Below are 576,716 nucleotides of genomic sequence, written 5' to 3' on the forward strand. Positions count from 1 at the left end.
AAACCACATGGCAAATCTGCACCTAGCAGAGCCCACTTCAGTCATACTATAATGTTCAAAAATGCAACAAATCTGTGCCAGATCACAACCTACATGAGAAAATGTTATTCTAGCTAATATTTCAGCTATGATTGGCTTTTATTAGTGTACTTTTTTCTGATGAGTGGAATTTTGCCAGCGGTGAATACAATGTCGTGTTTATCAGCTGCCGATGTAAGAAGTGTATTTTATCCTAATTTTAATTCCTGTTGTGATCTGCTGTTGCCACGCAACGGAAACTCTGGCTGGGAGGATGACTAAGATGACTAAGCACATCTCCACAGCCTCGGTATAACCAGCAAGTAGGGGTGTTGGAGTGTGACTCTGAGATCCACCAATTTCCCCTTCTTCATGTCAATTCAGCACCTCACCTTCATCTGATGTTAAACCTGATGAGCCAGCTGATATGAGCAACTTGATAGACACATTTACCTGTCAGTGAGCCAGGATAACTGCCTTAGTTTGTGATAGGCCAGCAGGGCCAAATTTTGACATCTGCAACAAGGACTCTTGCAGCAAACAAATATCAGCAACAAGATGCCGAGAGGCTGTTTCTCCCGGCAGCAAAGTCTAGAACTAGGGGTCGTAGTCTCAGGATAAGAGGTCGGACATTTAGGACCGAGATGAGGAAAAATTTCTTCACTCAGAGGATGGTGAATCTTTGGAATTCTCTACCCCAGAGGACTGTGGATGCTCAGTCGTTGAGTATATTCAAGGCTGAGATGGATAGATTTTTGGACTCTAAGGGAAGCAAGGGATATGGGGATAGGGCGGGAAAGTGGAGTTGAGGTCGAAGATCAGCCATGATCTTATTGAATGGCGGAGCAGGCTCGAGGGGCCGTATGGCCTACTCCAATTTCTTATATTCTTATGTTCCTAAACCTTCAACATAGGGACAGCGCTACCAGTGGTTGGAGAGGGTACCGCTACCCGCAATCATTATGCCTTCTGCTCATTCCTGACTAACACTACAATATCAGACCTGTAAAGATCAAAAAGGTGACTGATGCATCAGTGAGTATGGCCAACACTTTTAGTTTATTTCTTATTGACTACCATGACAGTTGTACTGAACACCATGAAAGTGCAGGCGGTCATTGATGGCTGCCATGTGTCCAACCTGAAGCCCTTGGAAGATATGAGTATGGCAAGGTTTTCAATTGTATGTTGCGTTTTGACTGTATGCCCTGCTGAGGTATGTGTACGCAATGCAACGTAAGAGCCGAATGGTTGGTGTGAAGACTCAGCATTGATGAACAGTAAATTATGGAACAGGTTGACAGGTTACTTTGCATCTAGTACACGGTGCTGTTGGTTAATCTTACCTTTCCGCAGTCCTTTAAAGTGTGCCATCTTTTCACACATCTGTTTCCAGGTCCTACAGGTACTATAGATAGCATTAAGTCTGGCCACATTAGCCACTGCCTCCTGCCAGGTATAGTGCACTGTTGCTGTGCAGAATGGGGCCTGCAGATCTCCTTGTCATGCTTTCTTTCATTTTATACCACATTAACTATGAGTTGCTTTAAAAACAAACTTACCTTAAGGAGTGTAAAAATGGCCAGCAATCTAAAAATTATTAATGAAAATGTCAGTAAAATTGCAGATGTGTGTAAAAATGTATAATACAAACACTGCACTATAAGGGTTCCCTGGAGTACCAAACAAGGCAAACCTCCTCGCACCTACTTCATACATCAAACAGGGGGGCGGGGCAATACTGCTCTACCATTTGTCCAGAAACTCTGGGCTAGATTTTAACTCCAGGCATGGAATGGGCGGGCAGCGGTGGAACGCCCGCCCGATCCTGCCGGCGGGAGGCCGGGTTCTTTTCGAGGTCTGACCCTCGTTACCATGCTGCCAGGGAGCTGCACGCCCCAAAAGGGCGTTTCGCTGCTGCTCGACAGCTCTGGGCTGGTGTAACATCGGTCGATCCGGAGACCCTGCCGGTCGGTAGGAAGGTGAGCCTAGGGAGGGGATACCCTAGGGGGTAGCCCGGGGCGGCAGCGGTCCACGGTATCCTGGCAGAGCCCGGAGGAACACTCTTCCCATCTCACCCCCATACAGCCTTTGCAAAGGCTGAAAACCGCTGTAACATTTTTGTGCCTTGAAAAAGGCTCCAACGTTGTTATACCCCTATATGCAAACACTTAAGTTTATGTTGGTGCAAAATGGTTTTGCTTAGCACCGATCCTGCAGTTAAAGTTAAAATTTCGCCTCAATCTGGTGCCAGGACATAACCTGATGCCAGAACATAACAGAGTGAAACTTCCTAGAGGAGGCTTCAGAGTGAGCTTGGGCCTTTACACTTGATTTACACGCCACTGTTTTAGAATTTTACAAAGCTGAAACCATTGATGATAAGCTTGTAATATGAATGTATCACATGCGCCCGCATTCTTTAATTTTGAGCAGTAGCCCTTTAAGGCCTGCATGCATCAGATTCAGAGGGACCCCCTTTCATGGTGCTCTCTGCGCAAAGCTCAAACTGCACATGTACATTATTAAAACTGACTTACCTCATTAAATCCAGTGAGGTCTGTTCTCCACTCCAAATACAAGTGTGTGGTGACAGATGCAGCAATCCCAAAGGCCGTTTTTCCAGAATCGTAGAATTGGCCCTTATGTCTTTACTTATCATTGTAACCTTTCAGTCTGTTCTTAACCAGATATTTATCCAAATATTTTTTTAATTAGTTAATTGATGCATCATCTGCTATTGCTGGGAGTTTAATACTGAACCCTCAAAATCAAAGTTAGTATTTGTTTTAATTGTATTTTTGTCTTATCTATTCATATCTATTCCCATTTTGTAAGTTTTTTTTCTCCCTTCTTTCTGAAGGCAAACAAGTTTTCACCAATGCTGGTCCCAAACCAGCCACTGGAAGTGTGTTACAGGGAGCAAGATTGACTCACTCCTCAGCTTTCCCGCTTTTTGAAGAGAAGCTCCCTGTCTCAACTCAAGACATTCAAGAAATTATCAAGCAGTGATAAATGTACTGTTGGCTAGTCTGCCAGCTAGCTTAAATGTTTCGTGTGACTGATACTTTGAACTGTCCAACATGATGACAGAGAGTGATATAATCGCTATTTAGTCTAGATCTGGGAACATACTGATGTTTGTTGACAAATTCTGGAAAAAGTGCACTCTAAACTGGCCTTTAAAAACTTGTCAACACAAACTGACAGCTTCTGGTTATATAGCGTTGACCAATTATGGAAACTGGTTACTAAATTGTCAGAATTCATACATGGCAGCTGCTAGTCATAATGCTCTCTGGCTTCGTGTAGACAGATGTCAGGAAATTCCAGATCTGGTTGATATTCCAAGATTTGTCAACAAATCTTTTGACGCCATGAGTCGACAAAACATGAAGTGCGTGTATATGGACCAGAACATCCATCATTCTGATTTATGACTAGGTTCATCTGGTTGACAAAGTGACCAGTTTTATCCCCATAGTGTAAATAGGGCCGTTGGAACTTATTGCCTGCTGTTGTCAGTTAGCTGGTAGCGGGAAGGACTGTTTTCTGACATGTGGTGGCTAATTCAGGCAAATCACATTAGTTCTTTGGTGCATGACAAAATAAACAAAAATATCAACTATTAAATTAAACCATTGGGGACTCAGTATTGAACGGGTTACACTGTGAGTTAAGAGCTGCTTCCTTTGACACAGCAATGAACAAGTTCATTGTTCCCAGCGTTGAAGCACGTCCTATGAACCAGATGTGTTTCATTCCAAAACATTTGCCAAGCTCTAGGTCAAAGCATGCAGTGAATTTAAGCACATGACTGCCAAAGTACTTAAAACGTTGTCTAATTTCTTATTCTCTGTTTAAAATCTCACTAATAAAAGGTAACACAGTGGCGGATCCCACTGGGGCACCCACATGCTGCGTCAAAGGTTGGTGGGGTTAGTTTTGTCCTCCTGTAGCTGCTTTTATACTGGCGCTGCCTGAGTGTACACTCTGAGAGACTGGCATCTGTAAGCTACATTAAGCAAATTACACTACTAAATCAGGATCCCTGCAACAAAATGGTAGTCAAAGCTTTTTTTGGACCTATGATTCTATCGCTGGGATAAAGGAATTTGTTTGACAAATTTATTAGAGTTTTTTGAGGATGTAACCAGCAGGGTAGATAAAGGAGAACCAGTGGATGTAGTATATTTGGATTTTCAAAAGGCATTCGATAAGGTGCTACACAAGGGCTCCGATATTACCAGGGAGGCAGGATGGCAGCGGGGGGGGGGGCGACTGGGCGCGTGGGTAACCCCCCGCAGTAAAATCCATCCGTTCCCCACGCGATCGCGGGTAAATTGAAGCCACTTAACGTGGCGTCTGGATTTCCCGTCGTCAACCTGCGCAGCGGGCGGACTGCGCACCCACATCACAGGCTGTCAGCTGGAGGAGCCCTATTTAAAGGGGCAGTCCTCCAATGCTGCTCCTGGAGCAAACACCCAAAATAGCACAATGGAGCAGACCAGAGGAAAGGCTGCTCCCAGATTTACTGGTGCCTCACTCCAGGCGCTACTGGATGGGGTGAGGAGGAGGAGGGATATATTCTACTCGGCGGATGGGAGGTAGTGGCCTGACTCTGCCACCAAAAATACCTGGCTCGAGGTGGCGGAGGAGGTTACCAGCAGCAGCAATGTTTCCCGCACCTGGATACAGTGCAGGAAGCGCTTCAATGACCTAACTAGGTCAGCAAAAGTGAGTACACTTACTCATTCTCCTATACTCCGTCATCAATATGACATTACAATATGGGTGGCAGATGTAGATGGGGCCTCCTCCAGCGGCACACCTCTCTGTTGTGCCATGTTGTGCAGGGCACAACACACGACTATAATGCATCCCACTCTGTCTGGAGCATATTGAAGCACTCCCCCAGAATGATCAAGGCATCTGAAGTGCATCTTAAGCAGCCCTACAGCATGCTCAATTGTAGACCTGGTAGCGATGTTGCTGTCGTTATATTGACGCTGTTGCTCAGTGATGGAGTTCATTCGAGGTGTCATGAGCCACGTGTACAGGGGGTATCCCTTGACCCTGAGGAGCCAGCCCTTACGGGTGTTCGGTGCGTGGAAGAGGGGCGGGATGTTGGACTCCCGGAAGATGAAGGAATCATGGCAGCTGCCAGGGTATCTGGCGCACACGTGAAGGAATCTCTTGTGGTGGTCACAGATGAGCTGAGTGTTGATGGAGTGATAGCCCTTCCTGTTGATGAACAGTCCTGGCTCGTGTGGAGGTGCTCGTATCACTATATGGATGCAATCGATTACATCCTGCACCCGTGGGAAGTCAGCCACAGCGTGGAATCCCATTGCCCTCTCCGTCTGGCTGAGGTTATCCATGGGGAAGTTGATATAGTGCGAGGCCCTGTGAAACAAGCCGTCGGTGACCTGCCTTATGCACGTGTGTGCAGACGACGAGAGACCCCGGTGAAGAAGTTGAGGGCAGTGGTGACTTTGACAGCGACAGGTAAGAAGATAGTGCTCGGGACAGCCGGGAGCAGCTTGGCATGAAGGAGGCTGCAGATGTCTGCGACTACCTGGTGACTGACTCTGAGCCTCCGTATGCACTGCTCCTCAGAGAGGTCAAGGAAAGCTGAGCCTCGGTCTGTAGACCCTGTGGCGAGGGTAGTGCCTCCTGCGACGTCACTCTCTCTGTTGTTGCCCTCCCTGTTGTTGTGCAGGTCCCTGTGGTGCAGCACTGTGTGGTGGAGCTCCACGTGGCGGAGGTGGACGGCGTGCCCGGCGAGGCTGGTGATGTTGCTCGTCCTCGGATGAAGTGATGAATGCAGCCATGGCGCCCCCCATCCTGACGGTGTGAGTTTGAGGGGGTCCGCAAAGTAGGTAAATATGTTTGCACAGCAGAGTTTTGGGTATAAATTAAGAATTTTGAGTGGAAAGACAAAGGTCTTGCAGCCAAAACTTTGTCTGAAGTGACAGAGTGCCCTGCTGCAATAAATGAGGTTTTCCCCCCACCTGTCAAATAATCCTTTGCATCTCCCACTGGCTGCTGGCTGAAACACGTCTGCTCCAACAGGGAGTGTTTCCCACAGCACGGGAAACACACTGAGGATCCTTCAAAATCACACCCCTGCCAAAATCTCCACTCAATCAGGTCTCTCAAGTACCTCAACTATCTGACGAACAATGTAAATCAGCATCCTGCCGGCTTTAATTGGTGAGAGTCCCGCATTCAGGAGGCGCGCACGCACCCGAACGCGTCAATGGGGAACACGGAAGTCAGCGGGTTGGAGTCGGGCTCCGCCATCTGAAAATCAGCCCCAAGGTAAGGGCTCATGGGGTTGGGGTCATATATTAACATGGATAGAGGATTGGTTAAAGGACAGAAAACAGAGAGTAGGGATAAATGGGTCATCCCCAGGTTGGCAGGCTGTAACTAGTGGGGTGCCGCAAGGATCAGTGCTTGGGCCTCAGCTATTTACAATCTATATTAATGACTTAGATGAAGGGACTGAGTGTAATGTATCCAAGTTTGCTGATGATACAAAGCTAGGTGGGAAAGTAAGCTGTGAGGAGGACACAATGGGCTCAATTTTAGGGGGCAATTGTGGGTGCGTTGGCGGGGGGGCTCCAAAAATCACCCAAATCCCGTTCAGGTTCGGAAGCCCGCTCCAATCTGCCGACTTCCTAGTTTCCCAGGGACCCACGTGTGTGTGCGTGGGCATCCCGAAAACGGAAGTCCCGCCGGCTTTAACAGTTAAAGGCCCAAATGTACCTCATCGAGGTACTTAAGGCACTTTACCTGTGACAGATGAAGTAACTTTAACGATTTTTAACTTACCTGGGCAGCTTGCCCACCGCTTCCGATTCACGCCAGGCGTAAAGGGCCGGATCAGGGAAAAAGAAACTAAATAAATTACATAAAACACCATAGAAGGAAGTTAAAACACAAAATGAACCTACCTTTGCACCCTGCTCCAATGTCCGATGTCTCCCTCTCCCTCTTCACCCCCCGGATGTCCTCCCGATGTCCCCCTCTTCACCCCTCTCCGATGTCCACCTCTTCACCCCCCACCAATGTACTTCCGACGTTCCCCCTCTTCACCTCCCCCCCCCCACCGATGTCCCCCTCTTCACCCCCCTCCGATGTCCTACATAGGAACATGCAAACATACGAATTAAGAGCAGGAGTAGGCCATTCAGCCCCTCGAGCCTGCTCTGCCATTTGTTAAGATCATGGCTGATCTGATTGTGACCTCAACCCTACTTTCCCATCTACCTACTATAACCTTTGACTCCCTTATTAATCAGGAATCTATCTAACTCAGCCTTAAAAATATTCAGTGACCCTGCCTCCACCACTCTCTGGGGAAGGGAGTTCCACAGACTCACGACCCTCAGAGAGAAAAAAATTCTCCTCATCTCCCTCTTAAATGGGAGACCCCTTATTTTTAAACTGTGGACCCTAGTTCTAGTCTTTCCCACAAGGAGAAACATCCTCTCAGCATCTACCCCTTCTAGTCCCCCCAGGATCTTATATGTTTCAATAAGATCATCTCTCATTCTTCTAAACTCCAGTGTATACAGGCCCAACTTGTCCAACCTTTCCTCATAAGATAACCCCCTCATCCCAGGAATCAGTCGAGTGAACCTTCTCTGAAAACTTTAAAGCAATTATGTTGTTTCTTAAATAAGGAGACCAAAACTGCACACAGTATTGGTCAGAACATTGAATACAGGAGTTGGGATGTCTTGTAGAAGTTGTACAAGACATTAATAAGGCCACACTTGGAATACTGTGTACAGTTCTGGTCACCCTATTATATAAAAGATATTATTAAAGTAGAAAGAGTGCAGAAAAGATTTACTAGGATGCTACCGGGACTTGATGGTTTGACTTATAGGGAGAGGTTGGATCGACTGAGACTTTTTTCCCTGGAGAGTAGGAGGTTTAGGGGTGATCTCATAGAAGTCTATAAAATAATGAGGGGCATAGATAAGGTAGATGGTCAAAATCTTTTCCCAAATGTAGAGGAGTCTATAACGAGGGGGCATAGATTTAAGGTGAGAGGGGAGAGATACAAAAGGGTCCAGAGGGGCAATTTTTTCACTCAAAGGGTGGTGAGTGTCTGGAACGAGCTGCCAGAGGCAGTAGTAGAGGCGGGTACAATTTTGTCTTTTAAAAAGCATTTGGACAGTTACATGGACAGTTACATGGATAAGATGGGTATGGAGGGATATGGGCCAAGTGCAGGCAATTGGGACTAGCTTAGTGGTATAAACTGGGCGACATGGACATGTTGGGCCGAAGGGCCTGTTTCCATGTTGTAAACTTCTATGATTCTATGATTCTAGTATTCTAGATGTGGTCTCACCAATGCCCTGTACAACTGTAGCAAAACATCTCTACTTTTATATTCCATTCCCCTTGCAATAAATGACAACATTCCATTTGCTTTTCTAATCACTTGCTGTAACTGCATACTCACTTTTTGTGATTCATGTACTAGGACACCCAGATCCCTCTGTACCTCAGAGTTCTGCAGTCTCTCCCCATTTAAATAATATACTGCTTTTCTATTCCTCTTGCCAAAGTGGACAAGTTCACATTTTACCACATTATACTCCATCTGCCAAATTTTTGCCCACTCACTTAACTTATCTATATCCCTTTACAGACTCTTTATGTCCTCTTCACAACTTACTTTCCTACCTACCTTTGTGTCATCAGCAAATTTAGCAACAATACATTCGGTCCCTTCATCCAAGTCATTGATATAGATTGTAAATAGTTGAGGTCCAAGCACTGATCCCTGTGGCACTCCACTCGTTACATCTTGCCAACCTGAAAATTACCCATTTGTGCCTATTCTCTGTTTCCTGTTAGCTAACCAATCCTTTATCCATGCTAATATGTTACCCCCTTACACCATGAGCTCTTATTTTGTGTAGTAGCCTTTGATGTGGCACCTTGTCAAATGCCTTCTGGAAATCCAAGTACACCACATCCACTGGATCCCCTTTATCCACGTTGCTTGTTACTTCCTCAAAGAACTCTAATAAATTAGTCAAACACGATTTCCCTCTCACAAAGCTGTGTTGCATTGAGATTTTGTAAGTGCCCTGCTATAACCTCCTTAATAATAGATTCTAGCATTTTCTCTATCACAGATGTTAAGCTAACTGGCCTGTAGTTTCCTGCTTTCTGTCTCCCTCCTTTCTTGAATAGAGGAGTTACATTCGCTATTTTCCAATCTGATGGAACCTTCCAGGATCTAGGGAATTTTGGAAAATTAATACCAATGCATCTACTATCTCTGCAGCCACTTCTTTTCAGACCCTAGGATGAAGTCCATCAGGACCTGGGGACTTGTCAGCTTTTAGTTCTAATATTTTTTTCAGAACCCTTTCCCTGGTGATTGTAAATGTTTTAAGTTCCTCCCTCCCTTTCACCTCTTGATTCACAATTATTTCTGGCATGTTATTTGTATCCTCTACAGTGAAGATGGATGCAAAATATCTGTTCAATTCATCTGCCATTTCCTTATTCTCCATTATTAATTCCCCAGACTCACTCTCTAGAGGACCAATGCTCACTTTACTTACTCTTTTCCTTTTTAAATACCTGTAGAAACTCTTACTATCTGTTTTTATATTTCTAGTTAGCTTTCTCTCGTACTCTAATTTCTCCATCCTTATTATTCTTCTAGTCATTCTTTGCTGTTTTTTATATTCTGCCCAATCTTCTGACCTGCCACTAATCTTCGCAGAATTGTATGCATTTTCTTTCAATTTGATACTATCTTTAACTTCCTTAGTTCGCCACGGATGGTACGTCCTTCCCCTAGAGTCTTTCTTTCTCACTGGAATGGATCTTTGCTGAGTGTTATGAAATATCTCATTAAATGTCTGCCACTGCATCTCTACTGACCTATCCCTTAACCAAATTTCCCAGTTCACTTTCGCGAGCTCTGTCTTCATGCCCTCATAATTGCCCTTATTTAAGTTTAAAACATTAGTCTTAGACTCACTCTTCTCTCCCTCAAACTGAATGTGAAATTCAATCATATTGTGATCACTGCTACCTAGAGGCTCCTTTACAATGAGGTCATTAATTAATCCTGTCTCGTTACACATTACCAGATCTGGTTGGCTCTAGAAAGTGCTGCTCTAAGAAACTGTCCCGAAAGCACTCTATGAACTCATCTTCCAGGCTACCTTTACCAATCAGATTCCTCCAATCTATATGTAGATTAAATTCACCCATGATTATCGCTGTTCCTTTCTCACAAGCCCCCATTATTTCTTCCTGTATACCCTGTCCTACAGTGTGGTTACTGTTAGGGGGCCTATAAACTACTCCCACAAGTGACTTCTTGCCTTTACTATTTCTTACCTCTACCCAAACTGATTCTACATCTTGGTCTTTAGAACTAAGGTCATTTCTCTCTATTATACTCATGTCATCCTTAATTAACAGAGCTACCCCTCCACCTTTTCCTAGCTTCCTGTCCTTCCAAAATGTCAAGTGCCCTGGAATATTCAGGTTCCAGCCTTTGTCATCTTGTAGCCATGTCTCTGCAATGACAATCTGATAGTCATTATCAGATTGTACATATTTATTTCTATTTGAGCTGTCAATTCATCCATTTTGTTATGAATGCTACGCACATTCAGATAAAAAGCCTTTAGTACTGTCTTTTTACTATTTTTGCAACCTCTAGCCTTATCTTCTGGCGTACTCTTAAGTTTGCATGTGCAGTCCCTTCCTGCCACTCTCTGATTATCATTTCCCTTATTGCTACCTTGCTGTCTTGCCTTGTTTTCTTTCTTTAATTTATCACATCTTCCCTTACTTGATCCTTCGCCCATAAGGCGATGTCCCCCTCTTCACACCCCCCACCAATGCCCCCCCGATCTTCCCCTCACCACTTTTTAAATGGTGAGAAACTATTAAATATTGGTGTTCAGATACACTATGGTGTCCTCGTGCAAGAAACACAAAAAGTTAGTATGCAGGTACAGCAGGCAATTAGGAAAACAAATGGAATGTTGGCCTTTATTGCAAGGGGGTTGGAGTACAAGGGTAAGGACGTCTTACTACAGTTGTACAGGACTTTAGTGAGGTCCCACCTGGAGTACTGTGTACAGTTTTGGTCTCCTTATCTAAGGAAGGATATACCTGCTTTAGAGGCAGTGCAACGAAAGTTCACTAGATTGATTCCTGGGATGAGAGGGTTGTCCCATGAAGAGAGGTTGAGTAGAATGGGCCTATACTGTTTGGAGTTTAGAAGAATGAGAGGTGATCTCACTGAAACATATAAGATTCTGAGGGAGCTTGACAGGGTAGACACTGAGAGATTGTTTCCCCTGGCTAGAGAGTCTAGAACTAGGGGGCATAGTCGCAGGATAACGGATCGGCCATTCAACACTGAGATGAGGGGAATTTCTTCATGCAGAAGGTTGTGAATCTTTGGAATTCTCTACCCCAGAGGGCTGTGGATGCCGAGTCATTGAATATATTCAAGACTGAGATGGATCGATTTTTAGGCTCATGGGGAATCAAGGGATATGGGGATCGGGCAGAAAAACGGAGTTGAGGTCGAAGATCAGCCATGATCTGATTGAATGATGGAGCAGGCTGAAGGGGCCGCATGGTCTACTCCTGCTTCTATTTCTTATGTTCCTATGCTCTCAAGGAACAATGTAAATAATGGGAAGTGGCTCATGGATGCTGATCCCCTTTAATCTAAACAAATGCAGCACTAAATAAAAGTGGTTTGTGATTCCCCATATACTAAACCCCTTATCTTAACTAAACTTCATGGGGAAGTACCAAAGGGGACGGGAGGAAGATGGCAAGAGAAGCCAAAGATGGGGAGTGAAATTACAATGTTGTTTTAAACTACTCTACCTCACTCTCTTCCTAGCAGTCAGTTTAAGTATTGGAAGAGCAGTACATTCTTGGCCGCAAATGCATAAACCTGAAAAAACTGTCTCTTCAGCACAGTTATTTTTGTGAATTTAGGTGATACACCACAATATACGTTACTAATAACTCCAGCTGACTTTGTAAGCCATGAGAATGAGACCACAGTGCTTTATGAACCTCATCTTAACGCCTGAGTTTATTCTCACTGTTATCTCTCCATCATCATCACCACCTTAGTGTATTGTCCAGGTATACGTAACTCACTATTACGTAGTTTTAAAAATATTTTCTAGCCAATAGTTTAGTGCACTTTTAATCCAAATTTAAATTTGTGGTCATTCCACAACGAGACAGGAAATGACCTCTTTAATCTTCCTGCACCATAAGAAGCTATTTCCTCATGGGAACTGAAATGTAATTCTGCCATGTTGATGGATAAAATGGCACTTTTTCTGCCAGAATGCACACTGTGTTGGCACACTGATGCACAAAAAAAAGTAATTGAGCCCCCTTAGTGTTTACCTTTCTTTTCAGGAACTTGGCGCATTTTGTTGAATCAGGTACAATGAAATCATGTTATAATGAAATTCCTTTTACCGTGAAAACTTTTAAAAGTCCCAACGTAATTTCAAACAGTCAGATGGTGCATGATACAGTGAATCACTTCTTATGAATCTCTTGTCAAGCTTCTTGAGTGTTATTCATCTCCAACAACACTCAAGAAGCTCGACACCATCCAGGACAAAGCAGCCCGCTTGATTGGCATCCCATCCACCACCCTGAACATTCACTCCCTCCACCACCAGCACACTGTGGCTGCAGTGTGTACCATCCACAGGATGCACTGCAGCAACTCGCCAAGGCTTCTTCGACAGCACTTCCCAAACCCGCGACCTCTACCACCTAGAAGGACAAGAGCAGCAGGCACATGGGAACAACACCACCTGCACGTTCCCCTCCAAGTCACACACCAACCCGACTTGGAAATATATCGTCGTTCCTTCATCGTCGCTGGGTCAAAATCCTGGAACTCCCTACCTAACAGCACTGTGGGAGAACCTTCACCACACGGACTGCAGCGGTTCAAGAAGGCGGCTCACCACCACCTTCTCAAGGGTAATTAGGGATGGGCAATAAATGTTGGCCTAGCCAGTGACATCCACATCCCATGAACAAATAAAAAAATATAGCACTTTGGCCTGCAAAGAACATGTATTATAAAAAGGCTCCACGATGGTGAAAGAGAGCACAAGTGTAATGTTTTTCATTTCTATGCGTTGGTAAATCATCCAAAAACTGTGTCATTGAATCCAGGTAAAAGACAAATAAATTAACATGAATATTTGTTGACAAACCATGTCAGACAGTCACCCTTTAATATTCAAAACTTTCAAGTCTAAATTGCAAATATTAAACATCAGATTGAAAATATCTGCAAAACCTAATCAGCTAATGAGTGCATCTGTATAAATAATTAGACTAGGAATAATCCATAACAGTGAACGTAAGGTGCTTTATCAACCTTACCTTCATCCCTGATATTGGAGTCTTACACTCACTCTCTCATCGCAATATATCCTACCTGCAATAAAATGGGAACTGTGCTGCTGTAGATAAGACAATTAAGGACCCAGTGGATAGTCCAGATATATATTTAATAAGCACAGTTGCTAATATAAAAACCGCACCTATTGAAATTAGATCCCTCCATTCTCAAATGTTATGTTTGCCTGGAGTAGAAAAATAACTAGCAGTACAAGTCTGAAGCTTTCACAGAGCACAGTCCTTATTATCTGATATAAGGTCATGTCATTGCTCATGAATGTCGAATTCATTGCCAGACAATGCACCAATCAGAACTGAAATGCAAATTGTGGCACAACCAGATTGATGCAGTGCAAGTGATTGGTTGGATACAACTCAGTGTTGTTGTTTGCGGAAGGTCACAAAGCAAACTGAAAGCAGACAAAAGAATGACTGTTGCAGAATGATCGACTGCCAATAAAAATTTTTGGAGCAAGTCGTCAGAACCTTTGATTTTTCAAAGAGAAGTCAACATGTTTGTATCTGAGCTGAATCAGTGGCATATGAACTGTGGACAAATGAAAAACATTGGCCTGGATTTTGCGCTGAGCAGCGAACGAACAACGCCCACTGCTCAGCACAAAAACTTACCCACAAACTATCCATGGCCTTCTGGTCGCCAACGTGCTGCAATGGGGAGCTGAGAAAAGTGCAGCGTCCCCTCCTGGGCATCTGTGAGCTGTGTGAGCGGGGAAAGGAACTGCCTGTCCCCTCAACCATTCAGATTGAAGCATCGTTAACAAGCCGCGCAGCTGAGAACCGGGAATTGCAAACTACAACAGTAAATTCAATGTAAAATTAGTTAGAGAAAGCAAAATAAAGAGAGGGTGAGAAGTACTGAATTAAAAGACAAAGATAAAAGAGACAGAAAAGAAAAGTTTTTTTTTTAAATGTCCAACAACAGTTAAAATTGGAAGGAATGAGACTCCATATTTTTAAAGTTAATTTTCAGTCCTGAGAGGTTTGGCCATCATTAAGACTTACCACGCCGTTAAAAGTTAGCTTCAACCTAAAAAAAACTGAGCGCACCTTTTTCTGTGTAAATTAGTTTGTTTCCAGCTGGACAGGAGAGAAACTTTGCACTGCTCCGTTCATTCCAACGGTGAGTCAGCCCGCGACTGTCCTTCCCGCGCAGCTTTCAGAGGGGCAGGACATCTGGTACAGCAACTTCTGGATTTCCGCATTGGACTGCACACGTGCGCTCGCCGGAAGTTGCTCTTCCATTCGCTCTGAAATAACGTTGGGCCCTGTTAGCACCGCCGTTATTTTAAGAGCAAATTCTGGGCCAATAAGTATACCCATATCATGTTGAAACCGTTCAGTCCCCTGATCAGACTGTAGCTGGGATACTGTGACAATGCAGAGAACATTGCAGGCAATTGGGACTAGCTTAGTGGTATAAACTGGGCGACATGGACATGTTGGGCCGAAGGGCCTGTTTCCATGTTGTAACTTCTATGATTCTATAACAGCACTGGGCTGATTCCCAGTGTCAAAGAGAAAGAGCTTGAGGAACGATTTGATATGCTAGGGCCTTTCAACCTTGAATGGAGATGTCTCAGAGGGGGCCTTATAGAGGTATCAAGGATACTTCATGGGATAGAGAAAGTAAACCTGAAGCCAGGGCAGCGGGATGAGAAGGCACATATTTAGGGTTGTGAAGGGAAAATTTAAGGCAGACCTCAGGAATATTTATTTATGTAGAGGCTGATCAACAGCTGGAAGAGTACATGAGGATAGGACACCAACTTATTCAAGAAACAGCTGGAGGGAAGTATACAGCGGTGTCCCCCAGGGGTCAGTATTAGGACCATTGCTTTTTTTGATATATATTAATAACCTGGACTTGGGTATACAGGGCATATTGTCAAAGTTTGCAGATGACATGAAACTTGTAAAAATAGTAAAGAGTGAGGAGGATAGCAACAGACTTCAGGAGGACCTAGACAGACTGGTGAAATGGGCAGACACATGGCAGATGAAATTTAATGCAGAGAAGTGTGAAGTGATTCATTTTGGAAGGAAGAATGAGGAGAGGCAATATAAACTAAACAGTACAATTTTAAAGAGGGTGCAGGAACAGAGAGACCTGGGGGTTTACGTACAGAAATTTTTAAAGGTGCCAGGACAAGTTGAGAAGGCTGTTAAAAAAGCATATGGGATCCTTGGCTTGATAAATAGTGGCAGAGAGTACAAAAGCAAGGAAGTTATGCTAAGCCTTTATAAAACATTGGTTAGGCCTCAGCTGGAGTATTGTGTCCAATTCTGGGCACCACACTTTAGGAAGGATGTGAAGGCCTTAGAGAGGGTGCAGAAGAGATTTATTAGAATGGTACCAGGGATGAGGGACTTCAGTTATGTGGAGAGACTGGAGAAGCTGGGGTTGTTCTCCTTAGAGCAGAGAAGGTTAAGGGGAGATTTGATAGAGGTGTTCAAAATCATGAAGAGTTTTGATAGAGTTAATAAGGAGAAACTGTTTCCAGTGGCAGAATGGTCGGTAATCAGAGGACACAGATTTAAGGTAATTAACAAACGAGCCAGAGGGGAGATGAGGAGAATTTTTTTTACACAGCGACTTATTATGATCTGGAATGCACTGCCTGAAAGGGCGGTGGAAGCAGATTCAATAATAACTTTCAAAAGAGAAATTAGATAAATACTTTCAGGGAAAAAAAATTACCGGGCTATGGGGAAAGAGCAAGGGAATGGGACTAATTGGATAGCTCTTTCAAAGAGCCAGCACAGGCATGATGGGCCGAGTGACCTCCTTCTGTGCTGTATGATTCTATGCTATAATAAGAAGACAGTAGGTATTCTGGAATAATAAGATCAAATGAGCTGGAGGTGCTTATTCATCTGAACCTTTTATGTGACCTAAAATTCCTGGCTCAAGTGAGCACGTCCTTACAAAATCTTTGACCGCCACGTGTAAAGTGAAGTGAATCTGGAAGCAATATTGCTACAGATACATAAGTAACAAAACAGTGCCAAAGATAAGTTGACTATATAAAACGCTCATTCAAAACCACAAGAAAAGCTTCCACAATGGTTCAGTGAATTTATTCAGTTAAGCCATTCAGACCAGGAAGGCACAAGTTTTAACCCGCACCCTGTGCTAAGTCTGCTGATCTCAGCCAGCATGACAAAAGCAGGGCTACCGTTGGCATCAGCGTCCCTGGGCCAGATTGGAAATAAGACCGGCTTTAGTGTTTCCACTCCCTGATCACTGTTTAGCAACCCTTGTTGGTAGTCTGCATGAGTGAGGACAAGATCAGGCTCAGTTATGAAGCTTTCTGGCATTCACTTTGGGAGAAAAGAAGTTGCAGGAGGTGATGTGAGGATTGAAGATCACGTGATACCCTGGAGGGGATCAATGTCCAGCTGTTCACACTATGGATCATCATTAGGGCTAGATAGTACAAGCGAGCAACTGAAGGACACGACTTTCAAACACAATGAAAGTAAGTCAACATCCAGCAAATCTATAATTTCCATGAATTACCTTAGATTTATAATACTTTTGTGTGCATTTAAATGTGGTATGAATTTTCTTGTGAACAAATCAGGATAAAACATTATATACATAGTCTACACAATGCATACGTAAATGACAAAACTGAATTAAACAATCTCATTTATTTCCTTTTTGATATAAATGTGCATGGGATTTAATGAGATGCTTAATGTGACACTGAAAGCCTATGACTGATACAAACCAATGTATTAAATGATTTCAAACATTTGGTGCTTCAAGAGCAAGCCGTAGTGAAAAATGTTTTAGGTCAAACTTTCATGCTTAATTATTATGCAAATATGCCATATATACATTGAATACAGCAAATGTACAAAGCGTCTAAATAATAGTCTAAATTCAGATAAAATGGGCCCGATATCTGCGGGGAGGCGGGGCGGGGAGCACGGGACAAACCCGGCAAGGCCGGTGACGTGGAATTTAACGGCAAGACCTCATTAAAATTCTTTTCTTCCGTTTCCTGCCCGGTGGCTGCCTTCCGGGTGGGAAAACCAGCAGCATGAGGACGCAGCCAGGGACCCCTGGGGACACTCCCTGGCAATCGGGAGGGAGGGAGCAAGAGATTGGGGCTTGTGGGGGGAATGGTCGCCGATCGCGGCCGGGAGGAGAGAGAGGCCGCGATCGGCAGAAGGTAGGCCGAAGGTTTCCTTGGGGGGGGCGTGGGGGGAGCACTCCTGCTCCTCCTGGCCCACAAGGAGTGCTGGAAAAGGCACTTACCTTCTTGAGGCAGCACTCCCGCCTCCGTTTAGCTTCCGGGTTTCCCGAGCCCTGGAAAACCCGCATGGCAACTGTTAAATTTAAATCAGGCTTCCAATTGCACTGTGGAAGCCTGATTTAAATATGTTAATGAAGTGCCCGCCTCTCGGGGGCGTGGCACTCGGACGATACGAAATCTGCCGCTTTTAAAACAGCAACGGGCGTGTACGCGGCGGGTTGGGGACGCGGTCCCTGTTTCTACATTTTTAACCCACCCCCCACCCCTCTCCTGCCCGTCGTTGTGATGGGGGGTTAATATCGAGGCCAATGTTGTTTTATTATCAGAGACCCCAAAGCGTCTGCCCATTTATTAATATTTAATGATACTTGGTGAAGGGTCACTTTAAGAAAATGCAAATATTGCATCTATTTTCATTTCTGCAATTATGTGATCGGTCCAAGAGCACAATCTATGACACAATAGATCAGGATACCACATGCTGCAACTTATTTGTCAGATTGCTTGTAGTATAATTTCAATATGAACTACTCAACCAGCAGAAACACCAGTCAAGGCATATCACTGTTTTAATGAACTATTCCTATTCAACTATACTTCATACTTCAGAGCAAAAGAGATCGATCTGAATGACAAAATAAACGTTACATATTTGAAGTTTCAAACACAAGGAAGGTCTCGCTCAGCATCAGTTTGTCATGAAAGCTCTGTCTTTGTTGTATAAAAAACTTACATTTTCTTTGCGAGGCTTACAGAATTGAACAAGTCACAAAAGAGTGACAAAATTGCAACCTGAGCTATCAAGACCCTAAACCCCATCTTGTGAATGCAAGTGTATTACATGATACTTCTCACACAGCAGAGCACCTCATTAATGTCTCTGCTATGTAGAAGTATCCAATGTAACATGTTCAATAATGGAAATGAAAAATCAATTTGTAAATGACCTTGCCAGGATGACAGAGACACATTCTCCTTGCCTTTCTGCTGTCAACTGTCCTGAAGCACCTACAAAAGCAGATAATTATTGATATGTAAAATCAGTTTGTATATACAGTTCGTTCACTATTCTAACATTTACTATATTTAAAAATGATTGTTTTATCTATGAACCACTTTTGTGCAAAGTTAGATTCCACAGTAGTATCGCCATACCTAGACCACACGGCAACTAGAGCGATAAATAGGTCTTTCAAAATGCAATCTTACAACTCAGTTTACTTTGCAAGGCATTGATGCATTTTTAGAGAGAGGACCGTGTTGTGCAGTACTAAAATGTACAATTTTAAAAATAAAGTTGAGTTCACCTTTAAGAATGTTGTTGGTACAAAGCCAATTGGATCCACTCTAAAGCTTTGCATTAGGAAGGAAATGTGTCAATCAGGGTTCACGCGGCCACTTTGGAATTTCTAAAGGGTGAACAGGATCTGAGCGTATTATTTATAAGAATGACATCCTCATGTTGACTCCAAGTTCATGAGAAAGAAATCTAACAACCTGCCAACAAGGAAAAGAGAACCTGGAACAGCAATGGTTTGAAATCCTGCTGAGCAATATTTGTAATGGACGCATTCTTATGAAATTCCTTTACCTCCTGTTTTCAAAGGAATGAGAGTTACTACAGAAGAATAGGAATGTGCAAATGTATTTGTCACTAATCTTGCCCAGTGATAATGCAAATACAATCCGCCTCATCTCCTATGAAACAGATCTGAATCCTAAAATGCATTGTTAGATAATAATACATTATGAAGCTTCATGTCTCTCCAGGCAAAAGTGATTTAGATCCTTTCTAGTTTGGCAATATAAATTAAATGATGCAATTTCAAAGGGGTGCAGGAACAGAGAGGCCTGGGGGGTTACATACACAAATCTTCGAAGGTGGCAGGACAAGTTGTTAAGGCTGTTAAAAATGCATACAGGATCCTTGGCTTTATAAATAGCGGCATAGAGTACAAAAGCAAGGAAGTTATGCTAAAGCTTTATAAATCACTGGTTAGGCCTCAGCTAGAATATTGTGTCCAATTCTGGGCACCACACTTTAGGAAGGTTGTCAAGGCCTTAGAGAGGGTGCAGAGGAGATTTATCAGAATGGTCACCAGGGATGAGGGACTTCAGTTACGCAGAGAGACTAGAGAAGCTTGGATTGTTCTCCTTAGCATAGAGAAGTTTATGGGGAGATTTAATAGAGGTGTTCAAAATTATGAAGAATTTTGATAGAGTAGACAGGGAGAAATTTTGAGGAGGTAACAAGGAGGGTCGATGAGGGTAGTGCGTTTGATGGATTTTAGCAAGGCTTTTGACAAGGTCCCACATGGCAGACTGCTCAAAAAAGTACAAGCCCATGAGATCCAAGGGAGAGTGGCAAGTTGGATCCAAAATTGGCTCAGTGGCAGGAAGCAAAGGGTAATGGTTGACGGGTGTTTTTGAAACTGGAAGGCTGGTTCCAATGGGGTTCCGCAGGGCTCACTACTGGGTCCCTTGCTTTTTGTGATACACATTAATGATTTGGACTTAAATGTAGGGGGCATGATTAAGAAGTTTTCAGATGATACAAAAATTGGCCGTGTGGTTGATAGTGAGGAGGAAAACTGTGGACTGTAGGAAGATATCAATGGACTGGTCAGGTGGGCAGAAAAATGGCAAATGGAATTCAATCCAGAGAAGTGTGAGGTAATGCATTTGAGGAGGGCAAACAAGGCAAAGGAGTACACAATAAATGGGAGGATACTGAAAGATGTAGAGGAAGTGAGGGACCTTGAAGGTAGCAGGACAGGTAGATAAGTGGTTAAGAAGGCATATGGAATACTTTCCTTTATTAGCTGAGGCATAGAATATAAGAGCAGGGAAGTTATGCTAGAACTGTATAAAACATTGGTTAGGCCACAGCTTGAGTACTGCGTACAGTTCTGGTCACCACATTGCAGGAAGGATGTAATTGCACTAGAGAGGGCACAGAGGAGATTTACGAGGATGCTACCAGGACTGGAGAATTTTAGCTATGAGGAAAGATTGGACAGGCTGAGGTTGCTCTCTTTGGAACAAAGGAGGCTGAGGGGTGATTTAATTGAAGTGTATAAAATTATGAGGGGCCGAGATAGAGTGGATAGGAAGGTCCTAGTTCCTTAGCAGAGGCGTCAGTAACCAGGGGGCATACATTTAAAGTAATTGGTGGAAGGATTCGAGGGGAGCTGAGGAGAATTTTTTCACTGAGAGGATGGTGGGGTCTGGAACTCACTGCCTGAAAGGGTGGTAGAGGCAGAAACCCTCAACTCATTTAAAAAGTACCTGGATGTGCACCTGAAGTGCCGTAACCTACAAGGCTACAGACCAAGTGCTGGAAAGTGGGATTAGGCTGGGTGGATCATTTTCGGCTTTCTCAGACGCGATGGGCTGAATGGCCTCCTTCTGAGCCGTAAATTTTCTACTATTCTATTATTCTATGAAGGTCGTTAACCAGCAGACACAGATTTAAAATAATTGGCAAAAAGTCCAGGGGGAAAATTAGGACCTTTTTTTACGCAGCGAGTTGTTATGATCTGGAATGCACTGCCTGAAAGGGTGGTGGGAACAGATTCAATAATAACTTTCAAAAGGGATTTGGATAAATACTTGAACAGGAGAAATTTGCAGGGCAACAGGGAAAGAGCAGGGGAGCGGGACTAATTGGATAGCTCTTTCAAAGAGCAGGCACAGGCACAATGGGCCGAATGGCCTCCACCTGAATTGTATTGTACATAGAATCATTCTATGACTCCATGTACAATACAATGAGTATCATTACCTCAAAATGTCACCTCATGTTATTGCTATTGATGTCATTCAAGTGATCAATAATTTTCATTCAGTGATTTTGAAATGACTGTTCGAACAAAGTGATCATTTTCAAAGTAAGCAAGTAATTTTTCATGCTATGTGAAACATAGCAAGTCACAGGATGTCAAATCAGGGTCAGAGGTTTCGTGAATTTCAGAATGACATTTTTTGGAGGTTGCACTGCAGACCAGTATAAACCTCGTTTCACTTCTGATTCCTACGCAAGTTGGTCACATGTTGGATTTCCATGGGCTGAATTTTTAAAAATCCGCTTCAGGTGAGTTGGGTTGAGACTTCCGTCCACTATCCTGACCCCGTTGTGACCCCAGCCTAGCTTGCTCTTGGGCCTGCTGCAGAGGAGGAGTGCAGTGCAACTTTTTGGCACCAAAAGTGGAGACAGCCCTAAAGAAGACAAAAGAACTCCAAAGACTGCAGTACCAATTTGATTGAAATCCTTAGAGTGGACTGAGGCCTTTGGCAGGTAAGCGGTTGGGTCATTACGGAGGAAGAGTAGGCCACTATTAGGCCCTCTCCCTCAATCCTGGAGTCGGCGAAGGCAGCAGCGATAAGTAGGGAAATCAGGCAGCTCACTGGGCCCCAATATCTTCCCATAATTTACACGTGGCAGGTAGCAAAGGGATGACCAGTGGCCTTTCTGGCTCAGGTCAGAGTGGGGATATGGCAGTCGGCCTCACCACTTGATTTCCCCCTGTTTTCCACCAGTATCCCCCCCTTCCCCCCCCCCCCCCACTCCCCGATTTGGGGGCAGGATCACTGAGAAAAATACAGCCTCATGTGGCTGTACACCTCGCCCATATCCCTGCATGAAAATCAATGCGTGCCAAATGCTGTAGTAGTGCAAAGTGGAAACCGTTTCAGTGCTCAGCCCTGTTATTGTTTACCTCGATTAACACCAATAAATCAAAAACAAAGTTCATATATATATATTCTAGGATAATATTGACCACATATAAATGTAACTACAGGATTTAAATTTGTCTTGTGTATTTGTCTAAATGGATATAAGTAGGGACTGAATGGTGTATTGGGTTAGCACCTGGGTTCAGATTGATGTTTCATGTCTCTGTTGGTTTTTAGGATTTAAGTGAAATGTGTCTCAACCCATTTACGAGTGGATACAGAGCAACAACACAAAACCTCTCCCTGGTTCAGTAGATTGGTATTAAATCGCAACTTAACTCAGAAAGGTCCAAGCACATGTAATGTGGGAGATGGAAACTGTACATCACAGCATGGAGGGGAGCTCCTGTGAGGTTGGGTTTAAGCTATACTGTTGGGATAGTGGTACGGGAGCCAAACTCTAACCTGATACTTGCCTAACTGTTTGATACTGGGCAATAAATTTAAATAATGCCTTATTTCCCATCACTGGCCTCGAAGACTGCCATAATTCACTCCTTTCTGATTAAAAAGTAAGGATGAATGAATTACAAGCCACCTACACTGATCAAGGAATTTAAGTAGTGTAATAAACTGTGGCAAATCGGAATGACACTTTATACTGATCACTGAGATTTGCTAAGTATCTTGAACTCACTTGTTCACATTGGTTACATATGAAGGTCAATTTTGTGGTTGTGGTAAAGTGAGACTGGGAACGGCTAACTGCTAGTGTAGATAGCCACTGAGCTGACTGCAAATTTCAGGGTCAGCTCACTTTAATAATTAGTAAGAGCTCCCAGTGCTGTTTTGGCACTGCAATAACAGCTAGCTTAACGGTGGACGTGAAAAAGCCAGATAGAAGCTTGAGTTTAAGGGGATGTAGCTACTTAAAGGTAAGTGGCCACACATGGGGCAAATATTGTTTAATCCTTATAAAGGATCAAAATGGATTTTAAATGTTCATCAGGCTTTACTAAGGCTGAGGACGGGGAGTTCAAAGCAAAATTGATGTGAAAGGAGACACAAAATGGAGTCTATGGGTAAATAATGTAGTACTGGATGTCTGTTTAATGGCTGGAAAGGTGGATGTGCTGCTGCATGAGATGGGTTTAAGGAATGTTGTGTTGTTTGGCACTCCTGGGCACCCTCTCCTGAGGACAGCATTGCACCATGCCTGTCAGGAGGTGGCAGCCGGGATAAATGGTCTGTACAGGACCTAGAGACAGAAGTGGGAGAAATTAGCACTCTTTAAGGAATGTGGCACGGCATAACTGTTGAATAATTCCACTTGTTGCGTCAAAGGCCCAAGATTGCACCACAAAGTATTGCGTGTCCACATGTTCCACATGTACTGCTCATCCATGGAAGCTCTTTCATTACATCTCAAGCATATTCAACAGGGCACACATTCAGGCTGCAACATACAATTGATGCACACTCACATCTTGCAAGGGCTTCAAACATGAAATCATTGCAATATAAAGTACCTGCAGGGTGCACGCTCACTTACTAGCACACAGGTTGGCCATAGGTTGGGCACATGTCAACCACTGTACATAACTACTTCAGTTTACATTTCAAGACTACTTGCATATCAAGATGGCACAAAATTAAAGTAAACAGATCCCAAATGGAGAAAAACTCATAAATCACACGTCCTTGATTTCCCTGGAAGAGGCCATCTAACACATCCTGGCATGTCATAACACGGAGGGAATAAGAAAAGGTGAAGCAGCAACTCCAGCACCCCCCTCCCCCATTAAACTATTTTAAACTTGTAGGGGACTAAATTGGGCCGTCTCGTGCCCGTTGTGTGGGCGCTACACGGAATCCAAAGACCAAAAATGGCGTCCAAGATGCGCATGCACGCTTCCGACGTGATGTGCGCAGGACGCCATCCTGGTAAAGGCGTTTGCGCACACGTACTTAATGAATTCCGGCAGCGTGTGAAGTAGGGAGATTATGCGGTGATTAGTGTGCAACGCTGATTTAAAGGGACAGATGCGATTTTGGAAGTCAACCTGTCTTAACCTTGCACAGCGGAACAGGTCTTAAACGGCATGGTGGACCCCCACTCCCCGCCCCCCCCCCCCCCCCCCACTATCGCTATTTAAAGGGACCATGCAGGCGTTACAGGTTGGTTGCTGGATTATTGCTTCTGGCTGCTGAGGTATTTGTACCTGTTTTTGGAGGTCTCCTATACTTGAATATTAAGACTAGGGGACATAGCCTAAAAATTAGAACCAGGACTTTCAGGAGTAAAGTAAGGAAATGCTTCTACACGCAAAGGGTGGTAGAAGTTTGGAACCCTCTTCCACTAGCTCAATTATTAATTTTAAATCTGAGATTGATAGATTTTTGTTAACCAAAGGTATTAAGGGATATGGAGTTAGGTAAAAGATCCGCCATGATCTCATTGAATGAAGGAACAGGCTCGAGGGGCTAAATGACCTACTCCTGTTCCTATGTTCCTATAATAAAGTTTCAATACTCTACAGGGAGTGGGCTGTCTAGCTGACAGGCAACAGCAAGGGCACTGACGGGGCAGCAGAGGTGGGACAGGAATGCTGTCATCCTGAGAGAGGACAGCAGGTTCATGTTCCATGGAGCCACTGCCACTTGCTGCCTCCTGTTATGCGCCACCTTCTCCTGCAAGTACACGGGATGTGTGTCAGTGAATGTCCTGCAAGATGTTTGGGTGATGTGGCTGTCGTGGTTGAATAGCTGCCAGTGCGTATGACCTGTGAGTTTTGGGTGTGCGGCTTGCAACAGTGATAATGTGCGAGGGTGAGATGTAGCATCTAATTTGAAGAGTTGAGTACTAATTGAAAGAGTTTGTTGGTATGTGGGTGATGAGGGGTGTAGTGTGTGGAGCAGTAGATACAGCTAGTAGTGCAGTTGGTACAATACGTCACTTGATAGTTGAACTCACTCACTTTGACCACTCGTGTCAAATCATTGCACTTCTTCCTGCACTGCATCCATGTTCGTGGTGCTATGCTGCTGGCATTGACCTCGTCCCCTACTGCCTCCCATTGCCTCGGGACCATATGTCTGGAGGGCCTCTTGCCCTTCTGCGGATATAGGATGTCCCTCCTTCTGTCCACCTCTTTCACCAAGGCCTCTGGTGCATCATCAGATGCTCTTTCTGGTGATCTGGAGATCTGCCAGAAATTACATCCAGAAAGTAGGCGGGCTGCCCGTTCCCAATCCCACCAGGTGGGAAACCCACCAATCAAACGTTAATGGACCCAAGTCTGAAATTTATGACGCCGGATGTGAATTGTACTGGCCCCATTGCACTCACCCCATTGCACACGCCCCATTGCACACTCCCCATTGCACACGCCCCATTGCACTCGCCCCATTGCACACGCCCCATTGCACACTCCCCATTGCACACGCCCCATTGCACACTCCCCATTGCACACGCTCCATTGCACTCGCCCCATTGCACACGCCCCATTGCACACGCCCCATTGCACTCGCCCCATTGCACACGCCCCATTGCACACGCCCCATTGCACTCGCCCCATTGCACACTCCCCATTGCACACGCTCCATTGCACTCGCCCCATTGCACACGCCCCATTGCACTCGCCCCATTGCACACGCCCCATTGCACACGCCCCATTGCACTCGCCCCATTGCACACGCCCCATTGCACACGCCCCATTGCACTCGCCCCATTGCACTCGCCCCATTGCACACGCCCCATTGCACACTCCCCATTGCACACGCTCCATTGCACTCGCCCCATTGCACACGCCCCATTGCACACGCCCCATTGCACTCGCCCCATTGCACTCGCCCCATTGCACTCGCTCCATTGCACTCGCCCCATTGCACTCGCCCCATTGCACACGCCACATTGCACTCGCCCCATTGCACACGCCACATTGCACTCGCCCCATTGCACTCGCCCCATTGCACACGCCACATTGCACTCGCCCCATTGCACTCGCCCCATTGCACATGCCCCATTGCACACGCCCCATTGCACTCGCCCCATTGCACTCGCCCCATTGCACACTCCCCATTGCACACGCCCCATTGCACACGCCCCATTGCACACGCTCCATTGCACTCGCCCCATTGCACTCGCCCCATTGCACACGCCCCATTGCACACGCCACATTGCACTCGCCCCATTGCACTCGCCACATTGCACTCGCCCCATTGCACACGCCACATTGCACTCGCCCCATTGCACACGCCCCATTGCACTCGCCCCATTGCACACGCCCCATTGCACTCGCTCCATTGCACTCGCCCCATTGCACACTCCCCATTGCACACGCCCCATTGCACTCGCCCCTATCCTTCCTGCACCAGTCCTGCAGCAATGTTTTCAACTTCCTAATCTTCCTCTCTAACCTGTCCAGTGTGTGGCACAATCTGAATATTACCACAATCTGAATATTACCACAATCTGAATATTACCACTCCTGAGCCCCTGTTTATCACTCTAATGCTTACACCCTTAAACTACCTCTGGAATCCTCAAACATATATCTATCTATGTCATTTGTTCCAAAATAGACCGTGACTTTTGGCTGTTGCCCCCCCGCCCCCTCCAGATATTATCACCCTGGCACCAGGGAGGTAATATTCAATTTGGTATCATGACTGCATAAGAAAGCTGCCTATATACCTGACTATGGAATCTCTCACTACTGCTATGCTGCTTTTGCTGTAGTCCAGCCCCAGGGTTGGTTGTTGCTCCATGCTGCCGCAATGTCGTTCAGGGCCACCCTTCTCTGAGTCCCTGTCACTATCCACCTCAAATATGTCCAAAACGATGTGTCTACTGGACAGTTCCTGTAACTGAGGAATTCCGTGCAAATGTGAGCCCTGTCTCCCTCTACTGCCCCTGTGGATGATGACATTTTGGTATTTCAGTTTATGCTGTCACGGGGACACCCTGGTGTAATATATGTTAGAATGCTAGTATTGAGCTAAGTTTAGCTCACTGGGTTAAATTCACAGGACAGCATGGCTGGCGGGTGTAAATTAGTTTTCAGATGGGGCGTCTGAAGCAGCATGCTGAAACAATAAAAGATAATTTGACATTCCATTGACCATTCACACTCCTTGCTGCTGCGTCAACTTCATTCAGTTGAATTTAGTCGGGGTCACTGACAAAGTGGGCTGGTGGCTTCTGCTGGGTGGGGGAGGAGAGGCCAGTTCGGTCCCACACCCCAGCTTTTTCCCCATAACCCAGCAAGTTAGTCCTCTTCAAGTACATTTGAAAGTTCCTGTGGAATCTGATTCTGCCGTCCTTTCAGGTAGTGCGTTCCAGACCTTAACAACCCTCTGCGTGAAAAAATTTCTCCTCATTTCCAACTAGTTCTTTTGCCAATTATTTTAAATCTATGACCTCTGGTTACCGACCCACTTGCCAGAGGAAACTGTTCCTCCCTACTTGCTCTGTCAAAACATCTCATAATTTTGAATAGCTCTATTAGGTCTCCCCTTAGCCTTCTCTGCTCTAAGGAGAACAATCCCAGCTTCTCCAGTCTCTCCACATAACTGAAGTCCCTCATCCCTGGTATCATCCTGGTAAATCTCCTCTGCACCCTCTCCATGACCTTGACATCCTTCCTAAAGTGTGGTTCCCAGAATTGTACACAATATTCCAGCTGAGGTCTAACCAGTGATTTGTAAAGGTTTAGAATAACTTCCTTGTTTTTGTATTCAATGCCCCTATTTACAAAGCCAATTATCCCATACGATTTCTTAACCGCCTTATCAACTTGCCCTGCCACCATCAAAAATTTGTGAATATGTACCCCAGGTCCCTCTGCTCTTGCACCCCTCAAAACAGTACCATTTACATTATATTGCCTCTTCATTGTGATCCTCCCAAAGTGCATCACATTACTGTCTGCAATATTATCATAAGATCACTTAACATATTCCTTCCAAGTTCCTCCCTTTGCCATTTCGAAGAGGTGCTAAACAAATAACATCTCCATTAATGTAGCGGAGAGAGGAATTTGACAAGAGCATGTTAAGGGTTCATATGATAACAATGATAATCAATAGTAATTTCCAAGTGAGTTTATACCAGGCCATATCCAATGCACAGCCAAATAAGAAGGATGAAGAAAGGCTGGGATGCATTTCTACCATTATGGAACCTACATCCTCGATCTGGTTGTGTGGAGTTAGCTGGATGATTCAACAACAACAAAAATTGCATTTATATAGCGCCCTTAACACAGTAAAACGTCCCAAGGCTATACACAGGAACGATTATCAACCAAATTTTGACACCGAGCCACATGAGGAGATAATAGGACAGGTGACCAAAAGATTGGTCAAAGATGTAGGTTTTAAGGAGCGTCTTAAAAGAGGGTAGAGAGGTGGAGAGGTTTAGGGAGGGAATTCCAGAGCTTAGGGCCTAGGCAGCCAAAGGCACGGCTGCCAACTTTGGAGAGATTAAAATTGGGGATTCGCAAGAGGCCAGAATTGGAGGAGCGCAGAGATCTCGGAGGGTTGTAGTGCTGGAGAAGGCCACAGAAATAGGGAGGGGCAAGGCCATGGAGGGATTTGAAAACAAGGATGAGAATTTTAAAATTAAGGCGTGGCCAGACCAGGAGCCAATGTAGATCAACAAGCACAGGGGTAATGGGTGAACGGGACTTGGTGCGAGTTAGGATATGAGCAGCTTTGGATGAGCTCAAGTTTATGGAGGGCGAAAGGTGGGAGGCCGGCCAAGAGAGCACTGGAATAGTCAGGTCTAGCAGTAACAAAGGCAAGGATGAGGGTGTCAGCAGCAGATAAGCTGAGGCAGGGACGGAGACGTGCAAGTCTCAGGATAAGGGGTCGGACATTTAAGACTGAGATGAGGAGGAATTTCTTTAACTCAGAGGGTTGTGAATCTTTGGAATTCTCTACCCCAGGGGGCTGTGGATGCTGACTCATTGAGTATATTCAAGGCTGAGATCAACAGAATTTTTGACTCTAGGGGAATCAGGAGACATGGGGATCAGGTGGGAAAGTGGAGTTGAGGTCGAAGATCAGCCATGATCTGATTGAATGGTGGAGCAGGCTCGAGGGGCCGTACGGCCTACTCCTGCTCCTGTTTCTTATGTTCTTAGGTTACGGAGGTGGAAGTAGGAACGGTCTTGGTGATGGAGAGGATATGGGTTCAGAAGGTCAGCTTAGGGTCAAATAGAACACCAAGGTTGTGAACGGTGAGGTTGAACCTCAGGCAGTGGCCAGGGAGAGGGATGGAGTCGGTGACTAGGGAACGGAATTTGTGGCGGGGACTGAAGACAATGGCCTTGGCCTTCCCAATATTTAGTTGGAGGGAATTTCTGCTCATCCAATAATGGATGTCGGACAAGCAGCGCGACACATCAGAGGCCGTGGAGGGGTCGAGAGAGCTGGCGGTGAGGTAGAGCTGCGTGTCATCAGCATAAATATAGAACCTGACATCGTATTTTTGGATGATGTTGCCAAGGGGTAGCATGTAGATGAGAAATAGGAGGGGGCCAAGAATCAATCCTTGGGGGACTCCAGAGGTAACGGTGCGGGAGTGGGAAGAGAAGCCTTTGCAGGTTTTTCTCTGGCTACGACTGGATAGATAGGAATGGAACCAGGTGAGGGCAGTCCCACCCAGCTGGACAATAGAAGAGAGGAATTGGAGGAGGATGGTGTGGTCAACCGTGTCAAAGGCTGCAGACAGATTGAGAAGGATGAGGAGGGAGAGTTTACTATGGCCACAGTCACATAGGATGTCATTTGTGACTTTGATAAGGAGCATTTCAGTGCTTTGACTGTGGCGGAAACCTGATAGGAGTGGTTCAAACATGGATTTGAGAGAAAGATGGGCTCGGATTTGGGAGGCGACAACACAAACCAAGGACTTTAGAGAGGAAAGGGAGGTTGGAGATGGGGCTGTAGTTTGCAAGGGCAGAGGGGTCAAGGGTGGGTTTTTGAAGAGGGGCGTGATGCGGCAGCTTTGAAGGGGAGGGGGATTGTACCAGAGGAGAGGGAATTGTTAAAAATATCAGCTAAGGTGGGGACCAGGAAGGTAAATTGGGTGGTCAGCAGTTTGGTTACTATAGGGTCGCAGAACATAGGAACATAGGAACTGGAGTAGGCCATTTAGCCCCTCGAGCCGATTCCACCATTCAATGAGATCACGGCTGATCTGTGACCTAACTCCATATACCCGTCTTAGCCCCATATGCCTTAATACCTTTGGTTAACAAAAATCTATCAACCTCAGATTTAAAATTTACAACTGTCATTTGCAGAAGAAATTTCCAAACTTCTCCCACCCATTGTGTGTAGAAGTGTTTTCTAACTTCACTTCTGAAAGTCCTGGTTCTAATTTTTAGACTATGTCCCCTAGTCCTAGACTCCCTAACCAGTGGAAATAATTTCTCTCTATCGATCCCATCAATTCCCCCGAATAGCTTGAAAACTTTGATCAAATCACGCCTTAATCTTCTGAATTCCTGCGAATACAACCCTAGTTTGTGTAATCTCTCCTCGTAATTTAACCCTTGGAATCCAAGTATCATTCTAGTAAATATACGCTGCACACCCTCCAAGGCCAATATATCGAGCGCTAAATTGGGCCGTGTAGCACCCGTTGTTTTGGTGCTACACAGTCTCTCTGGCATCCATGATGGCATCTTGGCTGTGCACGCATGTTTCCAGCTTGACGTGAGCCGGACGCCATCTTAGTTTTGGAGTTAGCGCAGGCGCAGATAACGAACGCTGAAATCATGTAAAGTAGGGAGAAAACGAATACAATCAGTGTGCAACGCTGATGTAAAGTGATAGACACCATTTTAGGACTTAACGCTCAACTCAACGCACAGTTTTAACCCCGACCATATGGACGTGTCTTAGAGTGCCTGGAGGACCCCCACAAGTGCTATTTAAATAGACCATACAAGATTTACAGGTTAGTGGCTGTATTATTGCTTCTGGCTGCCGGGACATTTGTAACTGTTTTTGGAGGTCTCCTAGACTTGAACACCAAGACGCGGGGACATAGCCTAACATTTGGAGCCAGGACATGCAGGAGTGAAGTTAGGAAATGCTTCTACACGCAAAGGGTGGGAGATGTTTGGAACGCTCTTCTGCAAACGACAGTTGATGCTCGCTCAATTGTGAACTCTAAATGTGAGACTGAAAGATTTCTGTGAACCAAGAGTATTAAGGGATATGGGGCTAAGACGGGTATATGGAGTTAGGCCATGATTTCACTGAATGGCAGAACAGGCTCGAGGGGCTAAATGCCACTGCCACTTGCTGCCTCTTCATATGCGCCACCTTCTCCTGCAAGAAAGCGGGATGTGTGTCTGGGTGATGTGCCTGTCATGGTTGAATAGCTGCCAGTGTGTGTGGTCTGTGAGTTGTGGGTGGGCGGCTACAACAATGTTAATGTGTGAGGGTGAGAGGAAGCATCTGATTGGAAGAGTTGAGTACAGATGGAAAGAGTTTGTTGGTATGTGGGTGATGGGGGGTGTAGTGTGTGGTGCAGTTGGTAAGAGACGCCACTTGACAGTTGACCTCACTCACCTTGACCACTCATGTCAAAGCATTGAACTTCTTCCTGCACTGCACCCATGTTCATGATGCTGTGCGCCTGGCATTGACTTCATCCCCCGCTGCCTCCCACTGCCTTTTGGGTATATGTCTGGAGGGCTTCTTGTCCACCCCCCCACCCCAACCCCCGCGGATATAGGATGTCCCTCCTTCTGTCCACCTCTTGCACCAAGGTCTCTACTGCATCAGCAGAGAACCTTGGTGCATGCACTCTCACAGGCCTGGTACCAACTCAGATCGGCAGATTGGTGAGGTCTGGCGTGCAGATTGGAGGATGTGGCATTTAGTAGTGCACAACCTTTATTCAATGTTTTAATATAACTCATCAGTGTGTAAATATAGGGACAGAACCTGCATCTGTATTTTACGTGTGTGATGTCTGATCTCCGTTCAGACTCCGTGAAGACAGCAGACTGTTATTTTCAGCAAATAACAGGTACCAGCTACCTTTAAGAGATTTCTAACAGAGAGCCTGCCTTTAAGAGATTGGAGTCCCCCTGCTGGTGGAAAGTGCAAATTGCCGGAATCCTCATTCACCGCTGATTTCCAACGCACTCCTCAGGCCTGACCAAAGTCTCGTCCTGCCTGCACAGGGACCACTGGGCACAGGGTAATAGCAGATCACTCTAGCCCCGCCCAAAAACAGACCCTGTCCAATTTTCCCCCATCCTTCCTAAGGTGCGGTGCCCAGAACTGAACACAGTACTCCAGGTGTGGTCTAACCAGGGTTTTCTATAGCTGTAGCATAACTTCTACCCCATTGTATTCTAGTCCTCTAAATATAAAGGCCAGCATTCATTTAGCCTTTTTGATTATTTTCTGCACCTGTCAATGATATTTTAATTATCTATGTACGTGGACCCCTAAGTCTCTTTGGACCTCCACTGTTTCGAGCTTTTCACCATTTAGAAAGTACATTGATCTATCCTTTTTAGGTCCAAAGTGGGGATGTCACATTTGCCTACATCTGCAATTTTATGCTTCCATCTACACTGCTTACAATGCTGCCTATCTTTGTGTCATCAGAAAACTTGGATATGAGCTCTCTATCCCGTCATCTAAGTCATTAATAAATACAATGAATAGTTGAGGCTCCAACACAGATCACTGTGGAACACCACTAGTTACATCCTGCAAATTTGAGTAGCTGCCCATTATCCCACCTCTCTCTCTCCTGCCGCTCAGCCAATTTCGTAACCAGGTCAATAATTCCCCCTGTTCCGTGAGCTTCAACTTTAGCTAACAGTCTCTTATGAGGGACTTTATCGAATGCCTTCTGGAAGTCCATACAAACAACATCCATTGACATTCCCCTGTCCACTACTTTAGTCACCTCTTCAAAAAATTCAATCTGGTTTGTCAGGCACGACCTACCCTTTACAAATCCATGCTGGCTCTCTCTGATTAACTGAAAATTCTCGAGGTGTTCAGTCACCCTATCCTTAATTATAGACTCCAGCATTTTCCCCACAACAGATGTTAGGCTAACTGGTTTATAATTCCCTGGTTTCCCTCTCTCTCCTTTCTTAAAAAGCGGACCGATATGTGCAATTTTCCAATCTAAAGGAACAGTTCCTGAATGGAGAGAACTTTGGAAGATTATAGTTCGGGCATCTGCAATGTTCTCACCCGCCTCCTTTGAATCTCTGGGATGGAAACCACCTGGTTCTGGGGATTTGTCACTCTTTAGTGTCATTATTTTCTTCATTACCGTTAATCTGCTTACGTTAATTATCGTGAGTCCCCGTCCCTGATTCAAGATTAGTTTCCTTGGGGTGTCCGGCATGCTATCCTCTTCCTCAACTGTAAATACTGATACAGTGTAATTATTTAACATGTCCACCATTTCCTAATTTTCATTCACAATCTCACCATTATCAGTTTTTAAGGGGCCCACATTGCTCTTGACCACCCTCTTTTTCCTAATATAATTGTAAAAGTTTTTGTGTTGATTTTGATATCTTTTGCAAGTTTCTTTTCATATTCCCTTTTTGTAGGTCTTACTATCTGTTTTATCACCCTTTGCTGTTCTTTGTATCTCTCCCAGTCACCAGGATCTGTGCTATTTTTTGCATTTTTGTATGCTTTTTCTTTTAATTTTATGTTGTCCCTTACCTCTTTTGTCATCCATGGCTTTTTTTTTGGCAAGTGGAGCTCTTGCCCCTCAGGGGTATGAATTGGTTCTGTATCGCGTTAAATTCTTTTTTGAACTCCGCCCACTGATCTTCTGTTGTTTTACCCATTAACAGATTTACCCAGTTTACTGTGGACAGGCCCTGTCTCATCCCATTAAGGTCGGCCTAAATTTAGAATCTTAGTCGCTGATACGGGTTTCTCCTTTTCAAACACAACATTGAACTCGATCATATTATGATCGCTGTTAGATAAATGTTCACGCACCGTTAGGCTGTTAACTAAGTCATAGAATCATAGAAAATTTACGGCACAGAAGGTGGCCATTCGGCCCTTCGTGTCCATGCCATGCGAAAATGAGCCAGCCAGCCTAATCCCACTTTCCAGCACTTGGTCCGTAGCCCTGCAGGTCACGGCACTTGAGGTGCACGTCGAGGTGCTATTTAAATGAGTTGAGGGTTTCTGCCTCTACCACCCTCTCAAGCAGTGAGTTCCAGACGCCTACCGCCCTCTTGGTGAATAACCTTTTCCTCAGCTCCCCTCTAATCCTTCTACCAATCACTTTAAATCTATGCCCCCTGATTATTGACCTCTCTGCTAAGGGAAATAGATCCTTCCTGTCCACTCTAAATAGGACCCTCATAATTTTGTACACCTCAATTGAATCACCCCTCAGCCTCCTCTGTTCCAAAGAGAACAACCCCAGCCTATCCAGTCTCTCCTCACAGATAAAATAAAAGTTAGGGGTGACTGTGATGATCAGAGGTTTCAGGTTAATCCATATTGCCTCTTGTTGTCTCTTCAGATGCTACGAACATTGAAGCCACAATCATTGAGGAGGGAGAATTTCTCTGCTCAATGGCCGCAAATGGTGAACGTCGGGTAAGAGTGACCAAGGAAAAATGCACAATGTGATTTCCCAAAGGTAGGGGAGTCTATAACGAGGGGGCATAGATTTAAGGTGAGAGGGGAGAGATACAAAAGGGTCCAGAGGGGCAATTTTTTCACTCAAAGGGTGGTGAGTGTCTGGAACGAGCTGCCAGAGGCAGTAGTAGAGGCGGGTACAATTTTGTCTTTTAAAAAGCATTTGGACAGTTACATGGGTAAGATGGGTATAGAGGGATATGGGCCAAGTGCAGGCAATTGGGACTAGCTTAGTGGTATAAACTGGGCGACATGGACATGTTGGGCCGAAGGGCCTGTTTCCATGTTGTAAACTTCTATGATTCTATGATTCTATGAGTGAGAATAACAAGACGATGGGCTCCTGGGTCTGGATTTGAAAATAAGACAAAGGTTAGCGATGAGAAAAGGCTATTTTGCCCTTCAAAGCTCATCCCTCTGGTACCCACCGTGGCATCTAATTGTATTTTGAATAACCCCATCTTTCCTCATAGTTCATTCACTTCACACTTGGTATCCATCTTGTTGTTCTGGCTCATTACTCGTTATTAAATCTAATATGGCCTGCCCCCTTATGGGTTCTAGGACATATTGTTGCAAAAAGCTGTCCTGAACACATTAGAGAAATCCACTACCTTTCTGACATGAGCTCATCTGCTTATCTCAAACTATACGAAAGTTAAAATCTCCCATTTAAATCACCCTGTCTTTGCTACATGCTTGTCTAATCTCTGCTACCAGGGGGCCTATACACAACTCCCAATATTGTCTTAAATCCTTTTGATTTCATAATTCTACCCATAAAGTCTCCACTGCCTGCTTACCTCTCGTTATATCCTCTCTTATCATTGAAGTAATTTCATCCTTAATCACTAAGGCTGCTCCTCTCCCTCAACCAGACGGAGCTGGAGGTTGGTTTCATGGACAGGATGAGATCAGAAAGGGCACGAGGGGTGATAGGAGAGAAACTAGAGAAAGATGTGAATTCAGATCTAGAGCAGGGGGGAGTTTGGCCTGGTGGGCATGGGAAAGGGAAGGAAACGGCAGAGGCAGCTGAATGGATGATCTCAATCTTAGTGACAAAGAAGTCCATGAGCTCCTCGCACTTATTATTGGATGTGAGGGTGGAGGGGGCAGGGGAGAGGGGTTTAAGGAGATGGTTTGTAGTGAAGAAGAGAATCCGGGGGTTTTCTTTGCATTCCAGGAGCAGTTTTGGCAGAGGAGAGCAGGACCTGATAGTGCTTTATGTGGTCCAGCCAGATCTTGCACCAAGGCCTCTAGTGCATCAGCAGAGAACTTTGGTGCACACACTCTTGCAGGCCTGGTATCAACTCAGATCAGCAGATTGGTGAGGTCTGGCGTGCAGATTGGAGGATGTGGGATTTAGTAGTGCGCAACCTTTATTCAGCGTTTTAACATAACTCATAGAAACATAGAAAATAGGAGCAAGAGTAGGCCATTCGGCCCTTCGGGCCTGCTCCGCCATTCAAAATGATCATGGCTGATTGTCTAACTCAGTTCCCTGTTCCCGCTTTTTCCCCATATCCCTTGATCCCTTTAGCATTAAGAAATATATCTATCTCCTTCTTGAATACATCTAATGACTTGGCCTCCACTGCCTTCTGTGGTAGAGAATTCCACAGGTTCACCACCCTCTGAGTGAAGAAATTTTTCCTCATCTCGGTTCCAAAATGGCATACCCCGTATCCTGAGACTGTGACCCCTGGTTCTGGACTCCCCAGCCATCGGGAACATCCTCCCTGCATCCAGTCTGTCTAGTCCTGTTAGAATTTTATATGTTTCGATGAGATCATCTCTCATTCTTCTAAACTCTAGTGAATATAGGCCTAGTCGACCCAATCTCTCCTCATACGTCAGTCCTGCCATCCCAGGAATCAGTCTGGTAAACCTTTGTTGCACTCCCTCCATGGCAAGGACATCCTTCCTCAGATAAGGAGACCAAAACTGCACACAATACTCCAGATGTGGTCTCACCAAGGTCCTGTACAACTGCAGTAAGACATCCCTGTTCCTATACTCAAATCCTCTTGCAATGAAGGCCAACATACCATTCGCCTTCCTAACTGCTTGCCGCACCTGAATGCTCGCTTTCAGCGACTGGTGTACAAGGACACCCAGGTCTCGTTGCACCTCCCCTTTTCCCAATCTATCACCATTCAGATAATAATCTGCCTTTCTGTTTTTACAACCAAAGTGGATAACCTCACATTTATCCACGTTATACTGCATCTGCCATGTTCTTGCCCACTCACCCAACTTGTCTAAATCACATTGGAGCCTCTTTGCATCCTCCTCACAGCTCACATTCCACCCCAGCTTTGTGTCGTCTGCAAACTTGGAAATGTTACATTTAGTTCCCTCATCCAAATCATTGATATATATTGTGAATAGCTGGGGCCCAAGCACTGATCCCTGCGGTACAACACTAGTCACTGCCTGCCACCTGGAAAAAGACCCGTTTATTCCTACTCTCTGTTTCCTGTCTGTCAACTAATTCTCAATCCATGCCAGTATATTCCCCCCAATCCCATGTGCTTTAATTTTGCACATTAACCTCTTGTGTGGGACCTTATAAAAAGCCTTCTGAAAATCAAAGTACATCACATCATTGGTTCTCCCCTATCTATTCTACTAGTTACATCCTCAAAAAACTCCAGTGGATTTGTTAAGCATGATTTCCCTTTCATAAACCCATGCTGACTTTGTCCAATCCCGTTAATGCCCTCCAAGTGTTCCATTATCACATCTTTTATAATAGACTCTAACATTTTCCCCACTACTGATGTTAGGCTAACTGGTCTGTAATTCCCTGTTTTTTCTCTCCCTCCTTTTTTAAATAGTGGAGTTACATTTGCCTCCCCTCCAATCTGTAGGAACTGTTCCAGAGTCTATAGAATTTTGGAAGATGATCACCAATGCATCCACTATTTCCAGGGCCACTTCCTTATCAGTTACACAGGGATGGGACCTGCATCTGTAAACATTAGGGATGGGACCTGCATCTGTGTTGTACGTGTGCGATGTCTGATCTCTGTTCAGACTCCGTGCTGACAGTAGACTGCTATTTTCAGCAAATAACAGGTACCAGCTACCTTTAAGAGATTTCGAAGAAACATCCTCCCTTTAAGAGATTGGAGTCCCCCTGGTGGTGGAAAGTACGAATTGCATTGATTCCACGTGCACGGCCCGGAATGGAACGCTGATTGCAGGTGAGTCCTCCTGCCGGCTGAAACTTGCGTCCTGCCTGCGCAGGGGGTCAGTGGGCATGGGGTAATAGCACATCACGCCACCCGCGCCCAAGAACAGCCCTTATCCAATTTATTTTCCCCTCTTGGTGTGGTACTTGGATGGCAATTCACAAATTATTAGTCTTATACTATCGTTCATTGGTACTTTTCAAAAATTTGGTCCAGAGGATACAAAACAAACAAACAGGAAGGACAAAGAAAGGGATTGACTTTAATATGAATATACATTTAAGGTCATTAGAGCAGATTGAAAATCTGGGTTCAAACTCCATTGGACAGCAATCAGTATTGTGGAGTTAAACCAGTTCAGTCTTTGAAAGATGCCCAAGAAAGAGGACTTTTTGTTGTTCAGTCTTTACATAAACCTTTGTACATCCTGCAGGGCCTCGACAAGTCTCGCGTGATTGTATCTGTTTGGTAGTTAAAGATCTTGACCACTGGCTCACATGCCAGCAAAGCTATAAATGTAAGTATAACCTTGTGGTCCAGCTCATACGAATGTCTCTTTCACACATTTGTTGACCTTGATGAATTTTTATTTTGAAACAAAAAATGCATGTCCCCAATTGCATGTGTTTTGTCAGATTTTCTCCAAAAACTTTGAAAAAACTCAACTTGAACCATGTAGCTTGCTTACCAGCAGCCCAAAATAAAGGTAACTTAAGAGGGTAGGTTTTCCGAGTTCGTGAAAAATTCTGAGGTAACTCGCACATTGTGAGCACGTGTCAGAAAATCATGGGTTCAATCCCCGCAATTTACTGTTGATTGATTTCAAATCAGTAAATGGGAAAACAGCGGATAGTGTGCTCGTAATTTTCAGGCTAGACAGACAGGATGTTTCCCCTGGCTGGGGGTGTCCAGAACGAGGGGTCATAGTCTCAGGATACGGAGTAGGACATTTAGGACTGAGATGAGGAGAAATTTCTTCACTCAGAGGGTGGTGAACCTGTGGAATTCTCTACCACAGAAGGCTGTGGAGGCCAAGTCACTGAATATATTTAAGGGCTTTTGGCAGATACAAAAGGCTAAAGACGGAGGAAGCCCTAGAGGAGTACAAAAAGTGCAGGGGGATACTTAAAAAAGAAATTAGGAGATCAAGGAGGGGCCATGAAATAACACTGGCGAGCAAAATAAAGGAAAATCCTAAGATGTTTTATAAGTATATTAAGGGTAAGAGGATGACTAGGGAAAAAATAGGGCCAATTAGGGACAAAAATGGCAATCTGTGTGTGGAGCCGGCAGATGTAGGAGGGGTTCTAAATGAATTTTTTGCATCTGTTTTCACTATGGAGAAGGACGATGTAGACATAGAAATACGGCAGGGGGACTGTGATATACTCGAACATATTAACATCGAGCGGGAGGAGGTATTGGCGGTTTTAGCAGGCCTAAAAATGGATAAATCCCCAGGCCCGGACGAAATGTATCCCAGGCTACTGTGTGAGGCAAAGGAGGAGATTGCGGGGGCTCTGACACATATATTCAGAACCTCTCTGGCCACAGGGGATGTGCCAGAGGACTGGAGAACCGCTAATGTAATACCATTATTCAAGAAGGGGAGTAGGGAAAAACCGGGGAACTACAGGCCAGTGAGCCTAACATCAGTGGTAGGAAAATTATTGGAAAAAATTCTGAAGGACAAAATTAGTCTCCAATTGGAGAAGCTAGGATTAATCAGGGATAGTCAACATGGCTTTGTCAAGGGAAGATCATGTCTGACTAATTTGATTGAATTTTTTGAGGGGGTGACTAGGCGTGTGGATGAGGGTAACGCAGTGGATGTGGTATACATGGATTTCAGTAAGGCCTTCGATAAAGTCCCCCACAGGAGACTGGTCAAGAAGGTACGAGCCCATGGAATCCAGGGTGCCTTGGCACTTTGGATACAAAACTGGCTTAGTGGCAGAAGGCAGAGGGTGATGGTCGAAGGTTGTTTTTGTGACTGGAAGCCTGTGGCCAGTGGGGTACCACAGGGATCGGTGCTGGGTCCCTTGCTGTTTGTGGTCTACATTAATGACTTGGATATGAATGTAAAAGGTATGATCAGTAAGTTCGCTGATGATACAAAAATTGGTAGGGTGGTAAATAGCGAGGAGGATAGCCTCAGTCTGCAGGACGATATAGATGGGTTGGTCAGATGGGCGGAACAGTGGCAAATGGAATTTAACCCGGAAAAGTGCGAGGTGATGCACTGTGGAGGGACTAACAAAGCAAGGGAATACACAATGAATGGGAGGACCCGAGGCAAGACAAAGGGTCAGAGGGATCTTGGTGTGCAAGTTCACAGATCCCTGAAGGCGGCGGAACAGATAGATAAGGTGGTAAAGAAGGCATATGGGATACTTGCCTTTATTAGCCGAGGCATAGAATATAAGAGCAAGGAGGTTATGATGGAGCTGTATAAAACACTGGTTAGGCCACAGCTGGAGTACTGTGTGCAGTTCTGGTTGCCACACTACAGGAAGGATGTGATCGCTTTGGAGAGGGTGCAGAGGAGATTCACCACGATGTTACCAGGGCTGGAGCGCTTCAGCTATGAAGAGAGACTGGGAAGATTGGGTTTGTTTTCCTTGGAGCAGAGGAGGCTGAGGGGGGACATGATTGAGGTGTACAAAATTATGAGGGGCACAGATAGGATGGATACTAAGGAGCTTTTTCCCTTCGTTGAGGGTTCTATAACAAGGGGACATAGATTCAAGGTAAAAGGCGGGAGGTTTAGAGGGGATTTGAGAAAGAACTTTTTCACCCAGAGGGTGGTTGGAGTCTGGAACTCACTGCCTGAAAGGGTTGTGGAGGCAGGAACCCTCACAACATTCAAGAAGCATTTGGATGAGCACTTGAAATGCCATAGCATACAAGGCTACGGACCAAATGGGATTAGAGTAGACACGGCTGATGGCCGGCGCGGACACGATGGGCCGAAGGGCCTCTATCCGTGCTGTATAACTCTATGACTCTATCTATGACTAAGAAGGAGATAGATAGATTTCTAGACACAAAAGGCATCAAGGGGTATGGGGAGAATGTGGGAATATGGTATTGAGATGGAGGATCAGCCACGAACATACTGAATGGCAGAGCAGGCTCGAAGAGCCGAATGGCCTACTCCTGCTCCTATTTTATATGTTTCCATGTTTCCAACATGCATAGAAGGTATCATAGAAGGTTACAGCACGGAAGGAGGCCATTTAGCCCATCGAGTCCGTGCCGGCTCTATGCAAGAGCAATCCAGCTAGTCCCACTCCCCCGCCCTATCCCCGTAGCCCTGCACATTTTTTCCTTTCGAGTACTTATCCAGTTCCCTTTTGAAGGCCATGATTGAATCTGCCTCCACCACCCCCTCGGGCAGTGCATTCCAGATCCTAACCACTCACTGTGTAAAAAAGTTTTTATGCACTTGCAGTTTAGTTCTAAAGACTCAGAGAATCTGTCCTAAAGTGTAGGCCACTAATGCCAAATTTATGTTTTAAATACTTAAAGGCAAGTATTAATCTATTTTCATACAGAATCCTCATTGTGTCGATATATAATTTCTCCAAATGCCATTAATGAATTAATTTCATTTCAATTCTAATATTAAGTTTGCTCCAATTGTCTTTCCCTTAACGGGTGTGACTGAGGCTGAAGTTACATTCTAATTTTTCATCGTTTTTCAGTAATTTGACTCTGTGGTGCCTTTAAATAGAAGAAATGAAACCCTGGCAGCTGGGGTTTCGAACCCAAAGTAGAGGCTGCGGGCGGCAGTGTAGCTGTGGGTTCTCACAATTCAGTTTGTAAAGATTCAGAAATTGACACTTTTACTGCCTCCTTTACCATCATGTCTTGCATATTTGAACTGGCCTAGTTTAAAACTAAAAACAACTGCCGAAGCATCAAGATCAAAATATGACTGTTGGAACTTACTAGTCAGAAGTTAATCACATCAGGAGGTCATCATCAGATAAGGAAGTACTAGTATCTGTGATTACCTGAAACAATGGGAAAAGCAGAACTGGTAAACAGATGGCCCCTGATCACATTAACCACCTGGGCTGTGAGTGAGACATCTCATGTTCTTCTGAGATGCCGAATAGGAAGCACAGGTTAACTTGATCAAGCAGACAAGTCAGAAAGCTGGCAGTATCCACACTGCCTGATAAAGGAAGATGAAACTGGGAGGGTGCTCAACTAAAAGGGTATAAAGACGTACATGAAGCAGCACCTAGTGCAGAGACACCAGCGCAGGACATCGAGCTGAGGAAAGCAACGTTACGCACTCTGCGCAGGGACCGAACGGGTAATATGGTTCGGATCTCTGTGTATGCTCTTGCTTAGACACTAAGGGCTCGATTTTCGGGTGAAGGAGCGAGTGAAGGCGGGGCAACTCTGAAAATCGCTGAAATCCGGAGCGAGTTCGGAGCCCGGCTCCAACCTGCCGACTTCCGGGTTCCCCAGTGACACATCCGGATGCGTGCGCGCCTCCAGAATGTGGAAGTCCCACCGGCAATTAAAGCCGGCCGGATGATACTTTGCACAGTTTGTCAGCTAGTTGAAATAATTGAAGAACTTGATTGACTCGACATTTTGGCAGGGGTGCGATTTTGAAGCATCCTCAGTGTGTTTCCCGTGCTGTGGGAAACACTCCCTGTTGCAGCCAGTGGGAGACGCAAAGGATTATTTGACAGGTGGGGAGAAAACCTCATTTATTGCAGCAGGGCACTCTGTCACTTCAGACAAAGTTTTGGCTGCAACACCTTTGTGTTTTCACTCAAAATTCTTACTTTCCACCCAAAACTCTGCTGTGCAAACACATTTACCTACTTTGCAGACCCCTCAAACTCAGACCGTCAGGATGGGGGACGCCATGGCTGCATTCACCACTAAATCTGAGGACGAGCAACATCACCAGCCTCGCCAGGCACGCCGTCCACCTCCGCCACGTGAAGCTCCACAACACAGTGCAGCACCACAGGCACCTGCACAAGAGCACGGAGGGCAACAACAGAGAGAGTGACGTCGCAGGAGGCACTACCCTCGCAACATGGTCAACAGACCGAGGCTCAGCTTCCTGGACCTCTCTGAGGAGCAGTGCATACGGAGGCTCAGAGTCAGTCACTAGGTAGTCGCAGACATCTGCAGCCTCCTTCCTGCTGAGCTGCTCCCGGCTGGGCCAAGCAGCATCTCCTTACCTGTCGCTGTCAAAGTCACCACTGCCCTCAACTGCTTCGCCTCCGGATCATTCCAGGGTGCCACCGGGGACATCACCGGGGTCTCTCAGTCGTCTGCACAGAAGTGCATAAGGCAGGTCATCGACGGCTTGTTTCACAGGGCCTCACACTACATCAACTTCCCACGGATGACCTCAGCCAGACGGAGAGGGCAGTGGGATTCCACGCTGTGGATGGCTTCCCATGCGTTCAGGGTGTAATCGATTGCATCCATATAGCAACACGAGCACCTCCACATGAGCCAGGACTGTTCATCAACAGGAAGGGCTATCACTCCATTAACACTCAGCTCGTTTGTGACCACCGCAAGAGATTCCTTCACGTGTGCGCCAGATACCCTGGCAGCTGCCACGATTCCTTCATCCTCCGAGAGTCCAACATCCCGCCCGTCTTCCACGCACCCAACACCCGCAAGGACTGGCTCCTCGGGGACAAGGGATACCCCCTGCACACGTGGCTCGTGACACCTCTGAGTAACCCCATCACCGAGCAACAGCGTTGATATAGCGACAGCCACATCGCCACCAGGTCTACAATTGAGCATGTAATAGGGCTGCTCAAGATGCACTTCAGATGCTTTGTTCGTTCTGGGGGAGCCCTATCCACGTCTGGCACCCACATTGAGGAGGAGGAGGCGGAGGAGGTGCAGGAGCAGGAGGAGGAGGAGCAGGAGCAACCCATGGGCAGAGCAGCGGCTCACCTGGCTGCTGGTGAGGCCAGGGAGTCATTGATATGTGAACGGTTCTCCTACAATCAGACAATATGAAGAGTCCAGTCCTCACACCTCCTGGATAGAGCAGTGTCCACAACAGCCACACCCCTCATCCCTCCCATTTTTTTATTCTTTCATGGGATGTGGGCCTCGCTGGCAAGACCAGCATTTATAGCCCAGCCCTAATTGCCCTTGAGAAGGTGGTGGTGAGACGCCTTCTTGAACCGCTGCAGTCTGTGTGGTGACGGTTCTCCCACAGTGCTGTTCGGAAGGGAGTTCCAGGATTTTGACCCAGCGGCGATGAAGGAACGGCGATATATTTCCAAGTCGGGATGGTGTGTGACTTGGAGGGGAACGTGCAGGTGGTGTTGTTCCCATCTGCCTGCTGCCCTTGCCTTCTAGGTGGTAGAGGTCACGGGTTTGGGAGGTGCTGTCAAAGAAGCCTTGGCGAGTTGCTGCAGTGCATCCTGTGGATGGTACGCGCTGCAGCCACAGTGTGCCAGTGGTGAAGGGAGTGAATGTTTAGGGTGGTGGATGGGGTGCCAATCAAGCGGGCTGCTTTGTCCTGGATGGTGTCGAACTTCTTGAGTGTTGTTGGAGCTGCACTCATCCAGGCAAGTGGAGAGTATTCCATCACACTCCTAACTTGTGCCTTGTAGATGATGGAAAGGATTTGGGGAGTCAGGAGGGAAGTCACTCGCCGCAGAATACCCAGCCTCTGACCTGCTCTTGTAGCCACAGTATTTATGTGGCTGGTCCAGTTAAGTTTCTGGTCAATGGTGACCCCCAGGATGTTGATGGTGGGGGATTCAGCGATGGTAATGCCATTGAATGTCAAGGGGAGGTGGTTAGAATCGCTCTTGTTGGAGTTGTTCATTGCCTGGCAGTTGTCTGGCGCGAATGTTACTTGCCACTAATCAGCCCAAGCCTGGATGTTGTCCAGGTCTTGCTGCATGTGGGCACGGACTACTTCATTATCTGAGGAGTTGTGAATGGAACTGAACACTGTGCAATCATCAACGAACATTTCTGACCTTATGATGGAGGGAAGATCATTGATGAAGCAGCTGAAGAAGGTTGGGCCCAGGACACTGCCCTGAGGAATTCCTGCAGCAATGCCCTGGGGCTGAGATGATTGGCCTCCAACAACCACTACCATCTTCCTTTGTGCTAGATATGTCTCCAGCCACTGGAGGGTTTTCCCCCTGATTCTCATTGACTTCAATTTTACTCGGGCTCCTTGGTGCCACACTTGGTCAAATGCTGCCTTGATGTCAAGAGCAGTCACTCTCACCTCACCTCTGGAATTCAGCTCTTTTGTCCATGTTTGGACCAAGGCTGTAATGAGGTCTGGAGCCGAGTGGTCCTGGCGGAACCCAAACTGAGCATCAGTGAGCAGGTTATTGGTGAGTAAGTGCCGTTTGATAACCCTGTCGACGATACTTTCCATCACTTTGCTGATGATTGAGAGTAGAGAGATGGGACGGTAATTGGCCGGATTGGATTTGTCCTGCTTTTTGTGGACAGGACATACCTGGGCAATTTTCCACATTGTCGGTAGATGCCAGTGTTGTAGCTATACTGGAACAGCTTGGCTAGAGGCGCTGCTAGTTCTGGAGCACAAGTCTTCAGCACTACAGCCCGGATGCTGTCAGGGCCCATAGCCTTTGCTGTATCCATTGCACTCAGCCATTTCTTGATATCACATGGAGTGAATCGAATTGGCTGAAGAATGGCTGTTGTGTCGGTGGGGATATCGGGAGGAGGCTGAAGATGGTTGCAAACGCTTCAGCCTTGTCTTTTGCACTCATGTGCTGGACTCCGCCATCATTGAGGGTGGGGATGTTTACAGAGCCTCCTCCTCCTGTTAGTTGTTTAATTGTCCACCACCATTCACAACTGGATGTGTCAGGCCTGCAGAGCTTTGATTTGATCCGTTGGTTGTGGAATCGCTTAGCTCTGTCTATAGCATGTTGCTTCCGCTGTTTAGCATGCATGTAGTCCTGTGTTGTAGCTTCACCAGGTTGGCATCTCATTTTTAGGTGCAACTGGTGCTGCTCCTGGCATGCTCTTCTACACTCCTCATTGAACCAGGGTTGATCCCCTGGCTTGTTGGTAATGGTAGAGTGAGGAATATGCCAGGCCATGAGGTTACAGATTGTGCTGGAATATAATTCTGCTGCTGCTGATGGCCCACAGTGCCTCATGGATGCCCAGTTTTGATCTGTTCTGAATCTATCCCATTTAGCACGGTGGTAGTGCCACACAACATGTTGGATGGTGTCCTCAGTGCGAAGACGGGACTTCATCTCCACAAGGACTGTGCGGTGGTCACTCCTACCAATACTGTCATGGACAGATGCATCTGTGACGGGTAGATTGGTGAGGACGAGGTCAAGTAAGTTTTTCCCTCGTGTTGGTTCGCTCACCACCTGCCGCAGGCCCAGTCTGGCAGTTACGTCTTTCAGGACTCGGCCCGCTCGGTCAGTAGTGGTGTTACTGAGCCACTCTTGGTGATGGACATTGAAGTCCCCCACCCAGAGTACATTCTGTGCCCTTGCTACCCTCAGTGCTTCCTCCAAGTGGTGTTCAACATGGAGGAGGACTGATTCATCAGCTGAGGAAGGACGGTAGGTGGTAATCAGCAGGAGGTTTCCTTGCCCATGTTTGACCTGATGCCATGAGATTTCATGGAGTCCGGAGTCAATGTTGAGGACTCCCAGGGCCACTCCCTCCTGACTGTATATCACTGTACCGCCACCTCTGGTGGGTCAGGACATACCCAGGGATGGTGATGGAAGAGTCTGGGACGTTGGCTGAAAGATATGATTCTGTGAGTATGGCTATGTCAGGCTGTTGCTTGACTAGTCTGTGGGACAGCTCTCCCAATTTTGGCACAAGTGCCCAGATGTTAGTGAGGAGGACTTTGCAGGGTCGACTGGGCTTGGTTTGCCTTTGTCGTGTCCGGTGCCTAGTGGTCCGTCCGGTTTTATTCTTATTATGACTTTTTTTAAGCAAGATTTTACAACCGAGTGGCTTGCTAGGCCATTTGAGAATCAACCACATTGCTGTGGGTCTGGAGTCACATATAGGCCAGACCGGGTAAGGACAGCAGGTTTCCTTTCCATTAGTGAACCAGATGGGTTTTTATGACAATCCGGTTGTTTCAAGGCCACCATTACTGATACTAGTTTTTTTTTTAAATTCCAGATTTTATTTAATTAATTGAATTATAAATTCCCCAGCTGCCGTGGTGGGATTTGAATTCATGACTCTGGATTACTAGTCCAGTAACATAACCACTATGAGTCCGAACAGTCATTGTCAGGGCCTGAATGGACAAATTTGTGAGCCATACTTGAAGCTCCATGGAGGTTAGCCTTCCCTCCATCGCAGACATTCCCGCACTTACACGCGACAGTATGTCAGAGATGCCCTCACGTCCCTGTGACAGTATCTCAGAGATTCCCTCCCGTACCTGTGCCACCATTGCACTCATGCAGAAGTTGGACTCCTCCATCCTTTGCGTTATTATGGAGAGCGCGCGTGGCACCTGTTCCAGCACCTCGCAAATGTGCTGCTGCCCCTCGATCATTCTCCTTTTAAAGGATGGCCCCCAGGGTTCGGCATTTGTGTCCAGCTGGGAAGAGCCTGGAGAAGAGTGCTCCCACCGACGCGGACTCTCCACAACAGCCCCTGCCACTACTGTCTGCTCGTGCTCACATGTGTGTGTTGACTCACCATGTGCGACCCCAACTAACTCGAGGTCCTCTGAGGAATCGCCCTCTTCCATCACAGCGGTCGCTGAAGGCCCTGTAAGAGAACAGAAGGCAATATTAAACATGATCACAGATGCGATGAGCATGCTGAAGATGGCAAGGCATGTTAACATCAATTCATATTGTGTTTGATGAATGTTAAAGTTCTGTCACCAGATGTTTGTTGGGTGCCAGTCTCGGCGTCCCCGACGGACAGGCACTCGAGGGTGCGGCTCAGCTCCAGCGACTCCTGCTCCACATCTGTGAGGACGACGATCTGTTGCAGCCCCCTCTGGTCCTCGCCCTCTCCCGTGCATTCTGCTCCCTTCTCCTATAAGGGGAGAAAGTACAGATGCGTGAGTGAGTGATGGTGACATGGCCAACCGATGAATGCATTGGTTTGGGTGAGGCTGACCGTGAAAGAGATGCAACAGAGGGTGAGTATGAGACAGAGCCATGACATTGTATGAGGATTGGGTTGAGTGGTAGTGGTGGGGTCAGTACTGGGGAGGTGAGGAAGTGGTGAGTAAGTGCAGGTAAGTTGAGGATGAGCCTTAAGTGGGTGTGAGGAATGATGTGATAGATTGGTGTTGGCAGTGCAGAATGAGTTGTAGGGTGGGGGCGGTGATGTGGAAGACGGAATGTAGGAGAATGGGTAAGTGTACTCACTTTGGCTGATCTAGTTAGGTCATTGAAGCACTTCCTGCACTGGATCCAGGTGCGGGAGATGTTGCTGCTGCTGGTGACCTCCTCTGCCGCCTCGAGCCAGGCCTTCTTGGAGGCAGATGCAGGCCACTTCCTCCCTTCAGCCGGGCAGAAGACATCCCTCCTCCTCCTCACCCCATCCAGTAGCACCTGGAGTGAGGCATCACTAAATCTAGGGCCAGCCTTTCCCCTGTGCTGCTCCATTGTGCTGTGTGGGTGAAGCTCCAGGAGCAGCCATTGGAGGACTGCCCCTTTAAATAGAGCTCCTCCAGCTGACAGCCTGTGATGCGGGTACGCAGTCCATCCGCTGCCCAGCTTTCAGACGGCAAACCCGGAAGCCACGTTAAATGGCTCCAATTGTCCCGCAATCGCGTGGGAAACGGACGGATTTTATTGGGCGGGTTACCCCTGCTGCCATCCCGCCTCCCCGCTAATATCGGGGCCTAATTGTGTTAAATGTTTGGATTAGTAATCAATATAAATCACTGGTAACCATATTGGAGTCAAGACCAAATCGGTCTTACAAGTTGCATGGTGGATTATTCAATGCACTGCATCCAGAAGCTAGGACTGCTAGAAGCACCACCCAGTAAGGTACAGTCTCTTCTCACACATCACACATTAAGTGTGTGCATATCCTGAGGCCTGGAATCAAATCTCATAAAAAGTTGAAGACTGAAGTATGACACTGTTTATGCTGTGCTTGTCTAGTCTATGCCATTCCAGATTGTTGTTTAATTGAAGGCAATCCACTATGCGCAGTATAACTGTCCATTAGATTCCATTGAGATAAGTGCTTTGTGGAAAGCTCATCTAAAAACCATTAATTAGTACTCTCAATGTTTTGGACTTCATTTACAGTAGAAACCTGATCAGGTTGAAATCAGCCATGACTTTGTGCTGGCACTCTTGCCTCTGTATAAGCAGGTTATGGGTTCAAGCTCCACATCAGAGACCTGAGTATATAGTTTAAACTTACACTTCAATGTACTACTCAGGATGTCCCACTCTGTTGCAGGTGCCATCTTTTGGATAAGATGCTAAACCAGGGCTCCTTCTATCCCCAGGTGGACATAAAAGATTTAAGCGCACTATTTGGGGGGAATGGGAAGTTCCTGTCCAACATTTATACCTCATCCAACACAACTAGAACAGATTATGTGGCCATTTAGCTCAGTGTTGTTTGTGGGACCTTGCTGTGCGCAAATTGGCTGTAACTTCTGCCAACGTTATAACAGAGACTACACTTCGAAAGTACTTAATTGGCACTGAAGCTCTTTGAGACAGCTTGAGGGTGTGAAAGGTGCTACATAAATGTACCTTCTTTCTTTAAAAGGTAGGCTTAATTCGACAATTAAAACTGTTAAACTTTCCAGTGATGATGGCACTTCCATTTAGACAACTGACCTCCACTCTTCAGGAACTGGGATTTTATATACACAAACTTGTGCAAAGTCAACTTAAGCCAATTATGCTAGACTTCAATAAGGACTACACATGGACTGCCATCTGTATTTTTCAAGTAGGACAAGAGAACGTGACCTTGCCGATGGGATTTAAAAAGTAACTAGAGATTGTTAGGCAGCCATGTGCTGAGAGATGGTAGTTTTTAAAGCCCTGAACAACTCAGTTATTTTTTTAAGTTGCTAAAACAATATAAAAGTTGAAGTGGTCTATTTGGATTACTTGTCACAGTATACTGTTTTTTTCTGCCATGGTTCCTGGCACATCGATCAGCTCTCACCTCCTACTGGGAACACTGTTGGTTTCAGACACAATTAGCAGCTTGAAACCTGGATACTAAGTGGCCTCTTTGCAAAGTTCACTGACAAGTATTTATGTTTGAAAGAGAATAATACAGGGTTAATAATAGTGAATGATTGAAGCAATGATAGCTTTTAATATTGTATTTTTCTTTAACTGATTTTGCTAAAATGCACAGGAATAGTTAAGTTCTGTTCACTTTAATTGTTACATAATGAAGACCAGTTGAAGTTTATTATTCTAATGTATGCATTTATTATACTACTGTATCAATTCACCATTTGGAAAATTATGCAGACATAGGGTTAATTTTGCTGGATAACTTATCACTAACATGTAACTGATTTAGTTATGACTTTCTGACTGATGAGGTAGAATTGCAAGGAACTATTGCAACATTTTTGAAATTCTGCAAATGGAAAAAGTAATAACTTTCACATTAACACAGTTAAATGAGGACCACCATGCCAAGCAGAGACTGGCACTTTTCATTTGACACGAATGAAAATAACTGATGGGAAAAGTTTGGTAGAGTAAATGTTGTGGAAAATGAGAACAGCTTAAAATTTGCAGAGTGCTGAAATATTTAACTTAAGTTTCACATTTCCCAAGTTAACATGTTGGTGTGTAGCAGTTCAGGAAATGTTCTGCAATTTTTCCCTAACCATACCCAGCCACTGTAATTGTTGAAATCACAAATGTTTGGGTCTGTAATTCATGTATGTGTTGATTGATCCTTAAACCTGATAACTCACAATGAGGTCCTCAAAGGATTGTATAATTACTGTCCTAGCATTTAGGCAATAACAAACTCTCTCTAGAGTAATTAGGATAAGTTATATGTTTACATTCACAAATAGCCCCAATAGTATTCTGATTAACTACAATCATGTGTGGAGCTTGAATGGTGCAATAGTAAGATTGCCAATTGTATTATTAGCTTTTGATCAGACAGTTATCCTATTACCTAGTCATAATTGGGAAATACAGGTCCTCGAGAGGTTACATTATCTATTACAAGGTAAGTGCAGAGATTTGCACAATTAAGTCAGAATATTTCTATGTGTTCATTTGTTATGCTTCTGGGTGGTCTTCACCAACGTCACTGTAATGGCATTGTGCAGTTTCCCAAAACAGTTTCAGATCTTTGAAGCCGTGAAAAGGAAGTCTCTGTGGACAAAAAAAAACTGCAAGCAAAGTAAAAATATTTGTACTGAATAGCATTAAAACCTTTTATTTCACATCAAAAATGTATGAAGCTTCATACTGACGAAAGCCTATTTACTTAACAGCATTACTGCAATTTAAAATGGCTGTTAGGTGCCACAATAAAGTGAAATTTATATTAAATGATCATTCAAATGACTGACTTCACGTTATTTCTTTAAAACAGGTGGATGCTGAATCCAAATTCAGTCATAAAAGTTGCAACTAAGATTTTTTTTGATTTCTTGTACTACATAGTATTTCAGTAAATATTTGTTATTATTTATTGTACAGTTTCTGAACTGATCTGTAGTTTTATTTATTTTACTTGAGAGATGCAAAACTTCAACATTCTGTGTTTTTCAGAATAAAGAAACAAATATCTGAAAGCATCTGAAGTTCTTCTTAACAGTGCCAAACTTTTGCCATAAATTTTATGTCTTCCATTTTCTATAAAATTGGCTATTTTGAGCAGTATACAATACAAACTTCCCATGAGACCCAAATTCTCACTTAGGTACGTAGATGGTGCATTTTGTAGTATGGTCCCACATACAAGAGTAATTTAGACAATTTTCTCAACAGTATTCATTCTTTCATAAAATCCATCATGGAATTGAACAGGAATGAACAACACCCCATTCTACAATAACAACAGAATCATAGAATCATAGAAAGGTTACAGCACAGAAGGAGGCCATTCGGCCCATTGAGTCCACGCCGGCTCTATGCAAGAGCAATCCAGCTAGTACCACTCGCTCGCCCTTTCCCCATAGCCCTGCACATTTTTTCGTTTCAAGTACTTATCCTTTTGAAGGCCACGATTGAATCTGCCTCCACCACCCCCTCGGACAGTGCACTCCAGATCCTAACACTCGCTGTGTAAAAAAGTTTTTCCTCATGTCACCTTTGGTTCTTTTGCCAATCACCTGAAATCTATGTCCTCTGTTCCTTGCCCTTTCTGCCAATGGGAACAGTTTCTCTCTTTCTACTCTGTCTAGACCCTTCATGATTTTGAATACCTCTATCAAATCTCCTCGCAACCGTCTCTGTTCCAAGGAGAACAATCCCAGCTTCTTCAGTCTATCCACATAACTAATGTCTCTCATCCCTGTAATCATTCTAGTAAATCTCTTCTGCACCCTCTCTAAGGCCTTCACATCTTTCCTAAAGTGCAGTGCCCACAACTGGACACAATACTCCAGTTGTGGCCGAACCAGTGTTTTATAAAGATTCATCATGACTTCCATACTTTTGTACTCTATGCCTCTATTTATAAAGGTCAGGATCCCATATGCTTTTTTAACCGCTTTCTCAACCTGCCCTGCCACCTTCAATGATTTGTGCACATATACCCCCAGATCTCTCTGTTCCTGCACCACCTTTTAGAGTTGTGCCCTCTAGTTTATATTGCCTCTCTTCATTCTTCCTACCAAAATGTGTCACTGCGCATTTTTCTGCATTAAATTTCATCTGCCACATGTCTCCCCATGCCACCAGCCTGTCTATATCCTCTTGAAGTCTATCACTAGCCTCGTCACTGTTCACTACACTTCCAAATTTTGTGTCATCTGCAAATTTTGAAATTGTGGCCTATACACCCAAGTCCAAGTCATTAATATATATCAAGAAAAGCAGTGATCCCAGCACCGACCCCTGGGGAACACCACTGTACACCTCTCTCCAGTCCGAAAAACAACCATTCACCACTGCTCTCTGTTTCCTGTCCCTTAGCCATTCTGTATCAATGTTGCTACTACCCCCTTTATTCCATGGGCCACAATCTTGACGATAAGCCTGCCACGCGGTGCTTTATCAAATGTCTTTTGAAAGTCCATATACACCATATCAACTGCATTGCCCTCTCTGTAAACAACGATAAACTCTATCAGGTTAGTTAAACATGAATTGCCTTTAACAAATCTGTGCTGCCTTTCCCTAATCAATCCACACTCATCCAAGTGACCGTTAATTCTGTCCCAGATTATCATTTCAAAAAGTTTCCCCACCACTGAGGTTAAACTGACTGGCCTATAATTGCTGGGTTTATCCTTACACCCCTTTTTGAACAAGAGTGTAACATTTCCAACTCTCCAGTCCTCTGGCACCCCCCCATATCTACCGAAGTTGGGAAAATTATGGCCAGTACCTCCGCAATTTCCACCCTTACTTCCCTCAGCAACCTAGGATGCATCCCATCTGGACCGGGTGAATTATCTACTTTAAGTACAGCTGGCCTTTCTAGTGCCTCTTCTTTATCAATTTTTAGCCCATCCAGTATCTCAACTATATCTTCCTTTACTGAGACTCTGACAGCATCTTCTTCTTTGGTAAAGACAGATGCAAAGTACTCATTTAGTACGTTGGCCATGCCTTCTGCCTCCATGAGTAGATCTCCTTTAAGGTCCCTAATCGGCCCCACCCCTCCTCTTACTACCCGTTTACTGTTAACATGCCTGTACAAGACTTTTAGATTCCCTTTTATGTTGGCCACCAGTCTATTCTCATAATCTCTCTTTACCCCTCTTATTTCCTTTTTCACTTCCCCTCTGAACTTTCTATATTCTGCCTGGTTCTCACTTGTGTTATCAACCTGACATCTGTCATACGCCCCTTTTTTTCTGTTTCATCTTACTCACTATCTCTTTTGTCATCCAGGGAGCTCTAGCTTTAGTTGCCTTACTTTTCTGCCTCGTGGGACTGTACCCGAACCATCTCCTCCTTAAAGGCCGCCCACTGTTCAATTACAGTTTTGCCTGCCAATTTTTGATTCCAATTTACCCGGGCCAGATCTGTTCTCATCCCATTGAAATTGGCACTCCTCCAATTGAGTATTTTTACTTCAGAGTGGTCTGTGTCCTTTTCCATAGCTGTTCTAAACCTTATGATACTATAGACAGAAAATGCTGGAAACACTCAGCAGGTCAGGCAGCATCTGGGGAGAGAGAAACAGAGTTAACGTTTCAGGTCGATGACCTTTCATCAGATGACGTGGTTACTAGAAAGGAAAATGTTTTCTAAGAATTCAAACGTCTCAATCCACACAGCTAAAACAGTAGAATATGTCAGAGGAGGTATTGATCAAACTTTATAGTGTTCTAGTCAGACTGCGCCTTGAATACTGCATTTAGTTCTGGTCACCAAGAAACAAGAGAGACATTCAAGCACTGGAGGCAGTACAGAGAAGAGCCACCAGGCTAATCCCCAGTGTCAAGTGTTTGAACTGTAAGAAAAGACTGCAGAAACTTGGTCTTGGTGACACAAGTGAACATGGATTTGTTGATTGTTGCTTAACATTGGTTGGACATGTTTAGCACTGAGCCGATTAAGACTCCAACAAGAGACAGTCTAACCACCTCCCCTTGACATTCAACGGCATTACCATCGCCGAATCCCCCAACATCAACATCCTGGGGGTTACCATTGACCAGAAACCTAACTGGACCAACCATATAAATACTGTGGCTACAAGTGCAGGTCAGAGGCTGGGTATTCTGCGGCGAGTGACTCACTTCCTGACTCCCCAAAGCCTTTCTACCATCTGCAAGGCACAAGTCAGGAGTGTGATGGAATACTCTCCACTTGCCTGGATGAGTGCAGCTCCAACAACACTCAAGAAGCTCGATACCATCCAGGACAAAGCAGCCCAGTTGATTGGCACCCCATCCACCACCCTAAACTTTCACTCCCTCCACCACCGGCGCACTGTGGCTGCAGTGTGTACCATCCACAGGATGCACTGCAGCAACTCGCCAAGGCTTCTTCGACAGCACCTCCCAAACCCGCGACCTCTACCACCTAGAAAGACAAGGGCAGCAGGCACATGGGAAGAACACCACCTGCACGTTCCCCTCCAAGTCACACACCATCCCGTCTCTGGGTCAAAATCCTGGAATTCCCTTCCTAACAGCACTGTGGGAGAACCTTCACCGCACGGACTGCAGCGGTTCAAGAAGGCGTCTCACCACCACCTTCTCAGGGGCAATTAGGGATGGGCAATAAATGCTGGCCTCGCCAGCGACGCCCACATCCCATGAACGAATAAAAAAAAGATGGACATGTTGATAGGATTAGTTGAAGAGGGGGTGGAGGAGGCTCGTGTGGAGCATAAACACCAGCATAGACCAGTTGGGCCGAATGGCCTGTTTCTGTGCCGTAAATTCTACGTAATTCTATGTATGTCTCTTTCAGCTTCATCTTAACTATTTCAACACCATTCATGGAGTAAGTGTGTCACACAATTTTTCTTCCAATGTATAGAACTTTACAGTTGCCTGCATTAAATTTTATCTGCCACATTTCTGTCCACTTACATAACTTTTCCAACTCATTCTGTAGATTCTGAGCTGCCTCTTATCCCCCTACCCCTCCTAGTTTGGTATCCTCTGCACATTTGACCACTTTGCATTGAGTTGCTGAATATAGGTCATTTATGTAAATTAGAAACATTACTGCTCTCAGTACTGAGCCCTGAGGTACCCCACTCAGTGCTCCCCGCTCCCCCCCCCCACCTCCAACACTCTAACATAAGTCCTCTATGTGCACTCATTGCTTCAACCAGTTTCTTATCAATTCCCAGATTTTAACCTGAATCCACATTACGTTGAGTTAAATTAATAGCCTTTTGTTGGTGACTTTGGAGGGCATCACAGCCCAGGCCAGTCTTGTTCTCAACCATGTCTATAGATGTGAACTTGCCAATCACGAGCAAGATTCCTGGCTATTTTTCCCTCTCTCACCCCCTGACCCACAGGCTCTGAGACAAACATTGAAAAAGTATATGCTTTCAACTTGTAATATGGTTGGTTGAGAAGAACAGACATGAAAGAAAGATGGAACTTGCATTTATATAGCACATCCTCAGGACATCCTAAAGTGCTTCACAGCCAATGAAGTACTTTTGAAATGTAGTGATTGTTGCAACGGAAAAGTGGCAGCCAATTTGTACAGCAAGGTCCCACAATCAGCAATGAGATAAATAAGCAAATAATCCACTTTAATGACATTGGTTGAGGGATAAATATTGGCCAGGAATACTCCTGTGCTCTTCTTTGCATAGTGCCATGGGAACTTTTACAACCATGTGAGAGGGTGGATGAGGCCTCAGTTTAACATCTCATCCAAAAGACTGCACCTTCTAAGCACTCACTACTACATTGAAGTGTGCCCTGCATTATCGGCTCAAATCTCTGGAGTGAGGCTTTAACCCATGACCTTCTGACTCGGGGCAAAGGTGCTAACACTGAGCCAAGGCTGACATAGGAGTTACAATAGCTAGGTGCTTCCTTCATCTTAACTATCTCGGAGGTTCAACAATCAAACTTGTTATGTTGTGATACAATTTACTTAGATCACTTTGATCAATATTCTAAAATGCATGTTATGAATTTTTTAATTAGAAAGAAAAAACAAATTCCTCTCGAATTAAAAAATCCCATCTCCTGTCTTTATGAAACTTGGAAGATGAGAATTGAGGATGAACAGGCAAATGGTGGAAGGAATATTTTGAAGATCTGTACAATGTACAGAGCATGGTGGATGAATCCGTTCTGGAGAAACCGCCCGGTACAAATGGAGGGGGGTAGATGCTGGATTTCTTGGAAAACTTCTATAATAGTTTGAATAGTTTGAAAAAGAACAAGTCTCCTGGTATCGATAATATAATTGCAGGCGGGTGAGGAACATACCGTGAAAGTGACGCAAAGACTGTTCAACAAAATTCCTGAAGAAGAGCAAGTAACTGAAGACTGGGAAAGGCGATAAATCAATCATCAAAAAAGGAGACAAGAGCGAATTACAAAAGAATCAGCTCATTGAGAAAACCTGGAAAAGTATTTACTAAGATACCACAGAGGAGAATGAAAAGATATATAGAAATGGTACTGCATGAAGAATAAGCTGGTTTTAGACCAGGATGAGATACAATAGATCAACTATTTGTGATAAGACAGATTTTGGATAAATTTATAGAACATAACATTCATTGTTATTACAACTTCATAGATTTTAAGCAAGCCTTTGACAGTGTATGGTGAGAAGGGATATGGCACATCTCGAGGATGTATGGTATTCCTGAGAAACTTGTCAAACTGATAGAAATCATCTGTAACAAGTCCCTGAGCACAGTTAGAGTGGACAGGAAGCTGACGGAATGGTTTAGATCAACAGTTGGGGTGAGGTAAGGATGCACACTATCACCTGATTTATTCTAGTACTGGAAGCAGTAAAAGATGATATTTGAGGCAACTCCTTATGCGGCAAGATTTTAAACAATCTCAGATTTGTTGACGACATTGACCTTATAGCAACAACAGATTTGCAGAGACTAACTGATAAGGTATACGTGGAGAGTAGAAAATTTGGATTACAGATTAACACAAAGTAGACAAAGGTCATGTCATTTGGGAAGCATCAGGAAGGTGTACACATTAAGGGATGCAGTTGAACAGTTGGAAAAGTTTGTATACCTCAGTGGGTTGGTGTCAGAGACTGTGAGTTGCGAAGAAGATATCAAAAGGATTAGACTGGTTTCATGCTGCTTTTGGAAGATTAAGCAGGATATGGAAGGCTAAAGATATTTCAGTAAAAGCGAAGGCAAGAGTTTATGAAGCGATGATTATCCCCATATCATTATACGGATCTGAGTGCTGGGACATGAGAAAAGTTGACGAGCAAAAGATCAGCAGGGATGAGTTGGATGAGAGGAATACTGGGAATACCCATGATGCAAAGAATCTGGAATGATATAAGAACATGGCTCGGACAAGAAACAACTCTTATATAGAAGATCCGAGAAAGACCACTGCGATAGTTTGGGCACGTTTCAAGAATGGAAACAGCTAGAATACCTGAGGAAGACCAAGATAGACAATATCAAGAGTGACTTGTCACAGAAAGGGATACAGATGACTGAAGTGGCCAGGCTAGTTCAGAACCAACAACAGTGTAGTGAGTTCATTCAGCCCCATCATCGCTGCTGAGTTGACGGACGGGAATTTAGTAGTAATATAGACTATGATAAAACTGAATGCAGAGTATATTGAATGTTCCCTCCCAAAAGAAAGACAAAAATATGTTGAGTCAGGGAAATAGGAGATAACTTCTGTCTTGGGACTGAAAATTAGAAGGTAATAATTTTATTAATGTCATTACCACCGTAAATAGAAGTATTTTTAAATTTCAAAATATACTTTATTTCATAAAATTTAAAGATACCACAATTCCAAGCCGATACAATTCAAAACATTACAACACGGATTGTACACAATACGATTCCAATATTACAATTTAAAAACAGTACATATCTTATAATAGATGGTGTACAATACAAGGTGGAGTGGTCTTACACGGTGGCCTTTCCCCATGGAGCCTTTGCGTAGGTTGCACCTCACTTCAGTGCGTCCCACACACGTACTCCTCGACCTTGGAGTGTGCCAGTCGGCAACACTCGGTCATGGACACCTCCTTCAGCTGGAAGTCCAGCAGGTTTCGGGTGGACCAAAGGGCCTCCTTCACCGAGCTGATGGTCTTCCAGCCGCAGGTGATATCTGTCTCGGTGTGCGTCCCGGGGAACAGTCCGTAGAGCACAGCGTCCTGTGTCACCGATCTGTTTGGGATGAACCAGGACAGATACCAACGCATCTCTCTCCACATCCTCTGCACGAAGGAGCAGCCCATCAGGAGGTGGACGACGGTCTCATCCCCGCCGCAGCCTCGAGGGCAGCTCACGGTGACGCTGAGATTCTGTGCGTGTTGGAAGGACCGCACTGGGAAGGCCCGTCTCACCTCCACCCAGGCTACATCCTGGTGCCTGTTGGTCAGTTCTGGCGACGAGACATTTTGCCAAATGGCATCGACCGTCTGGTCGGGGATCTGCCCGATCGGATCCACCCTCTCCTTTCCTTGCAGGACTCTCAGGACGTTCCATGTCGACCACTACGACCACTGTCTGACGGCCTTGTGGTCAAAGGGGTTCCTTCTCAGGGACTTCTCATAATTTGATTCAGAGCAATCTGTTTTATTATAAGAAATCATATTCTTTGAGCGCTCAACTGCAGAGGTGGTTTTCAATATTCTACCTGACAGCAAATAATTACCTAAACCTTGTTAACACCCTGCAACAATTGACTCGAGAATAGTATTGGCAGAACTCTGGGAATGGGTCGCTTGCCTGTCCTCTCAGCTGGAAATTGGTGGATGAATTAAGATACCTAAAGAGAAAGGAAAAAAGTTGATAAATATACTAAAGAGGGATTTAAAAAAAAACTGCATTAAAAGGATCTTTCTTCTTTGCCATCATATCTCTCAGTTCTGCCTAGGCCCAAGAAATGGGAAACCGCTGGAAATAAAATAACCGTACTATTTTAAATGTTTATAATGGAATGAGGCTATCGTCTGTAATATCTGGGGTGTTAGTCACACATTTCCTTGACTCTTGACCCATATTCTTGAGTATGGTCAAATTATTCTCACCAACACTTTTTGCTGCAGTTACCACAAATGGTGTTAGCATCAGACCCATTGCTGCTCTTCATGGGAACAAATAAAATTTGTCTAGTATCCCTCCTGTGAGCTTTAATAGCTTTGGTGCCCCTAGCAGAAAGGATTCAGTCTAATGAACTAACCACTGGCATCCCAACAAAAACAACTCATCAAAAAAAAAAGGTTTAGATGCAATGTCAGATGGAATTCTTATGTTATTACTCGACCCACAAAGCATAATCCCACTCGCTTCTACATATATCGATTATATATCAAGGCCTGGAGTTTCCTTTGCGTCTGCACCCAGATACATGCGCAAAGCAATTACGTGGCATAAAAGATTGCGGGATTTTGGGCATGAGTTACGCACGTAACTACAAATCGTCCAAGTCTCCTCGATCTTTTACGTCCGTCCATCAAACCATTTGCTTGGATCTTTGTCCGCCCACATAACTGGCCCCGCCCCCAACTCGCAAATGCAGGTATCCCCCAATTGCGCTTGTACGGGTCTCTTCATATTGCGACCAGATTTTCAGCCGCAGCAGGAAAGAAAGTCATTCTTTAATTGTAATTTTTTGAGCATTTTAAAAAATTATCCTCACTGAGACTTATTCTGTATTTTCTGTTTCTTTTAATGCATTATTATGGCATAGGTATAAGTTGCATTAAAAATTCTCAACTTTCCCTGATTGCATCTTTCTAAACATGCTGGGCTATAATTTGGGCAGTGTAGCACCCATTTCTTTAGGCCCTATGCAGCCTCCTAAGGTCCCAAAATGGGGCCTGGAATGCGTGCGCACGCTTCTAGCGTGACGTGCGCCGGACACCATCTTGGTAAAGGCGTTTGCGCAGGTGCAGATAACGAACGTGTGCAACATATAAAGTAAGGAGAATATGCGTTAGATCAGTGTGCAACGGCTGTACATGTTGTAGACGACCTGGAGGACCCCTCAACCAGCATTATTTAAAGGGACCAAGCAGGATTTACAGGTTAGTTGCTTGATTATTGCTTCTGGCTGCTGATGCATATGTATCTGTTTTTGGAGGTTTCGTATACTTGAATACTAGGACTAGAGGACATAGTCGAAAATTAGAGCCAGGATTTACAGGAGTGAAATTAGGAAACACTTCTACATGCAAAGGGTGCTGGATTTAAGAGGTGCAGACTGCCTTGAAGAGATGCGAGGCACTCACGCGATGAGAAGTCACTGAACAATGCAGCTTGGTCTGGCTGCTCGCGCCGGAATCAGGTAAATGACCAGGAAGGACCAATCTCACTTGCTGACTATACGGGGTCGCCTTTTTAAAAATTTGTTCATGGGATGTGGGCGTCGCTGGCAAGGCCAGCATTTATTGCTCATCCCTAATTGCCCTTGAGAAGGTGGTGGTGAGCCACCTTCTTGAACCACTGCAGTCCGAGTTCTCCCACAGTGCTGTTAGGAAGGGAGTTCCAGGATTTTGACCCAGCGACGATGAAGGAACGGCGATATATTTCCAAGTCGGGATGGTGTGTGACTTGGAGGGGAACGTGCAGGTGGTATTGTTCCCATGTGCCTGCTGCCCTTGTCCTTCTAGGTGGTAGAGGTCGCAGGTTTGGGAGATGCTGTCGAAGAAGCCTTGGCAAGTTGCTGCAGTGCATCCTGTGGATGGTACACACTGCAGCCACTGTGCGCCGGTGGTGAAGGGAGTGAATGTTTAGGGTGGTGGATGGGGTGCCAATCAAGCGGGATGCTTTGTCCTGGATGGTGTCGAGCTTCTTGAGTGTTGTTGGAGCTGCACTCATCCAGGCAAGTGGAGAGTATTCCATCACACTCCTGACTTGTGCCTTGTAGGTGGTGGAAAGGCTTTGGGAAGTCAGGAGGTGAGTCACTCGCCGCAGAATACCCAACCTCTGACCTGCTGTTGTGGCCACAGTATTTATGTGGTTGGTCCAGTTAAGTTTTGGGTCAATGGTGACCCCCAGGATGTTGATGGTGGGGGATTCAGCGATGTTAATGCCGTTGAATGTCAAGGGGAGGTGGTTAGACTCTTTCTTGTTGGAGATGGTCATTGCCTGGCACTTGTCTGGCTCGAATGTTACTTGCCACTTATGAGCCCAGGTCTGGATGTTATCCAGGTCTTGCTGCATGCGGGCACGGACTGCTTCATTATCTGAGGGGTTGCAAATGGAACTGAACACTGTGCAATCATTAGCGAACATCCCCATTTCTGACCTTATGATGGAGGGAAGGTCATTGATGAAGCAGCTGAAGATGGTTGGGCCAAGGACACTGCCCTGAGGAATTCCTGCAGCAATGTCCTGGGGCCGTGATGATTGGCCTCCAACAACCACTACCATTTTCCTTTGTGCTAGTTATGACTCCAGCTACTGGAGAGTTTTCCCCCGATTCCCATTTTACTAGGGCTCCTTGGTGCCACACTTGGTCAAATGCTGCCTTGATGTCAAGGGCAGACACTCTCACCTCACCTCTGGAATTCAGCTCTTTTGTCCATGTTTGGACCAAGGCTGTAATGAGGTCTGGAGCCGAGTGGTCCTGGCAGAACCCAAACTGAGCATCGGTGAGCAGGTTATTGGTACGTGCCACTTGATAGCACTGTCGACGACACCTTCCATCACTTTGCTGATGATTGAGAGTAGACTGGGCGGTAATTGGTCGGATTGGATTTGTCCTGCTTTTTGTGGACAGGACATACCTGGGCAATTTTCCACATTGTCGGGTAGATGCCAGTCTTGTAGCTGTACTGGAGCAGCTTGGCTAGAGGCATGGCTAGTTCTGGAGCACAAGTCTTCAGCACTACAGCCGAGATGTTTTCGGAGCCCTTAGCCTTTGCTGTATCCAGTGCACTCAGCCGTTTCTTGATATCACGTGGAGTGAATCGAATTGGCTGAAGACTGGCTTCTGTGATGGTGGGGATATCGGGAGGAGGCTGAGATGGATCATCCACTCGGCACTTCTGGCTGAAGATGGTTGCAAACGCTTCAGCCTTGTCTTTTGCACTCACGTGCTGGACTCCGCCATCATTGAGGATGGGGATGTTTACAGAGCCTCCCTCCTTCCGTTAGTTGTTTAATTGTCCACCACCATTCACGACTGGATGTGGCAGGACTGCAAAGCTTTGATCTGATCCGTTGGTTGTGGAATCGCTTAGCTCTGTCTATAGCATGTTGCTTCCGCTGTTTAGCATGCATGTAGTCCTGAGTTGTAGCTTCACCAGGTTGGCACCTCATTTTTATGGTACGCCAAGGTGCTGCTCCTGGCATGCTCTTCTACACTCCTCATTGAACCAGGGTTGATCACCTGGCTTGTTGGTAATGGTAGAGTGAGGAATATGCCGGGCCATGACGTTACAGATTGTGCTAGTATACAATTCTGCTGCTGCCCCACAGCACCTCATGGATGCCCAGTTCTGAGCTGCTAGATCTGTTCTGAATCTATCCCATTTAGCACGGTGACAGTGCCACACAACACGTTGGATGGTGTCCTCGGTGCGAAGATGGGACTTCGTCTCCGCGAGGACTGGGCGGTGACCACTCCTACCAATACTGTCATGGACAGCTGCATCTGCGACAGGTAGATTGGTGAGGACGAGATCAAGTAGGTTTTTCCCCTCATGTTGGTTCTCTCACCACCTGCCGCAGGCCCAGTCTGGCGGCTATGTCCTTCAGGACTCAGCCAGCAGTGGTGCTACCGAGCCACTCTTGGTGATGGACATTGAAGTCCCCCACCCAGAGTAAATTCTGTGCCCTTGCTACCCTCAGTGCTTCCTCCAAGTGGTGCTCAACATGGAGGAGGACTGATTCATCAGCTGAGGGAGGACGGTAGGTGGTAATCAGCAGGAGGTTTCCTTGCCCATGTTTGACCTGATGCCATGAGATTTCATGGGGTCCAGAGTCAATGTTGAGGACTCCCAGGGCCACTCCCTCCTGACTGTATATCACTGTACCGCCACCTCTGGTGGGTCTGTCCTGCACAGTGGGACAGGACATACCCAGGGATGGTGATGGAAGAGTCTTGGGCGTTGGCTGAAAGGTATGATTCTGTGAGTACGGCTATGTCAGGCTGTTGCTTGACTAGTCTGTGGGACAGCTCTCCCACTTTTGGCACCACTCCCCAGATGTTAGTGAGGAGGACTTTGCAGGGTCGACTGGGCTTGGTTTGCGTTTGTCGTGTCCGGTGCCTCGTGGTCCGTCCGGTTTTATTCTTATTGTGACTTTTTTTAGTGAAATTTTACAACTGAGTGGCTTGCTGGGCCATTTCAGAGGGCAATTAAGAATCAACCACATTGCTGTGGGTCTGGAGTCACATATAGGCCAGACCGGGTAAGGACGGCAGGTTTCCTTCCCTAAAGGGCATTAGTGAACCAGATGGGTTTTTACAACAATCCGGTAGTTTCATGGCCACCATTACTGATACTATTTTTTTTAAATTCCAGATCTTATTTAATTAATTTAATTTAAATTCCCCAGCTGCCATGGTGGGATTTGAACTCATGACTTCAGATTATTAGTCCAGGCCTCGTGGATTACTAGTCCAGTAACATAACCACTATACTACGATACCCTGTGATTAATTAACCAGCGCCCGGATTCGGGGGTTGTCGAATTTAACTCCCAATGTGCCTGATGTACATGAGTCATGGTTAAATGAGGTGAAACTTACATTTTCATACTTAAAGAAGAAATACATACTGTGGGTTCAGCGCTTGCCTTGCAATGATCTTTGCCTATTTTAAACATTCTAATAACATTGGGAAGATGCATGGGTGTAACTTGACATCAGCAAAACAGGCTCGACATTGGGTGCATTTTCAGGTCTAACTTCCGGGTCGCGCCCACGGAGAAAACTCCAGGCCCAAATTCGATACATGCTTCGTTGAAAAACTCACGATAAACACCTGCAGTATGTCTGTTTAGTGTCCTATAAAATTAGAAAGTGCATTAAGTTCAGATAGATGGAATGTTATTCTCATTGTAATTGAGTTCATTTTTCAAAAAAAGTTAGGTGAATTTTGGAGTAAACAGTCTCTAATTATCTCACCTGCTGATCAACTATTATGTTGACAATTAGAAAATGTGACTATTCTAATCATCAACAAATGTCAGACAGAGAGGCACAGAGACAGAGAAAGAAGCACAGGTACAGTTTTTTCAAATAAATATAAATGAGTGCAATTTTAAAACCTTCAATTACCATCTGTGTTTTGTTGAGCTAGTAATTAGAATGTTTACATTTTCTTATGTCCGAGAGAGAGAGCGGGAGAGAAATACAGATTCAGGAACCTATTACAAAACACCAAATTCAGTATTTACAGAGATCCCTTCGAAAGTCACAAATTAGTGCTGCTAGTCATGAGCTCCTCTTGGCCAATGCTGTCAGGCCCTTGCACCGGCCTTCCCCTCACTGTTGACAGACATCAGGAATCTACCAGTGAGCTAAATCTTACATTAAACCCCCAGTTTTGTCAAACCCCAGGCTACCCTTCCACACTGAAGCCACATCAAAGGATCTCACATGCCGCCAAACTTCAGTAACCTCACTGCCATGCTGTCAAATTCCAGGATCACCGCCCCAGTTCTGCCAAACACAAGGACCATTCTCCCAATACTACCAAAGCCTGGGACCATTCTCCCAATACTACCAAAGCCTGGGACCATTCTCCCAATACTACCAAAGCCTGGGACCATTCTCCTAATACTACCAAAGTCTGGGACCATTCTCCCAATACTACCAAAGCCTGGGACCATTCTCCCAATACTACCAAAGCCTGGGACCATTCTCCCAATACTACCAAAGCCTGGGACCATTCTCCTAATACTACCAAAGCCTGGGACCATTCTCCCAATACTACCAAAGCCTGGGACCATTCTCCCAATACTATCAAAGCCTGGGACCATTCTCCCAATACTACCAAAGCCTGGGACCATTCTCCCAATACTACCAAAGCCTGGGACCATTCTCCTAATACTACCAAAGCCTGGGACCATTCTCCCAATACTACCAAAGCCTGGGACCATTCTCCCAATACTATCAAAGCCTGGGACCATTCTCCCAATACTACCAAAGCCTGGGACCATTCTCCCAATACTACCAAAGCCTGGGACCATTCTCCCAATACTACCAAAGCCTGGGACCATTCTCCTAATACTACCAAAGCCTGGGACCATTCTCCCAATACTACCAAAGCCTGGGACCATTCTCCCAATACTATCAAAGCCTGGGACCATTCTCCCAATACTACCAAAGCCTGGGACCATTCTCCCAATACTACCAAAGCCTGGGACCATTCTCCTAATACTACCAAAGCCTGGGACCATTCTCCCAATACTACCAAAGCCTGGGACCATTCTCCCAATACTACCAAAGCCTGGGACCATTCTCCCAATACTACCAAAGCCTGGGACCATTCTCCCAATACTACCAAAGCCTGGGACCATTCTCCCAATACTACCAAAGCCTGGGACCATTCTCTCAATACTACCAAAGCCTGGGACCATTCTCCCAATACTACCAAAGCCTGGGACCATTCTCCCAATACTATCAAAGCCTGGGACCATTCTCCCAATACTATCAAAGCCTGGGACCATTCTCCCAATACTATCAAAGCCTGGGACCATTCTCCCAATACTATCAAAGCCTGGGACCATTCTCCCAATACTACCAAAGCCTGGGACCATTCTCCCAATACTACCAAAGCCTGGGACCATTCTCCTAATACTACCAAAGCCTGGGACCATTCTCCCAATACTACCAAAGCGTGGGACCATTCTCTCAATACTACCAAAGCGTGGGACCATTCTCTCAATACTACCAAAGCCTGGGACCATTCTCCCAATACTATCAAAGCCTGGGACCATTCTCCCAATACTACCAAAGCCTGGGACCATTCTCCCAATACTACCAAAGCGTGGGACCATTCTCTCAATACTACCAAAGCGTGGGACCATTCTCTCAATACTACCAAAGCGTGGGACCATTCTCCCAATACTACGAAAGCGTGGGACCATTCTCCCAATACTACCAAAGCCTGGGACCATTCTCCCAATACTATCAAAGCCTGGGACCATTCTCTCAATACTACCAAAGCCTGGGACCATTCTCTCAATACTACCAAAGCCTAGGGCTGTCCAAAGTGCAGTTGAACTACATTCTCTTTCCCCATTACTGCAACTGGTGCATTTTGCATACCATCTTAGCTTTAAAAATGGTAAGGGATAAAAATATTTGGACAGAGTTCTGAAAGTCAGTCCCTAAAGCACCAGTAAAAATCCAGAAATATTAAATTTGGTTTGTGGAACGCAGGTGGTTTGTTGTGTTGCATCTGGCCGATGCAGTTATTATTTGACAAAGCAAAAGAAGGAAATGTGAAAAGGCAGCATTTTCCAATCAGATCAGACACCACAAAAATTATTTTAACCGCAAATCACAGAAAACAAAGGAAGATACAGGGCTCTGGGGATAGCGGGATTAGTTTTGGATTGCTCTAGTGAGAGCCGGTACAGACATGATGGACCAAAAGGCCTCCTTCTGTGCTATAGACCTCATGGTATTCCTTTCTCCCTCATGTGCTTATCTAGTTTCCCCTAAAATGCATCTATACTATTTGCCTCAACTGGCAAAAAGCATATAAAATGTAAACACATTAATGTTTGATATTGCTGTAACAGATACCAAAAAAAAGTACAGACGTGATTAGTTGCGCAAAGCTTTCATTGCCACCAGTGCTGCCTGAATTTCTGATTTTTGTAAAATTGCCCCTTTGAGCTCAGCACCAAGGATTAAAGCACTCGCAGGACTTGCTGTATGGGATGTCACCCCATTCTTCTTCCCTTTCCTCCACTCCAATCATACTTGGATATGAGGACAGCAGTGCATGCCTCAAAACATTCCATTTATCTATTTAAATTTTTTAAATATATTATTCTACAGAAGGTGTCACTTAAATCCCCCAAAAGAGCTTGGTGAGTGGCAGGAAAGAGTGAGACCAGAGCGGGGATATAAACAGAGCAAAGAAAGCGGGAGTTCAGTGGGTGAGCGACAGGAAAGAGTGAGACCAGAGCGGGGATATAATCAGCGCGGAGAAAGCGGGAGTTCAGTCGGTGAGCAGTGGGGAAGAGTGAGACCAGAGCGGGGATATAAACGGAGTGAAGAAAGCAGGAGTTCAGTCAGTGAGCGGTGGGAAAGAGTGAGACCAGAGCGGGGATATAAACGGAGCGAAGAAAGCGGGAGTTCAGTGGGTGAGCGACAGGAAAGAGTGAGACCAGAGCGGGGATATAATCAGCGCGGAGAAAGCGGGAGTTCAGTCGGTGAGCAGTGGGGAAGAGTGAGACCAGAGCGGGGATATAAACGGAGCGAAGAAAGCAGGAGTTCAGTCAGTGAGCGGTGGGAAAGAGTGAGACCAGAGCGGGGATATAAACGGAGCGAAGAAAGCGGGAGTTCAGTCGGCGAGTGACGGGAAAGAGTGAGACCAGAGCGGGGATATAAACGGAGCGAAGAAAGCGGGAGTTCAGTCGGCGAGTGACGGGAAAGAGCGAGACCAGAGCGGGGATATAATCAGCGCGGAGAAAGCGGGAGTTCAGTCGGCGAGTGATGGGAAAGAGTGAGACCAGAGCGGGGATATAAACGGAGCGAAGAAAGCGGGAGTTCAGTCGGCGAGTGACGGGAAAGAGCGAGACCAGAGCGGGGATATAATCAGCGCGGAGAAAGCGGGAGTTCAGTCAGTGAGCAGTGGGGAAGAGTGAGACCAGAGCAGGGATATAAACAGAGCGAAGAAAGCAGGAGTTCAGTCAGTGAGCGGTGGGAAAGAGTGAGACCAGAGCGGGGATATAAACAGAGCGAAGAAAGCGGGAGTTCAGTCAGCAAGCGGTGGGAAAGAGTGAGACCAGAGCGGGGATATAAACAGAGCGAAGAAAGCAGGAGTTCAGTCAGCAAGCGGTGGGAAAGAGTGAGACCAGAGCGGGGATATAAACAGAGTGAAGAAAGCAGGAGTTCAGTCGGCGAGTGACGGGAAAGAGTGAGACCAGAGCAGGGATATAAACAGAGCGAAGAAAGCAGGAGTTCAGTCGGCGAGTGACGGGAAAGAGTGAGACCAGAGCAGGGATATAAACAGAGCGGAGAAAGCAGGAGTTCAGTCGGCGAGTGACGGGAAAGAGTGAGACCAGAGCAGGGATATAAACAGAGCGGAGAAAGCGGGAGTTCAGTCGGCGAGTGACGGGAAAGAGTGAGACCAGAGCAGGGATATAAACAGAGCGAAGAAAGCAGGAGTTCAGTCGGCGAGTGACGGGAAAGAGTGAGACCAGAGCAGGGATATAAACAGAGCGAAGAAAGCAGGAGTTCAGTCGGCGAGTGACGGGAAAGAGTGAGACCAGAGCAGGGATATAAACAGAGCGGAGAAAGCAGGAGTTCAGTCGGCGAGTGACGGGAAAGAGTGAGACCAGAGCGGGGATATAAACAGAGCGAAGAAAGCGGGAGTTCAGTCAGCAAGCGGTGGGAAAGAGTGAGACCAGAGCGGGGATATAAACAGAGCGGAGAAAGCAGGAGTTCAGTCGGCGAGTGACGGGAAAGAGTGAGACCAGAGCAGGGATATAAACAGAGCGGAGAAAGCAGGAGTTCAGTCGGCGAGTGACGGGAAAGAGTGAGACCAGAGCAGGGATATAAACAGAGCGGAGAAAGCAGGAGTTCAGTCGGCGAGTGACGGGAAAGAGTGAGACCAGAGCAGGGATATAAACAGAGCGGAGAAAGCAGGAGTTCAGTCGTTGCCAGTCAGAACCCACCCACCACATTCTGAGAAAAACCCAAGTGTGGCGTCACGGGGAAAGACATAAGTGATTGGTTGGTGTGTATTTGACTCGTTTTAACTTTCAAAATAAGTGTCACGTAGTAATTGTAAGGTTTTAGTAGTAGTAGAAGGTTTACTAGCAGTTGTAAAGCTTACTGGGAGTAGTAGGTATATAAATTATAAAATTAATTAAGAAGAATGCTAAATTAATTAACACATAATAAAGATGCAGGGCAGGTGATGTGTAGCGACTGCAGAATGTGGGAACTCCTGGACGCCAGTGTGATCCAGGGCAAACACGTCTGTAGTAAGTGTCTGCGGCTTGAGGAGCTTCAGCTCAGAGTCATTGAACTGGAGATCGAGCTGCAGACACTGCGATACATCAGGGAGGGGGGAAAATACCTGGACATTCGGTTCCAGGAGGTGGTTACACCCCCTAGGATAAGGTCATCTAAATTGGTCAGTGGTCAGGGACAGGAGGGTGTGACTGTGAGCGACACATGTAAGGGGATCGAGAAGGTAGAAGTGGAGGAGCCTCAGCCTTTGCAATTGTCCAACAGGTTTGAGGTGCTTGCAGCCTGTATGGACGAAAGCAGTGGCTGCAGGGTGGATGAGCAAATTGTCCGTGGCACCATGATACAGGAAGCCATTCAAGTGGGGGGAGTTAGTAGGAATGTAGTGTTAGTAGGAGACAGTACGGTCAGGGGGATAGACACAGTTCTCTGCAGTCGAGAACGAGAGTCCAGAAGGCTGTGGTGCCTGCCCGGTGCCAGGGTTCAGGACATCTACTCTGGGCTGGAGAGGAACTTGCAGTGGGAGGGGGAGGAACCAGTTGTCGTGGTCCACGTAGGTACCAATGACTTAGCAGCTAGGGGCTAAATTAAAAAGCAGAACCTCAAAGGTAGTAATCTCTGGATTATTATCTGAGCCACGAGTAAATTGGCACAGGGTAAATAAGATTAGAGAGTTAAATTCGTGGCTCAAAGATTGGTGTGGGAGAAATGGGTTTCGATTCATGGGGCACTGGCACCAGTACTGGGGAAAGAGGGAGCTGTACTGTTGGGACGGGCTTCACCTGAACCGTGTGGGGCCAGTGTTCTGGTGAATCCTATAACTAGGTCGGTAGAGAAGGCTTTAAACTAAATAGCGGGGGCGAGGGATCAAGTAAGGGAAGATGTGATAAATTAAAGAAAGAAGACAAGGCAAGAGAACAAGGTAGCAATAAGGGAAATGATAATCAGAAAGTGGCAGGAAGGGACAGAGCATGCAAACTTAAGAGTGTGCCAGCAGATAAGGCTAGAGGTTGCAAAAATTGTAAAAAGACAGCAGTAAAGGCTTTGTATCTGAATGCGCGTAGCATTCGTAACAAAATTGATGAATTGACAGCTCAAATAGAAATAAATATGTACAATCTGATAGCCATTACAGAGACATGGCTGCAAGATGACAAAGGCTGGAACCTGAATATTACAGGGCACTTGACATTTCGGAAGGACAGGAAGCCAAGAAAAGGTGGAGGGGTAGCTCTGTTAATTAATTGTAAACAATTTTACAACACCAAGTTATAGTCCAACAAATTTATTTTAAATTCCACAAGCTTTCGGAGGCTTCCTCCTTCCTCAGGTGAATAGTGTGGAAACACCGTTCACCTGAGGAAGGAGGAAGCCTCCGAAAGCTTGTGGAATTTAAAATAAATTTGTTGGACTATAACTTGGTGTTGTAAAATTGTTTACAATTGTCAACCCCAGTCCATCACCGGCATCTCCACATCTGTTAATTAAGGATGACATGAGTATAATAGAGAGAAATGACCTTAGTTCTAAAGACCAAGACGTAGAACCAGTTTGGGTAGAGATAAGAAATAGTAAAGGCAAGAAATCACGTGTGGGAGTCGTTTATAAGGCCCCCTAACATTAACCACACTGTAGGACAGGATATACAGGAAGAAATATAGCAAAGGCTATGGGCCCGCATGCAGCAAGACCTAGACAACATCCAGGCTTGGGCTGATAAGTGGCAAGTAACATTCGCACCAGATAAGTGCCAGGCAATGACCATCTCCAACAAGAGAGAATCTAACCACCTCCCCTTGACATTCAATGGCATTACCATCACCAAATCCCCCATCATCAACATCCTGGGGGTCACCATTGACCAGAAACTTAACTGGACCAGTCACACAAATACTGTGGCTACAAGAGCAGGTCAGAGGCTGGGTATTCTGCGGCGAGTGACTCATCTCCTGACTCCCCAAAGCCTTTCCACCATCTGCAAGGCACAAGTCAGGAGTGTAATGGAATATTCTTCACTTGCCTGGATGAGTGCAGCTCCAACAACACTCAAGAAGCTCGACATCATCCAGGACAAAGCAGCCCGCTTGATTGGCACCCCATCGACCACCCTAAACATTCACTCCCTTCACCATCGACACACAGTGGCTGCAGTGTGTACCATCCATGGGATGCACTGCAGCAACTCGCCAAGGCTTCTTCGACAGCACCTCCCAAACCCGCCTAGAAGACAAGGGCAGCAGGCACATGGGAACAACACCACCTGCACGTTCCCCTCCAAGTCACACACCATCCCGACTTGGAAATATATTGGCGTTCCTTCATCGTCGCTGGGTCAAAATCCTGGAACTCCCTATCTAACAGCACTGTGGGAGAACCTTCACTACACGGACTGCAGCGGTTCAAGAAGGCGGCTCACCATCACCTTCTCAAGGGCAATTAGGGATGGGCAATAAATGCTGGCCTCGCCAGCGACGCCCACATCCCATGAATGAATAAAAAAAAATAATGGGGGCTTGTGAGAAAGAAACAGCTATAATCATGGGTGATTTTAATCTACATATAGATTGGAACAATCTGATTGGCAAAGGTAGCCTGGAAGATTAGTTCATAGAGTGCTTTCGGGACAGTTTCTTAGAGCAGCACGTTCTAGAGCCAACCAGAGAGCAGGCTATTCTAGATCTGGTAATGTGTCATGAGACAAGATTAATTAATGATCTCTTGTTAAGGAGCCTCTAGGTAGCAGTGATCACAATATGATTGAATGTCGCATTCAGTTTGAGAGAGAAGAGTGAGTCCAAGACTAGTGTTTTAAACTTAAATAAGGGCAATTATGAGGGCATGAAGTCAGAGCTAGCAAAAGTGAACTGGGAAATTAGGTTAAGGGATAGGTCAGTAGAGATGCAGTGGCAGACATTTAATGAGATATTTTATAACACTCAGCAAAGATACATTCCAGTGAGAAAGAAAGACTCTAGGGGAAGGACGTACCATCCATACTAAGGAAGTTAAAGATAGTATCAAATTGAAAGAAAAAGCATACAATTCCGCAAAGATTAGTGGCAGGTCAGAAGATTGGACAAAATATAAAAAACAGCAAAGAATGGCTAAAAGAATAATAAGGATGGAGAAATTAGAAGTACGAGAGAAAGCTAGCTAGAAATATAAAAACAGATAGTAAGAGTTTCTACAGGTGTTTAAAAAGGAAAAGAGTAAGTAAAGTGAGCATTGGTCCTCCAGAGAGTGAGTCTGGGGAATTTATAATGGAGAATAAGTAAATGGCAGATGAATTGAACAGATATTTTGCATCCGTCTTCACTGTAGAGGATACAAATAACATGCCAAAAATAATTGTGAATCAAGAGGTGAAAGGGAGGGAGGAACTTAAAACATTTACAATCACCAGAGAAAGAGTTCTCAAAAAAATATTAGAACTAAAAGCTGACAAGTCCCCAGGTTCTGATGAACTTCATCCTAGGGTCTTAAAAGAAGTGGCTGCAGAGATAGTAGATACATTGGTATTAATTTTCCAAAATTCCCTAAATTCTGGAAGGGTCCCATCAGATTGGAAAATAGTGAATGTAACTCCTCTATTCAAGAAAGGAGGGACACAGAAAGCAGGAAACTACAGGCCAGTTAGCTTAACATCTGTCATAGGGGAAATGCTAGAATCTATTATTAAGGAGGTTATAGCAGGGCTCTTACAAAATCTCAATGCAATCAGGCAGAGTCAACACAGCTTTGTGAGAGGGAAATCGTGTTTGACTAATTTATTAGAGTTATTTGAGGAAGTAACAAGCAACGTGGATAAAGGGGACCCTGTGGATGTGGTGTACTTGGATTTCCAGGAGGCTTTTGACAAGTGCCACATCAAAGGCTACTACACAAAATAAGAGCTCATGGTGAAAGGGGTAACATATTAGCATAGATAAAGGATTGGTTAGCTAACAGGAAACAGAGAATAGGCATAAATGGGTCATTTTCAGGTTGGCAAGATGTAATGAGTGGAGTGCCACAGGGATCAGTGCTTGGGCCTCAACTATTTACAATCTACATCAATGACTTGGACGAAGGGACCGATTGTATGGTTGCTAAATTTGCTGATGACACAAAGGTATGTAGGAAAGTAAGTTGTGAAGAGGACATAAGGAGTCTGTAAAGGGATATAGATAAGTTAAGTGAGTGGGGGAAAATTTGGCAGATGGATAATTTGTAGGAAAATGTGAACTTGTCCACTTTGGCAAGAGGAATAGAAAAGCAGTATATTATTTAAATGGAGAGAGATTGCAGAACTCTGAGGTACAGAGGGATCTGGGTGTCCCAGTAAAAGAATCACAAGAAGTTAGTGTGCAGGTACAGCAAGTGATTAGGAAGGCAAATGGAATGTTGTCATTTATAGCAAGGGGAATGGAATATAAAAGTAGAGATGTTTTGCTACAGTTGTACAGGGCATTGGTGAGACCACATCTAGAATATTGTGTGCAGTTTTGGTCTCCTTATTTAAGAAACGACATAATTGCTTTAAAGTTTTCAGAGAAGGTTCACTCGACTGATTCCTGGGATGAGGGGGTTATCTTATGAGGAAAGGTTGGACAAGTTGGGCCTGTATACACTGGAGTTTAGAAGAATGAGAGGTGATCTTATTGAAACATATAAGATCCTGAGGGGACTAGAAGGGGTAGATGTTGAGAGGATGTTTCCCCTTGTGGGAGAGACTAGAACTAGGGACCACAAAAATGAAAGACCCTTTGAAAATAAGGGGTCTTCCATTTAAGACGAGATGAGGAGAATTTTTTTCTCTCAGGGGGTCGTGAGTTTGTGGAACTGCCTTCCCCAGAGAGTGGTGGAGGCAGGGTCATTGAATATTTTTAAGGCCGAGTTAGATAGATTCCTGATTAAGAAGGGAGTCAAAGGTTATAGTAGGTAGATGGGAAAGTAGGGTTGAGGTCACAATCAGATCAGCCATGATCTTATCAAATGGAAGAGCAGGCTCGAGGGGCCGAATGGCCTACTCCTGCTCTTAATTCGTATGATTGTCTGTAAAGCAGTTGACATCTCAAACCTTCAGGGTGTGGGTTACTAAGCCTGAAACTGTAAAATAAATTATTGGCAACAAGGCATTTTTTGGGAGCTAAAATCATTTTGACCTTGGTCCATAGAGTAGTTTACAGGCTTTCCTCTCCATTTTACTTGCTCCTACTCTCTTAATATCACAACCGATTAGCCACGCTGCCTGCTGCTTCCCACTCTTCAGAAAGTGCCAGTCCCTTTTTAATATCCTTGACTCAATTCAGTACTGTTTATAATGCAGCAGGAAGCATGGATCCTGATTCCCTGAAAATGCTGCGTCTACAGAGAGTGGTACCTTCTGACCACTGTGGACAGCTGTGGCTGCCCAATCAGTGCCGAACAACTGCCAATGATATTCGAAGGTCATACCGGCACGCTTGACTAACAGAAGAATGGCATGCATCATATGAGTCACTGCATGCTGTTAGTAAAATGCTGCTAGCCGATCAGTAAAATATAGAATTCATGTCTTCATTGGACCTGATCCAAATAAATCTAAATTCCAGATAGCTGGCATCATATTTCATATTCTTGGCCTTTGCTGATAGACCCCACACTTCTCAGTATTATACTTTTTTCTTCTCTTCACAAAACAATCCAATGGCATGTATAAACTAACAGCGCTAAAAGACCTCAAGCCTTTGACACTTGGCTAAGTCTTAACCCTCATAAAATTTTCTTCTGGTCAGAAGATCGGTCTCTGGCAAAACAGGGATAAATAATGGTGAGGAAATTAACTTAAAATACACACATCAACAATTTGAGAACCGTTGTTCTGGATTTTTGTATTTTGTTTTTTTGAAGAGGGTAGGATCCGGTCCACTAGAAATGCCTCCAACTGATTGAAGTGGCAGGAAGTTTGAAAGCAATCCATTAATATGGCACCGGGACTGGAGAACAGAAACTATTCAGAGATCATGCCTCTCAATAGAAACTGCTTTTATATAGAAAAGGCCACTAACAAGTGCCAAGAACGTTTACACATCAGTTGGTTTTGCATAACCCCTTTTACAAGAGTGAGGCACCTGAATATGTTAAGGCTGTTCAATGAACGGTTTTAGCTGTCAGATCTACTTTCCATTAATATTATCAGGTCATAGATCAATTAGGAACACTAGAAAGCCACTTTAAGAGATTTCTTCCTCCTGAGATTTACTCCTAAAAGTAGCCAGTACTGCTTAGGGATCCTGAAGCATGAGCAGAGGTACTGCTGGAGTTTAACCAGCTAAAACTGCGCAGCTGAACTATAATTGACTTAGAAACATGACATGATAGATTTTTACAAATTTTCCTGTTCAGTGCAGAAGCGCATATCAGGAATTTGGATGTGGAGCTGCGAGCCGTGCAGAATTTTCCGTCTATTAAAATTAATTCCCAGTAGGCATTTCTGGCAAAGCTCTGTGATGAGAGTGTAAATTTGTAAAATCTAATCGTAAATGCTCTTCACTGCCAGTCCAGTGAAACTGTCACTTGGCTACAACATGCTACAGGCAGGAGATTCTGATCTTGCTATGAAATAGTGAGAGTCCGAACATGGCTGCCAATCAACCAAGCAGCAGGTAACCCACAAGCGGCTGTTTAAAATACTAAGCCTGTCCATTTTTTTAAAGTCTGTGGTTGACCTTCTCTGGAACAAGGCTGCAGCTGCCCAGAGAGGAACAACTTGCAGATTGAGAACTGCTGCTTTATGCCACCCAACAATGCAACCAAGGCAACAATCTGTGACAGACTCAGTAATCAGATATCTGAACTAAATAGGTCTGTAGTACACCAGGATACTATTACTAATTGGCTGGCCAGTCTGGCTTACCAATGGAAAGATCTGTCACTAGGGTCTGGGATTCTTCCCACTTGACTCCAGTTAACTCTGAAAGCTAATCTTCCAATGGGTAGGGTGGTCCTAGTTGAACAAACAGCAGGGTTCATACCAGAGTTCTGTGCTGGAAAGCCACAAAAATTTTTTTATTCGTTCATGGGATGTGGGCATCGCTGGCGAGGTGATCATTTATTGCCCATCTCTAATTGCCCTTGAGAAGGTGGTGATGAGCCGCCTTCTTGAACCGCTGCAGTCCGTGTGGTGAAGGTTCTCCCACAGTGCTGTTAGGAAGGGAGTTCCAGGATTTTGACCCAGCGACGATGAAGGAACGGCGATATATTTCCAAGTCGGAATGGTGTGTGACTTGGAGGGGAACGTGCAGGTGGTGTTGTTCCCATGTGCCTGCTGCTCTTGTCCTTCTAGGTGGTAGAGGTCGCTGGTTTGGGAGGTGCTGTCGAAGAAGCCTTGGCGAGTTGCTGCAGTGCATCCTGTGGATAAACTTAGCTGGTTAAACTTCCGCAGAACCCCTGCGTACACTTAAGGGGTCCTTAAGCCTTGGATCTGCCAACCTGCACCTCAGCTCTTTGGACTTAGGTGAGTGGAGTGTGGTTCTACGGGAAGAGAATGTGCATTCCATATGAGGCAAAAGGAAATTCTACAGGTGTAGATCTCTAAGTAGGTCAGTTAAAAGACTCTTAAGTAGAGTTCTGGTGAGCATGGCGATGGGCTTCTGTGCATGTCAAAAAAGTACTGTTTCAATGTGAACTTTACATTTCTTACATCAGCTATCCTTGTTGAATTGTGGAGAGTTTTCCAGTGAGAATTTACACTAATTACCAGCCTGGATGAAATCACCTAAATCTATTTCACTTACTGCCAACAAAGGCAGAAGAAACTTTTATTTTATCAGTTTGGCTGAATTTCAACACAGCTCCCAGGGGTGAAAGAACAATGTTCCAACCAACTGCACCACCCAGTCTCCTGCAGAATTGCTCATCCAAATCTCACTTGGATGAGAATCAGGAAGGATTGGATCTTTTGGATGTGCAAATCTGTGCTTTTATGTTTTGCCAAAATGGTATTTGCGCCTCCAGAGAAGCCTCCACCTTGTTTATTTTTTCTAGAGTTACAAGAGGCCAAGTCCTCCGATCCATCTACCTTACAAAATGTATGATTATTGAACAGAAAGAACAGTTTACGCTATTAAGCCAGATTTAGTACCCCTGAACAATTTGGCAGATTCCCAAAGACACAATTCATCCAAATGTGACTGGCTAGAAGATTCTGTGGAAATGAATTGGCTCAGTACCTGCAGAGTACTATTCCTCGTCTATATGCTATCTCTTGACAACATTATCCATAAGCACAGGACCAGCTTCTATACATAAACTGACAATACCATGGTTTACCTCTCCACTCCCACTCTTGATTGGACAATTGTTGTTGTATTGTCCAACTATTTGTCAGACATCAAGTTATGGGTGTACCAGAACTTCCTGCAACTTAATACTGGCCAAATGAAATGTCATTCCATTCGACTCCTGCTGAAACATTTACACTTCCTTTTTGACTGCTTGCTCAGGTTCAACCCTCAAATTCAGTGTCCCGCTTGACCTCGATCTGAGATTCAAATTTAACATTTGGTCATCACCAACATTCAGACATTTCCAAAATAGTACATGAATATAATGCGATGCAAAGAGGCTTCATTGTACCATGGAAGAATGGGGGAGAAACTGGTCAGATGTGTCCTATGTACATTCAAATGTTATATATACATTTTGTATTTTAAATCGACAGACTTAAATAATATTAGCTTAAGTACAATATGGATCAATATAGCCTAATTTGACTGTGACTTATATAGTGGCAATGCTGTATTCTGTTTCAAAATTCAGAATATGCATTGTGACTTATATCAATTGATCTCCCACTTTCCTCAATAAATGGCTCAATTAATTTAGTCTGTATGAAACCTTTGTTGGAATATGCAAACGTTAACACTGTCCAAATTAGCCTTAATGATTGGACTGATATTTACATGATGGCAGTAAGTCAGAGCACAAATTATGGTTGGTACAATAATTTCCTGCCTCCCCATCATTACCTAACTCACCCCTTATAGTTTTATTTTATACTGCTGACACAATTTTTCAGTCCAAGGACTCATTTAATTGAGGAAGTATCAGTAGATTTTGTTGGGTAAGGGTATCAAAGGATATGGAACCAAAGCGGGTAAATGGAGTTGAGGTAGAGGTAATCCATGTTCTAACTGAATGGTGGAACAGACTTGAGGAACAGAATGGCCTACACCTGTTCCTTTCTTGAAAAGAATGTGATTGTAAGCTATTTATTAATGGGGGAATACGGCTTAAGGTGGAGGAGGCTCCTCCATAAATATTACCATGGCTCTATTGGAGGAGGTTTATCACCTTGTTACCAATTTAGATGTATCCATTTCTAGTTTAACCTCTGACTGTTCTTCTTGTAACTGACATTCTATGTCTCATGGTCAAAGATTAAAATTGATAGTGGTCTTCAAGTCATTACCTAGCAAAATATTATTCAGTCCACTAAAATTCAGTGACCCGACCCTAACATTACCAGGTGATAACTTGGCCCTTCAATGACCTGACCCTAACATTACCAGGTGATAACTTGGCCCTTCAATGACCTGACCCTAACATTACCAGACTATAACTTGGCCCTTCAATGACCTGACCCTAACATTACCAGACTATAACTTGGCCCTTCAATGACCTGACCCTAACATTACCAGGTGATAACTTGGCCCTTCAATGACCTGACTCTAACATTACCAAACTATAACTTGGCCCTTCAATGACCTGACTCTAACATTACCAAACTATAACTTGGCCCTTCAATGACCTGACCCTAACATTACCAGACTATAACTTGGCCCTTCAATGACCTGACCCTAACATTACCAGGTGATAACTTGGCCCTTCAATGACCTGACCCTAACATTACCAAACTATAACTTGGCCCTTCAATGACCTGACCCTAACATTACCAGGTGATAACTTGGCCCTTCAATGACCTGACCCTCACATTACCAGGTGATAACTTGGCCCTTCAATGACCTGACCCTAACATTACCAGACTATAACTTGGCCCTTCAATGACCTGACCCTAACATTACCAGGTGATAACTTGGCCCTTCAATAATCAGACCCTAACATTGCCAGACAATAACTTGGCTCTTCAATGACCTGACCCTAACATTACCCGACTATAATTTGGCCCTTCAATGACCTTAGCCAACATTACCAGACTATAACTTGGCTCTTCAGTGACATGACCCTAACATTAACAGGCGATAATTTGGCTCTTCAGTGACCTGACCCTAACATCCCCATATTATAACTTAGCTCTTCAGTCACTTGACTATAAATTGGCTCTGCAATGACCAGATCCTAACATTTCCAGACTATAACTTGAATCTTCAATGACCTCACCCTATCTTTACCAGACCATTACTTGGCTCTTCAATGACCTGGCCTGAACATTACCAAACTATAACTTGGCTCGTCAATGACCTAAGCGTAACATTACCAGACTATAACTTGGCTCTTCTGTGACCTGACCCTATCATTACAAGATTATCATTTGGCTCTTCAGTGACCTGATCCTAACATTACCAGGCTATAACTTGGCTCTGCAATGACTTGATCCTAGCATTACCAGACCATTACATGGCTCTGCAATGACCTGACCCTAGCATTACCAGACTATAACTTGGCTCTGCAATGACCTGACCCTAGCATTACCAGACTATAACATGGCTCTTCAATGACCAGACCCGAACATTACCAGGTTATAACTTGGCTCTCCAATGACCCGATCCTAACATTATGAGACTATAACTTGGCTCTTCAGTGACCTGACCCTAGCATTACCAGACTATAACTTGGCTCTGCAATGACCTGACCTTGACATTCCCTGACAATATCTCGGCTCTTTAATGCCCTGACCCTATTATTACCTGAATTGAACTTGGCTCTTCAATGACATGATCCTAACATTACTAGACTATAACTTGGCCGTTCCATGGCCTCACAATAACATTACCAGACTATAACTTAGCCTTCAATGACGTGACCCTAACGTTGCCAGACTATGCCGTGGCTCTTGAATGACCTGACCCTAATATTACCAGAGAATACCTTGCCTCTACAATGACCTGATCCTAAGGTTGGCAGAAAAATCTTGGCTCTTCAATAACCTCACCCTAACATTACCAGGCTATAACTTGGCTCTTCAATGATCTGACCCTAACATTACCAGACTATAACTTGGCCCTTCAATGACCTGACCTTAACATTACCAGACTATAATTTGCCTCTTCAATGACCTTACCCTAACATTACCAGACTATAACTTAGCTCTTCAATGTCTTCACCCTAACATTACCAGATTATAACTTGCCTCGTCAATAACCTGACCCTAGCATTACCAGACCACAGCTTGGCTCTTCAATGACCTGACCCTAAAATTACCAGGCTATAACTTGGTTCTTCAATGATTTGATCCTAACATTACCAGGCTATAACTTGGCCCTTCAATAACCTGACACTAACATTACCAGGCTTTAACTTGGCTCATCAGTGACCTGATCCTAACATTACCAGATTATAACTTGGCTCTTCAATGACCTGACCCTGACATTACCAGATTATAACTTGGCTCTTCAATGACCTGATCCTAATATTACCAGACTATATCTTGGCTCTTCAGTGACCTGGCCCTAACATTACCTGACAATATCTCGGCTCTTTAATGCCCTGACCCTATTATTACCTGAATTGAACTTGGCTCTTCAATGACATGATCCTAACATTACTAGACTATAACTTGGCCGTTCCATGGCCTCACAATAACATTACCAAACTATAACTTAGCCTTCAATGACCTGATCCTAACGCTGCCAGACTATGCCGTGGCTCTTCAATGACCTGACCCTAATGTTACCAGAGAATATCTTGCCTCTACAATGACCTGATCCTAAGGTTGGCAGAAAAATCTTGGCTCTTCAATAACCTCACCCTAACATTACCAGACTATAACTTGGCTCTTCAGTGAACTGAACCAATTATTACCAGAATATAACTTGGCTGTTCAATGACCTGATCCTAACATTACCAGACTATAATTTGGCTCTTGAATGACCTCACCCTACATTACCACACGATAACTTGGCTCTTCAGTGACCTGAACGTAACATTACCAGAATATAACTTGCTCATCAGTGACCTAATCCTAACATTACCAGATTATAACTCGGCCCTCCAATGACCTAACCCTAACATTACCGGACTATAATGATAGAATCATAGAAAGGTTACAGAACAGAAAGAGGCCATTCGGCCCATCGAGTCCGCGCCGGCTCTATGCATGAGCAATCGAGTTATTCCCTCTCCCATGCCCTATCCCGTAGCACTGCAAATTCTTTGCTTTCACGTAGTTATCCAGTTCCCTTTTGAAAGCCATGACTGAATCTGACTCCCCCTGGCAGTGCGTTCTAGGTCCTAACCAGTCGCTGTTTAAAATTTTTTTCCTCATGTCACCGTTGGCTCTTTTGCCAATCACCTTAAATCTATGCACTCTGGTTCTAGACCCTTCCGCCAATGGGAACAGTTTCTCCCTATCTACTCTGTCTAGACCCTTCATGAATTTGAATACCTCTTCAAATCTCCTCTCAGCCTTCTCAGTTTCAAGGAGAACAACCCCAGCTTCTCCACATAACTAAAGTCCATCATCCCTGGAATCATTCTGGTAAATCTCCTCTGCACCCTCTCTAAGGCCTTCACATCTTTCCTAAAGTGCAATGCCCAGAACTGGACACAATACTCCAGTTGTGGCCGAACCATTGTTTTATAAAGGTTCATCATGATTTCCATACTTTTGTACTCTATGCCTCTATTTATAAAGCCCAGCATCCTGTATGCTTTTTCAACTGCTTTCTCAACCTGCCCTGCCACCTTCAACGATTTGTGTATATATACCCCCTGGTCTCTCTGTTCCTTTACCCTTTCGAAGTGTGCCCTTTAGTTTATATTGCCTCTCCTCGTTTTTCCTACTGAAATGTACCAAATCGCATTTTCCTGTTAAATTTCATCTGCCACGTGTCCACCCAAGCCACCAGCCTGTCTATATCCTCTTGAAGTCTATCACTATCACCCTCACTGTTCACTACCCTGCCAAGTTTTGTGTCATCTGCAAATTTTGAAATTGTGCCCTGTACATACAAGTCCAAGTCATTAATATATATCAAGAAAAGCAGTGGTTCCAGCACCGACCCCCTGGGGGACACGACTGTACACCTCGCTCCAGTCTGCAAAACAATTGTTCACCACTACTCTCTGTTTCCTGTTACTTAGCCAATTCTGTATCCACGTTGCTACTGCCCCCTTTATTCCTTGGGCCGCAATCTTGATGACAAGCTTACCATGCCGGACTTTATCAAATGCCTCTTGAAAGTCCATATACACCACATCAACTGCATTGCCCTCATCTACCCTCTCTGTTACTTCAACAAAAAACTCTATCAGGTTAGTTAAACATGATTTGCCTTTAACAAATCTGTGCTGGCTTTCCCGAATCAATCCACCCTCGTCCAAGTGACTGCTAAAAGTGTCCAGGATTATCATTTCTAAAAGTTTGCCTACCATCGAGGTTAAACTGACTGGCCTGTATTTGCTGGGTTTATCCTTACACCCTTTTTTGAACAAGGGTGTAACATTTGCAATTCTCCAGTCCTCTTGCACCAACCCCATATCAAAGGGCATTTGAAAGATTATGGCCAGTACCTCCGCAATTTCCACCCTTACTTCCCTTAGCAACCTAGGATGCATCCCATCCGGACCAGGTGACTTATCTATTTAAATATACAGCTAGCCTCTCTAGTGCCTCTTCTTCATCAATTGTTAGCCCATCCAATATCTCAACTACATCTTCCTTTACTGAGATGCTGACAGCATCTTCTTTCTTGGTAAAGACAGCTGCAAAGTACTCATTTAGTACCTCGGCCATGCCCTCTGCCTCCATGAGTAGATCTCCTTTATGGTCCCTAATCGGCCTCACCCCTCTTCTTACTACCCGTTTACTGTTTACATGCCTGTAGAAGGTTTTTGGATTCCCTTTTAAGTTGGCCACCAGCCTATTCTCATACTTTATCTTTGCCCCGCTTATTTCCTTTTTCACTTCCCCGCTGAACTTTCTATATTCAGCCTGGTCTCACTTGTATTATCAACCTATCTGTCATACGCCCTTTTTTTCCTGCTTCATCTTACTCTCCATAACTTGGCTCTTCAATGACCTGACCCTAACATTCCCAGACTATAACTTGCTCTTCAGTGTCCCAACACTAACATTACCAGACTATAACTTGCTCTTCAATGTCCCAACACTAACATTACCAGACTATACTTGCTCTTCAATGACCTGATCCTAACATGCTCAGACTATAACTTGGCTCTTCAATGACCTGACCATAACATTTCCAGACTATTACTTGGCTCTTCAGTGACTTGACCGTAAGTTATTGAAATTAATGTTGTGGTGGAAGGTTGTAAAGTGCCTAAAGGAAAGATGAGGTGCTGTTCCTTGAGCTAACATTGAGCTTCATTGGAACAATGTAAGAGGCTGAAGACAGAGAGGTCAGAGTGGGAGTGGGATGGGCAATTAAAATGGCAAGCGACTGGCAGGTCAGGGTCATGCTTGTGGACAGAGTGGAGGTGTTCAGCAAAGCTGCGTTTGGTCTCCCCAATTGTGAGCAGTGAATACATTATACTAAATTGAGGAAAATACAAGTAAACCGCTGTTTCACTTGGACGGAGTGTTTAGGGCCCTGGATGGTGGGAAGAGGTGAAGGGTCGGGTGTTGCATCTCCTGCGTTCGCACGGGAAGGTGCCGGGCTTGATAGAAGAGTGGACCAGGGTGTCGCAGAGGGAGCTGTCCCTTCGGAATGCTGAAAGGGGAGGCGAAGGGAAGATATGTGATCATGCTGGAGGTGGCGGAAATGGCGGAGGATGATACATTGAATGTGGAGGCTGGTGGGGTGGAAGGTGAGGACAAGGGGGACCCTACCATGGTTCTGGGAGGGAAGGGAAGAGGTGAGGGCAGACGTGTGAGAAACAGGAGGGACGCGGTCGAGGGCCCTTACAACGAAAGTGGAGGGGAATCCTCGGCTGAGGAAAAAGGAAGTCATATCGGAAGCACTGGTGTGGAAGATGCCATCGTCAGAACAGATGCGATGGAGACGGAGAAACTGGGAGAAAGGAATAGAGTTCTTACAGGAAGCAGGGTGGGAGGAAGTGCAATCAAGGTAGTTGTGGGAGTCGGTGGGCTTATAACACATATTGGTTGACAGCCTTAACTTGGTTAACTTGGCTCTTCAGTGACCTGACTCTAACATTACCAGACTATAACTTGGCTCTTCAGTGACCTGACCCTAACATTACCAGACCGTAACTTGACTCTTCAATGACCTGACCCTGACATTACCAGATTATAACTTGACCCTTCAGTGACCTGACCCTAACATTACCAGACTATAACTTGGCCCTTTATTGACCTGACCCTAACATTACCAGACTATAACTTGACTCATCAATGACCTGACCCTAACATTACCAGACTATAACTTGACTCTTTATTGACCTGACCCTAACATTACCAGACTATAACTTGACTCTTCAATGACCTGACCCTAACATTACCAGACTATAACTTGACTCATCAATGACCTGACCCTAACATTACCAGACTATAACTTGACTCATCAATGACCTGACCCTAACATTACCAGACTATAACTTGGCCCTTCAATGACCTGACCCTAACATTACCAGACTATAACTTGGCTCTTGAGTGACCTGACCCTAACATTACCAGACTATAACTTGGCTCTTGAGTGACCTGACCCTAACATTACCAGACTATAACTTGACCCTTCAATGACCTGACCCTAACATTACCAGACTATAACTTGACCCTTCAATGACCTGACCCTGACATTACCAGACTATAACTTGACCCTTCAGTGACCTGACCCTAACATTACCAGACTATAACTTGACCCTTCAGTGACCTGACCCTAACATTACATGACTATAACTTGACTCTTCAATGACCTGACCCTAACATTACCAGACTATAACTTGACTCTTTATTGACCTGACCCTAACATTACATGACTATAACTTGACCCTTCAGTGACCTGACCCTAACATTACCAGACTATAACTTGGCCCTTCAATGACCTGACCCTAACATTACATGACTATAACTTGACCCTTCAATGACCTGACCCTAACATTACCAGACTATAACTTGACCCTTCAATGACCTGACCCTAACATTATCAGACTATAACTTGGCCCTTCAATGACCTGACCCTGACATTACCAGACTATAACTTGGCCCTTCAATGACCTGACCCTGACATTACCAGACTATAACTTGGCCCTTCAATGACCTGACCCTGACATTACCAGACTATAACTTGACTCTTTATTGACCTGACCCTGACATTACCAGACTATAACTTGGCCCTTCAATGACCTGACCCTGACATTACCAGACTATAACTTGGCCCTTCAATGACCTGACCCTGACATTACCAGACTATAACTTGACTCTTTATTGACCTGACCCTAACATTACCAGACTATAACTTGACCCTTCAATGACCTGACCCTGACATTACCAGACTATAACTTGACCCTTCAATGACCTGACCCTAACATTACCAGACTATAACTTGACCCTTCAATGACCTGACCCTGACATTACCAGACTATAACTTGGCCCTTCAATGACCTGACCCTGACATTACCAGACTATAACTTGACTCTTTATTGACCTGACCCTGACATTACCAGACTATAACTTGGCCCTTCAATGACCTGACCCTGACATTACCAGACTATAACTTGGCCCTTCAATGACCTGACCCTGACATTACCAGACTATAACTTGACTCTTTATTGACCTGACCCTGACATTACCAGACTATAACTTGACCCTTCAATGACCTGACCCTAACATTACCAGACTATAACTTGACCCTTCAATGACCTGACCCTGACATTACCAGACTATAACTTGACCCTTCAATGACCTGACCCTAACATTACCAGACTATAACTTGACCCTTCAATGACCTGACCCTGACATTACCAGACTATAACTTGACTCTTTATTGACCTGACCCTGACATTACCAGACTATAACTTGGCCCTTCAATGACCTGACCCTGACATTACCAGACTATAACTTGGCCCTTCAATGACCTGACCCTGACATTACCAGACTATAACTTGACTCTTTATTGACCTGACCCTGACATTACCAGACTATAACTTGACCCTTCAATGACCTGACCCTAACATTACCAGACTATAACTTGACCCTTCAATGACCTGACCCTGACATTACCAGACTATAACTTGACCCTTCAATGACCTGACCCTAACATTACCAGACTATAACTTGACTCTTTATTGACCTGACCCTGACATTACCAGACTATAACTTGACTCTTTATTGACCTGACCCTAACATTACCAGACTATAACTTGACTCATCAATGACCTGACCCTGACATTACCAGACTATAACTTGACTCTTTATTGACCTGACCCTAACATTACCAGACTATAACTTGACCCTTCAATGACCTGACCCTGACATTACCAGACTATAACTTGACCCTTCAATGACCTGACCCTGACATTACCAGACTATAACTTGACCCTTCAATGACCTGACCCTGACATTACCAGACTATAACTTGACCCTTCAATGACCTGACCCTAACATTACCAGACTATAACTTGACTCTTTATTGACCTGACCCTGACATTACCAGACTATAACTTGACCCTTCAATGACCTGACCCTGACATTACCAGACTATAACTTGACTCTTCAATGACCTGACCCTGACATTACCAGACTATAACTTGACTCTTTATTGACCTGACCCTGACATTACCAGACTATAACTTGACCCTTCAATGACCTGACCCTGACATTACCAGACTATAACTTGACCCTTCAATGACCTGACCCTGACATTACCAGACTATAACTTGACCTCATTTACTGTCCAAACTGCCGCGTTGGTCTCGAGCTGCCGTTGACGTGATGACGCAGTGACCCGGATGTTGTTTTCTCCTCTCCCCCCCCCCCGGGTGAGGTCAGGCGGCCGGAAGGAGCAGGTAGGGCTGAGAGTGAGGAGCAGCGGGCGGCGGTGGTTTGGCCGCCGTTAAATGTTGTTCTCAGTGAGTGAGCTCGGGCGGGGGGCGGTTGTTCGGAGAGTGTTGGAGCACAGGCTAGCGGCCGGAGGGAGGACACCCGCTGTACGGCCTGTCAATGAGCCCAGTGTGGGCCTCACCCACAGGCGGGCTCGGCGCCCCTTTGAATGGGATGTGGACCGTGGGGAGGGGGGTGGCGAGCTCCACCCTCTCCCTCCCCACCCTCTCCCTCCCCACCCTCTCCCTCCCCACCCTCTCCCTCCCCACCCTCTCCCTCCCCACCCTCTCCCTCCCCACCCTCTCTCCCCTCCCCCTCCCCACCCTCGCTCCCCACCCCCTCCCCCCTCCCCACCCTCGCTCCCCACCCTCGCTCCCCACCCTCGCTCCCCACCCTCGCTCCCCACCCCCTCCCCACCCCCTCCCCACCCTCGCCCCCCTCTCTCCCCTCCCCACCCTCTCCCCTCCCCACCCTCTCCCCTCCCCACCCTCTCCCTCCTCCCCACCCTCTCCCTCCTCCCCACCCTCTCCCTCCTCCGTCTGGTCCGGCTCTCTGCTCCGCCTTATACACTTGCCATTTTAACCGGTTTCGCAGCACTACCCTGCGCTGTTGCGGTTCACAGAGATGCTTTCACTGAAGGTCATTTTTATTATTGGCAGTGAAGTTAGAGGCGGAAATCCGCACGGGGAAAGCCTCAGTTTCCCGAATCTTGTGTAGTGTTGCGGTGAGTGGGTATGGGAACGCACTGACAGCCTCAGTTCAGTATGTACCACTGGTCCTTATTTGGTGTTTTGACATTTTTGATTACAGGGGATGAGTGATTTCACTGCCTAATTTGACTATTACCAGCAATAACGATGAGTCGAGAAGTACCATTGACACTAATAATGTGAACAGCTGGACCCAAGTGGTTATTCCCATCATAAATGTGATTGGAGCCACATAAGACTTGACTATTTAGGACTTGTAACGATTTGTATCAAGTAACAAAAAAATTAAAGACCCCTGCAGTTGCCAGTTAATTAATGTCATGACAAATAGGAATGAACTATGTTAATATGTGGGGAGGAGAATGAGTACTTTGGGCTGTGAATTTTAACTTTCAGACTGGTGGCAGGTTTATGTAATTCCTGTGCTGGCTGATTAAGTTTTTGGCTTGCCACTCTGATACTGGGTGGGATGGGGGTCAGAAAATTAATACAGTAAAAGTAATTATTCCTTGGTACAAAACACAATTTAAAATTATTCTTCATGTTTAGCTTGGGCATCAACCAGAGTCTCTTTTGATCAGTGAGTTGTCCTGATCATTCCACCCTGGAGCAATAACTGTCTAGTTTGGGACGAAAACTGAATGTACAGGGATGTGGAACAGTGTGTCAACACACAAATACATGAAATTATAATATGAAAAACATATTCATGATTCACAATGCACAAAGCTTTTGTTAGTAATGATTTTAATGCCACTATTGACTTCAGTCAGTTTACTGAACTATTATAAGTTTTGGAAAAGTATGATTTATTGAATCTACCCACATGATGTAAAATCAGTTGTGGAATGAGAAATATTGGTGTACAGTCCAGTTTGCAGTGGGAAATAAATCTTTTGATGACCATACAAGTGATGGTTGTCCAAATCTCAAGGAGTGATTCTGGCAGATGCGCTGAGACAATGGCTAAGAAATGAACTTTGCTTAGTACTAGGATGGCAGGGCCATTGGGACTTCCAGAAATTGTATGTTACTTGGAAATTTGGACTTCCTTACATAGTTATCTTAAAAAAAAAAATAAAATTGTATTAAATTATTAAACCTGTTAATCATTGTGCCTGTCAATTTTTGTTTATGAAGTTATAGACCAGTTTTATTTTTTTTTAAAGTCTTTAATGGGTGCATCTTTTGAGGGAAAAATCATGGAACTAATCTAATTAGATTATTTCACTAAATCTTCAAAGAGTTTGTTTTGAGGTGCAATTTTCATGAGTGTTTGACAACTCAATTTTTACTTATGTTGTAAACAATCAAGTAAATTGATCCATTGTTTGTTCACATGGTCGTCATGATAAAAAGCTCCTCTCTCCATATATGAAGCGTTTTGCCACTTTGTCATGAAGATAGTTCTCCTTTAATGGATGTGAATTAAAATTTTAAATACCTGATATTAAATGTGACAGTATTGAAGATTGTGTCTGGTGATTGTGTATAGAATTTTCAGTGTTTTCAAGTTTTGATGCAATGGAGGCATTTAAACACAAAGATGAGAATTTTAAATTTGAGCTACTGGGAGCCTGTGGCAACAAGAGATGAGCGAATGGGACCTGGTGTGGGAAAAAATATGGGTATTAGAGTTTTGAATGAGCTAAAGTTTAGGGAGGATAGAAGGCTGGCCAAGAGAGCATTGGAGGAATTGAGTCTAAAGGCGATAAAGACATGGATGAGGCCGCCTTTGGCAGATGGGCTAAGGTAAGGGTGGAGGTAGGTCATGTTAGAAGTGGAAGTTGGGGGGTCTTTGTGATGAAAGGGATGTGGAGTCAGAAGCTTTGCTTGTGGATGAACGGGTTGTGAAACCAAGTGAGGGCAGTCCTACAATTAGAAAGCAATACGGATTCTGAAGGGGAAGGAAGACTGTGCCTCACCAACCTGCTTGACCTTTTGGGTGAAGAGACATGCCAGGATTGTGAAAGCCTTATGATGTGGTATACCTTGACATCTAGAAAGCCTTTCATGAAGAACTCTGTCAAATGCTATCAGTTCAACTTCAAGCTATAAAGAATTGGTTTGAAACTTGGGGATTGATAGAAAATTAGCTGTTGGGCAGGAAGCAGCAAGGACTTATTTGAAGAATTATGTGGGGCAGAGGAAGTACTGACTGGTGCTTCAGGTATCAGTGTTGGGTCCCCTAATGTTTCTCACATACATTATTGACTTAGATTCAGAAACTTAATGCCAATGGCCAAATTCATGCAATATACCAAGCTAGCAAGCATTATAATCTGAGGAAGCAGCTCGAAATATGTAATTGGATGGAACAATGAAAGATGAAATTTAATGTGTAAATGTAAAGTACACCACATTGGGGAAAATAAATGGGCAACATCAGTACTTCATCAATGGTGTCAGAATAGTGAAGGATAAAAATAAGCTTTAGTGGTTTTAGTTGGCTTGATGCTCAAAATGTCCATCTGTAGGGTACAAGTTAGAGGAAGTCATGCTCAAACTGTATAATGCTCTGGTCAGATCACATCTGGAGACACAACAGAAGAATTTAGCCAAGGAAGAAGAGTAGGCCGTTCAGCCCCTCAAGCCTATTCTTCCATTCAGTTAGATCATGGCTGATCTAACTGCCTTTTTTTCCATGTCCTTTGATACCCTTACCAAACAAAAATCTATCAATCTCAGTTTTGAAAATAAATTAACCAAGCATCCAGAGCTTTTTGTGAGATTGTTCCAGATTTCCACTACCCTTTGTATGAAAAAATGCTTCCTTATTTCACTGCTCAATGTCTTCGATGTAATTTCAAAATTGTGCCCCCTTGTTCTGGATTCCCCCAACAAAGCAAATAGTTTCTCCATCTACTCTCTCAAATCCCTTAATCATTTTAAAGTCTCAATTAGATCACCCCTCAACCTTCTGAATTCAAGGAAATACAAGCCAAGTTTATGCAACTTGTCCTTGTAGTTTAACCATTTAAGCCCCGGTATCATTCTGGTGAATCTGCGCTGTACCCCTTCCAAGGCCAGTATGTCTTTCCTGACGTTCGGTGTCCAAAGCTGAATGGAGTACTCCAGATGGAGCTCTGTACAACTGAAGCATAACTTCCTCAATTTTGAATTCCAACCACCTTGAGATTAAGGCCAACATTCCATTAGCCTTTTTGATTAGTTTTTCTACCTGTGCACTAGCTTTCAGTGATTTGTGTACATGGACCCTAAATTCCATTTTTTATTCATTTGTGGCGTCGCTGGCAAAGCCAGCATTTATTGCCCATCCCTAATTGTCCTTGAGAAGGTGGAGGTGAGCCGCTGCCTTGAGAAGCTGCAGTCCGTGTGGTGAAGGTTCTCCCACAGCGCTGTTAGGTAGGATGTTTCAGGATTTTGACCCAGCGATGATGAAGGAACGGCGATATATTTCAAAGTCGGGATGGTGTTTGACTTGGAGGGGAACGTGCAGTTGTTGATCCCATGAGCCTGCTGCCCTTGTCCTTCTAGGTGGTAGAGGTTGCGGGTTTGGGAGATGCTGTCGAAGAAGCCTTGGTGACTTGCTGCAGTGCATCTTGTAGATGGTACACATTGCAGCCATGGTGCTTCGGTGGTGAAGGGAGTGAATGTTTAAGGTGGTGGATGGGGTGCCAATCAAGCAGGCTGCTTTGTCCTGGATGGTGTCGAGCTCCTTGAGTGTTGTTGGAGCTGCACTCATCCAGGCAAGTGGAGAGTATTCCATCACACTCCTGACTTGTGCCTTGTAGATGATGGAAAAACTTTGGGGAGTTAGGAGGTGAGTCACTCGCCGCAGAATACCCAGCCTCTGACCTGCTCTTGTAGCCACAGTATTTATGTGGCTGGTCCAGTTAAGTTTCTGGTCAATGGTGACCCCCAGGATGTTGATGGTGGGGGATTCGATGATGGTAATGCTGTTAAATGTCAAGTGGAGGTGGTTAGACTCTCTTGTTGGCGATGGTCATTGCCTGGCACTTGTCTGACGCAAATGTTACTTGCCACTTATCAGCCCAAGCCTGGGTGTTGTCCAGGTCTTGCTGCATGCGGGCACAACTGCTTCATTACCTGAGGTGCTGCGAATGGAACTGAACACTGTGCAATCATCAGTGAACATCCCCACGTCTGACCTTATGATGGAGGGAAAGTCATTCATGAAGTAGCTGAAGATGGCTTGGCCAAGGACACTGCCCTGAGGAACTCCTGCAGTGATGTCCTGGGGCTGAGATGATTGGCCTCCAACAACCACTACCATCTTCCTTTGTGCTAGGTATGACTCCAGCCACTGGAGAGGTTTCCTCCTGATTCCCATTGGTTTCAATTTTATAGGTCTCCTTGAAACCACACACGGCCAAAGGCTGCCTTGATGTCAAGGGCAGTCATTCTCGCCTCACCTCTGGAATTCAGCTCTTTTGTCCATTTTTGGACCAAGGCTGTAATGAGGCCTGGAGCCAAGTGGTCCTGGCGGAACCCAAACTGAGCATCGGTGAGCAGGTTATTGGTGAGTAAGTGCTGCTTGATAGCACTGTCGATGACACCTTCCATCACTTTGCTGATGATTGAGAGTAGACTGATGGGATGGTAGTTGGCCGGATTGGATTTGTCCTGCTTTTTGTGGACAGGACATACCTGGGCAATTTTCCACATTGTCAGGTAGATGCCAGTGTTGTAGCTGTACTGGAACAGCTTGGCTAGAGGCGCGACTAGTTCTGGAGCACAAGTCTTCGGCACTACAGCCAGGATGTGGTCGGGGTCCATAGTCTTTGCTGTGGATAGTGCACCAAGGCGTTTCTTGATATCACGTGGAATGAATTGAATTGGCTGAAGACTGGCTTCTGTGATCGTGGGGATCTCGGGAGGAGGCCGTGATGGATCACCCACTTGGCACTTCTGGCTGAAGATGGTTGCAAATGCTTCAGCCTTGTCTTTTGCACTCACGTGCTGGACTCTGCCATTATTGAGGATGGGGTTGTTTATGGAGCCTTCCCCTCCCGTTAGTTGTTTAATTGTCCATCATCATTCATGACTGGATGTGGCAGGATTGCAGAGTTTTGATCTGATCCGTTGGTTGTGGAATCACTTAGCTCTGTCTATAGCATGCTGCTGCTGATGTTTAGTATGCATGTAGTCCTATGTTGTAGCTTCACCAGGTTGGTGTATCATTTTTGAGCTCCTGGTATGCTCTTCTACACTCCTCATTGAACCAGGGTTGATCCCCCTGGCTTGTTGGTAATGGTAGAGAGAGGGATATGCTGGGCCATGACGTTAGTGTGTAGCAGAATACAATTCTGCTGCTGCTGATGGCCCACAGCGCCTCATGGGTGCCCAGTTTTGAGCTGCTCCTGGCCTCTCCATAATTAAGAAAAAATTCTATTTGTCTTTCTCCAATCCAAAGTGGATGACCTTGCACTTCCCCACATTGAACTCCATCAGCCATAGTTTTGCTTACTCACTTACATAGAAAATAGGAGCAAGAGTAGGCCATTCAGCCTTCGGGCCTGCTCCACCATTCAAAATGATCATGGCTGATCGTCTGTTTATGGCCCTTTGTAACTTCCTGCTCTCATCTACACAACTTACTGTACCTCGTAACTTATTGCCATCTGCAAACTTGGATATACAACTCTCTATTCTTTCATCCAAGTTAAGAATAAAAATCATGCAAAGCTGAATCCCAGTCCAGATCCCTGGGGAGCACCACTTGTCACATCCTGCCAATCAGTGAATGAAACCTTTATCCCTGCTCTCTGTCTCCTATGTCCCAACCAATTACCTACCCATGTCACAAGATTACCTCCAATTCTGTGAGCTTTAATTTTTGCTAATAATCTGTTGTGCAGAACCTTATCAAAAGCTTTCTGGAAATCCATATAGACAGCATCCATAGACCACCCTCGTGACTTTGTCAAAAAAAATTCAACTGGATTAATCAGACATGATCTACCCGTCACAAATCCATGCTGATTCTCTTCAAGTATTCAGCAACTCTGTCTCTGAACGATTCCAGTAACATCCCCACAATTGATGTTAAATTGATGGGTCTGTAGTTACCTGGTTTCTCTCTCCCTCCCTTCTTAAGTAATGGAGTGACTATTGTAATTTTCCAATCCAAAGGCATAATTGCTAAACCTAGAGAGCTTTGGAAAATTACAGCCGATGCATCTGCAATTTCCTCACATTCCTTTAAATACCCTAGGTTGGAAGCCATCAGGTCCTGGAGATTTATCTGTCCTATTATTTTCTCATTTTTTTTACTGATATTAAATCCACTAAGTTCCTCTCCTTACTTTTAGGTTCCCTTGTACTGCTGGTATTTTGTCCTAGAATCATAGAAAGATTACAGCATGGAAGGAGGCCATTCGGCCCATCGAGTCCGGGACGGCTCTATGCAAGAGCAATCCAGCTAGATCCACTCCTCCGCCCTATCCCCGTAGCCCTGTACAATTTTTTTTAAAATTTCAAATACTTATCCAGTTCCCTTTTGAAGGCCTCGATTGAATCTGCTTCCACCACCCCTTCTGGCAGTGCATTCCAGATCCTAACCACTTGCTGTGTAAGAAAAGTTTTTCCTCATGTCACCTTTGGTTCTTTTGCCAATCACCTTAAATCTGTGACCTCTGGTTCTTGACCCTTCTGCCAATGGGAACAGTTTCTCTCTATCTACTCTGTCTAGACCTGTCATGATTTTGAATACCTCTATCAAATCTCCTCACAACCTTCTCTGTTCCAAGGAGAACAACCCCAGCTTCTCCCGTCTAGCCACATAACTAAAGTCCCTCATCCTTGGAACCATTCTAGTAAATCTCTTCTGCACCCTCTCTAAGGCCTTCACATCTTCCCTAAAGTGCTGTGCCCAGAACTGGACACACTACTCCAGTCCTCTTCCTCTGTTGTGAAAACGGATACAAAGTACTCATTTAACAAGTCTGCCATTTCCTTATTATCTATTATAGTCATGCCTGCATCTGTCTTTAATGGGCCTACATTCCCCTTTGCCACTCGCTCTCTTAATATATTTCTAAAAACTTTTGCTGTTAGCTTTGATACCCTTTGCAACTTTTTTTAAATCATATTTCTTTTCGCACCTCATTACTTTTTGTATCCCTCTGTTGCTTTTTATAGCTCTCCCAGTCTGCTTGATTTCCACTTTTCCTTGCGTTTGTGTAAGTCTTTTCTTTTAGCTTGATATTGTCCCTTACCTCATTTGGTGATCATCGTTGCTTAACTATACAAGTGGAGGTTTTGTCGTTTCGGGGTATGTACTGGTTTTGTATCATACCAAATATTTCTTTGAATACTTCTCACAGTTTGTCGGTTTACCCGTTAACTGTTCACCCCTGTTTACAGTGGTCAATTTTATCTCATCTCTTTGAAGTTTGCTTTACTTAATCGTTAAATCTTGGTTTGTGACTTCCCTTTCTCCCTCTCAAACCTAATATCAAATGCAATCACATTATGGGCACTATTAGAACATAAGAAATATTGCAAGATGTTCCCTTAATGTCAGGTTGTTAACCAATTCTGGTTCATTACTCATCACTGAATCTAGTATGGCCTGTTCCCTTGTTGGTTCTAAAACGTATTGTTTTAGAAAACTGTCCAGAATACATTCTAGAAACCCATTACCTTTATTACTTGAGCTGCTCTGCTTCTCCCAGCCTACGTGAAAATTAATATCTCCCATTATAACCGCATTGTTTTTGTTACATGCTTCCCTGATCTCATATTTATATCCCTCTCCCCCACTACATCACTACTATCGGGACATTGGTAGATAACTCCTACCAGAGTCTTGCATCCTTTTGCTGTTCCTTAACTCTACCCATATTGTTTCTACTGCCTGCTCACCCTGACTGAAGTCTCTTCTTTCTAATGCTGTAATTGTACCTTTTATCAATATTGCTATTCCTTTCCCAAGTTACTAGTTCCTTCTAAAGAGCCTATAGCCTGGAATATTTAACTCCCAATCATGCCCAGCTTGTAGCCAGGTCTCTGTAATGGCTACTACATCATACCTTTAAGCTGAATTTAAGCTGTGCTTCTATCTCATTTGTATTATTCCTGATGCTACTTGCATTCGTCTACAGAACTGTTATCTGGCGAACTGTTATCTGGCTAACTGTCCCTGCCCTGCTCATATGTCTTATTGGGTTCTTTTTCTCACACTTTTTTTGATTTGGGGGGTGGGAGGGGAAAATCCACATTAACTAATTTAAATCTTTCCCTGCTGGCCTATATACCCTTTTTGCAAGGACACGGTTGACTGGCTGGTTTAGATGAAGGCCATTCCATCTGCATAACCTTCCCTGGCTCGAAAAGTGGTCCCAATGTCCAAGACATCTGAAACCCTCCCTTTTACACCATCCTTCCAGCCACGTGTTAACAATCATAGTACCTCTCTTCTAGTGCTTGGTACTGGGAGTAATCCAGACATTACTACCCTATCAAAAATAGCCACAAGCCGAGCCCTAGCATCAGAGGACTGAGTTGGAGAGAAGAATAGAAAAAACTGGGCTTTTCACTTGAAAGGAGGCAGCTGAAAAGTGATCTTATAGAGCTATATAAGATAAATGGTACAAAAAAGGTAAATTAGAACACCATTTTAAACTAAATCACCACGGTAGGATAGGTTCAAACTAGTAAAAGACAAGTATAGGACTAATATCAGGAAGGCAGATGAGCTGACGGCACAGATAGAAATGTGGCAGTATGATATCTTAGTATTACAGAAATATGGCTTAAACAGGGGCAGGAATGGCAGCTCAACATTCCTCGTTACAGGGTTTTCAGATGAGACAGAGAAGGCGATTTTAAAAAAAGAGGGGGGAGGGTGGCAATTTTGGTTAAAGAAACAATTGCAGTTGTGAAGAGGGATGAAATGTTAGAAGGATCATCAAATGAGGCCATATGGGTTGAGCTAAGGAACAAAAAAGGGGCAGTCACACTACTGGGAGTGTACTATAAACCCCCAAACAGTCAGAGGGAGATGGAAGAGCAAATATGTAGGCAAATTTCTGAGGGGATTTCATCTACCCTAATATTAACTGGGACACAAGCAGTGTGAAGGATATAGAGGGTGCAAAATTCTTAAATTGCATTCAGGGGAACTTTTTTAGCCAGTACGTAGCAAGCCCAACAAGAGAGCGGGCAGTTCTAGATTTAGTTTTAGGAAATGAGGCTGGGCAGGTGGAAGGAGTATCAGTGGGAGAGCATTTTGGTGGTAGTGATCATAATTCAGTTAGTTTTAGCATGGAAAAGGACAAAGAGCAGGAGTTAAAGTTCTCAACTGGGGAAAGGCCAATTTTACCAAGCTAAGAAGTGATTTAACAAAAGTGGACTGGAAACAGCTACTTGAAGATAAATCAATGTCAGAGCAGTGAGAGGCATTCAAGGGGTACAGAGTAAACAAGGAAAGAGGGTGGGGCTGCCAAATCAAAAGCCCCCTGGATGTCAAGGAACACACAGGGTAAGATAAGGCAGAAAAGGAAAGCTTATGTTAGACACTGAGAGCTCAATACTACAGAAAGTCTACAGAAGTATAGAAAGTGCAGGGGTGAAATTAAAAGAAATTAGGAAAGCAAAGAGGGCATGAAAAATACTGGCAAGTAAAATCAAGGAAAACCCAAAGATGTTTTATAAATACATTAAGAGCAAGAGGATAACCAAAGAAAGAGTAGGGCCTATTAGAGACCAAAAAGGTAAACTATGTGTGGAGGCAGATGATGTTGGTATGGTTCTTAATGAATACTTTGCGTCTGTCTTCACAAAAGAGAGGGATGATACAGACATTGTAGTTGAGGAGGAGGAGTGTGAAATATTGGATGGGATAAACCAAGTGAGCGAGGAAGTATTAAGGGGATTAGCACCTTTGGCAGTAGATAAATCACCAGGGCCGGATGAAATGTATCCCAAGCTGTTAAAAGAAGCAAGGGAGGAAATAGCAGAGGCTCTGATCATCATTTTCCAATCCTCACTAGATACAGGCGTGGTGCTGGAGGATTGGAGGACTTGCTAACGTTGTACCATTGTTTAAAAAGGGAGCGAGGGATAGACCGAGTAATTACAGGCCAGTCAGTCTAACCTCGGTGGTGGGCAAATTATTGGAATCAATTCTGAGGGACAGGATGAACCGTCGCTTAGAAAGGCACGGAGTAATCAAGGACAGTCAGCATGGATTTGTTAAGGGAAGGTTGTGTCTGACTAAGTTGATTAAATTTTTTGCGGCGGGAACAATGAGGGTCGTGAGAGTAGTGCATTTGATGTAGCCTGCATGGATGTTAGCAAGGCTTTTGACAAGGTCTCACATGGCAGACTGGTCAAAAAAGTACAAGCCCATGGAATCCAAGGAAGAGTGGTAAGTTGGATCCAAAATTGGCTCAGTGACAGGAAGCAAAGGGTAATGGTTGATGGGTATTTTTGTGACTGGAAGGCTGTTTCCAGGGAGGTTCCGCAGGGGCTCAGTACTAGGTTCCTTGCTTTTTGTGATATATATTAATGATTTGGACTTAAATGTAGGGGGCATGATTAAGAAATTTGCAGATGATACAAAGATAGGCCATGTGATTGATAGTGAGAAGGAAAGCTGTTGACTGCAGGAAGATATCAATGGCCTGGTCAGGTGGGCAGAAAAGTGGCAAATGGAATTCAATCCAGAGAAGTGTGAGGTAATGCATTTGGGGAAGGCAAACAAGGCAAGGGAGTACACAATAAATGGGAGGATACTGAAAGGTGTAGAGGAAGTGAGGGACCTTAGAATGCATGTCCACTGATCCCTGAAGGTAGCAGGACAGGTAGATAAGTGTTTAAGAAGGCATATGGAATACTTTCCTTTGTTAGCCGAGCATAAGAGCAGGGAGGTTATGCTGGAACTGTATAAAACACTAGTTAGGCCACAGCTTGAGTACTGTGCACAGTTCTGGTCACCACATTACAGGAAAGATGTAATTGCACTATAGAGGGTTCAGAGGAGATTTACGAGGATGTTGCCAGGACTGGAGAATTTTAGCTATGAGGAAAGATTGGATAGGCTGGGGTTGTTCTCTTTGGAACAGAGGAGGCTGAGGGGTGATTTAATTGAGGTGTACAAAATTATGAGGGGCCCAGATAGAGTGGATAGGAAGGACCTATTTCCTTAGCAGAGAGGTCAATAACTAGGGGGCCTCGATTTAAAGTGATTGGTAGAAGGATTAGAGGGGAGCTGAGGAAATATTTTTTCACCCAGAGGGTGGGGGGGTCTGGAACTCACTGCCTGAAAGGGTGGTAGAGGCGGAAACCCTCAACTCATTTAAAAAGTACCTGGATGTGCACCTGAAGTACCGTGACCTATAAGGCAACGGACCAAGTGCTGGAAAGTGGGATTAGGCTGGGTGGCTCATTTTTGGCTGGCGTGGACATGATGGGCCAAATGGCCTCTTTCTGTGCCGTAAATTTTCTATGATTCTATTCTTCACGTAAAGAATGATCTACATTTGGGTAGGGTCGTGGAGGCAAAGCTCCTGAAATCATTTAAGAAACAATTGGATATCATAACGGTTGAATTTTAAATGGATGGGCCTGCCTCACCTGTATCCATCTTGTGATTATGGCATTGTATTTGTGCACATTCTCAAGATATCTGCCAGGTTAGCCAATTAATTTTTGTAGGCACTATCTGGAAATAGGATTGTGACTGTGACAGTTTCTGTAACTGGATAACTTACATCCAGAACACTTAGTTTTTCATAACAGCGTATTATCATGAAAAACCAAATGTTCTGGATATGTTATCCAAAAAGAAAGACTTGCATTTATACAGCGCCTTTCATGACCTCAGGATGTCCCAAAGTGCTTTATAGCCAATGGTGCACTTTTGAAGTGTAGTCACCGTTGTAGGAAAGTATTAGTATATAAGTTGTGTCGGTGATTTTTATGTTGTACAACAAATTAATACTTTAGTACATAGCTCTTAAGTCATAAAAGCTGCTCAAGATTTTAGCAATGTATATTTTATCCTCCCTTTTCTCCTTCTTTCTTGCTGTCTCGCTTCTAACCTTTGGGGAAGTGAGCAGTGGGTGGATGAAGTGATCTGGGCAGTATCAGTTCCATTCTGCAATTGACCTCTTGAGTCCATATTTCTTCCATCGCAGCTGGCTTCCTCATAATACTCCATCTTGTCCGAGCAAGAACTTCTAATACCTTGGTCAGTAAGGCTGGGAGGTTGAGGAAGGGATTCTATCAGATGATGTGAAAGGATTACCTTGCCCTACTCGAAAGACCTCCTATAAAGTTAAAGGATGAGCATCACTTCCAACTTCAGGTTAAGAAAATGCCTGCTGTTTTTATGTTGTATAGTCACTGTGAGAATTCTTTGTTAAGCTTTTGGTTTCCAGGTCTGTGACCTCTGCTACAATTTTAAAAACATTCTTAATAATAATCAGGAACATCTGGTGTATTTAGAAACATGATTAGCACAGATGTTAGCTTTTAGCCTGATGCAGAACTGTACTGAACATGTCATATTGGACCCACAATCTATTTATATTTAGAATGATCAGACTATCTTTTGCTGTTTGTTTAACCTTTGGGAAATATTAGATTGTCAAGTGTATGCATACTTCACTTATGGTTGCCAGAGTTTCTCAGAAGGTGAAGGATATGTAAGCTAGTTAGATTCAGTTTTGGGTCTTCATGTTAAATACCTTGTATGTGTTATTTACACTACTTGTGTGGTCTGTTAACACCATAGAGTAAAAGTTATTCTTATGGCTGTAACATTGAAGTTAGGTCTATTTTCACACCTCCCCCTTCTCCACTGCTGTTTTAATTCCATATCAAAATTTGCCATGTAGAGATTTCTTCTTTCATATTTTGTCTTTTTTTCTTTTAAACAGGTTTATTGGAGATTCAAAAATGTGACTTTAGAGTTAGCCACAAAGCTAATCAAAACTTTTTGCTCTCTAGCTTGATTTACACTTCGAAATCTAGATTCAAAAATAAGTTTGCTTAGTGGGAACAAATGCTGGTATTTACTGAGTCTCTAATTTGCTCAGTTATTGAGTGTAAAGTTTGCTTAGTTCATTTTGAATCAATTTTACATTTTTCTTCAAAGATTTATAATTCATAACCAACAAAGTTTCCACAAGCTTCACGACTAGTTATTAAGTTACTTTCTGTTTTGGGATCTAACAGCTGAAAATGTTTAACTTGAATTTTAAGTGTTTTGGGAAATGGGGGAATGCCTCTGTTTAGAAATAATTTTTTTAAAATCAGTGTATTGTGGCATCCTATGGTGGTGATAGATTCTGCTAAAATTAAATGAAAAAAGTTTGAACATATTTTTGAAGACCATGATATAAAATCTGGATCTTGATACCCCCACTCTATTATGCAGGCTAGTTGCAGGTGGAATAAGGGTCATACATTTTGTGTGTGTGTGTAATATATATATGGGAGAGACCATTTTCGGTCATCTTCAATTTAAAAGATTGTGACTTTTAGTTTGGTTTTTCTCAACACTAAAAATCTTCTATTTTATACTTTTCATTTTTGAATGTGGCATTCTTTTGAAAATGCTTTCATTGCCTGAAAATGATACACTCAATGTAGGAATGTTGAATGCTGATAGTTAACCTAAGTGCAAATGTTTTACAATAAGGATTTGCTGCCCTGACAGCAGACAGTGCTTTTCCATAATTTTGAAATGGTCAAAATACTTTCTGATGGGGAAATTAATCTGTCATTATTTGCTGTCGGTGCTTGCCTCTTTGCTGAAGTTGGGTGAAGGGTGGGGGGTGAGTGACTGGATTTGAGCATTCATCTTGGCTCAGTGGTAGCAGTCTCGCCTCAGAGTTGGACGGTTGTGGGCTCAAGCTTCAACATATAATCCAGGCTGACACTTCAGCACAGTACTGCATTTTGGACGTGCTGTCTTTCATGATAAGACATGAAATAATCAAGGGAACATGAGTTCAAATCCCACCATGGCAGTTTGAGAAATTGAATTCCGTCCTTTAGGAAAGGAAACCTGCCATTCTTGCCCGCTCTGGCCTATGTGACTCCAGTCCCACACCAGCATGGTTGACTCTTAACTGCCCTCTGAAATGGTCCTTCAAGCAAAGTTCTCCTCACGAACAGCCAGGGTTTGGTATCAAAGTTGGGAGAGCTGTCCTGCAGACTAGTCAAGCAACAGCCTGACATAGTCATATTCACAGAATCATGTCAGCTAATGTCCTTGACTCATCCATCACCATTCTTGGGTATGTCCCGTTCCACCGGCAGGACAGACCCACCAGAAATGGGGGCCCAGTGCTATACAGTCAAGGAGGGCGAGGGCTGTGGCTTCGGGAATCCTCAATATTGACTTTGGACCCCATGAAGTCTCATGGCTTCAGTTCAAACATGGGCAAGGAAACCTGCTGCTAATTACCATCTACCGTCCTCCTGCAGCTGATGAACCAGTACTGCTCCATGTTGAACACCACTTAGCGGAAGAACTGAGGCTAGCATAGGCATCAAATGTACTCCGGGTGGGGGACTTCAGAGTCCGGCGCTAAGAGTGGCTTGCTAGTACTACCACCACTGGCTGAGTCCTGAAGGACAAAGCTGCAAGCACAGACTGGGCTTGCAGCAGGTGGTGAGAGAATCAACACGTGGAATAACCTACTTGTTCTCATCCTCACTAATCTACGTGTGGTAGATGCGTCTGTCCACAACAGCATTGGTGGACACCAAGTCCTGTCTTCACACTGAGGACGCCCTCCATTGTGTTGTGTGGCACTACCACCGTGCTAAGTGGAATAGATTAAGAGCAGATCTAGAAGCTCAAAACTGGGCATCCATGAGGCACTGTGGGCTATCAGCAACAGTAGAATTGTATTCCAGCACAATCTGTAACCTTAGGAGGACCACTCCTTAATCACCATCAAACCAGATCAATCCTGGTTCAGTGAGGTGTGTGGAACAGCATGCCAGGAGCAGCATCACCCGTATTTGAAAATGCAGTACCATTAAGTTACATCACAGGACTACCTGCATGCTAACCAGCGAAAGCAGCATGCAATAGATAGATCTAAAAGATCCTACATCCAACAGATCAGGCCAAAGCTCTGAGCCCTGCCACATTCCAGTCATGAATGGTAGTTGCTTAATTGTCAACCAACGGGAGGAGGAGATTCCATGGACATCCCCGTCCTCAATGATGGCGGAGCCCAGCACGTGAGTGCAAAGGACAAGGCTGAAGCGTTTGTAACCATCTTCAGCCAGAAGTACCGAGTGAATGATCCTTCTCGGCTTCCTCCTGACGTTCCAAGCATCACAGATTCCTGTCTTCAGCCAATTCTATTGACTCCACGTGATATCAAGAAATAGCTGAGTGTACTGGACAAAGCAAAGGGTATATGCCCTGACAACATCCTGGCTGATGACCTGTGCTTCAGAGCTTGCAGTGTCCCTAAACATGCTGTCCCAGTACAACTACCCAACAATGTGTAAATTGCCCAGGTATATCCTGTACACAAAATGCAGGACAAATCCAATCCAGCCAATTACCGCCCTATCAGCCTATTCCCAATTATCAGCAAAGTGATGGAAGGAGGCGTGAACAGTGCTATCAAGCAGCACTTACTCACCAATAATCTGCTCACCGATGCTCATTTGGGTTCCGCCAGGACTATTCAGCTCCATGAGCTAAATTCCAGAGGTGAGAGTGACTGCCCTTGACAAGAAGGCAGCATTCAATTGAGAGTGGCACCAAGGAGCCCTAGTAAAACTGAAAATAATGGGAATCGGGGAGAAAGCTCTCCAGTGGCTGGACTCTTATCTGGCAAAAAGGAAGATGGTTGTGATTGTTGGAGGCCAGTCATCTCAGCCCCAGGATGATGCTGCAGGAGTTCCTCAAGGCAGTGCCCTCGACCCAACAATCTTCAGCTGCTTCATCAATGATCTTCCCTCCATCATAAGGTCAGAAGAGAGTCTGTTGCTGCTGATTGCGCAATGTTCAGCTACATTTGCAATTCCTGAGATAAAGAAGCAGCCCATGCCTGCATGACCTGACAACATCCAGGCTTGAGCTGATAAGTGGCAAGTAACATTCGCGCCACACATGTGCCAGGCAATTATCATCTCCAACAAGAGAGAGCTTAACTACCTCCCCTTGACATTCAACGGCACTATCATCGTTGAATCCTCCACTATCGACATCTCGGGAGTCACCATTGACCAGAAGCTCACTGGACCGGACACACACATGTCGTGGCGACTAGAGCAGGTTAGAAGCTGGCAATTCTGTGGCAAGTGACTCATCCCCTGACTCCCCATAGCCTCTCGACCCAAGTGTGATTGAATACTCTCCACTTGATTGGATGAGTGCAATTCCCAGAACACACGAAGCTTGACACTGTCCAGGACAAAGCAGCTAGCTTGATCAGCACCTTATCCACTAGCCTAAACATGCAATCCCTCCATCACCAGCGTACCGTAGATACAGTTTGTACTATCTACAGGATGCACTGCAGCAAGATGCCAAGGCTTCTTCGGCATCACCTCGCAAATCTACCTAATAGAATGCTCTGCTAACACTTGAGAGCTAATTTTTTCCCAACAAATTGCTCCTGTCGGGAATTCACTTTTTGTCTGTTGCAAGTAAATTGAAAGTTTGATGTGCAATAGTAACATTTAACTCTGACTTCTGTAGTTATAAACAAATTATAATGCGCAGGGTGCTCCTTTTTATATTTTACAAAGCACACCATTGTACTGTATCACGGACTTGTCAGTGCAGAGCAGGAAAATCTGATTTATTAACCAGTCGGGAACACGTTGCCTTCCAGTGGAAAAAAAACAATGATTTGTTGTCCAGGACATTTAACCCTTAGATTCGCAATCCTTCATTGTTTTTTCCTTATTTAGTTGTTGCATATGATTAGTTTCTACTCTTGTATTAACTCCTTGTCTGTATCCGAATAGGAATAGACATTTTGTTTTCCCCTCATATGTTTTCTCCACCAATGTTTCTCCCCTCTTGCGACATTGACTGTAGCAACTCACCAAGGTTATTCAGTAGCACCTCCGCCACCTAGAAGGATAAGGGCAGCAGGTGCATGGGAAAACAATCACCTCCAAGTTCCCTTCCAAGTCACACACCATCCTGATTTGGACATTTATCGCCATTTCGTGATTGTCGCTGTCAAAATCCTAGAACTCTCTATCTAACAGCATTGTGGAAGCACCTTCACCACACGGACTGCAGTGGTTCAAGAAGGCGACTCATCACCACCACCACCACCACCACCTCGAGCAACTAGGGATGGGCAATAAATGCCAGCGTTGCCTACACCCGAGAATGAATCCCAAGCCCCATCTGCCGTTCAGGTGGACATAGGAGATCCCATGGCTTTTTTTGAAGAAGCGGAGCAGGAGAGTGCTCCCGGTGTCCTGGCCAACATTTATACCTCAACTAAAACTATCAAAATCATGTTAACTGACCATTTATCTTGTTTGTGGGATCTTGCTGTGTGCAAATTGCCTGCTGTGTTTGTCTACATTACAACAGCAACTACACTTCGGAAGTAATGCCTTAGCTGTGAAGTTCTTTGGTACATCCTGAGGACGTGAAAAGCACTATAAGGCTCTACCTCAGTATATGGCATACCGTTTTTGGAAGTTGTACTGTTCCAGAATTGAGTGGGATTCCTGAGACAACATCTGTCTCCTGCATTCAGTTAAATTACTTAAATTTGATCTTGGTGAAATACTGGCTATCAGAGGAAGGCTTACAATTATGATTGTTTTGCACCTTCCTTGGAATAGCTCCATAAATTTGTTTTTCTTTTCGTCATTTTTTTTTTTTTTGCTCCCTGTTTCATATATTGGTTCAGGGGACCTGTTCCTGACATTTTCACTTTCTAACTTGGAGTTGCATGAGAGTGTTAATCCCAACCTCTAATTTTCTTCCTTGTGGGGAAGTGCTTTGTGTACGCTTGGTATTGATTTGTGAAAGGACGGTTGAAATCGGATGCTCATGTGTGGGAAATCAGCACCATTAACCCATTCTACCAACCTGAAGTACAGCACTCTAGCCAAAGGGATGTTTTTAAATCAAATTTTTGTTATGAAAAGTTTACATTCTTTTCTGGCAGTATGATATAGTAAGGCTTACATTAAAGGTTGTAATAGCAGATGTGTGCATTGAGGATTTTATACAGACCTGTATATTTGCACTGTACATTCATGAGATTGGGCTCTTTCCTGCAAGAGAGAAATTAGCCAGGGGGCTCTTTGAGCATGGGGTACAATGGTATATCTGGGTGCTGGGAAAGTATCTTTTCCTCTCTAAAATTGACAAAAATAGCAAGCTGTAAAGAACACAACTTTATAAAGTATTATCGGATTGGAGTCTTTCAGGGTATAGGAATATTCTGGATATGAGAGATAATAGTAGTCAAACCTATTTCTAGCCATCTTTTTTAACAAAATATTTCATGTGGCAAAATTGTTTTTATGAAAGTGTCTGTTGTTTTGTCCCACCTAAAACCTGCATGAGATGAAATTGGTGAAGGTGAGATATTGTTTATTAAAGATGTCATGACATTACCATTTTAAGGTCTGAGTTTTAGTTAAGTACCTCCTGTTCTATATGTTTACAATACTGTGACCTTGAGCTACAAATTGGCATGCAAGCAAAAATGGTGTTGAATGGTGCCTAGAACTTTAGATATGAAGAAGAACATGGAGATTCTACAAGCTTTAGCAAAGGGAAAGAATAAAAATTGCAAGGTTGCAGAATAATTATGCATTAGAATAAGGAGTGTGACAAGTACACACACAAAGTCTGCCTGTTAGTGGTTCATTGCTAGCAGAGAAGGCAGTCATCATGTCACAATAATTTGGCGTGGTAGACTTCAAGATTACAAATGGAGTTGAGAGAAATGCCGCAACATTTAATTACACAATATCTATATTGAAACAGGTGCCATGGACTTAGGAGCTATGGATAGCTGATGAGTGGGGTTACTCCTGCTTTTTTGAGTACGAACCATGGACATTTTTAACCCTAATGAATGGGCCACTTTTGGGATAGAGTTCCTGATAAGACCTTGTTTGTCTGAAGAGATATGGATGGGTGGAAAGATAAGTAAGAAATGAGTGATTGTGCTACTGTGTGCAAAAATAAGTGGCAGTGATAAGATCATGTCTTTCATACCTATCACGTTCTTTAGATTCAGTAAAGCAAGAAATCACTTCCTGTGCATTGCAATATGAAAAAGGTGTGGATGACCTCTGACCTGTTCAAGGTCAGGATGAAGCACCTGGATAAAATGATGCATGCCGAAAGCTGCCAACTACTTTTCTTGCTTCACTGTTGCACTGCTTAAGATGCCCAACATCTACAGCACACATCTGCCACCCAACATTAGATATGATTTCCCAGAATTTTCCCTAAATTGGTCTCGGGTGTTTCACCTCACCCAGAAGATTGCATGGTTAAGGGATGGATACATTTTGTACTTGGTTCACTGTGTCTGGATGAGGTGGGCGTGAGAGATTGGATGGGAATTTCCTGTCCTTTTATATGTAGAAAGCTACTACCTTTTAAGATATGGTAATTATCAGAAATTTTAAGGCAAAGTATTGAACCTGTCTCCATAAGTTGGCTTGCAATGCCAAATCACTTAATCTATCAACGTCCCCTTGCAAACTTAGATATACAGCTCTCTATTCCTTCATCTATGTTATTGATAAATATAGTGACAAGCTGAGGCCCCAGTACAGATCCCTGGGGGACACCACTAGTCACATCCTGCCAATTGGAGTACATACCCCATTATCCCTACTCTCTGCCTCCTACCTCCTAACCAATTCCCTACCCATATCAATAATTTGTCTCCAATTCCATGCGCTTTAATTTTTGCTAACAGTCTCCTATGTGCAACCTTGTTGAATGCCTTCTGGAAGTCCATATAAATTACATCCATAGAAACTCCCTTATCTACCACATTAGTAACCGCCTCAAAAAATTCAACTAGCTTGGACATGAGTAATTTGATTTTTATAATTTTAAAAGAAGTAGGGATTGAAAGATGATTTAGTCTTTATTTCATCAAAGCTGGATAAAATGCATTAGTGTTATTAACTTTCAGAAGTTAAATTCCTGTTTGAAAATTTCAGGCATAGATGCAAGAAATGAACTTCTTTCCTGCACGTACTTTACAAGTGATATTAGCTATCAGCCCATTTCTCATAGCAGCAGCACATAGAACAAGAAGCATGCTACACAAACTACAAATGTCTTATATTGCTGAAGTTATAAATTGTTAAATGCAATTTTTTTTGATACATTAATTTTAACTGTTAAAATCCTAAATTCTGACTTTAATTGATGAGAATTGTGTTCTTCAGTAACAGAACACTGAAATATATAAAATAGTCCAAACTGTATTTTATAATTGTCTTTGGGGCTGAGAGAACTTGTGTTGAGATTAACAATAAAGTCCTTGGCCAACCACCTTCAGCTGCTTTATCAATGACCTTCCTTCTGTCATAAGACCACGGTGTGTTCAGCTTCAATCACAACTCCTCCAATAGTGAATCAGCCCATGCTGAATAGGGTATCCAAAGTTTTGTATATTAGCTATGGAAGATGTTGTCCCATGAGTTCCTTTTGTTATCTTATTCTCATGATGGTTGTGGTGAATTGGAATTCCAGTGTGTTATGCTGCAAAGTGGTGGGACATGGGTTTGTCCACTACTGGAGTTACCATTCTCAGCCATGCTGCTGTAGGGAGGTGGCAGGTGGAGCCCAGTGCTTTTCTTACCAAAAGGGAGGGAAAATTGAGTTATCCTGAGCGGTTCCTGTGTAGGTTTCACCATCCTGTCACAAAGCGACATTGTCAGAGACCCAGGAACCTGCTTGCCCTCTCGAGTCGGGTGATTGGTAACACCAGAAGATCATAAAAGGGGAAGTGAAAAAATATTACATTCCTTACCAAGAAAAAAAACTTTTGCAAGCTAAACACTCAAAATTTCACTCTATATAATATATTAAAAATCTTACTTATGCAGCTTTTCCTGCCAACCATTTTCACTGTAAGTGGGTCCACATTTATAATGGGAACTGACTAGGTAAACTTGACATGCTATAATTGCAACCCCCCCCAGTGGAGATGCTGCAGTAGGAGGATGTAATTATAGCAGAATCAGAGACCATAAATGTAATTATAAATATCATGGCATAATTCAGGGACTTGATGTGGGATCAGTGTTTAAAGAACGAGCTTGCATTTGTATAGTGCCTTTCGCGTCCTCAAGATGTCCCAAAGTGCTTTTACCTCCAATAAATTACTTTTGAAGTGTGGTCATTGTTATACAGGCAAAGGCAACAGTAAGGTCAAACAAACAGCAATGAGATTAATGACCAGTTAATCTGTTTTGGTGGTGTTGGTTGAGACACTGGGAGAACTCCCCTGCTCTTTGAATAGTACCATGGGATTTTTTAAGCGCACCTGAACAGACATCCAAAAAATTCTGCAGCATTCCTTGAGTACTGCACTGAAGTATCAGCCTGGATTATGTATTCATCTCTGGTGTGGGGCATGAACCCACAAGCTTCTGACTTGGGCGAGAGTGCTACCACTGAGCCAAGGCTGACACCAAAGAATACATCAGTAAGACTGTAAGCTTCACTTGATGTTTGCTACTCTTCTGAATCAAGTAATGAAGATTTTTGAGGCTGCCTGTTACTTGGGTGTAACTGTCACAGCTGATTTGTTTGGTCAAGTATCTCAAAACAGCTAAGTTTTTCCCCTCGGGGCGGGGGGGATCATTGATTCTTTTGTCTCACTGGATGATCCCTGCGTGTCAACCAGTCGCAGATTGGTTTCAGCAGTAGTTATGCAGTTTATGCACCACAATCCTAACTAAAGGAGGCTGCTTAATGCTTAATGTTTCTCGGTACAAATAGAAAAGGAGTGGGAGAGAACTCCTCGGTTAATGTTGTCTTGATTTTTGACTTTCTGATTGCTGGTCCTGTTAAAATTGTATTATGCATTTTTACGAAAGCAGAGCTTTAAGCCTGTATGGATACATTTGGAGTTGAAAGGGCTGCTAAGCATTGTTAAGGATTTCCTTCCGAAAATTCACCATTGTAGTGTTATAATGGCCTCACTTTGAACCATGGCATATTCTGACCTACATTTATAGCTAATGCTTTGAAGTCGACTGAATTTGGCTGTTCTTTTGATAACTGGGAGCGTCTTATTAAGTTTCACAATAATTTGTATCAGCAATAATTATTAACCATTTGGAAGGCCAAAGAAGTATTTAAATTTAGAATAATACCAATAAGGAGATGAACCATTTTATGTTGATTGCAGATGTTCTTGCACAATATTTTATATTAAAAGTGCAAAAAAATTAGATTTTTTAGAAGACTACTGTTTTGATTGTTTTCAGTGAATTTTTAATTTTGCTACAAAACAGTCAACTTTGTTTAGCTGTCTAAAAATTGCATAAGCGATAGCGCCCTGCATCTTGTATATATTGGCTTTCGTCTGCAGCCTTTTTATTTACACTGAATACTGCTGTTGTTTTATACTTTTTCAAACCGCACAACACCTAAAACACGAAAGAAAGGATATATGGCAGGTGACTGTGGTGATGAGTTGGCTGCAAAACCCATGAGCAGCAGTCTTGCATAGCTAGTGTCCTGCCAGGATAATTTGTCTGAAATTTTCATATTTGCTTTTCCTCTATGTTCTGGTGCTGTCCCAAATTTTATTAATATGTTTTCCCCACCCTCCCCCCACACCACCATTTTAAAATTGTATTTTCTTCTCCTCTGCACTATTTTTCCACCATTCTTTCTGAAAAGCACTATCCTGGAAATTAAGATGGACAGGTCAGTAACCCTTCACATCAATCCACTATTACCACTCTGAAAACAACTGCCAGGTGGTGTGGAAAACTTGACATGCATGTCCTTTTCTCCATCTTTTGGGGCAATGCTGAGCTCTTTTTTCCTCCCTTCTGTACAGATTAACAGGGACTGGGAATACCAGTGTTTCACTATTTTTGATTTCCTTTTCTTTTCCCCCAGTGTATGTCACATTATTTTTCTCAGCAAAAGAAACAGCTCACCTGGTTCCCTTTTTTTCATTTCTCTTTCCCCCTCTCCCTCCCTCTCTCTAAGCAGCTGTTAAGGAGGTGCCCAACAGTGGTAGGGATTGATGCGCGATGCATGTTTCGCTCGTAATTTGTTGAAAATAAGTTAGAAATCCAGTAATCAGCACAGTTAGCAGTTGAAATATTTAGTCAGCTCACTCACGCCCTATTCATTCCACCTTCCCGCCGCCCCCCACCCCCCCCCAAAAAAAAAAGAATGATGTTGATGTAGTCCTTTTGGTGGTGTTTCGATAAAAGAAAAATGGGAGCTTGGTTGTAATCTTTGTCCGAATTAAATTACACATCAGCGGTGTCAGTGCTGTGTGGTTAAGGAAATATGTATTAACCTATTAGCATCCAGTTTTCATTGGAGACGAGCCATTTTCACGCTGAGCTTGTGTTCCTGCTTGAAGTCTTCCTGTCACTGTTCCGTATCCACGACCCAGCCTAGGGCGTCTTTTGACGGATAGCTAGCCATTTCCTGTGCTATACACTAACACTAATTGAAAATTTGGGTGGCCTTGCTTATTTATTTTGAAGGAATGCAATGGGTTATATTTTCATGGCAGTTTCTCAGCAGTGCAGCATTTCAGGCTCTAGATCACTGGAAGCAAAAAATGAGATTGTGAGGCCTAATTTGATTTAGACATTTTATATCATTTAAAGCCTTTCTGAAAATTCTCTAGCAACATAAACAAGCTCTGTTTTCTTTAAGACTTGTATCGTTGTTTGAATTATACTATATTTCTGTGTCAACAGAGCTGTTGTGTGGGGCTTCAGTGCATCACATGTTTTGATGTGAATTTTTGAAATGTTTTATTTGAAAAAACTTAGGATTTTAGTAAACTATGTAATACATTTATACATAAACACTTTATGTAACCAAATAGATTTAAATTGCAAACTAAAATCAAAACAGTACCTAATAGAATGCTCTGCTAAGCTCTAAGAGCACATTTTTTCCCAGCAAAATTACTCTTGTCGGGAATTCACTTTTTGTCGGTTGCGAGTAAATTGAAAGTTTGATGTGCATTAGTGACATTTAACTCTGACTTCTGTAGTTATAAACAAATTATAATGCGCAGGGTGCTCCTTTTATATTTTACAAAGCACACCATTGTACTGTATCACGGACTTGTCAGAGCAGAGCAGGAAAATCTGATTTATTAACCAGCCAGGAACAAGTTGCCTTGTAGTGAAAAACAAAATAATTTGTCGTCAAGGGCATTTAACCCTTTATTCGCAATCCTTCGTTGTTTTTTCCTCACTTAGTTGTTGCAACTCGCCTGTATCAGAGTAGGAATAGACATTTTGTTTTCCTCTCTTGCTTTCTCCACCAATGGTTCTTCCCTCCTAAGATATTGATTGCAGCAACTCGCCAAGGTTTCTTTGGCAGCACCTACGACCTCCACCACCTAGAAGGACAAGGGCAGCAGGTGCATGGGAACAACATCACCTCCAAGTTCCCCTCCAAGTCACACAAATCCTAACTTGGACATATTTTGCCTTCATTGTCACTGGATCATCATTCTGCAACTCCCTACCTAACAGCACTGTGGGAGCACCCTCACCACACATACGGCAGCGGTTCAAGAAGGCGGCCCACCACTATCACCTTCTCAAGGGCAATGAACAATAAATGCCAGCTTTGCCAGTGATGTCCGCATCCTGCATTGAATTAAAAAAAATGGACTCCTTGCTGAGATATGGTTCCATGGGCACTGGAGATATTGGAACCTCGTGCTTGAGCATCTCAAAAGCGAGTGTCAGCAGGCCTTTCAGCTTTGGGGAAGACCACAGCTGTGCCCATTCCTGCCCTCTCCATGGCCCATTAGGGTTACTTGATGCTGATCAGGTGTGGGAGTTCTACCCGATCGATTGTCTCCCTGCCTAATACAGGGATGCTGAATTCACTGATTAGCGCCTCTGCCCTGGCTGACTCGGTAATGAACCTAAAACCTTCCTGAACTGGATAAACTTGCTGAGTCATCGGGGAGTGTTTGTTTATTGTTTTTGGGAATGATTTCCTCTAGTTAGAAAGCAAATTTAGACACTCTTTTTGGGGGGTAAAAAATCTCTTCTGAGTAAATTTATTTTTGCACTTCCAGGTAGGACATAGTTACTCAAAGCAATTTCCTACACGATGAGCTCCCAGTGTCATTATGGAGTGTGGTATGCAGAAGGAAAGGCTAGGGCAAATCAACCTGCAGTTCTGTCACACACCTCCCAACCATTAACAGTGGTTCTACAGTGTCGGCCTTGGCTCAGTGGTAAGTAACACTCTCGCCTCTGAGTCAGAAGGGTGTGAGTTCAAGTCCTACGCCACAGACTTGAGCACATAATCTAGGCTGACACTTCAGTGCAGTACTGAGGGAGTGCTGTTTTTTTGGATGAGACGTTAAACCGAGGATCCGCTTGATTGTTGTAAAAGATCCCACGGAACAATCTGAAGAAGAACAGGAACGTTTTTCCCGGTGTCCTGGCCGATTATATATATCTCTCAATCAGATTATATGGTCATTATCTCATTGCTGTTTGTAGGACCTTGCTGTGTGCAAGTTGGCTATTGCATTTTCTACGTTACAACAGTGACTACATTTCAAAAGTGCTTAATTGGCTGTAAAATGCTTTGGGATGTCCTGAGGTTGTGAAAGGCGCTATATAAATGCAAGTTCTTTCTTTATCCAGCATCTATCCCTGCTCTGTCTTTGGTGAGAAATGAATGGTGACGGCACAAAACAAGTAAACTTTATCTGATAATGGCTACTTACGTATCTCATTTGGAAAATGCAAGTTTATGCTAGGTAGGAAAGAATGTGAATTTTTATTCTTGCATGAGTAACAAAACCTTCAGATCGGTAATGAGCTTGGATCTTTCTAGGCCACAGAGCAAAAGAGTGGATAATAAGACATTTAGTTGAGCTATCAAATTTATTCTGGCTCTCCTAGCTTATCCAGCCATCGCTGTATTATCTACTGTATTTGGTTTAATTGGCTTGGCTCTTTTCTTCTTTGTTCAGAATTTTCTTTATGATTACTCCCTGCCCTGACTCTCTCTACGCATGCTTTTCTACTCTGCTGAGGCTCAGTGTACAACCTTATAATTTTCTGCAGTGTTACAGCTCCATGCGCATAGATAAACTCACTATTCTCTGGCTCTTTGCTTGCTATATGTATCAGTGGGATTGTGAAACTAGTAGTTAGGGGGAGCGAATAGGAATGATCCAAAAATCAAAATGCTTGAATCACAGAATCTGTGCAGCACAGAAACAGACCATTTTGCTGGTGTTTTTCTCCACATGAGCCATCTAGCCTGACCCCACTCTCCAAGCAACTACCTTGGAGAAAGAATTTATGGTCTCTGCTTCAACAATGATTTGTTGCAGAAAATACCACTATTCTAACCGCCCTCTGTGTAAAGAAATGTTTCTAACCTGCCCTTTAATTTCTTTGGTAATTATGTTAAATTTGTGCCTTCTATTTCCTGTCCTTCCATTCAGTGGCAACAATATATCACTATTTACCTCTATCAGGTTACCCCTTAACTTTCTCAGCTCTGGTGAAAAAGACACTAACTTCTCAAGTCTCTCTCTTTAACTGTAATCCCTCATGCCTGGTAACATTGGAATGAATCAATATTTTATATATTTTCTATAATGGGGTGGGGGATGGGTGTAAACAATACTCCAACTGCAGACTAACTAAGGTCTTGTACAAGTCAAACTTTACCTCCTTGATTTTGTATTCTGTTCCTCGAGGTACAAAATCAAGGATTCTATTTGCCTTTTTATGGCCTAATCAACTTGCACTGCTGCCTTTAATGAACTATGTATCTGCACACCAAGGTTCCTTCACTGCACTAAACCACTTAAAATCTTACTATTTAAAGTGTATTTCTTTTCCCCATTCTTCCAAAATATATTACTTCACACATTTATACATTGGACTGCATCTCCCACTTATTTGCTAACCCTGGTAGGCTATCCATGTCCAATGGTTTTTCATAATCCGAGCCACAATTTGACATTCCCAAATTTAATAATCAAATTCAATATTGCTCAATTGTGAAGTCCAGATCACTTTGCATACATAGTAAGAGTGCCCAAATCCAGAACCATGAGGAATACTATTCAATGCCTCATTCCAGTTCAAAAAACTTCCTTTAATTCTTACACTTTTCCCCCTTCAATTATCTCTCTCCATGTGGCCACAGTCCTCTTAATTCCATCTGCCATTATCTTTGCCATCAGTTCTTGCATGTTACTGTATCAAATGCCTTTTAAAAATCTACATAAACCACATCCACTGCATTTCCTTTATCCATCTAGCTTGTGGGGTTCCAAACAAAACATGTAAAGGAGCAAATGTTTTTAATTTTTCAAGATGTCAAATAGTTACCACAAACAGAATAAAGAGGAAAACTGGTTAAATAATATTGAAGATATGATAAAAAGGAGGAAACTAACTTATCAATAATCTGTAGCCAAAAGTGGAATGCTTTCATAGTTGAAAAAGGAAGTACCTATCGTTTGTTTCAGCATGTTTCATATTAGAAATGGGAACAGAGGAGAATTAGGGCAAAGCAGTCAATGATTTTAGTTAGCTCTGATTCTCCTTACTGCCAGCATCAAACGCTCAAAAGATTCATGATATAACTTTCTGTAGGTAGATGGGACTCAGTTTGTTTGCAGATTCAAATAAGATCTCACAATGTCGTACATAGTGTACAGATTAATAATTTGCGTGCTTCATCTAAGGACATGGAATTGCAATGTGTATTAATGGGCCAGAATTCGTTGTAGCAGAGCATCTAACGCTGTCTGCCATTAGTTAGACTTGCCCCTGCACTCTTCAGCTCAAAACATTTTTGCCCACTAAGTTGCTGAAAGTGCGAGAGGATAATGTTGCAGGCAGGGAAACAGGGCATTTGGGATTTGAGTGGACAGGGCAACCAACAGGGTATCTCCTTAACCAACGAGATTGAAGTTTTGAGAAATAAACAGTGGAAGGATTGAAGGAAGTGTAAATTAGAGTGGGTGAATTCAATGTCAAATCAGGTACAGAAAGAGAAATAGAGAAGGAAAGAAAGATTGGATTAGGAGAGAGGGGAAAAAAAGTCAAAGGAAAAGTTTTTTTAAAAAAATTAAGTTTGACATGATTTGTAAAATCTCCAACAATTAATATCTAAATGAATGACGAGTTTCGTTCGTATCTACCACGCAAATACAGCAACTTCACGCCATTCAATACATTTCAGTGGTGGGGCAGACAGCAAGATACTGTTTCCGTGAAGCTAATGGTGGAGCGGCGCATCTCGGACATTGGCATTTAACCGCGCATCTGCTCCTTGCCTGAAGTTGCTGTACCATTTACACATAAATAACGGCGAGTGCCATTAGCCTCACCGTTATTTTGACAGCAAAATCTGGCCCAATATCTTCAATTGAATTGTTTCTCTTCAATGCCTTCAGTGTATTAGTGATAATTCTAGAATCAACTTAGAATCCATTTTAATAACTTTAATACAGTACTTTACTTTCATTACATTCATTTCCTATTTACGGTTTTTGCCTTCATTTGTTGACAGTAGGGTTCTCTGCATAAGAATAATTGACTACTCTGGGTAATTTAGGAAGAACTCCGAATTTCTCTTGAAACATATTAACATAAAATTATGGTTAATTATTGATCAAATTCTAGTGACTGTGTTGTCATTAACTTACATTTTTTGTGTGTCTATGTATCACAGTATACAGTTATTTTAAATAATTTGTATTCAGTAAGAGAATTAGTTGGAAAACTTGCTGCAGGTAATTTAAACAAAATTATAATATTGTTATTGACAGTTTTGCTATTTTTAATATAGTTAAAATTGTAATGCCTAAAACTTAGTCAGATTTTGTATTAGCAGTGAGATCTGTCACAGTTGCACCAAAGAATGCATAAAAGGGAATAAGGATTTAAAAAAAAGACAAATGAAGAATAATGAAAGAAAGTTCTTTTATAAAAATGTTAGATTTCATTTGAGCGAGCAGGAAAATATACAAATCAGAGCTGACTCTGGACTGGGACTAATCCAACTTATTGGTTAACACCAGCTCTGGGTGCAGACTCTTCTCCCTCCCCGCCCTCCAAAAGCTTCCTTTGTAAGTTAGTTTTAATGAATCTGGGATGGCAGGACTGACTTATGAGGAGAGATTGGGTCAACTAGGCCTATATTCACTAGAGTTTAGAAGAATGAGAGGTGATCCCGTCGAAACATATAAAATTCTAACAGGACTAAGCAGACTAGATGCAGGGAGGATGTTCCCGATGGCTGGGGAGTCCAGAACCAGGGGTCACAGTCTCAGGATACGCGGTACGCCATTTAGAACCGAGATGAGGAGAAATTTCTTCACTCAGCGGGTGGTGAACCTGTGGAATTCTCTACCACAGAAGGCAGTGGAGGCCAAGTCATTAGATGTATTCAAGAAAGAGATAGATATATTTCTTAATGCTAAAGGGATCAAGGGATATGGGGAAAAAGCGATAACAGATTACTGAGTTAGGCGATCAGCCATGATCATTTTGAATGGCGGAGCAAGCCCTAAGGGCCGAATGGCCTACCTCCTGCTCCTATTTTCTATGTTTCTATGTAATCTGAAAATGTGTTTTAAATGAATGTACAGAGGAAAAAAATCAGGATGCATATTGTCTGTGACAGACTTTGGAATTGTTGGGTATTGAACAAGCTGTGGGGTAGTTCTGTCCAGTGACCTTGCTGGGTATTTTGTGCTAAAGACCGAGATGACTAGAAATTGTCACCAACCCATGCCAGTGAGAGAAGAGATCTTTAAGTAGGACTGGCTTCAAACTGGGCTCTCCAGAGATTAGGAGCAATACACTTCTATGGACCATGTTAACGCTTGACCTCATTTTTCAAAGCTGGTTGACTCTTGTATATTTTATTTAAGTAATAGTTAAGGAGTTAAAATTGAAGATTGTGTAGAGGGTAAAATTTTGTAATTGTCCATGAGATGTGCAAGGGTAGCAGGGTGAATGAAAATGCTTCAATCATGTATATTGGAGTTGATAATTACATGGTGTCCACTTTTATATGTGTAAATGGCTAATTTTGATAAAACTGCTGTTGAATTTACTACAAAACACAGTCTATGTTGATGGCACTGGTTTAACAGTTTCTCCAGAAGATTTGTTTTACAATGAATGAATGTGGAATACTCCATAAGCTGATTGAATTAAAAAAGCCTAGAAAACCGGAGTATATTATGAAATGCTACTACTGTGACCCCTGCATATCTTCACATACACAGCAACTTGTAAGATCAACGCACTCCTGTGGTTATGATTCAACAGTCTTAAAGGTCATAACTTTCAAAACGTTCCTTAATGCTGAGCAGATCCCAATGTAAGGTTTTTCCACAGACCGGCCATTTTGTTGAATGCTAGAATGATGACATTATACACATCAGCTGGCTGGGTTTGTGAAATATTGTTGTGTGTAATGTACAGTAAATAAAGTATATTGATTTGATTTCAGATGACCAGTTTGTTTACGGCAGGGAAGCCTGGGAAGCATTTATCAAACCATTGGTAAAGTTGCCTTTCAAAGGTTAAGCTTATTTTTCATTGTGTTGATAATTGATAGTAAGAATTGCATCTGCAGCTGTTGCATATTAAAATGTACCAGGTTAGACATTCCTCTTAAAGGCTGAACTTGACTAGAATGCCATTTCCCCAAAATCAGCTACTCCAAATGTGTAGTTTCCACAGCCACCATAATGACCACTGAGAAAGTTGATGCAGTACCAGACTACTGAATACAATTTCATGGAATGGAGACGGTTTAATTTTGTGTATACAATTTAAGCAATATTATTGCTCAACATTTTAGAAATCAAAATTTATACAGCAATGATTTTAAAAGACTGATGCTATTCATTGGGCTAATGAGTTCTTTTTAAAAAAGAACTCATCATCCAATGTGAGTTCCTTTTTGTCAGCAGTTTTTAGGTAGTTATGTGCTCGAGGTTTATAATTTTGATTTTATTTGACATTTATTGATGTACTGGATGTACAGTGGAATCACTGATTTTGTGAAGACATTCAGTGTGGAAAGTATTGAACAGTGCTAAATGAATTAATCTTTTAAAAAAAAATCAGAAATCTGATGTATTCTACTTCCTGGCATTTGCAGGGTACAGATACATTTAATGTTTTTTTTATTCGTTCGTGGGATGTGGGCATCGCTGGCAAGGCCAGCATTTATTGCCCATCACTAATTGCCCTTGAGAAAGTGGTGGTGAGCTGCCTTCTTGAACAGTTGCAGTCTGTGTGGTGCAGGTTCTCCCATAATGCTGTTAGGTAGGGAATTCCAGGATTTTGACCCAGCGACGATGAAGGAACAGCGATATATTTCCAAGTCGGGATGGTGATTTGGAGGGGAATGTGCAGGTGGTGGTGTTCCCATGTGCCTGCTGCCCTTGTCCTTCTAGGTGGTAGAGGCCATGGGTTTGGGAGGTGCTGTCGAAGAAGCCTTGGCGAGTTGCTGCAGTGCATCCTGTGGATGGTACACACTGCAGCCATGGTGTATATTGTAGGGTCGCCTCCCGACTGGCAGCTGGCCAAATGGTCAGCCTGGCTGGTGGGTGGGCGGAAATACTAGGCCGCAGCCGAGCACCTTTGGGACGGTCCCCGGCACTGGGAAGGGAGTATCAGCTCCAGGCGGCGATTGGGAGGGCTTGGGTGGAGCACTCCTGCCTAATCAAGGTCTAAGTCAATACATGTCTGCAATTTGGCATTTCTTCAGTATTTTTCAGATATTTTGTTTTAGGGCATCACCTCTTATCCCAACAGTATTTAGTTTGCATGACTAATTCCTTACATTACAGAAGGTGGCGTGTGGTTATTCTACCACCTCACAGCACGTACTCTGCATTACTGAAGAATATATTCTACATCACTGCAGATATATCTGTTGCGCAGACAGCTGTGTACATGAAACTGTTCAATATATTTCTTAAAACTGTGGAGATGTTGTGCAAAGTGGCAGGACATGGTTTGTACCTATGATTCCCCATGTAGTAAGTTCCTGATGCTAGCTGTGCTGCCTTCTTGAGAGTGACTGTGTGGATTTTAGTAAAGGAAGAGGAGAAGGGGGAAAATTTAACTTGCAAACCATCTTGAGCTGTTCTTGAGAACATCCTGGCAGTTGCCATAGTTGTAATATCTCAGGCTGTGAATATTTTAGAAGACATTTTTTTATTTGCATGTTGTTTAAATTTTGACACCACTAAATAGTACTAGCCTTCATGAGATGTCCTCCCGCACTGTAGAATGTGTGATCCATTAATTAAATGATCTTGCTGTATGTGTGAGAGGCAGTGTCTTGGGAAGGTATACATCTATGAATGCCATTATTAAATCTTTTTGTGTTAAGGACAGGTACCATAGTAAAAGAATGCTCTCTGCTTAAGCCTCCATGTATCCGGTTCCTCTTCACTTATTGAGAGAACCTTACTGAGGCTGGAAATAGGTGATTTTTGACTGTCTAGAAGTTCTGCAATCAGTCGTTATAGCTGTGAAGAATCCTATCTTCTGCCTTTTAACCATACTTTCAAACTTTACTGAGGCTGTAACTTGCAGTGGATTGCTTTGATCCTAAGGCAAATTTGGCAGCCTTTTTAAACAAGTAAAATATCTATGGCTGTTTACTTTATCAAGCTAATCAAAATGTTTACTATTTTGAAGATGTGAATAAATAGTAAAAACACACATTTGTATTTTACAAGCCAATTAAAGATAGCTCTCTAGTGTCATATTTAAATCGAACAGCCTATACTGAATTGCCAGTTGAAGTATTTGTATGCTATTTATTCATGATTATAAGTAAATGATCATCTTTTTAAAATATGAGGAGCTCCATTACTGTGAGGCGGTAGAATAACCACAAGCCACCTTCTGTAATGTAAGGAATTAGTCATGCAAACTAAATACTATTGGTTTAATCATTGTTTTATGGAGTAGACTTGTACTACAACAGATCTCACTGCATGCTCATTATAGGAGTTAATATGATGATAATCAGCATTATTCTATCATTATGGTGTGTGGTCTTAGCACCAGCAAGCAGGTAATTCCATTTACAGCTTTATGGCAGTAGAGACCTGCAGCTGAGCTCATAAATAATTGTTTGAAATTGGCCAGTTCAGAACTAGCCGTGCCACCAGGTGGAAATTGCATGATTTTGCCAATTGCGCTGGTTCAGGAAGTCTCTTCAAATTGTGCTCATTTTCTTAGGTGCACAGGCACCAGTAGGCATGTAGTAAAAGTTTTTTCATATCAAAAAATATTTAATTTACTAAGAAACTATTAAATGGTTCAGTATAGTTTTTTTAAAGACATTTTCAGTGATTTTAAATCAGGTTACTCACAAATGAAGGACTGGACACCCTTATTAAAAATGCTTATTTTTGTGATAAACCCATTTTCAACTGTATTAATAAAACTGCACCAGATTACCACTCTTAAATACATCAAGGAATACTTTTTAATGGACAGGAGAAAATAAAGAAACGATCGCGTTCTAATACGCTGCCTGGTTGCGCTGGTTCATGAAAGATTTTACATTTGTAATTATGCAAATTAATTTTAGCGGAAGCTTGAAGCCTAACCTAACCAGCGCAATTTTGGGCGCAATTTCCCAATTGCGGTAATTCTACCCCACTGTCTCTAACCAAGTGATTATTGATGCGCATGTACTGCTAGAGCTTTGTCGGTAACAATAAAAGATGTACTTTTAATAAGTACTCCTTTTAATCATTCACCCTGGTACCACGAGGAGTTCCATTGTGGAACTGCTTTCACAATGAAACTCCAAGCATTGCCACTCTACAGTGATTGCCAAAGAGAAGGTAAATATCAACAGACAATGCTGGCAATACACAGCTCAGTCAGAGTAAAAAAAACAGGTTAATGTTTCAGGTGGGATACTTTCATCAAAATTCGTTCCAGTCTGTCATGACTGAAATATTAATTAGTTCTTTTTCTTTCAGTAACGGACTGAACTGTTTTTCCAGCAGTGTTTTTTTTTCTGACTAAATTCCATATTTTCAATATTTTCTTGCTATACAGAGTTTTTTTCAGAAATATACATCCAATAAAAATTCCTGCAAATACACAGCAGGTCAGTCAGAACCTGTAAAGAGAAAAGACCAGTTCATCGATAGGATAAACGCCTGAAAAGTTAATCTGTCTCCTTTGCAGGTGGTGACTGACCTGCTTTGTATTTCCAGCAATTTCTGTTTTTATTTGATTTGCAGCTTTTCTTTTTCTTTGTTTTTTTTTGGGAAAAGCACCATTGCTAATCTGCCAGGATTACAGCTCGTAAGTGGGTGAATTGAAGGACTTTCAGTTGTATGCTATTCACTTGCCCCCACTCCCATCTGACATTTTTTTTTTGACAGTGCACCCTAAAGGGATTGATACAGTAGGCATAATATTGCGTTTTAATTTACCTGATCTGCAGGCTGCACAGGCACCAGCAGAACCAGCTGCGTTGAGATGCATTACACTAACAATTCTTAAAAATGTATTTTTATAAAACACGGAGGGGATGAAGGGAGGTAGTTATATTTTCAAACATGCATCTCTTTTAAATTAAAATTATATGGCAACAAGTGAAGAAAATTGATTTGAGGAGAACCTAATTATTCTTTTAAATATTATTGACCCTCATTATAGCATGGATCTTCTCTCCATTATATGGTAGGATGGGTTTCTGAATATGCTTTGTGACTGTATTTATCAGCCATTTAATAGTAAAGGATGCCTTGAGATTGGGAATGAAGCAGTCTGACCTTTTCTGTTTCAAATCTGAATGAACCAAACCAATTCTTGTACTGAACAGCGGTGTTTTGTTGCTGCAAGACTTATGTTTAGTCTGTTCACTAGCACTGGCACTTCCCATCTGAACAAAATGACTCCCGTAAGTAAGTTGCTCATGGATATGAGGTTTAGTATTTTCATACACAGCATTGTCATTTTGTGTCACTTGATTATGTTAATCAAGTTTAAAGGATTTTAAAAAATCAAATAAAAGTATCTTGAAATCTATATTAAAAATGTGACACAGACTAAAGAACTAAGGGAAAAGTTTTTCTATAAATGTAAAGGCTTAGCAATTAAGGATGTCACAACATCACTATGAGCTTGAAAGAGAAAACCGTGTCAGAACAGACCAATATTTCCAATAACTTCAGATTCTTTTTAGTGTTGATTATTTTCTAATTTCTTTTAGGCTTTCTTGGAATGAAAGCACTGTTTAGATCTGTCCACAGTTTCTTTTGTGAAAAATTGTTGTTAAGCGTGATAGGGCTCTTAAGGGACGATCTATAATTGTCATCTATTTATGGGAATACAAACATATTATTTGAGTTATCTGCTTCAAAACACATACTTGCACAAATATAGCTCAACATTGATTATATGTATTAAAAGAATGAACATCAATTCTCTCTAATCTCCTTGTCCTCAAGTACATTGCATGCTGACAATTACAATTATGGACGGCCCCTAATTGAAATGCTATTTGAGCACTATATTCTAAGAACTGCCCGATAAACATGTTAACAAGATAGCGTGCAGGCGTATTTTGTTTATTATCTCCCACATCGAAGCGTTTCTGTTTCTGTGCAGAATTGCCCACACAGAGATTGCAGATGAACTTCAGAGTGAATCTTCATTTCATTTTTTAAAAAGGAGTAATGAAGTGTGGAAGCTTCAGCACACTGTGCAACAGGTTTGCACCTGTGATTTCCCCACTCCATTGAGGTACTGATTGTCTGGAGGCAGAGAACAGTGCTGTTCCACACAGGTGGGAAACAGAACTCACCCTCCTGGACCACCTAGTAACAGATGTTAACATGGCATTGGCGAAAGCATGGTTGCTTGGCTGTCCCCTCGACTGGGGTGACTTGTGTTCTGGGATACTTAAAGAGAGAGCAATGGCTTTTAAAGTGAAATAAATGGTGACCTTGGGCCCTTCTCTCTTCTCCTCTTCTCTTTCCTCTCCTCCTCTTCTCTCTTTCTATCTGTCTTTTCTTTCTCTCATTACAGCTGAAGTATAAGCAGGATCTAAATAATGAAATAATTTATTTTAAAATGAGGACACCAAGATGTAAATAAGTACTACTAAGCCGTTTAAGTTGTGATTTTTTTTTTTTTGCAGGAGCTATTCAACTTTGTGAGTTTGATGGATTTTCTGAGGTGGGAGGTTAGGATCTATAGGCCTAAAGGTGCTTGATGCTCACACTATTTTCAAATTGTGAAGAAATATTACATTTTCAAGCACTGACATTCTTCACTTTAATAAATGCAGCCAAATTATGTATATTGGTTAAAAAAAATGCAAAAACAAGTTGCATGAAGCAAGATGTGTTTTGTGTATAGTTGGGTGCAAAAAGTCTGATGAAATGTCTATATTGCTAGGTCACTTATTTATTCTTTACATGGAATAGGTTATTTCACACTTCTACTGGATGTGCTGTGTTACTTGTTCATTGTTTTGGGATCTACACTGTCCTAGCCCCCCTCACAGTTTGACCATAAAAAGCTCTCCATTTGCAAAACCGTGCACAGAACTGCAGCAGAATCTAATGCTGTTGCCCCTGCTGCATTGCTGTTTCACAGTCCACATACTGTGTGTACTGAAGTGATTTGTTTAGATTTTGCACACTTTACACAAATGCAATTATAGGTACCACATTCTATTGCCTTTCCTTAGTATTTTGCACAGTTTTACATTTATACAACTGCTCAGTTTTATAGCAGCATAGCGATTTACATCTTTCTTGAATTAAATGGGGATGAAGGGTTGTGTTACAATTAAAATATATATTTTTAGCTGCTTTTCTATATGGAAATAGTTTCTTGTATTTAATTAGTAATTCTGTTCCTAATAACATTAATTATTAGAAATATGACCCCTTTGTTACTGACATTTTTGCTTAGTTTTTGTGTGTTCTTTGTTTAGATGAAACTGACAGTAACATCCTTAAGATTTTTTTTTCATTTTTAAAAATAAATTTAAATCCACCTGATCGAGGGGTAAAAGAAAGAACGTGCATTTATATAGCACCTTTCACGACATCCAAAGTGCTTTACAGCTAATGAAGTACTTTTGAAGTGAAGTCACTGTTGTAATGTAGGAAACAAATAAATGAATGTTACATTTACTGAGCGAGAATGTGGGGAAAATCCAGTGTTACAGAAATGTCATCAAACAATTGATAGATTTATCTTAGTGGTTATGTAGTTTCATTAATATTTTTCTCTTTGATTTGATTAAATTCTTACTTGTATGGCTTGAGTTTTGTTGATGTGCTGGAGGAGAGAAGAGAGAAATCATTACGGACCACACAGCCTGTTCGTTTGCTGCTGCAAGTTTCCAGAAAATTGTGCGAGTTGCCAAGCCCGTTAAAAATCATTCTTAATAAGTGTTTAAAGATTGGAGAAATTCTTTGGGACATTGGTTAAAACTGAAATTAAAAGTCTTTGGTATCCTCTTGATTTGATTTCAAAAACCTATTGTATGCAATGATCTGGTATTTAAACATGTTAGTACTGTAGTTTGAAAAATAAACTGTCAATGAAAAGTCTTAGTAAATTGAATCAATTTTTAAAAATTATTTTGAGCACAAATTAAAATTGGGTTAATTATGATTTCAATCCTTGCTACAGATCCCGTATATTTGTTAGTTACTTGGTGTCCACAGCCCACTGTGGATCTATGGTGACCTGGTCATTTTCTCGATTTTCACATTATATGTGATATGAAAAAAAAATACAAGAGAGCTTTGTCTACCTGTAAGATCATATTAAATGTGATTCGAAGTAGCATTCAATTTATGCTGTAATTTCGGGATTGTTTTATACAATGGGGTTTGTTTTACAGCATACTGGCTTGTAATGCTGTACTTAAAAATAATGGAAATGAATAGAGAAAGCTTCCCAAATATTCAGCTGCTTTTAAATTTGCAGTTTTTTGGTTCTTGCATTTGTTTTACTTTGTTTAGTGAATCATAAGAGCTACAAGAAGTAGAAATCAGCAATGTACATTGTGGCATAAAAACTGTTAATCCACAGTGTAAACTTTTGATATTTTTCCCATGATGAGATGAATACTAGAACCGAACAGTAAAGAAATAGTGTGGTAAATATTGTGGGCTTTTGTTAGCGTTTAGTGCAATTCCAGAGCATAACGGAGGCCAGTTCTACAACTGAAGCTCCATAAACGGACATGTAACCACTTTGATGACGCACAGAAATTCTGTAGATTCTAAAGTAATTACTGTACAGTAGGTACACAGTTTGAATGGCTGGAATGCTATATGGCTGTATATTTGTCAAGGGGTTTCTTATCAATTGCAAAAAGCATAACCCGTGCAGCTTATTGTGTGAGCAGAACCCCTAGTGTTGAATTATAGTTTATAACTCCCAGCATTTTTTATTTTACATAATGCATGCCCCAAATATATTTGTTGCAATTTGGAGGTATAACTTGCTCATTATAGCTGTGAAGTAATGCATTTAAACAGTCTGATTTGTATCATAAAAACAACCTATTGCGACCAAGAAAGTTGAGTTAAATGCCGTGTTTGGTGAAAAGACATATTTATGTATTTGCTCCCAGTAGGTTAGTAGGTAATTAATGCTTCAATATGGATGAATCTTTGTATAAATAGTAATGTATTTTAATAAATATTGATTTAAAAACAAATGATATAAACCACACTCAGCTTTTCAGACAATATAGTACACTCGCAGTGTCGAATTGATTTTATAGTTTCAATTCGTGAGTAGTATGAGATGGTGAAAAGTTATGGAACTACCTTTATTGAATAGCTGTCACATGAGAGATTTGTTTGTTGACCAATATTTCACATCACTGGGCTTCAGTTAAAGCGACATAAATGGCCAACAGAACAGAGACCATTTCTCTCTAATGTCAGAAAACACAAGTGTGTATGTTAGAAGTGTTTCCAATTCTATAATGGAGAAAAAGGGAGTAATAATAAACAGTGACCAGTTTTTGGGATATCATTGGTAAAACTGTTGTCCATCTGATTTTTAGTTTATCACTGTACTTTTGAACAGTAGATAATGTTTTTAATTAAGATATGTTGTAGTTTCAGTACCCTAAAATTAGAGAGGCAACAAAAGTTTTCATCAAAAAGTGCTGCTTAGTTCTGCACGGTAGTGTCAAATTAAAAGGAATGAAACATGTGAAGCCCAATTTTAAAAATATCTTTGAAGATGGTCAGTTGTTTCAAGGCTTTGTTCATTTGTATATTAAAAATGTTTTTTTTTGTCTGATTTGCCTTGCAAAACAATTTATCTGGTTAGTGAATGGAAGAAAAGTATAAACCAATTGAGAAAAGCACTTTATTTGAAGCTAGAATCAGGAAAAAAACCTCCTGGATGTTTGTGCTACAACAGAGAGCTTCAAATATATGAAGTCAAATCCCTATTGTGGAATTTGGATTTCTTGGAATTTTCCTACTTTTCAATATATGACACACCATCACATATAACAAGAGTTCTCCAGCACTCATTTCCTCGTTTGCCAGTCATGATTGAGTATGTTTTGAGAGAATGCGATGTAAGTTAGAGTGTCTAGCTACTGTTTAACGTGGCCCTGATTGTTATCTCCAAATACAACATTTTTCTCGATTTCAAAATATGTACTTTTTTTTTCTATTAGTCATATTTTTACTTTAAAGTCATTCTGTGAATTTAATGAGTCCTGAAGGTTCTAGGAAATAATCTTCAGAAACAGACTGGATGACTGTGTTCACTTTCTTTTTAATAAATTTAAAAATAGCAGCCAGATTTATTTTATTTTTTTCATGCAGAAAAGAACCAGTACGGAAATCAGGAAAACCTGTAGGATTGTGTTTTGGAATATTTTCTATTAAAGGAAGCTTGAAAAGCTTTAAGGCAATAGTTTTTTATTCAGTACGATGGAAGAAAAAAATCAACTTTTTTTTGGAATACATTTGCTTACAAAAATGAATGGCTGAGCCATGAATGGACTCATGCATTCTTTTTGAGCGTAATATTTAATAGTATTAATGTTGGATGGCAAAATATTACATTTTTGTATTTGGATAGGAACTTTTCAATAGTTGCAATAGATGTGCAGTAGAGCAAACAGAATAATATTTTGTGGAAATGCGATAGAGACAATATGTTACTTCATGGAGGCCCATCCATAATTTGTTTATTTCCAGATGAGCGGCAACTCTTCTCACATGTGTAAATGAGAACCATATTGCATCTCTGCAGTATTCTAGTCATATCAGAAGTGTAAAGGATTTCATTTTAATTTTTAAAAATGATTTTCAATGCAATATTCAACTCTGGGAAATGAGAATGAGCCATCTGCTGACATCATTACATGTGGAAACTTGATTTTAATTTCCACAGCTTTAGGACCACATGAGAATTCTAATATTGTGAATAAATCCCTCAGGTTCCAGAACTTTTAAAACACATTAGTTTTGTAAAGTCCTGAAATGTTGGGTGAAAGTCGGTAAATCCTGTAATAATACAGTATTGGTGACTTTTTTTCTGGTTCCCACATGCTGCTTGGAAGAATTCCCAGAACCCACATTCAAGGGATTCTGAAAGTCGTGAGATCTCACAAGAATGTATAAGAGGAGGGATTCCGAGCATTTGTGGGTTCTCTGGGATTTTACTAGGATTTTACAAGTTAGGTGCTTGTTGACACTTCAAGGTCTACATGGTTAGTATATGAATACATTTCTTATATTCTCTGGGATATTCTTACTGAAGCTAATTGGAAATAATGAGGTATCGAGTGTTGTTATCTAGACCAATCAATTATAGTGAAATGTGAAGAATCTATTTATGCCATTTCTCTAGCCAGTACGGTACAATACATCTTGAATTTGGCCATTCATACTCTTCTACTGAAAAAGAGCAACAGAGTTTGTTGTGGTAAAGTGAGTGAAAATATATATATATATATATATATATATATATAATATATAATTTTTAAAAATTCTCACTGTCTCTCGTGTGCATTTTATATGTTAGGAGAGAGTAAAAAAAAAATTATGATTAAGATGATCTAAACCAGAAAAACAGGTCTCTAATGATCCTCAAATGTCTTCAGGTGAAGTGTAGAGAAAATTGGAAAGAAAAACAGTTAAAAGTCTTGGAAATACATAGAAGTTACAACACGGAAACACGCTAGTCAACCCAATCAGTCTGTGTCGGCATTTACCCTCCATGCTAACGTAATTCTAATCATATTTACCCTCCCTGTCACCATATCTCTTCAACCCCTTTTCCTTCATCCACCTATTCAATCTAATCCTGAGTGTTGACATAATTTCTGCCTCAGCCACTAACCCTTGTAGTGAATTCCACAGATTCACAACTCTCTGTGTGAATAAATTTCTCCTCTCTGTTATAAGTCTTTTACATTTAATCTTGTATCAATGGCCCCTTGTACTAGTGGAAACAGTCTGCTTCTATCTACCCTGTCCCATTCTTTCATAATTTTAAACATTCCTATTATATTGCCCCGTAATCTGCAATGTTCTCACGAAAAAGGACCCAGTTTTTCAAGTCTGTCTTCCTATTTGTATTTCCATATACCAGGCAGCCACCTAGTGAATCTGCTTTGTACCCTCTCCAAAGCCTCAATATCCTTTTCTATAGTATGGAACCCAATACTGCACACAAAATTCTTAAGTGAGGCCTTAAGGTTTTATATAGACACATCATTACCTCTTGACTTATAATTCTATACCTCTTGAAATAAAAATTTTAAAATTCTGTTGGCTGAATGCAGACCATGTGATGTCATCTGTACAGAGTGACCACATGATTGACAGGAGGGTCCAATAAGAGAATTGTTCAGCTATTCTAAAGCAGAATTACAGGGAACTTCTAAAGAGGCATACACATAGAATCATAGAATGGTTACAGCACAGAAGGCGGCCATTCGGCCCATCGAGCCAGTGCTGGCTCTTTGTAAGAGCAATCCAGTTAGTCCAATTTCCCTGCTCTTTCCCCCTAGCCCTGCAAATTTTTTCCCTTCAAGTATTTATCCAATTTCTTTCTGAAAACCACGATTGAATCTGGTTCCACCACCTTTTTGGGCAGTGCATTCCAAATCATAACGATTCACTGCATAAAGACGTTTTTCCTCATGTCACCTTTGGTTCTTTTGCCAGTCATCTTAAATCTGCGTCCTCTGGTTCTTGACCCATCCGCCAATGGGAACAGTTTCTCTTTATTTACTTTAAACCCTTCATGATTTTGAACACCTCTATCAAATCTCCTCTTAACCTTCTCTGCTCTAAAGGAGAACAACCCCAGCTTCTCCAGTCTATCCACGTAACTGAAGTCCCCCATCCCTGGAACCATTCTAGTAAATCTTTTCTGCACCCTTTCTAAGGTCTTCACGTCCTTCCGAAAGTGTGGTGCTCAGAATTGGACACAATACTCCAGTTGTGGCCGAACCAGTATTTTATAAAAGGTTCACCATAACTTCCTTGCTTTTGTACTCTATGCCTCTACTTATAAAGTCCAGGATCCCATATGTTTTTTTTAACTGCTTTCTCAACCTGTCCTGCCACCTTCAAATATTTATGCACATATACCCCAGGTCTCTCTCTTCCTGCACCCCCTTTAGAATTGTACCATTTAGTTTATATTGCCTCTCCTCATTCTTCCTGCCAAAATATATCACTCTGCACTTCTCTGCGTTAAATTTCATCTGCCACCTGTCTGCCCATTCCACCAGCCTAGACTTCCTGGGGGACAGGTGCTGGTGGCCCTCTGGCACCTCATCCAACTGTTCTTCACGAGTGAGCCTAAGACAGCAATTGTAAGCAGGCCATTCGACCAGGGACAGCATCACAGCCGAGCCTGATCTTGTCTCATCCGGCATGTACACATGGATACTTTCTAGAAGGGGGGCACTAGATAGTGACCACCAAGCAACTCAACCTCCAGTTTTTCTTTTTGCTCGGCAAAGAGTCTAATGCGCTTTTGTTGAAACCTCAATACACGGTATACAATGGGTGTGATAGCCCCATCCTCTTTCTCCCCCCCCCCCCCCCCCCCACCGTGACCCACACTGAAAGCCTCCATTAATAGTTAATACTCACTGGCTGGACACTTGATTTCGCATTCAGCAGCCCCTCAGTTTTCTGGTGGCTAGGCTGGCAGACATACCCACCAGAAAATGCATCAACACCACACAACAAGAAATACCTGAGCCCCCATAGCGTTGTAATCGCGCGTTTGAGTGAAGGACTGTCCCAGCTTGCTAATCTTTCCTGTCGCCTTACTGATGGTAATCATCTCAATGTTTATAATAATCTCCACGAGTGAGGCTTACTGGAAAATTTGCATCAGCTGATTGTCTCATGATCGATATAGTTGCGTGTGTGTGTAAATGACTGGCCCTTATATTGCCTATGAAGTTGAAAACAGTGATTCTTTAATGGGTGGAGGAAACCCAGAATATTAAATAATCTTCACAAATATTTAATAGTCTGTTTGTGCAACATATTTGTGTAACTTATGTCATTTTTCCAAAGGAAATAGTTATTGTGCAAATTTTTTTTGGGGGGTAATGTCTTTTTTTGTTCCATAGTATGAATTAATATGTGGCAGGGTATATTAATGCTACAAGTTTAGCATTAGTGTGGAAGGATTTCTGCTTTGCACATAAATGTGTGTAGTGTAAATCTGGAGTTAAGGCTCAAATGGACTCCGAAGTGAAGCAGAGTCAGACTGTCTGCTCCATAAAATCTCATTTCACTTTGTTCCAATGTTAGGTTGGGCCCTGACTCTGGATTTAGATTGCATTTACACTATATGATGTTTATCTGATGTCAAGTAGGCTCAATTGGTAGCATTCTCCTCTCTGAATCAGAAGGTTGAGGGATCAAGCCCTGCTTTAGCACTTGATCACACAAAATGAGACTCACGCCACCTAATCTTATCAATGTGCAAAGCAACATTTGGTTCCACATATATTCAGTATCTATATTGCTAGTTTCTTGGCAACAGATTATTGGGATATAAACAATGAAATATATTTTATCCATAAATACAATGTAAAGTTTTTGTATAATACCCAATGATGCCTGGCTACATCCCCATTAAGTTAGATTCCCGTTCCCCTCCTTCCATCTTCTCATTTCAGAAAGTTTGTGAGATTGGCAGTGTAACATTCTTCATAACTAGATGAAATACATATCTGATTATAAATCAGTTGGCATTGCATTCTTCTGCACAATAATCAGTGATGCAGCTTCTGATCCATGGTGAGCAATGGGAGTGTGATCTCTGACTCGTGTGAGTCAGGAAAAGAATGTCAGCAGCATAGTTAAAGCTCCTAGACTTGTTGAGCTTTCGAAGTTGAACTTAAGTGGCCTCTGCTTCCACATGGAGGTTGTAGCTGAGGCCATTGTCAACACTCTGCACTAAAATGATTTATCAACATAAAGTGGCAAAAAAATCTAACTCTTCATTTTGATCAGATTGACTATTCAAGCCTAATACACCTAAAATGCATCTAGTACTTTTAAGGATAGAGGTGTTTTTCCAGCACAGTAAAATATGTTGTAGTACAAAGTGAGTTATTTAGAAGGATGTTTATTACACTAACATCATTTTGATTGATCTGATTTAACATTGTTTTGTGGTTGGATGATTAATGCTGCTCGCCATGATAATTTGTTAATCAAAAATATATGGGCCAGAATTTGCTGCAGCGGGGCATTGTGAGTTGGATTTTTTTTCCTCACCCTTCAGCTTGGAAAATTTTTGCACTGTAAGTTGCTGGAAGTGTGAGCTGATAATGGGTCAACGGGACCTTGGCGAACGGTGGGACCAACAGTCTATCCCCATAACCAATTATATTTAAGGATTGAGAAAGAAATAGAGGAAGGACGGGTAAGGAAATAGTGAATTAGAGTCAAATCAGGTACAGGAAGAGAAATAGAGAGGGGGAAAAAAAGATTGGGTTAAGAGAGAGAGAGAGAAAAAAAAAGACAAAGAAAGAGTAAGAAAAATATTTTTAAAATTTAAAATTTTAGGAACAATTTACTATGTGCAGGAATGAGACTCCACAGTTTCAATATTTTTTTTATTCGTTCATGGGATGTGGGCGTCGCTGGTGAGGCCGGCATTTATTGCCCATCCCTAATTGCCCTTGAGAAGGTGGTGGTGAGCTGCCGCCTTGAACCGCTGCAGTCCATGTGGTGAAGGTTCCCCCACAGTGCTGTTAGGAAGGGAGTTCCAGGATTTTGACCCAGCGACGATGAAGGAACGGCGATATATTTCCAAGTCAGGATGGTGTGTGACTTGGAGGGGGACGTGCAGGTGGTGTTCCCATATGCCTGCTGCTCTTGTCCTTCTAGGTGGTAGAGGTCGCGAGTTTGGGAGGTGCTGTCAAAGAAGCCTTGGCGAACTACTGCATTGCATCCTGTGGATGGTACACACTGCAGCCACAGTGTGCCGGTGATGAAGGGAGTGAATATTTAGGGTGGTGGATGGGGTGCCAATCAAGCGAGCTGCTTTGTCCTGGGTGGTGTCGAGCTTCTTGAGTGTTGTTGGAGCTGCACTCATCCAGACAAGTGGAGAGTTTTCCATCACACTTCAATTGTTCCCTTTTGGGCCGGAGAGGTCGAGTGGCATTGCAGGAACATAAATCTCCTCATTAAAAGGGTCCATACATCATTAAATACCAACCCTAACTTTCTGCGGCAAGTTTAATTTATTTTAACAGTGCAAATACCACAATTTCTTGACACTTACGGGGAGATTGATGACGATATCCGGTTTACGCAAGGCTAACGATGGATGGCAAATCATTCAGAAATTTGTGGTGAATCGCAACTCATGGCGTATCTCTTCCTCGCCACAAATTGCTGGGTTTTTTACACACTAATAACTGCATGCGCATTTAACTTGCTGTTATGTTCCCAACAATTTCAGAGCCAATATTTTCTTTGTTACAAGCAGAGTAGCATTGCCTGACTGTGGGAGCAGGCCTGCCTGGTCATCGCACCTGCTTGCAAGAGACTAGCTTTAGCTGTCCTGCTACTCTGCTAAAATTAATATCTTGCAAGTTAGTGAACTCAGCAGACCACTGCTGTATTCTAATGATTCCCAGCAGTTTTGATGAAAGCACTAGGACCAGTGTTCACCTGTTAATTCTGCTGACCCTAAGACTGAGTAGGAGGTAGCACTGCCCATTAAATGACAAACTTTTGTTTTAACAAAACGCTGTATTAATGTTTTATATTGTTAGCAGAATTGTACTAATACTTTTGATATCTAGATAATTTATGGGGATCAATATGCCTTGGTTAAGTTATCAATATATGAAAGTAGAGAACTGATTTGTTAATTATTTAAACATTTTTTAAACTTCATGGGCTGGAGCTGCATTAATTGTACATAAAAATTCCTTTGATGAGCTGAAGAATTAAATGTACATGGCGAGATGTTAAGCCTCTCAGCATCTACCCTGTCAAGCCCTCTTAGAATCTTGTGTTTCAATGAGGTCACCTCTCATTCTTCTAAACTCCAGAGTGTATAGGCCCATTCTACTCAATCTCTCCTCATAGGACAACCCTCTCATCCCAGGAATCAATCTAGTGAACCTACGTTGCACTGCCTCTAAGGCAAGTATATCCTTCCTTAGATAAGGAGACCAAAACTGTACACAGTACTCCAAATGTGGTCTCACCAAAGCCCTGTACAATTGCAGCAAGACTTCCTTACTCTTGTACTCCAACCCCCTTGCAATAAAGGCCAACCTACCATTTGCCTTTCTAATTGCTTGCTGTACCTGAATGTTAACTTTGTGTTTTGTGTACAAGGACACCCAAATCCCTCTGAACACCAACATTTAATAGTTTCTCATCATTGAAAAAAAATTTAGTTTTTCTATTCTTCCTACCAAAGTGAGAAACCTCACATTTCCCCACATTATACTCCATCTGCCACCTTCTTGCCCACTCATTAACCTGCCTATATCCCTTTGCAGACTCTTTTTGTGTCCTCCTCACAGCTTACTTTCCCACCTAGCTTTGTATCATCAGCAAACTTGGATACATTACACTCAGTCCCTTCATCTAAGTCGTTAATATAGATTATAAATAGCTGAGGACCAAGCACTGATCCTTTCGGCATCCCACTAGTTACAGCCTGCCAACCTCAAAATGACCCGTTTATTCCTACTGTTTTCTGTCCTTTAACCAATCCTCTATCCGTGCTAATATATTACCTCCAACCCCATTAGCCCTTATCTTGTGTAAAAGCCTTCCGTGTGACACCATATCACTATATGTTAACAAAATCATAACCACATTTGTCAAGAGCTGGTTTATGATTTCATTACCAAGGAAATCTTCCTTGTAAGTGCCAAATTAAACCGGCTAATCCATAGGGGAAAAATGGGGACGGAGTTGGGCGTTTAGAACGTTTGCTGCAGAGTATGTAATGAGCAGAAATTGAGAAGATACCAGTAGTTTCTTTGTATATTGTTAGTCTGCAGCGAACACTAGCAGATAAAACAACCTGCTTTTGGGTTAATGTAAGTTATTCAGTCCAGGACGTAGCTATTGGTGCTACCTTTCACTGATGTGCAGGGCTTCCATTGGTGGCAGGCTCTTTGCGGTCTTCTCAGAGGTCCTATTGAATGCAGCAGTATGTGGGTTTACAAAGACACATGTCAGTCATTTTGAAAGTAAGGGCCCTGCACACGTAAAGAGGATGAAAGGGGTATTCCTCCATCAAACCATTTTAATGTGAGGAAGCGGTGCTTCTCCCATGACATTGAAAAAATTCCATGCTAAATTTACAAAGTGTCTGGGATTCCAAAAGACTGCTGAGACACTTAAAATGTGACTTTGCACCAGGCTGATGTTACATTACATTTGGTGCGAAGACTGAGTAGTGTGAGGTTATCTGCTGGAGATGGCCTTGGGAGTCAGATTAGGATCCAAGTTAAATTAAACTGCTGCTGCCACAGTCACTTAGCAGTGAGGCAAAAGTGATAGTATGAAGGCTGCCCTAAGTGGACCAATGGCAGCAAAATCTCTTCACCCATGCCACCTTTTATACTTTAGTCGCACAATAGACTTTGCTAATTTGAAAAAAACTTCCCTGCAGTGCATTTTATAGGAATTTATATTTATAGTGAGTATATTTGGAATCAGCACTTGTGCAGACGGCTAATGTAAGTTCACATCTTTCTGCACTTAAACAGTGGTAATAGAACTTTACAAGTTTGCATCCTGCTTTGAGGGTTTGCTGAGTTTGGCTGCCCCCTGGAGGAGTATTCAGCAAATCTTTGTCCCTTTCAACGAGTTATAAGGTTAATTGATGACTTTCTTGAAAGGTGAATGCGATTAACTGTGCAAGTTGAAGATAAACAGTTATTTATTTTAATTATTATTACTTTAACAACAGTATGAAACATTTGCACCAACCACTATATATATATATATATATATATATATATGTCCTTTTTTTGATGCTTTGGCTGCCACTCATTTGTATGCATAAATCAGTAGTTGTAAAAATATTGTAATTTGTTTTGAAATTTTCAAAATGTTTGAAGAATAATTTCCATTACTCGCTTGCATTTTTTATTTATTAAAACATTATAAAATATGGCAAATGCATTGATGTCACTGTCATTATTATACAGAGAAAACCTTTCTTGTACATGATTAGAGGGGTATTTGATGCAGTCATTTTAATATTTTGAAAATGTAATGCTTACCTATCGTACTGGTTAAAATACTAACACTATGCATAGTTATAAGGAATTTTGGTTAAAGTCTGCAATTGAAAAACTTATTTCCGTGGCAGTCAATTATTTTGATAGTTGAATATTCTGCAACTGAATGAAGAAACTTTCAAAAAAAAAGTTTTCATTTATATAGCGCCTTTCACAACCTCAGGACGTCCCAAAGTGCTTTACAATCAATGAAGTACTTTTGAAGTGTTGTAATGTAGGAAACGCGGCATCTAATTTGCACACAGCAAGGTCCCACAAACAGCAATGTGATAATGACCAGATAATCCGTTTTAGTGACGTTGGTTGAAGGATAAATATTGACCAGGACACCTGGGAGAACTCTCCTGCTCTTCGAATAGTGTCATGGGATATTTTACATCCATGAAATGGGGCAGATGGAACCTTGGTTTAACATCTCAACCAAATGACGGTACCTCAGACAGTGCAGCACTCCCTCAGTACTGCCCTGAAGTGTCAGCCTAGATTATGTGCGCAAGTCTTTGGAGTGGGACTTGAACCCACATCCTTTTGATTCAGAGGCGAGAGTTCTATTTTGTGAGGGTCTATATCACGCACACTAAACCTGTGACTGTTTCTGTCAACATTGTTTTATGTTAAATATTCCCTAACCACCACGTTTTATAAAATAAATGAGTCTTGGTGAATTCCAAGTAGTAATCCAATCTCAGCTGATGAGACTGCTCGGTTTATGGCATCATAATGGATCTGGATTGGTGTATTGTAATTCTCTAACAGCTGTCCAGTGTTTTCCGTATTGCCCCATAAACTGGAGTTTTGTTCAGAATAATTTATTTCTGCAGGCAGGATAATTGTTAATGAGCCAACAAACTTATTCAGATTAAGCAGCATGCTTGCTCATTTGCTAACATGGCATGCCATTGAGTTGCAGGATTCAGGTTCAAAACTGAAATTCCCATATGACTGCTAGTGTCAGCCTTCGTTCAGTGGTGGTACTCCTGCCTCGTCAAAGATGTGGGTTCAAACCGCACTCCTGGGACTTGAGCTCATGATCTCGGCTGACACTTTATTGCAGTACTGAGAGAGTACTGCATTGTCGGGGATGTGGTCTTTCAGATGAGAGATTAAACTACCTGCTCATCTAAAAGATCCCAGGCACTATTTGAAGAAGAATAGGGGAGTTGTCCCGGTGTCTTAGTCAGCATTTATCTCTCAACCAACACCGTCTGGTCATTTATCTCATTAATGTTAGTGGGACCTTGCCGTGCACAAATTGGCTGTTGCGTTTTCCTAGGTACAACAGTGTTTGTACTTCAAAAGTAATTTATTGGCTGTAAAGTACTTTGAGATGACCCAAGGACATGAAAGGCGCTATATAGATGCAAGCTCTTTCTTTAGAATAGTCAAAGAAGGGTGGAGGGGAACTCGAGAAGGGAGAGCTGATTCGTGTTGCTATCCTGCACTCTTTGGTAGTTTTGGAGCAGAATTGGTACAGCCTCATAATCTCTCTGTTAAAAGCAGATACATTGGACTGGGAGTCTAAATTTTAACTTTGTGACTTAATGTATGTTATGCTCTCTGTATAATGTGTTTTGATGTATGATGCTTCTTAGTTTATGGGGTCTTTTCAAAAATAGCAAAACTTCAATCATGGAAAATTGCGCTAAGATATATTGATTGAATTGATATACCGTTCAATAACTGATTTTTGTTGAAATTTGCAATTTGTTCATAAGCATTGCTCATAAAATTGTTTTCTTTTTACTCTGGGTGCCTTAAGGTAAATACCGGTTTGTAGAAATCAAACTTTCTGTTTTTAAAATAGTCTTTTATAGTAAAGTAACTTGTGAATATATGACCTTTATTTCAGTATATTTATGTTTTAATGCCTGTTGAGAGTTTTTCTCTTGTAAATTGAGAAACAATTATTGAACTCCATCCTTTTGGATAAATTATCAATGTTATAAATGAGTTTGTATTATTCAGCATTACAAAATCATAGAGCTTTGTAAATCACTCTTTTTGGTTTACATTGTGCTGCTGACTGAATTGTAAATGTATTGCTGTACGTAGCATGTGTACTTTATTCCAGAGATTTACCCAAAGCCTCTGAGTGCTATGTTAATTTTGCTGTTCAGCAAGCGCTCCTTTACAAACAGCTTGGGTGTCTAATAATTTGTGATGTGAAGGAGATGCAAGTGTTAGAATCACCATTCATCAGTCATTTAGTTAGCAGAGGGGGAGTGAATGGTGAAAGGCCATGACCAGTATGTTTCCCCAGCAAGGGATGGATTAACCTCCCCCCAAGCCTAATGATAGGAGCCCAGTGCCTTTTCTGACTACCCCCACCTTCCCACCACCCTAGTGCTCCGGTAAACTGACAGCTCTTAGGCTTTGCGTGCAAGTGAGTTCAGCTGGCGCTGTGTGGTCTGGGTGTGTGGTCTCCAGGCCGGCTGAGAGGCTGCTAACAGGGTGGATGAGAAAGACCTCGTCTGTTTACTTTAATTTGCTTGGACGCAGGAACTCTGCCCAACATTTCTGGTGTGCTGGTTCCATAAGCAGTGGCCAGTCCATCACAGCTGCTGAACAGTCTGAAATACTGGTCTTGTGCTAATCACCCTCACAGCTCATAGATCAATTTCAACATGTCACAGACAAGCTAATCCAGGTTGTAAATGGAATTGAGGGGTAATGTTCCAAGTTGGAATTTAATATTTTTTCCACTGTGCCCAGTACTGCAGTTTAATCTGTATTTAAAAAGTGCCTTACATTTGGAGAGTAGTTGTAAGTTTTCAATATTGGTTTTGTAAGAATAAATTTATTGGTTTAATTTCTTCTTCTTCACATCATAGAATCTAAGTCAATCCTGTATGCTCCAAAAAATTCTTTTGGTTTATTCACATAACTGTTCTCATCTGCATAAATTAAGAAATGCAGATTCAAGAAGCCAGGGTGAGAAAAGACCATTTGGCCTATTCAAATTCACCCCTTTAATTGTGTTTCAAGAGTAACTAAGAACGTCAGAGTATTCTTTCTCCTACCTATGTGAAAAATATTTTTTTCAGTGATAAGATGTAAAATTGTTTCTGACCACTCCAAACAAATGTTCGAAGTCAAAATCACCAAGCTTAGTTTCAATTGCAACTTACTGTGAGTGGAACAGATTTTTCACAGAAGGAAATTGTGAAGTTTTGTGGGAGTTTGTAATCTTTTGCTTTGACAAGTTTTCCAGTGAAGTAGCGACAACCCCATAGATATTAGGAGGGATGTTTTTTGATTGAGGGGCAAGGGTAAACAATGGAATGCAATTCACTCTTTGGCACTTGAGCATTTTAGACACTGTGGGAGAATATTCAAGTACGGCAGACAGTTTGGAGGGTTAATCTCTGTCCGTCTCAAATTGTGCGTGCGTCTGTGTTGTCTCTCTAACTAAACACACGCACAGTATAATGAAAGTTCAGGGGTTTGTGCAATGCATGTAATTTTCAGCCTACTTTACATTTTCAGGATCTGTATAAAATGGATCAATGTTTTAACAAGGCTGAATAATTGTACAAAACCTTATTTATAAAAGCACTACAATCAGAGTATTTGTACATACTACTATAGCATATTTATGACATCTTTTATAATCAGTAAATTGAAGTTAAGATCCAGTTAGTGGAATTTGTAACTCCATATGCCTTACTTAGCCAAGATTTTTTGAAAATGATTAAACAATATTTAAAGCTACTTCTCCCAAATAAACATAGATGCTCAATTGCTTGTTCTTATGTTGTATTTTACAGGTTGCTGTCTGCTGTACCTTGAGTCATTTTTTAAACAAAACCAGTAATTGAAGACTGATCATGTCTCGAGCACGACAACCACCACTGGTAACTGGGATCTCTCCAAATGAGGGATTTCCATGGACAAAAGTAACAATCAGAGGAGAAAATCTGGGAACAGGCCCCATGGATCTTATAGGTAAGTGTTCAATTTCATTCAGAAAAAAATCACTTCTTAAAAATGCATCTGAGACCACCTTTAAGGTAAAGTTGGTGGCATTGAAATGTTGATTTTAGTGTGCTTTTTGTAATAATTGGTGTATAAATCACACCTATGGGCATATCTTTCTATCCTTTATCGAACAGCTTATAAACTGGTGGATCTTGTAGAAATTTTGCCAAAATGGGAACCATTAAACAGCAAAGATTTGAACTCCAGATTTTCTGGCATAAGAATAGAAATTTCAAATTGGCTTAAAATCTTAATCACCACAGAATGATTCTTTTTAATTGTGAAGCTTGTTTTCTCTGTTCTAGCCTCCTGGGCAGTGTTGTTTATTGTTATGCAATATGTTTTAGCATTATTGTTTGTGTTGAAATTGATTCCACTCTTACCTATCCAGATGATGGCAGGCAGAGCATCTCTAGCAATGGCTTCTCTTCCCGCCCCTGTATTGTTATCGCTGAAATCCCCCAAGGACCTATCCTTGGTCCCCTGCTATTCCTCATCTACATGCTGCCCCATGGCAACATCACCTGCTAACATGGGGTCAGCTTCCAGATCTATGCTAATGACACCCAACTCTACCTCTCCACCATCTCTCTTGACCCCTGCACTGACTTTGTATTGTCAAACTGCTTGCTTGACATCCAATCTTGGAATACCTGCAGTTTACTCCAGTTAAATATTGGAAAGACCGAAGCCATCGCCTTTGAGCCCCGCCACAAACTTGTTTGCTCTTGCCACCAATTCCATCCACTTCCCCGACCACTGTCTCTGCCTCAACGGGACTGTTTGCAGCCTCGATGTACTATCTAACCCCAAGCTGAGCTTTCAACACCGTATCTTCTCCATCAGAAAGACTACCTATTTCCACCTCTGGAATATCACCCACCTCCGTCGCTACTTCAGCCGATTTGTTGCCGAAACCCTCACCTGTGCTTTGTTATCTCCAGACTCCACTGTTTGAACGCTCTTTTGACCATCTTCACTTCGTCCTCTGTAAACTTCAGCTCATCCAAAACTTTGCTGCCCATACCCTATCCTGCAACAGGTCCCGCTCACCCATCATCCCTGTCCTCATTGACCTACACTGGTTCCCAGTCCGACAATACCTCAAATTTAAAATGCGCATTCACGTGTTTAAATTCCTTAATGACCTTGCTCCTCCATGTCCCTGTAACCTCCTCCAGTCCCCTGAACTCTCCGTTCTGCTCACTCTGTGTGGCATCTTATGCATTCCGCACCCCTCCCCCTCCCCCCCCCCCCCCCGCCCCGCCCCCGGTGCAACTCTGCCTTTAGCAGCTTAGGCCCCAAGGTCTGGAATTTCTTTCATAAACTTCTCCACTTCCTTCCCCACCTTTTAAGACCTGCCTTAAAAGCCACCTCTTTGACCAAGCTTGGCTGCTGCTCCTAATATTCCCTTCTTTGGGCTCAGTTTCTTTTTTTTGTTGATGATGCCGTTGTGAGTTAGCTTGAGATGTTTTTCTATGTATAGGTGCTATATAAAAGCAAATTGTTGTTTTCAAAGTGGGAGTCCACATCCTTTCCACTGGCCTGCTATAGTGTGCACTCTCACTCCCTGTAGGGACACCACTCACTTACCTAAGCCTACAGAATTTAAGTAAAGAGCAACTTGGCAAGGGCTAAGGCTTAGGGACCGAAGTGTGCACAACGTTACTGCAGGAGTTAACCCATTAAAATAACACAGTTTAGCAGCTGTGATACTTTCTCCTGTTCGTCCAGCCAGGACCATCCTACCCATTAGGTCATTGACTTGCAGGGTTCTCTGGAGCAAAGAACCTTAATTCCTGGTGACAGATCCCATCAACAGAAACATTTGTTACCGTAATAGATTATTGTGTTCTCCTAGCCTTTGAATGAGCACTTTATCAAATCGTATGAACTAGTCTATGAACTACGAATCAGATTTAGTAAAAAGAAAGGTTAAATAATAGCGCACAGTCAATACAGCGGATTTCACTTGGTTACAGAATTTTGAAATTATACCTCCTCGAATACAAAAAAAAAACAAACGACATGATACTTCACTGACTGTCTTAGTAATACTAAACCAGGGCCAACACCAAGAACACAACACTTATATGTGAGATTTTGCCCAACTACCACAGTCTCTACATGCCACTTTCATTCAGGTTGCAATACAGTTACTAGAAGCCAGGGAAGATTGTCTTTGGAATCAGTAGCTTCTAGCTAACCAGCTAGCCACCAAGAGAACTTCCAAGACATGGAGCTACTTTCCTGGTATTTGTCTCCAGCCAATGAAGGTGACAAGCTGACAATCCACCCGGTAAGGGTTAAGGGGAAATTTAATAGAGGCGTTCAAAATCATGAAGCAGTTTGATAGAATAAATAAGGAGAAACTCCATTGGCAGAAGGATCAGTAACCAGAGGACACAGATTTAAGGTAATTGGCAAAAGAGCCAGAGGCGAGATCAGGAGAAATCTTTTTATGCAGCGAGTTATTACGATCTGGAATGCACTGCCTGAAGGGTGGTGGAAACAGATTCAATAATAACTTTCAAAAGGAAATTGGATAATACTTGAAGGGGAGAAAATTGCAGGGCTATGGGGAAAGAGCAGGGGAATGAGACTAATTGGATAGCTCTTTCAAAGAGGGCCAAATCGCCGCCTCCTGTGCTGTATGATTCTATGATTCAACATGGACATTCTAAGACGTGCTTTTGGTGAGATAAACACTAGCTGACTTTGGAATTACCAAAAAACATGTGATGGCCAATTACTGTCTTTGCAAGCACATATAACTTGTAATGTACTTTTTAGCCACATCAACAGAAAGTAGATTCTACTCAACCCAGAGATACAATGCCATCGTAACACATTTAAAGTGACCAGTCACATCTTACAGATATTAAAATATACAAGCTTTGTTATTGTTTGAATTGTGACCAAATTTCTATTTATCTCACACCTCAATGAGATGAGCCTTTTTAAAGTAACATCAATATATGGTGAAGAAAACACAACTGTAAATACCGTACATGCCTATTGCAAGACAGTTGCTAAGAATCCATTTTTCAATAGCCATTTGTAAATTTGAATGATGAGGATTCTGGTGATTGCCAATTACTGTTTATAAAGCACTGAGGAAAGCATGTCATTCATGTGATTTCAGCTATTTCACCAATGTGCTCCACAGAGATGTTAGCACTTTGGCATCATTACTGTGATAGACCATCCCTGTGTTTACAGACAGTATTTGCCCTCTGCCAAAGAAAAGCAAAATGCTATTTTAATGTAGAATATCTGAAATTTGTCAGATGAAAAAGTAATTTTTTTTAAAAACTGACTAAGGGAACTTTTGTATGAATGTAAAAGAAAATGCCATATATGTACTGAGAATTTCTTGTGTGTTTTTAAAGGAGTATTCTGCCTCAATATTGATTTTTTTTTTACCAATTTACAGCGTTCTGTGATGGATCCTGAATGAACACTTGCATTGATTAACGTAAAATCTTCTATTAAAATACACAGTCATCAAAGATTCTGCATGTTGCAAGTCTTTTCACACTCTGTCGCAAATAGGCTGTGATGTTGTGGCTGAAAGTCAATTCCTGTATGAGTAACCTTAGCATTGTAAGGATGAAGGTGTCACAGGGCTACCAGCTCCACATTACTATACTCAAAACAACAGGCCCAGCAATGTGAGACAAGGATCTGATTGTGACTGTGTTTAAATTTAACTCACTATGTGGACCTGGAAGCAATGTTGAGGCAGATATGTCGCTAAAAACGCTGTGTTAAAGATAAGTTGGTAACCGTAAATCACGCACTCAGAGAAGCCCCTGAGGTGATGCAGTGATGGAATGCATCACACAGCGCTGGAAGGTCACAGGTTGAAATTTTGGCCTGTACTCAGTCAGGGTGATGGTAGGAGTATTACAATTGGCTTCAGCACCCCTCGTATAAAGAGATGAAAATTAACTATGGGTCCTGCCCCTAATGAATATTGAGCAATTCCTTCTTGAAGTGCACCTGTGGATATCAAATGTGGACAGAATTGCAGTCAACCGTGGTGCTCCTGAAGACCAAATAGTCTGCTGACGCGCTCTATCTAGGTGCATGTATAAATGACGGGCACTCTGATTAGATGCCAGAGTTGACTGGGGCCTGAGGAATAGTACGTTAGTGAGATGATAATTCATCAGGAGGGGGGGTGAGAAAAATAAAACTTGTCCCTGTATAGAGCTTTCAGCTCAATAACAACTGACATTGCTGAATTGTGCCTACACTTTGTTTCCAGATAATATTACTTTTTTATTGCTTTGTTTTCTTTTGGACCATAATGCTCATTTGAAATGAAGTTAAATTGCAGTTCTCTGCAAACAATGTAATTTTTCTAAGCTAGTTTGGTGTGTGCTTAGTAAAAGTGTTGATTCTTCTCTAATGCAGTGCTGATATCATCCTGCTGTATTTTGATGATATAACCTCAATCCCAATTTCAGAAGAGCACCTAGTACTGCGTAATAGTGATATTTCCATTTTATAATCCTTCTTCACATGTACTACAACAAAACAGTGGAGCCGAAAGAGGCAACAGGTAAAAATGCAGATGATGACACAATCATTTTCACTGGGAGGAGGGTGCACACGTGCAAACTATCTCCTTGATCTAAGAACAGGAAAAATTAGTTTCTGCCTCAGATGTGTAAGCTTTGCAAAACAAATATACTTTCAAATTCAGATCATTTACCTGTACCAGACATTCAACAGGATGTGCTATAATAACATTAACTGACGGGTAGTCTTGGGCACATTGAGAAAAGGTGTCTTTGTTACTATGATCTTCAGCGTTTCCCAGGACTAAGTCCATCAGTAATCTGTTTCATACTGTCCAATTGCTGCTATTGTACAATGGACTGAATGCCCTGAAAAACCAGATGACACTGTGTATATAGGAGATATATTTATTACCTTAATGAACTTACGTAACAAGTCTCTCTGTCAGAAGTACAGCTTGTTCTGCCTTTTACCTATTAGCTTATCTGTAATGATTGTTGTAAAACTTAGCCATTTTACAGGATACATGTGCTGGAGTAGATAGTGAGACATCTACAAACTGTAGAATACCAGATGCGAGCAAGCTATCAGCGCTTACCTGGTGTGTGTTGCAAATACTAAAGTGTCTTTTTTTTTAAAAACATGGATTTCAGTTTCCTTTTTTAAAAAGTTTGCTTTCTTCTCTCCATTTCTCCTTTCATAGGGCTCGTGGAACCATTCCCTACCAAGTGAGGGATCAACTTGCTTCAAGCCTTCTAATGTGACTCATTAATGTTGAGAAATTGTCTGCCAGAGTAGCCTGGAATGACTGTCAGTTTTTCTCACCCTATTCTATCTCTGTGGAGAAGTACCTGACTCCTGCTCAGTGCTTCCCCTTACTTATATGATCATACTCTGGCTCAACGTGTAGAGGATTGTAGTTGCAAACTCTTATCCTGTCATTCCACAGGCAATGTACTGCGGCTCCAATATTCTGCCCCACCGCATTGCCAATAATAAATTGTTGCGTAAAAATAAAAAGAGGTTGTGTTTATAGGACCGGTCATGTGATAGTACGTATCTGTATACATTTGAGGTCCAGCATCACAATTAGTCGTAGCAAACAATTTCTAGTATCCTGCCACCTCAACCCTGTTAACTCTGCTCATTATGTCTTCTCAATATCTAACTAACTTATCTAACTTTCTAAAAAAAAAACCATTACAAGTATACTTTACATAAAAAAAAATGTGGGATAGCAGTAAAGCTTGTAATTTGATTCTAGGTTCAGGTGATTTGATTGCAAACCACTCCATCTTTATTTTCACCATTCGTGATGCTGTCTGAACCCCTGGACTAAATTACTGCCTCGTACCTCCTCCTATATCGTGCTGTGTGTGTATATATAAAACATCAAATTATAATGTTTTAGCAATATTTCAAAATGAATGGCTCACAATTTATCCCTTTTTTAAGGTTTGACGATCTGTGGACACAACTGTTTGCTGACCGCAGAATGGATGTCTGCAAGTAAAATAGTCTGCCGAGTTGGGCCGGCAAAAAATGATAAGGGAGACATCATTGTAACCACTAAATCAGGAGGCAAAGGAACTTCGACTGTCTCCTTTAGATTGATGAAGCAAGAAAAAATAGGTAAATTATTTGACTATTCTACTTCCATGTTTCAAAAGTAATTCCTCTTTTTCATGGATGATTTCTACTAAGAGTATTATGGTTGGCGTTTTCTTCATTTACAATTTGTATCAGCATTGGTGAGCTTATTTTGAATTTTCACCAATTTTACCCAAAGACCTGACCAATTTGCTAACCCTTAAGCCAGAAAGTAGCACCAGAGGACATAAAATTGAAATATGTGAGAAGTAAATTTTAAAACACGTCAAAGGGAGAGCTTCTTTACTCAGGGAGCGATAGATGTTTGGAATAATCTGCTACGCACGGTAGTGGACATATAAACATTAGGGATATTCAAAATGCAGTTAATTGTAGTGTTGGAGAGCTGCGGTACTAGAGAGTTGAGTTTTGATGGGCTGAATGGGCTTTTCAGCATTTGACAAGTACACATCTTTTTCCATATAACATTTTTCATAAAATTTCTGTAAATTTCTATGCATTTGTGTGTATATACAAAATACCCTGGGTTTAAATTACTTAAAATAATCTTGTTCTGTTTTGGTGCTTGCACAGAAATGGCACAATGACGTTGAAGGGTTAAGCAGTCCCAAACTCTCCTATTGTAGATACAAAACAGAATTTTTTCCAAATTAGCTTTTGTACCACAGTATGCTTTATAAGGAATCCTAATAAGTGTATACAAATGGTGGGACATCAGTTATATCCTTAACAGGAATGCACTGTTTATGTTGTGTATAAAATTAGATTTTACTAAAGGTTGAGTCATGGAATTAACAGAAGAATTTCAAGATGCAGTATTGGAGCTTCCTCCAATGATTTGGACCAGAGAGGTATGGGATTTGAGTGTTGGCCTGTACTTAGCTGATTTCAGGGGTGGTGTTAAGGGTGCTACAACTGACCTTAGTATCCCAAGGCTAGGGAGGGTGAAAGTTGGCTAGGCTTGGCATTCCTATCCCTATACTGTGAATACATATTAAGTGAAAACAGTTTGGCCTATGATCGAACAGCCCGTTAACACTTGCCCGGGCTCACACGTGAAAAGCAACCACTTGGTGAGATACTGGAAGGTGATTGCTTCCTGTTGAATCACGCCTCAGTATAAGGCACTGAAATCCTGAGAGAAGGAGCAACTGTGGAGAATGTAACTGCTCCATTTTAATGACCAAAAGTGTAGCTTCCCTCATTTCAATGGAGGGACACTTTTCGACATTGTAACTTTTTCATATTAATATCATGAATAACATTTTTGAAGTAGTGTCACCTCAGATTTACTGTGTTTGATACTGTCAGTATTAAGGGACAAGGCTGCAGGAAGACATGAGTGAGTACTGCAGAATTCAGTCTCAGTGCATAAGCTGTCCTCGCCATGGAGAAAAATCTGTTCTTAAAAAAAAATGTAATTTTAAAACAAATATACAGTTTTTTCTGTTATTATAGTGGAATTGTTATATTACCATTTCTACTGCCACAGGATGGGAATATACACAATGCAATAGGGAGAGAGGAGAGCAGTAGGATTAGTTTACGATTGCTCTAGCAAGGTGCAGCCATAGGAATGATGGACTGAATGGCTGCCTCCTGTGCTGTAAGCTTTCCATGGTAGGGAAAAAAACTGAACAAAATATGAACTGTTTAGAATCCTCCTTCAAACTAGATGCCTTCAATTTGCCACTGCAATTGTAAAATATGTTTTAAAAACAGTGCAAAGTTGTGCACAACATCTGAAAACCTAAACAAAATGGCTTACCTAACCAACTTGGAGAATTTCTTTTTGGCAGTGAGTGTTGGAATGCACACTCACTCCATATCTGTTTTTTAAATACAGTACCTCATTCCTTGTTACATATTTTTGTTTTTCTCCAGGTATCCTCGATCAGTCAGCTGTCTGGGTTGAAGAAATGAACTATTATGACATGCGCACTGATAGGAATAAAGGGATTTCTCCCTTGTCTCTACGTCCAGCAAACCCCCTTGGCATAGAAATAGACAAGTGGGTACTAAATTCTGCAGTTAAGGTTTTTCAATAGCAAGTACTTCATGGCACAGTAGAATTTATTTTACAGGATGTGGGTTAAGGAACGTTTGGAGAAATATCAGTACTACAAATCCTCACTTATTTTATGTACACTATCTTATTAAAACCATGCCAGGTTGATTGAGGGCGCAAGTGAGGAAAACTTTCTCAGTCGTTCCTTCCTGTCCCGGTGACTCTGAATATCAGACACCCTACCCTCCTGACTGAGGGACGTTGATGTATTTTTTTTTTGGTGTGGCGGAGGGAGGGAGGGGGAGAGAGGGAAACGATACTATTGTGGTAACATTCACAAAAATTAAATCTTTCTCAAGTGTGAGTATTATTCAGTGCAAAAATGATAGAAAATGCACTTTAAAGAAGTTATCCTTCAAATATCTAATTTTTTATTACAAGTATTGCATCTTTAACTATTTATATACTTTTGGGTGGACATTTCAGTCCAGTTATTTTTCTCTACCCACTTTTTCCCTTTACCTCCTTTCTTGAGTCTGTTCACTAATTCAGGAACAGTCCCAGCACTGTCTATTTCCAGGCCCTCATTCACTTGACCTCAATTCATATGTGAGCCTGGACAGTGAGGAGGGTAGAGGGAAGGAGAAAGGATGGGGAGGAGGAGCAGAAGCAGGGTCGGAGGGGAAGGGAAGAGAGGAAAGGAGAGGGGGCGGGGAGAGAGGAAGGAAGGAGAGCGAAAGAGGGGTGGGAAGAACGAAGAGGACGGGACGGATGGAAAAGAGGGAGGGCGAGGAACAGACAAGGGGAGACGAGGACAATGGAGAGGAAGAGGAGGTGAGTGGGAAGAGAGGAGTTAAATGCAAGGGGCATGTGCCAAGTTCTGCCATTAGTCCTCACTTGGGGGAGTGGGTCCAAGTAGAAAATACTCTGGTGGGGGGGAGCGAAGAGGCTGTAGTACTGCAGCTGGGGTTGTGAGGATGTATAAGGAGTGAGACATGTCAGACGTACAGCCATCAGGTAGATAATGCCGCAGAGGAATATTCTCAGTTGGATTCTGTTGGGCAAAATGACTTTGTTATAGAATCTGTTCTTCCTAGCATTGGGAGCACATTGGCAAATGCTGTGGTTGAACTACACACATGTCATTGGGAGGCCAGGGTTTTAAATGAAACACCAAACCGTCTGAGTTTCTTATCAACAAGGGGACAGGAAATGGGCCAATAATGATTTCATTTGAGAGCGCGGAGGGAGGAGGTTTTGATTTGAATTATGCACACAATGAACACATGGCTACTGTTGCGATAAATACTCGAACTAGCCATTTGCGCTTCTCTATAACGTTTTGGCAAACGGGCAGCTGTGATTTCCCCCTGCCACACTCCTTTGAGGCACAAAACTACATGGGAATTCTGTGGTGTTATCAAATCCATGAAGTGTGAACACTGGTTCTTGCAGTTGGCTGATAGGGAGTCACTACAGTGACGTTGTCACAGTAACATTAGTTTAGCCCCGCTGTGCTTATTGCATCACTTAATGTGACTCTAACAGCGTCACCTACAGGCGCAAAGCCAGTGAAACTTTGTGGCCAATCATTGGGCCAGAAATTACTCACCTGAGGACGCCGCTCCATAAAGGCGTCCCCTCCACCCGCTGGCGAATCGATTATGCAAGTTCACTAATGCGCTCATGTGCAGTAAAACCCCGACATCCCGAACTTGCTCCCATTGGTTCGCTGGCGGTTTGACAGTTATGAATTAAAGGGTGACCTACGCTACAATCAATAAAATCAGGAAACATCCGTAAACTTACCCATCTGCCCAGCTGGAACGAAGATACACTGCCAAAAGGTACGCTGGAAAATACTAGCCCTACACTACATTTTAAAAGCGCAGTGACTGTTAATGACTGCGAAACAACAAAAAATTAAATTTAAAAAATGTGGAATGTCAAATCACTCTTAATTTAATATTTTTTGATTAATTTTTTTTAACTTCTGTAAGTCATGAAATTAAATCATTTGCTTGGCTTTTTATAATAAGGTATGTTAAATTTTTATTTACACCAACATAAACAAAAGTTCACTTTAAATGAATGAGTTTTACTTGCTTGCTTGTGGGCGTGGCTTCCATTCCCACAGTCTCTATCGATACAAAGGAAGGTGCGCTGAAATCACTGCGCTGAAGTGAGAAAAAATTTAAAATGCAGCAAGTGGACACTGCGCTTTGAGAGCAACAGATATATATCTATATATCTAGAACATGTTACACCTATAGATTTAATTAGATAATTGTGAAGTAGGGTGCGAACATATTTACTGGCAAAGGTTTATTTACCGGCCGTGGGTGAGGAGAACACAATTTATATGCTGAATTTAAAACTAAACAAATATTCCTGAGCAGTACCATGGGAGATCCACTAGTAGCAGATACAGTGGTTGCTACTGATGAGCTTTAACCTTCAACATAGTTACCTATATTGAGTCCAGTATCGAATGTCATATACTTAAGAAAGGCAGCATGGCTTTTTGGAAGTTTTACCATTTTTGTAGACACTGGGAGCATTGAGCGTAATACATAACCTAGTATGATTTGTGGTGACTTGGTTTGTCATTGCAGAAAATTGTGTCAGAAATACTTTGATGTCAGAGATGCTATCGCATTTTGCCTTTAGTGACTACACAAATTACACTATTATGTGCATATTCACCCCTAAACTTTGGTATGTCCACAGTTGCTGTATCTGTGTTTAATATGAGTTATTTGAATAGAGTTTAAAAACCTGGTCTGATTTTTAAAAAAAAAATATTTTTACCCATCAATGCATATCCCTTGGCTTTCAGGTAGAAGTTTAAATATGTTTTCAAGCATTTTCTGTTTTTAGTGTCCCCTGATAGACTTACTACTAGGTTCAACCTGTTCTATAATTGTGATAAATTATCTGTATAGGAAATGGCCTGAAAAAATAGCTCCAGCACAGACATTTATTTTGGCAATTTAGTTGTGAAGTAGTACCTTATACTGCCATTAGTCCATCGTATTAACATAGAAACATAGAAAATAGGAGTAGGAGTAGGCCATTCAGCCCTTCAAGCCTGCTCCACCACTCAATATGATCATGGCTGATCCTCTATCTCAATACCATTATTCCCGCTCTCTCCCCATGCCCCTTGATGCCTTCTGTGTCTAGAAATCTATCTATCTCCTTTTTAAATATATTCAGTGACTTGGCCTCCACAGCCTTCTGTGGTAGAGAATTCCACAGGTTCACCACCCTCTGAGTGAAGAAATTTCTCCTCATCTCAGTCCTAAATGTCCTACCCCGTATCCTGAGACTGTGATCCCTCGTTCTAGACCCCCCCCAGCCGGGGGAAATATCCTCCCTGCATCCAGTCTGTCTAGCCCTGTCAGAATTTTAGACGTTTCAATGAGATCCCCGCTCATACTTCGAAACTCTAATGAATACAGGCCTAGTCGACCCAATCTCTCCTCATACGTCAGTCCTGCCATCCCAGGAATGAGTCTGGTGAACCTTCGCTGCACTCCCTCTATGGCAAGTATATCCTTTCTTGGGTAAGGAGACCAAAACTGCACACAATACTCCAGGTGTGGTTTCTCCAAGGCCCTGTATAACTGCAGTAAGACATCCTTGCTCCTGTACTCAAATCCTCTTGCAATGAAGGCCAACATACCATTTGCCTTCCTAACTGCTTGCTGCACCTGCATGTTTGCTTTCAGTGACTGGTGTGCAAGGATACCCAGGTCCCTTTGTACATCAACATTTCCCAATCTATCACCATTTAAATAATACTCTGACTTTCTGTTTTTCCTTCCGAAGTGGATAACTTCACATGTATCCACATTATACTGCATCTGCCATGGATTTGCTTACTCACTCAACTTGTCTAAATCACCTTGAAGCCTCTTTGCATCCTCCTCACAACTCACAATCCCACCTAGTTTTGTGTTGTCAGCAATCTTGGAAATATTACATTTGGTTCCCTCATCCAAATCATTGATATATGTTACGAATAGCTGGGGCCCAAGCACTGATCCCTGCGGTACCCCACGCGTCACCGCCTGCCAAAAGACCCATTTATTCCTCCTCTCTCTTTCCTGTCTGTTAACCAATTTTCAATCCTTGTTTGAATAGTTGAATGATTAAATAGACTGTTGCACAGATTTATAAGTTGGCTGTGTTGATCTGCAATTTAAAGTAATGCTGGTGGGCATTTTTTTGTTTCTATGGAGACAGTACTTCTCCGTATCAGCCATATTAAAGTACTGGAGGCGGGATCTGAATCAACCAAATTTCTGCTCAATCTGACTTGATATACTTGAGATTGTTTCACTGTCAAAGGTGATTGGCAGTCATTTATGAGCAACACTTGACCTTAGATAGGTTCAGATAACTGGGGGAAAGGAATGAGAGAGTCAGGGCAGATAGTACTTATTTAAGGGAAGTATGCTATTCTGAAACATAAAAATAATGAAGTCTTGGAAGTGCTAGATCTTTTGAAATGCTTGTAAATAAAGTTTGAAAGTGACAGGGAAAGTTAAAATTGATAAGGATTTGGTTTTTAATTTGCTCAGAAGGGATTACCATTGGTTGTTAGTTCAAATCTTAAAACAATGAGGGGAAGACAGTTTATGTTAGTATTGTAAACAATTTTACAACACCAAGTTATAGTCCAGCAATTTTATTTTAAATTCACAAGCTTTCGGAGGCTACCTCCTTCCTCAGGTGAACGATGTGAAAATGAAATCCTCGAAATGAAATCGCATTTATAATTCACAGAACGATGCTTGGTGATTACAGACAGTTTTTTCAACTGCCCGTTGCCAAGGCAATCAGTGTGCAGACAGACAGGTGTTACCTGCCAGGTCTCAGAATATACAAATCACCAAAAAAAACAAACAAAAAAGACAGAGATAGAGAGGTAGAAACATAGAAAAGACAGCAACTGACCCGTTATATTAAAAACAGATAACATTTGTTCGCTGGTGGGGTAACGTGTAGCGTGACATGAACCCAAGATCCCGGTTGAGGCCGTCCTCATGGGTGCGGAACTTGGCTATCAATTTCTGCTCGACGATTTCATGTTCATGTCACGCTACACGTTACCCCACCAGCGAACAAATGTTATCTGTTTTTAATATAACGGGTCAGTTGCTGTCTTTTCTATGTTTCTACCTCTCTATCTCTGTCTTTTTTGTTTGTTTTTTTTGGTGATTTGTATATTCTGAGACCTGGCAGGTAACACCTGTCTGTCTGCACACTGATTGCCTTGGCAACGGGCAGTTGAAAAAACTGTCTGTAATCACCAAGCATCGTTCTGTGAATTATAAATGCGATTTCATTTCGAGGATTTCATTTTCACATCGTTCACCTGAGGAAGGAGGTAGCCTCCGAAAGCTTGTGAATTTAAAATAAAATTGCTGGACTATAACTTAGTGTTGTAAAATTGTTTACAATTGTCAACCCCAGTCCATCACCGGCATCTCCATATTATGTTAGTATTGTACACAGCTCTTAACCCCATCAGGACTGCACATTCTTTACACTTGTCTTATTAGATTAAGTACTTTTACACTAACTGTAGATGACTGATGAAGTCAGAGCAGCAAGTTTAATCAACTGTGAATTGCAGTTTAACCCCACTATAATTCAATACCATAAAAGCCTAACAATTTGAAAATGAAAAACAATGGGGCAGAAATTGCTCCCAAAATAACGGTGAGCTCAATCGCTCCCAAAATAACGGTGAGCTCAACAGCGCTCTCCATTGTTAGTGGCGAATTGAAGGAGCAAGTTCCGGGGTTTGCTCATGCGCAGTGAAACGCGGAAATCCCGAACTTGCTCCTCGTGGTTCGCCGACTATATGACAGCTTTGAATTAAAGGGCCATCGCACGGTGCAATCAGAGAAATCATTGAAAAAGCCACCAACTTGCCGATCTGCCCAGCTGGAAAGTAACTAATTAGCCACCAAGTTAAAAATACAGGTCTAAACTAAGTTTTTTAACAGTGGTGGGCTGATGTTTTTTAATGACTGCCAAACAATTAAAAATTAACTTTTAAAAAATGTGGAGTCTCATATTACTTCTTATTTTAATAGTTTTTGGTTATTAAAAAAAAAAATTTGTTTACTTTTCACTTCCGCCTCTTTAATTTAATTCAATTATTTCTTTGGCTTTTTATTTTTTTTAAAATAATTTTAAAAAAAATTTACAGTGACACACCGAATACTAACTTTCAATGAATGAAGTCTGTTTGCCTGTTTGAGCAATGCAGCCTGAACCTGTGGGCGTGACTTCTCTTCCTGATAGATTTAGTAGGCGTGTCTTCTCATCTTTTCCAGCCGTGTGGCAACTCACGCTGCTCAGAGGCTGGGTTGATAGCACACATTTTGTTTAAACTTCAAATTCAAGCAATTCGACCCCACAGCAAGTAATTTTTGTTAATTTAATTCTCCGGAGCGGCAGTGACTGTTGCCTCGATGCTCGGAGCGATTTCTGGCCAAACGTATTTTTTTAAACCTTCCATATAGGTGTATGACATAATGGAAAAATTGTAGCTCAAATTGGAGCTGTCTATTTGAGTTAGGTATCAATAACCAACTAATGAATGGCAAGTTTCACTGGCTGTGAACCACCTGCAAACTACATTTCTGAAAGTTGAAATAAACAGCATATTGTTCTACTTTATTTTATCCTGTAAGGAATGGGACCAGTGAGGTGATAGATGAGCAGGATTTAGTGTGGGGTAGGATTTGGGCAGCAGAGTTTTAGACAAGTTGGTGTTTGTATAGGGTGGAGCATAGGAGGTTGGTGAGTGGGGCATTGGAGAGAGAAATGAAGTCTGGAGGTAATAAGTTTGGATGGGAGTTTCAGCAGTGGTGGGCTGATGTGGATTGGAGGTGGACAGTGTTGTGGAGATGGGAGTAAACATTTTTGGTAATGGATAAGATGTGGAGTTTGAAAGTTCAGGGTTGAACAGAAGTCTCAAACAACGTACCATCTGATTCAGCCTGAATAAACAGTTGGGGAGGGGGATAGAGACAGAAGCAAAAGGTATGGAGTTTTTGCTGGAAGCCAGAGAAGATGGCTTTGGTCTTTCTAACTTTCAATTGGAGGAAGTTTTGGCTCATCCATGACTTGATGTCAAACAAGCAGCTTGACAGCATAAAGGTGGTCACGGAGTTTGGGGTGATAGTGGAGAAAGAGCATCAACATACAATTGAAAACTGAGTCGATGCCTGCAGATGACATTACTGAAGGGCATCATAGAAATGAGGAAAAGGAGAGGATGGAGTTTGAAACATTGGGGTATTCTGACACAGAAGCTACAGCTGGAAATGTGCTGGCTGTACTAGGACATGTAGGAATAGAACTACAGAAGGGCAGTCCCACAGAGAAGAAAGACTTGCATTTACATAGCACCTTTCATGACCACAGGAGTTTGCTTTGGATTTGGAATTTGAGTATGGAGAGCTCTTCAAAAACCCGATTTTTGCTTCCTGGATTTAAATCACTTTGAAGCCCATTGACATTATTGTGTCTTGTTCAATGCACGATGATACCACGATGCTCAGAGCGCCAGTGCACCTAGCAGTTAGTTAAATTTGACAGCAATGAGAAACATTTCCTGCCTTATCCTCTAGAAGGGACAAGCAATATTTCAAAGATAATTTTTATAATTGCCAATTTACCTGCCTTACTGGCAATGTTCCAGCCAACTCCTTGCTTCACTTTGCATTTTTAACTGCAGAAGACCACATTTATCCTGGGATCTGCAGCTCCTGGGAGTTCTACTTCAGTAGTTCCAGTATGTTAATCCTTTTACCTCTTCACTCCTCTTTTGGAACATCATGACAACATCTTTCTTCATTTGCTTTAACTTTGCACAGTATAACTTCCTATATATATATATATATATATATATATATATGTTTAAAATTTTAGTTGATTTATGTTTTGTTAGGAAGTAACATTGTTAAATCACCCAACTTCTAATGCCTTGTATTTTTAACATGTCCATCACTTCCGCTAAAATCCAATACATTAGTAGTATCAATAGTGGAAATTCTCTAACAGCAAGACCCATAACAGTTGTAAACAAACCAATTTTGTAACTGGAGTGTGCAAGGAAAGGTTATTTGCTTATTAAATTTGCTGCATGTTGTATCATCTAACCAACTTGATTACTGTGGTAATATATTTGCTTCCTAAGCATGAAAGAAAAAAAATCCACGAATCAATAATTCTTCTTTGGCTCAGTATGCTTGCACATTATGCAACTGTATTAGCCTCCCAAATATTTTTGGTAGCTATTGCAGCAGAAGTATTTCTTGTTGTGAAAAACTGGCTGACAAGATTACAGTCCTGTCTCCAGTGTGAGGACATCAGTCTCCTAACATACATTGCTTTACAAAGAATGGACTGCATGGCCATTAAAAAAAATACAGTAAAATAAACAGACACAAGCACAAATCGCCCACAATAGCTTCAGAAGGAAAATATGAACTAACGGTAAACTTTCACATAAACTTGGCAGAAAAATCCTATTTTGTGTTCTCAGAATACCAGCCTATAGCTCCATAAAGATTCAGACTACTTTCACAGTGTAAACTGAATATCCTGACTTTAGGTGAGGTCACATCAGTGATTTATTCTAATTCTGAATGCATTTTGCATCTTTTTAACAAATTTTATGTATCACAGTAGGAACAGCATAGGAGGAGGCCATTCGGCCCATTGTGCCTGTGCCGGCTCTTTGCAAGAGCTATCCAGTCAGTCCCATTCCTCTGCTCCTTCCTCATAGCCCTGTAAATTTTTGCTCTTCATGTATTTATCTAATTCCCTTTTGAAAGTTACAATTGAATCTGCTTCCACCCCCCTTTCAGGCAGTGCCTTCCAGATCATTACAACTCGCTGTGTAATAAAATGTTTCTTCTTGTCTCCTCTCGCTCTTTTGCCGATCACCTTAAATCTGTGTCCTCTGGTTACTGACCCTTCTGCCACTGGAAACAGTTTCTCCTTATTTACTCTATCAAAACTGTTCATGATTTTGAACACCTCTATCAAATCTCCTCTTAACCTTCTCTACTCTAAGGTGAACAACCCCAACGGCACAAATAACTACGTATGGGTATGATCTTGTGGCCATTACAGAAACATGGCTGCAGGGTGACAACGACTGGGAATTAAATATGCCAGGGTGTTTAACAATCAGGAAGGACAGGCAGGAAGGAAGGGGAGGTGGGGTGGCTATGTTAATAAAGGAAGGAATCACTGTAATACAGAGAAATGATATTGGGACAAAGCATCAAGATAATGAAACAGTTTGGGTGGAGATAAGGAATAATAAGGGAAAAAAAACATTAGTGGGCGTAGTATATAGGCCTCCTAATAGTTGCAACTCTGCTGGAAGAAGTATTAATCAGGAGATAGCCGGGGCATATAATAAGGGAACAGCCATAATTATGGGGGATTTTAATTATCATATTAACTGGACAAATCAAATTGGGCAGAGCAGCCTTGAGGACGAGTTCATTGAGTGCATCAGGGATGGATTTCTTGAGCAGTATGTAACTGATCCTACAAGGGGGCAGGCAACCTTGGACCTGGTCCTGTGTAATGAGTCAGGATTAATTAATAATGTCCTAGTTAAGGATCCCCTTGGAACGAGCGACCACAACATGGTTGAATTCCATATCCAATTAGAGGGTGAGAAGGTTGATTCTCAAACAAGCGTACTGAGCTTGAATAAAGGAGACTATGATGGTATGAGAGCGGAATTGATTAAAGTGGACTGGGAAAATAGATTAAAGGGTAAGACGGTACATGAGCAGTGGTGTTCATTTAGGGAGTTATTTTACAACTTTCAAAATAAATATATTCCACTGAGGAAAAAAGGGTGTAAAAGAAATGACAGCCATCCGTGGCTAAGTAAAGAAATCAAGGATAGTATCCGACTAAAAACAAGGACATATAAGGTAGCCAAACTTAGTGGGAGGATAGAAGATTGGGAATTCTTCAAAAGACAGCAAAAAGTAACTAAAGGATTGATTAAGAAAGGGAAGTTAGATTATGAAAAGAAATTAGCAAAAAATATAAAAACAGATAGCAAGAGTTTCTATAGTTATATAAAAAGAAAAAGGGTGGCTAAGGCAAACATAGGTCCCTTAGAGGATGAGACCGGGAAATTAATGGTGGGAAACATGGAGATGGCAAAAATGCTGAACAAATATTTTGTTTCAGTCTTTACAGTAGAGGACACGTAAGAATATCCCAACACTGGACAAACAGGGGACTCTCGGGGGGGAGGAGCTAAATACGATTAAAATCACTCAGGAGATGGTACTCAGTAAAATAATGGGACTCAAGGCGGATAAATCCCCTGGACCTGATGGCTTCCATCCTAGGGTCTTGAGGGAAGTGGCAGTAGGGATTGTGGATGCTTTGGTGATAGTTTTCCAAAATTCCCTGGACTCAGGAGAGGTCCCGGCAGATTGGAAAACTGCTAATGTAACACTGTTATTTAAAAAGGGTAGTAGGCAGAAGGCTGGAAATTATAGGCCAGTTAGCTTAACATCTGTGGTGGGTAAAATTTTGGAGTCTATTATTAAGGAGACAGTAACGGAACATTTAGATAAGCATAATTTAATAGGACAAAGTCAGCATGGCTTTATGAAGGGGAAGTCATGTCTGACAAATTTGCTTGAGTTCTTCGAGGATATAACGTATAGGGTGGATAAAGGGGAACCAGTGGACATAGTGTATTTAGACTTCCAGAAGGCATTCGACAAGGTGCCACATAAAAGATTATTACTTAAGATAAAAAATCACGGGATTGGGGGTAATATTCTGGCATGGGTGGAGGATTGGTTATCGAACAGGAAGCAGAGAGTTGGGATAAATGGTTCATTTTCGGACTGGCAACCAGAAACCAGTGGTGTTCCACAGGGGTCGGTGCTGGGTCCCCAACTCTTTACAATCTATATTAACGATTTGGAGGAGGGGACCGAGTGCAACATATCAAAATTTGCAGATGATACAAAGATGGGAGGGAAAGTAGAGAGTGAGGAGGACATAAAAAACCTGCAAGGGGATATAGACAGGCTGGGTGAGTGGGCGGAGATTTGGCAGATGCAATATAATATTGGAAAATGTGAGGTTATGCACTTTGGCAGGAAAAATCAGAGAGCAAGTTATTTTCTTAATGGCGAGAGACTGGAAAGTACTGCAGTACAAAGGGATCTGGGGGTCCTAGTGCAAGAAAATCAAAAAGTTGGTATGCAGGTGCAGCAGGTGATCAAGAAAGCCAACGGAATGTTGGCTTTTATTGCTAGGGGGATAGAATATAAAAACAAGGAGGTATTGCTGCAGTTATATAAGGTATTGGTGAGACCGCACCTGGAATACTGCATACAGTTTTGGTCTCCATACTTAAGAAAAGACATACTTGCTCTCGAGGCAGTACAAAGAAGGTTCACTCGGTTAATCCCGGGGATGAGGGGGCGGACATATGAGGAGAGGTTGAGTAGATTGGGACTCTACTCATTGGAGTTCAGAAGAATGAGAGGCGATCTTATTGAAACATATAAGATTGTGAAGGGTCTTGATCGGGTGGATGCAGTAAGGATGTTCCCAAAGATGGGTGAAACTAGAACTAGGGGGCATAATCTTAGAATAAGGGGCTGCTCTTTCAAAACTGAGATGAGGAGAAACTTCTTCACTCAGAGGGTGGTAGGTCTGTGGAATTTGCTGCCCCAGGAAGCTGTGGAAGCTACATCATTAGATAAATTTAAAACAGAAATAGACAGTTTCCTAGAAGTAAAGGGAATTAGGGGTTATGGGGAGCGGGCAGGAAATTGGACATGAAGCTGAGTTCGGATCGGTCAATGCCCTGTGGGTGGCGGAGAGGGCCCAGGGGCTATGTGGCCGGGTCCTGCTCCGACTTCTTGTGTTCTTTAGATTTGTGGTTGGGATCAGATCAGCCATGATCTTATTGAATGGCGGAGCAGGCTCGAGGGGCCGATTGGCCTACTCCTGCTCCAATTTCTTATGTTCTTATGTTCTAACTTGCATAATTACATAAGAAATAGGCAAAGGAGTAGGCCCTTCCAGCCTGCTCCGCCGTTCAATCAGATTATGGCTGATCTTCAACCTCAACTCCACTTACTTGCCCGATCCCCATATCCCTTGATTCCCCTAGAGTCCAGAAATCCGTCTATCCTCAAATATATTCAACGTCTCAGCATCCACAGCCCTCTGAGGTAGAGAATTCCAAAGATTCACCACCCTCTGTGAAGAAATTCCTCCTCATCTCAGTCTTAAATGGCCGACCCCTTATCCTGCGACTATGCCTCCTAGTTCTAGACTCTCCAGCCGTGGGAAACAACCTCTCAGCATGTACCCTGCCAAGCCCCCTCATAATCTTATGTTTTAATTAGATCACCTCTCATTCTTCTAAACTCCAGAGAGTATAGGCCCATTCTACTCAACCTCGCTTCATAGGACAGCCCTCTCATCCCAGGAATTAATCTAGTGAACCCTTGCTGCACCATCTCTAAGGCAAGTATATCCTTCCTTAGATAAGGAGACCAAAACTGTACACAGTACTCCAGGTGAGGTCTCACCAAGGCCTTGTACAATTGTAGTAAGAGTTCCTTACTCTTATACTCCAATCCCCTTGCAATAAAGGCTAACATTCCTTTTGATTTCCTAATTGCTTGCTGTATCTGCGTGCTAACTTCCTGTGTTTCTTGTACGAGGACACCCAAGTCTCTCTGAACACCAACATTTAATAGTTTCTCACCGTTTAAAAAAAATTCTGTTTTTTCTATTCTTCCTACCAAAGTGAATATCCTCACATTTCCCCACATTATACTCCATCTGCCACCTTCTTGCCCATTCACTTAATCTGTCTATAATCCCTTTGCAGACTGTGTCCTCCTCACAGCTTACTTTCCCACCTAGCTTTGTATCATCAGCAAACTTGGATACATTACACTCTGTCCCTTCATCTAAGTCGTTAATATAGATTGTAAATAGTTGAGGCCCAAGCACCGATCCTAGTGGCACTCCACTAGTTATAGCCTGCCAGCCTGAAAATGACCCGTTTATTCCTACTCTCTTTTCTGTCGGTTAACCAATCCTCAATCCATGCTAATATATTACCCCCAATTCCATGAGCCCTTATCTTGTGTAACAACCTTTTATGTGGCACCTTATCAAATGCCCTTTGAAAATCCAAATATATGACACTCATTGGTTCCCCTTTATCTATCCTGCTAGTTACATCCTCAAAAAAATCTAATAGGTTTATCACTTTCATTTCACTTTCATAAAAAATCATGTTGATTCTGCCTAATCATATTATGATTTTCTAAGTGCCCTGTTACCACTTCCTTAATGATGGATTCCAGCATTTTGCCGACGATTGATGTCAGGCTAACTGGCCTGTAGTTCCCTGTTTTCTCTCTCCCTCCTTGAATAGCGGGGTCACATTTGCTACCTTCCAATCTGCTGGGACCGTTCTAGAATCTAGGGAATCATAACCATTGTATCCACGATCTCTGCAGCCACCTCTTTTAGAACCCTAGGATGTAGGCCATCAGGTCCAGGGGATTTATCAGCTTTTAGTCCCTTAGTTTCTGAAGTACTTTTTCTGTACTGATATTAATTACTTTAAGTTCCTCATTCTCATTAGACCATTAGTTCCCCACTATTTCTGGTATGTTTTTTGTGTCTTCTACTGTGAAGACAGATACAGTATATTTGTTTAATGCATCTGCTATTTCCTTATTCCCCACTATAATTTCTCCTGTCTCAGCCTCTAAGGGACCAACTTTTGCTACTCTCTTCCTTTTTTAATACTTGTAGAAGCTCTTACAATCCATTTTTATATTTTTTGCTAGTTTACTTCCATATTCTATTTTCTCTCATCAGTTTTTTGGTCGTCCTTTGCTGGTTTCTAAAACTCTCCCAATCCTCAGGCTTACTCTTCTTGGCAACATTATAGGCCTCTTTTAATCTAATACTATTCTTAACTTCTTTAGTTAGCCATGGGAGGATCAATTTTCCCATGGAGTTTTTATTTCTCAATGGAATGTATATTTGTTGAGAATATTGAAATATTTCTTTAAATACTTGCTATGTATGTCCTTCTCCAGTCTCTCCACATAACTTATCCCTCATCCCTGGTACCATTCTAGTAAATCTCTTCTGCACCCTCTCTAAGGCCTTGACATCCTTCCTAAAATATGGTGCCCAGAATTGAACACAATACTCCAGTGTTTTATAAAGGTTTAGCATAACATCCATGCTTTCGTACTCTACCTCTATTAATAAAGCCCAGGATCCCATATGCTTTTTTAACAGCCTTCTCAACTTGTCCTGCCACCTTCAAAAAATTGCGTGTGTACACCCCCAGGTCTCTCTGTTCCTGCTCCTCCTTTAGAATTGTACTATTTAGTTTATATTGCCTCTCCTCATTCTTCCTACCAAAATGCATCACTTCTCTGCGTTAAATTTCACCTGCCATGTGTCCGCCCATTTCACCAGTCAGCCTGTCCTCCTGAGGTCTGTTACTATCCTCCACGTTGTTTGCTACAATTCCGAGTTTCGTGTCATCTGCAAACTTTGAAATTATATCCCCTATACCCAAGTCCATGTCATTAATATATATCAAAAAGAGCAGTGGCCCTAATACTGACCCCTGGGGAACATCACTGTAAACTTCCCTCCAGTCTGAAAAACAATCGTTCACCACTACTCTCTGCTTTCTGCCCCCTAGCCAATTTTGTATCCATGCGGCCACTCTCCCTTTAATCCCCTGGGCTTTAATTTTGCTAACAAGTCTATTATGTGGTACTTTATCAAATGCCTTTTATAAGTCCATATGCACAACATCAACCGCACTATCCTCATCAACCCTCTCCATTCTTTCATCGAAGAACTCAATCAAGTTGGTCAAACATGATTTTCCTTCAACAAATCCATGCTGACTTTCATTTATTAGCCCATACTTTTCCAAGTGCCGATTAATTTTGTCCCGGATTATCGTCCCTAAATGTTTCCCCACCACCGACATTAGGCTGACTGGTCCGTAATTGCTAGGTTTATCCCCCTTCCCTTTTTTGAACAGGGGCGTACCATTTGCAATCCTCCAGTCCTCTGCACCGGCCCCATATCTAATGAGGATTGGCAGATTGTGGCCAGTGCTTCCGCAATTTCCACCCTTCTTTCCCTCAGTAACCTAGGATGCATCCCATCTGGACCGGGTGACTTTTCTACTTTGAGTACTGCCAATCTTTTAAGTACCTCTTTATTTTTATCCGACCCAATATTGCCACTACTTCCATTGGCAGCATCCTCTTCTCTATTGAAGACTGATGCAAAGTAATCATTCAGTACCTCAGCCATGCCCTCTGCCTCCACAAGAAGATTTCCTTTTTTGTCCCTTATCGGTCCCACCCTTTCTTTGATTACCCTTTTACTATTTATATGTTCATAAAAGTCTTCTGCGTTCCCTTTTATGTTAGCTGCTAATCTATTCTCATACTTTCTCTTTGCCCCTCTTATTCCCTTTTTTTAGATCTCCTCTGTACTTTCTGTATTCAGCCTGGTTTAGATTAGAAAAATCCCAAACTCAAATGGATGAGATTAAGTTTTGATGTGCAACAAAATTTTCACATCTGTGGCAACAAATCTTGAAAGGATCATTTCTATAGTTGATTTCTAGAGAAATATGTTTCTAAATTGTTTGGCCTCACTAACTATGAGAAGGATTCATATTGTTCTCTCCTGAGCAGGAAGCAAGCATTGAATGCTGCTTTTGGTAACTGCACTTTGTTATTGAGTATTCTTTCTCTTTCATTGTGGAGAGCTGGAAAAAGAGGGCAAGTCCAGTTCTACTGCTGTGACAGTGTCCAGCTGAACTGAAAATACACGAGCATACGAGTGATGAAGGACAAGAAAGGACCCTCTGGTCAATCCAGCCTGTCCCATGCAATTGTGATACCTTGTGTATCACAATATATACATTACCCATGCCACCCAAAACTGTGATTTCCTGGGAGAGGTGAAAAACCCAGATAATAACCCAGGCCAATTTGGGGGGGGGGGGGGGAGAAAATCTGGGAAATTCCTCTCCAACCTCTTTCACCCCCCCCCCCCCCCACCACCCCACCCAATGACTATCGAAACTAGTCCAGGAGCTCACTCTGCCCCGATAATTCTATGCAGTACCTACCTTTTGTAAGAGGTGGTCTCCACTCCAGCCAGAAACAAGCCCAGCTCTCGCGAATTGGCCTCCACCGCACCAGCCGGTAGCCTGTTCCAGAGGTCCGTTATACTTTGGGAAAAGAACCACCTCCAAACATCTAACCTAGATATGGCCTTTTACAACTTAAAATTGTGACTGTTGGTCCTCCGTAGCCTATTTAGTTGGAAAAAACATCAACTCGAACACAATCTATTCCCTTCGTCATCTCATAAACGTCAAGCAGATCACCCCTAAGTCTACGTATTACATAAACATATTTCTCTAGAAACCAACTATAGAAATGATCCTTTCAAGATTTGTTGCCACAGATGTGAAAATTTTGTTGCACATCAAAATCTAATCTCATCCATTTGAGTTTGGGAGTTTTCTACTTTAAACCAGGCTGAATACAGAAAGTACAGAGGAGATCTTAAAAAAAAAAGGGAATAAGAGGGGCAAAGAAAGAGTATGAGAATAGATTAGAGGCTAACATAAAAGGGAACCCAGTAGACTTTTATGAACATATAAATAGTAAAAGGATAAACCCCTAAGTCTACGTTTCTCCAAAATGTAGAGTCCCAGCTCTTTAAGCCTATCTTGATAACTAATGCTTCAAACTGGGAAGTAATCTAGTGTCCTTCCTCTGCACCCTTCCCAAAGCCTCAATATCACCCACCATGTGAGGAGACCAAAACATGACACAATATTCCAACTGAGGCCTGATCAAGGTCTGTACAAAGACAAAATAGTATGCTTTGTTTTCTGCTCAATTATCCTCTCCTTGCACCCTAACACCCTCTTTGCAGTAGCTGTTGCTTCATGGCATTGCTCGTGAACCTTTAGAGATCTATGCACTAGAACGCCCAGATCTCTCTCTCTCTTTCTCTACCTACTTTAATGCTTTTCTCTGAAGGGTATGTTCAGCATTCACCCTACCCACATGCATAACTGCACTTTTCCAAATTAAACTTCATTTGCCAGTCACGAGACCAATCCCCCAACACATCAAGATCTGTTGAAGCAGTTGAGCATTGTCTACAGATCTTGGTATAATCTTCAAATTTGCAGATCATGCTCCCAACACCTACGTCGCGATCATTAATAAAAATACTAAAGAGCAACGGTCCCAACACCGATCCCTGTGGGACACCACTGGTGACCGGTCTCCAACAGATCCGTTGTTAACTACTTTCTGTCTAACTCATTCCAGCCAGTTCTCAATCAAGCTCAATATATTACCACTAATATCAAAGGCTTCGATCTGGTCGAGAAGCCTCTTGAGCAGTATCTTGTCAAAAGCTTTTTGGAAATCTAAGTGGACAAAAATTGATGTTTGACCTTTTAGCATCAGCCTTGCTGACCCACATTGTGAAGGCAATGGTAGAAGTCCAAAACTAAAATGGTTGCCAATCGGGGTGGACACACCTAAAGGTGTCAAAGCAAAATCCAGAAACTGATTTTATTTTGATGTGTCTAGTAAGCCTGCCTTCACATGTAGTCTGTTTTTGACTGAAAATGTCCAAATCCATTTTCTGTTCTAAATCCATTTTGTGTGTCGGTGGCTTGCTTGCATGTGTGCTTTTTCAATTGTGTTCTCTGTTCCTCTCTCTCTTCCTCTCTTCCCCCGCCCCCCGTGTTAACTTGGCTCACTGCACTCTTGCTTCTGAGTCAGAAGGTCATAGGTTCAAACCCCATTCAATTACTTTACAAAATCTAGGTAAATTCCTGTTGGCATAGTGCTGAGGTGCCATCTTTTGGAGGAGATGTTGAACCAAGGCCCTATCTGCCCATTCAAATGGTTGTTAACGATCCATGTCACTATTCGAAGAATAATGGGAGATCTCACATTGTCCTGGCCAACATTTATCCCTCAATCAGCAGCATCAAAAATACATACCACCAAATCCATTTTATGTTCTCTCCGGTCATTTATCTCATTGCTGTTTGTGGGACCTTACTGTGATAAAATTAAGGCTAACGATACTAAAGATAATCATGAGAAATGTGGTAAGTGTAGTAAGGAGGTGAATGGCAAGATTAGAGGGTTAAATGGGGAGATTAAAAAAGGCTATCCAATAATATAAAAACAGAGTTAAAGCTTTTAAAAGTAGAGAGATTAGGTCTGCTCAGAGATGGAGGAGGGAGTCTGATTTTGGCGATGAAGGTATAGCAGAGATATTAAATATTTTGTATTGGTTTTTACAAATAATAGAAGTGAGCATGTAGATCTACTAGAGGAGGATATGGAACAACTATTAGAGATAACTGTAGAAAATGTTAGCAAAACTCAAGGTGGCATTTAACCTTGGCTTTTGAAAGAAGTCTCAGGCTTCAGCCACCATTTTATAATCCTCACGTTTGCAAAATTGTGATGTGGAACTGGAGAGTAGCCAGTGTAAGTCATGTTGACAAATTTAATAGGGTTTTTAGAAGACGTGACATTGGGAAGACTGAAGCTGTTGTCTTTGGCCCCTATCATAATGTCCGTATCCTTGCCAGCGATTCTATCCACCTCTCCACCAGTTTGTAACCTAGGTATTCTATTTGACCCAGAGTTGAGTTTCCAACCATATATTCTCTCCCATCACACAGGTTTCCTACTTCCACCTACTTAACATCGCCCACCTTCATCCCTGCCTCCGTCCGTCAGCTGCTGTAACCTTCAATGTGCCTTTGTCACCTCTAGACTCGACTATTCCAATGCCCTCTTGGCCAGTTCCCAGCTTTCCACCCTCCATAAACTTCAGCTCATCCAAAACTCAGCTGCCCGTATCCTATCCTGCACCAAGTCCCGCTCACTAATCACCCCTGTCCTCACTGACCTACATTGGCTGCCAGTCCCCCATGCCTCCAATTCAAAATTCTAATCCTCCTGATCAAATCGCTTCAAGACGTCACCCCTCCCGACCTCTAACTCCCTCCAGCCCTACAACCACCTGAGAACTCTCCATTCCTCCAGCTCTGGCTTCTAGTGGATTCCCCATTCCCTTCGCCTCACCATTAGCAGACATGCCATGAACCATCAAGGCCCATAGTTCTGGAAATTCATCTCTTAAACCCCTCCGCCTCTCCACATCTCTTCCCTCCGTTAAGACCCTCCTATAAACCTACCTCTTTGACCAAGATTTTAGTCACTCCTCCTAATATCTGCTTTTTTGTTATGGTATCATTGTTTGCCTGTTAATGCTTCTGCAATACGCCATGGCAAGTTATTATAGATTAAAGGCATCACATGGATAAAGGGAATGCAGTAAATGTATATTGATGATTTTTCTTTGAGAATATAGACAATTCTTAGAAATTTATTCAGATGTAGTTTGTTGCAGCTTGGGTTTTCTTCTAAGACCTTTTCTTCTTTTGACTAGCTTGATAGGAGTCTCCATAAATAAAATGAGCGTCTTAACAATCAAAACTTCCACCATTATTCTGTGCGATATTTGGGTCAGCATAACCAATTATCATGGAAAGGTTACAGCACGGAAGGAGGCCATTCAGCCCATCGAGTCCGTGCTGGCTCTATGCAAGAGCAATCCAGGTAGTCCCACTCCCCCGCCCCATCCCGTAGCCCTGCAAATCTTTTTCTTTCAAGTACCTGTCCAGTTCCCTTTTGAAGGCCATGATTGAATCTTCCTCCACCACCCCCTCGGGCAGTACATTGCAAATCCTAACCACTCGCTGTGTAAAAATGTTTTTCCTCATGTCACCTTTGGTTCTTTTGCCAATCACCTTAAATCTATGTCCTCTGGTCCTTGACCCTTCCGCCAATGGGAACAGTTTCTCTCTATCTACTCTGTTTAGACCCATCATGATTTTGAATACCTCTATCAAATCTCCTCGCAACCGTCTCTGTTCCAAGGAGAACAACCCCAGCTTCTCCAGTCTATCCACGTAACTAAAGCCCCTCATCCCTGGAATCATTCTAGTAAATCTCTTCTGCACCCTCTCTAAGTCCTTCACATCTTTCCTAAAGTGTGAAAGATGCCCAGACCTGGACACACTACTCCAGTTGTGGCCAAACCAGTGTTTTATAAAGGTTCATCATGACTTCCATACTTCTGCACACTATGCCTCTATAAAACCCAGGACCCCGTATGCTTTTTTAACGGCTTTCTCAACCTGCCCTGCCACCTTCAACGATTTGTGCACATATACCCCCAGATCTTTCTGTTCCTGTACCCCTTTTAGAGTTGTGACCTCTAGTTTATATTGCCTCTCCTCATTCTTCCTACCGAAATGTATCACTTCGCATTTTTCTGTTAAATTTCATCTGCCACATGTCCGCCCATGCCACCAGAGTGTCTATATCCTCTTGAAGTCTATCACTATCCTCCTCACTGTTTACTATCCTTCCAAGTTTTGTGTTATCTGCAAATTTTGAAATTGTGCCCTGTACAACCAGTCCAAGTTATTAATATATATCAAGAGAAGCAGTGGTCCCAGCACTGACCCCTGGGGAACACCACTGTACACCTCCCTCCAGTCTGAAAAACAACAAATTAATCTGATCATGGTCAATTGCTTACTGGAGAATATGTAGAATGCCATGTGTGCATCATATTGCCTAAAATGGCAGAAAATACAACGCTTGCTAGATTGCATTAGGTGACAAAGTAACAATGGTTTCTTGGCCTGTGATAACCCCAAACTTAAACCACAATTTACAATGAATTTCCATCTGCTTTGCTGTAATGGGCACAAAGGGCTACATGTATCCTGCAGTTAATTCATAGACGCTGGCGTGCCCACCCCGCTAACATTAATTTTCACACCAATTACTCGTGTGGGAGGTTAATCATGGAAATAGCATTAAAATACAAAGATGAGTTTTATCTTGACTAGTTCGGGTCAAAGTTTTCTGGACTGAGACAGGCAAACTGTTGGCCATTACAGCTATTTTAGGGAAGCATTTAGAATCCAGTTTTTAATTGATGCATACATGAGGTTTACACTCTGACACGGTGAACAATTTTTTTCTGTTACATAGACCTGGCTTTGTCTGGCAAAATAGATCAATTGAAAAAAAAACCCAAAGAATTCCTTTTGTCTCTCTCAGGCGCTCTCGTTGCTGTTCCTATTGGATTCTTTCAGTGACACTGTTCACTTTTTTACAGGATGTCATTTTTATTCACACCCCTACACTGGGCACCACAGCCTCCACCCCCCGCCCCCACTCCGATCATAGTTTTTGTTCAAGTATATGGAATGTCAAAATAGTGCATGTGCAATTTATTGTAAAAGATAATGCTCTTAATCCTGAGCAGCTGGAACAATGCTGAACTTTGGAGTGGATGAACTGGCTCACATTATGGGTTACTGTGCTACAAAGTTGCTCTGTCGTTTTTACTCTGACGTGTGCGCTTATGAAAAGTACACCTCATGAGCACCAGTCAAATGTTAAAAGTGTTTGTGTTTGAGGATGAACTGGCAACTCATGAGGGACTTTATCAGATTTTTCTCACAAAACAAATGTTTCTGCCATTATACTGAAGGTCATAGCGCGTCCTCCATGGACATCGAGTGCTGCTTCCCCCTCTGCCAGTTAGTACTTTGCCATATTTCTCTGACGAAATTTGCTGAAAGTATTGCATGCCAATGAATGAACTTCACAAGTAAAACAAATGATGAATGTTTATGTAACAGTGGTCGCACGTAGCCTCTTTCCAGCCAAAAGCAACTGCCTTCACTCAAGACGTTGTCCGCTTCATCCAAATTGTAGGCTATGAACTTCAAAGATCACGGTATAACAGTGGTTGCCGCTAATGGGCTGGATTTTGCCGTGAGAGGCGAGCGAGCGGCGCCAACCGTTCGTTCGATTTCTCCTTGCCTGTAGACTTTCTATGGGGTTTTGCATGGCAAGTTACTGTCAGTGGGACAGCCAAGCAACATGGCGCCCTCTATAGGGCATCTGGGACCTGTATGAACAGGGCAAGCAACAATTTATCTCCTTAACTAATCAGATTGAAGAATCGTTAATAACAGCGCAGTCAGAAGTAGAAAGTGTAAGTTAGAATAATGAATTCAATGTCAAATCAGGTACAGAAAGCAAATTAAGGAGAGGGAATGGAAGATTGAATTAAGAGACAGAGATAAAAGAGACAGAAAGAAAAAGTTTTTAAAAATTTATTTACATTTTTTTAAATGTCCAACAATAATTAAAATCTGAAAGAATGAGACTCCACACTTGTAAAAGTTAATTTTCAGTGCCAGAGAGGTGGTTGGCAGTAATTAAGACTTACCACGCAGTTAAAAGGGTACTTAGACTGGAATGGACAAGCCATAACTTTTTTTGGCGCGTTTAGTCCGTTTCTACGATGTCAGTACAGGAACTTCACGCCATTCAATACGTTTGAATGGTGAGTCAGACAGCGAGATGCCGTTTCACACAGCTTTTGGAGAAGCATTACATCTTGAACAGCAAATTCCTGATTTCCGCATTTAACTGCGCATCTGCAGTCGCCGTAACTTACTGTTCGATTTGCACACAAACAATGGTGAGTTAGCCTCACTGTTACTTTTACAGCAAAATCCGGCCCATAATATTTAAAAGTTAATGGCTCATATTCGCTGTGCACTGTTGCATAAAACATTGGCTGATGAACTTAGCTTGCAGGTTGAGTTTTTATTGGTTCTTCTAGTGCTTCATTAGTAAAATGGTCTTTTCGATTTAGAAGTCAAACTGAGCCTTAAATTTAACATACTGATTCCAAGCTTGCATACACCTTTGCATTCTTTGAAGTTTGTTATGGTTGGTAGGCACCTGAAATGTAATCTCAGGCTGCTACTAAACTAATTTGCTTTCTTCACTTTCAGGGTACTGTATTCCTTTTTTTTTTCATCCATAACACATTTCACCTTTGTTATTGGCTTCATTATGTAACAATTACTGAATTTTTGTTAAAATACCATGGCCCAGAATTGGCTGAAAAATTAACGGTGTGTGCACACCGTTATTAATGTGCAAACCGGCCAGCAACTTGTGGCGAGGGAGAGATACCCCGTGACCTGCAAATTGCCACAGTTTGCTGGCCAATATGCGTGGCATCGCTGTTATCTTGGCGAAAACGGCATCTCGCCCTCAACCTTCGTGAAGTTGCTGCATTTGGACATTAATTGCCCTTTAAGCTCGCCTCAGAAAGTTAGTAATTAACAGTGTAAGTACCCTTTTAACGATGTGATAATTGTTAATGGCTGCCAATCAACCTTGCCCCCATAAAGTGAATAATTAAAAGTGTGGAGTTTCATCCTTCAGGTAGTGAATTGTTGGAGATTTTAGAAATGTCAAATTTTAAAATTATTTTTTTTTCCTTTGTCTTTTTTTTCCTCTCTCTCTTAATCCAATCTTTATTTCTCTTTCTCTACTTGATTTGACATTGAATTCACTTACTCTAATTTGCCCTCCTTCTCAGTCCTTCCTCTGTTTATTTCTCAATTCTTAAATCTCATTGGTTAAGGACACACTGTTTGTCCCATTGTTCACCAAGGTCCCAGATGCCCTCTTACCCCTCCGTGTGCTGTTATCGGCTCGCACTTCCAGCAACTTTGTGGGGGGAAAAAAATTTGAGCTGAAGGATGCAAGAACAAGTCTAACTAACAGGGCATACCGTGAGCTGCCCCACTGCAGCAAATTCTGGGTCATTATCTTACTAAAGTTACAATGCTGAATTATCCAAGGCAATCTTTTTTTCAATTGTACTGTTTAAAGTTTTATAAAAGTTATATTATAAATGTGTTGGAATTAAATGCTAACATTTTCTGTAAGGTCTTCAGTTGTGGAACCCAGTTGAAAAATGTTTACAATTATAGTACCAAAGTCTAATTTTAATGTTCTATATTTGTAAGTTATCTTGTGAAAATATAAATGAAGTGCTGTTTTCAAGTGTTCCAGCAGTGGAAGTGGAATTTTGCTGCTGCTTTTCCAAAGGAGGCTGTGTTAGCAGCAAATAGTCAGTGTATCTTCCTTTTGAGGTTAAATATATATTAACGATTGTAGTGTACTGTTTGTTTATATAAAACATACTGCCCGGTGTTACAATAAGTAATGCAAATAAAAGACATTTTAATTTTGAGACACTTTCATGCATCCATTTATAAAACGTTCTTGCTTCAAAAGAAGCAAGATGTTATTTATCTGCATTTATGCTTTTATTTCTACCACTTAAACTTAAGTACTGCTTTAATTTGAATCATCTTTGCAGATTATGGCAGATCCACATGTCAGGATTTCACAAGCAGATGCAGTTTTGCACAGACTAATAGTAGGGATGTATCTCATCATGTTGGCACATGTTCTGCACAGATCATTAGCACAGATCAAACTTGTATACTAGAGTGGATTTCAACATATAAAATATGTCGGGTCCCACCAAGCAAGTTCTACTTAATGCAGTCACTGATGTAGCATTTCATCATCTTCTGTTTATTATTTCAGCATACTGGCAAAATAAATTTGATATCACAGTGCCACCTCGTGGTAGATATAGTACAGTGCTTCACTTGAACGCTTATATTGTGTAACTTTAATGTTGGCCTAATTTAAATTGTAGCATGCTTAAATGATAAGCAAAGTGGTAGCATAATATATAATTCATTTAAAAACTGCAATTATAGCCTTTAGCCTTTCAGCATTGTGAATTGGATTCCGAGATACATGGTGCAATTTTTTTTTTATAAAGTTGATGGAACAAATCAGCCTTATACCTTTTTTCTTGTGCCATTGGACTAGTGTTACTACTTGAAAGATCTAAAACTTGGGTGGTTAATTCAGTGCTGGAGAGAGTTTAACATGATGGTCAGAAATGAAGAATTGCATTCCCTTGGTACTTAGTCCATCCTAGAGCCAAATGACTGTGGGTAATACAATGGAAAAAGTGAACTCCAAGTGAACCTACATTTGTGATAGTTTCTGGCGCTTGTGTCTTGAGTCAAGTTGATCTTTGTGGGCTAGAACACGCTATTAATGCATGCCACTCTAGTTGTTACCACTTTTACGAATTCTGCATTTGGATAGCATGCTTTCTTTTGGAGGCTTTTTAAAAAAAACCCTGTTGTAGGCCACAAAATTGCAGAAATATGTGGTCAGAGAGGCAAGTTTAACCAGGGCTAGTGTTATAGATGCCATGATTGAGATTACTAAGCAGGCAGCTGTGCCAGAGCTGATGCAGACTTCTGAAGACGAGAGTTGAGATTTTGTTCTTTTTTCTCCTGGACCTATAGCTTAGAAAACCTTCTGAAGTGGAGATGTTTTTGTTTTTGGAATATAGTTTGAATGGTTAATAGAAAACACTACTCTTTTAAACAATGTCTAATTATTACTGGATCTTGAATATTTGAGTAGCAGTTATGTAATTTCTTCTATGTTATGCTGTAAGAGGTTATTGCCATTGTGTTATGACCCAGCCCTTTTGCTCCCTCCTATCTTCATTGTGAATGTATTAATTTCACTTAATCTTAGTCAGTTTTTTGTAAGACATCAATGTGTTGGTGGGCTAGGGCCAAATAGCATTTCAGGTTTTATTAAATATGTTTGTGTGTCTATTGTGTGTGTGCGTTTTCTGTCACCGACTCAATCTATAATATACTATATTTTTAAAATTTAAGTTTAAGGAAACTGTTGCAACTTAAACAGATGGAAATTTAAGTTCAACAAAATTTCATGTATACAAATGTGCTGTTTAAAGTAATAGTCGTGATAATTGTCTAATTGTATTAATAGATTACTGTGAAATACTTCAGTAGTGAATCTTTTCTCAAAGTTGTACAAAAGTTCTGTTCTGTTATAGCATTAGTTAAGAATTCTGGCTGTGGAGAAGAACTACTGTATTCAAAGTAATTTCTTTATAACTGCAAGGCATGTTTTGTAGGTGAAGAGACAGTAACCTGTTAATTTAAATAGATCATAAAATGTAATTTTAAAAATTTGCCTGTTTTAGAATACATTTGTTTTGCTATAGGCTTAACAAGCCAGCTAAGAACTACTTTAACTATTTAACTGAATTCCTTTTGCAGAGGCAAAATTCCTCAGAAGGACCTTGAAGGATTGTTTCAGGGTATGAGTGGTGATTTTACCAGTGAAAATTTCTCTGCCACCTGGTATCTGATAGAGAATCACTCTGCTACAAGGTTAGTGAAAAGGCATCTTTGGAATGATTGGCCTAAAGTTTGGTTTGAATCTCTGGTGTTGTCAACTGAGTTTAACTTCTCGAATAACCATTGTTCATTGAAAACTTCAAAATATGTTTTTAAAAAGCCCTCACCTGGAACTTTCATGGTGTTCCTCTGATCTCCTCCGTAACGTCGGAAGAAACCTGGAGAAACTGCGTAATCGGTCATGTACGCCATTTCTCTGGGGTTTCTGCTAATCTGCCAAATTTACTGCAGGAGATTGGGAGAAACCCCCACCCCCTCCCCTCACCAAAATGGAAGTTGTACTCCCCTGCCTTTAGCTGCTTTTATATTGTGATTTGTGGGGTACTAGGGTTTCCAGCTGACTATCTACAGGTCAAGTACAGTCAGTGGAAACCCTGAAGTAAACTTGCCGGATTCACTAAAGGGAAGATCTGGTTTAAAAAAAAAGCAGAAGGCAATGGCCTTAGCACCAGATAAGTGGAACATAAAAGCAGCTTTTGGGAGCTGCACAGAAACATGCTATAGAGGTAGTCATATTACAGGCAGCAGATCTTTTAAATGTATTTCCTGTTGCTGAATAAACTAGACACAATATATTTTAAATTGGAGGCTGTGGAGCATCAAATTGTGAGGTAGGTAGAGCTATTGTGCAGACACATTTTTCAATTTCATAACCTACAAGAAAAGGTTTTCCAGAAACTTTTATTGCTGAATATTATAAAGTAAATAAAATGGATGGAGCCAAAGGATGGTATTGTCTAAATTAGATAAGTAAATTTGGTTTTTGATGTGGAAACATTCTGCAATCCTTTTTATTAAAAATGAGTTTTCATATCCAATGTGTGGAAGTTTTAAGGTACCATATGTCATACGGAATTAAAACCTCTCCAAAAGGCCTGCATAGTCGTTTTCTGGGACAGTGGAAGCTTCATTATCTGTCATAAGGGAAATTATCAGATAACAAAGAGATCCTAAAATTTAGTCTTACACATATATTACAGCATTACTGGTAATTGAATGAAGAGAAATGCAATATCACTAACAGAACAAAAGGAAATTATGTTGCTCCATTAACCAAGAAAATGGGACAAAACACAAATAACAAAAGAAATGTAGGTGGTAATGTGTCAGCAAGTCCTTTATCCCCATAGAATTCTGACAGATAATCGGGAAGGTAGATCCACATTAGTATCCACCTGACAATATTTCAACCCATCTATGTAATTTATCTAAGCCTCTCTGAAAATAGTCAAGCCCCCTTCTACTCAATACCCGCCCACAGAGCTTTGTGTCAAGAGCAAATTTAATGAAACTAATACATACACCATGTTTCGTATCGGTCACAAATCTTGTGAATTGCAGTGTACCACCTACAAGATGCACTGCAGCAAATCGCCAAGGCTTCTTCGACAGCACCTCCCAAACCCGCGACCTCCACCATCTAGAAGGAGAAGGACAAGGGCAGCAGGCGCATGGGAACACCTCCGCCTGCACGTTCCCCTCCAAGTCTCACACCATCCTGACTTGGAAATATATCGCCGTTCCTTCATCATCGCTGGGTCAAAATCCTGGAACTCCCTTCCTAACAGCACTGTGGGAGCACCTTCACCACACAGACTGCAGCGGTTCAAGGCAGTGGCTCACCACCACCTTCTCAAGGGCAATTAGGGATGGGCAATAAATGCCGGCCTTGCCAGCGACGCCCACATCCCATGAACGAATAAAATAAAATAGCAGGGGTTCCAAAATAGAATCCTGTGGAAGTCCACTGGTTACTTTTTCTGAGACTGAGCATTTTCCATTTATTACTACCCTTAGTCTTCTGTTGCCAGTCCATCTATACAATTTGTCAAATGTCCTACAAAACCGTATGCTTCCTTACTAACCTAACATGAAGAATTTTGTCAAACCTTTTTGAAAATCTGTATAAACTACATCTACGGATTGGCAGCATCTATGGAGAGAGAGAAACAGAGTTAACGTTTCAGGTCGAAACCTTTCATCAGAACTAGAAAGAACTTATCTTTCAGTTCTGATGAAAGGTCATCGACCTGAGATGTTAACTCTGTTTCTCTCTCCAAAGATGCTGCCCAATCTGCTGAGTGTTTTCCAGCATTTTTTGTTCTTATTTCAGATTTCCAGCATCCGCAGTATTTTTGTTTTTGTTTGTTTTCTATCTATTGGATTCCCTTGCCCACTAGCTTAGTTACTCCTTCAAAGAACTGCAATTGGTGTGTAAAGCATTATCTCTTCTAAACTGCGCTGACTGCTCCCTATGCCACTTGTGCTCCTGAAATATTCATTTGTAGCATTCTGTAGAACGTTGCCAAGCACTTTTCCCACAATGGACTTTGTGTTACTTGGCCTGTAATTACCAGGTTCGTGTCTTACTCGTTTTCTTAATCTTCAGTCCTTTAGTATTTATGGAGCCCTGAAAAATAATTATTTCTGTTCATATAAGTTTTCTCAAATTAAATTCTGGGTACAACATGGACTTCATTCACTATTGTCGTTTATAATGCAGGCTGGAAGATGCTTATTTTGTGTATTATTTCCAGTATAAAAATGCTATTGCTGTCCTCAAAGGATTAATTAACCTATTTTGACTTGAATATTCCAGCGTACCAACAAACTGACTTGTTTGTGAAATATGAAGTTCATGGACTTGTACCATGGGAGGCTTACATAATTGAAAAACAACATTTATTTTTAATCTTTGTTATTTTTTAAATCCACGATTGCTTAAGTATAACCAGTAACCAGTTATTGTAACTTCTATAATTTCTCTCCTCCTCCCCGCCCTAACCCCCCCCAATGGATGAGCAACTCAGATTGGTGACTTGCTCCCAGTCTTCTCTCAGTGCCATTTTTAACATCGCCAGGATGTGTACAACAGGGTGCCAATGGCTACATCCATCTGCTTTTCCTTTGTCTTGCAGGGAGATGCCGGAGTTTTGCCCAGCGTTCCCAATGCAGAGCAACTGAGATCAGGAGCTTGGTGGAGCGGGAGGGTTGAAACTTATGTCCCTTTTATAATGACAGTGTGCAGTGCCACTATAATGGGCCATAATTTTTCTGTAGTAGGGCATGTAACGGCCTCTGCCATTAGTTAGACTTGCCCTTGCACGTTTAGGTTTGTAAATTTTTTTTGCATGGCAAGTTGCTGAAAGTGCGAGCTGATAAAACGTCACAGCGAGGGAAACAGCGCATCTGGGACCTGAGTGAACAGGGCAAGCAACAGGGTATCTCCTTAACCAATCAGATTGAACGATTGAGAAATTAACGGCGCAAGGACTGAGAAGGAAGTGTAAATTAGAGTGGGTGAATTCAATGTCAAATCAGGTACAGAAAGAGAAATAAAGAGAGGGAAAGAAAGATTGGATTAAGAGAGAGTGAAAAATGAGACAGAAAGGAAAAGTAAAAAATCATTAAAATTTTTTTTAAAATATCCAACAATTAAAACCAGAAGGAATGAGAGTTCACACTTGTAATAGTTAATTTTCAGTGCCAGAGAGGTTGATTGGTAGCAATTAACACTTATCATGTCATTGAAAGAGTACTTAAACTTGAAATGACTTGACTTAACTTACTGTGGCGAGTTTAATCCGTATCTACCGTGAAAATACAGCAACTTCACATCATTCAATGCATGTCACTGGTGAGGCAGACAGCGAGATGCCATTTTCGCGAAGCAGCCCGGATAGCAATTTTTGGATATTGCCGTTTAACCACACAACTGTCTCTCGCCTGAAGTTGCTGTACTGTTTGCCCATAAATGACGTCGAGCGCCATTAGCCAACAAAACCTGGCCCAATATTTTCTAATTCTTAACTTGCTGAGTCATCTCAGCAGACCAATAGGACCACCTGCAGACTACCAAATGTCTGATGTTGACTCATTGCCCTCTGGTGCTTTTGAGCCTTTCTTCATCATTTCCATACACACTTTCAGATCAGTGTGCAATATTAGCTGCAGTCTGATATGGGCACTTCATTCCATAGGTGATTTCTGCAAACTAAATATTGCATTGCACTTAAATGGAATCCTTCTATGATTTAAGGATTACAGAAGGAATGTTTGTGGGTTAACATCCAGAGAAATATTCCTTGCCAAGAAATAAAATGAATGCTTTCATGATGCAATTCTTTGTTTCGTACTTGATAGTATAAGGGTAAATAATCTTCTAACTGAAGATTTTTTGCTGTCGTTCTGAATTGTTTCATGCTTTGTAAGATTTAGCAACGTTTTAATCTCTGATTTAAAAAAAAACTAAAGCCTGATTATGCGTGTTGGCAGCCAGAACTGGGTGGTGTGTCATTTCGTCTTATCCAGAGGAAGTGCTCATTGTCTGAGCTATCAACTTCCCTTGCAGAAACCGTCCTGAAGAGTCAAATGCTCAGGTTATTAAGCTCATGGAGTCAGGTCTCCTTACTAATTTCAAATCCGTGGGAAAAAAAATCATACATATTAATGCAGATGACTAGATCTTTTTCTGAGACCCTTGTGCAACAGAGAATGTAGTTGGCATGTGGAGAAAAAGTAATGGAAAGATTTAACCACAATAATGTATTTTTTTTTAAATCTGTACTTTGCTTAACCCAGGTACAGGGAAATATGAACTTTCAGGATTCTGCTGTTTTGGTTAACTTTTGTCTGTTTTCTTCCCTAAAGGAAATTGATTTGTGCTTAAAATTACTTTCCTGCCTAAAACTCATGACAAGTGTAAACATAAAGTTCTGCAGTCTAAATTTATAACACAGGTAACAGGAAGTGGAAGTCCAGTCTTAGCTCTAACCACCTATAAAACAGCAAAATATAGGGCAAGCAGCTGACAGTCACCATAACCTTATTGTAAAAGTGTTAAACGGTATCTGCTTTAAAGCAACAATTTTTTCATATAAGTCACCCTTAACTGACATAAGAACAGTAGATGACAGCGGTGAATAAATGGAGTGTGATTAATCATAAAAACAGTAGTGCAGCCATGTACTATTTTGATTCTTTGGGATAGGGGGAAGAGTAGTTGAGTGTGGGAAACAATCTGGAATAGCCTTTTACCACTGAGAAAATATCCTGTCTTGGAGTGTTGTCATACGGAAAATGGAGATGGTGATTGTGTGTTTAGAAACTGAAGGTGATTAGCATGAAAGTATTACTAGAATTAATTATTAGCCCCACTCCTGCTCTAGAGTATTATGCTTTTTCTAAAAGCAAACTACAGCATGCGTCTGCTTTTTGGCTGAAGAACCCCAGTCCACGATTAAGAAAGGTTTGCTCCATACTTATGCCCTCAGTTTGAATAATGGTGTCTTCCTTGTTCTGTAATTAGCTGCTGGAGTGACATTTTGCTTATCTGGGATTTTTTTTTGAAGGAGGTGTAGGTTCTTCTAACTCATTGTCAGAAGCATTCATATAAGATAATGTGATGTTTTCTGCAATGACACAGTAGTATTGGACTGTTTGAAAAAAGATTTTGTGTGTGAGAGTATGAGGGGAGAGTTAGCCAAAGGAATAAATTGCCACAGGCTTGTCACATGCTGATATATAATGTGCTTTCCAAAAAGACTTTTATTGGCATCACATGACAGGGTACAGTGGAAAAATTGCGAATTATATTGGTTCTTTTGGTGTTCCATATGCCATTAACTTCCAGGGTTATGGTAATTTTTCTGTTGAAAAATAGAGTAACGTTTATTTTTAAATTACTTAAAGATTATCATGGATTTATTGGTGTATTTCATCTGCATTTCTCTGAGTATTAGAAATGTGCAGAAATAATTTCACAACTGTTTTGTGACTGGGGAGAAATACTGTATATTTTGAAATATTTCAAATATGGCCATTATTCAAATGGGTCAAAGCAGAGGTTCTCCTCTAAACAGGATTATTATTGGCTGGATAAGAAAGGATTTAAGTTTGTAAAGAGAGAAATATTGCAAGTTTCTCCTGGTAACACTATTTTGTTGTTCTGCACCTGATTTGTTTTGGCCTGACTAATTTTATGCTTCAAGTATAAATCTAAAAAACCCATTTTGTAGAAGATACAGTATCTGCCACAGTTAACAGGGAGAGAAGGGAGATTTCATGTGTTTTGGAGCAATCTGTTCCTAGCTGAAAATTTACCAGTGTATCTACTGTGCCCTTTTGAAGTAGATTTCTGCTGTCATGTTGTGGAACCCACCCATGTAATCACTCTGATTCGCTAACACATTGGTGTTATTTTTAATCTTTTTTATAATTTGTTTTTATGATGTAGGTGATGCTGACAAGGCCGCATAAATTGCCCATCCACGATGCCCTCAAACAGTGTGGTTTGCTAGGCCGCTTCAGAGGGCTTTAAGAGTCAACCATGTAGTGTGGGACTGGGGTCACACAGTGGGGCCAGACCAAGTAGGAGTGGCAGGTTACCTTTCCGTGAAGGACATTAGTAAATCGTTTAGCTTTTTACAACAAAACAGGAGCTTTCACGGTCATTTTTGACTGATGCCAGCCCTCAAATTACCAGATTTATTGAATTCAATTTCACAATTTGCCATATTGAGTTTTTAAGGTTACTAGGAGGGCAAAAAGAATTCTTTCATTGGTTATTTACTGTGGAAGTATTTGCAACGTAAAGCATTAAGATGGCAAGAAAGAAATAATAAGACCTTATGTTAGGGCAATATCTACCCACCAAATAAACGTATCTGAAAAACTGTAAATTATTTTGGACCAGAGTGACAAAACATTTGGGTGATTCCTGCAGCCTATGTAATGGTCCAAATTTAGACAATTACTGAAAAAATCCAGATGCTAAGTGATATAAGCTCATTTTAGGATGAAAGTCAATAAATGGAGGCAAACTACTTCTTGATTTTTCCTAGGATGTGGATTTTTTTTTTGGACAGATTATTGTGACGTTTTTATTAATATATTTCATCATCTATTTCACAAAATGCGGGCAATAACTTTTGATTTAACAGAGAGAAAATGAGTGTCAACTAACCTGGAGCTTGTGTCTGACTGCAATTATTTAGATTATAGAGATTTTTTAAAAAATCACTTCCTCAGGATTGTAGAGGATATTTGAAATATCTTTTATATAGATCTTTTGACTGGAAAGTGATTAGAATATTTGCTTTCCATTAAAAACTGAAAACCACAGGTTGAATTATGTTTGTTCACCTGAAATGCTTTATGTGGTCTTGAGTAAATGATACTTCCCAAACCAGTGACCTCCACCACCTAGAAGGACAAAGGCACCTGTTGAATGGGAGCAAAATCATCTCCAAGTTCCCCTCCAAATCACACAACATCCTTCATTGTCGCTGGGTCAAAATCCTGGAACTCCCGACCTAACAGCACTGTGGGAGAACCTTCACCACATGGATTGTAGCGGTTCAAAAATAAGGCAGCTCACCACCACCTTCTCAAGGGCATCTTGGGGTGAGCAATAAATGCCGGCCTTGCCAGAAACGCCAACATCCCAAGAATGAAAAAAAATATGCAAATACCATTTTTGAATTTCTTTTTGGGCAGACTGAAGATACCTATGTGTGTTTTGAGTTTGTTTAAAAATAGACTTAATTCAACTCCTTTTCCTTTAAATGATCAGTTTCCTACTGTTAAGGTTTTTGAAGAATAGAGGCAATTTATCACATTACCGTTTGTGTTCTGCTGTTTTTCTTTCTTTTGCGTTAATATGCTATTTTTTTCTCTTTTTACATTCCAGCTTTGATCAGCTGAAAATTGCTGCAAATTTTCTAAGGAAGCAGGCGAACAAGAAGAATGAAGGGAGCCTAGCTTATGTGAAGGGAGGCCTCAGTACATTCTTTGAAGCTCAGGACGCACTTTCAGGTAATTCTTTTGGTATGACCTGTTCTTAATTATATTTATTTTTCTAGGATACAGTACAAGAACAAGAATTATTCTAACTGTAGAGGCCAGAGATTTTTAAAAAAACACTTTCGATCTTGTTTCCTCGATTTGGAAATAATCCTTTGCTTTAATCTATGCAATAGATATTTTAAATCATCCCAGTAACCTTTGTGCACTTTGGACACGGGGGCCCATCTTTCAGTGATTTATGGTGGCAGGTAAAGGACATAACTAAAACAATGCATCACCTTGTTGCCTCAACACTTTACCCCTTCTTCCCCCTCCCAAAATATTGAAAAAATAATTGTTCAGTTTACAACATAATACCAAATCTCGGGCTTTTCTCATCACATGTGCTGTTACAGTCTTTGTTTTTGTCATTAGATATTATGAGCAAGTTAGCATTCATATGCCCCATTTTAGATAAGTTCAGGACAGTTTAATTGCCATATTTGTTGCATTTTTGTTTGTCAAATTAGAGCTCCTGAAATTCAGAAACATAATACAAACATTTCAAAACATTTCAATTTGAAAAGGAAATCATTTAAAACTATACCGGGGTTATACAATGTAGTCGTCTTAGTGGGGAACACTACACAGAGGCAACTCGCCAGACTCTTTCACATTCAGATCAACCCAAAATAGGATATTCCTATGCTACAGTTGGAATAAATCCATTGAGAGACTTTGTTTAATTGGAAATGCCTTTATGCAAAACATTAACTCAATGAGTAAAAATGTTGACTTAACCTGAGTGCATCATATCCATGTATCTCTGGGCCGCTGTGATTCTTAGGATAACACTAATTACAGTATCGTAGAAATTTACAGGACAGAAGGTGGCCATTCAACTGATTGTGTCTTTGCTAGAGCAGTCCAAAATCAATCCCACTGCCCTGCACACTTTCCATAGCCCTGTATCTTACTCTGCTTCAAATGTTTATCTACTCTTCCATTAAAAGATTCAATAGCCTTTGCTTCAACCACTCCCTTTGGTAAAGCACTTAACAACTCTCTGCATAAGGAAATTTATCCTAATTCCCTTACCTCATTCTCTCAGTGACAATTTAGATGGATGAACTGATTCCCCAACCAGAGGAAATAATCTTTCCCCATTTATTCTTTTAAAACTTTTTTCTTAATTTTAAAAACCTCTATTAAATCTCCTCTTAGTCGTCTTTGTTCTGGTGGAAATAGAATGAAGATACTGGAACTTTCATCAAAGCTAATATTTCTCATCCCTGGTAAATCTATGCTGTACGTTCTTTATGGCTAAAATGTTAGTTTGCAAATGTGGCACCAAGAATTGCATGTAGTGCTCTAGCTGTGGCCCAATCATTGCCGGGTACATTTTCATTATAAACGCTTCGGCTTTGTCCTCTATGTTCCTATTTACAAAACCCAAAATGCTATTGCACTTTTCATGGCTTCATCTATCAACAATTGCACTTTCAAGGAATTATGTATTTGTAGGTCAGGCAACGCCTGTGGAGAGAGCAAACAAGTTAACGTTTCGAGTTAACATATCCACTCCATCACCAGGACCGCCTACTTCTATCTCCGTAACATCTCCCGTCTTCGCCCCTGCCTCAACTCATCTGCTACTGAAACCCTCATCCATGCTTTTGTTACCTGTAGACCTCTCCTGGCCGGCCTCCCAGCTTCCACCCTCCATAAACTTGAGCTCATCCAAAACTCTGCTGCCTGTGTCCTAACTCGCACCAACTCCTGTTCACCCATTCCCCCTGTGCTCGCTGACCTACATTGGCTCCCGGTCTGGGAATGCCTCGATTTTAAAATTCTCATCCTTGTTTTCAAATCCCTCCATGGCCTCGCCCCTTCTTACCTCTGTAACCTCCTACAATCCTCAGATCTCTGCACTCCTTCAATTCTTGCCTCTTGCGCATCCCAGATTTTAATCGCTCCACCATTGGTGGCTGTGCCTTCAGCTGCCTAGGTCCTAAGCTCTGGAATTCCCTCCCTAAATGTCTCCTCCTCTACCTCAGAGTAAACATGTTCCTACAAAGAAAAAGTGTGGGACTGTCAAAGCTAGAGCCCCCTGGATGATGATGAGCCTACAGGGTAAGATAAGGCAGAAAAGGGAAGCTTATGTCAGACACCGAGAGCTCAATACTGCAGAAAGCCTAGAGTATAGAAAGTGCAGGGGTGAAATTAAAAAGGAAATTAGCAAAGCAAAGAGAGGACATGAAAAAATACTGGCAAGTAAAATTAAGGAAAACCTGAAAATGTTTTATAAATACATAGAACAAGAGGATAACTAAGGAAAGACTAGGCCCTATTAGAGACCAAAAAGGAAACCTATGTGTGGAGGTAGAAGATATGGATATGGTTCTGAATGAATACTTTGCGTCTGTCTTCACAAAAATGGGGGACGATGCAGAGACTATATTTGAGGAGGAGGAGTGTGAAATATTGGATGGGATAAACATAGTGAGAGGAAATATTAAGGGGTTTGACATCTTTGAAAGTACACAAATTGCCAGGCTCGGATGAAATGTATCCCAGGCTGTTAAAAAAAAAAAAGCAAGGGAGGAAATAGCGAAGGCTCTGGCCATCATTTTCCAATCCTCCCTGGCTACAGGCGTGGTGCCGGAGGATTGGAGGACTGCTAACGTTGTACGGTTGTTTAAAAAGGGAGAAAGAGATAGACCGAGTAATTATAGACGAGTCAGTCTAACCTTGGTGGTGGGCAAATTATTGGAATCAATTCTGAGGGACAGCATAAATTGTCATTTAGAAAGGCATGGGTTAATCAAGGACAGTCAGCATGGATTTGTTAAGGGACGTCGTGTCTGACTAAGCTGATTGAATTTTTTGCGGAGGTAACAAGGAGGGTCGATGAGGGTAATGCGTTTGATGTAGTGTACGTGGATTTTAGCAAGGCTTTTGACGAGGTCCCACGTGGCAGACTGGTCAAAAAAGTAAAAGCCAATGGGATCCAAGGGAAAGTGGCTAGTTGGATCCAAAATTGGCTCAGTGGCAGGAAGCAAAAGGTAATGGTTGACAGGCGTTTTTGTGACCGAAAGGCTGTTTCCAGTGGGGTTCAACGAGGCTCAGTACTAGGTACCTTGCTTTTTGTGGTATACATTAATGATTTGGACTTGAATGTGGGGGGCTTGTTCAAGAAGTTTGCAGACGATACAAAAATTGGCTGTGTGGATGATAGTGAGGAGGAAAGCTGTAGACCGCAGGAAGGTAGCAATGGACTGGTCAGGTGGGCAGAAAAGTCACAAATGAAATTTATTCTGGAGAAGTGTGAGGTAATGCATTTGGGGAGGGCAAACAAGGCAAGGGAGTACACAATAAATGGGAGGATACTGAGAGGTGTAGAGAAACAAAGGGACCTTGGAGTGCACGTCCACAGATCTCTGAAAGTAGCAGGACAGGTAGATAAGGTAGTTAAAAAGGCATACGGGATACTTTTATTAGCTGAGGCATAGAATATAAGAGCAGGGAGGTTATGCTAGAACTATATAAAACATTGGCTAGGCCACAGCTTGAGTACTACGTACAGTTCTGGTCACCACATTACAGGAAAGATGTGATTGCACTCGAGAGGGTACAGAGGAGATCTACAAGGATGTTGCCAGGGCTGGAGAATTTTAGCTATGAGAAAAGATTGGATCGGCTGGGGTTGTTTTCTTTGGAACAAAGGAGACTGAGGGGTGATTTAATTGAGATTTATAAAATTATGACGGGACTAGATAGAGTGGATAGGGAGGACCTATTTCTTTGAGCAGAGGGGTCAGTGACTAGGGGCATAGATTTAAAGTAGTTGGTAGAAGGATTAGCGGGAAGCTGAGGAGAAATGTTTTCACCCAGAGGGCTGTGGAGGTCTGGAACTCACTGCCTGAAAGGGTGGTAGAAGCAGAAAGCCCTCAACTCATTTAAAAAGTACTTGGATGTGCCCTTGAAGTGCCGTAACATATAGGGCTATGGACCAAGTGCTGGAAAGTGGGATTAAGCTGGATAGCTCTTTATTGGCTGGCACGGACATGATGGAACGAATGGCCGCCTCCTGTGCCGTAACTTTCTATGATCCTATGACTTTTTAGACTTTCCTTTCTCTGTACTTTAAAACTTTGAAAATAACTGCTCCAGGCTGCAATAACTTGGAGGATTTGGGATTTATATATTTCACTACCTAAGCACGTATGGTTTTATCTCTATATAAACCTATTTGTAGTTAGAAAAGAATCTGAATCATCTGTGTAGGTAACATTTAAAATTATGCACTTTCATTTTCAAATGAAAGTACCGGAAAAAATGTATTTGTTAGGTTATGTTTATGTTTTGCTAGTTTTGCCTAAATAAACTCAGATTTGATAGTCCGTTGCATGTGTCATTGCCTCATGGGGTCAGGTTGTAGCTGGTTGGGAGCAATCTGCTTAGCCAGCATATGTTTTAAAATACTGGCTGTAGCAGGGTAGCAGAAATTTGTATTACATATATTTTCAGATGGCACAATCTTAATGGGTCCAACTCCATTTGAGGAGTATCAGATCTTTTAAAGAGATTGTGCATTCATTTTAAAGCAGCAGATGAAAACCATCCTTGAAGCATCAGATTAAAAATTCTCAAAAAGACCACAAACGGTTTCAGACCACCTTCACCTGAAGAAATATAATTTGAATTTAGTAATAAAGCTTTTCGTTGTGCTCAAAATATATTTGACATAAAATATCTCCAGCTTTTGTACATCTTCCTAGATACTATGCATGCAAGTGGGAATATTAATAGTCAGTGGGGTTAAATCATTCCAAGTACTCATTTTGCTCCAAAGCCTGTGCATTATGTACCTCAAGGGCTTCCAGTGTGGTGAGCCAGGCTTTTATTCGGGGTGAATCTCTGGCTGGGAAGTATTATAAAAGCAGTGGATGAGTTGACTTGATTGTACTTTTTTTGCTTTTACTCTTTGTTCAGAACTAATGTGTATTGTGACCAGGAGTACATAGTTTAAGCAAATTAAAGGTTATAAATGTAACTTTGTACAAATGAACCAAGTTAAATTAATTTTCCAAGTATTGGTTACTCAACTCATTCTGTAGTAAGCTCCCACTCCCATTAGCACAGATGATCCAGCTTTGTCTAAGGCTATACTTTGAGTCAAGGGGAAACATTTTTTAGCTTTCTGTGGGATCCATCTTAGAAATAGGATAATTCTGCCAGGAAGACATTCCAAACTTTTTCCTCATTTAAAATCAATGCTGCTTTGAACCAGAGCAGTTTGAGAGTATGTCACCCTCAGCTTCACCCATTGCAAGACACAGAAACTTAAGACTTTTGGAAGCCTTACAGCTGTTGCTTGAGCCAAAATAAACAGGCTGCCAGGATAAATGGCAGTGGAGATCATGCTTTACCCAGCCTGGTCAGCTGTAGTATTTCCAGTGAAGACTGAAGTTGCAGACCACAAGATTCCTGATGAATGGTTTCAGACCACCTTCTCCTGAAGAAATATAGAGCAGGCTTACACTTAATGGAATTCAATTTGAATTTAGTAATAAAGCTTTTCTTTGTGCTCAGCTTTTGAATGAATTTGACATAAAAGCACAAACTCTCCAGCTTTGGTACATTTTCCAAAAATGAACTGCTACAGATTTGACATTTCCTGAGGGTTCTGGCAGCAGAACCGCATCGATGTGTTAAAAGATGATGTACACATCAATTTAAGAAAGAGTCAATTTTAAATTCTTGAGGTTTGATATATTAATTTATTGCACAGATGCAAAACAAATTTATGAAAATCTGCTCCCTATTCAGATATTTTCAGAGTATAAATTCAAAGACTTTTTAATACAATAAAGGAAATGGGTAGTTTTAAATTTAAAAGCATCTGACAGAATCTTAGAAATAAGGTTGAGCTTGTAACTTCAACTTAGGAGGTTGTGAAGGTTTTAGGGTATTGAGTTGATCCCAAGGAGAACAAGGAAACCTAGCCCAGTGCATCTTTCTGTCAGTTAGTTTGGTTGACAGCTTAATAGTATCTTTACCAATACTGGGTCGTTGTTGCAGACAGATGCTGAAAAGGAAGTAAGCTTCATCACCGTAATCAAGCTGTAAACAGTCAAAGAGGAGTTACAGTCACCTTGAACTGACCTGTTCTTGGGAATTGCAAATGGGAATAAGTGTCAATAATTTTGACAACTTCAAAAAAATATTTTTTGCTAATGACTGTGCCTGTGGTACATTGTTGTATGGAATAAGTAGCTGTGAGCAGGATACAATATGGTACAAATGAGGAGTTAATATGTTACTCTTGAGTGACTATTGTGCAGTAGCATTTTTAAAAACCTAATTTTATTGGGTAAGTAATTCTCTTTATTTTTCCACCTGATCTAACATCTCTGCAACTGAGAGGATAGGTGTATAGTCTGCTGCTAGGTTATTGCCATTGTCCCCTTTTGCTGACCCCCAGGAGGTGACAATGCCTTCCCCAGAATAACTCTCAACAACATTATTCTGCTCCCTTCTGCCAAGAGGTGTGGCTTAGATCAGGATCTCAACAGAGTGGGGCCAGCCATGCTGCCTGTATTGTTTCAAAATGGTGCCTATGTCTTGTGATTCTGCTTCAATTTACTAAATACTGCAGCTAGATAGAGTAATCAAATGTTCTGGAACCCTTTATTCACTGACTTAAGAATCCGAATTAGTCACGTCGTCCTTGAGGTATTTTTCTGTGGACGAAAAAGTTGCATAGAAAAAAACATGTTTTGGAATGAAAATTGTTTCTTGCAGGCTCGCTTTGTTCAGTATCCCAGCCAGAAATGAGGTACTCAAATAATGTATCTAGATTTGTCTGGCTGGTTGCCTTTGGCAAATAGGGATCAGCATCCTTAGCACTGGAATTGCATCCAGCGCTCAAATGTAAATATAAAGCTAAGTACTGTCTGGGAATTGGGCACAATGAATGATGTGTACTAACTCCAAATCAGTCCTCTGCCTGTGTGTGTTTTTTAACTACTAGCAATCAGTTTACAGAGTTCCTTGATGGAGCACTGCGCACATTAAATTCACTGAAATGAAAGCACTCGGGTAACGTGACAGGGATTTTTTTGTAGCACCTCCCCCTACATGTGACATCTGTTTACAGATTGCGCTCTCAATATTTTTTTTCTCTCGGTTGAGTATTTTCTACAAATATTTAGTTGGATTTGAGAAAGTGGGGAATCAGAGGGTGGAACAGGCCAGGTTTGGCTTGTAAACAATCAGAAAAACAAGCCCTGCAAGTAGTTTTATGCATCTATTCCAGTGAAATGTGCACAGGAATCTATATTTATTTTGAATGTAAACAAAATACACAGGGCCGATCTTGGGGTCCATCATGTTCCTCAGTTTTAATCCCTAAATTAAAGTTTCCTTTTAATTTTACGCTACTTGTGAAATTGCACTGAAAATTGGAATTAGGTGAAATGCCAGCACCTTATAGTGTAATCACTCTCTTCACTACTAGAAACAAGAAACTATTTATAATCATGGATAACTGGTCTTTACAGTCATTTTTGTGTTATATTTTGTGCAAAGCAGATGTGGGGGTTATAGTATAGATTATGGCAATATTTGTACATGTTCCAAGAACAGTAATTAAGGTATTTTGCATTAGTCAATAAATTGTGCTTGTTAGCATCTTTGTGTGTTTTTTTTTGTTGCTGAGGGTATTTAAGCAAAGTGGATTTTTGGCTTTTTGTTTGAAAACAATTCTGGTGTGTAGCGCAGATTCAGTGTTCCTTGCTGTTTTCTTGAAGACATACAAAATTTCTATGTAAATCTTTGGTCCCCTTTAAGTCTACACAAATCTATCACACATTAGACTGTCAGTAAATTAGTTATTTAACTTTCAAAGATAATTTAAGAACTGTTTATGATTTGGCTTACTACAACAACTTGCATTTATATAGCGCCTTTAACGTAGACACGAGCCACATAAGGAGATATTAGGACAGGTGACGAAAAGCTTGGGCAAAGAGGTAGGTGTTAAGGAGGGTCTTAAAAGAGGTGGAGAGGTTTAGGGAGGGAATTCCAGAGCTTAGGGCCTAGGCTGCTGAAGACAAGGCCACCAATGGTGGAGCGATTAAAATCAGGGATGGGCAAGAATTGGAGGAGCGCAGAGATCTCGGAGGGTTGTAGGGCTGGAGGAGGTTACAGAGATAGAGAGGGGTAAGGCCATGGAGGGATTTTAAAACAAGATTGAGAATTTTAAAATCTAAGCATTCCCTGACCAGGAACCAATGTAGATCAGCGGGCACAGGGTTGATGGGTGAACGAGACTACTATGCTGCATGTGTATTTGCATTTTGTTCTACCCTTGCAATTTCATTTAAAGCATTGCTTTTGGTTTGTAAAATAGTTAGAATGGATACTTGGGAATAATCTAATTAAAAAGTTAAAATGACATGAACTTCAGCTGTTAAGTTTGAATAGTTTATAATTGTCATCTGAATCCTGTGATTAGATTACAATCTTGAAATCACTCCCTTGTATTCATAATTTTTTGCTGTGTAACTTAAAATTTATGGAGGGTACTCCTGCTTTTGTTCAGTTTATATGTTAACAATAGACAGTCTTTAAATTTGCTTTGTATCTTTGATTATGAGGATGTTTACATAAGAGCATTAATGATTGTGACATTAGTGCAGATTTATTGAAAAATAGCCTGGGGTTACTGGCAAATATAATCTTAATAAATAATTGTTTTGAGGGTTGTATAGTTTTCAATGACCATTTTAATACAAGCTCATTTTTCTGTTTACCTACCTAGTATAGATGGTGATACACCTCGTTACAAAATTCTAGTTATCTTTCGGTATAAGAGCGGTTTTGGAGTGATGTACATGTCTAGTTAAAACCAGCATATTCTTTCGAATGGATTAGTTTTGTGTTTTTCTTGTGCTTTCTCAATCCTTGTTGGATTAACAAGCTTTTCATACTTGCCAAATACTGGGACTAGCACAGCAAAAAAAAAAGAGAGATAGCTGAAGATGTAGTTATCTGTAAAAGGGCACTAGAAAGTTAAACCAATCTGCTTGTGGAAAAGCACAAAACTAGGGAAAGTATATCTTACTACACTCAATGATGTTGCTTCCCTACATAGACCAACCTCTGTCTTTTCTACAGACCTACTGTTATAATAAACTTTTGTGTGTCTGTTTATATTCACAAGATAATTACAGATGAGAAAGGCCATTCGGCCCACCTAAACTCATTCATCCAGAAAGATTCGAAAGTACCCCCGCCCCCCACCCCCATTGCCGCATCCAATTGTTTCTGAAATGCTTCATGGGTTTTTGTATCCACTACTTTATCTGGAAGTCTATTCCATATGTTGATCACCCTGCGTGAAGAATAAGTTTCTCACATCAGTCCTAAATTTAGCTTTTACTGGTTTGAACCTGTATCTCTTTGTTCTACTCTTGCAATTTCATTAAAATTTTTATTCCAGATTTACCTTTTCCATTCCCTTAACTATCTTGTATACCTGTAAAACATCGCCCCTCAGACATCCTGTTCTGAGGCTGAAAAGCTCAAGTTTCGCCAGTCTTTCCTCATAATTAAGACCTCCTGATTGTAGGGATCAGCTTCATGGCTCTTCTCCGCCTTCAGCTCTTGAATAATTCCCTTGAGTCTCTGCAGCCAGAACCAGACCACTGTACACTTTGATCAAGACTTCCTCTGACTTATATTTTACTCTTTTGGCTATATAGTTCAATAATCTATTCGCTTTGTTGGTTGCTGCTTTGCTAAAATTGAACATGTTGAGCGTCAAGTCTATTAAGATTCCTAGGTCTCTTTTCAACTTTATCCTTAGGTACTTCAACACCAATCATGAACTATGTGTATCAATTATTTTTACTTCCTATGTGCAGTACTTAGGACCTGTCTGCGTTAAATTTCATTTCCCATTGTTCTGTCTGCATACATATTTTGTTCAACTCACTCTAACTTCTAAACTGCCTCCTCCAATTCCACTGTTCCACTTAGATTGCTAATTTAACCACTTTGCATTGAGTTCCACATCATTTTGTAGGTTAGAACCAGCAGTGGCCCCAAAACTGAGCTCTGAGATACCCCACTCAGCACTTTCTCCCTCCCCCACTACAATATAACTCCTCTAACAAGTACTTGTTATTTTCTACCCTTCAGCCAGTTTCTTATTCATTACCAGGGTTCACCTTGTATCCCAACAGCTTTTAGTTTAACTAATGGCCTTTTGTGTGAAACTTTGTCAAGTGCCTTTGAAATTTTTGTAGGGCTTTCCACAATCCACATGGGTTGTCCTTTTCTCAATGAATTACAATTAGAGTCTGTTTCTCAATTTTCTCCATCCTCTTTTGATTATGTCGCCTGTGTTTTTCTCCTCTTTAATCGGGCAAATGAAAATAACTAATCATATTGCCCAAAACTTTTCTCCATATTTCAGTGTCCCAGGATATCCCAGCAAAAGAATTCTCCAAGGTGCAGCCACCATGATAATTTCTCACCCACACTATTATAAGCACCTAAAAATAAAATTTCTTCCATAACATGCACACAATGAATTACAAACAACTCATTCTACTGCCTTCCCCCTCCCTATCCAGAAGCAATGTAATGTAATTGTTGAACACTGGAATTTGGGGTACAGATTCTCCCTTTCCTACCACAAACCAAGGAACGTTTGTGTAAATTGGAATGCTGCAATCTTTAGAACTGCATGTGGAGATGCCGGTGATGGACTGGGGTTGACAATTGTAAACAATTTTACAACACCAAGTTATAGTCCAGCAATTTTATTTTAAATTCACAAGCTTTCGGAGGCTACCTCCTTCCTCAGGTGAACGATTTTCCACATCGTTCACCTGAGGAAGGAGAAAGCCTCCGAAAGCTTGTGAATTTAAAATAAAATTGCTGGACTATAACTTGGTGTTGTAAAATTGTTTACAATTAGAACTGCAATTCAGCTTTCTTTAGCAGAGGAATTCAGAGGATTCACTGTGCCTTTTGTCGAACTGCAATCTTGTGCAGCCATTCCCCATCAACTATCCCCACCTCCAGTTTGTCTGTATGCCTTCCCAGAAGAGGGAGGAGCAGACACCCTGTTTTGGTGGATAAAGGAAAAAAGCCTGTCAGGGGCAGAGGGGCGAAGCAGACATTGTTGAGTGGGGAGCAGTGCGGTAAGAGAGAGGGAGAGAAACCAAACTGTGGAGGACATCTGAGTCAGCTGGGAGTAGAAGGAAGCTCTGTGGGCCCACTTCGTTTTTTTAAAAAAAACCTACATCCTTTGACTCATGGTGAGAAATGCCATGGGAAATCCATTAGTATTTCAGTAACGCTGTGTCATTTACTGGCTTCCTGGTAAAACTGCCTATAATCGAGGCAGTTCAAATACTGAAGCGACATTACAAAAAATTAACACCATGTCCAGAATTAGCACTATATCCAAGAATGCAACCCATGTGTCCATGAATCTATCAGCAGATAGCCAATTCCACTGGAATAAATTAAGCCTGAATGGAACAAATCATATATATTTGAAATGAAGGAAGGTAAAGGAAGATACCAAATAGGAATTGAGAGTGTAAGTGTGAGACGATTCAGTTTCTGACATTATAGCAGCTGCTTTTGTGTTTTCTTTTAAAGGTACAGTAATGGTTGTAAAAAGCTTAAAAGCATAGTTGGAGGTCTTCCCCTCCCCCATTGATGATGCAGTCTGTCTGTTAATGGCTGACAATTATATAAATGAGAGTGTGTTTGGAGAATACTCTGTCAGTAGGGAGGGAAGAGAAAGGGCCTCAGGCTGCACTTATAAACTTGTCATGTTAATTCTGGGCCAGCTGAGTAGGTTTAAAAACAGCCATTACACAATTGTCCAAAACAGTCCTAGACTACTTTTACAAATTGCATAGTTATGATTTTATAATTTAACTTTTTTAAAATGCACCTCTTTTAATGTTATAACATTATGAAGTACAAAAAGTTTTGTTTTGCTGGTTACTGGAATTGGATATTCTGGTAGATTAAATTACTAGATGCAGACAGTAAAATGGCCCATAAGGAGTTCACAACATTCTACAAACAAGTTGGAATAAAATCTCATGCTAGCAGAGGGTTAATTAAAGCTTTTCTTTTGGGTTGACAGTGCAATCGATATGGTCTTACCTCCCTGCAGGATTTGTCAAATCTAGGAATTTTTAAAAAATGGTATGCACTGAAAAATGTATTATGTATTTAATGTTTTAATCCAAAAAAATTAGTTTCCAGACTGAAGTTTGTATTCTTAAACTTATTTGCATCATGTGCCAATTCACGTTTTAACTGCGTTTACTATTTAAATGAAGGGAGAACAATACTTTTTATACTAAAATCTGCATATTATCCCATTTTTGTAATTTAACAACATTATTTGAGTAGCATAGAGATCCTTTCCCCAGAGATGCTTGGATTTGATTAATCCAGCTCGGAGATTGGATAAAAATCTTTTTTTTTTGCGGTTTGATTACTCAAAGAACATTAATATGGGCCCTTTCAGCCAAGTTCTTAGTGTGCATGGCTCCACAACACAAAGCCCCTCTTGCAGTAATATAAAAAATAGAACTCATTTAACAGAATAATGAACTAACAGTTTAGGTAAAAGTACCTGTCTTTTTTTTAAAAAAATCTTTTATTTCATCAATCTTTTGTTGCCCTTTGTAAGGGAGTAATCTTGAGTGCCATGGTGCGATGCATGGTCAGGATCAAGATCAAATTTATTATTAGGATTGTCACATTTGAGGTGGCCTGTTAAGCCTGGAATCAAGGTCAGTCTACTCGTGGTGAGTTGAGGTTGGGAGGACTGCTGATTTACATCCTTGGCAGAGCAATGTTTTGATTATTTTTGGAAAAATATGCAGCTGGTTCAAAACGTTCTGCAAACCAGTTTGCATGGTCTGTTTGTACTAGAATTGCTACTGTAGTGACTTTTGCTGCGACTTGTCTATGACATTTAATAGCCAATGAACTACAAAAGTTGCAAAGGAATAACTATACTAGTTATGTATGAATTCCCACACTCCTGACAGCCAGGAGTATCAATATTAAAAAAAAACCACATACTGCACTTCAAAAAGTAATTCATTGTAGGAAGTGCTTTGAGACATTTCAAAGTGATAAAATTTTGTATAAATGCAAATATTATTTCACAGAATTTTTGTTTTTTTAAATAATAGCTCAGGAAGGAAAGTAATTGCCTTTTCTGGGGGAAAGCCGGTGCAGGGTTAATTTGTTATTAGGAAATCTCATCAAAAATGTTTACATGCAATTTAAATGCTTTCTTGTACAGTTTTAAAATAGTTTTTCTAATCCTATTTAAAATGAAATGTGGGGGAGGAACTCTGTAACCCAAATAATTGTTTTCTTTATGTGGACAGTTTGTTTTCAATATTTAAAATTTTCCCCTAATTTAAGTAGGGGATTTGAATTGAGGAAATTCTCTGAAGCAGTAGCTTTGAATTGGATCAAGCTGAATTCAACAGGGAGGTGGATGCAGCTTAAAAAAAGAAAGACTTGCATTTATATTTTGCCTTTCACAACCTCAGGACGTCCCAAAGCGCTTTACAGCCAATGAAGTACTTTTTTGCAGTGTAGTCACTGTTGTAATGTAGGAAATGCGGTAGCCAATTTGCGCACAGCAAGCTCCCACAAACAGCAATATGATAATGACCAGATAATTTTTTTTTTAGTGGTGTTGGTTGAGGGATAAATGGTGGCCAGGACCCCAGGGAGGATTCCCTTGCTCTTCTTCGAAATAGAGCCATGGGATCTTTTATGTCCACCTAAGAGGGCAGGCCGAAAGATGGCACCTCCAACAATTCAGCACTCTCTCAGTACTGCACTGGAGTGTCAGCCTGGATTTTGTGCTCAAGTCCCTAGAGTGAGTCAGAAGCGAGAGGGCTACTCACCAAGCCACAGCTGACACAGCTAAGATGCAAAGGGAGGGGGAAAATGGAGAAACTGAGGGAGACGAGAGAACCTTGTGGCTAGCCATCACAAGCAGACAGGGGAGATGAGGGGAAATACTACAACCAAACCAGACACTATCTCTATTTTCAACTGAGAGAGCCACATAGAATCAAATTTTGACACGCAAGAAAAGAATTATAGGAGTTGGCAAATCTGTCATTTGGTTAAGATTAAGTAAAATCTGAGCGCATGGGAAATAATAAAATTATTGCCGATGAGTGTATATCTTGATCTTGAAATAATAAACTGCATATTCTTCATCCTCCTCCATTAGCCTATCTTAATAGTCTGTGGGGAAACTACGTACTGAGCACGCACATGAAAATCTTATGATGTTGCAGTTAAGGAGTGGTGCATGTGATCTCCTATTCCTGCTTTGTTTAAAATCCTGGGCTTGCACCATTGTGCCAATTTTTTTCCCCCCCAGCTAAAGGTACTTTGCTCCTTAGGTCACCAAAAAGTCTCCAATCTCTTTATAAGTTAGGTAGGACCACCTGGATGGGAATTGTTTCACCTGTTTTGTTCCAGCCAGTAGCAGTACTTCTGAGCTGAAGTGTTCTTGTCTAAATTTAGTCTCGTGGTACTAGACTGACAGTTACTTCCTTCGAGCAATCGGGTGTAATTGACCCTTAACCGACACAGAATTCAGCGGGTGATATATATATAAATATATAAGCATAGCTTTTCTTTTAGTATTATTGTTCTGAAAAGTACAGCCTAGTATGATATTTTCTGGCGGTTTAGCACCTTAATGCCAACTGTGGCCAACGTTTTGGACTCCTGAGAAACCTAAAGAAGAAAACTGAACATTCTGAACAGGCCAGATTAATTAACAATATTTAATGCCTTCTAATCTAACCTAATTCTGTAGAGACACTAAAGTTTTGAGCATGAAAGACCTGACACACAGACTGGGTAAAAACAAACTGATTTGAATGGTGTAGGTCCTGGTTGCTTTGACATGGTGGTAGGAGGCCATATGCAGCACTGGCTATCTACAAAATCACTGATGATATTTTCGTTCATATACTCAGCATATGGTTTTCCTAGAGCCTATTAGACTAGTGAGTACTGTTACTGTGCTTTAGGGAAGCATATCATTTAAAGATTGAAAAAACACCCTACCAGATAGATAATCTATTGTTTAGGTCTGTGATTACTCAGAATCTGTTGATTTTCAATATCCTGTTGTAATTTTTGTTTTTATTACTTTTTCAAAATTCTGCTGAGAGAATTTGATCCAAAATTGAGTTTACACCTTTTATTAATATGTTTGCTCTTTTTTATTTAGCACTAATTTTATTAGATATTACTAATTATCTGTACTTAAAATATGCTTTAGATTTATTAGTAATATTTGTTCAGTCAGAAAATCTAATGCATTTATTAGGCAGAATACTCTGTAATTTAAAAAAATGTGTGTTAGATCAGTAATTTTACAGTTTATAGAATTTTGTGCCCTTAGTTTCATTATTTTCCTGGAGGAAATTGGAAGTTATTTTTGTATAAAGTCCAGAAACCAGAAGTGGTGAAGTAATGTAAAGTGGTTGTGGAAAAAAAGTGGTGTTTAAAGTTGTACATTTTCTTTTTACCTTAAAATAAATGACTGCCCATTGAGCTAAATGCACATTTCATTCCAGCAATTCATCAAAAACTGGAAGTGGATGGGACGGAAAAAGTGGAAGGATCTATGACGCAGAAACTGGAGAATGTACTCAACAGTAAGTTGTGCTTTTCTAGCCATACCTATGTATGGAAATGGTTATTCAGTTTAACTGGATCTCTGCTTAAATGGCTCGTAAACAGGCAGTGACCTGTAATCTTGGTATTTAGAAATTTATCCAAGTTTCGAGGTGATAATGACTACTATTTATGTTGGTGTGTATTTTAATTTTTGCAAATAGGAAAAGTGTGCTTCAGGTTAAAACTTGCAGTGTCTACATCCTATTTAAAAAGATAGGCAGTGATTTGCTGTCATATCTGTCGAATTGTGTCTACACACACAGGTGGATGGGGAAGTTTCTTCAAAATTTACACATACTAGTGCTCTCAAAATTGAGCTCATATTTAAAAGTATGATTGTTGTTCCAGTTCAATATAGGAATATTAAAATATAAAGACTGCAAAATTGACTGGACCTTGTACAGAAGAATTCAATTCAGTGATGGTAGGTGCCTTAAAATGTGGGGCAACACAAGATCCATTTTACACAATAAATATTTTTCCCACAATTATATATGTAATGAATAATCTAGCTTATTGAAACTGTTCGACAGCATGAACCACAAGTCTCTGATATAAAATAAACTTGTATCTTGGTCATCTACGCTGCTGAAACTGAAGAATATATTTGTGTTTAATATAGTGATCTTATGAGAAATGTAATATAGGGTCTATTTATGTAACTAGCACAGTTGAAACTAATGTAGTGAAACTAATTTTTTTTTAAAAGCAAAGAAATTATTAAATAATTAGAAATTTAAACATAGCTTAAAACTTTATTCTACAGCTAAATTACAATTTTAATGGCCCTGGTTTACATGTCATGCATTCTATGTGAAAAATGAAGCATAGAAATAATCTCAATTTGTTTGTAATTGTAAAGCATACATTGGCAACACCTTTTTTCAACATGCTTCATTTTTGTGAAAAAGGTTTATTTTTTGAATTTATTCAGTATCACCCAGATTGAGATGAAGGAAACCTGAAATGGAAATGCAGCAAGGTTTAATGAAGGGGCCGGGCTGAAATAGGAGTACTGTATTTGACATATCTCCTTAACATTCTTACAAGTTGCTAGAAGGGAAATGAATCACGATAATGTACAGTAAATAAACAAGTACTTTTCCTTTAACTTAAGTAAATAAACTTGAATAAATGAGCTGGTTCCTTTAAAGTGGATAATATTGCAATTGGTATAAAATGAGAAAGCTAACTTTGCAGTAAAGTTGATTTTTTTTTTACTTAATAGAGAACTAAATTTCACTGAAATGATTATGCTGGTGCATAAAAATCTCATACTCAATGCACACATTGCAGCTAAATGTGAATGTTGGTATTTCGCAGACTACGTTTAATTTTCTGCGGGCCACCCAAGGAGCTGACTGCAGAAAATGGCATGCAAGCCACCCAGTGTGATCGATGTGCTTTTTTTTTCTATCTTTGCTTAAAGTATAGTCACCAGACCAAATAATGCAAACCCTTTCTGGAAACATTAAGCAGCAAATCTATTTTAGACAACATTTTAAAAAAAAATTGTTTTTAGCCAACAATTCTTGAAAGTTCTTCCACAAGACTGTCGGGGAAGAACATTTAGAAGTTTTTTGAAGCGTGTGCATGAACAATGGCCAAAATACTTAACAACTTAAAAACTCCTTTTCTGATTGTTGATTTCATATTTGAGGCAGAAATATATGTGTGTGCATATATAAAAATGCTCATCAGGACAATACACACTGGTAAAGAAAAATAAACTTCTTGGAAAAGATAAAAATAATCATTAGAGAGTTGAGCAAGAGTCCTTAACATTACAACCTTGTATCGTATAAGAAGAAAAAAAAACTCCCAGCATGTACTTCAAGAATCCAGACAGTTCCTGGTGTTTTTCTCTCCTGGCTTGCCCACTAATTGAATTTACCTCATAATTCCAGATACACGTTTTAAACAAATGTACCTCGTCAGACATTAAATGAAGTTTGCTCCTTTATTTTGACTGTCTCATGTAAGAGTACTATAATTTAATTTACACTAAATGTTTAGCATTGATGTGAAGTGGTTTCCACTTTGCACTAATGCTGAACTTGTGTTGTGGAGTTTTAAAGTTAAGACCCTGGATGCTCTGAAGCATCCAGGGAGTCCTCCTTCACTCTATTGTCAGATTGGGCTCTAATTCCAGATTTAAGCTGCATTTAAATTACAAGTGTAACATTGATCTGAAATAAAATCCCGCTGAGGCTGAAGTTGTAATGTAAACGCATGCTAATAATTAATAACTGACATGATGTAAAAGCAGAAATTGTAATGTGGTTGCAATTTTTAAAATATGAGCATTTGAAGGCCACAGTTGTCTATGAAAAACAACCTGGGCCATTTTCACTTTATGCCATTTTGAGTCAGTGACAGCCGTTAGCTACTTTTCTACTAACGTCTGTACTTGTCAAAATGATTTATAGACTCATTTTGGTTGGAAATTGTGGCAATGTTCAAGGACTGGCATGCAAACAAATTGTACATTAAACGGAAAGTTAAAAGTTTGCCAAAACTGCCTGGTAAACCAAAATTTTATTTTTCCTTCCATGGAAATCACCATTTAAAGCCTTGTACAGTGAAATTATCATTGTAATAAAATGTTTGAAATACATTTGATGCGAAGCTATCAATCCTTCGACAAGTCAAACTGCAGACTTATATCAGTGTGTTGTCCTTCTGAAAGTACTTGTGTAGCAGTATTCTAGGTTGCAGTAATACATTTACATAACAAATCTCTTTCTTCATTCTAGGAGCAAGTAACACTGCCGATACACTGTTCCAAGAAGTCTTGGGACGCAAAGACAAAGCAGATTCTACAAGAAATGCCCTAAATGTTCTTCAGCGCTTTAAATTTCTCTTCAACCTTCCTCTTAATATTGAAAGGAACATTCAGAAAGTAAGTGATTAATAACCCCTCTTTGTTAAAAAGAATATACTAAGGACCCCTTCAGTATTTTACCTTTGTATCTGATGTATGTCTCTTTCTTTAGGGTGATTACGATGTAGTTATAAATGACTATGAAAAGGCTAAGTCACTGTTTGGGAAAACGGAGGTCCGTGTGTTCCAAAAAGGTAAGTGACGCAGTAATTCTTGCTTTTTTGAGAAATAAATTCTATTCAGCAAGGAACATGCTGGAAAATAGAGTGAAAGTCCGGAATGTAAAGTAACTTTTTAATGTTTACATATCATATATTTGAGAACTTGGGGCTAGGAAAAACTTTACTAAACAGTGATACTGGCAAAATTTCAAATTCAGATGTGTGTCCTCTGGTACGAAGAAAGCACTGCAAGTAAGTAACAAGTTCAGAACCAATGTTAATCAAACAGATTTTGGTGGGAATCTGTATCTTGCAGTTATCTAAATTCTTGGATGACATCTGTCACTGTGTGATTTGACAAGCACGTCATGTTGACTGTTTTTCGGAATTATCATAGTCTTTTGATTTTAATCGACCACCTTAATAAAGACTTCAGATTTGATTTCAGAAAAGGTCATAGAGTTATACAGCACGGATAGAGGCCCTTCGGCCCATCGTGTCCGCGCCGGCCATCAAGCCCTGTCTACTCTCATCCCATATTCCAGCATTTGGTCCGTAGCCTTGTATGCTATGGCATTTCAAGTGCTCATCCAAATGCTTCTTGAATGTTGTGGAGATGCCGGTGATGGGACTGGGGTTAACAATTGTAAACAATTTTACAACACCAAGTTATAGTCCAACGATTTTATTTTTAATCCCACAAGCTTTCGGGGGCTTTCCCCTTCCTCAGGCGGTGTGGAAAAGACAATTTCGAATCCTTTGCATTTTAAGATCACAGAACAAAGCCTGGTGATTACTGACCGTTGCCAAGGCAATCACAGTGAGCAGACAGAAAGGTGTCATCTAAAAGGCCACTGAATATACAACCCCCCAAAAAGAGAGAGAGAGAGAGAGAGAGAGAGAGATAAGGAAGACAGTCAATGACCCGTTATATTAAAAACAGATAACATTTGTTCGCTGGTGGGGTAACGTGTAGTGTGACATGAACCCAATATCCCGGTTGAGGCCGTCCTCATGGGTGCGGAACTTGGCTATTAATTTCTGCTCGACGATTTTGCGTTGTCGTGTGTCTCGAAGGCCGCCTTGGAGTACGCTTACCCGAAGGTCGGTGGCTGAATGTCCATGACTGCTGAAGTGTTCCCCGACAGGGAGAGAACCCTCCTGTTTGGCGATTGTTGCGCGGTGTCCGTTCATCCGTTGTCGCAGCGTCTGCATGGTCTCGCCAATGTACCATGCTCTGGGGCATCCTTTCCTGCAACGTATGAGGTAGACAACGTTGGCCGAGTCACAGGAGTATGAACCGTGCACCTGGTGGGTGGTGTCCTCTCGTGTGATGGTGGTATCTGTGTCGATGATCTGGCATGTCTTGCAGAGGTTACCGTGGCAGGGTTGTGTGGTGTCGTGGACGCTGTTCTCCTGAAGGCTGGGTAATTTGCTGCGAACGATGGTTTGTTTGAGGTTGGGTGGCTGTTTAAAGGCGAGTAGTGGAGGTGTGGGGATGGCCATAGCGAGGTGTTCGTCATCATTGATGACATGTTGAAGGCTGCGGAGAACATGGCGTAGTTTCTCCGCTCCGGGGAAGTACTGGACGACGAAGGGTACTCTGTTTGCGTCCCGTGTTAGTCTTCTGAGGAGGTCTACGCGATTTTTCGCTGTGGCCCGTCGGAACTGTCGATCGATGAGTCGAGCATCATATCCCGTTCTTACGAGGGCGTCTTTCAGCGTCTGTAGGTGTCCATCGCGTTCCTCCTCGTCTGAGCAGACCCTGTGTATTCGCAGGGCCTGTCCATAGGGGATGGCCTCTTTGACGTGGTTAGGGTGGAAGCTGGAAAAGTGGAGCATTGTGAGATTGTCCGTGGGCTTGCGGTAGAGTGAGGTGCTGAGGTGCCCGTCTTTGATGGAGATTCGTGTGTCCAAGAAAGAAACTGATTCTGAGGAGTAGTCCATGGTGAGCTTGATGGTGGGATGAAACTTGTTGATGTTATCGTGTAGACTCTTTAGTGATTCCTCACCGTGGGTCCATAGAAAGAAAATGTCGTCGATGTATCTGGTGTATAGTGTTGGTTGGAGGTCCTGTGCAGTGAAGAAGTCCTGCTCGAACTTGTGCATGAAAATGTTGGCGTATTGGGGTGCGAATTTGGTCCCCATGGCTGTTCCGTGTGTTTGGGTAAAGAACTGGTTATTGAAGGTGAAGACATTGTGATCCAGGATGAAGCGGATGAGTTGTAGGATGGCGTCTGGAGATTGGCTGTTGTTGTCCAAGAAAGAAACTGATTCTGAGGAGTAGTCCATGGTGAGCTTGATGGTGGGATGAAACTTGTTGACGTTATCATGTAGTTTCTCCAAGAAAGAAACTGATTCTGAGGAGTAGTCCATGGTTCCAAGAAAGAAACTGATTCTGAGGAGTAGTCCATGGTAGTCCAACTTCTTGAATGTTGTGAGGGTTCCTGCCTCCACAACCCTTTCAGGCAGTGAGTTCCAGACTCCAACCACCCCTGGGTGAAAAAGTTCTTTCTCAAATCCCCTCTAAACCTCCCGCCTTTTACCTTGAATCTATGTCCCCTTGTTATAGAACCCTCAACAAAGGGAAAAAGCTCCTTAGTATCCATCCTATCTGTGCCCCTCATAATTTTGTACACCTCAATCATGTCCCCCCTCAGCCTCCTCTGCTCCAAGGAAAACAAACCCAATCTTCCCAGTCTCTCTTCATAGCTGAAGCGCTCCAGCCCTGGTAACATCCTGGTGAATCTCCTCTGCACCCTCTCCAAAGCGATCATATCCTTCCTGTAGTGTGGCGACCAGAACTGCACACAGTACTCCAGCTGTGGCCTAACCAGTGTTTTATACAGCTCCATCATAACCTCCTTGCTCTTATATTCTATGCCTCGGCTAATAAAGGCAAGTATCCCATATGCCTTCTTTACCACCTTATCTACCTGTTCCGCCGCCTTCAGGGATCTGTGAACTTGCACACCAAGATCCCTCTGACCCTCTGTCTTGCCTAGGGTCCTCCCCTTCATTGTGTATTCCCTTGCCTTGTTAGTCCCTCCAAAGTGCATCACCTCGCACTTTTCCGGGTTAAATTCCATTTGCCACTGTTCCGCCCATCTGACCAACCCATCTATATCGTCCTGCAGACTGAGGCTATCCTCGCTATTTACCACCCTACCAATTTTTGTACCATCAGCGAACTTACTGATCATACCTTTTACAGGTATACCTTTTAGGTCTTGGGGTAACACCTAACAAGCTGGACGAGTGACACTTTGTAGTTATCTCTCTCTTTCCCATTGATAGTCAAATCAAAATTGCTGTAAAGCTTTTCACCTGTAAAGAGCCATCTGAAGGTCACTGAAGGTACATTCATTCTCCACCATGGAACTCTGCAGCAAATCACTCCCAAGTTTGTTCCAAATTTGATGCCCAAGTAACAGGGACATCTCCAAAACACAATCTGAGCTCCTGGGGATTCCTTTGGTGGTGACATTGTGACATCATGATGCACAAAACAGTTTAGTTGATCATTATTTTTTTTAACTATTTCAAAATTCAACATACAAAAATGACAGACAGGAAGTGCCATTTAATTCTTTGAGCCTGTCCCATACAGTCATGTTGCATCATGACTCTCAATGCTCCAGCCCACCAGCAGCTACGTAAGCTCCCTGGAGAGGTAGATTAAAAAAAACCTCTAAGCCGCATCAGCGGAAAAAGAATTTTGGGACAAGTCCCCAAAGACGATCATACTGAGTTCAGGAGACCACAGTAACTGAGGCATATACTGCCCAATAACTCACCTACCTTTTGTATGTAGTGATACCGGCCTTAGCCAAGAACTCCGAAACGTTTGCAGCAAAATCCTCACTTACTGCATGAGTCGATGACTTGTTCCAGAGGTCGATGACCCTTTGTGAAAAGATAAACCTCCTGACACCTAACCTAGTTCTGTGCTTTGGTGTCCTATATTCTCTGACTTAACGAATTCAAAAAAATCTACCCACCCAGGCACAGTCAAATTCTTTCATTATTTTAAACACCTCAATCAAGTCTAGTCTATGCTGTACCAGTGTAAAAAGTCCTAGCTCTCTAAGTCTACTTTTAATAACTAAGGAATCTTACAACACCAGGTTATAGTCCAACAGTTTTATTTGAAAATCACAAGCTTTCGGAGCTTACCTCCTTCGACTCACCTGACGAAGGAGGTAAGCTCCGAAAGCTTGTGATTTTCAAATAAAACTGTTGGACTATAACCTGGTGTTGTAAGATTCCTTACATTTGTCCACCCCAGTCCATCACCGGCATCTCCACATCATCTTTAATAACTAAGGGCTTTTAAACTAGGTATTCTTCTAGTAACTCCTGAACTTTTTCCGGGGCTTCTATATCTACGATCCTGTGAGGGAACCAAAAATAGACACCGTATTCTAGATGAGACCTAACCAAGGTCTTGTACAAGGACATTATACAGCTTTGTTTTATATTGGATTATCCTAGCAATATATCGCAGTACTGTATCTGCCTTTACTATAGCCTTGCGATACTGATCGTGAACCTTTAGAGACTCGTGCACTATAATACCTAGGTCTCTTTCCCACTCAACAGACTTCAGTATGGAGCTCTGCATGGTATATGCGTGCCTGTATTGGCCCTACCCACGTGGATGGCACTGCATTTATCCATATGAAATGTCATCTGCCAGACTCTGGACCATTCCCCCGTCATATCTGGATCTGATTATAGTCTTTTTCTCTCGGCCAGCGTTTTTAACACCAGCACAAATCTTTGTGTCCGCTGCGAACTTACTAACAGTTCACCCAATGCCTACATCCAGTTCATTAATATGGGTAGTGAAGAGTAACGGTCCTCACACTGATTCCCACGGGACTCCACTAGTAACCAGTTTCCACGTAGAACCACTACCATTAATAACAACTCTCTGCATACGAGAATGCAACCAATTCCTCATCCACCCCAGGATCTGCCCTCCAGTCCTACAGGTATCTGTTTTGCAGTCAGCTTCAATCTGTGGGCTCAAGGATTGTATTACTTTAGAAAATTTTGAAGGCAATTTGAACTTTTGCCCTTACTTCACAATACAAGTAACACTGTAGAGTGGCCTTTGCTCTAAACTGGTCTGCATGTCTTGTGAAAGGGGTGCCTTCCATCAGACTATCATTTTGTTTTGTAGGGAGGTTAACGTTTCTAGGGAGGGTTGAGGCAAAAATGTCCCAACAGGTTCAAAAACTAATTCAAGTCTCTCGCTTATTTTTGAGACATGTACCAAAAGCATAAGAATTCAATTCAAAAGTTTTTCCCTTCCTTAGTCTTACCTGACACGGTAAACACTCCAAATAACAGTAGAAAAGAAAGTTGATTGTTGTGCATAGGCCAGAATTCTAATTCCTCAAATAAGGATTTGGAAAAAATCGAAACATCACGATGAAGGCACTCACTATTAATCTAGCTTGATGTTCTATCGATGGCAAACTGTTGCAGAAGCATGAAAGGAAAAAGACAATGTTGATTATGAACTGATTCTTCGATATTGGTGCAGTCTACTGATCCTTCATATCTTGATGACAATTTAGCAAATGAGCTGGGCAAGTTTTGTATGCAAATAAATATGGTAATGGAAATATATCTCTGCTGCTTATGGAGATCATTGTATAAGTAGCCATTTGTAACAGTAGACAGTCTGCAAAGCACACGTGACACTCTCCAAATGAAAATGCCCACCTAAGCCTCAAAGGACTACCACCTTGAGGTTCCGAGCTGGGTCAGGGCAGAGAGCAGCTGGGTCACCCACCTGTGGCTGGAATTTGGGGTGAAACCGGTTTTGATGTGTAAATTATTCTTTATTTAAATAAAATTGAAGTAAGCAAGGTATTTAACTTGGACAATGAGTTTAGGATTAGTGGACACAAGTACGTTTCTCACAAATTAGTGAGCAAGATTAGGCTAGTGGATGTGTGACACAGACTTCCTTGAGAAGCCAGTTGTTTCGGGGCCAGTTGACATCTTTAAGAGGAAGCTAGATGAGAAAGGGGACTGATGATTATAAAGATATTAACAGCACTACTTGATTTTTTTCAGGTGAGTTAGGAGAGGGAACTTGGTGCCCCTTAGAGTATCCCCTTTCTAAGCCCTTTTTAGGACTGTCTGATACCAGGTCTCATTTGTGAACACTTGTAATCCAGCGCATACATTTTTACTTTGCAAAAGTGACAATGTTGCCTGCAACCAGGCAAAGAAAAGTGCCCTCCATCAACCTTTCCTGTGCTTTATACAGAGATTGCCAGAAAAATATTATTTTATTGGTGTTTGCTTTGGATTCTTCATTTCCAAGGCTTCTGAATTGAACCCTAAATATTTAACTTGGATGATTCTAATCTGCTCACCCTGTCAGTTATAGAGACTCCAACCCATAATACCTTTTTAAATAATGTAATTCTGTACTTAGCAAATAATGTAAGCCTGCTGAAAGTTTGTGGAAATTCACACCTGGTTTTTGTGTTGTTTGCATTTGTAAATGAAACTTGGACAGTGAGCATAGGACTAGTGCACACAATACAAATTCACAAGCTGAGAGCAAGGTTAGGTTAGTGATATATGGAACAGAAGTCCACAGGTTAGTGTCACCTTTTTTAACAAAATTACAAGGCAGTTTAGGGCAAATGAGGTCATTTTTTTGTAATATAAAGTATTTTTACAAGAATATAATGAGAGCTTTGTATAATAAAAATCTTATGCATCTCAGTCATCTGAAGTTGTATGTTTCATGTTAACCAAAATGTTAATGCAGCCAGATCTTGAGATGTGGGCAACATTGGCAAGGCTCCATTTATTGCTCATCTATAGTTGCCACCTTCTTGAACTGTTGCAGTCTTTGAGGTAATGGTACTCCCATGATGGTGTTACACAAACTGGATTTCAGTTCTGCAACTCTAGTTTATAGTTTGGTGTATTGATAGTAACAAATATCTTGGTTTTTTTTACTTTTTCTTTCCTGCACTACAGTTTACGCTGAAGTAGAGACACGTATTGATGCACTGAGGAAACTGCTGATGGACAAGTTACTTGAGACGCCATCAACTCTGCATGACCAGAAAAGATATATAAGGTAAGTTAAATACTTCATGATTCATAAACAATACTGTACTAGAGCTTGTAACAGATTAATACTATTTTTTTTTTCCAATTCTGTTTCTGAAAATCTATTCACCCGTGGGTGTTCAAACTTACAGCTCATAAAATAGAAAGTTTGTCCAAAACTATTGCCATGAAAGTTGTGAGTTTATTGTGGGTGAGGAAAACAATGACATTTGATACTTGGATTAAATGTTTCAAATCTATTGAAAAGGTTGATGGAGGGTACTTTGCCTGGTAGCAGGCAACATTATCACTTTTGCAAAGTAAAAATGTATGTGATCGATTACAAGTGTTCACAAATCCAGACCTGGTGTCCGACAGTCCTAATAAAATGCAAAGAATAATTTCAGCTTAATATTCACAGTGCTGCCGCCTGGACATTAGTGTTTACTACTACTACTACTACTACTACTACTACAACAACAACAACAGTCCTACCCTCTGATGTTGAACTCGTTTATGTCGACATCCCGCTTACATCTACAGAAAAATGAAGCCCCAGCCCCTTCCCTGCACATCAAAACCAAATACGTGCCTTGTATGTCGACGTCGACATAACCTCTGGCACGCTTAATTCAACTAATGTTTTAAGTCCTTAACAGTATTAAAGCCCTTTTATTGCCACTTGTGTTGACAGGGCCTTATCTTCACATGTATAATAATGTAAAGTTACTAATGTGGACTCCTTCATGGAAACAATTCCTGTTTTCTTTCACATGTTAGTACCTGGGTGTCTTTCCAAGTTACAGTTAATAAATACCGCCCCCCCCCCCCCCGCAAATTAGCTCATTCTATCCTGGCTGTTTTGGTTCTACGAAATTCACGCAGACAAGCAAAATCACTCATGCAATGCCACAAGGATCTATTTTAAAATGCATTTTACACAAGCTTACAGATAGAAGGTATTGATTCAGACAATCTGCTTTCCCCAAATGCTTCAGAATTCAGAACTACATGCAGAAACTACTCTTTGCATCTTAAGGGCTCATATAAGAAGATTTAAAAAAAGAATAGTCAAACTATTATTCAATATTTCAAATAAAGAGAATCCTATTACTATGAATATAACTTCCTCTGTGGATTCTGTCCACTTCTCGACTTTGATGAATTTTAAATTTAAGAATAAAGCACAAAATATTGAGTTTAAAGTACAAAGATTGTGCAGTGTATATTTATGGCATGCTGAAAACTGGAAATTCATATCCCTTGAGTATGCTGTAAGAGGTTAGATGATCTGATCATTTTAATAGAATGGACTGATGCTACTGTCAGCTTATGTCCATAAAATTGGAATAGTCTCCAACATGGCGACATAGGCGGGAAGGGCTGAACTGCTATTACTACAATTGCAACTAGCATTTATATAGCACCTTTTTAACGTACAAAAATGTCCCAAGGTGCTTCATAGGTGTAATCAAGAAAATGGATGCCGAGCCAAAGAAAGATATATTGGGAGGATTGACCAAAAGCTGAGGTGGAAGTAAGTGGCCTTTGTGTTGGAGAGGAAATGGGGTTGGAAGCTCATCTCGGGGTCGAATATGAGGCTAGGGATGCAAACAGTCTGGTTCAGTCAGAGACCGTGGTTGGGCCGGAGGGTGGAATCCGTGGCAAGGGTATGGATAAGGCTTCAATTTAACTGGAGGAAACTGTGGCTTATCAAAGACTGGATGTTGGACAAGCAGTCTAACAACACAGAGGTAGTGGAGATGTAGAGCTGGAGGTGGTTAATATTCATATTAAAGCCGATCCTATGTGTGCAGATGATGTCTCCAATGGGCAGCGTGTAGATCAGGAAGCAGAGGGGATCCTGGGGAACTCTAGGTATAACTGTGCGAGGGCAGGAGGAGAAGCCATTGCTCTGACTACGATTGGATAAGTATGATTGGAACCAGCTAAAGCTGAGCTGGACAACAGAGGAGAGGCATTAGTTGACCGTGCCAAAGGCTGAAGTGTGTATGAGGAGGGATAAAGTCCCATGACCACAGAGGATGGTCCCTGGTTAGGGCCATGTCAGTGTTGTGACCATTGGTAGAAAGCTGATTGGAGAGATTCAAACAGGGAATTGTGGGAAAGGTGGGCACCATTTGGGAGGTGACGACACATTCAAGGACTTTGCAGAGGAATGGGGTTGGAGATGGGGCAGATGTTTGCAAGGACAAAGAGGTCAAGAGTGGGTGTTTTCGAGGAGGGAGTAATGAAAAGGAGGGAGACAGTACTTGAGAGGGAGCCATTTACAATGTCAGCTAGCATGAAGGAAAGTAATGAAGGTATGCAGTTTAGTGGGAATAGGGCCAAGGGAGCATGAGTTGGGCCTCATGGATGAGATGAGTTCAGAGAGGGCATGAGGGGAGATGAATTAGGGAGAGAAACTAGAGAGTGATATGGTTTCAGGGCTTGGGCTAGGGCAAGGGAGGTATTTGGGGGTGGGAGATTTGGCTTGATGGCAAGGAGAAGAGGGGAAAGCAACAGAAGCAGCTGAACAGATGGGCTCGGTCTTAATGACAAACAAGTCCATCATCTCCTCGTACTTGTTGGAGGTGAGGGTGAAGAGGGTCGAGGAGAGGGATATTAAAGGGGTGGTTGGTAGTAGAGAAATGAAGACGGGGGTTATCTTTGCTCTCCAGGTTAATCCTGCAGCAGCGGTCAGTTTTGGCAGATGTCCATTAGTGCTTGATGTGGTCCATCCAGATCTGGTAATGAATGGCTAAGCTAGTTTGCCAAATACACTTGTGTCTGTGCCTCTTGGACTTTTTTAAAAATTTGTTCACGGGATGTGGGCGTCGCTGGCAAGGCCAGCATTTATTGCCCATCCCTAATTGCCCTCGAGAAGGTGGTGATGAGCCGCCTTCTTGAACCGCTTCAGTCCGTGTGGTGACGGTTCTCCCACAGTGCTGTTAGGAAGGGAGTTCCAGGATTTTGACCCAGCGACAATGAAGGAACGGCGATATATTTCCAAGTCGGGATGGTGTGTGACTTGGAGGGGAACGTGCAGGTGGTGTTGTTCGCATGTGCCTGCTAGGTGGTAGAGGTCGCGGGTTTGGGAGGTGCTGTCGAAGAAGCCTTGGCGAGTTGCTGCAGTGCATCCTGTGGATGGTACACACTGCAGCCACAGTGCGCCGGTGGTGAAGGGAGTGAATGTTTAGGGTGGTGGATGGGGTGCCAATCAAGCGGGATGCTTTATCTTGGATGGTGTCAAGCTTCTTGAGTGTTGTTGGAGCTGCACTCATCCAAGCAAGTGGAGAGTATTCCATCACACTCCTGACTTGTGCCTTATAGATGGTGGAAAGGCTTTGGGGAGTCAGGAGGTGAGTCACTTGCCGCAGAATACCCAGCCTCTGACCTGCTCTCGTAGCCACAGTATTTATATGGCTGGTCCAGTTAAGTTTCTGGTCAATGGTGACCCCCAGGATGTTGATGGTGTGGGATTCGGCGATGGTTGAATGTCAAGGGGAGGTGGTTAGACTCTCTCTTGTTGGAGATGGTCATTGCCTGGCACTTGTCTGGCGCGAATGTTACTTGCCACTTATGAGCCCAAGCCTGGATGTTGTCCAGGTCTTGCTGCATGTGGGCTCGGACGAGGGGTTGCGAATGGAACTGAACACTGTGCAGTCATCAGCGAACATCCCCATTTCTGACCTTATGATGGAGGGAAGGTCAATGATGAAGCAGCTGAAGATGGTTGGGCCTAGGACACTGGCCTGAGGAACTCCTGCAGCAATGTCCTGGGGCTGAGATGATTGGCCTCCAACAACCACTACCATCTTCCTTTGTGCTAGGTATGACTTCAGCCACTGGAGAGTTTTCCCCCTGATTCCCATTGACTTCAATTTTACTAGGGCTCCTTGATGCCACACTCAGTCAAATGCTGCCTTGATGTCAAGGGCAGTCACTCTCACCTCACCTCTGGAATTCAGCTCTTTTGTCCATGTTTGGACTAAGGCTGTAATGAGGTCTGGAGCCGAGTGGTCCTGGCGGAACCCAAATTGAACATCGGTGAGCAGGTTATTGGTGAGTAAGTGCCGCTTGATAGCACTGTCGACGACACCTTCCATCACTTTGCTGATGATTGAGAGTAGACTGATGAGGCGGTAATCGGCCGGATTGGATTTGTCCTGCTTTTTGTGAACAGGACATACCTGGGCAATTTTCCACATTGTCGGGTAGATGCCGAGAACACGAAGACAGGGCCCATACCAGGGGAATGACCAGGATGGAAGAAAATAAAGGTTTTGCTGGGAACATCAAAGATGGAGGTGAGAGAGTGGTAGAACAAATCTGAAACTACAGCAGTATTGTGGGCAATGGCAGGCCAAAGGGGAGGTAGGTGGGCAGTTGTAGGTGACTTGGGGGTAGTTTTTTTTTCAGGAGTAGTGGCAAAAGGTTGGAAAGAGGTAGGAGGATGTGGGTGGTGAGGGATACAACAAAGTGGTCGAATAAGGCCTTGTCAGTGATAAAGACTGAGGGAGTAGAGAGGCCATGGCAATGTCGAGGGGATGGCCGTGAATGTGGGTGGGAGAGTTTATATGGAGGAAGACCTTTAGAGAGGACAGGAGAGCAGAGAATTCAGGTGAGCTGAGATGGAGATTGAAATCACTGAGGATGAAGAGTCGCTCGGTGCAGAGGCTGAGGCGGGAAAGAAGGGCGGATATCTCGGTGAGGAACTCGGTAGGACTTGGCAGGCGGCAGACAATGAGAATTTAAAAGGAGAGGTAAGACGGATACATTTTGATTGTAGTTTTCAGCAACGTACCCTTGCAGTACTTCCAAGAAAATTGAGAGAGACAGAATGTTGCTTCATTAGAAACATAGAAAAATTTACAGCAAAGAAGGCAGCCATTCAGCCCATCATGTCGGTCGAGAAAGAGCTACCCAACCTAATCCCACTTTCCATAGCCTTGTAGATTACGGCACTTCAACTGCATATCCAAGTACTTTTTATATGTGATGAGGGTTTCTGCCTCTACTATCCTTCCAGGTAGTGAGTTCCAGACTCTTACCACCCTTTGGGTGAAAAAATGTTTCCTCCGCTCCCCTCCAATCCTTCTACCAATTACTTTAAATCTATGCCCCCTGGTTATTGACCTCTCTGTTAAGGGAAATAGGTCCTTCCTGTCCACTCTATCCAGGTCCCTAATAATTTTATACACCTCAATTAAATCACCCCTCAGCCTCCTCTACTCCAAAGAAAACACAACCCCAGCATGTCCAATCTTTTCTCATAGCTAAATTTCTCCAGTCCTGGCAACATCCTTGTAAATCTCCTCTGTACCCTTTCCAGTGCAATGACATCTTTCCTGTAATGTGGTGACCAACTAGTGTTTTATACAGTTCTGGCATAACCTCTCATATTCTATGCCTCAGCTAATAAAGGAAAGTATCCTGTATGCCTTCTTAACCACCTTATTCACCTGTCCTGCTACCTTCAGGGATCTGTGGACATGCACTCCAAGGTCCCTCTGTTCCTCTACACCGCTTAGTATCCTCCCATTTATTGTGTATTCCCTTGCCTTGTTTGCCCTCCCCAGATGCATTACCTCACACTTCTCCAGATTGAATTCCAGTTGCCACTTTTCTGCCCACCTGACCAGTCCATTGATATCTTCCTGCAGTCTACAGCTTTCCTCCTCACTATCAACCACATGGCCAGTTTTAGTAACGACTGCAAACTTCTTAATCATGCCCCCTACATTTAAGTCTAAATCATTAATATATACCACAAAAAGCAAGGGACCTAATACTGAATCCTGCGGAACCCCATTGAAACAGCCGTCCAGTCACAAAAACAACCATTACCCTTTGCTTCCTGCCACTGAGCCAATTTTGGATCCAATTTGCCACTTTCCCTTGGATTCCATGGGCTTTTACTTTTTTTGACCAGTCTGCCATGTGGGACCTTGTCAAAAGCCTTGCTAAAATCCATGTAGACTATATCAAATGCACTACCCTCATCAACCCTCCTTGTTACCTTCTCAAAAAATTCAATCAAGTTAGTCAGACACGACCTTCCCTTATCAAATCCATGTTAACTGTCGTTGATTAATCCGTGCCTTTCTAAATGGAGGTTTATACTGTCCCTCAGAATTGATCCCAATAATTTGCCCACCACCGAGGTTAGACTGACTGGCCTGTAATTACAAGGTCTATCCTTTTCTCCCCTTTTAAACAATGGTACAACATTAGCAGTTCCCCAGTCCTCCAGTACCACGCCTGTAGCAAGGGAGGATTGGAAAATGATGGTCAGAGCCTCCGCTATTTCCTCTCTCGCTTCTTTTAACAGCATGGGATACATTTCATTCAGCCTGGCGATTTATCTGCTTTCAAAGATGCTAAACCCCTTAATACTTCCCCTCTCACTAAGATTATCCCATCCAATATTACATACTTCTCCCCCTTAACTACAAACCCTGCATCGTCCCCCTCCTTTGTGAAGACAGACACAAAGTATTCATTAAGAACCATACCAACATCTTCTGGCTCCACACATAAGTTGTCTTTTTGATCTCTAATAGGCCGTTCTCTTTCCTTAGTTATCCTCTTGCTCTTTATATATTTATAAAACATTGAAGCAATTAATATATAAAGTGAAATAAAAATCTAAATTATAAGCAATTCATTAAGCACTTTTGCTTCTTATGGAGAAAAGGCAAACATGTATGCAATGGATTTTAAGTATGGTGTGCACCTGGTCTACCTGCAGTGCTGCACCCCAAATACTAAATCTGAAACCGTGCAAATAAAAGACATGCATGCTTTTTACAACAACATATTGGGTTTACACAGTGCCTATTAATATAGAAATTGTCCCAAGGCACTTTACAGAGAAATAAGAGTAGCGGATGCTGAGCTCTGGGAGGTTTTGAGAGGTGACTGAAGGCTAGGTTGAAAAGATGGGTTTTAACAAAGCCTTTAATGGAAGGAGCACAAAGAAATAGAGGTGAAGGGGTTTAAGGAGGGAGTTCGAGAATAGGGTTGAGGCAACCAAAGGTGGGATGAAAGGTAGGAGATTGCACAGGAGGCTAGAGTTGGAGAACCAAAATTGTGGGGGAGGGCTGGAAGTAATGCTGGATGAGGTGGCAGTGGTCGGGACAAATGAGGGAGTGATTTGAAGACTTAGGCAAAGTTTTTAAATTTGATGTGTTGGGCTTTATGGAGGGTGGACGTTGAAAGGCAAGCAAAGAGATCATTGGAGTAATCAAGTCTGGATTAGAAAAGAATGCATGAGGTTTCAGCAGCAGGGGCCTGAGGTAGGGATGGAGGCAGGCAGGCAGTGTTGTGGAGCTGGAAGTGTGTGGGGTATTAAGCTCAGTTCAGGGAAGCTGAGATTATGCACTGTTTTGTTCAGCCTGAGTGAGTCATCAGGAAGGGAGATGGCAAGGGAATAGAGTTTATAGCATACGCTGAAAACTTACCCAGACTTTGAGGTTGGACAGGCAGTCCACATCATGGCCTTGGTTGTCGGTCAAGAGAAGTTTTAGAAAGGTAGAACTAGGTATCGTTAGTATAAATATGGGAGCTTAAGTTTAAAAGTTGGCTGTGCATTGTTTAGATCAATTAAAGCTTTCTTCAGCCAGTTTTCTTGGCACACAAGCTTACTTGGGTGATTTGAAGCTTTATGCTTTAAAAGTGTATCTCATCGACTAGTCCTAAACATTTAGTTGGTAGTGAGTAACACGATGGAAAAAGCATAAAGTTCATGGGATGGGAGGTTGGAGCAATGTCAATTGAATGTGAAACATTTTTGAGAGACAAATTGAACTTTAAGAAGCATTTTCTAAGTTAATTCATTTAACATTTTGTGAGGTTCATTATTCTTGTATAAAGTTGCAGTCGAATGTATTCAGGTGGTGTTGGAGATAGAAAAGGAGCATTGTCTGTGTCTGTGAGGAGAATTTGCTAAGTAAATATTTTACTTTCAAATGTTCATTTATTTTTTTAAAAGAGTATGAAATTCCTAGGCCATGTACTGGCTGTGGCTCAGGGATTAGGCAGGTGACCTGGACTCCTAATGTCTTTCTGAATTGGCTGCTAGCAGACGCACTAAAGTTCCCAAGGATGACTTGCCATCCGATTTTCCCTTCTTACCCCCTCATTTTCGGGAGATGGACTGCATTCTGGTCGGAGTCTTCTCACGAGTGCAGCTGACACCTGGTACTCAGTAGAATAGGAGATTGAACCTGTGACATTGTGCATTAGCTGCCTAAATATGTTGAGTTTTGTAAATAAGCTAATGTTTTCATGCTGGGAAAAACGTTGTCCTAAAAGGAGGGATAAAAATAGAAAAAGCCACAAAGAAATGTTGGTGCAAGAAAATTTAGAACTGGAGAGTGCAACAGGACGGAGGAATTAATCTTCCTTTCTGTTTATATGGGTATTATATCTAACAGAAAACCGTAAAGAATAGCTTGCCATTCCCCCCAAATTTCTTCTCTCCCAAAACTAGTAAGTCATGCTAGGAGAAGGGTTCCGGAGCGAGCACATCTCCTCCAAGATTCCTTGGCCCATGCCCACATGCTCACTTTTTGTGTGGTCCAAGGTACCATTCTTGACCTCCTGTTCCTAAGTTATGGGCTGCTGCTCTGTGTCATAATCTGCACGCAAGTGTTCAGCTTTCATCCGTATTACCCTTCCACAGCCAGCTTTGAATCCACAACGAGAGCTGTGCTGTCCAGTTGTCTGTCTGACACCCAAGTCAGGGCTGAATCAGAATTTCTGTAGTTCAACGATGGCAAGACTGTAACCAACCTGTTCAGCACCCGCCGGAATCTCTGCACCCAAGCCTGATTCTGTTCCGTCTTCTTAACAATGCTCGTTTAATTTGGTGGTACACAGCACCGATGTCCTGCTGGATCCTAAGCTTCGTCTCAAACCCTATATCCAATCCGTCATTAAGACCACCTACTTCTGTCTCCAAATTATTATTGTCTTTGTCCATCCCTCACTTCCACTGATGCTGAAACCCTTATTCAAGCCTTTGTCATCTCCCAGATTTGATTTTTCCAATGGTTTTCTCACAGGCCTCCAAAGCTCCACCCTGCACAAACTCCAACTCATCCAGGACTCCACAGCCCCATCCTGCATCGCACAAACCCCCTCTCATCGATTATTCCTATCCTTGCTGTCCTTCTCTGGAATGTTTCCATCGGCATATCAACTTTAAAATCCTCATCCTCACCTATTTGCTGACTCCCTTTGTCTGTAACTTTTTGCATCCTCCACTTTTCCAATTCTGGTTTGTTATGTGTTCCCTCGGATATCTGAGCCGTCACTGGCAGAGCCTTCATTCAAGTCACTGCCACACTCTGGAACACTCTCCCATAACACCTCTGCCTTGCTTCATCTTTCCCCACCCAAAAAAGCCACCTTAAAACATACCTGTTTGACCAGGCCGTGGGTCACCTTCCCCAATTCACCACCGATGCTCTCGAGTCTGACTTTTTAAAATTTGTTCGTGGGATGAGGACATCGCTGGCGAGGCCGGCATTTAGTGCCCATCCCTAATTGCCCTTGAGAAGGTGGTGGTGAGCCGCCTTCTTGAACCGCTGCAGTCCGTGTGGTGAAGGTTCTCCCACAGTGCTGTTAGGTAGGGAGTTCCAGGATTTTGACCCAGCGACAATGAAGGAACGGCGATATATTTCCAAGTCGGGATGGTGTGTGACTTGGAGGGGAACGTGCAGGTGGTGTTGTTCCCATGTGCGTGCTGCTCTTGTCCTTCTAGGTGGTAGAGGTCGCGGGTTTGGGAGGTGCCGTCGAAGAAGCCTTGGCGAGTTGCCGCAGTGCATCCTGTGGATGGTACACACTGCAGCCACTGTGCGCCGGTGGTGAAGGGAGTGAATATTTAGGGTGGTGGATGGGGTGCCAATCAAGTGGGCTGCTTTGTCCTGGATGGTGTCGAGCTTCTTGTGTTGTTGGAGCTGCACTCATCCAGGCAAGTGGAGAGTATTCCATCACACTCCTGACTTGTACCTTGTAGATGGTGGAAAGGCTTTGGGGAGTCAAGAGGTGAGTCACTCGCCGCAGAATACCCAGCCTCTGACCTGCTCTTGTAGCCACAGTGTTTTTATGGCTGGTCCAGTTAAGTTTCTGGTCAATGGTGACCCCCAGGATGTTGATGGTGGGGGATTCGGCGATGGTAATGCCGTTGAATGTCAAGGGGAGGTGGTTAGACTCTCTCTTGTTGGAGATGGTCATTGCCTGGCACTTGTCTGGCACGAATGTTACTTGCCACTTATCAGCCCAAGCCTGGATGTTGTCCAGGTCTTGCTGCATGCGAGCTCGGACTGCTTCATTATCTGAGGGGTTGCGAATGGAACTGAACACTGTGCAATCATCAGCGAACATGCCCATTTCTGACCTTATGATTGAGGGAAGGTCATTGATGGAGCAGCTGAAGATGGTTGGGCCTAGGACACTGTCTTGAGGAACTCCTGCAGCAATGTCCTGGGGCTGAGATGATTGGCCTCCACCAACTACTGCCATCTTCCTTTGTGCTAGGTATGATTCCAGCCACTGGAGAATTTTTCCCCCTGATTCCCATTGGCTTCAATTTTACTAGGGCTCCTTGGTGCCACACTCAGTCAAATGCTGCCTTGATGTCAAGGGCAGTCACTCTCACCTCACCTCTGGAATTCAGCTCTTTTGTCCATGTTTGGACCAACGCTGTAATGAGGTCTGGAGCCGAGTGGTCCTGGCGGAACCCAAACTGAGCATCAGTGAGCAGGTTATTGGTGAGTAAGTGCCGCTTGATAGCACTGTTGACGACACCTTCCATCACTTTGCTGATGATTGAGAGTAGACTGGGCGGTAATTGGCCGGATTGGATTTGTTCTGCTGTTTGTGGACAGGACATACCTGGGCAATTTTCCACATTGTTGGGTAGATGCCAATGTTGTAGCTGTACTGGAACAGCTTGGCTAGAGGCGCAGCTAGTTCTGGAGCACAAGTCTTCAGCACTACAACCGGGATGTTGTCGGGGCCCATAGCCTTTGCTGTATCCAGTGCACTCAGCCATTTCTTGATATCACGTGGAGTGAATCGAATTGGCTGAAGACTGGCTTCTGTGATGGTGGGGATATCGGGAGGAGGCCGAGATGGATCATCCACTCGTCACTTCTGGCTGAAGATGGTTGCAAACGCTTCAGCCTTGTCTTTTGCACTCACGTGCTGGTCTCCGCCATCGTTGAGGATGGGGATGTTTGCAGAGCCTCCTCCTCCCGTTAGTTGTTTAATTGTCCACCACCGTTCACGACTGGATGTGGCAGGACTGCAGAGCTTTGATCTGATCCGTTGGTTGTGGAATCGCTTAACTCTGTCTATAGCATGTTGCTTCCGCTGTTTAGCATGCATGTAGTCCTGAGTTGTAGCTTCACCAGGTTGGCACCTCATTTTTAGGTACGCCTGGTGCTGCTCCTGGCATGCTCTTCTACACTCCTCAGTGAACCAGGGTTGATCCCCTGGTTTGTTGGTAATGGTAGAGTGAGGAATATGCCGGGCCATGAGGTTACAGATTGTGCTGGAATACAATTCTGCTGCTGCTGATGGCCCAAAGCGCCTCATGGATGCCCAGTTTTGAACTGCTAGATCTGTTCTGAATCTATCCTTATAGCACGGTGATAGTGCCACACAACACGTTGGAACACCTCAAACTGTGAAGTGTCTCGGAATGTTCTCCTTCATTAAAGGTGCTTTATAAATGTAAGTTGTTCCATAGGAACTGGCAGCCTTGCCCCAAGTGGCCATTTTTCATTTGTAAGCGTAAATGGTTAGTGATGGCAAACTATTTGATCACAGCTGAGTGAAATCTTGCTTCACCTGATATGCACACATGAACTTTCTTGCAAGGTCACTAAATAGCTAAAAGATGCAGGAACTTTTACTGATTTTCTTTTTCTCCCACCCCCTCCCTTCCCAAACTTGGGGACATTGAGGCCAACAGAAAGATGTGAGTTGAGTCCCTGGTCTATGCTATGTTAGCTCAGTCAGGATTACCCTCTCCCACCACCACCATGGATGATTTAACTCAGCGTTGATCAGGGATTGAAATCTGCGATCTCTTGCCTGTATGGTTCAGTATTTCGCCATCGGTGCAGTCACCCATAGAGCGACAAAGTTATCTTTTTTTTTAAAGATAAAACAAAAATCCAATTTTATTTGGCAGCACGTTGGATATAAAACTCAATATTGTCGTCAGATATTGGTCATGAATAGAATTTGAGGTACAACAGCTTGAAAGCTCTTGGCATTGCTCCTCATGGATGAGTTTGTTTGTGCAGAGAAGTTCACTGGCTCTTCCTCTGGTTTTCTTAGAATGCATCCAGTCGAGGAGGATACAGACAGACTGGTGAATTACAGATGCATTACAGATGAAATTTAATGCAGAGAAGTGTGAAGTGAAGCATTTTGGGAGGAAGAATGAGGAGAGGAAGTATAAGCTAAATGGTACAATTTTAAAGGGGATGCAAGAACAGAGAGACTTGGTGGTGGACGTACACAAGTCTTTGAAGGTGGCAGGACAAGTTGAGAAAGCTGTTTTTTTAAAAAAAAGCATATGGGATCCTTGGCTTTGTAAGTAGAGGCATAGAGTACAAAAGCAAGCAACTTATGGTAAACCGTCATAAATCATTGATTAGGCCTCAGCTAGAGTATTGTGTCCAATTCTGGGCACCACACTTTAGAAAGCATGTCCAGGCCTTGGAAAGGGTGAAGAGATTTACTAGAATGATACCAGGGATAAGGGACTTCATGTGGAGTGACTGGAGATGCTAGGGTTGTTCTCAGACCAGAGAAGATTAAGGAGAGACTTAATAGAGGTGTTCAAAATTATGGGGAGTTTTGATAGTGAATAAGGAGAAACTGTTTCCACTGGCAGGTGGGTCAGTAACCAGTGGACACAGATGTAAGATAATTGGCAAAAGAATCAGAGGAGAGATGAGTTGTTACGATCTGGAATCAAAGGGTGGTGGAAGCAGATTCAGTAGTAACTTTCAAAAGGGAATTGGATATATACTTGAAAAGGAATAAATTTTCAGGGATATGGGGAAAGAGCAGGGGAGTGGGACTAATTGGATAGCTGTTCGAACAATGGGCCAAATGGGTCTACTGTACTGTAATATTCTATGATTCTGTGATTTGAGGCATTGGGAGACCTAAAGTCAATGTAGGTCAGCAAGCACAGGGTGATAGGTGAGCAGGATATGGGCAGCAGAGTTTTGGATGACCTGAAGTTTATGGAGGATGTGAAGCTGGCCAGGAGAGCATTGAAATAGTCATGTCTGGAGGTGACAAAGGCGTGGTTGAGGGTTTTGGCAGTAGGGTGAGTCGGGCAGAGACGGGCGATGTTACAGAGGTGGAAGTAGGTGATCTTTGTGATGGAGAGGATATTATAGAAGGAGGCCATTTGGCCCATCATGCCTCTGCGGCTCTTTGAGCTATCCAATTAGTCCCATCCCCCTGCTCTGTCCCTATGCCCATGCAAATTGTTTATTTTCAAGTATATATCTAATTATCTTTTGGAAGTTACTATTCAATCTGCTTATGGCGTGGGAAACTCAGCTAGGGATCAATTAGGACACCGAGGTAGTGAACAGTCTGGTTCAACCTGAGATAGTGGCCCGGGAAAGAATGGAATCAGTGGCAAGGGTACAGAGTTTGTGCAGAAGTCTGAAGACAATGGCTTCAGTCTTCCCAATGTTTAACTGGAAGAAATTGCGGCTCGTCGAGGACTGGATGTTTGACAAGCAGTCTGAAAGCACAGAGGCAGTGGAGGGTTCAAGAGAGGTGGTGGAGAGGTAGAACGTGGTCAGCTTACATCTGGAACCTGGCCCCATGTCTTTGGATGGTGACACAAAGAGGCAACATGTAGTTGAGGAAGAGGAGGGGACCAAGGATATATCCTTGGGGACTCCAGAGGTAATGATGCAAGTGAAGAGAAGCCATTGCTGGAGATGCTTTGGCTACAATTGGATAGGTAAGGGTGGAACCAAGCGAGAGCAGTCCCAATAAACTGGACAGTGGAGGAGAGGAGGATGGTGTGGTTGAGTATGTCAAAGGCTGAAGAGAATTCAAAAAGGAGACAGAGAGATAGTGCATCATGGTCATAGTCATAGAGGATGTCATTTGTGCCTTTTTCATTGGGGCTGTTTTAGTGCTGGGAAAGGGGAGGAAACCTGATTGGAACAATTCAAACATTCACGTTCAAGGACTTTGGAAAGAAAAGGGACGTTGGCGATGGGGAGGTAGTTAGCAAGGACAAAAATAACAACAACTTGCATTTATAAAGCACCTTTAACGTGGTAAAACGTCCCAAGGTGCTTCACAGGAGTGATTTTCAAGTAAAATTTGGCACCGAGCCACCTAAGGAGATATTAGGGCAGGTGGGCAAAAGCCTGGCCAAAGAGGTAGGTTTTAAGGAGCGTTTCAAAGGAGGAGAGAGAAGTGGAGAGGTTTAGGGAGGGAATTCCAGAGCTTAGGGCCCAGGCAGCTGAAGGCTGGTCGCCAATGGTTGAGTGATTAAAATCGGGGATGCGCAAGGGGCAAGAATTGGAGGAGCGCAGAGATCTTGGAGGGATGTAGGGCTGGAGGAGCTGACAGAGGGTCAAGGCCATGGAGGGATTTGAAAACAAGGATGAGAATTTTAAAATCGATGGCTCCCGGTCCGGGACGCAATTTAGGTCAGCGAGCCCAAGGGGTGATGGGTGAACGGGACTTGGTGCGAGTTAGGATACTGGCAACAGAGTTTTGGATGAGCTCAAGTTTATGGAGGTTGGAAAAGAGGAGGCCGGCCAGGAGAGCATTGGAGTGGTCAAGTCTAGAGGTTACAAAGGCATGGATGAGGTAATAAAGGCGATGGGGAGGTAGCTTGCAAGGACAGAGGGGCTGAGTGGGGGCCTTTTGAGCAGGGGTGATGGTGGCAGTTTTAAAAGGAAGTGGACAGTCCTTTAGGGGGAACCATTTATAATGTCGGCTGGCATAGGGGCCAAAAAGGGAAGTTGGATAATCAGCAGTTTAGTGGGAATGGGGTCAAGATAATAGGAGGTGGGTCTCATGGACAAGATGAGCTCAAGAGAGTCATTGGTGGAGATAGGAGAGAAATTAAAAATGACACGAGTTCAGGACTAGGGCAGGGGGCAAACTTGGGGAGCTATGGCTTAGTGGGCAAGGGGAAGGGAAGGGGTGTGGTAGAGGCAGCTGAACAGATGGTCTCAACCTAAGTGACAAAGAAGTCCATGAGCTCTTGCACTTGTTGGAGGTGAGGAAGGATGGGGCAGAGGAGATGGGTTTAAGATGACAGCTGATAGTGGAGAAAAGGAGCTGTAGGTTGCCTTTGATTTCCAGGATGATCCTGGAGTAGTGAGCAGTTTTAGCAGAGGAGAGCAAGACCTGATGAGCTCAATATAGCCTACCAAATCTGGCGCTGGATGGTTGTGCGCCAGATATATGGCCCTTGAGTTTGAGAGAGAGAAGATGGGGACCAAACCAGGGAGAGCAACCAGGCTGGGAGAGAATAAGGGTGTTAGTGGGGTCAAGGGCATCCAACAGTGGAGGTGAGGGTATGATTGATCAGATCAACAGCTGCAGAAGGATCGTGACAATTGGAGGGCATAAGGATAGAAAGTTGGTAGTTTGGAAGCGGGGTTGTAAGTGACTTGCGGGGAGAGTATCTTTCAGGGACAGATGTAGAACAAAGTGGGATTGGAAGGGGCTGGGGGATGTGGATGCTGAAGGATACTTCCCCATGGCTTTCATTCACCCAAGCATGCGAGTTTTAGTGGGGTCAAGGGGATCCAACGGTGGAGGTGAAGGTGTGATTGGTCAGATCAACAGCTGCAGAAGGATCGTGACGAATGGAGGGCATAAGCAGTTTCATATAATGTGGTTTGGTCTTGGTCTTGTCATACATTATGAAGGATGATAAAATGTATGACTGAAAACTGAATAGTGCTGATGGCGGTAAGAACAATATTAGAACTTCAGTGTGGCTATCCCCCAGTGGTTCAGTTTGTGATAAATAACTGATTCACCCAGTCTGTGCAGAGTTAGCTGATCTCAGCAATGACAGGATGCTATAATTGGTCACATTGCCCCTAGGTTACAGAGATGAAAATTGATCAGAGTTCTCACTCCTGATCGCTATCTAATAATTCCTGTTGTGAATGCATGCATGTGGAACTCTGGTGAAGACCAGATCAGGCTCAGCTGTGGTACCCTCATAGTAGGAGAACCTGCCAACGTTACTGACGTGATGAGAATAGCAGCCACTTGGGGAAGGCATTGGACTGCATCAGATGCCATGGAACTGTGTCTATCAATAAGTGACTGTCTTCAGGAGAAGACAAAATTGTTGAAGAAAGAAATAAAAGAACTTCAGCTTGAAAACTGTGTTCTTTATGTTTTGCAGTTTGCTGTGATTTTAAACATTATGTTCATCATGATTGCAGATACCTGTCCGATCTCCACGCACCAGGTGACCCTGCCTGGAAGTGTATTGTGGCCCAGCACAAGTGGATCCTGCAACTAATGCAGAACTGCAGAGAGAATTATGTCAAAGGACAAAAAGGTAAATTTATTTTAAAATTGGAACTGTTTAGTTTCAAGAAATTAAATTGTTTGTGCTCTCTGGAACATTGTTACTGCACACGTCTTATGGAGAATAAGACAGACCCAAGGGTCTATCATGTTTTATGTTAAATATATCTATAGAAATTTATAGCTTGTCAGTATTGTGAGAATTTTAAAATGGTCTGGTTTCTGGGAGGACTGTTTGTGTTTCTCTGAGTGGGAGGAGTGTGGAATACGCAAAGTGGTCTGCAGCTTCAAGGAAATTATTCTTCCCTTTTTGTCAATCGCTTCTAGGCAGCTCCACATCAAGACAAAATAGATTTTGTGTCTAAGAAGACGCAATATGTAATTTAGGACTGAGTTAGTTGCGTTGCCTAACAGATGCCAAGTCTAACACAGATGATGGAAATAATTAATATTGACCAGCAGGCTGTCATCTGTCCACATTTACCACCTTTCCGTCAAGGTGTCCTGTGAGCACAACTCTCTCAGTTTTGTTTTGTCCTGCTTGCCAGGATTCTGAGAGGTTGCCCTGATATCTTTTGAAATCTATTTTTGATTGAAAACTTGGATCAATTTTGAAGGAAGTTTGGGTCACACTTGGTAAGACCAGGCCAGATAAGAATCGTTAAGCTGATTTATTTTACAGCAAGTGAACATACAAAGCAATAGTTCAACCAGTACTTTATGTCTTTGAGTAATACTATAAAATAGTGAAAACACTACACTTCCCCTCATCGGTAGGTCATCTTCCTTGACTTAAACAAAATAATTACTAACTGTCCATCTGCATGTTTTATGTTACCTTCTGAGTTTGGCGAAATCATGTCCTTGCAGCTTTCTATTCTTAAAAAAAAACTTGACTATCAGTGAGTGTTTCTGTTTCTATGTCCCTGTGTTTATGACCCGATGGGAGGGCCTGTACTGAACGCTGGGGACTGGAAATGTCGAACACAATGGGTGTTAGGTGTTCAGCAATTGCTGAAACAGTCTAATGAATTGCTTATTGTTTACAGTTTTTGCAGGAACAACTTTAATGCCTAGCTTATGAGCATTTCAACCAGCTTTTTAAAAAAAAAAACTTCTGTGAATACACTTTGCTTTGAAAACCCACCAATTAAATGTAATTCTTTTCCAAATCCTTTCTGTGGAAAAATGGTCAAGAACCTGAAACGTCGTGATCTTTTTATCTTCCTGTTGTATCAGCTTGACATCAAAAGGGAAGCAAGGCTTATAAACTAGCTGGATTCCCTTCTTGCTGGACCATTATTTGGGTCAGAGGCAAATGGAGGAGACTTTGGCTTGTCCTCCTGGCATGAAAGCTTTTTTACGGACATGTGGTCCAATTTTATAAGAATTGCTGAAGTTTTTGGAAATTTATCGTTTTAAAACAAAGTATTGGTGAGACACCATGTATTCTATTATTGTACTCAGTCTGGTTATTGATCTATCTTGCTTCCATCTTTTAATTAAAAACTAATTTTTAGTATCCAGCTTGAATCACATAATCTGTCAGTGTGTTATTTTCCACTGGTTTTAAAGGGTAAGCAAAGTATCATAGTGGGTACAGCACAGGAGGAGGCCAGTCGGCCCATCATGCCTGTGCCGGCTCTTTGAAACAGCTATCCAATTAGTCCCATTCCCCTGCTCTTTCCCCATAGCCCTGTAATTTTTTTCCCTTCAAGGATTTATCCAATTCCCTGTTGAAAGTTACCAGTGAATCTGCCTCCACCACCCTTTCAGGCAGTGCATTCCAGATCATTACAATTCGCTGCGTAAAAAAATGTTTCCTCATGTCGCCTCTGGCTCTTTTGCCGATCACCTCAAATCTATGTTCTCTGGTTACTGACCCTTCTGCCACTGGAAACAGTTTGTCCTTATTTACTCCATCAAAACCCTTTAGGATTTTGTACGGTGATATTCCGTACTACTTCCAATGTACATGTAACATTGGTAAGCAGGTTCGTTGTTTGCCCAGAGGCCTGCTGTGCTAAATACTTTGCGCATTAGATGAAGTTTTGGTTTGTAGGAAGTGCCTGTGGAAGCTCATCATTGCAAGGAATGAGTGAAAACTATCTGGGGAGAGCTTGCATTGCAAAATGTCATCTGATTGAACCCAGCCCAACAGTTGAACTGCCCATACATCCATTCCAACTTTTATCTACTGCTCCCCCAAAAAAGTAAACAATGAAATAAATCATTTCTGAGTCCATTAACAGACTACCTGTATTTTCTGGACTTCTTGTTGGTGTCCTGGATTGGAGAGTGGTTCTATAATGATATGCGTCTTGTAAACCTTGAAGTTTCCCAGAACATTGACAGCAGCAAGAGTAAGTCCCATTTCCTGAAACACATACCAAGTGCTGCGCTGGCTGACCAAAATGATAAGCTAACTGGCAATTTGTCAAAAATACTACAATGCGATGGTCTGCAGAACATCCAGAAACAACATGTTTCATCATTAGTTTTTGCTCATGCTAGTCTTTTGGTCTCCATGGATCATAAAGAGACTGCAGCTTAGAGGATGCGATGGGCAACTTGATCCCAGCTTGGTCACTCAGCATCAACCACCAACAGATGCAACAATTGCCTGGAGACAGTTCTCCCTTCAGCTTTTTCCTTCATCTTTTTGGAGCCTCTTGATCTCTATCCTGATCGCAGAAGGACAGTATAACGTGGGCTCAAATCGATGTTCCTTCTATAAAAATAGAAGATGTTGCAAATACACAGCAATTCTGTAGAATCTAAAAAGAGAAAAGCCAAGTTAATGTTTCATGTGTAGACCCATTGTCAGAACTGATTGATGTCTGAAGAATGGTCTGTGCTGAAAATGTTAACCTATCTGTTTTCTTCTCAGATCCTGATGGACCTAATGTATATATTTTTCAAAAAATATACTTTATTCATAAAATTTGCAACAATACATAATACAGTTGTCATCACATTTCAAACGTACACAATACAGATTATACAATTCACAGGTTACAGCAAGTTCAAATATGATTCCAACAATACAGTTACACATCGAATGTAATTACAGTTCATGACACTCTAGGGTGCCTCATTGCAATACAATCAATACAACTTGTTGATTACAGATTCATTACAGGCACATTACATTTCATTACATAAATTTGTATTTTACATTCTGCCCACGGGGGTTTTTCCCTGATTGCAACCCCTCGGTGTACAATGGCGGAAAGGCTCTAAACGGTTGCCTTTCCCCACAGAGCCTTTGCAGCGGCCGCACCCAGCTTCAGTGCGTCCCTGAGCACGTAGTCCTGGACCTTGGAATGTGCCAGTCTGCAACACTCATTCGAGGACAGCTCCTTGCACTGGAAGACCAGCAAGTTTCGGGCAGACTAAAGGGCATCTCTCACTGAGTTGATGGTCTTCCAGCAGCAGTTGATGTCTGTCTCGGTGTGCGTCCCTGGGAACAGCCCAAACAGCACAGAGTACTGTTACGGAACTGCTCGGGACGAACCTGGACAGATACCACTGCATCTCTCTCCAGACCTTCTTTGCAAAGGCACATTCCAGAAGGAGATGGGCGATGGTCTCGTCCCCACCGCAGCCTTCTCGGGGACAGCGCGCGGTGGCGCTGAGACTCCGGGAGTGCATGAAGGTTCTGACGGGAAGGGCCCTTCTCACCACCAGCCAAGCTAGGTCTTGGTGCTTGTTTGAAAGCTCTGGCGATGAGGCGTTCTGCCAAATGACATTCACAGTCTGCTCGGGGAACCAACCGATAGGATCCACCATCTCCTTTTTCCTCATGGTCTCGAGGACGTTACGTGTGGACCACTTGCTGATCGCCTTGTGGTCAAAGGCGTTTTTCTGCACAAACTTTTCCACGAAGAATAGATGGGGCAGAATGGATGGAGCTTTCCATGGCAGCATGGCCAGGGACAGATAGAGCCTCAGCACGTAGTGACACTTCGACCTATTGTATATCTGATAATGTGGTGTTGCCCAGGGATCAAACTGAACGCTCTGGTCACTTTAATTTGCTCATCTAGAATTGAAGCAAATCCATCTATGTTGTTCTAGCCTTCTTAGGAATATAACACACTATTGCTTAACCCTTGTGTACTGAAATATACATGTTAACTTTGTGGTCTAAATGTGTACTTATCCATTCTCTGATATCTTTTTTACTAAAAATGTTTTGTACTTTGCATTGTAAGTCATTTCAATGAATTTATTACTTTTTTAAGGTGAATTCACACTAACTGTCATATTTAATTTTTAAAAAAAGGTACTCTGCTATTCTGTTCAGGTTTAATTTGTAAAATGTCGACACTGGAAATTTTATGCAGATGACCTTTTTGCTATTAGCTGTATTGTGATTCTTAGTAGTGAGGATTTTTTTTTAAATTGAGAAGCTTAAATCCTTTTCCAATCTTCAAAATAGCAAAACAAAAAAAAAGGATGCCTGAGAAAGGGGATAATAGCCAGAGTCACATCTCCACTAATAAAGGAAGAGCTGGTAAAAGCACTGTTCCCTTACAGCTTTCCCTTCCACTCACCCAGAAAAAAAGCAGCTGTACTAGTGATAATAAAAGCATCATTTGGTCACTGGCCTTTTTGTGTAAAACTTAGGCTCCTCTGTAACAATATAAAGAAGGAAATGTGATAATATACAGCACAGTCTTTAAACTTTCGAGTATTAGAATAAATATTACCAACAGTGCCCAAAGGTTGTCAGCTCTGAGTTTGTTTGTTTGAATGTATTTGGAAGTAACTGGTTTTACCCAAAAATTATGACCATGTGGAAAATCATGATGTTGAGATGTTGACTGTTCCTCCTCCAGTTTCTCTCTTTATTGTGATGGGTTGAGGACTTAATTCTGATTAAAGTTCAGAAAACACATTGCAAATAAACATTAAAGTCTCTCCATATGCTGTGCTGAGTACCATGTTATAAAACACAACTTGGGAGGTGCAAGAGTGTATTGATGCCTTCTCTTATAAAATGTCATTTTAAATACCAGTGGGTTATTGCTTATGGCTAGCCAAGGTCTGGAGCAGAGTTATAATGTAAAATTTCTACTGTCAAAAATAAAGGTTTAAACAATATAAGCTCAAATAATATATACATTTCATAACATCAATAAATTTACCAACTGAATTGGCCTTTTTGTCTTTTAATGCCTTCAGTTGTAGGAAAGTTGTTAGAAGGGATGCCTCAGGGTCACATAACATGGCTTCTGGAAAAGAAGCCATGATGTGGAGATGCCGGTGATGGACTGGGGTGGACAAATGTAAGGAATCTTACAACACCAGGTTATAGTCCAACAATTTTATTTTAAAATCACAAGCTTTCGGAGATTATCCCCTTCGTCAGGTGAATGAGTGAAAGGTTCTCAAATCGCATATCTTATATTAGGCTGGGACACCATCACACCAATCAAAAGGTGTGATGGTGTCCCAGCCTAATATAAGATATGCGATTTGAGAACCTTTCACTCATTCACCTGACGAAGGGGATAATCTCCGAAAGCTTGTGATTTTAAAATAAAATTGTTGGACTATAACCTGGTGTTGTAAGATTCCTTACATCTGGAAAAGAAGGTTATGTCTTATCAATCTGGTTGAATTCTTCTAAGAGGTTACCAGGGTTGATGGATGAAGGTAGCCCAGTAGATGTTGTATACTTGGACTGTCAAAAAGCTTTTGATAAGGTGCCTCACAATAGACTGCTATATAAATTAGAGTCCTTTGAGATTGGATGGCAGATCCTGGTGGGTTGGATAGGGAAATTGTTGCATTCTCATAGAGGATTGTCATTAATGGCAGTGGCTCAGTGTGCAGACTGATTACTAGTGGAGTCCTAGAGGGATCTGTGTTAGGACCGTTAACCTTTGCGATCCGAATGAAGGCATTGCTCATACTGTCCGCAAGTTCGCATATAGCACAAAGATCTATGCTGGTGGCAGAGCCCTTGAAGAAATGAAAAGATTACAATCTGATCTAGTGGTGGAATGGGCCCGCATCTGACAGATGACACTTAATGTTGATAAATGTAGTGGGGTGCATGTTGGTAGGGCTTAATGGGCTCTGAATTAAAGTCTGTTGAAAGGGAAAGAGTGTTATAGTGCATGAGTCTCTAAAGGTCTATGACCAGTGCCGAGATGCTATAGCAAAAGCAAACAGGGCATTAGGATGTATAGCTAGGACAATACAGTACAAAACAAAGAGCACCATAGTGTACCTGTACAAGGACTTGGTTAGACCATATCTAGAATACTGTGTCCAGTTTTGGCACCAGGTGGGAGATGTAGAGGCCTCGGAAAAGGTTCAGAGGAGAACGACTCGATTAATTTCTAGCCTAAATTACGATAGGCTTATGGAGCTGGGTCTCTTTACTCTAGAAGAGACTTGATTGAAGTATTTTAAAATGATGAACTAGACTGTGCACATGTGGACAGATTATTTGAATTAGATAAGTTAGGGAGAACGAGGGGACATTCATACAAGCTGCATAAACATAGAACTAGGTTAGATGTCAGGAGGTTTTTTTTTTCCCAGAGGATTATTAACCTTTGGAATCGGTTGCCAGCTCATGCAGTGGGTGAAGATTCACTGCAAGCCTTCAAAAGGGAGTTGGACAAGTTCCTGGAGGAGACCATTATCGCTGCATACAAAAGGTGTGTGGGATGTTGGATAATATACCTCGTGGTCGTTGTTATCTCCTGGAACTCGTTTTTGATCGCCTTGGGGAAAGGAGAGCAATTTTCCAGAATTTTCTTTTGTTGAACTGGCTGCTGGTGGGGTGGGGAGTATTGGGGGTTGTGTTGCTTACTTGCAACATGGCTGAATAGGACAGACTCGATGGACCAGCTGGTCTTTTTCTGTCTGTTGTTTTGTATGTTTGTATTAAGGTTTTTACTTGAAGGCCTCAGTTTCTCCCTAAAGCTTGAGTTTGGAACTGTGAGCATATGAACTAATTTTGAATTGTGCAGTCAGGGCAAACACCTTGTTTGAATCCCTCCAATCAGGTTTCCGCCCCTGCCACAGCGCTGAAAAGGCCCTAATCAGTGTCACATCCTATGTGATTGTGACCATGGTAAACTATCCCTCCTCATCCTTCTCGACCTGTCTGCAATGCAGCCTTTGACACAGCTGACCACATCATCCTCCTCCAATGCCTCTCCTCCATTGTCCAGTGAGTGGGACTGCCCTCGCCTGGTTCCACTCTTACCTATTCAGTCATAGCCAGAGAATCTCCTGCAATGGTTTCTCTTCCCACTCCCTCCTATTTTTCATCTACATACTGCCCCTTGGCGACATCATCCGAAAACACAATTTCAGGTTCCACATGTAATGACGACAACCGTCTCTACCTCCCCGCCACCTCCCTCAACCTCTCCACTGCTTCTGTGTTGTCAGATTGCATGCCCATCATCCAGTACTGGATGAGCCTGAATTTCCTCTAATTAAACATTAGGAAGACTAAAGCCATTGTTTTCTTTCCCTGCCACGAACTCCGTCCCCTAGCCACCGATTCCATCCCTCTACCTGGCCACTGCCACAGGCTGAATCAGACCATTTGCAGCCTCGCTGTCCTATTTGACCCTGAGTTGAGCTTCCGACCCAATATTCTCTCCATCACAAAGACCGCAGCCTGTTTCCACCTCCGTAACATCAACCATCTCCACCTCTGCCTCACGCCATCTGCTGCTGAAACCCATATCTATGCTTTTGTTACCTCCAGCCTCTACCATTCCAATGCTCTACTGGATGGCCTTCCATCTTCCACCCTCCATAAACTTAACTTCATCCAAAACTCTGCTGCCCATGTCCTAACTTGCACCAAGTCCTATTCGCCCATCACCCACCTGTGCCCACTGACCCACATTCTCTTGGTCCAGCTTCTAGAACTTTCTACCCAGTAGCTTTTTTTCAAATAATTTTGAAAAACAAGACGACAAATTTCAGAAGCTTTATTGAAATAAATTTACTTTGACCTTTCTTAAAAAAAAAACAGGCTATCTGTGTGTGGGAGAGAATGAGGGAAACATGATTGTCCTGATTACATAGGAAAGAACATAGGAATGGGAGTAGGCCATTCAGCCCTTTGAGCCTGTTCCGCCATTCAGTTAGACCATGGCTGATCTGTATCTACCCGCCTTGGTTCCGTAACCCTTAACACCCTTGCCTAACAAAAATCTATGAATCTCAGTTTTGAAATTTTCAATTGATCCCTAGCCTCCACAGCTTTGTGGGGGAGAAAGTTCCAGATTTTGACTACCCTTTGTGTGACGAAGTGTTTTCTGACATCACCCCTGAATGGCCTAGCTCTAATTTTAAGGTTATGCCCCCTACTTCTGGACTCTTCCCACCAGAGGAAATAGTTTCTTCCTAGCTACCCTATAAAATCCTTTAATCATCTTAAACACTTTAATTAGATCGCCTCTTAATCTTCTGTATTCAAGGGAGTACAAGCCTGGTCTATGCAACCTGGCCATATAATTTAACCCTTTCCACCCCGGTACTATTCTGGTGAATCTGCGCTGCACCCCCTCCAAGGGGGCCCAGAAGTGAATGCAGTCCTCCAGAAGGGGTTTCACCAGAGCTCTGTACAGCTGCAACATAACTTTCACCCCATTGTATTCCAGCCCTCTTGAGATCTCATTAGCCTTTTCATTTATTTTTTTGTACCCATCCACTAGCTTTTAGTGATATCTGTACTTGGACCCTTAAATCTCTCCGCTCATGCACAGTTCCTAGCTTCTTGCCATTTAGAAAATACTCTGATCTATCTTTCTTAGGTCCAAAGTGGATGACCTCGCATTTCTCACATTGAACTCCTCTGCCTCAGTTTTGCCCACTCATAATCTATCAATGTCCCTTTGCAAATTTCTGCTCCCATCCACACTATTTGCTGTACCACCTAACCTTAGTTTGTCAGCAAACTTAGATATTCAGCTCTCTATTCCTTCAACCAAGTCATTTATAAATATAGTGAAAAGCTGCGGCCTCAGTACAGATCCCTGGTGGACACCACTAGCCACATCCTGCCAATTTTAGTATATGCTCATTATCCCTACTCTCTGTCTCCTATCTCCTAGCCAATTCCCTATCCGAACCAATAAGTAGCCTCCATTTCTATGCGCTCTCATTTTTGTTAACATTCTCTTGTGTGGAACCTTATCGAATGCCTTCTGAAAGTCCATATAAATAACATCCATAGACACTCCATTATCTACCATGTTAGTTGCCTCCTTAAGAAGTTCAACTAGGTTCATTAGACATCCACGCTGGCTCTCTCTGATCAGTTCATTTTTGTCCAAATGCTCAGTCACTCTGTCCCTAATAACAAATTCTAGTAACTTCCCCACAACTGATGTTAGACCAAAGGCCTATAATTTCATAGTTTATCTCTCTTACCCTTCTTAAAATAGTGGAGTGACATTGGCAGTTTTATAATCCAAGGGGACAATTCCTGAATCAAGAGTGTTTTGGAAGATCATGACTAAAGTGTCAACAATTTCCTCACCTTTTAATGCCCTGGGATGGAAACCATCGGGCCCTGTAGATTTGTCTAACTTTATTAACATTAGTTTCTCCATCACCATGTTTTTACTTATATTGAATCTAGTTAGTTCCTCCCTATGATTTATTTTTAGTTGTCCTTGTATTTCTGGTATTTTATCCTCATCCTGTACTGTGAAGACCGATACAAAGTAACTATTTGGTAAGATGCCATTTCCTGATTTCCAATTCCACTATCACCTGTATTTGCCTTTAAGGGGCCCATGTTGCTCTTAGCCACCCTTTTTCTCTTAATTTATTTGTAAAAACCTTTAGTGTTGTCCTTGATATCCCTCACAAGCTTTTTCTCGTATTCTCTTTTTTTTCTGCTCTTGCCACTTTCTTTGTATCCCTTTGTTGTTTTTTATATCTCTCTCTCTCAGTCTGCAGGATCTCGACTGTTCTTTGTCTTCGTGTAAGCCCTTTTTAAAATTTTATACTAACTCTCATTTCCCTTGTTTAATTACAGAAGTAAAGCTCTTGCCCTTTAAGGGTACGTACAGGTCTTGTATTCTACCAAATACTTTTTTCAACACCTCCTACTGTTCATATGTGGTTAGTTCTGCCGAGTCTAATGTGGCCAATTTCTGACTCATCGCGTACAAATATAAGATAGCCACTAATAAATCCAATAGGGAATTCAGGAGAAACTTCTTTACCCAAAGAGTGGTAGGAATGTGAACACGCTATCACGAGAAGTAGTTGCATTTAAAGGGAAGCTAGATAAGCATACGAGGGATTGAACGATATGCTGATAGGGGGTTAGACGAAGTAGGGAAAGAGGAGGTCCGTGTGGAGCGTAAACAGAGGCATCGACCAGTTAGGCCGAATGGCCTGCTTCTGTGCAGCAGATGCGATGTAACATGTTGTTCCAGAAAACTGTCCTGGATACACTGAAAAGATTCACTGCTTTTGGGACTCTAGCTTTTCTGCTTCTCCTAGTCTATGTGAAAATTAAAGTCTCCCATTATAACTACTCTGTTTTTGCTACAAGCTTCTCTGATCTCCACGTTTATGTATTCCACTACTTTATCACTGCTATCTGGAGGTCTACGAACAACTCTCACCAAAGTCTTGCATCCTTTTCTGTTCCTCAATTCTACCCATAGCATTTCTACTGCCTACTCACCCTTACTGATATTCCCTCTTTCTAATGCTGTAATAGTGTCCCTACTCCAGTTTTTCCAATTTCCCTGTCCTTTCTCAGGACCTTATAACCTGGAATATTTATTTCCCACTCATGCCCAGCTTGTAGCCAGGTCTCTGTGATGGCCACTTTTAGCTGAATTTGAACTTCTAATTCGCTTGTTTTATTTCATATGCTACGTGTATTAGTGTATAGAACTTTTAATTTGGCAATACACCCTGCCCTGCCTTTATGCCCGGATGTTGTTTTCATCACATGTTTATATCACATTCCTGGTTCTTTTATCGCTTCTGTTGTATTTTGATCAGTTATTTTGTGATTTCCTATATTTTTTTTTAACCTGAAGTACTTATTTTGCTTTGAACGTTATTGATGACCTGGATTTCACTCTCATCCCTTTCTTTGTCTTTTTTTAGTCTTTGGGTTATTTCTATTTTTGTATTTGTTTGAGTTCTCCACACCCCCCCCCCCCCCCCCCCCGCCACCACCAATTGGTTTAAAATCATTTCTACAGTCCTATCAGTATGATTAGTTGTAGTTTTTGTTTTCTATAAACTTTCGAAAGTATAATAAACTGAGGGGGAGGGGTGGGGAGGAGGGGGCTGCAGAGAGAGAGAGAGAAAGACTTTGTTAATATAATTCAATTTTCAAAAAAAACTAAATTTTGAAGCCAACTTATTATCGTGCTGTGTTTTGCTGACAGTTGAGAAAGGTAATTGCTTATTCCTTAGACCTATGAGAGAGACTGGTACACATATAGAGAGAAAGACAGTTAAGTGTCTTTCCTCATACTAATTTAATTTCATTTTAAAAAAACACACAAGTAAATTAATTTTGAAAGGACCCTTTGAAGGAAACAGATTGGAAGAGAGGGGAGGAGGAAAACAGATTGAGGGAGCCTCTGGCCTGTTGCCATCCACCTTTGGGGGCACAAATGGGAGTTTGGGGAAGTGGATGTAGGAATAAAGATGAGATATGTGCTAGTGAAGTGAAGCATACAGAGTGGGTAGTTTGAAGGGGAAGAAATAGGGGTAAGTGAGGGGATGATAGAAGGGCAGGAGAAAATGGAAAGGGGCAAGGGATGCAATGGGAGTGAGAAGATGGGGGACCAGGGGGAGATGCACAAGGCATTGGAAGACAATATGGGATGACGGTCACTGGGCTGCATTTTTCCTGCAGCCCTCACCCCAAATGAGCCATTGATGGCTCCTTTTGACACCACACCAGTTTATACCACCCCCTGGGAAAAAAAAGGGAAAAACAGAAGAGGACTGAAAAAGAGGCAAAGGAGTTCAGGGGAGAGAAGGAGAGATACACGGAATCAAAAGAGAGCAACAGCAACACCAAGTCAAGAGAGTGATTATATTCTCCTGACTTTGCATGTACGTTGCCACAGAAGATCAACTTGTGTACGTGTGTGTGATTTATGCTATTTTGATGTTTGATACAAAATGTATTCTTGCTTTCAAGTCCAAAAGCTGTTTTATTCTGTTGGCACCACTTGGAATATGGAGGGGCTGGGCTTTTGAACAGAAAATCCTGAGAGAATGATGTGTCCTACTGTAGATCATAAATATGTCTTACAATTTACCCCTAAAGATAATTTACAACAGATAAAAGTCTCAAAGTTTATGGTTTGTGTCTTCAGATTTTATCTTAAATAAAAAATCAGTGACCTCACACAGTGGGTTTTCAGCTTCACTGCAGCAGGGTGGAGTGACTTTTCATATGTAATAGATAAACATTTCAGTTAACAGGGTTCTTCTGTGTAGCCATGTGTGTAGCCATGTTGACCACTTGCTGGTGAGGCGTAATTGAAGTACGCTCTGACAGAAGGCTGTTGTATTGTGTTTTTTTTTGTGTGGAGTATTTGGCAGACTGGATGGAAACAAAGAGAAACCACCACCACTAGGCCCTGATCAGCGCTTCTGAGCAGATGTGCTGCCCAGGAAGTGTTCTAGATCACTTGAGCCTCCCATTCCACGAGCTGCTGCAGCAATTGGCTGTAAACTCGGATAATTCTAAAACTTAAATCCTTACCCACTGTGCTTCTTTTCATCATTGATTAGTAGTACTTGTGGAGGTATCTTCTCTTCTAATAGGAGGTGAGAGGGAATGCTGTTGCTGTTAACATAATATAATGTAACGTAAAATTCTTATAGAACAACAGATGGGCAATAGCTACTGAGATATTCCGATACCTTCAACAATAATGAGCATATACTTATTTAATGTGATGGGTAGAAATAACTATATAGAAGAGTTCATCATGACTTTCAATGTAAAACTGTACCTAGGAGTGCATTTTTGGAAAATATTATTGTCTGCTTACTAGACAATATTTAGTTTTATAACCAATCTTGGCTGTATTTTGTTATGAAATCAATTTCAGCCCTAGACATATCTTGATGTTAAACCAGCGCACGTCTGTAGAGCACATGTTTTGTCACTTGTGGGAAGTGTCTAGGGTGTGGGAAAATGCCCATCAGGCAGAAAATCCTGATTTGCTTAAATATCGTATCAATAAAAAAAATCACAAACCAATACTAAGTGGCTCAAGTGCCCCACTGACTAAAACACACCCTCACCCACACGTGTGCAACATCAAGTCTCCTGCCTGATTAATAGGAACAGGAGTAGGCCATTCAGCCCCTCGAGCCTGCAACGACATAGGTAGAACTAGGAATGAGATTCTGCTTACGGAGTTTGAGGAGCTAAGGTCCAAATTAATAAGCAGAACCTCAAAGGTGGTAATGTCTGGATTACTACCTGAGCTACACGCAAAATTGGCACAGCGTCAAACAGATCAGAGAGTTAAATGCGTGGCTGAAAGAGTAGCTTGGGAGCCAGGGGTTTCAATTCATGGGGCACCGGGACCAGTACTGGGGAAAGTGTCCTGGCGAATCGAAGAACTACGTTGATAGTTAGGGCTTTAAACGGGAGGGTGGTGGTGGTGATGGTGGTGGGGAGGGTTCAGGTAAGGGTAAATTTATAAATCTAAATAGAAAAGTCAAGGGCATACAGCAGTGTAGCGATTTGGGTAAAGATAAGCAGTGTGTGTCAGGAAGGGACAGAACGTTTATAAGTGAATAAGGTCAAATCAGGGAAAAATAGTAAAAAGTTAACATTAAAGGCACTTTATCTGAATGCACGAAGCATTCTTAACAAGATAGATGAATTAATGGCACAAATAGAGATAAATGGGTTTGATCTGGTAGCCATTATTGAGACGTGGTTGCAAGGTGACCAAGATTGAGAACTAAATATACCAAGGTACTTCACTTTTCGAAAAGGCAGACAAAATGGAAAAGGAGGGGGAGTAGTCCTGATAATAAAAGATGACATAAGGACAGTAGTGAGAAAGGATCTTAGCTTGGAAGATCAGGAAGCAGAATCAATATGGGTGGAGCTAAGAAATAACATGGCGCAGAAAACACTGGTGGGAGTAGTTTATAGGCCCCCTAACAAGTCATACTGTTGGATGGAGTATTAATCAAGAAATAATAGGAGCTTGTAACAAAGGCAATGCAATAATCATGGGGGACTTTAATCTTCATATAGACTGGGCAAATCAAATTGGCAAAAGTAGTTCGGAGGGTGAGTTCATGGAATGCATTCGAGACTGGTTCCACGACGTATTGTTCTAGGAAACTATCAGGGAACAGACTATTTTAGATCTTGTCTTGTGTAATGAGACAGGGTTAATGAGTAATCTCATAGTAAAGGATCTTCTGGGACAGAGTGACCATAATATGATAGAATTTCACATTGAGTTCGAGAGTGACTTATTTAAGTCTGAAACTAGCGTCTTAAACTTAAACGAAGCCAGTACATAGGTATGAGGGGCGAGTTGGCCAAGGTAGAATGGGAAATTAGATTAAAAGATATGTTGGTAGATAAGCAATGGTGAATATTTAAAGAAATATTTCATAATTCTCTGAGTATACAATCCATTGAGGAATAAAAACTCCACCGGGAAAAGTGATCCATCCGTAGATATCTAAAGAAGTTAAGGATAGTATTAGATTAAAAGAAGAGGCATATAATGTTGCCAAGAAGAGTTGCAAGCCTGAGGATTGGGAGAGTTTTAGAAACCAGCAAAGAATGAACAAAAAATTGATAGAGGAAGAAAATAGAATATGACAGAAAACTAGCAAGAAATATAGAAACAGATTGTAAGAGCTTCTACAAGTATGTAAAAAGGAAGAGAGTAGCAAAAGTAAACATGGGTTCTTCAGAGGCTGAGACAGGAGAAATTATAATGAGGAATAAAGAAATGGCAGAGACATTAAACAAATATTTTGTATGTGTCTTCACAGTGGAAGACACACAAAAATACCAGAAATAGTGGGGAACCAAGGGGTAAATGACTGAGGAAATTAAAGTAATTAATATTAGTAAAGAAAAAGTACTTGAGAAATTAATGGGACTAAAAGCCGACAAATCCCCTGGACCTGATGGCCTACATTCTAGGGTTCTAAAAGAGGTGGCTGCATTGGTTGTGATCTTCCAAAATTCCTTCGATTACAGAATGGTCCCCGTAGATTGGAAGGTGGCAAATGTAACACTGCTATTCAAGAAAGGAGGGAGAGAGAAAATAGGGAACTACAGGCCAATTAGCCTAACATCGGTAGTCGGGAAAATGCTGGAATCTTTTATTAAGGACATGGTAACAGGGCACTTAGAAAATCATAATATGATTAGGCAGAGTCAACATGGTTTAATGAAAGGGAAATCGTGTTTGACAAATTTATTAGAGTTTTTTGAGGATGTAATTAGCAGGGTAGATAAAGGAGAACCAGTGAGTGTCATATATTTGGATTTTCAAAAGGCATTCGATAAGGTGCCACACAAAAGGTTGTCACACAAGATAAGGGCTCATGGGGTTGGGGGTAATATGTTAGCATGGATAGAGGATTGTTTAACGGACAAAAATCGGAGAGCAGGAATAAACTGGCCGTTTTCAGGTTGGCAGGCTGTAACTAGTGGGGATTTGCCTCAGCTATTTACAATCTATATTAATGACTTGGATGAAACCGTATCCAGGTTTGCTGACAATACAAAGCTAGGTGGGAAAGCAAGCTGTGAGGAGGACACTAAGAGTCTGCAAAGGGATATACAGGTTAAATGAGTGGGCAAGAAGGTGGCAGATGGAGTATAATATGGGGAAATGAGAGGTTATTCACTTTGGTAGGAAGAATAGAAAAACAGAATATTTTTTAAATGGTGAGAAACTATTAAATGTTGGTATTCAGAGAGATTTGGGTGTCCTTGTACATGAAATACAGAAAGTTAACATGCAGGTACAGGAAGCAATTAGGAAGGCAAAATAGTATGTTGGCCTTTATTGCAAGGGGGTTTCAGTACAAGAGTAAGGATGTCTTGCTGCAATTGTACAGGGCTTTGGTGAGACCATATGTGGAGCACTATGAACAGTTTTGGTCTCCTTATCTAAGGACTTGCCTTAGAGGCGGTGCAATAAAGGTTCACTAGATTGTTTCCTGGGATGAGAGGGTTGTCCTATGAGGAGAGATTGAGTAGAATGGGCCTATCCTCTCTGGAATGTAGAAGAACGAGAGGTGATCTCATTGAAACATATAAGATTCTGAGAGGGCTTGACAGGGTAGATGCTGAGAGGCTGTTTCCCCTGGCTGGAGAGTCTAGAACTAGGGGTCACAGACTCAGGGTTGTGAATCTTTGGAATTCTCTACCCCAGAGGGCTGTGGATGCTCAGTCATTGAGTATATTCAAGAATAAGATCGATAGATTTTTGGACTCTAAGGAAATCAAGTGGAGTTGAGATCGAAGATCAGCGATGATCTTATTGAATGGCGGAGCAGGCTTGAGGGACTGAATGGCCTACTGCTGCTTCTATTTCTTATGTTCTTATGAGCCTGTTCTGCCATTCAATGAGACCATTTCTGATCTGTATCCCAACTCCATCCACCCGCCTTGGCTCCATATCTCTCAATACCTTTAGCTGGCAAAAATCTGTGATCTCAGATTTAAAGTTATTAATTGAGCTAGCATCTACTGCTTTTTGTGCGTAGAAGTATTTCCTAACCTCTCCTGAATGGCCTGGCACTGATTTTAAGGTGATATCCCCTTTTCCTAGACACCCCCACTAACAGAAAATGTTTTTCTCTATCTACCCTATCAATTCCTTTCAAAATCCTAAAAAATCACCCCTTAACCTTCTGTATACAAGCCTAGTTTATGTAATCTCTCCTCGTAATCTAACCCTTGGAGCCCTGGTAACATTCTGGTGAATCTGCGCTGCATTCCTTCCAAGGCCAATATATCCTTTCTAAGGTGCGGTGCCTAGAACTGTACACATGTTTAATATGTCTTTGTCGCGTGCCCAGGTTCCAAGCTACCACTTCACCACCTGCCACCACCCACTCTCAGTCTTCTGGGTCCGGGTCTCTCAGTAACTTCTAGGCACTAGTTAGCCAAGGCATCTCCTCCATTCCCAGGCTCAGTGCTCTCTTCTACTTCAGATTGTGCCCTGCCCACTTCCCCCTTCCCCAAGTGCTGCCAGATCTACTTCGTTCTGCTCCCAAAACCTGGACTGGCCAGATCCAGAGGCAGCCCAATCTCTTCCAACCCCCTGCCAACTTGATATGCTCCATCCCTCATGCCAACCTCCATACTCTGCCCGGCCTCAACCTCAAGCCCGAGCGACTAGTTCCTCTCACCCACACGTGTTGCACCAACCTCTGGGCAGGCTGTCCACACCTGATCCGAATACCTTTTTCTGACCCATTTTTTGCACATCTTGGACTTTGATAAAGGTAAGATTGTAGAAATTCACTACATCAGTAAACAGTCAATTGTGAAAGTCCTCAGGCTTCAGTCAACCCTGGAACTGGATTTGTTGATTCTGAAAATGAAAGAAATCAGCTGATTGAACCAATCATCCTATAAAACCAGGTAACCTTTGTTCCCATCATCAGTGCTGTCTGAGCCAATACGACCTCTTAAAACTCATGCTGGAGGTCTGCAGCAGTATCCTGCTGAGGCTCTGAGTCAGACTCTGGCAATGCTCCTCTGGCTCCCAAACATAAGAGACCTGCATCACAAAAACTTCCCCCACCGACTTCCCCCACTTCCCTTCTACCTTTGACCCTCAAGCTCACTCCAGTCGTCCCCCACTCCAACTTCAGGACGCAAGCCCCTGTTACACACACTCTTTTTTTCAGCTTCTAATTTCCAATCCATCTCTGCCCTCAGTTTTGGATCCCACAAACTTACTTACTCCAACATTTAGCGACATGGGCACAGTGATTATTAGAAAATCAAGTAGGTTCCTTTACAGGATTTCCGAAATTTGCTGTGTCAAAGTGAACCAGGAAAATCTCTGCTAATATTTTATTTTCCATGAGCAATTCCATGGCAGATCAAAGAATGTGTATATACTTGATTTTGCAATTTTTGGATAAACTAAATTTGGCTGTGCATTAATTAGAGGAATGTCCCCCTTTTTCTCATTTAAATTGGTTAAATATAGCACCGATAAGGGGAACAAATTTTGAAGTACGCCAAGGAGTACACTTGTGTAATTATTTTGTTAACTTGGTACGCATCAGAAACATAGATTGTGAACTCGAAAGCCTTTTCTAACCTCTAAAATGTCATTCAGCTGTCTTCCTTGATTTTATTTTTGAGGAGTGGGGGAATATTGACCATGTGAAGTCTCTCTCCAGCTCTTCCATTCTGCCCAAGAGAAATCTCTGCTTGATGGCCTTAAGACTACACTGGAGGGAGACACAAATGTCAACACACAGTCAAGGTTTATAATAGTGCAGCAAAAATTCTGTATGGGTTGAGAGTTTTGTCTCAGACAGGACCTGTATAGCAAAAGTGCAAGTATTCAGGCCAAGCCTTTCAGTTTTATGTAGGCATGGATTGGGCTAAACTTTCAATCTGTGCAGTGTGTCATTGTCTGTCTGTTGTAAACAATTTAGAATTTCAGTACATTTAATTTTGGCAATTTATGAATAATTCATAGGAACAGGAGTAGGCCATTTAGCCCCTCGAGCCTGTTCCGCCATTCAATTAGATCATGAATGAGATCACCTGTGACCTAACTCCATGTACCCACCTTAGCCCCATATCCCTTAATACCTTAGGTTCACAAAAATCTATCAATCTCAGATTTAAAATTAACATGAGCTAGCATCAACTGTCATTTGTGGAAGGGAGTTCCAAACTTCTGCCACCCTTTGCGTGTAGAAGTGTTTCCTAACTTCACTCCTGAAAGTCCTGGCTCTAATTTTTAGGCTATGTCCCCAGTCCTAGACTCCCCAAACTGCGGAAATAGTTTCTCTCTATCTACCCTATCAGTTCCCCTTAATAGCTTAAAAATGTCAATCAAATCATCCTTTAAACTTCTAAATTCTAGTTTGTGCAATCTCTCCATGTAATTTAACCCTTGGAGTCCAGGTATCATTCTAGTAAATCTATGCTGCACTCCCTCCAAGGCCAATATATCCTTCTTAAGGTGCGGTGCCCAGAACTGAACACAGTACTCCAGCAGTGGTCTAACCAGGGCTTTGAATAGCTGTAAGCATAACTTCTACCCCCTTGTATTCTAATCCTCTAGATATAAAGGCCAGCATTCCATTAGCCTTTTTGATTATTTTCTGTACCTGTCCATGACATTTTAATGATCTATGTACATGGGCCCCTAAATCTCTTTGGATTGCCACTGTTTTGAGTTTTTCACCATTTAGAAAATACTCTGGTCTATCCTTTTTAGGTCTAAAATGGATGACCTCGCACTTGCCTACATTGAAATCCATTTGCCACAGTTTTGCCCATTCACTTAATCTATTAATATCTCTCTGTAATTTTATGCTTCCATCTACACTGCTTACAATGCTGCCTATCTTTGTGTCATCGGCAAAGTTGGATATGTGGCTCTCTATTCCGTCATCGAAGTCATTCATAAATACAGTGAATAGTTGAGGGCCAAACTTTTTGTACCTAATAATAAAGCACAGCTGGAGAGGTTTCTGATTTGTTTACAACTGATTATTTGGGAAAATTTGATCTATTTTTAACAGCTACTGTTACTGTTTTGGAGTTATTTATCTGATTATTTGCAACAGCTACGTTTTTTTGGTAAGACAAGAGCTTGGTAGCATAGCCAGACAATGGATTGTAGCATTATAGTATTAGTATAGGTGAGACTATGCTGTTAATTGATGGAAATTTCCACATGACTGGAGGATTGCATTTTCAAATATTGTAAATTGAACACATCGTTTAGTACCTTCATGGTATAATGAATTCTTAATTGCTACATTTTTTTTACGTCATTATTTTCAAAGACTTGGCAACAGGTTCCACACCCCCAGAATCTGTTTTTAGCTGGGCCAAATTTCGCCATTGTGATTAGTGATTTTGGCTCCAAGTTAAGTGATGTTAAGAGCCCTAATAATTTGAGAGGCTTCTATAAAGTTAATTAATATGGTATGACTAGAGCATTAAGAATTACGTATGTGTATGGAGACGTATTGGCATATATCTGTTGGTCTGAAGCACGGGTTATTGGGGCTGAATAAAATCCCAACCTTTCTGGACTAAGTTATAAGCCTAGTGGGCAATTTTTGCAACCGGTCCTAGAAAAAGAGAAATCTAGTACCTGTCTTTGCTATTAAATAAGTCAAATTAAGGTACCAAGGATTGATTATACAACTCCAGAGCCTTGCAGCTTTCTGCGAAATTCATAATTGTTGTATTATTTTGTGACCTGGTTAAGGATAGACACCTTAATTATTTTTTAAATGATTCTTTTCTCTGACCCAGGATTCATCTTGGGTATTCTAATTGCGCACACATAGAAAAGGAAGAATTTGCATTTAGATAACGCATTTCACATCCTCGGGATGTCTCAAAGCACTTCACAGCCAAGTAGATGCTTGCTTTAGATGGGAATTATTCTTATTTTTTGAAGGTGCATATGTTCACTACCACACTTCCTTTCCTCTGGTCTAGTAATCTATCAGCTACCTACAACAGTATTCAACTTGGTGATGCACTTTACATGTTCCTCTGTAAAAAAAAAAAAACGTTAATTGGAAAGTTTAAAGTATTATTTCAATATGTGCGTACTTAAATAAAATCACTTGTTCCCTTCCCCCCTCAAAAAATTAGAATGTTTTGGTTTGTTCAAATGACAGTCTCATGGGAACTCGTTTGATAGAGAAGGCCAATTAATTATGTTCGTGAAGCTTCTCTGGAGGCAGGTATCTCTAATTATTTTCAACTTGATCAATAACCTATTGTATATAAGCTATAATTTCAGTCAAAGAATAGTGATTGTTACTATGAAGCTGTGCCTTTTTCAACTCCGAATTATTGAAGTTGAAAAATGTGCCCGTAAAATATGGAAGATCTATTTGAGAAGGGAGCAGTCCTGGGGGGAGAAGTGCTTTCAGTGAGAAGTAGTCCCCTGAGAAACTCATTTTTAAAAGTGAATTAATTCCCCAGCCATTAAAGACAAATTCCAAATGAGCAGTTAAGGATCAGCATATCACTATTTTGGGTCTCCCAGATGGGAGAGGCCTATCAGCAGCTCATTCTCAATCTGTGAGCAGAGATCAACAACCTTCTTGGTTTTACATGCCACTCATTTAACTCTGATTCAGTGCTGCCAGGTCTTGCCAGGAGAAATAAAAGAAAAAAAATTCTAAGCATTATGAGCAGAGTGCCCCACTTTGCTTAGACATAATTTTGTTCACCTTTTTATTTGAAGAATATTAACCTTATACATTGCTTTGTTTCTTTTTAATGTGATTGAACATTTTAATTTTACTTCACTAGTTTATTTAATTAATGACCATTCCTAAAATCCAAAACTTGAGGCGTGCAAATTGATTACATGTTTATTCTGCAAATATCCACTTTACACCTTGCGTTCTGCTCGTGTGATTGTTGGCAGTTGGAAACACAGTTGTTCTCCACACAATGTGCATTTGCAGATCTTGACCCCGTGGCAAAGACTCAATTATCTTCTAAACCAGATTTAACATCAGAGTATTTTTTGTATGTTAACTAGGTTAGTTCTATATTTTACTTGACAGATTTAACATGCAGAATGTACCCATAAACCTTTTCATACCAATTTGTTTTGAATTATGCCCTGAATACATCAGTGTATAACTACCCTTGCCCACTTATGTTGCAACCTTTCTTACCTTATTACAGTGTGCTTGCCTTTTTATTTTTTTTTTTAAAAAAGTGTGAAAGTCATGTTATAACTCTTATGCTGGGTGACCAATTGAAAATCAATTGCACATGTACCCCTGTGCTCCTTTGTGAAAATATGTGTAAATAGGTATGATTTAAGCAACAGATTTTGCAGCAGTTTCTATTTTGATTATACTTGTCAGCCTAGGGAAAGCTCATACATTTCATTCAGGCTACCTCGCTTGTTTTATTCTACATGTGTGAGCAGTAAAAATGTGAATTAGGCATGTTATCTCATGCAACTAAATGGCAAAATTTGTTCCCTATTCATGAGATGATGGCCCAGAATTTGCTGGAGTGGGGCATCTCGCGGGGAGCGCTTCCACACTGGCATCTACCCGACAATGTGGAAAATTGCCCAGGTATGTCCTGACCACAAAAGCAGGACAAATCCAATCCGGCCAATTACCGCCCCATCAGTCTACTCTCGATCATCAGCAAGGTGATGGACAGTGTCGTCGACAGCGCTAACAAGCGGCATTTGCTCACCAATAACCTGCTCACTGATGCTCAGTTTGGGTTCCGCCAGGACCACTCGGCTCCAGACCTCATTACAGCCTTGGTCCAAACATGGACAAAAGAGCTGAATTCCAGAGGTGAGGAGAGAGTGACTGCCCTTGACATCAAGGCAACATTTGACCGAGTGTGGCACCAAGAAGCCCTAGTAAAACTGAAGTCAATGGGAATCGGGGAAAATTCTCCAGTGGCTGGAGTCATACCTAGCACAAAGGAAGATGGTAGTGGTTGTTGGAGGCCAATCATCTCAGCCCCAGGACATTGTTGCAGGAGTTCCTCAGGGCAGTGTCCTAGGCCCAACCATCTTCAGCTGCTTCATCAATGACCTTCCCTCCATCATAACATCAGAAATGGGGATGTTCGCTGATGATTGTACAGAGTTCAGTTCCATTTGCAACCCCTCAGATAACGAGGCAGCCCGTGCCCGCATGTAGCAAGACCTGGACAATATCCAGGCTTGGGCTGACAAGTGGCAAGTAACATTCATGCCAAACAAGTGCCAGGCAATGACCATCTCCAACAAGAGAGAGTCTAACCACATCCCCTTGACATTCAGCGGCATTACCGTCGCTGAATCTCCCACCATCAACATTCTGGGGGTCACCATTGACCAGAAACCTAACTGGACCAGCCACATAAATACTGTGGCTACAAGAGCAGGTCAGAGGTTGGGTATTCTGCGGCGAGTGGCTCACCTCCTGACTCCCCAAAGCCTTTCCTCCATCTACAAGGCACAAGTCAGAAGTCAGGAGTGTGATGGAATACTGTCCACTTGCCTGGATGACTGCAGCTCCAAAAACACTCAAGAAACTCTATTCCATCCGGGACAAAGTAGCCCACTTGATTGGCACCCAATCCACCACCCTAAACATTCACTCCCTTCACCACCGGCACACTGTGGCTGCAGTGTGTACCATCTACAGGATGCACTGCAGCAACTCGCCAAGGCTTCTTCGACAGCACCTCCCGAACCCGCAATCTCTACCACTTAGAAGGACAAGAGCAGCAGGCACATGGGAACAACACCACCTGCACATTCCCCTCCAAGTCACACACCATCCCGACTTGGAAATATATCGCCGTTCCTTCTTCGTCACTGGGTCAAAATCCTGGAACTCCCTTCCTAACAGCACTATGGGAGAACCTTCACCACACGGACTGCAGCGGTTCAAGAAGGCGGCTCACCACCACCTTCTCAAGGGCAATTAGAGATGGGCAATAAATGCTGGCCTTGCCAGCGACGCCCACATCCCATGAATGAGTAAAAAAAAAAGTTGGATTTTTTTCTCCTCAACCTTCAGCTCCAATTACTTTTGTGCCACAAATTGCTGGAAGTGTGAGATTAACGGGGTATCTGGGACCTCCTGAACATCAGGACCAACAGTCTATCTCCTTAATCAATAAAATTTAAGGATAGAGAAAGCAACAGAGCGAACGACTGAAAAAGAAATAGTGTGAATTAGAGTCAAATTGGAGAGAGAAATAAAGAGAGGGAACGAAAAATTGGATTTATAGAGAGAAAAAAAGAGCCAGAAAGGAAAAGTAAGAAAAAGAAATTTAAAATATTTTAAATTTAAAAAACCTCTCGGCACAATTTACAACCTGCAGGATTGAGACTCCTTGGTTTTAATTGTTCCCTTTCTGGGCCTCCGAGGTTGAGTGGCATGTCAGGACCTTTGATCGCCCCATTAACAATGCCCTTACACAGTGAAATAGCAACTCTAACATTTTGCAGCGAATTTAATTTGTTTTTAAGGCGCAAATCAGCAGTTTCTTGACATTCACGAGGAGGTTGACGGCGCGATCCTGTATTTGCGAGGCTAACGGCGGATCGGCGCGCATCGTCCAGCAATTTTGTGGCGATTTGCAACTCACGGCGTATCTTCCTTGCCACAAATGAGTTTTTAATGCACTAATAACAGCGTGCGCATTTAATTCACCGTTATTTTCCCAGCAAATTTTGGGCCGAAGCGATTGGGGCTGTTTTGTAAGTTTAATTTCTGCTGAAGGATTTCGAGTCTCATGTAGTAGAAATGTCACCACATCTCATCGACTTGCTAAGTTTCACGAGGATGTTAGTGTCTGGGATGGCCAGATTTTTTTTTTAACCTCTCTCGTGTCTCTTTTATTTTTACATCACACTTATTGGGATAGAAATTGGTATGCATTGCTCCCAATTTTTGGGCATAAAACAGACACAAAGCAAACCAATTCAGCAGTGGGAAGGTCTGCGCTGGCATTAGTCCAACAACTAAATTCATGGGTCCCTTTGCTTGATCGTCCTGGGCGGATGCCTAAAACAGGTATTAGGCCAGTTTAATATGTAAATTGTACACCTGTTGAAGGACCCCATCCAGAAATTAGGCAGTGATGCGGCAAGGCAGGCAGCCCAAAATTGAAGTCTTCGCTCGGCAAGCTGCCTGTGGAGGCACGACCAACGACGGCAGCTCCCACCAAGTATGCTGATCAGGCTCGAGGATCAATTCCTAGCGACACTTGGGCCTCTTGGTTTGGGCACGCACTGGCTGTGCTTCGCCAAGTCTGGTCTGAAACCTGAAAACTTTATCTTGCACTTCAGTGATATTGTGGCATGATTCTGTTCATCTCCAATCATCCCATCCTTATCTGTTGTTTCTCACTGAATCCCAAATCTCGCCTCTTTCTAATTCTTCCTTCTTCCGCTTTCCCTCTTACACTTTCTACTCTAAATGAGATATATGTTCTCATGTCCTATGTTTTTTATCACCTGTGACAAACAAAATCTTATCCCTTACTTCACTAAATTCATCAATTTAGATCACTCTTCTAACTGTGGTAACTTCCTATGAACTCTTTACTTCCCCTCTGCTGAAATTGCTATTCGAGGTGACTTCAACTTTCACCTTTGGCAAAGACTCCACTTATCCAGTTTTACTAATCAGCCCAGCCCTAATGCAGAGTCCTTTCTACCCTGAATAGCCTTATTAGTCAGATAATACACAAATCTTCTGAACCTTTTCCTCAGCTCTTTTGATCACTGAGAGAGATCTGCCTCTTCCAGAATGCCCCACAACAAATTGCAGTCTATAAAGAAGTCCTGGCTTGTCTGGCAGCATAAATCAGCCAACAAGGAAGGTCTTTTAGAATTCTTTGTTGTAGTTCCCTGGTCCTACTACTGTTTTTTATTCTGCTTTCCTTCTACTAATGCTAGTTAAGTAACTGATAGTCTAGCTGGCACGGAAGCATTTTACCTCATTTTCCCCTTTCTGTCAAGATCATAAACAAAGTTCAATTACACCTGTCTTTCTGACCATCACTTCTAACATCTTGCTCAATCTGAATCTTCCCAAGCCAGCTTTACCTCTGTTCCTAACATCTGTAAATTCATTATTAGTGCTGCCAGTTTCAACTTTATTGAAAAGCAACAACACCTACCTCTTTCATCCAACAGCAGCTGTTCCTTTACATAGAATGTGCAGCACAGAAACAGGCCATTCGTCCCAGTAGGTCCATGCCGGTGTTTATGCTTTACACGAGCCTTCTTCATCTAACCCCAACAACATATCCTTCTATTCCTTTCTCCCTCATATGTTTATCTAGCTTCCCCTTATATGCCTCTATGCTAGTTGCCTCAACTACTCCTTGTGATAGCGAATTCCACATTCTAACTACTCTCTGGGTAAAGAAATTTCTCCTGAATTACCTTTTGGATTTAGTAGCGACTATCTTATTTATGGCCCTTAGTTCTGGTCTACCATATCAAACCCTTTCATAATCTTAAAGGCCTCTATCAGGTTACTCCTTAGTCTTCTCTTTTCTAGAGAAAAGAACCCCAGCCTATTCAATCTTTCCTGATGGGTATAACCTCTCAGTTCTGGTATCACCCTAGTAAATCGTTTTTGCACCTTTTCCAGTGCCAGTAAATCCTTTTTATAATATGGAGACCAGAACTCTGCACAGTACTCCAGGTGTGGTCTAACCAAGGTTCTATACAAGTTTAACATAACTTCCCTGCTTTTCAATTCTATCCCTCTAGAAATGAACCCCAGTGCTTTGTTTGCTTTTTTTTTGTGGCCTGATTAACCTGCGTCGCTACCATTAGTGATTTGTGTATCTATCCCCAGATCCCTCTGCTCCTCTATCCCATTTTCCAAGCAGTATGTGGCCTCCTTATTCTTCCTTCCAAAATGCACCACCTTGCACTTACCTATATTGAAATTAATTTGCCGATTACACACTCATTCTGCAAGTTTATTAATGTCTTCCTCTGTATTAACTATACCGCCCAATTTGGTGTTGTCTGCAAATTTTGAAATTGTACTTCCAATTTCCGAGTCCAAATCGTTTATGTAAATAGTGAATAACAGTGGTCTCAGCCCTGATCCTCATGGAACACCACTTCCCACCTTTTGCCATTCTGAGTAACTACCTTTAACCCCCTGCTCTCTGTTTACTGTTTTGTAGCCAGTTTGTAACAGTTGTATTTATTGGGGCCTTATCCTATTGAAACATCACAAAGTATTCCACACGTTACATCATTTTTGAAGTGTAGTGACTTGTTATGTAGACAAATATGGCAGCCATTCACTGCTAGCAACAGCCACGAGATAAATGATCAATCGGTTTTCTTGGTGGTATTATTTGAATGAGGAATGTTGGCCAGGACAGGTAATATGAAAGGAACTTTAATGTCTCCCAAACAGGCAGACGAGACTTTGGATTAACATCCCATACAAAGGCCAGTATCTCCACCCATAAATCACCTTTTCAGTACTGCACTGAAGGGTCAGTCTAGATTATGCACTCAAGTTCTAATGTGTGATTGAAACCTACAACTTTCTGACCCAGAAGTGAGAGAGTACTGCTTACTAAGCCAAGCTGATACAGAAGCTTGTCTCAGTTGTTTCTCATAGCTCATGTGAACCCCCTTTTACAGCTTTTTCCACTCTAATGGTAGAGTTTCTAACTTTACTATAGAGAAAGCTGACCTTTTTGCTTCACTTCCTCCCTCAATTCTACTCTCGATGATTTTGGTAAAGAACTTCCATTGCATCCTTCAATTCTTATGCCTACATAAAAATTTGTTTTGATATAGGTCTGACAGACCTACACTCTGAGCTCCAATAACACCCCGGGTCCTGATGGCATCCCTCCTGTTGCTGTTAAGATATCGGCCTCCGACTTTATCCCTGTCCTATACCATCCTCTTTAGACAAATACTACCGTGATGTTCTTATGCTACCAGTTGCTGTTAACACTCAAATTATCCATCACTTTGAAAGTTTTGGCCTAATCTATTAATCCCCAGTATGATTTTGCTATCAGGGCCATAGGTCTTATTGGAGTTCATGGACTGCAGGTCTGACAAACCTGGTATGTGGGGATAAAAATTGAATGGAGTAATAGAGTGGGTGGGGGCGGGGGGGGGGGTTCTTCACCAAAATCATTGATATTTGAACTGGTCATTTCATTGCCTATGTTATGCATCTTCCAGACTCTTTCCTCAAGCTCACTGGTCTTTGTTTACACAACTGGTGTTGAAATAAATTGATGTTATTCTCCAGTATGATATAACATTTGTCACAGAGTTTTAAAAAAGCTTTCTTTAATTATGGCTGTACTGGAGCATTTCACAGCCCTTTTTATGGAATCAAAATGCTAATCATGTTTTTATTTTGTACTAGTTGATCACCCGGGTGCGCACACTATTGTTAGAGAATATGGTGTCTCTCATAACTTTCTCTGCTGTCTTCATGTTGCTGTTTCTCTTTCTATCTCTTCCTCTTTTCTACTTTTCTCACCTACTCTCTCTTTGCTTTTCTCTGTCGTCTTCTAGCTTTTCTCTCTGGCCTCTTCTGATTCTGTCTTTTTCTTCGTTCCTTTTGGATGGGAGATGATGGCTGGTGTGGCAGGGAAAGGAACCACCAGTGACTGCAGACTGCACTTGGGGGTGGAGGTTGCAGGATAAATGTGGCCCTTACTGGCTCACTTCCCACTCCCTCTCCCAATCACTTGTACTTCTCCCTCCTCCCATCCTGTCCCTTAACCCTTCACCTTTCCATCTTATCCTCCCCTTCCTATCACCCCCTCACTCCAATAATTATCCTTGCCTCTTCAACTGGCTGACCCTTCCTCGTATTCTACCTTTGCCCTTGTGACTCACCTCTCCATTAACCCACCTTTCAGTACCCTAAATCCCACTTGTACCCCCTCCCCCAAGAGTATGTAGCGAGAATCAGAGCGCCCCCAACTTCACCCTCAACCTGCTTCTCTGTCTCTCACCCCATCTGGTGTTGACAGGAATACCGACACTGTCTTGGAGTCCCCGCTCCAAAAGATTCGAGCCGACCTCAGTTGGTTACGGTGGCAAGTACTTTAATGTGAGGAACAGTTAAATACCCGTAGTATTATTCATGTAGAAGTATTCAGGGCGGGAACTGGTGGTATATTATCTGCTTCCAGTCGAGATAGTGAGGCTGGCAGTAGCCCATCAGCTTGACATAAGGATCTCACTTGCCGGCACCAGGCTGACATCATCGACTTGCTGGGACAATGGCAAAGCTCTTACCCTCATCAAGAGGAGCTGGCTTAATGTTCCCTCATCAGTATGCTGATATGTTTAATTGTAAACAATTTTACAACACCAAGTTATAGTCCAACAATTTTTATTTGAAATCTACAAGCTTTCGGAGGCTTCCTCCTTCCTCAGGTAAATGTTCAATTAAGGAGGAAGCCTCCGAAAGCTTGTAGATTTCAAATAAAAATTGTTGGACTATAACTTGGTGTTGTAAAATTGTTTACAATTGTCAACCCCAGTCCATCACCGGCATCTCCACACGATAAGTTTATGGCATAGGACAATGGCCGGGTGCTCAACTAATCAATTTGAGATGGGCTCCATCTCTGTCTGGGAGGAGGTGGGGTCCATCGTTTCCCAGACGTCTCAAACAAAGGGTGAACTGTGGGCTGGAATACGCACCTTTGCTATGGATAACCTACTGTTGCAGCTTTATGATTTATACAGTGATACAAAACAATTCCTTGATATTTATTACACGCACACCTGTAAATCTTACACACACCCCTGCATAATCTAACATTGGTTTCTTCAGAGGTTTTGTTTGCTTTCAAAAATGAACTTACTTCAGTGTTGGCGGAGGTACAGGGCCCAATTCCTTCTCAGGCGAGGGGGTCGGCGGGGGGGGGGGGTGCAGAGGGAATTTGCATCGGGGAGGTTTTCCTCTCGGCGGGGGGTGGGTGGGAATAGAGGCCCTAGTTGCTTCTTTGCGAGGAAAAGGGGGTAATGTGTTGTTTCTGACAGTTGTGACAAATGCCCCCCACTTTCTCTGAGCCGGCCAGTAGTTTCTTGTGAGGCTCTCCAAGTGAAGAGTCCCTGATGGGCAGCTCTAAGACTCCAAGTAAGGTCAGGAGTTTACTGAATAAGTGGTACAAATCCTACCACATCATGATACTACTCCTGGAGTGACAGGTTTGAACTGTTTTATTTTAAAAGCCATAATGTAATAGGTGGATCGAGCAATTAGGAGAGAATGCAGAATCTGTAATACTTTATAATACGTCACAAGTCAAATAACTAAAATTCCAATTATGGAAGACATACTGGTAACGTAAAACTCTTTAGACCAGCGTTATACTGCATGTGATCCATCTGTTCATCTGCAGTGACATTAAAGAAAGCATCTCTTGTGCAAACTAGGTGGACCTGTTGTCGCTTGCAAAACTGGGATGCTCTTAATTGAACATAATTAAAGGAAGACGGTTCGGCATTCACCGACATAGAAATGTGATTGCGGCTTTTCCTAGTTGAAATTTTATACCCAGCTGCATTGTAATGCACTGTCAGCAGTGAATAATGAGCACTTATGTGTTGCAGAGTACTTGATAATCAAACATCAATATATTATGTACTAATGTTAGTTGCATTTTTACTACTGACATGAAGTAGAATTTTATCAATCTTTCCCTTCTGTAATAATAACTGATGACTACCTTTAGTTGTAATAACCTAACATTCTGTTTGAAGTTACTGTTTTAAAAAGCTTTCATTGAATGTGATTTGTGTCTGCCTTAGCTCTGTGGGTAACATTTAGCCTGTGAGTCAGAAGGCTGTGGGTTCAAGTCTCACTCCAGAGACTTGAGCACATAATCCAGGCTGACACTCCAGTGCAATGCTGAGGGAGTGCTACACTGTCAAAGGTTCCATCTTTCAGGTGAGACGTTCACCTTGGGGCCCTGTCTTCCCCCTCAGGTGGACATGAAAGGTCCCATGGTACTATTTTGAAGAATCATAGAAAATTTACGGCACAGAAGGAGTCCGTTCGGCCCATCGTGTCCGAAGAGCAGGGGACTTCTCCCCAGTGTCCAGGTCAATTTACCCCTCAACCTACACCACTAAAACAGATTATCTGGTCTTTTATTTCATTGCTGTTTGTGGAACTTTGTGCAAATTGGCTGCCACGTTTTCTACATTACAACAGTGACTACACCAAAAGTACTTCATTGGCTGTAAAGTGCTTTGGGACGTCCTGAGGTCGTGAAAGGCACTATATAAATGCATGTCTTTCTTCATTCTTTTTTGAGTTTTTAAACATTTGAACTATTACACAAAATGCTTATAGTGCAAGTATACTTATTATTGTACATATCAAACTCTATTAAAGCAGAAACCTGATTTGACAACTGGCAAAAGGCATAGTTGCAATTTAAACCATTAACTATATTGTTCGATAATGCAAATTTATTTAATTTCTTTTTACTGAGCTGCAATGTAAATCCAAAAGGGGGGGAAAAAAACCTAGAAAATTCCTTCCAAATGAGAGAATTACCCTTTTTTTAGATTATCCATCTGGAATAGCAGTCATAATGCAGTACTTGTTAACCAGTGTGCGAATCCAACAGATGCCATGACCTAATTGTATATATTTTTTTTACTGTATATGTGTTCATCAATGTGAGTTTGATAGCTTTGTACAATAGATCATTTATCCAGTTTGCACCTTATGATGACGGCTTAAGCCAATTGTGACTACGGTCAGATGTATTGTTGGGATCTCCTACTTTACACTAAATATGCATCTTAATCCAGAACTCAGTAGAGTTCATTGGTGTGATATTTCAATTTCCTCGATTTCTTGTCCTTAAGGCATTAGTAAGTAGGACTACTAAATAAATGGTGATTACTGTAATGCCAAATTTTTCCGGCAGTTATGTGCTTTGAACTGACATCCACTGGGAACTGTCTCCATGTCACTTAGACCCCTTAAGCCACAAGAAAAAGGGCATTTTTTCATACCATCCGTGTGAGGATGAAGATCTCTTATCTCTGATGGCAGATCCTAAAAATGTAAAACACACCGCATGACGCAATCCCTGAGAATATAGAACGTATTTTAACAGTAAGCTGCTAATCACAGTACATGCTAGGAAATTTAGCGGAGGCTTGTTTTCATGGGTAAGGAAAGTATTATTGTTTTTTAATAAGTGAAGCAAATGAGGCTACAAGAAAATTGGCAGAGCTTTTTGAACTGGGCAGCATAAGATTACATTTATAATACCAACACTGTAGCCAAAATGTATTTTTCTTTGGGGTCGGAATAACAGCAGCTGTGCATGTTATGAGAACAAATGGCGGATGCAGTGAGCGCTCGCACCATTTCTGCGTTTCATACTGAGTGTTCTGTTCACCTTGCTATGAATGATCTTCCTTTGTTCGTGTAGAGGAGAGCAACAGGATCTCTGTCAAAAGGGCCTTTTTAATTTGTTATCCTAGCAGCTGGTTTTCTTCCATATGCTGTACTTACTGTACATCTGAAAGAAGCTTCATGCAGCTGGGAGCCATTTATGTCTAAACCACATCCCTTGCCCTCTATCCCCTAAAAAAAATACTCACACTGAAAAGATGTAAAACTGATTACTGCAGCTTCTGAAGTTCCAAATGTCACATTTGAGTATGCCACACCTTCAGTGGAATTCCTGGAATATTGCCTTTTCCGTGACTCTTTTGCAATTGACCCATCCAAAAAATTACCCAGTCTTAAAATTGTTACAAAAATATATTCTTAATTTTTTTTTTAAAAAGCAGTTTATTACTGTGGTGAAAATGAAAGATGAATTAGTCAAATTATTTCAAATTTATATTTGCAAAAGGAGTCACACATTGTGAAAGTACCTGATTGAAAGTAACTTAATCAGAATGTCCTTCATTGAAAGTAACTTGATCTGCCGTATGTCCTCCATTGCTAATAACTTCCTTTTGAACCATTTAGAATGGTTTTAGAAACACTGAAGGCCCTTTTTGTTCACTTTCAGAGAACAGCATCAGAGTCCCTTATTAACTGAAGAGTTCCTGACAAATGGGCGATTCTAGTTAAATGCACTTCTGAGTACTAGAATAACAATTCTCAAAAAGCATGCAACTCTCTTGGAGATCAACATGTATTATCTTTAATAGGGACATTCCAATATTTTTGAATAAGGATAGATATTAAACAAATTGGGGCGTTTTTGTGGGTGGTGTGAGCAGAATTGGATAGCTCTTTCAAAGAGCCGGCACGGGCATGATGAGCCAAATGGCCTCCTTCTGTGCTGTATTATTCTATGATTCTAGGAGAAATAAAGCAACTGAGCCTAGCATTCTGCTGCACTTATTAAACAAAAAATTTTCTTTGAGTATAAACCATAATAATTAGCAAAACTAAATAATGTTTGAGCTGCATGGAAGGTATTGGTTTGATTAGATGAACCTAGTCACATTTTAAAGCATTGCATGCCTACTGAAATAGTAATGTTGGGTGTGAAGTGTGATAAGAACAAGTCATATTGTGTTTATTGAAAACATTTACATTGGCTGAGCCTACGGAAAGGAATTCTAAAAGGTAGGGTGCTTCATTGCCTAAACAAATTGGAGTGGTTATAACTAAGGCATTTGGAAAAAAAATATCAGTCTCTTGTATTTAGAGCCTTACGTTGAGGCAGTCTCAAGGAATTGCCTGTTTGGTCAACGTAATACCGTGGGTGGTCAGGACACAGCACATGGCAGCAAGCCACTGCGCACAGGAAAGAATTTTCAAAGGTGTTTAGGGTGGTAAGGAAGTCTTAGCCCCTCTTGAGGATCAGAAGAATGTCGATCTCTTGCTGCTGCACGAGTGGAGCAAGCATGTTGCTTTTCTGGTGCTGGTACAGATCATAAGGAAATTGAGAGTGGCATCTGAAATCACTGAGGCCATGTTAGGTCAGCTCTTTTCAATTGCAGTTTAGCAGCTGGGATAAATTCTACTTTTGACATTTCACTCCATTTGCAGTGTTCCAGCGCTCCCTTGTGGCAAATCCTGAGTTGAAATAAGGTTCTTGTAATTTGTTCCAGATGTTTATTACTCCTCAGGGTAACTTGGTTGTTGTGGTTCCCTGCTGCTGGTTCAAGTTGTTAGTAATACTATATAACTCAATTAAAAATTATTCCATATTAAACTATCCTTTCCTGAAACGAGTGTGAACTGCTGCTGTGGTCTCCTATGACACAGGAGAGTAGTTTTCAACTGACGCTATCAATGTCTAAAACACATAGTTCAGTTTAGATTTATACAGCGCAGATAACTTGGGCTTGTTAAAAGTTAAGTGCAATATCAAACACAATAATTGGGACATGTTTATAATTTACTATTTTTTTTATTCTGCTGTAATGATACAAAATGTAAGTGTTAACAGCTCAGATTAGATGTTTGTATGCAGAAGATATCTAATAGATACCAATGGATGTACATTTCTGATGTATTATTGATTGTTCACAGCTCAGCAACCCCATGATATTTCTCGTGCTCTAATTTGGAATAAGGTTATGTTTCATAAATGATTAGTGTTTTATTCCTGTATTAGAATTAAAATATTTGCCCTGATTCTGCATGACTGAAATAAGTACTGGGAAGAAAAAAATAGGATAGGAACTAATTGGATCCCATGATCCCAAAGAAATATCCCCAACCGCAAATGTACTGCCGATATGTTCGTGTTTATTGTCCAGGGTCGGATGCAGGTACCCTTAGCAAATTGGAAATCCCTGTAATAGCGGCATACACACCTTTACAGTGCCTGTGTTGAGAATAGTTGTATGTATTTTTAATCATATTTTATTTTTTAAAATCCTGCTTGTTTGCTAATGAGTTTAAGATTTGACCTATACATTTTTCTTTAAAAATGATCTCTTTTATGCAAAGGATGACTGGGTGACCAGGAAGTACCCCTATGCTGTTACACATTTTACTCAGTTCTGCCACCTCGTGTAAGGGAATCATTATCAAATTAAGTTGTTTGCATATCAGAAACCCTGGGCACTAAATTGGGCCATGTAGCGCCCGTTGTTTCTAAGATGTTGACATCCAAGATGGCGTCTTGGATACGCACGCATGTTTCCTGCGTAACGTGCGCCAGACGCCATCTTGGTATAGGAGTTAGCGCAGGCGCAGATAACGAAGGCTGGAATCATGTAAAGTAGGGAGAAAATGGCTTCAATCAATTTGCAAAGCTGATTTAAAGCGAAAGACAACATTTTGGGACTTAACGCACAACTCAAGCACAGTCTTAACCCCGACCATCTGAACGTGTCTTAGAGTGCCTGGAGGAACCGCCACCGGCGCTATTTAAAGGGACCTTGCAAGATTTACAGGTCAGTGGCTGGATTATTGCTTCTGGCAGCCGAGACATTTGTAACTGTTTTTGGAGGTCTCCTAGACTGCAATACTAGGATGTGGGGACATAGCCTAACATTTAGAGCCAGGGCGTGCAGGAGTGAAGTTAGGAAATGCTTCTACACGCAAAGGGATGTTTGGAACACTCTTCTGCAGACAGCAGTTGATGCTAGCTCGCTTGTGAATTCTAAATCTGAGATTGATAGATTTCTGTGAACCAAGGGTATTAAGGGATTATGGGCTAAGGCGGATATATGGATTTAGGTCACAGATCCACCATGATCTCATTGAATGGCGGAACAGGCTTGAGGGGCTAAATGCCACTGCCACTTGCTGCCTCCTGATATGTGCCACCTTCTCCTGCAAGAAAGCGGGACGTGTGTCTGGGTGATGTGCCCGTCATGGTTGAATAGCTGCCAGTGTGTGTGACCTGTGAGTTGTGGGTGGGCGGCTTGAAACAGTGGTAATGTGTTAGAGGAAGCATCTGATTGGAAGAGTTCAGTACCGATGGAAAGAGTTTGTTGGTATGTGGGTGATGGTGGCGTAGTGCGTGGTGCAGTTGGTAGGAGACGCCTTTTGACAGTTGCCCTCACTCACCTTGACCAGTCATGTCAAAGCATTGAACTTCTTCCTGCACTGCATCCATGTCCATGATGTTGTGCGCCTGGCATTGACTTCATCCCCCGCTGCCTCCCACTGTCTTTTGAGTATATGTCTGGAGGGCCTCTTGGATATAGGATGTCTCTCCTTCTGTCCATCTCTTGCACCAAGGTCCCTAGTGCATCAGCAGAGAACCTTGGTGCATGCACTCTCGCGGGCCTGGTACCAACTCAGATCGGCAGATTGGTGAGAGCTGGCGTGCAGATTGGAGGATGTGGGATTTAGTAGTGCACAACCTTTATTCAATGTTTTAACATAACTCATCAGTGTGTAAACACAGGGATGGGACCTGAATCTGCGTTTCACGTGTGTGATGTCTGATCTCCGTTCAGACTCCGTGCAGACATTAGACTGTTATTTTCAGCAAATAACAGGTACTGACTACCTTTGAGATTTCTAAGAAACATCCTCCCTGAAAGAGATTGAGCTCCCTTTGGTGGTGGAATGTGTTGAATTGCATTGATTCCATGTGCAAGGCCTGGAATGGAACACTGATAGCAGGTAAGTCCTGGGGTGGGCTGAAACTTGTGTCCTGCCTGCGCGTGGGGTAATAGCACATCATGCTTCCTGCCCCCAAAAATGGCCCCTATTCAATTTCCCCCCCCATATTTTTAGTCAATTCCTAATGGATTAAAATAATATTTTGTGCAAAAATTTTTTTTAAATTCGTTCATGGGATGTGGGCGTCGCTGGTGAGGCCGGCATTTATTGCCCATCCCTAATTGCCCTTGAGAAGGTGGTGGTGAGCCGCAGCCTTGAACCGCCGCAGTCTGTGTGGTGAAGGTTCTCCCACAGTGCTGTTAGGAAGGGAGTTCCAGGATTTTGACCCAGCGACGATGAAGGAACGGCGATATATTTCCAAGTCGGGATGGTGTGTGACTTAGAGGGGAATGTGCAGGTGGTGTTGTCCCACGTGCCTGCGGCTCTTGTCCTTCTAGGTGGTAGAGGTCGCAGGTTTGGGAGGTGCTGTCGAAGAAGCCTTGGCAAGTTGCTGCAGTGCATCCTGTGGATTATACACACTGCAGCCACAGTGCGCCGGTGGTGAAGGGAGTGAATGTTTCGGGTGGTGTATGGAGTGCCAATCAAGCGGGCTGCTTTGTCCTGGATGGTGTCGAGCTTCTTAAGTGTTGTTGGAGCTGCAGTCATCCAAGCAAGTGGAGAGTATTCCATCACACTCCTGACTTGTGCCTTGTAGATGGTGGAAAGGCTTTGGGGAGTCAGGAGGTGAGTCACTCGCCGCAGAATACCCAGCCTCTGACCTGCTCTTGTAGCCACAGTATGTATATGGCTGGTCCAGTTAAGTTTCTGGTCAATGGTGACCCCCAGGATGTTGATGGTGGGGGATTCGGCAATGGTAATGTTTTTGAATGTCAAGGGGAGGTGGTTAGACTCTCTTTTGTTGGAGATGGTCATTGCCTGGCACTTGTCTGGTGCGAATGTTACTTGCCATTTATCAGCCCAAGCCTGGATGTTGTCCAGGTCGTGCTGCGTGTGGGCACGGACTGCTTCATTATCTGAGGGGTTGCGAATGGAACTGAACACTGTGCAATCATCAGCGAACATCCCCATTTCTGACCTTATGATATAGGGAAGGTCATTGATGAAGCAGCTGAAGATGGTTGGGCCTAGAACACTGCCCTGAGGAACTCCTGCAGCAATGTCCTGGGGCTGAGATGATTGGCCTCCAACAACCACTACCATCTTCCTTTGTGCTAGGTATGACTGCAGCCACTGGAGAGTTTTCCCCCTGATTCCCATTGACTTCAATTTTACTAGGGCTCCTTGGTGCCACACTCGGTCAAATGCTGCCTTGATGTCAAGGGCAGTCACTCTCACCTCACCTTGGGAATTCAGCTCTTTTGTCCATGTTTGGACCACGGCTGTAATGAGGTCTGGAGCTGAGTGGTCCTGGCAGAACCCAAACTGAGCATCGGTGAGCAGGTTATTGGTGAGTAAGTGCCGCTTGATAGCACTGTCGATGACACCTTCTATCACTTGTGTATTAGTCAATGTTTTGAATTGAACAACATAAATAACAGCAAAGTGGAGATTTAGTGCTAAAACAACTGAATTATCTGATAATTTGAATTAAGTAACTTGAATTAATAGATGTAGACTGTATTCTTTAGCCCCTTATTAGAACAAATACAGTTTTTTTTTCTCCTCCATTTCTCTGCCACCGTTCTCCTTCCTGTACCTCTTCCTGAAATCACTTTGTTCGAGTATGGTTCCACAGCAGCCAATTACCCATTGGTACCTTGCCCAAGTGGTCATTCTTCATGTGTGAACCTAGATGGTGTGTGTCATCAGGCCTTTGACTGCAGGGAGTATTAGAGCAGAGCCTGATCCTGCCCTGTCCTAACCGGACATCCAAGTGTGGATCTCCTGTAATGCTCACTTCTTAGCAATTAGATCCTGGCTGATTTTTTTTTCTCATCCTCCCACACCCAAGATCAATTTAAGTACCCCCTGTTGGCAACCTGACTCAGATCTGCACAGTAATCGAACCTGGAAGTTTCTTGGTCTGTGGTTCATTTACATCCTTTTAACTAGTCAGCGGAGGAACCCTAAAATACAGGCTTGCATTGAAAGTCCAATACAAATGATCTGAATTACAAATTGTTTAGCAAAGCTTTCATATGTCAGTTTGTTTGCATTGCTATGTGATCTCATTAGTTGTAATGCTGCAGTGAATTGCCACCCAGCACCACCTTGATGTGACAGCGATACATTTCCCATATGGTTGACACCTACGTTACAGTGTTACTTACCAGAGCTGAACTTTCAGAAGTCATTTGTGATTTGATTTTAAGGCGACTATAATAACATTGCCATTTCAAGTTGAATAATTTCTGTACAGCAAATGAAAGTGCATCATTTAACAAAGGATTAACATCTTTGTTTGTGGGGCACGTGTTTCGGCATGGAGGTTATCGCCATTGTATGTTTCTCGTTATTTTGTATCTCCGTTCATTTAAAAATACCTCTTTAGACTATGAAAAGAGGCCTAATAATGTTTCTTATTGAATTTTGTCGTATAGGATTTTGGAAAATAAACTTCCTATAATAAATTAATCTGTTTATGAATCCACTTCAGTTAAGCTTTTCTTGTGTTCATGCTGGAATCTATGGATAGACGGGGTTTCTTTATTGTTTACTTTAGAAATGTAACTATTTTCTACATTTCACTTTACAAATTTCTGTGTGTTCATTAGTCTGTAAAGGCCATGGTATATGTTCTGAAATTACAATCGAATTGTAGCATTCATGCTCTTTTTGTAGATATTTCACAAAGGTAGACTGTCATCTCTGAATAATCGCTACTTAGAGTAAATTGTAATCTACTGACTGACAGCTGTATTTGACACAGAAGTGATGCTGTGCAGGCTTGATATTCGATAGTTGTGAGACCTTTACTGTACATACCACTCAAATTAAACTTGAAACTTGCATACGGCAGCACCATATTAACCATTCTGTTTATTTGTATAGGTGCAACCCTTCTGCACAGCCCAATGCTGGATTTGGACAGTGATGTACGGCCTTCTCCCATCAGTCGTCTGACTCAAACCGTTTCAGTGAAAAGGGCCAGCAGTTTCCAATCTTCTCGAGATGACTGTAAGGACTGCAGAGTACACGTATACATTTCAAATGCGCTCATTCAGGGAATAATTCAAGTATCTGTGCTGTGCAAACTAGTTCTCTGTGGATAGTTTTGTATGAACTTATAAACTTATTAAGGCTACTACCTGGATTTGACACTATGTTGAAATGACCAATGGTTTGAGTATGGACCATTGTATAATACATAATACATTTAATATTAAAAGCAGAGAAGCAAACTTTACATGTATGTCTTACACAGGATTTTGAACACTACAAATTTGTATGGTAGGTGCTTACAGTATGTCATGAGTCATGACAGGTCACTATCACTTTTGCAAAAAAATACATTTTGTTTTCTTCACATTATTAAAATTATTTCCCCTTGGCTCTGTCTGTCTTCTCTTTCTGTCAATTCTGTTTGTCTCTTCCTTTCATCCCCAGGACCACACACACAAAATGAGAGATGTTTGAGCAACAGTAAAGTCTTTGGTAGATTTGAAGAGTAATTGAACTGAAAATGTATTTAATTATTTGAATAGCTTTATGTTTATTCTGAATTATAATTTAGTGTAATACTATGACATATGGTAAAAATCCAAATTTATTGTGGTTTTTATAGTGAAATTTGTTTGTCTAATAGGGACATTTTAGTAACTGTTTTTGGGAATCCACTTGTTTGGTCGAGATCAAGAAGAGTGATATGTCTGGTATTATCTCTCACTTGAGTTTCATAATGGCGCATCTTTAAAATATCTCCTGAGCATTAGGAAGAACCTCTGTTGCATATAAAATTTTACACACAAGAAATATTGTTGTCGTTTTTTTCAAATCTTTTACCCACTTTAAAGTGACCAAAGAAGCTGTGTGGTAATGAAGTAGCATGTTAGAACTCCAGTCTGTGGAGCCACAAAGTGGTTTGCCTTAACCTCCTCTACTGGCTGCTACACAGAAGCAAAGAGGGAAAGGCAGGTGCCGCCTGAGAGATGAAGCAAAATAAGCTGGGGCTTTCCACCGTGCCACTCTCGTGCATCCCCTGGCAGCCAGCAAAGGGTAGTATTGAAAGGGGCCAGGAACAGCGTATGTGCAAGGCCTCTTTGACACAAGAGGTGCCTACAGGGGTAGGGAGAAGTTGGTAACGGGGAGAAAATTGGTGGAGGGGGGGGCGAGAGGTGCACTGGCTAGTAAAAAAAAATAATGCAAAGTTGGTCCTTTTTAAGTGAAAAGTTCTGTTTTCACAAAAATTTACAATTTTTATTTTTATGGACTTTTGTTGAATCTTGTAGACAATCTATCTTTTTTCCATCACTGTCCTAATGGTCCATATCCTTGACAGTCTGTGCTGTGATATACTATAACAGCAATAAATATGATGAGTTCTTGCCTAATAATACATGTTGCCTCAGATAATTGCACCTCTCGTCCAATGCTTAGCATTCCAATGGACAAGGCACTTCCCACACGCTCCCATTTTTAAAATTCCTCAATTAAACATCAGCGAGTTGTCTGCTCCTGATACACGCATACCCTTCCATGAGTTATATAATCCTAATGTCATTCAGCACATATTTTTAGACTGTTGCCACAGTCCACAGCCGACCTGTTTTAAATGTGTTTAAATCAAATGGAGATGAGCTCAGTCGTTCCACCTTTAATGCTGGTGCAAGGCAAGGAGGGTGGTAATGGGACAAGTTAAGAAACAAAAGCCATTTACAGCTACTCTAGACCGATCTTTTGTTCCTTCACTTGTCCCATTACCACCCTCCTTGCCTTGCACCATCATCCCTTTTGTCATTTAACCACTCTGGCTCTCTACCCTATTACAGACCTTTCCTTTTGTTCATTCCTTTCCCCCCTCCCCCTTTCCTTGGCTCTGTACTTGCTTAAAAACTTTAACTCTTAACTTTAACATCTTCCAGTTCTGATGAAAGGTCTTCACCCTGAAACATTAACTCTGTTTCTCTCTCCACAGATACTGCCTCACTTGCTGAGCTTTTACAGCATTTTCTGTTTTTATTTCAGATTTCCAGCATCCGCAGTATTTTGCTTTTGATGGGAAGATAGGTTATCATTTTAGAGTTTTATACAAAAAAAGTAGTGATTGTTATTCTACATATGTGCATATATGTATTTTTTTAACTTAATGTTTTTTGCTTTGCAGCTTGGCGTTGTAAGGCCCCTCAACCGGTAACCTTTGTTGACAATCTGACAGAAATTGTTATAAGGCAACTGCCCAATTTCTGGAAGCTTTGGATATCCTATGTGAATGGCAGCCTTTTCAGTGAGGTAAATGCAGATTCATTGTTAAATCATGTCATAATTAAAATCACTAAAACAGGCACTCTGATTTTTTTATAAAAAAAAAACAATTTTCTTTAAAAGAAAAAATTGATTTAAGTGCCTGATCTCTCCCTAAATTTGCCAGGGCAGCCATTTTGGAATTGGGACTCAAAGTAGCTGGACTGTGAGTTCCCTCGATGGCTCCGTTTAGTAAAGGCAGAGTGTGGCAGGGTCATACAGACCAGAAGGCCCAGATTTGATTGCCAGTCAGTGCTGAGTTAGCTAATCTCAACCAGAGGCAGTAAGGACACTAAAATTGGCCTCAGTGTCGCCAGGTTAGGCAGCGGAAAATAAGCCAGACTTCCCGCATGCGTTAAGGTTAAGATGAACGTCTTCTCTGACAAACAAGAACTGATTTTATGTTTAGTTTATAATTGCAAAGAGGGGCTGAATTGCCAAAAGAAAAAGTTGACTCAGTTCCCTCTTTGCAACTATACACCCAGTGCATTGGAATCTTTTTGGTAGATTTGATTATTTTTTTGGGATAGAGTCATTGTGGAGCTCCGAGGCAGACGGCTTTGCAGTAGTGAAAAAATATTGCTGCTGCTGCTTATCTGCCTGGGTTAAGAGAAGCCTGCCTTCCATCATTCTTTGCCATAGTGAACTTGTGTGTGTGGAGTGGAAGTTTGTGTTCCCTTCCCCCCCCCCCCCCCCCCCCCCCCCAATATGCCTGTGCCCAATACATATTCCCACAGTGTGTGAGCTTCTGCACTCTGCTTACTCCGCTTATTTTATTCTGATGAGAGGACAATCACAAGGGAAGACGGGCACTGTTAAAATCGCTAAGAATACAGACAGGTGGCAGGCAGCGACCATGCTTTACCACCTCCCGTTCATAAAATCTATGGGGCGGAATTGGATTGGAGGCTCCAATTTGCAGCAGGAAACCAGGGCGCAGAATTTGCTGGAGTGGGGCAGTTCATGGAGTGCGCTGTTAGACTTCTTCCTGCACCCTTTTGCTTAAAAAAAAAATTTTGCCCACAAAGTTGCTGCTAACGCGAGCTGATAACGGTGCGGGGGAGGGTAAGAGGGCATCTGGGACCTTGGTGAACAACGGGACAAACAGGGTCTCTCCCGAACCAATCAGATTGAAGGATTGAGAAATAAACAGAGGAGGGACTGAGAAGGAGGGTGAATTAGAGTCAAATCAGGTACAGAAAGAGAAATAAAGAGTTGGAAAGAAAGATTGGATGGAGAGAGAGAAAAAAGGGACTGATGGGAAAAGTAAGAAAAAAAAACATTTTAAATTTAAACTTTGACACTTTTAAAATCTCCCAACAATAATTCACAACCCGAAGGAGTAAGACTCCACACATGTAATTGTTTACTTTGAGCGAGAGGTTAATTGGTAGTCATTAACAATTATCATGTTGTTAAAAGGGTACTTACACTGTTAATTACTAGACTTAACTTTCTGTGGCGAGTTTATTGGGCAATTAATGTGCAAATCAAGCAACTTCATGAAAATCACGGGGAGATTAAGGGCACGATGCCGTTCTCACGAAGCAACTTGTGGCGATTCGTAATTCATGGGGTATCTCTTCCTCAACACAAGTTGTTGGCCGATTTGCACATTAATAACGACGTGTCGTTCACATACCATTATTTTTCCAGCAAATTCTAGGCCAATGTATTAAACAGCAAGTTCGATCTCCAGATTCTCCTCTTCTCGGCCACAGGTTTTTCTTTTCTCTGTCACAATTTAAATTGGTATTGAATCTTTCCACCACTGAAGAAACATATGTAGAGCCATGGCCAGAGCGAGATACGGAGCACTTTTATCCCAGAGACTGGTTGGATAGCACATTAGCAGCAAAGCAGAGCAGAGTAAGTTAGACAGAGCTTCATGAGTGGCCAGATCTTGTGTTGCATGTTTCAAATGTAAAGAAAATTAACTTTTTGACCCCACAGATGTCAAAAAGAGGTGAGATGAGAAAAAAATCTCTGCAATTCCAGATCCCATATGGTTTAACTTAACATGTTGCAGATAATTTTGTGTGACAAAGCCATCTAATGACATTTAAGTGGTACTACTACTGGTATTTTATTAAATTACTGTCCTTGTACTGGACTTAATTTATAACTAGGACCCTACAACTCTGCAGCAAGAGACCGTACATTGTTCAACTGACCTATTGAGTTTCTACAGCACATTACTAGGTGGGCTAAACACACTAAACATAAAGTTTTATCATTTGTGGGAATTTTTTGGGGGGTTGGAGCTTTAACTGCACTGACCCACTGAAGACATTAATGATAAGGAAGCAGCTGCGGTCTTAGATGAAGAATTTCAAGCCCATAAAGAGACCTGTTTGGAATTTGTGGACATCACCTGAAAAAACAGCGACACGAAGGCTGAACTGTACAGAGCACAGTGCTAGTGTGCTCTAAAACCCAAGAGGAAGAATGGCAGCAAGCAAATCTTGGAGGAAAGTTCATCATGGTATTTTTTTTTTAAAAAGTCATTAGGACTGTGTTCAGTAAATTTCTTCAGGTGGACAGGGAATAGAGAAAACAGATATGCCAACGCCATCGTCCAGTAAAGGAAAAAAATAATTTACAATGAAAAACGCTGTAGAATTCAGTTGCAGCATGAGGCCAAACTTCTCGTATTAACTTTTCTCTTGACTTTTTTGTCTCCCTCTTCAGTTTGTTATAGATCCCTCCACCCCACCACCATTCCTTTGTTTGTTTTTAAAACAAAATAAATTGTTCTTTCACAAACTGCACACAAACATAAAGTTAAATAAAAGTTATCTTCATATTTGAACTTGTGTGGAGGGCCTCCCCTTCATTATACAACTTCTAGATCTAGAAATAATATTTTCTTCATTTTCATACATTTCCCTTGGCTTTGCCTTCCATGATTTGCAGTGAAAGCTCTGACCATAAAAGTGCCACAAATGATCAACATTTATGTTTAGTGTGTTGCATAATTAAGCTAGCAGCAAAAGCTCTGTGTGTGTGTGTGCCAGTCAGTCCCGCTAGGCAGGAATAATAGGGCATTATGGGTACTGGATGATTTTTTTTGTTTAGTCATCTTTCTCATGACCAAATAGTGACTGTCTCAGGGGAGGTAAGGGGATCTCTTTGGGGTCCAAGTGGCACCAAGATGATGCACATAGCAATGGAAATTAGAAGCCAAGTCAACCCTCTGCGGCAGACTCGATAATCCAATACCTGAACCAGATCGGTCAGCAATACCAGATAGGGCACTGTTAACCATTGATGAGCCTGCCTAGCTCACTAGTGGATTCTTCCCACTGAGCTTCAGATAACCCTACAAGCCAATGCTCAAACAGGCGGGGTGGTCCTAGCCGGACAAGCAATGCTAAGTGCTTTATACTGGTAAGCTGAGCAATTTTAGCTGGTTAAACTCCAGCAGTATCCCTGTGTCTGCTTGAGAATACTTAAGCCTTGATTCTATCAACCTCAGTTCTCAGGGCTTAGGTGTGTCCCTATGTGGAGAAACTGTGCACTCTGTATCAGGGCAAACAGAAAGTCTGCATGTGTAGATTTCCCAGTAACTTGGTTTGGACACGTTTAAACATGATGACGGATTCCCTTGCATGTCAGATACCCGCTGGTTTTCCTGGATGTTCATAGAATACAGTGATTGCAGTACAATTGCTAATCATTAATGTAAAATTAAATTAGTTTCCAAGCCTGCATCTTAAAGTGATCTTTAAGTAAGCTACATCCTGTAGCTATCTTGAGGATCTGTGTGATTGCTTATTTATCACTGTTATGAATAACAGAGAGCTTAATGTCTTGATGGAGTGACTAAGGTATAATCTTGTTGGTATCAAAAAAAATTTCACTGTATAAACCAGATTGTTAGATCTACATCTAACCATTTTGTAAAATGCTCCTTCGTTTTAAAATGTTTTTCCTCCCAATGTTTTTGTTTTGCAGAAACAAAACTTTTTATTTTATAAACTCTGATCAGTTTTTTTTTTTTGCTTTGTTTGTGTTGCCCCTTTTACTTTTCCTTTGTTAATGTCTACCTGAGAAAGCAGTTAATGGAATTGCTGTAAAATGTTAATAAATGACCAGTAGGGGTCACTGTGTATTCAGCGAATGAATACTTTTTATGGGTATTTCACAGCGGGTCAGAATTTGCTCTCAAAATAACAGTGAGGCCAATGGCACTCGCCGTTATTTATGCGTAAATGGTACAGCAGCTTCAGGCGAGGAGCAGATGCACGGTTAAATGCCAATGTCCGAAAGTTGCTGTCTGAATTGCGCTGCTCCGCGAAAATGGCATTTCGCTGTCTGCCTCACCATTGACGTGCATTGAATGTTATTACGTTGCTGTATTTGCATGGTAGTTACAAACTAAACTTGCTGCAGATATTTAGGGCTAGTAATTAATAAGGTAAGTACCCTTTTAAAAATGTGATTATTAATTACTGCCAATCTGGTCCTGAAAATTAGCTCATTCCTTCAGGTTTTGAATTTTCTAGGGAGATTTTAAAAATGTCAAATTTTTTAAAAGTTTTTCTTACTTTCCCTTTCTGTCACTTTTTCTCTCTCTTAATCCGATCTTTCTTTCTCTACCTGATTTGACATTGAATTCACTCCCTTTAATTCACCCTGCTTCTCAGTCCTTCCTCTGTTTATTTCTCAATCCTTCAATCTGATTGATTAATGAGATACCCAGTTGCTTGCCCTGTTCACTCAGGTCCCAGATGCCCTGTTTCCCTCACTGCGACGTTATCAGCTCACATGTTCAGCAACTTTATGGGCAAAAATGTTTTGAGCTTAAAGGGTTCAGGGGCAAGTCTAACTAACGGTAGACACCATTAGATGCCCTGCTACAACAAATCCCTTTATATCACACTAGCCCTGTCTTTCAATTATCTGTTTTTATTGAACTCTTACCAGCTCTTTAAAAAAAAAATAAGGAATGAAATATTCTGAAAATAGCTTCTGCTTCCATTCGGAAAATCTCTTTTACTTGTATGGATGCTTTCATATGTGCATAGTTTACATATTGTCTGCTTCTTCATTTTAATCTTTACCTTGTGATCAAAGACAGGTGAAAAATCAAGTCAAGTTGAGAAATTTAAGAAAAATGCCAGATCCCGACAAAATGACTTCAAGGTACAAAAATATGTTTGTTTCCACATGCTTTTATCATTTTCTGAAAGAGTAGCGAATGCAATTCATTTTTAAAAGCCAGAAAAAAAATCCTGGTGTACTAGGAGAAGTGATGCAGTGATTTTATTCTTTTGATAGAAAATGATTCAAGAGGTAATAAATTCACTTGTGAAACTTATCCGAGGAGCTCTCCTTCCATCCAGCCTAGCTGAGATAGAGCTGAGACAATATGGGGGATGGGAAGCAAAAATGGAACTTTCAGGCCAGTGGCTGACTCACATTATTCACACTATGAGGTAAGTAAGATCTCCAACTTCAGCAGCAATGCTGTCTGTGATGGGTGTTTTACCAAAGCAAAATTATACATGTAAGCTGAACTAATTTGAAACATGAACATTTGAGTATTTAAATTTTGATAATCTCCATAGTGTTGGGAAAGTAAAAGTACTATTCATGTGTGAACATAACATTCCCATTCTCTGCTGCATGTTGCAATTCTGACATACAGTACAGCACTGCACAATTAACAGAACTTTTCGAATCTCTTGTGGCTGAGGCTTGATAAGTTTCACACCACAGAACCCACAACTGTCCAGTTTCAAATGATCCAATCCAACACTAATTTCTGTGAGAGTACAGTTCCCACTATTTTCTCACAGATCTCCCCAGACCATGCATTACCTGTACCTGAGAGTGTGGGTAGGGAGTCTGCTCCTAGACTTCTAGCAGGCTGCTCAACTCAGCTGCTGAGAAACGTGTGTGGTAATGAGGATGCTGCTAACTTCCACCTAGCTGCTCACAACTGAGTGCTGAGATTGACATCTCAGTGAAATGGCAGATTGAGCATGTACCCTTCACAGAATGGCGCATGCATATTGATGCTCCATTGACTTCATAATAACAAAGAAATGCCAAAAGCATAACAAAGTTTCATTATCATGGAAACACTTTGTAAATGATGCATTTTTTAAAAAGTAATTTTACAATTAAATTTGTTTCTGACCACCTTTTCCCCTATATATAGACCCATTAATGGATATATGGTTTACCTAACTTGGGAAAAACTTTAAAATATAGTTGCACCTTATGAATTAAGGTACGCTCCGATCTGACTGTGTGAAAGTCAGTCATATTTTCCATTCCAGCTTGATTATTTTGTAGGAGTGCAAACAAGAAACACTGGTTTCAGTGTGTGAAATATTACACCTGTATGTGTGTGCCTATTTTAAACTATCATGTTCTAATCTAAAATGTCCATTAATTAAAGCAAGAAAAATAATTAAGTCTGCCCCTAGATTGTCAGATATGTTCATTTACTTATGTAAAGTTACTGTCATGTAAAGCAAGCTCAAGTTATCATTGACTTTTTTAGTTGGCTGTGTTTTGCTTGTGACACAGATCATATGAAATACTCCAGTTCAGGATCCCTCAAGAGCAGGAATAGAATAGTTTGTATGCAAAAACAGTAGTCAACTCTCATTCATTATTTGTTATCCTGTACATACCACATGTTAAGTAAACTGTGCAGCTGGGAAATGACAAAAATACTTGCCGTTAGATTTTTCAAGTGCAACCCTTGCAACTTTCCTTTCTCTTGTATGAGGAACATTTGTAGTAGTTCTTTCAGCATCAGTGAATGGTATACTTCTTGTGTTCGAATGAGTGAGCTTTCTTGCTATCATGTTTGGACTGTGGGTTCATTTTCTCTCTGTTTCACATTCAAGTTCAATCCTGATTTTGATTTCCACCCCCCCCCCCCCATTTTAAAATTTGTTCCAATATTTTTCTAAATTTTTATTAACTATATGAAGGCTTTCCTTATAACCTTCTCATGCAAAGTATGCTTTATACGAATTTTATCATGAAAGAGACTCTAGGATCTTCAGCAAATCATCAGTATAGGATGGTTGATGAAGAGGTCCAAAAATTTGATCCAGACCATGTCATTTACAGACACTTGCACTCTTATGTAGAACAGTCACCAAGCAGCATTGACAGAATGTGGTGCTTTTATTGGATCACTTTCAAAATTGGCATCTGTGGTGGAATTTAGAGAGTAAAACTTGGCCAGCTTGAATAGGATCTCAGTTTTTAGTGCAGCTTGCACTAAAGTCAAATCACACAATGAGCACACAAAATGACATGTCTTGCCAGGAAACCAATCCTTAAAATGCTCTAAGGTCTCTTAATTGGTCTAGCTTATTACTGGCAACTCATAGCAAATGCAATAATCTGGATGTTGACCCTGCAGAGCCCTTTAGGTCCACTCTGCATGAGGTTTAGAACATAAGAACATAAGAAATAGGAGCAGGAGTAGGCCAATTGGCCCCTCGAGCCTGCTCCGCCATTCAATAAGATCATGGCTGATCTGATCCTAACCTCAAATCTAAATTCATGTCCAATTTCCTGCCCGCTCCCCGTCACCCCTAATTCCCTTTACTTCTAGGAAACTGTCGATTTCTGTCTTAAATTTATTTAATGATGTAGCTTCCACAGCTTCCTGGGGCAGCAAATTCCACAGACCCACTACCCTCTGAGTGAAGAAGTTTCTCCTTATCTCAGTTTTGAAAGAGCAGCCCCTTCTAAGATTATGCCCCCTAGTTCTAGTTTCACCCATCCTTGGGAACATCCTTACCGCATCCACCCGATCAAGCCCCTTCACAATCTTATATGTTTCAATAAGATCGCCTCTCATTCTTCTGAACTCCAATGAGTAGAGTCCCAATCTACTCAACCTCTCCTCATATGTCCGCCCCCTCATCCCCGGGATTAACCGAGTGAACCTTCTTTGTACTGCCTCGAGAGCAAGTATGTCTGTTCTTAAGTATGGACACCAAAACTGTATGCAGTATTCCAGGTGCGGTCTCACCAATACCTTATATAACTGCAGCAATACCTCCCTGTTTTTATATTCTATCCCCCTAGCAATAAAAGCCAACATTCCACTGGCCTTCTTGATCACCTGCTGCACCTGCATACTAACTTTTTGATTTTCTTGCACTAGGACCCCCAGATCCCTTTGTACTGCAGTACTTTCCAGTTTCTCGCCATTAAGATAATAACTTGCTCTCTGATTTTTCCTGCCAATTCCTCACATTTTCCAATATTGTATTGCATCTGCCAAATCTCCGCCCACTCACCCAGCCTGTCTATATCCTCTTGTAGGTTTTTTATGTCCTCCTCACTCTCTACTTTCCCTCCCATCTTTGTATCATCTGCAAACTTTGATATGTTACACTCGGTCCAAGTTTTAGGTTCCACAAAGAGTTACACAACGTGGTGGCCAAATGGTACAGTAACACTGTGCTAGGTCGCGTCTAACAGCTGAAACCAGCTCATTGAAATGCTCCAAAATTCAATGGGCATCACTTCAACTTTAAAGGAAACCAGACTGTTGATTGTGTGGAGTGAATGTAGCTTGGCTAGCATAAGTAAGATGCACTAAAAATTGATATCCTACTCATGCCAGTCAAGTTGTACTCTCTAAATTGCACTAACTCCAGAGATGACAACTAATTTTTCCATTCTGCCCTATGTAAATGTGAAAAAGAAATTAAGTTCACTATAAGGATATAATCACAAATGGAACTGTTATATCTCCACCATTGCTGAAGCTGTGTCCTAAAGAATTTTGTTTCTGATTTTATGCCAACCACTTCTTTTCCCTTCCTTAATTCTTTAATTCGCTGTGAAGCTCCAATCAATCCAAAATTTGAAAGTATAAGGGGGAGAGTGTATATGCGCGCGCTCATATGTCTGTCTGTCTGTCTGTCTGTCTGTCTCTCTCATATATTGATACTGTTGTCGTCATTAATTCTATGAACATTCTCCACCCCCTAACCTTGTTTCTCCTTGGCTCCAAATACACTGTTTTCCATCCTGCTCCTTCCCCTGTGTTGAAATGAACTCATTCTTTCTGAGGACTTCAGAACTTTGAAACACCTTATTTCTCTTGGCCTTTCCATCCTCATACAATCTACAGGCTTTTAAATCCCAAGATTGGCATTAGCTAATCACAACCACTTGATTTATGTTTTTCTGATGGGGTTCCATCTGTCCCTGATACCTACTTGACCAATAAGTTTAGGTTGATAATGAGTATTGTGCAATTTAACTTTACTGATAATCGTACTTAACCTAATATTGCAGTCTATAGATTTGTTGTAAAATTGAAGGTCTTGTCTTATTCCTAATTCATTTATTTTTGATTGAATGACAGATTAAACTATGAGTCTTTGACAGCACTGGAAATACCAAATGATCTCCTGCAAACGATTCAGGAACTAATCTTAGATTTACGAGTGCATTGTCTAATGATTACGTTGCAGCAGACGGCAGATGGTAAGAACAAAAATACATCTTTTAATTCCCCCACCCCATTATTATTCCCACTCTTCACTTTGAGCTAATCCTGCGCTCTACCAGGCTGTCACAGGGACAGGTTCTGAGCAAACACAAAGGCCGGGAATTTCCTCGGTGTTGCTCCCTTCCACTGCTGTACTTTCACCAGAAATGTGGTGGAAATCCCATTTACACGCACAGAAGGGGGTTCCACCACTCCTCCGGCAAGTTATGTCGCCAGACTAGGAGAAGCTCCTAGGAAATTCCAGGCCTAAGTAACTCCCCACAGAAAATAAGGGAAAGGGTAATGGTGTGAACTTTTTAAATACTAAATGTTTTATATATGTAAGTAAATGTAAGTTGGAGCAGAGGAAGCATTATCCAATACTCTTGCTGCATATACATCACACCATTAGTCCAAATAATGCTGTGCCCATATGTTTAAAGGTTAATAGAACAGATTCATTGGTTTCCAATCAAAAGGTTGAACTTGCACATAATGTAAACCCCTTAATGTGTTTCACCGCATGAAAGAAAAATAACAAACATAATAAAAACGATCCATTTGTGATGTTTTATTGCCCAATGTATGAAACTATTTCAAATTGGTTTCTTTTTGTGGTTGAAATGATCCATTTCTCCCACTTACATATTAAAATAAAATGTGGCACTATTAAAGCTTAGTTAATGGGAACATTGGTCTATCTTTTTCTGATTTGCAACATGTTAAATTATTTAGTAAAATAAAATTACAGGAACATACAGCTCTCAATGACACAAAATAAATTATGGAAAACTTTCTCTGAAGGCTTAAAGCCAGTAGAAAAATATTCCAATTTATGTTAATCTGTAAAGTCCTATTACAGATTCAAGTTCATCAACTTGGTCAATCATATTTTAAGCATGATTTCATTATAGGTAAGTATGAACTAGTTTTGAGTTCTAGGTGCATCAACTTAATCAATAAACCCAATTGCCACTTACTGCATTACATATATCAATCTTCTAAAAATAGGGCAGTAGCATTTGGAAATTATTATTGGATAAATGCTTTGTAGGAAATTTTGTTTTTTTATTTTAACGCCTAACATGGGACATACTTGCTCGTCCCCAAATATCTGATTATCATTTATCGTCAAAAACACAGCAATGTTGCCAAATTTAGGTAACATTCTTTAAAGGAAAATTCTTGGGTAGCTGTGCAGCAGCAACAACAGCTTGCATTTATATAGTGCCTTTAATGTAGATAAACATCCCAAGATGCTTCACAGAGGCATAATCAAAAGAATGGATACTGAGCCAAAGAAGGAGAAATTAGAGCTGGCCAAAAGCTTGATCAAAGAGATGGGTTTTATGATGGTCTGAAAGGAGGAGGAGGAGGAGTTGGAGAGGCAGAGAGATTTAGGGAGGGAATTCCAGCTAGTGGGGTCCAACCGACTGAAGGCACAGCTGCCAATAGAGGAGTGAAGGTTCGTGGGGTTGTTCACAACAAGCTGGAGCCAGAGGAACCAAGAGTTTGAGGGAGGTGGGGATTGTATGGCTGGAGGAGGTTGCAGAGATGTGGAGGCAATGGAGGAGTTTAAACGCAAGGATTAGAATTTTAAATTTCAGATATGAAGTTTCCAGTAGCAATGTTGGTCAGCGAGGACAGATGTGTTGGGCGAGTGTGATTTGGTCTTGGGTGGGATGCTGGCAGCAAAATTTTAGATGAGCTGAAGATTATGGAGGATTGAAGGCCAGTCAGCAGATCAGTGGAGTAAACATGTCTGCGGTTGACAAAGGCATTATAAAGGATTTCAGCGGATGGGGTGAGATAGGAATGGAGGCGGGCGATGTTACAGAGGTGGAAGTAGATGGTCTTTGTGATGGATGGGATATAGGGTCAGAAACTCAACTTGGGGTCACAAAGGTAGCCTGGTGCAGCCAGAGACAGTGGCCATAAAGGGAGATGGAGTCATTGGCAAAGGTACGGAGTTTGTGGCAAGGACCAAAGACGATGGCTCCAGTCTTCCTACTGTTTAGCTGGAGGAAGTTATGGCTTATCGAAATCTGGATGTTGGACAAATATTAGACAACACAGAGGCAATCGAGGGGTCGAGAGTGGTGGTGGAAATGTAGAGTGTCATTGGAAGCTGACCCCACGGCTTCAGATTATGCTGCCAAGGTGCAGCATGGAGATGAAGAAGAGGAGGGGGTCTCAGGATGGATGGATCCTTGGGGGACTCTAGAGGTGATTGGTGGGAAGAGAAACTATTGCTGGAAGTGCTCTGGCTACAATCAGATAGGTAAGAGTGGAGCCAAGCAAGGGCAGTCTCACAGAGTTGGACAACAGAAGAGAAATGTTGGAGTAAGATTGTGTGATTGACCATGTCAAAGGCTGCAGAGAGGCTAAGCAGTACGAGGGGGGAAAATGCAACATGATCATCACAGAGGATGTCATTTGTGACTTTGGTTAGGGCTGTTTAGATGCTATGGGGAGGTGGAAACTTAATTGGAGAGATTTGAACGGAGTTGTGGGAGAGGTGGGCGTGAGTTTGGGAAGCGACAGTGCGTCCAAGTATCTTGGAGAGGAAAGGAACGTTTATAAACTGAGATGTCATTTATATATAATTTTTGCAAGCAAATGTTTACCATAGTATTCTTTTACATAATTTGCAGTATGATCATTCAACATTTTTCATAATGTGAGACCACCAAGATGAAGTAGTTTAAACACACAAGTTTAAATGTCAGAAAGGACAGGCCGCTCTGTCAGCTCTCTTCAAACATTACAGATTTCACAGGCAATTGAATGTCAGTGAGCAGGGGTCTGCATATCCATTTATGTGCACATGCACCGAGCTCTGGTTCACTTGAACAAAATGTGCAAGCAGGGCAATGCTGCCTGCTGGAACTGCTCTCACATACGACCAGGTAAACAGAATATAAATGCACCATTAGTTTTGAGCGCTACTTGTAGACAGGCGTTAGAATGCAAAAAGTGAATTCTCAGCAGAAAGGTAATTAAAATGCCATATTTTTCAATCATTTATGCTGGTCAATAATTATCAAGTAAACTTGGTGACTAGATGGGATTTAGACTGGGATGAGGTATGGTCAGTTTAAAAAGGTATTGTGACAAACAGTACTTATCTGTTTTCTAGATAGTCTCTGATTGTTCCTGTACTGCTAGCATTCTTTGGAGAATTTGAATTTGACATTTCAAATAAAATGGACCAAAGCTCCGTAGTTATGGAAAGGGGAAGGGAAGTTCAAAATTTCAAATGAATGCAATCTTTTGAAAACTTTCTTGAGTATTTATATATCATAGTAGGGTACAGCACAGGAGGAGACCATTCAGCCCATCATGCCTGTGCCAGCTCTTTGAAGGAGCTATCCAAATTTTTTCCCTTCAAGTATTTATCCAATTTCCTTTTGGAAGTTACTATTGAATCTGGTTCCACTGCCCTTTAAGGCAGTGTATTGCAGATTACAACTCTCCGCGTTTTAAAAAAAAAAAATCACACCCAAACCACCCCCACTCCTGGACTCAACACACACAGGCCGATTCCACGGGGCCATTCTAAACTGGCACTATATTGCATAGTTGGGAAATATGATCTTGCTCCTCCCAGTTGTACAGTATTGTGAGATACCAATGCTTTCTCACAGTTGTGTTGGTACTGTTCAGTTGTTGAGATTGCTTTCTACCCCCCCCCACCCCGATTTGTATTCTCCACTAATGACTGTCAAAACATAATGGCCCAGAATTTGCTGGAGTGGGGCATCTAGCAGTGAGTGCCGTGAGTTGGATTTTTTTTTTCTCACCCTTTGGCTCCAGTTAATTTTGCACTGCAAATTGCTGGACTTGTGAGCTGATAATGGCACAGCGAGAGTAACGGGCCATCTGGGACCTCCTGAATGAAGGGACCGATGGGGTCTCTCCTTAATCAATGAAGCAGAGAAAGAAACAGCAAACGACAGAGAAGGAAGTAGGTTGAATTAGAGTCAAATTAGACAAAGAATGAGGAGCAGAAGGGGAAATAAAGATTGCATTAAAACGGAGATAAAGAAAGCGACAAAGGAAAAGTAAGAAAAAAAAATTTAAAATTTAAAAAAACCTTGAACAATTTACTTACCTGCAGGAGTGAGAGTCCATAGTTTCAATTGTTCCCTTTCTGGACCTCCAAGTTTGAGTGGCACGTCAGGAACATTATCCACCCCATTTACAGGGTCCTAACGTCATGAACTAGCAACCCTAACTTTCTGCGGCGAGATTCATTCGTATTTGATGTGCAAATCCAGCATTTTCTTGACGCTCGCAGGATGGTTGACGGTGCGATGCTGTATTTGCGAGGCTAACGGTGGAGCGGCGCAAATCATCCAGCAATTTGTGGTGATTCGCAACTTATGGCGCATCTCCCTCACCACAAATTACTAGGTTTTTTACGCACTAATAACGACCTGCGCATTTAACTCCCGTTATTTCCCCAGCAATTCTAGGCCAATGTAATTGTTAATTTTTTTAAAAAATTGAATTCTTAGGTAAGGAACAGACCCCATCTTATTTCCAACACCATAACCTTTGTTGTTTATTTGAATATTTACTGCTCATTTGTTGAATGTACACATAAACACTTTCAGATATCCCTTTTGATCTGAAGCCTGATACCAATAGCTATCTGTAACTTACACACAGTACATCATTTCAGAAAATGATCCTGCAGCTGCATGATGTTCTGTCTAATAATTTGAAATAGTGAAATACATCTTCAAAATATCTCAGACGTGTGATAGAAGTCTTGGTTCAAAATGTTACTTGGTTTTCCTTAGTTTGTTAGTATTAACTTACATTGACAAGCAGCTTTCCAAGTTTCCGCCTCAAAGAATCTATCAAAAGTACAGCAAAATCAAGACTGTATAACTATCGAATAAATGTATGACTAAATTATATTGATTCTAATCTTATTGAAATGTAGATATAAATAATGTTGACAACATTTGTAATTCCTTTCTTCCTAACACTATTGAGTTCTTTATGATAAACATGTACATTCCTAATTTTATCTTTGTAGGTGGGTTGTTCAGTGCAATTCAGTTTTTTTTAAAAAAGATACAGATCGACTTGGTGGAAGGGAACTGCTTAAGATGCTACTTTATGTTAGTTATCCAATCATTATTATAAAAAGATGAGGAATTTCATAGTGGTGTTTTTGTGACAAAAATTAGGAATTTTTATTTAGTTTTCATTAGTGGCTGTCCCTTTAAACCCAGTCACACTATATAAACAATAGAAAAATGACTGCAGTTCAGATTCTTGCGCAAGCTTATTTTGATACTAATTAGGCTGACACTCCAGTGGAGTACTGAGGGAGTGGTGCACTGTCAGAGGTGCTGTCTTTCAGATGAGATACCAAACAAAGGCCCCGTCTACCCTCTCGGGTAAACGTAAAATATCGCATGGCACTATTCGAAGAAGAGCAGGGGAGTTCTCCCAGTGCCCAGGCCAGTATTTATCCCTCAATCATCATCACTTAAAAACAGATTATCTGGTCATTATCTCATTGCTGTTTGTGTGATTTTGCTGTGCAAAAATTGGCTGCCGTGTTTTCTTACAATACAACAGTGACAACACTTCAAAAGTCCTTTGCTGGCTGTAAAGCACTTTGAGATGTCCTGAAGTTGTGAAAGGGGCTATATAGATGTAAGCTTTTTCTGTTTAGTGAATCTGAACACCCAGCTCCCTCTGCTCTTCCACGTCACCCATCCTGCCCCCATTCAAAGCATAATTATTGCTTTTAGTTTAACAAAATGTATCACTTCACATTTACTACATTAAATTCTGTCTAGGGTACAGTAGCATAGTGGTCATGTTACTGGACTAGTAATCGAAACTTGTGGACTAATAATCCAACGTGAGTTTGAATCTCACCATGACAGTTTGCGAATTTGAATTTAGTTTTTTTTTTAAATCTGGAAATAAAAAGCTGGTATCAGTAAAAATGACCATTGGATTGTCAGAAAAACCCAACTCGTTCACTAATGTCCTTTAGGGAAGGTAACCTGAGTTGGTTTGGCCTATATGTGACTCCAATCCCACACCACTGTGGTTGACCCTTAACTGCCCTCTGAAATGGCCTAGAAAGCCACTCAGCTGTATCAAACTTTCTCGGGGCAACTAGGGATGGACAATAATTGCTGGCGATGCCCATATCCCGAGAATAAATTTTTAAAAAATTCTATCTGCCATTTTTTTTGCCCTCACACCTTCATCTCAATATCTTCTTGCAGCTTGCTTTGTTCCTCAGAATTGTTTACTATGCCTCCTATTTTAGCATCATCTGCAAATTTAGACACCCCTTCCTATAGCCGTATATCCAAATCGTTGATGTACACAATGAACAAAAGTGGTCCCAGAACAGAACCCCCTGGCACACTGCTACCCACTTCCAGCCACTCTGAGAAACTGCCCTTATGTGTTTGTTCATCTTTAAAATATCAATAAGATAAATTTGTTTGCTATTTTAATGAAATAAGACCTGATATAATGCTCTGTTGCATTCAAAGACCAGAGTCAGAGCTTATGGAGGCATAATTTGTTGTTCAGAAAGCAAAAAAATGTAGATGCTGGAAATCTGAAATAAAACAGAAAATGCTGGAAACACTCAGCAGGCCAGGCAGCATCTGTGGAGAGAACAGAGAAATTAACTCCAAGTCAAAACTGTTTTGACAAAGGAGTCACACTCAATGTTAATTCCTCTGTTCTCTCCACAGGGTTTGTTGTTCATTTCCCAGAGTATTACTGAAAGTTTGCCTAGATCTCAAGGCAAGGATACATACAGTTAAAGATATGGGGAATTAGGACTCACTTATGGGAATGATTTAATATGCAAGAGACAGAATAATTCAAAGTAAGAAGGCTAGAAAAGACCCAAAAATGTAACTGTTTCCTTTCTATATATTAAATAGATTTCTGACAGGAATTAAATTAGATACTGATGTCTAATCACTAGAAATAATGAAATGGAAACTATTTCTTCTGGTGGGAGAGTCCAGAACAAGGGGGCATAACCTTCAAATTAGCCTGTTTAGGGGTGATGTCTGGAAGCACTTCTAACCTTACAGAAGGTTAGTGGAAATCTGGAAAACTCTCCTTCAAAAAGCTGTTGAGGTGGGCCAATTGAAAATTTCAAAACTGAGATTAATAGATTTTTGCTAGGCAAGGGTTACAGAAGCAAGGCGGGTAGGCGGAGTTAAGATATAGATCAGTCATGATCTAATTGAATGGCGGAACAGGCTCGAGGGGCTGAATGGCCAACTCCTGTTCCTATGTTTTCCCCCTAAAACTGGTACACACAAGATGGTTTGGTCTAATGAGAGTGGTCTTATTGATACTAGGTATGCAAGCAGATGTGTTACTTTGAAGGTTGTATGTTTTATTAGGAGAATGCAAAAGTTTGTTTTGCCTTTTACATTGAAAACTACAATTCTTGAGGTTGTGATAATCAAGGGTTTATCTAGATCTAGATCTCAATTTGACATGTATATCTTCAAATTTACAAAAAAATCTTTTTTGTCTTATTTAGATGTTAAGAGGCTTGCTGAAAAAGAAGACTGGGTTGTTGACAATGAAGGAACCACTTCTTTGGTTAGTAGTAACAGTGGTCTGATTACTTTAGGGCCTTCCCTTGGGAGATGAAACAGGTGTAATACAATTCAGGATAAAGAACGTTGTACGTGTTGTATGGAAGGAATGTGCTTAATGGGTTGAGTGGCCTTCTCTCATTTCATTTTTTTTTCATATTCTCAATCTCCCTTACAGGAATTTAGCTAATCTACCAATTTGCATTCTTTGCACACCTTTGCATTCTTTGATTTTTTTGCTATTTGCCTAGCTTCCACCTTTCGACTATGTCAATGGCCTTATTTACATGAAAGTATCATAACACCTGACCTCCCTCTATGTTGAATTAATCTTTCTGCTGTGCTTTCTGCCCATAAATCCTGTTTGGTATGTTGCAGTATTTATTGGAATCTTTTCACAAGGATTGTGTATGTTGCATTAAATTGGCTTAACCTGGCATGCCGGTTGGCTTCCCTCCAGTACTGCTTCTATCAATATTATTGGGATTGAATATTCGGCATGAAGCATCTATTAATTGGCTTGTATGAATATTTGTGTCATGCCAATTGTCACCCTGTCTCTTTAAAATGTGTCGTATTATTTTTAAAAAATTAATTTCAAGATTCTGCAAAACACTATTTATTCCATCATTGCTGCAAAAGCATATCTCCCTATTGGCTGAGAGATTTTCTTTTACTCGACACAGTAATATATTTATTGTAATTCTGTGTGCTGACATAAAGCGATACTATGTAATGATTTTGTTCAGAACAAAAGTAGTACTTTAGGGGAATGGGTTTGACATCTGAAATAATAGATTTTCCCCAAAGCACCCCATTTCCTGAAACTGTTGGAAGAAAAAGCAATCTTGTCTTCAAAACGAAGTGCAGGCATTGTTAAAAGGCCAGTGTGGCATGATTTTGATTGCATTTTAATGTTATGTATAAATAGCTCTATTATGTACATGTAATCTGGATTTTAGTCACTGTGTAGTGAATATGAGAGTCCAGGTTTCAGCTACAAAGAGTAAGAGTTGTTTCAGATTTTCGTATAGCATAGTTTTTTTTAAAGTAAATATTTTTATGCTGCTCGTTTTGTTTTAATTGATTAATAGCACTAAATATTAAACTAAATTCAAGATTTTAGAAGTCCATCAGTATGGCTGTATAAATAATAAAAACATGTGATGTACTTTTTCCTAGCCTGCTCAGTTTGAACATCATGTTGTGCAAACCCTACAAGCTCTCAAAGAAACTGTAGATTGCAAGGCTGGAGAAACCAATGTAAGTCTCACATTCCTGGATTATTTCTGTGCTTTGATAAATAATTTCCCTTCAGTGCTGTAGTAGATCTGTGTAGAAGCATATCTGGAGAAGCCACTTGAAACATAACTTACCATTTTGTTTTTTTTCTGATTCTCTATCTCTTTCCGTTTGAATGTATGGCCAAATATATTTCTCCAGCTGAAAGAATGGGACAGTCTGGATCATGGACTTGTTCCCAACCTCGTTGGCCAAATGAACCAAGGTGTTCATGCTTTCCATGTGGTGCGCCATTCAGTAATCCCACAATGATCTAAAGAACCATGCTTAGCAAAAGCAAACAAAATCTGACGCAATCAGGGATAGGAACATAGGAACAGGAGTAGGCCATCTAGCCCCTTGAGCCTGTTCCGCCCTTCATTGGGCTATGTCCCCGGGTCCTAGACTCCCCAACCAGCAGAAATAGTTTCTCTCTATCTACCCTATCAGTTCTCCTTAATATCGTGAAAACTTCGATCAAATCACCTCTTAATCTTCTAAGTTCCAGGGAATACAACCCTAGTTTGTGTAATCTCTCATAATTTAACCCTTGGAGTCCAGGTATCATTCTAGTAAATCTATGCCCTCCAAGGCCAATATATCCTTCCTAAGATGCAGAGCCCAGAACTGAACACAGTACTCCAGGTGTGGTCTAACCAGGGTTTTGTATAGCTGTAGCATAACTTCTACCCCCTTGTATTCTAGTCCTTTAGATATAAAGGCCAGCATTCCATTATTTTGATTATTTTCTGTACCTGTCCAGGACATTTTAATGATCTACGTACATGGACCCCAAAGTCTCTTTGGACCTCCACTGTTTTGAGTTTTTCACCATTTAGGAAGTACTCAGATCTATCCTTTTTAGGTCCAAAGTGGATGACCTCACATTTGCCTGCATTGGAATCCATTTGCCACAGTTTTGCCCATTCACTTAATCTGTTAATATCTCTCTGTAATTTTTATGCTTCCATCTACACTGCTTACAATGCTGCCTATCTTTATGTCATCGGCAAACTTGGATATGTGGCTCTCTATCCAGTCATCCAAGTCATTTATAAGCGCAGATCCCTGTGGGACGCCACTAGTCACATCCTGCCAATTTGAGTACCTGCCCATTATCCCTACTCTCTGTCTCCTGCCACTGAGCCAATTTCCTAACCAGGTCAACAATTTTCCCTCAATTCCATGAGTTTCAACTTCAGCTAACAGTCTCTTATGGGGGACTTTCTCGAATGCCTTCTGGAAGTCCGTATAAACAACATCCATTGACATTCCCCTGTCCACTACTTTAGTCACCTCTTCAAAAAATTCAATCAGATTCGTCAGGCATGACCTACCTTTCACAAATCCATGCTGGCTCTCTCTGATCAGCTGAAAATTTTCAAGGCGTTCAGTCACTCTATCTTTAGTTATAGCCTCTAGTAATTTCCCGACAACAGATGTTAGGCTAACTGGTCTGTAATTCCCTGGTTTCTCTCTCACACCCTTTCTTAAATAGCAGGGTGACATATGCAATTTTCTAATCTAAAGGAACGGTTCCTGAATTGAGAGAACTTTGGAAGATTATAGTTAGGGCATCTGCAATGTTCTCATCTACTTCCTTTAAATCCCTGGGATGGAAACCATCTGGTCCTGGGGGATTTGTCACTCTTTAGTGCCATTATTTTCTTCATTAGTTAATTTGCTTATGTTAATTATGGTGAGTCTCCATCCCTGATTCCAAATTAGTTTCCTTGGGGTGCCCAGCATGCTATCCTCTTCCTCTACTGAAAATACTGATACAAAGGGCCCGATATTACCAGGGCTGCGGGTTCGCGGCGCGGGGTAGATTGGGCACGTAGGTAACGCGCCCGGTGAAATCAGTCTGCCCCGAACGCAATCGCAGCCTGATTGGATCCACTTACCTCTTGTTCCGGGTTCCCCACTGCTGAGCTGCGCGGCGGGCGGGCTGCGCATGCGCAATAAGGTCTGTCAGCTGGAGGAGCTCTATTTAAAGGGGCAGTCCTCCACTGACTGATGCTGCAAGAAATAGGAAAAATTACAGCATGGAGCAGCCCAGGGGGAAGGCTGCTCCCAGGTTTAATGATACCTCACTCCAGCTCTTACTGAATGGGGTGAGGAGGAGGGGGAGGACAGAGATCATCCCCCCGGCGTGCGGGAGGAAGCGGCCTGCCTCTGCCACCACGAAGGCCTGGCTCGAGGTGGCAGAGGAGGTCACCAGCACCACCAACATATCGCGCACCTGCATACAGTGCAGGAGGCGCTGCAATGACCTAAGTAGATCAGCCAAAATGAGTACACTTACTCATTCCCCTACACTCCGTCTGCCACATCACCGCCCCCACCCCACATCTCCTTCTGCACTGCCAACACTACTCTATCACATCACTCCTCACACCCACTCAAAGCTCATCCTCATCTTACCTGCACTTACTCACCTCGCCAGTACTCATCCCGCCACTACCACTCAACCCAATCCTCATACAATCTCATGGCTCTATCTCATACTCACCCTCTCATGCATCTCTTTCACAGTCAGCCTCACTCAACCTGCCACTACCTGTGCTGCAGCCACAGGGCATGCATCACATATGTGCAGTAGGCAGCGTAAGGCAAACGTGTCGTGAGCATGAAGGGGAAGCACAAGGGTGTTTGAGGGTTTGTCATGGTTTTTACTTATATTTAATTTCTAATCAACTCACATTACATATTATATTGGCACCACTACTGCCACGTCTTTGCGAATCTTGTCTGGTTTGTGCAATAATGCCCTTTCCTGAGGATCACAATGAAGACCCACAACTGATGCCACCCATTGTGTCACTGCAGGGTGGGTGTAGGTGTATTTGCAGGGCTCTTATGTGCAGACGACTGAGAGACGTCGGCGATGTCCCCGGTGGCACCCTGGAAGGATGCGGAGAAGTTGTTGAGGGCAGTGGTGACTTTGTCAGCGATAGGTAAGATGATGGTGCTCGGGCCAGCCAGGAGCAGCTTGGCATGAAAGAGGCTGCAGATGTCCATGACGACATGTCGAGTGACTCTGAGCTTCCGTGTGCACTGCTGCTCAGAGAGGTCCAGGAAGCTGAGCCTCGGTCTGTGGACCCTGTGGCGAGGGTAGTGCCCTCTGCGACGCATCTCTCTCTGCCGTTGCCCTCCCTCCTGCTATGCAGGTGGATGTGTCACAGCACTGTGTTGTGGAGCTCCACGTGTCAGAGGTGGACGGCTTGGCCGGCGAGGCTGGTGATGCTGTTCGTCCTCCGAGGAGATCATGACTGCAGCTACGGCGACCCCCATCCGGAAGATTTACATCTGAGGGGGTCCGCAAGGTAGGTACATGTCTCTGGACCCTGGGGTAAGTGTGCAAGTTGGTGAATTTTATTGTTAGGAGGAGGGTGGTGGAGGCCAAACTTTGTCCCAAGTGACAGAGTGGCCTCCTGCAATGGGTGAGGGCCACCCCCCCCACCTGTCAAATGGACCTTTGCAGCTGCCACAGGCTGATGGCTGCAACATGTCCATTTGAACTGGGAGTGTTTCTCCCAGTACGGGAAACAGTCCCAGTCAGTTGCAAAATCCCATCCCTGCTAAAATAACAAGTCAATCAGGTCTGTAAACAACCTGAAGTACCTGTTCAATTACTTTTAGTGGCACCCCGCCGGCTTTAATTGCCGGCGGGAGTCCCACATGCGGGGGCTGTGTGCGCGTGTCAGTGGGGAACCCGGAAATGGGGTGGGTTGGAGCCGGGCTCCCGCCCCGGGAATCCCCGATTTTCGTAGTCCCCCCCCCCCCCCCCGCCAGGAGAAAATCGAGCCCAAAGTAATTATTTAACATGTCCGCCATTTCCTAATTTTCATTTACAATCTCACCATTATCAGTTTTTAAGAGGCCCACATTGCTCTTGACCACCCTCTTTTTCCCAATGTAATTGTAAAAAATTTTTGTGTTGATTTTGATATCTCCTGAAAATTTCTTTCCATACTCCCTTTTTGTAGCTCTTACTATCTGTTTTATCACCCTTTGCTGTTCTTTGTATCTCTCCCAGTCGCCAGGATCTGTGCTATTTTTTGCATTTTTATATGCTTTTTCTTATAGTTTTATGTTGTCCCTTAACACTCACCATCCATGGCTGCTTTTCTTGGCAAGTAGAGCTCTTGCCCTTTAGGGGTATGAACTGGTTCTGTATCACATTAAATTATTTTTTGAACACCTCCCACTGATTTTCTGTCATTTTACCCATTAACAGATCTGCCCAGTTTACTGTGGACAGTCTCTGTCTCATCCCGGTGAAGTTGGCCTTACCTGAATTTAGAATCTTAGCTGATACAGGTTTCTCCTTTTCAAACACAACATTGAACTCGATCATCTTATGATCGCTATTAGAATAATGTTCATGCACCGTTAGGCTGTTAACTAAATCTGGCTCATTACTCATTATTAAATCTAATATGGCCTGCCCCCTTGTTGGTTCTAGGACATATTGTTGCAGAAAGCTGTCCTGAACACACACAAGAAATTTGCTACCTTTCTGACATGAGCTCGTCTGCTTATCCCAATCAATATGACAGTTAAAATTCTCCATTAAAACCACTCTGCCTTTGCTACATGCTTGTCTAATATCTGCATTTATACATTCTGTCACTCCACAGCTGCTACCAGGGGGCCTATACACAACTTCCACTGCAGTCTTAAATCCTTTTCTATTTCTAAATTCTACCCATAAAGTCTTCACTGCCTGCTTACCTCTCGTTATATCTTCTCTTATCATTGAAGTAGTTTTATCCTTCATCACTAAGATTTGAACTCAGAAATTTTAAGTTGAGAGTCAAGCACTGAATCATTTGGTCTTTCAAAGCCACTCTGAATCTGATCAAAATTATGCGGAATTCTGAAGAAATAAATCAGGATAAACTATTCCTACCAATTGGTGAGTCAGTGACTAAAGGGCATAAATTTGAGATAGTCAAGAGGACATTGGGAGTTAAGAGAGTTTTTGTGCTGTGGTAGTAGCTTTCAAAAGGGAAGTGGATAAACATTTTAAAAAGAAACATTTAAAAGGCAATATGGAAAGAGTAGAGGAATGGAATTAAGTGAATCTCTCTCTTCGAGAATTGCATAGACACGAATTACCTCCTTCTGTGCTGTAAAACTCTGATTCTATACCAACCTTTCCCATTTGTATATCTTCTCCTTAAGTCCCTGCGATGCCCAGCTCCCTTTAGATAGAAACTCTATTTCCACAAGCCTCAGTCATTTGCCACTTTTCTGTACATTAAAAATGTATTTTATTTATGTAACACATTAATTGCCCTCTTTGTGGGTTGAGTGCACTGGATACAGCAAAGGCTTTGGGCCCCGACAACATCCCAGCTGTAGTGCTGAAGACTTATGCTCCAGAACTAGCTGCGCCTCTAGCCAAGCTGTTCCAGTACAGCTACAACACTGGCATCTACCCGACAATGTGGAAAATTGCCCAGGTATGTCCTGTCCACAAAAAGCAGGACAAATGATGGAAGGTGTCGTCGACAGTGCTATCAAGCGGCACTTACTCACCAATAACCTGCTCACCGATGCTCAGTTTGGGTTCCGCCAGGACCACTTGGCTCCAGACCTCATTACAGCCATGGTCCAAACATGGACAAAAGAGCTGAATTCCAGAGGTGAGGTGAGAGTGACTGCCCTTGACATTAAGGCAGCATTTGACCGAGTGTGGCATCAAGGAGCCCTAGTAAAATTGAAGTCAATGGGAATCAGAGGGAAAACTCTCCAGTGGCTGGAGTCATACCTAGCACAAAGGAAGATGGTAGTGGTTGTTGGAGGCCAATCATCTCAGCCCCAGGACATTGCTGCAGGAGTTCCTCAAGGCAGTGTCCTAGGCCCAACCATCTTCAGCTGCTTCATCAATAACCTTCCCTCCATCATAAGGTCAGAAATGGGGATGTTCGCTGATGATTGCACAGTGTTCCGTTCCATTCGCAACCCCTCAAATAATGAAGCAGTCCGAGCCCGCATGCAGCAAGACCTGGACAACATCCAGGCTTGGGCTCATAAATGGCAAGTAACATTCGCGCCAGATAAGTGCCAGGCAATGACCATCTTCAACAAGAGAGAGTCTAACCACCTCCCCTTGACATTCCACGGCATTTCCATCGCCGAATCCCCCACTATCAACATCCTGGGGGTCACCATTGACCAGAAACTTAACTGGACCAGCCATATAAATACTGTGGCTACAAAAGCAGGTCAGAGGCTGGGTATTCTGCGGCGAGTGACTCACCTGCTGACTCCCCAAAGCCTTTCCACCATCTACAAGGCACAAGTCAGGAGTGTGATGGAATACTCTCCACTTGCTTGGATGAGTGCAGCTCCAACAACACTCAAGAAGCTCGACACCATCCAAGATAAAGCATCCCGCTTGATTGGCACCCCATCCACCACCCTAAACATTCACTCCCTTCACCACCGGCGCACTGTGGCTGCAGTGTGTACCATCCACAGGATGCACTGCAGCAACTCGCCAAGGCTTCTTCGACAGCACCTCCCAAACCCGCGACCTCTACCACCTAGAAGGACAAGAGCAGCAGGCACATGGGAACAACACCACCTGCACGTTCCCCTCCAAGTCACACACCAACCCGACTTGGAAATATATCACCGTTCCTTCATCGTCGCTGGCTCAAAATCCTGGAACTCCCTTCCTAACAGCACTGTGGGAGAACCGTCACCACACGGACTGCAGCGGTTCAAGGCTGCGGCTCACCACCACCTTATCATGGGCAATTAGGGATGGGCAATAAATGCAGTCCTCGCCAGCGATGCCCACATCCCATGAATGAATAAATGAATAAAAAAGTTCTAAAGCATTATTATTTTGTTGCTATCCTTGCAGCAAAGCGTACTTGTGATGATGGTGACTTATTAGTAGTACGAAGCTCAAACCCACCTAACTCGATTGAGATGGCTTATTTTTCTGTTGCAGTCCTCACATACTGAGACACATCTCTGAGCACTTTACGGGGTGGTAGATAATGAGTGATCCTAGTTATTTCCACTTTTATATTTTGTTAATTTTATTTATAATTTTATTTTTTAGCTACAGGTACATACATAAGTTTGAGTGAAAGTTAGCTGTTCATTGTTACCCACATTTAATAAAAATCCCTGTTTGGAAAATCTAATGTTAACTGCTTCTGTCTTTCCTTTTCTGTTTTAAAATACCAGTTTAAAATGGAACTCCTCTGCACAAGACATGACTCGTGATGTCAATGGTCTAGTTAATTGTGCCATAGCCTTATGCGGAGTAATTAATTTGCATATAAGATTTCAAAGTGTGGAAACTAGTTGAAAAGAATTACTGGCTCAAAGTAATACAAAACAGAAATGTTACGATCAGGACAATAGAAATTCATCCCTGCTCACCCTCCCCCACCCCCCAAAAAATCTAGCTCAAACTGCTACAAGACATTAGCAGTGCCCAGATAATCCAAAATATCAGTTATAATTCTTGGGTATATTGAAATTCAGTTAGTCAAGAACAATAAGCCAAACCCCATTAACAATACTCTATTAAGGTAGGTGTGGTTATGTTTCTCTCTTCATTGTTCCTGTGTTGCAGTGCTGTCTCAGTTTTGCAGGTTAATTGTATAGAAAACCTTGAAGCCATGAATGTTTTTGTACAGTAGTGGCAACAATTAATGGAAAGCATTTTTTAAAAAATGGCTTGGGAATAGAACATTTTAAAATACAGTAGTCAAATCTTGAAATTTTGAATTGGCTTTTTGGACTCAGTTTAATTGGTCTAAACCAGCGCATCTCTCCTTGTTGTTTTGTGCTGCTTTATAAAGGCAGTACAGTTTATTCTGTTTCTGAGGTGGAGCTGTGTGTAGCCAGGACAGTCCCTTTAAGATCTAATTTCTGCAAATAGGTACATCTTTGAGTCAAATAGAAGCTAAGCACGTACTAAAGTCAATTAGGGAGTAATTCTTTCTCCAAATAGGTAGCTACTTGTGTATCCCTGGCTGCTCCGTAAGGTCAAGAAAACCAATAGGAAATGACTGGCTTTATTTTTTTATACTTTTGGCAATTTGAAGTCTGAAGTGTGAAGGATACACCATCATACAGAGTAGTTGGAGCATATGCTGCTTTATAAGGTCAGGAACATTATACTATGTTAAGTGTAGGTGTGTGCCTTTAATGCTACAAATTGCTGTTTTGCTATTAAATAAAAACTGGGATCGTACGGAGGTCAGCTCAAAGACTGCGGATGTTAAGTAATCACTGGGTGAGTCTATACAGATATCAATTAAGAGAGTGCAGATATACTGGCTCTGATATTTTATGTCCTTGCAGTTATATACACTTTGAAGTGTAACACAATGTTATAGACAGAAAATCCACACTATTTCTATATACTAGTATATCTAATGTGTTGCTCATGGTGAGTTGAAATACATTGTTTCATGGTATGTAACATGCACAATATTTCATCAAAACCACCAATTTATTGTCAAATTGTTTCCATTAGAGTATTGTGGAAATGTTAGTGATATTTTTGGGTTTAAATCCTGAGTGTGCATAATTGCATGGCAACTGTAAATCAATGACCTTACTTGCTATTAAAAACTAGTTTAACTACGTAGTTAATTTTATCTTGTACCGCTTTTCTAAAGCCCACGGTTCAGAGGAAGATTGTAGTGAAGATGTTCTAGGTTGCACATAGACAGGAAGAAGGATATAGGAACAGTGTATAGTGATAGTGGGGATTTGGAGTGGCTGTGTGGGTTGGTAATGTTGGGAGGCTGATCTTCACATTTGGGAGCATGGTCTCGGGCTCTGGGAGTATTGGGAGGGTGCAAGAGAGAACCAGGAAGCGACTGCGAGATGTGGGAGTATTTGGGTTTGTTTCTTAAAAAGGTTTCCCCCGCATTCACTGGGAAAGTATATATTATTTCAAATAAATACTGCTGCGTATTTATTTTAATTAATGCAGGTTTCCCCGCTACTGGGGAAGCTCTTTCAACCAATCCCCCACTGCGAACAGCCCATCAACCCTCCTATAACTGACCAACATTAGTTTAGTGGCCACAATTGAGTCGGTTGGGTAGTCTTGAATACAGGATGGATAGGATGCAGGTAATTTGTCAGCCAAAGCCTGGAATAATTGGGCTTTAAACACCCAAAATACATTTTTTAAAATTCATGAGAAATGGATAAAAAACAAAATGGCAGGTTGGCCAGGGCTGCTTGAGCCAGAGTGCCACCCAGTGGTGGGTGGCCTACAATTACACTGTGAAAGGTAAATGTTGACGTAGGGTTTTCAGTTAGAAATGTTGGCATAGGATTTTTATATTATAAATGTTGACATAAAAATATTACTCGAAAGACATGGCATTGGAAGTGAAGGTTTAATTTCATTCGATGTTGGTGAGTGGTTAATCTACCTGACTTCTTGGCACCTCTGTGAATATGGACCATGTGAGAGGTTTGTATGGTTATACTTGCAATGCAGGATGTCTGTGGCTGTTCAGATAATGATGGAGTGTACTGTGGTACAGGGCTAAGGGGTGGGCGGGGTGAAAACTTAAAGTGGCTGTCAGGTACGAAGTCCGACTGTGGCTTGGGATCTTTTTGGCTGCTTGAGTCATGAGGGGATGTATTGTGACAATGGGGTGTTTGGTTATGCATGCACAAGAGGGACTAGAAGAACTGTATGTACCGTACTTAGGAACTGTACAGCCACAAAATCCTCTAATTGTCACATTTCACAGTGGTAAATATTTGTTTATTGCAGATGTTTCAGCATGAGAAGAACCAGCAGCATGTATATGAACTATCCTTTAACATCATGAAGGTGAGTAGAAGTTAGAAGGATACTCCTAACTCCTCAGATACAGAATTTAATGTAGCTTTGTGGATGTGTGTTCCCCACCCCCCCGCCCCCATGTAAGATTTATACAGAAATATTAAGTGTTGTTTCTTATATCTTTGCATTCCTTTTTTTTTTGTAACGCAACACCTGCATCAGATTGTATTCTATTCAAAATACATAAGCAAATCAGAACTTTTCTTTTTGGATTCTTCATCTGAATTTTCTAACCCTAACCCAACTTTTAAACTAATTCCATAGGCTATCACTGTTAAGATTATACAAGGTTAGAAAATAAAAACTAGGTTAGTTAGGAATCAAAAAGTTTTAAAATGGCCACCTTTCCCCAAAAGTCTTACCTGTTAACAAAAGGGAAATAAAACTTCAGCAACTTTATAATAGGGAACCAAATACTTTTAGTATCGCTTTGAAGGCCTTCTCTGTTTATTAGTTTCACACTTCATGGTTAAATGAACCGGTCCTAGTTTTGTTGAAAATATGGACATGGTAAAAAAAATATATATATATAAATATAAATATATATATATAAATATATATAAATATAAATATATATAAATATATATATTTATTGCAGGGAAATCTTGATTTGTAGATGGAAATGGACTTATGGTAATAAGACAGAAATCTGAATCAAATTATTAAATCAACTACGGGCAGCTATGTTTTTTGATGGGGTGAAAAAGACAGCGGCCAAGAAATTGGTTTTGTGGCAGAAACCAGACGAAAGTAGGCAGCATGCCTGGAATGTGTGCCCATCGATGTTGGCCCAAGATTCACTCCAAATTTTGCCTCATCCACGTAAAACTGAGCGGAGGATGCATGGCATATGCTCTGCCCAGTTTGTATAGGGTATAATAGGGCTTCTAATTAGTACATTTAAGGGGTATAATGCCTGTTTTAGGCGGGCACCCCGGGCACTTGGAAATCCAGCGCAGTTCCAGGGTGATTGAACGTTAGAGATCGTGCCCAAAAATTGGTTCCCTCCCCCGTCAGCTCTCATTTTTTGGCTTAAAAAGCAGGCGCAAAGAGGATGAATTGCTCCCCCAGAGATAAATCGAGCCTTTATTAAATTGCAATAGTTACAAAAAAAACCCGCAGTTAATAAAGTATCAAAACAGTAATTAGTGTAGCTGTGTGCAAGTTTTGATTTCCAAAAATTCTGGGTTAGTGTAACAAGACAATATAAAAGTATATTTGTATATATGTTACTACTGATGAATGTTGATCTTTAAATTTTAAAGAGCAGTTGAAACACATTCAGAAACTAGTAAGAGTGTTGAGCCTTTGTCCAAAATAAAAATCCACATATGTTGAAGGCAGAATTAAGTCAGACACATAAACGTCTATAATTAATTTGTCATAAAATAATGGATTGTCCACGATGATCCAAAATACAAACTGTTTAGGGAAGACTGTCCAGTTAGGTTAGGGCATTATAACCTTACTGTTTATAGGTGCTTACTACAAACATATTTGTTGCTATTTTTTTCTAAATGCTTAACTTTATTTAATAGTGCCACTGTTTTCATCTTAAAGGTGTTTATTGAATCCTTGGAGTACTTGAGTACTAAAGCTGATGGTGATGCAGAAAGTACACAGTGAGTATATCGTCATTTTGAAAATAAGGAAATAATTATCAATTCAAAGTAATACTTGGCAATATTTCCACTTTTGCTCTTTATACTGAAATCAGGAATGTATTCTTTACACATGTTACAAATTTGCTGTAAGTATGGAACAATAGAAATATTTTCCTATTGAGAATAGTGGTGACCTCTTCAGTTTTTTAAAATACACCATCATCCCTTTTTCATCCAGAGACCTGAGCACAAAATCTAGGCTGATGCGCCAATGCAATACTGAGGGAGTGCTGCACTACCGGTGGTGCCATCTTTCGGATGAAACGTTAAACCGAGGCTCCTCCTGCTCTCTCAGGTGGATGCAAAAGATCCCATGGCACTATTTCAAAATGGAGCAGGGGATTTCTCCCTGGTGTCCTGGTCAACATTTATCCCTCGACCAACACCTAAAATAGATTATCTGGGCATTATAACCTTACAGTTTATAGGAGCTTGTTGTGTGTTTCCTACATTACAACAGTGACTACACTTCAAAAGTACTTAATTGGCTGTTAAGTGCTTTGGGACATCCTGAGGTCATGAAAGGCGCTAAATAAATGCAAGTCTTTTCTTTAAAAAAAAATTCTGCACCATTAATAGTTCACCAAAAAAAAACAACCAAGGAGTAAAACATAAGTCATGTCTTTGTGTATTTCTAATGCAAATGGCAGGATCATCATTCAATAAAGCATCCAATTTTGAACAATCTAAGTGTATGAATAAAATTTGAAATGCCAACAGGTTGTCCAATTGTTTTTAAAGGATAATTAGAGATGTGCAAGTTGAACATTACATGGAAAGTATCATTATCTCGTTCAGGAAAATAGCTCGATTGTTATATAAACAGTATTGGCAGAACCTGTTATTTACTGTATTCAAAACCGCAGTCATCACACCCCCCTCAAAAAATGCAACCTCGACTCCTCTGACTTTGCAAACCATTCTCAATCTCCCTTCCTCTCAAGTCCTTGAATGTATTGTCATCTCCCAAATTCATTCCTATCTTTCCCACAGCTTCATCTTTGAACCTGTCCAATCAGGTTTCCGCTCCTGCCTCCGCACTTGACCGCTTTGCAGCGGTTGACGTATTTGACCACACCAACCTCCTCCAATGCCCCGCCTCCAATGCCCTGCTGAGCAGGATTGCCCTCGCTTGATTCCACTCTTTCATATTCAATCATAGCCGGAGCATCTCTAGCAATAGCTTCTCTTCCAACACCCACCGTTGCCTTTGGAGTCCCCCAAGGATCTAATATTGACCCCCTCCTCTACATGCTACCCCTTGGTAATATCATCCAAAGACATGAGATTAGTTTCCACATGTACGCTGACAACACCCGGCTCTACCTCCCTCTCATCTTTCCCGACCCCTCTGCTCTCTGTTGTCACACTGCTTGTCCAACATCCAGTCTTGTATGATCTGCAATTTCCTCCAGTTGAACATTGGGAATACCAAGTCATCGTCTTTAGCCTCTGCCACAAACTCCGTACCCTTGCCACCAATTCTGTCTCCCTCGCTGGGCACAGGCTGTGTGCAGCCCCAGTCTTCTATTTGACCCTGAGCTGATCGTCCAACCCCATATCCTGTTCATTACAAAGACTGCTTACTTCCACCTCCATAATATCAAGTTTTGGTTGAAATCCATCTGGGAGAGAGATCCCTCCCTGCACCATTTGAATGCATTCCTGGCAAGTTACCCCAAGCTTTTCAATTGATGTGATCTGTAGGCTGGGCCAACCCCTCTTTCTAGAGGACAATTATGTGATCTGAGCCATCAGTGTTTATGTACAGGCATTTACTTTTTTTTTCTTCACAAGCTGCCATACTCTTAAAATCTGCAGGGGTCTGCCTCTATCTCCTCATCTTTGCCACTACTGCATTACCAGTTAGTATTCAAACTGTTCTAATACATTGCAGTATTGAAAGGCCCCTAGTAACACCAATTCCACTGAAGTCATTGAGCCCTTTGACTGCATCACCTCCTAATAAATTTCTTCTTTCTCATCACAAAGTGAAAAGAAGCAGCTGCAAATCCTGGCACTGGTAACAGCAAACACTATACTGAAGGTGGTGCAAGGGGCAGTCATATTGGGGATCGGCCCCATTCTACCTGCTGCCTTTCCTACCCCTCACAAACAGTTGGCAGTCATTCGTGATTGTATATGGCTAAGTTGGGAGAGGAGAATTTAATAAAGCAAGCATGGAGGATATAATGCAATATATACTGAACGGAAATGTACAGAAGTGTCCAACGGATATTTTACAGAGTTTAGTTAATGTGCATCACTGTGCCATTTAAATGAGGTGTGTTTAATTTGCATTTTCCTATATTCATAAAACTATGTGCATGGTCCTCAGTTAATACTAACACAGCTGATCACAGCCTGGGTTGCAGTTAGGGGTGCTACAGTTGGCATCTGCAGCCCTGGGTTAGGAAGGTGAAAATCAGCCAGGGTTCTGATTCTTGAAACAGCAAAGATATTCAGTGAAAACAATGATGTGCATTTTTACACATTACTTAATTGGGGAGGAAGGTTACTTTTCCTACTATATTTATTGGTATTATTTCCCAGAACAAAGTTAACTATCCAATTATTATGAAAGAACAAAAGTTTTTTTTCCTTCTCTTTCCAGCCTCTCTAGCCTTTCTGTAGATATTTCATCCCCAGACTTACTTGGAACCTTGCATGAAAACTTCAGCCCAACCCCAGTAAGTACTATGGCAGTTCATTTGGTTTATTTGTGAAAATATGTGCAGCTGTTATTAATTGTCATTACCTATCGTGATTTTTAAACATTTTATTTTGATTCTACAAGGAATTTTGGATCAGACACTCATGGTCTGGGACTTCAAGGGATAATTTAAACTGATTTGAATCTGGGGTTTTGGTGGGGAGAGGTAAACTGATTATTAAGTAATAGTTCAGCACCCAGTTCCTTCCTTAATAGGAAATGCTTCTAAAATCTTAGGAGTCCCACCCCATTTCAGATTAAAGTCTGCCGAATCAATAGCTGTTAATAGATGACATGTATAAAATGATTTTTCTATTCTGAATAAACTTTGATCTACTTGTGCATTTCGACTGTTCTATGTGACACTAATATAAAATGGTTGTTAATACAGTGTTTTACATTATTAACTTTGTACACTTCCGTGAGTTCTTTTTGCTGGAAAGGGGCAGAGAACTAATTAAACCACTTAGTTATTACCTTACAATTTAACAAGCACCTTGTTGCAGCATAACATTGTGGACAATGTTTTCAAATTGAAGTAATTTTTGTAAAGTAGCAATGTGAATGATTTCTAAAAAGATTCAAAAGCATTTCCAAAAGATCCCTTTTATTTCATTCTTCATTCATTCATTGTTTACCAATAAACAATCAGGATATTCAATCAGATGCATGGAAAATTACCAAATAAATTTGCTCACTTACACAACCATTTCAATTAGGTGATCTTTATCTCCACCCTTCATATACATATTCTTATTTTAATCAATACTGCTTCTCCTTTTGTACATATAAGGCAGTAATCGCATCATGAAATTATTAGGGAGGTAAAGTTATATCCAACTGCTTTGAGGCTAAAAAATAAATCTAATATTGAAACTACTCTTTGCATTAGAAACTTCCTATCTACCATTTTGAGTCTAAAATACACTAGTGCAAACCTAGTATCAATAAATATCTGACGAGACCTAGTTCAGTCCTGGTTTAAACTGTTGTAAGCTGCAGTCTGGGTTCCAGCCAAGCAATATCCTATTTACACCATGTTCATTTCCAATGACTTCACAGTTCATGGTGCCATTACTAACTAGTAAATGCAAAGAAACTGAAGCAGTATTGTGTCATATATGGGACAGCTGAGAAGAAGGCAGATGTTTAGACATTAACCAACCTGCTTTTGATCTGTTTGTTGCGAGCAAAAGTGCCCAATGCTCGATACGGAAATTCAAATGGAGACTGGAGGCACAAAAAGATATCTGTAGATAGACAGTCAAAGGAATCCAAAAAGTAGAAATTAGAACAATTACAAGAAAGCAAAATAACTGTTAAGGCATACGAAAGAGCAGATTAGAAAATAAATGGGGGGGGGGAAATGTTCTTTTACCAACATGAATGCAGAGAAAAATAAGATTGAAGAAATCAAAATATCAAAGAGATTAAACAAGCAATCAACAAGAATTCTGTTTCATTATGTGTTCAGTATGTCGAAAATGATGGTGAACTTTTTCAGTACCTCAGGGCAGGCAAACACCCAATGTCCCATCAGCGTGCCACTTCTCAAAATTCCACTTTGGTAGTTTCTCTGAGTCACAAATTAGAATGAATATTTGAAATGACTTGGCATTCCCATCCACTCAATAAGGAAGCTGTTTTTTTTTTAAATCTAGACTATCAGATAGGTACGTGGTCAATATTTGGTCTCATTGTTGCTGCTGAGCTGATGGACAGGAATTTAGTAGTAGTATGTGGTCAACATGTATATTGTAGGATGTACACAAGGCACCTCAAAGTAAGTGCTGAAATGAGTTTAGGTGGGTAGAGGGTCGCAACACATTTTTCAAAAAAGATGATGGGGTGGGGGGTTTGTCTGCTGAACCTATTTTTTCCACTGGGCCCTCAAACAGGAATTAAGAGGTTAATTCCCACCTGGGTAGAATACATTTATCAGAGGCAAGACAGACAAATTTTAATTCCAGCTTTACAAACAGATGTGCTGATGGGGTCAAAACAATAGTCCTACCATCGCACACCTGGAAAATTAGGTTTTTTTTTTAAAGTAATTGCATTCCTAGAAAGCACTGGAGCCATGTTCTCAATGGAGCAGGATGCCAGACATGTGAAATGATAGCAACTTTGAAATCCGGGAGAGCACAGTGTAGATTCTTCAACTTTGATTTCAAACAAACGTTTAAATTCAACTAGCACTTTACTGACTGCGTTTTGTCTTGGCCATTGCATGGACGGTATTTCATATTTCAAGCAAACTATGGATGTTAGATTCTTATGACCAACAGAGCAAAATAATTGTGGATGTAAGTGTTTTCTGGCAGCTGGTGGGAAAATTGTGGCCCCTGAGGCTTCATATATGAGTGAACCTTCTTGTAACCTGGTCGTGTGCATTAGGAGCAGTGAATTTTTGCAGCTTTCACCTGAAAGTGACCTTACACTGAAGAAAAATAGAGAATCTTTGAGTTAGGAGGTCATAGAGCATTATGAATCAAGGCACAGTCCAACATGCCAATGGTTAGTATTTTAAACACTTGTATTTTAAATCTATTAGGAACAAAGACTGCTGATCGTTCTCAGCAACTGTGAGTACCTGGCACATCACACCTTCAACATTTTAGCAGAACACTTCGAGAAGCATGCTTTCCAAGGCACAGAGAAAATTGCTCAGGTACAGTAATTGTATAGGGTTGTTGAAAGGCACAGTATGATCCTTTGAACAATGTGAAGGGTTCTGAGTTGTAGTATTAATGCCTAATTGTACATAAGAGTTACTTAAGTTTAGTTTTACACCTGCTGCTCAATTTAGTGCTTTCACATAGAACTACACAAAGTGTTCTCTTTTTTGCAACGTGTAGTTATTTTAACTCCTTTCCCCCATCAAAAATATCTTTCAATGTCATACCTCTATAGAATCTATAAGCTTGTACCTAACCTTGCAGCACATTTTGTCCAGTTCTAATGGCAAATAGGTGCTGTAACAATGCATCAAATTGGATGATCAGGAAGCATGGAATCATCTCTGTGAAACAGTAGCCCAACTCCAGATTTAAGCACATGATCCAGACTAACACTTCAGTGCAATATTGAAAGAATGCTTTATTGTCCGAGGTGCCGTCTTTCAAAAGAAATGTTAAACTGATGCCCAGTCTGTCTTCAGATGAAAATAAAAGATCCCATGGCACTTTTTTGAAGAAGTGCAGGGGGTTTTCTTGGTGTACTGGCCTCGAACAACACCACCAAAACAAATTAATTGGTCATTCAACTGATTGCTGTTTGTGGCACCTTGCTGTACCCAAATGGACTGCCATGCTTGCCTACATAACAACAGTGATTGTGTTTCAAAAGAAAAAGTAACTCATTAGCTGTGAAGCACTTTGAAGACATCCTGAGATTGTGAGAGGCACAGGATAAATACAAGTTCTTGTCTTTATGTAGACTAGTGGCATTTTTGTCCGATACAAGATTATTTTTGTGAATTTTTTTTTTAAAGTTGAGCCCATTAAATCTTTCTGTGAATTGGTGTGGATCTTTTGGTACTAAGACATTAAAAACAGGAAATGCTTGTGGAAATCAGGATGTTTTGTATCTGCAGTTTTAACTGACAATTTGTACATTTCACTGATGTTTAATGTTGCCATCTTTATGTGCAGTGATTTGGCTAACATCTTCCTTCAGTTCCAATTTTGAACTATAATAATTCACATTAGGGATGGGCAATAAATGCCAGCCTCGCCAGCGACGCCCACATCACATGAACGAATAAAAAAAAAAATCAAAGCATTTAAACATTTAAGTAATGGATGTTCTGGGGAAGATTAAATCTCAAGTACTGTTGCTTCGATTTTAAACGCCCCCCCCATGGACAGGAAAGGGTCGGGCAAGTGGTTAAAATTTTGAAAAACGAAATCCAGCCTCCAACTGGATTAAACATACTTAGCTTTTCAAAACTTGTTACCACCTCCAAAATAGAAAGTGAAAATGAAGTAGAAAAAAAAACACAATTTTTATTAATGTGGGAGAACAGATTAGGAAAATAGGTTGATTAAGTAGGGGAAAATAAACAGTTAATAACAGTGCAGATAAAGAATGGGAAAAAAGAGTGAACAAGGAAAATAGGATCAATGGGGAGGGTTTACTGCCTAGACTCAAACATGAAAAATGACCATGTGTTAAGGGTATTTAGAGGCCTGGCAGCACGCATGGAACCATACCCCAGGTAGAGTCAGCACCGTCAGGAGAGGAGGGAAAAAATATTGTGTTTCAGTTCTGTAGGATTAATGTTCTGATGAAGGGTCATCGACCTGAAACGTTGGTCATGATTTTAACCCGGAAGAACAGCTGGATTGGGGGCAGGGGAGCAGTAAAAATGTTTAATTTGTAAATTTTCAACGCGCTGAAAAATGAGTTTTACCCAGACGCACCTGGGTATGCGCGTGCTTTGGAAACCCGAAGTCCCATTGGCAATTAAAGCTGGCGGGATGACATTTAAAGGGGCAATTACGATACTTCAAGTACTTAAATCAATTAAATTTGTGGGAATTGAGGCAGACAAACTATTTTAACTCTGCCTGAACGTGAGTGGCCTCTGAACACGCCATGTAAACGGAGGCGAGTTGCAGCCGGCAGCCATTTGAACCTTTAAACCAGTGATTGACACGTGAATGACACGTGAATAAAAGGTGAGTTTTCGCAGCAGGGCAATCAGTTCTCTCAGACAAACCTTTGGCTGGGACTTCTTTGTGTTTAGACCCAGATTTTTTTGTTCACACTCAGAATTCTTCCGTTCAGACGTAATTGCCTGCATTTTGGACCCCCTCAAACTGACACCATCAGGATGGTGGAGGGCCGCAATGGGTGTATTCAACAGTACACCTGAGGAGGAGGCACGTCACCATCCATACCCGGCTTGGCGTGCAGTTCTGGGAGTTGCATCTTCACAAGACAGAGGTGCGCCACAAGGACCTGGAGAAAAGCAGAGAGGGGAATAACGGAGGGGCCGAGGTCGCAGGAGGTACTACCCACGTGAGAGAGTCTACAGGCAGAGGCTGAGCTTCCTGGACCTCTCTGAGGAGCAGTGGCTACGAAGGCTCAGTGAGTCGCCAGGTGGTCGCAGACATCTGCAGCCTCCTTCATGCAGAGCTGCTTCCGGCTGAGCCTGGAGGCCATGCATTGCCCGTCGCATTCAAAGTAACCACTCAATTTCTTCGCCTCCGGATCCTTCCAGAGCGCCACCGGTGACATCACCAGGATCTCTTGGTCGTCTGCACATAAGTGTATAAGGTCACAGATGGCTTGTTTGCCAGGGCATCCCACTATGTCAACTTCCCCATCGACGACATCAGCCAGACTGAGAGGGCAGTGGGTTTCCACACTCTGGCTGGCTTTCCACGGGTACAGGGTGCAATTGATTGTGCACATGTAGCAATCCGAGGACCTCCACACAAGCCAGGGCTGTTCATCAACTGAAAGGGATATCACTCCATCAGTGCACAACTGGTTTGCGACCATCAGAAGAGGTTTCTGCACTGTGTGCCAAATTCCCTGGCAGCTGCCATGGTTCCTTCATTCTGTGCGAATCCAACATCCCGGCCCTCTTCCACACACAAAACACACTTAAGGGATGGGTCCTTGGAGACAAGGGATACCCCCTGCAGACGTGGCTCATGATACCTGTGAGGAACCCCACCAACGAGGCACAGCAGCAGTAAGACAATCACCTTACCACCAGGTCTGTCATAGAGCAAGCCATAGGAATGCTGAAGATATGCTTCAGGTACCTGGATCGTTCTGGGGGGGCCCTTCAGTACGCACCGGCGAAAGTGTGTAGAATAATAGTTGTGTGGTGCATCCTGCACACCATCGCTCAACAGAGAGGGTTACCGGTGGATGGGGTCCCGTGCGCTCAAGAGGCAGCTGCACCTGCCATCAACATTGAAGAAAAAAACGAGGAGGATGAGGAGGACGACGATGGGTGAACCATCGCCAGAGCAACATCTCACCTGGCTGCTCGTCATGCCAGGGAGTTACTCATATTTGATAGATTCTCATAGGGAGATCTGCAAAGTGACTACAGCCAAGTACTCAGACCATCTGTAAGGATCACCACAACCACAACCCCCACCCCACCCCAGGTTACACAAATCAGTCATACACCCATTGCAAAAACAACCAATGGGTGGCATCAAGTCTCGTTTTTCGTGAGCAACTACATGTAAGGGCGCTTTCACAAAAGGGACTCAAGAATGGGCAAGACGTGGCAGTGGTGGAGAGAATCATAACATTTAATGTGAGTTTAACATAAACCAAATATAAATGAAAAACATGACAGTCTGTCATCCACCCTTGTGCATACCCTTGGTGATTACAAATCCTTCCTCTTCCTACAGCTTCTACGTGGTGCTTCCCCTGTGGCTGCAGCAGATGTAGAGGCAGGTTGCTCTGATTCATGCCCTGACTATTTAGGTGATTTTGGCCTATGACCTCTGGGTTTTGGAGCCCGTGAGGGTCCCTCCATAGACTGTTCCACCTGCACCTGTGCAGGGGCAGATTCGGCCATCAGGAGAGGAGGCAGCATTGCAGGGAGGGGCGGAGGCAACGGGTGAGACGTGGGAGCGCTTTGAGTGGCGTCCCCACTTCCATATCCTCTTTCGCCATCATCCCTCTCTTGGGCCAGGGCCACATCTCTCCTACCACTCTGCTGGACAACAGTTTGGAGGACATTTGTGATGCCTTGTAAGGCCAGTGCTAATATATCTGTCTGCCTGTCTAAGGCAGCAGAATGTAGTTCGCCCTGAGTCCACACGGCCATTGTCAGGGCCTGAATGGACTCATTAGTGAGCTGTGCTTGAAGCTCAATGGAGGCTGCCATTCTCTCCATCACAGACATTCTCACAATTACCTGCGCCACCAATCCACTAGCGATGGAGTTGGACGACTCCTCCCCGCTATTGAGAGTGTGCATGGCACGTTTTCCACTCCCTCACAAAGTTGCTCCTGTACCTCTATCGTTCTCCTTCTCCAGGATGGCCCCCGGAGTTCAGCATCTGTGCCAAGCTGAGCAGAGCTTGGAGAGGAGTGCGCCCACTGACGCAGACTCTCCACATCTGCCCCTGCCACCAGTATCTGCTCATGCTCACTTGTGAGTGGTGACTCACCAGGTGACAACCCAACTAACTGACTACTAGGACCCACGAGATGTGAGTATCTCCGCTGGTGGGTGGCTCGCTAAGATGTGACGGTGCACCCTCAGAGGCAGGGAGCTCCTCTGAGGAATCGCCCTGGACCACGTCTTCAGTCTGTGAGACCCCTGGAAGAGAACATACAGCAAAATTGATAATCGTCGCAGAAGTAATATTGCGATGAGCATACTGAGGTGTCAGTCATTGATAACATCAATCCATGTTGTGTGTGAGGGATGTTAAAATTCTGTCGCTAGACATTTGCGGGGTGCCAGTCTATGGCCAGGCACTCCACCGTCTGGCTTATCTCCAACGCCGCCTCCTCCACCTCTGTGAGGGCCACGATTTGTGGAGTCCACCCTCCAATTCTCCCTTGCATTTTGCACTCTTCTCTGCTACAAGGGGAGAAAGTACAGACGTGCGGGTGAGTGAGGTCGAAGTAGTCACCCGATGGATGCATTGCTTCATTGTCATGACAATGAAGCAGATGCGTCAGAGGGTGACTATCAGACAAATTGATCACATTGCATCGGGATTGGGGTGAGTGGGAGAGGTGGGTGCACAAATTGGGACAGGGGGGGGGTGAAGAAGTGCACAGAAAGTGAAGGTAACTTGACATTGAGCCTTAAGTGGGTGTGAGGAATGATGTGTTTGGAGAAGGCTACACAGGCCAGTGTGAGAGGGGTGGGGGGTAATGTTCACCACATAATACAGATCAATCAGTAACTGTACTCATTTTTTCCTGACCTGATTTGATCATTGAATCTCTTCCTGCATTGCAGCCACGACCGGGATACCGTGCTCCTGCTGCTGACCTGTTCTGCCACCTCCAGTCACACCTTCTTTGCGACAGAACCAGGTTTCTTGCACCTGTCTGGTGGATAATGGACCTCCCTCCTGTTTCTCATTGTGCCCAGCAGCGCAGGGCGGTGTCAGAGAACCTGGGTGCTGTCTTGGCTCTGGAACATTGCATTCTCATTTTAGCCTCCTTTTTCCTTCAATATGAATTGTTGGAGTGGCCCTTTAACTCGTGGGCTTTAAACGTGTCACGTGGGTGCGCAATCTGCCCGCTGCGCAGCTTGAGGCCGCGAAACCCAGAAGTTCAGTTAAGTGGCTTCAATTTAGTCACAATCGTTCGGGAAACCGCATGATTTTTTTCTCCGGCTTTCCCACCCGATTATTGACCCCCCCCCCCCCACCCCACCTCCTCTAGTTTAAAAAAAAAATTCTGTTTTTCTATTCTTCCTACCAAAGTGAATAATCTCACATTTCCCCACATTATACTGCATCTGCCACCTTCTTGACCTGTCAGTCTAATGTCAGTTGCGGGGAAATTACTAGAATCTTCATTTAAGGAAAGTGTCTGAGCACTTGGACAAATTTGAGCTGATCAGAAACAATCAGCATGGATTTGTGATGGTTAGTCATGCCTGACTAATTTAGTTGAATTTTTTGAGAAGGTTACTAGCCCGGTAGATAAGGGAGTGTCTATCGATGTGAACTATATGAACTCCCAGAAGGCTTTTGATAAGGTTCCGCACAGGAGATAATCAGCAAAAATGATAGCGTACAGAATTGGAGGCAACCTTGTGGCATGGTTAGGAAAATGATTGGGAGGTAGGAGACAGGGAGTAGGAATAAAGGGTACGTACTCTGATTGGTGGGGTGTGACAAGTGGTGATCTCCAGGGGACTGTACTGGGGCCTCAGTTCTTCATATAGATTAATGATTTGGATGAAGGAATAGAGAGTTGCATATCAAAGTTTGCAGATGCCACTAAGTTGGGAGGCACAGTAAATTGTGCAGATGGGAGCAGGAAGTTACAGAGAGACATAAGTAGATTAAGTGAGTGGTCAAAACTGTGGCAAATGGAATTCAATGTGGGCAAGTGTGAGGTCATACACTTTAGATCCACGAAAAACAAATCGGAATATTTTTTAAATGGTGAGAAATTAGGAACTGTGGAGGAGCAAAGAGAATTGAGTGTGCATGTACACAAACTAAATCCATGGGTGTCCACGTACACAATCAACTAAAAGCTACAGGGCAGGTACAAAAAGCAATCAAAAAGGCTAATGGAATGTTGGCCTTTATCTTACAGGAGTTGGAATACAACGGAGAGGAAGTTATGCTTCATAATTACAGAGCTCTGATTGGACTCCATCTGGAGTACTGTGTTCAGATCTGGGCACCGCAGCACAGGAGGGGGATATATTGCCCTTGGAGGGGGTGCAGTGCAGATTCACCAGAATGATACCAGGGCTAAAAGGGTTAAATTATGAGGACCGGTTGCATAAACTTGGCTTGTATCCCCTTGAACATTGAAGATTGTAGGGTGATCTAATAGAGGTGTTTAAAATGATGAAAGGATTCGATAGGGTAGATAAACAGAAACTATTTTCTGTGGTGGGGGAATCCAGAACAAGGGGGCATGAGCTTAAAATTAGAGCCAGGTCATTCAAGAGTGAAATCAGGAAACACTTATTTGCATAAAGGGTAGTAGAAATCTGGAACTCCCTCTCCCAAAAGGCTGTGGATATTGGGTCAATTGAAACCTTCGAGACTTAGATCGAGAGATTTTTGTTAGGTGAGTGTATCAAGGGATATGCAGCAAAGGCGGATAAACGAGAATGAGGTACAGACCAGCCATGATCTGATTGAATGGCAGAATGATTGAATGGTCCTGTTCCTATGTTGTATTTGATTAAGCACCTGGATTCATAGAAACTTACAGCACAGAAAGAGGCCCTGTGTCGGCTCTTTGAAAGAGCTATCCAATTTAGCCCCACACCCAAGCTTTTTCCCCATAACCCTGCAAATTAGTCCTCTTCAAGTACATCTAATTGTCTTTTGAAAGATCCTTTGGAATCTGCTACCACCACTCCTTCAGGTAGTGCGTTCCAGATCTTAACAACCCTCTGTGGGGGGAAAAGAAAATTCCAATCCCAGCTTCTCCAATCTCTCCACATAACTGAAGTCCTTCATCCCTGGTATCATCCTGGTAAACCTCCTCTGCACCCTCTCCAAGGCTATGACACCTTCCTAAAGTGTGGTGCCTAGAATTGTACACAATACTCCAGCTGAGGTCTAACCAGTGATTTGTAAAGGTTTAGCATGACTTCCTTGTTTTTGAATTCAGTGCCCCTATTTATAAATCCCAATAGCTTTCTTAGCTGCCTTATCAACTTGCCCTGCCATTGTCAAGATTTCTGAATATACATCCCCAGGTCCCTCTGCTCTTGCACCCCCCTCAAAATAGTACCATTTGGATTATACTGCCTCTCCATGTTGTTCCTCCCAAAGTGCATCACTTCACACTTATCTGCAATGTGTCTGACCAGAAATATAAAAACAGATTGTAAGAGCATCTACAAGTATGTAAAAAGGGAGAGAGTAGCGAAAGTAAACATGGGTCCCTTAGAGGCAGAGACAGGAGAAATTATAATGGGGAATAAGGAAATGGCAGAGACATTAAAGAAATATTTTGTATCTCTTCACAGTAGAAGACACAAAAAAGGTGATCTCATCAAAACATTAAAATTCTTAGAGGGCTTGACAGGGTAGATGCTGAGAAGCTGTTTCCATTTTCTGGAGAACTAGGGATCATAGTCTCAGGATAAGGGACTGGCCATTTAGGACGGAGATGAGGAAAAATTTCTTCATTCAGAGGGTTGTGAATCTTTGGAATTCTCTACCCCCAGAGGGCTGTGGGTACTCAGTCGTTGAATATATTCAAGGACACAGATAGATAGATTTTTGGACTCTAGGGGAATCGAGGGATATGGGGATCGAGCAGGAAAGTGGAGTTGAGGTAGATGATCAGCCATGATCTGATTGAATGGCGGAGCAGGCTCGAGGGGCCGTATGGTCTACTTCTATTTCTTATGTTCTTATGTTCACCAGCCTGTCTATTTCCTCCTGAAGTCTGCTACTATCCTGCTCACTATTTACAACATTGCCAAGTCCTGTACCATCTGCAAACTTCGAAATTGTACTCCCTTTACCCAAGTCCAGTTCATTAGTATATAACAAGAAAAGCAATGGTCCTAATACCGACCCCTGGGGGACCCCACAGCATACTTCTCTTCAGTCAGAATAACATCCCTTCACCACTACTCTTTGCCTTCTATCCCTTAGTCAGTTACGTACCCAAGTTACCACAGTCCCTTTAATCCCATGTGCTTCTATTTTCCGAATAAGCCTGTTATGTGGTACTTTATCAAATGCCTTTTGAAAGTCCATATATACATCTGCACTACCTTCATCAACCCTCTCTGTTACTTCATCAAAGAACTCAATCAGGCGAGGCAGACACTATTGCCTTAAACAAAGCCATGCTGCCTGACCCTTATTAACCCATGCTTCTCCAAGTGAGAACAAAATTTGGATGCTAAAATACTGCTGATCTGTATGAATTAATAATAAGTTAGATTACTGCTCAGACACTTCCATGACTCACTGTAGTTATTTGGAACTCTGGTTAATCATGTAGGTCTATGGAATATATGAAAATGCTGAATTTTTTTTTAATGTCAGATGAACAGTTGAGTAACATCACTGAACGTGCAACGGTTCTAACTTTTGGTTTTCTGAAAACACAGTTGTCTTTCTTTACAGGAAATCTTTAACCATTAGATTGCGATAAGCAAATAATCATCACTTACCATCACCCTATAAATATTAAATTCATCTAGTTTCCTACAGAAAACAACTTAAAAATTATTTTTTTCCCCCTTGGTGAACAGGTAGTGAATTATTTTTTGCATCCTATCTAACGAGTCACTTCCTCTCATGATCACTTACTTTTCCTTGAGTAAAATGGAGTTTATCTAGATTACTATATTAAATGAGTTTTGAAACCATTTACTGAATGTCACACTGCAACAGCATTGTTCTATGTAATGTAAAGCTGCCACAAGATGGGATTTATGTTACAAGGCCTGTCTTGTACCATTCTTTGTGATAGAAATTAGTACAAGTTGCAGTGATGTACGATCCATTAAGTGCTTTGTTCAGCTACTTGGATCCTGCCAAGTTACCGAAGGCCCAGGTAATCACTAATTTTACGCATGGCCATTATATTTATTAAAGCACCTGAATGCAGGAAGGAGTGACTAATGATAATGTGACTAATAGATTCTTAATAATACAATGAGAACACAGGTACCACAATGATTTGCAATCCCACTGCAACTCAATTGGATTGGCATGGTATGTTATAATATGCTGTTACACAGTTCAGTAAGGAACTAAGTATAAAATTAAAGGGAGGGTCAATCTGTAGCATGATTCCCAGTTATCAATTTGAGCACTAGACAAAAGAGGACTGGAAGCAAATTAGCTAGAGGTGGTGCATAGCCCTAAACAAAACATAGCAACTAGGGAGAAAATTTAAAAAATCAGCACTGTACCACAAAAACACAAGATGACAGGGAGTTGGTGAAAGAGCAGCAAGGCGACTATAGTTGAACAATGATCCAGTGTGCATTTCATAACTGCTGATTTATTCTCTTAATTCCATTAATTTTACTTAAATTTTCCATTTGTTTTTGTCAAATTTCCTGTTCCATTTTCACATCATAGTTTGCTTTGTCACTGGAAGAAACTCTCTACTCTCAATCATCAGCAAAGTGATGGAAGGTGTCATCGATAGTGCTATCAAACAGCACATACTCACCAATAACCTGCTCACTGATGCTCAGTTTGGGTTCCGCCAGGACCACTCAGCTCCAGACCTCATCACAGCCATGGTCCAAACATGGACAAAAGAGCCGAATTCCCGAGGTGAGGTGAGAGTGACTGCCCTTGACATCAAGGCAGCATCTGACCGAGTGTGGCACCAAGGAGCCCGAGTAAAATTGAAGTCAATGGAAATCGGGGAAAACTCTCCAGTGGTTGGAGTCATATCGAGCTCAAAGGAAGATGCTAGTGGTCGTTGGAGGCCATAAGACCATAAGAGATAGGAGCAGGAGTAGGCCATTTGGCCCTTCGAGCCTGCTCCGCCATTTAATTAGATCATGGCTGATCTGATCATCTTGGCCCCAGGACATTGCTGCAGGAGTTCCTCAGGGCAGTGTCCTAGGCCCAACCATCTTCAGCTGCTTCATCAATGACCTTCCCTCCATCATAAGGTCAGAAATGGGAACGCTCACTGATGATTGCACAGTGTTCAGTTCCATTCACAACCCCTCAGATAATGAAGCAGTCCATGCCTGCGTGCAGCAAGACCTGGACAACATCCAGGCTTGGGCTGATAAGTGGCAATGAAACATTTGAGCCAGACAGGTGCCAGGAAATGACCATCTCCAACAAGAGAGAGTCTAACCACATCCCCTTGACATTCAACGGCATTACCGTCGCTGAATCCCCCACCATCAACATCATGGGGGTCACCATTGACTAGAAACTTAACTGAACCAGCCACATAAATACTGTGGCTACAAAAGCAGGTCAGAGGCTGGGTATTCTGCAGTGAGTAACTCGCCTCCTGACTCCCCAAAGCCTTTCCACCATCAACAAGGCACAAGTCAAGAGTGTGATGGAATACTCTCCACTTGCCTGGATGAGTGCAGCTGCAACAACACTCACGAAGCTTGACACCATCCAGGACAAAGCAGCCCACTTGATTGGCACCCCATCCACCACCCTAAACATTCACTCCCTTCACCACCGGTGCACTGTGGCTGCAGTGTGTACCATCTACAGGATGCACTGCAGCAACTCGCCAAGGCTTCTTCGACAGCACCTCCCAAACCTGCGACCTCTACCACCTAGAAGGACAAGATGTGGAGATGCCGGTGATGGACTGGGGTTGACAATTGTAAACAATTTTACAACACCAAGTTATAGTCCAGCAATTTTATTTTAAATTCACAAGCTTTCGGAGGCTTCCTCCTTCCTCAGGTAAACATTTACCTGAGGAAGGAGGAAGCCTCCGAAAGCTTGTGAATTTAAAATAAAATTGCTGGACTATAACTTGGTGTTGTAAAATTGTTTAGAAGGACAAGGGCAGCAGGCACATGGGAACAACACCACCTGCACGTTCCCCTCCAAGTCACACACCATCCCGACTTGGAAATATAGCGCAGTTCCTTCATCGTCGCTGGGTCAAAATCCTGCAACTCCCTTCCTGTGGGAGAACCTTCATCACACGGAACTTCCTTCCTGTGGGAGAACCTTCACCAGCGGTTCAAGAAGGCGGCTCACCACCACCTTCTCGAGGGCAATTAGGGATGGGCAATAAATGCCGGCCTCGCCAGGGACGCCCACATCCCATGAACGAATTTTTAAAAAGTTGGTAGCAACATTGAAGAAAACAGTTATTTATGTAGAAGATTCTTTCCTCATCTTTTCCCTTTCTGTTTTGGATTTGTTTCCCTATTCCTATTTGATTTTTTTTCTTTGAATCATCCTCTTAATTTCTTTCTGAAATATGTATAATCCTATATTTAGCTTTATTTCTGTTTTTACCCCATTTCAATCGCCCTTGTTTCTTTCTCCTTTAGGGGCATAAATTTCCTTTCATTCCTGTTGTCTTTATTATACTTATTTATAGTAAAGGACTTCTCTTATCTCCTGTACCTTTTTGTATTTTCCTCCTATTATTATTTTCCCCATTTTGTTCCTTTTTTCTTTTTACTATTTTTCTTTTCTGGTCTGTTTAGCTCTGTTTCATTCACCTTGTGCCTTTGTTGCTTCTCATTTTTGTTTTTGCCATGAAACTACCAGATTGTCGTAAAAACCCATCTGGTTCACTAATGTCCTTTAGGGAAGGAAACCTGCCGTCCTTACCCGGTCTGGCCTATATGTGACTCCAGACCCACAGCAATGTGGTTGATTCTTAATCGCCCTCTGAAATGGCCTAGCAAACCATGTGGTTGTACAATCTCGCTACGCATGGACTGCAGCGGTTCAAGAAGGCAGCTCACCACCACCTTTTCAAGGGCAATTAGGGATGGGCAATAAATGCCGGCCTTGCCAACGACGCCCACATCCCATGAACGAATAAAAAAAAAAGTGCGCAAGCTGGATCTGAAAGCTATGTTCCAAAACCTCAAGGTTTTTACCTTTTTTCTCTACCTTGATGATACATTGTGTCGAAGATTTTGATACTGTAGTTTAGGTTTCACCCAACATGAGTGACTGATGAAAAGAACATTTCTTTCGTAGATATCAAATTTGCAACTCCAAGCATCCCAGGAATTCTGACTTGTCTGAAAAATCTAAACCAAAAGAAAGAGCATCAAATAGAACCTTAACTCCCAGTACCCCTAGCAGATATGTGGCTGCTCCAAGGTTGTGATTATGCCTACATATTAGAAGGTTAAAACTAAGATTTGTTCAAAAATACTGTGTGATTTACTCCATCAAAATAGACGTTCAGGAGTTGGGGATGTTTAAAATTCTGCATATAAACCAAGAAAAACTATCTAACCGCAGCAAATGCATAATGATCTATTGTGATTTCAATATTGCCTAATGGCACTGTTGCACTACAGTTACCAATTTTAGATCAGCGCCTGCTTTAGAATGATTCAAAGCTAGTAACGTTGAGTTACACTAATGCTTGTTGATCACTCCGTGGTCAGGCACACAGAGATCTGTGCATTCAGCAGAATCCAAATCCCAATAAAATAAAAAGAGAAAAAGAAACTGCAAACGCTGGGAATCTGAAGTAAGAACAGAAAATGCTTGAAATATACAGTAGATCTGTCTGCACCTGAAAAGAGAAAAGACAGGTTAACATTCGATCCATCGTCAGAAACCGTTCTTATTGAACCTATCTAGGACTGATCAGAACAAAGAGCGGAGGGGAGAAATTGCTCTCCTGTCTATCTATGCTGGTTCTGATGTAGGGTCTACTCTTTAATTGCTAATCAGTCTTTTCAGATACTGACTGACCTGTTTTGTATTTCCTGGTTAATTTTTTAATATGAGGCAAGAACTGATAAGGTACTCGGCTCTTCAAACATCAAAGGATGTAATTTTAAAAAATCCCAGGTAGCCCAACCAAATACAAGGACTTTTTTTTAAAAATTACTTCCCACTAGTTGCAGTTATATACTAGCGGTATAAAGTTAAAATTGTGAGATCAACTCTTCAAGATACTCGCACAGTTTGCCAAACTTTGAGGCTCTATCTCTTTGATAACCTTATTTCCCCAGTCGTATAAAAACAACATCGCATTGATACAAATATTGCCATTAATTGCACAATTAAACATTGCTTAAATCTTTACAAGTTTATTGAGTGCATTTGTTCTATTCCTAGTTTAGTATCTTTAGTAGCTCCAAAAAGAATCTAATTAAATTTGCCCCTCCAGGGTCCAGAATGTTATTTTTTTCTTGAGAACATGAACTCTACCTGATTTAATACAGAAGATCTTCTGAGAGATTTTGGCCTAGATGTACATTCAGTGCAGCAGTGCACCACTGTTCAGGGAGTTTTTCAAAAAAAAGAAAAGGTCACGGTGGGTGGTGATGTTTTCCCTCTTCTTCATAAAGATGAATCATTTTCTGATCAATGAGAATCCTTCCAGTCTTTTATTTTGTGACTTTCCTTGTAGTTGTTTCCAGAAAGTTCTGTTTACAAGTAAGATGGACATTTTAATACAGTGCAATAAGTTTACCTTGCATTTGATACTTCATTGACAAACATTTCTCTTATGCAATAATAAATCAAGATGTTAACATGCTAAAATAAAATATCCCCCCTTGAAAGCTGAAAGAATGTGGTCAGAGTTAGTGTCACTGATGGTGTCACGAATAACCAGTTGTTTCATGCCTAAGTAGTAGTTTTGGAGTATGCCAGTAGGATTAATATCGTCGTTGGGCATCTTGGTCTGCATACCATTAACTTCACTATGGGAATCAGCAACGCATATGTTCCATAGGCTAATAGTACTAAAATTCTCCTTTGGATTGATGCTTCACAGATGAATAACACGAATTCTCCTTTGGATTGGATATTTCTCATTGCCAAACTCCACACTCACCCACACAGCCAGATAGCTACATGTATTTTGGTTTTGTGTGGCCTTTTGAAGTGGTGTAGCGAAACATCTACCAGGACATTTTACACTTTTTATGCTGCAGTTTTGGTATTGATACCCAGCCACACACACCAGTATTGATGAGCATCAGCTGCAGTGTTACAGCAATAACCAAGATTGACCCCAAGTATAAAGGAGTTGAACTGTGAGGAAAACGAGATTAACTCTAGACCAGACAGAAAGGAGTTAAGAGGGGGATCTCGTTAAGGTATATAAAATTTTACATGGTATTAATATGGTAAACATACGAAAATGATATACATGAAATGACCCGCTTGACCATAGAGTCTGACCCACACAGTCATGTTGCAATTAAGCATCATGGCCCACCCAAATGCTCCCACCCGCCACAGCCAAGTAATTTCCTGGAAGCAGCCCCAAAAAAAACCCTAGGCTAATTCAGGAGAAATAAAGAATTCTGTGAAATTCCACTCCAACCCCGAAGGCAATCAGAATGAAATCCTGTTATAAGCTGGATAGCCCGGTGGTGAAGAATAGAATACTAGAGGCTGATCTTCAGTTGCTTCCAAGCCTTTATTCACAGAGCTGCACATTACTCCCGCCACACCCTAGATAAGCTCTCTTACATATGGATACAAGAGAGCCCCAATTGATGCACACCACCTGAATACAATTAACACTAATTGATATAAATCACATGGCTACAATTAACACCACCTATCTTTTGTACACTGATAGATGCCTGAGCCAGGAACTCGTTCAGCCTTCTTTTCCATGTTTGCAATGAATCCACCCTCATTACATAAGCTGACAACTTATTCCAGAGATCGATGATCCTCTGCAAAAAGAAAACCTTCTGACAACTAACCTAATTTTATGCTTACATGTGCCCAGTTCTCCCTAACCTACCTAATTCAAATAGCCCATCCACACAGACACTGTCTCGTTCCTTTATGATTTTAAATATCTCAATCAGATCTCACCAAAGTCTACGCTTTTCTAGACTCGGAATATAACATCAAATTACATCAGAAAAGTAAGACCAGAGGATATAATTCAAATTAGTGAAAAGTAAATTTTTATATGGATATTAGAACTAGCTTCTGTATTCAGAATAATGAATGAGTGGAATAACATGTCAGGTAGACTAGCAATAGCAAAAACATTAAGATGTTTAAAATACAGCTTTAATGGGAGAGTAGGAAACATGAGGAATGAGTTTTGATGGGCTGGATGACCTTTTTTCATCAACTAGGTTTATACGTACCATTTGATCAGTATTGTTTACAATCTCTCATCCTTGGAAGGAAGTAACCTATCAGATCAGCTGTACAATAATGATCCCATGCACCTGAACTGGGCCCTAAAACAGCAGTACCATGTAGTCAAGTTGTGGGTACTGCCTTTAGCCAGATCGATCTGTGTCAGTTTTTGGAAGTTATCAGGAAACAGCAGTAAAGGTACCGTTACCAGTGCTAAACATAAAACAAGAGAACAACAATTCTCAACAGCTCCTCTGATCACAGGTGTACATGTTCTTATCAGATTTTTTTGATTATTTTAAAACTTGGATTATGTACTTACTTCCCTGACATGATCATCTTTCCACTCAAAACAATTGACTTTCCTTAGCTTTTCTTTATAAATCCAATAATTAAAGACTTGGAAACATGTTTGCTTCTCATCTCTAAATCCTTTCCACTGTGACTGTAATTATGAAAAATACAGTCACTAAATGTATAATGCTCATCGTGTGTTCCTTCCATTGCTTGCAACAAGTTAGTATAATTTCTTTATAATCTACAGATCTACTTATTTACCCCAGTGTTTCATTTGTCCTGACCATTACTATCATACTTGTGATGGTTCTTTCAAAATTTGAACTAAGTATCAAGTCTTTTCTCTAGTTCACCTTAATTAGTGTTATACTCCTATTAATTAATATTTTCTATTCTTACCAATTACATTTCTTTGTACATCTTCGAATTTTACTCTTGAGGATCAATTTACGCTCTCACCAGGGAGCTGCATTCAAAGGGAGAATGGGGTCAAAGAATCAGCAGTACAATGTTGCAGCCCCACCTCCAACCTGCACCACCTACAAACAAGGCTTCCAGCTGCAAGCGTGGAATCACTACATTTACTGGTTTGTTTTAAATTGAACGTATTGGAAACTATTTGTGCATGTCCATCAACGTCAGCTAAATAAGTTAAACTTCCAGTTTTTTAAAATTCATTTTGAGATATGGGTGTCGCTGGCGAGGCTGGCATTTACTGCCCATCCCTAGTTGCCCTGAGAAAGTGGTGGTGGGCCTTCGTCTCGAACCGCTTGCATCCGTGTGGTGAAGGTGCTCCCACAATGTTGTTAGGTAGTGAGTTCCACGATTTTGTCCCTACTTTTGGTCCAGCCACTGACCCAAGTCAGTGTTTCCTCTTTCACTCGGGGCTGAACAGTCACAGTCAGTGATCTTTCCATGGACAGCCTAAGAATCGGTGAAAATCAAGAGAGTCTAGACTTGTAACCATGAGTACCGAGTCATTAAAAATGCTTTGAGGTTTTAACTTCTTAATGGATGCAGAATTCCTATTTAAGTTCATATTGATTATATTTTTTTGAGTTTTACAATTTGAGGAATATCTATATAGAGAAAGAACATTGCTCACTCAGGATCAGCATTCCCAGGTCAGATGTGGCATCGCCCAGATGCAGGTTATAAGTCCTTCTATTCTCCACCAGACTCGCACCTAGAAACTGGGTTGAGCCAGTATAAACTTCTCTTTCGATAACTGTTTTGGTATTGCAGTACCTGCTCGTTTAGGAGGCCTTACCTTCTTCACTGGCAAATTCAGCACGTTACTTTCCCTCATGGACATGGTGGCCCATATCAGATCTTTCCAAGAATGGTTATTGGCCCTGCATTATGGTGGCTTTGGGTTTTATGGTTTGTATTGTAGGCCTAATTCCAAAAGCATTGAGCCCGATCATCCAAAGGTTAGAGGGCCTAGTTGCAACAAAGTGCATTGCAGGTCATAAGTTTAATGGAAAATGAAAACATCCTTTTGAAAATCCCTCTGATCTGGCCTCAAAAATTACATGTCATTGCTGTAGAAGCTAGCATTTGGGAGGAGAGACTTTTGGTTACTGAATTACCTAGGGGGTCAGTATTATCAGGCCTGCACGGAAGTAGAATACCTTTTCATCTAAGTCATCACAAGCTGCTAATCCTCATTAGTGGCCCAAACCATATCCAGTATAATGCACTGCCCTAAGGTTTTGCACCAAGTGGAGTGATTAAACCATTCAGATGTGAATTCTAGGAATGGGACCTGAAACAGAGATATTTTAAACCAAGTAACTTTGAAGTTTGGGCATTCCTGATGTGCAACTATTTGGTCCATTAATGGAGATCTGGGATTATGGCTACATGCCCATCCACCTTCTCAGCAAAAAATACTTGAGCCCAGTTGGACCCAAGAAGAAAAGGTATGGAGATAAATTTTAAAGTATTAAAAAAAAATCTTCCTAAGATTCTACTTCATTCAAGCTTTGGTCTCTCTATCCCTTGTAAATGTAACATAATTTCTACCATTTCCCATTCTCCTCACCCCCTGCCTTTCTTCAAGGTTTGGAGGAAGCTCATACTAGAAAAGTCCCTTGCAAGTACTGATCTGGCAGAATTTCTCCAACCTACAGTAACTGACAGTTGATTTTCGTTTTCATCTTTCTGGTGTCAAGTTCTGATCCAGTTCATTCTTCAGTACTTTATCTAATGGCCTAGGTGATGAAAGGGACCCGCTGCTCAGACAACGTGGAGCCAACTGTTCTCTTTTCTAAGAGCCACCATACTCTTGTGGCATGGCTTTGGTTCACTCACCTTACGATGGAAGCAAGGTGCCATAGCCTCTTACAGGTTCCTTGTGAGGAAGATTTTAGATTTATTTTGAAACATTTTAAGTGGCAATTCTCCCTGAATCTTTGGCCCCGATATGTCTGGGCAGGGAGTGTGGAAACCCGGCAATGCCGGGGATGTGGAGGTCCTGCAGAATTTAACGGCAGGACCTCATATTGTAATATTTTTCTTCTGTTTCCCGCCCGGCAGCCGGCCAGATTGACAGGCCAGCCGATTGCTGGACGGGAAAATCAGCGGCGGGAGGCTGCAGCCGGGGACCCTTCGAGATGGTCCCCGACAATCAGATAGGGAGCAGGCTGCAGATTTTGGGGGGTGGGTTGGCCTTGATTGCGGGCTACAGATCGGGGCTATTGGGGGGGGGGGGGGGGGGGAGGGAGGCGGTGGGGGAGGAGGAGAATTGGCCGTGATTGCGGGCTGCAGATCGGGGCTTGGGGGGGGTGGTGGGATCGTCAATCACGGTGGGGGAGAGAGATGTTGTGATTGGCAGAAGGGAGCCCGGAGGCTTCCTTGAGGGGCCGGGGGGCAGCACTCCTGCTCCTCCTCCTTTTAGGGTGCTATAAAAAGCACTTACCTTCTGGAGCCGGCAGCTCCCGCATCCGTTTTACTGCCGGGTTTCCCAAGCCCAATTGCACTGAGAGCGCCTGATTTAAATAGGTTAAATTTGATTCCAAGACAGGACACTTGCACAGCACACAACCCCCTGCTGTAAAAATAGCGGCAGGCACATACCTGTCGGGTTGGGCTCGCGTTTTGTGTTTTTTAGGGTTTAACCCCCCCACCCCACCCATCTTCTCCTTTTTCTCTTGGCCTCTCTTTTATTTTTCTGCCAGTTCAAATTCCACTTCCATGCAATAAAGATTTCTGCAGGATGGTTGAAGAATGATAACTACTTCAAAAGGGATTTTTACAGTCGTCCTCTTCCCCAATTTACTTCAATTCCTTTCCTTGCTCTCTTCTATTGCGTTTTGCCTGGAGTAATATTGCTACTAGATACTCCAGTAGTTGCCTGGAAGAGAAGGGATTGAATAAGAATTGTATCACATGTTCGTCCCTTTTTCCTGTTCTCCTGAAGATCATAGTCACATTTTCTTAATTCTGTCTAATGAATGAGAATTTTGGGTGACTGTAGATCTCTAATAGGTTGAAGCTTTGGTTCTATTTCAAGTTAGATGTTTGCCAGTTTTCTTTGAGATTGCTGGGGCTTGGGATGCGGTGGGGGGGGGGGTGGATATTATTTCCTGATACTGCTGTTAAATATTGGTCCAAGTCACGCTGGAAATTTCTGTGGGCCAAGGAAGACTAGAACCCTTCGATGGAAAAATACATATTTCTTAAAAGTGGTGAGTGAAAATCCCCTATCTAAAGAATACATGGTTCAGACAGGTATTATCTCAGTCAACGGAATATAACCTTTAATTTAAGGGGAGCATTGCTGCAGGGGGAAGTACTGTCGCAATAAAGTACTTGTTTTGTGAACAAAGCTTAAATGAGCAGTTAACGAATTAATAGAATGCGCCAAGCCATCATCTTAGTAGATGTTTTCCTCTGATCTGTCTTGCAAGGTACCAATAAGTGCCATATAATTGGTCTCTAAATAATACACCCATTAGGAGAGGAGCCTTCTCAATCTTCGCTAGTGGTTTATCTGCGAACACAGTGAAGCTCAGCAGGATCTGGTTTAATGTGCAAGTGAAGAGTGAACTCTTGATGGATTTGTTCTTGGACTAATAAGAGGGGGATGTTAACACTTTTAAATATAAGATAGTCCTCATGCCCCTTATGAGGGGGAATATGTAGGCAATGAGGATTTTAAAGGAGAGGTAAGCATGGTGAAACAAGGTGAGGTGCTGAAACAAGGAAATGCATGTCCAGTCACCTCCATAAGGCTATTTTTAGAAATTATCCCCCACCCCCTAGAGGAAACATTCTTTGACTATTTTTCCCCTGAAATATTTATGGCAGGGAGTTCTGTTCTCCCTCACCACCATAATGATCTCCTTTAAGCTGCCCTCACTAGCAGCTAAATGATGTATGATGAAAGAATTTTGACGGCTGACAAGATAATGCACTTGCTTCAGTGAATTTTCTGTCACCCAGGTGATATGGGAGCCCTTGATTTACTCAATGGTAAAAGTCTATTCAAAGTTGAGTTTGGGGAGGTAACTACTTTATATAGACAATACTTCCTTATTCAGTAGTATTCTTTAATAATAGTTGATTCTTCATATTTGAAAGTAAATATACATATATTCCCCTTACAAAAAAGTCTCAATTTGTGATAAATTAATTTTGAAAAAAGCTGAGAATTCATCCCTATTTTGCTCTGCTGTCATTTTTTTGGGAGAGCACTTTTATTGTAGCCCAATTGAATTAGATTATTATATTTCCTTTTTTTGAGTATCCAATGCAACATTTTTAAATTGCTACATGAATTCTAACAATCTAAGAAAACCATTAAATCACAAGCATTAGTTCATGCAAAAGAGGTTGGATAACAAAGTTTGCATTTTATACCATGGTTGTAGTCCCTGGTGCCGTCGATGGTATTTTCAAATACTGCTTTAGTTAATGCAACACTTTTTGCAACAGTGGACAGATGATGGGTTTCCTAAATACCACATGCTCTCCCTAACTCAAGAATGCCAAGGCCAGTTGTAGCAGTGATAACTGAGACCATCTGAGTCAGCACAGACAGGAGATCAAACCCAAGACCTTCATGTCTATATAACTGAGCTATCCACTGTTTAAACTTGGTGAATCCAAAACATGGAGCACCACTGAGCTGTAGGACGAGGGAGTCACCCAGGCTAAATTAGCATAACAAGTTAATTTTAATTATTGTTCTGTCCTGTCTATACATGTTAACATTATTTCCATCAACTTTCTGAAATAGGTCCCGTTGCACTTTTTTTTTTCATCGGTACTAATGACACGAATCAACATCCCAGTTCCTACAACATGTGGCAACCCTTTTATGTGATGCACGTACTGTGAAAACTGGTGTGTTTGTCGCACAGCAAAAAAATCACGCACACAATTGCGTAAATTTCATCTCCAAACTTTGCAGGTAATAAAAACTGTGTGTAGGTGCAACTTATGCACTAGATGTATAGTAGATGCTCCTTAAAACCATCCAAGGAGATGTCAGGAAAAATGATTCAGTGGTGCAGTTATAGGGGGTGATTTTAAACCCCAAGAACGGGTGGGTTGGGGGCAGGTGGGAGTTGAAAATAGTTGGGTTTTTTTGGGTCGTAACCGCAAAATTTTCGGACTTTGCATTCCCAGTGGGGAAGCCTGTACTTTTCCGGGCCGACGTTAAACCCGGAAATAAAGCCGGGCTGCGGTAGTGACCCGAAAAAACAACTATTTTCAACTCCGACCCGCCCCCAACCCACCCGTTCTTGGGGTTTAAAATCACCCCCTTAGTCAAAAATTATAATGTGGAGATGCCGGTGATGGACTGGGGTTGACAATTGTAAACAATTTTACAACACCAAGTTATAGTCCAGCAATTTTATTTTAAATTCACAAGCTTTCGGAGGCTACCTCCTACCTCCTACCTCCTTCCGCATCGTTCACCTGAGGAAGGAGGTAGCCTCCGAAAGCTTGTGAATTTAAAATAAAATTGCTGGACTATAACTTGGTGTTGTAAAATTGTCAAAAATTATAGGTATGATGCTAATTTATTCCCCTCCAACCCGGTCTGCTGATGTATTTGGCACTGTTATGGATTTATTATTCATGTGTTGTGTTGTCAATAATTATGGAGGAAACATAATAAAGATCCTCTGCGTGAGTGTGGTATTAAATTGTAGTGACTGGTGCTCTGCAGAGCTAAGAATGTTACATTGTTTATTGCTTGTTTGGTTGATGATGTAGAACATAACTAGGGTTTTGGGTGAGGCAGCAACACTGAGGGACTCCCCCTTCCCCCCCCAAAAAAAATTAGGTCTACCTACACCCCTGTCCTACCCCAACAGCATATTTCCACTGAAAGGTGGTTGGTGGATTTCCTGATTCAGACCACCAAGGGTAATTATGATTTAACATGTGTTACCTTTTCATCAAAGTAATGGGTGATAACACAGTGACAATAACAGGATCTGGTGTAGGTGAAACAGATTGTTAATAGTTGTCATTTTATGTGAGAACTGTTTTTCCCAGAAGTAGAACTTCCAGTATTTAGCCCACGTTAACTCAAATATTCACCACTAATTCTTTCCAATTGAGTTTAGCAGTTGATCAAGTAACAGTTGCATGCCGCGTCGTTCTCTCACTCATTGCTACATCTATTTAACTGGAAGCAGCCACAGGATACTTGGTTGTATTTCAGGGACCGTTTTAAGTAAAAGTTGTTTTATAACTTTCAGAAGTGAGCAGTGGCTGCAATATATAAAAACGGGTTCGGGAGGAGGTTTCAATTGTACAGCAATATTGTAATTGCTTTTTGTTCTGGTCATTTTGAAAATTTGTCTAGTCAGTTTTTAATATGAAATGTTCAACAAAGAACTGAGATAAAGCTGATGCTTAATAGGTGCACCATATTAATGTAGGTAAATGTTGCATTAGATTCTTAAAAAAAAAGAAATACAATAATTGATGTATGTAATAAATAATTATCACTAGTAAATCTTTTATGCGTCCAGCCACATTTTTTCACACACACATGTTATAACAAAAGAATTTTTACATTTTAAAATATTAAATTAATCCTAAAATCACCTTTCCTACAGGATCTTATTTGGGTGTGTTGTTTAATTGTTGGTGATGAATATGTTCCTTTAACATTTTTGTGTAATTTCAATGCGTTTTCTATAATTGACTGTGCTACATAATATACATGAGAGAACTTAAAAGAATGATCAATACAATGTTGAAAATATTGCTATGAAAATTAAATAACATTTATGGTTAAGGTTAGTTTTTGTAAAATCCTGCTGGGAGAGTTGGTTTAAGAGTTGAGGATTTGCGAATAAGTAGCCACTCTAACTTAGTTTCAGTGCAAATTACATTCAATTGAGACGAGATATGGCATCTTTTGTGTTCCTTTTTATTTTAGTGCCATACTACTGTATAACAACATCTTGCATTTATATAGCGCCTTTAACGTAGTAAAACATCCCAACTTGCTTCACAGTAGCTTAATCACAAAAATCGACACAAAGCCAAAGAAGGAGACATTAGTACAGGTGACCAAAAGCTTGGTCAAAGAGGTAGGTTTTAAGGATCGTCTTGAAGGACGAGAGAGAGGTGGAGATGTTTAGGGAGGGAATTCCAGAGCTTGGGGCCTAGACAGCTGAAGGCACAGCTGCCAATGGAGGGGCGAAGGAAGTCGGGTATGCACAAGAGGCCAGAATTGGAGGAACACAGAGTTCTCGGAGGGTTGTAGAGCTGGAGACGGGTACAGAGATAGGGAGGGGCGAGGCCATGGAGGGAAATTATAAATGTGTCCTTTATAGATGCATTCATAATTTCACTATAAATGGTGAACAGAAATTTTCCTTTTACCATGGCTTATTCATTGTTGACCTTGCAAATACTTTTGCAAAACAGAATCTGAGGGTAAACATTTTTGGGCATTATTTTGAGGATTCCATCTACGTTTCTGAAATGACGAGCCCATTCAGACCTCTGTTCAGTGTTCAGGAGTCTAGTCTCCCATCAGGAGCAGTAATTAAATTGTGCCCCAAATGTAATTGTCACACTTTGCAAATATGATATTATGTACACTGTTTGATAGCAACATCTCGGGAAGGAAAATAACATCAAGATTTTTATTTTTATTGTATTGGTAGATTTTCAAATTTTGACACCATGGATCCCTATCTCTGGCGCTCATATTAATCGGTTGAACCCTTGGACACATGGCCAAATCTAATACTGACTCTCCGTATAACACATTTAATAATAAAGCTACCATGTTATTTCTAGAGGGTTAAATGCTTCAAGAACGTCACTGGAAACTTGAATTTCAAAAAGCTGCAGCCAGGCACAATGAAGACCGTTGCTTAAAAACACACAGAAAGGGGTATGCCTGATGGGTCAACAAGTTCATCCAGCAAGTACTAACCGTACAGACCAAGAAGGTCTCCGGTTTCACCCATGCTGATATTTTATAATGTTCCATTTTTGCACACATTACTGTTTATACACCAGTGTGTTTTTATTTTAAGAGTATCTATGAATTAAGTAAATTCAACATAGTGCCATTTGTGGCCGAGAGGTTCTCTTCTCCCCTCTCTCCTGTAGGTGTGGACTCCTGCTGGGAGATAGTTCCATAGGTGCCATTTTCTCTCTGGTACCTCATGCCAGTGGCCATTATTTATGTGTGAGCCATGTCCTCACCCTATGCACACATTCCAGCACGCATCACTGCAGTGTGATCAGAAGTAGGAACTCTGACTTTTTTTTTCCCTCTTCCTAAATTGAGGACACTGAAGCCAATTGTAGTGCCCCTGCAGAAACACTAGCTGGGAACAACTAATTCAGCACAAACCAGCTATTCAACACGGGGCCCTTGCTGGTCCGTATAAACTCACTTCGCCTTTAGAAAAATGGCCAGTTTTTTTTCTTTTAGAAATAATGATTACATTTTGCAAGCAATACTTTGCAGCACTACAGTAAGGGTTGGGTTTAAATTTTTAATCCATTGAAATTTTGAATTGATTTTTTTTAAACAAATCTTGCTAAATGCTGCGCTGATTTTTTTGAAATGTTGTTGTTCTGAATTGTTTTCTAACTGTATTTCTCCTGTTTGAGAACTACATTTTTTTATTGTAGGATTTCATTTTTGAATTTCTTTTCTACTCAGTTGTAAATAACTGCCAGTTTTTATCCTAGAAAGTATGTTACAATAATTTTGGAATTTAGATTCAAATAGATGTGGCATAAACATTATTTTAGATAGGTCAGTTACATTCTTCACAAAAGACATGGAATATATATGCAATTTAAATGGTGTCACACTGCAGGTATTGGTGAGAAACTTTCCCTCATTACTGTGCGACTAATACTGTTTTACCCAACTTCTACTTGGCTGTTGGCTGTTTTAAAACTTTAGTCCTTAAATGGCTTTCAGTCAAGCTTTAGTCATTGTTTGTGGTTTTGATTATCATGTGTGACAGTAGTATTGGTTACTTTTTTATTGGAAGTGTATCCAGATTCAAGTAAATATGTTTTTTTCACGAGAACTGGTGACTTTTTGGTCAGAGAGGGCAGGAAGTCAGTTATCACTAACATATTTTAGACATTAGCCCCAAAATAGTTAAGTTTTGAACAGTTTAAATAAAATATGCAAAATTGCATTCTGGTTCACAGTACAGTTGATTCATTCTGCTTCAGATTACCAGATTGTGTTCAGCATGCTGCACACCTTTGCAATTTTTATTCCCATTGCAATGCACTGAAAACACACAAGGCCAGATTTTGCCATTTGTTAGACTAGCACTATGCCCATGACTTTCTATGAGGTTTTGCATTGCAAGTTGCTGTCAGCGAGCGATCCGAACAGTGTGGTGCCCTCTACAGGGCATCTTGGACCTGTGTGAACAGGGTAAGCAGCTGTCTGTCTCCTTAACCAATCAGATTGAAGAATCGTTAATGAGCAGCGCAGAGTCTCAACCAAGAAGTGTAAGTTAAAATAGTGAATTCAGTGTCAAATCAGGTACAGAAAGTGAAATAGAGAGGGAAAGAAAGATTAGATTAAGAGACAGAGATAAAAACGACAAAGAAAAAGTTAAAAAAAAGTTATTTACATTTTTTTTTAAAATCTCCAACAATAATTAAAAGCTGAAGGAATGAGACTCCACACTTGATAATTTTCAGTGCCAGAGATATAGTGTAAAAAAAATCTTGCAATCATTTTATGTATAAGATAATGATTAAAAAGTGTAGCTTAACAGAATGTGACAATGTAAACCTGTCTATGAAATTCCTGAGCTTGATATCCCCTTTTATAGTCATTGGTTCATTTTGAAAGTATCTTTTTCAGTCGTGACATTTAAAATTCTACTGCTGAGTGAAAATACATTAAAAGGGTTAGTCTGTGTTTCTATGGGTATTTTTTATATACATTGAATGACATAGCAAGTTAAGTTCTTAGCTAAATTTAGATCTGAAATCATGTCCTTTGGAGTGGCTTCCGCACACATTTTTTTATAGGATCATCTTTTTCCTTCTGTGATTACCTTTTTGTGATTGGTGTTGCTTAAAGTTTTTAGCAATTGAATCTGCTCAGGTTACTTGATTTGAATAGTCTCTTCAAATTGTGCTTTCCACTCATTGAATAATATTGATCTCTTTTAGGTTTTCGCTTAATTTTTTACCTTAAGATAATATTATGGCGAAACTATCTTACTTAGATCTTCCACAACCCTCCATTTACTAGTTCATTTCAATCTCTCTTACTACGTGCTCCTGTGCCCGTCTCAAGTTTATTTTTTTATATATAGTTAACAAGTAGAAGGTGTATTAATCAGTGTGGTTGGGGGCATGAAAATTATAAAATTAAAAACAAAGCATTAAATTTAAAACTTAAGTTCTAAATTAACTTACCTCAGAGGAAAAATCAATTGGGAGAGAAGCAAAATCTCGACAGGTATGGTAGACTAGGGGTTTATGGTACTGGACTGGCAATCCAGAGGTTGTGAGTTCCGATCCCACCCAAGGCAAGTTGTGAAATTGAATTCAACAAATCTGGTAATTTGTGGGTTGAAATCTTCCAGATTGTCCCTCGGAAAAGTCAGTTTGCTACCCCTGTCTGGCCTGGCCTACGTGTGACTCTAGTCCCACACTATATGACTGACCCATAAGGCCCTCAGAGATGGGCAATAAATGATGCCTTGTCAGTGTTGCTAACACCCCAAGACAAATAAAGAATGGCAGCAGAGCTGGGACAAACTTTACACTCTGTCACCTTGTGGCCAGTGCTGGCAATTGTGACGGTTGGTATCGTAGGTTTCGATGAACAATGTCAACAAAGGAATTTATAATGGGAGAAGTTGGGTCAAAAATGTGCGACAACCAAAAGTAAAGTTTGTAGACAGGAAATGCATGCAGATGTAACATTTCCAATAAAATATATAGATATGGTATGAGGATATGAATCTCTGGGGACTTGTTCCCCAGATGGTAGAGCAGAGTAATGGAGCGGGGGTGATGGAACCATCATTCCATCACTCTGTGATGCCATTATTCTTTTGTTTTTAAAGATCTCATTCTATTATATCTCTTCATATAACTTGTCCACTGCAACTTACAGTGCTGCTATCTGATCAGGTTTGATTGTTTCTGTCTGTAATAAAGCTTTCTGTTCTTCACCAAACCTACTTTCTGTGGATACCCACTTATCTTAATTAGCTAAAATAAATTCCAGATTTCCTGTTTTGTGGTAATAGAGCATGAAAACTCCTGAAAGTTATCACAGCCGTCCTCCTACAAGCTGGTTACCAGTCTTAATATTATAGAGACCTCTAAATTAACCAATGAGGAAATGTTCCTACCCACAATTGTAACATCTCTGCGGGAGTAAAAAAAAACTTGCATTTATGTTACGTACACCTCATCACATCTCTCTCAAATTTCTCAAAGTGCTTTACACAACTTACTTATAAAGTGCAGTCACTGTTGTTATGTAGGCAAACGCAACTGCCAATTTGTACAAAAGACCCCAAAAACAGCAATGAGTGAAAGGACCAGTTAATCTGATCTGGTGGTTGTGGTTGAAAGGCGGATGTTGACATCCCTGCTCCTCTTCAAATAGTGCAATTATCCACCTTAAAGGATAATGGGGCCTTAATTTAACATCTCATCTGAAGGATGGCACCTCTGACAATGCAGCACTCCCTCAATATTGCACTGAATTGTTAATTTAGCTTATGTGCTCACGTCCTGAACTGAGGTTTGAATTCACAGTTTTATGACTCGTAGGCAAGAGTGCTATAGGCGGTCTGAAGCTGATACTTTTAACGTTACATAGGAATTAGTGCCATATAAAAGAAACTTTCCCTAAAGAACAGACTACTCATGGAATGATTCGCCACTTTCACTAAAATGTGCTCTATAAACCAGATAAATAACTTGTAAACAGGAGTTAATTGAAAAAGAAATCTCTGTGGGTTGTGCAGACCACCACCGCCCCAGTGGTAATCGTGATTCATTCATTTTCTTCTGCTTTTTTTCCCCTCATGAGCCAAGATGATGTACGTAACATTTGGAGACTTTTACCTATTTGGCCAAGAAGGGATTTTTGGGTTACTTTATATTATGATTTTTGCTATTAAGTTCAATTTGGTTCACTGGATTAACTTCCAGGAACATGCAAATTTAGGATGTTGATTATCTTTATCTGGGATATCAGGCAAAATATTTAGCAGAATTGTGTATATTCAGAATTCCATGTAGTTGGAGACATTCGGGGGTGGGTGGGTGGGTGGGGGGGGGGTGGGGAGGCGATTGTTAGTACGTTTCAGTGACGTTCTCACCCATAATGTTGGATTGATTTCATTCATTGAGGGTACACGTGTGAGAGTGACAAGTGACGCTGATCCCAAGAGAATATCTAGCGCAGCCTCAAATTTTGTAACAATGCATAATCTACCTATTCCCAGGCCTCTGCTTATGCCTGTGAGTTGTGCAAGTGGTCAGAGGTGGGTACTATATTTCCCTCCTTTACATTTGATTGAAAATAATGTTTTATTGTCTGCGTTTTGTTAAATTAAGAATTTAAAGATTTTTCATATATTACTAACCACTTGAATAGTAATACTAGGTTATTGAACAAAGGTTTTCGATTAATAAATGCACACTCGACTAATGAATGATACCAATAAAATTAGTGCAATTAATTGACTGGGAAAAGCATCGTTAAGGAGGACTCAGGGTTGCAGAAATTTGCGTCTTAGTTAATTTTAGTGTAGATCTGAGTAAAACATATATTAAGATTAATTATTTAAAATAATTTAATCCATAATTCTCTGTTGGGATGTGTTTTGTGGTAAGCAGTCTCATGGGAGCAAATTTTTTATTTGTGTACTTTTAAGATTTCTTGTTCTGAACATTGATATCTGATGCCTTTATTTGTTCAACTTAAAATATGGAAGCCACACTTGGCTCCTCTTCATGAAATGTTCCTACTCACAACTGTAACATCTCTATAACATTCATAAAGGTTGCAAATTTCAAATTGGCCAAATGAAAGATGTTCCTTTCCAAGTAAAAAGCAAAATACTGCAGATGCTGGAAATCTGAAACAAAAACAGAAAAAGCTAGAAACACACCAGGTAAGTCAGCATCTGTGGAGAGGACAGACGCTGACCGTTCGAGTGTGCACTCTTCAAAACTGAAAAATAAGTGGCGGACAGGCATATTAGAGTAGAATATAACATACAGCAGTATTAGAGTAGATCAGAAAAAGTGTGGGGGAGTGAATATATATAAAAAAGCAAACAAATAGACATATTTGTTTTTCCTCCCAGTCCTTTCGCGATTATATTAATATGCCTGTCCGTCTGTCATTTTTCAGTTTTGAAGAAGGGGACGCACCCAAAGCATCAGCTGTCCGTGCTCTCCACAGATACTGACTGACCTGCTTTTTGTGTTCCTTTCCAATTATTTGGCAGAAACCATCCATTTCTGAAATTGTTTCTAATTTTCCATGTTTTATTATTCTTTGGAAGACCTTCTGAAGTAATGGAATGTCATGTTTGCAGGTTAGCACTGATGCAGTGAAGCACCTGGACCAGAGGCTTTTTGAAACGTATATTGAACTTAAAGCCGATCCAATTGTTGGCTCTCTGGAGCCTGGGATTTATGCTGGATATTTTGACTGGAAAGACTGTCTTGCACCAACAGGTATGTTATATTCTACTCCAATACTGCAAACGTGCAGTTTTAAAAACTGATATATTTCAAATGTCAGCATAATGCCTACTTTTAATTAATTTTACTGCAGTGTATTAATTTGGTAGTGCAGAAAGAATTGCTGCGCAAGAGACTGTTTCATGAGTTTCTGCACTTTCATGTAAAGTAACTTTTGGGCTTGGAATGATACTTAAGAAATATGGCCTGGAAATTACTGTAGTGTAGACTATATCACCAGACAAATGTTTACAGTTCGTGATGAATTTCTCTGTTAATTTAAGGCAGGCATTAACCCAGTTTAAACCCCATAGGTTAACGTCTCCTTTAAAATAGTGGACAGAGAAATGTAAGAATGTGTCGAGCGTTCATCCACTAATAACAACTGCAGTCATTTCTAGGCTGTAAGTTTGTCGCGTGCGTCATAATTACTTTTGTGGAATCTAGTTCAAAAGGTGCCCGCGTTCTTGTAGGAAAAAAGTAGTCATTTGGTCCTTCCAACTGACATGGACCTGCTTTTCTGTATCAGTGTTTCATCCTGCCGTAACATTAAGTGCGTTTCCTTTTCTCCTCTCCTGAATTTAGAATTCATCCCTTTCACAGATGAATTCTGTACTCTTTTGGCAGTTTAATCCACAATCTTAAAACACTTGAAGAGAAATTGAATCTTGTGTATCATCTGGCTTGTTATTTCTGCTTCTGTTTATAGTTCCAGTAAATGTTTACGGGTGATCTTTAAAGAAAGGATGTCATTACTCAATTCTCAGCATTGTACTGATCTGACAACATAGACTAGCTTGCAGATTTATAACAGCGACAAAGAATTGATCGTGGAACATCAGAACCACTGGCCAAGTCATCTTCTGTATTCATGCATAAGAATGAAGAGAAGATGTTGAATAATTCCTTTCAAACTTCTCCCAAATTTCATTGCCAACTGTTGTGCATGTGGTGCCTCTCAGCGGTCGAACATTGGCAGCTCTTTTGTAGCGGGCAAATTGTCAGCACTTCTCAAGGAAATTTCAAATCATACCTCATTCAAGGCAGTTTGACACATTTCAACTTTGAACGCTGAATACTTCGACAGTACAGCATTTACTGAAATCTTGGTTCTAGTCGTTAGGGAACTTTTCTTGGATGGTTCTTCCTTCCCTCTCAGTTGCTCAGAAATTGAGGTCAATCACCAGAGTCATGACCGCAAACAAATCCTGGAAGTATCCAATGAGACAAAGAGGAATTATTTCTCAAAAACGTCCATGAAGAATTATTTGGTTGTGTGACTGGGAGTCATGAAAGCGCTAGTCACCCATTCCTTTCCTTCAACACAGATCATAGGGGAGTGTCCATCTACAGTTGTGCTAGCATGAATTTTGACATCAGTGCTCCATAATGTTATGGATCTGTTGACACTGATTGTGGCAAAGAGCCTGCCAGCCCTTAGTCCTGCTAGAACTCCGTTTTGAACTGAATGTAGCAATATCATACAAGTAGAATTTATTTTATGAATGGAGGGCTAGGAAAGTTTAGGAATGCTTTCTTCCGTAATCGATTCTTTTCTTTCCGCCAGGAGAGCCTCCACCGTAAAAATCTACATTAGTAAATGTTTTTAGAATAAGAAGTTCACCCTTTGTCCTTTCTGTCTTACTTATAACCATTGCTCTCACTTTCTGTTATACAGTTCATTAAAGACTTGTGTGCAGTCTATTGGTCACCTCTTGTTGGGGAAAATCAGTTGGAGACTTTTGAGTGGTACACAGATTCATAAAAAGCATTTGGTAACCAATTTATAAAAATAAAATTGGAAACTGCAGCTTTTTGCTCAGTTAGCAATATCTCCTTAAGATCTCAACTTTCACAAATGCAAATCTGACTTATTTGCAACTTTGGTCTTGTGTGATATCAACTTTTGTTACTTTTAAGTTGGGTCTTTTAAAAGATTCGCACTCATTGCTCTAGTTCTACTCAGAGTAAGTGTGCTTCATGCTGTGATGATGGGTCCACCTTGTATTATTTGGCATTGGGATGGGGCACTTCTAAAGCCATGTATCTTGAGTTTCATTTGTCTCTGCATATCATGGTACTGAAATTTTGTTCCCCACCACATGCTTTCTCTAGCAAAAGTAGCACTTTTTAATGTAATTAGAGCCTTGGTTTTCTATATAGAATTAATTAAGGATGTCAGCCTATATAGGCAGTTACTTGATAGCAAAACTCAGTAAACATTGAACTAAGCAACATGTGGCTGAATATGTAGCAGAAAGTATTTCCTTCTGTTATTTATTTAATCAAGATACATCAGACAAAGTAAAGGCTTATTCTGCTTGTGCTATGGCTTCTTCCTTGGTTAATATACAACGGGTATGTCTCTTGCCTCCATCTGCAAGGCAGTTAGCGTAAAGTAATCCAAATGCAGTCATGAAGAGCTGACTTATGTGTTTTCTAACCATATCTTCACAGCTTTCTGTTCCCAACGTTGACCCTAACTGCCGCCTCCTGCCAGGGATACTGCACTGCTGCCCTCTGACGAAGGTGCCCTGGATTGCCAGACAGGGCAACCCTCACACCCACCACATGCATCAGTACCTCCACTTCATCACTCCATTGCTTGCCCATAGATTCCATTTTATGAATCCCATTTACTCTAGCCAGCCCCTTTCTTTGGCCCAAACAACCTTTGAAAAGGCAACCAAAAATTTTTCACTCCGCAATTACCTTTTCAGAGCTACAGCTATACCTGATATTGTCTTCCCCACTTTGATAAGCTCAGCAGGGAGCCCGAGTCAGGATTGGTGCTCATAAATCTAATTAGAATCGCCCCTTTGGAAGATTTTGAGCGGGCACAATACTCACAGTGCACCAGGCCCAGAAAATATAGCTCCATAACTCCATTGTCTAACGCTATGAGTTTAATACAAATTCTATTTTACCTGTGAAAATTAACTCCATTTTGGCTTGATTCTGATTAATGTGGGTAGGAAAAAGCAGGATGTTCACCAAATCTCTCAATTCAGGTCGCCTGACTCATGAAGAATGTCACAGTGGTAGGTAGCAGCATTTTATCAGAGGGTTTTTTGGTCTATTCTGTGCTTCTGTGACATTGTTTATTTAATTCAATGAAATACACTTTGTGAGGTGCAACATTATGGGCATGATTTTAAAAGGGAAAAACGGGTAGGTTGGGGCAGGGGGGGTGGGGGGGCAATCATAATCGCAACCATTTCGGACCCGCCTCCAACCCACCCATTCCGGTTTTCAGGGGCATGTGCCACCCCCCCCCCCCCCCCCCCCCCCAATCCATACAAATAAAGACTTACCTGAACACGCCATCTCCCCGGCTGCTCTCCTGTCCTGGCCTGTCACTCGGGCCAGTCAGTCAGACGGCAAACCGACAAAAAAAAATAAAAGACATCCTTACGTCAATATCGTAAGGCCGTCCAGGAAACCTGTACTTCCGGGTTTCCTGTCCGCAATTTGACCCCCCGCCCCTTTCTCTAAAGGGTCTTTGAGGTAATTTTATGAATCTGTTCCCCTGGAATGGAGCTTTGTACCCCAAAAGGATAGTGGAAATTTGGGCATGTGCCCCCATAATTTTCCGTTCTTTCATTTCAATGGACAGAAAACTGTGGGCTAGGGGTGCACCCAAATATCTGATGTGCTTTCTAGGCAGGTGAAGTTCCATGCCCAGACTGTGAATTTGTTAAGTTACCTTTATGTTTCTATTGCTTCTGATCCCTGGGCAATTCTATAGGGACTTGAGTCAGATTTGTGCAATTTCTAATGTAGTCGACGGCTTGTGGTTTCAACGTGGATGTTTTCTTCCGAGGCATGTCTTGCTTTAGTTTAGAAGGCCCTCTATCCAATGTTCTTGCATTTTAATTAAAAAGAACTTTTAAAAATGATCACATTTGGGTACGGATGCAACAAATCAAAATTGTGATGGAGGAAAAGCAGAAGCCCCAAATTTGTTCCTTTTTTTTCCCATAAATAAACTGAATAATCATCCCTACTGAGCAGTTGAGAAGAGAGGATATTGATGCATAAGATATCTGTGGTACAGTGTATGCCAAATAATATCTTTTTTTTGCTGGCAATTAACAGGAATACCACATATTGCTTTTTTTGACGAACGTTAAACGAATTTTTGCTTCCTAGAACTTGTGCACTTCATCTCTATTTGATAGCTGCAGTGGGTTTTTTTGCTGCTACCACTGTTTGAAATGTTACCGTGAATAGGAATTGGTATATCCATTCTGAAAGAGGAAATTACTGGAAACGTGAACCAATGTGTGGGAGTCTATTTACAGTAATCTGGTGACCAAAATCAATTACAAATGGACAATTAGCACAAATTGGTTTTTAAGTGTCCTCTAGTGGTAGTAAATGAAAACACATTTTCAGTAAACAGAACAATGTGACAATTATGATAGTGCAGAACTAAGGTGGAAAAATAACTTTGAGGGTTTCTAAAAGACCTTGCGACATGCATCGATTATCAGTTTATGATTACTGTTAAGATTATTTTGCTATCACTCCCACTATTTCCTACATTTGGTTGTTGAGATGTAAAAAGAAAGAAAAAATTGCATTTATTTAGTCCCTTATCAGGTCACTCAAACGTCTTGAAGTATTTCACGCAATGAATAGCTTTGAAGTGGAGTGTTTTTTTTAATTCGTTCATGGGATGTGGGCGTCACTGGCGAGGCCGGCATTTATTGCCCATCCCTAATTTCCCTTGAGAAGGTGGTGGTGAGCCGCCGCCTTGAACCGCTGCAGTCCGTGTGGTGAAGGTTCTCCCACAGTGCTGTTAGGAAGGGAGTTCCAGGATTTTGACCCAGCGACGATGAAGGATCGGCGATATATTTCCAAGTCGGGATGGTGTGTGACTTGGAGGGGAACGTGCAGGTGGTGTTGTTCCCATGTACCTGCTGTTCTTGTCCTTCTAGGTGGTAGAGGTCGCGGGTTTGGGAGGTGCTGTCGAAGAAGCCTTGGCGAGTTGCTGCAGTGCATCCTGTGGATTGTACACACTGCAGCCATTGTGCGCCAGTGGTGGTGAAGGGAGTGAATGTTTAGGGTGGTAGATAGGGTGCCAATCAAGCGGGCTGATTTGTCCTGGATGGTGTCGAGCTTCTTGAGTGTTGGAGCTGCACTCATCCAGGCAAGTGGAGAGTATTCCATCACACTTCTGACTTGTGCCTTATAGAAGGTGGAAAGGCTTTGGGGAGTCAGGAGGTGAGTCACTCGCCGCAGAATACCCAGCCTCTGACCTGCTGTTGTAGCCACAGTATTTATATGGCTCGTCCAGTTAAGTTTCTGGTCAATGGTGACCCCCAGGATATTGATGGTGGGGGATTTGGTGATGGTAATGCCGTTGAATGTCAAAGGGAGGTGGTTGGACTCTCTCTTGTTGGAGATGGTCTTTGCCTGGCACTTGTCTGGCGCGAATGTTACTTGCCACTTATGAGCCCAAGCCTGGATGTTGTCCAGGTGTTGCTGCAAGCGGGCTCGGACTGCTTCATTATCTGAGGGGTTGCGAATGGAACTGAACACTGTGCAATCATCTGCGAACATCTCCATTTCTGACCTTATGATGGAGGGAAGGTCATTGATGAAGCAGCTGAAGATGGTTGGGCCAAGGACACTGCCTTGAGGAACTCCTGCAGCAATGTCCTGGGGCTGAGATGATTGGCCTCCAACAACCACTACCATCTTCCTTTGTGCTGAGTATCACTCCAACCACTGGAGAGTTTTCCCCTTGATTTCCATTGACTTCAATTTTACTCGGGCTCCTTGGTGCCACACTCGGTCAAATGCTGCCTTGATGTCAAGGGCAGTCACTCTCACCTCACCTCTGGAATTCAGCTCTTTTGTCCATGTTTGGACCAGGGCTGTAATGAGGTCTGGAGCCAAGTGGTCCTGGCGGAACCCAAACTGAGCATTGGTGAGCAGGTTATTGGTGAGTAAGTGCCGCTTGATAGCACTGTCAATGACACCTTCCATCACTTTGCTGATGATTGAGAGTAGACTGATGGGGCGGTAATTGGTCGGATTGGATTTGTCCTGCTTTTTGTGGACAGGACATACCTGGGCAATTTTCCACATTGTCGGGTAGATGCCAGTGTTGTAGCTGTACTGGAACAGCTTGGCTAGAGGCGCAGCTAGTTCTGGAGCACAAGTCTTCAGCACTACAGCCAAGATGTTGTCGGGGCCCATAGCCTTTGCTGTATCCAGTGCACTCAGCAGTTTCTTGATATCACATGGAGTGAATCGAATTGGCTGAAGACTGGCTTCTGTGATGGTGGGGATATCGGGAGGAGGCCGAAATGGATCATCCACTCTGCACTTCTGGCTGAAGATGGTTGCAAACACTTCAGCCTTGTCTTTTGCATTCACGTGCTGGACTCCGCCATCATTGAGGATGGGGATGTTTGCAGATCCTCCTCCTCCCGCTAGTTGTTTAATTGTCCATCACCATTCATGACTGGATGTGGCAGGACTGCAGAGCTTTGATCTGATCCGTTGGTTGTGGAATCACTTAGCTCTGTCTATAGCATGTTGCTTCCGCTGTTTAGCATGCATGGAGTCCTGAGTTGTAGCTTCACCAGGTTGGCACCTCATTTTTAGGTACGCCTGGTGCTGCTCCTGGCATGCTTTTCTACACTCCTCATTGAACCAGGATTGATCCCCTGGCTTGTTGGTAATGGTAGAGTGAGGAATATGCCGGGCCATGAGGTTACAGATTGTGCTGGAATACAATTCTGCTGCTGCTGATGGCCCACAGGGCCTCATGGATGCCCAGTTTTGAGCTGCTAGATCTGTTCTGAATCTATCCCATTTAGCACGGTGGTCGTGCCACACAACACGTTGAATGGTGTCCTCAGTGCGAAGATGGGACTTTGTCTCCATGAGGACTGTGCGGTGGTCACTCCTACCAATACTGTCTTGGACAGATTAATTTGCGACAGGTAGATTGGTGAGGATGAGGTCAAGTAAGATTTTCCCTCGTGTTGGTTCACTCACCACCTGCCGCAGGCCCAGCCTGGCAGCTATGTCCTTTAGGACTCGGCCAGCTCGGGTCAGTAGGGGTGCTACCGAGTCACTCTTGGTGATGGACATTGAAGTCCCCCACCCAGAGTACATTCTGTGCCCTTGCTACCCTCAGTGCTTCCTCCAAGTGGTGTTCAACATGGAGGAGGACTGATTCATCAGCTGAGGGAGGGCGGTAGGTGGTAATCAGCAGGAGGTTTCCTTGCCCGTGTTTGACCTGATGCCATGAGATTTCATGAGGTCCAGAGTCAATGTTGAGGACTCCCAGGGCCACTCCCTCCTGACTGTATATCACTGTACCGCCACCTCTGGTGGGTCTGTCCTGCCGGTGGGACAGGACATACCCAGGGATGGTGATGGAAGAGTCTGGGACGTTGGCTTATTCTTATGTAAGCAAACGCACCTTCTATCTTACACATAGCATGAACCGCCAAGTATCAATAGGTTGAATGATCAGACATAGGAACACGAGTAGGCAATTCAGCCCCCTCAAGCCTGTTCCGCCATTCAGTGAGATCATGGCTGATCTGTATCCTAACTCCATTTACCCACCGTGGCTCCATATCCTTTCATACCTTTGGCTCAGTTATGAATTGAGTTCGCATCTAATGCTTTTTGTGGGAGAGTGTTCCACACTTCTACCACCTTGAAGAAGTGTTTCCACCTTCTCTCTCGAATGGCCTGGCTCTGATTTTAAGGTTATGTCCCTTTGTCTTATTCTCCCCCACCAGCGGAAGAATCTTTTCTATATCTACTCTATCAATTCCTCTCAAAATCCTAAAAAACTCAATCAACCCTTAACCTTCTAGATTCCAGGGAATACAAGCCTAGTTTATGTAATCCCTCATCATAATCTAACCCTGGAGCTCTGGTAACATTCTGGTGAATCTGCAATGTACTCCTTCCGATATATCCTTTCCAAGGTGCGATGCCCAGTACTCCAGACGTGATCTAACCATGGCTTTGTATAGCTGTAGGAAAACTTCCTCCCCTTCGTGCCCTAGCCCTCTAGATATAAAGGGTAATATTCTATCACCCTTTTTGATTTTTTTTTGTATCTGACTACTACATTTTAGTGATCTGTGTACATGGACCCCTAAATCGCTTTGGACCTCCGCTGTTCCTAGCTTTTCACCATTTAAAAAATAATCAGATCTATCCTTTTTTGATCGAAAATGGATGACGAGGAATATATTTATTGTGGCATTAGTTGAGGGAGACATTTTGGTCAGGACACTGGGAGAACGCCTGTTCTTTTTTTTGAATCGTGCCACAGGACCTTTTAACGTCCACCTGAGCCACTGCAACAGGCAGATCGTGGTTTAATGTCTCCAAAAGATGTACTTCCAACAATGCAGCAGTGTTTCAAGACCGATCTGGAGTCGAGCTATAGCCCACAGCTTTCTAACTCCAAGGCTGTAGATAGAGTGCTATTAACTGAGCCAAACTGGCAAAGTTGGTATTCTTTCAATTTTAGCCAGAAAATTCCATGCAACTTAAACCTTGTATATACTTTATAGATCCCCCAATTCAATAATAGCTACTTGAATAACTGAATGAAATATGTAATCATGCAGTTTTCATTTTCTAATTTTTATGTGTCAGGTATCACACGAGTGTTGCACTGTGAGCATTCATGTTAATTGTGACAGGCTGATTTAGGCAAGTACTTAAAAAATCTTTTTTTTTACATTGAATAGAACAGTTTTATTTTTGCAAAATATCTCTTACAATTTTATATATGTAAACATTTTGTTTTTACCAATAAAAACACAAATATAAAGCCCAGGGCTGCACAATATAAACGATCAGCACAGATGAAATATTATCAGTACATGTTAATTATGAAAGTCTTTTTTTCATGGGACACCATTAATACTCTATTCTTTCCCATTCTCTTTCATATTCTGATTCATTTCCCAACCATTCCAGGGCTGAGAGGTAGATGACTGCTCGGAGGTTTGTGATGTTCTTCCAGTTTAGTCTGTGCTTTATGCTTTACCTGATACTGCTGTAATTGAGGATTTGCTATCCGAAACCCAAAACGTATTACCCTGTAGTGTAGTATTTCTTACTACATTTAACGATTGGTATTACTCAATTCCAAGGTGCCAACGTTGCCAACTTCCCGAGAACAAATTTTAAAAATGATCTTACTCCTTAACTGTTTTACATAGTCTTTTTTTTTTACTTGCACAATTACAAAAGTACAAAGAACAGATGTTCAGTCTTCACAACCAGTTGTAAAAATGTATCTGACTCTTTGAGTAATTATATAGGCTCGTGTAGAGTATAAACATGGACCAGTTGGGCTTAATGGCCTGTTTCGGTGCTGTACATTCTATGTAACATGGTCCTGTCAACCTGAACAGTTGCACATTTCAGATTTGGATTTCGGATGTCACCCAAAGTTTTGCCACCCCCAGCCTCCTCCCCTCCAATTTTCTCCCTTAATCCAGCAGTGTCCAACCACATTTGATTTTTTTTTTGCCATTTCAAACGAACATATGCCAAACAAGGAGCCAGAAATTGCTGGGAAGTCGCATCATAGTAATGACGCAGTAATGGCGTCGCAATTTGCATAGTAGAAGAGATGCGCCATGAGTTCTGATTCTCCGCAACTTGCTGAACGATTTGCGAGCAATGCAATTAGCGTTGCCAAAGCCGCTAAAAGTCCCTTCTCGCTGTGAGGCTCCCCATTTAACTTAATGGCGATCGTAAAATTGCTAGATTTACGACGTTGTTAACGAATTATTCCCGCCTCTGCCATTTAGGGCTGATAATTAATGTCGTAGAGAACCCTGTTAATTACCGTGATTAATAGTCCTGACAGGACATTCAACCTTGGGGCCAGAAAGGGACCAATGAAGCTGTGGAGTCTCACTCCAGCAGGTAGCGAATTGTTCCTAGAGGCTTTAACTTTTTATCTGTCTTGGCAGTATTTTTATGCCAGTCTTGCCAGCCGCAATCCTGTTAGTATCAGAAGGCAATCATTTTCAGGACGCAAAGCTGTGGATTGTCAAAAATGCATCCAGTTTCAAATGATTTGTTTTCTGTGAGCGTGGAATAAATTTACAAAAAAAGAGAAAAGCTGCAATTAAGACCCTTTAGTATGGAGCATCAAATTTGTATAGACATCAGAAGTGAGATCCTTAAAAGAAAATTCCTTTAAGTGCTTGGTAAATGTTTGTCTGGTTATTATTTCAAATGTGTAAAATGTTTCAGAATTAGATCATGATTAAGTGTATTGTCATCATTGCTCATGATCAGTAATAAAAATTGTTTTGTTCTAAATAAGGTTTGTTAAGTTTACCCTTGCCCTGCTTAAAAGCTAAAGAACCGTTTTAGAATATGATTGCAAACCAAATGAATGTTAGAAAACAACAATTACAACAAAAAGACTTTTGTATACATTTCAGATCTTAGCCCCTACACTTCTAATATCTCATTATGGAATTAGATTCCCAAACTTGCATTTTAAAGTTTTTAATGTAAATTTGAATTTACATTATCAAATTTAAGCAAAGTTAGGTTTTCGCACAGCCAGTATTGAGACTTTTGGGGAGGTGTAGGGAGAGAAGGAAGAAAAAGCTCATCCTGTCAGCCGATAAACTGACGTCAACAAAAAAAATGTCTGAATTGTACATTGTGTAGCACTGGTGCATATCCCTGCTTCAGTGATATACTAAGTCAGAGAAGTAGTTTTAGATCTTGTTTTGCTTTTCATTAGTTCTATTTTGTTACCAGTAGATTCACAAAAAAAAAACAATCATTAAAACTCAATGACTATATGTTTCTTTTATTTTCATTTATCACAAAAGTATAATTGATTCAATATCGAGTCACTAAACACTTATTAATTTGTCACAATAATGTTAACTAAAGCTCTCCAATGCCAGCAATAAATTAGCTCCAAAATTCCTTTTAATGATTCTCCTTAAGCTGAACAACTGGGAGGTTGCTGCACTATTACTTCAAAGTTAATTGAGAATGAATGTTAGTGCTGCCTTTTTTTTTTGCACTAGACTAGTTTCTTCATTTAAAGTCCTGTATGCCGTATCCAGAAAGGAAGATTGCAGATTTGGTTTACGTGTACATTGTACTTTGTAACTTATATTGCACAAGATGTTGAAACTACTCGTCGTTCTTATGTTTAGGGAGAAAAAATTGCTGGATTTGCATCTAAAATTATTTGGAATTTTGCTTGACAGATTTAGCACTATGCCGAGCTGAAAGTATGCATCGTCTAACCATCTTCACAACTGCAGGGCTGCTTTATGAAAATAAAACATTTAGACCTATGCAATTTTTAAATTTACAGCCCTAGACAACCTTGAAATAAATAGATTGCAGTGAAACAATAAAAAAGTCAGGTCAATAAAAAGAGAGAGGTAGGATGATCAGAATTCTTATACTGTTGTGCTTAACATGCAAAATGAGAGTGTGGATTTGAAATCCTTTTTTCCTCCACAATTAACCAACCACTAACAAAATAACAGAGCTTTAAAACATAGTGTTGGAATCGAGCTTTCTCGTGTTTTATGTTAAAAGAGGAATTGCACCCCTTGCATGAGCAACAGTTTATATCTGGGGTGAAGAGACCAAGAAACTTTGTGTTATTTGCCCATTAATTGAGTGTATAAACACAATTGTTGGGTTATTTGAGGAAAAAAATACCACACAGGAAAACAGTGCTGATTGAATCAGTCTTAACAAGGGGTTATAGTTAGTTAAAGGATAAAACTATGACAAAAGTAATAAGTAGGACCCACCAAGAAGATTAGTATTAACCAGGGTTAATCTTAGCAAATTGATCTCAAGGTGATCAGTCTTATTTTATGTAAGTGCTTTTTCTTCTCTCATCATCTCACAAAATCAACAGCAGCAAGACTAAATTTCAAGAAAAGTTTTACAAAAACATTATTCATATTTGAAGTAAGATAGATGTAAATTACATAGGAAAATAGGGAAAGTACAGGACTGGAAAAGACTGGGCCAGTCCCAATAACCACTAAATAGCCCACTCCCTCAAATATCCCCACAATTCTCCTTTAAATATTTCTACACTATCTGCCTCCTTGGGCAGCCCATTCTACAAAAGATGTTCTATTTTACTCTTCAGTTGGACCCTACGCCTGATTCTGGGAGACTCGCTGCTGGGATTTGAACCCATGGCCTCCTGCTTACAAGGCAAGTGCTTTAGTTCGCTCTGGCCCCTCAGCAAGCCTGTAATATGTAAATTTCCGAGCATTTTTCAAAAAAACGTTATACAGTGCTTATAAAGAAAGAAACATACCAATTTTTATTAAGGAACAAGCTCCAGTGAAAGACCACAATAATTTCAAAAGTGATGTGATACATTTCCCACAATACCTAAACCATCCAAATCTTCTGCAATAGTTCTGAATAGCTACTGTTCCCACATTGCCTTGGTAGCATCACATGAGGTTTACTGCTCGTGACTTACTAGTGTCACAATTGTGTACATAGCCTTACTGATTCTCATGAGCGAATGACTGCAAAAAGAGTCATTGTTCATTATATAACCTTGGCAGATTGTGAAAGCACCAAGTTAGGCTGAGTGTTTAAAAAGAGAAAACTTCAATCTATTGACTTTTCCACTTCCCTCACATTATTCTGAGAGATGTATTTAATGCTCTAATAGGTATGTTTAACGCTTAATGGCGACAAAATATATAATATTTGCTGCAATGAGCATGAAGTTTTCTCCATGTAAGAGAAAAATGCTTCAAATACATAACTTAAAACAAAAGTCACAAACAGGATTTACCTACCATATCTGTTTTTCATTGATTGCCTTGGCCAAGCTGCATATTCTTGAAAATGCTTCATGTCTTCAGTTTCTTTTAGTTCAAGTTTTCCGCAGAAGAGTATTCCTCTAAGAGGAAGCGTGTTGATTTCTCTAGACCAACATGACCTTTAGCAGATAGATGATTTCCACCAAGTACGTGTAAATCTTCATGGACTTTCAAGACTTGCTGCAGCTATATGGAATACCCATGAGGAAGTTAATGTATAGTCTGGTTGTGTCTACATGATCTAACAGTAACTTACTCAATAACTTCTTACAGAACTACGAGTGGAGAGCGAGCTTAAAGAGCATCATTGTTGTATGAATCTTCCCATTAATGAAATGATCAGTTTTGCAGTCTGACTCCCCTTTTGTGGTTGTTAACAGTATTGATACAAAGTGATGCGTTCTCCTGAAAATTCCCTTGCTGCTGAGAAAATTGGGTGGTGGGATATTGTCATTTATAACTTTCTCTAAGATGGGATGAGTAATTGGTGCTCAAATGGACATTCCCCACCACAGCTTCTCCACTACGAAGGGGTTTAGCCTTATTTATTCAAATATACTGTTTTTAAAAATGGAAATGCAAAAAAAAATTATAAGGGCTCAGAAACAGCACCATGGAAAACTAGCTTATGAACACAATGAGGTAGAAATTTGTCTGTGCCCATTTTCAAGCCCAGAATTGGTGCTGCTCAGGCAGGGCGCACCCAAACCGGAAGACCCAAGGTCAGCCCAACATTGGGCCTCGGGCCTCATCTAAATAATGTGGGCGAACTATTCGCACCTGTTGCACCTCCACAGGCAGCTCGTCCTTTGGCAGCAATTAATTTTAGGCTGCCTACCTCAATGGCAGCAGCCTCAGGTAGATGAGGGGGGAGGGGGAGCAAGACAGCAGGGAGTGAGGCCGATCACGGCCAGCAGAGCGGCTGTCAGGAGTGCTCTGGCGCCAGGAGGAGTACTTTTCCTGGCATCACAGAGAGGCTTTTTTTGAAAAAAATGTTTTAATTTACTTCAGCTGGCAGCTGCTGCTTAGGCCACAGCAGCCGCTGCAGAATCCTGTACTCATTACAACCCAATTTCTGTGAGAGGACCTAAAATAGGCATTAGGCCCATCATTTACAAAATGTGAAAGACATAATGCCTGTTTTAGGCAGCCACCAAGGACACTTGAAAAATGGTCCAGCCCAATTTCGGGTTGGGCATTTTTCAGGCATTCTAGGGCGCAGGACGATGGTCCCCGAAATTGGGCCTCATTGTGCCTGTTTTACGCCTGTTAAACGGGTGCGATGAGGTCAAATTTTTGTCCCAATTTCTTGCTATTTTAGCAGAGATGTTAACATGTTTAAGGTAAATGGACAATCACATCCACTAAAATAGTAAGGAGAGGAATTTAAAGCTAGTTTATTAATCATTTGTATGTTAGTATCACACGGTGTAATTCCAGGGCTTGGTGAATATGTAATTTCTACTTATGAATGAATCTCAACATCAGTTTGTCTTTTCTCTGTTTCTCACCAAAGCTGGTGAATGGAGCCTCCTGTTTCAGGCACCCAGGCCCCAATTTTAACTCTTCCTGCCTGGCAGAGACAAGGCATGGGGGGCAGTTAAAATGAGGCCAGTCACTTACCTCCTCTAATCCCGCTGCCTTCCTGCCGTGCCCAGATCTTAACCTGCTCCTTTAAGCAGAAAGGCAGCGAAGTCCTTCTTTAAATATGCCGATCGGGTCCGATGATGTCATCGGGACCCGAAGTGGAATTTTAGTTGAAGGCCCGAGTGAGGGAGCAGTGACGGCCTCCCCTCAGGCCAAACCTGTCGGAAAACCGGATCATGGGCCAGAAGATGTCCAACAAGGTAAGTTTTTAAACAAAAATGTGTTCAGGTTTCCTTGTGGGCCAGAAGGAGCAGGAGTGCTCCTCCGAGCGTCACAAGGAAGCCTTGGGCCTCCCTAGCTCATGGTTCCCCCGACCCCGCCTCTCCCCGATCGTGGCCAGAGACCCCGCTCGATCACCTCTAGAACCCCCCTCCCCCCGGTTGCAGCCAGAGCCTTCCCCCTTCGATCGCTTCCAGGAAAAAATTGCTTGATATTAAAGTAAGTGGTAAAACATCTAAACCTAATTCATGGCTCACTACTTGCTTTATAATTGATTTTGTACTTTCTCACTGAGAGGGAAGTAATGTTACAAAAAGTGGGATTTTTTTAAAACCATTATTTCTTTCCCAACCTTGCAGTGCATCATTGTGAAACTAGCTCCAGAAATTGTGTTCTAGATGGATTTCTAGAAGTTCCAGTCCTACTTAGAATATTCCAAATGTAATTGGTTTGTTCAGGGTTTAAGGGCAGTTTATTGCATAAGAGCAATGACTGCATTCTTCTGGTTTCATAACTGTTTCATTTTTATCTGTGTGCTGCCGTTCTTCGGTTGCTATCAGTTATAACTGCTAAATTAAGCAATCTGACTGGGATTTTGGGAAGGGGAAATACTCTTGTAAGAGATTTTAATTTTGCACTATGTCCTGTGGGCTTTAGACGGCCCTCTTCCTAAAGTGCTCTGCCTGCAAGTGATTTTGTCCAATAATAGGTTGCTTTTATGCTGCTTCAGTTGTTGAAAGAGACCGTGGGCCGCATCTTGCTGTAAAAATAATGGCGGGTTAACGATGCACGCCGTTATTAATGTGCAAATCGGCCGTCAAGTTCAGGGGAGTAAGAGATATGCGGTGAGTTGCGAACCTTCACAACCTGCTGGTCGATTTACACTGCTCCGCCGTTCGCTTTGCACACACGGCGTCTCGCCCTCAGCCTCCCCGTTATTTTTAAGAACTTGCTGGATTTGCACGTTAATTGCCCATTAAACTCGCCGCAGGAAGTTAAGTCTGGTAATTAAGAGCATTATCGACATGATAATTGTTATTGCAATGTCAATCAACCTCTCTGGCCCAGAAAGGGAACAATTTAAAGTGTTCATCCTCATTCCTGTGTGTACTAAATTGTTGTTGAAGATTTTAAAAATGTAAAATTTAAAATGTTTAAATTTCTTTCTTACTTTTCTGACTTTTTTTCCTCTCTCAATCCAATCTTTCTATGTTTCTATTTCTGTACCTGATTTGACTCTAATTCACTCACTCTCTAATTCACCCTCCTCCTCTGTCGTTCCTCTTTCTTTCTCAATCTCACTGGTTAAGGAGATACACTATTGGTCCCGTTGTTCACTAAGATCCCAGTTGCCCCGTTTCCCTCGCCAGACTGTTAGCTTTTATATCTAGAGGGCTAGACTATAAAGGGGAGGAAGTTTTGCTACAGCTATACAAAGCCCTGGTTAGACCACATCTGGAGTACTGTGTACAGTTCTGGGCACCGCACCTTAGAAAGGATATGTTGGCCTTGGAAGGAGTGCAACGCAAATTCACCAGAATGGTTCCAGGGCTCCAAGGATTGAATTATGAGGAGAAATTATATAAACTAGGCTTGTATTCCCTGGAATATAGTTTAAGGGGTGATTTGATTGAGGTTTTAAGGTTTTGAAAGGAATTGATAGAGTAGATAGACATTTTTTCCACTGGTGGGGGAGTCTAGGACAAGGGGACATAACCTTAAAATCAGAACCAGGCCATTCAGGAGAGAAGTTAGGAAACACTTCTTCACACAAAGGGTGGTAGAAGTGTGGAACACTCTCCCAATGTAAGCTAGTTCAATTAAGAGTTAAATCTGAGATTGGTTGATTTTTGCTAGCCAAGGGTATTAAGGGATATGGAGCCAAGGTGGGTAAATGAGAGTTAGAATCAGCCATTATCTCATTGAATGGTGCAACAGGCTCAAGGGGCTGAATGGCCTACTCTTGTTCCTATGTTTCTATAAGCTTGCACTTCCAGCAAGCTACGGCGCAAAAATATTTCGAGCTGAAGGGTGCAGCAAAATGTCTAACTAACAGCGTATACCGCGAGGTATGCTGCGAGATACCCCACTCCAAGATCCGGCCCCATTTACTCTGAACATTATTTTACAATTTTGACTTAAGGGCGTCTTTTTTTTTTTACGGTTTCCCATCCAGCACTCAATGGAGCCATCGGGAGGTTCGGAGATCGTTGGTGAGGGGGTCGGGGTTGGAGATCATGGGGGTAGTCGCTACAGGCAAGCTTGTTGGGCCTGGGGGAAGCACTCCTGCTCCTCTGGGCCCACAAGCTGTGCTGTAAAGGCACTTACCTGCTGTTCCAGGCCTTCTCACCTCCTCTCGTGGCATGAAGTAGAAAGCCCAGGAATCCCGGCCCCCGGGGTTAAAAACAAAGAAATCTGTTAAAATGGAGGCCCGCAGCCTTCTTGAAAGCTTTTAATGACCAACCCGCCCCCTGAGAGCAGGTTGGTTGCCCAGCCCCCATCCCGCCCCCGTGAAAACCGGAAATGGGCGGATTTTAGATTTTTTAAATTTTCACCGTCTCCCCCGCCTGTTTTTCCTGAGTTAAAATCATGCCCCCACTGTCCAATGTGTTGCTCTCAATGTTGTATTCCAGAATTATCCCCATGCTTAGCGTAAATCCTAAACATTTCAGAGCATTTAATTAAATACGACATCCGAGACAATTGTGGTGGATCTTGTGAGCTGTTGAATTGGATGTATGATATCCACAGAAAATACCAAGGTAATTTGTTCTTGCAACGCTTTGGTAGGAATTCATCAAAATCATGTTTTGCCCTACTCTGTCCCTCATTCTCATCGATTATCTGGTAAATGTCCTTAAAAGTGATTTTTGTTTTCTTCAGTTGTCAGTGCACTCAAGAGAGTGATTAACTCAGTAGTGTCAACACTCTCACGTCTGAGTAAGATGATCATCGATTCAAGCTGCCCCTTTCCAGGACTTCCCATAACCCAGGCTGACACTTTAGTGCAGTACCGAGAGTATTGCATGATCTGAGGTGCCATCTTTCAGATGAAACATTAGACCAAGTTCCCATCTGCCTATTCCAGTAGATGTAAATGATCCCAAGGCACTATTCAAAGAAGAGCGAAACGTTCTCCTGATATCCTGACCAACATTTCTTCCTTAACACCACTAACAGCAGATTATCTGGTCACTCGTCTAATTTGCTGTTTGTGGGACCTTGCTGTGCAGATTATCGCACAGTGGTTGGCATTACTAGGCCGCTTTACCCAATTTGGTGTCATCCACAAATTTAGACACCTCTGACAATATTCCTTCCTCTAATTTATTTTATAAAAATTGTAAACAGCAATAGCCTCAACACTGACACTGTGGGATGCCACTGGCAGGCAGTTTCCATTCTGACACTTCCCTGTACACCACCATCCTTTGTTGCCCACCTTTCAGCCAGTCACATTTTGTTCACTTAGGAAAATCTGAGTCATCAGACAGCGAATGCTTTCAGCCTCAAATTTCAGAAGGGGCAACAGTTGAACCTAGCCCCTCAGTCCACCTGATTATTGTCATGCTTGTTGTTTACCATTGGATGGAGGTGATTTAATGGAGGACAGAATGTGGAACCTTTTAAATATTTTCCCTTAAATTTCATGACTAGATTGTAGAAGAATATAAGAATCTGCTTTTGACAGTTTATTTTCGGAGATGGAATTTTATCAGGTATTTCCAGTAAAAATTTGCAGAGCAGGTACAGTCCAAATAGCAATATTTTATGAAAGCTGCAGTTTACACACACTTTCTTTCTTATATTATGTGCAGCCTTCACACAGCGTTACTAGAACAGGTTCAAAGCATACTATTTCTGTTGTAAATTTTGTGTGGGAGGCTTTTCATTGGAAACCCTTTAGGAAACAAAATGTAATTTGAAACAATTGGGTTTATTTTTTTTAAACAGTACTCTTTTTCTCAACAATTACATTTTAAAATCAACACAAATAAGTACTCATGAACTCATTTGAAGAATTGGGTTGGAGAAGATACTGAACTTTACAATGCAAGGGATCTGAATTAACATATTCAGTGGAAACAACATAATCACTGAAACACCGTATGTGAATCATTGTGTCTCTATTGAAATTCAACTTCCTCTTATATACCCAGTAACTCCTCCAAACAAGTTCACCGAATGATCTCATAATTTGTTGTTTTCTAATAAACAAAGTATAAAAACAAAAGAATGTTAATTAGAAATCTTTGACACCTTTGTTTAAAACAACGAGAATCCTCCTTTAATTGTCTTTGCTGATTCAGGCTAATAAATTCACTAAGCCAATCTGATGATAAGTGAAAGTTGAAACCGAATCCTAGAGTGCAGTATTAGCTGGAGTACTTGCACAGTATTATCTACAGGATGAAAAAGACTGATTGAAATGAGGTTTGTGGTTTACAGAAAGATCTCAGTACTTGTAGGTCCATGTTTACATGCATTTTACTTTATATAAATAAATTGAGTTGCATACTTTTTCAGAGTAAGTCCATCGATTCTCATCGAGGGAGAAGACGTGGAGAGGGTCAACCAAACCTTATGCGACCCATGAGGACTTAGCTCCCTTTGCTTCATCAATAATCCTCATTCAGTAGAAAAAAATAGTTGTGGAGCTTTGTGGAGCTTTTAGCAATTACTAGTTAAATCAATGAGTACTTGAGCTCAAGCAGCACCAAAAGCTCTCGATTCTGTATTAATTCATCCCAGCTGGATCTAAATCCTGGAACTCGCTACCTAACAGCACTGTGGGAGAACCTTCACCACACGGACTGCAAGGATTCAAGAAGGCAGCTCACCACCACCTTCTCGAGGGCAATTAGGGATGGGCAATAAATGCTGGCCTCGCCAGCGATGCCCACATCCCGTGAACGAATAAAAAAAATTCTAGGAATTGAATGATTTTGCTGTGAACAGCAGAAAAGAATTTTCCTTCCCAGGTCCCCCTCGATCAGTGCAAATGATTTTTTCTGTGGAGCCAACTCCACATTACCCATTGCATTTTTGATTTTCAGTACCCTTGGGGTCGTGGGGGCCTCCAGAGTCAAAATCTTTAATGGCCTTCGTATAGGCCAATACATTGCTGGTATTTCTGTCCATCATTCAGCATGGGATTGTCACAATGCAACTTGAAATACCAATGAACAGTCAGCACCTTGCAAAATAGGTGGACAACCAGACAATGCCTACTGCTTCAGGAGAGTCAACTGGTTCCAGAACCTCTGGATAAAGTCATAAAGACTGCTGTACAGCCTATTGTGGATTTCCTCATGGAAGCACAATACTGGAGATCAGCCAAAGAAGCTAAGCGTTCCTCTTAAAAAGGAAGGGCAGGGAGGTGCATAGTTGAAGGAAATAATTCCAGAGTATAGCTCAATGATGGCAAACCTTTGACACATGCACTGAAATATAATGACCCGTGGGAGGCCCAGGATAAAAATGAGCAGAATTTTTAAATCTGTTGATCAGTGGGGCAGGAGAGAGAGTACCTGATGGAGAGGCTGGAGCGGGGTTATGCTGCCAGTCAAGAATTTGACAAGTGTATCTTGTCACCCGTGCTGAAAACATTTCTCCATCACTGGTGCAGCTGCACCAGGAATATATGGATACAGTTGTTGGTGCAGTCTCTGCAGACCAAGCATCTTGTTTTATCGCCTTGCCAGATGTTGGATCTCCGATATGCCCACAGATCTACAAATGCAATTATATAGCAGGTTGTTTACAGTGGAATTAGCGGAATAGGATAGTAAATAGAAAGAAATATTTGCAATTATAAAGTGGCATCTCATGTCAAAATAGCGCTGAGTGCTTCATTTGGAATGCAGTGACTGCTTTGTCGGCAAACACGACAGCTGTTTAAAAAAGAATGGTTACTAATGTACCAGGGTCCTCTTCATTGTTCCACATGTGTAAGGGTGGGCCTGCACCTGGGGGGCATCGGGCCTTTGAAAAAAACTTGAACTCAGAAATACCGGTGGATTGAGCTCGGGCGTAGTGCTCTTCGAACGCCTGACTTGCACCCACGTTGGGGATGATCTGTTTTTGGTGGTGGTAGTTGGAGGAATGTTGGCCATGATACTGGGAGAACTTCCTATCCTTCTTTGAAAAGTGCCATGGAATCTTTTAATGACCAAGTCAACAGATAGACGTGGTCTCGGTTTAACATTTCATCTGAAAGACTCTATCTCCAACAATGGAGCATTCCCTCAGTACTGCACTAATTTTTTTTTCAAAAATATATACTTTATTCATAAAATTTGCAGCAATACAGTTGTCACATCACGTTCCAAACATACACAATACAGATTTTACAATTTGCAGGTTACATCAAGTACCGTTCAAATGATTCCAACAATACAGTTACACATTGTACGTAATTACAGTTCATGACACTCTACTGCACTAATGTGCCAGCTGAGGCTATGTGCTCAAGTCATAGAGTGTGGGACTTGTTCAAACAACTTTCTGACTCCAAAGCAAGAGTGCTGCCAACTGAGTCAAGCTGACACTTATAATTCCATTCCAACAAAACATCCCATTTACTTGCCCATAAAGCCAGGAATTATGTTTTTGATTTAATTTTTCTCTGTCATTTATTGCTTCACAATCCAGTTCCCAGCAGACACCTCAATGACCTCAAATAATATTTTACATTTTCTTTTAGCCTTCAGCCGCCTAAGCCTAGGCTCTGGAATTCCCTCCCTAAACCTCTCCGCCTCTCTACCTCTCTCTCCTCCTTTAAGACGCTCCTCAAAACCTACCTCTTTAACCAAGCTTTTGGTCACCTGTCCTAATATCTCCTTATGTGGCTCAGTGTCAAATTTTGTTTGATAATCACTCCTGTGAAGTGCCTTGGGACGTTTTACTACGTTAAAGGCGCTAAATAAATGCAAGCTATTGTTGTATGGAACTTTTAAAGAGGAATCTCCATTGATCCAAATTTCTGATATTGTTCCTTTCCGCTAGGCATGGTTGGCAGCTGCCCCCCAACTTGGTTGCAGTTGTGTGGTCATAAGTGAACGGTGCCATGAAATGAAGTGCAGTGCAGCAGTGTAAATTGAATCAAGTTGCTTGAAAGTGTGGAAAATTAATTGGAGCTTTATTTTTAAAAACTCAAAGAGCAAGCTTGCAGACCCCCTGGGACCTCTCTGAACTCCCACGGAGAGTTCACACGGCCCCAAATTGAAGACCACGGTCGTGGTTGCTTATTAATCCATGAACTTTTGTGCTCAAAGGTCAGGAAGATATTTTGAACTTTTTTTAAATGAAGAACAGTCGGTCAGTCTTTTTTTCACTAACTGATTATGTATCTTGTTAGATTTTAAATAACCACAATCAACCCACTCTAGGGACATTTTTACCTGTCTACCTTTTCATTCATACCCTCACTTAAAATTCCTTTGATATCCCTGTGAATGTTTCATATATTAATCATACTATCATGACTTTCTTTACATTTAATCTTTTTTGAGGCAGTGAGTTAGTGTTACTGGATGTTGTGGGGTGTTATGACCCCTTGTTACAGTAAGTGTAGTAGTTAGGGGCAGCCTTCAGATTGACTTGGTTTATTCATTGGCTTGGTGATCTTTAGCACGAGTATTACTAGGACCAAAGGGAATTTCCAGGCTAAGGCTTGATTCACTTGATTCGTTTGCTGCACACATGTGATATAAAAGATAGTGGGTTACTAAGCGTTTTTTTTTTCGTGTGTGGGTGGGGACACTTTCTCTTGTGCCTACGTAGTAAAATGTCATGAGACACCTTCTATCAAGTACTCTCGCAGCAGTTAAGAGAAGAGTGACATTATTATTTGAAATTTTTTGTTGTTGAAGAGGTTGTGTACCCTGTATTTTTAGGTTGTTTTTGTTAATGTTTTTCTCTTTTTCTTAAATGTCGTTGGACTGGAGATGAAAGGGCAGGAGGCAAACTGCTTCACGAGTTTCCACCAATCTTGAGGTGACTGCTAAGAGTTGCGCAAAAGTCGCAAAATGCAGGACTTTCCCTTTGTGTGTGTGCGGAAATAACTGGCCTCTGCTGGGGAGGCAGAACTCAGCAGTGTGGTGAGGAATCATGGCCATAATGGAGCTCATTGCTCCAATGCGACAGATCACCATGCCACCTATGAGAGTCGTTTCATTCTGTCCAAAACCCACCTCCTCATTTTGCTTTTCTTTAATTGTATTTTTTACATTCATCATTGAGCTCCATACCAATTTTCCTTCTTAGAAAGTGGTCAGGATACCTACTCTCAATGGTATTGCAGAACTTAACCGTACTGAGGACAGGATGTTAACGGGACGGGGGGAGAAAGGGAGTGTGCAAGGATTGTATTCACAGATATTAATCCCACTGCTCTATGGGGCTGTCTCTCCAGTGGCTGCACACCCACATTGTCGTTCTTCTTTTATTTCAAAAAAATTTGTACCTACTTCTCATGCAGTTAGAATACCGGCAAGATAGGAAGCCTTTTAAATTTAAAAAAAAAACATGTATTAGACAGTAAATAGTAATTTGAGGAAATTACTTAATACCTCAGAATGTCAAAATAGCTGATGCCAGGAACTTTCTGGATTTTCAAATCTTCTGGTCAGCAGTTTTTTGAAATTTTACTGTAATCCTTTATGAATTATAAATAAAACAGCAAAGGGACTTGCAGTCTGCACTCTAGTCCTAGAAAGTTTCATACTTTCACAAGTATGTTCCTGCTTTTTCTCTTCACGAGATCTAATAAGGATCCAATTACTGATGCAGAAGAAAGAAAACAAAGCAGGACTTGCATTTATATAGTGCCTTTCACAACCTCAGAGCTTTGCAGCCAATTAAGTACTTTTGAAATGTAGTCATTATTGTAATGTCGGAAAATGCGGCAACCAATTTGCACAGAGCAAGGTCCCACTAACAGCAATGAAATAAATTACTAGATAATCGTTTGTCTGTTTCCTTCTGTATTAGAAAGGATGTCAAGGTCATGGAGAGGGTACGGAGGAGGTTTACCAGGGATGAGGGACTTCAGTTATGTGCAGAGATTGGAGAAGCTGGGATTGTTCTCCTTAGAGCAGAGAAGGTTAAGAGGAGGTTAATAGAGGTATTCAAAATTCTGAGGGGTTTCGATAGAGCAAGTAGGGAGAAACTATTTCCTCTGGCAAGTTGGTAACCAGAGATCATAGATTTAAAATAATTAGCAAAAGAACTGGAGGGGAAATTAGGATAATTTTTTTCACACAGAAGGTTGTTAAGACCTGGAACGCACTACCTGAAAGGGTGGTGGAATCAGATTCCATAGGAACTTTCCAAAGGCAGTTGGACATGTACTTGAAGAGTTCTAATTTGCAGGGTTATAGGGAAATAGCTGGGGTGTGAGTCTAAATTGGAAAGCTCTTTCAAAGAGCCAGCACAGGCTTAGCGGGCTGAACGGCCGCCTTCTGTGCTGCAAGATTCTATGATTCTATAGTGGTGTTGGTTGAGGGATAAATGTTGACTAGGAACACCAGAGAGACCTCCCTGCCCTCCTTCGGATAGCACCATAGGATATTTTCCGTCCACCTGACAGGGCGGACAGAGCCTCAGTTTAATGTCTCATACGAAAGAGGGCACCTCCGACAGTGCAGCGCTCTGTCAGTACTACTCTAGAGTGTCCGTCTAGATTATGTGCACATGTCCCTAGAGTGTGGCTTGAACCCACGACCTTCTGACTCCTAGGCAAAAGTGCTACCACTGAGCCAAGGCTAGCACCTTAAAAGAAAATTAATGGCCTGACATCTGGCAGGTTCCAGGAACAGCATAGCAACCCAAGAAAAAAAGTGCCTGGGCCCATAGTGCAGAATACCAATGTGGCTGAAAACTGATATATCAATGAGATATATCAGGAGTAGTGAAGTTTAATCTTTAAAAACTTGAAGGTTGCAAAAGGAAGGAATGACTGAGGGGGGTAATGGGTTACACAATTTTGAGTCCCTGGGAAAGAATGAGTTAGAGTAGGAGACTTTGTTGTGACTCTTGATTGCAATACAGTGAGGATGTAGAGAGGAGGGAGAGTGAGTAGGACAGAGTATTTGCAGGGAAGGAGGAGGGCTGCTATTCAATAAAGTAGAAAGATTGCAATGAAGAGAGAAGTTGGAGACTAAAGATGGGAGAGGGATCACCTATCAGACCACAAGCTTCTTGTACCCTGTCAAGGAGTGTAAGATAGCTGTTGGAAGACCCTGGCAGATATTGGAATGGTTTTCAAATCTTGGGCAGACGTTGGCTTTTAGGAGAGTTGAGAGCTGTTGAGGGTAAAGGATGCTTTTGCCTCAGAAGAGGAACCTGGGCTTCTTGATGGCAGCTTTAGCGATAGAGGAGATGTAGGAGCACCATTTGAGGTCAAAGGAGATAGTGAGGCCAGGAATGTTGAAAGATGAAGGAGGGGCAAGGATGGAGCCATCAATGTTGAGGTCGTAGCTTGAATTATACTTGCAAGCGACACGAAGAAACAGACTTTGAAGAACTGACATATAAAATTTTCATTGCCTACTAAAGGACATGGAGTAAATCAATTTATAGCAATGCAGCCATTGCACTGAACGTGGACTGGAGGTTGTAAGCAACTTAGGGTGGGCAATCTATAAGAAATTGATGAATGTGGAGCAGAATTATCAGAAGAAAGTGGATAAGGTTGGCTGATGAGTGCAAGATACCATTGAAGTAAAGAAAGGGAGCTGGAAAAGAAGCCAGAGCTCTGGGAAAATTAGTTCGCCGTGCACTTAACTTTGCTGGGAGACTGCATGATAACTTGTTTAGAACGTTATGCTGCTCGTCTCGGTCAAAGGCTTTAGAAATGTCCACGGCAATAACAAACGATTAACCAAATTGTTCAAGAGTAAAGATCCAGAATGCATAAAGTAGACACGATCATCATCCCAGAAACTGTACTGGCAATTAAAAGTGATGGATAATGTGATATTTAATTGCAGCTGTCAGAACCTTGGAAAATACATCAGGATCAGAGTTCTTGTTAGCATCCAGAAAGTAGAGGAGATAACACTGGGAAGGCTGGATCTTTTTCAAGATCATCGAAATGAGAGTTGGAGTAGAAAAGTGAGCCAAAAAGATTAGCTTGCTGTTTCGGAGAGCTGTGCCATCAGAAAAGGAGTGGAAAGGAGGATTTACAGACATTTAAGGGGGACAGCATTAGTAAAAGGCCAACGGGAATGGCCGCAATTGACACTTTTCAGTTAAATCGTGTTTGACAGCTGTAACTGTGGACTGGGGCAAGATGTGCAAAATTCTTTATATCTGTTTAATGGATTGATATGTCTTGCGTTAATTCTTTGTTCGTAGGAGGAATCGTTTTTTTGAGCCACCTTCTCTGGCTTGTTTCTGTAGTTTGTGCTTTACAGAATGGTTGTAAAAAGAGAGAGAATTTTTTTGAGCAGCCTTCTCTTTGGCTTATTTTCCTTGTTGGCAACTTTGGCTGTTCTTTGATATGTGGAACATAACATCATTTAACGAATGAGAAAACCATATTGAGATAAAACTACAAAATGGATCAAAAGAATAAGAGCATGTGCTTTTTAAAAGTTGGCTAATAAGGGTATTTTTCTGATGGATCAGTTGTTGCAGTCCTGAATAGGAAGTCAGAACTCAGCAGAGTAATTATCTAAACTCATGGTTCCTCAATTAAGAAATTTTATGAAATCTTGGAAGGCTGTTAGTGTACGGCAAGACATAGCAGTGAAGGAAAAACTGATGAGACCTGCTCTGGAGTTGTGACCATGGGTTCGAGAAACTCTGAAGAAGTTTGAAGCTCCTCTGTGGGTTTCCCTTTTTTTTTCTTCCACTTTTGTCTGTCTTTTGTTCTCTTTCTTTGATTTTTTTAAATTTGTTCATGGGATGTGGGCGTCGCTGGCGAGGCCGGCATTTATTGCCCATCCCTAATAGCCCTTGAGAAGGTGGTGGTGAGCCGCCTTCTTGAACCGCTGCAGTCAGTGTGGTGAAGGTTCTCCCACAGTGCTGTTAGGAAGGGAGTTCCAGGATTTTGACCCAGCGACGATGAAGGAACGCCAATATATTTCCAAGTCGGGACAGTGTGTGACTTGGAGGGGAACGTGCAGGTGGTGTTGTTCCCATGTACCTGCTGCTCTTGTCCTTCTAGGTGGTAGAGGTCGCGGGTTTGGGAGGTGCTGTCGAAGAAGCCTTGGCGAGTTGCTGCAGTGCATCCTGTGGACGGTACACACTGCAGCCACTGTGCGCCGGTGGTGAAGGGAATGAATGTTTAGGGTGGTGGATGGGGTGCCAATCAAGCGGGCTGCTTTGTCCTGGATGGTGTCGAGCTTCTTGAGTGTTGTTGGAGCTGCACTCATCCAGGCAAGTGGAGAGTGTTCTATCACACTCCTGACTTGTGCCTTGTAGATGGTGGAAAGGTTTTGGGGAGTCAGGAGGTGAGTCACTCGCCTCCTGAATACCCAGCCTCTGGCCCGCTCGTGTGGCCACAGTATTTATATGCCTGGTCCAGTTAAGTTTCTGGTCAATGGTGATCCCCAGGATGTTGATGGTGGGGGATTTGGTGATGGTAATGCCGTTGAATGTCAAGGGGAGGTGGTTAGACTCTCTCTTGTTGGAGATGGTCATTGCCTGGCACTTTTCTGGCGCGAATGTTACTTGCCACTTATAAGCCCAAGCCTGGATGTTGTCCGGGTCTTGCTGCATGCGGGCTCGGACTGCTTCATTATCTGAGGGGTTGCGAATGGAACTGAACACTGTGCAATCATCAGCGAACATGCCCATTTCTGACCTTATGATGGAGGGAAGGTCATTGATGAAGCAGCTGAAGATGGTTGGGCCTAGGACACTGCCCTGAGGAACCCCTGCATCACTGTCCTGGGGCTGAGATGATTGGCCACCAACAACCACTAACTACCATCTTCCTTTGTGCTAGGTATGACTCCAGCCACTGGAGAGTTTTCCCCCTGATTCCCCTTGACTTCAATTTTACTAGGGCTCCTTGGTGCCACACAGGGTCAAATGCTGCCTTGATGTCAAGGGCAGTCACTCTCGCCTCACCTCTGGAACTCAGCTCTTTTGTACATGTTTGGACCAAGGCTGTAATGGGATCTGGAGCCGAGTGGTCATGGCAGAACCCAAACTGAGCATCGGTGAGCAGGTTATTGGTAAGTGCCGCTTGATAGCACTGTCAACGACACCGTCCATCACTTTGCTGATGATTGAGAGTAGACTGAAGGGGCGATAATTGGCCGGATTAGATTTGTCCTGGTTTTTGTGGACAGGACATACCTGGGCAATTTTCCACATTGTCGGGTATATGCCAGTGTTGTAACTGTACTGGAACAGCTTGGCTAGAGGCGCAGCTAGTTCTGGAGCACAAGCCTTCAACACTACAGCCGGGATGTTGTCAGGGCCCATAGCCTTTGCTGTATCCAGTGCACTCAGCCGTTTCTTGATATCATGTGGAGTGAATCGGGTTGGCTGAAGACTGGCTTCTGTGATGGTGGGGATATCGGGAGGCGGCCGAGATGGATCATCCACTCAGCACTTCTGGCTGAAGATGGTTGCAAACGATTCTTTGATTTACCCTCTCTTATTTTTTTTTCCTGACTCTCTCCTGTTTTAATAAATTGCTTCTCTGTATCTCTTGATTTGTTCCTTGTGAACTGTGGGCTGTTGGTCAGCTCATCAGCATGAATCTATTCACATGGCTGCAACAACTATCATGACACAACTACTACAGTACAGTTTTGTAGGAAGGTTGAAGTTTTACCTATGTAGGAATGATTGAGATCTACCAAAATCAACACTTATACCAATTATTATTTTACAATAACCTATGCAGAAAGTTTCCCAACCAGTTCTTTACTGTAAGTTATTTGAAAGTGTGATGTGTAGATGGATGAGTTGGGCTTGTGTAGCTTAGTAGCAACTCCTTTTAGCTCTTATTAATAAAGTGGAACTAGAATGATACCGGAGATGCGAATCCATAATTATAAGGAGAAACTTGAGACCATTTCCACTGGAGCAGAGAAAGCTGAGGACATTTAGTAGAGGTTTTTTATTAAATTATGATGGGTTTTGATCGGTAAATGGGGAAAGACTATTTACACAGAGTTACGCTGGGGGTTAAGTTGGACCGTGTAGTGCCCGGTTTTTTTAGACGCTACAAGGACACCTAAGACTCTCAAATGGGATCCGAGATGCAGGCACACACTCTGCAGGACTTGGTAAAAGGGGTTTGCGCACGCACCTAACAACCACTGGCAGCATGGAGAGTAGGGAGATTATGACGCAAATCAGTGTGCAGCACTGATTTAAAGCCACCGCTGCCATTTTGCAACTCCACACTCCACCCAAAGCCCTATCTTAACCTCGCCCAGCTGAACACGACGTTAAACATAACAGTACAAAAGGAAGGAAGTTATGCTAAGCCTTTATAAAACACTGGTTAGGCCTCAGCTGGAGTAGTGTGTTCGATTCTGGACACCACACTTTAGGAAGGATGTCAGGGCCTTAGGGAGGGTGCAGAAGAGATTTACTAGAATAGTATCAGGGATGAGGGACTTCACTTATGTGGAGAAGCTGGGGTTGTTCTCCTTAGAACAGAGAAGGTTAGGGGGAGATTTGATCGAGGTGTGCAAAATCGTGAATGGTTTTGATAAAGTAAATAAGGAGAAACTGCTTCCAGTGGTAGAAGGGCCGGTAACCAGAGGACACAGATTTAAGGTGATCAGCAAAAGAGCCAGAGGTCACATGAGGAAACATTTTTTTACGCAGTGAGTTATTATGATTTGGAATGCACTGCCTGAAAGGGTGGTGGAAGCAGATTCAATAATAACTTTCAAAAGGGGATTGAATAAATATTTGAAGGGAAAAAGTTTACAGGGCTCTGGGGAAAGAGCAAGGGAATGGGACTAATTGGATAGCTCTTTCAAAGAAGCGGCACTGGCACGATGGGCCGAATGGTCATCTCCTGTGCTGTACCTACTATGATAAACAGCACGAAGGACCCCCCACCATCGCTATTGAAAGGGATCATGAAGTACTTACAGGTTAGTTGCTGGATTGTTTCTTCTGGCTGCTGGTGCAATTGTATGTGTTTTTGGAAGATTCCTGTACTCGGCTAAAGTTTCAATATTATGTAGAGAGTGGTCTGGCTGGTCTTGCAGCACTTCTTGTGCCATTTAAAATATTATGCTGAAAGAAGTTGCTTCCAGACATGGGTGGCCTGGTAGGGTTTCCTCTGGGAATTGATCATGACTGGGAGAATGGAGAGAGGCCACGCAGAGCAGGACAAGCTGCGAGAAGAGGGAGGAGGAGCAGGGCACTCGGCAGGAGGCCATACCCGTGGAGGGTCTTCAGGGAGCAATTCTCTTACCTCAACTTCAGCGAGGACCGGTGTATGAGGCATCTTCGGTTCACAAAAGAGGTCGTGACTGAAATCTGTCAACTGCTGCAGCCTCAAAGCAGGGCAAGTACAGCGTTGCCTGTGGCTATCAAAGTGACCGTGGCTCTTAATTTTTATGCCTCTAGCTCCTTTCAGGCTGCTGCTGGAGACATAAGCAACATCTCACAGTTTGCAGTGCGCTGCAGTATAAGGGAGGTCACTGAGGCTGTCTATACAATGAGAAACACAATTCATCTCATTTCCTCTTGCCAGAGACAAATAGGAGGAACGAGCATGTGCTTTTGCTCGGATTGCAGCCTTCCCCACGGTGCAGGATGCCATTTACTGCATACACTTTGCCTTGCATGCTCCTCATCTGAACTCTGCCATATCGATCAACAGAAAGGAATTCCACTCCTTCGTTGTGCAGCTGAGGATGTGGACCACAGCAGCGCATCATGCAGGTGAATGCCTGCTATCCTGGCAGCAATTATGATTCATTCTGCAGCATTCCTCTGTTCCGCCTGTATTTGATCCAGCACAGCAAGTCAAAGGCTGGCTACTGGGCGTCAAGGGTTATTCCCTCATGACATGACTCCGGTCAGGTACACATGCACAGCAAACCTCTACAGTGAGAGCCAGGCTGCCACACAGAACGTCATAGAGCAGACCATCAGCGTCCTCAAGCAACGCTTCCGCTGCCTGGACCGCTCTGGAGGAGCCCTGCAGTACTCAGCTGAGCGGGTATCGAGATTTGTGGTAGTATATGCTGCGTGCTGCAAAATCTGTCCATTATGAGGGAACAGCTCTTACCACCGCCTGTCGGGCAAGAGCCTGAGGAGCAGGAACACGAGGAGGAGGAGGAGGATGTAGAGGAAGGGAGGCTACAATGTAGGCAGCCTCTTTCTTCCAGGGCTCTACGTGATCAGATTATTATTGAATGATACCAGCAACCTCAACCACGCCTCCCCATTCACCAACAGTCCCACACTCTCACCTTTCATCTCTCACTGACCATCACATGCCCTCTTTATGATTACACACTGGTTCCTCCCTATTGGATTTATTAATGGCTATCTTATATTTATGACCTCTAGTTTTGGACTCCCCCACAAGTGCAAACATGTTTACACTATCAAACCCTTTCATAATCTTAAAGACCTCTATCAGGTCACCCCCTCAGCCTTCTCTTTTATAAAGAGCTCCAGCCTATTCAGCCTTCCAGTTCTGGTGATATCCTTGTGAATCTTTTTTGTACCTCTCCAGTGCCTCTATATTCTTTTTATAATATGGAGACCAGAACTGTTCACAATACTCAGTGAGGTCTAAGGCTCTATACAAGTTTAACGTAACTTCTCTGCTTTTCAATTCTATTCCGCTAGAAATGAACCCCAGTGCTTGGTTTGCTTTTTTTATGGCCTTATTAATCTGCGTCCCTACTTTTAGTGATTTGTGTGTCTTTTCCCCAGATCCCTTTGCTCCTCTACTACATTTAGACTCTTATTATCCAAGTAGTATGTGGACTCCTTACTCTTCCTACCTAAATGCATCATCTCACACTTGTCTATATTGAAATTCATTTGCCAATTACACGCCCCATCTGCAAGTTTAGTAATGTCATCTTGTATTTTCTCGCCTTCTTCCTCAGTATTAACTGTACCCCCCACAATTTGGTGTCGTTTGCAAATCTCCTCTAGTTGGGGAGGTTGTGATCGTCTGTCATTGATTTAAACTTGTCACTAAGAGAATGAGAGAGGTTGGGAAAATAATCTTTATTTCAATAGTTAAAAGCACGGAATGTTTAGCCACAGGGAGTAGTTCAGCGGAGATTATTGCATGTTTTAAGGGAAAAGTGGTTAAAGATTTGATGCAAAGGAAGATGCAGGGTTATGGGAGCGAGCAGGTCAGTAGAATTAGTTTTGGACTGTTCTCGCAAAGAGCTGGCACAGATGCAATGCATCAAATCTCCTCCTTCTGTGCTATAAACATCTAGGACTCTGGTTCTATAGTCAGATTGCTACGGGTAGAAATTCTACTCAGCAAGCTTCCCGTGCACACATTTGTACTACATTCCTGTATAAACTATTTACATGGGTGTTAATTTGTTTAAAACAAATGAATTAACACCTGTGTAAAACACTGTGCACAGGAATATAATGTGAACATATTAAACATTCATACATGGGTTGCCGGTCAGAATTTCTACCATTTAAATTATATCTAGTTTCCTCTAGAAACCAGAAAAGACTCAGTTCATAACTAGGTCCTATTTCTATTTATAAATACTATCTATGTTAATTAACTGTTGCTCAACATTTAATAAACAAAGAAATAGGAACTGCAGTTTAACTATCACAGTAAGGAAATGGAAACTGCCATTCCTGACTTTATGGGAACAGAAACTGATTGCTTTTGCAGTTTTCGACATTTTTATTCTCTCTATATTTCCTTTTAAATGAAACAAAAAAATTGGATGCTGCATGTCTTTTTTAATTGAAGTGTGTTTATCTCTGGTGGATGGTCAAAATCCTGGCAGCTTCGGGTACCAGAACCCAGCACTGAAGTCCGTTCACCATTGGATATTTCCCCATTTCTTCCTTTTTATTTATAACTCCTTGATAGATATAACAGAATTGAATTATACATAGAAATAATTTATGACATATGTAAACAAAGATACATGCAGATCTTAAAGCTTATGGCACTTTCACACCATTGCTTTGTATGAAGATTCAACAGCTGCTATTTTTGATTTTCACTCTCCATGTACCAGAGAATATCCCAAAATTAGAATGCGTTCTTCTAAAGACATTTTTACATCATAACGTGCACCATTCCACCCCCACTTCCAGGTATTACATATAAACCCTGACTTTGAGGCTACTCCCTTAATTTCTTCCTTCCCTCCATCAGAAGACATTCTCGAAGACTACTTGGTGAGAAGAATTTGCTACAGCTGCCTCAAAGCAGGCCAAAAGTTGGCTTCTGTCATGGAGCTGATAGTTCCTTTTTATTTTTGTGTTTCTTATCAGTTGTTCTTTTTGGCTTAACATATGAATACTCCAGCAGGGCAATTTCATTGCTTCACACCGCAAGTGGGGAGCCATTCCTGCAGGGAACACATATCAGAAATTCAGACACTTGCAGTGCATAATTCTCCTGTCTTTTAAAATAAATGGTGAGCAAAGCTATTCTGCTGGCTGCACAAAGTCAGAAAATTACCCCTTAGTTTCCGATCGACCTTTGTTTGACTTCACAAATTGAATCTTCTGATGGCAATAACCAATGCTTCAAATGTCTTGTAACACACAGTAACTTGAGCACATTGTTGTTTACTTTCTAAAGGATGTTGATGCAAATGCAAGAGTTCAGAGAATAGTTATAGTACAGTAATAGTTATTCAAGAGTTGAGAAGCTTTATGTAATAAACCTTTGTAAATTAAAAATGTAATTTTAAGTAATTTTTTAATACATATTGTATCTTCATTTTCTTCCTTTGTTTCTATCTTTTTATTATTTTAACTTTACATTTAGTATTATAGTTTTTCCAACTTTTTTAAAAAAAAACTGTCATTGCCTTTCCTTTTGTGTCTCCCGTTTCGTAGTTGGGAGCAACATCGATAAAATTGGCCTCAGTTAGGCTACAAACTAACCTTAAATACCAATGATTCAGCAAATTGGTTGGCATAAATCTAAAGCTTGCCACATTGTTTCATAGATGCATATTTTTAGGCATCAAACCAGAAAGGGTTGCCTCAGGATGCATCATCTCTTCTGTGGTGCTTGTAGTTTGATTGCACGTAGATGTGATAACTTGTCTACAACGCAGCAAGCGTTAAATTATAAAGAGACTTACAGAATTGAGTTTGTTTTCTTTGGAGAAAATATTGAAAGGCGACATAACGGGGCCAGAAATTGCTGGAAAAATAAAGACATATTAATGACGATTGCCATTTTTAAAAATCCAGCAATTTGTGGCAATGAGAGATACGCCATGAGTTCCAATTCTCCACAAATTGCTGGACGATTTGAACTGCTCCTCCATTAGCCTCACCAAAACTGAAAAAATTACCATCTCACCATGAAGTTCCCCATTGAAGTTCATTGCGTGTCATGAAACTGCTGGATTTACAACATTAATGCGAATTAATATCGCCATAACCATTTAGGGCTGGTAATTCATGCCGTAAGGACTCTGTTAATGACATGATTTATGGTCCTGACGTGACACTCAGCTTGGAGGCCCAGAAAGGGAAAAATGAAGCTGTGGAGTCTCATTCCAGCAGCTAGTGAATTGTTCCTAGAGTTTGATCTGTCTTGACAATATTTTTGTGCCAGTCTTACCATCCACACTCCTGTTAATGTCAGAAGGAAATAATTTTCAGGATGCAAAGCTGTTTCGAAATGCAAATTAGATTGATTTCTTTCAGAAAATAACAGTTAGGAATACAGTATATGAGTAATTTGAGACATGACATGATAAGTCCAGCATGCTTAAAGGTGACTTTGAACCTATGGTTCCCAAAGCTGTCCACAGCTGGGGTTTTCCACATGTCATTTCTGGGTCTGTTGTAGACTAATTGATAGAGATTGATTGCTATGATTAGTCAATAACTCCATTGTCATTGTATCATGCGACTACCAGGGTGGTAGATGGCAAACTAGATGGACCGTGGTCTTTTTTTCGTCTAGCTGTTCCTACGAAAGCAGTTCCACTGTTCCTGATCATGATGGCTGGTTCTACACTTCATGGGTCAAGAATGTAAACTGGATAGGGAATCTCCGCTGAGATCAAAGTTGTATGCTTTGTACTGGTTGGCTAAGAAGGCGAACAAGGCAATCCCACCTCTTAATTAAACTAGAGTTTTTATTCCATTTTGCTCAGTATTTAGGATTAATTCAAATGATTTATCCAACTATTTCAGGTCATAATGTTATACTAAACATTGTTTCTCTTTATTTTCTTAGGTGTCAGAACTTACTTAAAAGAAGCTTTAGTTAACATCATTGCTGTACATGCAGAGGTAAGGTTTTCAAACTCATGTGCGCAGTTACAATGTGCAATATCATTTTGGGTCTAAGCTCTTCATATTTATACTGCAGCATGCTCAAAGGGAGCCTGTACAATCATGCCCACGAAGGTATTTTGTGAAGACAATACCATGACATTCCATCTCTTCATCAGCATCACTAATCATCTGGAAATTTACATTCTTCAGAGATACTGTGGAGTTACTTGCCTGGATTACCATATCAGTGTAATATCACTTATATGGCATTAGCTGGACTTACTTGGGGGGGCCAGGGAGCATCAGACAGATTTCTACGCCTAAAGCTGCTTGCTTTTCCTCTTTCTTGCTGTCAAGTAGTACTAAATCAAAATGAAGAAAACCATGAACCCCACCCCGAGGTTTGATGCACCTTTCATCAGTCAGAGCTCAGACCATTTGGCCCTTTTATGGTTACTGTAGGAAAAGTTAAATGTAGAAAAATGAGTGTGGATCAATAAAATGGCTCAGTACATCCACAAATTACAAAGGGCATGTTTTTTCACCTTTTGCCTAGATACCAATGCTGAACAAATTAATGAGTTCCATGATTTGGAGGCAGATCCGCAGTACATGGACAAGGCAATTCAAAGGCCGCAATCTCTCATTTCTACCAGATTGTATCTGAGTTTCATTTATTTCAGAAATTCTGAGCATTGAGATTTTACCTGCCACCACATACTTCATCCATTGGTTGATGTACACAGAGTTTTAGCTTTCAATGTACTTGGGACAAGATATTTTCACCAATCCATTTATTTGACAGTTTTGTTTGATGTATTGAAGATCTTCAGAAATTGAGCAGCAGAGATCGATTCCTTTTGTTACTAAAAGAAAGAAAGAATTGCATTCATAGAGTATCTTTCATGACTTCAAGACATCCCAAAGCGTTTTATAGCCAATTATATACTTTTGAAGTGTAGTCACTGTTGTAATGTGGAAAACACGGCAGCCAATTTGCACACGGCAAGGTCCCACAAACAGCAGTGTGATAATGACCAGATAATCTGTTGGTTGAGGGATAAATATTGACTAGGATGCTGGGGAGAACTCCCCTGCTCTTCTTAGAAATAGTGCCATGGGATCTTTTAACATCCAACTGAGAGGGCAGACGGGGCCTTGGTTTAACATCTCATTCGAAAGATGGCACCTCTGACAGTGCAGCACTCCCTCAGCACTGCAGTGAAGTGTCAGCCTGGATTTTTGTGCTCAAGTCCTTGGAGTGGGACTTGAACTCCCAACCTTCTGATTGAGAGGAAAGAGTGGTATCAACTGAGCCATAGCTGACACTGTAGGGCAGACCTCACTCAACTCGTGGGTGCCCACCTCACTGACCAACATGTGAAAGGGTCATCTTGAGGCAATCTGAGGCAGGTGCCTGAGGAAGTTTGCCTACTTTTTCCAAGCATTATCATGAATTTACAGCTCAGAACAATTGATGCACTGCTGCTCCACAGTCTAAAGATATGTGTCTCTGGAATCCTGGCTTCTTTCTGCACAACCATGCTATATTCCTGTTCGTGGAGAGATTGAATAAATGAGGAAGAATGTTAGATTACGCACTGTAGGTATGATCTTCCTCATTCTTCGAAAGTAGTTCAACCTACACTTACAAACCTTCTCTCATTTTTTGACAACTTATTTCCTGTGTATTTTCCATGTCTTTTGCTTTATCTTTGGTCTTAGGGTTGTGAGGCTACTTCCAGTCAAAACAAAATAACTGAACGCCATCAGTAACACACATTTGTACAGCACCTTTAATGTAAAAATGAAATGTTGCAAGGCGCATCACAAATAGAAATAAACAGAACCAGATGCTGAGCCATGGAAGAGGAGAATAGAACAGTAACTGATCAAAACGTTGAGTTTTGAGAAGGCTTTTAAAGGAGGAGAGTCAAGTAAAGAGGGGTTTGGGAAGGCAGTTGCAGAGATTGGAAGCTGAAGAATCTGCCACCACTGGTGGGGTAAAGTGGACATGGGGTGGAAAATGCACAAAAAGACCAAATGAGGCAGAGGCATACAAAGCAGAGATAGGGTGGAGACAAGGCCATGAAGCAATTTGAAGTCAAGGAATGTCACTTTAATACATTGGGGAACAGGGAGCCAGTGTAGGTCAGAGGATGGAGCAAGCAGGGCTTAGTGCAGAACAGGATGCAAGTGCCATTTTGGAAAAGGTGGAGGATGGGAAATAAGAAAGGTGGAAATTAATCATGTCCAATGGTAAGAAAAGTATGGATAATGGTAACTAGAGTATGGATAACTAAAGGCAGGACTTTAAATGTAACAGAATGGAAGATAATTACTTAATCAGTATGACTACCCATGATGTATCGCTGTTAAAGGGACAGTGTACATAACCTCTCTCCGGCCCATGTGATGACAATATTTTTCTATTTGCATGTGGAAGTTGAACTTCTCTTTTTTTTAAAAGAAGAAGGAAGGCCAGAGCTACAGTAGGTAATCTGACATCAACTGCCTGTGTTTGAGCCTATCTTATTTCAACAAAATATTTTTGTGAATTTTCAGGTGTTTACAATTTCTAAGGAACTAGTCCCAAGGGTTCTTTCACGAATCGTAGAAGCTGTTGCAGAAGAAATGAGCCGACTGATGCAGTGCGTGTCTTCCTTTAGCAAAAATGGAGCATTGCAGGTAACCGAGCAATGGCAGAATTTCATTCATTGACCTCCTTTAAGTTTACTTTGCCTTTGGTCAAAATGCACAAGAAGGAAGAAATAATCACTGACTCAGAATGGTGAACCCAGTAGTACATGTTTTAGTACACTTGGCTTAGTTTTGAAGTTATCCACATCAGTTCATCACATGCACAGTCACTATAGAAAACATTGTGCTAAGTTGCATTATTTTGAATTCGTGATATAAATTGCACATTATAATGTGGGAACTGCTTCATATCAGATACGGTTCAATGGTCAATTGCTGTGTAATTTGTTGCTGTAGTCCCCGGGTAATACAATATAAATTTAGTAAGTATGTAAAACTAATAGAGTCTAAATATATGTCTGGAAATGTAATAATCCAGCAACAAATCCAGATGCAAATTTAGATCGAGAATAGCTTTGATACTCGAGTATGATTTTTTTTCTTTGTAGTGTGTACTGAAGTCAAACATTTAAGATTGCCATGGGTTAAACCACATCCCCATCCCTGTGGGCTGCCTTCAGTTCAGATGTAAATGGTTGATCCAAAATGAAACCAGAGTTCCTGCCTGGCAGAGCTGTATACTAGATGTGGGAAAAGAGGGGTGCGATTAAGTGCAGTGGTGCAGCTATCGTACACAGTGCACTTGCACACAAATTTCACAACCTAAACTTCCTAAAGTCCAGAGCAAAATGCATCTGTACTGATTTCTAGTTTTTTGTGCAAACTTTAATTAGTCCATTCAACATTTGAATATTTTTACAGCAGTTCATACAACACACTATTTTGTTTTCCATATTCCTTCCCCTGCCCCTGCCCCCACCCCCCCCCCCCCCCCGATAAAATCCTATTAGCCCATTTACCTGACAACTATATCTATTTTATAATCTCAATGTTATGCAGTTTGAAATTATAATGCACTAAAATAGTTTGCTGTGGCCGGGATTTTCCTCCACTATTCTGCCACAAATCAGGAGAAAACACGAGCAAATTGGGTGGCGAGGCCGACCGCCACATTCCCGCCATGTCCTTTTATTTTCCTCTCCCTATGCCGCTAAGAAGGCCCCCCCAGCTGCCCCTTCCCTGTCCACCACATGTAAATGAAGGCAGGGAGATGGGGTTCGGCAAGCCCATCTCCCTGGTGTGAGAGGGGAAGTGAGATGCATAAATAAAGTGAAAGGAAACCCAATGTGGAGGCACAAAACAGATTCTGTAGGCAAGTGAAGGTGGTACAGCACGTACCTTTGTTTGATGGAAGGCTAAATGAGCATTCAGCTGCATGAGGTTGAGTGCAAGCAGTGTTGTCCATTTTGGCACTTTAGGGGTGGAGGACAGAGAACACCATTTCTAGCAGCAGGTGGTAAGCAGTTTTTAAAAAAAAAACTACCTGTAGGACCTGAACAGAGCTAGAAGAAACCATCGTACTTACAGGAATCATCCAGGGATTGTGGATGGCCCAACGATCTCACGCCACAAGGTGTGTTGCCTTTTTCATAGGCACTCCACACCCATGCCAAGACCTCTCTCAATCTCATTCTTTGCACCTCATGTACGTCCATACTTCAGGAACGCATTTCTTCAAGATGCAATGTACAATCGAAATCCTTGTCAGGCTCTCGCCTCCCAAGGCCGTATACCAAAGTAACTCATTGTACGTCATGCAGCCGCGTGATTTACAATTGCTTCCAGACATCTAGGTTGCTGAGCAGCTTGTGAGTCACCGTGCATCAGCTCTTTCAACTTCTAGCCTCTGAAGATTGCTTTCCTGCTGGTACAGTCTGAATCTGGAGAAAGGTTCCTCAGTCAAGCACAGGTTCTGAAGTCACATCTTCATTGACATGCCCAAGGAACTCTGGTGGAGTCTGTTGTCCCACCTAAACAGGTAATGGCCAGTCTCATATCGGTCTCAAGTGCAAGCAGGCCAACCTCTGATCATTCCTCTGGAAATGCTTCTTGTGCCCTGATGGCATCCCAAAAGTAATGCATATCCTATCAGTCGGGGAGAATGCAAATCACAGTGAAACACTAGTTAGTTTGTAGTATTTGGAACTCCCTTTAAACAGGCAATAAAATGAAAACCACCTCATAACCCCAAAGCAGTCACAGTAGCAAGTATTCAATTTAGTGGTTTTAATGTAAAGCAGCTCATCAGAGAGCTGTGAGAGAAACTTATCAGTTCACATGTGGTCATGTTTTGGCTGCCAAACTGAAAGTGACAGTAACTCTGCACAAGATTATAGTAAAAGAAGCTTAATACAGCTCTAAGCAGCAGGGGTGCTGGGAGCCAAGATTAATTAGCAAAGCACCGTGTTTCTACAAGTCTTGGAAATGTGAGAAAAGAACGGCCTCAGTCCAAAGGTCAGCCACCTCTAGTGAGTGGCAAATTGTTTTAAATTTTTTTTAAATGATATAATTAAGAAAAGGACCTTATTCTTCAGACAAGTACTTGTAGCACTAAATGTCAATTAGCAAAAAAAAAACTTCTTTATTCATCAGAAATTTAAAACAGTAACGGTTCATGGCATCTGTCACTTGTGTATATGTGATCTGTGATACAACAGCCCTCAAGAGATAAGATTGCCATATGCAAGCATTCAGATCTGGTGCCTTATCATCCAGAGAAGCAGCTCAGACTCCGTCATGGCTACATGGAGATGTTGCAAACACTGGACATCCAATTGGTCGGGGATTAAATTCGATAGCCCCTGAATCCGGACGCGGGGGTCGCGGTGCGCGATTAACTTGCGCCTGGTCGTTCCAATGCAGGCAGCACGTGAGATTCACGCTGCCTGGTCATTTACCTGATTCTGGTGCGAGCAGCCAGGCCTAGCTGTGCTGTTGAATGACTTCTCGCCAGTAGGGGGCCAGTATCGCGGTGAGTGCCTCGCACTTCTTAAAGGCAGCCTGCACCTCTTATGCGCCAAATATAAGATACGGGTCCGCACGGAGTCTGAACGGAGATCAGTCATGGCACACGTTAAACACAGACGCAGGTCCCATCCCTATGTTCACAAATTGATGAGTTATGATAAAACATTGAATAAAGGTTGCACCCTACTAAATCCCACATCCGCCAATCTGCACGCCAGACCTCACCAATCTGCCGATCTGAGTTTGTACCAGGCCTGTGGGAGAGCGTGCACCGAGGTTCTCTACTGATGCACCAGAGGTCTTGGTGCAAGAGGTGGACAGAAGGAGGGGCATCCTATATCCGCAGGGCGGGCAAGAAATATGCTCCCGAGGCAGTAAGGGACGAAGTCAATGCCAGGCGCATAGCACCATGAACATGGATGCAGTGCAGGAAGAAGTTCAGTGCTTTGATGCAAGTGGGTTCAACTGTCAAGTGGCATCTCCTACCAACTGCACTACTAGCCGCATCCACTGCTCCACGCACTGCACTCCCCAACACCCACATACCAACAAACTCTTTCAATCAGTACTCAACTCTTCTAATCAGATGCTTCCTCTCACCCTCACACATTACCAATGTTGCAAGCTGCACACCCACAACTCACAGGTCACACACACTGGCAGCTATTCAACCATGGCAGGCACATCACCCAAACATCCTGCAGGGGACTCACCGACACTCGTCCCGCTTTCTTGAAGGAGAAGGTGGCGCAGAAGAGGAGGCAGCAAGTGGCAGTGGCATTTAGCCCCTCGAGCCTGTACCACCATTCAATGAGATCATGGCGGACCTGTGACCTAACTCCATATACCCTCCTTAACCCCATATCCCTTAATACCCTTGGTTAACAAAAATCTATCAATCTCAGATTTAAAATTCACCGTTGAGCTAGCATCAACTGCCGTTTGCAGAAGAGCGTTCCAAACTTCTACCATGTAGAAGCATTTCCTAACTTCACTCCTGCATGTCCTGGCTCTAAATGTTAGGCTATGTCCCCTAGTCCTAGTATTCAAGTATAGGAGACCTCCAAAAACAGGTACAAATGCATCTGCAGCCAGAAGCAATAATCCAGCAACTAACCTGTAAATCCTGCATGGTCCCTTTTAAATAGCGCTGGTGGGGGGTCCTCCAGGCCGTCTACAACGTGTTCAGCTGTTCGTGGTTAAGAGTGTTGAGTGCCAAAATGGTATCTATCCCTTTAAATCAGCGTTGCACACTGATCTAACGCATGTTCTCTTTACTTTACATGGTACTGGCGTTCGTTATCTGCATGTGTGCAAACGCCTTTACCAAGATGGCATCTGACGCACGTCATGCTAGAAGCATGTGCGTGCATTCCGGATGCCATTTTGGGAATTTAGGAGCCTGCGTCTTAAAAACAGGCACTACATGGCCCAATTTATAGCCCATAGTGTTTTCGGTTTGAGCCAAAACTCACTTGTTCCTATGTCACTTAGCAGGAAACTGTTAATACAATGCCCAATAATTTTTTTTTTATCACAAAGCAGCTAGTGTATGATTTGCAACTCGCAGATGGTTACTATTGTAGAGACTTGCGGCCTGAACAGTATCAGAGTTACATATATATCAAGAATTTAGGAATGACTACACCTGTCAGAAGTAACAAGTTGAGATAGTTTAATGTGATGTCACCACCCCTTCAAGTGATTACAGTGAGAATGTAAGTCATTATCTGATCACATTTAAAAGCAACAATTGCATTTTGAATCGGCAGTACTTCTGAACTTTTATATATATAAATATCTCAAACTTGAAGATTCATATTAGATTAAAGAAAAGAAAGAACTTGCATTTATATAGCACTTTTCATGTCCTTAGAACTTCCCAAAGCATTTTACAAGCCATTGAAGTGTAGTCACTGTTGTAATGTAGGAAAGGTGGCAGCCAATTTGTGCACAGCAAGGTCCCACAGACAACGATGAGATAATGACCAGATAATCTGTTGTTTTACTGATGTTGGTTGAGGGATAAATATTGGCCAGGACACCTGGGAGAACTCCTCTGCTCTTCTTCAAATAGTGCCATAGGATTTTTTACGTCCTCCTGAGAGTTTTAGCGTCTCCTCCTAAAGACAGGCAGTAGAATGAGATTCGAACTCTCAACCTTCTGACTCAGAAGCGAGAGTGCTAGCACTGAGCCAAAGCTGACTCCTAGTTAGCAAAAGCAATAGATCTGCTAATGAGATGGATGCTGTACATAGTTTACAGTTATTCGTTTAACAGTGTTGGAGGTGATGTCTAAAGGAAGGCATCTTAACTTGAATCCACGACAATAAATGTTTTTTTAAGATGGGTCAGATTGATCGTTGTAGGTCAGTTAAATTGAAGAAATTAGAAACAGATGGGATTCTTAAAAAAATATTTTTTTTTTAATTATGCATTGCTTTTCCTGTACCAATTAGTGGTGCTTATCATTTTAATTTAAAATTGATATCTCTCTGAGGTGGTATAAAGACAAACACACACAAGATGCTGAAAAACAATAATCCCATATTCTTTTTGTTAACTTTGAATAAAATATAATATGTTTTATTCAGACTATTTTGTGCCTGTTTTGTATCAAATAGTAAATTTACTTTTGATTTCTCCCCCCCCCCCCCCCCCGCCTTCCCCAGGCCCTCAGATGGCCAATACTGCTCTTGAACTTAGACATGTAGAACTGACCATCAGAAGTGTGCAAGACCTGCCCTGGCTAATTGCTCTCTGGTTTCCTTTCTTCCTTCCATTCCTCCCTATGGGGAAGCACCTGGCTTCCGTTTTGTGCAGTCTTTGATGGTGCAGCTGAGATCGGGAACTCCCCTAGTGGGGCAGTACAAGTGCAAACTACATACTACCATTAAATGGTACACCATGTAGGCATAAAATTTGCTGCACCAACTTTATTCATTACTAGTTATTCAACCATTAACATGTTAACTCTCTTTCAATGGAAGATATGCAGACAGTCTGCACTAGTCTATGTACTATGTGATTCATCCCTGATACGAGCATCTATGTAATGCAGTATAAATTTGCAATTTTTTCCATATGGTTATGAAATAAATCCACATTTTAAATATATTAGATTGAAAGGTAAGATTTAGTCATTTTCTCATCAAGCTACGGATTCTAAACATGAAGTTGGGCAACTTAAGTTTGCTTTAAACTTTAAAGTTGCTCTTCAGGCATCATGTGATATGCATACAGAGAAGCTTTGTGATGGCTTATGTAACAGCACAGTACTCAAAATATTATAAGTACCAATTGTTAAACTTTCTTCGAGAACAAAAGGATATTTATCGCACTTTATTTAATATTATAATAATGCTTTAACAATTTTAAATTTGAGTCAAGGCTCTAATGCATGTTATGAGCACATTTGTAAGATCCATTTCTTTCTTTAGGCCAGACTGGAAATTTGTTCACTTAGAGACGCTGTTGCCTCATTCCTGACTCCTGACAGCAAGTAAGAAACAACTTTAAGACATGCTTTTTTCAGTGCGATTATTGCAACTTTCAACATTGCTTTTAAAAAGTTAGCTCAATTAATTCTAAGAATGTTTTTAATCGTTAGCAGTACTTGTATCTCCTGGCACATTCATTCAATTTCTATATGCAATCAGATACTCCAACATCAACATCAAATGGCTAAAAAAAAACATTTCTGGACTGTCCTTTTTAAGAGTTTGATGGTATACAATAGCCATCCTAGTGTGGTGATTCTCCCACTTCTGTAGTGCTTAAGGACCTTGTTTATAGTTGCACTAAACCATCAAAGATTTAAAGGGACAGCATCTCAGGTGGTCTACTGTTTACTGCCAGAATTATTTGTTCAAGGTGGCCATATCTAGAATAGGCATTCTAGCATATTGACCAAAATATGATAAATTCTTAGGATTTTGGTCTCCTTATCTAAGGAAGGATATACTTGCCCTAGAGACGGCAGCGAAGGTTCACTAGATTAATTCCTGGGATGAGAGGGTTGTCCTGTGAGGAGAGGTTGAGTAGAATGGACCTATACTCTCTGTAGTTCAGAGGACTGAGAGGTGATCTAATTGAAACATATAAGATTCTGAGGGGGCCTTGACAGGGTAGATGCTGAGAGGTTGTTTCCCATGGGGAGAACCTAGAACCTAGGGGGCATAGTCACAGGATAAGGGGTCGGCCATTTAAGACTGAGGTGAGGAGGAATTTCTTCACTCAGAGGGTTGTGAATCTTCAGAATTCCCTACCCCGGAGGGCTGTGGCTGCTGAGTCGTTGAGTATATTCAAGGCTGAGATAGACAGATATCTGGACTCTAGGGGAATCAAGGGACACGGGGATCGGGCAGGAAAGTAGAGTTGAGGTCGTAGATCAGCCACGATCTGATTGAATGGTGGAGCAGGCTCGAGGGGCCATGTGGTCTACTCCTGCTCCTGTTTCTTATGTTCTTAGTATAATTACAGTTCTGAACAAACTGAGCTCTTGAGAGAATCTGTTCAACTGCTCATTATACAATGGATGTTCATCAAGGTAGATCCTTGCATAAGAATTCTGCAGAAACCTATTATCAGTGTAGTTTTGTCCGACACTGTCTTTTTTTCTAAAAAAAAAAGGCAAAATTTGCCAAATGAGTATTTAATAATCTTATGTTACTATCTGACCTTATCTAGTCAGTGATTTTCCTACTTAACAGATCCTGTTCCTTTTTAAATGGGTTTTTAAATCTGATGTATAAAAATTGTGTTTATTTTAATGTTACTTTTTCAAAGATTTTGAACTAAATTCTGTGTGTGAATCTTTCTGTCTCTGTCTCCCTAGTTACAGCTTCAAACAGGCCCTTGAAGCACTACCCCAACTTCCCAATGGAGCAGATAAGAAGTAAGTTTCACGACCATTGTATACCAGAATGGGGGTACCCAGAAGCAAAATTGACTTTGATCTAGTGCAAAGTAGCTTCTAACTTTTTAGATTTCTATATTGAGTTATATCCTTTGTTGGAAATTATATCACAATGCTTTAGACCAGATGGGCATTAGTTTTGGGCTAGCTTTGACACACTGTCTAGTATCTGGTGAGGAGCTGGATCAAAATAGTTTATTAACTATAAAATATACATTGGTGCATGCCTGTGATAGTTGGAAATAATACATTACAGAGAAAGTTTCATAACCTGTTGATTTTGAGAAGTTTCTTTAGATAAAGAAAAAAAATCTGTGGGAAAAACTCCTTTTTGGATTATCTCACCTTACCTTTTGCTGGTTAGAAAAGAACTGATAAAGAAACATGTTCATCATTAATAGAGTTTAAAAATCTCTGAAAAATGGTAAGGATTCCTGTTAGAATTGCACATAATGTCTGGATCATAACTTAAATCAATGGATGAGGAATACTACACCTAAAGATAAGTAATACATTGATTACAATAATGGTTGTGCTTTGAAGTTGATGGAAGAAAAAGACCAATCTTTCAAAATGTTTGTGCTTACGAGTGTGATTCCAATTCCAAAAATATGTAATACAAGTCCAAAGTAATTCTGCAACCTTTATTAGTGAGCCCACACTTAAAATATTACATTCCATTTTGGTCTGCGCACCGTCAAAAGGACTTAGCTGTGTTGAAAGAATTGAGGAAACAAGAACAAAGTTGACTCTTGGATTTTGGTTGCTGAGCTATGAAGGCTTATGAACTCTTTGAATTAAATCAGGAATGTAGGACAACAGAACATTCTTTCAAAATTGGAAAACTGGTAGCAAAATGAAATTACGAAGAACTTAACTAAAGGAATAAGCTGTGAGTTGTTTCAATGTATGATGGAGTTAGTCTCAAAAATGAGCTCAGCGTATGTTACTAGGCAAGTGGGTGTTGAGAGGATATAACCGTAAGACCCAGGCCAAAGTAACATTAGATTTGAGGTGTAGGAAAGGAGATGACAATAACAGATGAGAGGGACGACACGGCCCGAGCCCGGGCCCGCCCGCTCCCGGGACACGGCCCGAGCCCGGGCCCCGCCCCACCCCTCCCCAAGTATGTGCCCTCTAAATACACACTTTCCTGAACAAGTTCCATTTATTTTTAAGTTTCTTTTTCCTGAAATAGGAAAACGGTTTTTATGCTTGGACAAAAACAAAACACTGCAGACGCTGGAAATCTGACATAAGAACAGAAAATGCTGGAAACACTCAGCGGGTCAGGCAGGATCTGTGGAGGGAGAAAGAGAGTTAACATTTCAGGTCGATGACCTTTCATCTGAACTGTTATAGCTCTGACAAAAGGTCATCTACCTGAAATGATAACTTTTTATGCTTGGGTTGTTTTTTTGGATGAAAATAATAATAGCTCAATAATAAAACAAAGTTGCATGAGATGGATGCAGTAAATATATCAATTAAATATGCAAATTAAGAACAAGATTAACAGGTTAAAATCTTTAGTTACATACAAACATACGTAGTTGCAAGATTAATCCTGATTATTTTTTTAATTGCTTGATTCCTGATTAACAAGGGAGTCAAAGGTTATAGTAGGTAAACGGGAAAGTAGGGTTGAGGTTGCAATCAGATCAGCCATGATCTTATCAAATGGTGTGGAGATGCCGGTGATGGACTGGGGTTGACAATTGTAAACAATTTTACAACACCAAGTTATAGTCCAACGATTTTATTTGAAATCTACAAGCTTTCGGAGGCTTCCTCCTTTTACCTGAGGAAGGAGGAAGCCTCCGAAAGCTTGTAGATTTCAAATAAAATCGTTGGACTATAACTTGGTGTTGTAAAATTGTTTACACTTATCAAATGGCAGCAGGCTCGAAGGGCCGAGTGGTCTACTCCTGCTCTTAATTTGTATGTACGTAACCCTAGTAATTAACGCATTTTATTACAACCATTATTAAAATAAAATATGATTGTCCGCTATCGGGCATGGATTATAAACTAACTCCTTTTTCATCATTATAGGTTACTTGAAGAGCTCCTCAACAAATTCAAGAGCAGCATGCACTTACAGCTCACCTGCTTTCAGCCTTCCTCACGAGGCATGGTGAAGACATAAAATGATGAACTAGTCCTAAGGATGTGTGGATTTCTTATACTGAAAAATCTCACAGCATAGCATGACAAAATATGTCTTTAAAAATGGTTGTATATTCTATATTTCTCCCAACAAAAGGTTGAGTAATAGTTCAAAAAGATTGATACTTGCAGTACATTAATAGTTTCATTGATATTAAGTACACTTTGAAAAGTTGAAATTTATAATTAGTAGCTCGGTATTGTGCCATATTCAGTGTTCTGTACCTGTTCGTGCAAACTTTGTATTAAATTGCAAATTACACAGTATATTTCACATGGTAAAACAAATTAATGTCTGCGAAAGAGAGGATAAAGGCATTGGTGGGTTCAGATAAAGAAGAGAATGTTGTCTTGGTTAGTTTTGATAGTGTTTCCCGTGTGATTTCTTTGGGCTTGTTAAAAGACACGATGCAGCTAAACACACAGTATTTGTTCAGTTCTTTACCATCGCTAGGTTTAAGGTTCAAGAATTGTGAACGCTGTTAGTCCAGCATTACTTTAATTTCGTGCAAGAGGCTTAATTATGGAGCTTTTTCTGATAACTAATTTACATGTGTTCAAAATATGAAGCTAACAGATTGTCATTTATGTATCTCAACATTTATGTAATCAAAACTGTAAATAAATACAGTGCAACATTTTTGTTTTGTTTCAAATCTTTCCACCAATCTGGGTCTTCATGAAGAAAGTATAATCATTTTTTTAAAACATAAGGTTACTAACAATAATCAAACCTAGTCAAGCAAAGAAAGCAGACATCATCCTGCATTAGTATATTAAAGTTATGATTGTAATTTAATACAGTCAGTACCTGATCACACTGGATATGACCATATGTTAAAAAAAAAATTCCCATATCATGCCCATTCATTGTGATTGAAAAAAGGGGACAGAGCTTAAGACTGCAGTTTTATTTTGTCCTGACAATGTACTCCAATCACTCTGTGCCTTAACTGGTCATCTTTACAGAGCTAACATAAATGATAGAAGTTTTCTGTATAATTTAATTCCAAAGCTGTGAAATCAAATTCACACACAAGGGAGTAAAGTAAATAAACAATTGCGCATTATCTCAAAAAGAATTCGAACCAAAATGTGTTAATTGAGGACGTACATTTTCCAGTTTTGTTTAAAAAGAAACAAAATTCACAGGTCTCTCACTTTTTAACTCGTTTCGATCTTCTTGCTATCATCTTTCTATTTCCTTTTCTCTCCTTTTTATCCTACTCCTCGTCAGCTCCCCATCTTTGTCTCGCTCTCTGCAGTACCTGTTGACCTATAATTCTGAGACTCTCATTTTCCTCCCTACATCTCCTTTTCTTTAAAAATATTTTTCGTCTGATCAGTGACTCCAATTTATTTGTATAGCATCTTAAGGAACCTGCTTTTGTGAAACTTATTTTAATAAATGTCATAATACAAAGTCACTTCAAAATGTGGGAAGACATGTTGATAATTTTATTTTTTAAAATGGTTTTATGGGATCTTTAGTTTATAAAGCAGGCCTTAAAATGGATAAATCCCCAGGCCCGGACGAAATGTATCCCAGGCTACTGTGTGAGGCAAAGGAGGAGATTGCGGGGGCTCTGACACATATATTCAGAACCTCTCTGGCCACAGGGGATGTGCCAGAGGACTGGAGAACCGCTAATGTAATACCATTATTCAAGAAGGGGAGTAGGGAAAAACCGGGGAACTACAGGCCAGTGAGCCTAACATCAGTGGTAGGAAAATTATTGGAAAAAATTCTGAAGGACAAAATTAGTCTCCACTTGGAGAAGCAAGGATTAATCAGGGATAGTCAACATGGCTTTGTCAAGGGAAGATCATGTCTGACTAATTTGATTGAATTTTTTGAGGGGGTGACTGGGCGTGTGGATGAGGGTAACGCAGTGGATGTGGTATTCAGTAAGGCCTTCGATAAAGTCCCCCACAGGAGACTGGTCAAGAAGGTACGAGCCCATGGAATCCAGGGTGCCTTGGCACTTTGGATACAAAACTGGCTTAGTGGCAGAAGGCAGAGGGTGATGGTCGAAGGTTGTTTTTGTGACTGGAAGCCTGTGGCCAGTGGGGTACCACAGGGATCGGTGCTGGGTCCCTTGCTGTTTGTGGTCTACATTAATGACTTGGATATGAATGTAAAAGGTAGGATCAGTAAGTTCGCTGATGATACAAAAATTGGTAGGGTGGTAAATAGCAAGGAGGATAGCCTCAGTCTGCAGGACGATATAGATGGGTTGGTCAGATGGGCGGAACAGTGGCAAATGGAATTTAACCCGGAAAAGTGCGAGGTGATGCACTTTGGAGGGACTAACAAGGCAAGGGAATACACATTGAATGGGAAGACCCTAGGCAAGACAGAGGGTCAGAGGGATCTTGGTGTGCAAGTTCACAGATCCCTGAAGGTGGCGGAACAGGTAGATAAGGTGGTAAAGAAGGCATATGGGATACTTGCCTTTATTAGCCAAGGCATAGAATATAAGAGCAAGGAGGTTATGATGGAGCTGTATAAAACACTGGTTAGGCCACAGCTGGAGTACTGTGTGCAGTTCTGGTCGCCACACTACAGGAAGGATGTGATCGCTTTGGAGAGGGCGCAGAGGAGATTCACCAAGATGTTACCAGGGCTGGAGCGCTTCAGCTATGAAGAGAGACTGGGAAGATTGGGTTTGTTTTCCTTGGAGCAGAGGAGGCTGAGGGGGGACATGATTGAGGTGTACAAAATTATGAGGGGCACAGATAGGATGGATACTAAGGAGCTTTTTCCCTTCGTTGAGGGTTCTATAACAAGGGGACATAGATTCAAGGTAAAAGGCAGGAGGTTTAGAGGGGATTTGAGAAAGAACTTTTTCACCCACAGGGTGGTTGGAGTCTGGAACTCACTGCCTGAAAGGGTTGTGGAGGCAGGAACCCTCACAACATTCAAGAAGCATTTGGATGAACACTTGAAATGCCATAGCATACAAGGCTACGGACCAAATGCTGGAATATGGGATTAGAGTAGACAGGGCTGATGGCCGGCGCGGACACGATGGGCCGAAGGGCCTCTATCCGTGCTGTATAACTCTATGACTCTATGACTCTAAATTGGGGTGATGTGGACATCGTTCACCTGACGAAGGGGGAAGCCTCCGAAAGCTTGTGAATTTAAAATAAAATTGCTGGACTATAACTTGGTGTTGTAAAATTGTTTACAATTCTAAATAGGGGTATAGAGTGCAAAAACAAAGAGGTAATGTTAACCTATACAAATCGATGGTTAGACGTCAGAATATTTTGTCCGGTTTTGGGCACTCCACTTTAGGAAGGGAGTCAAGGTCATGAAGACAGTACAGAAGACATTCACTAGGATGACACCAAGGATGAGAGGCTTTAGTTAAGTGGAGACACAAGAGAAACTGGGAGTCTTTTCACTAGAACCAAGAACATTAAGAGGCGATCTGATTGAACATGTTCAAAATTATAAGCCAAAAGCAAAGTACTGCAGATGCTGGAAATCTGAAATAAAAATAGAAAATGAAGAAAATACTCAGCAAGTCAGGCAGCATCTGTGGAGAAAGAAACAGAGTTAATGTTTCAGGTCGAAGACCCTTTGACAGAACCAGTTCTGACCAAGGGTCATCGACCTGAAACGTTAACACCGTTTCTTTCTCCACAGATGCTGCCTCACTTGCTGAGCATTTTCTGTGTTCAAAATTATGAGAGGTTTTGACGGGGAAAATAAGGGGAATAAATTTAAGATCTTCAAGAGAATGAGTGCTAAGACATTAGCATGCTCTACCGCAAACAGTGGTAAAAGTAGAATCCATAGTAGTTTTAAAAGGGGAGTTGGATAAGTATTTGAAAGAGAAAAAAATGTAAAGGGTATGGGAAAGGACAGAGGAATTGGACTAAATGGAGAAGTCAGAGAGCTGGTGCAGGTGCAATGGGCCAAATGTCCTCCTGTGCTGTAAAATTTTTAATTCTACAACACACAATCGTAGGGGGGGATAAAGTTTCTGAGCAATAAATGTTGTTAGGAAAAAAAATCCTAGTCAGTAGTATTTCCAAGAGTGGCTTCGTAGACCAATGCACCACACGCATCGACAGCCACCTGTAACGTTCATCTATTTGCTGACTACTGCTGGTTAACTTTTATATGATAAGTTTTCTTTTGCTGTTAATATTCCATTGGCTTTAAAGTGTGTGACACCATGCTTCATAATAGATTACTAGACTGTGTGGTCTTTACTAAATTTTTGCAAGTTTCTTTATAATCTTTAAGTCTTCACTTCGGGGTGTCACTGAAATGTTTCTTCTGATCCCCTACTGTCCTTTTTTCCTGTCATCAGTTGGCTGTACAATATGGCCTGGATTATAGAATCATAGAAAATAGGAGCAAGAGTAGGCCATTTGGCCCTTCGGGCCTGCTCCACCATTCAAAATGATCATGGCTGATCGTCTAACTCAGTACCCTGGTCCCACTTTTTCCCCATATCCTTTGATCCCTTTAGCATTAAGAAATGTATCTATCTCCTTCTTGAATACATCTAATGACTTGGCCTCCACTACCTTCTGTGGTAGGGAATTCCACAGGTTCACCACCCGCTGAGTGAAGAAATTTCTCCTCATCTCGGTTCTAAATGATGTGGAGATGCCAGTGATGGACTGGGGTTGACAATTGTAAACAATTTTACAACACCAAGTTATAGTCCAACAAATTTATTTTAAATTCCACAAGCTTTCGGAGGCTTCCTCCTTCCTCAGGTGAACGGTGTGGAAATGAAATTTTCGAATCCTTCACATTTGAAAATCACAGAACAATGCCTGGTGATTACTGCCCGTTGCCAAGGCAATCACAGTGAGCAGACAGAAAGGTGTCACCTAAAAGGCCACCGAATATACAAACCCCCCAAAAAAAAGAGAGAGAGAGAGAGAGAGAAGGAAGACAGTCAATGACCCATTAAATGGCATACCCCGTATCCTGAGACTGTGACCCCTGGTTATGGATTCCCCAGCCATCGGGAACATCCTCCCTGCATCTAGTCTGTCTAGTCCTGTTATAATTTGATATGTTTCGATGAGATCATCTCTCATTCTTCTAAACTTTAGTGAATATAGGCCTAGTCGGTCCTGCCATCCCAGGAATCAGTCTGGTAAACCTATGTTGCACTCCCTCCATGGCAAGGACATCCTTCCTCAGATATGGAGACCAAAACTGCACACAATACTCCAGATGTGGTCTCACCAAGGCCCTGTATAACTGCAGTAAGACATCCCTGCTCCTGAACTCTCATCCTCTTGCAATGAAGGCTAACATACCATTCACCTTCCTAACTGCTTGCTGCACCTGAATGCTCGCTTTCAGCAACTGGTGTACAAGGACACCCAGGTCACGTTGCACCTCCCCTTTTCCCAATCTATCACCATTCAGATAATCTGTCTTTCTGTTTTTACAACCAAAGTGGATAACCTCACATTTATCCACGTTATACTGCATCTGCCATGTTCTTGCCTACTCACCCAATTTGTTTAAATCACATTGGAGCCTCTTTGCATCCTCCTTACAGCTCACATTCCACCCCAGCTTTGTGTCATCTGCAAACTTGGATATGTTACATTCAGTTCCCTCATCCAAATGATTGATATATATTGTGAATAGCTGGGGCCCAAGCACTGATCCCTGCGGTACCCCACTAGTCACTGCCTGCCACCTGGAAAAAGACCCGTTTATTCCTACTCTCTGGTTCCTGTCCGTCAACCAATTTTCAATCCATGCCAGTATATTCCCCCCAATCCCATGTGCTTTAATTTTGCCCACTAACCTCTTATGTGGGACCTTATCAAAAGCTTTCTGAAAATCCAAGTACATCACACTCACTGGTTCTCCCCTATCTATTCTATTAGTTACATCCTCAAAAAAACTCCAGTAGATTTGTTAAGCATGATTTCCCTTTCATAAACCCATGCTGACTTTGTCCAATCCCGTTAATGCCTCCCAAGTGTTCTGTTATCACATCTTTTATAATAGACTCTAGCACTTTCCCCATTACTGATGTTAGGCTAACTGGTCTGTAATTCCCTGTTTTTACTCTCCTTTTTTAAATAGTGGGGTTACATTTGCCACCCTCCAATCTGTAGGAACTGTTCCAGAGTCTATAGAATTTTGGAAGATGATCACCAATGCATCCATTATTTCCAGGGCCACTTCCTTTAGTACTCTGGGATGTAGATTATCAGGCCCTGGGGATTTGTCAGCCTTTAGCCCCATTAATTTCCCTAGCACTTTTTTTTTTACTAATACTGATTTCCTTCAGTTCCTCCCTCTCGCTAGACCCTTGGTTCCCTAACATTTCCGGGAGGTTATTTGTGTCCTCCTTTGTGAAGACAGAACCAAAGTATGTATTTAATTGTTCTGTCATTTTTGTTCCCCATTTCTGACTGTAAGGGACCTACATTTGTCTTCACTAATTTTTTCTCTTGAAATATTTATAGAAGATTTTACAGTCAGTTTTTATGTTCCCTGCTAGTTTACTCTCATACTCTATTTTTCCCCTCTTAATCAATCTCTTTGTCCTCCTTTGCTGAATTCTAAACTGCTCCCAATCCTTAGGCTTGCCGCTTTTTCTGGCAATTTTATATGTCTCCTCTTTGGATCTAATACTATCCCTAATTTCTTTTGTAAGCCACGGTTGAGCCACCTTTCCTGTTTTATTTTTGCGCCAGACAGGAATGAATAATTGTTGTAATTCCTGCACACGTTCTTTAAATATTAGCCATTGCCTATCCACCGTCATCCCTTTTAGTAAAGTTCCCCAATCTATCCTAGCCAACTCACGCCTCATATTTTTGTAATTTCCTTTATTTAGATTCAGACCCTAGTTTCAGATTCAACTACTTCACACTCCACTTTAATGAGGAATTCTATCATGTTATGGTTGCTGTTCTCTAAGGGACCCCGCACAACAAGATTGTTAATTAATCCTTTCTCATTGCACAATACCCAGTCTAGGATCGCCTGTTCTCTAGTTGGTTCCTCAACATATTGGTCTAGAAATCCATCACATACACACTCCAGGAATTCCTCCCCCGCAGTATTATTGCTAATTTGGTTTGACCAATCTATATGTAAATTAAAGTCACCCATGATTATAATTGTACCCTTCTTGCATGCGTCTCTAATTTCCTGTTTAATGCCCTCCCCTACATCTTCACTACTGTTTGGGGGCCTATAGACAACCCCCACCAATGTTTTCTGCCCCTTGGTGTTTCTTAGAATCACCCATACAGATTCCACATCGTGATTTTCCGAGCCAATATCCTTCCTCACTATTGCATTGATTTCCTCCTTTACTAACAACGCTACCCCACCTCCTTTCCCCTTTTGCCTGTCCTTCCTAAATATTGAATAGCCCTGGATGTTCAGTTCCCATCCTTGGTCACCCTGCAGCCACGTCTCCGTAATCGCAACTATATCATACCTATCTGTGCTGTTAATGCACGGAGCATTCGCAATAAGGTAGATGAATTAAGACACAATGCCTTTAGACTTGTCTTTTTAAGATTGCTAGTCTTCTTAGTATTATTTTGTACTATGGCCCTATTTGTTTTTTGCCCTTGTTTTCTCTGCCTTCCATTATTGCTTCTTCCCTTTCTGTCTTTTGTTTCTATCCTTGTTTCCCCCTCCTCTGTCTCCCTGCTCAGGTTCCCATCCCCCTGCCATTCTAGTTTAAACCTCTCCCAACAACACCAGCAAACACCCCCGCCAGGACATCGGCCCTGGTCCTGCTCAGGTGTAACCCGTCTCGCTTGTACAGGTCCCACCTTCCCCAGAACCGGTCCCAATGTGTCAGGAATCTAAATCCCTCCCTCCTACACCATCCCTGCAGCCATGCATTCATCTGGTCTATTCTCCTGTTCCTATACTCACTAGCACATGGCACTGGTAGTAATCCTGAAATCACTACATTTGAGGTCCTGCTTTTTAATTTATCTCCTATCTCCTTAAATTCACCTTGCAGGACCTCATCCCTTTTTTTAACCTATGTCGTTGGTACCGATATGGACCACGACTACTGGCTGTTCACCCTCTCCCTCCAGAATGCCCTGCAGCCCCTCCGTGACATCCTTGACCCTAGCACCAGGGAGGCAACATACCATCCTGGACTCATGTTTGCGGCCGCAGAAACACAATCTGTTCCCCTTACAATTGAATCCCCTATCAATATAGCCCTGCCACTCTTCTTCCTCCCCTCCTGTGCAGCAGAGCCACCCGTGAATGCCATTCATCTGACCTGCAGATGCATCCAATCCACCAGAGCTGCACCTGTATAACCTTGCCTTTAGTGTTAGTCATGTTGGGCGTTCTGCAGCACTTTGATGTTCATTGCTCTGTCTTACCACTTAATTTTCATGAAAAATAATGTATGCCTTTGGTGTAATCTTTCTAGCTGCTTCATGTCAAAATGGTATAGAGTCCAGGTTTCACATACATAAAGTATAGTGCTTTGCACACCCACGGTTTTTCTTTAGTTTCAGTTTTTAATCTTGGATTGACAGAGAAGGCTTTGCTTGTAACTCTTTGCACCTGGGTAAAGTCTGCCAGATGTGTCTGAGTTACGGGGGTGGATACTGTAGGACCAGTAACTTAAGTTCTAGCAGAGACCAGAGCCACAGAGTATAATGTGAACCGGAACCCAGTGTAATAGATAACGGTCTTATTGGCAGACTCAGCAGAGGAGATTCAATCAAAAGCAAAATACTGCAGATGCTGGAAATCTGAAATAAAAACAGAAAATGCTGAAAATACTCAGCAAGTCAGGCAGCATCTGTGGAGAAAGAAAGAGTTAACGTTTCAGGTCAATGACCCTTCGTCACAACTGTCCTGACCGTTCTGACAAAGAGTCATCGGCCTGAAACGTTAACTCTGTTTCTTTCTCCACAGATGGTGCCTGACTTGCTGAGTATTTCCAGCATTTTCTGTTTTTATTTCAGCAGAGGAGATTGCCTGAATGAGACAATGGCAAGAAAGGCAGATGCAGTCAGTGATAGTGTCACCTTAAAAATACTACCTAAGGAGTGTCAACCAGCTTGCACTATAAATCAGAAGAGCTCTTAAGAGTTTTGTGGAAAACGTAGGTACACGAGCTGCTACATTAACCAGCCAACAGGACTTCACTACAGTTGATCCAATTGCCAGTAGTTGCAACCTGAATCATGCCAATGTCACCCTGAAGGGTGAGTCAAGAAAGCGACTGAAGCAAAGTACTCGAGAACCTCAGCTGAGGACAAATGGAATACCTTTAAGGAGATAGTACTTTACCAGAAGAATAAATACATACCAAGAACTAGTAGACTTCAATTAAACCAATGTGATCCTAAATGGATTAAAAGACAATACGAATTGAAATAAATAAGAAAAACACATTTTATGAAGCCTGTAGGGAGAAAGGGAAACAAGTGGGAAGATTACAGGAGCCTCCAATTTTTTAAAAAAGGAAGACCAGAGGGGCAAAGAAGGAACTAGAAATGAGCATACCTGTAGAAACTAATTGTAGTAGGGTCATCAAAGAAGAACTGAGATCCCTAAAGGATGGAAATGGGATGATACCAGTAGTTCTACAACTAAACTTAATGGCATCACTTAGCAGGCTTAAAACCAATAAACCTCCAGGGACAGATGGTATATACCCGAGGGAGTTCAGTGATTTTAAGGACAAATTCTATGAAGTGCCGTCAGTCATCATGAGGGAGTCATTGAATGCAAGGGAGGTTTCACTCGCTTAGAAACAACCCAACATAGTACCTATTTTCAAAAAAGGTAACAAAACAACCCCAAGTAACTTCAGACCCGTTAGCCTTGCATCACCAAGTGGCAAAATAACAATTGGCCACTAGCAGCAAACTTACGGTTTACTTAAAAATGAAAATGGCAACCAACACATGGAGAGTTCCTGCCTGACCAACTTCCATGAGTTTGAAGAAGTGGCATCATAAGTGGACTTTAGAAACCCCTATGAGGTAGTCTAGGTTGATAAGAAATTGGCTGAAAGAGAGGAAGCAGGGGTGTGATGTTAGGTAGCTAGGTGTAGCAAATGGTGTTCCCCAGGGATCAGTCTTGGACCCAGTATGTTCCTAAAATACATATATGACCTGTATTCTGAAATACAATGAACATTGACTAAACTTGCAGATGATGCTAAACTGGGGGAGAGGGGAATGTGGCAGTGAGTCTGATGAAGCCAAGGAAGTACAGAAAAACCTAGACAAAATGTGCAAGTGGGCAGAGCTATGCTCAAAAAATGGAAGACATACTTAAATGAGTGGTGTTGATCTAGCTAGGGGAAAGGCTGACAGAGATCTGACAGTTATAGTAGACTGAATACTTACCATATCAAGCTATTGTGAAGCAAAAATCAAACACAAAGCTAAGCTATGTTGCCAGACCAGTAAATTTGTAAGTCTGAAGCTCCATAGCACTCTGATCAAGCTGCACCTAGAATACTTTGTTCACTTATGGTCAGCAAAGCACAAGAAAATGTCCAAGCCCTTGTAGAGGTAAAGAGAAGGCTCACAAGGCTGATCCCTAGTGTCAAATGACCGAGTTATGAGGAAAAGATTAGTAAAACTCAGAATCTTCAACCTTAAAAGGAGACAAATGAGAAGAGATATAAAAGCATTTGAGATTAGCTAAATAGAAAAAGTTGATCTGGAGCACTATTTCAAGTTAAACTATTACTGTTGGACATAGGTACAAGCATATATCAGGACTGATGATGGAAAGCACTTTTTCCTGTATTGTGTGATTAGTATCTGGAATGATCTTGCAGATAGAGTAGTGGAGGCAAAAATTCAAGTGTCATTCAAGGGGCAGTTAGATTCTGTGATGGGAGGAACCATGGCTAAGCTAGTACTTATCTCTGTAACCACCACTCAAGCATAATAAACGAAATGAAACTCAGTATAGACTGAATGCATCACTCTTTTGCACAGTAATGTGCTTCTGCACCATACAGTATTGCAGTCAGTGTCTGGAATTAACAGATTTATTCTCAGTTTTTGGAATTGAACATACATTGGGTCATAGCAATCAATCACCTGCTCACTCCTACAAATTGGGAATCGATTCGTTAAACGAGGGACAGCTGTAATAATAGTAAATCTCTTTCAGTGATGAGGCGTTTTGGACTATGGCTGACACCAATGAAAATATCACAGCAACAACAGTAAACACTGACGAGGACCATAGGAACAGGAGGAGGCCATTCAGCCTTTTGAGCCTGTTCCGCCATTCAATTAGATCAAGGCTGATCTGTACCTCAATTCCATGTACCCGCCTTTGTTCCATTTCCCTTGATACCCTTACCTAACAAAAATCTATCGATGTCAATCTTGAAAATTTCAATTGACCCCCAGCACCCACAACCGTTTGGGGGAGAGAGTTCCAGATTTCCACCACCCTTTGTGTGAAAAAAATGCTTCCTGACAGCCCTGGTCATTTTCAGGCTGATGCTGCCAATTCCAATAATAAACTTAGCTGACTGTAACTTTGCTGTCAGAAACTTGTGGTAACTGCCAAAGCCCTTATTAGGAATTCACCGTATTGAGAATCATGGAGAGCATCACAATTGACCCTGATCCTCACTTCACCTGACATCGACGTGCACTTCCAGGAACACGAATCCTGGCTGATTTTTTACGCTCCCTGGCACATAGATATTGAGGCAAATTATAGTGCCCTACCACCATCCCTGCAGCTGAGATCAGTTAACTCAGGTTCAGGGATCAAACTTGGATCTCCCTGGCCGCCCTGATTAAGCCCCACACCACTCAATACATTTACCAACCGATCCATCAGAGTTCCCTAAACTTCAACTCTTAAAATGCCTTGATCGTCTATGCAATCTTGCAAAAACTAATGCAAGCTCGCTGAAATAACTCTCTGTGTTAGATCTAGGTAGATAAATACTTCCTTTGTTTCTGTATCTATTATGTTTGATGAAGGCAGGACGTAGGCAAAAGACCTCAGTGGAGTACTAACATTTTATTGGAGCACTTGCCAAAGGTTTTGCAGCTAATAAGTTAATGGCCAATGTGAGAAATGATTTCGGTAGTATGAGCCTGCCTGTAGGTTTAAACAAATACGATTACTTTAGACAGAGGATTTCGGAATGGGAAGTGGGAAAACGTTCATAAAGTTTTTATATTTTCCTATCGCACTCACAAAGACAGAGTGCTATATTTATGGTATAAAAACAGAAAATGCTGGAGAAGCTCAGCAAGTGAGGCAGCATCTGTGGAGAAAGAAACAGAGTTAACGTTTCAGGTCGAAGACCTTTCGTCAGAACTGGGAGAAGTTAAAGAGTTAAAGTTTTTAAGCAAGTACAGAGTCAGGAAAAGGGAGGGGAGGGGAGGAAAGAACATAAGGGAAGGTCTGTGATAGGGTAGAGGGCAAGAGTGATTAAATGACAAAAGTGATAATGGTGCAAGGCAAGGAGGGTGGGAATGGGACAGGTAAAGGAACAAAAGATCGGTCCAGAGTAGCTGTAAATGGCAACAGCAGAACCATTACCAGCACCTGCTGTCTGAGAAAATGGGAACAGTGGTCATGATCTGAAGTTATTGAAATCAATGTTGAGTCCAGAAGGTTTCAATAACTTCAGATCATAACCACTGCTCCCATTTTCTCGGTCAGCAGGTGCTGGTAATGGTTCTGCTGTTGCCATTTACAGCTCCTCTAGACCGATCTTTTGTTCCTTCACTTGTCCCATTCCCACCCTCCTTGCCTTGCACCATCATCCCTTTTATCATTTAATCACTCCTGCCCTGCACCCTATCACAGACCTTCCCTTTCGTTCTTTCCTCCTCCCCTCCCCCCTCCCCCCTCCCCCTTTTCCTGGCTCTGTACTTGCTTAAAAATTTTAACTCTTAACTTTAACATCTTCCAGTTCTGATGAAAGGTCTTCGACCTGAAACATTGGGCTCAATTTTTGGACGTCCAAGATGGCGGGTTTGTGGCGGGGTGGCTCCAAAAATCAGGAATTCCTGGGGCGGGTCCGGAGCCCGGCTCCAACCCGCCCACTTCCGGGTTCCCCAGTGACGCGCTTAGATGCGCGCGCAGCCCCCACATGTGGGACTCCCCCGGCAATTAAAGCCGGCGGGACCCCACTTAAGGTAATTAATGTGATAGTTCAGGTCATTAGCAGACCTGATTTGTAGGATATTTTAGTATGGGTGGGATTTTCAATTCAACTGGGACTGTTTCCCGTACTGGGGGAAACACTCCCAGTTGAAGTGGACGTGTTGCAGCCATCAGCCTGTGGCAGCTGCAAAGGTCCATTTGACAGGTGGGGGGAGGAGACCCTCACTCATTGCAGGAGGCCACTCTGTCACTTTGGACAAAGTTTGGCCTCCACCACCCTCCTCCTAACAATAAAATTCACAAACTTGCACACTTACCCCGGGGTCCAGAGACATGTACCTACCTTGCGGACCCTCTCACACGTACATCTTCTGGATGGGGGCCGCCGTAGCTGCAGTCATGACCTCCTCGGAGGACGAACAGCATCACCAGCCTCGCCGGCCACGCCGTCCACCTCTGACACGTGGAGCTCCACAACACAGTGCTGTGACACATCCACCTGCACAGCAGGAGGGAGGGCAACGGCAGAGAGAGATGCGTCGCAGAAGGCACTACCATCGCCACAGGGTCCACAGACCGAGGCTCAGCTTCCTGGACCTCTCTGAGCAGCAGTGCACACGGAGGCTCAGAGTCACTTGACATGTAGTCGTGGACATCTGCAGCCTCCTTCATGCCGAGCTGCTCCCGGCTGGCCCGAGCACCATCTTCTTACCTGTCGCTGTCAAAGTCACCACTGCCCTCAACAACTTCTCCTCCGCATCCTTCCAGGGTGCCACCGGGGACATCGCCGACGTCTCTCAGTCGTCTGCACAAAAGAGCCCTGCAACTACACCTACACCCACTCTGCAGTGACACAATGGGTGGCATCAGTTGTGGGTCTTCATGGTGATCCTCAGGAAAGGGCATTATTGCACAAACCAGACAAGATTCGCAAAGACGTGGCAGTAGTGGTGACAATATAATATGTGATGTGAGTTGATCAGAAATCAAATATAAGTAAAAACCATGACAAACCCTCAAACACCCTTGTGCATCCCCTTCATGCTCACGACACGTTTGCCTTACGCTGCCTACTGCACATATGTGATGCATGCCCTGTGGCTGCAGCACAGGTAGTGGCAGGTTGGGTGAAGCTGACCGTGAAAGAGACGCATGAGAGGGTGAGTATGAGACAGAGCCATGAGATTGTATGAGGATTGGGTTGAGTGGTAGTGGTGGGATGAGTACTGGCGAGGTGAGTAAGTGCAGGTAAGATGAGGATGAGCTTTGAGTGGGTGTGAGGGGTGATGTGACAGAGTAGTGTTGGCAGTGAAGAAGGAGATGTGGGATGGGGGTGGTGATGTGGCAGACGGAGTGTAGGGGAATGTGTAAGTGTACTCACTTTGGCTGACCTATTTAGGTAATTGAAGCGCCTCCTGCACTGTATGCAGGTGCGCGATATGTTGGTGGTGCAGGTGACCTCCTCTGCCACCTCGAGACAGGCCTTCCTGGTGGCAGAGGCAGGCCGCTACCTCCCGCCCGCCGGGGAGAAGATCTCTGTCCTCCCCCTCCTCCTCACCCCATCCAGTAGGACCTGGAGTGAGGCTTCATTAAACCTGGGAGCAGCCTTCCCCCTGGGCTGCACCATGCTGTAATTTTGGCTCCTTTCTGCAGCATCAGTCAGTGGAGGACTGCCCCTTTAAATAGAGCTCCTCCAGCTGACAGCCTCTGATGCGGGAGCGCAGTCCGCCCGCTGCGCAGCTTTCCAGTGCGAAACCCGGAAGCCAAGGTAAGTGGCTTCAATCAGGCTGCGATTGCGTGCGGAGCACCCCGAATTCACTGGGCGCGTTACCCACGCGCCCAGTCGACCCCCCGCTGCCAACCCACCTCCCTCATATCGAGCCCATTAACTCTGTTTCTCCACAGACGCTGCCTCACTTGCTGAGCTTTTACAGCATTTTCTGTTTTTATTTCAGATTTCCAGCATCCGCAGTATTTTTGCTTTTGACTATATTTATGGTGGCTGTTCTAAAAATTTTAAGTGTTTTTCATTGTGTCTGAATCACTGTACTAAGATTGTGACTTTAAATGCGTACTTCCACGGGGAGAATGGTCAGCAGCATGGTGCCTTGTATTATAAAGCAGCGTCCACTGGATGCAGTGTCATTGTTTAGAGTGGAGTTGTCCGTGTGTTGAGATTTCTGCATTTAATGATGGATTTGCATCTCTTTCTTCACCCACTTAGGCAACGGTGGCATTTGTTTTTCACCATGTGTGCAAACTATTTTCTTTGGTGGAAACATGATTTTTCTCTGGGCTCTGACGTGGTTTGTTTCTGAGTTTTTAAGCCGTTGTTTTATACGTAGTCGGTGAGGTAATGTTATGTTTTGTCGTGTAGTGTGTACTGGCTATTTATAAGTTTGTAAAAGCAATAAATGTTACCAGGAATATTGTGTGAAACATAAGAAAAAGTCAAGGACAAGAAATGACCATTTAGCTCACTGAAGCCCGTTCTCCTAATACTCAACTTCACCTAGCTAGTATTTAACTACATTTCAAATATTGCTAATATTTTTATTTCTACCACCTTACCTAGTAGATTATTCTATCACCTTTTGCGTAAGGAAATGTTATTGTTTTATATTTACTTTTCACTAATTTAAGTTTATGTTCTCTAGTTCTTAGTATTTTCACTTACCTTGAAATAATATTTTGGGTTCACCTCATCTGTACCATTTAATAATTTATATTTTGTAATATTTTATATTATACAGGCTGGTGGCATGGGCAGACATGTGGCAGATGAAATTTTTCACGCAGAAAAATGCGAAGTGATACATTTCGGTAGGAAGAACGAGGAGAGGCAATATAAACTAGAGGGCACAACTCTAAAAGGGGTACAGGAACAGAGAGATCTGGGGGTATATGTGCACAAATCGTTGAAGGTGGCAGGGCAGGTTGAGAAAGTGGTTAAAAAAGCATACGTGATCCTGGGCTTTATATATGGAGGCACAGAGTACAAAAACAAGGAAGTCATGATGACATTTTATAAAACACTGGTTCAGCCACAACTGGAGTATTGTGTCCAGTTCTGGGCACCGCACTTTAGGAAGACTGTGAAGGCCTTAGAGAGGGTGCAGAAGAGATTTACTAGAATTATTCCAGGGATGAGGGGCTTTAGTTACGTGGATAGACTGGAGAAGCTGGGGATGTTCTCCCAGGAACAGAGACGGTTACGAGGAGATTTGATAGAGGTATTGAAAATCATGAAGGGTCTAGACAGAGTAGATAGAGAGAAACTGTTCCCATTGGCAGAAGGGTCAAGAACCAGAGGACATAGATTTAAGGTGATTGGCAAAAGAACCGAAGGTGACATGAGGAAAAACTTTTTTACACAGTGAGTGGTTATGATCTGGAATGCACTGCCCGAGGGGGTGGTGGAGGCAGATTCAATCATGGCCTTCAAAAGGGAACTGGATAAGTACTTGAAAGGAAAAAATTTGCAGGGCTACGGGGATAGGGCGGGGGAGTGGAACTAGCTGGATTGCTCTGGCACAGAGCTGGCACGGACTCGATGGGCCGAATGGCCTCCTTCCGTGCTGTAACCTTTCTATGATTCTATGATTCTATGATTTCTTAATGAGGTCTCCCTTCATTTTTGTTTCTCTCGACTGTGAAGCTTAAGGTTCTCTAACCTTTCTGAATCTGCCTGTGCTAATTCTGTTTACCTTATTATATAATTCTGTGACTCATTTCTTCACCCAATGTGCAATACTTCACACTTATCAGTGTTAAATTTTATTTGCTACTTGTCTGATCTAAATCCCTCCACAAATAATTAACTGCATGCTCTGTCCCTAATTCTCTCCCTATTTAAGTGTCATTTGCATATTTTAAAAAATCTCACAATTGGTTTCTGCATCTCGGTCATTTCTGTACTTAAACAATGACCCTGTGATACTCCACTCACAACCTCATGTTTGACCCAACAACTCTCGTGAGTACTGTTTCCTTTTTTTCAATCCGACTTATCCAGTCCGATCTCTCCTCATACGACAGTCCTGCCATCCCAGAGATCAGTCTGGTGAACCTTCGCTGCACTCCCTCTATGGCAAGTATATCCTTTCTTAGTTAAGGAGACCAAAACTGCACACATTACTCCAGGTTTTCCCATTGTTTTTAGATGTATTGTAAGACTCTCAGGCAGGATCTGCCAAAGGCTTCCTGAAAGTCCAAATAAACAATATCATAGGAGTTCTACTACCTACTTTTATGTAATGTCCTTCAGGGAGTTATGTTAGATCAGGTGATTGGGGGGAGGCTGTTGTGTCACTTTGTAAAAGTGGATTCATTTTTACTTTTCAAAATCTCATTGTTTGCAATGTAATCACCTTCATATTCTCACACACTGAAAATACCTGGCACTTTACATTTTCAAATCGTAATTTATGGTAGTTTTCAGATTCTAAGGAAAGGTGCAATTACATATTCCAACAGAGTGTTTGTGTAGTAACTGGTCAATATTTTAATCTCAATTTCTTAAACATGCTAATATTTCTTTAATTATCTCTCATTGCATTGCTCATGGTGAGTCAGAGGATATGTTAAAGTGTAACGTCTGAAGTGTGACAGCTATACTGTAAGCTTGAAGATAAGTAGAATCATAGACTCATAGAATGGTTATCGCATGGAAGGAGGCCGTTCGGCCCATCGAGTCCGTGCCGGCTCTCTGCAAGAGCAATCTAGTTAGTTCCACTCCCCCGCCCTTTCCCCGTAGCCCTGCAAAATTTTTCCTTTCAAGTACTTATCCAGTTCCCTTTTGAGGGCCATGATTGAATCTGCCTTCATCACCCCCTCAGGCAGTGCATTCCAGATCATAACCACTCGCTGTGTAAAAAGGTTTTTCCTCATGTCACCTTTCATTCTTTTGCCAATTACGTTAAATCTATGCCCTCTGGTTTTTGACCCTTCCGCCAATGGGAACAGCTTCTCTCTATCTACTCTGTCTAGACCCTTCATGATTTTGAATACCTCTATCAAATCTCCTCTCAACCTTCTCTTCTCTAAGGAGATCAACCCCAGCTTCTCCAGTCTATCCACGTAACTGAGGTCCCTCATCCTTGGAACCATTCCAGTAAATCTTTCCTGCACCCTTTGTACTCTATGCCTCTATTTATAAAGCCCAGGATCACGTATGCTTTCTTAACTGCTTTCTCAACCTGCCCTGCCACCTTCAACGATTTGTGCACATACACCCCCAGATCTCTCTGTTCCTGAACCCCCTTTTAGAATTTTGCCCTTTAGTTCATATTGCCTCTCCTCATTCTTCCTATCAAAATGTATCACTTCACACTTCCCTGTGTTAAATTTCATCTGCCACGTGTCCGCCCATTCCACCAGCCTGTCTATATCCTCTTGAAGTCTATCACTATCTTCCTCACTGTTTACTACATCTCCAAGTTTTGTATCATCTGCAAATTTTGAAATTGTTCCCTGTACAGCCAAGTCCAAGTCATTAATATATATCAAGAAAAGCAGTGATCCTAGTACCGACCCCTGGGGAACACCACTGTACCCCTCCCTCCAGTCCAAAAAACAACCATTCACCACTACTCTCTGTTTCCTGTTACTTAGCCAATTACGTATCCATGCTGCCACTGCCCCTGTTATTCCATGGGATTCAACTTTGCCGACAAGCCTATTATGTGGCACTTTATCAAACGTCTTTTAGAAGTCCATTTACACAACATCAACTGCATCGTCCTCATCAGCCTCTCCGTTCCCTCATCGAAAAACTCAATCAGGTTAGTTAAACACGATTTGCCTTTAACAAACCCGTGCTGGCTTTCCTTAATTAATCCATACTTGTCCAAGTGAATGTTAATTTCGTCCCAGATGATCATTTCTAAAAGTTTCCCCGTTTACCATTTCTGAAATTTTACTGAACAGAACAAGTTCTATGACAAACAAGAATAGGCACTTTGGGCCCGATATTACCAGGGCGGCGGGGGGTACCCACGCGCCCAGTAAAATCAGTCTGCCCCGCACACAATCGCAGCCTGATTGGATCCACTTACCTGTTTTTCCAGGTTCCCCGCTGCTGAGCTGCGCGTCGGGTGGGCTGCGCATGCGCAGTAAGGTCTGTCAGCTGGAGGAGCTCTATTTAAAGGGGCAGTCCTCCACTGACTGATGCTGTAAGAAATAGGAAAAATTACAGCATGGAGCAGCCCAGGGGGAAGGCTGCTCCCAGGTTTATTGATGCCTCACTCCAGCTCTTATTGGATGGGGTGAGGAGGAGGGGGAGGACAGAGATCTTCTCCCCGGTGGGCGGGAGGAAACGGCCTGCCTCTGCCACCACGAAGGCCTGGCTCGAGGTGGCAGAGGAGCTCACCAGCACCACCAACATATCACGCACCTGCATACAGTGCAGGAGGCGCTGCAATGACCTAAGTAGGTCAGCCAAAGTGAGTACACTTACTCATTCCCCAACACTCCATCTGCCACATCACCGCCCCCACCCTAAATCTCCTTCTGCACTGCCAACACTACTCTGTCACATCACCCCTCACACCCACTCAAACCTCATCCTCATCTTACCTGCACCTACTCACCTCGCCAGTACTCATCCCGCCACTACCACTCAACCCAATCCTCATACAATCTCATGGCTCTATCTCATACTCACCCTCTCATGCATCTCTTTCACGGTCAGCCTCACCCAATCTGCCACTACCTGTGCTGCAGCCACAGGGCATGCATCACATGTGCAGTAGGAAGCGTAAGGCAAACGTGTTGTGAGCATGAAGGGGATGCACAAGGGTGTTTGAGGGTTTGTCATGGTTTTACTTATATTTAATTTCTGATCAACTCACATTACATATTATATTGTCACCACTACTGTCATGTCTTTGCGAATCTTGTCTGGTTCATGCAATAACGCCCTCTCCTGAGGATCACAATGAAGACCCACAACTGATGCCACCCATTGTGTCACTGTGGTGTAGGTGTATTTGCAGGGTCTTTTGTGCAGATGACTGAGAGACATCGGCGATGTCCCTGGTGGCACCCTGGAAGGATGCGGAGGAGAAGTTGTTGAGGGCAGTGGTGACTTTGACAGCGACAGGTAAGAAGATGGTGCTCGGGCCAGCCGGGAGCAGCTTGGCATGAAGGAGGCTGCAGATGTCCACGACTACATGTCGAGTGACTCTGAGCCTCCGTGAGCACTGCTGCTCAGAGAGGTCCAGGAAGCTGAGCCTCGGTCTATGGACCCTGTGGCGAGGATAGTGCCCTCTGCGACGCATCTCTCTCTGCGGTTGCCCTCCCTCCTGCTGTGCAGGTGTATGTGTCACAGCACTGTGTTGTGGAGCTCCACATGTCAGAGGTGGATGGCATGACTGGCGAGGCTGGTGAGGCTGTTCGCCCTCCGAGGAGATCATGACTGCAGCTACGGCGGCCCCCATCCGGATGACGTACATCTGAGGGGGTGCACAAGGTAGGTACATGTGTCTGGACCCCGGGGTAAGTGTGCAGGTTGGTAAATTTTGTTGTTACGAGGAGGGTGGTGGAGGCCAAACTTTGTCCAAAGTGACAGAGTGGCCTCCTGAATGAGTGAGGGTCTCCTCCCCCACCTGTCAAATGGACCTTTGCAGCTGCCACAAGCTGATGGCTGCAACACGTCCATTTGAACTGGGAGTGTTTCCCCCAGTACGGGAAACAGTCCCAGTTGTTTGCAAAATCCCACCCCTCCTAAAATATCATGTTATTCAGGTCTCTAAACGACCTGAAATACCAAGATAAATACCTTAAGTGGCACCCCGGCGGCTTTAATTGCCTGCGGGAGTCCCACATGCGGGGGCTGCGCATGCACGTCAGTGCGTCACTGGGGAATCCGGAAATGGGGCTCGTTGGAGCCGGGCTCCCGACCCGCCCCGGGAATCATCGATTTTCGTAGCCCCCCCGCCAGGAATGCACCCGATCGCGGGTGCTAAAATCGAGCCCTTTATCATCATGAGGGTCCCAATGTTAACCATTAAAACTTAAGCAAGAGCGATGGCTTAATAAAAAGAAAAAGAAAGATTTTGAATTTATATAGAGCTTTTCATGACCTCAGGTCGTCCCAAAGTGCATCACAGCCAATACTGTCTGAAATGTAGTCAAAGCACAGCAGCCAAACTGAGCATAGCAAGATCCCACATACAGCAATGAGAAAAATGACCAGATTATCTTTGTGAGGGAAGTTTGTCGAAGGATAAATGTTGGCCAAGGGAACTCCGCTGCTATTCTTCGAATAGTGTCTTGGGAGAATAGACATGATCACGGTTTAATGCCTCATCTGAAAAACGGCATTTTCAACAGTGCAACACTCAAGTGTCAGCCTAGATTATGTGCTGAAGTCACTAAGCCCAAGGCCATACTGTAGTTATCATGCTTCAGGACACTAACAGCACAATCCTGGAAACTGTTGAGCTCAACAGCTGGAAGTAGTGTGAGTGACACTCTCATTAGAAACTGATTAACAACAGGAATTGTTTTTTTAAAATTCATTCTCTGAATGTCGGCATCGCTGGCAAAGCTGGCATTTAATGCCCATCCCTAGTTGCCACAACTGAGTGGCTTGCTAGGCCACATCAGAGGTCTTAAGTGTCGACCACATTGGTGTGAGACTGGAGCCACATATAGGTTTCCTTTCCTAAAGGACATTAGTGATCCAGTTGGATTTTTACTACAATCCGATAGCTTCACGGTCATGGATAGCAGCTTTTATTTCTAGATTTTTAAAACTGAATTCAAATTCTCAAACTGCTGTAATGGGACTTGAACTCACGTTCATCTGGATTATTAGTCCAGACATCTAGGCTTACTAGTCTAGTAACATAACCACTACACTACCACACCTCTGTTTTCTTACATGAGACAGTAAAGAGAATCTGAAATGACATAATCCATAAAATGAGCTGGCTTTCCCCTCCATTCCAGCTTTTATGCGATGAAATCTACTTTTGTCCACCACTTCAGTCAACATTTGGAGAAAACGGTCCACAATCTTACATAACCAATGATAACTCAAGTATTACTCAGATTGTAACTTGAAAAGGAAACAACAGGACTAAAAATCGAAGGTTTAAAACAGTAACCAAATGTTAGATTAATACATGTCACATGTAACTGTTTATTAAAGTTATCAATTTTTAATTCAACCCAGGACCTTACCAGTATGTCCAGTTTTCTGTCTTTATTTCACCACATCCTTCATTGCTGGTGCCGTTGTAGATTGGAATGATTTGCACTCTACACTTTAACAGTACTTTGGGCTTTGTGGAATAGTACTACATTCAAGGACTTTATATGTCTTTCCCTAGCTCTGTAAATACTTAACAGTTCCTCTATGATTCTCACAATTAAATAGATCAACCTTGAAGTTTGCGATTTCAAGTTTTACTAAATTTGAAGATGAGCTAAATGAGAAAAAGAAGGAATGTTTTTTGTTAGGTCAGTCATCATGAGAAAACACCTACATCTCTGGGAAATCTTTATTCACAATTAAAAGACTAACACAATTAAAAACATTCAGAGGGGAAAACACAGAAAATGACTGTTAAAAGCTATCTTGCTAACGTCAATTTAACAAGTAATGGTGAATGATTTCCAACTAATCATATACTCAAATGAAATAAATTATTCACACACCATGGCAGACCACGCTGGCACATTAGATAATTAAACATATGTCCAGGATTCTGCCTGTTGAGGCATTTGTTGCAGTTGGTTGTGGTTGTTGACGTAAGTCTTTGTGAATGGAAATCCGTTTCCAGTGGTGTGCCACAGGGCTCAGTGTTGGGTCCCTTGCTGTTTGTGGTATATATTAATGATTTGGACTTGAATGTTGGGGGCATGATTGGCAAATTTGCAGATGACACAAAAATTGGCCGTGTAGTTGATAGTGAAGAGGATAGCTGTAGACTCCAAGAAGATATCAATGGGTTGGTGGAGTGGGCGGAAAAGTGGCAAATGGAGCTCAACCCGGAGAAGTGTGAGGTAATGCACTTAGGAAGGGCAAAGAGTAAAAAGGAATACACAGTAAACGGGAATATATTGAGAGGGGTAGAGGAAGTGAGAGACCTTGGAGTGCATGTGCACAGGTCCCTGAAGGTGGCAGTACAGGTAGATAAGGTTGTGAAGAAGGCATATGGAATGCTCTCCGTTATTAGCCGAGGTATAGAATACAAAAGTAGGGATGTAATGATGGAACTGTATAAAACGCTGGTAAGGCCACAGCTGGAGTATTGTGCGCAGTTCTGGTCACCACATTACAGAAAGGACGTAATTGCTCTGGAGAGAGTGCAGAGAAGATTTACAAGAATGTTGCCAGGGCATGAAAATTGCAGCTACAAGGAGAGATTGGATAGGCTGGGGTTGTTTTCTTTGGAGCAGAGGAGGCTGAGGGGAGACTTGATTGAGGTGTACAAAATTATGAGGGGCCTAGATAGAGTAGACAGGAAGTACCTGTTTCCCGTAGTGGAGAGATCAAGAACTGGAGGACACAGATTTAAGCGGAAGGATGAGAGGGGACATGAGGAAAAACTTTTTTTCCCAGAGGATGGTGGGTGTATGGAATTCGCTGCCTGAATTGGTGGTAGAGGCAGGGACCCTCAACTCTTTTAAAAAGTATCTGGACCTGCACCTAAAGTGCTGTAAGCTGCAGGGCTACAGACCGGGTGCTGGAAGGTGGGATTTGAATGGGCACCTGGTTGTTCTTCAAGCCGGCGCAGACACGATGGGCCGAATGGCCCCCTTCTGTGCTGTATCTTTTCTATGATTCTATGGTTCTAAGTAAAATTCCAAAAATGTATCCTGCTGCTTTTTTTGTTTCCAGGCCAAGACACTTAGTGCACCAGTACTTGCACGTTGATGGAGTCTGGACCCAGCAGTGGAAGGGGGGAAGAGAGCGATTTGTACATATATAAAACGCATGATTTTGCTTTATCCCGGGTTTGTGACAGTGCAGCTCAAGCAAGTAACTGCTCAGCGTTGTGTCCTTCATTGGTTTAATGAATACCTTTGTACAGGATTAGTGAACTTCTGTATATAAAACATTGCTAACTGCAGACATTTCTCAAATTTTACCACAAATTTTTTAGAAAATAGTTTTTGCAAAGATGCAAGCACAGTGCACAGTCCACCAACACCTCGAGTTTAAAATTCTTACCCTCGCCTTCAAATCCCTCCATGGCCTCCCCCACTCCCTATCTCTATAACCTCCTCCTGCCCAACAAAGGCAGCTCTTAGAACCATACTCATGAAACTCTGCCCCCAAAATCTTAACCTGTTTAATGTTATTATTGAAATTAATTTGGTGCTTTTTGGTGATTTACAAAGTCATGTGAAGTTGTATTAATTTTCCTCTTTAATTTCTTTCTTTGCAGGTGATTTTATTTGTATTGTACAGTTTGTTGTTCCCATATTTAAATTAGAACCCTTGGGCTCACTCAGCAGAAAATGACTGCCTTCATACAATGTTATTTTATGCTTCCTTTCTATATTGGATATAAAATGAATGCATATTAAAATAGATACAGGTTGATAATATTTAAATTAACCTCTTAATGGCAGTATTTTGCATCTATGAATAATAGATTGTGATTTTCCATTTCCTTTGGTATGCTGTAAACAGGACAGGTTTCCTGTATTCAGTGCTTTGACCTTTGTTGTGTTTTATTACAATGCACATCATGGGGTTTTTTGTTTTTGAGTTGTTTAAGAAATGTTAGAAAATAAATAGCAATGGAAAAAGGAAAAGCTGGCAGTCTTTTGAGGTTCAAAATAAGGGGGCAATAATCTACTTGACTGCTATTTTAGGAAAGATATAAATTACTGTAATTTCCTGACAGTGTAATAATAGCATTACGTTCAAAGATTGGGATTTTTTTCTTACTATTCTCACTTTGATCATTTCAAATGTAGATGTGGTAATTCAATCATTAGAAACCTCCGAAGACTCAGAAATTCCAAATGTTGTATGCATGAATTAGCATGAAAAATGTGTGTTACTCAGCAAAGTACTGTATTGTGTATCGTATCCATTTTGATAGCTGCCATAAGTCCACGCGTATATTTCTTAAATTTGTTGTTTTCCCCAATTGTCTTTCCTTGTCTCCTGGAGACACTGACTCACATTGGGATTTAGTCCTTCACCTACCTCACTCAAATGGTCATTATGAGACTGTGACTAGGGCAGGCACAATAACCAAGACCGATTCCTTCCTTACTTGATTGTACTTTCCAGCAGGAATGACTGAAAGGTTTTTCTTCATCCCCCCCCCCGATAGCCTAGGAACACTGAGGCCATTTTTAGCAGCCTGACCACAGACTCTACTTTCAATGACCACTCTATTGTGAACATTTCAGTTTTGTGTCTTAACTGCTGCATTTAAAAACTAAAAGTCACCATGTAACATGAATTAAAATAAAAGAATAGAGAAGTGATCTGCATATTGCATAAAGTAGTGATAAGCAGTGAATCATTTCCAAGCACTGACCCGAAAAGGAGAAGTACATTTGGGCTTGAGTCATTTTTAAATTAAAATTATATTCACTACCTTCTCATCACAGTAACCAAATTCAAAGCAAAGTGTTGTGAGCTCTCTCACACAAAATATCCAAGTTTTTCATTTAGTTTAAGAAATACCTGTGTCCAATTGAAATAATAAAGGTTTCCTGCACCAAGACGATTCTTTTGCAGTTTTTGATTACAGTTTTACTGTGAAGATCCTGATGACGCCAGTGTTTGACGTCAATAGCATCTCATCAGTTTTACTGTGAAGATCCTGATGATGCCAGTGTTTGACGTCAATAGCATCTCATCAGTTTTCATTTCAAACAATCAGGTGCAATCATGGCAAACAATATAAGCCGTCAAACTCGGTCCTCCTCAAGCATATCCGTGCATTGTGTCACAAAACCGTAGATTACATTTTGTTCGGCTTTTTATATTTTGATTTTCCAGTCTGAACCTGGTCGTTAAAGGAGATGCCAATTAGAATGTGGGAAGTGGGAAATCAGTCTGCTAGTCAGTTTGGGATTGCTTGTGTGCTGCCTAATGGTTGCTTATAAAGTGTAATTTGTAAAGGCCTAAAAGTAGGTCACCCAATGGAGGAATGGATTGGGTGCAAAAAAGCCTAAAAAAAAGGCAGAACTGTTTTTTTTTTACAAGGAGGGTGTGTTAAAATAAATAACTAAACCCAGTGAAGCCTCTCACTACACAGCCTTTTTTAAAAAGCTGAATGGATACTGGGTGGTCCAGATTGATGCGATGGAAGTCATCTCTCCCTCTGCCAGCTTCCTATATGAACTAAGTTTGAGAAGTCTCCACACACACTTCCCAGTGTATGTGGATGCACAGCACAGAACTGCTCAGAATTTGACAAAAATCGCTGCTTATTTCCCTGTCCCACTCTGAGAGATTGTAAGGATGTCTAGTGTGGGAAATGAAAAATAATCATTATGGTGCATCAAAGTGAGTTTGATGTTAAGGCACATTGTTTGGATAGGGTAGAGGGGGCATTACTCTGTACCCGACCGCATGCGGTAACATTCAAGGAATCCCACACTTCACCTGACAAAGAAGAAAGCCTCCGAAAGCTTGTGATTTTCAAATAAAACTGTTGGACTATAACCTGGTGTTGTAAGATTCCTTACATTTGTCCACCCCAGTCCATCACCGGCATCTCCACATCATGATTGTATTGTACCTGACCTGGGAGTGGTTGATGTTGACACTGGATGCCAGTTCCCAGTATTAACATAGTAGCATAGTAGGTACAGCACAGAAGGTGCCTGTGCCGGCTCTTTGAAAGAGCTATCCAATTAGTCCCACTCCCCTGCTCTTTCCCCACAACCCTGTAAATATTTTCCTCTCAAGTATTTACCCAATTCCCTTTTGAAAGTTACCATTGTATCTGCTTCCACCACCCTTTCAGGCAGTGCATTCCAGATCTTAACATCTCGCAGTGTAAAAAAATGTTTCTTCACATCGCCTCTGGTTCTTTTGTCGATCACCTTAAATCTGTGTCCTCTGGTTACCGACCCTTCTGCCACTGGAAACAGTCTTTCCTTATTTGCTCTATCTAAACCATTCATGATTTTGAACACCTCCATCAAATCTCCCCGTAACCTCCTCTGCTCTAAGGAGAACAACCCCAGCTTCTCCAGTCTCTCCACATAACTGCAGTCCCTCATCCTTGGCACCATTCTAGTAAATCTCTTCTGCACCCTTTCAAAGGCCTTGACATCCTTCCTAAAATCCCTCACCTTAGTGACGGCAAGGTCACAATAAAAAGTAACCTGGACTAGGATTAGTTCTCTGAGGCTCTCAAGACGTTCTTTCCTTTCTCGGCATTGTTTTATAAAACTTTAAACTTTACTCTTTATTTCAATTGTGAGAAATCACTGACACTTCTCATATAGGAACATAGGAACAGGAGTAGGCCATTCAGCCCCTCGTGCCTGCTCCGCCATTTGATAAGATCATGGCTGATCTGTGATCTAACTCCATATACCTGCCTTTGGCCCATATCCCTTAATACCTTTGGTTGCCAAAAAGCTATCTATCTCACATTTAAATTTAGCAATTGAGCTAGTATCAATTGCCGTTTGCGGAAGAGAGTTCCAAACTTCTACCACCCTTTGAGTGTAGAAATGTTTTCTAATCTCGCTCCTGAAAGGTCTGGCTCTAATTTTGAGACTGTGCCCCCTACTCCTAGAATCCCCAACCAGCGGAAATAGTTTCTCTCTATCCACCCTATCTGTTCCTCTTAATATCTTATAAACTTCGATCAGATCACCCCTTAACCTTCGAAACTCTAAAGAATACAGCCCCAATTTGTGTAATCTCTCCTCGTAACTTAACCCTTGAAGTCCGGGTATTTTTCTAGTAAACCTACACTGCACTCCCTCCAAGGCCAATATGTCCTTCCGAAGGTGCGGTGCCCAGAACTGCTCACAGTACTCCAGGTGCAGTCGAACCAGGGTTTTGTATAGCTGCAGCATAACTTCTGCCCCCTTGTACTCTAGTCCTCTAGATATAAAGGCCAACATTCCATTAGCCTTATTGATTATTTTCTGCACCTGTTCATGACACTTCAATTATCTATGTACCTGAACCCCTAAGTCCCTTTGGACATCCACTGTTTTTAACTTTTTACCATTTAGAAAGTACCCTGTTCTATCCTTTTTTGATCCAAAGTGGATGACCTCACATTTGTCTACATTGAATTCCATTTGCCACAGTTTTGCCCATTCACCTAATCTATCAATATTGCGTTGTAATTTTATGTTTCCATCTACACTGCTAACAATGCCACCAATCTTTGTGTCATCGACAAACTTAGATATGACACTTTCTATGCCTTCATCTAAGTCGTTAATAAATATTGTGAATAATTGAGGCCCCAAGACAGATCCCTGCGGGACTCCACTAGTCACATCCTGCCAATGTGAGTACCTTCCCATTATCCCTACTCTCTGTCGCCTTTCGCTCAGCCAACTTCCTAACCAAGTCTGTACTTTTCCCTCGATTCCATGGGCTTCTATCTTAGCTAACAGTCTCTTATGTGGGACTTTATCAAATGCCTTCTGGAAGTCCATATAAATAACATCCATTGACATTCCCCTGACCACTACTTTAGTCACCTCTTCAAAAAATTCAATCAGGTTTGTCAGGCACGACCTACCTTTCACAAATCCATGCTGGCTCTCTCTGATTAACTGAAAATTCTCGAGGTGTTCAGTCACCCTATCCTTAATTATAGACTCCAGCAATTTCCCCACAACAGATATTAGGCTAACTGGTCTATAATTCCCCGATTTCCCTTTATCTCCTTTCTTAAAAAGCAGAGTGACATGTGCAATTTTCCAATCCAGAGGGACAGTTCCTGAATCTAGAGAACTTTGAAAGATTATAGTTAGGGCATCCACAATGTGTTCACCTACTTCCTTTAAAATCCTGGGATGGAAACCATCTGGTCCTGAGGATTTGTCACTCTTTAGTGCTATTATTTTCTTCATTACTGTTGCTTTACTTATGTTAATTTTATCGCGTCCCTGTCCCCGATTCAATATTAGTTTTCTTGGGATTTCCAGCATGCTATCCTCTTTTTCTACTGTAAATACTGACGCAAAGTAATCGTTCAACATGTCCGCCATTTCCCCATTGTCAATGACAATATCCCCACTTTCAGTTTTTATGGGGCCAACACTGCTCCTGACCACCCTCTTTCTCCTAATGTAACTATAAAAGTTCTTCGTATTGGTTTTGATATCCCTTGCAAGTTTCTTTTCATACTCTCTTTTTGTCGCTCTTTCTATCTGTTTTGTGACCCTTTGTTGATCTTTGTATCTTTCCCATTCGCCAGGATCTGTGCCATTTTTTGCCTTTTTGTATGCCCTTTCCTTATGTCTTATACTGTCCCTTACCTCTTTAGTTGTCCATGGCTGTTTTTTTTGGCAAGTAGAGTTCTTGCCCCTCAGGGGTATAAACCGATTCTGTATCACGTTAAATGTTTCTTTAAACATTTCCCACTGATCATCAGTCATTTTACCCATTAACAGATTTGCCCAGTTTACTGTGGACAGTCTCTGTCTCATCCCATTGAAGTCGGCCTTACCCAAGTCTAGAATCTTAGCAGCTGATTCACTTTTTTCCCTTTCAAACACTACATTGAATTCGATCATGTTATGATTGCTATTGGAGAGATGTTCGCGTATAGTTAAGCTGTTAACTAAATCTGGTTCATTACTCATTACTAAATCTGGTATGGCTTTCCCCCTTGTTGCCTCTAGGACATACTGCTGTAGAAAACTATCCCGGACACACTCAAGAAATTCACTACCTTTCTGACAGTTGCTAGTCTGCTTTTCCCAATCTATGTGAAGGTTAAAGTCCCCCATTAAGACCACTATGCCTTTCTTACACGCTTGTCTAATCTCTGCATTTATACAATCTAACACTTCAGAACTGCTGCCAGGGGTCCAATACACAACTCCCACTATAGTCTTAGATCCTTTCCTATTTCTCAATTCATCCCATAAAGTCTCTGTTGGCTGCTTACCTCTCGTTATATCCTCCTTTATCATTGAAGTGATTTCATCTCTAATCACTAAGGCTGCTCCTCCCCCTCTTCCATTTTCCCTATCTCTCCTATAGACCTTATAACCTGGCATAATTAGTTCCCAATCCTGACCATCCTGCAGCCAGGTCTCAGTAATAGCTATCACGTCATACACTCCAATTTGAATTTGAACCTGTAGTTCATTTAATTTATTCCTTATACTCCGTGCATTTGTATATAGAACTCTTAGTTGGGCCACACACCCAAGCCTGACCTTCAGCTTTGATGCTGGGTTAATCGCCTTACGCCTTCTAGTTTTCACTTTATATGTAGTGTCTAAAGTACACTTTCTTTCTGCTGCTCTACGCTTTTCCCTTTCACTTGTTCTTGAACAACTGTTTGTACTATTTGTATTGTAAATTTCCCCGGGTCTTCCCCTCTCTTGCTGCTCTCAACTTTACTCCCTTCTGGACTCCCCGCTCAGGTTCCCATCCCCCTGCCACTCTAGTTTAAACCTTCCCCAACAGCACTAGCAAACACCCCCGCGAGGACATTGGTCCCGGTCCTGCTCGGGTGTAACCCGTCACGCTTGTACAGGTCCCACCTTCCCCAGAACCGGTCCCAGTGTCCCAGGAATCTAAATCCCTCCCTCCTACACCATCCCTGCAGCCACGCATTCATCCTGTCTATTCTCCTGTTCCTATACTCACTAGCACGTGACACTGGTAGTAATCCTGAGATCACTACCTTTGAAGTCCTGCTTTTTAATTTATCTCCTAACTCTTTAAATTCACCTTGCAGGACCTCGTCCCTTTTTTTACCTATGTCGTTGGTACCAATATGGACCATGACTACTGGCTGTTCACCCTCCCCATCCAGAATGTCCTGCAGCCAATCCGCAACATCCTTGACCCCAGCACCAGGGAGGCAACATACCATCCTGGAGTCACGTTTGCGGCCGCAGAAACGCCTGTCTGTTCCCCTTAAAATTGAATCCCCTATCACTATAGCCCTGCCACTCTTCTTCCTCCCCTCCTGTGCAGCAGAGCCACCCGTGGTGCCACGAACTTGGCTCTTGCTGCTTTCCCCTGATAAGCCATCTCCCCCAGCAGTATCCAAAGTGGTATATCTGTTTGAGAGGGAGATGGCCCCATGGGACTCCTGCTCTACCTGCCTAGTCCTTTAACTCTGCCTGGCGGTCACCCATTTCCCTTCTGCCTGCGTAACCTTTACCTGCGGTGTGACCACCTCACTGAACGTGCTGTCCACGATAGTCTCAGCATCACGGATGCTCCACAGTGAATCCACCCGCAGCTCCAGCTCTGAAATGCAGTTATCCAGTAGCTGCAGCTGGACACACTTCCTGCACACATGGTCGCCAGGGACACTGGTAGTGTCCATGACTTCCCACATAGTGCAGGAGGAGCATATCACGGGTGCGAGCTGTGCTGCCATGACTTGCCTTAGACTCTCAGACTCTCCTCCCGCTCTCGGTCTCTCCTTTTATACTGTGCTCACCTCTCGGACTCTCCTGCCTCACCTGTGACGTCGCACAGTAGTTTTCCATTGTTGCAGGTCTGCTGCTGCTTTTATTCCCCAATCTCAGTCTTCTGACGCTCAGGTTCGCCGCCGCTCTGTGGAAAAAGTTGGGAAAAGCAAGGCAAAGCAGCACCTCCTTCCCCCACTTCACCGAACTCCCACACTCACCAAACTCTCAGCTGTCTCACTCTGTGCCCACCGCACTCATTGACTTACTTCCAAAGAAGGCAATTCAGGAATATGGATCAGGTTCTGTTGCGCTAGTTATGCTGCAAATGAGACAACAATTGTGAACAATTCTGGGCACCACCACACTTTAGGAATATAGGAGCAGAAGTAGGCCATTCAACCCCTCTATCCTTTTCTGCCATTCAATTAGATCACGGCCGATCTGTATCTTAACTCCATCTACCCGCCTTGGTTCTGTGACCCTTAATACCCTCGCCTAACAAGAAAAAAATTATCAATCTCAGTTTTGAAATTTTCAATTGACTCCCAGCCTCAACAGCTTTTTGGGGGAGAGAGTTCCAGATTTCCACTACCCTTTGTAAGAAGAAATATTTTCTGACATCTCCCCTGAACGGCTTAGCTCTAATTTTAGAATCCCCTGTTCTGGACTCTCCCACCAGATTAAATAGTTTCTCTCTATCTACGCTATCAACTCCTTTAATCATCTTAAACACCTCAATTAGATCACCCCTTAATCTTCTATATTCAAGGGAATACAAGCCTAGTCTATGCAACCTGACCTCATAATTTAACCCTTTAAGCCCTGTATTATTCTGGTGAATCAACGCTGCACCCCCTCCAAGGCCAATATATCCTGCTGCCCAGAACTGAATGCAGTACTCCAGATGAGGTCTAACCAGAGCTCTGTACAGCTGCAACATAACTTCTATCCCTTTGTATTCCAGCCTCCTTGAGATAAAGGCCAACATTCCATTTGCCTTTTTAATTATTTTTTATATCTGTCTACTAGCTGTTAGTACTTGGATCCCTTAATCTCTCTGCTCATCTACAGTTCCTAGTTTCTCACTCTTTAGAAAATACTCCAATCTGTCTTTCTTAGATCCAAAGTGGCAGCAGGCACAGGTGAACACCACCACCTGCACGTTCCCCTCCAAGTCACACACCATCCCGACTTGGAAATATATCGCCGTTCCTTCATCGTCGCTGGGTCAAAATCCTGGAACTCCCTTCCTAACAGCACTGTGGGAGAACCTTCACCACACGGACTGCAGCGGTTCAAGAAGGCGGCTCACCACCACCTTCTCAAGGGCAATTAGGGATGGGCAATAAATGCCGGCCTCGCCAGCGACGCCCACATCCCATGAATGAACAAAAAAAAACTGACGTTAGACTAATCAGTCTATAATTTTCTAGTTTATCTCTTTTACCCTTCTTAAATAGTGGAGTGACATTGGCAATTTTCCAATCCAAGGGGACAATTCCTGAATCAAAAGTGTTTTTGACGATCATGACCAATGCAGCAACAATTTCCTCACCTACTTCTTTTAATGCCCTGGGATGGAAACCATCGAGTCCTGGAGATTTGTCTATCTATAATCTCATTAGTTTCTCCTTCACCATGTTTTTACTAATATTGAATCTAGTTAGTTCCTCCCTATGATTTATTTTTAGTTGTCCTTGTATTTCTGGTATTTTATCCTCATCCTGTACTGTGAAGACCGATACAAAGTAACTATTTGGTAAGATGCCATTTCCTGATTTCCAATTCCACTATCACCTGTATCTGTCTTTAAGGGGCCCACATTACTCTTAGCCACCCTCTTTCTCTTAATATATTTGTAAAAACCTTTAGTGTTGTCCTCGATATCCCTCACAAGCTTTTTCTCGTATTCTCTTTTTTCTGCTCTTGCCACTTTCTTTGTATCCCTTTGTTGTTCTTTATATCTCTCTCAGTCTGCGGGATCTCTACTGTTCTTTGCCCGTTCTTTTAATTTCATACTAACTCTCATTTCTCTTGTTGACCAAGGTTGTTTAATTACAGAAGTAAAGCTCTGGCCCTTTAAGGGTATGGACAGGTCTTGTATTCTACCAAATACTTTTTTCAACACCTCCCACTGTTCATCTGTAGTTTTTATCCGTTGATAGTTCTGCCCAGTCCATTGTGGTCAATTCCTGCCTCATCCCTCCAAAGTCAGCCTTACCTAAATTTAAAACTTGATTCGTGACACACCCTCTCAAACCTAATATCGAATTCTATCATATTATGGGGCTCGATATTAGGAGGGAGGCGGGCTGGCAGTGGGGGGCCGACTGGGCGCGTGGGTAACGCCCCCAGTGAATTCGGGGTGCTCCTCACATGATCGCAGCCTAATTGAAGCCACTTACCTTTGCTTCCGGGTTTCGCACTGGAAAGCTGCGCAGTGGCCGGACTGCACATCTGCATCATAGGTTGTCAGCTGGAGGAGCCCTGTTTAAAGGGGCAGTCCTCCACTGACTGATGCTGCAGAAAGGAGCCATAATTACAGCCTGGAGCAGCCCAGGGGGAAGGCTGCTCCCAGGTTTATTGATGCCTCACTCCAGGTATCAATACATGGAGTGAGGAGGAGGGGGAGGACAGCGATCTTCCCCCCGGTGGGCGGGAGGTAGCGGCCTGCCTCTGCCACCACGAAGGCCTGGCTCGAGGTGGCAGAGGAGTTCACCTGCACCACCAACATATCGCCCACCTGCATACAGTGCAGGAGGCGCTTCAATGACCTAAGTAGGTCAGCCGAAGTGAGTACACTTACTCATTCCCCTACACTCCATCTGCCACATCACCGGCCCCATCCCACATCTCCTTCTTCACTGCCAACACTACTCTGTCACATCACCCCTCATGCCCACTCAAAGCTCATCCTCATCTTACCTGCACCTACTCACCTCGCCAGTACTCATCCCGCCACTACCACTCAACCCAATCCTCATACAATCTCATGGCTCTATCTCATACTCACCCTCTCATGCATCTCTTTCACAGTCAGCCTCACCCAACCTGCCACTACCTGTGCTGCAGCCACAGGGCATGCATCACATATGTGCAGTAGGAAGCATAAGGCAAACATGTCGTGAGCATGAAGGGGATGCACAAGGGTGTTTGAGGGTTTGTCATGGTTTTTACTTATATTGAATTTCTGATCAACTCACATAACATATTATATTGGCACCACTACTGTCACGTCTTTGCGAATCTTGTCTGGTTTGTGCAATAATGCCCTTTCCTGAGGATCACCATGAAGACCCACAACTGATGCCACCCATTGTGTCACTGCAGAGTGGGTGTAGGTGTATTTGCAGGGCTCTTTTGTGCAGACGACTGAGAGACGTCGGCGATGTCCCCGGTGGTACCCTGGAAGGATGTGGAGGAGAAGTTGTTGAGGGCAGTGGTGACTTTGACAGCGACAGGTAAGAAGATGGTGCTCGGGCCAGCCGGGAGCAGCTCGGCATGAAGGAGGCTGCAGATGTCCATGACTACATGCCGAGTGACTCTGAGCCTCCGTGTGCACTGCTGCTCAGAGAGGTCCAGGAAGCTGAGCCTCGGTCTGTGGACCCTGTGGCGAGGGTAGTGCCCTCTGCGACACATCTCTCTCTGCGGTTGCCCTCCCTCCTACTGTGCAGGTGGATGTGTCACAGCACTTTGTTGTGGAGCTCCACGTGTCAGAGGTGGACGGCGTGGCCGGCAGGGCTGGTGAGGCTGGTGATACTGTTCGCCCTCTGAGGAGGTCATGACTGCAGCTATGGCGGCCCCCATCAGGCTGATGTACATCTGAGGGGGTCCGCAAGGTAGGTACATGTGTCTGGACACCGGGGTTGAGGTTGCAAGTTTGTGAATTTTATTGTTAGGAGGAGGGTGGTGGAGGCCAAACTTTGTCCAAGTGACAGAGTGGCCTCCTGCAATGAGTGAGGGTCTCCCTCCCCCACCTGTCAAATGGACCTTTGCAGCTGCCACAGGCTGATGGCTGCAACACGTCCATTTCAACTGGGAGTGTTTCCCCCAGTACGGGAAACAGTCCCAGTTTAGTTGAAAACCCCAACCCTCCTAAAATATCCTACAAATCAGGTCTGTTAACGACCTGAACTATCACATTAATTGCTTTAAGTGGGATCCCGCCGGCTTTAATTGCCGGGGGAGTCCCACATGCGGGGGCTGCGCGCGCATCTAAGCGCGTCACTGGGGAACCCAGAGGTGGGCGGGTTGGAGCCGGGCTCTGGACCCGCCCCGGAAATCCCCGATTTTCGGAGCCCCCCGCCACGGACCCACCCGCTCGGACATCCAAAAATCGAGCCCATTGTCACTGTTGGCGAGGTGTTCCCTTACTGTTCGATTATTGATTAATTCAGGCTCATTACTCATTACTAAATCTAACGTGGCTCGTTCCAGAAAACTCTTCCAAATATGTTCAAGAAATTCACTGCCTTTGGGACTTGAGCTGTTCTGCCTCCCAATGTAAAAATTAAAATCTCCCATTATATCGACTCTGTTTTTGCAACAAGCTTCTCTGATCTCCATGTTTATGTATCCCATTACTTTATCACTGCTATCTGGAGGTCTGTAAACAACTCCCACTAAAGACTTGCATCCTTTTCTATTCCTCATTTCTACCCATAGCGTTTCTACTGCCTTCTTACTGTTCTTTCGAATGCTGTAACAGTGTCCCTTATCAATATTGCTGCTCCTCCTCCTTTTCCGTGTCCTTTCTATAACCTGGAAGGACATCAATGTTTTGGAGAGGACGGCCTCTTTCCGCGCTGTACAATTCAATGATTCTACGAATAACAAGGAGCCGTGCATGTGCGAGATTCACACAGGTGGAGTGTCCCTGAAATTGTGACTTTGCACTGTCTGCACGTATGGATCTCTCACAGGCCCAGCTGGTGCACATTCGCATTTGCATTACGAGTGGCAGGTCCGTAGGGGCAAGCAATGCTGAGAGCGCGGACAGCTCAGCCCACCCATCAGCAGGCAGCGAAATCGAGGGCCGTGCAGCATGCGCTGTTCAAATTTGCTGAGTCAGTGTTTCAAGTCGGTGGCGACCCCATCTCAGGAGGTTGTTGCTGCCATCAACGGCAAGAGCATCTGAATTTATAATGCAGAGTTTGCCATGACGATGCTTTTGTTGCGATAGTGTAAAGCGGGCAGGCACGAAAATGATCATTCGGCCCTGCCAATATAAACTCGATTTCTATTGCATACACAGCGGCAAATTTTGAAGTTAATGCCTTACTTAATGTATAAGTTATTTGAAATGTAAACTCAGTCACACACGAACAGCAGTGGCTCGATGTGGCATCCTTTCACAGTTTGCAACAGAACTGATCTTTTTTTAGTAAATTGTACTTCTCATCTATTGTGCCATCTTATGTTTCTTGAACAATCGTCGGACTACAAGTGGAAATGAGGAAATAATTAGGAGTTTAGCTTCTTCTTTTCATACCACGAACTGATAAAATCACTTTCAATATAATTACTGGAATGAAACATAATTTCGCTCAGTATATCACACGGGATGGAGAAAAAGGGGGAAGGTTTTTCCACAGAAAATGCTGGAGAAGCTCAGCAAGTGAGGCAGCATCTGTGGAGGAAGGAACAGAGTTAACGTTTCAGGTTGAAGATCTTTCGTCAGAACTGGGAGAAGTTAAAAATGTAACAGTTTATCAGCAAGGGAAAGGAGGGGAGGGGAGGAAAGAATATAAGGGAAGGTCTCTGATAAGGTGGAGGGCAGGAATGATTAAATGACAAAAGGGGATGATGGTGCAAGGCAAGGAGGGTGGGAATGGGACAAGTAAAGAAACAAAAGATTGGTCTAGAGCAGCTGTAAATGGCAACAGCAGAACCATTACCAGCACCTGCTGTCTGAAAAAAAATGGGAGCAGTGATTTTGATCATCACCTTTCCCTGGCTCTGTACTTGTTCAAAACCTTTAACTCTTTAATGTCTTCCAGTTCTGATGAAAGGTCTTCGACCTGAAACATTAACTCTGTTTCTTTCTCCACAGACGCTGCCTGACTTGCTGAGCTTTTCCAGCATTTTCTGTTTTTGTTTCAGATTTCCAGCATCCGCAGTATTTTGCTTTTGATTGAAGGTTTTTCCACCTCTTACTCCATAACAGATTGTGGTGTAATCATGATCATGTCCATTGCATCCCCACTGAAGCCAACTTTAACTTTTAATATTCATCTATTTGGAGAGTGGCTTTTTATAGCAAAGGCCAAGTAAAATCTAAAACTTTAGTTTAATCCTTTCCTACTTGCAGCTTTCCATCTTTATTAGGTAGAATTACATAGAATGTACAGCACAGAAACAGGCCATTCGGCCCAACTGATCTATGCCGGTGTTTATGCTCCACATGAGCTTCCTCCCGCTTCATCTCACCCTATCAGCATATCCTTCTATTCCTTTCTCCCTCGTGTACTTATTTAACGGCCCCTTAATTGCTTCTATGCTCTTCACCTCAACCATATCGTAGCGAGTTCCATATTCTCACCACTCTGGGTAAAGAAGTTTCTTGTTGGATTTATTAGTGACTATCTTATATTTATGACCCCTAATTTTGGTCTCCCCCACAAGTGGAAACATCTTCTCTATGTCTACCCTATCAAACCCTTTCTTAATCTTAAAAACCTCTGTCAGGTCACCCCTCAGCCTTCTCTTTTCCATAGAATCAAATGTATCTGTGACTGTACATGGTATATTTAAGATAATCTTTTTTAAAAACATTTTGAATTTACCACTTTTATTCAAGAGAAGTTCTGAACAATTTTACTGTCATTCCAGAACTTACCACTAGTAAAACCCCAAAACAGCCGTTGTTCATATAAACGTAAATAAAAGAGATGCATCTGCTGTAACCATTTGGAATAAATTACAAAATATAAAGAACTGTTTCAAATCCTTTTATATTTGCTGGTTCCCTTCTCAGCTGTAACTGTGCTCAACTCTATCACTGTACTTGCTGACTGTAGTTCTGCGACATCAGCTGGTACACAATATATGCTATTTTGCTTTCAAGGTTACCTCGGAATATAGCGAAGAGTTCATGTTTTACACTGTTCTAACATTTTATACAAACGCAACAAATTCCTGTTATTCTCGAACAGTGGTTTCCCTGGGCTTTTCGTTCTCTGTAATTTTCCATTAGAGGAGACAAGCAAGGCTTGGCACCCTCTGTGAATGTCCACTCTTCCTGCCAATCCTAAAACTTTGTGGATGTTGTAAATACATGTGCCTGTAGGGAGCTGTCGTTTGCTGGTCTGCCTCGAAACGTCCGAGAACCTGTATAAACTCGAAGCAAAGGCCTCCAACCGAAAACATTGTCATAGACATTTGTGATACAGAAAATGAAGTTCTACGGGTAGGTTTAATCATTTTCTTGTAAATGTTGTAATTGTCATGTCTTTATTATGTCACAAACCTTATTGCTAATACCTGTTTGTATTGATGATGTGGAGATGCCGGTGATGGACTGGGGTTGACAATTGTAAACAATTTTACAACACCAAGTTATAGTCCAGCAATTTTATTTTAAATTCACAAGCTTTTTCCGCATCGTTCACCTGAGGAAGGAGGTAGCCTCCGAAAGCTTGTGAATTTAAAATAAAATTGCTGGACTATAACTTGGTGTTGTAAAATTGTTTACAATTGTTTGTATTGAGAGCTACTGCCGACTGCTCATTTTTAACTTATAGCTTTTTGTATGTTGGTGGTTTAAATTCTGCTTGCTACTTTCTGGTTAATAAATTCCTTTCCTGTGCAATTCTGATTTGTTGCTGTTCAGTAAATATGACATTTTAGCCAATCAGGTGCAAGTGTGATAGTGAGTTATTTTCACACGACTAGGCATAACACCTGAAGTGTAACAGGCGTAATGCACACTTGATGTACTATATGTGTGTGTATATATATATTTATGTACATATATGTGTATACTAGCGGATCAGAAGTGTTAAGTAAACGCAGACTCAGATCAGGTTTTAATTTTTGTTTGGTCAGGGAACTTTGCAGATTGGAATGTGTTTGTCAGTTTCAGGTACCCAGCGTTTTGATTGTTTTGTAGTGTAACAAAGTGTAATGCTCTAGTGTGACAGACAAAACGGGTGTACAGGTAACATATTTATTACATTAATAGCAAATCTCCCGTGGCATTGCTCGTGATAATTCAGGTGATGCCTACTTTTATAAGCACGGGAGCGTAATGCCATGTAACGTGTAATGAATTAGTCTACTGCGAAGGTGAAGCAGTGTTGCTTAAAGGCCATAAAGTCTAATTGATATTAACTCAGCACTTTGTATTTGCTTTGTATTTGATTGCTCCAGTTAATTTAGAGGCTGTAGACTTCCTGACTCTGGTATTTTCCTGGAAAGTTTCTCTGTACATTCCAAATTGCTGCCTTTGTTTATTTATACTATATGACATAGGAATTTGAGTATGAGAGAGAAATGTGCAGAAATTAAGGAGGTCTGATGAATGGAAAGTGTGCACGACAAGTACCATGTTCATTATATTGTAGATGCTAGCAGATCTTCTGTAAGGGGGGGGGGGAACCATCCACAATAGGTATAATATTGTATTATAACATATACTTTATGTGTAAACAATAATCATTGGTTTTCTGTTATCGAATTGTGGCAGGTGAAGAGACAGAGACAATGGTTTAAGAAGACAATTAAGGTGATTTTCAGGAATATTAGCTGGGCTAATGGTATCTCTATACAGTATCAGATTAAATTATAATTTCTCAAAAATATTGTCTTATGGCTTTCCAGATCCACATAGTCAGTGACCAGGGTGTGTTCCTTTAGCCAGGCAATGCCCCACCTCACCAAAAGAAATAAGAAACAACACAATTCCACTACCTAAAATGTGGTTTTGCTCTGTTGAGAACATTATCGTGCCAACAGAACACTGAAAGTGGATCAACTCCACTTCCTGTTAATCTTAGTGGGAAGTGATGTTCTTTCAAAATTATTCTTGTACATGTTTTCGATGGGTGGGATTTATTGTACTGTTTCCTAGAGGTTTGAAAGGCAAACATTATGTCAAATAACTAGTGGGTGAAAGTAAGTAGAAATGAAATCCATATCAGCAATTCAAGATAATGAGAATCTGATTGAGTGCAACCACACCCAAGGCTAGGTTTCTTTTGGTTTAGTTGTGGATAACCTGAGATTTTTTTTTATATGTTTTATTTTTTAAATAGTCAGTTTCAAGATTTGAATGAACGGACCAGATAATCCTATCTAATACATGAAGTTTGAAGAATGGTCACATGATGGTCTGAGAGATGTTTACATGTACATGTACATGATCGGGTCAACGTCTTGGATTGAGCATTGTGCCAAACGTGACTCAAATGATCTTTGACAGGGGCTTTCAAAAACAGAATCTTTTCACCAACATTTAATATTTTGCATATTGAAACATGTATGCTTAAGTAAGGAAAAATCAAAGGGATTTGTAAATGGAAATAATATTTTGTAAATGGAAATAATACTTTGCCTTCAAAGACTGTAGGAGTGCAGTCTAAATGTTTTTTGCCAGAATCATGGAGCTTCTTGGCCTGATTTTGTGATGTAAATCCTAATTTTCTCATGTATAGCCTTTTGAATTTTTTTTCTGGAACTTTTACAATGTGTGTTAATCCGACTGTGTGAACTGTACATTCTCCTGCTTGGTTGGGGTCATGTTATGCTCGGCTTATATGGTCATTTGGAAACAGGAGCGCTTCCCATTTTGTGCATAATCCTGTTTCAAAATGACAGTATGAATACCAGACTCAATGGTCTGTGACTGTGCAGCTTTGCGTAATTACAATGTGGTTTTCACATCGATGTGAAAATTGAAGAATAGCTGGGGAGTGAAGTCAGCAAACTGTCGATGCCTTGAATTCTGATAAGTGGCATGAGGTCACCAAGTAGGTAGTCTGACATTGCTCTGGCTTTACCTCAGCTGCAATGGATTGCTTGGGAACTTCTGAAACTTTAATTTTGAAACTCTTTAGTGCTATGATTAAAAATGTAGTTGGATACTGATGACTGGAGCTCCTCCGTCCCTGGGTGCAAGCATGCATACATAGCACTTTGCGTTGCTTTGCTTGACACAGAACAATGCAGAGCCAGCAATGTAACTCAATGTTGTCAGCTCTGCTCTGCTCTAAAGCAAGTACTTCTGTCAAATAGTGCTATTAATGAAGTGAAGCAGATTTCAGGAGGCATGCTAACACTAGTAGTCTACAAAATCAGCTTCCATTCTCGAGACAAAACCTGAATCATCTTGAATTCATCAACTGTGAGAGGCAATATAAGTGGACCATTATACCAATGTCAGCAATATGCACAACAACAACTTGCATTTATATAGTGCCTTTAACGTAGTAAAATGTCACAAGGCGCTTCACAGGAATGTAATCAGACAAAAATTGACACCGAGCCAAAGAGGAAGACATTAGGACAGGTGACTAAACTCTTGGTCAAAGAGGTAGGTTTTAAGAAGCGTCTTAAAGGAGGAGAAAGAGGTGGAGAGGCAAGAGGTTTGGGGAAGGAATTCCAGAGCTTAGGGTTTGGACAGCTGAAGGCTGCCAATGGTGGGGCATAGGAAATGGGGGATGTACAGGAGGCCAGAATTGGAGGAACGCAGAATTCTTGGAGGGTTATAAGTCTGGAGCAGGTTACAGAGATACCATACAGATAGTGGCATGGAAAACTGTACAGCAGTGATTTGCACTGGAAGATGGCTCAAAACATCTCTTCCCTTTGCTGTGACAAAGAATAAAGTATTTCTCAGCACAGGGATACCAAGAACACTGACACTAAGCTGATTTCTAGTTTGTTCAAAAATAAAGTAATTCTACAAACTTTGGCAAGGGGGAAAAGCAAACAGAACTCCACTCTGGAGAAAAGTGGGAATAAAACATTTTCAAGGGTCCAGGATTATCTCCTTGTAGTTGACAATGGCAGAACTGCCATGGAGATGATAAATCAGCATTTGCATACATTGAGATCTGGCAAATCACCAGAGCCCATTCAAGCTTCCCTCTCGAGTGCACAGTAATGCCTGCCCACCCCCAAGGAATGAATCAGAAGACAGCTGTCAATGTCCTGATGCAACGGAAAGCAATAGAATAATATCCCTAATCCGGCCGCCTTGTTGTCTGAGAGAGTTGTGCAGAATGCAGAATTTGTTTTCTAATTTCTGCTCGATTTTAATTGGACTTTGATATATGATGGTAGATGTGACATAGAATGTGCAGAAATCACCTTAATACAAAAAAAACATTCACAGGAATTTACAGCTAAAAAGTATTTACTTAATAATTGTACTACTAAAAATATTCACTTAACAAGAATTTGACTCTAAAAACATTAAATTAACAGGAATCAATGCAGTCTGTGTAAGGGAAATGATTTTCATTTTTCAGTTTCTAATCACTTATCAGTTACTAAGTGCATTTAAAATAAACCAGACAAAAACATACTGTAGGAAATTAAGAGTCATCATTTCCTGGCGGATGTGTTTTGCGATGCAAGTGTCGCCTTCTGGAGGCTCACTAGATATTATACTGGCCTGTCTAGTCAGTACAGTACAGGTAACTCCATAGAATCACAGAACGTTACCGCAGAGAAACAGGCCATTCAGCCCGTAAAGTCTGTGTTGATGTTTTTGTTCACATGAGTATCTAGTCTAATCCCACTTTACTGCTCTTTTACAAACAACTAATTTCTTTTTAAAACAATTTAAGGACACTCATTCAACAATGGCAAATGACCCTTTGTGTAAGTAAATCCAAACCACAGTGTAAAGAGATTTATTTCTGACCTCCCATTTCATTCCTTTTCTGATTTTCCTAAATCTGTGCCTCTGTTTACATGTCATACTGTCTGGTGGAAACAATCATTATTTACCTTATAATAACCCTTCATAAGCTTGAAGATTTCTAACCTCAACTCCAGTTTTAAAAAAAACCCCGACTTCTCATGTCTCACTTGATAACTATAACCCCTCCTCCCTGGTAACATCCTAGTGTATAAAAACATGTGGCGAAAACAACTGGGCCCTTTGAACAGCTTTTTTTATATATCACAGAGGAAGCTCGCTCTCTCCTAGAAGGCAGGGTTTGACTTTTCAAGTTCTCTCCTGGAAGCAAGGGTTAATTTTCTGGAAAATGAGGAAATTCCAAGGACCAATGGGGATCACTGACGAGGAGGCGGTGGAAAAGCTGAGGGCGCTGATAGGGAATAAGGGGCTGAATGGCCTGCACGCCCAAGAGCGCTTGAAGAAATGGCCGTGTTTTGGCCATTTAAGGAATCATTAAAATTGTGTGGGGGGGGTTTATGTAAAAGGAGTGGGGAAAGTAACAGCTACTTTTATAAATAAAAGCGCCTGTCCTGGAATTTATAATTGTAAACAATTTTACAACACCAAGTTATAGTCCAGCAATTTTATTTTAAATTCACAAGCTTTCGGAGGCTTCCTCCTTCCTCAGGTAAATGTTGTTGGTGGTGGTGGTGGTGGTGGTGGGTCTACACTGCACCTTTACCCATTGCTGTTATATCCTTCTAGAATAGGATGCCTAAAGCTCCAGCAAAGCAAGCTCCATGTTTGAGACCCAGACACGAAACTCTCCATCATCACTCGGAAAAAAATGTTATTGCAACACAGTGATGTCAGTACCACAGTGCCACTGTCAGACTCCTAACAAAAATCGATAGAAATGTCTCACAACTTACCTTGCGTTGCTAGATTACGATCAGAGCAACACATCGACAGATCTTGGTGCTTAAGTCAGACCTTGTTTATTTTTGCCAGAAGCAGAGGTTTGGTTGCAGCTGCACCTCGACATCTGTATCAGTCTTAAACGTTTTGTGCAGCATGCTAGCATCACATATCACCTGTCCCTGTGGAGCTCCCTTTCCTCGACAGTGTTGTAACCTAGGGGGTAGATTTGCAACTCACCGCCCGAGCGTAAATCCAGCGTTGCACCTCAGCTGACCGTATAGAAACCGTCAGTTTCCATTCCCACTGATTTCTATAATGGGCAGCCTATCCGCAAGACAGCAAGTTGGAAACCTACCCCCAGATTTCAGAATGCAAAAGTCCGAGTGCGGCATTAACTATCACCTGCTGAGCCGGGGCAGTTAGAGCACGGGTTTAGCCAGAGGAGTGCTCTGCGGTCTTGGCCCGTTGCATTCCAAAAACAAATCCTCCAGGAAATTGAGTGCTCTCAGTGACCACTAGTGCCAATTTAGTCAGGCAGCTGTCCTCAGTTGCCTCTTGTTCTATGTCACCTAATAGAAACGTAGAAACATAGAAAATAGGAGCAGGAGTAGGCCATTCGGCCCTTCGAGCCTGCTCCACCATTCAATATGATCATGGCTGATCCTCTATCTCAATACTGTATTCCCGCTCTCTCCCCATACCCTTGATGCCTTCTGTGTCTAGAAATCTATCTAGCTCCTTCTTAAACACATTTAGTGACTTGACCTCCACAGCTTTCTGTGGCAGAGAATTCCACAGGTTCACCACCCTCTGAGTGAAGAAATTTCTCCTCATCTCAGTCCTAAATGTCCTACCCCATATCCTGAGACTGTGACCCCTCGTTCTGGACCCTGTAAGAAAAGAGAAATTCTGCTATTGTGAGTACAGCAATGTAGAGACATCATCGCATCCAATGAGCTGTTGAGAGTTCTTTTGGAAATTTCAGTTTTAGATACTTTGTGATAGGACATACCAAAACTCACAGATCAGTGTAGCACACCTGAATTCATAAATATATATAACTTCAAAAATGAAATGAATGAACTCCATTCTGTGTCCATCACGGGGCCTGTTAAGGGGGACAGGTAGAAAGAGAAATATTCCAAGAGCAGATAGAATGCTAACGGATAGAGATACATTCACCCTTTTGAAAGAAAGATGAAATGTTTTTGATTACTTCGATTCTCTTTAGTGGGGATATTACTTCAACAAAAATTCTTCATTTATCCTTTCCATTTCCCAGGCCCCAGTGCTGTCGACCCTCTCTTATACATCACCTTTATCTGACCATAATAGCAGGTAACTAAGGAGAGTACATTCAGAAAGTAAATCGGAAATTATCCCAATTATAGGGCTGTGGGATAGAGCTAAACCTAAAATTTGCTTGGTTAGTTGTAATACTTGTATATTTTTCCACTGATGAAATCGAAGCCAAGTGCTGGACTATGTTTTTGTTATTATCATTGAGTTTGAAGAGGAGATCTGTACTTACCCATGCATTCTGAAGGTACGTGTAGTCATGTATAGGTTAGTAACTTTCAGAGTTATACTGCTTGACCAATTTAGAGAGCAACAGTGTAGTCACTGTGGTAATGTAGGAAACGAGGCAGCCAATTTGCGCACAGCAAGCTCCCACAAACAGCATTGTGATAATGACCAGATAATCTGTTTTACTGATGTTGGTTGAGAGATAAATATTGGCCAGGACCCTGGGCTTCTTCAAAATAGTGCCATGGGATCTTTTGCATCCAACTGAGAGGGCAAACAGGACCTCAGTTGAACGTAAGACGGCACCTCCGACTCAGTACTGCACTAGAGTCTCAGCCTAGATTTTTGTGCTCAAATCTCTGGGGTGGGACTTGAACGCACAATCTTCTGACTCTGTGGTGAGAGTGCTACCACTGAGTCACAGCTGACATTTGGATATAGTCCCTCTCACAACCTCAAGATGCCCCAAAGTGCTTTACAGCCAATGAAATACTTGCGGTGTAGTCACTGTTGTAATGTAGGGAAAGATGACTGGCAGTTTTCACACAGCAAGGTCCCACAAACAGCAATGAGATAACTGACTAGATAATCTGATGTTGGTTGAGGAATAAATGTTGGCCAGGACACCGGAAGAACTCTCATGGGAGGATAGTGCCATGGAATCTTTTGTGTCCACCTAAGAGGGCAGGCAGGGCCTCCATTTAACGTCTCATCTGAAAGGCAGTACTTCTGACAGTACAGCACTCCCTCAGTACTGCACTGAAGTGTCAGCCTAGATTATGTGCTCAAGTCTGTGGAGTGGGACTCGAACCCACGATATTCTGACTCAGAGGCGGAAGTGCTACCACTGAGCCAAAGCTGACATGTTAAAAAAAGCACGTGCTTTTTGCTAATTCACAGTTTGGGTGGGTCTGTTTCTTTTTGTGGATGCTGGAGTTTTATCTGTAATAGCTGTTTATGCCCTCTCAGAATCTCAAATCTGAAAAATAGAGCCTCCTAATATATATTTTAATCCACCAGAGTCATAAAGGTATATGGAATACAAGCCACTTTAGTCAAGGACATCTGGTGCGCTACAAAATAAGCTAGATAAGTCACACCCTGTAACTGACAGGAGCTTTGGCTGCAGTTGCATAAGAGCAGCTGAAAAAAACTGCTGCTTTGATAACATTATTAATTCATACAGTTATTAGTAAAATGGAAACTGGGGGGATTTGCCCTACTGAAGATGGTGATGTCCCCAAGAGCAGCAGCACCACCACCACCAATTACCAGTGCAGATCTTATAAAACCTATTCTCGTCTGATTCTTGTGTAGCCGTCTCAGTCTATAGTTGTTACTGCAATGCCATTCAGGTTTTTATTCCAAGGTGCAGTACCGTTTAATATTTGGCCATAGCTACATCTTAACCGAAGCTCCTTTTTATTTTTAAATGTGATCTACTTTAAAACCTAGCAAAATTGCTTCTAACCATAGGCCTACTGATCAAATAACTGAGTCATTTTTCCACAAGTGCGATGGGAAGAGAAAAACCCAGCACCTGACCACCGGTACTAACGCAGAACATTATTTGAGAAAATTCATCCTTCATTCTAATCCAAAATAAGAACATAAAAGAACATAAGAAATGTTCACACAATCTGGCGCTGGATGACTATGTCACCTCTTTCCTGTTAAACGTTACCACAAAGGGGTGACATGGTAACATTTCATGCATTTAGGCTGTTAGTGTGCCCGTTCTTCACAAACTGTGGTTGGTGTCAGTAAATGGTAAAGTGGCAACAAAGCAACAGATGTGTGCTACACTCAACCTTCAACTCAAGGCATTGACTTTACAGGCACGTGGAGATATTTTAAACCAGAGCTGTCGGTGAAGTCCCTCACTGACTGGAGAGGGGTGGATGCTGCCCAGTTATTGTTTGTGACTCCATCAATTCAGACCCTGGGAAAACAAAATGGCTTAAATGCCAGTCATAGCACATTCACCATTACTTCAGTTCCATCCCTTTATAGTGTCAGGTAGTAATGTAGCATAGAGCCTATGCTATTTTGCCATTTTACCATATGCCACAAAGCAGAATGTGCCACATAAATACTGTGGCTACAAGAGCAGGTCAGAGGCTGGGTATTCTACGGCTAGTGACTCACCTCCTGACTCCCCAAAGCCTTTCCACCATCTACAAGACACAAGTCAGGAGTGTGATGGAATACTCTCCACTTGCCTGGAATGAGTGCAGCTCCAACAACACTCAAGAAGCTCGACACCATCCAGGACAAAGCAGCCCGCTTGATTGGCACCCCATCCACCACCCTAAACATTCACTCCCTTCACCACCGGCGCACTGTGGCTGCAGTGTGTACCATCTACAAGATGCACTACAGCAACTCGCCAAGGTTTCTTCTTCAGCACCTCCCAAACCTATGACCTCTACCACTTAGAAGGACAAGGGCAGCAGGTACATGGGAACACCACCACCTGCACGTTCCCCTCCAAGTCACACACCATCCCAACTTGGAAATATATCGCCGTTCCTTCATCGTCGCTGGGTCAAAATCCTGGAACTCTCTTCCTAACAGCACTGTGGGAGAACCTTCACCACACGGACTGCAGCGGTTCACCCCACCTTCTCAAGGGCAATTTGGGATGGGCAATAAATGTTGGCCTCGCCAGTGACGCCCACATCCCATGAATGAATTTAAAAAATTTTGGACAGCCATGTGACAAAGGATAGAATACTAGAGCCTTGTATTTAGTTGTTCCCAACCTTTATTCACAGAGATTCCTCTTTTTTTTATATATATATATACACACACACCACAGCCTACCTAAAAGCTCCTTTTAAAAGGATACAAGAGAGTCTCCAATTGATATGCACCACCTGAATACAATTAACACTAATTGATATAAATCATACAATTAACAGAATGGTGTCAAACTGCAGTGATGGAGAGAATTCACAGCTGCTGAAACCTTCGAGATAGTACAGATCAGAGATTGTGGATGAGGTGGAGGGAAAGACAATTCATATTTTCACACTGTTTTTCCTTCCAAACTAGTTAAGAAGAATAAACTGCTAGCTGGTTTTAAAAATCTATTGTTGGTGGTAGGACATCTTCATTACCAGTGTTTATGAAACATTTCAGCAGAATCATAACTTCAAGGCTAACATTTTCTTTGAGCCAGTTAAATGGATCTCCTGTATGTTTCACAAGGCTCTGATTGCAATGCCAGCGAGTGCCATAAAATGTCCAACAATTGATCCTTAATGTCTACTATTCAAATCATTTTGGTGACTTATGTTATTTGGCAACTGCACAAAGACTGGCCATAACAGGAGAACAAATATGTTAAAATTGCTGCATCTCTGTTTCAATGTTCTACTTGTTAATTTAGGTCAATTTATGTTTTCAGTCAGCCAGTGATTTCTGCCTACTCAGACCGATTTACGGTTAAAATGCTCGTAAATTAAATTCTGGTCACAAGATGTAAGTAATTTGTAGAAGAAATAGGATAGAGTGAATTGGAGAAGGGCGAACTGTTTAAACATACTTCAACATGGATATTGCACCTTTTACTTCACAGTTAGTAAAATCCGCAGTCCTAATACACAAATTGTCATCAAATCCTAGTTCCACTCTTTACGTGCCCCATAATAGTAGTCAGCTCTGTTAAAGGCAAGTCTGGTTATAAATAGTTTGAATGCACAACGCAATCAGATTCCGCTGTACCTGCAGTATATGAATATTTATTTTATATCTAAGTACATGCACTCTTAACATTTCACGTTTAATCCTTTGATGCAATTATCATTTCACCTATTAAGTGCACAGATGCCAACTCCAAAACCTTGATTATGGTGAGTACCTGATTGTAATTCTTTTCTACAATCATTATGCAACCAGGATAGAGGAACTGCTGTCTACAGTTTGAGGCCATGAAGACAAGATCTCTTGGACAATTCTGCAAATCCTTTTTGATGAGTTTAACCACTTCATTGCTGAAGCCATTAAAATGCAATGAAATTACTTTTCCTTCAGCTCTCCCAATGGCTCTCTGGTTAAATCTGCTGCCTGGTGTGGTACTTTGTCCAAGTGCCCATTATTTATGTAAGTGTCCCACACAGTGAGTACAATAGATAATAAGCACAGAATCACAAGTTCAACCCTCGGTCTTTCTCAAGTTAGCTGATCGCAGACGGAGTGTTTGGGGAGTTAGAGAAGAGAAAAATCAGCCAGGGATTTCACATCACTATCAAGTGACCTCTGCTGGGAAAAGAGCATGTGTGGAGGTCAGGTGAGACTAGGGTTGTGTTCAGCTTTAATGGCCTTAACTGCAGCCTACTGGCATTCACTGTCTAGGCTCACACATGAAGAATGGGCACTTGAGTGAGGTACCAGCTCTTGGCCGTGTGACCATACTGTAAGAGCCAGTACCTTCAGGAAAGGAGGGGAAAAATTTGTGAAGAAAATACATTCTCTTTAAAATGTCAAACAGTTGCATCATCTGTAAATACCATGCACCATCCATCGTGCAGCGAAGTTCAACATTCTCCCTTAGTTCAATGAAATATGGAAATGATGTGTATCGTGGTAATGATGAATATGTGACTTTAGTCATATTTTATTGATCTAGAAGATCCAACTATGTTACACGGCATCATAGACCACATAGTTTCAAATAAACCCATGAAAGAGAAAATAACAAATGTAATATTTTAATCACCTTAGCAGCCACATGCATGATAGATGATTATTACATGATATTCTGAGCCTGATTCTTGCCAATTGGTAAAGAAGAACAAAGCAACAAGTTTTTTTATCCCCCCTACAAACTCAGTTTCATGGGAATCTGTGAAATAATTCCTTTTTTGCCACAACAATTTGTTGTTTATATGTTTCTAACGTAAAAATATTTGGGAGATTAAAAAACTAAATTACTGAAAAGAAATCAGTACAGGGAGCGACATGAATGGAGTATATCATTGGTTCGTGTGTAATGGCGAATAAGGTTTTCTTGGAAGAAAGTCTCGTTATGAATTTCTTTGCAAAAGCATTTAGCTCCTCCAGTCGGGACTTTTGTAAACCAGTGCATTACTGATTTTATTCTGCTGCTGTCTGATGAGAGTGAGAGTGCATGGTCTATACAAGTGCCTAATACTCCAATATTTTGACTGATCACTTGGATATAAGACAGCTGACACACAAACCTTTTGGTGCTGTTATTTCATGTCCACTATGGTTGGACTCAGAATTAATTTTACTTGTGACCCTTAACAGCTAGCATAGAGAGGACTCAGAATTAATTTTACTTGTGACCTGTAACAGCTAGCATAGGGAGGACTCAGAATTAATTTCACCCTTAACAGCTAGCATAGAGATAAGATCATTGTGACCTACTTCCCATTGCCCCTTCCCCCCTATCTGGCCTGGATTTAAATTTGTTTCCAGAGTTTCATTACTACTGTTCTGAGGTTTGCAGTCAAGTGGTTAATCATAATGATACAAGTGATTCAGCAGTACCTGTTTTTGACTGCTCTGGGCTCGTACCAGCACCTACTAGGACAGATCCAACACTACAGCACCTTTGTAAGGAGACAGTTTTTGCTTCATTCCCTCTGTTCAGTACCCAGCCAATCTGAGATATGCAATTCCAGTTCACCCTCTCTGGAGAGGGCACTTTCAGTCTGAAGAAATGGCCTGTGTCTGAATCACCCAGTCATACTATATATATTATATTTGGTGCTGTAAATCAACAAAAATGAATCTATACCTTGCAGGATACTCATTTCACCAGATTGATAAATGCGCACTGCTCCAATTATTGGCTAATATGTATGGTTCAAGGATCACATCAGAGAACCGTGACTTGAAATTATTCATCTTCTACGTCCCAACTGTGGAAAATATTTTTTTTTCAGTGTGCATATTTTAGTAATAAAGCAAACAAAAACAAGAATGGATTAATCAAGGACAGTCAACATGGATTTGTTAAGGGAAGGCCATGTCTGACTAACTTGATTGAATTCTTTGAGGGGGTAACGAGGGAGGGTCGATGAGGGTGGCGTGTTTGATGTAGTGTACATGGATTTTAGCAAGGCTTTTTTGACAAGGTCCCACATGGCACTGATGGGACTGATCAGACTGATCAGAAAAGTAAAAGCCCATTGGATCCAAGGGCAAGTGGCAAGTTGGATCCAAAATTGACTCAGTGGCAGGAAGCAAAGAGTAATGGTCGACTGGCATTTTTGTGACTAGAAGGCTATTTCTAGTGGGGTTCCAATAAGTTCAGTACTAGGTCCCTTGCTTTTTGTGGCATATATCAATGATTTAGACTTAAATGTAGGGGGTACGATTAAGAAGTCTGCAGATGATACAAAAATTGGCCGTGTAGTTGATAGTGAGGAGGAAAGCTGTAGACTGCAGGAAGATATCAATGGACTGGTCAGGTGGGCAGGAAGGTGGCAAATGGAATTCAATCCAGACAAGTGTGATGTAATGCAATTGGGGAGGGCAAACAAGGCAAAGGATATTGAGAGGTGTAGAGGAGCAGAGGGACCTTGGAATGCAGGTCCACAGATCCCTGAAGGTACCAGGGCAGGTAGATAAGGTGGTTAAGAAGGCATACGGGACATTTGCCTTTATTAGCCGAGGCATAGAATATAAGAGCAGGGAGGTTATGCTTGTACTGTATAAAACACTAGTTAGGCCACAGCTAGAGTATTGCATACAGTTCTGGTCACCACATTACTGGAAGGATGTGATTGCACTGGACAGAGTACAGAGGAGGTTTACGAGGATATTGTCAGGACTGGGAAATTTTAGCCATGAGGAAAGATTGGATAGGCTGGGGTTGTTTTCTTTGGAACAGAGGAGGCTAAGGGGAGATTTAGTTGAGGTGTATAAAATTATGACGGGACTAGATAGAGTGGATAGGGAGGACCTATTTCTCTTAGCAGAGGGGTCAGCGACCAGGGAGCATAGATTTAAAGTAATTGATAGAAGGATTAGAGGGGAGCTGAGGACTGGAACTCACTGCCTGAAAGGACGATAGAGGCAGATACCCTCATTGCATTTAAAAGGTGCTTGGATATGGACTTGAAGTGCCATAATCTACAAGGCTACGGACCAAGAGCTGGAAAATGGGATTAGGCTGGATAGCTCTTTTTCGGCTGGTACAGATATGATGGGCCGAATGGCCTCCTTCTGTGCCATAAATTTCTATGATTCTATGATTCCAATGTTCTCTAGTCATTGCCATCGTTATGCAACCTTGGCTTACCATCTATACTCTTGTAGCATTCTGCACCAGGGTGTCCTGGCCAATATTTGTCCCTCAACCAACATCTCTAAAACAGATTATCTGGTCATTTATCTCTGCTGTTTATGGGACCTTGCTGTGTGAAAAGTTGTTGCCACATTTCCCTGCAATTCAAAAATACCTCATTGGCTGTGAAGTGTTTTGCGTCACCCTGACATTGTGAAAGGCGCTATATATATACAAGTCTTTCTTTTTTCTTTTAGTAATCCTGGGTTACATAGCTATGAAAGTATGCACACTGCTGATTGAATAACCTGCCACTGCTAGGGTAGACTTATATAGGTACCTCAAAGGTTCTCTGCTCAGCAGCATCACATCAAGTCATGCATCCTAAACAACTAAATCTGTGCCTCATGATTAGGTCTAATATCAACTGTTCAATGGATGGTTGACATTCCAGTTGAAAAACCCAGAATTCATCAAAAAGCTCAAGTTACACAGGATGTAAGTGCAATGAAAACTAAGACTCACTGCAATGGAAGTCAATGCATCTGCTTTATAATAAAAGTAAAGGCTCCTTGGGATAGATTTTCCAATTCATGTATTTCTGACAGACAACAAGGGTTTATGCCGACCTGAGTACAACACAGCTGTTTCCGCACTAACGCCCTTTATTTTTGGGCTGATTACATATTCAAGTTGAGCTAAAGTGTTCAATCTGCCAGTCGCTGGGAGCTATTTAAAGGGCTGAAACAGCTTTTTAAAGAGAAGGGAGTTTTGCCATCAAACAGACTCCTTCATCGGAAAATGCAGGCTAAGTTATTTTCAATTAGTTCCGGTGGATCTTTGCCCAACTTACGTAAATTGGGTGGACCCAATTGGTCGCAGCTCTCTCTTGCATTATGGACTATCTCCAACTTGAAAAGTAAGAATTACTTTTTTTCCTGTGACATGTAGTAAACGCAGGTGTCAGCATGCAGTCTATAATAGGTGTGATAACAGGAATGAGGCTTTTCTTATGTGATGTGAGTGAAGGAACATTTGCAAGTAGAGACTGGGACACAGCCACATGGTCATTGACAAAAAGCTGTTAAAGCACTTTAACACAGTGTGAGAAGGAGGTAATTGTAAGTGTCAAACCTGTTTGGTACAGTGCATTGCTGGAAGGTGTGAGTTGGATTATCTTCCCTTAGCTGGTCCATAAGGCCATCAAACTTCTTTTGGCAATGACTGCCCTGACAGGGAGGGCGGGGAGGGGTGAAGCAGCATTCACTGCCCTGGCCACCTCTTGCCATCGTCCCTCTCTTTGGGACCCTGCTGCTCTCAGTGCCAAAGAGAATTGCCCTTCTAAGCCTCACTTCCTGCAGCAGCAATTTCCATCACCCCGTGAGAGAACCTGACGGCTTACCGCTGTCTTGCAGATCTTTCGACCATTTCGAATCGCAAAGCTTCTTTCACAGTACAGAGATAGTAATGATGATACCTGCCTCTTTGAGCTGCTGCAGGCCTTTAAAGTCTGCAGTAGCACACTACTTCCAGTTCTCAAATAGCCAGAAGCACCTCTGGTACCTGCTGCTCACCCAAAAGATTCCAGTAAAGTTAAACACTGGAAATTACTGTCCGGAGTCGTACAACACCAGGTTATAGTCCAACAGCTTTATTTGAAATCACAAGCTTTCGGAGCTTTGCTCCTTCGTCAGGTGAGTGAAGGGTTCCATAAAGGCACCGCATATATAGTCAGAGAACAATGCCTGGTGATTACAGATAATCTTTCCAACTGCCCGTTATCACATCTCGGCAGAGAGATAATCACAGCAATCAAAGGAGTGGAATGGTGTTCAGACAGGTTAGTCAGGGACACATTACATCCAAGAATACTGAATACACAAGGGGTCAGATAACAAAGACAGAGAGAGAGAGAAACCTGAAAGGCAGAGAGAGAGAGAGAGAGAGAATGACCAGCAATATCCACATCCTGGAAATTACAGCAGAGACAGAGCTCGTATCATTGGTCAGGCGAGAATCATGCTCTGCACTTCTTCCACTCAGGCTTGTGCCCAATCAGAAAATGTAGGATTTTGTCCTTTGATATAAAGGAGCAGCACCAAGCCAGAACACCCAGGTTCATGGATGTAGCTGTCAAGAAAATGGAGGAAAAGAGAATTGCCCTGTTCAGCACTCCAAGGCATCTTCTGTACACAAGAGCAGTCAGATGCGTTTGGGAGGAAGTGACACAACAGCTGAGTGATGTGTCGGCTACGCTGGGGAACTAGTGCTGAATAAAGTTTTTTGACCTAGAATCATAGACTCATAAAGCACAGAAGGAGGCCATTCAGCCCATCGTGCCTGCACTGGCTCTTTGAAAGAGCTATCCAATTAGTCCTACTCCCCTGCTCTTTCCCCCTTGGCCCCTGCAATTTTTTCCCCCCTCAAACATATATATCCAATTCCCTTTTGAAAGTTACTATTGAATCTAGTGATGGAGGAGCCTCAGCCCTTGACCTTGTCCAACAGGTACGAGAATGAGAGCATAGACTGCAGGGAGGATGGGCAAACTGATCATGGCACTGTGGCACAGGGGGCCATTCAAGTGGGGGGAGTAAAAAGAAATGTGGTGGTGGTAGGGGATAGCATAGTCAGGGGGATAGACACTGTTCTCTGCAGCCGCGACCGAGAGTCCCAAAGGCTGCATTGCCTGCCCGGTGCCAGGGTTAAGGACATCTCATCGTGGCTGGAAAAGAACTTGGAGCATGAGGGGGGGGATCCAGTTGACATGGTCCACGTAGGAACCAACAACATAGGTAGAACTAAGATTGGGGTTCTGCTGAGACAGTTTGAGGAGCTAGGGTCTAAATTAATAAGCAGAACCTCAAAGGTAATAATCTCTGGATTACTACCTGAGCCACGTGCAAATTGCCACAGGGACAAACAGAGCTAAATGCGTGGCTCAAAGAGTGGTGTGGGAGACAGGGGTTTCAATTCATGGGGCACTGGCACCAGTACTGGGGAACGAGGGAGCTGTTCCGTTGGGATGGGCTCCACTTAAACCGGGCTGGGACCAGTGTCCTGGCGAATCGAATAACTAGGGCTGTACATAGCGCTTTAAACTAAAAAGGTGGGGGGAGGGGTCAGGTAAGGGGAAATTTAGAAACCTAATGAGAAAAGTTAAGACAATAAAACAGTGTAGTGACTTGGGTAAAGATAAGCAGAGAGTGGCAGGAAGAGACAGAGAGTTTACCAATAATAGTGCAACAACAAGTAAGGTCAAAGCAGGAAAAAATGGTAAAAAGTCAAAATTGAAGGCTCTTTATCTGAATGCACGGAGCATTCGTAACAAGATAGATGAATTAATTGCACAAATAGAGATAAATGGGTTTGACCTAATAGCCATTTCAGAGACATGGTTGCAAGGTGACCAAGGTTGGGAACTAATATTCCAGGGTACATGACATTTAGAAAAGACGGGCAGAATGGAAAAGGAGGGGGTGTAGCCCTGATAATAAAGGATGACATAAGGACAGTGGTGAGAAAGAATCTTGGCTCAGAAGATCAGAATAACAAGGGGCAGAAAAACACTGGTGGGAGTAGTTTAATGCCCCCTAATAGTAGCAATACCATTGGACAGAGTATTAATCATGAAATAATGGGAGCTTGTAACAAAGGAAATGCAGTCATCATGGGGGACTTTAATCTGCATATAGACAGGGTAAATTAAACTGGCAAAGGTAGTTTAGAAGATGAGTTCATGGAATGTATTTGAGACAGTTTCCTAACCAACAGGGAACAGGCTATTTTAGATCTTGTATTATGTAATGAAATAGGGTTAATTAGTAATCTCACAGTAAAGGAACCTCTGGGGAAGAGTGATCATAATATGATAGACTTTCACATTCAGTTTGAAAGTAACGTACTTAAGTAAGAAACTAGAATCTTAAACTTGAATCAAGCCAATTACATAGGTATGAGAGGCAAGTTGTCAAAGGTAGATTGGGAAATTAAATTAAAGGGTTTGACAGTTGAAAAGCAATGGCAAACATTTAAAGAAATATTTCAATATTCTCAACAAATATACATTCTATTGAGAAATAAAAACTCCACAAAAACGTGATCCACCCCGTGACTAACTAAAGAAGTTAAGGAGAGTATTAGTTTGAAAGAAGAGGCTTATAATGTTGCCAAGAAGGGTAATAAGCCTGGGGAGTGGGAAAGTTTTAGAAACCAACAAAGGACGACCAAAAAATTGATAAAAAGGGAGAAATTAGAAAATGAAAGTAAACTAGCAAGAAATATAAAAATGGATTGTAAGAGCTTCTACAAATATATAAAAAGGAAGAGAGTAGCAAAAGTAAACGTTGGTCCCTTAGGGGCTGAGACAGAAGAAATTATAATGGGGAATCAGGACATGGCAGATGTGTTAAACAAATATTTTGTATCTGTCTTCACAGTAGAAGACACAAAAAGCATACCAAAAATTGAGGGAAACTAAGGGGTAAATGAGAGTGAGGAACTTAAAACAATTAATATCACTAGAGAAAAAGTACTGGACAAACTAATGGGACTAAAAGCTGACAAATCCCCTGGACTTGATGGCCTACATCCTAGGGTTATAAAAGAGGTGGCTGCAGAGATAGTGGATGCATTGGTTATAATCTTCCAAAATTCTCTAGATTCTGGAACGGTCCCAGTGGACTGGAAGGTAGCAAATGTTACCCCGCTATTCAAGAAGGGAGGGAGAGAGAAAACAGGGAACTACAGGCCAGTTAGCCTGACATCAGTCGTTGGGAAAATGCTGGAATCCATTATTAAGGAAGTGGTAACAGGGCACTTAGAAAATCATAATATGATTAGACAGAGTCAACATAGTTTTATGAAAGGGAAATCATGTTTGAAAAATTTATTAGAGTTTTTTGAGATTGTAACTAGCAGGGTAGATAAAGGGGAACCAGTGGATGTGGTATATTTGGATTTTCAAAAGGCATTCGATAAGGTGCCACATTAAAGGTTGTTACACAAGATAAGGGCTCATGGGGTTGGGGGTAATATATTAGCATGGATAAAGGATTGGTTAATGGACAGAAAACAGAGAGTAGGAGTAAACGGGTCATTCTCAGGTTAGCAGGCTGTAACTAGTGGGGTGCTGCAAGGATCGGTGCTTGGGCCTCAGCTATTTACAATCTATATTAATGATTAGATGAAGGGACCGAGTGTAATGTATCCAAGTTTGCTGACAACACAAAGCCAGGTGGGAAAGTAAGCTGTGAGGAGGACACAAAGAGTCTGCAAAGGGATATAGACAGATTAAGTGAGCGGGCAAGAAGGTGGCAGATGGAATATAATGTGGGGAAATGTGAGGTTCACTTTGGTAGGAAGAATAGAAAAACAGAATATTTTTTAAATGGTGAGAAACTATTAAATGTAGGTGCTCAGAGAGACTTGAATGTCCTCGTACAAGAAACACAAAAAATTAACATGCAGGTACAGCAGGCAATTAGGAAAGCAGAGTTGGCCTTTATTGCAAGGGGGTTGGAGTGCAAGAGTAAGGAAGTCTTATTACAGTTGTACAGGGCTTTAGTGAGACCTCACCTGGAGTACAACGTACAGTTTGGGCTCCTTATCTAAGGAAGGATCTATTTGCCTTGAAGGTGTTGCAACAAAGGTTCATTAGATTAATTCCTGGGATGAGAGGGTTGTCCTATGAAGAGAGGTTGAGTTGAATGGACCTATACTGTCTGGAGTTCAGACGAATGAGAGGTGATCTCATTGAAAAATATAAGATTCTGAGGGGGCTTGACAGGGTCGATGCTGAGAGGTTGTTTTCCCTGGGGAGAACCTAGAATTTCTTCACTCAGATTATTGCAAATCTTTGGAATTCTCTACCCCGGACAGCTGTGGATGCTCAGTTATTGAATATGTTCATGGCTGAGATGGATAGATTTTTGGACTCTAGGGGAATCAAAGGATATGGGGATCGGGCGGGAAAGTGGAGTTGAGGTTGAAGATCAGCCATGATTTGATTGAATGGTGGAGCAGGCTCGAGGGGCCGTATAGCCTACACTTGCTCCTATTTCTTATGTTCTTATATTCTTATGTTCTCTGGGTTATTGTCAGTTTTCTGACCTGGTGGTGTCTACAATTGGGTCTGTTCCCCCTTGGGTAGGCTTTTATTGCATGGCAAAAGTGTACAGGATTCAGCAGATAATGATGATCTTCAGACCTGGTATGGTTGCATCACAAAATAGCCTCTGAACTGTCTAGGCAACTGAATCACTTCCTAATAGTTCTATGATATCTTGTAAGGAGTCGCACAACACCAGGTTATAGTCCAACAGCTTTATTTGAAATCACAAGCTTTCGGAGCTTTGCTCCTTCGTCAGGTGAAGTGAAGAGATGCATATAGGCACAGCATATATAGTCAGAGAACAATGCCTGATGATTACAGATAATCTTTCTAACTGCCCTTTATCACACCTCGGCAGGCAGAGAGATAATCACAGCAATCAAAGGAGTGAATGGTGTTCAAACAGGTTAGTCAGGGAAACAGTACATCCAAGAATACTGAGGTGGGGTCACAAGGGGTCAAATGTAGCAGATGCTGGGGTTTGTATTGAGAACAGATAACTTTTTTTTTGCTGGAAATCGCAGAAGGTCCGGCCGCATCTGTGTATGGAGAACAAGCCAACTACGACTTGAGTCTGGATGACTCTACGTCAGGTGGGGTTACATGTAACGTGACATGAACCCAAGATCCCGGTTGAGGCCATCCTCATGGGTGCGGAACTTGGCTATCAATTTCTGCTCGACGATTTTGCGTTGTCGTGTGCCTCGAAGGCCACCTTGGAGAACGCTTACCTGAAGATCGGAGGCTGAATGTCCTTGACTGCCGAAGTGTTCCCCGACTGGGAGGGAACCCTCCTGTCTGGCGATTGTTGCGCGGTGTCCGTTCATCCGTTGTCGCAGTGTCTGCGTGGTCTCGCCAATGAACCATGCTCCGGGGCATCCTTTCCTGCAACGTATGAGGTAGACAACGTTGGCCGAGTCACAGGAGTATGAACCATGTACCTGGTGGGTGGTGTCCTCTCGTGTGATGGTGGTATCTGTGTCGATGATATGGCATGTCTTGCAGAGGTTGCCGTGGCAGGGTTGTGTGGTGTGGTGGACGCTGTTCTCCTGAAAGCTGGGTAATTTGCTGCGAACGATGGTTTGTTTGAGGTTGGGTGGCTGTTTAAAGGCGAGTAGTGGAGGTGTGGGGATGGCCTTAGCGAGGTGTTCATCGTCATCGATGACATGTTGAAGGCTGTGAAGAACATGGCGTAGTTTCTCCGCTCCGGGGAAGTACTGGACGACAAAGGGTACTCTGTTGGTTGTGTCCCGTGTTTGTCTTCTGAGGAGGTCTATGCGATTTTTCGCTGTGGCCGTCGGAAACTCGCCTTCAAACAGCCACCTAATCAAGATGCTGCTGTTGTTGTTGTTGTTGTTGTTGTTGTTGTTGGGCTGAACATACTATGTGATCCAGGCATTAACCTCAGGAAATTCCGCAAGACCTCATGATCAGTAAATTGCCGATGGAAATGAAGTTCTCATGCATTCCGTGTGAGAGCACTTTATGCCGGTGTGAGAGGCTGGTTAGATGATAGCACGCTGCACAAGTTCACCGAGAGCAGGTGAAATTGGAATTTGCACCACCTCCCAGCCCCAAATATTTGAACTGCACCAATGGGAATGATCCCAGCAGTCACAAAATTGGCCCTCTTGAGTCTAATACTGAACTCCTGAAAGTTGAACACGAAGGCTCTTGGTATGGCTCCTAGTTTCAAAAACCTAGATTCAAAATGATGCAAGCCGCAGACACAACTATAAACGTAATTACTAATTTTTAGGTAGAAAGACAATTTATTTAAAATTGTATAGTCTCATTTTTCTGCCCTCATAGACTTGGCCCAACTATATGAAACTGTGATGCCTTTATCATAGTGCATATAGATGCTGCTGATTGGGCAAGATAAAAACATATTCAAAATGAAAACTTATTGAAAATGTGATTTTACAGATGATTCTTTGGAGCTCTATTTTTTCATAGAATCGTAGAATCATGGATAGGTTACAGCTCGGAAGGAGGCCATCCAGCCCATCGAGTGCGTGGCGGCTCTCTGAAAGAGCAATCCAGCTAGTCCCACTTCCCCGCCCTTTCCCCGTAGCCCTGCAAATTTTTTTCCTTCAAGTACTTATCCAGTTCCCTTTTGAAAACCACAATTGAATCTGCCTCCACCACCCCCTCAGGCAGTGCATTCCAGATCCTAACCACTCGCTGTGTAAGAAAGATTTTCCTCATGTCACCTTTGGTTCTTTTGCCAATCACCTTAAATCTATCTCCTCTGGTCCTTGACCCTTCCGCCAATGGGAACAGTTTCTCTCTATCTACTCTATCTAGACCCTTCATGATTTTGGATACCTCTATCAAATCTCCTCGCAACCGTCTCTGTTCCAAGGAGAACAACCCCAGCTTCTCCAGTCTATCCACATAACTAAAGTCCCTCATCCCTGGAATCATTCTAGTAAATCTTTTCTGCACTCTCTCTAAGGCCTTCACATCTTTCCTAAAGTGTGGTGCCCAGAACTGGACACAATACTCCAGTTGTGGCTGAACCAGTGTTTTATAAAGGTTCATCATAACTTCCTTGCTTTTGTACTCTTTGCCTCTATTTATAAAGCCCAGGATCCCGTGTGCTTTTTTAACCGCTTTCTCAACCTGCCCTGCCACCTTCAATCATTTGTACACATAAACCCCCAGATCTCTCTGTTCCTGTACCCCTTTTAGAGTTGTGCCCTTTAGTTTATATTGCCTCTCCTCGTTCTTCCTACCGAAATGTATCACCTCACATTTTTCTGCGCTATATTTCATCTGCCACATGTCCGCCCATGCCACCAGCCTGTCTATACCCTCTTGAAATCTATTACTATCCTCCTCACTGTTCTCTAAACTTCCAGGTTTTGTATTATCTGCAAATTTAGAAATCATGCCCTGTACACCCAAGTCCAAGTCATTAATATATATCAAGAAAAGCTGTGGTCCTAGTACAAACCCCTGGGGAACATCACTGTACACCTCCCTCCAGTCCGAAAAACAACCGTTCACCACTACTCTCTGTTTCCAGTCCCTTAGCCAATTCTGTATCTATGTTGATACTGCCCCTTTTATTCCATGGGCTTCAATCATTATGCGCCACTTTATCAAACGCCTTTTGAAAGTCCATATACACCACATCAACTGCATTGCTCACATCAACCCTCTCTGTTACCTCATCATAAAACTCTCTCAAGTTAGTTAAACATGATTTGCCTTTAACATATCCGTGCTGGCTTTCCCTAATCAATCCACATTTGTCCAAGTGACGGTTAATTCTGTCCCGGATTATCGTTTCTAAAAGGTTAAACTGACTGGCCTGTAGTTGCTGGGTTTATCCTTACATCCTTTTTTGAACAAGGGTGTAACATTCGCAATTTTCCAGTCCTCTGTCACCACCCCTGTATCTAAGGATATTTGGAAGATTATGGCCAGTATCTCTGCAATTTCCACCCTTACTTCCCTCAGCAACCTAGGATGCATCCCATTCGGACCAGGTGACTTATCTACTTTAAGTACAGCTAGCCTTTCTAGTACCTCCTCTTTATCAATTGAATTTATTGCAAAAAGCTTACTTTTGCAATAAATTCAATGGTGTGCTCCACATTTTCTAGTTTTACCTCCTTACTGCAGCAGTTAAGAGATAACCGTTTGAGTCAAACATCCTGGGTCACTGTGTTTGCTTCCGGTATGTTCAGGGATCTGGATAATGAGACTGCTGACTGTCTTCAGCATATTACAACAATCTAGAGGTGATTAAACCTGTTCATCTGATTCAAACCTACATTGCTGGACACGTCTAAAGGTGCAACCAGATCAATGACAGCTGCTCCTCAATGCAGAGTCATTTCTCTACTGCTACTCATCTAAAGAGTGTTTAATAAAATAAGACTATGACTAGTCCACACAACTAGATATCAATTGAATGATATGATTGTTATCCTTTGAGTTAATTCAGAATTGCCTGTGTTATACTTTAAGGTTATCTGCAAGTCACGCACAGTTTAGTTTCAGATAAGATTACAGTTCCTAAATGTTGGTGAAAGGAAGTTTTCAGTTTCAAATGTGAGATCTGACATGGATTTCAAAGTTCACTGTTATTATAGATATTTGTTTTCATTGAAAGTTACTTACTTTTGAGATACATTTATCCTGAGACACTTCACGATCCAATGAGTCCCGGTCCCATAAAATGGCAACCAAAAAAAAATCTTTCATTAAGAGGAAAGTAATTTCTTAATCTTCTTATTGCTTGTTCTGCTACACATAGTTCTTTTAAAATTCTTCCTCTTAATATTGTTATTTAAGCTTATCCATATTTAGAACCATATAATTGATTTAATGAACTGTTGACAGCATTGTTGCACCATCTTTACATTACTTGGGTACAGCTGGCTTCCAACTATCACCAGGATACAGCAGGTGAGCATTATTCAGTCCAAACCACACAGTGGGAAAAGATTTCCCGACTGAAGCTCAGGAGCAGGAACTCCCAGTTTAGGGAGTCACCACTCTTGGCTCTGCCTCCTGGTCATCGTTTGGACCGGCCAGAGTTACAGCGGGAGACTGGCAGAACCTCTGAGAAATTTCAGGGCCCCTCTTTAGTAATCTGAGGACTCAAGGATTTCTTACGCCTCAGGGAGAATATACTTTCTATCAACTACTTTTCTAACAGATTGCAAATATTCTAAAGCACATTGAGTGCCAGATAGGGAATGCAGGTTTTAATCACCTCCTTTATGCTGCAATTGAAGGTAAGAAAATTATGATCTGGGTAACAAGATATTGAACAATTCAACCTCTCACTGTAAAAATCAATCTATCTGATTTGCTCTTTTTACCAGTCACATAATCAACATCAGCCACTTTTAATGTCACAAAGGATTATTACTCATTCAAAAGCCTCCACATACTTGAGATAACTTCATCCTTGGCAGAAATTCACAATGGCCTTATCTTTCTGCAACATTCAAGTCAAATTTGTGAGACATCTGTTCTGCGGCATTTATTTGGGGTTTAACCTTGTTGTCATGTCACCTACTAAACAAAGAAAACATGTTTGATGTTGCATATCTGTGTGATCTAGCCCATTCCTTTTCTATATATAACTCCACCTATAGGATAGTCCTCAGTTCCTTTTCCCGACTGCAATTCTCCTAATCCCAGCCTCACCTACTTGCACTCAGAAAGAAACCTCTATTACAGGGCAATAAGAATTTATCCTTAAAGGATAGACAGGCCTATTATATATACAGATGCTATATCAAATGATTGCTCAGTAAAGCCATTTTTCAATGTATCAATATTCATAGTTCGCCATTCTACAATAGTTGTTGATCCACCTTACTGATTTTAATTTGCCATCGATCACCATTTGCTTTTACACTATGTCCCTTCGTCCTGTTGAAAGATTACATAAACGTGGCTGTACCTTGGTTTGTACAATTTTCAACAAAAGATGGATACAGGCAAAAACTAAGTCAATGTTATCTTTCACTCCCCCAAGACAATATCAAAAGTGGAACATTTGGCTGTTATCTGATAACCAATACATTTAGTCCGTTTAGCCTCATTCACAGTTTGATCTGGAGGGGCTCCCCTGGAGCTCGTTCCAGGTTTTGATCTCCAGGTTCTCCAGAGCCACTCCACCTACATCAGTTATCACACTGAAGCACAATGAAAGTCAAGGTTTCAAGCCCACATTGGGAAAGAGTTAAAGAAACATTCTACTGTGTTATAAAGGTCACCACCCTGAGTCAATTAGTCTGAAACCATAAATGAGAAGCTGTTGCAATATTAAAAGAACCTGTCAGAGCAAATTGGTCAACTTATAACTTAAGGGTTCAGAAATAGAATGATTCTCTTAATACCCAGCACAAAGCAAAAGCAATGACTTGGACATGGACTGAATATAATAAGGATTGAAAGGATTCCGGAACATTTATATAGAATGACAGATGCACAAACTTGCTGAAATGAACAGACCAGAGCTGAAAGAAAGGAACAATTAGAAAATAATGAGTGGGGCATCCTGTCCTTTCACCTTTGGGACTGGCCTTCAATTCCAGCCCACACTAATGAGATATGTCTGCTGTTTACCAAACATATCAATGTAACTTCTGTTTTGCATATTTATTGATATAACAACAAGGTACAGTTAAAGACAACTGTAACTTGGATAGGGGTATCACAAAAATCAATCCTAGCATTTGGTGAGAGTAAGTAAGGTGGCCAAAGTAAGAGCAGTAAAGTCACTGATTTCTCTTTAGCCACACATATGTTCCAGCAACCCTGGTTCAGCAAATTGTGATTATCTCGGTGATTAAACATTTACATATGAGGTGCATAGCTTCAGACAACAAAACTGTTTGGGAAAGTTTTCCATTGTCTGGAGAGGTTTTATCACTGGTATTTGGTGCATTTTGGATTAATATTACATAGAATTACATAGAATTTACTGCACAAAAACAGGCCATTCAGTCCAACTGGTCTATGCCAGTGTTTATGCTCCACATGAGCCTCTCCCACCCTACTTCATCTAACCCTATCAGCATAGCCTTCTATTCCTTTCTCCCTCATGTATTTATCTAGCTTCCCCTTAAATGCATCTCATTTATTCACCTCAACTACTCCTTGTGGTAGAGAGTTTCACATTCTTACCACTCTTTGGGTAATGAAGTTTCTCCTGAATTCCCTATTGGATTTATTAGTGACTATCTTATTTATGACCCCTAGTTTTGGACCCCCCCCCCCAAAAGTGGAAACATCTTCTCCACATCTACCCTATCAAACCCCTTCATGATTTTAAAGACCTCTATTAGGCTACCTCTCAATCTTCTCTTTTCTAGAGAAAAGAGTCCCAGCCTATTCAGTCTTTCCTGATAGTTATAACCTCTCAGTTCTGGTATCATCCTCATAAATCTTTTTTGCACCTTCTCCAGTACCTCTATATCCTTTTTTTAATATGGAGACCAGAATTGTGCACTGTATTCCAAGCGTGGTCTAACCAAGGTTCTACACAAGTTCAACATAACCTCCCTGCTTTTCAATTCAATCACTCTAGAAATGAACCCCAGTACTATGTTTGCATTTTTTTGGCTTTTTATGACTCAGCTTCACCAGTCACTCTCATAAGTGGACATCATGGCCCTTACAATCCAGAGTGCACTTTTTTTCTATCCAGTTAAATAATAGTGCGACTTAGGTATCATAGAGAACCCTTACTTTGTCCACTGGTTACTGGAATTTACCATGTGCCACCATGGGAATGACCCTCTCTTCGAATGGCAGACTGGATAAACACTTTTACCAACTTGAGACATAGGCTTAGATTAGTTGATTTATACAAGATAGTTGACAACAAAGTCACAAGTCGCTTTCTCTCCAAACATGTGTCTCGATTCTCCTCTTGGAAGCAGAGTTCTGGTGGGGAGGGGCTGCTGCGTGCCCCCCCACCCCCGACCCTGCCCCAATCTTGACTGAGTTCCCTGGCTCAGAGGTGTTTTGATATGCCCGCCGGGCTCCTGGCAGCAAGACAGAGCTTGCCAGTGCCAGTCCGCAAAATTCTAGCAATGCTGCAAGAGGACCAAGGCCAACACAGGAAGATAAGTGGGGGCCAGATTTTAGGGAGGGAGGAGGAGAGAGAGGATTCCGCTACAAAGCTCTCTTCCTCCGTTGGGGGACCTCAATGCCATTACCGCCATTTCCCAGGGCCTACCGCCATCTTCTACATGTTGGTCTTAGTGGTGGTAACACAGATGGATGCCAGGGAAATCTGCCCGAAATCTCGACCCTGTTCCCCGCCACCATTTTTGTGCGGCGGGCGGGGAAGTGGCGGGACAGAAGGAGGTAAGTATAAGGCCAGGCAGTGAGTTGGCAGCATGCCTCACTATCAGATTTTGCCTCATTCTCCATTATCTTCAACCCCCCACCCTCCATTTCAGGGGGGATCATGAAGGAGAATTCAGCCATTATCACTAAACAGATCCTTACTGACTATAACCTCAAAATAGCCCAACTTCCCTTGTTAGGTTGGCACTTTTAAAACAGTCATCCTTGTGGCTGGTGGTTGTAACCTTCAAACACTGACTGCTCCATATAGGCTCACTATGGTCAAAGACTTCCTCTTGCAGGATTATACTGGTAGTCCACAAAGGGCCATCACAGAGAGAGCCAACCCATCAATGACCCTGCCCTCTTCTCAAAAAGTCAGCCATCAACCAAACCCTACCCTTTGGGCTGTGACCAGGGCCATCTTGTAATCCTTCTGCATGCCATGCTGACAAATTGAATAGAACACCTCGAGCAGCAACGCAGAATGTTGAGGCCCACTTTGAAGCCGCTCACGTGTTCCTGGGATAAACGTGGAGATCTAGCTTGAATGTAACTTCTGCAGGTTGGATCCAGCCCATCTCATCTGGCCTGCTACAGTCTTGCACATGTGAAGCCACTGAGATGTTCCTCATTGCAAATTCCTTGACCCCTGCACTCTGGCTGACTGATGAGGTAAGAGTTTGTATAGGCCTGCTTGTTTCAGATTTGCCAACGTCAGCGTGAATGCCGTGCTGGGGCTGAAGACACTCACTGCCCTTGGGCTGACCTCTGTTCCCTATTCAAAGTGCGCACCAGTTTTGTCACAGGTCTGTTGTACAGACACTGCAGGTCTCATTGTTTCTTTACCTCCACTCCAGCGAGAGCAGGGGACGAAGCACAGAAACACTGTGCAAGGCTTGGTCTGAGCCTGAGGACAACAGGGAGAGTTTGTGTGTGAGCTGCAGGTGGAAGCTCAGTCCCTAGAAGGTCACTTGAATCAAACCACTTTTCCTGTTTGGCTAATGAACTGTATTTACCATGCAGTGACCTTCTGCATGTGGAAGGGAAGGTTGTTTGAACAATGAAGGGGTAATTATTAAGGTTTGATTTTTAAATTGTACATAAATGCACACGTCATTATAATTTATATTAAGTGATATAATCACTCCTGAAAATAGAGAATAGTGAATGGGAAACAATACTGTGAGGAGGATAGTGAATGGGGAATAGTGCAGTGGGGAGGATAGTGAATGGGGAATAGTGCAGTGGGGAGAATAGTGAATGGGGAATAGTGCAGAGGGGAGGATAGTGAATGGGGAATAGTGCAGTGGGGAGGATAGTGAATGAGGAATAGATTTTTTTTATTAGTTCATGGGATGTGGGCATCGCTGGCGAGGCCGGCATTTATTGCCCATCCCTAATTACCCTTGAGAAGGTGGTGGTGAGCCGCCTTCTTGAACCGCTGCAGTCCGTGTGGTGAAGGTTCTCCCACAGTGCTGTTAGGAAGGGAGTTCCAGGATTTTGACCCAGCGAGGATGAAGGAACGGCGATATATTTCCAAGTCGGGATGGTGTGTGACTTGGAGGGGAACTTGCAGGTGGTGTTATTCCCATGTGCCTGCTGCTCTTGTCCTTCTAGGTGGTAGAGATCACGGGTTTGGGAGGTGCTGTCGAAGAAGCCTTGGCGAGTTGCTGCAGTGCATCCTGTGGTTGGTACACACTGCAGCCACAGTGCGCCGGTGGTGAAGGAAGTGAATGTTTAGGGTGGTGGATGGGGTGCCAATCAATCAGGCTGCTTTGTCCTGGATGGTGTCAAGCTTCTTGAGTGTTGTTGGAGCTGCACTCATCCAGGCAAGTGGAGAGTATTCCATCACATTAAGGTGGTCATGGAAAAGGATAGGGAGGGGCCTGAAATAAAGGTTCTAAATTGGGGGAAGGCCGATTTTAATAGGATAAGGCAGGATCTGGCCAAAATGGACTGGGATCAGCTGCTTGTAGGAAAATCCGCATCGGAGCAATGGGAGTCTTTCAGAAGGGAGATTGAGACCATACAATGGCACCATGTTCCCGTAAAGGTCAAGGGTGGTTCCAAGAACTCCAGGGAACCTTGGATGTCAGGGGATATACGAGAATGGATTAGGAAAAAAAGGAGGGCTTTTGGCAGATACAAAAGGCTAAAGACGGAGGAAGCCCTAGAGGAGTACAAAAAGTGCAGGGGGATACTTAAAAAAGAAATTAGGAGATCAAGGAGGGACCATGAAATAACACTGGCGAGCAAAATAAAGGAAAATCCTAAGATGTTTTATAAGTATATTAAGGGTAAGAGGATGACTAGGGAAAAAATAGGGCCCATTAGGGACAAAAATGGCAATCTGTGTGTGGAGCCGGCAGATGTAGGAGGGGTTCTAAATGAATTTTTTGCATCTGTTTTCACTATGGAGAAGGACGATGTAGACATAGAAATACGGCAGGGGGACTGTGATATACTCGAACATATTAACATCGAGCGGGAGGAGGTATTGGCGGTTTTAGCAGGCCTAAAAATGGATAAATCCCCAGGCCCGGACGAAATGTATCCCAGGCTACTGTGTGAGGCAAAGGAGGAGATTGCGGGGGCTCTAACACATATATTCAGAACCTCTCTGGCCACAGGGGATGTGCCAGAGGACTGGAGAACCGCTAATGTAATACCATTATTCAAGAAGGGGAGTAGGGAAAAACCGGGGAACTACAGGCCAGTGAGCCTAACATCAGTGGTAGGAAAATTATTGGAAAAAATTCTGAAGGACAAAATTAGTCTCCAATTGGAGAAGCTAGGATTAATCAGGGATAGTCAACATGGCTTTGTCAAGGGAAGATCATGTCTGACTAATTTGATTGAATTTTTTGAGGGGGTGACTAGGCGTGTGGATGAGGGTAACGCAGTGGATGTGGTATACATGGATTTCAGTAAGGCCTTCGATAAAGTCCCCCACAGGAGACTGGTCAAGAAGGTACGAGCCCATGGAATCCAGGGTGCCTTGGCACTTTGGATACAAAACTGGCTTAGTGGCAGAAGGCAGAGGGTGATGGTCGAAGGTTGTTTTTGTGACTGGAAGCCTGTGGCCAGTGGGGTACCACAGGGATCGGTGCTGGGTCCCTTGCTGTTTGTGGTCTACATTAATGACTTGGATATGAATGTAAAAGGTATGATCAGTAAGTTCGCTGATGATGCAAAAATTGGTAGGGTGGTAAATAGCGAGGAGGATAGCCTCAGTCTGCAGGACAATATAGATGGGTTGGTCAGATGGGCGGAACAGTGGCAAATGGAATTTAACCCGGAAAAGTGCGAGGTGATGCACTTTGGAGGGACTAACAAGGCAAGGGAATACACAATGAATGGGAGGACCCTAGGCAAGACAGAGGGTCAGAGGGATCTTGGTGTGCAAGTTCACAGATCCCTGAAGGCGGCGGAACAGGTAGATAAGGTGGTAAAGAAGGCATATGGGATACTTGCCTTTATTAGCCGAGGCATAGAATATAAGAGCAAGGAGGTTATGATGGAACTGTATAAAACACTGGTTAGGCCACAGCTGGAGTACTGTGTGCAGTTCTGGTCGCCACACTACAGGAAGGATGTGATCGCTTTGGAGAGGGCGCAGAGGAGATTCACCAGGATGTTACCAGGGCTGGAGCGCTTCAGCTATGAAGAGAGACTGGGAAGATTGGGTTTGTTTTCCTTGGAGCAGAGGAGGCTGAGGGGGGACATGATTGAGGTGTACAAAATTATGAGGGGCACAGATAGGATGGATACTAAGGAGCTTTTTCCCTTCGTTGAGGGTTCTATAACAAGGGGACATAGATTCAAGGTAAAAGGCGGGAGGTTTAGAGGGGATTTGAGAAATAACTTTTTCACCCAGAGGGTGGTTGGAGTCTGGAACTCACTGCCTGAAAGGGTTGTGGAGGCAGGAACCCTCACAACATTCAAGAAGCATTTGGATGAGCACTTGAAATGCCATAGCATACAAGGCTACGGACCAAATGCTGGAATATGGGATTAGAGTAGACAGGGCTTGATGGCCGGCGCGGACACGATGGGCCGAAGGGCCTCTATCCTTGCTGTATAACTCTATGACTCTATGACTTTAGTCCTGACTTGTGCCCTGTAGATGGTGGAAAGGCTTTGGGGAGTCAGGAGGTGAGTCACTCGCCGCAGAATACCCAGCCTCTGACCTGCTCTTGTAGCCACAGTATTTATGTGGCTGGTCCAGTTAAATTTCTGGTCAATGGTGAGTTCCCAGGATGTTGATGGTGGGGAATTCGGCGATGGTAATGCCGTTGAATGTCAAGGGGAGGTAGTTAGACTCCCTCTTGTTGGAGATGGTCATTGTCTGGCACTTGTCTGGCGCGAATGTTACTTGCCACTTATCAGCCCAAGCCTGGATGTTGTCCAGGTCTTGCTGCATGCGGGCACGGACTGCTTCATTATCTGAGAGGTTGCGAATGGAACTGAACACTGCAATCATCAGCGAACATCCCCATTTCTGACCTTATGATGGAGGGAAGGTTATTGATGAAGCAGCTGAAGATGGTTGGGCCAAGGACACTGCCTTGAGGAACTCCTGCAGCAATGTCCTGGGGCTGAGATGATTGGCCTCCAACAACCACTACCATCTTCCTTTGTGCTAGGTATGACTCCAGCCACTGGAGAGTTTTCCCCCTGATTCCCATGGACTTCAATTTTACTAGGGCTCCTTGGTGCCACACTCGGTCAAATGCTGCCTTGATGTCAAGGGCAGTCACTCTCACCTCACCTCTGGAATTCAGCTCTTTTGTCCATGTTTGGACCATGGCTGTAATGAGATCTGGAGCCGAATGGTCCTGACGGAACCCAAACTGAGCATCAGTGAGCAGGTTATTGGTGAGTAAGTGCCGCTTGATAGCACTGTCAACGACACCTTCCATCACTTTGCTGATGATTGAGAGTGGACTGATGGGGCGATAATTGGCCGGATTGGATTCATCCTGCATTTTGTCGACAGGACATACCTGGGCAATTTTCCACATTGTCGGGTAGATGCCAGTGTTGTAGCTGTACTGGAACACTTTGGCTAGAGGCGCAGCTAGTTCTGAAGCACAAGTCTTCAGCACTACAGCCGGGATGTTGTCGGGGCCCATGGCCTTTGCTGTATCCAGTGCACTCAGCAGCGTGGAGTACTGTCAATAGGAAATAGTGCACTGTGGAGAATAGTCAATTCGAACTATTGCAATCTGGCGGATATTGCAGTGGGGAGGTTCGTGAATGGGGAATAGTGCAGTGGGGAGGATAGTGAATGAGGAATAATGCAGTGGGGAGGATAGTGAATGGGGAATAGTGCAGTGGGGAGGATAGTGAATGGGGAATAGTGCAGTGGGGAGGATAGTGAATGGGGAATAGTGCAGTGGGGAGGATAGTGAATGGGGAATAGTGCAGTGGGGAGGATAGTGAATGGGGAATAGTGCAGTGGGGAGGATAGTGAATGGGGAAGATAAGAAATAGGAGTAGGCCAATCGGCCCCTCGAGCCTGCTCCGCCATTCAATAAGATCATGGCTGATCTGATCCTAACCTCAAATCTAAATTCATGTTCAATTTCCTGCCCGCTCCCCGTAACCCCTAATTCCCTTTGCTTCTAGGAAACTGTCCATTTCTGTTTTAAATTTATTTAATGATGTAGCTTCCACAGGCAGCAAATTCCACAGACCTACTACCCTCTGAGTGAAGAAGTTTCTCCTCATCTCAGTTTTGAAAGAGCAGCCCCTTATTCTAAGATTATGCCCCCTAGTTCTAGTTTCACCCATCCTTGGGAACATCCTTACCGCATCCACCTGATAACGAAAGTAACGTTCCCTGACCAGGAATCGAACCCAGGTTGCGGTGGTGAGAGTGCAGAATCCTAACCACTGGACCACCAGGGAAACTAAAAAATAGGGATTATAGTGAATGGGGAATAGTGCAGTGGGGAGGATAGTGAATGGGGAATAGTGCAGTGGGGAGGATAGTGAATGGGGAATAGTGCAGTGGGGAGGATAGTGAATGGGGAATAGTGCAGTGGGGAGGATAGTGAATGGGGAATAGTGCAGTGGGGAGGATAGTGAATGGGGAATAGTGCAGTGGGGAGGATAGTGAATGGGGAATAGTGCAGTGGGGAGGATAGTGAATGGGGAATAGTGCAGTGGGGAGGATAGTGAATGGGGAATAGTGCAGTGGGGATTATAGTGAATGGGGAATAGTGCAGTGGGGATTATAGTGAATGGGGAATAGTGCAGTGGGGAGGATAGTGAATGGGGAATAGTGCAGTGGGGAGGATAGTGAATGGGGAATAGTGCAGTGGGGAGGATAGTGAATGGGGAATAGTGCAGTGGGGAGGATAGTGAATGGGGAATAGTGCAGTGGGGATTATAGTGAATGGGGAATAGTGCTGTGGGGAGGATAGTGAATGGGGAATAGTGCAGTGGGGAGGATAGTGAATGGGGAATAGTGCAGTGGGGAGGATAGTGATTGGGGAATAGTGCAGTGGGGAGGATAGTGATTGGGGAATAGTGCAGTGGGGAGGATATTGATTGGGGAATAGTGCAGTGGGAAAGATATTGATTGGGGAATAGTGCAGTGGGGAAGGTAGTTAATGGGAAACAGGGCAGTGTAGAAATATTTGGAAAGGGGGGGCGATTGGTGGCTGGTAGCCCCTCTTTGATGTGAGGTCGGGAGGAGCACTCCTGCCTTTTTGATGGTGGCCTGCAGTGGTCCCTTTAAGGACCGCCTGTTAGGCTATATGTAGACTTGATTTTCTGGTGCCGGCTGTGTTCAGGGTGACCCAATATTGCAGAGGGGGCCTCAAACATCCATTAGGCCCCTTATCTGCATATGCAAAGGGCCTAAAAACCATTGAGTCAGGCTCAGGCCTTGGATGCTCATTTTTGCGGGTGGCCTACTTCCGGCTCATAATGGGCGTGCATTTCCTGCCCACCATATTGGAGGCTTAGGCGCCTGTTTGGCACCTGAAAAACAGGCACGGTGCCATTGAATTTCTAAGCCACTGAGTTCAAATCCCACCATGGCAAGTTGAAAAATTGAATTCAATAAATCTGGGTAAACTGCTGCATTGTCAGAAAAACCCAACTGGTTCACTCGTGTCCTTGATGGAAGGGAGCCTGCCATCCCTACCTGGCTTGGCCTACATGTGACCCACACTATGTGGACCACTCTTAATGCCCTCAGGGAACCGAAGGATGGGCGATGAACACTGCATTGCCTGTATTGCTCACATCCCAAGATGTACTCAATATTAAAATATTGAGCACAAAATATAGCAACCTATTCTGCCATAATGTCAAATGCAGATTCAGTTGTGGCATGCTGAATCAATACTTCAAGTTGCATCATGGAATACAAGTCTTCTTGAAGCAGATAGAAAGAAAAGAAGAAAAGACTTGCAGTTGTATGAAAGGGAAGATTACTGCCAGAGCTATGCAGCAAGACATGACCGGCAGACCTTGCAGTTCTAGTGGACGTCACAGACCACCTGAGTATTCTCAACAAGAAGCTGCATGGACAGAGCTGGTCAGCTCGATCATGACAGAGCTGTTCAGCTATGTGCGCTTTTCTGATCAAACTCCATCTGTTCAAAAACCAGCTTCTATCCATGGGAGGAGCTGCAGAGGAGCTATCAATCCACTTCCAGAATGAGGAGTGTGGCACATGAGACTTCCAACCATTTCAAAGATTTGAGCAACAAATTACTGGACCTGAGAGTGTTTGAAAACCTTTTTGGCATAAACCTTGAAAGCGGCGCACTGGAGATTCAAATTGACCTCATTACGGCCCACTGCAACAATCAGCTCACAGCAATCGTGATGCAATAGGTGCACAGATATTGTAAGAGTATTTTCTGGAGATGTGTGTAGGCCTGTGCTATCTCATCCAGTACTGCTTCTGTTCATCAGCACTTCCATGTATATTTTTGAGAAAGAACCTCTCAAGCATCACAAAATAGATGACACCACAAATATAAGAGCTGGGTAGACAGGAGTAATCCAAGACCTTAAATGAAAACTGAGACTTTGAAAGTGTTGCAAGCAATGCTTCTCCAATAAATGTTAAAAAAAGTAAATGTGCAATGTGTTGTTCTCATTGGATTTAATTATGAATCATGATTCTGTTTGATTCAAAAGCAATTTATAATCATATGCGGCCCATTCACCAGTTTGTGGCACAATGATGCAGCCAACTGCTCTAATAGGTTGGACGCCCCTAACCGACATCACATTGTAAACTTGTCCTGGTCACCTCTATATCACACTGTAACCCTGTCCTAGTCACCTCTATATCAGACTGTAACCCTGTCCTGGTCACCTCTATATCACACTGTAACCCTGTCCTAGTCACCTCTATATCACACTGTAACCCTGTCCTGGTCACCTCTATATCAGACTGTAACCCTGTCCTGGTCACCTCTATATCAGACTGTAACCCTGTCCTGGTCACCTCTATATCACACTGTAACCCTGTCCTGGTCACCTCTATATCAGACTGTAACCCTGTCCTGGTCACCTCTATATCAGACTGTAACCCTGTCCTGGTCACCTCTATATCAGACTGTAACCATGTCCTGGTCACCTCTATATCGCACTGTAACCATGTCCTGGTCACCTCTATATCAGACTGTAACCCTGTCCTGGTCACCTCTATATCAGACTGTAACCCTGTCCTGGTCACCTCTATATCAGACTGTAACCCCGTCCTGGTCACCTCTATATCACACTGTAACCCTGTCCTGGTCACCTCTATATCAGACTGTAACCCTGTCCTGGTCACCTCTATATCACACTGTAACCCTGTCCTGGTCACCTCTATATCACACTGTAACCCTGTCCTGGTCACCTCTATATCACACTGTAACCCTGTCCTGGTCACCTCTATATCACACTGTAACCCCGTCCTGGTCACCACTATATCACACTGTAACCCCGTCCTGGTCACCACTATATCACACTGTAACCCTGTCCTGGTCACCTCTATATCACACTGTAACACTGTCCTGGTCACCTCCATATCACACTGTAATCCTGTCCTGGTCACCTCTATATCACACTGTAACCCTGTCCTGGTCACCTCTATATCAGACTGTAACCCTGTCCTGGTCACCTCTATATCAGACTGTAACCCTGTCCTGGTCACCTCTATATCAGACTGTAACCCTGTCCTGGTCACCTCTTCATCAGACTGTAACCCTGTCCTGGTCACCTCTATATCAGACTGTAACCCTGTCCTGGTCACCTCTATATCAGACTGTAACCCTGTCCTGGTCACCTCTATATCAGACTGTCACCCTGTCCTGGTCACCTCTATATCAGACTGTAACCCTGTCCTGGTCACCTCTTCATCAGACTGTAACCCTGTCCTGGTCACCTCTATATCAGACTGTAACCCTGTCCTGGTCACCTCTATATCACACTGTAACCCTGCCCTGGTCACCTCTATATCACACTGTAACCCTGTCCTGGTCACCTCTATATCAGACTGTAACCCTGTCCTGGTCACCTCTATATCACACTGTAACCCTGTCCTGGTCACCTCTATATCACACTGTAACCCTGTCCTGGTCACCACTATATCACACTGTAACCCCGTCCTGGTCACCACTATATCACACTGTAACCCTGTCCTGGTCACCTCTATATCAGACTGTAACCCTGTCCTGGTCACCTCTATATCAGACTGTAACCCTGTCCTGGTCACCTCTATATCACACTGTAACCCTGTCCTGGTCACCTCTATATCACACTGTAACCCTGTCCTGGTCACCTCTATATCACACTGTAACCCTGCCCTGGTCACCTCTATATCACACTGTAACCCTGTCCTGGTCACCTCTATATCAGACTGTAACCCTGTCCTGGTCACCTCTATATCACACTGTAACCCTGTACTGGTCACCACTATATCACACTGTAACCCTGTCCTGGTCACCTCTTCATCAGACTGTAACCCTGTCCTGGTCACCTCTATATCAGACGGTAACCCTGTCCTGGTCACCTCTATATCAGACTGTAACCCTGTCCTGGTCACCTCTATATCAGACTGTAACCCTGTCCTGGTCACCTCTATATCAGACTGTAACCCTGTCCTGGTCACCTCTTCATCAGACTGTAACCCTGTCCTGGTCACCTCTATATCAGACTGTAACCCTGTCCTGGTCACCTCTATATCACACTGTAACCCTGCCCTGGTCACCTCTATATCACACTGTAACCCTGTCCTGGTCACCTCTATATCAGACTGTAACCCTGTCCTGGTCACCTCTATATCACACTGTAACCCTGTCCTGGTCACCTCTATATCAGACTGTAACCCTGTCCTGGTCACCTCTATATCACACTGTAACCCTGTCCTGGTCACCTCTATATCACACTGTAACCCCGTCCTGGTCACCACTATATCACACTGTAACCCTGTCCTGGTCACCTCTGTATCACACTGTAACCCTGTCCTGGTCACCTCTATATCAGACTGTAACCCTGTCCTGGTCACCTCTATATCAGACTGTAACCCTGTCCTGGTCACCTCTTCATCAGACTGTAACCCTGTCCTGGTCACCTCTATATCAGACTGTAACCCTGTCCTGGTCACCTCTATATCACACTGTAACCCTGCCCTGGTCACCTCTATATCACACTGTAACCCTGACCTAGTCACCTCTATATCAGACTGTAACCCTGTCCTGGTCACCTCTATATCAGACTGTAACCCTGTCCTGGTCACCTCTATATCACACTGTAACCCTGTCCTGGTCACCTCTATATCACACTGTAACCCTGTCCTGGTCACCACTATATCACACTGTAATCCTGTCCTGGTCACCTCTATATCACACTGTAACCCTGTCCTGGTCACCTCTATATCAGACTGTAATGCTGTCCTGGTCACCTCTATATCACACTGTAACCCTGTCCTGGTCACCTCTATATCAGACTGTAACCCTGTCCTGGTCACCTCTATATCACACTGTAACCCTGTCCTGGTCACCTCTATATCACACTGTAACCCTGTCCTGGTCACCTCTATATCACACTGTAACCCTGTCCTGGTCACCTCTATATCACACTGTAACCCTGCCCTGGTCACCTCTATATCAGACTGTAACCCTGCCCTGGTCACCTCTATATCACACTGTAATCCTGTCCTGGTCACCTCTATATCATACTGTAATCCTGTCCTGGTCACCTCTATATCACACTGTAACCCTGTCGTGGTCACCTCTATATCACACTGTAACCCTGTCCTGGTCACCTCAAAATCACACTGTAACCCTGTCCTGGTCACCTCTATATCACACTGTAACCCTGTCCTGGTCACCTCTATATCACACTGTAACCCTGTCCTGGTCACCACTATATCACACTGTAACCCTGTCCTGGTCACCTCTACATCACACTGTAACCCTTTCTTGGTCACCACTATATCACACTGTAACCCTGTCCTGGTCACCTCTATATCAGACTGTAACCCCGTCCTGGTCACCACTATATCACACTGTAACCCTGTCCTGGTCACCTCTATATCAGACTGTAACCCTGTCCTGGTCACCACTATATCAGACTGTAACACTGTCCTGGTCACCACTATATCACATTGTAACCCCGTCCTGGTCACCACTATATCAGACTGTAACCCTGTCCTGGTCACCACTATATCACACTGTAACCCCGTCCTGGTCACCACTATATCAGACTGTAACCCTGTCCTGGTCACCTCTATATCACACTGTAATCCTGTCCTGGTCACCTCTATATCACACTGTAACCCTATCCTGGTCACCACTATATCACACTGTAACCCTGTCCTGGTCACCACTATATCACACTGTAACCCTGTCCTGGTCACCTCTATATCAGACAGTAAGCCTGACCTGGTCACCTCTATATCACACTGTAACCCTGTCCTGGTCACCTCTATATCACACTGTAACCCTGTCCTGGTCACCTCTATATCACACTGTAACCCTGTCCTGGTCACCACTATATCACACTGTAACCCTGTCCTGGTCACCTCTATATCAGACTGTAACCCTGTCCTGGTCACCTCTATATCACACTGTAACCCTGTCCTGGTCACCTCTATATCACACTGTAACCCTGTCCTGGTCACCTCTATATCAGACTGTAACCCCGTCCTGGTCACCACTATATCAGACTGCAACCCTGTCCTGGTCACCTCTATATCACACTGTAACCCCGTCCTGGTCACCACTATATCAGACTGTAACCCTGTCCTGGTCACCTCTATATCACACTGTAACCCTGTCCTGGTCACCACTATATCACACTGTAACCCTGTCCTGGTCACCACTATATCACACTGTAACCCTGTCCTGGTCACCTCTATATCAGACTGTAACCCTGTCCTGGTCACCTCTATATCACACTGTAACCCTGTCCTGGTCACCTCTATATCACACTGTAACCCTGTCCTGGTCACCTCTATATCACACTGTAACCCCGTCCTGGTCACCACTATATCAGACTGTAACCCTGTCCTGGTCACCTCTATATCACACTGTAACCCCGTCCTGGTCACCTCTATATCACACTGTAACCCTGTCCTGGTCACCACTATATCACACTGTAACCCTGTCCTGGTCACCTCTATATCACACTGTAACCCCGTCCTGGTCACCTCTATATCACACTGTAACCTCGTCCTGGTCACCTCTATACCAGACTGTAACCCTGTCCTGGTCACCTCTATATCACACTGTAACCCTGTCCTGGTCACCTCTATATCAGACTGTAACCCCGTCCTGGTCACCACTATATCACACTGTAACCCTGTCCTGGTCACCTCTATATCAGACTGTAACCCCGTCCTGGTCACCACTATATCACACTGTAATCCTGTCCTGGTCACCTCTATATCACACTGTAACCCTGTCCTGGTCACCTCTATATCAGACTGTAACCCTGTCCTGGTCACCTCTATATCACACTGTAACCCCGTCCTGGTCACCTCTATATCACACTGTAACCCCGTCCTGGTCACCTCTATATCACACTGTAACCCCGTCCTGGTCACCACTATATCACACTGTAACCCTGTCCTGGTCACCTCTATATCACACTGTAACCCTGTCCTGGTCACCTCTATATCAGACTGTAACCCTGTCCTGGTCACCTCTATATCAGACTGTAACCCTGTCCTGGTCACCTCTTCATCAGACTGTAACCCTGTCCTGGTCACCTCTATATCAGACTGTAACCCTGTCCTGGTCACCTCTATATCACACTGTAACCCTGCCCTGGTCACCTCTATATCACACTGTAAACCTGACCTAGTCACCTCTATATCAGACTGTAACCCTGTCCTGGTCACCTCTATATCAGACTGTAACCCTGTCCTGGTCACCTCTATATCACACTGTAACCCTGTCCTGGTCACCTCTATATCACACTGTAACCCTGTCCTGGTCACCACTATATCACACTGTAATCCTGTCCTGGTCACCTCTATATCACACTGTAACCCTGTCCTGGTCACCTCTATATCAGACTGTAATCCTGTCCTGGTCACCTCTATATCACACTGTAACCCTGTCCTGGTCACCTCCATATCAGACTGTAACCCTGTCCTGGTCACCTCTATATCACACTGTAACCCTGTCCTGGTCACCTCTATATCACACTGTAACCCTGTCCTGGTCACCTCTATATCACACTGTAACCCTGTCCTGGTCACCTCTATATCACACTGTAACCCTGCCCTGGTCACCTCTATATCAGACTGTAACCCTGCCCTGGTCACCTCTATATCACACTGTAATCCTGTCCTGGTCACCTCTATATCATACTGTAATCCTGTCCTGGTCACCTCTATATCAGACTGTAACCCTGTCCTGGTCACCTCTATATCACACTGTCACCCTGTCCTGGTCACCTCTATATCACACTGTAACCCTGTCCTGGTCACCTCTATATCACACTGTAACCCTGTCCTGGTCACCTCTATATCACACTGTAACCCTGTCCTGGTCACCACTATATCACACTGTAACCCTGTCCTGGTCACCTCTACATCACACTGCAACCCTGTCCTGGTCACCACTATATCACACTGTAACCCTGTCCTGGTCACCTCTATATCAGACTGTAACCCCGTCCTGGTCACCACTATATCACACTGTAACCCTGTCCTGGTCACCTCTATATCAGACTGTAACCCTGTCCTGGTCACCACTATATCAGACTGTAACCCTGTCCTGGTCACCACTATATCACACTGTAACCCCGTCCTGGTCACCACTATATCAGACTGTAACCCTGTCCTGGTCACCACTATATCACACTGTAACCCCGTCCTGGTCACCACTATATCAGACTGCAACCCTGTCCTGGTCACCTCTATATCACACTGTAATCCTGTCCTGGTCACCTCTATATCACACTGTAACCCTATCCTGGTCACCACTATATCACACTGTAACCCTGTCCTGGTCACCACTATATCACACTGTAACCCTGTCCTGGTCACCTCTATATCAGACTGTAACCCTGTCCTGGTCACCTCTATATCACACTGTAACCCTGTCCTGGTCACCTCTATATCACACTGTAACCCTGTCCTGGTCACCTCTATATCACACTGTAACCCTGTCCTGGTCACCACTATATCACACTGTAACCCTGTCCTGGTCACCTCTATATCAGACTGTAACCCTGTCCTGGTCACCTCTATATCACACTGTAACCCTGTCCTGGTCACCTCTATATCACACTGTAACCCTGTCCTGGTCACCTCTATATCAGACTGTAACCCCGTCCTGGTCACCACTATATCAGACTGTAACCCTGTCCTGGTCACCTCTATATCACACTGTAACCCCGTCCTGGTCACCACTATATCAGACTGTAACCCTGTCCTGGTCACCTCTATATCACACTGTAACCCTGTCCTGGTCACCACTATATCACACTGTAACCCTGTCCTGGTCACCACTATATCACACTGTAACCCTGTCCTGGTCACCTCTATATCAGACTGTAACCCTGTCCTGGTCACCTCTATATCACACTGTAACCCTGTCCTGGTCACCTCTATATCACACTGTAACCCTGTCCTGGTCACCTCTATATCACACTGTAACCCCGTCCTGGTCACCACTATATCAGACTGTAACCCTGTCCTGGTCACCTCTATATCACACTGTAACCCCGTCCTGGTCACCTCTATATCACACTGTAACCCTGTCCTGGTCACCACTATATCACACTGTAACCCCGTCCTGGTCACCTCTATATCACACTGTAACCCTGTCCTGGTCACCTCTATACCAGACTGTAACCCTGTCCTGGTCACCTCTATATCACACTGTAACCCTGTCCTGGTCACCTCTATATCAGACTGTAATCCCGTCCTGGTCACCACTATATCACACTGTAACCCTGTCCTGGTCACCTCTATATCAGACTGTAACCCCGTCCTGGTCACCACTATATCACACTGTAATCCTGTCCTGGTCACCTCTATGTCAGACTGTAACCCTGTCCTGGTCACCTCTATATCATACTGTAACCCTGTCATGGTCACCTCTATATCAGACTGTAATCCTGTCCTGGTCACCTCTATATCAGACTGTAACCCTGTCCTGGTCACCTCTATATCAGACTGTAACCCCGTCCTGGTCACCTCTATATCACACTGTAACCCTGTCCTGGTCACCTCTATATCACACTGTAACCCTGTCCTGGTCACCACTATATCACACTGTAACCCCGTCCTGGTCACCTCTATATCACACTGTAACCCTGTCCTGGTCACCTCTATATCACACTGTAACCCTGTCCTGGTCACCACTACATCAGACTGTAACCCTGTCCTGGTCACCACTATATCACACCTTAACCCTGTCCTGGTCACCACTATATCAGACTGTGACCCTGTCCTGGTCACCTCTATATCAGACTGTAACCCCGTCCTGGTCACCACTATATCACACTGTAACCCTGTCCTGGTCACCACTATATCAGACTGTAACCCTGTCCTGGTCACCACTATATCACACTGTAACCCTGTCCTGGTCACCTCTATATCAGACTGTAACCCCGTCCTGGTCACCTCTATATCACACTGTAACCCCGTCCTGGTCACCTCGATATCAGACTGTAACCCTGTCCTGTTCACCTCTATATCAGACTGTAACCCTGTCCTGGTCACCTCTATATCAGACTGTAACCCCGTCCTGGTCACCACTATATCACACTGTAACCCCGTCCTGGTCACCACTATATCACACTGTAATCCTGTCCTGGTCACCTCTATATCAGACTGTAACCCTGTCCTGGTCACCTCTATATCACACTGTAACCCTGCCCTGGTCACCTCTATATCACACTGTAACCCTGTCCTGGTCACCTCTACATCAGACTGTAACCCTGTCCTGGTCACCTCTATATCAGACTGTAACCCTGTCCTGGTCACCTCTATATCACACTGTAACCCTGTCCTGGTCACCTCTATATCACACTGTAACCCTGTCCTGGTCACCTCTATATCACACTGTAACCCTGTCCTGGTCACCACTATATCACACTGTAACCCTGTCCTGGTCACCTCTATATCAGACTGTAACCCTGTCCTGGTCACCTCTATATCACACTGTAACCCTGTCCTGGTCACCTCTATATCACACTGTAACCCTGTCCTGGTCACCTCTATATCAGACTGTAACCCTGTCCTGGTCACCTCTATATCACACTGTAACCCTGTCCTGGTCACCTCTATATCAGACTGTAACCCCGTCCTGGTCACCACTATATCAAACTGTAACCCTGTCCTGGTCACCTCTATATCACACTGTAACCCCGTCCTGGTCACCACTATATCAGACTGTAACCCTGTCCTGGTCACCTCTATATCACACTGTAACCCTGTCCTGGTCACCACTATATCACACTGTAACCCTGTCCTGGTCACCACTATATCACACTGTAACCCTGTCCTGGTCACCTCTATATCAGACTGTAACCCTGTCCTGGTCACCTCTATATCACACTGTAACCCTGTCCTGGTCACCTCTATATCACACTGTAACCCTGTCCTGGTCACCTCTATATCACACTGTAACCCCGTCCTGGTCACCACTATATCAGACTGTAACCCTGTCCTGGTCACCTCTATATCACACTGTAACCCCGTCCTGGTCACCTCTATATCACACTGTAACCCTGTCCTGGTCACCACTATATCACACTGTAACCCTGTCCTGGTCACCTCTATATCACACTGTAACCCCGTCCTGGTCACCTCTATATCACACTGTAACCCCGTCCTGGTCACCTCTATACCAGACTGTAACCCTGTCCTGGTCACCTCTATATCACACTGTAACCCTGTCCTGGTCACCTCTATATCAGTCTGTAACCCCGTCCTGGTCACCACTATATCACACTGTAACCCTGTCCTGGTCACCTCTATATCAGACTGTAACCCCGTCCTGGTCACCACTATATCACACTGTAATCCTGTCCTGGTCACCTCTATATCAGACTGTAACCCTGTCCTGGTCACCTCTATATCATACTGTAACCCTGTCATGGTCACCTCTATATCAGACTGTAATCCTGTCCTGGTCACCTCTATATCAGACTGTAACCCTGTCCTGGTCACCTCTATATCAGACTGTAACCCCGTCCTGGTCACCTCTATATCACACTGTAACCCTGTCCTGGTCACCTCTATATCACACTGTAACCCTGTCCTGGTCACCACTATATCACACTGTAACCCTGTCCTGGTCACCTCTATATCACACTGTAACCCTGTCCTGGTCACCTCTATATCACACTGTAACCCTGTCCTGGTCACCTCTACATCAGACTGTAACCCTGTCCTGGTCACCACTATATCACACTGTAACCCTGTCCTGGTCACCACTATATCAGACTGTGACCCTGTCCTGGTCACCTCTATATCAGACTGTAACCCCGTCCTGGTCACCACTATATCACACTGTAACCCTGTCCTGGTCACCACTATATCAGACTGTAACCCTGTCCTGGTCACCACTATATCACACTGTAACCCTGTCCTGGTCACCTCTATATCAGACTGTAACCCCGTCCTGGTCACCTCTATATCACACTGTAACCCCGTCCTGGTCACCTCTATATCAGACTGTAACCCTGTCCTGGTCACCTCTATATCAGACTGTAACCCTGTCCTGGTCACCTCTATATCAGACTGTAACCCCGTCCTGGTCACCACTATATCACACTGTAACCCCGTCCTGGTCACCACTATATCACACTGTAATCCTGTCCTGGTCACCTCTATATCAGACTGTAACCCTGTCCTGGTCACCTCTATATCACACTGTAACCCTGCCCTGGTCACCTCTATATCACACTGTAACCCTGTCCTGGTCACCTCTACATCAGACTGTAACCCTGTCCTGGTCACCTCTATATCAGACTGTAACCCTGTCCTGGTCACCTCTATATCACACTGTAACCCTGTCCTGGTCACCTCTATATCAGACTGGAACCCTGTCCTGGTCACCTCTATATCACACTGTAACCCTGTCCTGGTCACCTCTACATCAGACTGTAACCCTGTCCTGGTCACCTCTATATCAGACTGTAACCCTGTCCTGGTCACCTCTATATCACACTGTAACCCTGTCCTGGTCACCTCTATATCAGACTGTAACCCTGTCCTGGTCACCACTATATCACACTGTAACCCTGTCCTGGTCACCTCTATATCACACTGTAACCCTGTCCTGGTCACCTCTATATCAGACTGTAATCCTGTCCTGGTCACCTCTATATCACACTGTAACCCTGTCCTGGTCACCTCTATATCAGACTGTAACCCTGTCCTGGTCACCTCGATATCACACTGTAATCCTGTCCTGGTCACCTCTATATCAGACTGTAACCCTGTCCTGGTCACCTCTATATCACACTGTAACCCTGTCCTGGTCACCTCTATATCAGACTGTAACCCTGTCCTGGTCACCTCTATATCAGACTGTAACCCTGTCCTGGTCACCTCTATATCACACTGTAACCCTGTCCTGGTCACCTCTACATCACACTGTAATCCTGTCCTGGTCACCTCTATATCACACTGTAACCCTGTCCTGGTCACCTCTATATCAGACTGTAACCCTGTCCTGGTCACCTCTATATCACACTGTAACCCTGTCCTGGTCACCTCTACATCACACTGTAACCCTGTCCTGGTCACCACTATATCACACTGTAACCCTGTCCTGGTCACCTCTATATCACACTGTAACCCTGCCCTGGTCACCTCTATATCACACTGTAACCCTGTCCTGGTCACCTCTATATCACACTGTAACCCTGTCCTGGTCACCTCTACATCACACTGTAACCCTGTCCTGGTCACCTCTATATCACACTGTAACCCTGTCCTGGTCACCACTATATCAGACTGTAATCCTGTCCTGGTCACCACTATATCACACTGTAATCCTGTTCTGGTCACCACTATATCACACTGTAACCCTGTCCTGGTCACCACTATATCAGACTGTAATCCTGTCCTGGTCACCACTATATCACACTGTAACCCTGCCCTGGTCACCTCTATATCACACTGTAACCCTGTCCTGGTCACCACTATATCAGACTGTAATCCTGTCCTGGTCACCACTATATCACACTGTAATCCTGTTCTGGTCACCACTATATCACACTGTAACCCTGTCCTGGTCACCACTATATCACACTGTAACCCTGTCCTGGTCACCACTATATCACACTGTAACCCTGTCCTGGTCACCACTATATCAGACTGTAACCCCGTCCTGGTCACCTTTATATCACACTGTAACCCTGTCCTGGTCACCACTATATCACACTGTAACCCTGTCCTGGTCACCTCTACATCAGACTGTAACCCTGTCCTGGTCACCTCTATATCAGACTGTAACCCTGTCCTGGTCACCTCTATATCAGACTGTAACCCTGTCCTGGTCACCTCTATATCAGACTGTAACCCTGTCCTGGTCACCTCTATATCAGACTGTAACCCTGTCCTGGTCACCTCTATATCAGACTGTAACCCTGTCCTGGTCACCACTATATCACACTGTAACCCTGTCCTGGTCACCTCTATATAACACTGTAACCCTGTCCTGGTCACCTCTATATCACACTGTAACCCTGTCCTGGTCACCTCTACATCACACTGTAACCCTGTCCTGGTCACCTCTATATCAGACTGTAACCCTGTCCTGGTCACCTCTATATCACACTGTAACCCTGTCCTGGTCACCACTATATCAGACTGTAACCCTGTCCTGGTCACCTCTATATCAGACTGTAACCCTGTCCTGGTCACCTCTATATCAGACTGTAACCCTGTCCTGGTCACCTCTATATCACACTGTAACCCTGTCCTGGTCACCTCTATATCAGAATGTAACCCTGTCCTGGTCACCTCTATATCAGACTGTAACCCTGTCCTGGTCACCTCTATATCACACTGTAACCCTGTCCTGGTCACCTCTATATCACACTGTAATCCTGTCCTGGTCACCACTATATCAGACTGTAACCCTGTCCTGGTCACCTCTATATCACACTGTAATCCTGTCCTGGTCACCACTATATCAGACTGTAACCCTGTCCTGGTCACCTCTATATCACACTGTAACCCTGTCCTGGTCACCACTATATCAGACTGTAACCCTGTCCTGGTCACCTCTATATCACACTGTAACCCTGTCCTGGTCACCTCTATATCAGACTGTAACCCTGTCCTGGTCACCTCTATATCACACTGTAATCCTGTCCTGGTCACCTCTATATCACACTGTAACCCTGTCCTGGTCACCTCTATATCACACTGTAACCCTGTCCTGGTCACCACTATATCAGACTGTAACCCTGTCCTGGTCACCTCTATATCAGACTGTAACCCTGTCCTGGTCACCACTATATCAGACTGTAACCCTGTCCTGGTCACCTCTATATCACACTGTAACCCTGTCCTGGTCACCACTATATCAGACTGTAACCCTGTCCTGGTCACCTCTATATCACACTGTAACCCTGTCCTGGTCACCTCTATATCAGACTGTAACCCTGTCCTGGTCACCACTATATCAGACTGTAACCCTGTCCTGGTCACCACTATATCAGACTGTAACCCTGTCCTGGTCACCACTATATCACACTGTAACCCTGTCCTGGTCACCTCTATATCACACTGTAACCCTGTCCTGGTCACCTCTATATCAGACTGTAACCCTGTCCTGGTCACCACTATATCAGACTGTAACCCTGTCCTGGTCACCACTATATCAGACTGTAACCCTGCCCTGGTCACCTCTATATCAGACTGTAACCCTGTCCTGGTCACCTCTATATCACACTGTAACCCTGCCCTGGTCACCTCTATATCAGACTGTAACCCTGCCCTGGTCACCTCTATATCACACTGTAACCCTGCCCTGGTCACCTCTATATCAGACTGTAATCCTGTCCTGGTCACCTCTATATCAGACTGTAACCCTGTCCTGGTCACCTCTATATCACACTGTAACCCTGCCCTGGTCACCTCTATATCAGACTGTAATCCTGTCCTGGTCACCTCTATATCACACTGTGACCGCCAGTCAAAAACACAGTCTAACAATGAAAACCAACATGAAGGATATCCTATAGATACATAACCTTCAGTGTATTGACCTGAATGTAATGTCTAAACACAATAAACTTTACCTACTTAAATCAGCATCAAGGTAAAAATTGCTTTAACCTTTAACTGCTGAGTATATATTTCTACCACTATATATTTATTTATTCAAATTATTTTTCGGTTATTCAGGAAGCTAAAGATTTAAGATCAGTGTGCTACGTTAAGTGTTTTGAAGGATTTGACTCTTATCAATGTCCCCCCTTCCTCCCTATCCCTTTTGCTATCTGTTCCACAACATACCATTCCTCCATTCCTTGTCCAAAACACTAAGTTGACGTTCTGTCATTAGGCCCGTGTCATATCGCTCTTGAGGTGCCAACCTGAGAAGTACACAACAGTATCATGTACAGTGCTGGAAAGTTCCTTAACATTTGGCAAACAAATCAATTATATAAAATGTTCCTTTGCCAAAAACTGTGACTTGAACATTTTTTTGGTTTCAATTTTATTTCCTTCTTCTCCTGAAGGTGCTGATTTTTGTTAGTTATAAAAGTACCAAGAGAAAAGGTATTATCAAGATGGATATATTGGAGCAATTTTTAAAAATACTTTTAAGTCTTAGCTACGAATGGATTGTTCTCCAAGTTCTGGTAGTTCTCCAACACCTCATTCCCATAGCCACTCTTCATGTGTCAGAAAGTGGGTGTCTGCAGGATATTTGACCATAGAGAGCATTGCAACCAAGCCCCCACATATATATTTTCCACTGAGGTCACTCGATATTGATCAGGAGCATGAACTCTGGCTAATTTTTCCCTTCTCCTACTCCAGGGGTGTTGGTGCTAATTGTAGTGATTGAACTAAGATCGCCTAACTCAGCATGGATTGGGAATCAAACCTGTGACCTTCTGGACTGTATGGTTTAGTAATTCACTCATTGTAACCAGGAGGAAAGGACTCAGTAAAAATAAGGTACACCTTTGACACAGGTAATGATGTAGTTTGGACGGAGGGAGGAAGGAAAGAGAGTAAGTGAATGAATATGTGCACAATGTAAGGAGCCCTAAAGAAGGCACGACTCTTTCTAGTTGTAAATGTTTATCTATTACAGTAACTATTCATTGGAAGATGGAAAACATCTAAATTTATATTTGTCTTAACTATCATTAATCTGTCCCGAGAAATCCATTTACTTATTGCCTAAACCACTATTTAGAAAGGAAAAGAAAGAATTTGCATTTATATAGTGGCTTTCATGACCTCAGGGCATCCCAAAGTGCTTTACAGCCAATTAGGTACTTTTTGAAGTGTGGTCACTGTTGTTATGTAGATAACGCAGCAGCCAATTTGCGCACAGCAAGATCCCACATACAGCAATGTGATAATGACCAGATAATCTGTTTTTAGGTGTTGGTTGAGAGATAAATGTTGGTCAGGGCACTGGGGAGAACTCCCCTGTTCTTTTGTTGACTTGCTTTATATTCTCTCTTACTCTTTCCTATGTGATACCCAGCACTGTTGGCACCAGCTATTTCCCTAGGTTTCTCAACGAGTGAGAGAGAGAGAGGAAGCAAGACCAAGAACTTGATAAAGCTGTAGAGAAAGCATATGGGATCCCAGGTTTTACAAATAGGAGCATACAGTACAGAAGCAAAGAGGTAATGCTAAACATTTGTAAATCATTGTTTAGGCTGCAGTTAGAATATTGGAGTCATTTTCACCTTCACAGCCTGGGTGGTAATCTGATGGAGCAGGTCATCTGCCCATTGGAGAGCTTGTCTGATTTTCATTCCATTAAAATGAGAGATTACTGCCCAAGTGATGAAGGTGAAAATGACCCCCATTGTGTCTAGTTTGGGGACCTTACTTTCGGAAGAATGTCAGGGCCATGGAGACGGTGCAGAAGAAATTAATTAAGACGATACCAAGGATGAGAGGCTTTAGTTTTGAAGAGGAGTAGAAAATCTGGGGCTCTTTTCATCAGGACAGAGAAATTAAGAGATTTTCTAAGAAAGGTTTTCAAAATTGTGAAGGTAGGGTTTTTGATAAGGTAGATGAGGAAAAACTATTTCCATTGACCAATGAGTCAGTAACTGGAGGACATAAATTTAAGATCATTATTAAAAGAACAATAGAAGGGATTAGGAGAATTTGTTTTAGGACATCCTACCAGAAACAATGGTAGACACAGAATCCAGGGAAGTAGTAAATATTTGAGAAAAGGGAAGTAGGTAAATATTTGAGAATGATAAAATGTAAAGGATTTGGGGAAAGGGAAGGAGAATGGGACAGAGTGGGGGAGCTCTTTTAGAGAACCAGCACATGGCCTCCTTCTGTGCTGTCGAATTCTATCGGGGTGAATTTCTGCAGTGGTTCTCCTGTTCATCCACTGACACAGAAGAGCCACGGAAACCCCGATAAATGGTGTGAACAGCGGAAATTCACCCCCTATGATTCTCCAATAAAAATTTGTTGTGAACATGTAGAAGGCGCCTGATTACTTATGCAATGCTGTCACACCAGTTTCATTCAGAGAAATAAATAATAATAGAAATGAGAATGAGTGTGAAAATTAGATGAAGAGGGAGAGATTCTGCATTCCAATTACTTTAAGTCATGTGTCTGATGAGCAGCCAGATCCTATAAAGCCTGTGCTTTTATTGTCAAGAGGTGTTTAATCATATTTCAGGCCTTCAATGTCATGGAACAGGCAAAATGAAAGTCAGTGGGCGGTTTGTAGAATGTTATAGAATCTGCTTTAGTTTTGAAGAAGGAGTAGAAAATCTATAATAGTTTATATTAATCTAGTAACTAAATAATAAGATTTCTGAATAATAATCATGTAAAAACCCATACAACACCGTTTCAATTGTTGGGGTAAAAACATCATTAAGCATTTTTCTGACATTTGCTGGTTTTCTTGTTTTCATTTAGTGGTGTTGATGTTGTTTGCAAATCTTCGATGAATTGATGTAGAGGGTGGGGGGCTTTGGTATTGTCCCTACACAGTTTGAGTAATTAAACACTCAGCTATTTACTGTAAATAAGAAGAATTCTTACTACAGGGAAATTTTACACTCGCAACCAGGCCACCAAAGTTTTCCAGTCGCACATCGCATTCTCTCTAATGTCTAACCACAGTAAACACAGAGCAACTTTAATGTAAACTTATGTTTTTTTTTGGAAACAATCATACTGACAGTAATCCATGCAACGGGCTGGATACCCAAGACTTAAGTGAGGTCAAAGTAAGTAAATGTTTTTCATTCCAAAATATGTTTTCCGATGACAAATCATAATTTCAAAGGTGCGTTATGCACTAAATGGCATTGCTTTTACCACCAATATTCTGCCAGTTAAATAGAGACAAGTGGGGCTAGAGGGAACCAAATAACTCAAGTTGTGTTATTTATTGCGAATACAATAAATTCCATATTCAATAATTTCCTACTGAGTGCTCCATTTGGTACAAAATGTCATTGTACAATAATGTTTAGTTTAGTTTTATGATCATGTCAATTTTATTTTATTCTGGGCTAATGTGAATTAGAGAAAGTATTTTCGATTTTCTTTCTCCATTCCCCTCCCCGTTCCCTTAATGTTATCCTAGCTCTCGCAGCTCCTGCAGCTGAGTGAACTGGTGGGCGATCTCCTACCACCCCTGCAGCAAGGTGCCTGAGATCAGTCGTGCTTCTAGCCACTCTGCATTGTGTGTTGTCATTGAAACACGCACATCCCCTGCAATGCCTCACACAGAAGGAACTTTGCAACATCTTTACATAAAACAGCTCACCCTTTTCTGAAGGTTTTTCACCATCTTAAAAATATCAGTCAGGCTTAATGCAATCAGCTGATCGACAGGTGCAGCCCAACAACCATATTTTAAATCATAGAAAGGTTACCGCACGGAAGGAGGCCATTCGGCCCATCGAGTCTGTACCGGCTCTATGCAAGAGCAATCCAGCTAGTCCCACTCCCCCGCTCTATCCCTGCAATTGTTTTTCCTTTCAAGTACTTATCCAGTTCCCCCTTGAAGGCCATGGTTGAATCGAGATGAGCAAAGCTGATTATTGCTGTGGATTTTCATGCCCTTTCAGACTTCGCCTGTGGCAAAATGGCTGAAACAGTAAGCTCACAAACACCACGACTCGTCCAGCAGATCTGGAAAAATGTTGAAAGCAGCTGAATTCCTTGAAAAATAGTTTTCAATTATTTATTGTGCTTTTTTGTGTGCCTCTGAGTCAAAAGGTTCAAGCTCCATTCTTGAGCACATAATCTAGGCTGGCACATCAGTGCAGTATAGAGGGAGTGCTGTATTGCCGGAGGTGCTGTCTTTGGGATGAGATGTTAAACTGAGGCCCCGTCTGCCCACTCAGGTGGCCGTAAAAGATCCTACTGCATAATTTGTAGAAGAGCCAGGAGCTCTCCCTGGTGTCCTGGACAACATTTATTCCTCAACTAACATCACTAAAACAGGTTATCTGATCATTTATCTCAATGCTATTTATAGAATGGCTCAATCTCATTAACAGGAAAATGCTGTGCGCAAATTGGCTGCCACATTTCCCTACATTACAACAGTGACTCCACTTCAAAAGTACTTCATTGGCTGTAAAATGCTTTGGGACGTCCTGAGGATGTGAAAGGCACTTTATAAATGCTCTCTCTTTCTTTCTCACTCCATTTCTCCCTTTCTCTCTTTCTTTCTTCTTTCTCAATAAAACCATGGCGTCCTTCTTTACTAACACAGATATGAAAATCAATGCATGAACCAAGAAAACCCCCTTTCATTTCACCTCAAATGATACATCCTTGTATGTCTTAATTCTTTTTTCAGTTTAAATATTACACTCCATCGACTGAAAGAACATCACAACCACATTTGAATAAAATGTGAATGATTAAAATAAGACTCTTTAACTTACATAAAAACATAATAACACTAATTTACACAAAATGAAAGAAGTTAAATAACTGGAGATTTACACAGTTATATAGCAGGTTTTGGGATACAATAACGTCACTGGCTCTAAATCGGGCAAATCTAAAAATCTTCAAAGGATTCTCCACCTCTGTCTGTGACAGATAATCGGTCAATTCGTCAGCTCTGCACCAATTATATTCTGTCTGAAGAATGAGGGAACAAGGCCTTTCAAACATCTGCAGTATTGTCAACATTCACACTTTTATTAATGGATCAATGATGTTGCATTATTGTTTTAGTGTGCTCGATTTACAATAGTTTTTTAAAATTCATTCATGGGATGTGGGCGTCGCTGGCGAGGCCGGCATTTATTGCCCATCCCAAATTGCCCTTGAGAAGGTGGTGGTGAGCCGCCTTCTTGAACCGCTGCTGTCCGTGTGGTGAAGATTCTCCCACAGTGCTGTTAGGAAGGGAGTTCCAGGATTTTGACCCAGCGACGATGAAGGAACGGCGATATATTTCCAAGTTGGGATGGTGTGTGACTTGGAGGGGAACGTGCGGGTGGTGTTGTTCCCATGTGCCTGCTGCCCTTATCCTTCTAGGTGGTAGAGGTCGCGGGTTAGGGAGGTGCTGTCGAAGAAGCCTTGGCGAGTTGCTGCAGTGCATCCTGTAGATGGTACACACTGCGGCCACAGTGCGCCAGTGGTGAAGGGAGTGAATGTTTAGGGTGGTAGATGGGGAGCCAATCAAACGGGTTGCTTTGTCTTGGATGGTGTCGAGCTTCTCGAGTGTTGTTGGAGCTGCACTCATCCAGGCAAATGGAGAGTATTCCATCACGCTCCTGCCTTGTAGATGATGGAAAGGCTTTGGGGAGTCAGGAGGTGTGTCACTCACCGCAGAATACCCAGCCTCTGACCTGCTCTTGTAGCCACAGTATTTATGTGGCTGGTCCAGTTTAGTTTCTGGTCAATGGTGACCCCCAGGATGTTGATGGTGGAGGATTCGGCGATGGTAATGCCGTTGAATGTCAAGGGGAGGTGGTTAGACTCTCTCTTGTTGGAGATGGTCATTGCCTGGCACTTGTCTGGTGCGAATGTTACTTGCCACTTATCAGCCCAAGCCTGGATGTTGTCCAGGTCTTGTTGCATGCGGGCTCGGACTGCTTCATTATCTGAGGGGTTACGAATGGAACTGAACACTGTGCAGTCATCAGCAAACATCCCCACTTCTGACCTTATGATGGAGGGAAGGTCATTGATGGAGCAGCTGAAGATGGTTGGGCCTAGGACACTGCCCTGAGGAACTCCTGCAGCAATGTCCTGGGGCTGAGATGATTGGCCTCCAACAACCACTACCATCTTCCAAAATTGTTGAAAAAATCATGAGTGTTGACTTTGCTGCATTCAGTTCAGACATTTCAAAATAAAAAAGAATTGCAGCCTGGATAAATGACTGTTCCTTATATCAGTGGATGAACACGTAACACGTTTGCCTGACATATCTCTGTCAGCTATGTTAGTGAAGGTGTTAATCCATTTGAAAGGAACCAGTTAACATTTACATTCAAACAAGACAAACCACACCAACGCATGCTTCCACTTATCAGCAACAGCTACTACTTCTGGGCAAGAGTGTTTACACGAATTTACACAAATAGATCTTTAGCAAAAAAAGTTTGCTGTCTCACTGTATAAACTAACAAAGTTTGTCAAGAAAAGCAGTGATATTTTAAGACAAAACAGCTATGGCACCTGTGACAACGCAGCAGTACCATCATGTAGGTGATCACACTGTTTGCCTTATGTGCAAGTTTTGGCAGGGTAGAATCAGAAAATGGCAATGATTTAGCATGCAATCCAGCCAAATTATTTTTTAAAATACATTTTTACGAAGTTTTCTGAATTAAAGCCTGTGACTGTGACCGTGGTAAACTATCCCTCCTCATCCTTCTCGTCCTAACTGCAGCCTTGTGACACAGTTGACCACACCATCCTCCTCCAATGCCTCTCCTCCGTCATCCAGCTGGGTGTAACTGCGCTCGCCTAGTTCCATACTTATCTATCCAGCCATAGCCAGAGAATCACCTGCAATGGCTTCTCTTCCCACTCCCGCACCATTATCTCTGGAGTCCCCCGAGGACCTATCCTTGGCCCCTCGGCGACATCATCCAAAAACACGACGTCAGGTTCCACAAGCTGACGACACCCAATTCTACCTCACCACCACCTCCCTCGACCCCTCCGCTGTCTCTGATCGGTCACACTGCTTGTCCTGGATGAGCAAAAATTTCCTCCAACTGATTATTGGGAAGACGAAAGCCATTGCCTTCGGTCCCTGCCACAAACTTCGTACCCCAGCCACCGACTCCATCCCTTTCCCTGGCCACCATCTGAGGCTGAACAAGACCGTTCGCAACCTTGGCGTCCTATTTGACCCCGACATTAGCTTCTGACACACATCTGCCCCATCACCATACCGCCTATTCCACCACCCTAACATCGCCCATCTCCGCCCCTGTCTCAGCTTATCTGCTGCTGAAACCCTCATCCATGCCTTTGTTACCTCTAGACTTGATTATTCCAATGCGTTCCTGGCTGGCCTCCCATCTTCCACCCGCCGTAAACTTGAGCTCATCCAAAACTCTGTTGCCGTATCCTAACTCGCACCAAGTCCCGTTCACCCATCACCCCTGTGCTCACTGACCTACATTGGCTCCCAGTCCGGGAACACTTCGATTTTAAAATTTTCATCCTTGTTTTAAAATCCCTCTATGGCCTCGCCCCTCCCTGTCTCTGTAACCTCCTCTAGCCCTACAACCCACCGAGATCTCTACACTCCTCCAATTCTTGCCTCTTGCACATCCCTGATTTTAATCGCTCCACCATTGGCGGAAGTGCCTTCAGCTGCCTAGGCCCTAAGCTCCGGAATTCCCTCCCTAAACCTCTCCACCTCTCTACCTCACTCTCCTCCTTTAAGACACTCCTTAAAACCTACCTCTTTGACCAAGCTTTTGGTGCCCTGTCCTAACATCTCCTTATGTAGCTTAGTGTCAGATTTTGTTTGATAATCGCTCCTGTGAAGCGCTTTGGGACGATTTACTACGTTAAAGGTGATATATAAATGCAAGTTGTGATTGTTGTTGTTAAAGCTGTTAATTCTTCAGTTGCATATACTAACATGTGATTGCACTAAATAAAAGGAGGAAAATCTCAAATTCTGCTTTGGGTATTTTGTTTTTATTACAGTAATATTATTTTCTAATAATAAAGTGTAGCATTGTCCATCTGACTAGGTTCAGCTCTTTCATGGAAGTCAAAGTTTCCCACAACCAGCTCTTAAATGTAAGGTCAGACATTTTCACGTTAACATTCAGAGCCAAATAGAACTCGTATACCTTCTCACAAAAGGGGAACCAGCTAACTAGAACTTACCTCCTTACAGTTCAAATCATAAATAATCATCTCAAAGGTAGCCACATACCATGTGTATTTAACCCATTACTTTGATATGTATTTGTGTGTTATGTAAAAGTAAGAAATATAACCATGAACAGCCTAGCTAGGATTGGCCTGTGGTAACGACAGTCTGATAACAGGTCAAAAAGGACAGTGTAGACAGTAAGCAATTTTGTTTAAAAAACTCAGACTGCTGTGGAAATTCGTTGTGGGGAAATTACTGTTTCAAACAGCGTGAGGGAACTGAACTGTTACCACATCACCACCGTGAAATATTATTCATATTTCATGAGGATGACACTCAGTTGAAAACACACGGCAATCCGGAAAAAAAACTGCTTCAACAAAACCAGTCCACGTTTCACTAATCGAAATGAATCAGATTTAAAATTGAGATTTTTATTCTCTAATGACCTGCCTGGATTATGTGTAAAAGCTGTAGACCTCATTTCCCAGCTGGTGTCAGTATTTAATTGTAATTATTACTGTTGCCTGATTGTTAGTTGGTTTATTTTCCCTTTGGCTTAGTTGTTTTGTGCCAATTTTATGTAAATTACAGATAGTGAACAGTAATTATCACCTATTACTGATTTTCCAATTTGGAAAGAGGATCCATGGTTGAAGGTAATTTGAAGATATCTGCCAAGACAGCCAGAGTAATTTCATTTAATTCTGTAAAACATATGTCAGATATTGAATAGCTCTTAGAGCACCAACACTTATCGGGACACAATAGAGTTATTGCCTGCTGACAAGGGGCTCGATTTTAGGGTCGGGTTTCCTGCGGGTTTCCAGCGGGGGGGCCCGAAAATCCCGATATGAGGTCACGTGACCGGATCGCGCCGCGATCCCGACCACTTCCGGGTTCCCCGATGACGTGCGGGGCTGCGTGCGTGGCCCCCGCTGGTGGGAATCCCGCAGGCAATTAAAGCCAGCGGGGTTCCACTTGAGAGTACTTACCTTGCTTGTTGAGGTCAGTTAATGAGCTGAATCAGCTGTCAAAAGAGGAAGTGTGGGATTTTACCTGCATCGCAGACTGTTTCACACACTGGGGGAAACAGTCTCTCTCCAACCAGGTGTGTTGCAGCCAGCAGCCTGTGGCAGCTGCCAAGGTGCACTCCACGGGGGAGAGCCCTCACCCACGCAGGAGGCTACCGCGTCACATAGGGCAACCCCTGCCCCCCACCACCCCCCGCCAAGCCAGAGGACAGACCGACACGAAACCGCAGCCCTAGTGCGAGGAACCACCCACCTACCCTGCACAACCCCTCAGACCAACACCTGCCAGATGAGTGGTGCGTGGACACCCTCGGAGGACGAACAGCATGACCAGCCCCAGCAGCCTCGCAGTCCACGCGGTCCGCCGCAGAGACGTGGAGCCCCCCAACACGGTGTTGTTGCACGCCCACCTGCACAGCAGGAGGGAGGGCTACCGCAGGGAGAGACGCATCGCAGAGGGCACTACCCTCGCCACATGGTCCACAGACCGAGGCGAAGCTCCCCGGACCTCTCCAAGCAGCAGTGCACAGGGAGGCGCAGATTCGCTCGACATGTAGTCGTGGAGATCTGCAGGCTCTTTCATGCCGAGCTGCTCCTGGCTGGCCCCAGCACCAAGTGCTTACCTGTCGCTGCCAAAGTCACCACTGCCCTCCACAACTTCTCCTCCGCATCCTTCCAGGGTGCAGCCGGCTACACCGCCGATGTCTCTCAGTGGTCTGCACGGAAGAGCCCTGCAAATACACCTGCACCTACTCTGCAGTAACACGATGGGTGGCATCAGTGGTGGGTCCTCATAGTGATACCCAGGAGCGGGCATTATTGGACACAACAGACAGGATTCGCGGAGACATGGCAGTGGTGGTGCCAATATAATGTGTGCTGTTTGTTGCTCTGAAATTCAATATAGGTAACACCCATGGCAAACCCTCCGACACCCTTGTGCACCCCCTTCATGCTCACGAAACATTTGCCTTACGCTGCCTACTGCACATATGTGATGCATGCCCTGTGGCTGCAGCACAGGTGGTGGCAGGTTGAGTGAGGCTGGCCGTGAGGGAGATGCACGAGAGGGTGAGTATGGGATAGAGCCATGAGATTGTATGAGGATTGGGTCGCGTGTTAGTGGCAGGATGAGTACTGGCGAGGTGAGTAGGTGCAGGTAAGATGAGGATGGGGTTTGAGTGGGTATGAGGGGTGATGTGACAGAGTAGTGTTGGCGGTGCCGAAGGAGATGTGGGGTTGGGGCAGTGTTGTGGCAGATGGAGTGTAGGGGAAAGACTTCGTGTTCTCACTGTGGCTGACCTACTGCGGTCATTGCAGCGCCTCCTGCACTGTATGCAGGTGGGCGATATGTTGGTTGCGCAGGTGACCCCGTCTGCCACCTCGAGCCAGCCTTCTTGGTGGCAGAGGCTGGCCGCTTCCTCCCGCCCGCCGGGTGGAAGATCTCTGTCTTCGCCCTCCTCCTCACCCCATCTGATGATACCTGGGGTGAGGCATCATTAAACTGGGAGCAGCCTTCCCCCTGGGCTGCTCCATGCTGAAATTTGTTCCATTGGTTGCAGCATCTGTCAGTGGAGGACTGCCCCTTTAAATAGAGCGCCTCCAGCTGACAGATCGTACTGCGCATGCGCATCCCGCCCGACGCGCAGACCAGCAGCGTCGACCCCGGAGGAGCATGTAATTGATTCCTATTAGTGTGTTGCCTGCTACGATCACGCGGGCAACCCACTAATTTCGCCGAGCGTGTTGACCACGCTCCCGAAACCCAACCCGCCGGAAACCCGCAGGCCTGGTAAAATCGGGCCCAAGGTAACCCATTGGGAGTAATTTTGACTTTGGATGATAGAGTAAAACGTGTGATATTGGCTTGGCCATCTGTTAAACGCCTCTCCCGATTTTCGTTTCCAATTAAGTAAGTGAAGATGTTTAGCGGGTGTTCGAGCTGATATCACGTGTTTTACATTATCCCCCAAAGTCCAAATTACTCCCATTGGGCGGTAATGCTTCCTCTTTGACATTGGAAAACCACATTGAATAATTTTTCTGCTATGGCCAAGTTGATCTTTAGACTTCTGAGCCTCAGTTTGTGAAAAAAATACTGCTATGCCGCCACAGGCCTGTTTTCAGTTCCACTTATAAAATGCACGGTGGGATGTAGGGAGACCGAAAAATAGAGGCAGTCACAGTATTTGAAGTTATAGAATCATAGAGCACAAAAGGAGGCCATTCGGCCCATCGTATCTGTGCCGGCTCTTTGAAAGAGTTATCCAATTAGTCCCACTCCCCTGCACTTTCCCCATAGCCCTAAACATTTTGTTTTCCTTCCAGAGGGATGTAGAGGGGTGATTTTCGGCTTTTGTAGTCCTGGCACAGAGCAGTGGATGCTAGGGACGCGTTTCAGATTATCAGGTGTGGAGAATAGTGCCACCATTTTGCAGCCCATCTGATTTTCCAACGTTGATTTTAACGATAGAATATCGGACATGCTGTGCAATGGGTGTGCTATCCTCAATGTCCAATATTCTGAAATATGCTCCCGTATGTGAAGCTTTGCTTCTGGGAGTACAAAAGTAGAAAATTACTCCCTTAACCTTTTTTGAAGTAAAATACTAATAGAACTGCTATAATAGACTTATTAGATAAAAATAAAGCAAAAGAAAGATTAAAAGAATAAAAATAATTTTAAAAATAGGGAAGAGACAATGGGAAATGTGGTGAGCAGAATTAAAGTAATTCAAAAATTGTTTTTTAATTGTCGTTACTGTTTATTTTTGTAGCATAGGGATAATATTAACGGAATAAGACTACTCCAGAGAGCTGAGCAACTTTGTGACTGTTGGGTGTGAGCTGAAAACTGAAAAATGGACAATCCTGGAATTTCCCTGGAGCTGTGAGCAGCCCAAGAGCTGAGAAAATCAATTAAACATGCTTCCAATTGTCACTCAAGCCACAAGTCTCCTCACATTGAAAGTGCTAGTAAAGCAACTGTAGGCTCCAGGACTAAGTGGATTGCTAAAATTTACAAAAATGATAAAAAGTATAAAGGATAGTGACTCAATGCTGGACTGACCACAATTTACTAATGTTACTGTCACTTTCATCACCACCACTTTCAATTTCTAATTTACAAATGGGTGTATTCATTCTAAATTGATTGACTAGAAGTGTATGTCCTCAAGCTGCCTTGTAGGATTCTCCTTACTAAAATTCAGCCGTATGGTACGAGAGGAAATGTAACAGCACGGATACAAAGTGGGTTGACAGAAAGGAAAATCAAGGGTTAAGTTCGAAGGGTGTTGCTCAGATTGGAGAATGGTTGGAAGTGGTGAACCCCAGGTGTCCATTTGTTCTTAATATCTATCGATTTGCGCATAGAGAGCTCCATATTGAAAATTGGTGATGACACAAAAGTAAGGGGGTTTAGCAAACAGTGGCGAAGACTGTAAAGGACTTCAGGGAGATATAGACAGGCTCAGTGCTAGCTTTTTCACCTCTGAGGCAGAAGGTTGTGAGTCCAAACCCCACTCCAGAGACTTGAGCCCAAAATCTAGGCTGACTCTCCAGTGCAGGACTGAGGGATTGCTGCAGTGTTGGGGGTGCCGTCTTTCGATGAGACATTAAACTGAGGCCCCTTCTGCCCTCTCAGGTGTATATAAAAGATCGCATGGCACTATTTCAATGAAGAGTAGGGGAGTTCTCCTCGGTGTCCTGGGCAACATTTATCCCTCAACCAACACCTAAAACAAATGATGAGCTATTTCATTGTGTTTGTGGGACCTTGATGTGTGCAAATTAGCTGCCGCATTTCCTACATTACAACAGTGACTACACGTTAGAAAAAGTACTTCGTAAATTGCTTTGGGACATCCTATGCAAATTCTTTCTTCTTCTTTGTTTACTCAATGGAAAGATACTGAAGATTGTGTATGAACAGACAGATCTACATAATCCTTTGAAAGGTTAGTTCTGTTAGATAAAGCCAATAAAAAGCCACTAGCATTTAGGGGTTGATAAATAGATGCACATAGTACAAATTCAAAGAAGTTATGATAAATTGGTACAAGGCAATGTTTAGGCCAAAGTTAGAGGACTGTGTGTAGTTTTGGGTGCCCCATTCTAGAAAGGATATTAAAGCCATAGAGAACATATCTATGTAGATTCACCAGGATTGATTCCTGGGATGAGAGGGTTGTCCTACGAGGAGAGATTGAGTAGAATGGGCCTATATTCTCCGGAGTTTAGAAGAATGAGAGGTGACCTTGTTGAAACATATAAGATTCCAAGGGGGCTTGACAGGGTAGATACTGAGAGGTTATTTCCCCTCACTGGAGAGTCTAGAACTAGAGGGCATAGTCGCAGGATAAGGGGTCGGCCATTTAGAGCTGAGATGAGGAGGAATTTCTGCACTCAGAGGGTTGTGAATCTTTGGAATTCTCTACCCCAGAGGGCTGTGGATGCTGAGTCATTGAGTATATTCAAGACTGAAATAGGTAGATTTTTGGACCCTAGGGGAATCAAGGGATATCTGGATCGGGTGGAAAAGCGGAGTTCAGGTTGAAGATCAGCCATGATCTGAATGAATGGTGGAGCAGGCTCGAGGGGCCATATGGCCTATTCCTGCTCCTATTTCTAATGTTCTTATGTTCTTATGTAGGATAATGCTAGGGATGGGAAACATTAATTACGAGGCGTGACTTGAACTATTGAGTCTATATGACCGAAACAGGGAGGGAGGAGTTCCCCAGGGGTCGACGCTGGGACCACTGCTTTTCTTGATATATATTAATGACTTGGACTTGGGAGTACAGGGCACAATTTCAAAATTTGCGGATGACTCAAAACTTGGAAGGGTAGTGAACAATGAGGAGGATAGTGATAGACTTCAAGAGGATGTAGACAGGCTGGTGGCATAGGTGGACACGTGGCAGATAAAGTTTAACGTGGAAAAATGCAAGGTGCTGCATTTCAGTAGGAAAAATGAGGGCACAATGCTAAAAGGGGTGGAGGAACAGAGGGATCTGGGGTTATATGTGCATAAATTGTTGAAGGTGGCAGGGCAGGTTGAGAAAGCGGTTAAAGAAGCATACAGGTCCTGGGCTTTCTAAATAGAGGCATAGAGTACAAAAGCAGGGAAGTCATGATGAACCTTTATAAACTGGTTCGGCCACAACTGGAGAATTGTGTCCAGTTCTGGGCACCGCGCTTTAGGAAGGATGTGAAGAACGTAGAGAGGGTGCAGAGGAGATTTACTAGAATAATTCCAGGGATGAGGGACTTAAATTACGTGGATAGGCTGGAGAGGCTGGGATTGTTCTCCTTGGAACAGAAAAGGTTGAGAGGAGATTTGATTGAGGTATTCAAAATCATGAAGGGTCTAGACAGAGTAGATAGAGAGAAACTGTTCCCATTGGCAGAAGGGTCAAGAACCAGAGGACATAGATTTAAGGTGATTGGCAAAAGAACCAAGGGCAATATGAGGAAAAACATTTTAACACAGCGAGTGGTTAGGATCTGGAATGCACTGCCCGAAGGGGTGGTGGAGGCAGATTCAATCGTGGCCTTCAAAAGGGAACTGGATAAGTACTTGAAAGGAAAAAAATTGCAGAGCAAAGGGGATAGGGCGGGTGAGTGGGACTAGCTGGATTGTTCTTGCATAGAGCCGGCGTGGACTCGATGGGCTGAATGGCCTCCTTCCGTACTGTAACCTTTCTATGATTCTATGATTCTATGAAGCAGAGAAGACTAAGAAAGGAATTTAATAGAATTTTTAAAATTATGAAGAGTTTAGATAGAGTGAATAAGGAAAAATTATTTCCTCTGGTTAAGGAGTTAGTGATCAGCAGTCATCAATTTAAAATTGTCACTAAAGAAATGAGGAGGGAGGTTAGGAGAATTTTTTTTTATGCGGAGGTTTGTTCAGCATGGAATGCTTTGCCACAGGGAATGGTTGAGACAGAGACAATTACACATTTTAAAGGCGAAAAGGATAAAATTGAAGCAGAGGAAGATACAGGACAATGGGGAGAGAATGGGCAGTAGGATTCCTTTTGGATTGCTCGAGCAAAGAGTCAACGTAAGCATGATAAGCTGTGAACTTCCAGTCCTATGTTTGCTAGAGATAACAAATTGTAGTCACAGCAACAGATTTTTTTATATATATATATATATATATATATTAATAATATATATTCACCCCGGTGTTTTATTGCTCAAACGGGTCATTAACTACAGTTGAGTGACTGATACCTTTGCTGTGAATCATGAGTCCATCCATGAACCCCATGAGATTCCAAGTCCTGTGATCTGCCACTGTGAGTGCAATGGGTGGGATTTCTGCTTTACCCAAACTATCAGCGCTGGATCTTTCGGAAATTGAGGGGTCAACTCATTAGAATATTGCTGGAATGACAAATGGTAGTTCACACCCAGAGGTCCAGGAAATTCATGGGGAGGGCCAGAGGAAGGTACTTCTAAGCACGGATGTGCTTCATTTTTAATGCTGGACCGCTCTTAAAGTGGACCCAGCATGCAGAAAACTGAAGACATGACTCCAACAGGAATTAGTAAGAAGAGAGCCTCAAACTTCTGAGAGTGATGTGAATATTCTAATAAATGAAATTCATCACAGGGGGGATGAAATAATGGGAGCAGGTGGCAAGAGACCAAGTGGGAGAAGGTGACACAAGCAGTGAGTGGTAACTCCCTACCCATCAGAACCCCATCTCCAGAACAGAAAGAAGACAACAAAAGTAAGTGCGATGGGAACAAGCTGCTATGCATCTGTTTTAAATTTTGGTATCGGTTGGGAGGTAGGAGACAGGGAGTAGGGATAAAGAGAATGTTCTCTAATTGGCGGGATATGACAAGTGGTGTTCTTCACGGATCTGTAGTGGGGCTCAGCTTTTCACCATATATATCAATGAGTTGGATGAAGGAATAGAGAGTTGTATATCCAAGTTTGAAGATGGTATTAGGAGGGACAGTAAGTTGTGTAGATGGGAGCAGTAAGTCTCAAAGTGACATGGACAGATTAAGTGAGTGGGCAAAGCAATGTCAGATGGAGTTCAATGTGGGGAAGTGTGAGGTCATCCACTTTGACAACTCAGAATATTTTCCAAATGGCTAGAGACTAGGAACTGTGGAGGAGAACAGGGATTTGGGTGTCCATGTACACAAACCACTAAAAGGTAGTGCACACGTCCAAAAAATAATCAAAAAGGCTAATGGAATGTTGGCCTTTATTTCAAGGGGGCTGGAATACAAAGGAGAGGAAATTATGTTTCAGTTGTACAGAGCCTTGGTCAGACCCCATCTGGAGTACTGCATTCAGTTTCGGGCACTGCACCTCAGGAAGGATATATTGGTCTTGGAGAGGGTACAGTGCAGATTCACCAGAATGATACCTGGGCTTAAAGATACTGGACTGCAAGAAATGAATCAAGGCAGCTCCCTGAATAATGGTCATTGGTATGCAGAAGCCTGTGCCTATAATCACACATTAATTGGACATTAAAGGAGTGATGAAATACATCACAGGGGGGCAGAAATAATGGGAGTGGGTGATATAATGGTGTGGGTTGACAGTAGGGGATCATATGGTTACATGTGTGTGATCTATAGCTCCAAGCTCATGTTGAACCTCAGCAATGCAATCATAGAAAGGTTACAGCATGGAAGGAGGCCATTCGGCCCATCCAGTCCGTGCCACCTCTACTGAAGAACAATCCAGCTTCTTCAGTCTATCCACATAACTAAAGTCCCTCATCCCTGGAATCATTCTAGTAAATCTCTTCTGCACCCTCTCTAAGGCCTTCACATCTTTCCTAAAGTGCGGTGCCCAAAACTGGACACAATACTCCAGTTGTGGCCGAACCAGTGTTTTATAAAGGTTCATCATGACTTCCTTGCTTTCGTACTCTGAAAGTTAACGGCCCACTCACCCATTTGTCTTTCTCCTGTGCCAAATGTAGTGAACAGGGCTGCCCTGGAAAACAATACATTGATTACTTAGCTTTTGTAAGAATGGACATCAAATTGACTGACCTGACACAAGTCACCCGTTGAATCAGTGGCGACTTTCTGAGCCACAGTTAACACTGTTCTCTTTCTTGAGGCAGTTTGCAGATCTCCCTGCAGGACAATGCAGAGCTCTTCCAGGGTTTCTGGACCGAATGCAACCTCATTACACATAACTCCGAGGAGATATTCAAATAAGATTAAGTGTTTGCCGGAGGATCTAGATTTCTTGCGATGCCTTTGACACGGTTGACCACATCATCCTCCTCCAGTGCCTCTCCTCCGTCGTCCAGCTAAGTGGGACTGCCCTCACCTGGTTCCATTTCTATCTGTCCAATCGTAACCAGAGAATCTCCTGCAATGGCTTCTCTTCCTGCTCCTGCACATTACCTCTGGAGTCCCTGAGGGATCTAACCGTGGCCCCCTCTACATGCTGCCCCTTGGCGACATGATCCGAAAACTCAACGTCAGGTTCCACATGTGCGCTGGCAACACCCAGCTCTACCTCACCACCCTCGACCCATCCACTGTCTCTGATTTGTCATGCTGCTTGTCTGACGTCCAGCATTGGATGAGCAGAAATTTCCACCAATTAAGTATCGGGAAGATTGAAGCCATTGTCTTCAGTCCCCATCACAAACTCCATTCCCTAGCCACCGACTACATCCCTCTCCCTGGCCACTGTCTGAAGCTCAACCAAACAGTTTGCAACCTCGGCGACCTATCTGACCCTGAGATGAGCTTCCAACCCTATATCCTCTCCATCACCCAGACTGCCTACTTCCACCTCCGTAACATCGCCCGTCTCCGCCCCTGCCTCAGCCCATCGGCTGCTGAAATCCTCATCCGTGCCTTTGTTACCGTCAGGCTCGACTATTCCAATGCTCTCCTGGCCGGCCTCCCACCTTCCACCCTCCATAAACTTCAGCACATCCAAAACTCTGCTGCCCATATCCTAACTCGCACCAAATCCCGTTCTCCCATCACCCCTGTGCTCACTGACCAACATTGGCTCCCGGTCTGGGAATGCCTCGATTTTAAAATTCTCATCCTTGTTTACAAATAACTCCATGGCCTCGCCCCTCCCTATCTCTAACCTCCTCCAGCCCTACAACCCTCCGAGATCACTGCGCTTCCATAATTCTTGCCTTTTGCACAGCCCTGATTCTAATCGCTCTATCATTGGCGGCAGTACCTTCAGCTGCCTAGGCTCTGAGCTTTGGAATTTGGTCCCTAAACCTCTCTGCCTCTCTACAGCTCTCTCCTCCTTTAAGATGCTCCTTAAAACCTACCTCTTTGACCAAATATCTCCGTATGTGGCTCGGTGTCAAATTTTGTTTGTTAACGGTCCTGTGAAGCGCCTTGGGATGTTTTACTACGTTAAAGGCGCTATATAAATGCAAGTTGTTGTTGTTGTTCAAATATGTGTTTAATTGGCTGTGTTTTTTTAACTTTAAGTTGAACAGTCAGTTATTTAATTTCACTAGGCCCACTTTTATGAAGGTTTTAATCGACCTGTCTTTTTTAAATAACTGAGTCTGTCAGAAGCCTTCAAAATAATATAGTCAGGCTAGATAGATTCTTTAGATAAGAAAAGGAAAAGAACTGCTCTGTAAGAGCATTGCTCACCATAGTTTGGCTCAGCACTGAGAACTATTTGTTATTTTCTATTACACAAGGAGCTGGCTTTGTTAAGAACGATTGTACAGATATATGTTGTGTTACTGCTTCTATTCTCTTGTTCTTCCACTGTTTAACACAATTAGTTTGGCGGTTAGAGCCTAAGTTGACGTTTGTCATAATGTTACTCTGGCATCTTCTGAAGACAAGAAGGATGATGTGAGATCACATGATAAAACCAATAGCTAAAATAAATTCAAGAGCATTCCTTGTTTGTTTCATGGATATGCCATGAATTTATCTCGATATTTAGGCAAAATATTTGTAAACATTCTCTTTGGGACATGGGAGGAGCTAAAGCTCACTTACGAGAGTAGTCCAAAATGACAGTATCTAAAAATATCTACAGTATAAAAAAAAAGCAAAGAAATCCCAAACCATAAAAATCATCAACAGTGATTTCTAGGCTATTATTTTTCATTGTCCATTTTCTGAATCTACTTTCTATTTTTTAAGTGAATTGTATTTTCACTGCTCATTGGAGCAGTAATCCACAGAAGCAAAACAATAGTAATTCAACCATTTGCAATGATTGGCACACAATCACATATACTTCATTTAAAAACTGCACTCACTTTCATTGCCTTTCGCTCTCAACAAGAACAACAGCTTTTCATTTATAGCACACCTTTAAAATAGAAAAAACATCCCCAGGCTTGTTACAGAATCACTGTAACTCAGCATCTGAAACTTGTGAAAGACTATTGGTAATGAATTTGATTAGCCACAGGATTGGTATCTCATATGTGAACAACAGTGGTCAATTCACATGCAGAGGTCTTCCAAGTTGCTAAATACTAAAACCCTGGCACATAGAGTCATAGGATCATAGAAAGGTTACAGCACGGAAGGAGGCCATTCGGCCCATCCAGTCCATGCCGCCTCTATGCGAGAGCAATCCAGCTAGTCCCGCTTCCCCTGCCCTATCCCCGCAGCCCTGCAAATTTTTTCCTTTCAAGTGCTTATCCAGTTCCCCTTTTGAAGGCCATGATTGAATCTGCCTCCATCACCCCCTCGGGCAGTGCATTCCAGATCCTAACCACTCGCTGTGTAAAAAAAGTTTATCCTCATGTCACCTTCGGTTCTTTTGCCAATCACCTTAAATCTATGTCCTCTGGTTCTTGACCCTTCTGCCAATGGGAACAGTTTCTCTCTATCTACTCTGTCTAGACCCTTCATGATTTTGAATACCTCCATCAAATCTCCTCTATCAAATCTTATCTGTTCCAAGGAGAACAACCCCAGCTTCTCCAGTCTATCCATGTAACTAAAGTCCCTCATCCCTGGAATCATTCTGGTAAATCTCTTCTGCATTCTCTCTAAGGCCTTGACATCTTTCCTAAAGTGCGGTGCCCAAAACTGGACACAACACTCCAGTTGTGGCTGAACCAGTGTTTTATAAAGGTTCATCATAACTTCCTTGCTTTTGTACTCTTTGCCTCTATTAATAAAGCCCAGGATCCCATATGCTTTTTAAACCACTTTCTCAACCTGCCCTGCCACCTTTAATGATTTGTACACATAAACCCCCAGATCTCTCTGTTCCTGTACCCCTTTTAGAGTTGTGCCCTTTAATTTAGATTGCCTCTCCTCGTTTTTCCGACCGAAATGTATCACTTCACATCTTTCTGCATTAAATTTCATCTGCCACGTGTCCGCCCATTCCACCAGCCTGTCTATATCCTCTTGAAGTCTATCACTATCCTCCTCACTGTTTACTACCCTTCCAAGTTTTGTGTCATCACAATCTTGACGATAAGCCTACCGTGCGGCACTTTATCAAACGGCTTTTAAAAGTCCATATACACCACATCAACTGCATTGCCCTCATCTACCCTTTTTGTTACCTCCTCAAAAAACTCTTATCAGGTTAGTTAAACATGATTTACCTTTAACAAATCCACGCTGGCTTTCCCTAATCATTCCACACTCGTCCAAGTGACTGTTAATTCTGTCCTGGATTATCGTTTCTAAAAGTTTCCCCATCACTAAGGTTACACTGAATGGCTTATAGTTGTTGGGTTTATCCTTACACCCTTTTTTAAACAAGGGTGTAACAATTGCAATTCTCCACTCCTCTGGCACCACCCCCGTATCGAAGGATATTTGGAAGATTATGGCCAGTACCTCCGCAATTTCCACCCTTACTTCCCTCACCAACCTAGGATGCATCCCATGAGGACCAGGTGACTTATCTACTTTAAGTACAGCTAGCCTTTCAAGTACCTCTTCTTTATCAAATTTTAGCCCATCCAGTATCTTAACTATATCTTCCTTGACTGAGACTCTGGCAGCATCTTCTTCCCTGGTAAAGACAGATGCAAAGTACTCATTTAGTACCTCGGCCATACCCTCTGCCTCCATGAGTAAATCTCCTTTTTGGTCCTTAATCAGCCCCACCCCTCCTCTTACTACCCGTTTACTGTTTACATGCCTGTAGAAGACTTTTGGATTCCCTTTTATGTTGGCCGCCAGTCTATTCTCATACTCTCTCTTTGCCCCTCTTATTTCCTTTTTCACTTCCCCTCTGAACTTTCTATATTCTGCCTGGTTCTCACTTGTGTTATCAACCTGACATCTATCATATGCCACTTTTTTCCATTTCACCTTACTCTGTATCTCTTTTGTCATCCAGGAACCTCTGGCTTTAGTTGCCCTACCTTTGTCCCTCATGGAAATGTACCTAGACTGTACCCAAACCATCTCCTCTTTAAAGGCCGTCCACTGTTCAATTACAGTTTTGCCTGCCAATCTTTGATTCCAATTTACCCGGGCCTGATCCGTTCTCATCCCACTGAAATTGGCCCTCCTCCAATTCAGTATTTTTACTTTAGAGTGGTCTGTGTCCTTTTCCATAGCTTTTCTAAACCTTATGATCGCTGCTCCCTAAATGCTCCCCCTCTGACACTTGTTCCACTTGGCCCGCCTCATTCCCTGGAACCAAGTCCAGCAATGCCTCCTTCCTCGTTGGGCTGGAAATGTACTGGTTGAGAAAGTTCTCCTGAATACATTTCAAAAATTCCTCCCCCTCTGTGCCCCTTATATTATTATTGTTATCCCAGTCTATATTAGGATGGTTGAAGTCCTCAGTTATCACTACTCTATCGCTTTTGCACCTCTCTGTATTTCCCTGCAAATTTTGCTCCTCTATATCCTTCCCACTGGTTGGTGGCCTATAGAATACACCCAATAGTGTAATGGCACCTCTATTGTTTCTTAACTCTAACCAAATAGATTCTGTCCTTGACCCCTCCAGGACATCCTCTCTCTCCAGTACTGCAATGTTCTCCGTAATCAATACTGCCACCTCCCCTCCTTTCTTTCCTTCCCTATCTTTCCTGAACACCTTGTATCCAGGAATATTTAGTACCCAATCCTGCTCTTTTTTGAGCCAGGTCTCCGTTATCACCACGACATCGTATTCCAAAGTGGCTATTTGCGCCTGCAGCTCACCAACCTTGTTTACCAGGCTTCATGCGTTTACACACATGCACTGCAAACCAGTCTTAGACTTTCTTGTACTCTCTCTTAGTCTGCTTCCACCTAATACCGTACTATTACTTGCTCTAGTGCTATCTTTCTCCCCTGATCTTTTGTGCCCCTTGTTTCTCCTTTCCAACATTACATCCTGGTGCCCATCCCCCTGCCAAATTAGTTTAAACCCTCCCCCCCACATCACTAGTGAACCTCCCTGCGAGGACATTGGTCCAAACTCCGTTGAGGTGCAACCCGTCCGGCCTGTACAGGTCCCACCTTCCCCAGAACTGGTCCCAATGCCCCAGGAATCTAAAGCCCTCCCTCCTGCACCATCTCTCCTGCCACGCATTCATCTGCTCTATCCTCCTATTTCTATACTTGATAGCGCGTTGGTACCGGGAGTTTTTTTTTATTCGTTCATGGGATGTGGGCATCGCTGGCGAGGCCGGCATTTATTGCCCATCCCTAATTGCCCTTGAGAAGGTGGTGGTGAGCCGCCTTCTTGAACCGCTGCAGTCCGGGTGGCGAAGGTTCTCCCACAGTGCTGTTAGGTAGGGAGTTCCTGGATTTTGACCCAGCGACGATGAAGGATCGGCGATATATTTCCAAGTCGGGATGGTGTGTGACTTGGAGGGGAACGTGCAGGTGGTGTTGTTCCCACGTGTCTGCTGCCTTTGTCCTTCTAGGTGGTAGAGGTCGCGGGTTTGGGATGTGCTGTCGAAGAAGCCTTGGCGAGTTGCTGCAGTGCATCCTGTGGATGGTACACACTGCAGCTACTGTGCACCGGTGGTGAAGGGAGTGAATGTTTAGGGTGGTGGATGGGGCGCCAATCAAGCGGGCTGCTTTGTCCTGGATGGTGTCGAGCTTCTTGAGTGTTGTTGGAGCTGCACTCATCCAGGTAAGTGGAGATTATTCCATCACACTCCTGTCTTGTTCCTTGTAGATGGTGGAAAGGCTTTGGGGAGTCAGGAGGTGAGTCACTCACCGCAGAATACCCAGCCTCGGACCTGCTCTTGCAGCCACAGTATTTATATGGCTGGTCCAGTTAAGTTTCTGGTCAATGGTGACCCCCAGGATGTTGATGGTGGGGGATTCGGCGATGGTAAAGCCGTTGAATGTCAAGGGGAGGTGGTTAGACTCTCTCTTGTTGGAGCTGGTCATTGCCTGGCACTTGTCTGGCGCGAATGTTACTTGCCACTTATCAGCCAAGTCCAGGTCTTGCTGCATGCGGGCTCGGACTGCTTCATTATTTGAGGGGTTGCGAACGGAACTGAACACTGTGCAATCATCAGCGAACATCCCCATTTCTGACCTTATGAAGGAGGGAAGGTCATTGATGAAGCAGCTGAAGATGGTTGAAATTACTACCTTTGAGGTCCTGCTTCTTAATCTTTCCTAACTCCTTAAACTCTGCCTGCAGGACCGCATTCCTCTTTCTACCTATGTCGTTGGTACCGATATGGACCACGACCTCTGGCTGTTCACTTTCCTCCTTCAGTATGTTCTGCAGCCGCTCAGTGACATCCTTGACCCTGGCACCAGGGAGGCAACATACCATCCTGGAATCACGTCTGCGGCTGCAGAAACGCCTGTCTGTTCCCCTAACTATAGAATCCCCTATCACTATTGCTCTCCTGGCCTTTCTCCTCCCCCCCTGTACAGTTGAGCCACCCATGGTGCTGTGGACTTGGCTCTGGCTGCACTCCCCAGAGGAATCCTCTCCCTCACCACTGGTTGGAGAGTGAGATGCCCTCAGGGGACTCCTGCACTACCTGCCTGGTCCTCCTTGTCTGTCTGGCGGTCACCCAGTCCCTCTCTGCCTGCACTCTCTTAAGCTGTGGGGTGACCATCTCCTGAAATGTGCTATCCATGTAGCTCTCAGCCTCGTGGATGCACTGCAGTGACGCCAGCTGCTGCTCAAGTTCTGAAACCCGGAGCTCGAGCTCCTCCAGCTGATGACACTTCCTGCACCTGTGGTTGTTCAGGACACGGGAAGCGTCCTGGAGTTCCCACATGGCACAGGCCAGTCGATGGGTGTGAGCTGCCCTGCCATGCCTCGATTTATTAGTGTTTAATAAACTTAACAAAAATAAATTAAGCCTTAAAAAAAACACTCAACAGAAAAACAAACGCTCACCAGCTACCAGTCAATCAGCTCCTTCCCCTGTTTATTTATAGTTTTATTGGTTTAGTTAATCAACTAATTTAAGTTATTAAATTTAATAAACTAACAGCAGTTTTATGCTCCCAGCTTTTAATTTAAATTTACCCAATTCCCTAACTCAGAGGGAAAAAAGAAGTTGTAAACGTTACCAACTAATCACCGACCTGCTGTCCTGTCACTCCTTGGTTTTTTTCTCGATTCCGACCGACTGTCTCTGCAAGATACACCAGTCGGCCCCTCCCCCTTCAGTCGGCCCCCTCCCTCTCCGATCGTCCCCTCCCTCTCCCCCTCCAGTTGGCCCCCTCCCCCTCCGATCGTCCCCTCCCCCTCCGATCGTCCCCTCCCTCTCCGATCGTCCCCTCCCTCTCCCCCTTCAGTCGGCCCCCTCCCTCTCCGATCGTCCCCTCCCTCTCCCCCTCCAGTTGGCCCCCTCCCCCTCCGATCGTCCCCTCCCCCTCCGATCGTCCCCTCCCTCTCCGATCGTCCCCTCCCTCTCCCCCTTCAGTCGGCCCCCTCCCTCTCCGATCGTCCCCTCCCTCTCCCCCTCCAGTTGGCCCCCTCCCCCTCCGATCGTCCCCTCCCTCTCCCCTTCCGATCGGCACCCTCCCCCTCCAGTCGGCCCCTCTCCCTCCCGCTCCGGTCGGCCCCTCCCCCTCCGGTCGGCCCCTCTCCCTCCCGCTCCGGTCGGCCCCCTCCCACTCCGGTCGGCCCCTCTCCCTCCCGCTCTGGTCGGCCCCCTCCCCCTCCGGTCGGCCCCTCTCCCTCCCCCTCGGGTCGGCCCCCTCCCCCTCCACTCCCTCTGATCCGCTTCCACCGGTCCGCTCTCGCTGCCGGTCCGCAACCTCCGGTCCGCTCCCTCCAGTCGGCCCCCTCCACCTCCACTCCCTCCGATCGGCCCCCTTCCCCCCCCACTCCTTCCGGTCGGCCCCCACCCCCTCCACTCTTTCCGGTCGGCCCCCACCCCCTCCACTCTTTCCGGTCGGCCCCCTCCCCCTCCACTCCCTCTGGTCGGTCCCCTCCCCCTCCACTCCCTCTATTCGGAACCCCCCCTCCACTCTTTCCGGTCGCCCCCATCCCCCTCCACTCCCTCTGGTTGGTCCCCCCGCCTCCACTCCCTCCAGTCAGCTCCCTTCCCCTCCGCTCCCTCCGGCCCGCTCCCACCGCCTCCGCTCCCTCCCCCTCCACTCCCTCCGGTCGGCCCCCTCCCCCTCTGCTCCCTCAGGTCCACTCCCTCCCCCTCTGCTCCCTTCGGTCTGCACCCTCCGGTCCAGTCCCTCCGATCCGCTCTCTCTGGCCCACTACCTCTCCCTCCGCTCCCTCCGGTCCGTTCCCTCCGGTCCGCTCCCTCCAATCCACTCCCTCCTGCTCTGCTCCCTCCGATCCGCTCCCTCCCGCTCTGCTCCCTCCGGTCTGCTCCCTCCGCCTCCGCTCTCTCCCCCTCCGTTCGGCTCCCTCCGCCTCCGCTCCCTCCCCCTCCACTCCCTCAGGTCGGCCCCCTCCCCCTCTGCTCCCTCAGGTCCACTCCCTCCCCCTCTGCTCCCTTCGGTCTGCACCCTCCGGTCCAGTCCCTCCGATCCGCTCTCTCTGGCCCACTACCTCTCCCTCCGCTCCCTCCGGTCTGCTCCCTCCGCCTCCGCTCTCTCCCCCTCCGTTCGGCTCCCTCCGCCTCCGCTTCCTCACCCTCCGCTTACTCTGGTCTGCCTCACGTCAGCCAAAGAAAAATATTCTTTAAACCTAAACTGTACTGGGAGCTCTGTGCTGTCTGTGTACCTCCCATTATCCCTCATGTGGGATCCAATGAGTTAAACCTCCTCCAGTCCCACTCAGTTTACACTGTTGACGCTCCCCTGGACAGTCCAATACTGAACGATAGTCTTCTCTCATTCCTCAGCGTTTCCCTTCTCTGATCTGCTATGCTGCACTGATACAGTTTCAGAATCCAGTACGCAGGTTGATCAACTTACCCAACGAGCTGCTCAGCAGGCAGTCAGGGTGGGGTACGCAAAGCCATTTTAATTCCCCGTCCCACTCCCACTCTGACCTCTCTGTCCTCGGCCTCCTACACTGTTCCAATGAAGCTCAACGGAAGCTCGAGGAACAGCACCTCATCTTTCGATTAGGCACTTTACAACCTTCCGGACTCAGCACTGATTTCAATAACTTCAGATCATAACCACTGCTCCCATTCTCTCTTAAATTCCACAAGCTTTCGGAGGCTTCCTCCTTCCTCAGGTGAACGGTGTGGAAAAAACATTTTTCCACACCGTTCACCTGAGGAAGGAGGAAGCCTCCGAAAGCTTGTGGAATTTAAAATAAATTTGTTGGACTATAACTTGGTGTTGTAAAATTGTTTACAATTGTCAACCCCAGTCCATCGCCGGCATCTCCACATCATGCCCATTTTCTCAGACAGCAGGTGCTGGTAATGGTTCTGCTGTTGCCATTTACATCTCCTCTAGACCGATCTTTTGTTCCTTTACCTGTCCCATTCCCACCCTCCTTGCCTCGCACCATCATCACTTTCGACATTTAATCACTCCTGCCCTCCACCCTATCACAGACCTTACCTTGTTCTTTATTCCCTCCCCTTTTCCCTGGTTCTGTTCTTGTTTATAAACTGTTAAATCTCTAACTTCTTCCGGTTCTGATGAAAGGTCATCGACCTGAAATGTTGGGTATGGTTTTATCGGGGGAGTGGGGGAGATTCCTGTCGGGAAACCCAGAGGTAGCGGTCTTCTGGACCTCCTTACGTTTTTGACGTAAGGACGCCTATTATTTTTCCAACGGTTTGCCACCCGACAGGCCGGCCTGATCGACAGGCTGGTCTCAGTTGGGCGGGAAAAAAGGAAGGAAGAGGACGTGAACAGGTAAGTATTAGATGGGGGGGGGGGGGGGAGGTCATCGGGAGGCGTCGGGCATCACCGGGGTGGGGAGGCTCAGTCATTGGGGGTCACCAGGGGAGGGGGTCCGGGGATCAGTCATGGGGGGGGGGGTGATGGGGTCAGTCATTGGGGGTCACCTGGGGAGGGGGTCCGGGGATCAGTCATGGGGGGGAGGGGATCAATCACCGGGGGTGGTGGGGAGGGTCAGTCATTGGGGGGCCATTGGTTGGGGGGGGGGGGGGTCAGTCACCAGGGGGCTCAGTCATTGGAGGGGGGCTCATTCATCGGCAGGGGGGGTCAGTCATCGGGGGTCGGGGTTGGGATATGAGATCGGGAGGAGGTCGGAGATCGTGGGGGCCGCGGAAATCGTGGGGGAGGACGGAGATTGTGGGGGGGTCGGAGATCGTGGGTGGTGGGGGGGGGGGGGGATCGATCGCATTTGTAGGGTCGCTGCGAGTAGGCTCGTTGGGCCTGGAGGAAGCACTCCTGCTCCTCCGGGCCCACAGGCTGTGCTATAAAGGCAGTTACCTGTAGTTTCGGGCCTTCTCACCTCCTCTCACGTAGAAGGCCCAGGAATCCCGACCCCCCAGAGGTTAAGAACAAAAAATCTGTCAACATCACATCTGTACCATCCCAGCAGTCCCACTTAATTAATTCAGATGTACCAGATTGTGTGCAGGCCCTTGTGGACACTGCAGCAATACCATAGGCACCTGGTACCAGGGATGCAGGACTTCAGTTACAGGGAGAGACTGGAGCAGCTGGGATTGTTATCCTGAGAGCAGAAAAAAGTTAAGGGGAGATTTAATAGAGGTGTTCAAAATCATGAACGGTTTTGATAGAGTAAATAAGGAGAAACTGTTTCCAGTGGCAGAAGGGTCGGTAACCAGAGGACACAGATTTAAGGCAATTGGCAAAAGAACCAGAGGCGAGATCAGGAGAATTTTTTTTACGCCGTGAGTTGTTACGATCTAGAATGCACTGCCTGAAAGGGTGGTGGAAACAGATTCAGTAGTAACTTTCAAAAGGGAATTGGATAAATACACGAAGGGGAAAAATTTGCGGGACTATGGGGAAAGGGCAGGGGAGTGGGACTAATTGGACAGCTCTTTCAAAGAGCTGGCACAGGCACGGTGGTCCGAATGGCCTCCTCCTGTGCCGCAAGATTCTTTGATTCTATGTAGTTGCAGAGCCATGTATCTGACCCAGCAGTTCAAAACTCTCTGGGCCGAGAGATTTATGGCTTCAATCCCGTTACTGTATCTATTGCAGTTTTTCTGTTCCTACCAATCCCTCTGAATTTCTCCCCTTCATTAATCTCCCCTGTCCTTCTGGTATTGTATCCTCCTTCTTCGCTGCCTTTTCAACAGGGGGATGACTAGAATAGTGACATTGTTAATCATGATGTGGAGATGCCGGTGATGGACTGGGGTTGACAATTGTAAACAATTTTACAACACCAAGTCGCTGCGAAAACGGATGAACGGACACCGCGCAACAATCACCAGACAGGAGGGTTTTCTCCCAGTCGGGGAACACTTCAGCAGTCAAGGACATTCAGCCACCGACCTTCGGGTAAGCATACTCCAAGGCGGCCTTCGAGACACACGACAACGCAAAATCGTCGAGCAGAAATTGATAGCCAAGTTCCGCACCCATGAGGATGGCCTCAACCGGGATCTTGGGTTCATGTCACGCTACACGTTACCCCACCAGCGAACAAATGTTATCTGTTTTTAATATAACGGGTCATTGACTGTCTTCCTTCTCTCTCTCTCTCTTTTTTTTGGGGGGTTTGTATATTCGGTGGCCTTTTAGGTGACACCTTTCTGTCTGCTCACTGTGATTGCCTTGGCAACGGGCAGTAATCACCAGGCATTGTTCTGTGATTTACAAATGCGAAGGATTCGAAAATTTCATTTCCACACCATTCACCTGAGGAAGGAGGAAGCCTCCGAAAGCTTGTGAAATTTAAAATAAATTTGTTGGACTATAACTTGGTGTTGTAAAATTGTTTACAATTGTTAATCATGAGGCAGGCCAAGAAATGGCGAAATTATTTAAATAAGTTACATTATTTTTTTTTAAAGGGAGGTTTGAATATAAGGCTCAGAAAACTTAAGGCAGCTACATGATAAGGGCATCACAACAGCTTCCTGGAGTATTTCTCTAATTGCAAAGAATATGACAGAAATTTTCATTGGGTCAGAAATAACTTGCAAAATAACGGCGAGCTCAACAGCGCTCTCCGTTGTTAGTGGCGAAATGGTGGAGCAAGTTCCCGCGTTTGCACATGTGCAGTGAAACGCGGAAATCCAGAACTCACTCCTAGTAGTTCGCCAGCGATATGACAGCTTCAAATTAAAGGGACATCGCACACTGCAATCAGAGAAATCATTGAAAAAGTGCAAACTTGCTTATCTGGCCCAGCTGGAAAGTAACTAATTACACCACCAAACTGGTACGCTTAAAAATAAGTGTATTGAACCCATCTGGTTCACTAATGTCCTTAGGGAAGGAAACCTGCTGTCCTTACCCGGTCTGGCCTATATGTGACTCCAGACCCACAGCAATGTGGTTGATTCTTAATTGCCCTCTGAAATGGCCGAGCAAGCCACTCAGTTGTAAAATCTAGCTAAAAAAGTCATAATAAGAATAAAACCGGACGGACCACCAGGCACCGGACACGACAACGGCAAAACACCAAGCCCAGTCGACCCTGCAAAGTCCTCCTCACTAACATCTGGGCACTTGTGCCAAAATTGGGAGAGCTGTCCCACAGACTAGTCAAGCAACAGCCTGACATAGCCATACTCACAGAATCGTACCTTTCAGCCAACGTCCCAGACTCTTCCATCACCATCCCTGGGTATGTCCTGTCCCACCGGCAGGACAGACCAACCAGAGGTGGCGGTACAGTGATATACAGTCAGGAAGGAGTAGCCCTGGGAGTCCTCAACATTGATTCTGGACCCCATGAAATCTCATGGCATCAGGTCAAACATGGGCAAGGAAACCTCCTGCTGATTACCATCTACCGCCCTCTCTCAGCTGATGAATCAGTCCTCCTCCATGTTGAGCACCACTTGGAGGAAGCACTGAGGGTAGCAAGGGCACAGAATGTATTCTGGGTGGGGGACTTCAATGTCCACCACCAAGAGTGGCTCGGTAGCACCACTACTGACCGAGCTGGCCGAGTCCTGAAGGACATAGCTGCCAGACTGGACCTGTGGCAGGTGGTGAGCGAACCAACACGAGGGAAAAATCTACTCTACCTGTCACAGATGCATCTGTCCATGACAGTATTGGTAGGAGTGACCACCGCACAGTCCTTGTTGAGATGAAGTCCCGTCTTCGCACTGAGGACACCATCCAACGTGTTGTGTGGCACTACCACCGTGCTAAATGGGATAGATTCAAAACAGATCAAGCAGCTCAAATCTGGGCATCCATGAGGCACTGTGGGCCATCTGCAGCAGCAGAATTGTATTCCAGCACAATCTGTAACCTCATGGCCCGGCATATTCCTCACTCTACCATTACCAACAAGCCAGGGGATCAACCCTGGTTCAATGAGGAGTGTAGAAGAGCATGCCAGGAGCAGCACCAGGCGTACCTAAAAATGAAGTGCCAACCTGGTGAAGCGACAACTCAGGACTACATGCATGCTAAACAGCGGAAGCAACATGCTATAGACAGAGTTAAGCGATTCCACAACCAACGGATCAGATCAAAGCTCTGCAGTCCTGCCACATCCAGTCATGAATGGTGGTGGACAATTAAACAACTAACGGGAGGAGGAGGCTCTGCAAACATCCTCATCCTCAATGATGGCGGAGTCCAGCACGTGAGTGCAAAGACAAGGCTGAAGCGTTTGCAACCATCTTCAGCCAGAAGTGCTGAGTGGATGATCCATCTCAGCCTCCTCCCGATATCCCCACCATCACAGAAGCCAGTCTTCAGCCAATTCGATTCACTCCACGTGATATCAAGAAACGGCTGAGTGCACTGGATACAGCAAAGGCTATGGGCCCTGACAACATCCCAGCTGTAGTGCTGAAGGCTTGTGCTCCAGAACTAGCTGTGCCTCTAGCCAAGCTGTTCCAGTGTAGCTACAACACTGGCATCTACCCGACAATGTGGAAAATTGCCCAGGTATGTCCTGTCCACAAAAAGCAGGACAAATCCAATCCAGCCAATTACCGCCCCATCAGCCTACTCTCAATCATCAGCAAAGTGATGGAAGGTGTCGTCGACAGTGCTATCAAGCGGCACTTACTCACCAATAACCTGCTCACCGATGCCCAGTTTGGGTTCCTCCAGGACCACTCGGCTCTAGACCTCATTACAGCCTTGGTCCAAACATGGACAAAAGAGCTGAATTCCAGAGGTGAGGTGAGAGTGACTGCCCTTGACATCAAGGCAGCATTTGACCGAGTGTGGCACCAAGGAGTCCTAGTAAAATTGAAGTCAATGGGAATCAGGGAGAAAACTCTCCAGTTGCTGGAGTCATACCTCGCATGAAGGAAGATGGTAGTGGTTGTTGGAGGTCAATCATCTCAGCCCCAGGACATTGCTGCAGGAGTTCCTCAGGGCAGTGTCCTAGGCTCTTCAGCTGCTTCATCAATGACCTTCCCTCCATCATAAGGTCAGAAATGGAAATGTTCGCTGATGATTGCACAGTGTTTAGTTCCATTCGCAACCCCTCAGATAATGAAGCAGTCCGAGCCCGCATGCAGCAAGACCTGGACAACATCCAGGCTTGGGCTCATAAGTGGCAAGTAACATTCGCGCCAGATAAGTGCCAGGCAATGACCATCTCCAACAAGAGAGAGTCTAACCACCTCTCCTTGATATTCAACGGCATTACCATCGCCGAATCCCCCATCATCAACATCCTGGGGGTCACCATTGACCAGAAACTTAACTGGACCAGCCACATAAATACTGTGGCTACAAGAGCAGGTCAGAGGCTGGGTATTCTGTGGCGAGTTACTCACCTCCTGACTCCCCAAAGCCTTTCCACCGTCTATAAAGTACAAATCAGGAGTGTGATGGAATACTCCCCACTTGCCTGGATCAGTGCAGCTCCAACAACACTCAAGAAGCTCGACACCATCCAGGACAAAGCAGCCCGCTTGATTGGCACCCCATCCACCACCCTAAACATTCACTCCCTTCACCACTGGCGCACTGTGGCTACAGTGTGTACCATCCACAGGATGCACTGCAGCAACTCGCCAAGGCTTCTTCGACAGCACCTCCCAAACCCGCGATCTCTACCACCTAGAAGGACAAGAGCAGCAGGCACATGGGAACAACACCACCTGCACGTTCCCCTCCAAGTCACACTTGGAGCTATATCGCCGTTCCTTCATCATCGCTGGGTCAAAATCCTGGAACTCATTTCCTAACAGCACTGTGAGAGAATCTTCACCACACGGACTGCAACGGTTCAAGAAGGCGGCTCACCACCACCTTCTCAAGGGCAATTAGGGATGGGCAATAAATGCCGGCCTCGCCAGCGACGCCCACATCCCATAAACGAATATAAAAAAAATACAGATCTAAACTAAGTTTTATCAGCACGGTAAGTCTTAATGACTGACAAACAACTAAAAAGTAACTTTTAAAAATGTGGAGTCTCATTACTTCTCATTTTAATAGTTTTTGGTCATTAAAAAAAAATTTAAAATTAAAAAATATATTTTTTTACTCTCCCCTTCTGTCTTTTTAATTTAATTCAATTTTTTAAAAAAATAAAATTTTTATTTGCAATGACATACAGAATACTAACTTTAAATGAATGAAGTCTGCTTGCCTGCTTGAGCGATGCAGCCTGAATCTGTGGGCATGACTTATCTTCCTGACAGATTTTGTGGGCGTATCTCCTCCCCACACACTTTTCCAGCCGTGTGGCAACTCATGCTGCTCAGAGGCTGGGTTGATTGCGTACTTTTTTTTATGTTCAAATTTAAGCAATTCAACGCCACAGAGCCCGCAGTAAGTATTTTCGTTAATTTAATTCACAGGAGCGGTGGTGAGCGTTGCCTTGCCGCTCAGAGCAATTTCTGGCCCATGATTGTGGCAACGATGGAACACTGTAGCTTTAAATAAAGAGGCACACAGAGCATAGGACAGTAACTTTCTGAAAGCTACATTACAGACTATTAGATGGTTATCAGCCAGACATGCCTCTCAGAACTTCCTTATCTAAAGCTGCCGTTATACTATCACTGTTTTATCAGTGTTAGGTAGTTTCAGGTGCTGATTGCCACATTATAATTTGGGAGTTAGGTTTACTGTAGTATAACTCTCGCCTGCTGCAAAGCCAAGTTTAAGTGCCCAGGCAGTCCACTGCATAACCTTGGAATGTTTTAACCTTAAAATGGAATTGTTTCATTGTTAGGAGAAAGGGGATTATCCCACCCACTTTCTAATAACGTTGAAAATTCATTGCCCTGGGGCGGAGCTCTGCACATTTGCACAGACACACAAGGGCAGAACTCCGACTGGAGAGAGAGCCGTGTGTAGCCAGTAGTATAACTCAGGTCTGCCAACTGACCATTGTATTATACAGATCTGAAGCATAATGACAACCAGTCTGTGCAGTGCAACGAGATAAATAATAAACAAAATAGAATGAGGTGTTTCATTTGGAATTGAAATGAACAGGAGAATGGGGGGATTGGGTAGTGTTACTTATTCACTATCCTTTCACCTCTGGGTTTAGATCAGCCCAAAGTCATGGAGGAATCTTTTCATCCCATCTGTTGGTAGTGAAGGTCCCACACCTTATGGGTTTGGGTGGTCTCAGCTGCTTTTGTAGTGACCAAAACTACTCCTAGTTGAGGACTATAATAATATACAGGTTACAAGAATGGGAAATAGAATGTCACATTGGTACAGTCGAGGTTCTCTTCAGAGGTTGGGGCCAAGGCATATAATTGGGGCAGAGTTTGTAAGAGCTTTACTCTGCATTCTAACTGTGCAATACCTGAGCTGGGAGTGCTTGATGACACTGGGTCCTGGAAATGTACAGTGTTGCATGTCCCAGCACCAACAATAAGCAAAACATTTCAACATATGTTTAAAGGAGTTGAGTAAAATCACTCACTCTTAAATCGAACTTGCTGATTTAAGAAGTTCCTGGTATATTTTGCGAAACCTTAGCTGAATGGAAGCACGCATCAGAGAATCAGATGTGGACACCAGTGAGGCCAATTCACGGCCCTCCCGATTTTCCAGTGTTTAAGGATATGCACCAGGTGCAGAGACTTGCAAAGTTCACTCTTTAAAAATCTACATTTTAATCATAGGAAGTCAAGTCAATACAATGTGAAATTTGGCTGTGATGAATTATTTTAAATAAGAACAGTAAAAAAAATCCACTTGGAATTTTTGAGTTGTTGTTGCCGTTACCTCACGTATATCCTGTAATCGTTTTTCCAAGTATTGATTAGATATGAGGCAAAGTTAACAGCTGGGATACTCTGCTATCTATCAAGTTGTGAATCATTGTGAAGTACAGACTGACTCAATTCCTCCACACAGCCGTGATACTGAAATTTGTTCGTTTAACCAGAGCACATGGAGTTAAGTCCACCAGCCACATAAAGGAACAAAAAAAAAGAGAGAGGATGCACCACTTGAAGGTAAGACAAGCTACAGTGGAAAAATTACAGCCCATTGTAAGATACCTGTGAGTTCTAGATGTTTGTGAGCAGCAAATTCTAGAGAACTTCGATTTGTCAAAAGAGGGATGTGTGGGTGTGCCTTTATCCATTACCAGTTTATCTCTACTTATCACTATCAGGTGAAATTTGTGAAATCAAATGTGTGCAGGGGTATTTCCTCAAGATAGTTTGACTTAATCCACTGGCCATGTCATCAATTCTCTTTAATACCGTTCTGTTTTTCCAGGAATTTAACATTTCCAAAAAAATGGCACACCAGAAGAATTCAGTGCCACCCATATTCCCATTTGTTTCTGTACTTTGGTTGACCTATATAGGCTGAGCATGTACATATAGAATATAATAAAAAATGCTGGGTTTTTTTCTTACTCAGTATTGCTCTTGAGGGCTACTTTTTGCTCTGCTTTTGAGCCCTGCTGCTCAAAACCGTCAGCTGAATGTACATTGGGGTAGATTTTGACTTTGTGCGACAGTGTAAAACGGGTGATAGTGAATCAGCAACCCGTTCTACATCTCTCCCGAAGAAGTCAATGGAAATAAAAATGGGGAGAGATGTGAATCGGGCTGCCGATTCGCAGTCACCCGTTTTACACTATCGCACAAAGTCAAAATTACCCCCGTTGAGTCAATACATTTTTTTTTGTCTCTCTAGTTTTCTCACGCCCCGATAGTTCCCTAAGCCAAGAGAGAGGGCAGATAATTTTTTGCCGATGCTACTCTTGAAACAAGATCAGGAAGTTCCTGGGAGCAGCCAGGATAATTTCTCACTCTAATTCTCTTCCTTCCTGCAGGGACCGATCTGAATTCTTCTTGTTTGCGTGACCCAGGTGGCAGGGTTGAGATTGGAAACTCGCTGTGGAAGTCCAGGAGATAAATCCACATTGTGCACTCTGGCACAGTGCTTTGGGAGACTAAGGGGTAAATTTTAACCCCCGAGAACAGGTGGTTTGGGGGCGGGCATGCAGTGAAAATACTCCGCTTTTGGAGTGGGACCGCATCCCGGCCCCGATGCGCCTGCTTCCGGGTGTGACTCAGACACGTTTGGATGCGCGCGCGCTTCTGACACCCGAAAGTCACCGGTGGGCCAATATTTAAAGGGCCAATTTAGGTGTTTAAACCGCTTAATGCGATTAATTTTTTGTGTATTGAGTTATGCAAGCCATTTTAACTTCTCCTGAACGTAGATCCCCTGGCCTCTGAAACACACCATGGAAACAGAGACGAGTTGCTGCCGTCCCTCATTCGAACCTTTAAACCAGTGATTGACATCTGTGAATAAAAGGTGAGTTTTTGCAGCAGGGCAATCAGTTCTCTCAGACAAACCTTAAGCTGGGAGTTCTTTGTGTTTAGACACAGATTTCTTTGTTCACACTCAGAATTCTTGTGTTCAGACATATTTATCTACATTTTGGACCTCCTCAAACTGACCACATCAGGATGGAGGGGGGGTGCAATGGATTTATTCCACAGTACATCTGAGGAGGAGGCACATCACCATCCGCGGCAGGTACGGCGTGCAGTTCTGGGAGTTACAGGTACACAAGACAGAGGTGCGCCACAAGGACCTGGAGAAAAGCAGGGAAGGGACCAACGAAGAGGCCGAGGTCGTAGGAGGCACTACCCATGTGAGAGGGTCTACAGACAGAGGCTGAGCTTCCTGGACCTCTCTGAGGAGTAGTACCTATGCAGGCTCAGATTGAGTCGCCAGGTGGTCGCAGACACCTGCGTGCTGCTTTGTGCAGAGCTGCTCCCGGCCGGGCCTGGTGGCCACGCATTGCCCGTCGCATTCAAAGTAACCACTGCCCTCAATTTCTTTGCCTCTAGATCCTTCCAGGGCACCATCGGTGACATCTCCAGGGTCTCTCAGTCGTCTGCACATAAGTGTATACGACAGGTCACGGATGGCTGGTTTTCCAGGGTATCCGACTACGTCAGAATCCCCTGCGATGACGTCAGCCAGACTGAGAGGGCAGTGGGTTTCCACACTCTGGTTGGCGTCCCATGTTACAGGGTGCAATTGATTGCACACACGTAGCAATCCGAGGACCTCCACATGATCCAGGGCTGTTCATCAACAGAAAGGGATATCACTCTATCAATGCACAGCTGGTTTGCAACCACAGGAAGAGGTTTCTGCAGGTGTGTGCTAAATTCCCTGGCAGCTGCCATGATTCCTTCATTCTGCACAAATCCAACATCCCGGCCCTCTTCCACACACAAAACAGACTTAAGGGCTCTAACCTTGGAGACTCCCTGCAGACGTGGCTCATGACACGTCTGAGAAACCCCACCAATGAGGCACATCAGTGGTACAATGACAGTCACAACACATAAGAACATAAGAAATAGGAGCAGGTGTAGGCCATATGGCCCCTCGAGCCTGCTCCACCATTCAATAGGATCATGGCTGATCTTCATCCTCAACTCCACTTTCCGGCCCAATCCCCATATCCCTTGATTCCCTTAAAGTCCAAAAATGTATCGATTTCAGCTTTGAATATATCTAATGACTGAGCATCCACAGCCCTCTGGGTTAGAGAATTCCAAAGATTCACAACCCTCCGAGAGAAGAAACTTCTCCTCATTTCAGTCCTAAATGGCCGACCCCTTATCCTGAGACTATGCCCCTAGTTCTAGACTCTCCAGCCAAGGGAAACAGCCTCTCAGCATCACCACCAGGTCTGTCATTGAACAAGCCGTAGGAATGCTGAAGATGAGCTTCAGGTGCCTGTATCGATCTGGGGGAGCCCTTCAGTACCCACCAGCGAGGGTGTGTGGAATATTAGTCGTGTGTTGCGTCCTGCAGAACATCGTTCAGCAGAGAGGGTTACAGGTGGAGGAGCTCGAATGTGCTCATGAAGCATCCGCACCTGCCGGCAACATTGAAGATGAGGAGGAGGAGGGGGAGGAGGACAAATATGGACAACCCATCGGCAGAGCAGCGGCGCACGTAGCTGCTTGTGATGCCAGGGATTTACTCATATCTGACAGGTTCTCATAATGAGATCTGCAAAGTGAAGATAGTGAACTACTCAGACCGCCTGGAACAACCACCAACACCACCAACACCAGCCCCACTTCCGCTTGCACAAAATAGCCCTGCAACCACTCATACACCCATTGTAAACGCACCCAATGGGTGGCATCAAGTCTTGGCGTTCGTGATGAAACACATGAAAGGGCACTTTCATAAGAGGGATTCAAGAATGGGCAAGACGTGGCAGTGGTGGTGAGAATTATAACATTTAATGTGCATGCAAGAAAAAAAAAATTTAAATGATAAACATGACATTGTGTCAGACACCCTTGTGCATTCCCTTGGTAAAACCTTCGCCTTCCTCTTCCTACCACTTCAACGTGGTGCATCACCTGTGGCTTCAGCAGAGGTAGTGGCAGGTTGCTCAGATCCCTGCCCTAACTGCTGAGATGCTCTTGGCTTTACGCCCTCTGGGTTTTGGAGCCCGTGAGGGCCCCGCCAAAGACTGCTCCACCTGCACCTGTGCAGGGGCAGACTCGGCCACCTGGAGAGGAGGCAGTATTTCGACTACTGGTTGAGAGGGGGGAAACGGGTGAGACCGCTTTGAGTGGAGTCCCCACATCCATGTCCCTTTTTGCCATCTTCTCTCTCCTGGGCCAGGGCCACATCACTCCTACCACCCTGCTGGACAGCAGCTTGGTGCAGATCTGTGACGTGTTCAAAAGCCATGACTAAAGTATCTGCCTGCCTGTTTAAGGTGGCAGACATGTTGGCATCCAGAGTCCACACGGCCGCGGTCATGGCCCGAATGGACTCATTTGAGAGCGCTGCTTGAAACTCAATGGAGGCTGCCATTCTCCCCATCACAGACATTCCCGCCCTTACCTGTGCCACCATTCCACTGATGTAGGAGTTGGACTCCTCCATCCTCTCCGCTATTGTGACGAGTGTGTGTGACATGTTTTCCATTACCTCGCAAAGGTGCAGCAGTACCTCTATCATTCTCAATCTCAACGATGGCCCCTGGGGTTCAGCATCTGGGTCCAGCTGAGCAGAGCTCGGAGAGGAATGCGTCCCCCCGACGCGGATTCTCCACAGCTGCCCCTGCCACCAGTGTCTGCTCGTGCTCACTTGTGAGTGGTGAATCACCAGGTGACCACCCAACTATCTGCCTAACAGGACCCACCGAAGGGCGAGTATCTGCGCTGGTGCCTGGCTGGATGTCATGTGATGGTGCGCTCTCAGAGGAATGGAGCTCCTCTGAGGAATCGCCCTCTTCCATGGCGCCTGCCTCCTCATCAATCCTTGAAGGCCCTGGAAGACAACATAAAGCAATATTAAGAATCATCACAGAAGTTAGTTTGCAATGAGCATATTGAGGTGTGCAACAGGTCAATCATTGATAACATCAATTCATGATGGGTGTGAAGGATGTTAAAGTTGTGTTACCAGCTGTTTGCCAGTTGCCAGTCTCGCCATCTCCGACGGCCTGACATTCAACCGTGCGGCTGAACACCAAGGCCTCCTCCTCTGCCTCCGTAAGGGGCACTATTTGTGGTGGCCCCCCTCCAGTCCTACTCTTCTCCTGTGCATTTTGCACTCTCTTCTCCTACAAGGGGAGAAAGAACAGACGTGTGAGTGAGTGAAGATGACGTGGTCACCCGATGGATGCGTTGCTTTGGATGAGGCGGCCGATGAAAGAGATGCATCAGAGGGTGACAATCAGAGAGATTCATGACATTGTATCAGGACTGGGGTGAGTGGGAGTAGTGAGTTCACAAATGGGGAGGTGAGGAAGTGCACAGAAAGTGAAGGTAAGTTGATAATGAGCCTTAAGTGGGTGTGAGGAGTGATGTGATGGAGTAGCTTGGAAGGACAGGGTGAGAGGGGAGGTAATGTACATCACAGGATGGCGGTGAATCAGTAACTGTGCTCACTTTTCCTGACCTGGTTAGGTCATTGAAGGGCTTCCTGCACTGCACGCACGTCCTTGTCACCGTGCTCCTGCTGCTCAGCTCCTCTGCCACCTCGAGCCGGGCCTTCTTGGTGGCAGAGGCAGGGCGCTTCCTCCGATCTCCCTCCTGCTCCTCACACCAGCCAGTAAGAACTCAAGCGAGGAGTGGTTAAAGTGGGGAGCTGCCTTACTCCTTTGATGCTGCATCTCTTCAAATTCCTCCTTTCTCCCTCAAAAATCCATGGTTGCAATGGCCCTTTAAACACTCCAGCGCCCAGCACGTCATTCGGGTGCGCAGTACGCCCATTGCGCAGCTTGGAGACGCGAAACCCGGAAATCATATTAAGGACGGACCTTCAATTTAGTCGCGATCGCTCAAGCCAGCGCACGGAAAATGTTTCTGGCTTTCCTACACGACTCTTCACCCACCCCCCGCCGCTGAGTTCCTGCCGCCACGTTAAAGTTACGCCCCAACTCTCTGCCTCAGCGAGTTTTGGGCGGGGCAAGTGCAAAACACAACCACCCGTCGGAAATTTCTGGCCCCAGGGTGCTTTAACGCCCGGGCCTGAACTACATGCCGCTGGTCATCTGCCCGCCAGAATATGGAGAGGACTTGCAGGAGGTCACGAGGCTGCTCGCTGTCACTAAAGGAAGGCTCACCGGCATACAGGTAAGTCATGGGTGGCGGGGGTGGCGGGGGGAGTTGGTGGTGGGAGTTCAGCACGGTCGTGCGGACGGACCACTCCTGTTCCTCCTGGCCCCACAAAGGAAAGTGTGACACTGACGATCGGAGGGCCTTTTCTGACTGCAGACCGGCTGCCGGCCTGCTTCAGCCTCTCAGGAAAGCCGCAGCGCCTTCACCCCTCGGCCCTTGGTTACAATACCAATGGGGTCTCATTGACGTCACAGGACCCCGATTAACATTTGTGCGTGAGGCTCCCGCCTGAATCAAGCAGGTGCCTCATCTCTGGCCAAAACCAGCAGCGTTAAAATCGGAAATCTGCAGGGAGGGGGAATGGAATCACTCGAGTTTTGCTGCTTGCCCACTCCATTCCTGAAGAGTGCGGATGGTTAAAATGTCCCCCCATAGTTTTAATTCCTTTTTTTAAAACTCTGAGGGCTGGATTTTCCTCACGGCAGTGGGATAATGACAGGACAGGATTCCCTGCCGACCCCCACCGCAACCCCCACCTATTTCCCTGGGTCGGGGTCAATATAGACGCAGAGAATCCTGTGGGATCCCTGCCAGTAAATCGGAGCCTGGTGCTGCAAGGCAGGAAAATCCCAGTGGTTCTGTAGTGGATCCACCAGAAGAGGTGCCCGGTATTTAAAGGGACAGAAAAGCCCCAAGGAGAAGGCAAAGATAACGGTATGGATTTTGGGCTGAAAGGAAGAAGCCTCTAATAGGCCCTCTCCCTCCATTCGAAGACATCAGGACAATTCCCGCTGCTACTCAGGCTTAAAGCTGCCTTCAACAGGTGGTCTCAACAGGGAGTGGTGGTAAGGGCAGGCAGGAGTCAAATGGGCCGGGATGCCAGGCCCCACCTCCTCACTGGCATTTATATGCGGCAGGAAGGGAAGGGACAGCCCAGGGGGCAGGTGAGGAAAACTCCAGGTTGGGGAGTGGAGGCAACAGTAGGCCTTACTGCACCATTTTCCCACCACCTCCTTCACAATCCTATACAATTTCTGGACAGGATCATGGAGGAAAATCCAGCCCTTAACGTGGGCAAGTATTCACTCACAAACATTAAGGCGAGGAATGCCAGAGCTGGAGGCTGGAACATGTTTCCACTCTGGGGCTCCAGTGTTAATATGAAGAAGTCCAAGAGCAGGTAATGTGCAATAGATGCAAGGATTGATTCCGCAATTCGGCATTCCAGTAGCGAGCGGCACTAACAAGGAAATTGCAGGCACACAGCCGGAGATTTTCCATCCATTAAAAAGTAATCGAACAAAAAAAAAAGCCAGTCACTTCCTGATGTTTTCTCTGACCTCATGATAACCTGGTTTCTCTCCAAGGAGAGGAATCAGGCAGCTGCCAATGTAAAGAAACTTCAATAGCAATGGTAAGTAGCCTCTAATTGTTCTCACTTCCCACACAGGCCACACCTGAGCAGTAAAAAGGGACAGGCCCAGGTTATCGGCTAAACATCATGAGTGTGCTGCAGGCTACTGATGAACAAACACCGTCGGTCACCAGCCGGTTAATTACATCACGTTTTAAAGCCGTACTCTTCTTTTCAAATGGGTTTTGGTGTCAGTTTCTACAAATTTGAAAATAAAACTTTTTCTGATGGACCTGGTTACAAAAAAAAAAGAAGTGAAAGTGCAGAGAACTTTCTGGTCAGTGGCGTGAAACTTAAAAGGTGAAATTAAGAAGAGTTTTTGCAGAGGTTGTGTCTGTGTGAACGTGTTGTTTCGCCTCACTCCTTTCGAATTCAGACCAGGACGACGGAATTAAAGGGAGTCGTTTCCACCTTCACCACCGGGGGGGTGATTTGGCCGATTCGATTGCCCAATCAGGTGGGTTCTACAACAGGCGGGCAATCCACTCAGCCAGATTACTGCCCAGGCGGTGAAGGTGAAAATTACCCTCAAAGTCTGATGTCCCTGATGGCGGTTAAGATTCTCGAGTGAAATGGGCACTTCAATCAATGAGCAGAAGTCCACAACACAAAATTACCATTAAACTGGCATTAACTTGGCATATTTTGCTCAGAAAGGTCATAGTGGCGTAGGAAACAGAACAGTGGTGCAATTTTGAGGTTGAGGAATATTGCTGAGAGTCAAATTTCACAGCAGGAGGGTGGCAAGGTGATATGTTGCATTGATGGAGTTTGCCACTTGCAATTCCTAACCAAATGAATTCCCAATCTGAACTATGTTATCAGGATGAAGCTTTGGAGTAGAATCTGGGCTCTCTCTAAGGAGGGAGAGAAATGACAAGGGGAAGCAGTCAAAGATGTCTACACATACCTTCTAGTCACTGGATCCACATCTGGTCAACTGCTCACCCACGCAACAGAGGAATAGTGCAATGAGAAACAAGAAGAGGGGCAACTCATTCCCTCCATTGGCTCAGGTGGCAAGTGCCACATTGGACCATACAGACCAGGAACATCTCAGATTTGATACCTGGTCTGTGCTGAGTTAGCTGATCTCAAGCAAGATTGAGGTTGAGGGGGCTACAACTGGTTTTGGTGCCCCTGGGCTAGAGAAAGGGGAAGAATAATCAGCCAGGGTCCCTGTTTCTCACTGCTACCAAGTGACAAGTGATGGAAACTTTATACATGTAAAAGATAGGTGAAGATAGGCTCCGCTTGTCTGTGATGCTCTCCACAGTCAAATTGCTGACAGTACTCATTAGATAAAGTTCACACACGATGAATGGCCACTTCGGAACATAGGGACATAGGAACAAGAGTAGGCTATTCAGCCCCTCGAGCCTGTTCTGCTATTCAATGTAATCATGGTTGATCTGTATCCTAACTCCATCCACCCACCTTGGCTCCATATCCCTTAATACCCTTGGCTAACAAAAATCTATTGATCTCAGATTTAAAGTTATTAATTGAACTAGCATCTACTGCTTTATGTGGGAGAGAGCTCCACACTTCTACCACCCTGTGTGTGAAGAAGTGTTTCCTAACTTCTCTCCTAAATGGCCTGGCTCTGTTTTTAAGGTTATGCCCCCTTGTCCTAGACTCCCCCACCAGCAGAAAAAGTTTCTCTCTCTCTACCTTATTAATTCCTTTCAAAATCCTAGAAACCTCAATCAAGTTACCCCTTAACCTTCTATACTCCAGGGATTACTAGCCTAGTTTATGTAATCTCTCCTCATAATTTAACCTTTGGAGCCCTGGTAACATTCTGGTGAATCTGCTCTGCACTCCTTCAAAGGCCAATATATCCTTTCTAAGGTGCGGTGCCCAGAACTGTACACAGCACTCCAGATGTGGTCTGACCAGGGCTTTGTATAGCTGTAGCAAAACTTCCTCCCTTTTATATTCTAGCCCTTTAGTTATAAAGGCTAACATTCCATTGGCCTTTTTGATTATTTTTTGTATCTGATTACTACATTTTAATGATCTGTATACATGAACCCCTAAATCTCTTTGGATCTCCACTGATCCCAGATTTCACCATTTAAAAAATATTTGGATCTATCCTTTTTTAGGCCAAAATGGATGACCTCACACATACCTGCGTTGAAATCCATCTGCCACAGTTTTGCCCACTCATTAATCTATCAATGTCTCTTTATAATTTTATGCTCCCATCTACACTACTTACTATGCCACCAATTTTTGTTTCATCTGCAAATTTGGATATATGGCTCTCTATTGTGTTATCTAAGTCATTAATAAATATAGTGAATAGTTGAGGCCCCGGCACTGATCCTTGTGGGACACCACTAGTCACTTCCTTCCAATTTGAGTACATACCCATTATCCCCACTCTCTGTCTTGCATAAAATGCCAGAGGGCTTACAGTGTTTGTGGAACTGTACTCCAACAGGAGTCAGTACTTTTGGGAGAGGGGAGAAAAGGGAACAACACTGGAAAAAAACTGAAGAAAAAGAGGATTTAAAAAATTCCTGACTCCTATCATAAGTGCCATAGTCTGGAACTGTTAAAAATATTAATCAAGTGACTATATTCAAAAGTTGCAAGTCTAGCTGGGCAGCAGCTTTTTCTAACTGGTCAGAGATTTGTTATAAAATGGTAGTGAACAATGTCACACTGCCGTAAGTATTGAGTTTGAGATGAAGTTTTATTATCACTGGAATGAAATGCGTCGCACATTAAGAAAAAAGGCTGAAAGGTGTCAGCTTTTTATTTGGATATTATTGCTGATTGGTACCACAAGGGAAAAGCAAAAAGGCTCATTTATAATGATTTCACTTGATTTATTGGATCAGTCTGATCACCAGATAAACCAAGTTCCCAAGAGGCACTCTAGATGGAGCTTTGCATTTCATTTAATACCTTGCTCGCAATGTTTGTGCAATATACAGGCTCCGGCCTCCGAAGGTGTCAAAGCAGATTATTCGAATTGAGTCCATTTATAATGGCCACTCATCTTGGCATTATGGATTGGTCAAAGGAGGACTGCACCTGCAGAGTGTTTCATGCACATCACATGCACACAACGGCCAAACTGAAACAAATGGAATATCTCCATGAATCCCGTAAGGAAGAATTAATCCTTACCCAGGGTCAAACCACGTATAGAGGGGTCAGCTAGCAATTTCACCACAGACAAGGTGGATCTGCTGCGGGACCAGCACTGGCGGCGATCGTGCTTTTACCAACCTGAATGCGTTCAGGTTTGCTGAGTTCCAAATATATGCACAGGGCTCCGTTCCCAAACCTGTAGCTTAACAGATTATAAGGGGGTGAAACTCATTGAAAATCAGACGGGGTGTATAACGAGCGGCCAATCCACTACCACCTGTTCTGCACCCCAGCCGAAGTTGAATTTTACCCCCAGTTGTACTGTGCTTTACTTCACTGGGCTGTGTTTGATGCTGTCAATAAGTGCAAAGAGGGAAAAAGTCCTACGGTCCAATAATGTTCAGTAATCCATCTCATTAATTAGCATCTTTCTCAATACAATCATTTTTATCCAAAGTCTACAGTGTCAAGAAAATCTACTGGGGTTATTACATCAAGCAATAACGAGAAACTGTTTCTAGTGGCAGAAGGGTAAGCAGAAGACACAGATTTAAGGTGATCGGCAAAAGAGCCAGAGGGGAGATGAGCTTTTTTTCACTCGTTCATGGGATGTGGGCGTCGCTGGCGAGGCTGGCATTTATTGCCCATCCCTAATTGCCCTTGAGAAGGTGGTGGTGAGCCGCCTTCTTGAACCGCTGCAGTCCGTGTGGTGAAGGTTCTCCCACAGTGCTGTTAGGAAGGGAGTTCCAGGATTTTGACCCAGCGACGATGAAGGAACGGCGATATATTTCCAAGTCGGCATGGTGTGTGACTTGGAGAGGAACATGCAGGTGGTGTTGTTCCCATGCGCCTGCTGCTCTTGTCCTTCTAGGTGGTAGAGGTCGCGGGTTTGGGAGGTGCTGTCGAAGAAGCCTTGGCCAGTTGCTGCAGTGCATCCTGTGGATGGTGCACACTGCAGCCACTGTGCGCCGGTGGTGAAGGGAGTGAATGTTTAAGGTGGTGGATGGGTTGCCAATCAAGTGGGCTGCTTTGTCCTGGATGGTGTCGAGCTTCTTGAGTGTTGTTGGAGCTGCACTCATCCAGGCAAGTGGAGAGTATTCCATCACACTCCTGACTTGTGCCTTGTAGATGGTGGAAAGGCTTTGGGAAGTCAGGAGGTGAGTCACTCGCCGCAGAATACCCAGCCTCTGACCTGCTCTTGTAGCCACAGTATTTATATGGCTGGTCCAGTTAAGTTTCTGGTCAATGGTGACCCCCAGGATGTTGATGGTGCAGCGAGTTGATGGTGCAGACGGTGTGCGGACAACACGGTGTGAAATGCTGAGAGTTTGGTAAGTGTGGGAGTTTGAGGGTTAATCTCTTTAAAATCAAGTGTATATTGCTTTTGACAGTTCAAGTTCAATTTTAAAGTTTAAATTTTTAAGTTTCTGTCAGGCTTCAGCAGAGAGAGCTGCTGTAGTAAGTTAATTGGTTAGCTAGATTAAACTGGTACCTGAAGGTGGGGCAGGCCTGACTCATCTGAGTCACAAACTGTAGAAATACAGGGGCCTGTCAGTGCGACAGCACGGTGTGCGGACAACACAGTGTGAACTGCTGAGAGTTTGGTAAGAGTGGGAGTTCGGTGAAGTGGGGGAAGGAGGTGCTGCTTTTCCGAACTTTTTCCATAGAACGGCAGTGGACCTGAGCGTCAGAAGACTGAGATTGGGGAATAAAAAGCAGCAGCAGACCTGCAACAAGAGAAAACGACTGTGCGACGTCACAGGTGAGGCAGGAGAGTCCTAGAGGTGAGCACAGTATAAAAGGAGACACCGGGAGCGGGAGGAGAGTCTGAGAGTCTAAGGCAAGTCATGGCAGCAGAGCTCGCACCCGTGATATGCTCCTCCTGCACTATGTGGGAAGTCATGGACGCTACCAGTGTCCCTGGCGACCATGTGTGCAGGAAGTGTGTCCAGCTGCAGCTACTGGCTAACCGTATTTCGGAGCTGGAGCTGCGGGTGGATTCACTGCGGAGCATCCATGATGCTGAGACTATCGTGGATAGCACGTTCAGTGAGGTGGTCACACCACAGGTAAAGATTACACAGGCAGAAAGGAAATGGGTGACCGCCAGGCAGAGTAAAAGGACTAGGCAGGTAGAGCAGGAGTCCCCTGGGGCCATCTCCCGATCAAACAGATATTCTGCTTTGGATACTGTTGGGGGAGATGGCTTATCAGGGGAAAGCAGCAAGAGCCAAGTTCGGGGCACCACAGGTGGCTCTGCTGCACAGGAGGGGAGGAAGAAGAGTGGCAGGGCTATAGTGATAGGGGATTCAATTGTAAGGGGAACAGACAGGCGTTTCTGCGGCCGCAAACGTGACTCCAGGATGGTATGTTGCCCCCCTGGTGCTAGGGTCAAGGATGTCACAGAGCGGCTGCAGGGCATTCAGGAGGGGTAGGGTGAACAGCCAGTAGTCGTGGTCCATATTGGTACCAACGACATATGTAAAAAAGAGGGATGAGGTCCAGCAAGGTGAATTTAAGGAGTTAGGAGATAAATTAAAAAGGAGGACTTCAAAGGTAGTGATCTCAGGATTACTACCAGTGCCACATGCTAGTGAGTATAGGAACAGGAGAATAGACAGGTTGAATGCGTGGCTGCAGGGATGGTGTAGGAGGGAGGGATTTAGTTTCCTGGGACATTGGGACCGGTTCTGGGGAAGGTGGGACCTGTATAAGCGGGACGTGTTACATCCGAGCAGGACCGGGACCAATGTCCTCGCGGGGGTGTTTGCTAGTGCTGTTGGGGAAGGTTTAAACTAGAGTGGCAGGGGGATGGGAACCTGAGCGGGGGAGTCAGAAGGGAATAAAATTGAGAGCAGCAAGAGAGGGGAAGACCCTGGGGAAATCTACAATACAAATAGTACGAACAGTTGTTCAAGAACAAGTGAAAGGGAAAAGCGTAGAGCAGCGGAAAGAAAGTGTACTTTAGGCACGACAGATAAAATAAAAACTAGAAGGCGTAAGGCGATTAACCCAGCATCAAAGCTGAAGGTCAGGCTAGGGTGTGTGGCCCAACTAAGAGTTCTATATACAAATGCACGGAGTATAAGGAATAATTTAAATGAACTACAGGTTCAAATTCAAATTGGAGGGTATGACATGATAGCTATTACTGAGACCTGGCTGCAGGATGGTCAGGATTGGGAACTAAATATACCGGGTTATAAGGTCTACAGGAGAGATAGGGAAAATGGAAGAGGGGGAGGAGTAGCCTTAATGATTAGAGATGAAATCACTTCAATGATAAAGGAGGATATAACGAGAGGTAAGCAGCCAACAGAGACTTTATGGGTTGAATTGAGAAATAGGAAAGGATCTAAGACTATCGTGGGAGTTGTGTATAGGACCCCTGGCAGCAGCTCTGAAGTGCTAGATTGTATAAATGCAGAGATTAGACAAGCGTGTAAGAAAGGCATAGTGGTCTTAATGGGTGACTTTAACCTTCACATAGATTGGGAAAAGCAGAGTAGCAACTGTCAGAAAGGTAGTGAATTTCTTGAGTGTGTCCGGGATAGTTTTCTACAGCAGTATGTCCTAGAGGCAACAAGGGGGCAAGCCATACTAGATTTAGTAATGAGTAATGAACCAGATTTAGTTAACAGCTTAACTGTGCGTGAACATCTATCCAATAGCAATCATAACATGATCGAGTTCAATGTAGTGTTTGAAAGGAAAAGTGAATCAGCTGCTAAGATTCTAGACTTGGGCAAGGCCGACTTCAATGGGATGAGACAGAGACTGTCCACAGTAAACTGGGCAAATCTGTTAATGGGTAAAACGACTGATGATCAGTGGGAAATGTTTAAGGAAACATTTAACGTGATACAAAATCGGTTTATACCCCTGAGGGGCAAGAACTCTACTTGCCAAAAAAAACAGCCATGGACAACTAAAGAGGTAAGGGACAGTATAAGACATAAGGAAAGGGCATACAAAAAGGCAAAAAATGGCACAGATCCTGGCGAATGGGAAAGATACAAAGATCAACAAAGGGTCACAAAACAGATAGTAAGGGCTACAAAAAGAGAGTATGAAAAGAAACTCGCAAGGGATATCAAAACCAATACAACAAACTTTTATAGTTATATTAGGAAAAAGAGGGTGGTCAGGAGCAGTGTTGGCCCCTTAAAAACTGAAAGTGGGGATGTTGTCATTGACAATGGGGAAATGGCGGACATGTTGAACAATTACTTTGCGTCAGTATTTACAGTTGAATAAGAGGATAGCATGCCGGAAATCCCAAGAAAACTAATACTGAATCGGGGACAGGGACTCGATAAAATTAACATAAGTAAAGCAACAGTAATGAAGAAAATAATAGCACTAAAGAGTGACAAATCCCCAGGACCAGATGGTTTCCATCCCAGGGTTTTAAAGGAAGTAGGTGAGCACATTGCGGATGCCCAAACTATAATCTTTCAAAGTTCTCTAGATTCAGGAACTGTCCCTCTGGATTGGAAAATTGCACATGTCACTCCGCTTTTTAAGAAAGGAGAGAAAGGGTAACCAGGGAATTATAGACCAGTTAGCCTAACATCTGTTGTAGGGAAAATGCTGGAGTCTATAATTAAGGATAGGGTGACTGAACACCTCGAGAATTTTCAGTTAATCAGAGAGAGCCAGCATGGATTTGTGAAAGGTAGGTCGTGCCTGACAAACCTGATTGAATTTTTTGAAGAGGTGACTAAAGTAGTGGACAGGGGAATGTCAATGGATGTTATTTATATGGACTTCCAGAAGGCATTTGATAAGGTCCCACATAAGAGACTGTTAGCTAAGATAGAAGCCCATGGAATCAAGGGAAAAGTACGGACTTGGTTAGGAAGTTGGCTGAGCGAAAGGCGACAGAGAGTAGGGATAATGGGAAGGTACTCACATTGGCAGGATGTGACTAGTGGAGTCCCGCAGGGATCTGTCTTGGGGCCTCAATTATTCACAATATTTATTAACGACTTAGATGAAGGCATAGAAAGTGTCATATCTAAGTTTGCCGATGACACAAAGATTGGTGGCATTGTAAGCAGTGTAGATGAAAACATAAAATTAAAAAGCGATATTGATAGATTAGGTGAATGGGCAAAACTGTGGCAAATGGAATTCAATGTAGACAAATGTGAGGTCATCCACTTTGGATCAAAAAAGGATAGAACAGGGTACTTTCTAAATGGTAAAAAGTTAAAAACTGTGGATGTCCAAAGGGACTTGGGGTTCAGGTACATAGATCATTGAAGTGTCATGAACAGGTGCAGAAAATAATCAAGAAGGCAAATGGAATGTTGGCCTTTATATCCAGAGGACTAGAGTACAAGGGGGCAGAAGTTATGCTGCAGCTATACAAAACCCTGGTTAGACCGCACCTGGAGTACTGTGAGCAGATCTGGGCACAGCACCTTCGGAAGGACATATTGGCCTTGGAGGGAGTGCAGCGTAGGTTTACTAGAATGATACCCGGACTTCAAGGGTTAAGTTACGAGGAGAGATTACACAAATTGGAGTTGTATTCTCTGGAGTTTCGAAGGTTAAGGGGTGATCTGATCGAAGTTTATAAGATAATAAGGGGAACAGATAGGGTGGATAGAGAGAAACTATTTCCGCTGGTTGGGGATTCTAGGAGTAGGGGGCACAGTCTAAAAATTAGAGCCAGATCTTTCAGGAGTGAGATTAGAAAACATTTCTACACACAAAGGGTGGTGGAAGTTTGGAACTCTCTTCCGCAAACGGCAATTGATATCAGCTCCATTGCTAAATTTAAATGTAAGATAGATAGCTTTTTGGCAACCAAAGGTATTAAGGGATATGGGCCAAAGGCAGGGATATGGAGCTAGATCACAGATCAGCCATGATCTTATCAAATGGCGGAGCAGGCACGAGGGGCTGAATGGCCTACTCCTGTTCCGATGTTCCTATGAGTTGTTATGATCTGGAATGAAAGGGTGGTGGAAGCAGATTCAATAGTTACTTTCAAAAGGGAATTGGATAAATACTTGAAGGGGAAAATTTGCAGGGTTGAGGGGAAAGGGCAGGGGAGTGGGATTAATTGGATAGCTCTTTCAAAGAGCCAGCAAGGGCACGATGGGCCGAATGGCCTCCTTCTGTGCTGTATTATTCTATGATTCTGATAGATCTGTGTATTGAGTACCACCACTCTATACCAAGGAGTAGCAGGGCATAGATTTGTGTGATTCCACCATTCGGAAAGGTTTGGAATTATGAGTGGGGATCAGCTCTGCTGGGGGAAGAAATATCGAAGAGGGATTTACAGTTGGCTGTCCTGTGGATCTCAGCGACCACTGAGAAAGTGCAGTGTCCCTGGGAGCAGCCGACCTCTTCACCCTCTCAGCAGGGAATGATGCCTGTCCAGTGAGATCTGAAAGTGTGTGGGGGAATGATCCAATAATATTCACAATATACCTGCCTCCAGTTACACACTACTTTACTATTTTGTACGGGTCGCTGCATTTATGAGTAATTGAATTATTTTTAGTGCACAAAACCACAAATTGTCTTTTTCATATTCGTAGAATAAACTACGGTTTCCCCCTTTTAAGGTCAAACGTATTCAACATGTGAATGTGCGGATAAGAAAATAAAATCGTGACAACGCACGGCAGGATTTTCAAGGCTTGCTGCTGACATGCCTGCAGCATTGAATGGTGGTAAAGCATTTCTTGCCGGCCTGGCTGGTACGACCGAAGGCAGGTGGAATGCCATAGTTGCGCCAGGCTGCTTTTGCAGATGTTTATTGAATGGAACAACAACATTTTTTGTAAAGCAACTGTCGGTCTCAAATCTACCACTCAATGGAAATATACAAACCCTCTCACACACTGTCAAAATCATAAACACCAGATGAAAATCGTATTGAAAGTAAAGAGTTAAAAGCTTCTCTACAGAGCAACAAATGTTATTTGTTGTTGTTATACCATTGCTGTGCCCTGATCTGATCACACAGTTTTGGAGATAAGAAGACCTTTCAGGGGAAAAAAATATTAATGAGTGTGTGAAAAAGTACAACCCCCCCTATACTAGATTAATCTAAAGTTAAAAACAACATGTCTAATGAAGACAATGTAAACATTTTATCTGAAACTCACAGGTGGGATGGACTAGAAATAACCTCTCAAGTTGGAATTAACTCTTTAAGTAATGAAATGCCTTTGCAGTTTTAAAAATAGCACTTTTTCTCTCACTCATGTTTCAAAAATGATTACACCCTTAAAAGGAACTGTCTGCCTTAACTGCCATTAATGGCAGTAAAATCATTAATGCTGTGATGCCACCAATAATCTATCGAATAGTCTGCACTGAGAAGCCGCCCAATATTCCAGGAGGTGAGAAGGATTTCCTGATGTCAGGAGCTCCAGTCTGAAGCAGGCAGGAGCCTCATGAATTACAAACAAATCAATACTGTGTTTTGTTTTTATTTGTTCATGGGATGTGGGCGTCGCTGGCGAGGCTGGCATTTATTGCCCATCCCTGATTGCCCTTGAGAAGGTGGTGGTGAGCCACCTTCTTGAACCGCTGCAGTCCGTGTGGTGAAGGTTCTCCCACAGTGCTGTTAGGAAGGGAGTTCCAGGATTTTGACCCAGCGACGATGAAGGAACGGCGATATATTTCCAAGTCGGGATGGTGTGTGACTTGGAGGGGAACGTGCAGGTGGTGTTGTTCCCATGTGCCTGCTGCTCTTGTCCTTCTAGGTGGTAGAGGTCGCGGGTTTGGGAGGTGCTGTTGAAGAAGCCTTGGCGGGTTGCTGCAGTGCATCCTGTGGATGGTGCACACTGCAGCCACAGTGCGCCGGTGGTGAAGGGAGTGAATGTTTAGGGTGGTGGATGGGGAGCCAATCAAGCGGGCTGCTTTGTCCTGGATGGTGTCGAGCTTCTTGAGTGTTGTTGGAGCTGCACTCATCCAAGCAAGTGGAGAGTATTCCATCACACTCCTGACTTGTGCCTTGTAGATGGTGGAAAGGCTTTGGGGAGTCAGGAGGTGGTCACTCGCTGCAGAATACCCAGCCTCTGACCTGCTCTTGTAGCCACAGTATTTATGTGGCTGGTCCAGTTAAATTTATGATCAATGGTGACCCCCAGGATGTTGATGGTGCGGGATTCAGCGATGGTAATGCCGTTGAATGTCAAGGGGAGGTGGTTAGACTCTCTCTTGTTGGAGATGGTCACTGCCTGGCACTTGTCTGGCGCGAATGTTACTTGCCACTTATGAGCCCAAGCCTGGATGTTGTCCAGGTCTTGCTGCATGCAGGCACGAACTGCTTCATTATCTAAGGGGTTGCGAATGGAACTGAACACTGTGCAATCATCAGCGAACATCCCCATTTCTGACCTTATGATGGAGGGAAGGTCATTGATGAAGCAGCTGAAGATGGTTGGGCCAAGGACACTGCCCTGAGGAACTCCTGCAGCAATGTCCTGAGGCTGAAATGATTGGCCTCCAACAACCACTACCATCTTTCATTGTGCTAGCTAGGCATCCAGCCACTGGAGAGCTTTCCCCCTGATTCCCATTGACTTCAATTTTACTCGGGCTCCTTGGTGCCACACTCGATCAAATGCTGCCTTGATGTCAAGGGCAGTCACTCACCTCACCTCTGGAATTCAGCTCTTTTGTTCATGTTTAGACCAACGCTGTAATGAGGTCTGGAGCCTAATGGTCCTGGCGGAACCCAAACTGAGCATCGGTGAGCACTACCTGCTGCAGTCAAGGTCACTGCAGCTCTGAACTTCTTTGCCTCCGTCTCTTTCCAGGCTGCTACAGGGGATATAATCCACATCAGCCAACCCGCAGTCCTTACTTGTGTGGAACAGGTGTCTTGTTTGCTAGAGCACACAGACTCAACACTTTCCACATGGACATCCAGAAGTAGTAGGATAGGGCTCAAGGTTTCGCAAAGATTGCAGGATTCCCTCAAGTCCAGGGCATCACTGACTGCATGTATATCTCCCTGCGGGCTCTTTGCCACAATGCAGCTGCCTTCATAAATGGTAAAGCGTACTGAGCTATACATGTTCACTGTTGTGTGATGGCCAGCAGTGCATCACGAGGGCTGGGCCCACTTCCCTGGCAGTCGGCATGGCACATTTACATTGCATCAGTCAATAATTCTTCCACTGTTTGTCCCTGCACAGCAAGTTAAAGGCTGTTTGCTTGGCAACAAGGGATATCCTCTGCAACACCTGGCTTATGGCACGTACTTCGAACTTGCACTCAGCACCTTTGCTACAATCAGATCCACGATTCAACTAAAGTCCTTGTTAAACAGACCACTGGAGTTCTGAAACAAAGGCCCTGATATTTACGGGGAGGCAAATTTAACGGCAAGAACATCATTCTCATTTTTAAAATTCCGTTTCCCACCCAGCAGCCGGATGGATCGACAGGCTGGCCAGCGGGAAAGCCAGCGGTCGAAGGCCGGAGCCGGGGACCGTGAGGGACAGTCACCGGTAATCAGGAACGATCGCGGAGCAGAAAGGGAGGGTTCAGGCCAGAAACCGGGAGGGAGGGATCGCGGAGCAGAAGAGGGGTGTCGGCCAACACCCCCACCTTCTGCTCCGTGATCTGCCAACACCCCCACCTTCTGCCTGCAATCTGCAGGCAGAAGGTGGGGGTGTTGACAGATCACGGAGCAGAAGGTTCGGGATCGCGGGTTTGGAGGGGGAGGATCGGCCGATCCGCGGCAGCGAGGAGGGGCAACGCTCGGCAGAAGGTTTGCTTGAGGGGCCGCGGGGAAACACTCCTGCTCCTCCTGGCCCACAAGCAGTGTTGGAGAAAGCAATTAGCTGCTGGAACCGGCTGCTCTCGTCGCAATGTTGCCGCCGAGTTTCCAAGTCAGTGAACATCGTTTAGCCCAGGGCTCCAGTTTGATGTTATTACTGGTTTCAAACTCCTGCAGGTGTTTCTCGGCCGCAACGGACTTTGACATGACCACATGCCCATTGTTTTGCTGCAGAATGTTCGTGCCATACTTGAGAATCACACACAAGCAGGGGATGGACTCCACACTACTTGCCAACATGTTTTGGAAGCTCCCTGCCAGGCAGTTCAATGCCTTCAGCAATTGCTGATGCACAGAAATTATCCTTTTTACAAAGGCTGGGCCCCCAGGAGTCTGCAACTCTCCTTTCAATACAGCTCGGACGTGAGCTGGCCCTCAGCTTAGCTCTTTCCTCAGCCTTCCTTGCCACTCCACCTGCTCCTGCTCAGTGAACCCCTCAGTGCACTCCCCTCAAAGTCACTGTTGTAGTCACATGGGATGCCGATCTCTGTGCTGGTGCTCGGCATGGCAAGAATGAGTGATGGTATGGTTATCAGGCTTGGTTCAGTGGTAGTACTTTTGCCTCTGAGTCAGAGGGTTATGGCTTCAAGCCCTATTCCAGTGACTTGAGAACATAACCTAGGCAGGCACTTCAGTGCAATGCTGAGGGAGCCAGAGGTGCTGTCTTTTGGAGGAAACATTAAACTGAGATCCTGTCTGCCCTCTCAGGTGGATGTAAAAGATTGCATGGTTCTATTGGAAGAAGAGGAGAGAGTTATACTGGTGTCCTGGTAAGTATTTATCCCTCAATCAACACCACTAAAAATAAATGATCTGGTCATTTATCATATTGTTGTTTGTGGGAACTTGCTGTGTGCAAATTGGCTGCTGTGTTTCCCTAAATTGTAACAGAGACTACGTTTCAAAATACTTTATTGGTTGTGAAGTGCTTTGGGACATTCTGAGGTCATGAAAGAAACTACATAAATGCAAGTTATTTCTTTTGCATTGTTAGGTAGCCTTTTATCTCCACTCTGCCTGGATTAGTATCAAAGTTTTCTAATGGAACTAAAAAAAGAGAACAGGGTCAAGGGTTAGGATGCAATATCAATGGCAAGCACATGGTCAGCTCTAGGCCACACCAGGTTGTCATGTTCAGGAGGTGAGTGACAGGGATATATCGGAAGAGAAGTGGTAGGGGCAATGCCCACACACCCTGTTGTGGGGTCCTGTCTCCAGCTTCGCCTTCTCCAATGCCCACTATCCTGTCTCTTCCCAAGGTGTCAGTAACGCCCTCTTCCATAAGGGTTCAGTGCCTGTAGAGTGGCAGGACCACCCCCTGTGCTAGTTGTCTCCCTCGTGTAGTGGGACAGCTTCTTCTGCAAGAAAACTGGAAGCAGGTAAAGATGTGCCATAGACAAGGGCATTCAACCCTCGTCATGTATGACCTAGCTTATCGTAGCGTGCATGATAACAGGAAGAAACAACAAGTTTAGCCAAGAGGAAGAAATAGTTTTGAGGGGAGTGGCAGCTTCTGATGGTGTCAGTGAAAGCAGAAAGATGTCGTGAAATCTTCCCTGCTGACTTATGGACAACCATGAGAAAAAGAGATGGAAAGGATGGAGGGTGCAGCAATGAACATAGGAGGAGAAATATAATGTCTTACCTTGGCACTCTTGGTCCAACCAGCCCCTTATACAGTAACATCACCTCTTGTTTTTTCTGTCCATTTGTTGTGTAACCCACTACCTCATTTGTCTTTTAAACGGAAGCTGAGTACTTGGCAAATTACTTCAGTGATTTTTCTGTAGTAACCCATGATACTTTTCTGATCAATTGACACTTAAGCCTTATTAAGGCTCTTTGTTCTCATACTAATTCTTTTATATTTTTCCACTCTTACATCATTAGTACTTTTCTTCGTTTCTGTTTTTCTCTCTCACAGAGGCAAAAACAAAGTGTGCACGTTTTGAATTATTTGAGAATGTATTTTCTAATTAATCTCACTTCCGTATAAAAATGTACTAACTTCATTTTATATTATATACAATGCCATAAACATAGTAATATCATAGTAGGTGCAGCACAAGAGGAGGCCATTCGGACCATCATACCCATGCCGGCTCTTTGAAAGAGCTACCCAATTAGCCCCACTCCCCTGCTCTTTCCCCATAGCCCTGTGATTTTTTTCCCTTCAAGTATTTATCCAATTCCCCTTTGAAAGTTACTATTGAATCTGCTTCCACCACCCTTTCAGGCAGTGCATTACAGATAAGAATATAAGAACATAAGAAATAGGAGGAGGAGTAGGCCATACGGCCCCTCGAGCCTGCTCCGCCATTCAATTAGATCATGTTAACCAATCCTCTATCCATGCTAATACATTACCCCGAACTCCATGAGACCTTATCTTGCATAACAAACTCTTTGTGTGGCACCTTATCAAATGCGTTTTGAAAATCCAAAGATTCTTCATCCACTGGTTCCCCTTTATCTATCCTGCTAGTTACATTCTCAAAAAACACTAATAGATTTGTCAAACGCGATTTCCCTTTCATAAAACTGTGTTGACTCTGCCTAATCATATTATGATTTTCTAAGTACTCCATTACCAGTCCTTAATAATAGATTCCAGCATTTTCCCAACTACTGATATCAAACTAACTGGTCTGTAGTTCCCAGTTTCTCTCTTCCTCCTTTCTTGAATAGCAATGTTACTTTTCCTACCTTCCAATCCACTGGGACCGTTCTAGAATCTAGGGAATTCTGGAAGATCACGACCAATGCATCCACTATCTCTGCAGCCACCTCTTTTAGAACCCTGGGATGTAGGCATCAGGTCCAGGGGATTTGTCAGCTTATAGTCCCATTTATCTCTCCAGTACTTTTTCTTTGCTAATATTAATTACTTTAAGTTCCTCACTCTCATTAGATCATTACAACTTGCTGCATAAAAATTGTTTCCTCATGTCGCCTCTGGCTCTTTTGTCAATCACCTTAAATCTGTGTCCTCTGGTTACTGACCCTTCTGCCACTGGAAATAGTTTCTCCTTATTTACTCTATCAAAACCATTCATGATCTTTAACACCTTTAACAAATCTTCCCTTAACTCTCTCTAATCTAAGGAGAACAACCCCACCTTCTCCTGCCTCTCCACATAACTGAAGTCCCTCATCCCTGGTATCATTCTAGCAAATCTCTTCTGAACCCTCTCTCTGACCTTGACATCCTTCCTAAAATGTGGTGCCCAGAATTAAACACAATACTCCAGCTGAGGCCTAAGGTTTAGCATAACTTCTTTGCTTTTGTACTCTATGCCTCTATAAATAAAGCCCAGGATCCCAGGATTTTAACAGCCTTCTCAACTTGTCCTGCCACCTTCAAAGACTTGTGTACGTCTACCGCCAGGTCTCTCTGTTCCTGCACTCCCTTTAAAATTGTACTATTTAGTTTATATTGCCTCTCCTCATTCTTCCTACCAAAATGTATCAATTTACACTTCTCAGCATTAAATCTGCCATGTGTCTGCCCATTTCACCAGTTTGTCTATGTCCTCCTATAATCTGTTACTAACCTTCACATTGTTTACTACATTTCTGAGTTTTGTGTTATCTGCAAACTTTGAAATTATTCTCTGTATACCCAAGTCCAAGTCATTAATATATATCAAAAAGAGCAGTGGTCCTAATACTGACCCCTGGGGAACACCACTGTATACTTCCCTCCTGTCTGAAAAACAACCGTTCACCACTACTCTTTGTTTTCTGACCCTTAGCCAATTTTGTATCCACGCTGCCACTGTCCCTTTAATCCCATGGGCTTTATTTTTGGTAACAAGTCTATTATGTGGTACTTTTGAAAGTCCATGTACACAACATCAACCACACTACCCTCATCAACCCTCTCTGTTACTTCATCAAAGAACACAATCAAGTTAGTCAAACGTGATTTTCCTTTAAAAATCCATCCTGAGTTTCATTTATTAACCCATACTTTTCCAAGTGCCAATTAATTTTGTCCTGGATTATTGTCTCTAATAGTTTCCCCACCACCAATGTTAGGCTGACTGGCCTGTAATTGTCGTTTACCCCTCTCCCCTTTTTTTGAACAGGGTTGTATTATTTGCAATCTTCCAGTCATCTGGCACCGTCCCCATATTTAAAGAGGATTGGAAGATTGTGGCCAGAGCATCCACAATTTCCACCCTTACTTCCCTCAGTAACCTCGGATACATCACACCTGGACCGGGTGACTTTTCTACTTTGAGTACTGACAATCTTTTAAGTACCCCCTCTTTATTTATTTTTATCCTATCCAATAGATGGATGTAAAGTATTCATTTAGTACCCCAGCCGTAACCTCTACCTCCACAAGAATCCTCCAAGTTTCATAAATAAAGGGCTTTGAGTTATTAATAAAAATGGGACCATGTTTACTCCAATATCATTTTCCCCCACCCACTAACCTGCCCACCCTGCTCTTGTACTTTTCTGTTACACAGGCAAAATCATTTAAAAATAACTGCTACTGAACATTTTATTGATAAGATAACTGTGCATGCAATTTGAGGTTGGATACCTACATAAATTCAGTTAATAAAAGTTACCAACATAGAGTGGCTATAAACACTACACGCTTAACTATACTGCATTACACATGTCTCATGGTGGGGATATCAAGGTGGAGTAGAAGTCAGTCACCTCTGACAGCAGAAATAGTGGCCTAGAAATTGGACTGGGCCTGAATCAGGGGGCAATCTTGGTGCAGCACACCTAGTAAGGCCGGTGGCTGGGCCGCAGGAAATTGATCAGCCGGCCTCATTTATCACTGGGCGAGCTGCAGGTGCCAGTCACGGCCTTGGAGACAGATTGTCATTTCCGAGAAGCACAAAGCCAGTTCGGCCAGTTTGTTGCCGGCACTGGTAAACAGGAAGGGATGGAAGGCAATCGGTAGGGGGCGAGCAATGGTCGTCAACAGCCTGTCAATTTAATGTGGAACTGGGAGGAGCAGGAGTGTTCCAACAACGAGGTAAGTAAAACAATAAATACTTACCTTTCAGGATTGTAAACAATTTTACAACACCAAGTTATAGTCCAGCAATTTTATTTTAAATTCACAAGCTTTCGGAGGCTACCTCCTTCCTCAGGTGAACGATGTGGAAATGAAGTCCTCGAAATGAAGTCGCATTTATAATTCACAGAACAATGCTTGGTGATTACAGACAGTTTTTTCAACTGCCCGTTGCCAAGGCAATCAGTGTGCAGACAGACAGGTGTTACTTGCCAGGTCTCAGAATATACAAATCACCAAAAAAAACAACAAACAAAAAAAAACAGAGATAGAGAGGTAGAAACATAGAAAAGACAGCAACTGACCCGTTATATTAAAAACAGATAACATTTGTTCGCTGGTGGGGTAACGTGTAGCGTGACATGAACCCAAGATCCCGGTTGAGGCCGTCCTCATGGGTGCGGAACTTGGCTATCAATTTCTGCTCGACGATTTTGCGTTGTCGTGTGTCTCGAAGGCCGCCTTGGAGTACGCTTACCCGAAGGTCGGTGGCTGAATGTCCTTGACTGCTGAAGTGTTCCCCGACTGGGAGGGAACCCTCCTGTTTGGCGATTGTTGCACGGTGTCCGTTCATCCGTTGTCGCAGTGTCTGCATGGTCTCGCCAATGTACCATGCTCCGGGGCATCCTTTCCTGCAACGTATGAGGTAGACAACGTTGGCCGAGTCACAGGAGTATGAACCATGCACCTGGTGGGTGGTGTCCTCTCGTGTGATGGTGGTATCTGTGTCGATGATCTGGCATGTCTTGCAGAGGTTACCGCGGCAGGGTTGTGTGGTGTCGTGGACGCTGTTCTCTTGAAAGCTGGGTAATTTGCTGCGAACGATGGTCTGTTTGAGGTTGGGTGGCTGTTTAAAGGCGAGTAGTGGAGGTGTGGGGATGGCCATAGCGAGGTGTTCGTCGTCATTGATGACATGTTGAAGGCTGCGGAGAACATGGCGTAGTTTCTCCGCTCCGGGGAAGTACTGGACGACAAAGGGTACTCTGTTGGTTGCGTCCCGTGTTAGTCTCCTGAGGAGGTCTATGCGATTTTTTGCTGTGGCCCGTCGGAACTGTCGATCGATGAGTCGAGCGTCATATCCCGTTCTTACTAGGGCGTCTTTCAGCGTCTGTAGGTGTCCATCGCGTTCCTCCTCGTCTGAGCAGACCCTGTGTATTCGCAGGGCCTGTCCATAGGGGATGGCCTCTTTGACGTGGTTAGGGTGGAAGCTGGAAAAGTGGAGCATCGTGAGGTTGTCCGTGGGCTTGCGGTAGAGTGAGGTGCTGAGGTGCCCGTCTTTGATGGAGATTCGTGTGTCCAAGAAAGAAACTGATTCTGAGGAGTAGTCCATGGTGAGCTTGATGGTGGGATGGAACTTGTTGATGTTATCGTGTAGTCTCTTCAGTGATTCCTCGCCGTGGGTCCATAAAATTGTTTACAATTGTCAACCCCAGTCCATCACCGGCATCTCCACATCATGACTACCTTTCAGGAGGCAGCCTCCAGTGCTACTCCAGTGCTACTCTTAAGGTCCACTGGTTTGGCTGCCGTGCACCTGAGAACACCTCATGCTGCAGTCAGTCGCTAACGAATTTTGGAACGGGGGCCTCAAATGGGCATTATGCCAACTCCTTGCTTATGCGAAGGGCCTAAAACCTGTTTCAGGCGCTGGCTCTGGACGTCTATGCAGGAGCCTTTACCAATATGGCGGGCGGCGCATTTCCAGCGCGGAATGTTCGCGTGCACGCCGCCCGCGTATTGAACGCTTTGGCGCCCGTTTTACGCCTGTAAAATTGGTGCGACGCCAATGAATTTCTAGACCAGTGTCTCACAGCATGCTATGATCGCAATAAGCATGGCACAAAGTCATATGTCTGAATACTCGTATACTCAGAAGATGATGGACTATACCCCAGTTGGGAAAAGACTATGAGGAATGCCAAAGCCGGGATGATGGGGCTGGATGTGTGAATACCTGAACTGTACGTGTGCCAATAGGAACAGGAGTAGGTCATTCAGCCCCTCGAACCTATTCTCTGCGCCCAATTTTCCGAACTGCGATCTCGTTGAGAGCAACTCTGCCCAGAAAGTGGAGACTCAATTTCAGAACATATTATCTTTCGTGTGAAATAGTTGTGCCTGTATTCCCTTTTTACTCCTAATTTTTAAATTTTGTGCACTAGTTTTTGGAAATTTGTTGTTTGTCACTTTTTAAGTTTGTCATCAGAGTGCACTCACCTTCTAGATTTAACACAGCCTCCTCCATCTGACGGAGTCAACAGTCGAATTGACCGATGAATTTCAGTCCGCTCCAACAATTATTTTAGCCAACTCCACTTTTCCCCCTTGTAATAAGGAAGATGTCATTAGCTGTCATGTGAGCTGGTGTTCTCTTACACAACACTGCTGAAATATCACAACTAGGGTACAACGGATAGGATTTGGTCTCATTTTGTTGATTCTCTAAAAAAATATATACTTTTAACTCCCACTGTCTACCTTTGTATTTGAAGGGTGGTTAAAACACTTGGCAAATCTGGTTAATGGTCTTTTCATATGTTTATGTTAGGAGCAAAGGAACATAGGAGCAGGAGTAGGCCATTCAGCCCCTCGAGCCTGTTCCGCCATTCAATTACATCATGGCTGATCTGTATCTTAACTCTATTTACCTGCCTTGGTTCTGTAACCTTTAATAACCTTACCTAACAAAAATCAATCAACCTCAGTTTTGAAATTTTCAATTGACCCCCAGTCTCAACAGCTTTTTGGGGAGAGAGTTCCAGATTTCCACTACCCTTTGTGTGAAGAAGTGCTTCCTGACATCACCCCTGATCATCCTAGCTCTAATTTTAAGGTTATGCCTCCTTGTTCTAGACTCCCCCACCAGAGCAAATCTACCCCATCAACTCCTTCAATCATTTTAAACACCGCAACTAGATCACCTCTTAATCTTCTATATTCGAGGGAATACAAGCCTCGTCTATGCAACCTGTCCTCATAATTTAACCCTTTTAGCCCCAGTATCATTCGGGTGAATCTGCGCTGCATCCCCTCCAAAGCCAATATATCCTTCCTGAGGTGCGGTGCCCAGAACTGAATGCAGTATCTCCAGATGGGGTCTAACCAGAGCTTTATACAACCAACATAACTTCCACCCCTTTGTATTCCAGCTCTCTTGAGATAAAGGCCGACATTCCATTAGCCTTTTAAATTATTTCTTGTACCTGTCCGCTAGCTTTTAGTGATTTCTGTACTTGGGCCCCTAAATCTCTCTGCTCCTTCACAGTTCCGAGCTTCTTGCCATTTAGAAAATACCCTGATCTATCTGTCGTGGGTCCAAAGTGAATGTTCTTCAAGCCCAGAAGCTCGAGGTTTTCTGCATAAATCTCGTCTGTCAAAGTGTCGCAAGGTTGCGCCATAAATAAAGTGATTTGAGATTGACACCAGCGGAGGAATTCTTGCACTACGCTGGTGAAGACAGCATTTAAACAACATTCAGCTACTCAGTAGCAACTAATATAGCAAGCCGTAAAATAAACCGGACATTAGTCTCTTCTCATCAGAAAAAATTTGCACATCACAATCCACTCGAAACATTTAAAGCCAAATATTTCCAATGCATTGATTGAAAACCTGGAGAGATCGAATGTGGAACAAAGAGCCAAAAACATAATTCTAGATACGGACGCACTTTTTATTGTTTCATTCAGGACCCAGGTAAAAAAGGTTCAGGTGGTCACTATAAACATGGGAGTCGAGGTTCTGTTTGTTTCCTCTATTTATATCAGTGCAACCCGGATGGAATCGGCCGAACCACCGCAAAAGATCGAGGAATTTTAAACGCAAATGAGTTACGCCCAAAGCCATTTCCGCTCGTGTTTTCCGCGATCTTTTATGCTGGTTTAAGATTCAATTTGGCCCGATCAGGCCCCGCCCACAAAACTAGCCCTGCCACCAGGTGGAAATTGCATGATTTCGCCAGTTGCGCTGGTTCAGGAAGGGCTGTTTAAATTGTGCTCGTTTTCTTAGGCGCACAGGCACCGGTAGGCAAGTTTTAAAAGTTTTTTCATATCAAAAAATATTTGATTTGCTAAGAAACTGACTAGTGTACACCAATGAAACTATTAAGTGTTTCAGTATAGTTTCTTTTAAGTCATTTTCAGTGATTTTAAATCAGCCATGATCTTATCAAATGGCGGAGCAGGCACGAGGGGCTGAATGGCCTACTCCTGTTCCTACAGGTTACTCACAGGCGGACGACTGGACACCCTGATTAAAAACACTTATTTTTGGTGATAAACCCATTTTCAGTTGTATTAATAAAACTGCTCCAGATTACCACTCTTAAATATATCAAGGAATACCTTTTAATGGAAAGCAAAGAAATGATTACGTTCTATTACGCTGCCCAATTGCGCTGGTTCATGGAAGATTTTCCGTTGGTAATTATGCAAATAAATTTTAGCGAGAACTTGAGGCGTAACCTATCCTGCGCAATTTCAAGCGCATTTTGGGCGCAATTTGATGATTTCACCCAAAGCGGAAACTCTACCCCCATGATGATTTTGTTGCCTTGCATTTGTCAAAACCCAATAGACATTTGAAGCATTAATCTGTGCACTGCCTTTGGTTTCAGCACCATGATGACTTGCAGCAGCCCTGAAACCAAAGGCTGTTGGAACAACAAACATAACTGCTGCCAACACCAGTGGATCAAGCCCTCCCACTCCCGCCTGTACAGCTAGTGAAGGAGATTTGCCATCCAGTGCTTTCCCTTCGATTGAAGCGATTGAAGCCAAAAAGAACAGTTGTAAACTTTTTTTTTGGGCTCCAGTAAGTTCTCCGATGGCTGGCAAAGCACCGTATATGTGAATGAAGGCACGACCTGTGCCGTGAACGGCCACCTGTTGACCTCACATTGTGTTGCCTCCTCTTTCATCCTCCCAGCTGTTAAAACCACCATGCACTGGGCGACAGGGGCTGGAGGGGGAGCGGGGGTGGCGGCTGGATTTCTGTAGGTCTTCTCCCGGTCGTCTGCCGTAACTTCGGCTGAAGGGCTGTGGAAACCCTGGAGAAACAGAGTAAACTCCATTTAAACCGTTTTTCCGGGGTTCCCAGGCTCCTCCATCGAAGAGCAGGGAAAACAAACCCTGTGGGAATTCACCTCCAGGGAGGATTACAGAAAGAATCAGAATCAATGCTTCTTGAACTGGTTCTGTGTTCTAGATATCTCATAAAATACGGTCTACGCCAGTTGACTCTATGTTCTATTGAAGCGTTGGAAGTTTTAAAGTCTTCTTCCTGTTCCTTTCTGTAGCCATGTTCTGCGGATTATGATAAATTCACATTTAGGCTGGAGACTTATGATCCATCTTCACCTTTAAAATGTTAATCTGTTAACTGCTCATGTAAATGAGTCAGATCAACCCCTCGTGATTAATAAGAATCTAGTCAGTGTAAATGTCACATTGCTGATGACTTTAAATTACCCTTTTATTAAAGCAGCAGATTTGTTGCTGCTCATTTACACTGATGGTTTGGCACCAATGGCAGCTCCAAAGTTGGTCACAAACCAGCAATGTAAAGGGAAATAATGCCTGTGGCCGCCATAGACAGTACACATCGCCAAAAGAGGTGGTTTCGGCCTTTGAAGACAGCATAAACGGGAGGCAGCCTGGCATCGGAGGCAGAGGCAACCAAATTTTTTGAGCAACTGCCATGCAAAGTTGCTCAAGAGTCCAAGCCAGCTCCGTATAGGCCAGCTAGATGGGCCCTAGGGATGTAGTCACATGTTGTTGCACAAGCGATAGCCTCACTCAAGAATTAACACTTGTGACGTAATCTTGGTATTATTGAATGATAATTCATTGTTTGAAAATAGTACGTAATACAACTGATGAACCATTGATTCGTGTTTTAAAATATTATTACAGGGTTCACCTGATGTCCAGTGAGCAATGAGACCAAGGAGGTACCAGCTTTGATCCCTGGTCTGTTGAGTTAGCTGCTCTCAGCCGGGGCAGTGTTGAGCCACTACAAATTAATAAAAATAACTGCAACTGCTGGAAATAAAAGAAAAAAGAAAATAAAAACGGCAAATGTAGAGTTGCTACAATTGGAATTATTCTGAGCATTGCTAGGGAAGGGGAAAGAATAGCCAACTTCTCCAATCTTGGGCCTAAATTTTAACCCTACGAACGGGTGGGTTGAGGGCGGGTAGCAAGGTAAAAATTGTAACAATCTAAAACCCGACCCCAACCCTCCTCCAACCCGCCCCACTTCCGGTTTTGGTGGACGAGGGGCGGGTGACCAACCCACTCTCAGGAGGCCGGTCGGTCAGGGAAAGCTTTCAAGGAGGCTGCGGGCCTCCATTTTTACAGCTTTGTTATTTTTTAACTCCTGGGGGCCGGGATTCCCCGGGCCTTCTCCTTCGCGTCACGTGAGAGGAGGCGAGAAGGCCTGAAATAGCAGGTAAGTGCCTTTATCGCACTGCTTGTGGGCCCGGAGGAGCAGGAGTGCTGCCCCTAGGCCCGATGTGGAGATGCCGGTGATGGACTGGGGTTGACAATTGTAAACAATTTTACAACACCAAGTTATAGTCCAGCAATTTTATTTTAAATTCACAAGCTTTCGGAGGCTACCTCCTTCCTCAGGTGAACGATGCCCAACAAGCTTACATGCAGCGAACCCCCCCACCATGATCTCCGACATCCCCCACAATCTCCGACCACCCGATGACCGCGCCCCCGATGACCCCCGACCGCCCCAAACCCCCCGATGATTGACCCCCCCCCCCAATGAGACCATCTAAGACTTACCTGCTTGCATCCACTTCCTTGCTCTTCTCCTGATCGACTGATGGCCAGCCTGTCAGGCGGGAAACCGACAAAAAATAAATATAAGATAAATAAAAGTGCTTATGTTAAAATCGTAAGGACGCCCGGGAAACCCGGACTTTCAGGTTTCCGGTCAGGAATTCCCTCCCCCCTACCCCCTCCGCCCACCGCCCTCTTCCCGGCTCCGGGTTAAAATGTAGGCCTTGATCTCTACCCGGTGACCACCCACCCCCACCCCCCTCCGGAAGTGCAATTGTACAGATATTGGTTGAATACGGGTTTGGGCTTCGTTGGCGATGACAACTGTGACTGTTGCAACCCTCACTTCCCCAGAACTCACATCTTACACACTGCATACCAACCGTTCACCATGATCAGCACATTCTCCCAACACCTCACAAGACTCACTAATGCACTCCCTTCTTTCCTGCAGGAGGAGGTCGCTCACAACTTGAGATGGGAAGCTACCACCGGAAGGGGCCGAGCCCGCCTATGCTTCCCCTCTCCCCTCAAAGAAAACGAACTGGCCATCACAGGCAGGGGGAGAGTCCGACTGGTGATGCGGGAGGAAATGTTGCACAGGGTTTCTTCGCACCGTATCCTCTGTTTCCCTTCTTACTTCTATCTCACCCGACACAAACAGCCAATCTCTCTCTCTCTCTCTCTCTCTCTGCTCTCCCTTTACACTAAAAGATAACCCTCGTCCCTCTCTTTCATTTCAGGTGCTGAAAATGCCATTGCCCCTCTGCCAGTGGAGGAAGAGGAGGCCAGCCTTCCTGAAGATGCACCGTCACTCGATCTGACCCTCGCATGCATCAGCTCGGAGACTGGCATCATGTGCATTTTAGAGGGTAGGCTAGATTCACGTGGTGAATCACCGGCCACAAGTGTAGGAGGAGCTGGGGCAGGGGGATAGGACGCCACAGGTGCCAGCTCGCAGGAGGGCGCGATCACACACTAGCTCTGCTGCAGAGGACTCAGACACTGACTTTGAGCGTCCAGGTAATCGAGGAAGGCTGATGGGCATCGACCAGGAAACGACTGGTGCACTGAGCAGCCTGCGGAGAGCTTTTTTGCAGCACGTGGAGGAATCCACTTGTGACAACGCTTCGTGCAGAGCATGGTGACCAGTCTGTCCAACGTGGACCGAGCGGTCAGCTCCATCAACACAACAGCAAAGCCCACCGTCACGGAGCCTCTCCTGACAGCTCTCAGAGCTGCCAAGGAAGCTCAGACTGCTGCCACCTTGGCTGTGCGGGCCACTGTTGACAGAAGTTCCCAGAGTGTCACCTCACTCCTGCAGTCTGTTCTTGTGCAGAGCTGGAGGAGTGCCGAGGTGCAGTCCCAGGAGAATGGCCTTGACTCCATGAAAGAGGCACCTGCTGTTCTCTCTCAGGAAGACAGCATGCCTGCTCCCCTGCCACCCACTCCACCAGTGCCCTTGTCAGTGCCACACAGCCAGCTGGCCCAGGCTGAGATGCTGCAGTCTGAAGCCGGGCCCTCGAGGCCCAGAGCTACTCGAGGTCGCCCACCACATCTGAAGTGTCCTCACTGGAAGCTCAGCAGCATCCACCTCCCAAGCTGTGGCCCCTGGGGAAACAGTTTGTAAGAACACTAAGAGGGGGAAAGGAGCACAGAGCTCAGGCACTAAGGGTGATTCATAATTATTTCTGTTCATTGTTAGATAGAGCCGGAATTGAGCTGTTTGATGAGTTTATTTTCTGTTCTGGATTTGGTATTGGTGTTTATATTTGTAATGAATTGAGGGCAGGAACCCTAAAGCTGGACTGGAGGTGTTCAAAATCATGAAGGGTTTTGATAGAGTAAATAAGGAGAAACTGTTTCCAGAGGCAGAAGGGACGGTAACCAGAGGACACAGATTTAAGGTGATTGGCAAAAGAAACAGAGGTGACATGAGGAAAAAAATCCTTTACGCTGCGAGCTGTGAACTGGAATACACTGCCTGAAAGGGTGGTGGAAGCAGATTCAATAGTAACTTTCAAAAGGGAATTGGATAAATACTTGCAGGGGAAAAATTTGCAGGGCTATGGGGAAAGAGCAGGGCAGTGGGACTAATTGGATAGCTCTTTCAAAGAACCAGTCGGCTCAGGCTCAATGGGCCGAATGGCCTCCTTCTATGATTCTAAGGAAGGCAATCGGATGGTGGTATTAAGGACAGTGGTAAAGATTGCGGGAATGTTGGAGTATTGGGGACGGGAGGGATGGTTTAGGTGAAGTGTTCTCTGAAGAGCTGCTCTCTGAGAGCTTTGGCAGCTAGAGCCATTGGTGGTCGATGCCTCCCCTGCTCCCCCTCCTCTTCATGCTCCTCCTCCAGCTGCACTACTTGCTGCCCGGGTGGTGGTAAGGGCTCGTCCCTCATGGTGGTTAAATTATGGAGCGTGCATCAGATGATCACAAATCCGGATCCTCACTCAGGGGCGTACTGCAAAGCTCCTGTGGTACGGTCCCGGCAGCAGAAGCATTGCTTGAGCACGCCGAATATTTGTTCGATGAAGTCTCTGGTGGCAGCGTGGCTCTCATTGTAAGCCAGCTCTGCAGCTGCACCCAGGTTCCTGACTGGAATCATGGGTCCTTGTCACCCAGCGGCCAATCTGCAACTTGACGGCCTGGTTGGAATAAAGGTAGCGTAGAGATCTGGCGCAGGATGAAAGAGTCACAGTTGAACATGACATGGACTTACCTTGTTGATTGCGGCCTGCAGCGGTCCCTTTAAGGACAGCCTGTTAGGCCGCACGTAGACCTGGTTTTCCTGAATGCAACAGGCCCGGCTCTAATTTTAAGATTATGCCCCACTTCTTCTGGACTCCCCCACCAGACGAAATAGCTTCTCTCTATAGACCCTGTCAAATCCTTTTATCATGTTAAACACCTGAATTAGATCACCCCTCAACCTTCTAAACTCCAGGGAACACAAACCAAATTTACGCAATCTGTCCTCACAATGGAACCCTTTAAGCCCTGGGAGATCGAAGGTGAAGATATTTTAAAAAGAAATTGCAGTACTGTTACTAAAACAGTGCCACGACAAAAATCTAGGCTGACACTCCCAGTGCAGTACGGAGGGAGTGCTGCACTGTCAGAGGTGCCGTCTTTAGGATGTGACGTTAAACCAAGGCCCCGTCTGCTCTCTCCGGTGGAGATCCCATGGCACTATTTCGAAGAAGAGCAGGGGAGTTCTCCCCGGTGTCCTGGCCCATATTTATCCCTCAACCAACAAGATTATCTGGATCATTATCTCATTACTCTTTGTGGGACCTTGCTGTGAGCAAATTGGCTGCTGCGTTTCCTATGTTGCAGCAGTGACTACGATTCAAAGTACTTCATTGGCTGTAAAGTGCTTTGGGCCATCCTGAGGCCGTGAAAGTGCCATATAAATGCAAATCTTTCTTTCTTAAAGAAAGCGCTACTAAAAGAACGGATTTTAAACCTGCCCGCCTGACAAAAACTGGGCGGGTGGGCAGTTAAAGTGACTTACCCGCTGGGGGTCCGCTGCCTTCTCACGGGGTGGAATTTGAAACTGCCGGAAGGTAGTGGGATCCTGCTTTAAATATGCAGATCGGGCTCCGATGACATCATCAGGGCCCGACTGCAATTTTAACCTGGGGCCTGTGCGCTGAAGCCATTGTGGCTTCTCCCTCAGGCCAACCTGGCGGTAAACAAAAGTGGGGCCAGAAGTGACCTGTAAAGGTTAAGTAGTGAGTGGTTTGGAGTGCTTCTCTGGGCCTCTCCTGCCCTGAGCTTATCCTACCCCGAAACCTCACCTAACCACGTACCCGACCGCCAAGGATCATTCTGTTGGGCCTCTGACAGCGGCCTACTGCCACCCAAACTCCCACTCCCGCCCGTCGGCCAGCGAGTTCTTCCCACCTCAGGCAAGGCAAGAGACTGACGTGGGCCATGCAGATTAGGCCCGAGAGTTAAAATCTCCTGGGCCTCACACGGCGAAGGGCCGAATGGTTTGCCTCAGACCTCACCCATGCGATTCCCACTGGGAGTTAAAATCCGGGCTTAAGTTTGTGAATGCAATGCAATGGTCACAACGCAAAAGCAGTATTTTTACTCACCCCGCCAAGGCCTCCATTTTAATATATGTTAATATTCGTAAAGCTTTGTTTCAGCAGCCATATTAGAATCACAATTCATGTAAAGTAAACAGCCTAGTGTCCGAGTTTATTTCAATAAATGAAAGTTGATATACAGGAGATATGCATTGTTATATTCTAAATTTGCATCAGAAATATGGGGGCAGAAATTGCTCTGAGTGGCAAAGCAACAGTGCTCGTCGCTCCATAGATCTATACTAACCCACTAACTTACATCGGGCGTTTCCTCGAATAGGAAGCGGAGGAGAGCCCGGCGTCAGTTCAGGTGAAGCTAGGACCCATGGGAGAAGCGAAAGGATCGATCTCTCCCCTCGACCAATCAGATCGCAGCATTTTTGACAAGCTACGTTCACTCTCTCTGCAGACTTAAAACCAGGAAGTGAAAGGTACAACATTAAAATCAATGTAAAAACAGTTATAGACAGTGAAGAAAAGAGAGGGTAAGAAATAATTGAATTAAATAAAAGAGACAGAAGGGACAAGTAAACAATAACATTTTAATTTTTTAATTAAAGAAAGTTTTTTTTAATGACCAAAAAATATTAAAATAAGGCGGAAGGGGATTCCACATTTTAATTTTTAGTTGTTTGGCAGTCTTTAAGACTGTTGAAATTTAGTTTAGACCTGGTATATTTAAGCGTACCTGTTTTGTGGTGTAATTAGTTACTTTCCAGCTGGGGCAGATAAGCACGTTTGCACTTTTTCAATGATTTCCCTGATTGCAGCGTGCGATGTCCCTTTAATTCGAAGCTGTCATATCACCGGAGAATAAGTAGGAGCGAGATCCAGATTTCCGCGTTTCACTGCGCATGTGCGAACGCCGGAACTTGCTCCTCCATTTCACCACTAACAACGGAGGGCGCTGTTGAGCTCACCGTTATTTGGCGAGCGATTTCTGCCCCATGCTAACTCATTCAACAGGTCGGTACAAGGACTAATTACAAATCAGCATTCCATTTGCTTTTGCCTCGGCACGAAAGATATGATAGTACTGGCCGTACCAAGGTGAAAGTTTTGCCTGTCATCTCAATATATATAGAGCGAGCCTTTGGCTTAGTGGTAGCATTCCTGCTTCTCAGTCAGAGGGTTCGAACCCCACTCCAGACAGTCCTAGTGAGTGGAGACCGGAGCTCTGGCTTTAAATTCTGCATTGACATCCAATGGGTAACTCCACCCACCACACCCCCCAACCCGCCCATTCGTATGGGCTGTGGGAGCCCATAACACCCTCCCACCCTATCGGCTGGCATAAAGATGGTTCCAGCCATAGGAGGTGCATTCACGACGTGGCCTATCAGACTGTCAATCAGCCTGCGAATCTGTCCACTACTTCACACTGTTCTCCAAGGGAAGAGTGTTAAGATACAAAAACAACAACAATCTCATTGCATTACCAAAGGGTATTTGTAAACGGTGATCCAATGATACAACGGAACAGGACAATGATCCATGAAACAGTTAAAAGAATCTCTCCATAATGGTGAGTAGTTTGGGTAGACTTATAACTATTATCCATGAGTTAGTGACGTACTGTTATGCAGATAGAAACTCCGAAATTTTGTCGGCGGGTATGGAAATCAGCATATTGATATGTTAGCAGTGGTGCATGCTCTGAGTTACTGATCCAGCTTATCAGAAGAAAAAGTAAGTAAATTGGGGAAGTGTCATGAAAGAGATATAGGAGAAGGCAGACAGCGAATGGAGCTTTCCGAGAATCCAAAAGGAACAAATTCAGCAAAGAGAAATGTTTATTATTTGTATTTATTTCAATTTTGAATGAAAATAATGTCCAATAATTTATTAATTTCATTCTGGAATATTACCCAGAATAAATGGTAGTATCATCCCCGGGCCCCTCCCCTCTCAAAGTAATGATGTGGAGATGCCGGTGATGGACTGGGGTTGACAATTGTAAACAATTTTACAACACCAAGTTATAGTCCAGCAATTTTATTTTAAATTCACAAGCTTTCGGAGGCTACCTCCTTCCTCAGGTGAACGATGTGGAAAATCCACATCGTTCACCTGAGGAAGGAGGTAGCCTCCGAAAGCTTGTGAATTTAAAATAAAATTGCTGGACTATAACTTGGTGTTGTAAAATTGTTTACAACTCTCAAAGTAAAGCAGTGTTACAGCTAGATTTCTGGATAGCAACAGAGAAGCTCATGGTTCAAACTGTTTGGACGAGAATTCTGTTTGTGTGTGAACTATTCAAACTTACTATTTCTAAATCTAATTGAGTTCCTCTTTACTGTTACTGAGGAAGCTTCATTTCTTGTTCATTGTACTCCAGTACCAATACAAAGGTATAAGGTGCAACATTCTGCAGCATTAATACCTAAAAGAACTATTTGGTCCTGCAGCACTTTTGCTAACTGGATACACAGGAACGACAACCAGGGAAAATAGCTTCCTTTGTAAAGTTATTGGTCTCTTTGAAAAAAGATGAGCACATGATCAAGTTGCAAAGAAAAAAACAATTGGAATTGGAGATTAATAGCTTTCCTTTAAAACAAAATTCTGTGGAAGGTCTTTCAGCAAAATACTTGGAGTCATGGCATAACTGAAGAATATTGCCTGGAGTGAAGTTGAAGAAGAAGGACTGGTGTTCACTGAAGTTCTCCATTACAAAACAGCACGTTGCTCCGAAAGCTAAGAAGGGGGACTGTATTGGTGAAAAGACGAATGTACCATCTTCACGTAAAAGACAGTTCCTCCATAAGGGATAAGAAGGAAATGTGTAAAACTGGAATTGAAATGTGTAAGAGATGTTAAAGCCACTGATATTTTTCCTACATTCATTATTTTTGATTAATAGTGGAGTTTCCATTCAGTATACACTCAGATTAAGAAGTATCGTTTATCAAACACTGCCACTTGGATTTAACATTAACTGGACCAAGAGAAACAAGTAGTATACATAATTGGTCAGAAAGTGGATGATTTCATTTTTTTTCCTGAAAGTGTAGCTCTGCGTAATATTATTTTAGTGTAGTGATCTGCAACAAAGTGAATTTTTGTCTATAACAGTTTATGCCTCTAAGTGTTTTATTAACAGTTTAAATTATCATTTAGATTATCAGGTTATTTTATTCAGTGGTAGTGTTTACAGTATCTAATACACTAACTTGCAAAGAACAGGTGAAAACAGCAAATTGCAGAGCATTCAATAATCATATGATAAAAAAAATTGCAAATGCTTGAGATTTTGTTTAACTTGAATCCATAAGACATCACGGCATCGGGAGTCAATGCTGAGGACTCCCAGGGCCACTCCCACATGATTGGGAGCAATATCTACCACTGTGCCCTTGGGTGAGGCTGTCCTGCCAATGGAACAGGACATACCCTGGGATGTTGGCTGGTAATATGATTTTGCGAGCATGACTATGTTATTTGACTAGTCTGTGGGACATTTCTCCTACTTTGGGCACCGTCTGAGCTTCTAATTATTAAACTTTGTAGCAATTATTCTTACAACTTGCTAGGTCACTTCAGAGAGCATTAAGAGTGAACCATGGGACTGGACTCATGTGCAGGAGGGACATTGGTGAACCATGGGACTGGACTCATGTGCAGGAGGGACATTAGTGAACCATGGGACTGGACTCATGTGCAGGAGGGACATTAGTGAACCATGGGACTGGAGTCATGTGCAGTAGGGACATTAGTGAACCATGGGACTGGACTCATGTGCAGGAGGGACATTAGTGAACCATGGGACTGGACTCATGTGCAGTAGGGACATTAGTGAACCATGGGACTGGACTCATGTGCTGTAGGGACATTAGTGAACCATGGGACTGGACTCATGTGCAGGAGGGACATTAGTGAACCATGGGACTGGACTCATGTGCAGTAGGGACATTAGTGAACCATGGGACTGGACTCATGTGCAGGAGGGACATTAGTGAACCATGGGACTGGACTCATGTGCAGTAGGGACATTAGTGAACCATGGGACTGGACTCATGTGCAGTAGGGACATTAGTGAACCATGGGACTGGACTCATGTGCAGTAGGGACATTAGTGAACCAGTCAGATTTTTGTGATAATCCGGCAACCTTCATGGTCGTTTTGTTCTGGTGCCGCCCAGCCTACAGGTGACTAGATTTATTGAATTCAATTCCACAACCTGCCAGGGTGCTTGTCCAATACTATAACCATTATACTACCAATGTACAAACATTAATAGTCCTGCTCTGAAATAATGGAGAGCTGCAAATAGTGGAACTGCCAGCAGCAGTCACCGCTACACTTTTATTTCTCAGTTTCTGTACATTTTAGCACCAAGTGCAGTGCCAATTAAACAAAACATTTGTCCGAATATCCCCACAGATGATTCTTCCACAACAACAGGGTCAGAATATTAACAACCCATTATGATTCCAAAGAAAGACATGAAGAACCTGGTGTGACCGAAGAGGTGGTAGATAGCAAAGTGCTGCAATGAAGTCCAGGTGGGGAACAGATCTCAGTATCAGGTAGTGTGAGGCAATCTCTCATATGGGGGTACTTTTAAAATACACGTGAGAAAGACACATTGGCCACAATTTACAGTACGATCATTTTCACCATAATCCTAGAGCATGCAGAAGACAAAGACTTAATCCTACATCTGATGCTATTGGGCATTGTGGAAAATGGGTATGGCCCTTTTTGTAAATTTTGTACATTGCAAAATCCTTGAAATATTAGATCCCACAGCATTAGAAAAGTCAAGGATGATAAAGCACCATTCGGCCGACTGAAGTACATCCCTCTAGTATTTCAACTCTCCCAACCGAACATCCTACAGCGCGCTGCTCCTTTCCAGGCCCAGGGTCTCGGAGATTTCCTGCCCCCACCCCCCTCCAGCCTGGTCTTTAGCAAGGCCTAGCACTAGAGAAATCCCATACACACAAGATAATTACAAATGATCAAAGCCATTCTGCTCATCTTAGTTCATCCATCCAGAATAAAGCTCATTTTAAAAAAAAATTCATTCTCGAGATGTGGGCGTCTCTGGCGAGGCCGGCATTTACTGTCCATCCCTAGTTGTCCTTGAGAAGGTGGTGTTGGGCCTTCTTCTTGAACCGCTGCAGTCCGTATGGTGAGAGTGCTCTCACGGTGCTGTTGGGTAGGGAGTTTGAGGATTTTGACCCAATTGCAACATTTAATGCAGCATCCAACTCATTCCAGTGCTTTTACCTCCACTGCCCATCGGGGAGTCAGTTCCAATTCAGATCGCTCTTTGTGTGAGGAATAATTTCCTGATACCCGACTTAAATTTGCCTTTTACTGGTTTGAACCTGTGTCGCCCAAGCTTCTCCAATATCTCCTCGTAGCTCAGATCTCTAACACTAGGGATCAGCCTTGTAGCTCTTCTCTGGAACTTCTCCAATGCTTGAATGTCTCCCTTGTACCTTGGTGACCAGGACGAGACACGGTATTCAAGGTCTGGTTTGACCAGTGCACTGCAGAGTTTGATCAGGACTTCCTCTGACTTGTATTCTACTGTTTTTGATTGGTTTTTATTGATTAGGGAAAGCCAGCATGGATTTGTTAAAGGCAAATCGTGTTTAACTAACCTGATAGAGTTTTTTGATGAGGTAACAGAGAGGGTAGATGAGGGCAATGCAGTTGATGTGGTGTATATGGAGTACTTGTCTGCATTAAATTTCATCTGCCATTGTTCTGCCCAATTACATATCTTGTCCAGCTTTCTGCAGTTTCTGATCTGCTTCCTCTGACTCCACTGCCCCTCCTGGTTTAGTATCATCTACAAATATGATCAATTTGCACTGGGCTCTGAGTCAAATTCAGTTATGCAAATTAGAAATAGTAGTGGTGCCAACACTGAGCCCTGCGGCAGTACATCCCCCCCAGCCCAACGTTACCCTCTTCAAACTGCTCCTCCGCGGTATGATATATTTGTGTTGATGTTTGCGACAGATGGAGTGAGTGACACTCCTTCAAACAGTGCTCATATGGCATTGCACCATGTGTCATTTATTGTGCTTGAGTGCACGCCTGTGTGAAAATAAGTGCGTAAGGAAGTGGGGGGTGGAGACATAACAAAGGACGACCCTCAGCTTGAGGGTGGGGGGTGGTATCTGGTTTCTTGCTCCTCCACTCGCTCTATGCTCTTGCCACCAGTAATGTCCATCATGGAATTTCTAGTCTTTAGGAAGATATTTTTATAGGGTTTGTATAGAGGAGTAAGGAATAACACAAATAATTGAAGCAATGACATATTTGTCAGTACAAATTTTTTAATCAAATTTTTATTAAAATCTTGGCTTAAAGTTGGACAACTGCATTGAAAAAGCCTGAAATGCCATTTACATGACATCTGTTGTAACATGAACTTCCCCAGGCAACCAAAGTGGTAATGCTTAAATGGAGTTTTCAGAGAAAGCTATTACAGGAACTGGCCTGCCCCCCCAAAAAAACCCTTTGCAATGAGATTACCCTTTTTAACAACGTTTTGTATTGTACTTTTTACTGATTAACTTTGCCAAGAAAAAATATTATTGTGGCCATCAAGGCAGACTGAGGAACAGACAGGCAGTGCTGGAATCCTCTGGGAGTGTGGCACTCACACAAACCACAGGTTTGAATACCAGTGAGGGTAATGACACTTCGGGGAAGTGCAGTCAGCAGCAAATCCACAGCACCATGGGGGACTTGGCTCGGTACAGGGGGGGCACAAGAAAGAGTAGAAACGCAGTTGTTAGAGGGGATTCAACAGTCAGGGGGCCAGACAGGTGTTTCTGCAACCTCAGACGTGAGTCCCGAATGGTGTGTTGCCTCCCTGGTGCCATGGATAAAGGGTATCACTGAACTGGTGCAGGAAATTCTGCGAGGGAAAGGGGAACAGCCTGAAGTTGTGGTCTATGTTGCAATCAATGACATAGGTAGGAAAAGATTAAAGAACAGGACCTCAAAGGTGGATTACTTCCTGTGCCACGTGTTAGTGAGTACAGAAACAGGAATGTAGAGCAGGTGAATGCGTGGCTGGAGAAGTGGTGCAGGAGGGAGGGCTTCAGATTCCCGAGGCATAGGGGACCAGTTCTGGGGCAGAAAGGACATGTAAAGGCTGAACAGAGCTGTGACCAATGTCCTCGCAGGGTGGTTAACTAGTGCTGTGGGGAAGGGTTTAAACTAATTCGGTACGGGAGGGGAACCAGGGTGTAGCAGCAAAGAGGAGAGGCAAGATGCATGGAAAACTAGGAGGGACGAACAGCGACAGAATAAAGAATAATGTAGAAAGAGCAGGAATTAGATGGAGGAAAAAAGCAAAGCAGACTAGCATGGTGTAGGAATGCATGTGTGTTAATGCGAGAAGTGTTACAAATAAGGTAGATGAGCTACAAGTACAGGTTGCCACATGGGGTTATGATATAGTGGCTGTAATGGAGACCTGGCTTAAACATGGACAGAATGGGAACTAAACATTCCTGACTACAATGTATTCAGGAGGGATAGGGAAGGAAAAAAGAAAGGAGGGGACAGTATTGATCAAGGATAATATTACAGTTCTACAGAGGGACGAAATACTAGAGGGTGCAAAGACTATTTGGTTAGAGTAAAGGAACAGAAAAGGAGCTGTTACATTGCTGGGTGTTTACTATAGACCCCCAAATAGTGAGAAGGAGATAGGGGAGCAAATCTGTAGGCAAATAATCGAGCAGTGAAATAATAGTAAGAGACTTTGATTACCCTAATATAGACTGGGGAAGAAACAGAGTAAAGGGCAAGGAGGGTGAAGAATTCCTAAAATATGTTCAGGAGAACTTTCTTAATCAATATGTTTCTAGCCCAACGAGGAAGGAAGCAGTGCTGGATCTAGTTCTGGGGAATGAATTAGGGCCAGAGGAGTGTGTTTCAGTGGGAGAACATCTGGGTAATAGTGATCATAATATAATTATGTTTCAAGAAGTTACGGAAAGGGACAAATAAAAACAACAGTGAAAATACCCAACTGGAAGAGAGCCAATTTCAGTGATTTGAGAAGGGATTGAACACAGGTGGACTGGAAACAAAGACTGGCTAGAAAAACAGTTAATGAGCAATGGCAGGCCTTCAAGGCGGAGATAGTTTGGGTACAAACCAAGCATATTCCCATAAAGGAGGAAAGATGGGGCATCCAAAGCTAGAGCTCCTTGGATTACAAAGGAAATAGAGGTTAAAATAAAACAGAAAGAAGAGGTTTATGACTAATGTCAGGTACAGAATACAATAGAAAACCAGGCAGAATACAGAGAGTGCAGGGGGAAATTGAAAAAGGACATACGAAGGGCAAAGAGAGAATATGAGAAAAAATTAGCGAAAATTGGAGCCCAACACCGGAGCATGCACTCACTGCACCGCCTGTGGCGGTGAACGTCACCATGGCTCTAAACCTTTATGCCTCTGGTTTCTTCCAAACTGCTTCTGATGACATCAGCACATCAGTCAGTTTTTAAACGGTGATCCAGCAGGTCACTGATGCACTGTTTGCAAGACGTCAACAGTTCATTACCTTCCCCATAGAGGATGACAAACAGGGAGAAAGAGCACTGGGATTTGCCTGGATTGCTGGATTCCCATAGGTGCGGGGCATCATTAACTGTAGGTATATAGCCCTGCCTGCTCCCCATCAGAGAGCGAGCCAAGCAGGTCTGTGCCCGGGTTCCTGGCAGTAGTCATGACGCTTTCATACTGCGCCAGTCCTCAGTACCCCCTCTGTTCCACCCAGACCATCGGGTGGCATTCTGGCTTCTGAGGAACAAGAGCTATCCTCTCACCAACTGGCACATGACTCCTTTCGGACCCTAGGGCACAGACATGGAGCGTCAACAAGGGTTCTCATTGAGCAAACCATTGGCCCCGTTGAAACAACCGTTCCACTGACTGGACAGCTCAGGGCCCTTCAGTACAGCCCAGAGTGAGTCTCAAAGTTGGTTAGTTAGCTATTCAAAGGGGAGTTGCCTTGGAGACTCCTGAGGAGGAAGTGGAGCAGTAAGATGAAGAAGGAGGTGAGGAGTCAGAGGAAGCAGAAGTCGAGCATGGCCCAGCAGTACAGCTGTAAGGCAGCAAATTATTGAGGCGAGATTCTCCTGAACCATCTCTCCGCTGCTCCCAGCTCCCAGCACCAGGACTCCCTCCATCCATTTGACCCAGTGCTGAAACCCCCCATATCAACACCCTCAAACAACTTCAGAGCTGTTCATGTTACATCACTAAGATTATGATGATCAACACTGTGTCAAGCAAAACATTTTACCTCTCTACTCCAATAGACGCCATTGATTTGACAAATGCTTACATGACTGATGCCTATCTACAAATCACCCTTGTGAAGAGCCTTAGTGCCTGTCTTGTGCTCGGTTATCTATCCTAGTGCTCCTACCAGGTGGTTTCCCGGTGACTGCAGCTCGGGAGGTGGGAGGTTGCTGAGTTTTCACTGAGGATACTTCAGATGGCCGTGGTGGATGCTCTCGAGGACCGCCGGCCATTGAGGGCCCGGATGCAGACTGCTGGGGCTCGGCTTCGACCTGGGAAGTCTGGCCTAGCTGACAGTCTGGCACCAACACGAGCACTGATTGAGAGTGTGGCAGAGGGAGCAGGCAAGCTGTCACCCTGACAGAGGACAGCAGGTGCCTCTCCCATGGAGCCAAAGCCACTCTCAGGGAGCTGAGCCTCACCACTCCCACTGCTCCACGTGAGAACAGAGGACAGGCCTGCTGGGAGGCTCTCGAAGCCCCGACCCACGCTCTCCTTCAGGCTTTGTAAGTCAGAGGAGATGCTGGACCCCAGAGAAAAGATGGCAGCAGTCTGAGCTTCCATCGAAGCTGTCAGAGCTGTTATCAGAGACTCCATTGCTGTGGGTCCCCCTGCAGTGCTCATAGAGCTGACCACTCGCCCCAGGTTTGACTGCAAGGTCTCAATGCCATGCACGAGGACAGCGCACAAGTTGGAGCTGGACTCCTCCATGTTCTCCGACATTGTGCGCGAGCTCACTGGCAGGCAGCCCAGTGCAACAACATTAATGAGTTGCACGAATTTGGGGTCTTATTTGCAGCCACGTAACTAGGTGCAAGCTCAAAGTGTGACAAGCAGATATAAGCATATATATTTAAGTAGAACATTTTGCTTAACACCAAGTATTTTACATAGATAACTGTTCAGAATAAAGATGTAAATTAGCTTAATCTTTCTCACTTTTTTACATTTCTTGATAATCGCTATATAAAAAAAACCATATCCCAAACCGTAAATAGGTACTCCGCCATATTACATGAAGAGATTTATTTATCTACCTGTCTACCTGACTGCAATGGGGAAAGAAAACACTAATTATTTCCAGAAACCCATCAAAACTCACTTACTTCACAATCTCTCGTACATTCTTTTCAATTTTATTCAATGGAGATTTGCATCCCTTCCTCCCTCCCTCCCACACCCCCAGCAGCATTTGAAACAGTGTAACATATCACTTACCATGAGCTGCACCACATTGCTGAAATTTCCAGGTACCCAAAACGAGATATGAGGCCAAGTTCACTCAGAGTGGAAAATGTTGGTTGGGAAATTCCCAACTGTCCAACAACAATGGGCTGGACAGCGTTTCACAAGCTCATGAAATAGGCTAGGATGTAGATTGCAGTTGCCCTAGTTCATATCTTTCTTCAAAAGTACCAACCGTACCATCTTCACTTTACAGCATCGACAAGATCACGAGATAGATTTAAGATGAAGAAGGATCTTCATCCTCCCAACAGCTAGCTCAAGAGTGCATTGTCAGACAGCTGGTGACAGCTTTCTCTTGGCTACAGATATTACACGCAAATCATGGGGTGATGAAGGCAATTCTAAAGATGAGGTGGATGAAAAAATTAGAAAATAGCTTTAATCTCCCGTCCAAAAATGAAATAACAATTTCAATGCATTTCTTGCTAAGTGAGTGAAGAGGGAGGGATAGCCAATACTGACCGTACTGTTCGACAGAGAACTGTGTGAATGTAAGGCATTCCCTCTCTGGGAAAGCGAACAATGGACATTCTCTGCCTCAACCCACTTGAACTCTGTTTTCCTTCCAATTTTCTCCCCATCTCTACTGAAGTGTTGACTCATATGACTAGTACCTTGCTCAAGTGACCATTCTTCACATGTGATCCTAAACAGTGAGTGTTGGCTGTCTATTCATTGAATAAGAGCTGCACCTGACCCTGTCCACATACATTACCTTTCAAGCAAAGGTCACTGTGTAGTGATCAGAAGGCAGAACCCTGCCTGCCTTTCCCTCAGGTCCATTAGAGTAGCCCTACCACCACTCTTGACTGTTAAATTGCCCCCTTGCACTACTTTCAGATTATGGTTGGGCTTTATCTGCGTATTTCAGGTGGTGCAAGTAATTCAAGGCACCATTTTAATTTGTGAAAATACAAGGCAACTGTTTTGCAGCTGAGTAGAAACAAGCATCCAAAATCTAGCTGAGGTAGTTGTTTTCCTTGCTGTGTACAATTCAAAACATGCTTTACTGTAAAATACAAAAAGTCTTTGAATATGTGAACATTTTGCAATTATACAGCAACAGAGAAGTAGGCAGGCCCAAGCAAACACCCTGCCCTCCTGGTTTGACGAGGATGTATGTGGTTAGGGTCCTGCAAGAGGGGAAATAAACTAAAGATAACCAAAAAAAAGTCCAATCAGTTCAACATAATATTAAAAACCACTGCTACAAAACAAAGCTGCTTGATGTCGGATGTGGCGATTGGGACCTGCTAATGAAAGGCAAGTTACTACTGCTGATTTTGTGAATGGTGGAAGCTTCCTGTTCTGTCCATTGTGCGTACAGGATGTGTTTGGTGTTTCCCCACCTCCACCCGCTCCTACACGTAATGATGTAAACATCGTCTGAGAACCAAGTTAATAAAGGGTATGAGGTTTTACCTCTATCCTGTTTTCCTATAAGTTAAAATATGCCTTGTGGTGCATTAACATTTGTGGTTACAGTTTTATCGTAAATTGCACCCAATGCAGTGTGAGATCAGGGAGCCGATCAAATTTCCATTCTAAAAAGGAAAACTTTGAGGATAACAATAGATTGTAATGACAGGTTTGTTAATTCCCAATTATTCCACTTGTAAAATTACACAGCACATGCAAATACACACACAGTTAATTAAACTACCCTGCCCTCACAGCAGGAGCATCATTATCATTTTGCTCTACAGTAAGTGAAATAAATTTCTATTATATTTGCATTACCAAATGAAATTGCCTTTTCATTTTACATACATCGAAACCATTCACCTGTAGAATTACACATTATTTGAATTGCTAAAGGACCAATCATTCAAAATGTAATTTATATTTGCCCTTAATTCAGCAAATAAAGGAACTGGTCCCTTTTATCAAAGATGTGACACAGTCCAGTGGAAAATAAGTATTTATAGTTCTTAATACTTACAGGAGTCAAAATATCATTGCAATATGACCTTACAACATCTGCCAATTTGAAATATAAAACCAGAAAAGCATTATTTTTTAAACAGTAAGTTTTTTAAAGTACCTCAAATATAATAAACAGCTCGTTAGATGTTAGGGAATGTGATTTTTTTAATTGATTTAACCACAGAATAGAATAAATAATTGAAATAGTGCATTAATTACAGCCTCGGTTAAATTTACATCCTGTGTGTCGGGATGGTTTAACTAAACTAAGGGTCCTAGTCTGCTTGTTTGATATACTATGAGTCAATATTTCTATCCATCCCTGCGCAAGTTGATGTTTTAAAGGTATAGTGGTGTCAAGTATTCCTAACTTGCAAATCAAAACTTCCTACATGGAAATGGGATCAACTTGTAGTAGTACTGAAAATGACAGCACAAAAAAAATAATGTAGAATTAAGGAAATTCTGCCCATCCAGCTCACCCCATTGTACAAGCCTTCATTTAGGACTCTCACTGATCATTTATATTTCCTACCTATCGTATCCCCATGTGGAATCAGAAATCTGTTCATTTCCTTTTTGAATGCTTCCTTGTGGAAGGCGGTAGATTATCATTTTATATATTATCAAGGTACCAATCTACTGAGCAATTTACGCCAATTGAGTACCTGAGGGAGTGGGAGGGGGAATAAATACTATTGTGTTTCTGCTATCAGTTGGATACACAAATACAATGGCAGAAACTTGTGAACAGATAATCTGCCCGCCCTCTTGTCCACAGATAGTGTATTCTGCCAGGGGACGCTTTTGTAAAAATTATCCTAGACTCAGGTGAATGCTACCAAATTTGATAATCTCTGCGACTGGTTGCAAATTATATGCATCAATTTCTGCTTTGGAAGCCAGAAATCCCAGACACCATCCCTTTAAACAAGAGTAAAGGGTCTTGCTTCAACATTGCATTTATTTTCATGTTTATCATTTCAGATTTTTTTATATTATTTGTTCTCAGAAAGGTGACTTAATGGAATGAAGCAAAGTATCTGGGAGTAGAGGGAAACGTATCAAGTTGATTTTGCCTGTTACTTCTTGCAATAAAATCATATTTAGTGTCACCTGAAGAGATATAATTTCTTACAAACAATAAAGAGTTTTCAGTGGACCAGAACCGATGTAAACCAGTGAAGATAACATGGCTGCCACGGACAGATGCAAATCTTCTAACACCACCGCATTCATGACCTGAACATGCTAGCTTCTGCAATGTAACCTTATCCTAGAATGAACTTTTATGGTCCTGGTACCAGACCTCAACTGATACATACTTCTAAAAATTCAATTTATATTCGGTCAGATTAGTCCATCACAAAAAAGGACAATATTGCTTTACCCTAACTTCCCATTGATATAAAAGATAGCATTTGAGCTCAGACAGTTCTAACTACAATATCTTAATGTGTAATTTTTTACATAGTAACAGGAGAAAAGTCGATTACAGCATGAGGCAATTAAAATCGGGCCAGATTTTGCTGGAGCAGAGCATCTCGCGGCGTGGCCCGTTAGTTAGACTTGTCCGTGCTCGGTTAGGTTTTAATATTTTTTGCCCACAAAGTTGCTGGAAGTGCGAGCTGATAACGGCACGTCAAAGGCAACAGGGCATCTGGGACCTTGGTGAAGAACAGGACAAACAGTGTATCTCCCTAAACAATGAGATTTAAGGATTGGGAAATCATCAGAGGAAAGGCTGAGAAGGAGGGTGAATTAGGATGGATGAATTCAGGTACAGAAGGGGAAATAAAGAAAAAGAGAGGGAACGAAAGATTGGATTAAGAGAGAAAAAAGAGACAGAAAGGAAAAGAAAGAAAAAAAAATGTAAAAATATAAAATTTGACATTTTTTAAATCTCCTAAGACAGTTCACAATCTGAAGGAACGAGACTTATAATTGTTCACTTTTTGGGCCAAAGGTTGAAGGGCATTCATTAATAATTATCACATTGTTCAAAAGGGTACTTGCACTATTAATTACTAGACTTAACTTTCTGTGGCGAGTTTAATGTGCAAATGCAGCAACTTCATGAAAATCACAGGGAGTTTAAGTGCGAGATGCCGTTTTTGCAAAGCTGACGGTGGAATGGCGCAAATCGGCCTACAACTTGAGGCGATTCGCAATTCACGGGCTTTCTCTTCCCCACCTCAGGTTGCTGGACGATTTATACATTAATAACAGCGTGCTTCATTCAGATACCGTAGTTTTTTAATACAAAATTTGGCCCAATATCTTTAATATTGCTTAAGGTTCCCCATCAAGGACTTCATGTTTCAGACACTGCAGCTGTTGGTAAATTGTCCAATTTACATGTGGTTGTCTTTTCAATATTTAAGGGTTGCTTTAAGAACATCTCTGCTACTTCTGTTAAAATGTTTTTTAGAATGTTGGACTCCGGTGGGACTTAGCAACCACCAATCTGATTGATTGACCACTAGTTTCTGCTGCAACTGATCAGACAAGCTTGAAGAAATGATATGATTTTCCACTTCCTTGGCAAAGAACAGCTTCACCTTCTCAACTGCACTTTGTTTGTCACCATTAAACTGTAGACTTAACCCAACTACTTCACAATATTCCCACCCTGGCAAGTTTGATTTCAGTGTTATCTGAAGCAGTAATATAACGGTTGCACTAAAATAATAGGCTAGCTTAAAAAGGGGGAAACAGTTTTAGATTAACCTATTAATTCCCATTCAATCCATGAGGTTAACCTTTCCACTGCATTCAAACATTAATTTTGATAAACATAGAAATTAAGAGCAATAATTCACACATATATAAAAAATTGGATGTTTTGGCCATCATTCATTTTTTTTATTCATGATCATGCAATAATTTAGCCTTATCACATGCCCTTAATTGCCCACAAAAAAAGAAAAAATTATTGTGGTATGTGGCCTAAGCACTTATTTTAACAAATGCAACTGTACATTTGATAACGTTAATGGCTATTTACATTACAGCATAAAAAAGTAGTGCAATGGTTCACAGCAGAGTAAGATCTTTTGCAAATGGCAGAATGTGCCAGGAAAAAAACAGATTCTACATATCATGCCTGGCATTGCCCCAGTGACTTGATGACAGCTGGTAAACTTTAAAAGGTCATTTGAATTTGACTTAAACTAACATGAAAACAGGAAGCCTTATGATGCTAATTTTAATTACTGTCTAACCAGTTGTTATATCATGTTACAAACTTTTGTTGCCAGCTGTTACTTTTAGAATTTTGAGGAATCTTTCTTTTGTTTTGCATTTTAAAAAAACTTACCCATAATTACGTTCAAGAGATCGGCCCAATCATTAAAATGAATAAGAAAATAAAAAAATTCACGCATACCTAACCATTAAAGTAACTCCTATAAAATTCTCTCCTTAAAAAATTAGACTTTTTAAAAGCTTTGTTTTTTTTTTAAATTGAAAAAATAACTATTTAAACAGCTCAGGAAATACAACATGTAGAAATATTTTTTTAAAATGGATTTAGGATATTATATCCCAGAATTCTCTTTTACATCCATGTGGTGTAAAAATTTTAAGTAACAAACTGCCCTGAGAATCTCACCAAACTCCAAAAATAAATACATTTAACCACAAAAGAAGCATTGGATTGCACAATGAAGAGTGGTCCAATGGGATATACATAAATTCATCAGTTTTCGTTAGTAAGAAAATGTAAACAGCAAGATGACCACTGGAATCATCTATTGGGAGTCAGTTTGTCACAGTGTGTCATCACTCACAATGCAATATTGTCAGGACAGTGCCATGGCACAGTTTTCAGCACAATTGGTTCAATTACTTCTGGTATCCGTGCTGTTCGCAGGGTGACAGAAAACAAAAGGAATAATTCTCTTTACTGAAACTCCAGAACAAGTTGTGGGATCTGTGGTTTTTCTCAGTCATGTTGAGTTGCACAATAAAAATCGTTGGCCTTCAAGCTTTTAGTCTTGGATTGAATGTCGAATAGATCTGTGATAATCCTCTGGACTGTTCACATGATCAGGCATTTCAAACCCTCTATGCAAATGTCCACTGTTCGGTTGAGTGAAGTAATAAAGCTGCCTGGCAAACACTGGCTCGATCTAAAGACAAATAACAGTTACATTTATATTACTTGAAAATATGGTTTAAAAGCTTACAATATATATTGTTTCACTCTGCTTCTGAATCCAAACTCTATGACATCACTCAAATTTTATTGCAATATTATGACTGAAATATAAATTTCACATTAGTTTAGAATATCAGTCATAGGAAGTTGAAATTTTTGCAGGACTGAGAGAGGGAAGCCTTTTCCCACTACAGCTGCTTGGTGAAGAAAAAAGCCAAAATAGGATCACAGTAAGAGGGGAATCTCACCGTGTGGCGGATACAATGACAGCAACTCAAACATGAGATGGCATATGTACACGTGGTGAAAGGTAATCTGAGGGGAACTTCAACTTGGTGCACAGATGCTGCATGTTCCTTTTGTTGGTAATGTGAAGTCTAACAGAGGTCTCTACTTTTGAAGACTTGTGTTTTACACCTGACTGATCATAAATGCCACAGTAATTTATAAATTGACTTCACAAGGATTGCATATTGACCACCAATACCTGGCACCATTGAACATGGGGCTGATCGCTCACTCAGCTGAGTTTCTGCTCTCAGTCACTCTGCTCCAGGTAGGCATCTGTCATAGACCAAGCATCTCCCCAAGCAATTGGGGCAAGAATACTGAACAGAGAAGCTTCACCGAAACCACTCATGTACTTCCCGGTAGCTAGCTGTACACAGCACTGATGGTGACCTAGGACTAACCCGCAAGAGATATATGACAAAAGGGGATCTGCAAGAGGAGAAAAAAAAGGGTAGATGTCTTCAGAAGGGTACATACCAACCAAATAAATTGGTGCAATGAGAAACAAAGCAACCCATACAGGTTAGGTACCCAACCTTCTGGGATTGCTGTCTATTATATGCAATAAAAAGTAGACATCAGAGCAATTGTCTAACATGTATCTGTTCTGGACAGGCTTATGCAATGCATGTGAAATCAGAGGTGCATTTGAGTCACTGAGAAATCTTTTAGGGTTATAAAAATATTGCAATTACTTTAACCCAGTTTTAAGAAAAATATAAGAATTCTATGATCTCTCCACCATTCTGTTGGAATTGCAGAGACAAACCTATTTTTGTTGCTTTGCCAAACAAGTAAAATCCTCAAGTGTTATTGGTTTAATTATCAACTGCCACATATTATTACCACTAACAAATGTCTCTGGGAGAAAATTTGCTCGATTTGTCCTGACATCATACGTTGTTCTTTATAATCTCATTTATGATTTTGCTACATATGGAGTGCAGAGGAAATCTTTGAATCCCATGTATCCTATCACAAAGGTTATATGCAACACACAAAGCAAAACATGCAACTATTAACAACACTTTCTGGAATTAAATCCCCAGCAGAAATATACAAATTGCATGTGGTGGCAATAATCAAATAGTTTCTGTTTTAATCAAATTATACAGTTATCATAGACTTGAGTCATGCAACTGGTATATTCAGAGGCAAAGTCACACACAATAATAGATCAAAATGTGTAGGTTTTAAGTAAGAGTAAAACTTTGTGTGTGTTATTGCCACACATATTAACTGCTCAAATTCATTTTAATTACCACATTTATCCAGATAAATATATGTATTATTACTGCAGACAGATCAAATGCCCATGTTGCAATCACTACCTGCTCATCATTTAAGTTTTATAGTGATGCTAAGATCAATTCCAACCATCCTTACCTAACCTTGAACTCATTCTGTCCATATTAGTAACGTAAATGAGTTAAGACTTTCATTAAAATAGTGGAAAAAGTAATGTCATATGGACAGATCAATATTCGAATGCCAATATCACCTACAAGGGTAATTTTACAGGTCGGCACTGCCATCAGGGAGCCTTATCAGATAGCAGCACAAATCAGAAATTTGGATGTCACGATTCTGACCATTAATGAGCAGTGCGTGCACAAATTTCCAATTTGCGTTGCTGGTGGGCAAGGGTCCACCAGTAGCACAGACTTATGCCCGTTGTCATTCAGTCTTCGTCCCACATCCCTTTCATCTATAGTGATTACCATGGAAGTTCCTTCTGTAACAGCCATGAATAATCATCAGACACTGACATTGATTATGATCACTTTTAAGTGATCATTTACAACTTGTTAGAAGTCAGAGTTAACTGCATAAAGAAGAATTGGTCGATGCTGCAACAAAGTGAAAAAAAAACAAATAGTAATGATTGGGATGATTGTAACTTTTGAGGAGTATGAGACTGACTGGGATGTCAGACACAACCACAGAGAGAATAGATCACACACTTATCTTGATGATTACAAGTACTCTGTTTATCACCCCACCAATTCTCAGTATAAAAAGGCTACCTATATGTCTTTTTCCTCTCATATTAAACAGTTTTATCACATTATACAGTTATTGGGAACTCACATGTGCTGTGATAAGTTTTCTTGCTCTCTGTGGATCTGGAAATTCTTCACCAAAACAGAACACAATTTGGAACCTTGGCAATGGACGGCCATGATGTGCATAGCTTTGCAGCTCTGGAGAAAACAAAAAGGCCTTAAAGAAACTATTCCAAACATCTACAAAGGAAATGCCTGACTGGTAATCAATAACCCAGACATAACTACTTCTCTCCAACTTAGTACAATTAAGAATGTTCATAAGTTACCCATCCAACCCATGAGTAATCTTTCAATTGGTACAGTCTAATTGCTGGTTAAATACTTTCACCATTTTCAGATTTATGTTTAAATAGTTATAACATAGTTATAACCATTTAAAATATAACCATAGGTAAACTCCATTAACTAAACTTCTCCCTTATCTGCTCTTACCTATGCATGTTAACGTAGACGTCACAAATTTTGAAAAACTGAAATCATATTAATGACTCTGAGCAAGCTTGCAAAGGAAACACTTTATTGTGCCTTAACATTTCTATTTTTTTCTAGGGTAGGAAGTGGGTTCACGTAACAGGATTAAATTTATAAATTAATTTAAAAAACATTCAAAATATACTCTCTCTCTACGTTACCTGCTAAAAACTGTTGTGTGTCAAAAAGTTTGGTGACTTGGTCTCTCTCCAGCTTGTTAGGCCTGTCGCTGTATGGAGCTAAAGGTCCTTCCCAGTAGATTCTGCTCTGGCACAATCGTTTAGCATAGAGACCATCAGGTGACATCCACAGCAGGACTCCCTTCTCCAAGTGACTGAGCAGCTTTTCAATACCCTTGCGTTGTGCATTGCTGTCTGGATAAGGAAACAACACCTGTTCTATGTTGCTAGCTGCAAATAGCTTATCATCTTGGCCGTGGGCTATTCTACAACCTTCAGGGCTTGTTGTTGTCACTTCTCTCACCAGGGTTTCTCGATAATACAAACAAATTTGTAGCCGACAGTCTGCAAAAGCAAATCAAATTGATGTGTTCAGTATATCAGCAAGACGAAAGTCATTGACATAATTCTCAGTTAATAAAAAATAATGGAATTGCAAGGCGTTTGGGGATATTCCTTTGTCAGGTCCAAGTAGCTTGTGCACATAAATTGACTGAATGACATGTAAATGTGTAGCTTCATTGAGTCAGGCAATGGCAAGCAGCTTTTCAGAGTTTGTACAGCAGAACTCACATTCTGAGATTGAGAAGATCCTGGTAACCTCTAAAACCGGCATAGCCAATCTTGGACAGGAGCAGGGTTAGGACTAAGCTTACGATTCTAGGAGTCCAAATTTGGACTCCCAAGTCCATTTTTCAGGATTCCAAACTTACATTTGGCAAGTTCTGATGTCATTTTTGTCTTCTTCCTGTCATCTTTTCTTGTTTTCTTTTCTTTGTCTTATTTTCCCTCCTTTATTTTTAATCAACACTTGATTCTTATAACATCTTGATCTTTTCTTTTTCTGGGTGCTTGTATTTTGATTCAATTTTCATTTTCAATTTTTATCTTCTTGTCTTTGTTCGTGAATTAAATCATTCTTCCCTTCTTCTTGCATGTTTTTTGTTCTTCAGGCCAATCTCAAGGCCAGGGTCGGGGGAAGGGAGGGACATTCAGGGGGTTGGAGATGGCTGGAAGGAAGTCTTAGAAATACCAGGCGGGATCAGAGGTCACACTTGTCCAATTTAGAAAGCTTTCATCCCTTTTTCTGCACCCAACTGAAGAGTCTGCCATCCACTGTATGGTTGGACGCATGGCTAGATTTAACAATGGACACAAGGACAGTGGCTTTATTGTCAGATTTCTGACTGTGCTGATCCACATTTAAAAATTGACAATGGGCAAAATGAAATGCAATTAATCACGGGTGAAACAATAAAGGGGATCACAATGCCAATATAGCATGTAAAGAAAACTAGGCAGCCAGCAAGACAATATGACAAGTGCATTTTCAAGGTGCTCAATCAGTTATTGCATTGACTTATAAGCAACCTATGTACTGTAACATAACTTAAAATTGTACATAATGAGCATCAAGCAGTTTACACAAGTAAGAAAACACTATCCCTCACTTTTCATACACCCAAATTCTACTCTAGTAAAAGGATAGTTGATAAATGTTAAGAAATAAGTTAAATCACTTGAAGTATCAGCCTTGGGTAATCCACAACAAAAAGTCCCTGCCTTAACAATGCAAGCACAGGAGCCCACCAGAGTGCTGTTTCCAATGTGTTCAAAACAAAAATGTCTTTTACATTTTATACTATAACTCAAAGACTGAGGCTGATTGAGAATGAATTTGCCACAGGCAACAAGAACCACTCCCCTCTAATATTATCAGATTATGCTGTATAATAGGTTAACACAGCTCTTCAGCATTATCCTATCACCTCTGATATTCCTGTGGCCATGTTCTGAAACATGGCGATGATTATTTGTCCATTCTAAGTACTCATTCTTCATGAATGAAGACGGTTTTCATCGTGGCCAGATTACAAAAAAACCTCTTTAACTTTCTTGTCTTAATTTAACTTGCCACATGTAGTTAAATGGTCTCACTAGTCTCTATTACTGAAATACTACTTACTGCAGCCTCAGGTCACTAAATACTTGCAATATAATACTACTAGACAATTTTCTAGGACCAAAGCTACAGTGTTCAATTAACTAAACAGAGTCTTTATTAGTGGTTTAATATGCATTGTGCCAAATCTGGGTGGGTAAAAACATGCAAAACTTGTACCAATTAACTACTCAAAAAATTATTGACTATCTCTTGGCAGCTTTTTCAGACTCTCACTTCCATTCATAGTGAATAAGACGACTGACTTATCCATACAACTACGTTCAACACACTCCGGTAGTTACAGATCACAGGGATCCATCCCCTCTTTAGAATTAGAAAAGCCTTTTAAGTACTGCAACTATGCAAAAGTCACACTTACCTGAAAGGGCCAGTGCTTCAGCAGATCTCATACTAGGTTCTATAGGAATACCAGCTGTTTGTGATTCAGCAGGTGCACAAGCATAAAATGATCCAGTTACCTGATAACCTGTAAACAGTGAGAAGAAACGAAAATTATATGCTGATTTAAAAGTATTGTTACAATTAACATTACTTGCTTAGCATAATCAAATGCTACGTCAGCTAATGTATTTCTCAAATTTGGTAAACATATTTGTATCCATGTGGCAATTACCTAGTTGCAATAAATTTGGATAATTAACTTTAATTTACAGTCAAAAACTGATTGATCTTATCTAATCAGTTAACATTCCAATGAGTCTTCAGCAATACACTCTACACAAAGGCTGGGTCCAAACTTCTTGCTTTATTGGAGGAACTATTTTATCACAGTACATGTGCAAGTGAGTTGTGTATGGTTAGATTTGGCAATACAATAGTGTCACATAATCTGATAACCTAATTTGACAAAGTTGGGATCAATGAGTAACTTGTTAAAAACAGTTAAAGGGTCCTGCCAAAGCTGTGAATTGGTTCCCCTCTCCTTTGCTCCATCTTACATATATTGAAAGTAAAAATGAGAGTGGCATGGATTCATTACTATTAGCACTTTCAACAACAACTTGCATTTATGTAGCGCCTTTAACATAGTAAATCATCTCAAGGTGCTTCACAGGAGCATTATCAAACAAAATTTGATGCCAAGCCACAAAAGGAAATATTAGGATAGGTGAACAAAAGCTTGGTCAAAGAGATAGGTTTTAAGGAGGAGACAGAGGTGGAGCTGGATAGGTTTAAGGAGGGAATTCCAGGGCTTAGGGCTTAGGCAGCTGAAGGCATGGCCACCAATGGTGGAGCGATTAAAATCGGGGATGCACAGAGATCTCGGAGGTTACAGAGATAAGGAGGGTAGAGGTCATGGAGGAATTTAAAAACAAGGATGAAAATTTTAAAAAGAGGCGTTGCTGGACCGGGAGCCAATGTAGGTCAGCGAGCACAGAGGCAATGGGTGAATGGGACTTGGTGCAAGTTAGAGCATAAGAAATAGGAGCAGGAGTAGGCCATACAGCCCCTCAAGCCTGCTCCGCCATTCAATCAGATCATGGCTGATCTTCGACCTCAACTCCACTTTCCCGCCCGATCCCCATATCTCTTGATTCCCCTAGAGTCCGAAAATCTATCCATCACAGCCTTGAATATACTCAATGGCTCAGCTGCCACAGCTCTCTGGGGTAGAGAATTCCAAAGATTCACAACCCTCTGCGTGAAGAAATTCCTCCTCATCTCAGTCTTGAATGGCCAGCCCCGTATCCTGCGATTATGCCCCCTAGTTCTAGAATCTCCAGGAAAGGGAAACAGCCTCTCAGTATCTACCCTGTCAAGCCCCCTCATAATCTTATATGTTTCAATGAGATCATCTCTCATTCTTCTAAACTCCAGACAGTAGAGGCCCATTCTACTCAACCTCTCTTCATAGGACAACCCTCTCATCCCAGGAATTAATCTAGTGAACCTTCGTTGCACCGCCTCCAAGGCAAGTATATCCTTCCTTAGATAAGGAGACTAAAACTTTATGCAGTACTCCAGGTGAGGTCTCACCAATGCCCTGTACAACTGTAGTAAGGCTCCTTGCCAGTAAGGCCAACATGTCATTTGTTTTCCTAATTGCTTGCTGTACCTGCGTGCTAACTTTTCGTGTTTCTTGTACGAGGACACCCAAGTCTCTCTGAACACTACCATTTAATAGTTTCTCACTTAAAAAAATTCTGTTTTTCTATTCTTCCTACCAAAGTGAATAACCTCTCATTTCCCCACATTATACTCCATCTGCCACCTTCTTGCCCACTCATTTAACCTGTCTATATCCCTTTGCAGACTCTTTATGTCCTCCTCACAGCTTACTTTCCCACCTAGCTTTGTATCATCAGCAAACTTAGATATATTACACTCGGTCCCTTCATCTAAGTCATTAATATAGATTGTAAATAATTGAGGCCCAAGCACCGATCATTGCGGCACCCCACTAGTTACAGCCCGTCAACCTGAGAATGACCCGTTTATTCCTGCAGTCTGTTTTCAAGGATTGGTCCTTTAACCAATCCTCTATCCATGCTAATATATTTCCCCAACCCCATGAGCCCTTACCTTGTGTAACCCCATGAGCCCTTATCTTGTGTAACAACCTTTTGTGTGGCACCTTATCGAATGCCTTTTGAAAATCCAAATATACCACATCCACTGGTTCCTCTTTATCTACCCTGCTATTAACATCCTCAAAAAACTAATAAATTTGTCAAACATGATTTCCCTTTCATAAAACCATGTTGACTCTGTCTAATCATATTATGATTTTCTAAGTGCCCTGTTACCACTTCCTTAATAATGGATTCCAGCATTTTCCCGACGACCGATGTCAGGCTAACTGGCCTGTAGTTCCCTGTTTTCTCTCTCCCTCCCTTCTTGAATAGCGGGGTAACATTTGCTACCTTCCAGTCCACTGGGAACTTTCCAGAATCTAGAGAATTTTGGAAGATTATAACCAATGCATCCACTATCTCTGCAGCCACCTCTTTTAGAACCCTAGGATGTAGGCCATCAGGTCCTGGGAATTTGTCAGCTTTTAGTCCCATTAGTTTGTCCAGTACTTTTTCTCTAGTGATATTCATTGTTTTAAGTTCCTCACTCTCATTTACCCCTAGGTTTCCCATTATTTTTGGTATGCTTTTTGTGTCTTCTACTGTGAAGACAGATACAAAATATTTGTTTAACACATCTGCCATTTCCTGATTCCCCATTATAATTTCTCCTGTCTCAGCCTCTAAGGGATCAACGTTTACTTTTGCTACTCTCCTCCTTTTTACAAACTCGTAGAAACTCTTACAATCCATTTTTATATTTCTTGCTAGTTTACTTTTATATTCTAATTTCTCCCTTTTTATCAATTTTTTGGTGGTTTTTTGTTGGTTTCTAAAACTCTCCCAAGCCACAGGCCTATTATTCTTCTTGGCAACATTATAGGCCTCTTTTTTCAATCTAATAATCTCCTTAGGATACGGCAGCAGAGTTTTGGATGAGCTCAAGTTTATGAATGAAGGGAGGCCAGCCAGGAGAGCATTGGAATAGTCAAGTCTAGAGGTGATAAAGGCATGGATGAGGGTTTCAGCAGCAGATGAGGTGAGGCTGGGGCGGAGACGGGGCAATGTTTCGGAGGTGGAAGTAGGCGGTCTTGGTGATGGAGCGGATATGGGGTTGGAAGCTCATCCTAGGGTCGAACAGGACACCAAGGTTGCAAACGGTCTGGTTCAGCCTCAGACAGTGGCCAGGGAGAGGGATGGAGTTGGTGGCTGGGGAACGGAGTTTGTGGCAGGGACAGAAGACAACGGCTTCGGTCTTCCCAATATTTAGTGGGAGGAAATTTCTGCTTATCGATGTCGGACAAGCAGTGTGACAAATCAGAGACAGTGGAGGGGTTGAGAGAGGTGGTGGTGAGTTAGAGCTGGATGCCATCAGCAAACATGTAGAAACTGATGTCATGTTTTTGGATGATGTTGCCAAGGGGCAGCATGTAGATGCGAAATACGAGGAACCAAGGATAGATCATTGGGGGACTCACGATAAAGGTGTAGGAGCGGGAAGAGAAGACACTGCTGGTGATTCTCTGGCTATGACTGGATAGATAGGAATAGAACCAGGTGAGGGGAGTCCGACGAAGGAGAGGCGTTGGAGGAGGATGGTGTGGTCAACCATGTCAAAAGCTGCAAACGGGTCGAGAAGGATGAGGAAGGATAGTTTATCATGGTCACATAGATTTCATTTGTGACTTTGAGAAGGGCTGTTCCAGTGCTGTGGCAGAGCGGAAACCTGATTGGAGGGGCTCAAACATGGATTTGCGGGAAAGATGGGATTTGGGAGGCAACAACACATTCAAGGATTTTGGAGAGGAAAGGGAGGTTGGAGATGGGGATGGTAGTTTGCAAGGACAGGGGGGTCAAGGGTGGGTTTTTTGAGGAGGAAAGTGATGACGGCAAATTTGAAGGTGAGGGGGACAGTACCTGAGAAGAGGGAACAGTTAACAAAATCAGCTAACATGGGGGCCAGGAAGGGAAGTTGGATGGTCAGCAGATTGGTGAGAATAGGTTAGAGGGTGCAGGAGGTGGATCGCATGGACAAGATGAGCTCAGAGATGGCATTAGAGGAGAGAGGAGAGAAACTAGAGAAAGATGCAAGTTCAGGGCTAGGGCAGGGAGCGGCAGAGGCAGCTGAACAGATAGTCTCAATCTTAGTGACAAAGAAGTCCATGAGCTCCTCGCACTTATTATTGGAGGTGAGAGTGGAGGGGGCAGGGGAGAGGGGTTTAAGAAGATGGTTTGTCGTGGAGAAGAAAAGCCAGGGGTTATCTTTGCATTCCAGGATGATCCTGGAATAGTGAGCAGTTTTGGCAGAGGAGAGCAGGACCTGATTGTGCTTTATGTGGTTCAGCCTGATCTGGCGATGAATGGCTGAACCAGTTGTCCACCATAAAGGTTAATCTAGTAGCAGGGTCTCAAGACACTTTACACCAGGGTGGGGAGGGAGAATTTTTTGTTTGTAGGTTAGAACAAAGGGCATAATTCTCAGGATGAAGTTAAAATATCTTCCTGCATTTTGGATCTGTACTATCTGAGCTATCCTACCATGAGGTAAGAGGCACTGTTTTTTTTGTGTATATAGGTTAACATAATTAATGTCTTGTGTAATCATTTGTGCTCCATTGTGTTTATTATGTGGTAAATCTTACCATTTTCACAACTAGGTCCCTGCCAATGATGGTTCCGTGGAGGGAATGGCACTGCTGGGCACTGATAGAGTTCTGGATGTGGCTGTTCAAATTCTCTCCAGCTGCGTTCATGTGGAACCATATAGTTGGGTAACTGAAAGCCATAATAAAATACTGATTGCTTTTCACTTTTTTGCACAAAGAAGTATGATATTAATTGCCAGCTGAAATGCATTAAATTAAGGGGTCTCACTTACCTGGGGCTGCACTGAAGAATATGTGGGGTAAGAATGGTGGTTGATTAGTATCTGTGGATCTTCCATGCTCACTTGTTTTGATCCTGCTTTTATTAAAGACAAAATGCCAATGTGAATAAATTTGTAGATATTTAAAAGAAATTACAAGGAAATCATTGCTGTAATTTTCCATAATCTTGAACGTTATCAAATCTAGATACTGTTAGAAGGATATTTTGCTTTAAGTCCTTTTCAATTATTTTACCCTCCCCATTCTAGTTCAATCCCCAAATAAAGGTTTTCTGAACAAAACAGTCAGTGTGATCAAATACCTTTCTTTGCCCCTTCTGGTATAATTTTGTACACTTTGTACGGATCTGAGATGTCGAGTTGGCTACGTTCAACCAATTCTTCAAAATCGTTGCTCTTATTTAAGGCACATCTCAGTCTAGTCTTCCATGTTGGGGGATCTGGTTTGTCAATTCCCTCACGAAATTTGCCTTTGAAAAGTGCCCAAGCCTTGAGAGAAAGCATTTGAAAGAATGAGTTCAGCAAATCACCAACATTTACTCCAATTCATCAACATCAAATATGTATACATACAGTGTGAAACAGTAAGATACATTATTAACATGGACATGCACCATCTGAGATATAATGAACATGCTGGATACTATACACTAGTAAAAAAAATAGGGTCAAACACTTCAGGGTACCTGAAACTACTGAGAATATGAATAATTTTTAAATACAATTTTTTTACTATACAATGTAAATTTTCAGTAGAAAGTATTATCTCCACTGGCCCCCTCCCTCCTTCATGCTTCAAAAAAAGCACAAGATTTAAGCACTACTAATTAAGGACATACTGTGTATCCCAAGTTACATTGAGTCTACAGCACAACAGGTCATTAAGCCCAAATGGTCTATGCCGGCGTTTAGACTCCACACGAGCCTCCTCCCACCCCTCTTCATCTCACCCTATCAGCATATCCTTCTATTCCTTTCTCCCTCGTGTGCTTATCTAGCTTCCCCTAAAATGCATCTATGCTATTTGACTCAACTACTCCTTGTGGTAGCACATTCCACATTCTAACCACTCTGTATAAAGAAGTTTCTCCCAAATTCCCTATTCGATTTATTAGTGACTATTTTATATTTACGACCTCTGGTTTTGGACACGCCCACAAGTGGAAACATTTTCTCTATGTGTACCCTATCAATCCCTTTCATTATCTTAAAGAGCCCCAGCCTGTTCAGCCTTTCCTGATAAATATATCGCCTCAGTTCTGGTATCATTCCTGTGAATCTTTTATGCACCTTCTCCAATGCCTCTATATCCTTTTTATAATATGGAGACCAAAACTATGCACGGAACTCCGAGTGTGGTCTAACTGTGGTTCTATACAAGTTTAACATAACTTCACCACTTTCCAATTCTACCCCTCTAGAAACGCACACCAGTGCTTGATTTGCCTTTTTTATGGCCTTATTAACCTGCGTCGCTACTTTAAGTGATTTGTGTATCTGTACCCTGAGATCCCTTTGCTCCTCTATCCCATTTAGACCCTTTTATCCAAGCAATATGTGGCCTCCTTATTCTTCCTACCAAAATGCACCACACACTTATTTATATTGAAATTCATTTTCCATTGGTTATCTTTCTTTAACTCAACCCATATTGAATATTTATGTGGGTTAACAAGGTTTTGCTTACTCAAGGGACAAACTATATTTCACTTCTGGAAACCCAAAATGTGTGGCTTCCCCATGGTATAGAAGTGGATCTACCCCATGCCACGGCACTAGTAATGTAATGTTGCAACCAGCCTCACATTGAGAAACTACACAATCTAATTCTCTATGACCTGTTATCTAACATTAGTCAAACCGTTAGTGTACTGGTCAAGCAAAATCGTGCTCTGTGGATTAACCATTTTACTGAAAACAACTTTTTCCAATATAAAACATTTGGGTACATAATAATGTGAAAAAGATTACCGTTTTACACACTCCCCAAGCAACATATCCATATACACATCTGAATGCACATGCATTTTGAAATGATGTAATTTTCTGGAAGCTAGAAACCCCAGGCAGTTTTTAATTAGAAACAAGTTTTCTCTTATCAGCCTGTTTTCAAGAAACCAATAATGACCTGTATGAATAACCGATATCTCATATTGGTATGTGCAGTGAGTCACTTCAATGACATTTTATATTGACTGGTCAATGCTTCAGAAATACTCAAACATTTTCTTGGCAATGATGCAGTTTCCCTGAAACAAAGGGGTAAGTTTCACCGGTGTCGCTGTCCAATTCTACCAGCGTGAACTTTAGACCACAATTATTCATGCACGCCCACTAAAGTCTATGTATTATAGCTGCTTTCCTGAAAGTCAAGATAGTGCTGTGCAAGTCACAGTGTAATAGAAAGCAAGCCGCGTACAGAATTATCATAAATGCCCCACAGCCCTGTCAGCGCCTAACTGTGGGTGGCGGTCACATAGTCCACCACTATCACCCACCAATGTGGCCGTCCTTGGAAACACCACGCTTTAGTGGCGGGTTGAATGGCAATACCTCATTTATCGGAATTACAATAGATTAAGTGCCCGAAGATCTTTCGATGATACGGTTGATGACTTTGAAGACATGTGCAAAAAAAATCACATGGCTTCAGATGACAGCACAGAGCAACCACAGAGAAACAAGAGAATGGCAGCAAACGTGCTGTCGCTGTCTAGCGCAGGTACCGAGAGGGAGACCCTGCGGATAGACGGGTGAGATTTGGTAGACAGGAATGGGGGGGGGATGTAGTTTCACCCAAGCCCACGGTTGCTGGGGTTTGGCAGCGAGGCAAGTAGTAAAAAGTCAGGCTGATTCCGCGGGCAATCGTACACGAATTACAGTGAGAAAAAAAAAAGAGGAAAGTCTCTGATACAATTTTTTTTACAAAAAGAGGAAATTAACACCTTCCCCCATGAGAGAGAAAAAAAAATCAGAAGTAGAGAAACACAAAGCATACGAGAAACGCGAAACCAAGTGACAGAAAGTGTTTGTACCTTGAAAAGTGCAGCGTCCTCCTCACGGTTATAATCCTGTTTACCCGCATGTTTCCACGGAATCCGAAAAATGGACTTGTCTTCATTCTCCCAGACCAGCCCGGGATATTTACCACTGTCAATCTGGTCAATCAGCCACTGGCGAAGTTTACCGTTTCCGGAACTCACTGGAGCTATGTTGCAGTCTGTATCCATATTCATTTCTATTTAAATATAGAGAGAGCGGCACGTAAAGGAGAGGTGCGTGCAACCGAGACGGTGGGGTAAAGATTTACAGCGTATTAATAAAACCACATTAGGAAAAGAATATTGGCTGTAGGAACTAGTTGTACAGTGTCTGCAGAGCATTAGAAATCACATGGGCCACCGGGCACTTGCAGCGAGCATTCGGCCATCAAGAAGCATTTCTGATTTCGATTTGAACATATAATACAAGAAAAGTCGAAGCGCTATTAAAATACAATGGCCATCCACACACACCACAAATAGGTCCTGCCTTCACGTCCAGCGCATAATTTTAAAATCAGCATTTAAATTTTTTGCGGGTATCTCCTTCTACAGACTGTCAGTCACCCAATCAATGTCTGGTATTGAAAGAATATATTTCAGAACAGTAACCAGCTAAGTGTGAGTTCTCGCGTAACTCCCCTTACCTTGTGCTTTATATCTTAACTTCTATATATTTTTTTAAAAAAGTTTGTTTGACTTGTTACGATTGTAGCAGATCCACTCGGCACAAGATGTGAAAAGGAACTTTCTCTTATATAGACGAAGTACTGGGAGGCGGGGCAGCCGCCCTTCTGTCAGTGACACGCAGCCCACTGTTTTTGCAGAAGTGTCACACTCAAGGGGGGAAAAAAAAACCCCAGCGATACACAACATTTGCTCCATTTCAAAGTACGAAGCAATACTAACCAATTTGTTTACCAGAAAATTTTGACAATCGGCATTTAAAAAAAAAAGTCCAGACATTCAGATCAGAGCAGCCGTTAGTGTGTAAATCTGAGCACCCGGGCTGGAAATCAGCACGTGAGATTTCAAGACAGATTTTCTCTGGGATACGAAGCGAAAATGGTGCAGTCGCACGAACTTTAAATCAAAAATTGGATACCAATTATATACAATGCGACATGTTCCGAGTATGAAAATGCCGCAGCGTCTTCTCAATGAAATCGAATATAAATAATATTAAAAAGGGGATAAAACCAATCCAAGTGTTTAACCACTACTGATTTCCCCAGTTGAGACCTTCCAAATTTTCCCCAAAAGTAGCGAGCTATCTGTTCTATCATTGCACATGTCGTCTTTACCCCACTGCTCCTCCGGCACCGTCCACTGCAGATAGTTTTAAAGCATGAATTGTTATTAGGTATTGTGAAAATAGCCTAATTATGTTATTAAATTACCAATTACTTCCAATGTAGTTTAGGTTGTTTAGCCACTGATGAGCTGAGCCACACAGATCAGGAAAATCGCAGGTTGAATCCCCAGTCTGCACTGAGTTAGCTGATCTCAGCCAAGATGCAGTACTGGCGCTACAGTTGTCCTCAGCACTTCTGGGTCAGGGAGAGGAAAGATCAGACAGGATTCCCATTTCTGCTCGCTATTTGGCAAACTATGGTAGAAGCATGCATCTGAAGAAAGAATCAGGCTCAGCCGTAACACCTCCCATAGCCGAATAGCCTACCCATACTCACTGTCAAGATTCACAGAGGAATAATGGCCACCAGGTCATGCAACCTTACCTCAGCAAGGAGACAATGCCTTCAGGAGAGTTGGGGGGAGTGGAGAAAATTGCAGGACAAAAAATTTGCATCATTTTTTGGGGGGGCAAAACATATTTTTTAACAATCCTATTTATGCCATTTTATGTACTTTTATGACACAGGAATGCGTATTTTAAATAGTTCCAGGGCAATATATAAATTGCTTGCGTTTTTACATTGTAGATAAATCTGCATTTTACATGCAAGCGTGGTGTAACCACGGTGAACAAATGATTTATTGGTTTTGAAATGTATTAAGAACCAATTCAGTACCGCCATCTCCTGGCCCAAGACTACATTTATGAACGTGTCATCTTTCGCAAAACGTTCAAAGGTATCTGCACAATTCGAGAGCGACAGTAGTGTACCAGGCTGATTACTGCCTTTTAATCTCAAATCGATCTCTTTGCCCAGAGGGATCCATTACAATCAAGACAAGAGGGAAATTAAAGATTAACATTAAGATCTCATGTTTGCTTATCAAATGATTACACGGAATCATTTTTTGCGGTCGTAAATTATGTTTATATGATCATTTTATCTGAATCTCAAATATTGCCTGGAAATGACTGCCCAGTTTCAATTCCAAGAAGAGTATCGGTTGCTTTTCTTCTGCAACATTTTATCATCACATTGTAAGAGGGAGCAGTTATTTCCTTGTGAAAAAAAAATATGCGAGGGGGGGCGGGAGACAAAAAATCCAGAATTTCCAAGTCCTTTCCTCATGTCTGGCAGTGTTTTCTTCCACTTGAATTATCTGAATGTCCCAATCAAAAGCTCAACTACAATTTGCAGATTAACCGTGGTGGATCCGAGTGCCTGTGGAATTTGTCTGACATTCCTATTCGTTTCACTTGCGAGAGATCGATCTGGATTTGGGGGGAATTTAGCTGGGATTGTGTTTCCTTATGGAATTTACCAAATTTGTTACAAACCAGGTACTGCATGTCTGATTTTATTATAAAGGGGAAGGAAAGTTGTACCAATGTATGATATCCATTCTCCGAATGTATGAAACAATTGACCGATAGAAGTTATAAAGGGAAATTGTTTCCTTAATTACAGATTTTTTTATGTATAATATTTTAAAATAACAAGTACCTTATAACACTGAAGTAAAACTGTGGTGCTTTACATGTCCTACTAACCGTGGTGAAGAGTATAAGTAACAGAATGCTGTCTGAAAATGCCCAGCGAGCATTCCTCATCGTCTTATGCCCACAGCCAATTTCTATCTATTAGAAATTTGACAAGTATTCGAAGCTAGCACGTCCTCCTTAATTAATAACATTGACATTTTAGGTTTAGGTGAATTCACTATTTGTGTCTGCTGAGATTTGTGGACCTAATCAGGTATCGTTACCCCCAAAATCCATCTAAATAGTACTGTTGCATTATAAAGTTCCAAGTTTTCACAAGAAGTTACTAAAACTGTCTGAGATGATCTGGTTACATAACAAGATACCAAAAGTGGTTAGAGTGGGAGTTCTGAAAATGCCCTCACTTTCTGTCTGTTCCATTGTGTGGAACTAATCGGAACCAGATAATTCAAAGCTGACACTGTTTCTGGGTACAGATCAAGATAAGGTGATGAAAAGATAGCGAACTAGGAATTGCAAAATACCGTGGGCTGATGTTCGCTCGGAAACTCAAATGACCATTATTAGTGCCACACCTTACTAATAAAATTAAATCACTGTAAAACACAGATATTTGATATGTTTATATACTCTCTGTTTCCAGAATCGGTTTCGTCAGGTTGTGAGAAAAAGTGCCATTTTCACACCGTCTGATAAAACGCGATTGCCTGATCGCCGTGGATTATAGAAGGACTCACCGCTATTTGAAATTACATTACAGTAACACTCAGCCGGAAAAGAGGAATTTCACACATTATTTGTATGTTCCTGAAAAGAAAGTCAAAACAAATATTAAAGGAGAATAATATGCAAAACACCTGCGTTTTATTTTCCACTGCTGTTACTGAAACGTTTGGGCGCCCACCATAAGCAACGATAATTCCCGAGGTGACATCACAAAAAAAAGTACAGAGAAAAACAGGAAAATATATAATTGTGCAAATAAACGCACCTGGCATTGTTTTGTCAAAATAACACCGATGGCCTATTTTAAGCAGAAAACTCTTTTTCCAGCCTCGTATTCTTGTTTTTGCTGTCGGTGAGTCTCTCACCCGCTTCACAAACTACCAAAGTTATTTCTAGTTTTAGACTAATTGTAGCCAGCGCTGTTGAAAAATCTTTCACAGGTTAACTTCCCAAACTGATAAGCAAGGTCATTTCAGCAGGATAATTTCAAGGATTTTGTGGAATTAACTTGAAATGCTCAATATTTTGAAAGCAAATGTAAGATAATCAGTCTATATATATGTATATATATATATATATAGGTGTGTGTGTGTATGCATGTACGTGTGTGTTTTCAATTTTTTTAATGCATTGATAAACCATGATTTAGATGAGAGGCAAAAGTTTCCTGCTGACCTGGTTACAAGGCGAGATTACTTCCCTTGTGGACTTTCGTCTTTCATCATGTATTTATTCTCAGACATTAATTCCTGCACAAACCAGAAACATATATCAAAATAGAAACCCTATAAACATAAGTGTAACAACGTCTGCAACCGTTTGATTTTCTATGCGTCCCATTACTGTTATAATAGAAGGAAGGGTAAATGCTCCCCACTTACCACAAGCAGCAGTATTGTATTATATGTTGTTGGTCTGGGCAGGCAACAATAAAATGCCGTACTT

At 42.8% G+C, this 576,716-nt stretch overlaps 2 protein-coding genes and 1 non-coding gene across 6 annotated transcripts in view; 2 read left to right on the forward strand and 1 right to left on the reverse strand.

The window, feature by feature from the left end:
• Positions 1–88,379: 88,379 nt before the first annotated feature.
• Positions 88,380–382,741, forward strand: exoc2 (exocyst complex component 2). 2 transcript variants are annotated; one of them, XM_068000284.1, is made up of 28 exons: positions 88,380–88,412; positions 141,927–142,104; positions 148,123–148,299; positions 150,163–150,289; positions 176,559–176,672; positions 184,390–184,514; positions 200,168–200,248; positions 203,027–203,172; positions 203,267–203,348; positions 210,333–210,435; positions 226,898–227,016; positions 266,304–266,429; positions 268,576–268,700; positions 273,792–273,860; positions 273,996–274,153; positions 278,077–278,198; positions 285,764–285,825; positions 287,004–287,084; positions 296,887–296,946; positions 298,519–298,580; positions 301,237–301,312; positions 303,890–304,006; positions 334,148–334,289; positions 369,408–369,463; positions 372,014–372,136; positions 378,457–378,518; positions 379,854–379,913; positions 381,990–382,741. In XM_068000284.1, exons 2-28 carry the CDS (start codon positions 141,987–141,989, stop codon positions 382,081–382,083), a joined length of 2,787 nt encoding a protein of 928 aa, XP_067856385.1. In that variant the 5' UTR covers positions 88,380–88,412; positions 141,927–141,986; the 3' UTR covers positions 382,084–382,741. The 2 variants fall into 2 exon arrangements, with proteins under 2 accessions (XP_067856385.1, XP_067856394.1); XM_068000293.1 differs by lacking the exon at positions 88,380–88,412 and adding an exon at positions 88,455–88,475.
• On the forward strand, positions 165,988–166,199 carry LOC137300419 (small nucleolar RNA U3). The gene has a single exon (XR_010958086.1). It is a non-coding gene; the product is annotated as a small nucleolar RNA U3 (small nucleolar RNA).
• A 174,706-nt stretch (positions 382,742–557,447) lies between the features above and the next one.
• LOC137335154 (interferon regulatory factor 4-like) overlaps positions 557,448–576,716 on the reverse strand; it is a 19,370-nt gene continuing 101 nt past the window's right edge. Inside the window, exons 1-10 of one of the 3 annotated variants that reach the window (XM_068000314.1) lie at positions 576,447–576,716; positions 575,783–575,852; positions 572,180–572,382; positions 569,447–569,633; positions 569,136–569,221; positions 568,900–569,032; positions 564,103–564,210; positions 561,761–562,123; positions 561,151–561,263; positions 557,448–558,739 (exon numbers count right to left, since the gene is read on the reverse strand). The exon at positions 576,447–576,716 is cut by the window's right edge and continues 101 nt beyond it. In XM_068000314.1, coding sequence (XP_067856415.1) covers positions 558,599–558,739; positions 561,151–561,263; positions 561,761–562,123; positions 564,103–564,210; positions 568,900–569,032; positions 569,136–569,221; positions 569,447–569,633; positions 572,180–572,380 — 1,332 coding nt within the window. In that variant the 5' untranslated portion in view covers positions 572,381–572,382; positions 575,783–575,852; positions 576,447–576,716 and the 3' untranslated portion in view covers positions 557,448–558,598. Of the gene's footprint in view, positions 558,740–561,150; positions 561,264–561,760; positions 562,124–564,102; positions 564,211–568,899; positions 569,033–569,135; positions 569,222–569,446; positions 569,634–572,179; positions 572,383–572,832; positions 572,930–575,782; positions 575,853–576,446 lie in introns of those variants that run through there. The other 2 variants (XM_068000324.1, XM_068000305.1) reach the window with 2 other exon arrangements.

Source organism: Heptranchias perlo, chromosome 2 (genome assembly GCF_035084215.1).
Source record: "Heptranchias perlo isolate sHepPer1 chromosome 2, sHepPer1.hap1, whole genome shotgun sequence".
In the NCBI taxonomy this organism is placed as follows: domain Eukaryota; kingdom Metazoa; phylum Chordata; class Chondrichthyes; order Hexanchiformes; family Hexanchidae; genus Heptranchias; species Heptranchias perlo.

Coding starts and splice junctions, on each gene's coding strand:
- exoc2 (XM_068000284.1), top strand. CDS start 141,987: ATGTCTCGAGCACGACAACCACCACTGGTAACTGGGATCTCTCCAAAT. Junction 285,826..287,003: donor ATGAAGGAACCACTTCTTTG/GTTAGTAGTAAC, acceptor ACTTTTTCCTAG/CCTGCTCAGTTTGAACATCA. Junction 372,137..378,456: donor GCAAAAATGGAGCATTGCAG/GTAACCGAGCAA, acceptor TTCTTTCTTTAG/GCCAGACTGGAAATTTGTTC.